Source organism: Podarcis gaigeae (genome assembly GCF_964106915.1).
Source record: "Podarcis gaigeae genome assembly, chromosome: 1".
Lineage (NCBI taxonomy): Eukaryota > Metazoa > Chordata > Lepidosauria > Squamata > Lacertidae > Podarcis > Podarcis gaigeae.
Genome location: NC_139678.1, coordinates 83,440,800 through 84,010,382, shown reverse-complemented (window position 1 = coordinate 84,010,382; position 569,583 = coordinate 83,440,800). Strand labels below are relative to the sequence as shown.

Below are 569,583 nucleotides of genomic sequence, written 5' to 3'. Positions count from 1 at the left end.
AGAGACAGCTGGCCTCTCCACCATGACTGGTGATTACAGGAAGGGAAGAGGTGGTCACACAGCAGCCACAGGCAAGAGAAAGGAATGGCAAGCCCCCTCCTCCCGCTTCACCATTTCCAAGCTTAGGAGGAAGATGATCGTCTGCCTGGTGGTATGTAAACTATGCACACACATGCACACTCACACACACAAACTTCCCAGTTCTAGCAGCTCTGGGAAGAAGGAAATGGTAGGTCATGTACTGAAAGGTACTGGGCAGTTCTGGTTGATGTCAGCATTGCAGGGGGTTGGACTGGGTAACCCTCAGGATCCCTTCCAATTATACAGATCAACGATTCTGCTCTTGAGAGCCATTCTGAGCTTGGAACCAAGATGGGGACAATCACTGGGCTGGTGCTGAACCTCAGGGGTTCCTACCTCCAAAGCTGAGTGTCACATTGAATAGAGACACGCTCCCCTCCCCATCTCTCTCAAGAACCACAAGTGGTTTGGCTGCCAAAGTATGCTTGCCCTGCCTACCCTTACATACCCATACCCATAAGTAATGCATTTATTAAAGCATATAAGCAGCATTTGCAAGATGCCCGGGGGAGGAAGGTGTGATGGCAACCTAAGCAACAAGACAGTCAAAAATGCAATCTGCAGGACCCAATTCAATGACAGGTGGGCTGGTACCTTCTTGATCAGGTCACGGGCATCGGGGGTCAAGTAGGGTGGAAGCGCCAACTTCCCTTTCAGGATCTTGTCCATGGTCTTTTTGCGGTTTTCAGCTGTAAATGGCGGCTGCAAGGCAGGGACACAGAGGGTTCAGCAGAGGAGGAGGAAGAATCTGCTTGGCAGCTCAAGAAGTGCAGGTGGCCAGGGTGGGGAGAAGGGAAACAGAGAGGTAAAGGCTAAGGGGGCAGCATGGAAACCAACAGCAAAACATTGGTGCAAACCCTTTGAGAATAGAAGTTGGAGACAATGAAGTTGTGCTAGGCCCCGGGACAGAGAAATGAAGACACACAGACAAGGAAGCAGCAGCAGTCCCCCCCCTTCAAACGCCTTACTAGACAGTACTAGTAGTGAGATGTTGCCATTTCCCCCCCAGAACCTGTTCAGTTGGTTGCTTGGTATCTAAGACCACTGCCAGCTGAGCCAGATACAAGGCTATCTGCAACCCGACCCATCATTAACCACTGATCTACAATTCCTCCCTCCCTCAGTCACGTGTGGTATCCCTTCTGTAGACACCCTGTGCCCTGTTGCTTCCAACACCGCCTTCAAACACAGCATGAGCGAGACTTGCCGATCCAGTGAGCATGTCGTACATCAGAGCACCGAGGCTCCACCAATCCACTGCTCGGTTGTGGCCGCTGCGCAGCAATATCTCTGGGGCCCTGGAAGGCAAGTGGGGGGGCGGGGGCAGAGGGAGAAATAATATTGTGATGGTAGTCACCCACATATATTTCCCACCCAAACTGAACCGGAAGAAAGCATGTGCTGATTTCTCAAAAACGCCCAGGAGTCCATGTCACCTACATGTATTCTATGGTGCCACAAAAGGTGTGGGTGACAGCGCCGTCGTGGATGGACTCCTTACAGAGGCCAAAGTCCGTCAGCTTAATGTGCCCTGCAGAAGAGGAAACCAGGAAAGTGAGTTCCGGTTACTGCCTTGGCAGTAACTTCGAGATTAGGTTATTTTAATGTGCTCCGTGTGGGGATGCCCTTGAGGATAACTCGGAAACTTCAACTGGTCCAAAATGCATTTGCTGGAAACCACAGAAGGGAAGAGTTCTTTTGTTCTTGAAACTTGTGGTGGTTGGGACTCTGATAGAGAACAGGGATGGGGCTCTGTATTCAAAGGGTGAGGAGTGGATAATAAATTAGCATTATGAGTAATAAATAAACTGAGGGAAAGGAGCATACTGAAACCAAGGTACCCCCCCATCCACACACACTCCTTTTGCACACTGGGAATGCTGCTGCCTACCCTGGCTGTTTAACATGATGTTCTCAGGCTTGAGATCCCGGTAGATGATGCCACTAGAGTGCAGGTGACCAAGGGCCAGAGTGATCTCACTCAGATAGAAACTGGAAGAAGAGGGGAAAGTACTCAGTCAGCAGCAGGAACACAAGCCACCCAAACAGTTCAGAATGGGCTTGCCATGTCAATATTTGAGGAATCACCGGTCCCAACAACAGGCAGCGCAAACTGCTAACAGAAAGCCTGGTGTCAATCAAAAGGGGAGGGCAATCCACAAAATTCAGTCCATCTGTGGGACTAAAGGACCCAATTGCTAAGAAAGCAGCTGGATGGGAAGTTGCATCTTCCAGTACAGCCAGGAATACCTGTTTGGTGCAGGTAAGTCAAGGTTCCTTTTGGCTTGGGGAAGTGGAAAGAATGTGATGATTTCTGGAATTTTAATGAGCAGGGGCAAGGCACCCAAAATTTACTCTTCATTAAAGACCTACAAGTTCCCAAGAATCCTTTCTGAACGTCATTGAGTCATTTGCTCCAACGTGCCTCAAGAGCGTGGTTGAGCAATCCAGTATTTTATGCTGGTGTTTATTGCATTACCTCATGCCCACCCACTTCCAGCAACAGTTAAAGCTCTGGAAGCCCCACAGAAGAATCATCAGGGTTGAGAACAGCTACATGCATTTATAGGGCACTCCTTCCTGTCAGGCCGGAGGGAGGAGCAGCAACATGCCGCTGCACACAAATACAATGACCCTCTTTCATTGGACAACAATGGGGAGAGCTGCCTTATTTGAGAATGCTCGATCTGCTCCTCTTCCCTGGTTGGCAAGTGCTTTTGAATTTCTGTCACATCTGCATTTTTCCCACTGTGCATTTATCTCACCGTGTGCACTATGGATTTTTAAAACAGCAAGCTTGTTTGATGTTACAGTGCACGCAGGAGATAAACCAATGCCGTGGCTGCAGGAGGAGTCATTTCAAGTGAATTTTTGCAGTTGTACCAGGCACAATTTTCCATGGGGTCATCTTATTATGCAGATCTATGTTCAATGGCCCCCATGATGTGAGCAAGACCAGTCACAAGGGGTGTTAGCTCAAAATCACTGCCCTGGCTAGCTGACAATTTTGTGTTGCCTGATGCGCTGGACTCTTCCCAGAGGGCTACCAGTCCTTGAATACGGTAGCTGCTCAAGGGTTAAATCCCCAAAGAAACAGCTCTGAGACTGAAGCTGTAATTTTTAATAGGTACTCAAGTCAGATTAGGTGTGCTCTAAAAAATCCACATAGTAATACAAGTCACTGTGGATGTTCAACTGACAGTGGTGCTTAAAAAGACCAATACAATCTATTTTAGAATAAATTGTTACAGGTGAAGGCAACAAAAATTCATATGAGGGAAAGGACACTGATTAAAGCAGTACTGCTAAACACACAACAGTAAACTATGCTCAGCAGACTGGGATTTATTTCCAAGTAAACACACAGGGGATTGAGTCACCAATGGAACAAAGGCAGGGCAGGCTGCACCCTATGATGTTTGTCCTGAGAAGATAAACAACAAAATCTCTCTTTTTTCATGGATCAAGTAAAACCAGATGGTCCAACCTACTACTCATATGGCAGATTAGTTTAGTAATGTCATCCAGATAGTTCAAAAAAGAGAGCCACATTAGAAGACAAGGTTTTTGTTTTGCTTTAAAGAAACCACACCAGGGTCATTTTCCTATATTTATCCTGCATTGTTCAGTGAGCACAAAGCTACTGAATTGTCACCGTTAAGGATCTGGGCCAATTTTCCATCCCATGTTCAAACAATAGATTAGGTTAGGATTTTCAAACAGTCTTGGCTTTGTTTTGTTTTGAAAGGCATATCCATAAAACCCATTCATTCAAACCCTACCTACAGAACTGCTGCAAGTGGTACAGAGCAGAGATGGGCCACCTAGGCCCCTCCAGGTGTTGTTGGGCTACAACTCCCACAATCCCTGACCATGTGGGTGGCCACAGATTTCCTACCCCTAACACAAGAGATTATATGGCCAGTGTACGAAGCAGGAGAGAGATCCTGCAGCTAACTCCAGTCCTCCCAACTACCCTCATTCAGCCTAGAGTGGTGCTTGCACTGACCAGGCTGTGTCCTCCAGGAAGATGCCTTCTCGCTCCAGCTGCATGAAAAGCTCCCCACCTAGAAAACACAGGAGGAAGAGAAATCATCAGCTCACACCCCCAAATCCACCTGGAGTTGAAGGGGTTGGCTCCCAGGGAGTTGCACCAAGTCACTGGGACAGTCCCCTTTCCACTGACGGAGGCTGATCTTTGTTTCCATACCACTGAGACATTCCAGGATGAGGTAGAGTTTACCACCAGTTTGGAAGGCATAGATGAGGTCCACAATGAAGGGGTGCTTGATGGCCTCCAAGATATTTCTCTCTGCCCTTGTGTGGGCTGTGTCCTTGGCATTACAGGCAATCTTGGCCTGCAGGAGACACCGAGAGAGAATGAAGGTCCCCGCTACGGGATGAAACGGCACACATACCTTCTACTGCAAAAAGACAGGCAGCTTACCTTCTTTAGGACTTTCATGGCAAATATTTTCCCAGCATTTGTGCCCTGCACCTTCCGTACCTGGAATACCTACAGTGGGCACAGAAGCAATAAGCAAGATGAGCAGCCCGTGGCAGACTGAAGAGGGGAGCCTCATGAGGTCCCACCCATTTTCTAGCTTTGCCAGGTATCATTGGCCCTCAGACTCCCCCATCGTACATCCAGTCTCTGCAACCTTCATCTCCTGTGTGCTCAACATTTATATAAGAGAATGGCACAGGGAACAAGCAAGACTCATCGCACAACATGATGGCAAAAATCCAGAATGGACCAGGTATATCACAGCCCTCAGTACATAGCCCTGGGTACTCTGCACAAGCCTGCTTCAGAGTAGGCATCTAACGATGCCACTGCCAATGACTCACAGCATTGCACCCTCTTCCCCAGGGGCTGCTACAGAACTCAAGGGGCAAAGGGTAGAGCAGCATTTCCCAACCTGGTGCCCTCCAGATATGTTTCGCACTATAATTTTGCATCATTGCAGACTACTGGCCATATTGATTGAGGATGCTGGGCGTTGTAGGCCAAACATCTCGAGAGCACCAGGCTGCAGAAGGCTGGGCTAGAGGGAGGGCAATCCTGTCAAGGACTCAAAAAACCACATATCTGGAAACTAAGCAAGAGAGGCCCCAATCCTGTCAACTACACAACTCGAAGCCCACCTTGCAGCATGAGGGCTGCTTCAACATGATGCAACTCCATGATGCAATGATGCATGTGTACATGTCTATGATGCATGTGCAACCATGCAGGAAGTCCTTTGGGGAAGGGATGACAAAAGCACCTGTTTTTTGTCATACATCTCCTTGAGATGACTGTGTCAAAGGCCCTTAATAAAGTACAGTTGTACCTTGTTTGTCGAATGGAATCCATCCCGGAAGTCTGTTCGACTTCCAAAAACGTTTGACAACTAAGGCGCGGCTTCCGATTGGCTGCAGGAGTTTCCTGCACTCAACTGGAAGCCACGGAAGGGAAGCCACGGAAGCTGTGTTGAATGTTCAGGTTCCAAAGAACGTCCACAAACTGGAACACTCACTTCCAGGTTTACGGCGTTTGGGAGCCAAAACATTCGACTAGCAAGGCATTTGGGATCCAAGGTATGACTGTAATGATGGTGATAATGAATAATAACGGGAGATAGATACACAGCCTGCATGTCTGACTCAGCTCCCATCTGACTGCCCGGGGTCAGTCCCCAGTCACAGTCAGATACCACACATTTGATGAAACTATAGGACAAGGAGAAGTGGGCATGTTATGGTTTCCCAGTCTATTTGCCTTAGCAGATTCATGGAATACAAAAGAAAATCTTAATCAACATGGCATGGTCTTAAAAATAACCTGTATTTTAACTGGTCAACTTTGGCATAAGTCAAACGCTCCCTGCCTCCTACATGCCTCTCTTCCTGTTTCATCCATCTCACTTCCTCCATAAGCCTGAAATTACCTAAGAACCAGATAAACACGAAAAATGATGATCACAAATAAAACTGAGCAGAGTACACAACAAAAAATTTGGAGTCAAATTGCAGGAAAGTACTTACCTTGGGTAAACATAAATTTTAAAGAGGTGTTTAAAGATCACTACTGCCCCCACCTCACAAATTACCCAAGGGAGGGCAACCTAGGAGATAGCTCAGCAAATGGTCATTTGCTGGTGATGGAAGGACAAGCAGGGGCTTCATGGGAAATTGTAAAGATCGGCTTCTACTGCCAGTGAGAGGCCACCTGCCAGGTATCCTGGTCTCCAGTTGTTTAGGGTTTAAAAGTCAGCATGGAAACTTTGAATTTGGTTGGTAGCCAATTGGGAGCCAGTGCAGATATTTAAACAGTGGTAGAAAGCTTCACACTAAGTGGTAGAAAGCTTCCTACTAAGCAGCCTGGCAGCTCTTATATAATATTTGTGAATCTTAGGTTGTTTTTACTCTCACTTTCACACTTACCGTATTTTTCGCTCTATAACACGCACCTGACCATAACACGCACATTGTTTTTAGAGGAGGAAAACAAGGGAAAAAACATTCTGAATGAAACAGTGGATGTATCATTTTTGGGCTTCATGCTGTGGCCACAGACATGTGATCTGATGGTGAATTTGGGATGACCCAATGCAAAGATCCTGAGAATCCCTGTGGATCCATGCTCTGTAACCACGTTTTTGCACCATTGCAGCCCCAGGCAACAGTGGGTGCGTGATTTTTTTGGTGCAGGCTGTAGCCATGGACATGCTATGTGATCTGATGTTGAATTTGGGGTGACCCAATGCAAAGATCCTGAGAATCCCTGTGGATCTATGCTTTTTAACCACGTTTTTGCACCATTGCAGCCCCATGCAACAGTGGGTGCGTGATTTTGGGGGGGCAGGCTGTAGCCATGGACATGCTATGTGATCTGATGGTGAATTTGGGGTGACCCAATGCAAGGATCCTGAGAATCCCTGTGGATCCATGCTTTTTAACCACATTTTTGCACCATTGCAGCCCCAGGCAACAGTGGGTGCGTGATTTTTTGGTGCAGGCTGTAGCCATGGACATGCTATGTGATCTGATGGTGAATTTGGGGTGACCCAATGCAAAGATCCTGAGAATCCCTGTGGATCTATGCTTTTTAACCACGTTTTTGCACCATTGCAGCCCCATGCAACAGTGGGTGCGTGGTTTTGGGGGGGCAGGCTGTAGCCATGGACATGCTATGTGATCTGATGGTGAATTTGGGGTGACCCAATGCAAGGATCCTGAGAATCCCTGTGGATCCATGCTTTTTAACCACATTTTTGCACCATTGCAGCCCCAGGCAACAGTGGGTGCGTGATTTTTTGGTGCAGGCTGTAGCCATGGACATGCTATGTGATCTGATGGTGAATTTGGGGTGACCCAATGCAAAGATCCTGAGAATCCCTGTGGATCTATGCTTTTTAACCACTTTTTTGCACCATTGCAGCCCCATGCAACAGTGGGTGCGTGGTTTTGGGGGGGCAGGCTGTAGCCATGGACATGCTATGTGATCTGATGGTGAATTTGGGGTGACCCAATGCAAGGATCCTGAGAATCCCTGTGGATCCATGCTTTTTAACCACGTTTTTGCACCATTGCAGCCCCAGGCAACAGTGGGTGCGTGATTTTTTTGGTGCAGGCTGTAGCCATGGACATGCTATGTGATCTGATGGTGAATTTGGGGTGACCCAATGCAAAGATCCTGAGGATCCATGTGGATCCATGCTTTTTAACCACATTTTTGCACCATTGCAGCCCCAGGCAACAGTGGGTGCGTGATTTTTTTGGTGCAGGCTGTAGCCATGGACATGCTATGTGATCTGATGGTGAATTTGGGGTGACCCAATGCAAAGATCCTGAGGATCTATGCTTTGTAACCACATTTTAAGTGGGGAGGGAAGGAAAAACACAGAAGGGACAAGGAGCAGGAGAGGGGTGTGCAGAGAAGCAGCTGGCTAAGAATGCAGGAGAGGGGTAGGGAGGAAAGGAAGGCAAAAGTTTTCCCCCACCCAAGCCAGCCAGCCAGCCATCTCTCTCTCTCTCTCTCCCTCCGTCCCTCCCCCCTCTCTCTCTCCCTTCCCCCCTCTCTCTCCCTCTCCCCCAGCAGCACCGGAGCTTGCCTGGAGGGGAGGGGCTTTCCCTGCTCTTTGTTCCGTTTCAGCAAACACAGCAAGGAAACAGAGAAGGGTGGGCAGTAAGACCCTGAGGCAGAATGCAGGAAAGCAGCCGCTTCCTCTTTTCAAGTTTCGCTTCTCTGTGCAGCGTGCAGCCCCGCGATTTGATTTTTGCTTGATTTTTCGGCTCCAGGGACCACACATTCGCTCTATAACACGCACAGACATTTCCCCTTCCTTTTTAGGAGAAAAAATATGCGTGTTATAGAGCGAAATTTACGGTATTTTTAATATTTGTTTTGAGTTATTAATAGCAACAAAACAGAAAAACAGATTGGCTTTTTTGTTTTTGTTGCTATTAATTAGTTGTTGTTCTTTTTCAACAACAGGGGACAGGGATATGTACATTACAAAGCGTAACTGCCCTACTTTCCCCACCCTCCCAATGCACACTACCCCAAAGCACTGCTCACCTTGCCATAGCCACCCTTGCCCAAAACACGTAGCAATTCGAAGCAGTGGGGCCCAATGCGCTCTGGGCCATTGTTGACAATACTCTCAGAGATTTCAATTTCCTCATAATGACCTGGCACCAGTCTATGGACGGGAAAGAAGGACAAGGGAAATAAAGGAACAGCAGAGAAGCTCCTTCAAAGTGAAATCTGACAGTTAAATATATAAAAAGAGTGAAGAGAACCATTGAAACCACAAATTGTCATATGTGTTCTATAAAGGTACAGGCAGGAACTCCAAGATAAGTTAACTGAAGAAAGGTCACAGAAAGCTAATTTCCCATTTCCTCCTTCCCCCTGCAAAGCCTCACTGAATTAACGCAGGGCCTCCCTGAACCATGAGGAATGGAGCATTATTGTAGAGAGGCAGGACCAGGAAATTTACCTCCTGCGAAGTTCCTTAAGTTACATTACCTTAGAACACAAGCAGAGAGTGTTTAGAAATGAAAGAAAACCATTACTCCTCTGGCAATCTGATAGTCTAGATCAGGGGCAGGCCAATTGGATCCTTACCTCCTCCACCCACTGCAGGCCAACTCTGACAGGTGAAGAGACTGTGCATTCAAAGGGCTATAAATGCTGATCAGGGGTTACAACAAGCCTCTTTGAAGACAGTTTTCCTCTGCTAAATGGCAGAAGAAAAATGTCTTTTTGCAGATGTGGTTTGAATCCAAATCATGCTTGCAAACAGGAAACTTTAATGAGGCTAGCTCTCGGCACCAAACAGCTGGTGAGGAACTCTCTAGCCCAGGTGATCCCAGTGAGACTTACTTGCAGAGAGCGCCATTTGCCAAAGGACAACCCGAAGGGCACTTTTGGCTCCTGATTTGCTCCTTTGCAGCTGTATATGTACCTGCCCCACACCTGATGTCACAAATGACATCAGGTGTGAAGCAGGTAGTCATGGTTTGGGGTAAATGGCCTCAAAAGCAAAATCAGGACCCTTGCTGAAGTCTAACTAGAGAATTGACTTTCCTGACAGGTGGTAGAGGAACAGCTTTTTCACACTGTGTGAGAACACATTAGTCACATTCTGACTAATCTATACAGCAACTGCTGCTTGCTCACTGGAACAGAACAAAAGTTGAAAACTAAGGCAAACAGAGTAGATAAGGGTTCTCTGATAGCAAAAGGTACTGAAGGGTATGGATACACTGGTCCACACTTTCCTGAAGTCTTGTTACTGTAGCTACAGGCACAAGACTAAGTTCACATACTCAAGATCTCATAAAATTCCTAGATTGTCAGCACTGAACCCACTGCCAAAGAAATATAAGCTATCTCTGATGGCTAAATGGAAGCTCTGTATCCTGTTAAATGTCAGACACTGCTACCATCACCTCCATGCCCTGCTTTGTGAATGCCCTGAAGCATCTGATCTAGCTGGCTGTTTTTTGGAAAAAATATATGCTCAGCTACACAGGCCTTAGTCTCCAATTCAGCAAGGCAATTATATTACCTCCAACATATTCCCTATGAGAGTGGTAAACAGTGGATTGCATTGGCAGTGGAAATCGAGTGGTGGTAGTTTTAATAAATTTTGCATGTAGCATCCTGGTTAGCTTTACTTCTCCCATCCTATCCCTTTGTTGCCACCCTTCCATCAAAAGGCTGACTGTAAGCTCCTTAGGGCAGGGCCTGTAATTTGACTTACACATTCCTTTGAAGTGCCATCATGTAACAATGACAGCACCATATAACAAAATGACAACATGCCTTTGGGCTTGGGGAGCCTCTAAGTACTAGATGCCAAGACCATCTGACTAGCTGGGAATACAGATGGGCCCCCAGTGACTCACCACGGCAATTCTTGCCAGTCTGCCTATATCTCAGACAAGAAACCTAGTCCAGACAAGCCTGAGAGGCAAGAGGGACAGGGTAAGCTGGTTGTGGTCAAGGAAGCACAGCAAAATCCTCCCATGGAGGCAATGCAGGAATTTGTATTATACTCACTCAGAGCCTGTGTGGCGAAGATCTGGGTCCACCTCCTGAAAAGAGGGGGGGAGAGATGGAGAGACAAAGCAGAGGTCAATCAGTACCAGGGAAAATGGAGTGTCCCAGCCAGTGTGGGAGACGTATTAGGCACTAAGGCTGCAAATATGCTCCACTGAAGCTCAGAGGGGCTGCCTTCTTAGCAGACATGCACAGGACCTCACTGATGGGCTGCGATCCTGTACCAACATGTCTTGAAGGAACCCCCCTTGAGCTCCGTGGGGTTTACTTCCGAGAAAGGATCTATACTATTGCGCTCTTACTTACTGTCTTAACTTGCTTCTTCCCTCCCTCCTTTCCACTCCCCAGCCTGCCTTCCTGCCTTCCTTGCTAGGCCCACCCCCTTTTCCCTTCTATCAGTCTCTAACCCGCCTCACCAAGGCCCCCAGTTCAGGCTCCTCCCCGTCGCTCCCCTCCTCCGTTTCCAGGTCGATGTCGAAGACGCCGGCCATAGCAGGGGATCCCCGATTACCCCTGCGGCCCTCCAGGCCCCGCCTCCCTGAGTGTCGTCATCTCCCCAGCGACGCGGGTGTTATTGTCGTCATGGCACCGAGGCTTCCGCCCTTTCTGCGAGAGCGTATCATAGAGAGGCGGGAGAAGAGTGGCCGCAGTCGCACCTCACTCCCGGTTTCCTGTTTTAAGGGTGCGGGGGAAGTGGTCGTCTCCATTTTACACTGTGAATAAAGAGGGAGAAGTGCAACACCTTCCTGCACGCGCACCCCTTTCTACACACACACAGCCGTTTGTGGTGTGTTGGCAGAAGGGGCTTAACTCTTCTGTTTGTTGCTCCAATTGAAGCACTATAGTCTGTTTTAACCCCACCAAGCATCTCGGGTTGCATAGCCAACGCGGGAAGCAGCGTTATACTGAGAAGACCATTGGGTCCAACTAGCTCAGTATTCTGCACACCGACTGGCAGCGCCTTTCCATGGTTTTTGGGTTTTTTAAAATAATTTATATACCGCGCTATACCTGGGGGTCTCAGGGCAGTTCACAGAATAAAATCAAAATATAAAACCACAAAATACATAATAAAAATAAAAACAACAGACCATCCCTGGGGTGTGCCTCAGCCCTACTGGAGATGTTGAAGATTGAATTTGAGACCTGGAGGGAAAACAGATGCCCTGCCACTGATAATACAAATAAATTATTATTTATACCCCACCCATCTGGCTTGGTTTTAAAGCCACCCCAGACGTCTTACCTGCTGGGGGAAACTTCAACATGATAGTGGATTAACATTTTTCTCTTTCAGAATGTTACAGCTTCCAATCTAGAATAATAAACGACCACAACCAGCTTACCCTGCCCTTCTTGCTTCTCAGGCTTGTATTTAGTAAGGCGTATATGCTCCTTAAGGGACACAGGTTTGAATCCCCATGATGGGGTGAGCTCCCATTGTTCTCTCCCTGCTCCTGCCAACCTAGCAGTTAGAAAGCACGTCAAAGTTCAAGTAGATAAATAGGTACCGCTCCAGTGGGAAGGTAAATGGCATTTCTGTGCGCTACTCTGGTTCGCCAGAAGCGGCTTAGTTATGCTGGCCACATGACCTGGAAGCTGTCTGCGGACAAATGTCGGCTCCCTCAGCCAGTAAAGCAAGATGAGCGCCACAACCCCAGAGTTGTCCAGACTCGACTTAACGGTCAGGGGTACCTTTACCTTTACTATATGCTCCTTAAGGTCAGGAGAACTTGGGGCATCTTTGCTCTCCATCTTCATCTAGATTTGGGCCTGAAAGGCCAAGAAGTGTGGGTGCATGGAGGGTAAGTTTAAGTCAGCACGTGTCATTGCACAACCTGCCTAGTGATCAAGAGGCATGTATGTGAAGACATCAGCCTTAGCTTCTGGTTCTCATGCTTTGTGGAGTTTGAGCCAGTTCAAGATAGCCTTAATTTTGTTGCTAAACCTGCAGGCTTTGTTGTTAGCTGAATCACACCGCAAAGCCATGGTGCCCATAAGGGAATCATGGCTGGTGACAGCTTTCTGCTTTTACTAGAAGTTTATGCTATGTGTGTCATTTGATATTTTTCTATCTGCACAACTCTTACGGTAATTTCTCTGCAAAAATTCCACCTTCTCTTCCATGGAGTGAGGTTGTTCAACAGTGGCCTCTTGTGATAGTTCCAAGAACTGCTATGTTATCCTCTACGTTTACATGGATCAGAAATGAGTCTTGCTGAACCAGAACTCTTCAGTATTTTCAGACCCAGAATCCATCTTAGGTCAACCAAGAATGCATTTGAGAATCCACTTCTTAATTTTTCTACCATTTATTTGTTTGGGGGTAGTATAGCTGTTGTTACACACCTTAGATCAAGTTGTGACACCATGCTGCCAGTAGGTTAATGTGCTAATAGACCATAGCTATAGCCCGCATTGGCAAGTGTAGCAAATCTTGCAGCACAAATCACAAGGTATGCTGAGGAAATGAAAGATGTTTAACATATCTGCTGACTGTTGTTTATTTGCATAAACACTTGGTAAATCTTAGGTGTGAAAAGCTGTAGCACCAAGAACACAGAAGATATTAAGTCTTTCCATTCCATCCGCCTAGTTTCCACTCACAGGTGTGACACTTTTGCAAAATATATATTTGATTGTCAGAATACTTTTCCTGCATGTACTGGAAACAATTTCAGAATTATGTGAGCATGCCCTCAGGGTTTGTTTTACATGTTCAACATTTTAGGAGTGTGGGTTTGTTTGTGATGTCCACGAAGTTTTTGACCATATGAGCATCATTGAACTGGGTGGATGTGTGTGTGTTTTTTTTAAATGTGCAGAAGGATGTACATCTGCATCCAGGCCCATCAGTTGTAACATACGACGAGCTGCCTGTACAGAGAACTGGATCAAGGCCCTAGTCCTTGGAACAACAGTTCATCCAATGTTCCCATGGGGCTTTATCGAGCTAGAGAGATATGTGGTGTGCAAAATAATGTTCCGGGTTAAGGGCTAATACAAACAAGAAAATCAAACGATCAAACTTTTATTCAGATAGGTAGGGGTGCATGTTAGAATTTCACCCCGAGACTTTGTGCTTGCCCTAGCCAGCAATAAACTCTTTACAAAGGCAAAATGGTGCAGTTTAGTGTTCAGGTACCTGTTGCCCTAAAGCAGTCTCCAGCAGCCATAGCTGAGTTCTGCTCAGGCTTTGAAGTGACTCCTTCCTGCTTCAGCTCTTCAGTAAAACTTAGGCCTCCGAAACACATTTAGTTCTCGCCTTTTCAACAAATCACAGGACAGGCCCCCAACTTTCCTTTCAGCTCTTTGCGCTGGCTCCTTGAACTTCCTTCTCCAACCCTCTGGTGTGATTTTCTCAACTATAACAGATTCCTGGAGCTTTGCTCCTGACCTGGAGAACTAAATGTTGAAAAGAAGACTCATATCACAGGACCAGACTTCTGGAAAGTTCTGTTCTGTAGAAGGCAACATCTCAGAGAGACTCCAAGGTTGAAAGGAGGCCGCCCTCTGCAAGGCCCAACAGATTGCTAGGTTTTGCAGACTGAACAAAGTAGGCCAAGAGGTACTTTTGATATTAATTCATTTGCATCCTGGACCTTATTCCAGACAGTGTTGTAAATAATATGTGTGTTAGAGGCAACAAACATTTAGTTTTGAGCAACCATTTTGTGAAGATCTCTGTTAACCCTTACTATATCATAATGGTAAAGACAGAAACATAATCTTCAACATATTTTACAGGGATAACAATTTATAACAGGAAAACTTTTAGCCACAAAAATTATAACTTAGGGTGGGGGCTCAGATCCATAGTTTTGCTTTCTGTGACAAGGGAGTCTCAGAACACAACTATATGTTAAGAATGTGAGCTACAGTAGTACCTTGGTTTGCAACCATTTTGGATTACAACCACATCAAACCCGGAAGTGTGTGTCCCTTTTTTAGGATTACAATCCATTTTTAAAAATTACAATCCCTTTTTTTTGGGGGGGGGGGCAATTGGCGAAAGCACACCTTGGGTTACAACCTGTATTGGTTTACAACTGGACCTCCGGAATGGGTTATGGTTGTAAACTAAGGTACCACTGTAATCTCTTCCCCAAAATAATGGGAGGGGTCCCCTTATTCTTCCATCATTCATATTCACCTCTATTTTTCTTGCTCCATCACTCTTTTTTTCATTTCCCAAGATTTCTTAGGTTTCCTTTATTCTCTGTTGTTTTTTATTCCCTACTCTCTCTCTCTGTTAATTCTTACTTTCTTCTTCTATCTTTCATGTTCTTTCAGCTACTAAAAGTTCAGGGGAGAACAGTGTACCGGCTGCTTGTTCAGTGGGACAATAATCTTAAAGTAAACCCCGGTGCTTTGTTGAATGCAACTCATAGATTGCCTTGGACCTAATATTCCACCTTTTTTTAAAAAAAAGTGTGGTTGTGAATCTATTACCACACATCTGGTTGGACATACATTTGTCATTGCCTTTCCCAGTGGCAGCATTTAATCAGCATGCTTATTTTTTTACACAATAATTTAATTTCACAGCACCAAAATGAAAAAGCACTTTAACACAATTTTTAAAAACAAAAACCACGGGTCCCCCCTCCCATTAAGCAGCATTTTAGTACTGTTTCTTTCCCACCTCATCTTCTAATTTGCTATTAAACACTTCTAATTTGCTGTCTCCACACACAAGACCATGTCAAGCTCACCAGAATGGGAAGATAGCGAAAATGTATACTGACAAAGAGTGCTGCACTCCTGAAATCTGAAAATTGCAAGCGTACAAAATTGCACACGCAGCTTACAATAGTAGAGCAATGGTTGTGTAGTGCTAGGAGCTACCAGCCTTAGACATACCCAAATACATCTGAGTTCAGTGGAAAGTATTGCATTGTAAATATGCTTAAGATTGCAGCCTAGTAAGAGTGCGCTTAACACATTCTTGAGTTGGTTTGTTTTTAGAAAAAGGCAGTAAATTAAATCTCCTAGGATAGAAATCTAGAGCAATCTATTCTTCACTTTTCAAAAACACTTGTGCTGTTATGGGCTTCCTAATTAGACCACTGTGGAGTAGGAGTAATGGCTTATTTGGGATGTACCGATGTTTGAGTTAGTAATATGACTAATTCTAAATTAATTTTTTTTAACGTATATTATGTTTGTACCCCCACCTTTCTTCCATCCCAGAGTTCAAGGTGTAATGTACATAGGGTTCTTGTCCAATCTCCCATCAAAGCAGTGTTAGAAAGTGAAATATGAAAGCTAGGAGCTAAATGGCACCTTAAACCAAGGTTATGGGCGCAAAAACGGAATGTCTAGGCGAGCTTTTTTAATAACAAGAATACAAAGCTGAAAATGAACGAACTGCAGTTAAAATATTACATTCATTTTTCACATGGTCTAGTCCTTCCTCTGCCCACCCCCCTAATATTCTTAAGAGGGTCTCTTCTCCAGTGGGGAAGGCAAAAAGGTCCTCCTTTCCTTCCACTCTGCAGTTTTAATCTGAAATCTTAGGCGTAGTACTGCACCCAGAGCTCAGAACCTTTGCACTAATGAAATTCCCTGTTGCAAAATGTGCCTAGAACAATGGGAGTTTCAAACGCTGCATCTAAGTACTGACTAGACCCAAACCAACTTAGGTTTGACAAGGTTTTGTATCATATTCCTTTCAGACCATACCCTAGAAGCACATCTACCTTCTGTTACACAACCTTGTTATTCATCTTTAAAAGATCCTTCACGTAATACTTGCCTTTCTGCGATTTGCATGGCTTTGTAGGGCTTCAAACCACTATTTTGGTTTAATCCACAATGGTTATGATTCCAAAAAACAAAGCATGTAGAGTGTACACAGACAGGATTATTACTGCAGTAGCTCTTAGCTCTAAACAGCTCCTGAGTATATAAAACTTTAAGTTGGAAGCTACTATTGCAAAAACAGTGGATAAATTTGGTGTTTGCATTAAAATGGTGCCTGTGGATTAGGAGATTGCAACTAAGCGCTATGTGAAGTTTATTAGTTGGGTGTGTGGGTGTGTAACTAGAGACGTGCAGTTGAAAGCTCTTAGCAGGGAGGAATCCACAAAATTCAGATTCCAAATTGGAGTTACTGGATCTCATCTGGGAAAATCAAGATTTGGATAGAATCATGAGTCCACTTTACAGTGGATTCCTTTATGAGATGGTCTGAGTGCTACAGTACTTCCTCTGTTCCCATTTTTTTTAAGACCCAGGGAAGTCTTCCAGCCATCCACAGCCTGGAGTGGTTAGCAGGGCTTCTTGCCACTCTCACTCTCAGAGTGAATTATACAGCAGAAACATGGCTACCAATGTGCAAACACTTTAAAATCTGCATGGGAACAGGACAGGATGGACTTAGACCCATCCCCATGTAGTACAGTGGTACCTCGGGTTAAGAACTTAATTCGTTCCTGAGGTCTGTTCTTAACCTGAAGCACCACTTTAGCTAATGGGGGCCTCCCACTGCTGCTGCGCCGCCGCCACACGATTTCTGTTCTCATCCTGAAGCAAAGTTCTTAACCCGAGGTACTATTTCTGGGTTAGTGGAGTCTGTAACCTGAAGCGTCTGTAACCCGAGGTACCACTGTACTGGGACAGACTGGACTTTAATGGGTCTGTCTACCTCTAGAGATCAAGTAAGCTTAGAAGGTTTGATTTTGACATATTGCTGTGGAGAAGAGTTAATTATTGTGCTAGAGAAGTGGAATTAGGAACTACTGTAGCTGCTTTCTGGTAGCCCATATATGCAGCTCAAAGCCTCCATTGTTGATGAAACTAGAATCAGACATATTTTTTTACTGTAACATGACATCAAATGAAGTGTAACATGCATGATGAGATTGGTTGTCACCTGCTTTCACAGATGCTAATAGATGTTAAGAGTCGTCCATAATATTGGTTGAATTCCACATGGAAGCCACTGTTCTCTGATGCAGTGTCATGTGGTTTGGACCTACAAGCTGAGATTCCTGCATCGCAGGGGAATTGGACTAGATGACCCTTGGGAAACATTCCAACTCTACAATTTTATTAACCTATGCAAATATGAGGGCGAGTCAGATAGTTTGGGTTGTTTGCTGATTGCAGGGGAAGGCCCCACATAATCTGCCCTGACCACGTGGTTGCAAAATTCACACACCATGTGGAATTGTATTGCAGAAAGATAACTTCCACATGGGTGCATGTGTAAAGCATAAGCAGCAGGAATTCCACCAGCCATATCAATTCTGATTCCTGTTGCCGCTTTTGGAAAATCTTTACCTAATCAGAAAGGAGGGAAGATATGTAAACTTTACATGATCAGCAAGTGGGAGGCGGGAATGACATTCTATTACTTCCAGCAGTCTATAAATTCCAAAGACAATCTCCCATGTACTTCAGCAGTTATCACCAGTACATTGATTACAGCTGCACTGTGATGCTGGGAGTTTTCAAAGATGTTAAGACTTGTAGGTATAGATGGGCCCGCACAAATGTGGGGGGTCCAGCTGGATCAGGCCAAAAACTCATCTAGCCTAGCATCCTGTTCTCACAGTGGCCAAGTGGATGGCTGACGGATGCCCACAAATAGTACATGAGAGCAGAAAAGCACTCTCCCCACTTGTATTCTACAGCATCTAGTAGACATACTACCTCTACTAGAAGTAACACAGCCATTGTAGCTAGAAGCCATAGAGAGACCTATCCTCCATTAATTTGTGCACACCCCTTTTAAAGCCATGCAAGTCAGCGGTCAGTACATTTCCTAGCAGCAAATTCAGTAGTTTTCAAGTATGTGTGCTATGAAGAAGTAATCTATTTTGTGTGTTTCTTGTACTACTTTACTCAATCTTCTTTATGGCATTTTTTAGCCCCTTATGAAAGCAATCAAGTCCATTCCCTCATTTCCTGTCTTCTGAGCTAAACATTTCTAGATGAAACTTATTTCCTTGACTCTTTACTGTTGGGTTTTTCTGTAGTAGTTTTAGCAACCCTCCAAGAGTCCTCTTTATTACCCTGTTGATCTTGTTAGCCTTCTCATTGGCTTTTGATACTTTGGATCAGATGGGAAGAACAGCTAGCTTTTGGGAGCTGGCTTTTCAGTATTTTTCCTTTTTTGTTTTTCCACCCTCATCGAGTTGTCGTTTGTCATGCTCTTTGGCATGGGGTGTTCCAGAAGACTTTTTCTTATTAATGCCGCTTAATGTCTACATAATCTATGAAGGCACTGGGACAGCCTTGGAATTCTCTATCACTAGCTAAACAGACAGGACTGACAGGCTGACGCAACCAGTGTCTGGAGGTTGTGAAGGAGTGAACTAGAGGGGCAAAGCCAAAGGGATCCAGACAAGATATTGCTGGTGGGGTAAACCTAGGCTGTGGATGTGATTAGTGTGTCCACAATGGATGTGGTGGAGATATCCAGATTTGAATACATTTGTAATCTAGGTATAGTTCTGGATCCAACTCCTGAATAAGGAAGTATTGGTGGTAGCCAGAGGTAACTTTTACCAATGGTGACTGTTACATAGACTGCTTTTTGGAGGTACTCCCCTACATTTATGCATGCTTTTATAGCTTGACTACTACAATGTGGCCTGTGGTGTTTCCATTTAAGATCATTAAGAAGCTGCAGGAATATGTTCTTGCTCATCTCCTGATGGACTCTGGGAGGCATTAACATATTCAGTTAGTCTTGTGGCCTCTGCACTGTCATTCTGTTAGCTTCCAGGGCCAATTCATGGGACTTACCTTCAAAGTTCCTCAGGGCCTGAGACTTAGCATGCCTTTGGAGCCATCTCTCCCTGCATCAATCCAATAAAGAGCCTTGGTTCAGTATACCTAAAGGAGCATCTCCACCCCCATTGCTCAGTCTGGACACCGAAGTCCTCCTCTGAGGGTCTTCTAGCGGCTCCCACACTTTGAGAAGTTACAGGGAACCAGGCAGAGGGCCATCTTGGCAGTGGCGCCCTCCCATCAGACGTCAAGGAGACAAAGAACTACATAACTTCTGGAATACATCTGAAGGGAGCCCTGTATCAGGAAGTTGTTAATGTTTGCTGTTTTACTATGCTTTTATATGCACCGTAAGCTGCCCAGAGTGGCTGGGGAAACCCAGCCAGATGGGTGAGGTATAAATAATACCCCTTGTATCTTCACTTTATGAAGTCCAAACATCAGCTTCTAAGGGACTTTCTGCTTTTAAAAAAGCTGTAAGACTTACTGGTTTAACTGCTTACTCTTTAGCAAGCTGTGGTTTCTTTAACTAGCATGTGTTGTTTTTAATTCTGCAGTTAATTGGTTAGCAGCATGAGGGCAACTGACATGCAGAAACCCGAGACCCCATAAGTTCTAGATGTAAGGTTGGATGGGCTATCTTTCTACAAAGATAGGTTCTCTGCACCATTGGTAGAGAACCTCCTCCACTATGCTAGAAGCCCTCTGTTGTGTCCTTCACTATGGCATTGAGACTTACAGTGGTGCCCCGCAAGATGAATGCCTCACAAAATGAAAAACGCACAAGACAAAAGGGTTTTTCGGTTTTTGCGTCGCTTCGCAAGACGAATTTCCCTATGGGCTTGCTTCGCAAGACGAAAACGTCTTGCGAGTTTGTTCGCTTTTTTCCTAAAGCTGCTTGAAGAGGCGCAGTTGCGACGGACCGTGCTTCGCAAGACGAAAAACATCGCAAGACGAAAAGACTCATGGAACGAATTAATTTTGTCTTGCAAGGCACCACTGTATTAATATAGACACTGTGGCTGTTGTCTTCTTTTCTTAATAAAAATCATTTTCTGGTTTGGTACTCCAGATATGTTGTCCAGTTCTAAACATTCTGGTGGTATCTCAGTCTATCTATTGCCATATGACTTTATAGAAGTCAGCAACTACAGACTCCTGTGCCAAATCCTGCCTTTAGAGAGGTGGCTCCTGGCCCCTTCAATTACCAGCTTTGGAGGTGGAGCACCCATCATGATCTTCTTAGTGTTCTGCAGGAAGACTAGGTATTCACCAGAGATTTATAGAAGTTACATTGTGATCTGAGACGTTTGGTAGGCTCCCAGCTCAAAGGCCAATGGAAGCGTAGATTTTTCTAACACGGGTAATCCTCTCATGGGGATACATTAAAATGTTACCTAACTAATAAAGACCGATGTAAGTTTCCTCTTATTCTTCATCTATGTAGGTTAACATGCAGCTTGATCAGCCCTCCGTATTCTGCTGCTAAAGCCCTGTATGGTATAGGGTTACACATGCTGAAGGACACACAAGATTGCGAACATTGTTTCTACCCACGTGGTCAGCAAATGACCTTCATGCTGGCACTCCTGTTGAAAAACTAGAATAGAAGGCTCAAACGGAAGAGAGGATAAAAAGTGGGGAGTGCATTTCAAGGCAGCACAAAAACCTGCAAGATTTAACTGGCCTGACAGCACGCTGCTTATTCAGAGCCGTTTACAAAGCACACTGATGTGTTTGGTAACCAAGAGAACACAAAAGCACTGGCCCAATAAAATATTTTTATGTGCTCTTGACATTCTCCACCCCCCCCCCCAGTTTTTCTTCCCGTGGCACTTATTTTGAGGGAAGAACTAGCATGGATTAGATGTCAAAAGACAGGGCTCCCTGAGTTCTGAGCTCTCCCAGTATCCCTGGTAGAATGGTTAAGGCTACAGAATGTCAAATGCCTGGGACTTGTGCATTCTCCATGGCTGAACAGAAGTGGCTTGGCAGTTACTTCCTCTCCCTTTCTCCACTGCTCTGTCCCTCTGCCAACAGCACCCCTTGCCCCATTTCATTTTACAGCTTTGGACTTTTTACCCTCCAGCACTTTCCTGCTGAAGCACTTTTCTCACGCTACATCACTGCCAAAGCATTACAAATTCCATGACATTATGGAATTACTTCATGAGCAGAAGTTAATGCAAATTGAGAAAGTTTGCCAGAGCTTTTTTCCCATTTCTCTTTCCCTCTCTTCAATATGACTACTGCATTCCGGTCACGTAACTAGGTTTCTTCATGGTACGTTTTGTATCTAGAATTCACGAACTCGCTGGTCTTAATTAAGTACAAAGATTGTTTTGTGAAGAGAAGGCAGGAAATGTGTGGGGTAGATCTAGCAAATGAAGCTTTGGTTCCGATGGCAAGGCCTGAAAAGTATCAGGATTCATTCCAAAGCAGCAGAGAAGACTATTTTTCACAGGTCATTCATAACTATGTAGGTGAGGGGTTGGTTAAAGCAGAACCAAGGTAAGAGAATGACAGCTACACCTACCTCACCCTCCTTACTGGAGAATGTCAAACCCCTCCTCTCAGTCATTTTGGTTAAAGAGAACAGTTCAATTGAGTAGCTCTGCCTAAACCTGCAAAGTGCTTAAGACAAAGGGAGAGCTGCTCTTTCCTTTCAGGAAGGGTATAAATTCTGGTTCAACTGCTCTAAACACCCTAGGTCAGAGGAGAGAATACCCTTGGGCAGAACAGTGCAGAAAAGAACATCTGGTCTGGGTGCTGAATGAAGCCAGTCTTTGTTCTTCACATAAGATGATGAACAGCCAAACTCTGGAACGCTATTTCCACCCCCCCCCCTTTGGGAGCAGCTTCTTATAGAAGCATCTGGAAGCCTCCCTGAAGTGAACAGGTCCATGAGGTGAGGGGGGGTGGCTGCGAAGATTCTTATCCATCCAGCGAAGTCCTCCAAAGTCCACTTGCTTCTCAGCAGATCTTCATTCTCTGCCAGGTTTTCTTTCACCAGCCAGTAAGCAATTGGGTATTGAGCTCTGGGGCAGGTGCAAATAACACCTCTGCAGTCTGGATGTTTTTACACGGCATTTTATTGTGGGGGAGGAACTATTATGCCTGCCTGGTTACAGAAGTGTTGGGAAGGATAGGCAGGCAGGAAGGCAGGGTCACCAACCCATGTTAGGAGGGCACACTTAACTAATGGTCCTGCTGTTAGTCACCCAATCATGGGCACCCTGAATCTCTCTGTTCCTGCCTCCCCTCTCCCCCAACGGGATCAATATGCCTGTCATTTAAGCCTCACAGGCTCTGGAATGTCATCCCAGGCCCTTCAGGTGCTCCATCCTGCAACTGCTCTTTCAGAAGCTGCAGGAAACTCATGAGCTATTAAACAAGTGTGGTAGGCTGATGGACCCTCTAGATGCTGTTGGACTGCAGCTCCCGTCATCTCTGATCATTGGCCATGTCTGGTTGGGGCTGACAGAAGTCGTAATCCAACCGCTTCTGGAGGGCCAGAGTTGTTCACTAGCGTGCTAAACAGACAAGAGATGCTCTTCCACCATGCCAGTCAAAACTGCGTTTGCTTCTTTTTCCTTTATGCTGGTTATAGGCATTTTTAAGGATGCTGGTACTATATTGGTAACGTCACTTATTTGGGGATGCTAGGACTATGCACAAAGCATTACTACTTCACCATAATTCAGAGTGGTGGCAAGGTTGTGGCTTGTTATTGCAGAAACACTCAGGAATGCTGGCACTATGGTTTCTTAGTAGTGTAGGGTCTTCAGGGGCATTGGAAGGGGCTTCCGTCGGAAGGCTGATTATTTTAAGGTAAGTCAGGAGTGCTGGTGCTGTTTTTCACTGGAGATTCTCATATGCTAATATGTTACTGGTGGGTGCTTAGAAGCGCCGTCACAGTGATATCCTACTGTAGGGTCTCTCTTGGGACACTGCAGGGAGATTGTTACAGCAGTTTCTCTTGCAAGCACTGAAAACTTGGTTGGCGGCTTCTCTTAGCACCTAAGCATGCATGTCAGAGATTGCCACTGCATCACTGTTTGCCCTCCTGTTATTTCTATGGTCATTTTATGAGCACAGTATTGTGCATGCTCATTAGCTCCTAAAAGGATCACGCGGTGCTAGGATGTTACTGCGGGGGTTTGCAAGTGCTGAGTCAGTTGTTAATGTCTTACATTCTACTGCTCTGTAAACATCTGTTATTGCAGGCTTGCATATGGTCCTTTTGTTACAGTAGGTTGGCAGAGGAGTTTGCGGGACTTTCCCGTAAGTAGATGACGTTTGCATACGGGGGTTCAATATTTGGGGCGGGGGGGGGGGGGAATGCTCAGAGTCAGATTTGCACTATTTTGCTCTGCAGGATCACTGAAGTATTGTGGCTGGTGGGAACTGTAAGAATTTTTTGATCCCAGCCCTCTTTCCACTGATTTTGGAAGCAAGAAGTAGCATCTCTCCAGGGGATGCCTGGCCATGAGCCAACAACTTTTCCCCCAGCGGAAGAAAGGGAAAGTGAAGAGGCGAGATCTTGCCTCTGTGTATGGTGGTGGGGAGGAACAATGTAGGACCCAAGGTTGTAGTTGGGGAATTAAGCAGAGCTGCAAATAAAGGAAGAGGAGATGACTTCAAGAAGGGTGGGACTCTGCATTGAATAGGACCCCCCCGCAAAAGGAGGCTGTGAGCCCATTCAAGGGTGTGAATGGTGTGTGTGTGTGGCACTTACCAGAGATGGCACCAGATGGTGCCACGCTCCTTCCTGAGGGAGACAGCAGCCACTTGAGAAAGACTGTAGGAAATAGGGCGTTTGTGTAATAATGCAAACCCCAGTGGTGAGTTGGGAGCAGGGGAAGGCTAATTTAGGAGCAGGGGCAGGCAAGGCTCCCTCTCCGGAGCAGGCCCAGGCTCAGCTCCAGACGGAGGGAGCCATATCTCCAAGGCTATTTGAAATGCGAGAGGAAGTGGGCCACAGGGTAGTGTGGGGAGTCGATGCCCAGCACCTGGCAGATGCCGAGCAGCTTGAGGCAGGCCTCGCGGCGGCTAGAACTGGCACAAGCCACGTTGCAGTAGGGCTCCTCGTACTCGCTGGAGACGAGCTCATCATCGAGCAGGTTGAGGCGGATGACTCCGCGCTCATGCAGGGCCTGGAGCGTCTCCAGGCTGGCCGTGGACTTGAGGGCCTGCAGGTGCTGCGAGACCAAGCACATCACTCCCACCAGGTGCATGCGGGGGCGAGAGCGAGCAGGCAGGAGGGGGACCACCCCGCAGGCCACCATGACGGAGGCCAGCATGATGTCCACGCCGTAGATCTCCTGAATCCAGTCGCGGAGGTAGAAGCCGCCCATGCGGGGGTTGATCTCGATGAGCTTGGGGCCGGACGCGGTCAGCTTCAGCTCCACGTTGAACACGCCGTCGGTGAGGCCGCAGCCTAAGCAGCACTGGTAGGCAGCGCGGATGAGCTGCGCCTCACGGTCAGGGGGCAGACAGGTGGGCATGCAGGCTGCTGTTTCGGTGAAGTTGGGCACCCGGGTGGGCCCATTGTCAGAGACAAAAGCCCCCAGCATCCGCCCTTCGTACATCACCAGATCCACGTCGTGCTCAGTGCCGGAGACGTACTCCATCAATAGCATGGCATTGCCCCAGCCCAGCCCGATGCCCGGGTGGTCTGAATCATCCTGCAGGTCCCTGGAGATCTTGTCAAAGTGCAGGTGGCACTGCTGTGCATCCTCCACCAGCTTGACCCCCACAGCCCCGGCCCCGTACTCTAGCTTCATGACCCCAGGGAAGCTGATGTGGCTCGCAGCCCGCTCCACATCCGTGTGGCTCTCTAGGTGGCAGCAGGGCACGGCATAGAGCGCTGCCGAGGGCCAGCGAGCCCCCTCTTTGCGACGGCGCAGCAAGTGCAGGTGAGTGCGGCTCTTCTGCTTGGCCACGCGCATGGCTGTCGGGGAGCTGCAGCGCAGGCCCAGCCCTTCGCACACCAGTGCCGTCAGGACCATGCAGTCGTCCCAGTAGGAGAGGCAGCCGTCCAGATGCAAGCCCCGCTCCTGCACAAGCCCCAGCAGCCTCTGGGCATGCTCTTCATCCCTCTTGTGGTCTGTGGTGTCATAGTGGATGAAGGTCTGCACCAGCTGGGAGGCAAAGTGGTTGGGGTCGGACTCCACCAGGTGGATCTGGGGATGGGAAAGATCAGAAAGAGAGCGAGAAAGAAAGAGGGGGGTGGGGTGGAGATGGGAAGAGAGAGAGAGTGGGGTAGGAGAGAGGTAGGAGTGGGAGCAGGGATGGGGAAGAAGGAAGGGCAGACACAGAAGGGCAGAGATGCAGAGAAGATGGGAGAAAAATCAGAGATGCATCACTACTGACAGTACCAGAGAAGGACAGCTCCTTGGGACCAGGCACGGCACAACAGCCCCCTGGGAAGTAGGCTCCAATCTATGGGCAGCAACTCCCCATCTTGCAGGCATCCCATTTGTGCTCTTGGTGGGACAGCTTCCATTGGAACCCACAGGTTTGGTGGCAGGGGAGGGAGACAGGATCTGATCATTCTCTACATGCCTGCTTCAGCAACAAGAGAATTTAGAATGAGGAGACATTGTCCTCTAGGTGTAGTAGGAGGTGGTGCTGGGGAAGGACCATGGCTGGCAAGAGGGCAGAAACAAGAAGCTGAGCCAGGTGGTTGCATGGGTGTGTGTGCAAAAGGGAGTCACTCTTCTGCTCTGCGTGTCCACTGTGCCTCCTTAAACTGGATTCAGTTTGCATCAGGGAGGTTCCTCCATTCAGCTCATTGGGCTTTGTGAGCCATAAGCATATCCACTGTGTGCCTTTAAGTCTTATGTTACACCACTTAATATAAATAGCTTAAGTAAATAACTAAACAAAAAATAAGCCAAGTGGATGGGAAAGGCAGCCTTAACAGTTTCACTGCTGATGATTTTAGCAGGGACATATAGCAACTCCAGAGACATGGGGACATCAAAGCAGGCTCCCCCCACCACCACTTTAAAGTAACTCCGGAGCACAGCCATTTTCCAGGAGAATAAAGCATACAGACTGTCCCATTGTGAAGACCGTAGCTGTTGACATAGTCTCTGGTCAACATGTTTTGTTCAGGGTCTGAACTGCAAAATGGCAGCAAGACTCCAACAGGGGCAAATTCAGCCCTCAGAGGAATAAACTGGCATCAAGGCACTTGGGCTTTTGAAAGAAAAATGGGACTAGTTGCTGCTGGCTAAACCGCCAGCTGTCTCCTCCTACCAATTTAGTTTTCATTTTATTACAACATTACCACCACCCCTCCCCACACATGCTATCCCCATATCTATTCTGCTTGTCAGTCTCCCGCCTATTCAGAGGGGGCCCCCTTTGTGGCTCCAAAGGTAATCTAGAGCAGTGTTTCCCAACCTTGTGCCTCCAGATGTTTTTGGCCTACAACTCCCATCATCCCTGACCACTGGTCTTGCTAGCTAGGGATGATGGGAGTTGTAGGCCAAAAACATCTGGAGGCACAAGGTTGGGAAACACTGATCTAGAGGTCCTGGAAACAGGATAACCCAGTTCATTCTTGAAACTGCACTGTACACCCATGTCCTCCAAAGCAGACAATAACCAGCACAGTTATGTCCCAGCACCCAGAACGGAACAGGGTTTCTCTTCTGAGTTTGGAGAAGCCACAAAACTACAATGTTTAGGAAGGTAAGAATGAAAGTCACTTGGAGACCTTTAGTTAACAAGTGACTAATAAGTCTAATAAATAATGATACAAGGGATGGGAGAGGCAAAGCAGGGGTATTTCATTGAAAAAGCTCTTTTTATGTATCCCTGCTGCCTCAGCTGTAAGGCTTCCATCCCATTTCCTTTAGCCTGTGGCTTTAAACAGCTGCACACTGTGGTGGAGAAGCAGTGACAGAAGAAGCTTCAGCCTCTGAAGCCTCCTGGCTGCTATAGAAGGCCAGGAACAAGGAAGCAAGTGCTGCTTGGCAGACTGGGATCTTGGGGATCCAGAACCCGCACAGCAGTCGTGCCTCATGTTTGCTTCCTACCATTTTTAAATGGAGGCAAGATGTGATTAAGAAAGAAGCAGACCTGGCTACGCCTGAAATCCTCAAGAACTCACTTCCATCCCCAGTGACTCGTCCAACTTAAAACTTGGTTCCAGACTGGGCTGTCCGATGCCCTGCTCGAAGTAATCCTGATAAGATGGCCAGCCTCAAGAATAGCATGACCGGGGAGCAGCAAGGCAGCAAGCAGGCCAGCTCCACTGGCGTAAATGCATAGCACAATGGTGAGCCCTTTTGATTGGCAGGGGGACTGTGCCTTTCTCCCCTCTCTGTGCTTAGATGGCACCCATAAAGTTTATATTATATGGACGGGGGCTTTAGGGGGGTGCTGCTCTAGTTAGTCCATCCTGCAGCCTGTGGGGGGCTGCATGGCTCCGGTTTCCGCATCTTACTTTTAGCCCGTAGTCCCTGGCTGCCTCCCAGACGAACTTTTTGCTGACTCCGCCGGCCCCAATGACCAACACGTGTTTGCCCTCCATCAGGTGGCACTGCACGCGACGCATCATCGTCTCCACCAGGGGGCGTGCTGCCTCGCCCGCTGGAGCCCCCACCACCCGGCCCATGGACTCGAAGACGGAGCAGGTCTCTAGGCACAGCTGCGAGTTCATCTCCAGGGCCACCAGCTGCAGCACCTGTTCCTCTGAGCTTAGGAGAAAATCCACACCTGGAGAAAGGAGAAGCAAAGGAGGCCCTGTCAATCAAGAACATGTGGCTGAAGATCACTGAACTTCTGGTCAGCTCAACCATTAGCCGAATCCCAAGGGTGAGTTGATGGAACAAATAACCCCACTGAAGTAAGAGCTCCTTCATTATACATATGAGCAGCCCTGGTAGGATCTGCTCAAAAGGTCCACCTCATCCAGCATCCCATTTCACATGGATTGCCAACCACCCGCCTCTCCACAGGAAACCATCAAGGCAGCAGTACTCTTCTGTTACCCACTAGGATTTGATAACTGAGCATCCCACCCTGCTTTCTGAACATGGTGCTTTTTACAGGGCCAACATGACAGAATTAGCCTCCAAAATTTTATTTTATTTTTAATTCCTTCCCTAATAATTCCTAATGTGGAATTTGCACTTTTCACCACAGTGGTACCTTGGGTTACATACGCTTCAGGTTACAGACTCCGCTAATCCAGAAATAGTGCTTCAGGTTAAGAACTTTGCTTCAGGATGAGAACAGAAATTGTGCTCCGGCGGCATGGCAGCAGCAGGAGGCCCCATTAGCTAAAGTGGTGCCTCAGGTTAAGAACAGTTTCAGGTTAAGTACGGACCTCTGGAACGAATTAAGTACTTAACCCAAGGTACCACTGTACTGCTGCACACACTGAGAAGTTGTGCCGCTGCTGCTGTACCTCTCGCCCCGCTAGTTTCCTCGCCTGCTGTCAGGCCAAATTTGCAGCTGCTGCTGGCTCTCTTGCCTTAGAGGTTGGCAGCTGGCAGCAACCCTTTTCCTAGGAGCAGCTGGACCAGCCCATCATTCCGTAAAGGCTGGAGGATTAGACATTGGGCCAATGGGGAACACCTCTCATCTAAATGAACTATTGGGCCAAATGTGTCATAAAGACAGAAAAGGAATGAAAGAGAAGAAACCTCAAAGGTGCACTAAGAACAATGGATTAATCCAAGTATGGGGAACTTGTGGTCCTCCAGATGTTGTTAGACTCCAACTCCCATTAGCCCCAGTCAGAATGGCCAAGGGGTGAGAAATCAATAAATAAAATAAGCAAGGGGAGAAGAGTGTGCATGCAGCTTTTGTACATCTGCAGGCCACTGCCATTAGGCAGTGAGTGAGAGAGGATGAAAAAGTTTAGTACAGTACACGTCATACAGTGGGAAATAAATCTAAATGAGAATTAATGGTTTCTGATAAGCTGGTCAATGAGATCAAAACATAACTAAGGGGCAGCAACTGGGTTTGTCATTTTTTTTGTTTGGTTTTAGGAAGAATGATTGCCATAGGAACCTGTTGCTCAAGAATTTTATTGAGGCAAAGAGTTCACAAAAGGCATTACAACAGAAGTTTCCACAATAGCAACTCAGGCTCCATCACTGTGCTGCAGAAACTTAAGGGATTGGTTCTTGCACTGCCAGAAACATACACTGAAGATATTGGGGAATCATTACAGTTTCATGTCCACATCAGAGGCCGGGACAAAAAGGTGTATGCATCTCTGGGGTTGTGGGATTTCAGGGTCCCAACCTGCCACTGGTTCAGAAGGAGGAATTCAGCACCACACTTTGCCAATCATTCTGCCAGTGCAAGGATTTCTGAACACAAGGGCTTGGCAAGGACTTCCCCATAGCTGATTAAAATTGAGTTTTGGTTGCTGCTGCATAGCTAAGTGCAGCTGCTTTGCACTGCTGCCCCACAGCTGATGGAGCCTGGGCTTGAGGAATGCTGATAGCCTCATGCTATTCTGGGCATCGAAAGTGCAGGGCCCCAGTGTCTTAGAAGCAGCCTCCGTAATGACTTGACAGGGTAACTCACCAATGATGTCGGTTTGTGCTCGGCGACCACCTCGTTGCTCAACTGACAGGCCAGCTTCCATGTCCATGAAGGCCTTCATGGCTGCTTCAGCCTTCTGCTTTATCTGGGCATGAATGGCTGCAATCTGGGCTTCATCCTTTAGTCCCCACTGACGCAGGCTGCTCTCCAAAGTCTGGGGCACTGTGGCCTGGTGCTTCAGGGGCTTATCTGCCCGGCCCACACCACACACCACCTGAAAGAGAACCAAAAAATGCATGCAGTCTGTCTGGGCTGCTGTCATTCAAGCATCTGTTCCTCCAGCTAGTCTTAACATCTCCATACCAACAGTCCAAATTGGAATTTCTCTACTTTCTTCTGTTCATACAGCGGGTTATGGTTGTGTGCATGCAAGGTGTCTGTGGGATTTTGTGCCGTGATCTATGATTTCTGGAGTCTTTCCAGGTGAAGGTTAGAGACTGTGAGTGGGACAGTTGATAAAATAAGCTAGCCTGGTTCCAAACAAGACATTATTTTGGAGTCAAAAGATCACCCAAATCTACCAATACCAATCAGTGTTTGTGTGTCTTCCTCACAAAACAGTTTAAAACTGGGCAGAGCCACTTATTTCCTTGCCCTCAACCAACAATTTGTTCCCCTGAAAACAGGTAAGAGGAACGGACTACAGTACAGGGCTACAATTTTTCTGCCAGTGAGAATTCCTTGGGATTTCTTCCCCCAATCTGTAGTGGAGCTCTGGGCTTTGATTACCTTGCTCAGTAGAGGCTGGTCTTTTCGGGATCTGCAGACAACAGCACATATTCGGACTGCTAGATTGGGCTGTGGAGATGAATTGCCTGGAATCGGAGATGTAGGAGAGGGAGGGAGAGGGAGATAGAATATATCAGAGAGGCAAATTGATAGGAGTGGGGCATGTGGAGGGGAGTGAAAAGAAGAAGGGGTGCCTCCAGAGTGTCATCATTTTGCAGGAGGGATTCAAGTGCATGCTGGAACTTTAGCCTTGCACGTTTACAAGGTACCAAAGGGCTCTATTGGCTTAGCACAACAAAGGCACTTTTAAAAGAAATACTTTCTGTGGTTTGGAAAGTGACAGTGCGGGATAAACAAATGACCGGTGGAAAGACATGTAAATACCCCAAATGCCAATCGGGGATGAATGCAGGACAAATTGCCCTTGATGTATAACCACCCCATGAACAACTCAGAACACTTGTCAATAAAGACCAGATGTAATCAAACCTTTGCATAAGCTTTGCGCAAGCAATTTGGGATGAATGTTCAGTAAACAGGTCATCAGAAGAGGCCCAAAGTCTGGAGTAAAATCAGCAATGCAACATCCTCCTGAAGGATTATCAGATTCCAATATGGTAGCTTCCCCAATCTGCCCATGCCATCTTTTGCCCACTTAGATCCCGTCAGGAAATAGCTCGTGCGAGGCAACTCTTTCAAGTGCTCTTGAGTGGGCAAGAGATGACATGAAGCAGTCAATGGGAGAGACTCACTTATGGAGTAAACTATCATAATTGTGGGCGCTAGGACAGTTCATTATGTGGACCGACCTCAGTGAGAAGGGATGAAAATATATCCCTTACATGGGGAGCCGTTCGTGTCAGGAGGGCCAGGCCGGACCACATGAGCAGTGGGAATGAAGGCCTCCAGCAAAATGCTCTCTTCCTCTTCCAGGGTCTCCAGCAGCGTCAGGACAGCTTGAAGGACGCATCCCTGTTCTGACTTAGCATGGAATGACACAGCTTGGGCTCCGTTCCAGCGCCAGCCTGATGGTTTTACCACCACCTATAGGAAGCACAATAGAGACAACACTTAGGCTCAGAGGATTATCTTAGCTCAAACTCCAGGAGTGAGGAACCTGAGGCCCTCCACATGTTGCTTTACTTAAGTTGCACCCACCCTGACCACTGGCCATGCTAGTTGGGGCTGATGGGAGGGCCATCAGTTGGCGACCCCTGTCCCGGATACAGGAAGTGCACTGCTCTTGCCATATAATAACGCACCTTTCCAAACCTCCTGTTTGTAGCTTTCCATCTCAGGTTCAGGGCTCCTCACCTGGCTATAGGACTCCATGGCGCCACTCTGCAGGAAGGCTGCTATTTCCTCCTGCAGCAGGTTGTCCTGCCCCTCACGGCCACTCAGCTCCACCATGCGGACACGCTGCTCCTCTGTCACACTTCGTAGAGGCAGCGGGCGCTTGAAGGTGAAGGCCAGGGTGGGGGGCACAGCCACACATGCCTGCTGGTCCATCAGCTGACGGGTCAGCAGCTTGTCCTCCAGCAGGCGAGCTAGCTCTCCTGAGCCCCCCGTGGGGCAGTCGAGGTCTCGGGCCAGTTCTGCTGCTGACTGGCCCTGTACCTTGCAGGGCCCAAAGCAGCCAGTGAAGTAGGTGACACGGCGCGGGGGCGCAAACTCTTCCAGGGTTGTGCGGCCACCGAGTTCAAAGGTCACGGCCTTGAAGACCAGCAAGGACGACTCTCCTGGGTGGGATTCTGATGGTGCCTTTGAGAGCCAGGCTGGCGACAGGCAGAGCAGCATGTTACCTGGGGAGGAGAAGGCAGAGGGCAAACCCAGCCCATGAGTGTGTGCAAGGTAAGACTCACACAGCAGAGAAGCGTGCCCTGAGCTGGACCAGGGTGGCAAAAATCTCTCCCCTACTAAAGGTTCTGGGAGGGGTTGCCAAAATGCGGCAGCCTGCACGACAGTCGCGTCAGAGTAATCAGCAGCAGCTGGGCGACTTGGCGCCTTACATGCTCTCAGTGCAGTCAACACCCTGATTATCTGCCCCAACAACTGCCTTGGAACCAACTAAGCGGGAGTATATCTTATTCTGGCTCTCTGGAAAGTGTTACTCTCTCACGCTTTCCCATAAGTCACCTATGAATGGAGAGAGATTGAACAGGAGAAAGGAAATGGAATCATCTGTTGTGACATCATTAGCACCTCTTCTACATTTCCTCCCCATCAGTAGCCAGTAGCACTAATGCTCCATTTATATCACATTAGCAAAACTGGTCTGTTCATAATGCCAGTACTTTTAGGGCTTACCGAGGTGACAAGTCAAATTTTACCCTCTAGAATAGGCATGGGGGAACCAGTGGCTTTCCAGATGTTGCTGAAGTACAACGCCCATCACCTCTGTTAGCAATGCAGACTGGGAGTGATGGGATTTGAAGTCCCAGCAACCCTCTGGAGGGCCACAGAGGTTGTCCAGTCCTGCTCTAGAACCACAGACTTGGCAGGGAACTTGGAGGACTTCTAGTGCACCCCACTGCAGAGTCTGGCCGGTGGCTGTCCGGCCTCTGCTTAAATACCTCCAGTGAAGAAAGAGTCTCCTAAGGCAAGTCTGCTCCACTGTCCCAACAGCTTTTACTGCATCAGGACATGTCTTCTAATGCTTAGCTGAAATCTGCTTCCTTGCAATTTCCACCCTCTGGAGCAACAGAGAACATGTCTACTCCATCTTCTGTGTGACAGCCCTCAAGGTATTTGAAAACTGCTATCATGTCTCCCCTTAATCTTCATCAGGCAAAATACACCCAGCCTTCTCCACCAGCCTTCACCATTCTGGTCACCCTCTTTGGAACACAACCCAATTTTAATCTTTTAAATCTTTAATGCATTTTAATCTTTCAGGGGTCTCCCCCCCATCCGAAACTAGTGAGTAATGCAGTATTCAATCCAAAGTTGAGGAGGGGAGCATGCCCAAAATATAGAAGATATACTTAGATAAGACAAAACCTTCAACTATAAATGCATTACTTTACAAAGTTGAAGGTTATTGCCTCTGTGTGGATATATATATGCTTCTTTGTTTTGGTTTCTCATTTTATGCATTGGCTATCTGAAACTAAACCCACACCCTTTTGTTTACCTCCAGTTCCACGGCAACAGATGGAAGGGTGAGGCATTTCCTTTGACCCACAGAAAAGATATTCATCATGCAAAGTAAAAGTAAACTAAGAGAAACTCTTCACCATCACACACTCCCTTACTGAGATATTATGTGTGTGTTAACCCACAGCACTGGGGGCGGGGAGAAGCACTTCTTATCTTCTAAGCCAGCCATACCTGGAACTGAGCTGTCAGATTATCAGTTTTGGTCCATTAAGACAGAGTTTCAAAATCCTCCAGTCTTGTAACCAAATTCTCATACTCTGGCAGTGGGGAGGCAAAGAGGAAAAAACCTTCCCTCACACAGCAGCACTATAAGCCACTTCACCTCCAGTGAAGTGCCTTGCATTAACGCAGCCGCTCCATCCTTCAGAAATGTCTCACCTCGGGCAGCAGTAACCTGAGGCATATCCACTGTCCCTCATACCTAATCTAATTTAAAGGGATGCAGAGTTCTTAATTCTCTTAGGCCACATTCACACCATACATTTGAAGCATTTTGATGCCATGTTAATCAGAAGTGGCTTCCCCAAAAGAATTCTGGGAGCTGTAGTTTGTTATGGGTTTTGAGAGGAGAACCCATTCCCCTCCCAGAGCTACAATGCCAGAGTTCCCTGTGAAGAGGGATCTATAGTTTAACCACTCTGGGAATTGTAGCTCTGGGAGGGGAGTGGGACATCCTAGCAACCCTTAGCTAGGCATGGCCAAACTTGGCCCTCCAGCTGTTTTGGGACTACAACTCCCATCATTCCTAGCTAACAGGACCAGTGCGGGCCTTAGCAAATGACACCTCCAAGAATTCTTTGGGGGAAGCAAGCCATGACTATTTAAAGTGGCATCATAGTGCTTTAAATGTATGGTGTGAATGTGGCCTTAGGGAAACTTTGCCCTTTTCCACTTCCTTCGCCAGCAGCACTGCGAGAGGCATGCAGCCCTCACTTTACCTCTAGACGTTGGACATTTTCAGATGGAACACAGGAAGTAGCTTTATACCAAGCCAAGCAACTGTTACATCACACTCAAAATTGTCACAACACTGACTGCCAATAGCTCTTTAGGATTCAGACAGGGGACATTCCCAGCCCTACCTGAAGATGCTGGGGATTCAACGTGGGTTCAGGGATCATGCAAAGCAGATGCTCTAGCCACTGAGCCTTCCAAAGAGCAGTCCCTACTCTCAGTCTCCCAAACTGATCACATGGAACCTCAGGATTCCCGATAGTTGCAGGGAGGGAGCCGTGTGTATGTTCAGCATTTGTAGAATCTGTACAGTCAGCCTAACACAGAGAGGCTGAATGGGGACAGCATATGCAACCCTACTTTCTTTGTACATGCACTGTAGTCTGTCAGAAGACCTAAACAGAGGGGTGGGGGGAAACCCTTTCCTCATGCTCTGCTGCTGTAGGGAAGCAGCACATGCAGAACCCTCCCCTAACAGTCGGGGCAACAACTGCACTAGAGAAGGAAAAAGCTATTCCCACCCGTGTCACACGCTTACGCTTGAGATTCACCAGCCATGTTGGGAACTGCTATTTCAGCTGGTACCAAAATTAGCGGCTACGCTGGGCAAATCTATTTCTAAGTGTATATGTGTCGGACAGCACAAAAGACCTTGTCTTTGTACAGAGGTCACCACATTCCCATACCATGACAATACTAGAAAATAAAACCACGTGGAATTAAGACACACAGGGAGAAGTGGAGGTAAAGTAGGAAGGAGCCCTCTCATCACACAGTGACTATGGAGGGCTCTGGACATCAAGCTGGACTGCAGGACCAGAAGACTTTCAGGTGCAGACCTTTCCATTATTAAGACTCATTTCCTTGCCACCTTAGCAGATAGATGATTGAAAGCTACGAGGCCACAGAAGCCACTCTTGTATCTGTCAGCTGGGAAAGAGACTGAATAATTTCAGTTCTACAAGTGCTCATAGGTTGGGCTAGTTATTAGCTCTAGGAAACCACAGCACTTTCAGAACATAAAAAAGGAGGGGGGCATTATTTGGATACGCCCTGCTCTAAAACCACACCTTTAATTTTCCCTGCAGCTGGGAGCTGTCCAGTCTGGCTTCAAAATACAGAGGTCACCTTTTGAACGATCTCTCTCTCTTTCACACACACAATTCTAGTTTAAACAGCAACATAAAAATATGATGAAGTTTTAATTGCAAGCAGATTGTGTGCATTTTAGAGGCTGGATTTCCATGCCCTGAACACAGAAATGGTACCTGATCCTTTCCCAGAACCCAATGTTGCATGTGTATTCTGTCATTGAGAATCCGGCACTTTTAAGGTGCGAATTAGCCCTCGGAATTCCAGCAGAAATGGTGCCAGAGCATTCACTGATCCGAACAAAGAGTTGCCAAGCCCTATGGGAGGCTGAAGGGTGGAGGGATTGTGCCTTGGTGTGGGAGGTTGGAGAGTTGACCTTCTGGTTTATTCCAGCCCTGTTCTTCTATATGCACTTTAGCCAGCGGGAAATCTGAGCAGCTCAGCTGCCACAAGAGCTCTGGTTACCACCAGCCCGTCTCGGCCTCTGAGAAGAGACGGGAAGAATGCCAGGAATACAGCGCAGCAGCTGCCCAAGAGAGTCTCTAAGAAGCATGCACAGCCAGATAGCTTGGTTGAGACAGGATTGCAGCTAGAGACAGCATTCTGATGAATTTCAGGCACTGGGTTTGTAATGAAGTGGTCTGTTATAATGTACTTGTAAATACAATAATTATATTGCAGGCTCAGATATATAAATCAAAATTTGTCATGACCGAATCCGATTTCACTGGGTTGGGGAAAAAGATCCAATCCAGTGCACATGTCACTTCAATAAGGCTGAGAAAGCAATAGTTTGTTTTTATCTATCAAGTTGCCTGTTTTGTTTGTATAGGAATTGTGATAGCAAATTCCCCATCTTCTGGAACTGCCTCTATGCTGAGCATAGAGTTGACTTGTTTTTAACAAGGCTTTTGCATGCCACTGATCAAAAAGTCAGCTTCCATTACTTTTTCTCACAATGGAACAGCTGCACCGTTTCCTCAGGCGTAGGTAACCCATAATCCAGCTCTTCCAGCCTACAGTTTGGTAATGGCCTCCATAGATTGTGCTCTAACCATTTCCTTCTCTATGGTCTATCTCCCCTCTCTAGGAACCCACTCTTGTTTAATCAACCCTCCCTTTTCCAAATGGTGCTGCCTTTATACCCATTTATTTTATTTTCCACCCTAAACTGCAATTGAGGAGGGGGAAGGCAATCATGACTGGAGATGCAGCCAGGGGAGGAGGAAAGAATATTTAACCATTTCCCCACATGCCACAGTTCCAAATAAAATTGAAGCTCGGGAAAGGGGCACTGATCCCTTGGCTACAGAATGTTATTTACACCTGTATAAACTCTGTGGTTGAAACAAGAAAATTTTGGCAATGTTAAGGGCCTAACCTGTAGATGTGTAGATACGTCTTTGTATAGTCATGTTCTTTATTTCTACAATTACCGTATTTTTCGCTCTATAAGACGCACCAGACAACAAGACGCACCTAGTTTTTGGGGGAGGAAAATAAGAAAAAAAATATTCTGAATCTCAGAAGCCAGAACAGCAAGAGGGATCGCTACGCAGTGAAAGCAGCAATCCCTCTTGCTGTTCTGGTTTCTGGGATAGCTGCGCAGCCTGCATTCGCTCCATAAGACGCGCACACATTTCCCCTTACTTTTTAGGAGGGAAAAAGTGAGTCTTATAGAGCAAAAAATACGGTAGGTATAAACAGTATTTTTATTTATTAAAATGTGTATTAAATTAATTAATTCCATGAATGCTAATGATGTGATTACATGTAAAGTGTAAAGACATTAGAGCTTGACTGTTAGTCCCCAACCTTATGTGGAGTGTGAGAGCTACCAGGATGAACATAAAACTTGATGGGTGGCTGCGGGGGGGGGGGGGGGGGGGAGAGTGATAAGACTTTGCAGTGGTTCTCACAGCTGTTTCTGCAGCAGGAGACTACAGGCTCTGCAGAGTTACAATGTCACTTTGTTGCAGCAAGAACAGAGACTGAATCAGACCAATTTTAAAAGTTCGAAAGGAATATGAGCGAAGAATCGCTTTCTATGTATTTCTTTTGTTCCACTGTTTCGAAACTGCTATAAAAGTTTTCAAAACTGGTATAAAACTTGCTTACCAGTGGCAGAATCGTGATAAGTGTACATACTCTTAAGTGGAGATCTCAAGCGACTACCTTCATCCCTCTGAAAAAAACTACTACTGTCTTTCTGATAATGTATTGCGTCTCTTCCATTTTCTTTGCCTTGCTTTTTAAGACTCCTTTTCATCAGTGTGTGGGTTGTTTGTACGTGTGTGTAAGCAAACACACACTTTCCAGACCTCAGTATGCTTCTGGTGAAATAGGCAGTATTGAACAAAAGGTTGTGACATATTAAAACTGTAACCCTTTATTATAGATGACAGTTGGAAGCATAAGGTTGGGTACAAATAATATACTGTTGATCTATACGGCTTGAGTCCACAGTCTGAGCCAAACTAGATGCGACAAGAGATCCACTGGTATTTTATTCGGATGTCTCCCTGAACTATTAAGAAAGTCTATTTTTAAAGCAAAAACATTTCCCTTCCTTGTCTTAACTTGCTTTTCTCCATTGTTTGAGACCATTTCCTTCTAGCCCAGCTCATATGCTGCAAGTGAGCCAAAGGGGAGAGAAATGTGCTTGAAGGGACAGAGCTTATTGACGGGAGGGAGCAAAGTTTAGTTCCTGTTATGTATTTATTTTTTTTATTAAAAAAAACCCCACTTCTGTCCCTTTTAACCAGAGTACTGCAATCAAATGAATAAAATACATACAACTGTGACCTGCAACAAAATGCTGCAGTGTGAAGTGCTGCTGTTCAGTGTTCCAGCCAGCCAGCCAACCAACCAACCAGCCAGGCCTTCTTTCAAGCTACTCCATTCCATGGTTCCTCATTCTGGTTTTCCACCCTATCCACACCCAGACACTCAGAAGGGCTACTGAGCATACGGAGTCCTCACTGGGCTGACTGCATTTTTTGTCCCCTTGGGGTTTCCTCTCCCGAAGTTTCTCTTTCTATTTCAGCAAACCTTGGGCTTGCTCTGAGCATGCTGACACTCCCTTCTTATCTCTCAGTAGTCCTATTTCAGCTACATAGTCAACACCCCAGTTCACCATTTGCATATGACTATGGCTCGTCTGTCACAATCATTGGGACCCTAAAGTACCTTTATAATGTAGCCGGTCAGTTTGAACCAGTGTACGGTTTTGAGAGAATTATTGTGTTAAACACACACAACTTTTCCATAATAAATTGACAAAACATAAAGAATTAAGCAGGTATATTGTCCAAAACTGGTTTGAAGTTCACATCGTGATAATTGTTTCATAGTATTTGAGCTGGCAATATATCGCGAATCACAATGTGTTTAAGGGCTAGGCGATACCTGGTTTTCGTTGCGATAACTCACTAAATGTTTTCAGCAGCTAAAGCTCACAATATCACCAGCTAAACCTCATAATATCACTTGCTAAATGTTGCAGTGTTATCACCAGCTAAATATTGCAATCTACCACAATGTCTGAAATAAGGATTGAACTATACAGAGGTGAACAGGACAGCCTCACGACAGCAAAAATAAATAAATGGCAGCAGTAGCAGTGGCAGCCTGCAAGGCCTTGCAGCAGCAGCAGAAACAGCAGCGGACTGCAAGGCCTTGCGGTGGTGATAGTGATGGCACTAGTGGCGGCAGACTGTGAGGACTCGAGGAAGAGATGGGAGGCAGTGGCAGGACTGGTGGCCACCTGCAAGGACTCACAGCAGTTATTGGGAGGTGGTGGCATTAGTGACAGCAGCCTGTAAGGCCTTGCGGTGATGGCAGGAGGTGGCAGCCTGTGAGGCCTCATGGTGGTGATGGAAAGTAGTGTCAGTAATGGCACTGGCCTGCAAGGCCTCACAGTGGTGACAGGATTTGGCAGCAGAAGCAGAGGTGGCCTGCAGGTACTCAGGGCAGTGACAGGAGCTGACAGCAGTAGTGGCATCCTGCGAGTCCTTACAGCAGCAGTGGGAGATGGCGGCAATAGCAGTGGCAGCCTGCAAGGCCTCGTAGCGACACAAGAGGTGGGGCTTGCAAGGTCTCACTGTGGTGGCAAGATGTGACAGTGGCCTGCAAGTCCTCCTAGCGGTAGTGGGAGGTGGTGGCAGAAGCTGTGACAGCCTGCCTCAGCAAGGCCTTGCAGGCCACCTCTGCTTCTGCCACTGTCTCCTGCTGCCACCACATGGCCTTGCAGGTCGCCGCTACTGTCACCACCATAACAAGGCCTTGCAGGCTGCTGCTGCTTCTGCCACCCCCTGCCCACAGCCATAACGAGGATTCACAGGCTGCCGATTATTGTGCCCCTGCTGCGAGGCTGCCATTGCTCCCCCCCACCATTGTTGATTCTGCCACTGCCAGACTGCTGCTGCCACCTAGCAGATTATTTGTATTCAATACGACTCACTGCAGTACTGTGGATTGTCCTGAATACCACCATTTGGTAGCCAAGCCCCAAACCAAAAGTGTCATTTGGATGCATTTTGGCTTGCCTGCTGCTGAAAGTGACCATGAGGTGATTGATAGTATCATCATTTATCAGTTTTAGACCCTTAAGAAGTAGCAGTTGCCAGGACATTGTCCTGTTCACCTCTGTATATTTCCTTATTTCAGATATCATGATATCTCGATATATCACGATGTACAGCTGGTGATATATCGCAATATTGAAAACCAGTTATTGCCCAGCCCTAGCAGGTATATACAACTGCTTGCTGTGACAAAAGTTAATTCCAGGTGCCTTCAGCTAGTATATAGGTAAGTGAAGCAACCCAGTGAGATAAAAGTTCCTGAAGATGAAATTTAAGCTAAAGGAAAGAATCAACCCCAAAGGAAGTGGATAAATTCAGTTGCAGACACCAGCTAGGGTGGAACTCTGTATGGTAACTCAAAACGGTAAGCAGCTCTGGTTCGATACAATTCAAGCTGCACAGCTTCTGTTTCAGAAACAAAATAGTAGGAAGTATCCCAGCCAGCAGCCAGTCAAGACGTGAGGATTCAAGCAACCTCTTCAACCTCACAGATAGCTTTCCCCCCAATTCGGAGTTTAATGGTTCCTGGTTACCAAAGATAATGACATTTAGCCCCCTTCCCTTAAGGAGAATGTACAAAAATGGGGTGTGACTCACTAGAGTGACCTTCAAAAATGCTAAATGGTGTCACCTTGGGAGACCATCTCCATTGGATTTTAAGGGCCTGTGTGGCAAGGAAGCCGAAAGGCAGCCCCCTCTCTCCTTCCCTCTCCAGATTTCCTGGTTTGCCTCTAGAGGAAAGCACTGCTCAATTCCTCTATTGAGGAGAAAGGGAATAAAGCTAGTTGCCTCTTACTGGCAAGATGCTTTAGTGGGAGGCAAAGCTTTGGAAATTCATTGACTGCCTGTGGGAGCTTTAACCGAGTGGTCCTGCTGGGTGAGGTGAGGTGAGGTGGGACACCACTGGACTCCTCAGTACTTCACCAGCCATGAGTAAGGATGAATGAGTCACTCAGCAGAGCCAAGGCAAAGAGACGACCAAAGGCTTTTCACTATGGCATTAGGATGGAACTCACCAGGACACTGGTTGCCACCTTCCAGAAGCACAGACAAGTATGAAGTGGGAGAGCCCAAGACACAGATGGTTATGTCTGATGGTCCAAACCCTGGGAAAGAAAAGAAATGAGTTGGTGACCTGATTCTCATACTAGACCTGGGAATCCTAATGTCCCACTTCCATGAACTCCACATGCTGGGATTTGAAGAAAGAATCACGGTAATTAACTCTGCTCTCTTAGCCACAGCCCATATTCCAGAGTCATTCTAGAGATGGATTCAGATGAAGCACTGAGGTGGAAATGGTGATGATGCCACCATGTGATCCACCTATCACATTTACCATTAATGCGGATGCTCTGACACATTCCAGGTTAAAGGAGAGAAACAGCAGCCATCCTGCCAAAGAAGGACTCACCTGTTCGAGGCTCCTTGGTGTGGTCAATTGTCTCTGGGAGCCCCTCCTGCTGCAAGGTGCACTGCAGCAGGTCATAGTAGTAAGCTGTCCAGGCCCGGGCCTGTGCATCCTCAGGGCTGATCTTGCAGTCCAGAGGCACATCCCGGCGCCAGGCACAGCGCAAGGGGCTCAGGGGTGGTAGAAACCCCTGTTCTGCCCAATCCAGTTCCTTGGGAGTTGGAGGTGGCTCTGTGTGGATCTGGTCCAGAGACAGCTACAGAAAGAGAAAGACAAAGGGTTGGGAAATAGGCCTGGAAAAGGAGAAGGAACTTAGCCACAGCACAGATCCCACCAGAGAAACGGGGAGAAGATCATTCCTGCCAGTAGCCAGTGGAGAACATTGCTCTTTTCCCAGGCCTTTGGCTAGTTAAATTATATATGGCAGTGATGGCCAAACTCGGACCTCCAGCTGTTTTGGGACTATAATTCCCATCATCCCTGACCACTGGTCCTGTTAGCTAGGGATGATGGGAGTTGTAGTCCCAAAACAGCTGGAGGGCCAAGTTTGGCTATCACTGATCTATGATCTTTTAAACTGTGGGGGTTATTGTTTCTATTTGCTATTATGTTACATTATATTTATATATAGAGAGTGTGTGTGTGTGTGTGTGTGTGTGTGTAAACTGCCCTATGATCCACAGATGAAGGATGGTATAGACATTTTGACAATAACAATGCCCAAGGGTCTGTTGCTGCAATGTGGCACTGGCTGGTTGAGTAGCTGATCCTCAGTGTCATGGAGGACTAAAGAGGCTGGGAACCCATGGGAGAACTGAAGAATTTTCACATAGAGAGGGAAGATGGTACTAGCCAAGTTCTGGTGTCGCCCAGACTACATCTAACAGGGTTTTTTCCTTCATGTTGTTTTACCACTACAAAAATAAACATGTCTCAATGAGAGACAAAAAAAGGAGGATATTTTGGCCAGAACAGAGGGAGTTCAACAAAAATGGGTCTTAAGTACCTGGAAACAAAACCAAAAACACTCCCAGCAGAGTAGACAAGAAAAAGGCCTATTGAACCAATGTGTTTTGTACTCTACTGGTTCATCCTCAGGGAGTTACAGAACTGTAATTCAGATATGCTGCATTTTCGAATTACTGCTGTTTTGAGTTTCCCCAAAGAGGGACCATAAGGTCCAAATGGGAGCTATATAAGGTGCGAGGAGACGAAAGCCAAATAAAGGCTAGACTCACCATCATTCCAGGTGACGATGCTGCAAGGAAAGAAGAAAAAAGAGATATGTGAATATATTATTGTACTGCTTGTGACCCAGGGCTGTCCCGTCTCCAAGGGGGGTTATGAATGGTGAAATGACACACTTTATTGTGCTCGGCTGTGAAGGTGCAAGGGCCAAGGAGATGCTACAATGGAACTACACTGCTTGATTTGCTGCCCTCACTACAACCATGAGCAAGAGGATATCTGGCTTTTAACTTGCCATCTTGAAATCAATCATGCTTCTTTAGTCCATACAGAAAAGAGAACATTAAATTACTTAAGAACTGACAATCTGTTACATGGTTTTTCAATGCCCATTTTTGTCTTGCGTGTGCACATATCAAAGAACAAAGGCTGTAAGTTTTAAGCAAGGCAACCCCATGTGTGCTTCCCACTGCATTCAACAGGGTTTACTCCCTAGTAAGTGTGTTGAGGATTGCAGCTGACCAGCACTGACAGCAATCAAACAGTGCTGTGCTCATCCCTATTCCACAATGAAGGTTGGCACAGAGAGGACAGTTAGAAAACACTTGCAGCTGGTATGTGCCTGGGGCTCTGTGCTGGGCTTTTGGGTGTGTTTTGGTGCCAGGCAAGTGCCCTGCTCTGTGTATACAGGCCAGGCTGTTTTCTGAGCAGTGCCCTGGGGATCAGTGAGCTGTGAAATTCCCAGTTATTCAAGAAGATTAAGGGGGCATGGGATGAGGTTAGGATTAAACTAACATGCTCACCCACCCTTCCTCCTCGGTCTACTACTGCTAGCTCAGAAGGTTCATGCAAGGCCTCCATTTTATCTGGTCTGTCAGTGGCTTTCCTGTCCCACTAGATAACAATTGCCCCAGTCCCCAAGAGAAGGCTGCCTGGCTGCCAGAAAGGACAACAGGGGGTGTGTAAACATGGCAGGTTTACTGCAAGTACTTGGCAATCGTTTTTAATTACTTATGTGCAATTTAACACACATTTTACTTAGCAAACAAAAATAAATTATATTAATTTAACCAAAATATATTTTAAATTCCCATGTCATGGTACAACTTTTTAGCACCCCTCATTTTTTGGAATTTGAAAAATTCAATGTGCCTTATTGCCTACCCATCTCTACATACCATATTTTTCCGTGTATTAGGTGATGTTTTTTGACTCAAAAATTGTGTCAAAAAACTGGGGTCATCCAATACACAGATAGTGGCATGGGGGGGAGAAGCGGCGTGCCCGCCAGCCAGCGGGAACAAAACTTCCCCTGATGCTGCTGCGTGCAGGGAACGATCTAGGGCGTGTTTCCTGCTCACAGCTGCATGGGGGGAGAAGGTCAACAACTTTGGGCCATCTCCCCTCATTTTCTTAAAATTGAGTCCCCCAAACCCAGGGGGGGTGTCTTATACATGAGGGCATCTTATAGACGGAAAAGTACGGTGCTTGCGCACAAATGCTCTGCAAATGAAGTATGCAAATGAAAGTTAACTTGATGCGAGTTTCTCCATTTCCCTAATGTATATCAGCAGCAGCAGCAATACAAGCTTCATCTTGGCCTCTAACCCTCCATGATGCTTTCCTGCAAGACTGCATCATGGTGCCAAGGTCATCTAGTCCTTTTTGTGCAACAAACACAGTCGTCACCTTTATACACTTGCTGGTAACTGGCAGTAGCACCAATCCAGAACTTCAATATATTACAAGGTTCCTGTGCCTTTAATACTTTTGAAGACGAGGGTGTTTGAGCAGCTGCAGCTTCTCCCTCTCCAGGACTGCCTTTGCACAGAAGCCTAACCTGTCTCACAAAGGCATTGTGTAGCTACACGTTGTTTGTTTAAGGAACATATATCCCCCTTTAGCTTCAAAAAGAAATCAACGTGGCTAACAATAAGAAAACAATAAGCACAAAAAATACATAGATAGGTAGATAGAGATATATAGATACAGATTTTATATATATATATTGCTTTTAGTTAAGCCACAGTGTTTCTTGCATCCTCTGAAGTAACTGTCTGGCCCATGAGCTTCATTCAGGTGGTCCAAGGCATGTCCACGTTATGTAGTTATTTTGTTTTTTAATTGTATTTTTTATTGCCTATTTTATTTCTTATGTTGCATTTTATTGTATTACAATTTGAATTCTTTGGCACCCTTAGAAATGTGTGTGACTAAGCAATATATAAGTGTCATAGCAATCTTCAAATGGTCCATGAGGGGAAAGGCACTGGTTAAGTCATTCTGGTGCAGAGTAACTTTCCCCTCCTGATTCGTAGGAAGGATAGCAACAAATACTGTTATGGGCCAAGCAACAAGACAAACATATTTAAGGCAGGATTCCTGCATTTGTTTCCTGGCTCTCAGAGGTTCTACATAAGCTCCTCTGACACACCCATTTGAGGCAACATCACCATTCAAACAAAACCCAGCTACTATATACAATTTGAGCTTCATCTTGAAATGATCTGATGAAACCACTTTCTTGGATATTAGTTCCAATTTTTTTCTAAACGCTAAAGTCTCCAGAAGCCATTTGAATTCCCTATTCCAAAGCAATGATTCAAATATAAAATAAAAGCATGTCATTTAACAACAACAACAACAAAGTTTGTACAGCTTATCTACTTTTCATTAGTTTATCTCCACTGTGGTGCCCTTAACCCTCCCATTTTATTTGTATTTTGGGGAGGCAGTTTTACCTGTTTGGAGGGAGGTGGGGTCTGAGCATCACCTGTGGCACCCACAGCAGTTACTAATATGTCTTCAGGTCCCAAGAGACTGAGAACCCTTGATTTAAATAACTACTGAAACAACCATTAATGATTGAGATAATCATTCCTTAACAGATGGGCTTGCTGTGATCAAGGGGTTTTAACAGCTAGACTTTCCCATTCTTTGCCACATTCTGTATATGAATATTCTTATTAGGCACATGGAAACTACTTATCCCCATTCCCTTTGCAGGTAACATGAGAGCCACTGAAGGTGTGAGCTGAAACAGCATGCAGGTGGGAAAGTACTTCCTGGCTCTCAGCCCACTGCACTTTCCCCTAGTCTGTAAGGCATCACTTTCCCTCTTCACCCCATCTATTCTTGGATGCTACTCCCATACATCCAGATATGTTAAAGAAGTACCTGGGAAACAGACAGAATCTGGAAGAATATTAACAAACATGTAGGGTTACTTCCACCAATAAAAACATCAACTGTAGCTCCAAGGTTTCTTATAAGACAGAGGCAATCCTATCTCTGCAATGATGAATCCCACACAACCATAGAGGTATTAGCTGCAGTCCTGCTCACAGGATACTTGAATTCCAACAGCGTCAGTGAAATTGTGCTGGTTGGGAATGATGGGAATTGTAGTCCAGAACATCTGGAGCATCCCAGGTTAGGGATGCCTGGTGTGCCGTACTGCTGCCACACCCTTCCACAGATTGGCAACATGACACTATGCACTGTTTTACAGCAGAGCTGGTACCCTGGAATTTAATGAACAAAATTACCACTGATCTGACGGTAGACGATTCCTTTCATGTGCTCACCATCAAATCTGTGGATATGGAATTCTCCCAAGTGACAGTATAATTATAGCTTTAAAATGGACATGTTCAAAACCTATAGACAATCTGGACAGGAACACAGCAAGATGCCTTATACTGCTATGACATTTGGTCTGCTGAGCTTAGTAATGGCAACAATCACCAGCAATGAGAAGAGCAGGAGCACCCCAATACAGTCTCTACAGCAGCAAGTATTTTAAATCCTAAATCCCTGAGTCTTCACTTGCTGTGAGTCCCACTGATGAATCAGGGATCAATTTTTAATCTGTGATTAAAGCTTTAGTTGATTAATCTCACCAATTAATCAATTAAGGCTTGAAGCTCTACCTACTTAGTGCTCTAAATTTGGCAAAATCTTGCTTCCAAGTCTAGCTAGGGTAGAAAGGATTACTTGAGTCTTCAATAATTCAAGTAATTAATTCATTAGTAAATCCATTAATAAGTTTTTTTAAAAAAAAATTGGGGCCCATTAGTAAGATTTTAATCTAAATTGAACTATGTGAAATGGGTACTTGGTGGCAAAAGCACACAGCTGTAATCCATGTACACAAACACATATTGAACTTAATCTACAAAGGAAGAAATAATTCTGCCTGTATGATTTTTTGTCAAGAGAACCTGTTATCTACTACAAAGAATAACAGTTTGAATTGGCTGCTAAATAATCACTGAAAGCCCAAAGGTTAATTATCAGTTCACTAGGTGAGGCAAGGGACGCGGGCGGCGCTGTGGGTTAAACCACAGAGCCTAGGACTTGCAAATCAGAAAGTCGGTGGTTCGAATCCCTGCAACGGGGTGAGCTCCCATTGCTTGGTCCCTGCTCCTGCCAATCTAGCAGTTCGAAAACACGTCAAAGTGCAAGTAGATAAATAGGAACTGCTCCGGCGGGAAGATAAACGGCATTTCCGTGCACTTCTCTGGTTCGCCAGAAGCAGCTTAGTCATGCTGGCCACATGACCCGGAAGCTGTACGCCGGCTCCCTTGGCCAATAAAGTGAGATGAGCGCCGCAACCCTAGAGTCGTCCACGACTGGACCTAATGGTCAGGAGTCTCTTTACCTTTTTTAGGTGAGGCAAGGGAGCATGCAGTCAGGCTTCATTTGTTTTAAGGGACAGATCCCTTTCTTTGGGGAAAATGCCACCTGCATTTCTGCCAGGACTGGGCAGCTGCTTTGCTGCTGCAGAACTTACTAAGAGAGGTGATTTGCAGTTTACACATTACCTGGCAGACGTTTGGTGTTAACTCCAATTTATTACTCACTGGAAGTTCTTGCAGTAGCACAAACATCCCTGTGTTAAAATGGGTGGTGCAGGTTATTTTAGGGCTGTGCCATCACATGCTTCCCTTCAAACAGAAATGGCTGAACGGTGGAGTGTGGTTCTGCCCACCCCTTCCTGTCACTTTGGGATTGCCCAGTTCTTTATTACATCCAGGCGGAAAAGTCACGTCTCCTCTTCCAATACACATCAGTGTCACTTCACAGCAGAAGTGGACAGATCCAGCAGCAGTTAACAGCCCACCTCTCAACTTTCCCAGAAGTGTGAAGCACTCCTTCCTGAAGTGCATGGCCACCCTATGATTGGCTGGGCTTAGCAACCTGTCACTCAAAGCCACCTTGGCATAAAAGACCATAAATGTGGTCTGTTGCCCCTCTTGCCACCGGTGCCAGACCACTGTTCTGTTAGCTTTGCCTGGTGTAGGGTTGCCTGGTGTGCTGTTTAATTTTCATTTTGATTCTGGACACTCGCTGTTTTGGATTTGTGAATTTCTGGACACACTCAAGAGCTGGCTGTCCCCCACATTGGTTAAACCTTCTCAGTTAGGCTATTAGTTCTTAAAGTACCTGGAATATCTGAAGAGGAGATGGGCTGAGGTGGCCAAGCAGGAGAGCTGGAATTCAGCTGGTTGTTCCTTTACTCCTGAATAGACCACCTTGAGGCAGTGAGAATTCCCTTGTCCTAGGTGACAAGCAGAGAGGGAGGGGAGGGGAGGGAGGAAGGAAGTAATGTCACCAGTTACTAGGGGACTACCTTACTGGGTTGATGTAGCAAGTAGTGTGCTGCCCTCCACCACAGTGAGTAGCCATTCCCAATACAGTGGTACCTCAGGTTACATACGCTTCAGGTTACAGACTCTGCTAACCCAGAAATAGTGCTTCAGGTTAAGAACTTTGCTTCAGGATGAGAACAGAAATTGTGCTCTGGTGGCGCGGCGGCAGCAGGAGGCCCCTTTAACTAAAGTGGTGCTTCAGATTAACAACAGTTTCAGGTTAAGAACGGACCTCTGGAACAAATTAAGTACTTAACTTGAGGTACCACTGTACAGCAGCCTAGGTGAGCAAGCACCTGCTCACGGCAGGAAATGGCATTTAGGATTTATGCAGAAATGGTATTTAGGATTTATGCACTCTGTATGAGACAGTGTGATAAATCATTGACTGTCATCTACTATTTTCCTGCCAGGCATATTAAACTGGATGGGTTGCAAATGATCTTGGCAGCAAGGCTGACAGTTTTTTTACTGGCCCCACAAAGCTTTTGACATTAGCAGGTGATCATGATGAGATCTCCAGGTCTTAAAAAATTATTTCCCCCTTTTCCCCCTGTTGCTCAACCTGCTGCGAAGAGCAGATGAGGCCAGCTTTCCTTGTCCGTTGGCATCTCTGAGTTTGGGTGACAAACCGCACATATTGACTCACTTTACCAAAGGCAAAGTGTGCTTTTAGTCCCGAACTGCCCTAAGCCTACTTTATCGAGCTAAGTAAAGTTTAAATGACCACCAGGAGACTGAATGGTTTCCCCAAACCATCTGGGGTTGTGTTTGCATCTCTCCTTAAAATGGAAAACATTCATATCATAAGTTTTAGCTTGCCGTTTCATTGTTATGAAAACCTAATTCATAAATTGTTGTTTGGGAAACTGGCGTTGAGTGATGTGCTGATGCAACTTGGTGGTTGGTGGCATGTATGTCACATCTGCAGTGCGGCTGGAAACAAAGGTTTACTTCAAATCAAATGAATCCCAAGTAAAAACTGGATAAACAAACTGAGGTTAACACCTGACTCCACAAAGCAGCTTCCTACGCTTATGCAGCTTGAGCCTGTTCCATCAGGGGTGGGCAACCCTTTTTGTCTCCTTTCCAGGGCTGCATTCCCTCAGTGTGATCTGACATGGGTCACATAATGGCAGTAGGCAGAGTGAGAGTCAAAGTGGGTAGGGTCACTCCTTTTTCTCTCTCTCTGTCACCTGCTTTCCCACTCCTTACCACTAGGGTTGTGTACACACTGTATCTGTAAGCACATTTACAATACCTTACTTCCCTCAAAGAATTCTGGGTAAAGTAGTTCACTCCTCACAGAGGTAGAATTCCCAGCAACCCGTAACAAACTACAGTTCCCAGAATCCTTTGAGGAAAGGAATGTGCTTCAAAAGTGCTTTAAAGGTATAGTGCGTATATATTTGCATCTCCCCCTGCCCCGTGCCATGTTTAGGAGGTTTATTTATGACATTTCTATTCCATCTTTCCTTCTTTAAGCTCAAGATGGAGTACTTGGTTCCCCCGCCCCCACATATTTTAGCCTAAGAAACTGTGACTGCCCCAAAGCTGTCCACTGAGGGGGATTTGAACCTGGGTCTCTCCCCAATCCTAAACTGACACTCTTAACTACTATGTGTTCATTTCTAGTTCATGAAAGGATATGCCACAATACACTGATTAGTCTTTAAGGCACCACAGTGTTTGTTGTTGATTTTGCTCCAACAGACTAACCCAACTCCCCCTCTGAATGAAAAAGAAGACCATTTTTTATGACTTCCAAAAAGCTACACTACCTGGAGGTGCCTCTTACTTGCCACAGACAAGGGGTAAGTCGCTGCTCCCAACCACTGGCTTATCAGCAGCTTTCTCAATTGTTTGGCTCCTATCTAAAGTGAAAGCAGGGAATGATCTGCGATCATTCAACAACTTTGTGTAAAGTGTTGGCTGCAGCTATCATGTGATGAGTAATGTAGATTCAGTAAAAGTCCGAGTACTTGTCCGAGGAAAAATAACTTTGGATTTCAATTATTTGAAAGACCATTCTTTATTTCAGCTCCACTTGCAAAATCATTCGCTCTTCAAGCCTGCATCTAGGACTTGGAATGGCGTTGGATTGAGTGTCTATTATCTGATTGCCATCAACTATTTCATGAAGTCAAGAATGCCACTATGCAGAGGGAACCTTCTTTTTTAAAATTTCATTAGGGTGTCGTTTCTTAGCAAGAGCAAGAGTGAAGGGTAGGTTGCCTTTGATCATGCAGAAGTTCCTGGGGCCAAACCCAGGGCCACGGTCAGGTGTGGGAGCCCCTTGCCAATCCCTGGAGCTTTACAGCCCAGCTCCTCTGCTGTGCTGCTGCCTGTTCACTTGCCCTCTCCAGGCAAGCAGTGAGAAAAAAGGGCAGGAACATGCTTTGTCTTCCCTCTCCATGTGATGGTGTGCACTAGGACCCAGAGGGAGACGCAAACTAATGGGTGCCAGCAATAATAGAGAGGAGGGGGCAGGTGCATTGAGGGGGACCCACCGAAAGGACCATGCCTAACCCCCCTCCCCCAAATAAAACCCCTGGAAGCAGTACAGTACCGTGTTGGACAAGCCTTGCAGCAAAGCCAAGCTCCTCCCATTGGCCACCAGCTAGAACTGCAGGCATCTCCAAATATTAGCAACAGTTGCTACCTAGGACGGTCCATGACTCCATCTTGCTTGCCTTAAGAATCAGAGTTGATGCTTGAAGAACTGGTTTGCTGCCTACTTAGCACAGCTTCCTTTAGAAACTGACTTTTGACAGCATTTTTCTTTTATAGTTACTTCTACTTTATTTCTGTTTTACTTTTGTTTAAGGTATAGCTGCAGGCTGACTGAGGTACCAGGGTTACCACCAAAGGGAATGTGAATTATTCACTATTATAGTACCCTTTGCTACCATTCTTAAAACTTATAGCAATATGTTGTAACTGGTTTTTTATGTTATTTTCATTGTTTCACAGTAACAGGAAATTAGTTGTTCATTAGTTGTTCTAATGAAGTTAGTGCTTTAAATATACTTTACCATTCCTTGAAAATATTTGACAGGGGTCAACTGACTAAAACCCTTTTGGGGAGTGTTATCCCAATATTACCTTTCCAGGATGCAAAAGGGCCACCACCCAAAGTTTAATAAATTTTCTCATCTGAGATTACATATTCCTTTGGGTGTGGTAACCACAAGGCACTATTTCATTCAGTGCCGTAGCGTGGGGGTGCAGGGGGGGCCCGGCCGCACCGGGCGCAACATCTGGGGGGGGGCTCGCACTCGCAGCTCTCTGCCCCTACTAAAATCCACAGGTTAGGGGGCACAAATTACTTGACTTGCCCCGGGTGCTGACAACCCACGCTACACCACTGATTTCATTTGCCCCCCAAGATAATATCGGAAGGGTCTCCATGGTGAGAGAACTTGAGATGCAATGGGCACCAATGCTGGGGACCCTCAAAGCAAAATTCATTTAACTATGAATCCTGAAATTTGAGTGTGAAGTGGACAGTGTTGGATTTCTGGGTGTTAACCACAAACTTCGGATTGATGTATCAATTTCTCAGTTTGGGGGGCCCTACAAAACACAGAGTTTGCCTTACAAAACCATACAAAAGGTCTGGAGGGGACCCCAATTTCAGGGTTCACAGATGTTGAAGCCCTCAAATCACAGTAGTGGCATTGTGTTCATTTAATAAAGGAACTTGTATAGTGTGATTTAAAAAAAAATTTTTTTTACTCGTTGTTTTTTAGTTGTTTAGTCATGTCCGACTCTTCGTGACCCCATGGACCAGAGCACGCCAGAGGCTCTGTGTAGCGATCAGCAACTTGCCCTGAGACCATGTGGTGAAGAGAAGGATATAAAGCCCCTAAATAAACAAACTTCTATCACTTCCTGAATGCTGTTAACAAGTCCATCAGAGACCAAGTTCATGGAAGACAATCTTACTGGGCTAGGAGTGATCGCCAAAGAAGAAAGACAGAGATCTCTATTGTGTTAAGTTTATTCCACATGGGATACTTTACAGCCAATGGTTTACATATAAACAGTGGAATGGCTTCCCCACAGTTGGCAACTGCAAGGTAATATAATTAATCAATCATTACCTGCAGACCCAACAGCTTCACTGAGGAGAGACACCCATGGAGCGCTCCTGTTCTTTAGGACTTTTATGCAGGGGCTGCATCTAGGGACATAAGGTGCTGCCTTTTACCAAGTCAGACTTTGGGTTTGTCTAGCTCAGAACTGTCTCAGAACTGACCAACAGCAACTCTGCATCTTTCAGGGTTTCTCCCTGATCTACCTGGAGAAGCCAGGAATTTAACCTGGGACTTTGGCATGCAAAGCAGCAGCTCTCCCCACCCACTGCGCTTTCCCAGCCTTCTCTCCAAGCTCACGGCTGCCTTAATTTCTTGTGCCACGCTGCCCCCAGCACCCACTGCCACAAGCCTGGAGACTCACAGATAAGAGCCCGCTTGGCAGGTCTTCAACTCACCAGCTGGAAGGGTGAAGATGTCTCATAACTATTTGATCTGGTTGGGGAAAATTAGGCCACAGGCATGGGGAAAACGTTAAACAGAAATACCTGTACATTGTCAAATTCACTGAGGAAGAATTACGGCAAGGGCACATCTTTCATGGAGCTTGGGCTGTGGCATGGATCAAATAGCTCATATGCAGGGCTTCTGGTCCTCTACCCTAAGTCTACTTAGCCACATGGTGGAGGATGACTGTGGGGCCCTTGTACATAGCACAAAGTCTGCACAGCTGGCTTCCTATTACAGTGGTACCTTGGGTTAAGTCCTTAATTCGTTCCAGAGGTCTGTTCTTAACCTGAAACTGTTCTTAACCTGAAGCACCACTTTAGCTAATGGGGCCTCCTGCTGCTGCCACCACGCGATTTCTGTTCTCATCCTGAAGCAAAGTTCTCAACCTGAGGTACTATTTCTGGGTTAGCAGAGTCTGTAACCTGAAACATATGTAACCTGAAGCGTATGTAACCCAAGGTACCACTGTACTGGTAAGGGGGAAGAATTCCAGGGTTGTTTCAAATTTCTCTCTGTGTGTATAATATGTGTGTATTTTTGTTAAATTATCTCTCTGTGTGTGTATCTCACTTAATGCCAAAAGAAGCTTTCCAAGATTCCCATGGGGAATGCAGAAAGTTGCCTGCCATCTATGTTCTCAGCATAAGCCCTTGGCACTTCCCAGCACCACCTTCCTTTTGTTAGCACACACCAAGCAGGAAGAGGGAGGGCTTTGAATGTATACCTCCCCCCCCCCCCCATTTCAGCTCCTGCTTATGTGCTTGAGAAATAGTGCTTCCAATCTGCAAGGGGAGGTGAGAACAGGCGTGGGGCGGTGTGGGGGGAGTTACTCCAGACCGTTTTAATCGAGCAAAAAGAGAAAAAAATTCAGGCGACGATTTCGCGTGCCGATATTCCTACACCAGTCTAAGCATCAAGATGCCCGCAGGCTCCCCTGAAGCCAGTGCCCAGTTGCATCAGCTGGGGATCCTAGCCTTGCCCAACCTTTTTTGTCCATAGGAACTTGATGCTTTTATTCCCCAGCCAATTCTAAAAAAGAAAAGGAAAGGAGGGGGGGACGCCCAGGAGCAGGGCGATTGGCGGAGACGGCCCGTGTGGGCGGGACTTCGGGTCAAGCAGGGACCCCGCCAGGCGCTCGAGAAGCCCCTTTCCCTGCCCCCCACCGCCAGGCAGAAGAGCAGCAGCCTTACTGCACGTCCCTCAGCTTTGTGCTTCCCGCAACCCGCCTCCCGTCTCCCTCCGCGACCTGCAGGGCGATCCGCGCGCTTATCGCGCGGCGGCAGCAGCAGCAGCAGGCATAATAAAAACAGGTTGCACCAATTCCAGGTGGCCCATTGTAACCGAGGGGAGACTTACATGAGAAGGGGAATGGCATGACTCCTGCTCCGTCCGTCCTGCTCACCAGGCGCACCGCAATTCTTCAAGCGAGCCGCGCGCGCACACACGCGCACACACACACACACACACGTGGTCCCGGCCGACCCCCTTTCTTCCCCGTCCTCTCCAGCAACAGGCTGCGCTCGCGCGACCCCCGGGCGCCAGCACCGCCCCCTCCCCCAACCCCCCGATCCGGGCCTCACTCCGGGCGGGAAAGGCGCCCGAGACCCACCCGGGGCTGGGAGAGAAACCCAACGTCCACCCCCGCCGCCCCCCCCCCCGCTACCTTGTTGCAGCGCAGCGGCAAGCGCAGCTCTCGTGCGGATCTGCGGGCGATGCTGAGGCCGGGCGAGCGGCGCGATCCAGCGCAATCCGATGGCGAGGGGCGGGGTGGAAGGAGCCGGGGAATGTCCAGGGATTAACTCCGGCGGGTTTTATATAGAAACGGAGCGGGCATGCCCAGTAAGGCGAGGCAGCTTATCGAGCATCGGGGCAAGGCGGGCAGGCACTCGCCAGCTCCGGAGACACCCACAGCCATTGACCGAAGCAGATAGGCGCTCCCGGGGGCTGGGAGCGAGTGAGCGCCGGGGTGGGTGTGCGCGGGAGCGTAATGGGCGCGAGGGGGCTGGCAGCGCCTCGCAGAGGTGGCGGAGGAGTGCTATGCAAAGCGGAGGTGGGAGGGGTTCCACCCGGGGGAGGGGAGAGGTGGGCGGGGGGGGTCCGGAGCCGAGGAATTTCTTGCTGAAAGAGCCCATCCGCTCCCATGACGTGCGGCAGACACACGCGGGGCTGTTGCTAACCATTTTGTAGCCCTCCTCTAACGAACGCCAAGTGCTTTCTTGGTGAGGAGCCCGTTCACTCTCGCTGGGTTAAGCAAACCTTATTATACCCATTTTACAGATGGGCAACCGAAGTGGCTTTCCTAAAGGTTGGGGTGTGGGGGGCGCTGCTCCCATAACTATGTAAGGCACACGTTTTTATTATTTATTCCTTTATAACCTTTGTGCTCCCTTCCTCCAAGGAGGGTGTTAGCCGCTCAACAATGGATGGAGGGAGCGGCTTAGCAACTTACTCACGGTTGACCCAGGAGATTAGAAACCACCACAGTGACATGCATAAGAAAAGGAGGAACAAAAACACCCAAAGTCGCCTGTTCCCCAACCCCTGGTGGGTGGCTAAAAACCAAATTCGAGGCTGGGAGTTCCAGTTTTGCACAGAAATGTTACAGGAGGTTCCTCTTGCATTTCATTACCTTTTTGGCTTCACAGTTTTATCTTTCACCACCTGGTCCCAGGTGTATACAGCTAGCACATCTTGAACCTGATGTAGCGGGTTCTAGTTCACAAGAGTGTCTGCCGCAATAAATCACTTTGTCTTAGATAAATGTGGATTACCCATATATTAGTGAACTGATAACAACTTAAGGGTTTTAAACATCTGAGCATGTGAGCAGATCTAGCTATCACCTAAATGCAGCAAGGAAAAACTTAACTTGGTTGTGCTACTGCCATCTTAGCATACATTAATAAAGCGGAGCGACAATTTCTATGTATGTACCGTATATAAGCTACATATGGTGTAGTTTATATACTACCCCAAGTACATCCAACTGAATATGGGGTTGTTGTTTGCAACTTTGTCGTGAGTGCAGTTTGAACATCTAGGAAATGCTGCCTGGAAGTTGGAAACATGCTTCATAAATAGCATCATGGATTCCACGGCTACACAGCGTGTCCCTGGAGCATGGGCTGCGATAGGGCCTGAGTGTGCTGAAGCAAATGTGTGTGCAGCACAGGAAGGGCACAGACAAGCTGAGGCGGGGTCACACTGGGACAGCGAGACTTGAGACGCTGCACTACATACAGCCAGGCTATTGCTCTAGAATGCACTATACTGTGCTATAGTAGGTAAATAGTCTGCTGCTTTTGTTAAGAATCCCCGAAAATGAAAAGGTGGACACTTCAAAACATATGCCCATATGATGGTGATGACTGAATTTATTACCCATCCTTCAGTTGCAGGTCCCAGTGCATATTACAACAATTTAAAATTCAAAACTAGTTTGGGGAAACCTGGGTTAGAGAGGGGAAAAAGCAGGTATTATTTCTGCTAAGACCAGTCTAGGCTGCTCCATCTTTCTAGTATGGAGGAATACTCCCATGCATGTGGAGTATTCAGAACACTGGCAAAATTTTATTTCGCTCATCTTCTGCAGGAGTATGTTTAGCACTGTGAGCAGCAATGGAAGTATACATATTTTAAGGGTTTGGGGATAAGGTGGTATTTATTTATTGAGTGGGGTTATTAGTTTGTTTTCATTTTTATTATGTATTTTGTATTTTTGTGGTGTGAACTGCCCTGGGATCTTCAAATGAAGGGTGGTATACAAATTTAATAAATAGTAATGGTAACAGTTAAAACAAATTATAGTCACAGGAAAAGAGTGAGCCCTGAAAGCATATTTCTCATGTGCCAAAGAGGTGTATCTCCAGCATTTGGAGGAATCTTCCTTGGAGTTGGCTGGGACAGGAGGCTCCATATCACAATGCCCTGCAGGTCACATACCAAACTCCCCATAGCTGCTCAGCAAGGAAAGCCTCACCATCTCAGTCCTACTTCTCGCCTCCTAGAGGGGAAGCATAAATCGTGGCATTGTGCTCCCATTCTTTGTCACTCATCTTCCAACCACCTCCAAAGGTTACCAACTATGGAATGGACCTATCTATCACATGTGGCTGGGGCAATCCAGCCAGATGGGCAGGGTATAAATAATAAAATGATGGTGTTGATGATGTGTTCAAATTATCTGCCCATCTTCATGTGAATTGTAGCCAAGGATTAGATGTTAGAGAAGAGGATCGTAAAGGAGTATTTCACTCCACTGCTCACTCCCAATTTCTGTCTGTCCAGAGTCTAGGAACATCCCTCACATCATCAGCACTGTGTACTGGTAATGACATTATGACAGACAACTTCCTTTTCTTTCTTTCCTTCTTCCTTCCCTCCTTCCTTCCTTTCTGTTTTCCATTGTTTCTTGACACACAGTTTCATATGCAATATAATGCCAAATCTGCAATTATACCATACCCATGTGTGTGGGCAAATCTGTCTGTTCCAGTTTCTCATTTTTAAATGAATTTCAGTTCTCAACATCTCAACTTCAGTTTGTGATTTTTATAAAAGGTCTTCATGAAAAAGCATCAGCTTTTTGTTGCAAATGTGTCCTAATATACACATTTGTGCATGTACTGTTGCATAGTACTGTTGAACAATACACATTTCCCCTAATGTAAAGTCATTTCCCCTAATGCAATGTGTTTTGTCAGTCTATTTTCACTGATAAATGCCTGTATATGGGCACTTTATTTTGTAGACATTGCTTGGTTGTGGAACTTCATTGCAAAATTCAGAGAAATGCAAATTTGAAAGGATGGCTCCCTTTCAGTCTCCATACTATTTAAGAAAGTGTGAATTAGGTAGGTTCACCTTCAAATGCAAATTGAATCCCCCCTCAATCCCTACTTGGGAGTAAAACCCACTGGATTCAGTAAGCCTTATTTCTGAATAGACAGCCATAGGATTAGGCTGCATGTGGCAATGGTCAATACAGTATTGTAATGTCTCATATGCAGGCATAATGGGTTAGATTTCTGCAGACAGAATGGCAACATTTCTGTGCTATAACCTAAACACTTTTAACTGTTACAACATCCGCTACGTTCATAAATAACTCAATGAAATGCAATTCTCTAAACGTGCTTGGGATATTCGAACAGCTCTCAGCATCCAGATAAGTCTGCAATTCCCATAATTCTTCAGGAACAGCCTGAATCCTCTTTTTAATGTGTTTGGCATCAAATATAACGGCACAAAACAAGTGGTAGAGAGTATAAGCAATAGCTTTAACCATGGCCATATATGAGAATTTGGGGCTGCTTTTGTTTAGTATAAGCAGATGTCCATAATAAGTACAGGTTAGCGAGGGCATTGCTCTGCTCCTGTTTATCTAAGGTCAGTGGTTCCCAACTGGGGGTCCGCATAACCCACCCAGGGGGTCCGGGGCACCATTCACTTAACAAAAGCTACCCTAAAGGCATAAAAAATTTCAAAAGTAGGGGGTCCATGGCTTGGCTTTTGCAAAACAGGTGGTCCAATTGGGAACCACTGATCTTAATGATTATATGACCTCAGATCCACACTTTAGTTTATGACTGGATACCTACCACATATACTTTTGCAAATTGTTCTGAAGTAATTTTATCTTCTGAAACAACAAAATCCCATGAAACCATTGGGGGAGAGCCATAACTCAGTGGTAGAGCAGCTGTCTTGCATGAAGAAGGCCCCAAATTCCATGCCTCCAGGTACGGCTGGGGGAGACTTCCACCTGGAACCCTGGAAAGCCACTGCCAGTCACGGTAGACAGTGCTGAACCAGATGGACCAATGATCTGACTCAGGATAAGGGAGCTTCCTGTGTTCCAATATTTGAAAATGATTTTTAGTCTACAGTTGCAATGGTTAGATCCAAACAGATGGATAGTTTCTACCTCCTAAGTATCTTACTAGGTTTCCAGCATTATTCCCTTACTTGGATTTTGTAAAATACTGTGGAATACAAGGCTTAATCATAGCTAAATTCCTTCACTGGATTATGCCACACACACCCAAAAAAAACCTACGTAGAGCATCTAAAATTGCTGTACTCCACCTTTGCCAGAATAAACAAAATCCAATAAATGCATAGCTGAAGGTCAAACTTGTCTTCTTACACAAGTAGACCTCATAATAACTTAACTGCTTCACTGGATCAAGGTCTAAGTCTATTTCAGAAGGCTAGCCAAAATCCAAAAAAACTCTGTGATTGGCTGAGCCAGATGGGTGGGGGGAAACCCTGAAGTACTGCACAAGCTCCTACTGCTCCCCCCCCCCCCAGTTGTCAGCAGCCCTGTCATAGACATGGTGAGCTCATCAGAGTAACACTTTGGATTGTGGCCTCTGTCACCAATATCAACCAGCCAGGTGCATTTTAGACACTCTCGGGGGAGGAAGCCTTCCTCTAGGTTTCGTCCCCCAAACCGGGCAACCAGCGGTATGCTTTATTTGAAAAAAATATCCTGCAGAAACAGGAATATGCCATTCTAGGTCTCAGATATGGCTTGCAGGATCAGCAACCTCTCCCGAGGCCTGTACTCCAGTAGCCCACTTTTATATACCCAACAATTATTCCAGGACAATAATGAATAGCTCATTCGGTAGAGCAAGAGACTCTTAATCTCAGAGCCCTGGGTTCAAGCCCCATGTTGGGTGCTTGCAGGGGGTTGTCCAGATGGCACCTGAGGCTTCCTTCCATCTCCACATTTCTACAAAATCCTTGCTGAATGGGAATTATAACTGCAAGAGCAAACCGCTGATGTTGTCAGGAGTGTATACACGGCAAAGGGACACAAGAAAAGACCAGGTTCAGCAAATCAGCCCTCTTTTGTCCCCAAAAGTTGCCAGTCAGATTAATATACAGTATTCATCACACCATAATCAGGATAGTATCACAGTTACCTCATGCTGTTGAGCCCTTCTACTGTAATGTCCATTATTGGCCAGCAGGACTAGAGATGCGATACTGAGTAGATGGGCCAGTATGGGCAGCTCTCAGAGTTCAAAGGATTACTGTCCAAAAATGACCCTTAATATAACACCCTAGAGATTTTGGCCATGGGAATAAGGCTTAGGGATTTACAAGCTGCATTCTGCCTTTGCACAAAGTTGGATCGTCTCCAGTCCACATTCATCTGCACTTGCTTTGGGGCTCCTGCACAACAAAAAGAGTCTGAACATCCAATAATACAGAGATCACAAGAGACTCCTTGTGAGGAAATGGAAATTTTAGGGGCCAGTGTTTTCTCAAGGCAGGAGGTAATCCAAATGAAGGCAAACACATGCATGCAAAACCTCAGTACTAAACTCTTCAGCTTCAGCAATGGCCTACTTATGTAAGCCACATGGAGGGGGTCAGACACAGGTAGATTGGGGAAGCCAGCGGGAATTGCTAAGCCGTACCAGGGACTTTCTGCCACGTGGCCTGGGAAAGGAGCTTGTCTGTCCAATGCCAGATTTGCACCCATAATAAAGGAAGTCTGGCCAGAATGAAGAGGAGTTGTACTGCTTTTTTCAGACTGGGTAGGAAAAGACTCTGAATCCCTTTGAATGGGATGATTTCACTTCATACTTTTGGCCCCAGGAAGACAACACAAATTCCATCTTTGTGTTGAGAAATGGTCAAGTCCTGAAACTTTATACTGTTGGAGAGAAAATACCGTTGCTCAGGAAGCAGAGAAGAATGCACAGCAGGACATGGTTTCACTGTAGTTCCAGTGCTCACTCAGTTGAAAAAGCAAGCCAGCTTTAAAGAAGCCATTCTGGGGAGAGACCTGAGTTCCAATCCTTGTTCAGCCATGAAGCTCACTGGGTCATCTTTGGCTAATCGTCCATCTCACTCTCACCTACCACAAGAGGCACCAACTTGCACCCAAGATTTAGAATCATAGAATCATAGAGTTGGAAGAGACCACAAGGGCCATCGAGTCCAACCCCCTGCCAAGCAGTAAACACCATCAGAGCACTCCTGACATATGGTTGTCAAGCCTCTGCTTAAAGACCTCCAAAGAAGGAGACTCCACCACACTCCTTGGCAGCAAATTCCACTGTCGAACAGCTCTTAATGTCAGGAAGTTCTTTCTAATGTTTAGGTGGAATCTTCTTTCTTGTAGTTTGGAACCATTGCTCCATGTCCGCTTCTCTGGAGCAGCAGAAAACAACCTTTCTCCCTCCTCTATGTGACATCCTTTTATATATTTAAACATGGCTATCATATCACCCCTTAACCTCCCCTTCTCCAGGCTAAACATGCGCAGCTCCCTTAGCCGTTCCTCATAAGGCATCATTTCATTTGACCATTTTGGTTGCCCTCCTCTGGACACGTTCCAGTTTGTCAGTGTCCTTCTTGAACTGTGGTGCCCAGAACTGGACACAGTACTCCAGGTGAGGTCTGACCAGAGCAGAATACAGTGGCACTATTACTTCCCTTGATCTAGATGCTATACTCCTATTGATGCAGCCCAGAATTGCATTGGCTTTTTTAGCTGCCGCGTCACACTGTTGGCTCATGTCAAGTTTGTGGTCAACCAAGACTCCTAGATCCTTTTCACATGTACTGCTCTCAAGCCAGGTGTCACCCATCTTGTATTTGTGCCTCTCATTTTTTTTGCCCCCCCCAAAAATGGGGGGGGCATGGTCAGGAGGAGGCCAAGCAGGTAGTCCTGCAGTGTGGCTTCCTCCCTCATGCTTGGGAGGAGCCAACCATTGAACCCTGTCGCACTTGGCCCCCTCAACATTGAGGGGGCCGAATACCCCTCCACCCCTAGGAGTTGGCATGCCAGCCTACCACAGAGACTTGTTTATGAGAGCAAAATGGAATCACACACAGGAAGGCCACTCTAACACTCATTAGAGGCAGACAAAATTAGCAGATAAATGATAAGAAATAGTAGCTTACCCAATCAGCTGTGGTGAATGCCTTCATACCTCAGACTTCATGTGTACCTGCCTCTCCCTAGCCTCTGCATTTAGCTATATAGGATCGTAACCAAAGCTTCCTGTATTTTAGGATCAACAGAGGGAGATTTAGGGGAGGGTGGCTGGTTTGTCCACACGGCGCTGAGCTGAGAAGGCACTGTAGCAATGACTTAGAATGTAAGGCAAGAGGCAGGGGGTGCTGTATTTTGGAGTCACAAAGGGTGCCACTGCTATTGGAAAGCCCAATGTCCACAATTGCCATGCATTTAAAGCATACCCCCCCCCCGAATTCTGGAAACTGTAGTTGGTTAAGGGTGCTGAGAATTATAGCTCTGTGAAAGGTAAACTAGTTCCCAATATTCTCTTGGGTGGGGTGGGTGTGCTTTGAATGTACAGTGGTGTACGCCGTCTCTGTTTGCACAATCCCTTTCCCAAACAGCTCTAATCATTTGCATCAGGTCATGGAAGAGTAGAGAGGAAACACTCTGGGTCATGGGTAGGCAAACTAAGGCCCGGGGGCCGGATCCGGCCCAATTGCCTTCTAAATCAGCATGTTTTTACATGAGTAGAATGTGTCCTTTTATTTCAAATGCATCTCTGGGTTATTTGTGGGGCATAGGAATTCATTTTCCCCCCAAGAAAACATATAGCCCGCCCCCCACAAGGTCTGAGGGACAGTGGACCAGCCCCCTGCTGAAAAAGTTTGCAGACCCCTGCTCTGGGAGAATGGAGGCCAGCACTATGCAGAGAGGAAGCATGCCCAGATCTGCCATAAAACTGGCTGCCTGCCTCAGCTGCAACTACATACATAAGATGACTCTTGCGCCTAAGTAGCAAGTTATTAGGGTAATTTTGGGCACATTTTCTTCCTGTACTGAATGATTGGCAGAGGGGTGCAGATTGACAGGTGCCCTATAGGAAATTGCCAGCATCCACACAGATCAGAATGTTGGCAAGATACGTCCTCCAGGACTCCCTGGTGCGCTGGGAAACCAGGAATTTAACTAGGCTGGATATCGGGTGGCGGCCTTGGATGCAGAAAAGAGGAAAAGCACAACGCCTTCCCGTTACAGATCTGGGTGTTCCAGAATCTTTAGTGCTGCAAGTGATACTTCTGAGGACCAAACAAGACCCAGGGGTTGAGGGGGGTGTCAATGGGGTTAAGAGATGAAGGGCACAGGGTTCCACTTTCAGATGAATGATATCAGAGGTGCTATGCATCAGGCTCCCTTTGCTCTATTCCTGGCATAAGGGGGTGTGGTGGAGTCTGGCTCTGTAAGCAATGGAATTCCGTTTCAGGATCCGGCTCAGGAGATTAGACTCTTTTTCTGTCTCCATGTGCAACAACCTTGAACATGCCCTCTGTTCAGTTCTTGTAAATGTAAGGCAAGGATCAGGAAACATGTTCTGAGTCAAGATCCTTCATGTCAAAAGGCTCAGGCATATCTTGTTGCTCCTGATCAAATCTAAACAAATAAATCATTTGCCAAAACAGAGAAATCAAAGACCAAAAATCCACCCTTAAGGGAAGGTTAACCAATGTGGTGTATTTCAGATATACAGTGGTACCTCGGGTTATATACGCTTCAGGTTACAGGCTCCGTTAACCCAGAAATAGTACCTCAGGTTAAGAACTTTGCTTCAGGATGAGAACAGAAATCGTGCTCCGGCGGCGCGGCAGAAGCAGGAGGTCCCATTAGCTAAAGTGGTGCTTCAGGTTAAGAACAGTTTCAGGTTAAGAACGGACCTCCATAACAAATTAAGTACTTAACCTGAGGTACCACTGTAATAGACTACAACTCTTATCAGCCCCAGCTAGTATAGCTAATGGCCATTAATTATTGGAACTGTAGTCTGCAACATCTCAAGGGCACCATGTTGGTTATTGTAGCTTTAAGGAAACTGGCCCAAATTCAGCAGGCCCTGAACTGCACACAGAAACAGCTTCCTTTTACCATTGCCTACAGACATAGAGAGCAGGTTTAGGAAGGATGTGACTGGGATGTCAGAGGGTTGCCACCTCTGCCCATTCTGCAGGGCTCCTGTGCCTTCAACAGCTGCCTGGCATGCAGAAATTCAACAGATTCAGATTTTCTTCAGCATGAAGATACAGTGGTGAGGAATGTTCACGCAACCATTAAGCTTTCTGTGCGAACTGAGACTCTGCCATTCCTCCAATTAGCTCAGGTCAGCTTTCACGGTTCTTGCATCCCCTTTTGAGAGAGGTTAGGCTGAAAGATGGTGACTGGCCCAAGGTCGCCTCAGTGAGCTTAATGGCTGAGTTAAGATTTGAACCTGGATCTCCCCAGCGCTAGTCGTAACACTTCAACCACTACACCACACTGCAACACCACGCTTATGTCCAGGTTAGATGAACTGAAGAGTAGAAGCAAGTTCTATTCAATGGTTTCCTAATGAAACAGGAGTAAGAAGCAACTCAACAACTAGGCACTATATTAACACTATATAAGTGTTAAGGAATGAGCTAGGGCTGCCATACGTCCTGATTTTCCTGGACATTACTGAGATTTCAAAGCAGAATTGACGGGAGGGGGAGTTTTGAAAGGTAGTGCTTTGTCCTGATCTACACACATAAAATAAATTCACGCACAGGCGTCATCCAAAAACCCAACCCAAACCCAAACAAGTCCCACGGCGATTGGCAAATGGTAACGGCGGCAGTGCTTTTGGGGGGGGATGCAGGGGTACACATACCCCCAAACATTTTGTGAATCTTTGTACTTTTGTCCATTTACTGTATTTATTGTTCCCGATTTGAACTATAAAATGGTGATTTTCTTCAGTCAAAATGAGAGTACCCCTAAACATTTTTTTAAGAAAAAAAAGCATTGACTGTGAAATCTGGAAGTCCGTAGTCATGGGTGGTGGAAACAGATTCATTCATTCTGACTCAAGGAATGAGGCAGTTGAGTAGCTTGGCAGCTGTATTCATGACTGAGCAGTCCTATTTAGAATCCACTCTACTCACCCCCAAAAAAGGGGAGGGGCTAGAAAAGGTGCTCTAAACATAGTCTGCCTCATTTTTCCCCTGACTGGATTACCACACCCAGTGGGGTCACCACCCAGTGGTTGTAAAAGACAATTGAACTTTGGAACATGGAATATACAAACTTTATTGGATAACACAGATAATGAGCATCCCTAATGCAGAACTGCCATCATTGCAAGAGAGCTGCAATGTTTTAACATCAATATGGCAGCGCATCAAGAAACTCGAAGAGGAGAGGGACAACTGAAGGAAGATATAGGAGGCTACACATTCTTCTGGAAAGGTCTACCTGAACAAGAACATGGAGTAGGTTTTGCTATCAAAAACCATCTTGTGACGCTCTTGTCAGAAGTCCCTACCAGCATTAATGAGTGGCTTTTAACCCTTCTAATAAAACTCACCAAAAACCAACAGGCTACTATTCTAAGAGCTTATGCACCAACACTGGATGCCAAGGAAGACATTGAAGAATAATTTTATTCTTAGCTGGATGCCATCCTATCAGAGATCCCTAAGGAGGACAAAATTATTCTCCTGGGTGATTTCAATGCAAGAGTTGGACAAGATTTCGATCTGTGGCCCAGGACTATTAGGAAAGAAGGAATTGGCAACAGCAACCAGAACGGAATCTAGCTTTTGACTCTATGTGCAGTGCACAACCTTGTTATTACCAATACACTCTTTCGACAAAAAGATAAATTTAAAACATCATGGAGGCACAATTCCCAGCATCTCTGATCACTGGTCCTGCTAGATAGGGAGTTCTAGGCCAAAAACATCTGGAGGGCAGAGGTTGAGGAAGCCTGTCTTAGACTGTCCAAGCTGAAGATCTCTGTGATGTGCTCCTTACCAGTGCCAACGACTGCTGGACAGATCACTGATTACTACAGTTCACAATGGTTATCAAGATTATACCTCAACACAGGCTTCAAGGAAGGAAATCAAGGCACAAAATGAACACTCAAGCCCTTCAAGATCCTATTAAGTGGGATTGCTTCCAAACAACTCTTAAGGACCATCTGCTTTCAGAGTTCCCTGATAATATCGAAGAACACTAGACCAAGCTAAAAACATCCATTATTATAGCCTGTGAACAAACTATTGGATACCAAACCATGAAATACCAGGACTGGTTTGATAAGAATGATAGTGAGATTGAATGTATTATTGCCAAGAAAAGGAAGGTCTTTCAGATCTGGCAAAGAGATAAAAACTGCGCCACTAAGAAAAAAACCCTATGCCAACGCTAAGGCTGAGGTTCAAAGAAGAATCAGAGAACTAAAGAACATCTGGTGGATTTTCTTTTTTTAAAAAAAAAAAGCTCAAGAGATCCAGGACCTAGCCAACACTCATGATTCACAAAGTTTCTTTAAAGCCACAAAGACCATCTATGGGTCAATAAATCATGGCACATGTTCCCTACGCTCAGCAAACAGTGCCACACTTCTAAAAGATAAAGAAGCTATTGCAGTATACTGGAAAGAATACTACCAGCATCTCCTAAACCTCAACTCCCCCGTAACTGCTGAGTTCCTCTCACAAATTCTGCAAAAACAAATTAGAGATGAGCTTGCAGTATCTCCAGATCTGGGAGAGCTGTGTACAGCTATTAACCAAATGAAAAACAACAAAGCTAGTGGAGCTGATGAGATACCTGATGAAGTCTTCAAAATGGGCAGAATTGAACTTACACAACAACTTCACAAACTCATCGAAAAAAGATGGGAGAGAGAGATCCCAGCAGACTTTAGGGATACCAAAATTATCAATCTCTTTTAAAAAAAGGTGATAGAACGCATTGCAGAAACAAGAAAAATGCAGAGAGCAAACCCAACCCCTGTATTTGGCGTTTATTGACCTGACTAACTAAGGCCTTCAACACTAAATCGTAATGCCCTGTGGACTGTCCTTCTGGTAATCAGCTGCTCAGATACAGTGGTGCCTCGCAAGACGAAATTAATTCGTTCCGCAAGTTTTTTCTTCTTGCGAGTTTTTCGTCTTGCGAAGCACGGTTTCCCATAGGAATGCATTGAAAATCAATCAATGCGTTCCTATGGAGACCGTCCAGGGACAGAGGGGAAGGTGTGCGGCGCCTGTCCCCGGACCTGTCCCCGGACCTGTTTTAAAGCAAGGGGCAGCGGGGAGAAGATTGCTTCTCCCCGTTGCCTGCCCCGCAATCTCCGGGGACAGAGGGGAAGGCGCGCACGCCTTCCCCTCTGTCCCCGGACCTGTTTTAAAGCAAGGGAAGGGGCAGCGGGTAGAATCGCTTCTCCCCGTTGCCGCCCCTTGGTTCAAAAGGGGTCCGGGGACAGAGGGGAAGGCGTGCGCGCCTTCCCCTCTGTTCCCGGAGATTGCGGGGCTGGCAACGGGGAGAAGCGATCTTCTCCCCGCCGCCCCTTGCTTCAAAAGAGGTCCGGGGACAGCAGGGAAGACGCGCTGCGCTTCCCCACTATCCCCGGAGCTTGCGGGGCAAGCTTCGTTTTGCGAAGCAAGCCCATAGGGAAATGCGTCTTGCGAAGCGGCTAAGAAAACGAAAAACTCCTTCGTCTAGCGAGTTTTTCGTCTTCCGAGGCGTTCATCTTGCGGGGTACCACTGTAAATTTGTGAACATCCTTTTGTTCCTCCATGATAATATGACAGCAACAATCACATATAATGATGGCTCTCAAAGTGAACCATTCACAGTGGGATCAGGTGTTGTGTTATCGCTCCAACTCTATTTATTATTTTCATTGCCATGATCTTACATGTTGTCGAAGGGAAACTCCCCACCAGAGTAGAACAGATGGAAAGCTCTTTAATCTGAGTAGGCTGAAAGCAAAGAGTAAGGTTACCATAACTTCTGTCATAAAGCTTCAGTATGCTGATGCCAATGTAGCGTGTGCACACTCAGAGGATGACCTCCAGACCATCCTAAATATCTTTGCAGAAGCTTACAAAAAGCTTGGCCTATTGTTTAACATCCAAAAAACAAAGTGCTGCACCTCTGCAATGCCACAAATCCAACTCAACGATGTAATGTTGGAAAGTGCTGATCACTTCTCCTACCTCAGCAGTTACCTTTCCACAAGGGCTGACATTGATGCCGAAATCCAGCATCGCCTGAGCTCTGCGAGTGCAGCTTTCTCCCAATTGAAGTGCAGAGTGTTTGAGGACTGGGGCATTCACAGGGAAACTAAATGCATATTTACAAAGCTATTGTACTACCAACCTTACTGTATGCTTGTGAAACATGGACCACTTATAAACACCATCTCCAACTCCTTGAAAGATTCCATCAACGGTGTCTCCGAAAAATTCTACATATCACTTGGGAAGACAGACGAACTAATGCCAGTGTACTGGAGAGGCAAAGATCACCAGTGTTGAAGCAATGATTCTTTAACATCAACTTTGTTGGACTGGTCATGTTGTTCGGATGCCTGATTATTGTCTTCCAAAGCAACTATTCTATTCCAAACTTAACAATGGAAAGCGTGATGCTGGTGGTGGACAAAAGAGGTTTAAAGACTCTCTCAAGGCAAATTTTAAAAAATATAGGCTTAACACCAACAATTGGGAAACACTGACCTGTGAGTGCTCCAACTGGAAACAGCCTTTGCCAAAGGTGTCATGGACTTTGAAGAAGCTCGAACTCAGGAAATGGGAGAAATGTGCTAAGAGGTTTGGCAAACCCTCACCATGATCAAGTCCCGCCTGGAAACCTATGTCCCCACTGTGGAAGGACATGTGGCTCCAGAACTGGCCTCCCCAGTCACTTACAGACTCACTGTTAAGACTGTGTTCATGGAAGACAATCTTACTCGACTATGAGAGATGGCCAAAGAAGAAGATCACTTTATGCAAACCTCAGCAAATAGCTGCATCCTGATTGGCTAGGCATTTCCAATTTCAAGGAGATAAGACTATCTGGAGAATTGGTGAGTGTCATTGTCCTACCTAACACTGTTTTTCTCTGGGAATTGGGGATGGAGTTCTGCCATGAAAACTGTGAACTGACTTTTCCTTTACAAACTCTTTATTGCTATCAGTTTTCTGTAAAACTGAATGGAGCCATTCAGGAGCCAGGATTCTAAAGCACCTCATTTTGCTCTTTTTCTTTCTAACTCACTGCCAGAATGGAGAGAAAGCATTTCTAAACAACAGCAACAACACAACTGCATCAAGATTGCAGCACCATCATACCATCTCTTCTCCCTATTTCGGGAAAAGCAATGATTATTAAGAATGATTAACACAGCACTGTCTTCTAAGCTGTGCACAAACATCATGCTAATGAGTCATCACAGCGGTCCATGGGGTAATGACACTTTTGTTCATGTTTCCTGAAAGGGACTGCAAGCAGGGTGAAATAGTATCGAGTAATTTACTCAAGGGGAGCAACAACCAAATAGGCTTCTGCAAGCAAAGTAATTTCTTCTCTTGGAAAGAAGTCACACAGTGGGCACACTTTACATGCTGAGGATTGGGCTGCAAGAGCTTCATGTTTCAAGTTGCCATGCTTTTCTGTGGCAGGGCTCCTGTGCCTTTAAGACCTGTGTGGGAGACAAAAATTCAACAGCCATAGCATGCCAGGAAAGACTGTCAAACTTCTGTCTGTCCCACAGCTGTTACTTAAAGCCTTGATGTACCACCCTTCATTATCAAATTCCAGGGCAGTTTGAAACTTTAAAACAACAACATACTAAAATCATAAATACAGTAATCTGCTAGTAAAGGCACCAAGAGCTCTGCCAGAAAAACATGGCAACCCTAGAGATGCTGCAGCCATAGAAACAGTGTCAAAGCAAGCAGCAGCAACCACCGGCAGCCTCATCCCCACTGCTTGCCTACAAATGTAATGAGCTCCCATAGGCATTTCTGTACTGGACCAGGGGAGGATACTTTGTCACTGGGAAGTAGAGGTTGCGCCAAAAACTGTATTCCCCATGTACCCACTGGGATTCCTTGCTTCCTTGCTAGTTAAGAGCTTGACCAGTCCAGTAAGACCTAAGTACTACCCCATCAGAAACCCATGGCAAAAACTACATGGTCGATCCAATCCAATTAGACATGTTCTGACCCATCACAGTCTGTACAATCAAAAATTCAAGACAGCCATGTTAGTGCTGACTTTGTTGTGTGCCACACACAGTGTCACATGATTTGGTCCTGCACTAGAGTCACAGCCTTTTGGTCAGAGGTCATCAGCTGCATAAATGTGGTTTTAGATACCTCCTTGAGATTTACAGATGCTAATGTTCAGACAATTTGACTGGCTTCTAAGAACACTTATGATGGCTAAATGTCTTAATGCTTCAGTACTGGAAGCAGAGGGGACGCGGTGGCGCTGTGGGTAAAACCTCAGTGCCTAGGACTTGCCAATCGCATGGTCGGCGGTTCGAATCCCCGCGGCGGGGTGAGCTCCCATCTTTCGGTCCCAGCTCTTGCCCACCTAGCAGTTCGAAAGCACCCCTAAGTGCAAGTAGATAAATAGGTACCGCTTTATACCGGGAAGGTAAACGGCGTTTCCGTGTGCTGCACTGGTGCTGGCTCGCCAGAGCAGCTTTGTCACGCTTGCCACATGACCCGGAAGCGTCTCCGGACAGCGCTGGCTCCCGGCCTCTTAAGTGAGATGAGCGCACAACCCTAGAGTCGGACACGACTGGCCCGTATGGGCAGGGGTACCTTACCTTTTTACTGTAAGCAGAAGTCTTCCCCCCATACTGCAATTGTGCAGTGGACAGAGGACAAGACTCAGGCGGCAACAAATAAGGTGACTTTCCATAAACATAAGAAAGATAAAACATTCTCTAATATTTGGACTCCTTATACAGTTCTATTTGTTTGGATGTCTAACAGTCAGGTGGTTTGGACAACTAGCCATTCCCCACTTCTGCTCCCCTGTACACATAGGACTCATAGCCTTGATTTATTATGATTTAGTTTGTATTGTAGTGCTTGTTTCTGTTTTGAAAATTAAAAAAACAAACTATTAACAGCAACAAAAAAGATAAACTCCCTCAACAGTCACAAGTACTGTAATTCCTTAATAGAACCAACTAAATATCGCAGAATTGTGAGTTCTCTAGAACTCTTCATGAAGCAAGATGCTGAATAAAAGCAGATGGGGAGAAAAAAAGGAGGGGGACTTGAAGCTGGGTAAAGTTCGGAAACAGGGAACCAAAATGAACAAAGAGGGTAGAGCAACTCACCTTTGAAAGAAGGGTTACAACATTTGGGGCTTTTTAGTTTAGAGAAAATGTGAGCAAGAGGAGGCTTGATTGAAATGTATAAATTTATACACAGTGCGGAGAAAGTGGAACCAGGAAAGTTGTTCTCCTCTTATAATGCCAGATCTCATGGACATCCAGTGAAACTTAAGGTTGAAAGGTTCAGGACAGACGAAAGGAAGTACTTCTTCATACAGTACATACTTGAACTATGGAACTCACTTCCACAGGAGGTATGGACAGCCACCAACTTGGATCTCTTTAAAAGAGTATTAGACAAATTAATGGAGGATAAGGTTATCGGCTGACTACTAGCCAGGATGGCTGTGTTCTACCTCTACTGGCAGAGGAAGGATGCCTCAGAATGCCACTTGCTGGGAATAGCAAGTGGGGAGAGTGCTTTTTCATTCAGGTCCTGCTTTGGGCTTCCTATAGGTGTTTGGGGTTGCCAATGTGAGAAGGAGAAGAAGAGTTTGGATTTGATATCCCGCTTTATCACTACCCGAAGGAGTCTCAAAGCAGCTAACATTCTCCTTTCCCTTCCTCCCCCATAACAAACACTCTGTGAGGTGAGTGAGGCTGAGAGACGTCAGAGAAGTGTGACCAGCCCAAGGTCACCCAGCAGCTGCATGTGGAGGAGCAGGGAAGCGAACCCGGATCACCAGATTACAAGTCTACTGCTCTTAACTACTACACCACACTGGCTCTCAAACCACGCTATCTCTCTGAGAACAGGATGCAGGGTTGTTGGATCGGTCAGCACAAAAAAGGTCCCAATGTTTTCCTCCTGGTTTAATTCATATTCACCACAGCCACCAGTTTGCCATTGTTGATTGCTTTCAGCATATACAGTATACATGGAAGGGAACAAATTGGGCAGATGCACTGGAGGGGTAGAGATACAAGGAGATTTGGTAACAAGATTCCCTTGGGCTGATCTATGCGTTTCTGATAAATAATAATAATCCCCCATCGAGGGATGGGGTTACCTCAGTGCACAGTGACAAACCTACGTGACTGATCTAGAAGAGTGAGGATAAAGTCAATCCCATGGGCCTGTCAGAAATTCCCTCACAACTGACAGAATGGAGTCCCAGCCTCAAAACTCGTTTAGCTTCTTCCATAGCCACAGTCCTGGATGCAAACAGCCCCCAGACATTTGTCTGCCATCTGCTTTCTCCTTGTCACATATCTCATGTCTTTAAGCTTCTGTATACATTACATCTAACTCTCTATTTTAAACTCCTGCCTTTTATCTGCAAAGCAAGGGGGTCCCCATTCAATTGCTTTTTCGTACTTTGAGCCTATGCATTGTCTGAATGGTTCATCCCTGCCCCGCCTGCTATCACCTCCAAGGAAATTAGTCTGACTTTATTAGCTTCTTAACACATGTTGAGTCCTTCAGATTTAGAAGTGTCAAATACACAGTTTAGGAAGTTGCCTGGCTTAATTAGTTTTTAAATTGATATTAAAATATTAATTCCAGAGGATGAAAAGTGTCCAACACACATATACATGGGAATTGAGTGCATTCTAACACTTGAGGGTCTGATACAGTTTTAACACACAATCTTTAATTAAATTCTAACATTTACTGATCCCAGGAATTTAACACCCACAAACTCACAACAATACTATATATTTAACTAGTCACAGTTTGCTTCCTGCCAGTTGCCCTGGGCTTACAAAGCAGAAAGATAAGGCACACACTCTGGCGGATGCCGCCAGTCAAGGGACCATGGATCACCGGGAGGCTACTCCTGCTGCCACCCACAAAAAACATCATAGCAGGGGAAGATCAGTCTGGCCCCATCCATTGGCCAGAAAATGAGCAGCTTTCCCGCTTCCTGCCTGAAATAATTCTGTTCCAGGGCTTGATTTCCTGTTCCCACCCCATTGCTTTTTCATTGTGTCTATTAGATTGCGAGCCTGCACACAGCCTTGCCTTTTTTTCAATATCTATACAAGTCTGAGGGGGGGGGGTCACTTTATCTAGGTGAGCAACAACAACAATATAAGTAGAAGCATATTGTGGAAATAGTTGTCTCTCAGATATGTGAAACATGCAGCTAATCCATTCCCTTTAATAGGCAATAGCGTTAATGCCCCATACATTCCAGGCCCCATACATTCCAAACCAGCCATTCTTCCTGATCAGACACCCGTCCTCCCTGCTTCTGCCTTCCTGAGTGGAGCTTTTTCCCTAAATATCCCCAGGGGCTTTCGCAGGCCAGGCTCCTCCTGGACCACCCCCCCCCTCTCATTGCCTCTCCTTCTTGGCATGCAGGCACCCGGCCGCTGCGGTGGTGCGGGGGCACCTGAGGCCCTGCAGACAAAGGCAGCTCTGTGGGCCCCATTGGCTGGGAATTGCCTTTATCCTTTGTTTAGAGGAACACTTGTCATTTGTTTCTTCACGCACCAGGCCCTGCTCTGGCGGCCTGTGTTCCTTTCTTTCTTTTGTGTGCTCTCTCCCCACTCTCACTTTGTAAACAAGTAAATGGATTAGGAAACCCTTGCAGGGGATGGCCCCACCGTCTTCCCTGCACAGCATACCCAATGAAACAGAACTGGGCTGCCCCTGTCCACATGACCACTGGCACAATCCCATTGGGAGACAACAGGCCAAATCTTCAGACGACAACAACAACAAGCGAATACTTAGCATTTACATAGAGGTTTAAGCATGTTCAACAAGCCTGAAAACATTGCCTCAGTAATCCTTAGAAGAACTCTCTGGGGAGAGCCTTCCCAAACGAGTGCAAATACCCTTCCCGCCTAATTTCAGAGAGTGGGAGCATTTGCAGAAAGGCCTCCAATCCGGGGGTGGGGGCGCTTATGCATCATTCAGGAAAGGAGGAATCACGTCGCCAAAATGGGGGTCAAAAAGAGAGCACACATGTACATTAAATCCACATATGAAGTGTGCGTGAAATCATAGGTGCATAATTGCTATCATTTAAATAGAAATACGGTACATGGGTGGCGCTGTGGTCTAAACCACTGAGCCTAGGGCTTGCCGATCAGAAGGTCGGCGGTTCGAATCCCTGTGACTGGGTGAGCTCCCATTGCTTGGTCCCTGCTCCTGCCAACCTAGCAGTTTGAAAGCACATCAAAGTGCAAGTAGATAAACAGGTACCGCTCTGGCGGGAAGGAAAACGGCGTTTCCATGCACTGCTCTGGTTTCGCCAGAAGCGGCTTAGTCATGCTGGCCACACGACCCGGAAAAACTGTCTGCGGACAAACATCAGCTCCCTCGGCCAGTAAAGAGAGATGAGCGCCACAACCCCAGAGTAGTTCGTGACTGGACTTAAGTGTCAGGGGTCCTTTACCTTTACCTTTTAAATATAAAGTACATCTCACCATAGTGGGGAAAGCTCTGGCCAGGTGAGCTGTGTGCCTGCTCAGACAGCAGTCTAACTGTGGATGGCAGCTTTCCCTTCTTACACATTTTTAAACCAGGCTTGGATCAGACAGCCCTTCAAAAAGATGGCTTACCTCTGCACAGCAGAACACACATGGCTACCTTGCCTCCAATTATCTTAATGCACGGGCAGGGATATGTGGGGAAAGGCCTTCCTGTAGGTACACACATCACATGCAGTTGTGGGCTTCAAAGGGAAGTGTCTTTGGAAATGGACCAGCAGCCAGAGCAAATGTTTCCAAAACTATTATGACGACGGTAACATCTTTAAGCAGAATGCAAGTAATAACCATGGAACCAAAGAGCTGAAAGAGACCATGAGCTTATCCATGCCCCCCGCCCCCCGGGAGAATGCAGTGGGTTGGGCCGCAGAGAATGGCGTCTGAAGGCAGACTATGCTATTACATTGTGAGGCAAGACTCAGCCTGGTCACATGGTGCTAGGCAAGGTCATTAGCCAGTCCTTACCTGGAGACAACTGGCACAACAGGTGTACATTAACATTTCTCCACTCATTTATATGCCAGCCTTCTGAAATTATCGTAAATTCTACACATAGAACAGTCACAGGCCTATCCTGGAGATTATTTCTCACCCATTTTTCTGGTTTATTTTCTTTTGTTTTCTTTCCATAAAGATTGCGAACAATCACGCCAGGAAGCAAATGAAAAAGCCCAAAGAAAGTAGCTTTGTCTATAAGCCACAATCTGATTCTTCTGATCCGATTTCAGGCTTTTCAATAGAGTTAAACAAAACCAAACTGGTTGTGTAACTTGCAATTCCACCCCCACCCCTTGCTTCTGCCTCAGCAAATACAGTATAAAAGGTTTATCAACACAGAGCTTGATTAAGGGAATACAGAAGCCTTATATGACAAAGCAGTTGTGCCCACAGCAGGAGTGGGGAGAAAAGAAGGAGCCAACAAAACACAGATCAGGCCACGAGTCTATGAACCACGTTTCCAGCAGGTCTGATATACAAAGGCCTTAGCCTGCCAAACCTGGGCTGGGAAACGGCTTTAGCAGCAGTCCAGTCCAATTTCTGGACAAACTTGGGAGAAGGGATAAGCAGAGGTCTGAGGCAGATATAATTATTTGAGGGAAAGAAAGTGCTTCCAATGTGCTCTAAAGGTATACTGTGTACGTAGCCATAGTCACCCCCCACAAGCATTTCAACTTTTCTTCAGTGCAGAGATCTAGGGTGTTTTCAGATGGCTGTTTTATAACATTGTCTCCACAAAGTTTCTTATTCCCCCCCGCCCGCCCCCAGCCATGCTCATGACACCATCAGCCTTTTGCAATCAACCCATGTCCCTGCTTCCTTTCACCCATTTCTTCAGCAAACATGGAAAATCCAAATTTTGTAAAAGGTTTGGGACAGCATCACAAAAAGGTGCAGATGTTTCTTTGCACTTTCATCCCTTAGCTTTAGGAGGGTGTGGTTTTGACATGGGCAGAAGGGATGGGTGAAATCGGTATGTCAATTTTGGTTTCTCTCAGTATCTCATTTCTCCAGACATCACTTCTCCATTCTCACATCAGTTTACAATATTAAAAAAAAAACAATCTTCATGAAAATTGACCAGCATTTTACCATAAACTTCTCTTAACGTACACATTCTTGCAAAGCAATTCCCCCTAATTTAATTTTTGCACATTACTTGTCCGGAGAACTGCCTTACAAAATTCAGAGATACACACATTTTGAAGGATGGCTCTGTTTCGGTTCATGTATTGTTCTGGAAAGTGGGAATTAGGCAGGTTCACTGTTAAATGTGAACTGAATCGCATTTGTCCTCCATCCCTAGGGAGCAGTGACATTCTGGGTAACTTTCCTCTTCTGGTTGTTCCTCACTTGATTGCACCCAAACCATTTTGCTTCAGCCTGCCATTTCTTTTACTGTATTTGTGCAAATAATAGTTCCGAAGCTCAGAACCTCCAAATAGTGAATGTGGACATGTTGCTACAGCTTGTTGCTTAAATTTTTTAAAACATTAAATTGAAGGTCTTCAATAATTCTGGTATCTATTTATAACAATCCACCACTATAAATGATTCTGACCTTAAAGTGAGGTGGTATCTGGCAATTACATTTAACCTGTGTCTTTATATGGAACACTTAGGCCATGTTTTTCATTCATATAATGCTAATTAGCATGTGCCAGCAGAAAACTTAACTTCTTTCTTGGCAAGCTGGAACCCATTTTTACAATAAAAAGGAAAGGTTTACAGAATGCTGAAATGCCTTAATTTCAAAATACAAAAAGGCAACACCAGATGGGTAGGGCAGCACTTCCCTTCATAACACAGCAAAGTCTAGCAAATGGTGGTCCTGTATTACAAAGCCTGTCTATGTCCTCAGTTCTCCATTAGATATCTTCCTATGCCTTTCTCTTCTAGTTGGCATTTTCTTCATGTACAAAGTTAGATGAAGACTTATGCAATTTGCTAGGGCCGGTGGGTTGCATGCATACTCGAAGTAGGACCACTGAAATAAATGAATCTAAATGAGTCATGCCTAATTATTATTTTTTAATGGGTCTACTCTAAGTAGGACTAACATGGAACACAAGCCAATATGATTACAAAGAAAGAACCGTTGATAAAGGGAGGGGACGACCAACCACGGCAAATCAGAATTTTGAGGTTTCTAGTGGAATTTAAAATAGAAATAAAATAAGTGCACACAGGTCTATGCCTGCCTACGTCTCAGCAACCACAAATAGTTCTGAGTGGTGAGAATGATGAGGAGGGCAGTGGAAGAGCTCTTTTTGTTACAAACACATCCCAGCATGATCTGCTCACTGCTGTGAACAGGGAAAGAGTACAATCAAACAGCAACAGTTCAGGATGGTGTGGATTGTCCAAGGCCATTCTACAACCAGCAAACAATGGACAAACAATGTCCTTATGCTCACAAAGGCAGCATCAGAAAGCATACATACACACAACCATACACAGTCACCGATTCACACTCAAATCTAGTGTCTGGATAGAAATATGTGTTTTAAGTGATAGGCATAATTTTGTCATAACATCACTTTTTAAATAAAAGATGATTAAGGCATATTACTGACTTTCCCAAATGCCTGGGATTTTTTCCCTGGCGCTGTGGGTAAAACCTCAGCGCCTAGGACTTGCCGATCGCATGGTTGGCGGTTCGAATCCCCGCGGCGGGGTGCGCTCCCGTCATTCGGTCCCAGCGCCTGCCAACCTAGCAGTTCGAAAGCACCCCCGGGTGCAAGTAGATAAATAGGGACCGCTTACCAGTGGGAAGGTAAACGGCGTTCCGTGTGCTGCGCTGGCTCGCCAGATGCAGCTTGTCACGCTGGCCACGTGACCCGGAAGTGTCTGCGGACAGCGCTGGCTCCTGGCCTATAGAGTGAGATGAGCGCACAACCCTAGAGTCTGGCAAGACTGGCCCGTACGGGCAGGGGTACCTTTACCTTTACCTTTTTAAGATTCTACCTCATTTGGGCTCAATTTAATCCCATCAACTCTTGGATGCAATCATCATCATAATTTTACATTTGAATTTGGAATCAGCGAAGGATATTTTGCTGCTGAAATCTCAGCTGGGTGGGTCCTTTCTCTAGGCACACTCTGGATCATAAAAAAATGAATTAATAGTCAGAAACAAGCTTGTTAAAAGAGTAGGTTAGGTATTGCTTTGTCTGCCAGTTTCACTAGAAAGTTAGACTACATGTTTTATGGGCATCATCCTGATTTATTTCCAGGGAGATTAGATTGCTTTGGCTATTTAATGGGAAGTAAGTGCTTTCCCACCCTTTCCAATATACTTCCCCATCATGTTGCTTATCACAGAAAGTCTGATATTTTGCAGAAGTGGAATGATTGCAAATGACTTCCCAATCTATAATTGTGCAGCCTGGATTTTCCAGTATGTGATTGAATCCCACCCTAAAATAGCGACAGTCTAGAAGCAAAACAAGAAGTTTGAAAATTTCATGAATGATGTAATACAAATTTTTGAAGGCAGAGGCTCAAATAAATGAGTCATTAGGGCTGGACAAGCCCATAGATGCACATGGGTCCCAATAAATCTCAAGCTTTGCAAACAAGTGTTGGATTTGCATTATGCCATAGTAGAGATGTCCAGAGTTTGTCAACCTCAAAATAGTTGGGGTGGTATTTGATTGTTATTCATTTCATATTTGAAACTTCTCTCTCGCTCTCTCTCCTTTGGAACTTATTATTTATAATCAGGCTGGGTAGTTTCTTCTCCTTCCAAACAACTTGAAGAAACAAAGACATGTTCAAAATTAATAGACCCTCCAACAAAGCAAGGTTCAGGTTTGAGGTGGCCCTAGCAAAATACTGGGTTGTGAGGCCTTTCCTTTGTCAGGGCTTATCTCGCTGTGGTGATAGGACTTTGAACAGAATTAGAGGGATAGGTCTACCCTGTCCTTACATTTCCCACAATTCCTCAGAGATGCTGAGGGAAATTAAAATGATGGCAAACAGCAATGGGTCCCCACAGGTGCCCCAAGACAGCAAGTTCCGGCCCTGGTTGTTTTTCACTTCATCTATGAATTTGATCTTACAGAGTTAAAGTCATATCAGCCAAAAGAAAAGCATAGGACTCTGGTTACTATACCAGTATACAAAATTTGCCATGCCAGTTTTCATGGTCACCTGAAAACAATCACGTTGAACTCTTCCAGCAGTAACTCAAGCATTATTGATTACCTAAGTAGAAATGTCATTTCCTACAATCTGAATTTTCAGATTCATTTGCGGGGCACAGGGCTTTAGGCAGTGGGAAACTCAATGTAATATGCTAGTACAAACTTTGTAAAATTATACAACAGGAGACTGAGATGTAGAAAGAAGAAACATTGACTTACTTTTACTACAACCAAAATCAAAACAGCTTCTACCATAGGTTTCAGCTCTCCACTGATGTTCCACAAAATTGCTTCCCTCCATGCACCTGGAATACTTTGGTTCCTGCTCTGCTTACATTCTCCACCCCTTCTTAAGAGACCTTTCTCATTCTGCTTTTGTGTAGTCCATCCTTACACATGTTCCCTAGCAATAAAATCCCAGTGAGTTCAATGAAGCTTAACCCCAAGTATGCCTTTTGGAGGAGGGGAATACTGTTGCAGCCAACCTGGTAGGTCATTGAAATGTATGTTGGAAATGGTTAGACAGAGATTAGGTTCTAATTTTACTCCTCTTTGTTTTTTCATGGGACTCATTTTGCATGGCATTTGTTTTGAAATCCTGCCTTGAATAGGGTTTGGTACTTTCATTTTAAGGTCGTACGTTTCCCCTCTGTTCCACTTTGTATCTATTTAAGGGCAGCTGCTGAGTGCCAGGCAGAGTCAAACGCTTTTCTGAAGTCAATGAAGCGAGCAACTATTTAGCCCTGGGGTGCAAGTATTTTTAATGTGCAGATGTGGCCGTGGCTAGTTTTCAAGTGTAGAAGCCAATACTGTTAAGTCACTTGCATGTGTCATAGCTAGGATCAACAGTAGTGAGCGAACATCCCTTCAGCAACAGAAAATATCTAATTAAAAACCACCTCACAAACAAATATAGATTTAGGGCCTCTGCAGGTTGGTGTCTGTTGTTTTGTTTTGTTTTGTTTTGTTCTGTTTTGTTTTTTGTTTTGTAGGTATATGCTGCACATTTCCCACATTGCTGCATTTGGAGAAGAAACAAAAGTAAACAAACCAAGAACATTTGTGGTTTGAAAAGTTACAGGATTTCATCAGAAAACTACTTGACACTCACTGTATGGAAACAAACCAGAACGTTTTCACTGAAATTTTTGTAGGTGCAGACAGTATTGAAAGCCTGAATGTGTATAATCACCCAAATACCACCATGAGCGCAAATCATCCTGACTGTTCAATAAAAAGGACGTCTGGAGGAGCATATAGTCCAAAAACCACGTAAGCTTTGTGCAAGCAGTTCAAGAGGAATGCTGAATAAACAGGTCAAGTTCAGCATGACTGACATGTGATAAGGGTCCTACATCCTAACCCTGCTCCATTTCAAGTTATCTGAAAGTACCCCTGGGAGAGGGAGAAAGACTATCGACACTCCTCTGTAAGTTGCTTTGCTCTCTCTCAACACACATCCTCTCCCTTCGACCTACTTTCTTTCTCAGGGGTGATTTATCCTGGGGAAGTAAAAAAGGGAGCAGCACAGATAGGAGAATGTATTCCATTCCTGTGTGACACAGTGCATGCCACCACCAATATATAAAAAAAGAATGTACCACGCAGGAGGGACCTCTCCTTTACAGAGTGCCCTCATCATCTTTCCTCACCCAGTTGTTTCCCCACCAGCTGGATGGATGGGCTGACACTTTAACCACTCTCAATCTTCCCAGACTCTGGCTTCTTCCCCTTTCAAAACCTGGCTCAGCTGGCCTCCCTGGAACTGGAACAGCCCTCCCCGCCCCCTGCTAACATCCATCACCATGTCTTCTGGTTGTCTTTACCTATCTCAGCTGACTCTACAAGCACTCCCAGGTTTGGGGCTGGTAAATGTCAGTTCTGAATATCCACTTTCGTTTTGGAAATGGAGAAGATTTTCCAGAGAGGCTGCCAGTTGTGGGTGGGGGGCGTGGGAGGGATGCAAAAAAAAACAAAAAACAAAAAACCAGCACTCCCATGTAAGTGCCTCTTTCTTTCTTTCTTTTATAATGCATTATGGATTATGTCATCTGAGAAGAGCCTTGGGTCACTACTCCAATAAAATCTGACATTTAGTCCTGCTAAATGTACCACTACATTAGTCGTCATACCATAAGCGTGAAATACTGAGTAATTTTCAGCTGCCTTTTCCAAAGTGTTAGAAGAATATACTCAGTAACAGGTGTGCAATCCCAAAGATTCTGTACACCTATCTGGTAAGAACCATGGCTTCTTAGGTTAAAGCATCAAGGAGTGGGTGAGGGCCAAGTAAAAGTGAAAAAATGGGGGAGGCATCTCATGCATTCAAGAGATTTTTTTCTCCACTCTGAAGGTCTGGGTCTCTAGAAGCATTTGCAGTACTTCCTCATATTTAACCAGGGCCAGTCCAAGACATTTTGCTGTCTGAGGCAAAGGGCAAGATGGCCTCCCCCTCCATTCCACATGCAGAATGTCCTGAGGATGCCCTGCCCAAGGAGGACAAATGGCTGGTAGTTGACAAAGCAAACGCGGTAGCACGCTTCAGACAACTAAGTAGCTGGCCTCCCCTCCCCAGGCTTGTGCTCTGAGCTGGACGGTCAGAATGACAGCGTAACCATGCCTCCACTCAAACTTAAGTACCCTTGTCTGATGGCACACCCGCAAGCAGCCTGAGACTTCTCCTGTACAGAAATGGCCATGGTGACTGTCTCTTCAAGCTCTTCCTGGTCCTGGGGGACAGCAGAAGAGGGGATAAAGGGGATTCTATCACCACCACCCCTCAGGCACCATTTCATCCTCCACTCCTGGCATGTCCTGCCTTTTCTCCAGCATGACTCCTGTGCCATGTCTTGCACCCTCTCCCCTGTCTCCTCCTGCTCAGACTCCTCCCCTCTCTCCAGCTCTGGCTCCGCCCTTGCAGGACGCCCCAAACCCCAAAACCCACTGCCCCCTTCCCCTGGGTCAGTCTCTTGCCCCACAACTGCCACCACCCACTCCTGAGTGCCTTGCCAATCCCTGACACAAAAGCTGACTGGCCTGGAAACTGACTCCTTACTTCAGCAGCGTCAACAGAACATTGCCTTCCACCACACCTGAGGGGAGCAGGCTAACTTGTGGGGCACAGAGCAGGCTATGTAGTGCACATAGGCTGTCTTCCAACACAGGGAACAGGCTAGGATGCTCAGGAGGAATGGCATTGCTCCACCTCACACCCCATAATCTGTTGCCTGAGGCAGCCACCTCACTCTGCCTAAGGGTAGGACCCTCCGTGCTCATAAATGCTTGTAGCAGAAGAAATATCTGCAAAGAATCCTAAGCAGATGGTTCTTCTCATTGAAATGCACCAAGCACAAGGCCAGCAGAGATCCCTCAAGTAAACAATGATTCACCAGCTGAGAGGCCTTTAGTTCACACCTCTGTGGAAACAACTCCAGATAAGTATCCGAAGGGTGGAAAGGGGTAACGCTAACTCACTGCAGGCTGCAGTTTCCCAGGTGTTTGCACTCTAATCCTGCATCATCAACCTCATACCATGATGTGTGGGTGGGGAAAGCGTGATGCGGAAGAGAGAGCTATGCTGTGGAGGAAACGGCCTGCTTGTTATTTTCTCCTCCCTTTCACAAGCGAGATACATAGTGCTGGAGAGGGGCTGCAGGCAGCCAAAGATAGAAAGCTTCACAAAATAGCAAGACATTGATACAGGGAAGCGGGTAGAGGCTGATGAAGACTTGCTAGTGATGACTGTTTTTTAATTTTACAGGCCACATGAATTCTGCTGTGCTCCAATGATTCAGCACTGAGCACTTAACGGTCCAGCCTTTCTCAACCTGTGGGTCCTCAGATGTTGTTGAACTACAACTCCAATCACCCCTAGCTAGCAAGGCCAGAGCTCAGGGATGATGGGCGTTGTAGTCCAACAACATCTGGGGACCCACAGGTTGAGAACCGCTGAAACCAATTATTTATCCTGCCGTTCTTTCCCAAGGAGCTCAGGGTGGCAAACCTAAGTAATAAAAACAATTAAAAATATTCTAAAAACATTCAACCAATGATTTCAAGGTTGCCAGGAACAGTATATTTCAGTCATCGCATGTCTGGGTAACCAGGAATGCTTTAAACCTCCTCCTAAAAGTCAAAAATAAAGGAGGCAGATACAATAAGGGAGGCAGACCCTGTGACGGGTCAATGCCAGTCAGGCATTCCACAGTTACAGCACCACCAGCCAGGCCTCACCTGCCAATTGTAGGGTCCAAGATGGTTGATATTAAGAAAGGCACTCTTTTAGGTACTTGGGTCCCAAGCCATTTAGGGCTCTGTGCGCTAGTACTGTCACATTTCATAAGGTAGATTACACAGAGAAAGCACGTGATAGGAAAATGTGACACTCCTGAAATAAATAATAATAATAATAAACCATTGGGAGAAAGTGTTTGTGTCCCTGCAAAAACTCGTTGCAAATGGTGCAATAAAACCACTGTCAAAATAATAAAAAAACAACCACTGCCACTGCCGAAACAGCAATGCCTTTCTCACTTTGCAAAGAGCACCCAAGGTCAGAGGTAGGATGAGTTAAGTCTCAGTTTGCACACACACACACCCTTCTAGATTAAAGGAGGGCATGGCTGAGGGAGCCAGGTCCACTGATGCCAAAACCACTCCTTGAGATGGGGAAAAGGACTCAGGAACCCTCATTTTTGGCAACTCTGGAGTCCTTTTTGTGAAAGTGGCTACCAGCATGTGTTGCTCTGAGGTAATCAGCTGATCAAGAGGGGACTACATATAAGCAAACCTCCTAGGCCTGCTAGCCAGAAGTTCCAGACTGTGGGCTTCCTTAAAAGAAAAAGAAGACAGACTCGAGCCCTTGCAGAGAGAAAAAGATAAAAAGCAAAACCCTGTCCATAAATTAGAGCTACTGGCAAGCAGTGAGGTGGCAGAGTTTGCTGATGATGGTTGAGACAACAACAAAAAGGATTGTGAGGAACTCCAGAAGGACTTTGTCAGGTGAATGGGCAAATGGCAAATGCTTCTCAATGTAAGCAAACGTAAGGCAATACATAATACGTATCTCCTTGGCAGGGGCGTATGAAATGGGCAGAGGGGGCGGGCTGTCCCGGGTGCCACTCTCGGGGTGTATGTGACAAGATGACCCCTGCCTCCCCCCAGCTGTAGAGTGGCCGAGGGTGGGTGCAGTCAGTATGGGTGCCGCTCTCACGGCGTCCGTATGGGCTGCCTCTCGCATGGTGACTGTACGGGATCCGTACGGGATGCCATCCATAAGGGATGCTGCACATGCACAGTCCGTATGGGATGCCACTCGCACGGCAGCCTGTAGAGACAGCGCGAGAGAGTGGCAGCCCGTACGGACTACGCATGTACGGCATCCCGTACAGAGTGTGCACAAATGGCGGCCCATGCGTGCGCATTCCGTATGGGATGCCACACGTGAGCACTCTGTACGGACATTGCATGTGCACTATTGGGTGGTTCGCCCCGCCCTTTGGCGTCCCACCCCAGGTACCAGAGTGGATTCCTCCGTCACTGCTCCATGGGAGCTAATATGACCAGATGACGATCAGAAGTGAGTACTTATCCAGACTCCCCTCCTCCTGCTAGCTGGGGGTGGGGGTGCAAGGTGTTTCTGCGTGTGCAAAGAATAGACTGAAATTTGAGAATGAGAGAGAGAAATACAGAGAGACAGGGAGAGGTGGGTGGGTGTGGGCACTGCAAACAACATTGGGTGTTGGTTATCTCCCCGGAGATTTTGTGTGGGAACAGTGTGCTTTCACAGTCCGTTGGGAGTGTTTAAACTATTTGCATTCACCTAGGGTCTACCTGTTTATTCAAAGTAACTTCTATTTGAAATACTACCTGTTCCATGTACAGGACCAGCTAAACAGGCAGAACTGAGGAGCCTCAGTGCATGGTTGAGACCATGGGTAGGCAAACTAAGACCAGGGGCTGGATCCGGCCCAATTACCTTCTAAATCCAGCCTGCGGATGGTCCAGGAATCAGCATGTTTTTGCATGAGAAGAATGTGTCCTTTTATTTAAAATGCATATTTGGGTTATTTGTGAGGCATAGAAATTCGTTCATTATTATGAAATATAGTCTGGCCCCCCACAAGGTCTGAGGGACAGTGGACCGGCCCCCTGCTGAAAAGGTTTGCTGACCCCTGGTTGAGACAGTGGATGGCACTAGCCTGGGGAAGCCTGGCTTAGAGTAAGGTGGACTCCCCATCCCAGCTTTAGGAGTGTAGTCTAAGAGTGATAACCAAAGTAGGATGAAAAATGAGTAGAAACCCCACCTTAATGGACAATGGCCACTAAGTCACCAGAAAGTTGACCCTAGAATCCTTGATGGCAACTTCCATCCACCACAGAGAGAAATTCCAGACCCTTGAGGTGGAATCTGCATGCTGTCCTACAATTGAGTGCACAAAGCAAGCCCCACTCCACAAATCAGGATGTGTAGTAGGACTGTGCCTTATTATACACCTTCCTGTGTAGAACTACCGAGTGGGCAGCCTAAGTCAGCCCAGGGCCTGAAGGTACTTCACTGAGAAGATGCCTCCTGCAATTAAAAGGCTCCTCACACGGGGGAGCAGCATACAGATCTAGGACTTACTCAGTAGGAGGGACCTTTGGTGAGGCACAGCCAGATTACTTCATATGGGGCAGTGCACATCTAACGTAGCTAGCCCAAAACAACTTACAGGCACTTGAATGTTCTCAGTTGAAATAGTATTTCACAATCCATGCTCGATCTGGGAAATATCACTGTTTGCTAGAATTCTATATGCATTTAGCCCAGGGGAGAGGGTGAAAACATGGCATCTTGAGAGCATCTTGGTCACTGCTGCTGGTCAGTGTCCTTCTGATGTGAAACTTCTGGTGGCTCCCTCCTCGCCCAAGTATCGGTTGGCCTTCACTACTAGGCCCTGCCCTGTGGAATTTCCTACCAGTGGAGGTTCCCTGCCTTCTTTCAGATGTCTTCTGAAAACAACACCGTTTAGATAGCCTTCACAATATTGTTTTTCCTTGAAAATGGAATCTACAGAAGTTTGTTGCTGTCTTAAGCTAAGCTTTATAGATACATATAGACTGATCTTACCGTGTTTCAAGCGTAAGCGCCTTGTTATATTTTATGAAAGAGCAGATTATACATTTTCAAACAAATAAATAAATAAGTAGGCATGTAAAATTAACATGGCTGCACTTTCCAATGTTTCGGTTACTAAGTCAAGTAAGCATGCTAAATCAGATCCCGCTTTATTTATGTCATTGCAATATGGTATGGAATGCTCTCAATTTTTAAAAAAATGTTCAAAATGTCCCCCCCCCCCATCATTGCATCATTGCATTGTAGCATCTCTCATCAGAGTGGCAGAGCATTTCAAGCTGGTGTTCAGGCAAGGGATTATCCTTACTCAACAGACAAAGCTCTAACCTGATGCTCACTGACATGAACGTGACCTCCCCAAGGTTGCACAAGGAATTTGTGACAGTTGGGAAGAGCAGCTGAGTCAGTCCACTCTGAGAACACCTGACTCCCTACTTACACCAGTTCGGAGTTTACATAGCCACATCATCCCTTGAAATTATGCATGTGACTAGGGACAATGAAAGTTCTCCTTTCATCACCAAGCGTGGTGACAGTAGATAGACGGTGGGGCTAGAGATTCCCAAGTTCAGATCCCCAGTCTACCACAAATCTCACTGGTTGACCTTGGGCCAGCAGCTCTTTCTCAGTCTAGCCTACATCATAGGGCTGTTATAAGGATATGTTGTATGTGTGAAGGAGTGTGTGAAATTCTGTACGTTGCTCTGAGATCCTTGGAGAAAGCACAGGCCATAAGAACATAAGAAGAGCGCTTCTGGGTCAGGCTAATGGCCCATCTAGTCCAACGTCCTCTTGTCACAGTGGCCGGCCAGACGCTTATGGGAAGCCCACAAGCAGGACTTGAGTGCAGCAGCACTCTCCCTTCCTGAACTTTTCTGCAACTAGTATAAATGTAACAAAATAAATAAAACACACCTGTATTTCCAGAGTTTTCAAAGTAACATCCCCCACCCTGGGCACCTGGCTATTGGCTTACTTGGCAGTTGCAGGTGACCATTTTAATTTCCCACAATGCCCTGGGGCAATGCTATATTTTGGGGTGGGTGGGGAATTTAAATGGCTGTCCACTGCCGCCACTGCCAGGTGATCCCATGGCTGGGGTGGGGAGCTCTGACTAAGAAGGGGCCCCACCATGGTGCACTTTGCTGAAGGCTTCTATAAATCTGTAGTTGGGCCTGTGTGTTGCGACCCTTCCCCTGGAGAGGGAAAAAAGCACACCACCTCCCAGAACTCCAGTGGGGTGAAAAGGCTCTCTTTTTCAATCTCTTCAACTAAGACCACAGTGGCAGTTTTCATTCGGTATTCCATAGAGTTATGGGATTCCTAAGAAGTCAGGATGGACAACTTAGAAGAAGCATAAGCTGAACTAGAGGCAGTATTCTAGGTAAAGGTTTTTGCTTCTTATCAGCTTATACAAATACAGTGTTGCCCCGCAAGACGAACGCCTCGCAAGACGGAAAACTCGCTAGACGAAAGAGTTTTCCCTTTTGGAGGTGCTTCGCAAAACGAATTTCCTATGGGCTTGCTTTGCAAGACGAAAATGTCTTGCGAGTTCCTGCAGGTTTTTTTCCCCTCCCCCCCTTTTTCTAAGCCGCTTATCCGCTAAGCCGATAAGGCGCTAAAAGTTGCTCACAGCCGCTAATAGCGCTAATCCGCTAATCCGTCAATGGGCTTGCTTCGCAAGACGAAAAAACCACTAGACGAAGAGACTCGCAGAACGGATTCTTTTCGTCTTGCAAGGCACCACTGTAGTGAAGTAGAACTCCAGACAACCAGATGATTATTCTCTCCCTTCCGCCAAAAAATAATAGTAAAATTTAAAAAATGGTTTAAGATGTTGTGAGCTGTATTATTACAAGGCATTTGTAAACATGCAGAAAGTTCTGCACATGTCAATCCATGATCCGCTTCACTGTTCAAAGGACAGCCTCATTCCTTGTATGTAACCTGAAACCTGTTTGTCTCACAGCTGAAATGGGTCCCTCAACAAGCAACAGTGTTGGATCCCACAAGTTGGGATCCTAATTATCTATTTCTCCTTTGGCAGCACAATGCCATGACATCGCCACTGAGAATGGAGAGGAGCGGATAGAGATCACAGCAAGGTGCAGAAAGTCCTTGTAAGGCAAAGAGCTACAGACTGAAATCAAACAGATCCCTGCTCAATTAAACCACAACTTGCTGTATTTCTACACAACACAGAGACACCTTGTGGTTGATTTATATATTCCCATTTTAGTAAATTGCATATGTCCCTGGCTGGCAATTAGTAAGTTTTGTCACTGTTGTTTTTGCTGCAACAGACCAACACGGCTTTTACCCCTCTGGAATTTGTCACTCAGTGTAAAATAATGAGCCAAGTTTCGCTGTCTACATTCATTCCATGCACCGTGCTCTGCCAACCATTCCTGCTCATGCCACTAAACAAGTCAGCTGATTTTGAGCTAGTTCCCGATTGGCCTCTCCCCCTATAACTGCCGCACCCGTTTCCAGTTATCCCTGCTGGAACCTGCATTTGTGCTTTGCTTTTGGCCTTATGCTCCTAGGCCCCAGCAGTTGTATTGTTGCACCCCACCCTGCAAGTGATGTGAGATTTCAGGGGTTCAGTTTCCTTGGAATGGGGAACAGTGGAGACTGTGGTGTCTCAATGATATATAGTATGGTTTATTTACACATATATACAACCTCAACCTAAGATGGAGGGGCTCATAGCATTAAAACCCCAAAAGGTCTTGCTCAGTGCTTTTTTCAATAAAAATAGGTGCTGGAACCCACCATGAAGTTGTTACAGTAAGTTGCCAGGTGACTCTGAGCAGCCCTCAACAGATGTTGGTTTGACAACAGCTGCATTCAGGGCCCACAGAGGTGCTAAAAACTATGACAAGCTGTCCCCCAGCTGGTTTGGGGGTTGTCCCTGGTTCTGGTGCAGACCAAATAAATGTGCCCCTGCCTCCCTCGTTTTCTTAAGATTCAGGGGGATGACTAGGGCAACTCGGAAGGACCCTCGCGCAAACCCATGTGTGTGCAATGGTAGAGGCCTGGCTGGAACGCTTACAGCCTGCCACCGCTACATGGGAGACAGACTGAAGACCAAGAAATACAAATTGGCCCCACCCCATAGCTTGACCATAGCTAGGAGTTAGGAGGACTTATATATCTTTTTAAAAAGTGCAGACTTGCACAAGCTGGCCAGCTTCCGTTTTGACTTGAAATGTAAAAAATACATCAATGTTGTAACCTTTCCTCCTAATCGCCTGCGACTGGATCACATCTGTGGCTCACTCAGTACATTCATCTACTCTCAGGCCCATGCCTTGTCATAGGGAGAGACTTCCAAACCGCGTGCAATTTGCAGGGTGGACTTAATCCTGTTTGAGCACTAATGCTGGGGGGAGCTGAACAGGTGCAGGTGTCAGGCCAAGTTGAGGAGGGGATTAGCTGGGAAGACATCCCTGCAGGTGCTCTGCTGTCTCTCTCCACATAATCTGACAAGGGACTAAACTAGTTACCACTAGCAAGGACGATAACATTTATCTGGGGTGCGGGTGGAGTGATGGAATTGCCCAGGCCATGGCAAGTTTCTCCTCTGTGGTGTTATTATTCAGGCATGTGTGTGCTACTGCTCACAGGAGGAACTAAAAGAATTTTTGCCATGCTGTTGGGGGCTACATCTTTTTAAAAACAAAATGAGATACTCTATTAAAGCTGCATTCTGGATGCGAGCTAGCCTTGATAAAACTTGACGCTGTTTTCCAGAACCTCCCCTCCCCACTAGTTCTTATGCCTGCTGCCTGAGTGGGGAAATCCTTGTGTGCAGTGATGTGTATCTTATTAGAATGAGAAACTAAGGATTGGGGGAAACATAGTGTGTCTTATTTTACTTATAACACTGCCACCTTCCTCCTCTTCTCTTGACTGGCAACAGGGGCCACCTGGCTGCATGAGTCTGAATGACACGTGTGTGTGTGTGTGTGTGTGTGTGTGTGTGTGTGTGTGTGTGTGTATGCATTTGCACACCAGGACTTTTCTCTGATAGTAACACCATTTGCTCACTCAGTTCCTGAGAATGCAGTTGATGATTGTCCCAAACCATTTCCATAGCTGGCATTCCTGGCTCTTGTTTCCAGCAGTCCTGGTTTTCCCAGCTGCTGTTTTCCATTGACTTTTAACACCCTCTTGTCACATAGTGGCTTTGCAATCATGTTGAGGTCTGAACTGATGAGGTGCCGTTCTCTCACCTGGCATAGATTTATCCTTAGCTATATGGTGAGTGCCAGTTTCCACACGTCCAGGAGAAAGGTAGAGAGCCCCCCCTCAATGAAATCCACATTACCCTAACCCTAACCCCTACCCCTTTTAGCCAAATAATACCCACCTCCTAAATCTGTAGGTAAAACGTCTGCCGCCAAGGGTAGGAAGGATGGAATCTCCCTCCATGCACTGCCACACATCAGGGCTTAAGGAGCAGGGCTCCTGAATGAGGAAGTGTTGAGTCTTTCTTTTTAAAAACTGAGCAGAGGCTTCAAGGCATCATGTGCTACAGATGATCACATGCACAATGAAACCAGGGCAGTGACAGAGGCTTGGATTTTGTTTCCTCTGCAGAGGCCTAGCTCTGTTCAGAACCTCTTCAGATCCACGTTCAGAATCATGTATCTACATAGAAGGAAGACTTCCTTCCTACAACGTCTGGCTCCAGCCTTCCCTCTGTTCTGCTGGTAGGACGAGGCATGAAGTGAAAGGTCTTCCCTCGTGTATCCGGCTTCTTTCTTGTCTTCATTTTCTTCTGGCCTGGTGCTTCAGAGGCCTTCTCCAGCTTCTTCTTCTCATTGGGGGATGGAGGAGGAGGATCAACCGTGATCTGGGGGATGGTAAATGTATGGGTGCGGCTTCCAGGATCCTCCTCGTCATTCCGCGCGTACTCCAGCTGCTGTGCATCAAAGATGGCCTTTGAGCCAGACAGCCGAAGTTCTGGGCTGTACTGGAAGTCAGGCCGAGATGTGCGCAGCTTCTTCAGTTGGGCTCTGCATTCACGTTCCAGATCACGGTCTGAGATGGGCACGTCATGTACCTGCCAGATACAAGGAAAGCTTTTAGGATCTGAGGCCCCAAACCTGTAACTTGGGGTTTGGGGCCTGCTGCCTAAGGAAAGGGGATTCCCAAGAAGGCAATCTGGAATGGCTGTCATAATGTTAGGAATCTATCAACAGTTAGAAAGTTTGGGAGCATGGCAAACACATTCACAAGCACATGTAGCATGTTCATCTTGCAGCCAGGCTTGGCCATGGCTCCCTGCCATAGGATCACAGAGTTGGAAGGGGACTCAAAAGGTGTAAGCACATAAGCTACAGGGCAATCGTCCCATGTACTATGCAGTTGAGGGGTGCCTAGATGAAAGTTTAACTGTAGCTGGACAATTTTCTTAATCACCTCTTGCTCCTAGGCAGGACCTGCAGTCATTAACAGGTGAACACACTTCTTCATGTCTTCCAGCTCTACAATTCAATGATTCTATGTCATGAAAAGCTTTGCCTGCTTATTTTTGCACATCAGGATTCTGTGAAAGGCATAAGAGCAGGTTTTTTGGCAATCCTAACACACACAGAGGGAGCCTGCTGTATCTGATGCAGACAGAAACAAGAAAGGGAGCTGCAGGTAATTTAAATGTAGGGCAGGGATAAGGTATCTGGGGCTCTCCTGTTGTTGCTGGACAACAGCTCTCATCACCCCTGGCCACTGGCCATGCTGGCAGGGCGGGGGCATTAATGGGAGTTGGAGTCTAATAACATCTGAGGGGCCACAGGTCCCCGACCCCAGGTGCAGGATGATCTCCTGTTGCTGCTGATGGCAATTCAGTAGACTGGGTAAAAGTCCCAGGAAAAGGAGTTCCAGTGGTTTCTACCTCAGCCATGAATGTGTCTTCTTGCAGGAGGTGAGCTGGGATACTGCGCAGCTTCTCCAGGGTCTCCACCACCCCTGCGCAGTCACGTAGTTTCTCTGAGGAGCCCAGGGCCAAGCGGATCAACAGCATCCCCACACGAAACAGCACCTTGATCCCTGCAGAAGAAAAATCGGGGCAGAGATTAGGGCACTCAGATATGGTAAGAAACTCCCTTATACTAGGACCAGGCTACTTGCTCAGAAATGTCTCTTCTTCTTGGCAGAGTCTTGGCCAGAGAACACCTTCTACATCACCGGCTACCTGACCTTTTCAGCTAGAGGTGGGACCTTTGGTGTAACACATAGCTTAGAGGTAGACAATCCGCCTTGTACACAGAGGGTCCCAAGTTCAATCCCTGGCATCTCCAGGTAGAGCACAGAGAGACATCTGTGTGAAACGCTGAAGGGCCATTGCCAGCCATTGCAGGCAAAACTGAGCTAGATGGATGAATGACCTGACTCAGTAAAAGGCAGGTTCCTATGTTTCTATGCTCCAAAACAAACATTCCCCACCTAGGCCTCTGCCAACTCTAACCACTCCATTGAGACCTTGTGATGTTTCGTCCACAGATTTTCTCTTCCTCCACCCTTTGAATAGGCCCATAGTTCCTTAAGTCCATGACAGCCACTCACCCTCACTGAGAAAGGCATCCCACACCCTCAGCACTGTGGGAAAGGGCAGGCTGCGGGTAAAGAGGCACAGAAACCACTCTGGCATGTAGAGCAGAGGGCCCACGCCATGCTTCTGCAAGTGCTTAAGCGCCTTGGGGCACACCCGGCGCAGAAGGGCAACAAACACTTCGCTGTCCAGCAACAGCGCTTCCTGCAGGAGAAGGGAGAGAAAATGTCGTGGCTAAATATATGGTTGGTCACATGTTCTCAGATACTGTCCCGAAGGACTTCATCCCGTCATAACCCACAAACTCCACCTTTCGCATCTTTCAAAATGAATGGCTCTTTCTAATTTGCCAGAAACTGTTTCCGGAGCCTATGTTGCTCATTTTATCTGGCAGAACTCTTGCACTTCAGCAGCTGTGGGACAGGCCAAAAAGCAACTGCTGAAGGTTCCCTCACAGTCATCACTGTTGAAAGCTGCAGCTCTTGAATCCCTGTCTTTTATTCAGCTATTCAAACGTGCAAACGCCATATCTTCAAAATGGTGGTGACCCTACTAGTACTTGAGATTGAGGCCATACAAATCAGACCTTTCTTTCCTCCCACCAAGTCAGCCCACATCCACAATAATCCTAGATCAATCTGCCCCAACCTGGTGTCTTTCAGATGTTGCTGGATGCCTCACAAGTGGCCATGTTGGGTGGCGCTGATAGGAGTTGTAGTCCAACAGCACCTCCACCCTCCCCCAAATTATCTGACAACAGCTCTCAGAAGATAAGTTTAGGGTTTTCTACACAGCTCTGCCCTCAGTGGGAAATGTCCCTGACTCAGCGTCACAAGTGCCCACTTCCTGTTGCCCCAGGGAGGACTCTCCTCCTTCCCCCAGTCTATTACCATCTTGGGGCTGTAGTAGCCAGGCAGGTAGCAGTCGCAGATCTGCACCAGGCACCAGAAGGCTTGCTGGAAAGGACAAGTAGGCTGAATTAGTGAAACATTCAGGCAAATGGGAACTGCGGCGGGGGGGGGGGGGGTTGAAGGCAGGAGGGAAGGGAAAGGAGTGTGATGGGAAGAATGAGAGAAATGATGCTAATAAAGAAGAGGAAGGAATCATGATACCAATAGGAACAAAGGGCATCCCCTCCAAGTGCCATGGAAAATCCCAGACATCCCATTCTTTTTGTGCAATATCTTGGTGGCCATTTTGGGTGTTGTGATCTTGTATGCTCTCACGCTGCACGCACACACACACCCCGTGCTTTTTTGGGGTGAGAGCATGCCCTAGAAGACACACAAGCTTGGTTTTGGGTCAGAAAAAGTCAGACAGTATGTGTAACTAGGCATGAGACTCACCTCTGCAGGCATGTGCATGAGCAGCAGAGCACCCAGCGGTCCCTGGGCCTGACAGTAACCCTCCTGGGGCCGATACACCGTGTAGGCTTTCAGTAGTTGCAGGAGTCCTTGCTGCCTGTAAAGGAACAGAGGCTTAGAGAGAAGACCGGAATTCATAGACACAGCCTTACATTAAGTTACACCCATCCAGTCAATCCAGACAGAAAAAGCAAACCTGCTCCACTTTCCTGTTGTCCTACATTAGACCACAGGCCAGATTCAATGAACTGGTCCTGTTAGTGGAAGCCCATGCAAGGACTTCCAGCAGCACAGCAGGGCTTTCTCACCTCCACTCTCCCCAAATCTGCTCTGGAGGGTTGGGGGAACCCCTAGAGCAGATTCAGGAGATACACAGGGTAGGAGAGGGGGGAATCACTTGCACTGATGAGACACATTACTCAGCCTTCCTTTGGATACAGCCCTATGTGTACAAACTGCTTTAGACATTTGAATATTAAATAGCTTATAAATACTGCCTATAAATAAATGAATAAACAGAGTCAGCTGCCTTGGAGTTGGGCATCCTAAAGAATGTCATTTAGAAACAAGCAACCCTCAATTGCCAGCTCTCGTGCTTGTGGAGGAGAGGGGGGAAGGAGGAAAATGAAAAAACGAATGCAGCGTTAAGCATCTCTTCCAAGTGGTCAGTGAAATAGTACAACCCATAGCTTGACCTCATTTGATGTATACACCAACAGCTTTTGAAGATACCCTGTTCATCCACCCCATCAATCTTCCCTTCCTTCCTGCTCTATTTCCTCCTTGTTTTTCATGGTTTTTAAAAGTGGTTCCCCCCACTCCTCTCCTTCTGCCACAGCTATTATTCTTTTGTCCCTCTGCCCACCTATTACAAGATGTGATGTCCTTTTCTCCCCAAACACCTTTGTTTTCTAATCTCTTCCATCCCAATCCTTGCTAGATCATTCCAATTTGTTTGAAAAACTAAAGCCTAAAATAATTATGAAAAGGAAATAAGTGTATGCATATATAGCTGATGTTCTGTGTGCAGAATCTGGATTACTGATTTGTTTATTATAGTCCCAGGGCATGCACACTGTCTCTTTGGCCACGTTCTGGCCGTGGTCTGGCAATGCAGGAAGAGTGTTTCAGATCACTGGTCTTCAAAGGGAGCTGGGTGAGAACTCACTACTGAAATCCAGCCTGAACTGAGGTGGGTCAGAACAGCAGAACTGCCACCAGGGAAATATATACCGTATTTTTTGCTCTATAAGACTCACTTTTTCCCTCCTAAAAAGTAAGGGGAAATGTGTGTGCGTCTTTTGGAGCGAATGCAGGCTGCGCAGCTATCCCAGAAGCCAGAACAGCAAGAGGGATCGCTGCTTTTGCTGCGCAGCGATCCCTCTTGCTGTTCTGGTTTCTGGGATTCAGAATATATTTTTTCTTGTTTTCCTTCTCCAAAAACTAGGTGCGTCTCGTGGTCTCGTGCGTCTTATAGAGCGAAAAATACGGTAGTAAAAACACAAGAAGAAATGGGTTCCCAAATGCATGTCTGGGTTAAAGGTGGGTCCCAGGTCTGAAAAAACTATTTTGGATGACTCCTTAGATTCCTCCACAACAGCTGGGTCCTTCTGTTGTCACAACAGTCAGACTAGACAATCACTGGGCTAGATGGGGCAAAGAATCTGACTTGGGCTAAAGCAGTTTTCTATGCCAGCAGCATCAGAGAAAAATAAGAACCCAGTCTTAGTACATTAGATAGTACTAAAATGATAATGATGAAACAAGGTAGCTAAAATGACAAGAGGAAACAAAATGATGTAAGAGGAAACAAAAAACAAAGAGGAAACAAAAAAAAGTAAAAATAAGTTTGAACTAGTATGGGTTGAACTATGTCAGCTGCATGTAGGAATAACGGCTCTTTGGCTCCCCCTAGAGGAAATGAAACGAAAAGAAAAGCAGGGCTTCCTTGGGTTGGTTACTATAGCGTCACACGGTCCCCTTGTTCCAAGCGGAAATCACAACCTGTACTTCATAGAAAGCTTCAGTCTGTTTCAGAAGACAATGAAACAGGGCTTCCCATATGCAACCTTCCCCCTGCCTCTGATCACATGCCAGTATATCCAAAAGGAAACAAGTTCATGTTACCTGTGAGGAGGAGAGGGAGAGAGAGAGAGGGTGCTATGCTAGCACAGATAGCAGTGCAGTACAGATTAGATACTCTGCGGCTGAAATCCTATTTGGACTCAGTGAGGCTTGCTTCTGCGTAGACATGTATAGGATTGCACTGTTAGTCTGACAGGGAATCTGTGGCCGTCCATATGTTGTTTGACTTTCAAAACTCACCAGCCCTAGCCAGCATGGCTTGGGTCAAGGGTCATATAGTGGGAGTTGTCGCCCAACAACATCTGGAGGCCACCAGCTTCCCTGCCCCGCAGCTACAGGGTGATAGATTGTGTGCAAGTATTTAACTGTGGCTGAAATAATAATGCTCTAATAATTTTGATATTTGTTTTGTTTGTGTTCTGTCTTCAAGGTTTCTGGGAGATTCAAATTGCACTGGATGTGCTCTCGAGTGCAACCCACCTTCCCTGGATGCCTACAGGTAAATAAATATCCATTACGAACATCAGGACTGCCTTGCTGCTAATTCATGTTCCTCTCCTCCAGCCTTCTGTCTCTGCCGCAGGTCTGCCAGACCCCCCTGAAAACTCACAAGCAGGGCATCAGCGTGGTGACGATTCCCTCTTGTGTGTCTCCATTAATATTAATGGCGTAAGAGTGTGTCTTTTGCAGCCACGTTTAGAAAGGCAATACAGATACAATTTGCTGCTTTGTCTCTGGAGGGAACTTAGGCAACTTGGCTGCTGTTGGCAAGGCCTTCCAGGTTGTGATCTTATGGACAGAGTCCTCATTCACAAGACTGTGTGTGTAAAGTGTGCTCCAGCCAGCAGTGGATGAAGCTGCTTGGGAGCCTGGGGCGGGTCGAGCTGCCCAAAGGGGTGGGGCGGACCATGGGGCCTCTGGGGTCTGCCTGCCTCCTCCCACTCTGCTGCCCTACAGCTGGGGGGAGGCAGCAAGTGGACCGTTTGGGAAGTGCGGGGCCTGCACGTGCCCAAGCCACCGCGTCTTTCCCAGGTGAGATGCATGACTTGGGCGCACTGCAGGCTCCGCGGTGAGTGCTGCCCGGCATTTTGTCACCCCCAGTGGTGACACCCAGGGCGGACCGCACCCACCGCACCCCCCTTCCTCTGCCCCTGCCTCCAGCCACAGGTTTGCTTTCCTTTGTGAGGCTCTCCTGTGCTAGAACATATGCTAGAACTTCAGGCTTGGAAATTTGCGCATTTCACTTCCCTGCTATCAAAGCCAGAGAAATGAAACTGTAATAGGAACATAGTAAGCTGCTGTGCCTCACGTCAGGCTGCTTGCCCATCTAGGCCAGGATTGTCCACTTTGACAGGCAGTTCTCCTGGTTCTCAAGCAAATATCTTTTCTATCACCTGCTACCTAATGCTTTTTAACTGGAGATGCCAAGGGTTGAACCAGAGACCTGCTGCATACTCTGCCGCTGAGCTATGGCTCCTTTCTCAAACAGGGAGATTGTGGACAGTGTTCAACAAAATAGTTGCATGTGCACACAAGGATGTCCACTAAGTACAAAGGGATTCCTCCTTCCCCTGCCCCCTGCCACCTCCAGATCTGCTCTGAAGGGTTGGAGGAAGCCCTAGAACAGATTTAGGGAGTGCACAGAGGAACCAAAGGGGTAAGAATGTCCCATTGCACAAGGAGAAATTCACTTGAGTGTTACGTTGAATACAATCCCATGTCTGCACCTAGGCAACTGGAGAATGGTAGAGTACACCCGTTTCAAGAATTCTGTTTAAATATAAAAGGAAAAGGAACACCAAAACTGTGGGAATGAGTGTCAGAAGCCCATTTACTAGTATTTGTCCAGCTTTGTTTTCATTTAAAGTTTGGATGTGTCCTTCCCTGTTCAAGTTCTACAGCAAGATTCCATGAAACCTCCACATTAAATGAAGAAGCACAGCCAGCCTAGCCTTCTTTCAACTTTCATATGGCTTACAGAAGAAGCATGTTTACATTTTATTTTAAAAGTGTTTCTTACGCTGCATTCAGGAAGCTTGACTTGCTGAAAGACCCTCCATTCAACTCCACACCTTTTAAACCCTATGGTAGTCTATTCAGAAATTAATCTGCCTCTCCTGTTCACATTATTAGCCCTTCACTTACCCAGGCCCTTCAGGGGACAGAAACATCTCATGGAAAGGGAACTGGCGATGAATGTCCTTTCTGATTGTCTCCACCCATTGAGGATCACCAGGTATCTCCTGCAGCTCCTACAACAACAAACTACTTTCAGAATGACCTGGATAGAAGGGTTACTAGATTCAGGAGAGATCACACACACACACACACACACACACACACACACACACACACACAGAGAGAGAGACAGACAGACAGAGAAATTAAAAAAGAGGGATTTTTTTTCTGTGCTTTTTCTCTTTTTCTTTTTTTATGTTAAATGTTTGTATTTTTGTCTTTTGTAACTTTGTATTTTTGTGTTTGTGTATTTTTCTTATGTTCTTTTCCTATTTGTTGTTCTGGAATTTCTTTATTGTTAAAACTTAATAAAATATTATTTAAAAAAAACAGAGAGAGAGAGAGAGATACACAGATGCTGAAGACACAGACTATTCCTGAAGGAAGTATATATTGTTCCAACTTTTTTAGCAGCAAACAGACCTAGATAACTTTTGTTGTTGTTTCAATCTACATTTCACCAAAATTGCTGGGCTTTTCATCTGCTGCTGCTTTAGTTTTGTAATTGGGTTGTTTTGGATGTATTTAAACATCGTTTCATATTGTTTTTCCATAGATTGTTTGTGAGCTGCCTTGAGAAAGCTTTGCCCTGAAAGTCAGTATATGAGTTGATTAAATAAGTGGAAACATGCAAAGGAATAAACAATGGCAAGGTCACGGTTTCCTTCCAGCCAGAATGAAGAACAGCAACTTTAACAGCCCAATCCTATGCATGTTGACTTAAGTCCCATTATCTTAAAGGAGACTTACTTCAAGGTAATTGTTTGTAGCATCATACTGCACTGCACAACATTCCTTACTTGCTATGAGAACTGCTCTACCTATAACTATGTCTGGGCAGCCACCAGATGATAATGTAAAATATCCAAATCAGCAATCTCAGCCAGTAAGAAGAAGGTGATGGGTTGCCCAACGAACCATGAAATGACATGAGGGTTTACAGGAATAGGACATGGAAGAAGAGAATGAGGAGGTGAATAATGGCAGAAACTGCAGCAAGCAGAGACCTACAGGAATGTCAGAGTGCAAGTACAGCTGTACGAGATGTGACCTCACCTGGTACTTTCCGGGGTTCCTCATCATTTTGGCTTGTCCTCCACACAGCAGAGGCCAACAGCGGACACGTAAGGATGAAGGGATCCCCTTCCGGCATAGCAGCTTTACCTGAGCCAACAGACCTCATCAGCAAAACAGTGATCCTGTACAATGCTCCATCATAAGGTGGACCCAAATGCAGGCCCATCATAGAGCCAGTCAAGGCTGGGGCCAGAGATAGCTGGCAGGTGTCCATCTTGTTTCCCATGCCTTTTAACATCCACACAAAACCCCTGAATGAGGGTCAAGTGCAGATTTAGGGCAAGGTGTCATCGGTATGTGGTTGATGATGATTCCCAGCTCTGTTTCTCCTTTACATTTCATTTTGTTGAGGCTGCATAAATGCTAGATTGGCGTCTGGGACCAGTAATGGACTGGAATCATTTATTTTGAGAGTATATATTGTCATTTCATACAACATATAACATAGTAGTGTACAACAATATATACAATAAAATATAAACCACAATGAAATCAGTAAAAAAAAATGCATATGTTAGGAGATCAATAAACTAAAACTCAGTCTCCTTGACAAGATGGAGGTACTGTGGATATGTGGTTTATCAATCAGAGGTGATATTCAATCTGGTCTGAATGGGGTTGCACGCTTTCCCTAAACAGAAATGGTTAACCTATGGTCCTCCAGATGTTGCTAGACTACAACTTCCACCAAGCTGAACCATGGTTCTGCCATGATCTCTTCTCACTGTGCTAGTATTTGGAGGAAGATCAAGGAGGGTGGATTTAAAAATGCTGGTGAATACCCTTGCTAAGGGAGGAGCATGTCTCCAAAAACGTGGAGCAAATTCTCATTGTGTAGGCAGAATATGGGCTGTTGTTCTTTGTCTATGAGTCAGTGAGAGAAACTCCTTGTGAACGTTATTTTCTGATCCTAATGGGACTCATCAAATGCTCCATTTAAAGAGGATAGCAGTATCAACAATAAAGCAAATTATCTCCAATTTCCTCTTACCTTTCTGTAACGCCGGGCCATGGTTTTCTCCCAATGACTTGTCATCTCCAGCCACTTGGTCTCACGGTGCCGGATGAGCTCAACTGTGGGCTGCCCTAGGCTATATGTGGGAGAAACAAGAACAAGGCTGAGGACATCTTCCTCTTCCCTCACTTATTGGCCACTTTCTTTTTTAACACATCCATCATGTCTCTTTAGATGCACCTAGCCAATCTTACAATGTTTAATTTATTGAGGGCTGCTTAAAAATTTTTTAGTGCACTTTAAAACTATTTGCAATTAATCTAGAGGCTACTATGTATTAGGCAACAAAAGAATCAAATAATACTAATGTAAAAATGAGGCAAGTTGTCATTCCTTCAGATCCACCTCAGAACCACTTTCCTTTGAGGTGCAAATGCAAAAATGGCTGCTACTACTACAGGGAGCTACTTCAGAAAAAGCACACTCATTGCCACCCACAGAGAAAGGCCTCAGGATGTTGATGATCTTGGGTTCTGGGCAGCTTCCTATGGATTTAGCGGTCCTGAGTGATATAAGACCTTAAAAGTAAAAAAACAGCACTTTTAATTGGGCCTGGAAACAAATCAGCAGCTAACATAGTAATGTCAGAACCAATGCTCAGGGCCATCTTAAGCATATCCAGCGCCGTGGTGCAAAGATCCTTTTGGCGCCCCCCCCCCCAGCAACAAGGGAGGGGGCGGTGGAAAATGTCCTCTACCTCCCCCACTGCCCTGATCCCCGGCATGGTGGCAGCGATCAAGCAGGAAAACATGCTGGCGGACATGCTCTCCGGTGTTGGGGCACCAGAGAAGGCAGCCCAGGAAGGCTGCACACCGCCTTTCACCAGGAAGCAGGAGGACAACGACCGGAAGCAGGGCCATCTTTAGCAGATGCAGAGGCTTGGGAGGGAAGCCGTGCACAGCTTCCATCCTAAGCCTCTGTGGGGATTGCTCTCCTCCTGTGGAGGCTTGGGGAGGAAGCCGCACGCATGCCAGCCATATAGTTGGTGGGGCGCAAATGGTGGGCATGCAGGGAAAGGGGGAGGCTGCCAGCAAAGCTGCACAGCTCCCCCACTTGTTTGGGCGCCTCTGGGACAACGAACCACTAAGACCAATGGGAAAGACGGCTCTACCAGTGCTATATATTCAGTGCTTCTTGTCCCAGTTATGGATCTAGCCACCATGCTCTGCTCTGTTTGTGATTTCCAAACATTCAAAGGCAGCCCCATGCACTTCAGGTCTGTGGGATCCAGTTTGGGTTTTTCTCTTAGAACCCCGAGGCCCATCAGCTGGAACTCGGTGCCAAATAGTGACTCAGGCAGGCAGGCATATGCTAAGAATTAAAAAGCAGGATGTTTCTGAGCACATGCTCAGCATAGGAACTTGTGAGCAGTAGTAGAACCAACTTCACATATCCCTTTGCACAAAAAGCTGTTCCCATTTCCTTCCCCTGCTTTTCTTTTTCAGCAGCCTAATCAGAAAGGAGAAAGCTTTTCTGTTGTTGACAGCTGTTGCTGATCTACTGCAGATTAGCCAGAGATCTACCAGTTGATCCCAATCTACTTTCTGCCCTCTCGGTTTAAGTTCTAACTGTAATTAGTAAGCAAATACAGAGGAGCCCTAAACAAATGGTGAATAAATCTTAAAATGTGTTTGGGGGGTTGGCTACTTGGTTTCTCCCCCACCCCTCTAGAGAAATATTCAGTTTTGTAGATCCAGAAACACAGCATGGCTCCTTACATTCCTGTTTTTATGTGTCATGTTCCTTGAGTGACAGAGAAATGCACTGAAAATTGTGGAATGAAAAACGGGAAGAAATGTTAGCATCCTGCAAAGCAAATCAGGATGAAGCATCACTGTCATTGTAACTAAACAAATCAGAAATAATGTTAAATAAAGGCTGGATATTATCTAACTTCCGCATAAGCTTTGTGCAGGCAAATCAGGATGAATGTTCAATAAATATAGATGGTCAGGAGCAGCCTTTTCATAAATTTGACTTTCATGCTCTCTATCCCAGGAAGAAGATTGTACATTGGCCAGGAAGAAGGGAAAAACTTTTTAACTTTAACAGGTAAGTCTCAGCATCTCACTAAACTCCAGTTTTCTATGATCCTTGGGGGAAGTTATGAAAGCTAAAGTTGTATTAAGTTGCATTGAAACTGATGCAGATTTACAGTGTAGGTGTCAAACTGATGTAGATTTGCAGGGCTTCTGAATCTTCTGTGCAGTACGCCTTGCACGCAGGCAAGTTGAAGAAACCTTGTCACTAACCACTGTAACCACCCCTGTTGCCATGGCGCTCAAGTTGTCATGGACACAGTGAGAGGATGTGGCCACTCATGATTGCTATAACAGGAAGTGTTAGTTCATAGGTAGGCAGAGACATTTTCCTATGGAGGCTTCTTCTTCTACCTTACAGTAAATCTTAACATTCAGTCCATTGCTCATTCCAGCTCAGTCTTTATAGCCCTGTTACAAGTTGGATTTCAAGCCAGCTAGAGAATCTATCTAGTATTAATATGCATACATGAGTAATATCGCAGAGAGCTCGACTTTGCATTGCATTGTTTCATTTATTTATTTATCACACTTGTATACCACATAATCATTTACGTATCTAAGTGGTGTACCTAAAAGCAAACCACAGAAAATGGGACAAACATTAAAGGATGAGCTATGTAGAAGTAAGGGAGGGAGGTGGGCAATCTGTTTCCACCAAGACTTAATCTCCCCACTCTCTACTAGCTACCTAAATTCTAGACTGCAAGCAACAATGATTGGGTCAATTTCTCTTGAGTTCCATTATGCAAAAAGTCAATCTGGATTGCTTTTTAATTTCCCCTGCACCACTTTCTGTCTTTTCCAATACATAAAACCACATTGCTAAGCAGTTTTAACCCTGCACTGAAAATATTCCTGGAGTATTGAAGCTTGACAAATGAAGCCTATGGACTGCATCCCCTCTACATCTTAGAAGTCCTTGTTTCAAATTATACCATCCCAATCAACAGCATCTATCAACCTTACCTACTGCAGCCATTTCTCCATTGCAAATAACTAATAAAATAAAGATAGGGTTTTGATGGTGATTTAAGGAAGGCAACTGACCAGGCGGAAAACAACAACACATGGGCTTGTTTCTATATGACTGCAAACAAATTATATACCGTATTTAAAGCACATTTGAAGCACATTCTTTCCCTCAAAGAATTCTGGGCACTATAGTTTACCGTTCACAGAATTAGAATTTCCAGGACCACTTAGCTATTTACAGTGCCCAGAATTCTTTAGTTTCCCAACCATCCCCTGGGGTTTTCCTGTTAAGCATTAGGCCTATGAAGAATTCAACCTTGAATAAGTTAACTATTGAATAAGACCTTATCAATTTCAACACAAGAAGGGAGTTTTTGCAAGAAATGAGATTTCAGATTGCCTCAAGATTGCCATTAGAGTACACATGAAGCAGGTACATCTCCAGTCTGTCACAGTTTGTATAGCTTCACCAAGGAAGGTCAAAATAACACAGAGAATGCTGAATAAAGTTTGGGGAAAAATTATTTGGGGTGATACAGGGTCATATAATACTTTGAATACGTTGGGCTATGACCAATGTCTGCAGCAGAGAGCCAGGAGGATCGTATGTGATTATATAACAAGAAAAAATCATAAAGAAATAACTAGATAATGAGATGAATTGATGAGACCAATTGTACAATTGGCCAATACGTTATTCATGTAAATATGCTGAATTGTAGAAGTGTTAACAGGTATCAAATTTTGAATCTGTGATAATTATCTGTTTCCCCAGGCAAGGCGATAGCCACTGTTCTGCTCCAGTAAATGAGATATACATATGGAAACAGGCCTCCATGTTCCCAGTTAGCAAAGATGCAGATGAGAAGAGCATGTTCTGTCACAATGGTTAGGGAAGCCCCACTGATCTGACTGGGTGCATTTTTGCTAGTTCTATGGATTGTTTGAGCTGAGCCAAGATTTCTGTCCTCCTACATCAGGGACAGGAAGCTTATGGCCCTCCAGATGTTGCTGGAATCCAACCCTAACCATTGACACTCATGGTTGGGCTAGTAGGACTGGAGTCAACAGCATCTGGAGAGCCACATGTTCCTACGTAATAAACCTGGGACCACACTATAGGTTTATTGTGTCTTTAATATTTTGTTGGGAGCCACCCAGAGTGGCTGGAGCAACCCAGTCAGATGGGTGGCTTATTATTATTGTTGTTGCTGTTGTAATTATTATTGTCATCGTCATCTATTATGTGTTGTGAATTTCTTTCTGTAGAAAAGGGAAGACTAGGAATGGAAAGATGAAGGAAGATTTAGAACTAAGTACCAGGGATCTTGACCCCTTTTCATCTTCTCCATAAATAAAACCCATTCCTAGTATCCCAAACAGCCACAATTCACTTAAATTAAATATGAGAGTGGATCACATTCCCTGATCCATTCTTCTTCTTCTTCTTTTTCATTTCACAGTTATCAATATGTGTTTTAGAGCTACCTAAACAAAACTGGAAGCAATAATTATATGTTTCTTCTCCTTGGTTTTAAATCACATTTCTTGCTAATGAAATTAAGGATTATTATTCTGGGATCTGTGGACCCAGATGAGAAAGAGTATCCTTCAGAAGGATGATGCTCATCACATTCCAGAAACCTGTACCTGCCTTTACAAACTGGACCAGCAAGCAAGGATCTAGAAATGATAATTCTGGGGCATAATGTGTCCCACCATCTTGAAAACTGCTACCATGCAGAGGTATTCAATGTCATCTTCCAAAAAGTGCTGCTTCACCCTCTCCCAAAGCTTCCTCCCCCTTTTCCCATTGGTCTTTGCAACAGAAGGCCTGCCTTACCCATTCTGGAGGTTACTGCCCCCGATGAAGCCATAGCGATCAGCTTGGCGATATGGAGGCATCCCATTCAGCTCGGAGTCGGAGCCCAGAGAGCTGGCATCATCGTTCAGGGATAAATCAAAGGCATCTGGCAATTCAGCCGCAGCTTGGCTCACATCAGGGAGCTCTTTGGAAAGAGTGAGGTCCGACATCCTTCTGTCCGAGAACAGCACCCTTATCTCAGGCTAGTTGCTACTGCACCCTTGACTTCACATCTGAATAGTGAGAAACACAGAGCTGCGTCTATGATTGGGCCCCTTCTCAGTACTCCTGTGACTCTAGTTCCCCACAAAGCTCTGTAAGCTATTTCCTCCCACAACCATTTCCTGATGTAACTGACAGCACCCAGAGCTTTGCAAAATGAACAGGGCAAAGGGGGCGGGGAGAGAGAGAAATGTGGGGATCTGGAAATATGTGGGAAGCTAAACACTAGACAGCTTCCTACAGGGAGACTTGGAAGGTAGCCAACACCCCCAAAGAATGGCCTTACCTTCTTTCACCTGCTCCCCATGTACAAACATAGCCTTACTCCAAGTCAGGCTGTTGGCCGTGTTACTTAGTACACTCTAAACTGACTGGCAACTGAGTTCAATGCGTTCTCAGCCTGGGTTTTCCCAATCCTAGGTTTGGCACTGCAGTCACTATACCACTATGTTGAAAAATGTGTGGTTAAAGTGAACACCTATATATGCAGTGGTGGCTGATGCTCATTGAGACTGGTAGGGCAGAAGGCTGGGAGCCCAACAGTAGGTGGAGCCAGAGTCAATGTCGGGTGGAGCTAATTGAATCTAGTTTTGCTCCCATATTCATTCCTGCTGAGTTCTATAAGAGCAACACTGATGATAAAGAAGAGGAAGCTGACAGATATTCCTACCCTCCCTGGGCTGGGTGTAAGGAGGCAGGTAGGCTGAGGACACAGGTGGCTGAGGTTGCACCCAACAGGACCACCTTCCACTGAATTTAAGACAAAACCACTGGTTGGTATACAAAATGGACCCAGTGGGGCACGTGAAAGAATCCAGCTGGTCTGGATCATTTAGAGATCAGTCAGAAACAAGTGTGTGCTACTCCTGCCTTAGCTGCAACCACTCAGCCAAACGAATGAGGCTGCAATCTCTGGGGAAGGCTGTGTTTACAGACATAGTTCCCAGTGGTGTGCGTGTGGCGTCATGATTTGGAAAGTCACTGGCTTGAGTCACTGACTGCATAAACAACCACCCAGCACAACATTATTGGCTAGAAGATGCTGAAAACAATAGCTTCAAGTTCTCTGACCAAGCCTCCCTCACCCCACCCGCTTTGGTTAAGAGGGTTAAGAGTTCTTCTTCCATACCAGGGCTAGTCAATGTGGTGCCCTCCAGATATTGTTAGACTACAACTGCCATCAGCCTGTCAACATAGCCAGTGGTCAAGAATGAAGGGAGTTGGGAGTCCAGCATCTGGAAACCACAGTTACTGCCCTGTTTAGTGCTGCAGCAGCATAGGCACTGCTCTCTAGGAGCCATGATTTCCCTGTAATACTTACTGAATCTGGGGTTTACGGTATATATTTCAACTGGACTTGGAAAAGCCCTCCTATGCCAGCTTCACACATTTCCAAATGGAAGGCAGTTACCTACAGTGGTACCTCGGGTTACATACGCTTCAGGTTACAGACTTCGCTAACCCAGAAATAGTGCTTCAGGTTAAGAACTTTGCTTCAGGATGATAACAGAAATCGTGCTCTGGCGGCGCGGCAGCAGCAGGAGGCCCCATTAGCTAAAGTGGTGCTTCAGGTTAAGAACAGTTCCAGGTTAAGTATGGGCCTCCAGAGCGAATTAAGTACTTAACCCGGGGTACCACTGTATAGGCACATGTAGATCAAAGGATCACAAATTTGGGTGTGTTTTTTCATGCAGCATACATCATAGCTCCTCAATCTAGTGAATAGATAATGAAAAAGGTATAAATGTCACATGTGCACATAAACGGCTAAACAAATAAATGCCTTCCATGTGCTTATTTTGTAATCTGTGAAGCTGCAGCCTAGCCTATACCCAAGGAAAGCTATTAAGAAGTATAGACTCAGGTTTGCCCTCCTCTCTTGGCATATGGCTCCAGCTGCTTTCCGTTCCTCAGAATTGGGGAAACTACAACCTGGAAGTGGAACGGAAATTTCCACTCTAGCAGATTCTCAGAAAAAGCAGCTGGAGAGAGGCCAAATGCAAATTTCTACTTTAGTGGGTTTATATCCGACTACAGTGGTGCACCACATCAATGTTGGGTCTCTTGACTCCAATCCTCAGAAAACAGGGACACTATTCTATATCAGTAGAATGTCCCTATTTTCTGAGGAATGTTGGAGGCTTAATCTTCCTATCTGTAAAATGGGTGGGGTGGGGTGGGAGATGGGGACTGACCTCACCGCTTAGTCGTGGAAGTGAGCACGTTAAAGCGTCGCTCATGTTTTCTTTTACAGTATACGTATTCTCTTGGAAATAAGTACTTTGGGCAAGCTCAGCGTTCCGGGCACTTGGGACGCCGTTTCCTCAGTCGCCTTAGAGAAGGCTCTGGGGCTGCAAGCGAGAAAGGCCGCCGCCTCCCTCTTTGTGGGGAGAGGCCACGGCCCGCGCAGTCGCAGCTCGCCGGCTCCGGGGCTCGCGCTGATCCCTCCAGCCTGTAGGTGGTGGTGGCGGCGAGGGCGGCCGCCGGGGCCTGTGCGCTCGCGTCTGCCCTTCCTGCTCGCTGCTTCTTTCGGCGGAGGCTCCTCGGCGAAGAGGTAGAAGAAGAGCCGAGCCGGCGCTGCCCCTTGCTCTTCGCCTGCGCTGGGACCACCGAGTCGGGCCGGCGGGAGGGGGCGCGGAAAGAGAGAGCGGCGGAGGGACAGAGAGCGGAGCCCAGGCAGCGCAGCTTCCTCTCTCCAAGCGGGCCGCCATGTCGGACGGCGAGAAGCTCAATTTGGATTCCATCATCGGGCGCCTCCTGGAAGGTGAGCCGCGGGGGCCGGGCGGGCAGCTGGGCTGGGGGGGGGGGACCCTTGCCATTGGCTGCGGCCCCGCCGCCCCGCGAGGAGAATTGCGCGCGGGGCTGGACTGGGCTGCTGGAGATCCCCGATCGCCCTCCTGCTCCCCTCCCCGCGCTGGAATGCGCGGCGGAGGCGCCCCCGCTCACGCTGTTGCTTCAGCCTCCGCCGCGAACGCGCGTGGCGGCGAGAAATCCGTGCAGACCCCTGCACTAGCTTTGCACCCACGCACGCAACAGCCACTTTTGCGGGGGAGGGGGAAGATGGCTGGTGTGAGTGTGTGAGCTGAACCATTCTCCTTTGTCTTTTTTTTTGGGGGGGGGAGGTTTCCATTAGGTATATCACCAGGGTAAGTTTTGCGTGGATTCAGTGCTCCTCACGCTTCCTCCCCCCCCAGTCCACTCCTGTGAAATTCGCAACTCAAGCTGCCCCTCCCCCCCATAAAGTGAGGCTCAGGCGTGAACTTCCGTGGAGGAAGCGGCGCTGTTAACGCGCCGCCGGGAGGGTTGGGTTACTAGAACTAAATGCAGTAAGACAGCCGTGATCTCGCGTGGGCGCCCTCGGACTCAGCTCGGAGCTTCCCCGCTCGGCGAAATCGTTGCTGCCCTCTTTTTGCCGGGTGCGGCTTCCTCTTCACGGCTTCCCGCTAGGCGAGGCCTGGATAAGGACGGCGGATTTCTGAATCCGAAGCGGGCAACTAGCAGGATGGAGGCTTGGCGAGGGGAATTGGGGGCGGTGGCGCCTCCAGAAGGGCGTGTCGACGCCCGTGGGATTTCCTTGCGCCCGCGTGTCGGGCGGGGGAGCGCCCCTCGCGACGTAATGCTAACAGTGACGGCGATGGAACCCTATTGAGCGATTGGGCAAGCATGGCGAGCGTGGGAACCGAGCCGCCCCGATGCTCCGCAGGCGCCGGCGAGGGGGGAGGGAGGCGCTGTTCCTCTTTACGGGGAAATAGCGTTGCTTTTCGGCTCGGCTTTGTGGGCGGGGTGGAACGCAGGTGTCGGCCCACCTCCGCCGGGGCGACGGTCAGGACCTGGGAGCGGAGCCCGGCGGGGCGGGGCGGATTCCTGGCCTCTGTAGCCTTGGATCCACGACCAGAGGCCCCCGAAAGGGGCTTGTCCCTAGCAAACCTCTCCACTTCTTCGCGGGTGGATCTGGCCAAGAATCTAGACGGGGCATTGCGCTGGCAAAACTCCCCAGGAAGAAACTAACGGCCCCAAGCCTCAGCATGTTTACTTGAGAGTAGGGCGCACTGAGTTCAGCAGTTGGGAAAGACTGGGGTTGTAACCAGTTCAGGGAAGGTGCTGTGTTTTTCCTGGCCAGCTAGATGCACACCTGTGCTGGTGCGATGAGATTTCAGTTTGGCTGGGACTATCCTGAACCACTCCCTTGTAAGGTAGGACGCTTCTGTTCCTATTGCCCAACTAGAGGATAGAAGCTGAAAGAAAGCAGCAGTGCACACAAGAACAGACAAACAGAGTTAAGCTTGTTTGGGTTTGCCCATCAGGCCTTCACCTGGCATACTAGTATTAGTCAGCATTGGTTACTCATAGGAACATAAACTGCCTTGTATTGAGTTGGACCATCAGTTCATCTAGCTCTCAGATTGTCTCCACCAACTGGAAGCAGCTCTTTTAGGTTCCCTGGAGATGCCAGGAGTTGAACATGGGATCTTTTGCAATCAAAGCTGATGCTCTGCTTGCGATGTGGGTTTAATGAGAAAATAAAATAAAAAATATTGCACACACACTGTGCATATTAGGAAAAAAATGCATCAGGACATTTTTAGAGGCCTTTAAGCAGCATGTTTATTTAGTTGCATTTAGTAAACAGAAGTATTTAAAAACAAAAACCTCCCAAGTTTGTCTAATATTTGGGATCCAATCCTTGTTACTGGTGGCCTTAAGAAAGTACCTTTGTAACTATTATAAAATTGAGCTGTCTGCACCAGCCTATTCCAGATGGTGGTGGGGCTTCCTGGTAGCATAGCTGCAATTCCAAAGCTCTATGTTTTCACATGCCAGCACTGTGTACTGATCCTGCTTGTTTTGCTCTGCTGCTCTTGTCCCCATGAGCATGGCTAAAGGTGGTGAATTCCTTTAAACAGAAGTAGCCACCTGCATTTTTGAGATTTTTGGACTCCTCCTAGTGTCTTGTAATGCTTCTGTGCCAGAGGGTATAGATCAGACTGGCAACAGACTTGCGAGGGGCGGGCAGGAAAACTACCAGCCTCATTTCTGGCAATGAGTAACGTAGGTGCTGGAACAGAAGTCGGCTAAAGTAAATAATGCAGGTGTGGTGCAGCTTTAGGCCTTCTAATGTGATAAGCGAAGATTTCCAGTACTAACCTCTTGAGGCACTTATACATTGGTGGACTTCAAGGGAGCTGGCTTCGCATGTCCTGCCCAACTCTCCTCGCCATCCCAAAGTCAAGAATGCAGCTCTGCCTCTGGTGACGTGACAATCTCCATGGCATGGAGAGGAAGTAAATTTGGACGGGGCACCAGGACTGTTTCCAGAGAGGAGAGAACTGGGAATGTCTCTGTGAAGGAGGTGTGAGTGGGGAAGACTGCCGTGTACGAAGGATGGGGGGGCATGTGTTGCAGATGTCAGCTGGCATGTTTTGGTTTTCCAGTGCAAGGCTCGCGCCCGGGCAAGAATGTGCAGCTGACCGAAAACGAGATTCGGGGCCTGTGCCTGAAGTCGCGAGAAATCTTCTTGAGCCAGCCCATCCTGTTGGAGCTGGAAGCCCCGCTCAAGATTTGCGGTGAGTTTCCAACCTACTGTTTAGTACAGTCTATAATTGCTCAAGCGGGATAAATCTGAAATGCATCTCAATATTTTGGTAAACTGGGAATACCTATATCCCCCTCCCCATGAGCGGCTTTTGTTCATCATACTTTTATTCAGTCTGTGGCGTTTACATTCATGTATGAATGTATTCGTTAAGTTCTGCTCCATCTGTACTGTTTTTGGAGATGGGTGGTAAGTTAATGCTATTGTTGCTGCCTCAGCCAAGGGGGGCACTGGCCCATGGCCCAGGTGGTTTGAGAGACCCACAGACCTCCCCTCTAAGACTGCAATCTGCCTGCTCACTCTGTAGGTCACTTAACCTCGCCACTGTCTGCCAGTGATGAACCTTCATCTGATTCCTTGTTCATTTTGGTTTCAGGCAAGTTGACATTAGGAAGGACAAAAGTCACAGGGAGGTGTGAATTAAAAGTGGCAGAGAAGGTGGCAGAAGTCAGAAGAAAGTGATCAAAATGAAAAGGAGAGGGAGAGGGAGACAGGCAATATCAGCAGGTGAAAGGAAGTAGAAGGAGGGGAGAAGATGAAGAAAAAAGGATAGTAATATTTGAGAACATAAAGAAGCAGAGAGGAAGAGGTAAGGGGTGGGGCCAAGAGTGGAGAATGGGTGAGGCATGAGGACATGGAGAGGACAAAGGGGTTCACTGGTACCCTGTGCATAAGACCTCAGTAACCTGGACCTGGACCTGTGCCGCCGCCTCTTCCTTAGAAGCACATCAGACCCTTGCAGCTGAGAGGAGGAAAGAGGATCATCTGCATTTGTACCCTTCTTGGTCTCTTGCTCTCTCCCATGCTCAGAACAAGAGAGAGCTGTTTTATGATCCGTCTTACATTTCCAACAGTTCCATCAGCGCTCCCCTTCTGTTACCAACTGACTCCCTCCCTTTTCCAGGTGACATCCATGGGCAGTACTATGACCTGCTCCGACTCTTTGAATACGGGGGCTTCCCCCCAGAGAGCAACTACCTCTTCTTGGGTGACTATGTGGACCGAGGGAAGCAGTCGCTGGAGACAATCTGCCTGCTCTTGGCCTACAAGATTAAATACCCTGAGAATTTCTTCCTGCTGCGGGGGAACCACGAGTGTGCCAGCATCAACCGCATCTATGGCTTTTATGATGAATGTGAGTGCAAGGCTCCTATTTAGAACTGTGGGTGTGCAAGTGTGAAGGGTGGAGAGAGGATAGGGATGGGGAACCAGAGGATCAGGGTCTAAATGTGGCCCTCCTAACCTGTCAGTCTGGCCCCCCAGCATCCGTCTGTCCTTACTGGGATGCTCTTCTTTTTCTCCCTTCCCCCTGACCCTGGCCCCCTACATTGCAGGAGCATGGCTTCTCAAAATAGACCCCCTGCTTTCTCTCTCTTTCCTTGCTAATGTTTCCCGATTCCCCCACTTTTTGCAGGTAAAAGGCGCTATAACATCAAACTGTGGAAGACCTTCACGGACTGCTTCAACTGCCTGCCTATCGCTGCCATTGTCGATGAGAAGATCTTCTGCTGCCATGGAGGTGGGCCAGCCCCAGAAAAGATGGGGATTGGGTTGGAGGGGAGAAAATGCTGCTCCTGCTGCCTGGTGGCAGAGACTGGCGACTGTGTTTGCGTGGCCTGTCCCAGGTGGTTTGCAACCAGCAGTGTCTCTGGCAAAGAACAAAAGCTGCTGCAGCCACAGGCCGTGGGAGCAACCTACCTTGGAATTAGGTGCCTTGGCACATTGTGAGCTGGCGCTCTTCCTCGGGGGGCGGGCAGAATAAAAGCTCGGGGAAATGTTTACACGAATGGGAAGGTCAAGACTTTTTACAAGGGTTTCATCATTTATTCATTTGTTTTTACTGCAGAGTTTGGAGCGAAGGCTTTCCCCAGGTCTCTTTTGGCCCACTGGGAAAGCATCAGTTCAGTGCGTGTTTGGCAGGGGTGGATAGGATTCGGGCTTGCAGGATTTGTTTTGTTTGTTTATCGGCACCATAAAATTCAGTAACTGGAGGCAGGTGGACAATAGTGGCTGCTGGCAGAGACAGCTGCCTCCTCCACCCAGCGAGCTCCATATTCTGTGACCTGCATAGACAAGTACACATTTGCAGCTGGGTTGCTCCAGATAAGGGAGTCCAACACACAGGTTTAAAACCATCCAACAGAGCTGCACAGACCTGGTTGATGGCAACCAGTTATTACTTATATTTTATAGGTGAGGAGCACGGAGGCTGAGAGACTAGCAATTAGTAGAAGGCCAGGCACGGAGGAGACTTTAAAAAAGAAGAACTTGCAGCTTTAAGGAACTGTGTGCAATCCTAAGCATATTTAGGGAAATAGGATGCCAAGGATTGAACCTGCTGCTCTACCTACCACTGGGCTAAGGATTGCTGCGGCTGAATATACAACTTGTCCATGGATCAGGCATGTAGGTTTGCAAACAGCTGCAGCCTCTCTTTTTTTTTGGTGCTGTTTGTAAATAATGAAGAATCGGAAACCACGATTGATCCTTACAAATCATCCAAAAACTTACCAGGCTACCTTCTGCTAACTCATGTTGTAGAATACTTAATTCCATTTAGCGTTTCTTTCTCTGTAATTTCCTGATACTGCTTCTTTTTTCCTTCTTGCAATGTGACAAGACGTAAAGTAGTAGCTGGGGTTAGTTAAGGGAAGAGTATGCGTAGGGGGGCAGGCCCAGCCCTACCATTAGGCGGAGTCAGGAGGCTGCCTGCCTGCTTTGGGAGGTGGTACTGAGTGATGTAAAAGGGCGGCAAATGGCTGTTTTGCTTTATTAATATTTTTAACTGTAGGAGAGGTTTGTGTAATTTTTCTGCCTTGGGCACCAGAATAATTTTGCTGGCCTTGGGTACTATATGCCTTGACTCAAAGAAGGGGTGGGTGCCATTCGCTGCTCTGCCTCAGGCAGCAAAATGGCTTGAGCTGACCCTGGCAGAGGGTGTAAATTTGGCACAACTCCCCTCTCCACCTGCTATCCCTTGGCAGCATTGACGGTATGTATATCTTGTTTTCCAGGGCTCTCGCCTGACCTCCAGTCCATGGAACAGATTCGGCGGATCATGAGGCCCACGGATGTCCCTGACCAGGGCCTGCTCTGTGACTTGCTCTGGTCCGATCCTGACAAAGACGTGCAGGGCTGGGGCGAGAATGACCGCGGGGTCTCCTTCACCTTTGGCTCAGAAGTTGTCGCCAAATTCCTTCACAAGCATGATCTGGACTTGATTTGCCGAGCGCACCAGGTTGGGGCACTGAGGCCGCCCTGGAAGAGGGGAGGGTGTCTGGGCTGTGGGAGTGGGAACAGGAGAAGAGCCCTGCTGCGTCAATCAAGGGCCCATCTAGCCTGGCCAAGGGGAAGCCCACAAGCAGGACATGGGGAATATGTACATATTTATGCCTGCTTCACGGTTAATTCTCTGTCCTCTCCCTCTGTTTCTCTTTGCCTTCCCCCTCCAATAGGTGGTAGAAGACGGCTATGAGTTTTTTGCCAAACGGCAGCTGGTGACCCTCTTTTCTGCCCCGAACTACTGTGGGGAGTTTGATAATGCAGGTGCAATGATGAGTGTTGACGAGACTCTTATGTGCTCCTTCCAGGTAAAGACTGTTGAGCATAGCACTTCCCTCTTTTCCTATTGCCAGTACTCTACCCTCTTCCGATAGTGTGTAGGTTGTAAAGGAGGATAGAAGCCTTAAAAAAAAGAGGCAGATTTTTTGGTGATCCACTATCCTGATGCTGGATGCCACATAAGATGTGTGGGACCTCAGGATATGAACACCCCTCTTTTGATTTTAAATGTATCATATAAATTATCTGTCCTATTTCAAAGTGGTTTTCTCTATGCTAAATCGCTTAACAGGATATGTTTCTGTACAAACGTGAACTGGGATGCCCAAATAACCAGCCTTCTGGGGCTACAGTAATTTTTTTTTAAATGTGAAACTTGTTTACATTCTTCCATTGGGAGCTCTTCCAGTTAGCTTTTGCCCAGTGCTCATCTAGAGCTCTGTGCTATTTTTAACTAGGAAAAAAATCCCAAAGCCACAGGGTGATAATATGTATGGAAGAAATTCAGTGTTGCACTCTTCTGATCGTTCCATCAACACAAACACCCCTAGGATCGTTTGAGGGGAGAAGGGAGAATGGGATATAAAAACACCGCCGAGGCAGCTTTTACAGTACATTTTATTTATTTATGTACATGAAATACAATTACCTTAAAAACGAAAGTATAAAAGTGATCATGAAACAATTAAAAGAACAATAAATAGATGAATTAACACTGTATTTTAGCTTAAAAGATTTAAAAATTATGCAAAAATTAGCAGTATCAAAAAGCTACCAAGAAAGAAAACATGTATTGAAATAGATTAGGTCTTAAATCCAGGTCTTTAAACAGGCCTTAAGTGCTGAAAATCTGACTTAAGAGGGCTTCAGTCCTTGTTTTGTTGCTTTGATTATTTAGCATCTGAACAAGAGGTCAAATGGGGTTGTGGGTTGCAATGAGACACTAAACTTTTACCCTGAAAGAAATCTTTTCTCTCCTATCCCCTTCCCCACCCCTCATTTCTTGAATTCTACAGATCTTGAAACCGGCTGACAAGAATAAGGGCAAATATGGCCAGTTCAGTGGATTGAACCCCGGTGGGCGCCCAATCACTCCGCCACGCAACTCTGCCAAAGCCAAGAAGTAACTAGCCCTGCCTGCCCCCCTAGCTGTAGGTGTGGGGCCCAGGCTGTCTTGCGTAGCGGTTACACTGTACAGCGGCTGCTTACCTCCCCAGGGCCCAGCCATGTAATTTTTTTAAAGAAAACGGCTGAATAAGAATTCAATACCAAAAATTCTGCTCCCCTGGGATTGGGGATGTCTTTATTTTTGGGGGTATTTTTGATTGACTTTTTTGCCAACTTTGTCCTGATGTGTGCTCCCCCCTTTCCCCCATGGGGGGGTTACTACATCTTTTTGAATAAACATGTAAGATTCTTATGTAGCTGCTCCTTTGTCGACTGTTTGGGGAGAATAAAATGAATGGGGCTGCATGATGCGGCTTGGAGGATGAAACAAGCTCTCCTTAGGAGGTGTGGAGGAGAGGATGTTGGAAGATTCAGGACAGATAAAATGAAGTCCTCCTTCCACAGTGCCTAGCTAAACGGAGCTTGCTTCCATTAGATGCAGTGATGGTAAACAGCTTTGATGGCTTGAAAAGGGGATTAGGCAAATTCATGGAGGGGAGGGCCTACTGAGAGCTGTAGCAGAGGTGACATGCCTCTGCAATACCAGCTGTTGGGAATCTTAAAGTAGGGAGAGTGCAGTTATGGGCTTCCCAGAGGCATATGGGAAGCTGGGCCAGATGGGGTTTTGGTGCAGCAAGGCTGCACACACATTCTTAGAAATGGGAGCAAGTTACACGATCAAGACAAAGCATCTTAAAAGACATCTTGCCTTCTATCCCCAATTACCTTTCCATATTTCGCCTGCTAAAATCCCTTTGCACTTTGGCTGACATGGAGCCATGGAGTGACTACCTTTGCAGGTTCCTCTGCTTACCAGTTTTAAGACTTTCATGTTGAAAAACTGGCTTGCTTCGGTATCTCTGTAGTCCAAGTTTTCTTCACTAACCACCACCTATATCTTACTCTCCTCATGTACCTGCATTTCCTGCAAGCTTTAAATGGAATAGAGAAGTTGATCTATGCAGTGGCACTATGTGGTAAGACAGCCCCTTTCGTAGAGGCATGAAGGCTTCCAAGCTCTGAAGAGCATAAGTGTATGTGGCATGAATAGCATGAGTTGTGCAAGGGACCCTAAGGATGCAGACAAGGTCCTTATTTTAGGTTCTTCTATATCCATTAGCTCACACAGACCAGTGGATTGGGAATTGGTAAAATACTGTATACTAATGCACCCAATTTAGATCCCAGTAGGGCTGTCCTGAAAGCTCCTATGATACTTTTAACACATGGTACTCCTAACAGGGTTATGTAACACCACCTCCTCACCGTAAGCTGTTTAATGGAGCCTTTCCCCCTGCCTTCTTAATGTGAATTGGTCCGTTGTTGCTTGCTTAATCTCTAGTTAAATCCCAAGCCACAGCACAGTTATCAGCAGTTTGTAGGAATTAGCTGTGGTCTTCAGCCAAGGCAATCCTGCGGGACTTAAGCAAAAAGCAAGGCAGGACACAGGAAGCTGTGCCTAGCCAGTAGAATAGAACTAGAGGCCTACTAAGGACAGATATTTTGGGCCAGGAAAGGCAAGAGTTCTTATTAGATAGATAACTAGCTAACAGCATTTTGAGCTACACTGACAGGGTGGGGATTGATTCTGCATTAGGAGTGGGATTCGGCTGATGAATCCCACCAGTGAAAATTGTGCAAGGATTTCCGCTTGCACAACATGGTTCCCCCATTGCAAAATAAGCTCTGGGAGGTGTTAGGAGAACCCCTAGAGCAGCACAGGATGAGGATTGTTCTACCTGGCAAGCCAAAATGCGATAAGAGCACAATGCTGATTTCCTCCCCTGGAGTCCATCTGGAAAAGACATCAGGTCTGGACTGTAGATGGGCAGTGTTGTCTTACCAGAGGGACGGACTTCTTAAAGAGCCTTTATATTGTGGCAACAGAGGATAACAAAGTACATTTGCCAATGATTCTGATGCTTGTAGTTAGGGCTGAAATATATTCACCTGCCTGCAGAAGGAAAGAGGAAATAGCAATGCTCTCCTTTGCTACCTCCTGTGCTTTACATAGTACTGCAGTTTACTAATACCACCCTGACTGCTACAGATGCCTCTCCTGTAATCAGCCTTCAATTCCCATCTGCCCGACAGCTAAATTATAGGTTTAGCAATGAAACAGGTTAATTACAAGGGAGGAAGAGAAGGCTGGCTCAAGAGGCGTGGAATGGAAGGCAGTAAAAAGAAGGCTACAGCAACTGATGGATAACCACAGCAACAATTCACACCACAGTCAAAACATCTTTAAAAAATTTATTAGAAAATAAGTATTCTACGTCTATGGATGTTAGCCATAAACCCACTGGAGGAAGGTCTAATCTCTCGCAGCCGCCTCCCTTTCAAAGACGTGCAGTAATACTTTAGCAAAGAAGGTAGATCTATGTGTCTGTCTCAGTGTGGTTCTATCTACAGAAGGTTTTTTTCTCCATGATGGAAGAACCACACAATTCAGTGCTGATTCCCTGGGGAGCAGCAGGAGAGCTGAAGAGGGGCAGCCTGGGATGCAGCCCCAAAAAGGGCTCAAGCTGCTTAGCTTGAAACATCTCATTTCTAGCAGTAGAGGTATCATGCACCAGTAGCTGGGGGACCTCTCACGTTTCTCCCTCACTGTCTTCTGCCAACACCTCTTGGCTTGTACATGAGTGGACCAAGGGCTGTGATGGGCTGAGGACCGAGCCAAAGAACAAGGAGCGAAACTGCAAATGAAACAAAAGCAGGGCAAAGACATGTCTTGGAGGTGCAGGTTTGCAAGAGATCTAGAAATAGTACGCTGTTGATATACCAGAATCTTGCAAGGTTGATAATATTAAAAATGTATTAGGTTAAGAAAGCCATAGAAATATACCGTATTTTTCTCTCTATAAGACGCACCAGACCATAAGACCATAGTTTTTGGAGGAGGAAAACAAGAAAAAAAAATATTCTGAATCCCAGAAGCAAAAACAGCAAGAGGGATCGCTGCGCAGTGAAAGCAGCGATCCCTCTTGCTGTTCTGGCTTCTGGGATAGTTGCGCAGCCTGCATTGGCTCCATAAGACGCACACACATTTCCCCTTACTTTTCAGGAGGGAAAAAGTGAAGTCTTATAGAGCAAAAAATACAATACTTGAAAATAAGCATATGGCATTCAGTGGGGGGCATGTTGTGGTCACGACCTGAGTGTTCAGCTAGTTTCCATGTTCCTCCAAACCACTCCCAAGCTAACAGCATCTCTTAAGTGTCTAGTTTCTACCACACCCTACCGATTCCCTTCCACTGTCTTAAAAAACCCAGATTTTGCAATCGTGCCATTACCAAAGCTTGACTGCTGCCACTGGAATTCTATGGCTCTGCTCCAGCTACAGATAGTCATGATTAAGGGCCAATGAACAAGCAAGCTGTTAAGTGACTGCAGCCTCTTTGCTTTCCATGGAAGTCTAGTTTCAATGAACTTTAACTGAATCAAGTAAGGGATGTGCAACATATTACAGTGCTAGCAGGTACATATTCCAAGGCTCAACATGCACCCTCTTGTGACCTGTACTGTGTGGATGCACACTGCCGAAACAGACTATGCCTATCATGCTTTCCTGTACTGAAACAGATTCCACCTACTTTGCCTCCTGCATTATGGGTACATTCTGAACCACTGAATGCACACCCACTAGAATTGTAAAGTGGTCAAGAGATCTGCAGGGCCACAATGCCTCACACTTTCCACTACACATTCATGCTCTGATCCCTCTGCACGTACCCTTTTTTGTGGCGGTGTGCCAGGCACAGTTCCCTCAGGATCGCTTTCCAACTCCCTTGTATCAGAAAAGGTGCGTCTTGAGGGGAAGGTGGGGCTGGGAGGGGCTTCTGCCCCCTCTGTGCCATCGCAGGTGGTTTCCATGGCTATCATGTAGGCATCAATGTCATCACCAGCGAAATCGTAAGCAGGCTTGGATGTGCTGGCATGAGAGAGATATAGAAGCAGAGATGTGAGGAAGCACCTTCTGTGAAGAGACACCCCCCCCCCCCAACAAATAGAAATGGTTTCTTTTTGGGGACTCACAACTAAGGTGTTTGTTTTATTGACAAGAGAGTTCCAAGAGAGAAATTCAATAAGCTAGAAGGAAATCATAGGGTTGGAAGGGACGTCATAAGGCCTTCATCTCTCACAGCCTTATCCATTTAAGCAAGCCCCAGTTCCAAACACACTGACACAAACTACCTAAGTTTAAAAGGCTAAAAATGACAAAATGCTTAACAGAAAGCTGAGACACTGAGCTGTTCCAAGAGTAACCAAGGCAACCGTATATAGCTGCTAAGATGGTAGCTCAGGTCAGGACAGGCAGATCTGTTCACTATGCTATAAAAACACATATGACAAAATGATGCCAAGAGCACAGAATTAATCCTTTCCATGTGCCAAGCAGAGACGGTGCTCCTACCAAATATATCATTGTCCTCTCGGACCCTCCCTGCACCCTGCTCCACTTCAGGGCGTGCCAGATTTTGTGGTGCAGGAGCTTCAACCCTGCTTACCTGTTGTTGTTCTTCTGTGAACTCTCTCTCTCAGCCAGAGTGGCCAAGACCAGGTGCACGTTCAGCACAGGGTCCTCCAGGGTGAAGATGGCTGGCCTGCGAGGAGAGAACTGGTGAGAGCAGGATTCTCAAGGCACAGGCTTGGGGGCTAAAGGGGAATCAAGGGGGGATGGCAGAGAAAGCTGCCGCTTAATGGAGCCAAGGACCCTACTCTTGCTGCTGGCTGTTACAGGACTGGCAACAACCAGGGCTGCTCTTCTGGACAACCTCACAAGATCAGACCAAAGGACCATCTGGTCCAGCACTCTCGCTTCTGCAGTGGCCAACCAGGCCCCCCTAGGAAGCTTGCAAGCATGATGGCAACTAACCATCCCATGCAGATGTTCCCCAGCAGCTGGCATTCAGTGGCCTACTGCCTCCTGCAGACGGGAGCATCATTTAGCCACGAAGGTGCTTCCCCTCGTGAAGGCCTACCTGCCAGGGATGTCAAAGTGGATGTTGAGGGGGAGATTTGAGGACTCAGCAAAGCTCAGAAGGCCCTGTTAGAGAGAGGTGAAATGGGTTGGAAAGAGCACAAGGCCACCCATTTCAAATGAGGGCAAGGAGAGGGGAATAACTCACCCGGAATTCCTTGAGGCAGAAAGTGACTTGCGTCTCTTCCTTGACATGGAAGGCCTGGAACTCGTCCTCGCTCAAACAGAGCTCAGTCACCATCATCCGGCTGGGCTCTGAGGGAGAGGTGGGGATCAAAGAAGGCCCTTGTTTGACAGCTACCGCTGTCTATGTTTCCCACAAGAAAACTGCTAAGGATAAACTGCTAGCCACATAAAGGCAGGCCAGGGACCCTGCAGGAACTCTCCACATCCTATCATCCCCAGTTGCACATATAGGATGCCCTCATATGTGATCTAAAGGTTCTTGAATTGGGCAAATTAAGTATCCCATCCTTTGATGGGCTTTGATGGAAGCCGGGTCAAGGCGGGCAGCTCACCTGTCTCTTCTTCCAGGTAGCTACGCAAGGTCACCTTCCCAGAAGGGCTGGCACCCAGGGTCACCTCAGCCTGTGTCAATGGAAAATGCACCACAGCATCCACCAGTAACCTGAAATAGATGAAGGAGGGACAGAGAAAGGGGCTGAGAGGGGGAAGTGGCTTTTATGGCTGAACATCCCCACTTTCCTTCTGCATATAATACTCTTTGCCCTAATTAAAGAACCATGGCACAGCATCAGCCCACACAAAGCATCCGTTGATTCCCAGACCCAATAGCAACCCATGTTCCTCATTCCTTCCACGCTGCAGTTGATGCATCTTTAGACCGGTCTATGCACATCAATTGCAAGAACGTTCATCGATCCCATTCCCTTCTCCCTATACTGCAGTCTCTCTCAACCATACCATGGTCCCACCTGGGAGGGGCATGAAGAGCATGAGCACACTGCCCTGTGTCAAAGACTGCCTGCAGGGATTCACAGTCCTGGAATGACAAGTCATGAGTCTTGATGACACCTGCAGAGACATAAATAAAGAGTGTCACAGTGGGAAATGGCTCCAGGGCATTCTGTCTCCCGGAAGACTCTGAGCAACACAAGGAGCAGACATAAGGAGAAGGCAGCAATGGTCTACCCCACCCAAGGCCTAAAATGGAAAGAGCAGCAGCCACCAGACATTGGGGATGAAGGAAAAACTCTAATGAAGTATTTTCTTTCTTTCTTTCTTTCTTTCTTTCTTTCTTTCTTTCTTTCTTTCGAAATACTTTAAAAAGCCTTGTTTTAAAATGGAATTGTTACAGCCAGTTCATGTTAGTACAAATCTTTAGATTCAAGATGCATAGATAGTGACTGGATTACTGCACAAGCAACACCTGTTGCTGGAAAAGTGCTTTTGATTGTTGCAGAATGCCAAGACACCTTCAGGTTAAATGTACCAATCTGGAAGTCTGCCAGGCACAGCCTCCATCTCCTCTTCCTTCTCATGCATCTCAAGATTCCTCCATCTTCTGCATTAAGTGAAACGGGCTGATCAGTGGTTGAACCACCAAATTGCCGTGTGAAAGAATGGAGAAGTGAAAAAACTGAGAAGCTTGTTTCTATTCATACGAACCTTTCTTTTTCCCATGAAATTTAAAGCAAAAGTGCAGAGGGATTTCAAATGAGGATTCTGATTAAATGAAATAAGCTTATGCTAGTGTTTTCAATGGAAATGCTGTTTACTGGGATAGAGAAAGATAAAAGCAGATACAATAAAAGAAGCACAAATGAAGCTAGAATTAGTGGGCTTTGCCTACCATTGGCACTGGCTTCTCTTTCTGCTGGCCTCTCTGCCTTCTGGCCTGCCACCACTGGTGAGAACCCTCACATTTGGGAGACATCAGTCACCGCTGTGTCCCTACCCTCTGCCCCCATTAGAATAGGACCATGATCTTCAATTATGCTTTTTTGCAGAAACCAGCTAGGATCCTTACTCAGGGTTGTGGATTCTCTGCATCTCTTTGTTCCTCAGGATTAAGCGAGGCAGAGGGCTCATGACTCACAAAATTGATCTTCACTGCATTCTCCCTTCCTTGGCTGCTCCCTTTCTTGGTTGTATTATTTTCTCCCCATGCATTTGGAACATCTCATGGCCCTGTCTCCTAACTCAGTATCGGCAGCCTGATGGACTGCACTGGAGATGGCACTCAAGGCCACACTTTCAGCCATATTTATCCCTACCATATTAGCTGTGATTCCTGCACTGCAAAGGGGTTAGACTAAAGGACCCTTTGAGTCCCTTCCCAGACTACATTTCAAGGATTCTACATCTTCCAGTGTATCACTCTGCACACCCAAGTAGGGTTCCTCCTCTTCCCCACCCCCAACACTCACCATATTTGCAGTACAGCTTCACACGGAACCGGCTATGGTGGGAACTGAGCGAGATGAGGCATTTCTCCACAGTCTTCTCCAGTGAGGGGAGTGAGCGGAAGATAGCCAGGAAAGACTGGAGGGAACGAAAAGGAAAGCCAGAGTTCTGTGCATGTGGTTTCCTCAAAAGGGAAAGCCAGGACCAGTGTGGGGCAGTGGTTAGTGTCTGACTAGGCCTGGGGAGACTAAGGTTCATATCCCCACTTAGCTTCAATGTGTCATCTTGGGCCAGACACTATCTCTAGGCTTATTCTACCTCACAGGTTTGTCATGAGGATAAAACTGAGGGGAAACAGAGACCACCTATGCCACAGAGCGGAAAGATGGGCTATAATGAATGTAATGGAAAAAAACACTCTAGTGCTGAAGCCACTAACTTTGCCTCAGAGAACTGAGCTGGGGTGCTCTGATTCTGGCAGAGTTACTTCCAGGAGCAGTAAAAACAATTCAGTTTTGAAAGTCTGAACAAATACTGCTTTCTTGCCACTTAGTTGAGCAACAATAGGGAAGTGCAATGACCTTAATGTGAGCTGCAGATGGAGCTTGGAAGGCACTCATTTCTTTAAGCCTTGGAAAGTATTTGTCGCAATCAAAAGAGGGTGAAAAATTATAGTGGCTTATAAAAATAACCTGTATATTGAAAGCTCTCCTCCACCCTTAAAGACACAAACACCAAAACATTCTTCTACCTATCCTTACACTGCTGAATCAGGCCAAGCATCCATCTAAAGCAGCGTTCCAATGACCATGGTCATCTAGATGCTTCTGAGAAGCTAGCAAGCAGGGCATTAAGGCAATGTCCTTAAGTTTTCCCCCCTTAGCATTGTTACTCAGAGGTATATTGCTCCTCAACCTGGAAGTTCCATTCAGCATCATGTCTAATACTTACTGAGACACCTATTACTTCACCATCTTATCAGAACGGAACTTAGGGAGATGGAAAATCCTTGACTTGGAAGGATCTGTGCAGCACAATATTGAGCACATTTCAACCACTCAACCCACTGAGTGCCTGCTGTTTTGCTTAAAAAAACAATAGTGCATGTGGAAAAAAATAACTAAATGTCAGAGAATTACTTAGCCAAGCCTCTTCTCTGATATGCCGTTTTTGCAACCATGTAGTGATTTTTCACCACTATCACCTGCAGTGCAAAGTGGTACATATGGGGTGTTTGTGCAGACCAGGCCATCATTGGTGCTTGCAAAGAGAACTATAGGCAACAATTACCAGGTTGGAGTTCATTGGTCTTCTGATAAAAGCCTGCATTGCCCCATCCTGACCTTTCAACAGCCCCATGTGGGCCCCTCACCTTCATGAGCACTTTGCACCGGAAACCACCTGCATCCAAATCAGATTCTGATTCCCCTGGCTGGTAGAGCTGGAAGAAGAGCGGGGCAAACAGGAAGCAGGCGTAGGCCGAGCGGGATGCATTGACTGTACGCAAGGAGAGCTGGGGAAAGAAGGATGGGAGGTGTCATTAACTCCATCATTGTCACAGAGAAGATTCCCCACACCCCTCTTAGCTTCCTTGTCCTAAGTAGTTGAAATCCTGCTTTCTAAAGACACAGCATTGCTGCCTCCAAAACAGGACAAACTTGCATCATCAAACAGCTCCCAGAACATACAACATGCTGATCAATGAGACAGCTGCAATGGCTTAGGCCAGAGGAACCTGTGGCTCTCTGGATGCTGCGGGACTACAACCCCCACCTTCCCTGATCCCTGGATGTGCTGGCCAGGACAAGTGGGAGCTGGCAGTCCAAGTCCAAGGTCACATACTCCATCCCCAGCCATGCAGAGTGATTGCAATACCAGGATAGTGTTGCTGTTCTGCAGCAGAGACTCCCCTCACTTAGCTTGCAGATGATGTCTCACTGATAAACGTTCCATTCTGAGAGTTATAAGCAATAAACACACTGGACAGACCCTCCCTACTCCTCCCAGCCTGCCAACCTACCCCTTCTTGAAGAGGCTCAATGTAGATTTCATCTCCGACACGGGAAAGAGAGTGCACCGCTTTCCCCAGGGCTGCACAAGAGACAAAAGAACACTGAGCAGGTATGGATCAACATAAGCCTCTTCTGATGTCTGATCTTGCATTCCACCTCAGCCTGCCTCTTTGTGCAGGCTGAGACCATCCCCTGCAGAATCCCTCTTCTATTAAATAACCACCTGGGCCTATTATTTACTCAGAAGCCCCAGACATGCCAAAACATGCATCATTCTTCTCATGTCACACTCCCATACAGGTATCATAACCCCACCCTCCACACACACACAAATGTGCGTGTGCACACACACACACACAAATGTGTGCATGCACACACTCATTCTCACTTGCTACTCTTACTATCGTCTCATCAGGAAAGTCCCCTTATAGAGAAGCTGTAGTCCATGCACTGCTGGACTACAACTCCCATCATCCCTGACAGATGACCTTGCTGGTTCTGATGGGAACTGAAGTCCAACTAGAGAATGACAGGTTCCCTACACCTGCCTTCACAGGTTTAGAAGCTCATTTCAGGAGGCTTCCCTTCTTCCTGTAACCATACACAAGCCCCTTTCCCGGTCAAACATCAAGCAATAGTCAACTTTGCCCACTGCTGAATACCCCAAATCCAAATAGTTACCGTAAATTTCGCTCTATAACACGCAGATTTTTTCTCCTAAAAAGGAAGGGGAAATGTCTGTGCGTGTTATAGAGCGAATGTGTGGTCCCTGGAGCCGAAAAATCAAGCAAAAATCAAATCGCGGGGCTGCACCTGCACAGAGAAGCTTGAAAAGAGGAAGCGGCTGCTTTCCTGCATTCTGCCTCAGGGTCTTACTGCCCACCCTTCTCTGTTTCCTTGCTGTGTTTGCTGAAACGGAACAAAGAGCAGGGAAAGCCCCTCCCCTCCAGGCAAGCTCTGGTGCTGCTGGGGGAGAGGGAGAGAGAGGGGGGAAGGGAGAGAGAGGGGGGGGGAGGGAGCGAGGGAGGGAGGGAGGGAGAGAGAGAGAGAGAGAGAGAGAGAGAGAGATGGCTGGCTGGCTGGCTTGGGTGGGGGAAAACTTTTGCCTTCCTTTCCTCCCTACCCCTCTCCTGCATTCTTAGCCAGCTGCTTCTCTGCACACCCCTCTCCTGCTCCTTGTCCCTTCTGTGTTTTTCCTTCCCTCCCCACTTAAAATGTGGTTACAAAGCATAGATCCTCAGGATCTTTGCATTGGGTCACCCCAAATTCACCATCAGATCACATAGCATGTCCATGGCTACAGCCTGCCCCCCCCCAAATCACGCACCCACTGTTGCCTGGGGCTGCAATGTGCAAAAATGTGGTTAAAAAGCATGGATCCACATGGATCCTCAGGATCTTTGCATTGGGTCACCCCAAATTCACCATCAGATCACATAGCATGTCCATGGCTACAGCCTGCACCAAAAAAATCACGCACCCACTGTTGCCTGGGGCTGCAATGGTGCAAAAACGTGGTTAAAAAGCATAGATCCACAGGGATTCTCAGGATCTTTGCATTGGGTCACCCCAAATTCAACATCAGATCACATAGCATGTCCATGGCTACAGCCTGCACCAAAAAAATCACGCACCCACTGTTGCCTGGGGCTGCAATGGTGCAAAAACGTGGTTACAGAGCATGGATCCACAGGGATTCTCAGGATCTTTGCATTGGGTCATCCCAAATTCACCATCAGATCACATGTCTGTGGCCACAGCATGAAGCCCAAAAATGATACATCCACTGTTTCATTCAGAATGTTTATTCCCTTGTTTTCCTCCTCTAAAAACAATGTGCGTGTTATGGTCAGGTGCGTGTTATAGAGCGAAAAATACGGTAATCTTGCCTCACCTTTCACATTGCCCCCAGTAATTGTGCACTTCATGCCAAGGCAGAGAAGCCTCAAAGTTCCCCCACACCAGACACAAGGTGGGGGGAACTAAACATCCGATGTATTCACCAAGTACACTGTGGCCAGCTCTGTTTTCTAATGGAAGGAACTCCCCAGAACTCCAAGTAGATGCTGAGGGGTGAGGAGAAAAAGAATGTATATGTACACATACATCACACATACATTGTTACAACTAACCATTTCTTAGACTGCTTCTACAGACCAAGGATAAGCTCCACTAGTATTGCGATCATCAGAATACTTTGAAATCAAGTATAACCCATTGCGACTGGAGTTTTTATTTCCTATTTTTTCCAGTTGCCTTCCAAAGCAAAGTTCTAATCTAATAGTTTGTAAATAAATAAATAAATAAATAAATCTATCATTTTCTGACACAGAGATATTGTAAGATCCCTAATAGGTTAAAAATTCACACCCCCTCTACCCCATTAACATAAAAGCTAAATGAGGCATACTTTTAAAGGGTTTATAGGAACTATAGGTAGAATTTAATTTGCACGGCTGGAGGATTTGGATTGCACTATGCCATTCTGAAAATTAAAACCATCTCCCCCAGAAGGTGCTATTCACCCTATGAGGGAAAATATACATCCTTAGCACAGCGCGCGAGTGGGCAGGTCAGTTTGGGGGCGGCTCGTGGGCTGGTCAAATGACCTCCACCTGCCGCTTCTGGCCCATGGGCCTTATGTTGGTGACCCCTGATTTAATCTTTTCTTACCTATGCCCCTGCTTGCGTTGCTCACCATCCCAGTTAACTCCTCACCCTGTCCCTCCTTCTTCCTTTACAGTTCACCCAGGCCCCATCCCCTCACACCTTGCACTTCAGACTTTCTCCCCTCCCCGCCCAGCACCACCAGTGCTGCTGCTGCTGATGACGACAGAGAGATCTTGGCTGCTGTTTTCTCTCCTTCCCAGATCAGCAGCCAGTGTTCTCCTTTGCTCCCCGTCCCACTGCCAGCATCATGACAGTCTTACAATTTTATTGCATGCTAAAAGCTTTGTGGGCCAAGGAGGGGCGGGGGGGCAGCTGCCCCCCCAAATCCTGGCTATGCCCATGTGGATTTTGCAAGGAGTCATTCCTTTTGCATGGCAGCACCTGTACATTAGAAGTGCCAATTCTGAAGACCAAAGGAATGCAGTTCACACATACTGGCTAATTAAACTGATCAGAAGGCCTTATGGGCTTTATATACCAAGAATAGCATCTTGAACTCTGCCCAGCACTGAACTGTCCAAAGTTTGCAAAAGGCACTCCTAGCCACTGAGGTCCCCAATGACAGGAGGTTGGACTAGATGACCCTCAGGGTCCCTTCCACCTCTACAATTCTATGACAAAGTTGGATCCAGGAGCACTCCAAGCTTGAGTGCTTTTCATTGATGCAGCAAAATGCCTAGAAAAGATACTGAGAAGTAGATTTGTCAGTCCATTCACCTAGCAACTGGCTTAACACTTTCGAAAAACCTTTCTCATCTCTGCGTTGGCAACTGTGCATGGGAACAGTGTTCCTTAGGCAGACTGATTTGGCCCTGGGGGTGCGGGCGTCCAGAAAGACGGTAACAGTTTGAAAAGCGCGTGCAAGAGGGGAAGGGTTCTTGTCCCTGGACAAAATAAGAGCGCCTCAGGACAGAAGCTGCACCTGGTGACCTAGCCATACGGCGCGTTCCAGAGGCACAGGCACATTCCAGAAGGGCCGGCGTTGGCAACCCAAAGCTGGAGGAAGGAAATGCCTCGTCAGAGCTCCCAAGAAAGCCTTGGGATACCGACAGAAGCACGTCTTTAACGGTTGATTCCCAACCCCCTACGGCGGCCTCAAGCGCCCTTACACACGCGGCCGGTTGCTTTAAGGAACTAGCGGCCGGGCTACAGCCGCCCCCCCCCCCCGGAGGCTCCTCTTACCTCCCCACCAAAGTCATACCAAAGTTCCGAACTCGCGCTCTCAGGCCGCCCACCTCCGCGCGCCCGACGCTGCCTTCTCATTGGACAGCGTAGCTGTCATCTTCCAGGAGAGCGGAACGCAAGTACGGGCAGGTCGGGGCAAATGATCGAACCCTACTTCCGTTCACGTGATCCAACAACAGCGGAGGAAGCAAGCTCACGCTCCTCCCAGTCGGCGAAGGTGGGGCTGGGCTCTCGCGTAGGATCCTCTGGAAGCCCCGCCCTCCCTTCAGCCTCTCGCACCGCCTTCTTCTAGGAAGGCGGGAGGAATGGAGACGAGCGCAACTGCGCACGCGCTATGTTAAAGCGATGCCGGAGCAACGATGCGCTCCTACATCAGTTAATGCAGCCGGGTGGGGGCGCTTGGTGTGAGGAGGCGGCTTACATACGGAGCTTTCCTTGCAGTCCAAATGCGTTTCTGTCGCTTTCCTGCCGCGCTGCACCGAGTTGTCCTTCTCGCTCTTTTGTCACCCGTCGAGCTTACGTTCTTAACGGGGCAGACGGACGTCAGGGACCTGGTTTGCCAGGAGAGAAGAGGCCACACCGCTAAGCTCCCAGAGCTAGAAGTTGTTCTTGCCCTTCGTGGTTGTGTTTTCCTGCCACGTTGGACCGGGAGGGCCTTTAAGACAGCCGAGCATTCATAGGCTGTGCTTGACAGTGCGGACTCTTCGGGAACTATTGCGCCCTCGACTCTCGTCTGCCGTTTGCGCTTGGGCTTCCAAGCCCAGTTCCAGAGGCTGATTTTTTTTTTTAAATTTTTTTATTCAAAATTAAAACATATCTAGAAACATATCCTTATTCCCCCTCCCCCATTTTTCCTCCCACCCTCCCATACAAAACCCGGGTTTCCTTAGTTCCAGTCTTGGATTTCTCTAAGAATGCTGTTTTCTGCACGTTACACAGTTGTATAGATCCTCAAACTATTTAGCTGATTGTCATCAATATAAGTTTGTGAATGTTTATTCAAAGCCAGCCAAGGAGTCCAGTTCGCTTTGTTGCGTCTTCAAATACTTTGTAAAGGGTTCCCATTCATCTTTAAAGTCACAGTTATCCTTGTCCTTGTCCCCCAGTTTATATATTTTGCCAGGTCCGCATAGTCCCTCAATTTTTCTTGCCATGATTCTTTAGTTGGGGTTTCTTCAGTCTTCCATCCTTGTGCTATTAGAACTCTCACGGTCGTTGTCGCATGCATGAATCCAGGGGCTGATTCTGACCTATAATGTTTTGCATGGTCTGGGCCTCCAGCATCAGAAAGGATGCACATCTTTCTTTAGGTATTTGGGTCCCAGCTATTTGTATGCTAGTACACTTCGATGAAATGTCACGTAGAAAGGGTAGCATAGGTAGAACTATTTCATCTCTAACACAGCTGCAGAAGAAATCTGGAATAAATAACAAAACAACCCCTGGAGATGACTGAGCATTCATCCTGATTTGCTTTACACAAAACTAATGTGGGGGTTCTATTATATCCAGTCTTAATTGAGCATTCATTCTGATATGTTTGTGGGGCTACTACATGACAATCCGCATTCATACTCATTTGCTTGTGGGGTGCTTAGACGTCTTCCTGTAATTTGTTCATCTCACACTGCATTTCCCTATCGTTTTCTAAACATCAAGAACTTGATTTTTTTAAAAGGTGGATTGGTTGTGTTAGGGCAAGCAAGTCCTTAAATCCCGTTTAAACGTGTAAGCTTGATATTGTGGTATGCACTTGCAGCCTTCCTATAAAATACAGTTTGGAGACAGCCAGACTTCCTCATACAGTTGCTTATTTATTTATTGACATTATCCCTAGCTTCATAAAGACAAAGCACTTTGTTGTTTAGTCATGTCCGACTCTTCGTGACCCCATGGACCAGAGCACGCCAGGAACTCCTGTCTTCCACTGCCTCCCGCAGTTTGGTCAAAGACAAAGCACTAGGTGGCTCTAAATTAGAGGCAAGATCTTACTTCCTTTCTGTCCTGAAGCGCTCTTAGTTCTGTTATTTATTACATTTATATCCCACCTTTCCTCCAAGGAGCAAAAAGTGGCGTACATGCTTTTCCCTCTACCCATTTTATCATCACAACCAACTCTGTGAGGTATGTTAGACTGAGATACAGTGACTGGCCCAAGGTGAGGACTAGAACCCTGATTTCCCAGGCCTTAGTCCAACATTATAACCACATCTTCACATTAGTTCTCATTATACAACCCTTAAGTGAATAAGATGTATAAGGACCACCATGTATAAAGTTACAAGGAAATCCATGTGACCACCTGAAATTAAGATACATCTGAACTTGAAACTATGACAGTGTTTTGTTCAAATAAGGTTTATGAGGGCAAGTGGGACTGAGAGAGAGATTAAGGTTGCAATCCTATGAACATTTCTTTGGCAGAAAGTCCCTTCTAAAAATACATACAAAGGATTGCATTCAAGCTTCTTTTTTCTTAGCTCAAGTATTAGCAGCAGTATTCAACGTTTCAATACAGTGGTACCTTGGGTAGCAGACGCTTCAGGTTACAGACTCCGCTAACCCAGAAATAGTACCTCGGGTTAAGAACCTTGCTTCAGGATGAGAACAGAAATAATGTAGCAGTGGCGCGGCGGCAGCGGGAGGCCCCATTAGCTAAAGTGGTACCTCAGGTTAAGAACAGTTTCAGGTTAAGAACAGACCTCCAGAACGAATTAAGTTCTTAACCCAAGGTACCACCACTTTATTACCATAGTTTCATTGCATGACAGTGCTGTTTGGGAAATTGCTGTAACTTTATTTTTTGTATTCTGAATTATATTGTGTCCAGTACTGCATCTGCATGCTAAAAGATGTAAATTTGCTTTGCTTCAGTGGTTGCCTGTTTCTTGTTACTTTTACAGTAATTAACGTGTGCTATAAAACATGGGAAGAAAAAAACCCCTAAAAACAAACACATTTTACATTTTAGCTTTAAACAACCTCAAAAGCAGCACCTTCAGTCTTTGCTGAAAATTGACCCTTTCCTCCCCCTTTTCACTCCCTAGAAACAAACAATAGCATCCCTGAACCCATACCTAAAAATCCATAAAATTCAAATAGATTTCCTTTCTAAAACAAAAATCTCTTGGCAGCAGAAACTGACACATATATATATTTTAAAAAACAGAAGAGGGCAATATTTGCCTGCTTTAAGTGAGCACCTGGGGATAAACTTGGCACCCGGATACTGCAAAACAGAACGGAAAGGTAAACCTATGACCTCATTGCATCCAGGCCCAATTTAATCAACTACAGGGTATATACATTAGTAAAAATAAACCTCTTCAATAAAAACCAGTTGCAAAAATCCAACTTTCCCGACTGCTCAGCCTGGACAATTAGTGGTCTACAATAATCAAGGCCAGAAATATCTCTAAAGCATCTGAAACTTAATTGCCCTCTAATACTAACAGTAGTCCACAATCAAGGCAAGCTGAATTCTTTGGATTTAACCTGACTGAGTCCCAGTTACACAATGGGATTAATAAATCCAAGTATTTTGTCTTAAATAAATGCATTATGAATCAGGCTGTTAAACTGAGTTGGCCACAGTCCAGGGAACCCTGTGAATAACTCTGGTTGCCCAGTGGGGGCTTTGGTCTTGTGTTTCTCCAGCAGCTGCTCCCAATACTGCATAGCAAACACTTTCTGAAACTCAGGGGAGCTTTAAAAGAAATTTGTGGTTGATGATTTTTGGTTTCTCGAAACAAATCAGAAGTCTGCTGGGAGCGCCCAAAGTAATTATTGTGAGTGCCCAAACAGACTTGACATGGGAAATCCATGATTGGCTCTTTTCCCTCTCCTTAATCTTTCTTTACAAGCAGCTCTTTGGGGCGAGGTCTAGATTTAGACAATGGTACTAGATGAAGGGGGGGTTAACCTCCCCCTGCCACTTTGTGCCGCAATAGAAATGGCTTCCCCTGAAGCTGTTCTTTCAGCCTTACTTGGGAAGTGGGGGACAAGTTACATTGATGGTACATAGGTGGGTAAAATCCACAGTATTTACAAAGGAAAACACTTTGGAGGGGGGATCAGTCCTGAAAAAAACATTTGGTCCTTCATTTTGTTTACTTAAGGAAGTATTACAGTCGAAAAAGTCTCTGTTTTTCATTGTCTTATAGGCCACGGTCTGTTTGTTCTGGCTAGCTGGTACATCATATAGGTGATGCCAATATTTATGTGTACTACATGTTAGAAAGATATTTATGTTGAATGTTAGGCTTTATTTTTCTTATCCTTCTCTGTCCATGCTCAAGTAACTGTGTCTTCCGTTCTTTTGTAGCTGTCAACTATGCTTTCTGCATAAATTGTTTGGAATAGTCAAGGTCTGTCACACAGATCTTTACTTAACTTGGTTGTCTAAGGTGAGTACCTTGTTGTTGTTTTTTTACATAGTTCACACACAGTCCAGATCTATATATTTTTCTGCCTCAAAAAAGCCCTTCTTGGGAAACTGATTTCATTTTGAAAATAAAAGCTCACTGCAGATATGTGTCCACTTGAAAACAGATGTAGGTGGTCCCAGAAATGCAGAAGTGTATCTACACTTGTCCAATGATGCTTTTTTTGGGGGGGGGGGGCTGTATACAAAGATCACAGTCACCATTTCTTTCTTCATTCATGTGGGGTATGTGCAGGGAATAATCAAGGGGAGGATTTTTCAGGTAACCACACCGACTCTTCTGGATGGCAGGATCTAGAATCAATCTAGATTGAAAGCAACATGTTGAGGATGATCATGAACAATTCTAGAGAGGAAATCTATATTATTATTATTTTTCTAGAAATGGGTTAGTGTGTACACAGCCTGAGTGTCATAGTTTAAAGTTCTGAATAATAGGAGATATCCAACATCATGTGAAACCAGTTTGTGCAATGGGGCTGTTGGGAGTTGGGAGTCTGACAATTTCTGGAGGGCTTCAGGTTCCCAATCCCTCCTCTAAAAGAAAACAATGTATTCATCTTTATTAACTACAGCACAAAACAAACATATCCTTTAGAACAAGGACTGTGAACCTGTAGCATTTCAGCTTCAGCCACCAAGGTCAGTGGCCAAGGATGATGGGAATTGTAGTCCAGCAACAACTGGAGGGCTCTGCGTTCCTTATTTGTGATTTGACCCACTTCAAGAGATGACCTGAAGACTTGTAAAGACATCAACAATTTATTGTAAATTTGGCAAATTTCCGATAGAAATGTTATAACCCCAGCAAATACATTTTCAGATGAGTATATATACTGTGAATAGGTTTGTGTGTCAATCTGAACTTATTCTATAGTCATGGCATAAAGAAAGGGATTGGCTCCAGAATGCCCTTGCAGTTGAGATCTGCTTGGTCTCTTCTCTAAGCTCCTTTAGACAGGAGCTGAAAAGGTAGCTTGTAGTCGACCAATTAAAAACTTCTCTGCAAAATAAGATGGTTGCTGGCTGAGTAGTTCATTTTGTTTTCTACTACAGCTTTTCATTTACTAGCAATGAGAAACTTATGGGCTACATTTTTGACCCAACACAATCTTAACTGCCAAGGTGATTGTTTTAATCTAAATGATTATGAGAACTGTATGTTTTAAGAACTTACTCTTAGATAGGATTGTTTGCTTTTTGTGAGTTTCATTGTAATGGTCATTGGCTGCACACAATAAAATATTCCTAACTGATCTACACTAACTTAGGGTTTTGTTTTGTTTTTAAAGTTGGTTTGTATTTTCTGCTTTTAATTTTAAATTGTTTCAAAATGCACTTGCATGATATTTTTTAATGAGGGCTGCTCCGAGTGCAATTGTAGAACAGGCTATAAATACAGTTGTATCTTGGAAGTCAAATGGAATCTGTTTCGGAAGTCCGTTCGACTTCCAAAACCAAAGCACAGCTTTTGATTGGCTTCAGGAAGCTCCTTCAGCCAATTGGAAGCTGTGGAAGCCCCATGGATGTTCAGCTTCCAAAAGCAGGTTCAAAAACCAGAACAGTCACTTCTGGGTTTTGATAGTTCGGGAGCCAAAATGTTTGAGAACTAGGCTGTTTGACTTCCAAGGTACGACTGTAATTACTTTTGTCAATTTGATTGGCTACAAGGTATATGCTACTAGACCGCTTTCAGATCAAAATGATTGTCCATTCTATTCTTATTTAAAAATGTATTGGGGTGCTTCTGATGACCTGTTTATTATTTATCCTGATTTGTTTGTGGGGAGATTTGACGACAGGGGCTATTTAATGAGCATTCATATTGATTTGTTTGCAGGGAGGTTAGATAATGTTGTATCAAGCATTATTCCACACTTTCCATTGCATTTCACCATCACTTTCCTTATTGCAAAGTCCAGTCTGAATTTGCTGGAATGAAGTTATGTGGTTTTAGCAGTAACGTTATAAAGGATTAAGTAAAAATGGATTGTTAATGGGTGAGAATGTAAAGTTACAATATATTAAGATAAATTATTAAGATAAAAACAAAGATGGAAAGGATTTGCTGAAATAACTAATTGAACTAGAATACAAAAAAGGGAGGTGTGAGGAGGTCAAGGAAACAAGCAAATGAAAGATAAGACATGGAAAGATTGACTTGTTTTTTTAAATTGTTTTTACTTTTCTGTTTTTCTGTTCTTTTTTTCTTTATTTTTTGTAATTTTTTGAAATCTCAATAAATATTATTTTTTTAAAAAATGAATTTGCTGGTATGTGACTGAATTCCACTCCAAAATAGTGACAGTCTGGAAGCATCCTTTATTGGCTACTTCTTAATTGGAAGGCTTTTTGGTATGAAGTTTCTGTTGTTTTCCCCTCTTTCCTTGGACAGTAGGGGGCAATCTGCACCCATTACTTTAAAACTTCGTACTTCCTCTGAGTACTTGGGATCAACTTGGGAAAAGAGAGGCTAAGAGAGATAGTCAAAATCTTTGACTGTGCAACTCACATACCTTTTGTGCTGTAGAATTATGTCTGCTTATAGATGAGCATATATACATGCAAACATAAGAAGCAGGATCACTTATTTAAATACTAAGGATTGTACTCTAATTCAGAACCAAATCCCACTGAAGCAAGTGCAACTTTTTCTGAGTAAAAGTATGTAAGTAATAAGTATTCAAATTTTTCCAGGAGTAGTGGTTATGGGGCAAAATAGCATTTATTGATGAGATGGAAAGCCAATGTCAATGCTATTCTCTACAGTCATAAATATTATTCTAGAACTGAACACACTGAAAAATTTGCATAGTAGGCAAAAAAACAACAACAGGGTTGACACACAGCAAAATGCCAGCACACCTGTAAAAAAACCTGCTCACATAACGTGTTTTTGTGTGTCCACAGTTGGACAACTTGCAATTTCTTACTGGATTTTCTTCTCTTATTAGATTATCTGCGGATCAGAAAATCTGAATTTAGCAGGGTGAGGAGGATGTTGTGTGAATGCCACAAAAAAGATGCACAAGCAGCTTCATATCTAAATTAAGCTCCCGTGTGGATGAGTCCTTCGTACTTTTAAATGCACAGGGAGAAAGGGTGGGGGGTAATGAGAATTTTGAAGAAAAGAAAGGACTGATGTGAGAAGCTCCTTTTCTTTGTCAGTGAAAATTAGATAAGCTATTTCATTCTGCTTTTTCTTATAATTAATGGATTTATTACATGCTTTCTTATTCCTTTGCTTTCTCTAACAACCATCCTGTCAGTGATGAGAACATGTCGCTCAAAGCTTTAAAGCCAAGTAGGGATAAGAACATTCCAAAGCTAGCTCACTAGCTATCACAGCACACTGCCCTTTCCTTTGCTGCTTCTGGCAATATGAAAGAGAACAAGAGATAACCTGCTGAAAGTTATTCAGACAGGTTAACTAGGTGGTAAACTTGATACACAGAGTATACAAACTTGATTTGCACCATACAGATGTTATGTTGCCAAGATTTGGGGATCTTGTATATAGTAACCATAGAAATGAGGGGGCAAACCATTAAAAAAAGAGTTTGGATAACTGTAACATTAGATGTTCCAACTCGGCTTTCATTCAAACTGAAGCTGCCAATGACGTCTATTGAGGTTGCTTAACTTTCCGCTATAAGACCATTTCCAGTTCCTCATATCTTTGCCCAATTATAACCATCAGTGCAAAAGCTGTGCAGTCACCAGTGTTTCCCTTGGGCTGATTTTTTAAAAAGAAAAAGTTGCAGTCATAATGGGAATGATGAGCCCGAGGCACAAAATGCATGTGTGTGTTTTTTTTTGTTTTTTAAAAAACCCCAAGCCTAGTTCTTCCGACGTTTTCATTGAGAAATTCCAGCACCTCTGTGCTTTGGAGCAAGGACTTGAAATTTGGCAACAGACAGGTCTCACTTTGGTGTTACGCAAGAGCCTTGCTTTTGTCGGCCTCAGGAAAATCTGCCCACATTTGGCCAGATTGGAAGCCTCCAAAACATTGCAGCTTATGCATGCTTAGCAGAGACTTTTAAGAACTTGGCAGAAGAGATTGCCAAGTTGTCTGCACTCTGAGCGAGCCAGCAATCGGATGGGAAGTCTGAGGGAAATCCACACAGAGGTGTGTTTCCTGACCGCCAGGGGGTGCTGCAGTGCCAACAAGCAGGGAGTATCTTGCTGTTTGCAGGATTCCTCCTGCTGGCTGTGTAGGGTAGAATCCAGGGCTTTTTTTGCCTAGAAAAAGAGGTGCCGGAACTTGAACTTTTTTTTAGGGGGAGCAGCCACCCAAAGTTGCAAGCCATTGTGTCTCTTTCCTCAGCGATATCATACTACTGAACTGCTTTATCAGATGGCTGTAAAAACTGTTGAGATGTAAAGTGCTTGAGACACACCCTATAAATTCTAGGTACTGTTGTTATTAGGCTAAGATGGCTGAAACTATCTTATCCAAATTGTATCCTAGACAGTGTCAGCTAAAATCGGACTGGCAGCAATGTGAAGAAGAGGTTTGTGTAGGCAGATCACATCATGATGTAAAACTGCCCCCTTTTTAATGGCTGTTTCCAGTTGAAATAAGTGGTTGGTTGCCAATGCCGTATTGCCATTGTCCTATTCTTATGTTGGTTTCATCACAACTGACCGATTCCCAATTAACTTAGGACTGACTGCAGCAACTCCTTTGCCAAAATGTCTCTATGGAGGTTGGTTACCATTCTCGTTGTATATCAGGGATGGGGAGCCTGTGACCCTCCTATAGATTACAACTCCCATCTTTTTGGCCACGCTGCCTGGGGGTGAGTCCCACAACACCTTGGAGGGTGGGTCACAAGTTCTCCATCTCTATTGTATATTATAAATGAAGATGGTATCCAGTGGAGTGGGTGGTCTCTAGGAATTCAACATCTTGTCTGGTATGTATAATTGTTTCCAAGAAAGGTTAAAACACATGGGTAACAATGAATAGATTAATAAAGGCATTGTCTTATTTCTTTGGCCACAGTAGGAATACATGATATTTTGATATGCTTAGTTGATAGGATCAATGAGAAGAATGCAAGATTCAGGAAAAAGCAATGGTCACTATATAGATTAAGGTTCTAAAACCACCACAGATCAGAGACTACTTCCCCACTTAACCTTTTCATTAGATTTTTTATGGAACATCCATACATCTTTTATTAGCTCACTGCATTTCAGTATTTTCTGCTGTCAGTTCATGGATGGCCGGGGGGAGGATGACATGTGGCAGTTTTTTAAAAAATGAGCTTCTGTACTTTTCATTAAAAAATTTTGTTTGCAAGTTCTACCTGTTTTATGGCTTCCTGTTGATTGAAGATGGGCAATTAGCACCAAATTTCCTTTTACTTCTTCCATTTCAGGAGTTTAGAAGGTAACAAGAGTTACTAAAATACTCCCCCTCCCAATCTTTAATTGAAATAGTATTTTGCATATATGGAAGCAAAAGAATGATGGCTTAAGTAAATAATGCTTCTCGCTCCATACAGAAACAGAACTTGGCTACTGAAGGGTCATTTATTACCAGTCCTCAGAAAGTCATGGAACAAGCAAAACCTTCAAACAGGAAACCTGGATTGCAAAACTCTAATACTTATCTGAGAAGTTCCATCAAACTCAATGGGGCTTCTGAGCATAGGGTTGCACTTATAATTAATGTTGCTGGGAACCTTTAATTCTAAGTAAACATTATAGCAAGATCTTGGCCGTGGAGAAGGGCACTGCTGGATAATATAATCCTTGTGTAGAGCTGCTAATTTAATTCTGCTGCCTTCCAATTAACTATGGAAAAGCAATGCCTTGGCAGCACTCTAATATGGAAGCAACCCTGGGATACAAAAGGGAATTCTAGATTCCCATCACACTGAGAAACCCATTGAAAAATTGCCTATATGTTAATTTCCGTGATTAATTTGGCATTTGTGTAGGTCGGATGAATCCATGTAGTGGATTCAACAGTCACGCATGTGTTCCCCATCCAACTTTCTTCACACTTACTATGCTGTTGCTCAGTCCACTTTGGGGACTAGCAACATGTACAGTATTCTGAAGAAATCTCATGGCTGCTTCACCACAGTCTCATCATGCCATTGGCTCAAGCAGCTCACCTTGCTGCAATGCCTGTCCAAGGCCTGCTACTCGGAACTTGTTGTGCCAGACAGTGAGCTGGGATATGTGCCCTGTGTTCTACAGATGAGCTATGGCTTCTTTGGAGGAATGAACCTGCCTTCCTAGAGTGGGATTAAAATTCACCTTTCAAAGAACTGAAATACTGTTTTGGGGCCAAATCATTAACAGTTGTGAATCCCCATGATCTCACAAAATGTCATTTAAAAATCTAATAAAAAGCACCCTCCTTCTGAAATACGTTTGCCTGCTCAGACCTTCAATGGCAATGGCAGAGATTTGGTGCAATTTACCTCTGTCTCTTTATCAATATATACTAAGATGACACCAGGTGTAAACAGGTGTGCCTAAGAACAAGTGGAGTCCAAAGAAGGGCACTCACACCATTTTGATCAGGCACACAAGCCTTTCTTCAAGATCAAGATCCAAGGAGTTTCCTTTAGAAGTGTTTGGTGGCTAGGGCTGATAGGCTAGTATCTATGTTATCACCAAGAAACAACCGCCTTTCATGAGAGCAGATTTTAATTTATTTATTTTAAGCACCAAGTGAGCTTTTAATTGCATAACTCTACAAGTTGTTCTTTAAAACATAAAAAAGGACAGCCCTGCTAACATTGGGGGGGGGGGGGAGAGGAAAGAAAGAAAGAGTAGGACATGAAGCCTAAATCAGCACTGGAAAAGGAAGCAAACACATCCTAAATTGCAAGATGAATGTGGAAGTAAGCCTGGCAGGAGATAAAAACGCACCCACCCACTCCTGTTTTGAGGTGTGTCTGCACACACCTAGTTTTCGTTATGTAATTTCATGCTAGCTTTTCCATGATGTAGTTTGTTCATTCCACATCAATATTGTACTCAGAGCAAATACTTTTTGTTGCAGGAGCTGAGGCTGTTACCTTTTAAGAACACCTGCCTTGTTTGTATGCAAAAACGGAACTTGCCTTGGCCATAGTTGAAATGAAAGACTAGTCAAATTATCTTGCTAGGTGCATAACCCACATGACTGCGAAGTTTTGTGATGACTAACTGTTTGTTCCCCACTGATGCATAACTCACGGCTCACAGACGCTTTATATGTTAAGACGTGCAAGGTTCCAAGAAAGTTATCAACAATTTGCTCACAACTTGTTCATAGGAATCCTCGGGCACACAAATGTACATACAGTGGTACCTCGGTTTACAAACTTAATCCATTCTGGAAGTCCGTTCTTAAACCAAAATCGTTTCCATAATGAGGCCTCCCACTGCCAGTGCCCTTCCATCATTCGGATTCCGTTCTTAGACCGAGGTAAGTTTGCAAACCGAGACACTATTTCCGGTTTTGTGGAGTTTGTAAACCGACTCTTTCTTAAACAGGACTGTTCTTAAACTGAGGTACTACTCTATAGAAAGCTACAAAGGAGGGTCTGCAAAATGGGACACAAGAATGTTAAAGGTTGTGCACCTGTGTATGTAAGTAGTGAGGGAACTCTTGGCCTCCTCTCCACAGGCTTCCTGCATAAATCCCGAAGACATTTGCTCCACTGTTTGAGATCCTAGGATGTAGTAAGGGAATTCCAAGTGCTGAACACAAGACAATGCTGTGTAAGTACTACTACTAATCAGGGCATGAATCTTAAGGAGGGGACCCCAAATTAAAGGAGCATTTTCATCATTATAACGTATTAGCTAATCAAGATGAGATGTTGTGAAGATAAATGACACTTGTTGATAAAGGAAGGAGTGATGTAGGACACCCTGTGGGGGAATGAGTAATTCCTCTAGTTAGGGCAGCATTTAACGGTTGCTGTAAACAGAGCCAAGGGCTATAAAATGAGTGATGAGAGTAACAGTGAAATAGGGAAGTTACCAACATGGAGTGAACAACTACTGACAAAACCCCTTTCTCCTCAAATAGTCTCTGGTTTAAAAAACAAAACAAAACGCAGCAGCCTAAGGTTTTTGTTTTTTAAAAGGCTTACCTAAATCTGCTTCAGATGGGATACGTGAGTTGAAAATGAAGGCACTTTTGTGCATATGTTATGAAAATTATTGTCACATTGCCTGTGTTTCCCCCAGATTTCTTTCAGCTTAAGAACACAAGAAAAGCCCTGCTGGATCAGGCCAAATGCCCATTTAAGCCAGCATCCTGTTCTCACAGAGGAGGGTAAGCAGCAGTAGCTGAAAAGGGAAATTTTCTGGCAAGCAGGTCAGAGCTAAAGGGGTTTTCAGAACTTGTTCAGAGATTGCAGAGGTACCGATGAAGAGATTTTAATGAACAAGATGGGGATGCATGGCTAGCTGTGTTTTAAGATGCTTTAAGATGATCCTGTAACTGATCCCCTGCCTCTTCTAAGAACGGGAACGAGCCAAAAGTCCAGCATCCTGTTCTCACAGTAGCCAACCATATGCCTACGGGAAGTCCACAAGCAGGACTTAAGTAGAACAGTACTTTCCTCACTGGTGCTCCTCAGAGACAGGTATTTCAAAGCAATACTGCTTCTAATACTGAAAGCAGTACACAGCCATCAAAGCTAGAAGCCATTGATAGCTTTAGCCTTCATGAGTTTGTCCATCTAAATTGGTGTCCATCACTACATCTCATGGGAGCAAATTTCATAGATTTAACTAAGACGGATTCTATTTTGTCCTTCCTGAATCTTCGAATATTCAGCTTTAGCAGATGTCCCTGAGTTATAGTATCATGAGTTAGAAAAACATTTTCTAATCCATCTTAAACTACTACTCAACTTAAAAAAAAAAAACACCACAAAATGAAAGACTGTACACAATCTTATTTTTAGTCCACAAAGCTTAGGCCATTTGTTAGTCCCAAAAGTGCCACAGGACTCTTACTTGTTTTTGCTGCAAGAGACCAATGTAGATATATCTCTCTGAAATGTCTTATCTTAACCTGAAACATGTTATTGTTGTATTTGGGTGACAGGAGAAATCTCACTGAAAACAAAGGTTTTCACTCTCAGCCGTAAAGAAACTCCCCAAACTTCCATCGCTTTGATAATATTTACATGGAGTAATAATGTTGCTACAGAAAGGCCAATAACATTTACATGTAACTCTCACATAAGTACCTAATGCTGCTTTCCATCTGTATAGCACATTGTCTTTCCAGACTCCCAATTTAGGACCTAAACACCCTTAAGCCAGAAAAAAACAACACATTTTGGGCCTGCCATGGGGCGGGGAATGAGGAGTATGTAGGGCCAAACACATCATTATTCTATGGCTTGCAGTTATAGATAGGTAGCCGTGTTGGTCTGCCATAGTCAAAACAAAAAAAATTCCTTCCAGTAGCACCTTAAAGACCAACTAAGTTAGTTCTTGGTATGAGCTTTCGTGTGCATGCACACTTCTTCAGATACACACAATATCTGTGTATCTGAAGAAGTGTGCATGCACACGAAAGCTCATACCAAGAACTACCTTAGTTGGTCTTTAAGGTGCTACTGGAAGGAATTTTTTTTGTTTTGATTATGGCTTGCAGACACTGATGAGATACTACTACTGTGCCTCAGGTCCCACTCCGCAATGGAGCATGCCGTTCCCCCTCTGATTCATTTAACATTGAGTGCCATAGCTCAGTGGCATAGCACATGGTTTGCATACGAAAGGTCCCATGTTCAATCCCCGTTATCTCCAGGTACGGCTGGGAGAGACTCCTGCATGAAATCCCGGAGACCTACTGCTGGTCTGTGTTGACAGTACTGAACTGAATGAGCCAGTGGTCTGACTTTGTATAAGGCAGCTTCCTATGATCCTAGTGCTCACTGTGTGTTACAAGTAAAAGTTTTAATGCCATGACAAGGGTATATTATCTTGTTGTTTCTTTTTAGCATTCACTGTATTCACTTTACTTGTGGCTGTAGGTAGAGCAAAGCTCCCAGCACATCACAAATGTGACCAATGGTGGTTCGTGTCCAGGATTGCCAAAAGAACATGAAATGATAAGTCTGTGGAGCACCCAACCCCATTAATCACTTTGGAATGTCAGCTTATAAAATCCCATGACGTCATTTCCCTGTCACAGAGTCAACTCCTTTGCCAATCCCTTTAGTGGATGGATAGGAAACAGGTAAGAGGGGAACCTCGAGCGAGAGGGTTATGAACTTGAAAAGAGCAGCTGTGGGAAGACAGCACAGGCATGTGGTGGAGCGGGAGCAAGGAATGAATGAGAGGCAAGAGGGGAAGGGCTGGAAGAGAAGAGAGCAGCATCTTTCTGTGACATCAGCATATATTTATAGCATGGAGAATAGAACCAGCAGCCATTGCTAGGGTTTGCAGCAACTTTCGCCAACCTGGAGCTCCCCAGACATTTCAGACTAAAACTCCCATCAGCCACAGCCTGTGTGTGCTGGAGAGCATCAGGCACAGGCTGATGGGAGTTGTAGTCCAAAACATCTGGAGGGCACCAGGTTGGGGAAGGCTGCTTTACAGTACTAACAGCTAGGATTTCAGCCTGATGCCTGTGGGATCTTCCTAGTGATATCACTGCAGGCTGACGGAAGAGCCAGAAATGTTATATGATTCTCCTGTCCCACTGCCCTTATTTAAACCTTTGCCAAAACAACAACAAACCACTCAGTAAGAATAGCTATTGGGGAAGTGGGGGGGGGGGGGAGAGGCTGGGAAGGAGCTCAATCAAGCATTGGCAGTGGGAGGTTTGGCTAGTGCTGACGCCTCTAGAGATTGGGGGAAGGACTCACCCCTCTCTGGTGAGCTCAAAACCACCCACAGTGCTTCCTGTGATGCAGCAGGGTGGGGGGGGGAGGTGAGAGAGGCAGGACTGCCAATGGTAGAGCTAGGCAGCCTGCCAGGACTTTGTGAACCAGGTGGTACCCTATGCTCCCATGTAAGGAATGGCTCGGCCTCATGCCAGGGATTGGGCTAAGTGTCGAGCAAGGACACGACCCGCAGAGGCTGACATCTTCATGAGAAGGCCAGAGAAGAAGAAGCCTTCAAAACCTCTAAAACTTTAACAGTCCATGGAAGAATCTCTGGTCTGCCAGGAGTGATCAGAAGGGTGGCTGTGGGGTTGAGGGACTTCCTGCTGCTCTCTGGAAGGACACCTCAAAAGGCCAGAGCACCTGCCTGACATATGGGGAATCTTCACTCTGACACGTCCCTGGCAGATTTGGGCAAGTCCCTTTCTGACCTACATCTCAATCTGAAATGAGGATATCTCACTTCTGGTAAGGATGCAAAGTGCATTCCATGGCACGAAGTACCAATACTTCAAGAAAATGGCTGAAGAGATTTTAAAAATGGGCAGCGGGAAGGAATAGAAAGGAGTTCACGAAAGCGCTGAAGATGGCAATATGCAAGATGGCAGGATGCTTGGTGGTTATTTAATTGAGATTGAAAAGAGAAGAAAGCCTTTAACTGATCACCTCCTCATTAAAAGGGTGCTTGGACATGCAAACTGGAGTCGGCCACAATTCATTGCTGTGGGAGGAAAGAGAGTCGGAACTGCTTTTGGTGGCATTTACAAGAGTACCACAAAAGCAACGTTAGGTACTTCTGAGTTCTAAAAACCGTACTTTGATTTCTGTACAATTAATATGCATTTTAAGAAATAGACTACCTAATGCCCCAGGAGATCCCATTCAGTGATGTCATGTGCAGGTATCCCAGAATTCCTCTTAACTCTACTTCCTAGAGGGCAATTAAGCTGTAATTTCTGCAGTTGTCAAGAGGCACCCTGGAAAGGGGGGAAAGAAAGTTTTATTTCCACAATATTCCTGCAGATGTAAGGAACAAGAAGTATGGTATTAAAAGTGGGATCTATACTCTTCCTACTGCTGCGTTCAAAGTGTGAATAGTACAGGAGTTAGGAAGCACAGCAAATGGCTGGTTAATGTAACTGTGTGAATGTGGTCCAGGAATGCTGAGGAGATGGAAGACTGCCTGAGGCAAAGGCAAAGAGCGAACAGAATTTATATGTATCTGGCTGTCAGATCCAAGCTGGATCAATTTAGCAGACCTAACGAGACATTCACAAGATCACTTAATGCAGAAAGGCAAAGCGTTAAAGCACTTTATCTTTACTCAAGCTTGTTTTTCAAATCTTTTAAGAGTTGCCACATGAAGCAATCTTGATCAGTCTTTTTAATGGCTGGGATAATAAAAAACAACAAGCAAGGATGGTATTTACTCCACATTAATTAGCAAGGGAGCATATATCAACTAAAGAGCACACTGACAATGCTGCAGGAGTAGTCCTTTTGTCAAGGCATATAACCATCTACATAACATAGAGAGGTTAGGGTTTACGTGCCTGCTTCCTAATGTCCTCACCCCCCATATTATCCAAAGTAGACTTTTCACACATGCACACTTGCTGCAATGAAATGAATAAGCTGAAATGGAACCGTGGGCATTTCTGCAACTCCCCAAGAGGGTGAAATTTAAAAGTTCTATTTGAGATGACAACAGAGAACTGCAGGAGCAAAAAAAGCATCACTCTCGTGCTTCCTGTCTGTCTATTCCCCCAGTTTTATAACATCTGAAGCGGCTCTGGCTTCAGGGATACATCTGTGTTCCAGCCAGAACCCTAAAAATCTCACTTTTAAAAAAGTATGTTTTGAGACCTCACGGTTGTAGAATGACACTTAAAAGGTGAAGGCAGAATCTCTTGTAAAACCAGGGTAATCTGTGGGTGGGTTAAAGTGGCCAGGAAGTGGAGCTTCATTCTGTATATCTCCTCAAACTCCAGCCAATGCTCCCCCACATTCTCAGTGTCCTGTATATGTCATTCCTCACCAATAGTTCTGAAAAAAAAAACTTACGAGAACAAAGCTCACAAAATATACACTAATATGTATTTGCCAACCACACAATTAGGGTTAAGTTGCTTTTTTAAAGTACAATTCCTGGAACACTTGAATATACATCTTTTGGCAGAGGAGAAATTTGTATTATTTTAAGCCTTAAGAAGGAAGCTGCCTGTGAGAAGCAAGTATTTTTTTGGAGAGCAAAAGGGGCTCCCCTTGTCTTTTGGCTTCCACAATGGTTAGAATTAGTACCTACGGTCAAATGTGTTAGGGCTCATCCACACTTGCCCTTGTTCCACTGCCCCCCCCCCCCGAGGAAAACCCTCTCTTTATCACCGAATCAGAGTAAATGTCAATTAGGTTTCCCAAGGACTGACATTTGCTCCAATTCAGCTGTAAAGAACTGGTGTTCCCGGGGAAAGCAAAGGGGCAAATGGTAAACTGCTCATACCCGTGCCGTGCCTAGAAAGCACGAGACAAGCAGAAAACCACTCAAACCCGGGATAAGCAAAATGTGGATGAGCCCTTAGTCTTGTAAGGCAAAATAATGTCCACTTTGGGCCAGCTGCAGTTACCAAACAGGCCTGGCTGTTAATCTGGAATGCAAATCTCTTAAGGTATGTGTGCCCTTTCTCCTATTCAGAGTGGCTCTGCCCCAGGTTCTGATATACCAAATTACAACTCACATAACCCATAACGACCCAAAGGATGCAAATTGTCTTCGCAAGTTTTGTAATCTGGTCGTATGACACAGCTGCTGCTCTTTCAGTCTGTAAATTCCCACTGTGTGCTTTGGGCATGCCTCTCGTCTACATTTCTGGACCCAACTACTGCTTATTCAGGACGGGAAATTGATGAACTGTGATCTAGATCCGGGTCTCTATTCCACCATGTTTCATGGAATGTGTAAAACTATATTGTAAAAGTAGGGCTGGGGGACCCTTGGCCCTCCAGATGCTGCTGGACTCCAACTCCCACCAGCCCCAGCCAGCATGGCCAATGGCCAAGGATGATGAGAGTTGTAGTCCAGCAACATCTGAAGGACCACAGGGTCTCCCAGCCCTGTTGTAAAGGAATATGTTTATGTGTACTGGGAAACAAGCATGTTGTGAACCCCTTCACTATTAATTTTCAAACCTTTTTTTGAAATTTCCTTGGCTGCTACTGCATATTAGCATTTTCACGGCATGTGGTCAGTTCTAGCTAAGACTGGCAGTCACAATTTGTTTTATAGGATCCTTCTGATTTCAAGGGATAAAGCACAGGTCACATATTTTTCACACGTCCTTGGCACATGATGGGTATCTTTTACGCTCCAAGCTTCCCAAATGCCCCTTTGTAAATAAAATAAAAATCAAATCAAATCTAGAAGTTCAAGGTTCAGAGTTTATCTGCTAGAAAAGAAATTTATCTTCAAATAGAAGCATCTCTTCTTTAGCTCAAGAACCAAAAACTCACAACTTGGGATATGCCTTTCCGGGTCCCACACTGCACCTTCCCTCATACAACCCTCAAAGCCCATTTCAACTAATTTTGCACTCTTTTGCAGCAGGCTCAAGAAAACACAGCATGGAAGAAGGACTAGGCAGCGATGTGCCTGAAAACTTCTACGCATTTTACAAACATGTAAACTTGTGTCTAGACAAAAAGAAAAGGCAGCGCTTTGTGCTGGACTCAGTTTCTTGTAAATATATAAATTGGACTGCTGCTGCTTACCTTAGATTTATTTATTCTGTACACAAAAGAAATATCAGTTCACCTTGGCCCTTATTGGAGGTACATAAATCTCCAATGACTAAGAAATAAATGGGTGTGTGAAACAGTTAAGTGAATAGTTACTTTAAATAAAGAATGGAAAGCCCAGGAATTCACAGCTTAAAACATTTTATAAGACTTAAAATGCTGAGTGGTTCAAACTCGGACTACATTTGAGAAAAATGCTAAATTTCACCTTTTGAAGGCACAAGGCTTTTGGAGGGCTGGAAATGCTAAAATTAGTTGTGTCTCTGAGTGCCTTTGTTTTTACACAAAGCACTGCGCGAAAGCCTGCAAGGGGAAAAAGGAATACGTCCCCCAACCCCTCTTTCCTAAAGTTCAAAGCACTATAATAGTTTTTCCATGTAAATAACGAGTCAGGTTTTAACAATGAAAAAACATATATATTCACGAACGCAATTAATTTTGGATGAAGTGATTGGATTTCCTTGTACAGCACAAAGCCCTTCTCTCCCTTGCTTTTCTTGTTTGCAAAATATGTAAATATTTAGTAATGTGAATAAACAAGCTTTAGTTCCTTTTTTCCTTCATTTTTGCTATATACCTGACATGCCAGCTTTAATAACATTTGATAGTTTATTTTAAATGTGAAGTTTATTTCCAAAGTCCTCATCTAGTTAGAAAGACTCCCATCAGCAAAGTCAGTCCTAATCAAAGGAAGGGTAATTGAAAATAAACAATTTCTTAGCCATTTAAATTCAAAGAGAGAATTTCTTTTGTCAGATAACTTTTTTAAGCAACATGGGGTGGGGGAAAATACATTTCAACACAGCTCAAAAGCCCCAACAAAAAACAACTTCTACACGGATCCCAGAGCTCAGCAACTGGGTAGCAGAAGGGACGGAATGCAAACACCCAAACTAATGCAGTGGAGGTTTGCTGGATCAGAACCACTTATGCTGAGAATTTGCTAACGGAGATGTTGCATCTGCAATGTCTGCAGAACTGGGGCCTGTCAAAAAAATTGCTTGCTTGCATGGTTACATGGGTGCAAACCCCGATGAATGGAGCATATCAGTGTATACTAAGTGGACAAATATGAAGAACCAAACCAGTGCTCAGAACTGGTAGGGTGGGGAAAGCTATGCTAAGTTGTAAGGTTTCTATGCGAGATACAACACTATCTTTCATTAAGTAGGGTGCTGCTATCACTTCAGCATTAACATTCCCATTCCCATAGATATCACTTGCATGGCTATTTTTAAAGGAATACTTCCTCTGCAGCAAACCTAATGCGCCCCTTCAAACAACACCCTGAACGCTTTTGCAGCCTCCCCTGTTTCCTCATCAGAGCCCCTTTCCAATGAGTCCATCCAGCGTAAGGGAGGTTGCCCCTAAAGTTGGAAAGCAGAGTGCTGAGTCACAAGCCTTGTGTTGAAATAAGACTGACAAGTCTTTTGCTGATTAATGAATTACGATCAGAACCTATATATGTATATATTACACACAAACACACAAAGGAACGGAAGGAAGAACACTGGGATGAATGAGAGACAAATGTGTATGAATTTTTTTTTCTGGGCGAAGAGAAAGAGACAAAAGGCCCCCTTACCAATGCCCTTGACTGCCTGCCTGCTGAGCAAACTATACTCACTCCTACATCAGCCTTTCATGACATCTGTCGCCTGGAGGTTTAGTCACCTGCTGGTGACTAAACGCCACCACTCCGATTGTGAGAATGGGACAAGCATCCGACAACAACCCACTGGCAAGCCATTGTGTTTTGTTTCCTGCAAAAGGGCAGTGGGAAGGCAGCCGCCGGCCCCAGTTGCTTGGCACTTGGCTGGGGCGCGGATGTCAAAAAGCCTGCCGCAGACCGGGCCAAAAGTCTGGGCCAAGGGGATTCTTAGACAGGCAAGTACTGCAGGGAGTCAGAACGGGAAGCATGAGGAAAGGCGAAAGAAGTGGAGAAAGAGAATGGGTCAGTTTCTCCCGTCTATCCCCACCCCTTCCCCCCCATCTCCCCCCCCCATCTCCCTCCACCTCCCTTTTCCAAATCTGGCATTTCAGCCCGAGACAGGGTGGCTTCACACACTCACCTCGCCTTGTCTCTTTGTAGGGGAGAGGAGCCAATCTGCGGTGCCTCTCCTCCTCCCCCCATGCCCCCCCACATACTCCCACCCTCTGGGACTGGGCTTTGCTTTGTGGTTAAAGCTTTACACGTCAGAAAGGAGGAAAGGGGGGGTAGAAGGGAAGGTTTCGTGAATATCTTCACCAAATTAAAAAACAACAACAAACCACACACACACACAAAAACCAAACCCACAACCAAACCCTAGTGAGTGGGATTGGCAAATGGGATTATTAATCCTGGCCCAGAATAAAGGAGGCAGCAGACTCCATGCAGACCCCTCGGCGAAAGGAAGCATCCAGCCACACACCTACCTTCAAGGGCTGCACCGGACTGGGGCTTTAACCAGATGGAGTTCAGAGCAGGTAGGAGTCCCGGGTACCTTTCTGCAGGCCTCCCCTCCTGCGCAGGGAAGCCAGCCCACCTCTCCCCACTGAGAACCTCAACTGAGCCCTCACAAACACGTTCAATTTCTCCAGCATTTACTGGAAGACCCCCCTTCTTCTTTTTCTTCTTCTTCTTTTTTTTGTGTTAAAAAATGCCACTAGCAAATCTTGGCAGCATCCAGAGATCTAGAGAGCGGGGTTGGGAGGGGGTTAGGGTGGGGTATGGTGGGCTGGCATTTCCTCTGGATGGTTCTTTAACAAAACAAAACAAAAGTTTTCTCCCGCTTCCTTCTTTACTTTGAGGGAAATGCATACTGCTGGCTCCTTTACCTTTCTCTTGCCCCTCCCCACCCCAAAGTTTGAAGAGCTGCAGTGGGGTATGTTGAGGTGGGTGGCAAATGTGGGGTGGAGAGGTGGGGGGGGGGGGAGAGAGAGAAGGAGAAAGAAATGAATGACCCTCCGCTTGTATACAATTGCATCAAATACATTCTTGAAAGCAACCTGGTTCTGCTTAACACTTGATTTAAAAAAAAGGAAGGGAGGGAAAAAGGAAAGGCAGCCGCTTCGAGAGAGGGTGTATGCACTTTTTTCCCCTTTTTCTTTTTTATATTCTTACATTCCTGGACACCAATCAAAAGAGCAAATCACGGGAGGTGGAAGAGGAGAGAGAGAGAGAGTGAGAGAGAGAGAGACAGAGAGTGGTGAAAACTTTGCACACATACCAAAAAAAAAAAAGCGTACAGACAACTTTTCCCACCTAACACCCAGCAAACACAAACCAAAACAAATAGGGAAAAGGGGGGAGGGAGAAAAAGGAACGGAACCGGGGGCAGAGCCAGCCGGGGAAAAAGGCAATTTTTTCACTCTGCGCCAGGAGCTTCGGAACAAAACCGTTTGCCTGCTAACCCGCAGCGTCGCCCCCAGCCCAAACTCTGAGTCTACTATGCTATGTGTTGCTGGGGGGGGTCCAGGTAAGGGCTCGCATCTCATTCAGTTTTGAGAGGGGGGATGGGGTGGCGGGGGGTTCTTGCCATGCGCCTCATCTTCCCCCCACCCCAAAACCGCTGCTGATTCTAATTTGATTTGATTAAAACGTCTGTCTGGCTTTGGGACTGATTTAAGACTTTCCCTTTGCCCCCCCCTTCTCTCTTTTTCATGCATGTTTGTGATTACTGGGGGGGGGGAGAGAAGGGGAGAGAGAGAGACGCTGCTTAGTAAGGGAATAACATCCAAAACTGACAGAGGAAAATCAAAGTCACCAGCATTTTAGACAAGGGCTATAAAGGGTTACCACCCCCCTTGTCGTGCTTTAAGTGCTGCCCCAGCACAGAAAGAAAGTATGTTTGGTTACCAAAATAAAGGTTTGTTTGTTTGTTTTTAAACAAAGAACAGGAGAAGTGAAAGGGGAGGGGGGAACCACCCTGAAACAAGTTTTTTCTGCAAAGAACGAGGAAACGTCCTTTGCTCCGGCGGATGGAGGGGGGGGCACAAAACCCTAGGAAGTGTCCAGTCTTCCTAAATAATGTTAGGGGTTTTTGTTGCTGTTGTTGTTAATCCTTAGAGTTTTAACATTTGCAGCCGGTTAACAAAACTTTTCTTGCTGTTACTTTGAAAAGGTTGGAAAGGAGTTGCGGAGGGGGGCGCGATTACTTGGAATGAGAGAACTTTTTCCTGCAGGGTGTAATTTTTATAAGCAATGGGGGTTTTGTGTTTTGCAGACAACACCCCAGGCTTTCTGGGAGAGGGCTTGTGTTTAAAATAAAATAAAAATGTAAAAACAAGCCTTAAAAGGTCAAAAGTGGTTTGTTTCCTGGACTGGCTCTTTTGACAATCACGCTGTTTGGGGGAGAGGGGAGTCTCTTGCTCCCACAGTGTCAGCTATTTTAAAAAGAAAGAGCAAACAAACAAAGCAAAACAAAAACAGAAAAATCTTTGGGATTTTTTCTCCCTTGCCTGGATGCTGGAAAAGGCAAAGCAGGGAATGTGGAGGGGGATATGCCGGAAAATGTGAGGCCGAGGAGACCAGTAGACAGGCATACGCAGAACTTGCTCTTTCATGTCTCAAATGAACAACAGCCCAAATTCTCACTGCTAGGTCTGTTGGGGAAAGATGCTGTCTATCGGCTTGGGTCTCTTTACTGCCGGTCAGTTCTGCTCCTTGGCTGAGATAGCCAGGAAAAGTGAAAAGGCATGGGAGGGGGGCAGCGCAGGCAGGGAGGGAGAGAATAGAGCTAAAACTGATAGACTCAAATGATTCTATCACTCCCATCCAGCAGCTGCAGCTATCAGCTTGGGACTAGGCATCTTTTTAAGGGATTTCTCTCCAGAACAGCCCAAATTAGAGAGGGATCCTACCCAGCAATACATTGGGCTGATAGGCTGTCAAAGTGCCATTTGTTGGCTCTTTTTGCTTTAAGACAGAAAGCTGCTTAGAGTTGGGTAGCATGGGGGGGGGGGGGGAAAGGATGCTGCACAGGAAGGAACTGAATGGGGTAGGTGTGACTAGAAAGGGCAATGGTGTGCTGGGAAATGGCACAGATCCCACAAAACAGACGTCTTCTTTACTTGTGCATGCATGTGAGATTATCTAGAGGGATGTCGTCTTTGGAAACGAATTGAACCCTGTTTGCCTGCTGCATAGTTGGGCACCAGGGCAGGCTGGCAAGCAGCATGCAACACGGCCCCTTTTGTGTGCAAGAGGGGATGTGGGAGCCCGTCCTCCAAACAGACAGCCAACCGTCACACCTGAAAAGGCTCTATGCATTGGAATACCATGCCTGCAGGTCCACTGTACTCATAGGAAGGTCAACCTTAGCTTATATGTGCAGGGATAAAAAGGTGGCTGGAACACAAGATCACTGTTACGGAGGGAGCATCTCAAAAGAGAGGCTGGGACTATCCCAGGGAAAGTATCCAGGCATGTTATGGAGCCACATGCAGATTGGAATACACTCCCTAGTTAAGGACCATACATACTCCTCATGCTCAAAACAGCCATGTACATCCATATGCATGTCCATGGCCACACCAATGCATCTCCTTTCCCTACAGATGCTCCTCATTAAATTTGCTGCTCAGAGATAATGGGGCTGGGAGCCTTTACTATTGGCTTATTTTCCATTTCCAACTGTCCATCCCAAGTTGGCAAAGACATTAAGAGCCCCCAAAAGTGTCAGCTTTGAATGAGTTTTGTTCCTGGTGTTGATGCATAGCAAAATCATTGCTGTGAACTGCGTGTGGAAAGGCCAACTAGTCTTGTCCTTCTCTTCTTAGGAGTCAAAGTGTTTTATTGTACTGTCCGGTGGCTTAGTGGGACACCTTTGGATGCGCTTTTGAAAAAGCACACGCATGGTTGTGTGCATAAGGATGTCCCCTCTTGTGAATGGCAGCATTTGAGTAAGCTCTGGCCCTGCTCAGAGCAAAAGTGGGGGATGGAATTAATTTCAGTGCGTGAGAAGGGTAGAAATCTGTGTGAGATGGGGCTTGCTTAGTATAACAGTGTGGCTATATATAACTAGTAAACAGACAGAATGTAAACAGTCAATGTAAGGATAGTAAGGTATGAGACAGGGTGGGCACTAAATTCATGCATGTAACAGTCCTATTCAGAAACATAATACTTTTAACAGCCACGTTGCTTAATACCTAAAACGAAGGGTGCCTGGAGCCCTTTGAGGACAATACACCCTAGCATGCAATCTAAGCCACTGTCTTCCTGACGGCTACTTCATAGGTTTCACACCTGAGGACTGGAAAGCTAGTCTTGAGTTGGTGTACAAGCACACCTTCACCCATTTGAGTGCTGCCACAAGCTACTGGGGTTGCCCCACACAACTTTCATCTAGGGAAAATGGCACACTAGATAGAAACGAGACTAGGTCTGGCTGTGGTCAGAAGGCACATTGGACCACGTCCTTGCTGAAGCTAAGCAGGTTTGGGTCTGGTCAGTGCCTGGATGAGAGACCACCTGGGAATCCCATGTCCACTGCCTTGGGTTCCATGATGGAAGAAAAGTGGGATATAACATAAACCTTGGCTGTGAGCACTACATTGTACAGTACAACTTGCCCAGTAAATGGGCAACAGAGGAAATCTTGCCACTGTCTCAGTCTGGGCCTGCACTGTGCCTTATATCAGCACTGGCTTCTTTCCCACAATAAGTTCAAGGCAGCCTCAGAGTTCTGACAGGTAGACCTCCTGCTGTCCAGCCCCGTGGGTTCGCACACATCTGTGTGTGTAAGCGCACCCGTGTGCGTGCGTGCGCGCGCACACACACACACTTCCACGTGCATGCCCTTTCTGTACAGATGCTCCTCATTAAGTTTGCTGCTGGTTTAGGTTTGCTGATCTTAAGCCTGCAGCCAGGAAATTAAAGAGGGGAAAGGGAAAAGTTATAGGGAATGGTTTGAAGGTTCTGTGTGCTATTGCGACAAGACAGTAACAGGCTTATATACGGAAAGCAGCACAAATGAGGCTCGAGTAGGACATTTTGAGAGACAGGCTTCAGTTTTAGGGGCACGTATAGACAGCCGTTTCCCACACTCCTGGCTCAGTGCTGTAGCACAGGGATGGCCAAGTTCTGTGTTCTCAGGGACCACTCTATTCTCCAGGCAGTAGTCCGGAAACCAGAAGTATAGTTTGATGCACAGCCCAACCTCCTCACAGGTGGCCAGGCTTTACAATTCAGCCTCTGCGTAGCTATCAGACAGGGCACTGTTTATAACACCCCCTCCCAATAATCACATTTAAAGTATGGAATAACTCACATATCTCGCAACATTTGCAAACAAATTTCCTCTCCTTGCATATGAAACCATGGGCAAAATGCATACCACATGGTTAGCATTTGGCAGGGCTGCCAAGAGCCTGATAAAACTCTTTCACGGGCCAGGTCTGACATCCAATGGAGCAAATGCTTTCTCCCCCATGGATCCACGCCAGGCCACCCACATGCTTTCTGTGAGAAGGTCCTGATCCCATGCAGGTTGCAGTCAGTTGTGTAGACCAACAGGAGCAGAAATGCTATGGTGGGATTTAGATACAGTACGGATGGGGAAAGCTGTGGCCCTCCAGATGATGTTGGGACTCTAGCGCCCATCAGCCCCAGCCAGTATGTTCAATAGTCAGGGGTGACTGGAGCTGCAATTCAGCAATGTCTGCTGGGCTACAGGTTCCCCATCCCAACATACAGGGGGAAAGCCTGTCCAGCCACTAAATTAGATCCAGCCAGATGTTCCGTTATACTATGTGAACTGAAGACACACTAAAAAACTGGAAGGTAGTACAAATTCAAAAAGAACCTTATAAAAACTGCAACCTTCCCACCCCCCTGCAATCCCCAAGTCAGTCATGGTGATTTCAGTCCAAACACAGACACCCACTGCCAGTTAGTAACTCTATTCTCAGAACTACTAAGGCCAAGTCCAGGTTCAGGTGTTCCTGCTGTTAAGACACCCTACACACACACACACACACACACACACACACACACACACACACACACGATCACAGAAGTAATGAAATAACCAGGAGTTGTGGTGACAATTTCCCCTGGCTTGTGAAAGAGGTAGCAATCTATTCCTTCTTTAGACATTTACCTCCCAAACTTCAGGTGTTTGTTGTTGGGATAGATGCAGGAAACAAAGCATTTAAGCACAGTCACAAAAAGGAGGACTTTCAACAAACAACAGGACAGGTGGCCTATTGTGTTGCAGCCTAGGAAAAAAGTGGGAAATATTAGGAATAGAATCAGCCTCAGAATGATCATGTAAGCCAGGGATGGCTAACCTGTGGTCCCCCAGATGCTATTGGACTGCAACTCCCATCAACCCTAACTATAGGCTATGATGGTTGAGGGTGATGGGAGTTGAGTGTAGTCAGCCCTGGTGTAAAGGCAAGAGAGAAGCATGGCAAAGGAGTCAGAAGACTGGGTCTTGAATCAGCATGCTAAACAGTAGTACAGAGGCAAGGATGGGGCCATGGATGGAGCGAGGAAAGTATCACACAGGTAGAGAAGGCAATACTGTAATAATCTGGGCCACAAGCAAGAACTTTGGATTCTAGCCCAGATGCTGCGGATGACTTAGTCACTAGAACGTAATCGCAGAGGGATGCTTGAGGTCTTGAAAGGAGGCTGAGCAAAATGCATCATGGTACCCTGACTATATATGGGAAAATCAAACTCCATTCTGACCACACTGGATTTCAGGTCGCTCATGATTGCAAAGCTATACAGCAAACAGCAGAAAAGAAAAACCTGGTGTGAGTGGCAAGTTCGTCCAGTACTGGGGCACAGAGGAGCCTGAGATGGAGCTCTAACATTCCTCACATGAAAGGGGAGGAAGCTATCAAGTGTAGTTCTAAAGGTGTGACCTGACAGATGGGTGTGCTGGCAATGGAGTCATTCAGGAGATGGCAGACCTTCAAGGGAAACTGATCTGAAAGGATGTTCAAGGGAGATGAGGGCAAAGTAGTGTTTCTGAGTTTAGACCAGTAGGAGGTGATTTTAGATGTTACATCAGCTGTTTTGGGGAAAACTCTGGCTGCAGTCTGTATGAATGAATAATGAGTGGAAGAAGATGAGAAAGTGAATCAAAGCTTTCTTGTGGAATCTTTATCTGCAACAGGGATAGGAAACGTGGCCCTCCACATGTTGTGGGACTACAACTCCCATCATCCTTGGCCACTGCCTATGCTGGATGGGACGGATGGGCACTGGGAGTCCAAAACCATCAGGAGGACCAAATGTTTCTCAATCCATGATCTATAGCATCTGAATCCTGCTTACAAGGACCGTTTGAAAAAGGTGCCGAGGTCTAGTCTGTGTGGATAGCAGTCTCCTCATGGCTACTGCACAGTGATTGCTATTTTCTTAGTATGGACAGTTCCTGTGCAGTGATTTCTCATTTAGATTCTAGGAATCTCAGTGGAGTGCTATTTACTGCAAGTGTCCCAAGTGCATTTTTTTGTGCTCTGGCATAAAAGCTCTTTGGTATAATTGACGCTGGCTAAACTGCACAGTGCTGACATGCCAGTTCTTCATTATTCTGCCCACAAGACTCTTGAGAGCCCTCTTGGAAATTTAACTGTGTCTCCCCATTAATAGCCCCAGGAACACCAGATTCTCTGCCAATCCCTGTGTCTAATATAGGAAGGACTCAAATTAAGGCTTCCCATATTAAGATTTCTTTAAATGAAGCGCTCACAGACCACTAAGCCATTCCCTGCCACGAATGCTTTGAAATCTCAAGGGGGAACAACCTGTCATAAGCTCTTGCCAACAGCTTAATTCTTCCAGGAGAAGCCAGCTAGAAAAAGAAAAGCTCACAAACTTGAAAAGTGATCAGCCTGCTTTAAACTTGTTTCATTAGGATGACCAGCAATCTTGGAGCATTTCTATGGTCATGAAAATCCACAAGGCACCTCTGTAGTTCAAAGAATATGCTGTACCCCTAAATGTGAATCATTTCAGGGGGTTTTGTCTTCTGTTTCTTGCATTGGCTCTAAATTTCACAGCTGGGTACTTGAGCATGGCTAAATGCTATTCATGCCTGGTCAGGATAGGACACCACAGACTATGTTCTTACCTGTCTCAATAACCAGATGGGCACTAGGAATTATACTTAGTGTTACTAATCTCCATTCTGCATAGTATTAACACATGATGGCTTTTGTACAGAACCCCAGTGCATGCAGTAAGGTGCTCTCAATATGACTTTCTGATCTGACTTTGGGCTTTTCCTACTGCCTTCCTTTCAGCCTTGATACTCTTGTAAGCTCACATCACAGTTTTGAACCAGGCCAGACTGGTTTCAATGCAGCTTAGCTCAATATATACTTCAGCTCCACATGTTCCCATATTCAACAGTAGCATCAAACACCTAAAAAGCCTGTGTCAGAAAAACTCTTGTCAACAACCATATCCATGTATATCTTACAGGCTCAGGACAGTTTTGAGGTCACACAGCCAATAATATTTCATGTTTACCCAGAAATAAATCCAACTGAGCTCAATGGTGCTTAAAAAAGGTAAAGGACCCCTGACCATTAAGCCCAGTCGTGGCCGACTTTGGGGTTGCAGCTCTCATCTCGCTTTACTGGCCGAGGGAGCCAGCGTACAGCTTCCAGGTCATGTGGCCAGCATGACTAAGCCGCTTCTGGCGAACCAGAGCAGCGCACGGAAACACCGTTTACCTTCCCGCTGGAGCGGTACCTATTTATCTACTTGCACTTTGACGTGCTTTCGAACTGCTAGGTTGGCAGCAGGGACCCAGCAATGGGAGCTCACCCCGTCACAGGGATTCGAACCGCCAACCTTCTGATCGGCAAGTCCTAGTCTCTGTGGTTTAACCCACAGCGCCACCCGCGTCCCCCAATGGAGCTTACTTCCTAGTTAATGCATGCATAGGAGTGACTTCAATATACACCTAAGGCTGCAATTTCAGGATTGTTTCAGAGAAACATCTGTCTATTCTCAAAAGCTTTCCTCTTACCAATCCTTTCCCTGAAATGGACTATTCTTTTGCTATCAGCCAGTTTTCCCAATCGATACTTCCCTCCTAAGAATGTCTCGCTATAAAACCTGATGCCAACTAACACCTCACCATATGCAGCAACTGAAATAAAGCATTTCCACACTCCCCTTGTTCTCTGCACGCCCGAGGTCTTTCCACTGATACAGTTGCTTTTCCCTCAGTGGAAATCTTATTACACATCATCCTGCAGGAAGCCTCTTTGTTATGCTAAGATTGCAATCCTAAATTCATCTATTAAGAGTAGGGCTGCAATCCTATGCACATTCACTCCAAATAAACATGTATAAAGTTTGTGGTGCAAGTTCCACTGAACTAAGGAGGACTTGTTTCTGAGTAAGCATGCAATAGACTTGACTAAGCACACGTTGCCATCTCATGAGTTCTGAGTGGTTCAAGCAGTGATGTTCTTGTAATCTCAGGCATTTACTATCCCACACCAAAATCCTTTAAGCACAGATCTAAAAAGAGGGAAGTTAAAGGTGCAGAGTTTGGCACTTTCTGTGTTGAGTTGGAACTGCCAAACTCCTTGGCTTGCACCCAAATCTGAAATTATTTTTGCATTGTGCAGTCTAGACATGCTCTCCTCAACTGTCCTCCAGGGGCACTATGCACACTTGGTGGCCCTGCTCACAACTTTTGGGCCTAGGCAAACACTCAGCTGGTTTGGTTTTTATGACAGAGGCCAGGCTCCTATCCCAAAAAGCATCTCATTTTACCATTTGGTCTGATGCCACTTCTGATTCCCTCACACACAGGAAGCTTGATGTAGCAATATTATTATCATCCTCATTGTCATCTAATTTATGTACCACTTAAATGTCAAATATAAAATCAATACATAATTAAAATACACAATAAGTATTCCATTGTAGCATTTGAAAAAGCAAAACAAAAGCCCCTATTGAAACAATAAAATCACAAGTTCACTTCTAGGGAATGCTTGCCTAAACAGGTGTGTCTAAACAGCAGGCTTGTGGTGGTTACAGTGTCCAACTGACTGAGGCAGGTTGTAACAACATTTTAACTAGAAAGAGCTCTGCTTGATGGAAGTGGAATGGTGGACCTTTTTCACTGCCATCATCGCTATGTGATACTTGCAGATATGCATTCTAACCACTGTTCAGCCTGCTACAGCTGTTATCTGGCCTCTTTTGTGGCTCGTAGCTATGAAGAGAACTGAGGAGCAGAATGAGCTCTGCAGTGTCAGACCAGACACACTGAAGCGACTGTGTCAACAGGCCTCCTCACCCTAATGTTCTACAATTAGGAAACAGCCTCAACAAAATCACCAAAATTGGCTACTCGAAAATCTTCCAGAGCACTCAGGAATCAATCAGATTTCATAGGTCTCAAAGCGCATGCTGTCCAAATTGGCCCCTCCCCACAACAAAGGGATCAATATGCAAACCACCAGCCACTCACCCTGAAGTGAAGCCTAAAGCTAATGTGTGTCCTACCCTGTGTATTGGTCCATTGACAATTTGGGACAGGCCCATGAAGGCCCAAACTGGACCAGACAAAGCAACCTTGGCATGAATGTCGATGTCATGCAGAACCACTGTCCTGGGGTCCCCCAACACTGGACTTGAGACTACCTTAGACAGCCATTGGGCAACAGGGTGGGCACTTAACCAACAGCATCCCTAATCTCTTCCACTGACTCAACTACAGGTACAGATTTCCAAGACCTATTCCAAGACTATGGGGTATTCTGGCAAGCTGCATAGATGTCTTACGGACCTGTGACTCCCCCAATCTGGCCTTCTAACTTTTATAGCCTTAGTGCATCCAGGTTCACTAAACAGCTTGTCAAAGTTTTTGCTAATGGCTTCTGCATGGTGCTTTGTAGGCAAATCTGTAGGAACTAAGCACACAGCTAAGTGATTTGCATGGAATGTGTGCACCTAACCCCTGTATTGCACCCCTTGTGTTTTATTCTTCAACCCCTAAGCTTCCAACTCAGCTGTCCATTCAGCTGTCTTCCCTTCTCACTTGACCTCATCTGTTCTCACATCCTTTGCCTCAATTCCCCATTCTGCCCTTGTTTGCTGCTGCCTATAAATGTGGGTGGTCACTGACTATCCTCTGCCTGTTCTTTTGCTACAGGTATTTAACTTTAGGAGCTGTTCACAAACTGTTGTTGAACTTCTAAGTATACTTGCCAGGAAACAAGTCTCAGTGAAATCAGTAGGGTTTGGTTCCAAGTAAATGTGATTAAGATCAGGCTCTAAGTTTGACAATAAATGGTTAAAAATGTGTTGGAGGACCCAGTAAAGTTTCTTATGTACAGTATTCTAGCACATGCTCTGTTGTGTGCCCATTTGTAAACAGCTGCAAGTTCCTTCGTGGGCTATATAACCTGCAGAGTCTCCCATCCATCTAGGAATCTCCTTCTGTGCCTCATTCATTTTCACACTTTTTTTGTTCCCTGTCACTTCCTACTTCACCCTACACTTCTCTCTCCCGGAGTGATGCAGCTTACCTCAGAATGGAAAAATCCTTACAAAGCACAGCCACTGTCTGGTTAATTTCATTGTCCGCTTTCTTGCACGGCCTTGACTCTGTCATTATTGATGCAAACAAGTCTGCCGGCTGTTTGGGGCTCCCCAGTGTCATCAGCAGACTCCTCCATTTGCTCAGCCCGGAGTATGCCTAAGGGAATACACAGATGTAAGGACAAGCAGGGTACACAACCAACATCACTCCAGCCCACCCAGCCCCTACTTACTGAAGACATGGGGGAACTTTGTTCCAATCCCGTCAGCTGAAGATTCATCAGAAAGCCTAAACAATGTATTTTATTTTGCTCAGCCTCTGTTCTGTAAAATGGAATTAATGAACAGCCCAACTCATAGGTTGTTTCCAGACTAAAAGCAGAAATGGTGATAGAGGCATCTGGCTCTCTAAAAGTGGTGCTGGTTCTTTGCCATGCTCCACACACCAACGTCAGGTGTCAAGTCATTCATAGCCCACTATAGGAGACACTATATAATTCACAAAGGTTGATATTCTACTCAGTAGAACCAGCAGAGTTATAAGACCACTAGCTGAAATTTTCAACATTGTACCACATTGTAACAATGCTCAAAGATATACTAATATATGTTCTACTTTCTTGGACCTTTTCATAGGACAATGAAGAAGAAAGTTGATAATGTGGGCATCTAAATTTTAGATGTGTGCAATGGGGCAGTTCACTGTTTGTCTGAGCAGAATGGGAAGTTCACATGTCCAGGACCACTGCAGACTTAAGCTTCCTACAGACACCCCTGTGCATGCACACACACTTTTGAGGCTTCCTGCAACTGCAGCATATTAAAAACAAACTTTAAATCAAGCAGAGAAAATGATAGGTGTCAGACATCGGGTTTTCTTATGTGAAACTTTTATATGTTAGTAAAAAAGAGAAAAGTAAAGGACCCCAGTGTGACTAAACCACTCCTGGTGCAACAGAACACCTGGAAACGCTGTTTACCTTCCTGCCACAGTGGTACATATTTATCTATTTGCACTGGTGTGCTTTCAAACTGCTAGGCTGGCAGAAGCTGGGACACAGTAACTAGAGCTTATCCTGCCTCACAGATTCAAACTGCTGACAGTGGTTTAGACCACAGCGTCACCCGCTCCCTTGGGTACCATGGTACTTAGCTAAGTCATTGAGATAGTTTATGGCAAAGTTTCAGGGTAGCACTTTAAATGTCATACAGTATTAAGTTATCCAGAGTTTCTACTGCAGCCTAGTTCTGAACACATATGTAAGACTCTTCCTTCAACCTTTCTGAATATACAGAATGCTTTCAACATTTCATAACCACTCTGATTTTGCACAGAAGCAAGGTTAAAGGTGCTAAGGGTACATATATAATCTTACGTACCCTAAGTAGTGATGGGACGCAGGTAGCGCTGTGGCTTAAACCACAGAGCCTAGGGCTTGCCAATCAGAAGGTCGGCTGTTCAAAACCCCGCGACGGGGTGAGCTCCCGTTGCTTGGTCCCTGCTCCTGCCAATCTAGCAGTTTGAAAGCATGTCAAAGTGCAAGTAGATAAATAGGTACCACTCCGGTGGGAAGGTAAACGGCGTTTCCGTGCACTGCTCTGGTTTGCCAGAAGAGGCTTAGTCATGCTGCCACATGACCCCGTTAGCTGTACGCCAGCTCCCTCGGCCAATAAAGCGAGATGAGCGCCGCAACCCCAGAGTCATCCGAGACCGGACCTAATGGTCAGGGGTCCCTTTACCTTCACCCTAAGTAGTACAAATCCACTCTCCAACACGCTTCTGCTCCACTTGCAATCCTGGGTCAACTCCAATGTGCCTCTGGCCCATTAATGAACTCATTTCCCCCTCCATATTACATTAAATTGGTTTCTGCCTCTTCCCTACCTCACCTTCCATTTGCTAATTCCTCTTAGTCTAGGGGTGCCCAAACTTTTTTCAAAGAGGGCAGATTTGATGAAATGAACATGTGCAAGGGCTGACCAAAGTTATTGAACTTTTTTTAGGGTTTTACCCCAGGACATATACTGCCACGGGGGGCAGATAAAATTGACCGGCAGGCCGAATTAGGTCCCCAAAATGGACTTTGGACATGCCTGTCTTAGTCCTTCCCTTTGTGTGTGAACCAGGAGAGGACTGGTGTCTATCCCAGTTCACTGCATCAAAGGCTTCCTTTCAAAGTATTATGCATACCTGCAAGGTGAAAAGCAATTGCTCTCTTTACACCCTTTCCTCTCCCAGTAGTCTCTTTCACTCTGGAGATTTAGATTAAGCCCTCCCCGCTAAACATAAGGGCAATCAGTTGCTCCTTTAATTTTTTTCGAGGGTGAGGTGGGCAGAGTGCTCTCTTGTACTGACAGGGCGCGTATTTTCTTGGCCTGCTGCTCTGACTTTCAGCCTCGAGTATCAAACAATATTTGCGAAGGCAAAAATAAAACTTCATTATCACGTAAATCATAGACGGGACCTTCCTCCCAAGATAAATCGCTGGGACTAGTCTATTATCTTTTCCATGTACCTATTCGCTTAGAATCCATAAAATAAAACGTCTGGAGAAATGCTGCGAGAATCTTCCACGGTGAGCTTTCTGGGCTCACCATACGCATTCCCGTAACTCCAGCCGCCATTAAACAACCCGACTAACTCTTCTGGTCTGGTTTTTAGAGGGCTTTTTATACTGGCGGCCGCTGTCGAAGTTCCGGTGACAAAGCGGGATACAAATCTTAAAATAAATGAATACAGCTCGTTGACTGCAATGGCCGCGGAAATTCAGCGCCCCACAAATCAGTTCCCTGCCTCCCTCTCCCGTATCTACCACCTTTTCTGCAGGCCGCAATCACGTCCTTATCTAGCCTGATCCAACTTCTCTTTTGTACGTGAGGGAGAAAAAGTAAATGCACCCCCTCCCCCGGTGAAGAAGCTCTTTTCTTCGGATCGCATTCTAAAAAGTTGCAAAAATGCGCTGCGGCCCCTTTCCGCCATGTTTCGATTGCTTCTTCCCATTCTCGCCTCAGGGCCACCCTAATCTGTGCCCAGCTTGCCGTCGTCCACACCCCTCAACCCCTTCAGCCTCCCCACCACCACGCCACGTAAAAGTCCACGGACAGCTTTGTTGTTTGTTTTGGAACCAACATCGCCTGCAACTCTGGAAACTCGACCCTCCTCCTTCTCCTCTCGCCCCCGCCCCGCCCAGGCTCTCACACCATAACATGTGGGGCTGAGCTGTTAAAAAAAACCAAAAAACAACCTACGTGGGGGCTCCCGGCACCGCGGGGCTCAGCCAACCCAAACAGAAAAGGGAGTGAGTCACAAGCGAGCAACACCCCCCACCCCAATCGGGTTCACCACCGTCCGTTTTCAGTTCAGCTCAATGATGCCTCACTCTCTGGCCGAGAGGTGTACAAATCAGGTAAATGCTCTTAGGGCTGTTTTCAATCCACACCCCATAAAGTCGATCCCTATTCCCTAAGGTTGATCTACTGTGTCCCCCCTTCCTCACTTGACTGGTGAGGAGATACTCTACATTGCTATCTTCTGGAAATCAGGCTTTTGGAGAATAGAAGGAATTAAAAAAATTGAAATATATTAGCAAACCTGTTGGATTCCTAGGTGAAGAGTTGTTTTCTTTCTCTGATTTATTCATCCAGGCAACACAGGAGTTTTGAACTCCTTTGCGTTTAAAGGATCCTGTCATGAAGAGCACTGCAACCCTTTGCACTCATAGCCAGGAGTAAGGCCCATAGCAGGACTTGCTTCTTCTGGGTAAACGTGTATAGGATTGCTATGCAAAGGTACAGTCCTGTATTCTCCAGTCCTGGGAGAAAGACCCACTGGAACTTGATAGAACTTGTTTCTGTGTATAGGATTGCCTTATGAGGCTGCAATCCTAAACACACAAGGGAGTATGCCTCATGGAACACAAAGGGGCTTACTTCTGAGTAAACATGCAGAGGTCTGCGGCATAAAAGACTCTTGTGTTTGCTGCATCAGTGATGTGAATGCAGAACCAACACTGGCTACTAGAAAATGCATCTTTATTTAAAGATTGTTCTCATCTGCCTTCTAGACTGCATTTACAACATTCAAACGTGCACATAAATAGGGTGAGGGAGACTCAGGGGTGCAGAACAGTCCAGTGCATGCTTGCTCAGAATTAAGTCTTCCCTGAAGCAAAGCAGGGTCAGGCCTGGTTAGTACAGTACTTGGATAGGAGAAGTTGGTCCACCCAATGAGCTTATACCTAGGTTGCATCCTTAGTGCCTTGTAATGAGTGTTTATTCAGTGGCAAAAAATCATGGATAAGCACAACCACATATGGTTAGGATAACTCATGCACCAAAAAGCAAAGAACACTCAAAATCCAGTCATGCTTGCTGTCAAGTACCGTTGCCTTATTTTTCTGCTGTGATAGGGAATCATAAGAGACCCATAAACCCTTAAGTGGGCATCACATTTAAGGCTGCAATCTTATGGGTATTTGCATTGAACTCTCTCTGTGGGACTTACCTCTCAGTCAACTTCCACAGTGCTGGTCTATAAGGTTCACAAAGGTTGATACGTTTTCTTGAACAACTTGTTGATTTTTTCTGTTCAGGCATTTTCACCCTCTTTGGATTGTTGGACTGTTTGCTTATTTTCTCATTGAGTTTTGTGCTTAAAAAAACTGACATTCTGGAACAGGGCACTCAAAAGGCAGGGTTGCTTTTATAGACATGGCATGTATTGCCAAAGTTTATGGAAAAGACAGGGCCAGAAAATAAGAACCAGGGATCTTCCCGCCACACATTCCTTATGTCAAAGGCCCTTTTGTTCAGTGTTCCTTAGTGCCCATATTACTTAGTGGCATATTACTGTCCAGTCTGTGGTGTGTTTTTTTAAGAGCAGATTTTCCTCATTACTTTTTGATGGGAATTAATGTATGTACAGTCTCTGATAAGTGGAAGTTGTTTTCTGATATTTCTTCTTCACTCTGGTCAGTTGAGGCAGGAATCACCATGCATTAACTCTACCAGTCATAGAATTGGAGAGGGCCTTTCAGCCAGGGCCAGTCCTACCATTAGGACCTCAAGCAGCAGTTCGTCCTCTGAAGCCCCCAAACTATTTCCCTCTGTTGGAAGACAGAGATGTGTATGCTACCCAGGTTGGCCCTCCCCTGCTAAACTAGCCTGCTGCCTCAGATGTAGTAGAGGACACTATCCCATCATCACTCACCAGTACTGAGGTTAAACTACCAGTCCAGTCAGCTTCTATACAGAAATGAAACACTATCTTGTCCTTCACCTCAGGCAGCAAAATTCTCAGGGAAGCCAGAGATCAAGATGCCTTCCAGCTTCTTGCTTGACAACCTCCAATGAGGAGGAGTCTTTTCCCACTCCTATATAATCACTACCATTGTTAAACTGTGTCACCATCAAGAGGTGTCTCCTACCTCAAGCCTATTAGATCTAGTCCTTCCTTCTGGAGCAGACAGAAGGAAGCCCTTCTGCTGACATCCCTTCAGGTATTTGAAGAGTGCTTCATTTACCCCCTTGGCCGTCTTTTCTCCAGGCTGAACATAACCAGATCCTTCCACCTTTCTTAATAAAATGTGCTTTGTCCAATTTGCCTACATTTCCATTAAAATGAAAGTGGGGGCAGTGTTCCAGATTACTAGACAAGAGCCCAATAAGGTTTAAGAACATAAGAAGAGCTCTGGAATGTCTGAAAGATTGATGTAGCCCAGCATTCAATTCCTAGCAGCAGCTGGACAGATGCTTTGTGAGGCCTACTAGCAGGGCTTGAGTAGCTGCCCTCAGCCATTATTTGGCCTTCAGAAATTGCATAAGGCAGAATGAAGCAGGTGACAGGTGCTGGTCAGCAGTGCTAGCCATGGCTTGGCTGTTTTCCCTTGAGTGTTCTGCTTAGTCAGAGGAAAAGGCAATGTGTGCCACAGGGCCTGCCCTGTGCCCCCACAAAACTGCCTGCTGTCCTCGGGCACGGTGGAGGATGCTTTCCAGTTGTCAGGTGAGGTGGCTGCGTCAGGCAGCTGGGTTTGAATGTCACAAAGGGGCTGAAAACGTTGGGTTTTATTCAACCGTAGTGCTATGTAAATTTTTGTGCAAGTGGAAATCCGCTTGACCAACAAGCCCTCTAAATTCATTCTGAGGCTTCTTCCAACCCTCAGGAGCAGATTTGGGGATGTGAATGGCGGGGGGGGGGGGGGAGTCCTATTTCACAAGTGGAAGTTGTTCCTTCCACACACGGATCTAGTTGAATGCTGCTCTTAATTTTTACTCTCAGGAAAGGGTACTTGTGGGATTCTCCACCTCAGGTGCCAAAATAACTTGGCCAGCTTATCATTAATGTGACTAGGACTTGGCGAGAGGAGTGGATGCTGTTTGCCATTCTGCCTCAGGCAGCACAATGTCTTGGGCCAGCTCTGTATTACAGTAAGTTTCACCTGCTAGTCCAGTATGTAGAATTTGTGGGTGTCTGTGTGGGTGTCCAGCTTGTCTTCTGCTTCAAGCAGAAAAATATATAGGGCCAGCTCTGACTTTGGGAACTGCTTCAGATGAGAGAATGCTGTGAAGTACACTATTGAGGGCCCTCAGAGAGCCAAAATGGCTGTGTGTGTGCGTGCGTATGTACATTTAAAGATATATAGAAATAAAATGGGTGTAGGGTTTCCTCACAAATCTCTAAATGCATGTTTGACTGCAAAAATTGATGTGAATAGGTTTCCTGTGCAATTATACGTGAAATTTGAGCGTGTATGTGTGTGCACATGCAAAGGAAGCCTGAGGCCTGCAGGCTGAGCTTAAAGCCTGTCTTTGGAACTGAACGCTGGAATTCTCTCACCAGCTCTGGATTATCAAATCAGATTGATGGACAATTGTTGGCAGAACCATGGCAGGATCTCCCAGTTCTGGGAAGTGACGGGATTTCCTCCACCGCCCCCATTTTCTCCCATTACATACACACGCATGCACACCACTACATGCCGAGAAAGATGCCAGTTGGATGAAAATGTGTTGGAACCAGACATGACCTTTCCCTGTGTTGGGAACAGGCACTTTCGTAATGGGCCTCTGACGTCAGGAACCTCCGTGGTTTCTTGCGAGGCCAGAAAGGTCACTGTATTGTTCTGGCCTGGCTCCCTCTCTTCCCTCACAAGGAATTCCCTCCAACGATCAGCCTCTTCCCCTGAGTCGCTCACTGCAGCCTCCTGCGTATATATATATTCCTTTGGCCAGCTCTCCCTCTAATGTCACCACATTTAAACCTCACTGTTTAGTTCTTCAGTAGCTGCCTGACTTTGGAAACTGTCTGGGCAAAACTCAGTGGCAGAGGATAGGATAATTTTGCCACAAGCTCCCCATCTCCTATGCTGCTTCCTCCGTGGGACCCCATCCTAGAACCTGCCCCCCTCACTTTAGATTGGAGATTTGGTGGGGCTAGGGGCAGTGCTATCTGCCCCTCCCTGCATCAAGGTCTGTTTAGTCTGCGGCTCTATAATAACCCCCCTTCCTCAGCACCACTGTAAACATCTGTCAGGGTCAATCTATCCCAGGGCCTTGCCAGGCATAGCTTCCTTTGCCCCCTCCCCCTCTCCTCTTCCTTCCCCCTCATCCTGCACCGCGCACTGACAATAAATCCCAGGATCCATTTGCTCAGGAGCTGGTGAGAGGAAAGTGGGGTACACACTTCTTTCTGTTCCTTTTCAGGTTATGGGATAAGACCTCAGTGTACCCTCCTAACAATGGAAGAATGAACATAAGTACACCCTTGTTATGTGAGCCAGTGAGTCATGGTGTGGTAGTGAGCAATCAAAGCTATTGAGTGAATGAGGCCTGCCCCCCTCTTGAAGGTTTTTTGAAATGCTGGCTGTAGAATATTTTGGCATAGACGGTACCTTTCCGTTCTGCCTAATGGCAAGTTCTGTGTAACTCAAAAGCTTGCAAATTCCTATACTGGCAGGAGAAGGTATCACCTTACCTACTTTGTAACTACAAAATATGCAATTTCCTGCAACTTACAAAGCAGATGTTTACATTTAGATACCACAAATCACTGGCACATTCTTCACAATCTCTCTCGCCAGCTTTCTCTCCCAAATACTAATTTTAAAGAATGGATACACATTAGTAAACTCATTTTAGATGCTATCAAAACCAGCAGGCAGTATCAGCAGTCAGACAGGGGCTATTGGAGGTTCATGTGATCTTTTTTATAACATAAGAGTTAGCCCTGCAGCCTGTTTGTGGTGGAACAGCATAGTAGAGAAAAGGAATTTGAGCATATGCAGAGTGCATTTCCTTCACTCAACAGTAACTAAAATGCAACATGTAAGTTAATACACCACATACACTGGTTTTATGAGGAAGGGTTTCAAGAAGAAAACAGGACTTTCAAAAAGGCCTGGGCTCCCACATTTTACATTTTAGAAATAAAGCACTGGCATTTCCAAGACCAGACTGCAAATGGTCATATTATTATCTTAAGCATACTGTAAGCATATGCCTGCTTACAGTAACTAAAATCAGAAAGAAATGTGAGGCTTCAGGCCATGTCGGAAAGATATTGGCACATCTCTAGAGATAGCCATTTTGGTATAGCTAAAACACTGGAATGTGAGCTGAGCCCATTCTGGGGACATTGTTGAGGGTGGTCTGTAGCTTGAGAATTTGGGGGGGGGGGAGTTTAAATAGAGTTATTTGCATCTGTAATCCCAGGGACAGGTTTGCAGGAATCATGGGGCACAAAGGGAGCTATTTACAGGGAGCTGAGGATTAGACTAGCAGGATGAGGGTGGATTCACAGAATGGAGTCAGAACTATTTTTATGGGAAGCCCTGAACTGGAATAGAGAAGTTGGTCAGCAAGTTAGGGTCAATGCTCATCTGCAAGGGGAGAGAGGGTGTGCGTGGGCAAGGGCTGTGCGCAGTGCTGGAGGAGGGAGACGGCCCATTTTTCCTCGCTAGAACATTAATAGTCAATGACTTCAACCGGCCAAATATCCTTGTGGTGTCCAGTGAGCCAGCAGCTTGCAGACCATATAAAGGATTGTTTCCCAACTTGCTACAGAGTAAGGGAAAGCTGTTGTGGACTGAGCTTGGAGTCGCCCAGCGGGGTCAGGTCACAGTGCCTGCTGTGCTGGGGAACGAAGCCCAGTACAGTACAGGCCTGGCAGACACAACTGAGGGAGGCGCAGCCGCCCAAATAGCGGGATGCCAGGAACCGATAAGACAGTGAATTTGTCTCCCAGAGGTTCTGAACACAGAGCAGAGCTAAATGGCCAGTCCTTTTACTTTGCTGAGTTCCAAACGAAGCCATCCCCAATACACTTCAGGGATTCTGTCATGCAGGGGAGACCTGCAGATTCCCCCCCCCCCCGGTCTTATCAAAACACATCAGGAACAGTGATCTAGTCTCTCTTGTGGTGACTGGGTTGCTTATTCTTTTGGGGATCCAGAGTTAATGGCTGTACGATAAGACCTCCTCAGCTTTTGCTGTCATTATTATACATCATTTTTATTGTGCTTTTGCACTGAATGATTTACCACCATTATTTTTCACTCAGTTTGAATGCATTGGAGAAGACCTGTTGCTGAGGAGGAGTGGGGTTTACATGGAAAGCAAGATCATATAACAGAAGTTGTACAAAAGTTACTGTTTGACACATGTCCTTCTAGAACACTAAATAAGGCAGAATGTCGGTCTCCTAAAGCTCTGAAGGCGGTGAAGTGTTATAGTGCACATGTATGACCTTGAAATTTGCTCTCCTAGAACACATCATGGCTCACATATCTCCACCTACTGACATGAGCACTGAATTCACTCCTCTTCTGCTTCTCCATCTCTTTCTCTCTCTTGCCATCACTTCTTCCATCTGAGTTCCCCTGTGCTGTTATGTTTCATAAGAAACAGAAACCTTTCAGGCCTAGCTACCTTCTGGATCTTTCTACCTGGCACCATGGCCCCGTGGTCTTTCTTTACAGCAGGAGTGGGCAAGCTGAGAGTCACATGTGGTGGTGACTAGACAGACACTCAAGGACCGCTTGTCAGTGGGCATGGCCCCTTGGCGCATTCTCTCTTTCTCACATACATACACAAACAAACGTAGTAACACCCTGTCTCATACTTCTTCATCCTCATCTGATTTTTCTACTTGCTGTGCTTTAACACAAGGGACCATGCTGCACCCAGGTAATAAGAAACACAAAAAGGTGTATATTTGTAATTGGGCTATAATCCTATGCACACACCTATCTGGAAGTAAGCCCCATCAATGGCACTTGCATCTTAATAGACATGCATAGGATGAGACTGCTTCAGCCTCACACTCTATGCCTAAGATTTGCCTACCCTTCAGTCTTTCCTGGAAAGTCACAAAGGCTTGTACACGTTTATTACCCTTCCCCCCTTTTTTCTTTCTTATAAACTTCTTTCCTTTATATTCACTCTTCCCCCACCACCGCCACCATTTGCTGCCCTTCATACCACGTCTTGGTTTGATAGTTAATCATGTGAGTGTCTTTTCTGCTACCTCTTCCACAATTTTGCACACAGTCTTACATGAGCTCATGTTAAGGGACCATAATTTTTCACCTACCCAGTGGCCAGCTTATTTGCCAATATTGCACTGTGTTTATTTAATTACTTCTCTTTTGGGGATTATTACCCAACTCTTCATTAACATTTCCATAGCAACTTTACAAATTTCAAAGCCCAGTTAAATAAATTTAAAACATACAAATCAAAACATTAAACAAACGAAAATCACTAGGAGCAGTATAAAAATAGAAAACCCAGCCAATATAAATCACATCAAACTATATTAAAACCTGAGAAAAAATTTAAAAGTTGCCAAAATGACTTCGTGCAAGGATACTTGGGGAGATCATTCCAGTCATGGCACCACCACTAAGAAGGCCCTTCCCTTCAAAGCACCCTCCCTCAGATAGTGGGTATTAAAACCAGGGATAGGGGGCAGTTAAACGACTCCCCCAAAATCCCAAGTCCCCACCACAGCCCCGAACTAAGGCCAGGACAATGAGCCAGACTAATCTCCTTCGCCATTTACATAAGCACCATCCATGCACAACAGCAAAGCGGCTCAGAAAAGCAGTCTATAAAATTGTAGCAATAAATTGTACAATATATTGTACTGTTTCCTCTGACTATCCAATATAGAAAATTGTAGGAACTTCAAATAATCACCAAAATTCAACGGTTTGACCGATTTCCTTGGTTCCAACGGCTAATGACTCCTCTGGAAGAGGGGAATCCAGGGCTCACCCTGCCTCCATAATTCCTTAAACATATGGTAACTTATTCCTTGCCTCTCCGCAAGGTGTGAACTTAGCCTTACAATAGGAGGCAAGAGGCAATCAAGGGCAGAATCCCATTGGGATGGTGGATTGAATCCTGATACTTTCAAAGGAGAAGTGCAGGAAACCTTTGCAGCTAGGGGGATGTGTAAATACTTTTATTGTTCTTTGCGGAAGAGGGTAGTTAAAAGTTGTTGGGAACTGGAATGATTGACAGGGGTGGGTGACCGTTTCATGTTTCTGCATGCCAACCACTCCTCTTTCATGACATTTTGATGATCATGTGAGTGACGTATTATGGGAAAGCTGGGAAAGTTTCAGAAGTCTGTGCAGCCCCATGCTCTGGGTTCTTTCTCTTTTTGCGTCTGAACCTTGGTTGCAACAAATAAAGATCAGGTCCACTGACCACTGATTTGCTTCTGTAACTTGGCTGGAGACTCCTTCTCTGCTGACCAGAGGGACCCGTGGGGAGTGGCACCCCAACGAGCTGGGTTGTGGAGTAAGTCCTGTTCCCCAGGATTTTTTCCTTAACAGTGGGGGAACCCAGAGAAGGACCTCTGTTGAAAATCTTAGCATATAGATACTATGAAGAGCTTTAAAGGTTAAAAAAAACCCACTTTGAATTGAGCCTAGAAACTGACCAGAAGCCAGTGGTGTGTATTGTTTAGGGGGCATAATATAATGATCTGATTGGAAAAGCACAGTTGTTAAGTCTACATTTCTAGTGAATTTACTTCCTTTGTGTGTCATATATACGGCAGCCTATCTTAAAATAACATGACATCTCTCTATGACTTTATCCATTCAAGAAACTTAGTTACTTCAGGAAAGAGCACTCCTGAAATGCTACAAGTGCTGATTGCATGTATTGGTCTGCAGGTATCCCTTTTTTCCCTTACTGCTTTATACCTCTGCTGCAGATATTAGATGTTCCAAATTCTTCTTCTACAGCAGTTTGTCATGGGGCAAAAGATATGAGCAGGTAGATTTGTCCTCCAGGCATAATATCTCAAAGGGTTCCTCCAAGCTGGTGTTCAGTTATGGGTGTATTCTGCAACATGTTCTTGACACAGCAACAGTGCATTTTGTGGTGGATTTATTTTGCTTTATTCTTTCTGGGATGCATCCCCAATGCTAACACATTATTGCTGTCTGGAGGGCCTGTAGCGCTATGAAAGGGCCCCCGCCAAAAATTTATTTCGGTATAAAAATTTAGGAGAGGCCCTGAAATGTTTGGAGGGGAAACATTTCCGAGGCACAAGTGTGGTGGGTAGTAGGCATTTTTTTGTCCTGTGTGGTATCACAGAACATTGTTAGTTTCTTTTAAGTCTAGCACAGGCGAAAAAGATATGCTTGAGTTCAAAAAGCAGCCGAGGACTTTTCTGGCACTAGGCTGGTCACCATCAGTGCAGCTGTTGCTGGCTTTAAAGGGTTTGGGATTCCTTTGATGATAATGTGTATTTTTTCCACTTACTTCAAAACCTGTATTCCTTACCTGTATTCAAAACCTGGTAAGTCAACCCTTCCGTGTTCGGGAGCCCTTCTGCTGAATGAGGCCCTCAACTTCTCCCCTAAAGTCCTCCTTTCACTGCTGTCCTTTGCAGCCACAACTCAAGATGTGGATCTGGAGAAAGTATTGCTCTGTATGTTTGCACGCACCACCTTGGGGCACTAGAGATTGAAATCATCTCCCCTGTTTTAGTGTACTTTCGCATGTAATGCCATAAAAGCCTTCCTGTCTGGGATGCGTCACTTTTGAATACTGCTAATAGAAGAGAGGGTGTTTTTAATTGAACGTATGTTCTAGTCAGCTTTGATACAACCTCTTTGCAATGTCGGAGCACTGTTGTTCCGCGAAGGTCTGGACTGTTTTATGATTCACATTTCCCACTTCTAGTTTATGGCCGCAGCTTCTATATGGTAGTGGAACCCTCCCTGGAGAACGCCCTCCCTTCAGATGTCAAGGACATAAAGAACTACATAACTTTTAGAAGACATCTGAAGGCAGCCCAGTATCAGGAAGTTTTTATGTTTGATATTTTACTATGTTTTATATATGCTGTAAGCTGTCCAGAGTGGGGTATAAATATTATTATTGCTGTTGTTGTTGTTTCTACTTGTCAGCTGCAATGCAAATTTGCTCCCTAGCTGGCCTACTTAGGATTGCAGCCTTTGTTTTGCCAGTGTCGTTGAGGTGAGGTCAGGCACTCTACTGCTTCCCAAATGTTAAGGGGGAGACACCAACAAAATATGGTCATTGCTCACAGCTCCAATATTGGTTCCAACTTCTTGTGCTATATTGTAAGTTCTGGCAGCCGGGGGGCCTCCTAAAAGATTCGCACACCCCCTTTGCAACCTACCATGACTTAAAACAATGCTTGTGTGAAGGGAGACATACAAAGCAGGCCCATCTTGGCCAGGGATTTCATTTGCTTATTTCAATGATGCCTGTTTTTATTGATGGCTTGGCATCTTCAACCCCTTTCAGTTATGTTGGTTTGATCTGCAGGTCAGGAGGTGTATAGCATGGGGAACAGTAGTTTTGTGTGTGTGTGTGCGTGTGTGTGTGTTTATGTATATGTGTGCATGTGTGTGTTTTATGTATATGTGTGCATGTGTTTGTGTGTGTGTATCTCACAGTATATATTGCAGTTTTGTGGTGGAGGAAAAGAGGTGGGTGGGATTGTAATAGATCTCACATACTAGGGCTGCATGGGCCCCTACGTGTGTTTGTGTGTGTGTGTGTGTGTGTGTGTGTGTGTGTGAGAGAGAGAGAGAGAGAGAGAGAGAGAGAGAGAGAGACACGGGTGTGGGGGAGAAGGAGCGGTCCAGGACTGCAGTGGGAACCATGGCTCACTGCTCCTTGGATCCTGCCCCCAGGGTCCCCCTCGCCTCTCCAGGCTGGGCTCTTAAAGGGAAATCGTGGCGCCTGCACATGCCAAGTGACCCAGGTGAAGGAACATGTGACACCTGCTTTAATGGGCTGCCGGCTTCCTCCGCTGAACCAGGGCCAGCTCCACTCCGGCCCCCGGCCAAGCCGGCAGGGAGGGGTCACCAGAAGGCTCACCGCAGGGGGAGGCCGAGGAGCGGAGACACGGGAGAGCCACAGCGGTGGTGGAAGGATGGAGAAGAAGAGGCGGTGGGGAGGGAGTGGGAATGGGGCGAGGAGGAGGAAGGAGGAAGCCCCCAGCCGCCCCGATCCGTTTCCCCCTCGCTCTCCCAGTGCACTCCTGCCAGCTGGACACGCTCTTTCCATTAAGAGCTGGCAAGGCTACGCAGGGAGAAACCCCCCTCCCCTCCTCTTCTCTTCTTCGCCTCCTTCCACTCCCGTCGCTGTTGATCCAGTACATGCAACCTCCCCCCTCCGCACCCCCATCCCGCCCACCCATTCTACTGTTAATTATTGTAAGGGGTTTGTGACATCAGAGCTTTCTTGGCCAATCGACCCTCAAAGTGCCGTAGTGTAATTTGCATGTTGCCCTCCTACTGGCCGCGTAGCAGAAGCGGGCAAGATCGGTGGGCAAAGTCTCACCCCTTTGGGTAAAGAAGCAAGGAGCGTAAAATCCAATAGGGTAACCAGCAGACTTTTTTTTTTTTTTTTTTTTTTTTTGCATGCTGCCCGGTCCTTCCCTAATAGCCACACATACCAAATAACTTTCAGCATCCTTTTTAGCGGTCGGAGTTGCCTAACAAGACTGTTCTTCTCGTGCAGCCCTTGGAAGGTGGAGTACATCCTTTTGAGATTTACTCCCAGGTAAACGTGCATGTAAATTGCAGCCTCAGCAAGTCAGTCTACTAAGCTGCGCGCTGCATTGTTTTGGGATCCCTCTTTAATAGTTCAACCAGGACCAATAACCCCAGAAAGATGGCACTGCATTATGCTTGCTGACATGGAACTGATCCGAGTCAGCTGCTTTCTATAAAAAACTACTGTGTTAACATAGTTAGGGATCATCGTGTAAAGAAACTGTACCCCTGTGCTTATCTGTGTCATTCAGATTGGCTTGGGATACAGTTACCACTTTTTTTTAAAAAACAACAACAACAAACAAACCCAACCCCACCAGCCCCGTATCTTTAGCAGCAACCTGAAACATAAATTTAACAGATGACATGGAGTGATGGTTTTCTGTGAGCTAAGATGATGATAAAAGACTTAAAAGCAGAGCCAGCAAAAAAAATAAAAATAAAAGGTGGCAACCCTGCCTGGGGCTAAAGAGCTATTTCTGTGGAAGCACATATAACATATACAGTACCAGAAATTTCTTTGGGTACAAAAAATTGGGTACATTTCATTGTCTGTTTGATCATATGTTAAGATGAAGTTGTGAGGCTCTTTAGGAAATGACCTGCCTTCTGCTTCTTTCTAAAGTGCAATATCCTGCAAGGTGTTTACATAATTATTCATTTCTATTCATTTCTAAGATTTCTTTCACCATCAGGTTACAAAAATAAAATATAAAATTAGACTGTGTACGCACCATACTTTAAAGGCACACCAATGCAAATAATTGTAGTTTACCCTTCATGAAGCTACAATTCCCAGTATTTTCAACAAACTACAGTTTCCAGGATTATTGGGGTTTGGGGGGGATGTTCTTTAAATGTATGCAGCCTTACAAAAACAGATAAAATCTTTACAGTGATAAAACTTGTAAAAACCATTTCAAATAGAACATAATGATACAAACTCAGCATTCAGGTAAATATGTGTGTTATTCAAGAGCACTGGAAGGGGCCACCCATGGGGTTTTCTGTACCCTTCCTTTTAAAACCATCATATATTTTTATCCTGCTTAGACTGAGAGTGGTCTGCTGAGCATGCAACAAAGCACAGTGCCATTGAGGACCCTGGTAAATTTGTGCCACGGGCCTGTGCCTGTAAGTCTTTTAAGTGCCTAGAAACGCCCCTTGTTCTTCTCCCTTCAGCTTGCTTGCCCTGATTCCTGCTGTCAATCACTCCATCAATTATCCCGCTAGCAACAGTTGCATAGAGACCCCTCCCTTCTGCGGTTTCTAATACAGTACTCTTAAGATAGTCAAAAGATGGTGGAAGGGTTAATAACATCCAGGTCTAATTAGGGTAAAGTGCAATTTCAGGATGCACCAAGGGCTCCAGGGACAAAGAAAATATACAATATTTTCGTATGAAAATATAAAAGCCGAAGAAAAGTCACCCAACTAAGAGGTGCTGTGGAAAAGAAAACGCCCCCATTTTCCAGCAGCTGCTTACTCAGTCTTGACGCATATGCCACGTTCCAATCTTTGCAGGATGGGCCAGTAAGACCCATTTCCCAATAATCACTGAACACGTTCCAGTGAGCTCTTCCCCAGGCATCTGGGAGCCCCATAAAAAAACATTGAGTTAGCAATGAGGATCATCCATCAAGCCCACGCAGTGGTATCAAGCCTAGCCCCTGGGGAACTAGGGGGCCCAGATCCAAGTTTCCTCTGACTCAGTTGTTTTAGAGTTGCCACCTCTTCTGGAGGTGGAGAAGAAGGCCAGCCCGTTGCTCATATGTCAATTAATTTGCAATTACGCAATTTTACAGGATGCTGGACTGGATGCGCCATTGGTCTGCTGCTGCAGGCTCTTCGTATATTCTTTAAGCTGAGCAAGAGTGGTGATGCTATGAGAATTGATCCTACGCCCATAACACTCTAATGATGCATGTAGAATTGCTTTCTGTTGATAGCTCTGTACCTGTGTGTTCCTGCCTACTTATTCCGTGAGACTGGGAGGGTGGGGAGCAAAGCTAGATGGTGAAAAACAAGCCAAATGGGAATTACAGTTGTTTGTAAACTTGGAGCCCTCTGAGCAATTGGAGAAAGGAGCCTTGGACCATGTTTCAGACCCAATGACTATTTAATCTGCCATTGGCAAAAACCTTGTTCGTATAGCACTGAGCAGAACTGTGTGTATGTTTATATGCCTGTGATTGCTGCCCTATATATCACATGCCTCTCACTTCCAGCTACTACTATGGTTCCTTCTATAGCTCAGTGGCAATGGGGCCTGAATTTTGGAGAAGCAAGAGAGATTGAGTTTGATCACGGCTGCTACCCTGATGGATTCCAGATGTTCATGATTTCACTAACATATACATAGAAGTCACTTCCCATACCAATACAGTTCAGGCACATCTTAAGAGCACCACAGCTAGTTGTTAAACAGGGATACCTTTTCCCCAGTTGCTCCCGAAGGTACTTCCTGGTGATTTGTTCGTGGAGCATTCTTTCAGATTTGCTTGCAGGGAGATTAGCATTGGGCTTTTTAAATGAGGATTCAGATTTGTTTATGGGGAGCTCTGGCGAACCTACATCAAAGCAAGTGTTTCATTTTCTTGTCATTTTCCTGATCACAAAAAGTCAGGTCTTTGTGGGAAGCGGGTTTGTTGTATAATAGTATAATAGAGCAAGCTGAATTTGCCGGCATGCGATTGCTTGCATCTCATCTGAAAAGAGCAACAGTCTGGAAGTGCTCTGAATTGTGGATGAGATACTAAAGTTCTTACCTGTTTACGTGTGGGTGGGTGGGTGTGTGGGTGGGTGGGTGTGTTTGTAGCCACATACACAAGCACCTATATGTATTTGTTGATGCTTCCAGACCCCTATCAGTTTACAAACTGGAATAAACTTTACACCCAACCTAATAGCTGCAATTATTGCCTCAACTTTCTAAGATTCTGTGTGACATTACTGAATCTTTACTGTAGTCTATCTTGTTTTACCCTGACCGAGTCAGCCTCTCAGTTCATTGACTGACTGAATCTATTGAGGGTGGGGAGAATATTATTTTAGAATAGGAAATGCATACCCTCCAACATTTCTCTGATGAAAATAGGGCCGTCCCTTTCCATAATGATCATTAAACTATTTATACTCCACACATCTTACTGGGTTGCCGCAGGCACTCTTTGCAGCCTCCAACATATATAAAAACATAATAAAATATTAAACATTAAAAAACTTCCCTATACAGGATTGCTTTCAGGCGGCTCGGAGGCCAGAAAACTCCATACCCTCCAACATTTCTCCAATGAAAAAAAGACATCCTAAGGAAAAGTGGGACATTCTGGGATGAAATCAGAAACCAGGACAGCTTCTCTAAATCAGGGATGTCCCTGGAAAATAGGGACACTTGGAGGGTCTGGGAAATGCCTTAAGGTTTCAGGACATCATAACAGCATTTATGCACAGTGACAGGCATATTCAAGAGTGGGTTTAGTGTTAGGATAAGTCATTGTCAAGGGATGTAATTAACAATAAAGGGCGCATTAAACAAAGTAAAAAAAGCACATCAACACTTCTTTGCATCTGTGCTCTGGACAGTAGTGTAACTAGGATGTTGGGAGAGGTATTCCAACACCAGAAACATGATCTAGGAGGGCAGAAGATTGGGTGCTGCCAATGGCATGTAGCTTATAATAGTTTCACTCATTCAAAAGATCATCTTCACATTTATTTAGTTATCAGCAAATCAAAATTACCTACATGTAATTAATCAAATCATTATAAATGGTGGATAATATAGGTGCCACTGATTATAACTTTTCTCATTTAATTCTAATTCTAAATTTCAGGCTCTAATTTAAATAGAGAGTGATAGCAACACACAATACTGTATATGGTTTCCACCAGTCATGGTTATGGTTAGTTACGACACTGACTCTTTGCTATAGTGAAGTGAGCTGTCAGTCATGGTTATGGTTATTTACGACACTGGCTCTGTGCTATAGTGAAGTGAGCTGTCGATTCACGCGTTCAGCTGATTTCTTAGTGAACTTCAGGTTTGCACAGCACAAATCCTGTTGGCCCACTATTCCCCCCTTCTCCATTTGTGCCCTTCTGAAGTAATTCCTATGGCTTGTGGCCCTTTCCATTTTCTGTATGGAGTCATCTAAGAGCCACACAGATATGTGCCATTCGCATGGAAAGATAATGTGACTGTCTGTTTTTAAAAACTAAGGGGGCACATAGCTTGTTAAGTACAGAGCCCTTTTCTGCTTGCTGCTTACCTCCCTGCTCTCTGTGCCTTCCAGGTGCATACCTCCTCAGCCAAGCTCCAATACTGGAATTATGTTCAACTTGGGGAAAAACATAAAATTTAACCAATGGGCAACACAATGATTTGGCTGTCCTTACCCAAGTTCACCTTTTGCCTCTAAATATTTTGTTTTCTTCATTTATTATTACATTTATACGTCACTTTTTCTCCAAGGAGCGCAAGATGGTGTGTAAGCTTCTCTCCCTTCCTATTTTATCCTCAGAACAAACCTATCAGATAGTTTAGGCTGAGAGACAGTGACTGGCCAAGGTCACCCAGTGAGCGTCATTGATAAATGAGAGTTTGAATTCTGGACTCCTAAGTCCTAGTCCAATACTTATAAGCACTACACCATGCTGGCTGGTATATAGATTTCAACATCCCTCTTTTTCTGTGTCACTGGAGCAGATTTATATTTACATAACTGAATCTGCTGCCAGCACCATAAAGTGAGGGTGGAGGTGTGAGAGGGAAAGCCAACACTCTGCCCTCTCTATTGCTTCTCTTCCCCACTCCCCAGTTCCTGCCTGCTGTCACTGCCGAAGGAAGAGGAATGCGGGGGGAATTCACCGCCCTGGCAGCGTGATCCTGGTGGGGTGCCATCACAGCTGCCCCCCTGCTGGTGCTGGGCGCCACACCCACTCAGGCACCACGCCACGCCCCAGGATGCACGCCATGCCCCTGGGACATGTGCCAGCCCCGCCCCCGCCTGCTCTCTGCCCCCCCCCCCAGTGCCGGAGCATGAAGCTCAGGCGACTCTTCCAGAAATATTTATTTATTATTTATTTATTGAATTTGTATACCACCCTATATCCATAGGTCTCAGGGTGGTCCACAACACAAAGTTACAGTATACAAAGCACAAAATACACAAATTAAAAACAATAGAAACACAATAAAAATAATCAAACAATTAACAATACAGTACTAATGTATGCACACTAATGAACAATACGCACTAATAAACAAGACAGATTTCTGGGAGTGAAAGCTTTTTGATTTGTTGCTGCTGACCTTCCCGATGACGAGGAGGAGAGGGGAAAGGGAAAAAATGGAAGAAAGAAAAATAGGATATTGGGAAATGAGAAAGGAGATAGTTTCCTGCATAGTGGGCTGGGGGGGGGGGGGAGAAGGTAGCTGAACTATGGAGGTTCTTTAATGTTGGCAGTGTCTCGAGAGAAAAGGAGGTGCACTGAAGTGACTTCTTAGGTGCACAAGCCTGGGGAGTATGTATGGAGATCCTGAGCTGCCCAGACAAGACCGCCCCCCCCCCCATCTAATTGAAGTGATCCAAAGGAAAGCAGAGCAATGTGTTTGGTTGCAGGAGTTTCTGGAAAGAGGTGTACTCAGCACCTGATTCCTATAGTGCGTAAAGAGTGAAAGACCAGGAGAACTGCAAGAAGGGGATACAGAGAGATCTGTGGACAGATTCCATATTAACTGTGGAAAAACTTTTTGTTAGAATTTTAATTCAGTGCCTTCTGTTTAACCCGTTCTCTGTTCATTCCTCTGTGACTCTCAGCGTCCCATCTCACTCCACAGGCCTTTCTGAACACTTCTCCCTGTTAAGACTACATGTTTTCCTTCTCTCTGTTCCGTAAAACTGACTTTCTTCTCTCTAAGCTTAGAATATGCTCTGGAGGCACAGAGAGGACCCCCCCCCCCAAAAGGCCAACAGAGAAAGGGTTGTAAATGATCATGATTGATCACTATTTGATTGTTTTGATGTTGTTAGCAACCTTGGCTATTTCTATGGAAAGGTGGGATAAAAATTTTTCTAATAACTGTCACCATAATTAATGTGCTGAATTAAAATTGTAACAAAGGAAGGCTATAGGATATTCCCATGTAGGCTGTCCCTAATCTCCCAGGGGAAGAACAGGGGCTACTGCAAATGTGATCAATCAAAGTACCGGTAATTAACTAACTGACAATAGATACAGCTAGAATATTTCCCTGTACATGGCAATGAAACACACTTCAAAGGGAAACTGCATGCTGACTTCTTGGTAGGAAAACCAACTACTGCCAGTGTTCCCCCCCCCCCGGGGTAGGGTATTCAAGGGTGCACAAGGGTGAATGTAACAACTTCATAGTGAGTTTTCTAGGGGGGGGAAAGCACTGATTACTACTATTATTCCTACTAAAATGTTTCTTCTTCTTCTTCTTCTTCTTCTTCTTCTTCTTCTTTTTCTCCTCCTCCTCCTCCTCCACCTCCTATTCCTCCTCCTAGGCTCCATGTGCTTTAAATTCATAAAATCTCAGTACAAAAACATGGCCCAAATACAGCACAACTTTCACATAGAATCATCTAATTGTCGGGTTGGAAGGGACCTCAAGGGTCACATAGTCCAACCCCCTGCAATGCAGGAATCTTTTGCCCAACATGAGGCTCGAATCCACGACCCTGAGATTGAGAATTTAGTGCTCACCCAACTGAGCTATGTTTCTGAGAAAGCTGCAAGGGGCAATTACGTAACAGAAATGTTAACAGCAGCAGAAGCAAAGGACCTATGTGGATGTAGCTTTTAATTAAGGTGGTAGCAGGTACAATTAAATGCTGATTTGAGATACTAAATTTACTGGGGTTTTGTGGGGGCTTCCCCAGAAAGTCCCACTGATAGCCCCACAGATTGCACAGCAGCAGCTCTGCAAGCTCCAGCAAGCATCAACCGCTTGCCGGCTTGTGAGTCCAGGTTGCTAAGCAAAGCACACCTTTGGCGCCTTGCTACAGGCTCATACAACGGCATGCTGCAGCAGTGGCTTTTCACAGAGCGCCTGCGTGTTTCAGGAAACAGTTTTCCCTCTGCAACACAAGCTCACAAAAGGGATGTGATGCTTTGCGAAAAGCCACTCTCCCCGTTCCTTTGTCAGCAGCGTAAAGATGCCAGAAAAAATCCAGCGCACATCCATCGTTGCAAAACACGCCGAACATGAGTTACGATTCCTGTCTCCTGCATCTGTCCTTTGCTGATGTAGAACAAGACAGGAAATCTGCGGTTGAGGTTCACGCTGATGTTGTCTTACATCTGGCACACAGTTCTATGGTATTCTGAACTAAGACCCTACTACTCTTTATCACTAATCATTCCCACCTCCACCATCAAGATACATTCCGAAACCCAAGAAGACGCAAAGGGAAAGGGAAGGAGAAAGACAAGGAGTTGATTTAACTCATTCTAGGGGTTGGGTATACAAAACTATTCATGCATTAATTCCATCTCATTCCAAGTGCTTTGTATTAACCTGTCTTTTTACTACAACGCTCCATATAGGCTGACTCGTTTTGCTTTGCGTTTCCTCTTTTTAAAAAAGTTGGTTTTGGAATCTGCTTATCTAGAGCAAAGTTGGGCTAGCTAATGAATACAGGTAGCAGTGTAGCATACCACATACGTTTGCCAAATGTATGACAGCATCAGGAGGGAGCCTGACCTCTCTACTTCCTGGCTTGTTATAGCTTGGGAAAGAAAAAGAAAAAAAAAGTTTAGTATGCTTAGGACTCATATTAAAAGTTGCTGTGCTCTCAAATCTATATTAGATCTTGGACAGCAAAAGATAAGAGGGATCGTGAAATTAAATACTGGTGGCTGACTAGGGGTAAATGTTCGCAAGCGAATTGCATTTGTTTTGCAAAAAAGAAGATAGTTTTATCAGTAGTATGCCTAATTCAAGAGGATCGTTTTGTAATAACAGAAAGAAAGAGAAGAAAGAAACCTACTAGATTGGCAAAAATGTATAAATCAAAATCGAGGAAGCTGGAAATGTAAAGAGAAAGAAGGCACCTTTTATCATATGTGGTGGTCTTGTTATAAGGTAAAAGCATACTGGGAAATGATATATAATGAATTGAAAAAGATGTTTAAGCTAACATTTGTAAAAAACAAGCAAACCAGAAGCTTTTCTTTTGGGAATTATAGGTGCAGATTTACCTAGACAGTATAGAAATTTATTTATGTATGCAACCACAGCTACAAGAATGTTATTTGCCCAAAAATGGAAAGATGAAGGAATTCAGATGAAAGAATAAAGGCTACAAAAACTTATGGACTATGCAGAAATGGCAAAACTTATTGGAAGAATAAGAAATCAGGATAACAAACTTTTTATAAAGGAATGGAAATGGTATATTGAATATTTACAAACAAGTTGCAAACAGATAAAAGCACTGGCAGGGCTATTGTAATAACCTGCAGTTTTTAAAATACAGATATATGAAAAAAGATAAATAAAATAATGATGATTAAAAAAAATAATATAACTTAGAATATGTAGGGAATGATGATAAAAAATTTAATGAACTGCAGAAAGAAGAGGAAAGAAGACAAGATTTGAAATGTCTGAATTATTGTTAAATTATGACTGAAATGTATATAAATGACAATCATAAATAAAATTAAAAAGAAATAAAGAAAGAAACTGATTTTAAAATGTGAAGAGGGTAGGGGTTGTGTCTGCTTAGTTGCTTATAATTCCATTAAAAGCTTAATGGAATATCAATAGTCCTTCAATTGTATATTGATAAAAAAACATGATAAAAATAATGGGGCAAGCTAAGTAATATTGGTGAAAAGAGGCAGCTATGTGCAATATTTTTAATGTTTGATGTCTTACTGTGTTTTAATTCATTGGAATTAAGGTGGCATATAAAATTATTGTTATTACTACTACTACTACTACCACTACTACTACAACAACTACTGTACATTTTTTCTTATGGACTAACATGACTACCTTTGCTTTTTTATGTATGACTGCACTATAAAGGAACATAGCTGTAACAATGTTATAGATCCCCTATCAGCTAATAATGTGGAAATTTTCAATCACAATGCAGAAAAAGGTAGATTCTAAGAATTGTGATGTGGTGTGATATTATTTAACAACATTTATATACTGCTTGAAAACCTTTAAGCGGTTTATAAAAAATAATTAAAAACATTAAAAACAGGGATTTAAAAATAGTCAAAAGATAATTAAAATGAACAGTAGCTAAAAAGAAATAAAACACATGTAACTTTTACATTTTTATAGGCTTGCCTAAACATGGGAGAATAGAACAATGTGCTTGTGTAGTATGGTAGAAATACTATAGAGATCTGCAGGAATTACAGTGGTACCTCAGGTTAAATACTTAATTTGTTCCGGAGGTCCGTTCTTAACCTGAAACTGTTCTTAACCTGAAGCACCACTTTAGCTAATGGGGCCTCCTGCTGCTGCCGTGCTGCCGGAGCACAATTTCTGTTCTCATCCTGAAGCAAAGTTCTTAACCTGAAGCACTATTTCTGGGTTAGCGGAGTCTGTAACCTGAAGCGTATGTAACCCGAAGTACCACTGTAGTGACAAGTACTTAAAATTACAACTCTGAGATGTGTATCTATATATTTATAATTTTGTTCACCACTCCCAAGTCATTTAAAAACCATTTTTGCTGTGTGTATGTAGAAATGGCACTGTATTTCTATATTTACTACAAACACTTATAGGACATGGAAACCTCTACTTTTTAACCTGCCCAAAGCTGAACATTTTAGGTTGTTTGGTTGTGTTGTATGAATTGTCAGATGACTCTCAAAGTTTGGGGCAAGCTGCCCAGCCTCTTTGAGCAGCGTGCACCATTCCTTTATCCCCCTCAATCTGCTTTTATCAGGCTAGGAGACGAAAGCCGTGTGCTTATGATGAAGAGAGATGTAATACAAAAAGAGGGCTCATGGCACATCCCTCAGCTGCAGGATAAGTCAGATTCCCTCCTAGCTTCACATTTGAAAAGGGAGACTTGCACACACAGGTGAATCAAATGCTGACTCAGCTCTTAACTACTGTCCTCCACCCCCCTATGCTTCAGGCACCATGTCTGCCTTTCAATAGATTTTTAAAGCACAACGTGAATGTTCATGCATTTATCGTTGGCATTCGTTTTTTAAAAAGAAGCTTTTTAAAAGTGCAAAGCTACTCCCAGCATAGGGAACAAATTTTGCCTTGTGGGTGCCAGCCAGTCAGCTCCTGGCACAGCTAGCTGCTGATTCAAACCTACAGAACGGCCCACTCCTGCACTCTGCTGCCCCTTGAGAGGAAAGGTACCTTTGGGCTGAATGCTGTGATGACACTTCCAGAGCTGACTGCTATTTGTTTTTTTTAAAAAGTACACCCCTATTGTGTTGGCTGCATACTGTAGTTTTGAATGTTTGGTGCTGATGACCAGAGGAGCAACCTCCTGTTTTTCACAGGCAGTTTGCTTCCCTGTGTCCCTCCCTTGTGGATCTTAAGGTACTCTGTAAAATATTGGATCTGCTTTTATGGAGTAAATGTATTCCCTCCCCCGTACTTTAGTCGAACATGACATAAATACATCCAAAGTTCTGAGCTGTTCTTTTCCTATCAGATTCTAGCTCAAACTCATTTGGCATCTACAGTACTTGCCCAACTAATAAGGCCTTGGCTGTCCATTTAGAGTGCATTGAGCTCAAAGAGGCGATGGTAGAGGCTCACCCGCAGGCCAGATGTGGCCCCTGGGGCTTCCCTGTCTGGTCCTCAGAGGCCTTGCCTCGCCCATCCTCAGCTGCAATTAGGCTTGGAAAAAGCCTCTTGTTGCAGCCAATAAAAGGCTACACACACACACACACACACACACACACACGCACACACACACTGGTCTAATTGCATTGTGGGGGAAAATTTCAGAGGGAGGAGGGTTGCAGCTGGGGAGGGAGGTTTAACCCTTCCCCACGTGCTGCAACCTTCACACCAAAAAATAACCCCTCTCCGGTGCCATGTTTAGGCTTGAAAAAGCCTTCTATAATACAGAATACAGTATTTTTATTGTGTCAGGTATAATATAGAGCATTCGCCTTCTCTCCAATCCAATATGAACTAAATCTAAAATCCATTATTCAAGTTTAGGCGATTATATATTTCATCAGGTGCATGAAGTGGAATGAAAAGTTGATGAGACGTCTAAAAATTTGGGTGAAGGTACAGTGAAGTTAAAAGCCAAGCGGAGGAATTAGAGCAGCAGAAATGTAAAGCGTATATATTCTGTTACCTGGGATGTGAACTATATTTCACTATTTAAGCATAAAGGTGTATCTGCTGGAACACCAAAGCAAAAATAACAAATCCCCTGGTAAGAACATACATTTCCTATGAATAGGCTTTATTCTGAGTTAGACCATTGCTCCATCTAGCCCAGCCTTGTCTATTCCAACTGCCAGCAGCCTTCTCAACCTTGCTCCCTGTGATTGTCTTCAGTAGGGATTCCAGGGACTGAGCTTGGAATGTTTTGTAAGCAAAGCATGGGCTTTACCAGCTGACCTAGGTGAGAGAGCCAGTGTGGTGTAGTGGTTAAGAGCGGTAGTCTCATAATCTGGGGCAGTGTTTCCCAACCTTGTGCCTCCAGCTGTTTTTGGACTACAATTCCCATCATCCCTTGCCACTGGTCTTGCTAGTCAGGGATGATGGGAGTTGTAGTTCAAAAACAGCTGGAGGCACAAGGTTGGGAAACACTGATCTGGGGAACCGCGTTCGTGTCTCCGCTCCTCCACATGCAGCTGCTGGGTGACCTTGGGCCAGTCACACTTCTTTGAAGTCTCTCAGCCCCACTCACCTCACAAAGTGTTTGTTGTGGGGGAGGAAGGGAAAGGAGAACGTTAGCCGCTTTGAGACTCCTGAAGGGGAGTGAAAGGCGGGATATCAAATCCAAACTCTTCTTCTTCTTCTTCTGTTATGAGAAGGGAATGGAGTGGAGTGTGATTCAACCAGAGCAACCCAACCACCATTCCCCAAAAGTGGGCTATGTACCAAAATGTTGCATTGACACAGCTGCCACTCCCATCACTCCTCTCTTGTTTCTGGCTTGGAAAGTGTGTGTGTGTGTGTGTGTGTGTGTGTACACTGATGTTACTTGGAGGGGTGGGGTGGATTTGACACTGAGACCTCCAGTTGTTGATTTCTGTACTAGATTCCTGTTATAACAGCAAATGAAGCACAAGTACCTTTGGTATTTTTATTTTAACAATGGGATGCAGTGTCAATTTGCTAATGAATTCTCTTCTGAAAAATAGCTTCCCCATTACGTTTTTAGGAATTCAAGAGTCGGAATCTGATGTGTACAGTATGTGAAATGCTTTAGTATGTGACCTCCCATTGCAGAAATACCATTTCACAATGTTCTACATTCATTTCACTCATTAGATCACGCAGAGCATCTCACGTTCACTGCAGTTTCGTACCGACGCTAGTAATTCTTGTCAATAAACTGTGCCATGGGTATCCCATATAATCCTTAAATATTCTCCAATTTAAAGCCCATAATGGGCAATTGTGGCCATATGACCGCCAAATGGCCTGGAAAATGCTATAGTCAGAAACATAGAAAATCTGTGTAGTGATAAATAACAAGGTCGGAGTCAGTTATATGTGGTGGCAGTGATCAATTCTTAGAATGGGGTCATTAGAACCGGAGGACCTGTTGTAAAATCATTTGTCGAGGAGTGAAGACTATAGGTCACACTCTTAGGCTGTGTCCAGATGGCAGCTTTCACCACAGCTGATTTAATGCTGCAGAACACTAAACCAGAAGTGGGGGAAGCTATCTCAAGGAAGAAGTAGCACCTGTTCTGGGGATTTTATGCTGCACTTGGTCCATGCCACCCATTCTGATTCTGCTAATCTTTGGTCTGTTATGGCTACTTAGCATAGTCCTCCTGTGGTTTGCAAGCACTAAGTGCTCTGGCCCAGCATGACCAGCACTCCCCATATGAAGGTGCCCATAGATGTCTGGGAAAAATAACCTGGGAAAAACTAACTGTTTTTCATAGAATCTATGACTTTTAAGGAAAGGGCTTTTAACAGTGCTGTACCATTTTCATTATCTTTTTTAATAGATTTTTTAAATACTGTGTTAATTCTGTTAAAGTTTAATTACTTTTTAAGTTTCATCTTTTCTATGTTTTTAGCCTTTTACATTTTATTCCAATTTTCTTTGATTTTTGTAAGTCGCCTTGAGACTTATCTGGGGAAAAGGTGGGATATAAACAAATACAAGGCTGCTAGTAGTAATACAAGCAATGAACCTTAACAGAGATGCTGTGGTTTATAGAGCACATGCGATTCTTGACTGTGTACATAATGAGATATAAAGCAAAAAGTATGGTTTTCCCTTTGCTAGGAGATAACTAGTATTAGAATGCTATACCATGCTGCTATTATCCATTTCAAAACATTTCTATTATGCATTTCTTGTTTGGTAAAAAACTGAGAAGATTTCTGGAAGGAGCTTTGCTGAAAACTGCAGAGCAACTATCCAAAATGCTATGACGTTTCACCGTGGGAATTTAAGATGCACTTCTCTGTTTAGGTTATGCAAGGGGAGATTAAAAAGTAATTTAGTCATGTGCATAGAGAAGGACCTAAGGATAACTTAAAAAAACAAACTTATTTATTAACAGCTTCATTCTGATATATCAAAACATTGGGGGGGAGATCTGACTTGCACTTGTAACATATAAACTGTTACAAGTGCAGATTGGATGTTTTTCAGAATTAAAATATTCAAAGCAGCTTTCAAGAGGACAAGATACTTAGCAGATTCCAGCTATTTCCACCACAGCTCTAAAGAGATGTTGTTTTCTTTCATTCGTTTGGGCATTAGGCTCGATGGGTCACCTTTTCCATTACTAGTGTTTTTCAGATTTTTAGGAACACTTTGTATGGGGGTGCCGCTCCTTTTTTCCTGTTCCTTGCAATCGAAGTTCAGGCAGCTGCTTGTAAGTGTCTGGTCTGTTCCTTATCAATGCAAAGCTTTCAGAAAGAATTATTAAGAATGCTAAGTGGTTCTCTGACAATAGTCCCGTCGTTGGTTTTTTTAGCACATCCCATTATTTTCCCATCTGCGTATATATATTGGGGGAAGTATGCTAGATGTGATATTTGAAGGAAGAAGATTTTTGATGGTTGTGTAATTTTGCACACAGCAGACATATATCAGGATAATTAAAAGCTAGAACTAGACATATTTAGACTAAACTTGGAAATAAACACAAATCCTTAACCACGAGGGTACTAGCCTCAGGGACTGCCTACGTGAGATTGTAGTAGATTGATTGTGTGTGAGTCAGTGGGAGAAGGTCTCAGGGCTCTCTCTCATGAATCTGCAGCGGTCCAACTAGTGCTTGGATTGCTCTGCCTTGTATGCAGAGGACCAGACAGGATTGGGATCACGGTTTAAACAGGGCTAGATGGACAACTATGATGCTTTAGTTGAGATTTAGCCATTGCTAAGGGTTGGATTAGATGACTCTCGGGGTCCCTTTCAACTCTAAAACTCTATGGTTCTATGAACTCTTTGGATCCTGGATGAAAACAGCAGTGGAGTCCTCTACACTGTTTCCTTATCTCATATTATCTTGACAGGAACAATATGAAGTATAGACTGTATAGAGCACCCTAGCACAAACTATAGAATCATGCATTTTAAGGAAGTACAACCACTATTATGATTTTAAAAGTTATAACTACTATTGTGATTTAGAAATTAACAACAGCTCCATTTGCATGTTCCTGCCTAGTGGAGCAGGTGGGAAGGACAACCTTTTTGAAGATACTGTATTATATATTGTACAGTTGTACCTTGTAAGCCAAACACCCTGGAACTCGGACGTTTTGGCTCCCGAATGCCTCAAACCCAGAAGTGAGTGTTCCACTTTGCGAACATTCTTTGGAACCGGAATGTCCAGCGCGGCTTCCGATTGGCTGCAGGAGCTTCCTGCAGCCAATCAGAAGCTGTGCCTTGGTTTCTGAATGTTTTGGACGTCAAACGGACTTCTGGAATGGATTCAATTCGTCTTCCAAGCTACAACTGTATTGTATAATAAATTTATCTATTGTCCTTCATCCAAAGTTCACATATGTTTACAACATAAAAACACAAATGTGTCATATTATTATTATTTTTTTTTAAGCACGTTTAAAAGGCCATAGGTTGTTTAATAGCTTCCCCATGAAGACGCATTCACTAGAGCCCCCTGCTGGTTGGGAGCACCTGCCCTTTAGGCTCTTGTTGTTGACCGTAAAGGAATCTGTAGGGAAGAAAAGGGTTGAATTGTGCAAAGTGCGTAGGAGAGGGAATGGGCGGGCCTCATCCCCAGTGGGAAGAACAGCGGAAGCACTGAAGCAGGATGGAATCGTCTGGGCTGGGGCTGGGCGTGGTGCAAGCAGGAAAATGCCGCGGGATAGTCTTTAATGAAGCGCAAGTGGCCAGGGCCGGGCTGCGTGTTTCATGGGTGAATCATCACAAGTGGGAGGCCTTGGCATGAATTATGGGGTAGGCTTCCGTGGTGGCTATGCAGGCACAACCACGTTCCCAGCCTTGGCCTGCTGGAATCAGAAGACAGACACAGAAGCTTCAGCATCTGACAGACTGGGGAAGTCAAACGAAGAAGCCATACTTAGTTCCCACAAAAGAAATGTGGAAATCCATGTTTTTTTTCCATGTCTTCAGTTTCTGAGCATATTCAGCCACATACATGTCCTCACCACCATATATTTCTCCTCATCTATTGTAACCCAGCATCTCACTCTCAAAATGCTATGATATTCAGAATTACAAAATTCAAACAGCATTGCTTCGGCCTAAAAAAATTAAAAGTTAGGGAGAAAAACTCCAGCTTGGGTTGATATTCTGTTTATGTACTCAGTGCAGTCCCCTAACCTGTACACATAATGTGAAAACAGATACTGTATTTACTAAGCAGGTGCAGTTAGATATTACACATGTAGCAATGAACTTTATCGCCAACCTAAACTCTCCCACCAGCCTGCTCCACTTGCCTATAGCATGGATATGGCTCCTGATGCCCTTCAGATGTTGTTGGACCACAATTCCCATCATTCCCTGTTGGCCATGCTGGATGGGGCTGATGGGAGTTGTAGGCTAATGACACCTGGAAGGCAACAGGCTCTCCATCCCTGACCTAAAGCATTGGCCATGTCCTGCCACAAAAACAGTCTCTTGCCCCAAATCTAAATTTTCACGGTGTGGTTAGTAAAGATCCTTAGAATGGCCCATTGCCATCCAGGGTCCTGCATTATGCATCTACAGCAGTGAATGCTGGTGGGGAGGGGCCTGTGGAAAAACAGGTACAGTCATACCTTGGAAGTTGAATGGAATCCGTTCTGGAAGTCCATTCAACTTCCAAAAGTTGCAACTTCTGATTGGCTGCAGGAAGCCCCTGCAGCCAATCGGAAGCAGCAGAAGCCCTGTCAGACATTCGGCTTCTAAAAGCAGTTAGCAAACCAGAACAGTAACTTCCAGGTTTGCGGTGTTCAGGAGCCAAAACATTTGAGAATGAAGCTGTTCGAAAACCAATGTACGACTGTATTATGTGTGGCCTATTTGCCATAAAACCAGGTTGATGACCCTTGTCTCCAGTTCCCATCGTTCCTTGGGGCCCAACCTAGATATAGCATCAGTTGTGTGAATGCAGTTAACATGCAGACTTTCTGTAATGTAAATGCTAATAGAAGCCATTTGGGTGGTGGGGAGGGAGAGAAGTTAACCCTTTCTGGCCTGCCACGGTCATGATGAAAGTTTGTCTTATTTCTACTGGCATGATGAATGGGATCAGACTGTGCATTGGAAAACAACAAAAGTTTCTGATGAGTTGGTCGTGGTTAGAGGGCAGTTGGAACCATCTTGTTTACATGAAGAGAACAAGGCTGCTCTGGCCCTGGGCAAAGGGTGTGGTGGTGGGGATAATGGCAAAGTCCTTTTTGTAGTTTCCTCCTTCTCTTTGTCCCTGTTGTTATCCAAGGTGGGGCCAGCATCAAAACCCTGGACAACTCTCAGCCAAGTTCTTTGGAGGTCTGAACTGCCTTCTTTGGACTATGCAATAAATGTTGGGGTATATATTTTTATATGAACTGGGCTATAGAAGCAGGCTGCGTTGAGCACTTTGTCCCTGTGTCTTCTCCTGGGAATGGTGGTGTGAGGTGGGAATGGGCGATGCAGGCTTTGCTCCCCCTGTCACAGTGCTCCCTTCGCCCACAGCTCCTTACAAGTGTGCTCCCTGCAGGAGATTCGTGGGGGATCCTTGCCTTCCTGTGTGCCACGCTCTGGAACCTGCCTGTGGTGCCTGCACTGAACAGCACGGACCAAGTGACTACCACCAGACAGTCCATCCAGCAGACGTACGACCTTACTCGCTACCTGGAACACCAGCTGCACTCGCTTGCGGCTACTTATGTGAGTGTAGAAGCTTGGAGAGGGTTGGGGACTACTGAGTTGAGCAACTTAGTAGGAAACAGCTCTCCCTTCCCTTGCGTGCCCTTTCTTCTTCCTCTTCCTGCCCAGACTCTATTCCCTCTCTGTAAACTGTGCTTCACTGTCTCTTTCATCTCTGATGTCTCTGTCGCTAGGTGAGGTCAGGCTGCGTTTCTCTCTCTACCAAGTTGAGAATCCAGTGGATTGCAGGCACATGCATAACTTTAATCCCAAAAGCTCAGTGCAAAGAGGAGTGTATCAACAGGCGACAGCATCTGCCTCCGCTCAGTATGTGGGGAAGGGATTCATGCAGGCAGACATTCTAAGACTTTAAACTGCCTGCAACACCCTCTTAACAACACCATCTGCAAAACACACCACCCCCACCCCGAAATTTCCTTCTGCATGGTGAATAGCTAAAATACGGCTCTTTCCCCAGCCATGGCCCTCACTTGGCAGAATATCTGACATGCTTCCCCCTCCCTGCCTTCAGGCACCGGTGGAGTCTCCCTGTTTACAATCTGTTGTGCATCTCTTGCTGGGGTGAGGTGAGGCCTTGTCTGTCAGAACTCGCCAGGGAAACGCCCGGCTGCGTGGAGAGCAGAGACTGGGGGCAGACCCTCATCTATCTGCATGGCATCCCTGCTCCCTGGCCTACCTGGCATTCCAAGCCCTACCCCTTGGCTGCGTTCCCTGGCACTGAGCATTCATCAAGAGCAGTCACAAGAGTGAAACCAAGGTATTGATTTGGTTCGGGTATGGGAAAGTGTAGAGGCTCATATTTTCCAGCATATCTGGGTTCAAGAAGCTTCCTTTTTTAAACACAAAATTGAGAAGCCTGGATCCCCATAGGTAAAATAAGAAGTGGACCCACGCTGTGGTCTAAACCACAGAGCCTAGGGCTTGCCGATCAGAAGGTTGGCAGTTCAAATCCCTGCGACAGGGTGAGCTCCCGATGCTCGGTCCCAGCTCCTGCCAACCTAGCAGTCCGAAAGCACGTCAAAGTGCAAGTAGCTGCGGCTTAGTCATGCTGGCCACATAACCTGGAAGCTGTACACTGGCTCCCTCGGCCAATAAAGTGAGATGAGCTCCACAACCCCAGAGTCGGTCACAACTGGACCTAATGGTCAGGGGTCCCTTTACCTTTACCTTATGTCCATCTTATTTGTTGCCTTCCTGTGTGCCACAACATCAACTGGAACAACATTCTCTAACAGGGGCCCCCAGTTATAACACATAATTCCCATAATGAGCCACTGTATTGAAAAGCATTAAAAATACGTACTGGTAATTAACTAAAGTTCCGCCCATCAAGCAGAAGCCTGCCCCTCTAACAAAAGCCTGCCCACCATAATGCCCTCTTTTTGGGGTGTTTTTGTTTTTTTACCCATGATCTCCCCCCACCAAAAAAATCCTTGCTATGCCCAGGCCACTAGGTGGGGGCCTAAATGCACAATTAGCATGTTAAAGCTCATGGTTCATCTGGAGGAAGATAAACCATAAGCCTGGCTTTGGACAACTTGCTAAGCCAAACCATGACTTAGCTGGCGGCAGCAGGACCAGAGGAAGAGCAAAGGAGCCACAATCTCCTCTCCAAGAGCCAGCATGCTCACACGTATGTGCTAAGTCATGGTTTGGATCAGGTCAATGTTTCATCTGTCTTTACCTTCCTATTAGGACAGTAAGGGTGAATTCCTATAGAGGCAATAATCTAACCCTTCATGAGATATCACTGCAGATTTGTGATGCTTTGGAACATTTGTGGTTCCTTTGGATAGAGCAGTCCTACCTCTTGAGGTTATGGTTTTTAGGAACCCATCCCATTTCCATTTGACGGACAAAAAATGTGTCCCTTCATGCAGGCTTGAAAGGCCCATACTTTTCTTTTCACCGGGCTCATGTGCTCAAAGATCCAGAATGTGTAAAGAACACAAATCTCCTTGCAAACATTTTTTGGAGCAAGACAGGGGTTGGAATTGTTGAGCCCTTTTGTTGAAATAAGAAGTTACTGTTAAGAAGTTGCCTATCTTTGGAGGGAGCCAGAAGTTAACAGGGAGAGGCTATTCTGTAGAGATGCCGGGAGAGGAACTGGGGCAGTAATAAAAGGAATCTTCTCATGGCTTAAGGAGATTAAGGCTAGGGAGGACTTCATCGGCTACCATTGGAGGTTATGCTATTTCCAGCAGAAATCAGGCCTTCTCCACTATCAGAGCTCCAGCTTAAAATTTAGCACTGCGTAGGCCTAATATAATAGCATATGCAACCATTGCATTTCATTATGATTCCCATATTCTCTGTACGTCCTGATGGTTGCCTCCTTACCTTCAGTGTTCCCGTAAGTAGGTTGGCATTCACTGGTGCAAAATGATTGGCAATCTGACTCAGCAGGACAGGAAATGCACACCCATGTGCCTGCATGCGCACTGCCGCATAGCCCCGGGGCTTCTGTATCAGTATAGGAAAAGGAAACCAGTCAATTGTGCTGTCTTGTTGGCTGCTTCTTGAGGGATGTTGTGAAATTTCTGCCAAGGGATTTCTACTGAAGCAAAGCTGCTCCCATATGTGGCGATGTAAGCTGTGGACAGAGGAGGCTATTCAAACAGCTGGGGGGAAATGAAATAAAACATCTTGACAGCTGAGGAACACTGGGGTCACAGCTGCATGGGTCTTATTTGGGGGATTGGATGTGCCGTTCAAGTGCATCAAATCTCCAAAGTAGGAAGGCCCAAGGTGTTTTCAACCTGCAGTGGTCCTTGCCTGCTTGTTTGCTGGGTCAATAGGGAGGATTGCAGGATTTGGCCATCATCTGCTGTGGTGGGCATGAGCACATGCAAGGGGGGGAAGTGCCTGCCTTTCCTTTCTGTGCTCCCAGCACTAAGTCCAGTGGCATCTCTAGCTGGGACCATGGACAACCACTGTCTAGGCCAGACCTTACAACAAGGGTGGTGTGAATTTCAGCAGCTCTGTGCAAATATATCTCAGAAAACTAAGAGATTCCCATAGTCACTTTTTGATCCTTCTCAAGAGTAGATGAAACAGAATAAATGGTGAAAGCAAACAATCCCCCACCCCATAATTTCTACAGGAACCTGGCCTTAGTGTTTCCTGGCATATTTTTTTAATAACCTTGAAACATAATTTTGGTACCTACCCATCTTAAAATTTAATACAGAGCAAAACTCTAGTGTCCAGAAGAGAGCATTCAGGCAGAATCCTTTTGAGCACTGCTGCTGTTGCTGCCCAAATTTCAGTTGCATTGTATTCCCTTCTCCTTGCTCCCACCCAACACTTTCAGCAAAGCTTACCTTGTGGCTCACTTTTAGCAATTCTGTACTGATGCTCAGGGAAGCCTGAGAGCCAATGCACTCTCCTTCAAGAGACCGTTCCTTCCTTTGCCCATAGAAACAACTTGTTTGTAAGAAAAGCTTGACTGCAACCTGCACTTTGAAGTCTTTGTCTTTTAAAATTTGTGTTTTTACTATTGGCGGGACTTCTCTCTCTCTCTCTCTCTCTCTTTCTCTCTCTCTCTCTCTTTCTCTCTCTCTCTCTCTTTCTCTCTCTCTCTCTCTCTCTCTCTCTCTCTCTCTCTCTCCTCTCTCTCTCTCTCTATTATTGATGTGAGCTGCTTTCAGAGACCATCATTGTCTGAAAAGCAGGATAAGAACGTAATAAACAAATGAATGAAGGCTCAGAAGCAAAACAAACAAATAAACAAAAAGATGCACCCAAATTAAAAGAACCCAAAATATCATTTTGAAATCTTTTTGAGATTCACTGGTGTGAGGATAGAATTCATTCCTTTTGAGCACTTAAGGACAACAGCATGGCTACAGGCGGTGCACATGCTGGCCCAAGGTCCTTGGCTTGCCTGAAGGCCACTGTCTGTATTAAGCCCCACAAGAAAAGGCAAAATGGGAAAGGCAAGCCTGTGTGCTGAAGGCCCACACAAACCCTCTTTAGATTCTTCAGTAACACGTCTCCCAATTAGCTTCCCATCTGGCTGCCTCACGCCATCTTCTTTGCTTATTCTTATTTACTTCTTGCATTTAAATTCTGCCTTTCCTCACAGGAGCACAAGGCGGCATGCATAGTTCACCACTTCCCTGTTTCATCCTCCCAACAACCCTGTGTGGTATGTTCAGCTGAGAGTGAGTGACTGGCCCCAAGGTCACCCAAGGAGCTTCTTGGCTGAGTCAGGATTTGAACCTTGGTCTCCCAGGTCCCAGCCCAGTGCTCTCATCACTACACCACACTGGCTGTCTAAAAGAAAAGAAAAAAACCCACTTCCTTTCTTTGATCTTAAAGTCCAGGCCCTTTAAGTATTAGAGAAGTCACGCTTCAGCTTTCCTCCCCCCCCCCCCCCGCTGGTCTCATGGCGTTGGCCACGTCCCAGCCTGCTCTGTGAGTTGGTTTCTGCTGGCGTGTTGTTTGGGGAGAACCCGTCCCTACTTGCCCCCGGGCGACACAGAGGAAATTAATTTGTCTCCTGAGCTTGTCAGATTGTTCACACAGCCGCGGGCTTTGACACACCTCCCTTCCGCTCTGTGCTTCACCCCACCCGCTCACCCCGCTGCCTGGGCAATCCTGCTGCCCCTCAGGGCACCAATGCTGGCAGAGGGGGGTGGGGCGGGGAATCCCAGGAACGCAGCTTAGCAGGGCAAGCGGGTGTGAATAAATGTGTGTGTGTGTTTGCGTGTGTCTACCAGAATATTCAGGGCAAAGCAGGGATCTCTCACTAAGTGCCTATCTGACTGTGCTGCAGTCGCAATATGTCACCGGGTAAAAAGGAGATAATCAGCATGTCAGTGGATCCCATAATATTTGCATGCACAGGGCACACATACACAATGCAGCTGTTCAGACTAATAAAGGATGTCAGTGTGCGCTCATGCCTGCTGTTGTTGTGCATATCGCTAAGGAATTAAAATTGCTCGCTCTCATACTGCCATACCTCACCGCCTCACTGAGTGGGAGCAGGAGGAAGAGCTTGTGGAAAGGATGAGTGGAATGGTATGTGCAACTGCGCTACTCCCGTATAATAAGCATGTCTAACCACCCGCTTGTCTTTCCACCCTCAGCTCAGCTACCTGGGGCCACCTTTCAATGAGCCAGACTTTGATCCTCCCCGGCTAATCGGGGCAGAGGCTGTGCCCAGCGCCACCGTGGACTTTCAGGAATGGCACAGCCTGAATGACAATGCCCGGCTGGCAGCCAACTACCAGGCCTACAGCCACCTGCTGTGCTACCTGAGCACCATGGATGGGAAATCCCCAGTCGCCATGCCCACCCTGCGCCACAGCCTCGCACACTTCCGCGCCAGCCTGCAAGGGCTGCTGGGCTCCATCGCCGGCATCATGGCTTCCCTGGGCTACCAGCTTCCGCCCACACCGACGGATGGTACGCCTCCGCTCCGCAGCCAGTTCCTGCGCAAGATGGACGACTTTTGGCTGCTCAAGGAGCTGCAGACCTGGCTGTGGCGCTCGGCCAAGGACTTCAACAGGCTGCGCAAGAGGGTGCCCCCTTCTGCTGTTATGCTGCACCTCGAGAGCAGGGGCTTCTGAGCCCTGCCCTTCACCAGCCTCTCTGCCTTCACCTTGTCCACTGACGTCATACCTGCCCCTCAAGGCCAAGGGCTTTCCAGAGGCCCCCCCCCCCGAACCCACAGCCTGCCTGCCCCTCTCCACCTCCAACCCACCTCCAACCTGACTCCTGCTGCCACACCTTCATGGTGCTGCACTGCTCTCTATTATGAAGCCGTGCCTCTAGGTGAGCAAACCCACACCTATCTGTTTCTTCCTTCCCTTCCTTCCTCCGCCTTCTTAGTGGCCTGCCTTTCTCTTGTTCTTCCCAGAGGGGGCCATTAATTTTCCAGGATCAGAGGAAAAGCCCTGCTCCCTCCCACCCCAGTGATGAGCAATAAAGCCCTGGCTGCAGGGCAGCAAACATCTGGCAGCCTCCACCTCTGGCACTCTGCTCTCCTTAAATGGAGCTCCCCCAGAGCCTGGGTTCCTGCTTGTGCTCTCTCTCTCTCTCTTTTTCTCATAGAGGATTGTGCCAATTAGGTGCTTACGAAGGGGTTTACTTCCCACAAACATGCCTCTGATCAAACCCACTGGCTCAAGATGATGCCCAGCTCTGGCCTTCCTTTCGGGCCATGAACTCTGCAGCAGGGATGGGGAACCTTCCTGAAGCTGGGGGGGGGGGTGTCACCTCCCCACCTGGTTAATTCTTCCAGACGCCAAAAGCAAAGCAGACAGAGCCAGAGCTTGCAGCAGGTGGAGATACCTTATGCCGTCTTTCACCCCCCAACACACACATGTCCACAGACATGCATGCAGAGAACTTCCCTCTCTGCAGTCTTATCTCTATCCACCAGCTGCTCAGGAGATTGGGTGGCAGATGAGTGGTGGGCTGCAAAGGGGGCTGCCCCACACTCTTTCTCAGACACATGCATGCACATTGCGCTGCAAACACGCACAACCTCGCCTCCCTGCAGTCTCCTCCTGACTGAGGAACAGATGAGCAACAAGAAAGAGAGCAGTGTCCCAGGCCTACTCCCTTGATTCCTGATCAGCTAGGCAGCGGGTGGGGCTGGAAGATTGCAGGCTGGCAGTTCCCTACCCCTGCTCTAGAGGCAACCTCACCCTGCAAGGGCAAAATGGGACTCTGAATAGGCGTTGCAATGAGGCATGAAACATAAGGGATATGGTTTAATGCAGGCACTGGCGAGCTTTCAGCCTTTTTCTCTCTCTTTTGCAGTGGTCAACTCAAGAGGCTCCCCTATCATTCATCAAAGCCAAAAGCTGCAGCAGAGTTGCCCACGGCAGGGACATCTTCTTAGCCAGCCCCAGCAGTGGTCTCCGCCTGCCTGTACCTCTCCCTCCCCACTGTGGCAGGCGGGCCTAGTGAGGCTGTGCGGTTTACTGTCACCAGCAAAGGACAAGGGGAGGAGTTTCCCATAGGTGGCCCAGTCCATAGGTGTCTCTCTCTCTCTCCCCTCCCCTCTCCTTCTGCCCCCCTCCCCACTGTCAGGTTGTGTTATTCTCAGTTTGTCTGTATTAATATTTATTTATTTTCAGATGTTATTTATTAGATTGTATTTATTGCAGAATTTCTATTCTTGTATTAACAAATAAAAGGCTTTCTCCAGGAGCTATGCTGGCCTTATTTGTTTCTCTGCAGAGCATTCTCTGGGCAGATCTTCTTTTATACGCAGTAAACAAACTTTGTGTGTGCATTCAAATACCTTCATTCAACTGGGTTTTGTACCCAGTGCCCCCCAGTTGTAGGACTACAATTCCCATCATTCATTGGGCTTGTGATCTGGGGACTAATGGGAGCTGGAGTCCAACAACCTCCAGAGAGCCACAGGTCCCCACCCCTGCAACAAGAAGGCCAGGGTCATGAAACAAACAGTGTGCCATCTCCTTTAAGCCAAACAAATCCTGGGTTACTCACTTTGCCCCCAAAAGCGATGATGTAGATGGGAGAAGCTCAACTTACAGGATTATTGCATTGGCCCCAGAACCTATCCATCTCCTTCCCTTCCCATTTTATGTCCTAAAATAAATGAAAAGGAGAACATGGGCTCCAGCACAAAGACAGTGGAAGCTGTAGCCTGGATTTGTGGGTACATTGTGGTGGTGTTCTTTTTAAAAAACCTGTGGGCTCCACACCCCAAAATGGCTGCCATGAGATAGTGACTAATGACAAAACTCTCTTTTTGTGAATCCCTTCCCCCTGTACACACATTCCGCACACCATCCACTCATTTATAAGCATTCACCAAATCCATCCCAACACACACATTCCTCCTTTTGCCTACATCCCAGGCCCCATCTGCTGTCTTTTTACTCCCCTGAGGCTCCACCCACCCTTCATCCATCGCTCTGGCTTACCCCTTTATTGCCTTCCCATGGCTTCTTTTTTCACCCCCAACATCCCCACCTCTTTTCTGTCCCCCCTCCCCTTGCTACCTTTCCTTCCTCAGGAGATAGACACACAGACACACTTCAGCTACCACCGCCCCCATCACAGGTCCTTATCTTTCTTCCTCCAACCAATCCAAAGACCACCTGCCCTCTAAAGCAGAACAGAAATGAACAGGTGCAACAAAAACCTAGCAAGGAGCCACAAGCAGCTGGAGCAGCAACACAGGGACACAATTTTAATTCTGTTTTGGATGTGTGTTAATCTTGGGGGGTGGGGAGCAGAGCAGGTGGCCTAGCAGGTGCTACAACAGCCCTCTGGGGTCCCATGGGCATCACGTTGCTGATTCCAGAACCACAGCGATGGGGGAAAGTTCACCTCCTAATTTCAACCACAGTAGTAGCTTTCCATCCATTGCAGTACAACCAGGATATCCTGTCTCTGTGCATAAGAGGTGTTGGCCATCTATCCTTGTAGAATCAATCTTGGCCATGTCCAGCTGAGCAAACGAGGCAAGAGCGAGCCCTAATGTCCACCTCTGTTTTTGGGTAGGATTCAATGACGTGCCAGCAAACTCAGACGGTGCAATTACGGTTTATTGAGAAGTTGTGGCAGCAAGCTGGCTTCCTCCAACAATCAGACTTTTTGTGATAAGGAAAACTACAGGAAAATGCACTGGAAAGTATTGGAGAACAGTTGCTTTGACATAACTTTGCCTGCGTACATGCTATACATTGAAAGCACATTGTTAATTAATTAATTAAATTTGTATACTTCCCTTAATCTGTAGATCTTAGGACGGTTCATAACATAAAATTACAACATAAAAAAACACACAACATATATCATGGAAATAGGAACAAAAACCAAATAATCTCCCCTTCCCACAACTCATTTGTAAGGGCATCAGATGTCAATTAGCCAAAGGCCTGGTTGAAGAGGAACATTTTCACCTGGCCCCTAGAGGTGTATAAACTGTCTCAGACTCTGCATTCATCATCTGAGGCCCTTCTTTGTGTGCCTCCTCCACGTGAGGGTGGCAGCACGAGAATGGACCTTTTCTGTAGTGGCTCCCCATTTATAGAATGGTTTCCCCAGAGAGGTTCGCCTGGCACTTTCATTATATATATTTTAGGCGCCAGGTGAAAATATTCCTCTTCAACCAGAGGTAGCTGTTTAATATTCCACAGCCTTTTAAATGTGTCTGTGGGAACAAAATAATGTTATTTTTATTTAAATTATTTACTTGTTTTTTTATCTTGTATATTATTCTTTGAACTGCCCTGAGATATCTTGTGATGAAGGTTGGTAAACAGATTTAAATAATAATAATAATAATAATAATAATAATAATAATAATAGTAATAATAATAATGGAGCCAGCTGAAACTCCCTGGGGAGAGCATTCCACAAACAGAGAACTGGTGCAGAAAAGGTGTTGCCACTCTCTGGACCTCTCATGGAGAGGCACATGAAGATGGGACATGACATCTCCACCCAAGAATCCTGGGAATTGTAGATTGATAAGGGTGCTGGGAATTATAGCTCTGTGCTGGGTAAATGACAGTTCCCAGGATTCTTGGGAGAAACCTATTTGCTCTAAATGTGTGGTGTGTATGCAGCTATCACCAAACCAAACCTCCCAGAAAACAAATAAGATTGAATGTTCAAAAAGGGATAAGTGAAAGACACCAAAGATAATCCAAGGCAGTACACAATTAATTCTGAACCTGGGGCCTCCACAAGAGACAGTAAGAGCAAAAACCAACAACAGCCCACCATGGCTTCCTGGTCAGAGTGTGATGGAGAAGAATATGCATTGCAGAAGGAACTGGGATGACGACAAAGAGGAACAGCAGGAGATGATGGCTCCCTTTGCCTGATTCACCATAAACTTCTCTTGAATGCAGCCTAGCTACCTAACTCTACACAGGGACCAAAGGTGAAAGCAGCTTCTGCTCTCAGCCCATTTCAAGAGAAAGAGTAGCAGTGGGTTTCAAGGTTATGTCACATATATATGGCATGCATATATATATGCCCATTTCCTTTCTCTGTAACTTGGGGTGGTGGTGGTCCTAAGGTAACTGTGCAGAGGGCACTTCTAACACCCAGCAGCTGCTTTTTGGTAAACTGTTCTTCCCCGAAGTACCAAGAGAACAGGGAGAATGTCAACCAGTTGGAAGGTAGCTTATTCCTGAGCCACACTATGAAGGCGATAAAACGCTGCTGGAGTCCATAAACAGAGAAAGAGACAGCCTCAGCAGCTGACAAAAAACCTCAGAAGAACCAACAACCAGGGTGGACTGCAGATTCCAGATTCCAGCTCCATCCTTCTTGCTCTCCTACTCAGCCGCCGTAGATCTTACTCCCATCTCTGAGCCAGGAATACGGCAGAAAGATCCTTGCTCCCAACCCCCCCCCCCCGCCTGCTGTCACTAGCAGGGCCTCCCACGCCTCACCTCTTAAAATGTGCCGCACAATACAGACTGTGAGAAGCCAGCCATAGCCCCCGGAGATAGATAACTTGAGGGTCTCAGCATCCAGGTTGGCTGCTTGGCCCCTTTCCAGCTGTGGTGAGATCACTGCAGCATTCAACAGGGAGAGAACAGAGCCCAACCTTCTGGCTCGTCCCCTGTCTACCCCCCACTCTCTCCATCCATCACATGCATTGCTTGTGACAGTCAAAGGAGCTGGGCTATAGCACCTCTGCTCCTCTTGTGCAACTCTCCAGATGATTTTCACTGCATCTCCCTCTTTAAGGCTGCTGCATGACAACAAACCTGCTCCAGTCCTCCTTCCAGATTTCCTCCCTGGGGTAGTTATGCACAAGTCTTCCTTATCACCTGCTTCATGGTGCAGGAACTTTTTTTGTGGCAGCTGCCTTCTTATTGAATTAATAATTCATTTCCCCTTGGATGGTTTTCTTGTTTAGCTCTAATGCTGACGGCTCCTGGGAGTGCAGAGTGAGGACCAAAGGTGGACAAACTACTCCAGAAGGAGCATGATACTACCCTTCCCCTAACACCCCATACATAGTCAGACGCAATAGACACCTCTTCTACACCTTGGGTCGGGGTAGATAGAAAGTTATCCAGATCTACAATCCCTCTCTTCCTCTTCCCCTCCCCAAACACCTACTCTAGTTTCTCATTCTGTACCTACAGGGCTCTGCTCCCACTAAGAATCCCATCCTTAAAAGTTAACCACCCCAACTCATTCACTTCCAAGAGGTTTCTTCAGATGCCCCTTCCTACTGGCCACTCAGGCACCCTTTTGAGGTGGGAGGCCTCATGGTCTACTTTGTTTCTAGCTGCTTTGATCAGGACTGTTATAGCAAGCAAGGTGCAATGTAGCAGAGGGAGAAACCTAAGGGAAGATTGAGGATCTGTTTACATTATTGCTTAACTCCTCACACAGTGCCCTCCCTGAAATATACTGTACTCGGTCGAGTGTGAATTTCATGCTCTTTATTCAGCTCATAGTAGCAATGAATGAAACTTTCCCCAAAAGGTCTAGATGTATATACATTATTTCCACAATGGGCCTCACATGATTGGCTAATTCCGGACTGCTCCTGCAGGCCAATCAGGTCGCTCATTCACTTCCACCTGGAGCTGGATTGGGTGGCTCCTGCAGACCAATCAGACTGCTGCATTCTGGATCCTATTGATCTAGGATTCAGCTCAAGTACATAACACTCCCCCTTGGTAATTTTTGTAGCCACTTTCACGCGACATTAGCCACAACCCATACTGATCCTGTAGTTTCTTGACAAATAGTGCTTGGCGTTGAGTCAAGGTACTGGGATACACTAATAAAACAGCCGAACCCTACTTTGATGGGAACCAACCTGTAATATTCAAATCTGGTTCCTGAATGCTACCACTGTCAGTGAGCAAGTTTGTTCGATCCAGTATCAAAGCAAGACAGTTGGTGCTCTATAAGACGTATTGTTACAGCTGGAATATGTGCTCTAAAATGAAGGGCAAACTGGGCTGGATAAGACACGATGAGGCAACCGCTTGGGTGGCAGGATCCATAAGAGCAGCAGACCCCAATGTAGATCTTTATTCCCCCCTGTTCCTGATTTAGATCTTGACTCACCCCTTCTTCTCCAGTGGGGGTGGGGGTGCCATTTTGCGGTTTGCCTCAGATGTCAAAATGTTTTTGGGGTGCACGGGGCAACCTGTTAATAGAGAGCATTTAAAGGAGATGCTACACCTAATTAATATGTACAAATGAAAATGACGCCTCCCTGCTGGGCAAAAATTGCATCTACTAAAAGGATTTAAGCCCTGGGCCATAGCAAATAGGCCAAGAGAACCTCAGGGACATCAGTGGGTGTTGAGAATGGTCTTTGCCATTCTTCCCTGAAACCAATGGATTGCATTCTTCTTTTTCTGAGTCAAGAGCTAAGGATGTGGATTTTGGTTCATAAAAGCAGGTCAGGCCTCCACCATGGCTCCATAAAATGAAGCCCATAACTGGAGCTGAGCCTAGTAAAATACATTAGTCATTGCATAGCGTAAGGATAAAAGGAAGGCTGGAGAAAGGCTGAGGGTGAAGGGGGAGAGAGGGCTAGAGAGGCTGCATTGATCCCCGTCCTACTTGTTCAGGTCTCCTTTCTCCCAGACCCCGCTTGCTCCTTGTGGGGTAGGGGGGCAGCCTGATGATTCATGCCCTAGTGGATTCCTAATTCCAGGGGTGAGTCTAGGGCAGCATCTGGGGTCAGAATCTCCTGCTTTGCCTTTGTCTCCTGGAGTTTCTTGCCCTGGAAAGAAACTGACTCAGTCTTGATTCCCAGCAGGGGACAAAGCCTCCATGAAGGAGGCCAGGAAACAACCTTGAGCTAACCACAGCCACCCCTTGCCCACAGTCGTCTGCCCTGGACTGGTCCAACAGCCAGGCAGGCTGTAATGCTGACTGAAGGCCTGGTCAATGGCAGTCTCCACAGCGGCTGTACTAACCACAGGCATTTTTATATGGCTGTAGTGGCAGCCCCCTTATCCTCCATTTTCAGTGCTTTGTGGGAAACTTATTGGGCTCTGGGGAGGGCATTATTCAGGAACCTATGTTTGATCAAAGACTCTTTGGAGTCAACCCAGCGTTGTTTTGCCCCTGTGAGTAAAGGCGCGACTAGACAGAGTGGCAGGGCAAGTAGCAACTTTAGGAGGACTTCAACTGGGAAAATTGCATTGGATGGATGGTAGAGCATTAGACTCTTAATCTCAAGGCATGGGTTCAAAGCCCACTCTGTGTGTGTGTTAGGGTGGAGGGGAGCCCACTTTCCTCCACTGCTGCAGAACCTGGCAGCCGTGTAGCAGCAATGGCCTTTCAAAAAACCCATGGGATGTCCAATTGTACATTTCCTATTGTGTCATCTATCTAGATGTGACCTCAGGGAGTGGGGGAGATATGGACATAGGCTGAGATCAATTGTGTGCTGAGCTGCACCATGAATAGGGCTGAAGTGTACCATCCTATCAAGGCAGAAGTAGGAAATCTTCAAGCAGTATTTAGTTCCTCTTCCATCCTGCGAAGCCTGGTCTATTGGGGCAAATGGAGCGCCACACCTCCAGCCTCAGCCTGCCCCCAACTAGTTCCCAGCTGCCTGCCTCCCTTCTTGCAACCTGTCTAGAGGTGGTGGCACCTTAGTTTCAGCATTGCCATTGTTGTATTCAGCATGGAGAAGGATGGGGACAAATCTAGAAGCAGTTGGTTTTGCCTCTGGGGGATCAGAGCTCCTTGTTTTCAGGGGCAGCACATTCTGTTTCACTGCCTGAGGCGAAATGCGAACATGCCACCCCCCTCACCTCCTCACTTGAGTTGCATAGCGGCACATTCTAGCAAGATCTCATAAACGCTGTGAGCTCTCATGAGACTTTGGCAAGATCTTAGTTTTATAGCTAACTGTACCTGCCCATGTCGGAGCTGGAAAATTAATGTTCAGATTACACATTCGCCTCACTGATGCATTAGAATGAGCTGGATATTAAGGTGATTATTGTGATGGTGATATAAAGATGGGTACTAGTTGCATCATGGGAAAGCTGACTACTAATGCCCCTTAAAAAAAAAATTAGAGCAGTAATGGCTAACCTGTCACCCTTCAGATATTCCTGGACCCTAAATCCCATTACCCTTGACCATTGGCTATGCTGACTGGGGTTGATAGGAGCTGAAAACCAACAGCATCTGCCTTGAGTATAGGACCTAGACATTGATATTTATTTTCAAAGCGGATATGACAAGCAAAATAACCAGTGTCCTTACCCATGTTAGCAGCCCTTGCCCTAGATTTATTTTGAAAACCCTAAGGTATAGCTGTAATCTGAGCTTTACAGTTTCCCTCCTCATATTGGTTGATGAAGACAAATTAAACAGCTAGCTTCTAGTTTTTAATATTTTTCATGGCCCGCTTAAATAGAACCTGGCTGTGGCATTTTATGGGGGCAAAAGCGACACCTGGTGGCCAGAAGCGCACTTCATTAATCCTTTGAGTCTATGAAAATGTTTTCGCCACATCACACATCACACCAATCGGTAGACGTCCACAACAGTTATTTCCCCACTTATTTTGATGCGTTTGTTGATTCACAAGGGTGTGCCAAAACTGGTCCCTTAAATCCATGACAAGTTGGATAAAACTATGTTTTTTGTGTTGCTGAATTAATAGTTTATTTTTAAAATTTATAATCCTGGGGTGATCTAGGCAGAAGAGTCCCGTGTGCATGTTGTCCCGTTATGATTGCCACAGTCTAACTTGGCAAATAATGGATGGCCCAACCATTTATCATATCATGGGAGGCAAATCAAGGATACCACCACCACTTGCAATTGTGGGTATCTAAGCACCATCATTTATTTTATTAATAAATATGGCATTGAAAACAGTTCACTTATTGTTATCATAGGCCCCTCTTTATCCTATACTGTGGAATGGAGATTACAAACTAACACTATGTGCTCTAGTTCCACAAAACATTTTTATTGCTTTGTTTGGGGGGCGGACAGGCTTTCCATCATTCTTTTCTTCTTTCCAGAAATATTTTTTCTCAATCATATTTTGAAACAGAAGGCACCACTGAACCTGTTGCAGAACATAAGGAAAACCTTTCCCCATAATAACCTTTCTATAAAACTTATAAAATGCAATTAATGTCTGCTCATAGATCTCTACGGTGCATATGGTAAAACACCTCAAGTTGTGTTTTTTTGTTGGTGAAGATTTGACACACCTTCCTGAAAACAAGAAAGGGTTTGAATTTTCATTTTTTCTGCTTTCCCAATACATACTGAGGGAGCCTGGCCCCCTCCTTGATTTTTTTTTTTTTGGGGGGGAAGGCCCCTCAGCCCCCCTCCTTTAGATGGCACCCCTGGCAGGTGAAAAAGCTTATCTTCGTGTGGTTGTTTAAAAAATGGAACAATACCCCTTCATTTGCTGATTATTCTGCTGAGACAAGAGCAGATCAAGCCGGATTTTCCTTCCTGGTATAACCAATATGCAGCGTGGACAAAAGCAGAGACAGTGAGGAAGCAGCCAGGTGACTGTTTTTCCATGTAGGGAACATTATTATACACAAAAGTCTTGTATTTGATTGATTGATAGATTTCATTTAAATCCCATCTTCCAATGAGGAGCACAAGGTGGCAAACATGGCTCTCCTTCTCCCCTTTTTATCCTCACAACCACACAGTGAGGTAGATCAGGCTGAGAGACAGTGACTGACCATGGGTCAGATAGAACTTTCATGACAGAGTGGGGATTTGAACCCTGGTCGTCTCCCAGGTCCTCATCCTGCATTCTGGTAGCAACTGCTACAACATACGGAGAGTTATGTTCAGTTGTCCTGAGTTAGAGCCTCAGACTCAGTTTGCAGCCTTTTATCCTTGACTTCACTAAAGTTAGAAACCAACTATATAAAAGAGATTTTCTATCATAATCTTAAATCTGGGAAATTAAGCTTCCAGGAGAAAGGCTGTGCACATATTCCGCATTTTAAGCATTCCCCCCCCAAAAAAAAGAATCCTGGGAAATGTAGTTTTTTAAAGGGTGCTCAGAATAGTAGCTTCATGAGGGGTAAGGATAGAGGAAGCAAATGCTTGTTCGACTTAAGTACTCTGTTAACCTTTTCTTTTTTTGCTGGAGCAGAGACCCTTCCCTCTTCAGGCCCCACATTATAAATTTGTCTTGCCAACTACTTGCTGTAATCTGACTCTAGTTTTAATGAAAACGGAGAGTGGATATGTAATTTCACTGAATCACCCTTGCAATCCTTTTCCCCTGCCAGAAATTCCAGTTTCCCCCCTAAGTAGGGGGCTGAGAACTGTGGGGATTCTGAAAACCATTCAAGGCCTCAGTCGCAGGTCACATGCTCTCTCCACAGAGACCTTCCCACAGGTGAGTGACAAGAGCCGGAGAATATGGACTTGGTTAAATTATTTTAGATAGCTGCATAATCTTAAAATCCTATTTAATAGGAGTAAGATAGGAAGTCCCCCTCATTACTAAACTCTTCCCACCAATTTTACTGCAGAATGCAACCCTAAAAGAAATAAATTACATAAGGAGTACATTCAGGCCTACAGGGAGGTGATGGCCCAAGTGTTTGGGTCTGAGCGGCCTCCCTTCTGCTTTACCCCACTTCACACAGGTCTTTCCTGAGCAGGCCCTGGGAAGATGGGGGAGAAGATGTCCCAACATCTCTCTTGGGCTGCTGCTGATTCTGTCACAGGCCGATGGTGCGCATCTGTGCTCCCTTCCTTTCATTGCAAAGCGTTATCATGCCTTTACTTTTTGAATTCTGATCTGATACTCAGTTTACTAAGTGGTAAGGTAAAGGACCCCTGGACAGTTAAGTCTAGTCAAAGGTGACTATGGGGTTGTGATGCTCATCTCGCTTCAGGCCAAGGGAGCCGGCGTTTGTCCACAGCTTTCCAGGTCAGGTGGCCAGCATGACTAAACTGCTGCTAGGAAGCTGGAAATAGACATAGGCCCTCACTCTTCCGCTTCAGCCACCAGTGCAGCCATGACTGGTCTTGCGTGTGTAAACACCTGTGGAAGGTGGTCTCTTAGAGCAAATGGGGCAAAAGCCAAGCAACCTCAGCCAGTGCCCACGTGCCTGTCTCCTTACTTGCAACCTGCCTGGGGGGTGGGTGGGTGCTGGCTGGCAGCTCCCTCATCTGAAGATCACTTCCTCCCCATATGTTTAAAGCCCTCTTCCAACATTTTAACAGTCTTGGAGAGTGTGGGGAAATTGCAGTTTGTTAAGGATGCTGGAAACCGCAGCTCTGAGAATAAGGTCAGGACCCTCAAGAAGCTACATTTCCCAGGATTCTTTAGGGGAAGCCATGACTGTTAAAGGGATATAAGAGTGTTTTAAATGTATGGTGTGGCTGTGATCTTTGCAAAATTCAATGAGGAGGAGGATTGGAACAAAGCTAGAATGAGTTGGCTGTGCCTGAAATCGGCTCTAGGCCCACCTACCATTGGGCTCCTTGTTTTCCACTTTGCCGATCCCAATGGGTTCCAGGCATAACTGACAAATGTGAATCCTTGGGTTCAGGAAGAAATGAACCTTCACAGTCTCATCTTACTCCATGGCTGTGAATGGTCCACCTTTTGATGTTTGACACCTTTTAAAACGTGTACCACAAAGTACTTTGTCATTGTTATCTTTTTCCTCTTCCTCCTCTTGGAAAGGTTTTTCCAATCATCTGGGGAACAAGGCTTCAACTTTGGGATGAACAACACAACATGTCACAGAAAAGTGATTTTATTACATCCTTAGGTTCCTGCTTTGGTCATTGACCATTTAGGATCTGAGGTACAGTACAATTTCATCTTATGTGTGGGTTTGGTTCCAAGCGTTCTGCTTATATACAAAAATGTGTATACAGAAACCTTGGAAAGACCCCTGTGGGTGCATCCCAGGGCTTCCAGAGCTGGCTCATAGAGAGAGCCTTTCTTCCCAAGTAAGGCAGAGAGTATACGTTACCTACATTTAGGTAAGTTGCAGGATTTCAACGAGTGGCCTTCAGTCACGTATGGTTGATATCATGCAAGTTAAATGATTCAGGAAGGTTGTTGGTCTGACGCAGTAGAAATATATAAAAAAATTTTTAAAAAATTGTCCAGTAGCACCTTAGGTAAAGGTAAAGGGACCCCGTGACCGACTCTGGGGTTGTGGCGCTAGGGTTCTGGGTCATGTGGCCAGCATGACTAGGCCGCTTCTGGCGAACCAGAGCAGCGCACGGAAACGCCGTTTACCTTCCTGCCGGAGCTGTACCTATTTATCTACTTGCACTTTGACATGCTTTCGAACTGCTAGGTTGGCAGGAGCAGGGACCGAGCAACGGGAACTCACCCCGTCGCGGGGATTCGAACCGCCGACCTTCTGATCAGCAAGTCCTAGGCTCTGTGGTTTAACCCACAGCACCACCTGCGTCCCTTAGTAGCACCTTAGAGACCAACTAAATTTGTACTTGGTATGAGCTTTCGTGTGCACGCACACTTATTCAGATACCAAGAACAAACTTAGTTGGTCTCTAAGGTGCTGCTGGACAATTTTATATATATATATATATATATATATATATATATATATATATATATATTTCAAGTTAAATAAGCGTAAGGTGTGATCTTCCTGTATAATGTACGTGAACTGAAACATCAAAAGTCAAATGTATAAGGGAGGGCCAGGAAAATTCAGGAAAATACAATAAGGCAAAAGGAAGAGAGAAACACACTGTGGAATGCAAAGATGAAGAGCGGTCAAAATTGAATAGTGGATAGGTCTCTCTCATTCAGAGGACTGGTGAGTGGAAGGACTGGGCAGGATCCTGGAAAACGACTGTTGCTCTCTCCTCTTCTCACTGAGAAGCTGGAGAATGGATGCAGTAATGACACAGTTCAGATAATCTTTGGAAGCCCAGGGAGTCCATCAGTTTCTGCTGGGGGGTATTATCTAGGGCAACATGGCCATATAGAGGGAAGCCAGCTGCATGGACACGAATGCCATGTGCCCTCTGCACCATAGATGAGTAGCCCCTTTGGCGGTGGGATGGAAGGGTATAGCTGTGTGCACTTGCGCCCCAAGATTCCATGATGATCCAGCTGATAGGATGACCATTGGAGTCCAGGATGCAGGTACTTGGGAAACATCGCACCATGTTGGCCAAGTATTTCCGGCTGTGTTCACTGCCCCCATAGGGCCACGTTTCATTCAGCAGGTCAATGTGGGAGCTATTTAAGGAGGAAAAAGTGAAGCCTGGATCTAGCCTAGGAGAGCAGAAAGATGAGCAATGAGGAGGAAGCTGAACATGAATGCAGAAATTATCTTCTTGGCTCATCCTCAAAGTCTCCCTAGTTCAACACTCCAGACAGATACCCTGGTAAAACCACCAGCAAGCTGGCATGAAAATGATGCTGATTCCATGTTGTTTGCCCTAACATCCAGCAGTTTGGACTAATGACCAATTGATACCTGTTAGAAGCAAACAATAATGCATCCCCCCAACTGATTGTGTGTGTGTGTGTGTAAATGGCAGATATCAGGGACTGTTTGATTAGTTGTGTTCCCCTTCCTTCAATCTCACCCCAGCAGAGCATGCCTCATCTAAGATGGTGCTTGTCACAGAAAGAACTGCTCATTCTGCTCTTGGGATGCCTTTTCTAAACTTGACCCCTGATGCAAATCGCCTTTTGTGTGGCATTCCTCCTTCCTTTCTCTAGTGGGCAACGCTACCCCTTTGGAGTGCCGCTTTTGGTGCTTTGCTATCCCAACTACAAGAAGGAGTGAATGCCAGGTTTGTCCATAGGCGGAATCATAGAATTGTAGAGTTGGAAGGGACCTTGAAATGCAGGAATTTCAACTAAAGTATCCATGGCAGACTGCCATCCAACTTTGACTATGGAGATTCTCCTATTGGAAGCACACAGGTTAGCCATTGCCTCAACCAGGAAGTAGGGAGCACAATGGACACTCACCGGGGCTGAGGCTGCTTATCTGGCTTGGGGTTCAGGTAGATGAAGTAGGGAATTGCAGTCAACTGGACTTTCTTGAGAACAACAGCATCTTTAGAGACCTCATGTATCCCATCATGGTTCCCTGTAGAAAGCAGTAAAAAGTCAGAAAGAGAATGGTGTTGCTGGGTGATGCAACACATATAATGTTAGGTACACATATATTGAACTGCTATCACTCAGATGGTCATCCAAGGTATGTTGCTCTCTTTCTGCCCTTGGACAGTGAAAAGTTCTATTGTCCTTGTGGTGCTGTGGAGAAAATAGGTGTGCAGTCTGTAGGGAAGAGCAAATCTGTCACTTTTAATTTCTCTCAATTTCTCAGTTCAGTTCTCTACATTTCATATCAGCTTTCATTAAAAAAAAATAAAATCCTTATGAGACTGGAGTGGGCTGTAGGAGGCGAGACAGCTTCTCAGATACCCAGATCCAGAAAAACCTGGAATCTAATTCATGTGTCCGCCTGCCAACCCATGTATTGTTTTGTATTTATTTTGCTCATGTTTCTCCATTACATTCACTTTTGTCACTTCCATTTCCTCATCAAATTTAGATTAAGTAACTAAACTGAGTCTCCTTATCTCATAACTCCTTCCTTAGAAAGAACAGCTTGTTACCACAGAGAGAAAAGGCTTGGTCCCAGTTGATGGCATCTGTGTCAAGCAACAGTCTCCGGTATACATCAAGATCCCGATAAAATGCTGCATATATATTGTTAAAGGAATCCGAACTGTCAGAAACAGTCTAAAAGAGAGACATACAGTTTAACAGGTAAAGCTTTTCCAGATGTTGAGATGAAATGATGAAGTTTCACCTGCTCCCTTTGGCAGCTGTTAATGCCAAAGGTGTGCTCCTAGACCAAAGCCAACATCCCCTTTGGTTTGAGCCTGGCTTAGAGGAGGCCCCAGCACAGAACACGCAGCATTTCCTGCTGACATCCCACCAAGCACCTCCCACAAAATCAGAGGATCACAGAGCTGGAAGGGACCACGAGGGTCATCTAGTTCAACCCCCTGCAATGCAGGAATCTCTTTGCCCAACCTGGGACTCCAAACCACGACCCTGACATTAAGAGGCTCATGCTCTACCCATTGAGCTACCCTTTGCATAAAGGCTATTACCCCTCTCTGTGGACGAGTCAGGACCGCCTTGAAATCTGGCCAAGAATCCACAATTGCCTCATGGCCCACTGGGTTCCCACGGTTTATGTTCATGACTTCACCATAGACCTGTCAAAAGTCATAGGATGTCAGAGTTGGTGCTGCAGTTGAAGGAGGCAGCCTGGGAGAAATGTGTGGGGTCTGGGGAGGCCATCTGTGGTGTGGTGTGTCAAGATTGTATCTGCTGCATGCCTTGAGTGGGGTGTCCTGAGTGATGAACAGGGATAGAGGAATCAGTTGATTTTCTGTTTCTCTCAGTTTATCATTTTTCTCGTCTTAAGCTCAGTCCTCCACATTTCTACATCAGTTTGCATTTTAAAAAAAATGAAAGTTCATTGGCTTTTTGGGTTAATTTCGCTTAATATGCATGATTATTACTAATTCACACATTTTTAGAATGCAATTTCTGCAATACAATGTCATTTTACTTACATGTGCATTTTTAACGCACAGTTTACCCTCTCAGTCTTGTGAATGTTACTTGGCTGGAGAACTTCATAGCAAAATTAAGAGAAATGTAGATTTCAAAGGGCAGCTGAGTTTTGTCATGCATTGCTTCTGAATGTGCAAATTAGGCAAGTTCACCTATAAATGCAAACTGAATCACATTTATCCCTCTTCCCTAGTGAGGACTTAGTACCTGTCACCCAATGAACTAATTGTAGGAATTCACATGGACATTTCACATACTATATACACATTTCACACCAACTGTACCCTCAGTATGGAGCTGCAGCCAATATTAGCTCTCTGTGGAGTATATCTGTATGGTACCCTATTCAAGCACCTATTTATTGGATTTAAAAAATCTTCTCAGATTCCAAATTTGGATCTTTGGGAAGATGCAAGAATCTGGTCCCATATTCCTAGCTAATAACCCAGAATACATGGCTCAATATCACCTGAAGTGTCTGAGGGAGGCTTTTCTTCAGCAGTCCTTCCAGGATCTGCAACTTGGAAGAGCAGGATAGGATCAACATAGCTTGGGAGGCAGAGGTTGAAGCAGGTACCAGCAGAAACAGTGTGGGTTGTAAGCACCTGAGAGAGAAAGAGAGAGACTAGTTCTCTGTACCTCAGTGTAATCCCCAAACTGAGATACCTTCTTTTTCACTGAAATGATGGACTTACTTAACCAACAATGATGCAACAACTGAGTTTCTAAAGGTAACAGGAATCCCTTCCTCAATAAATAGAGAATAAAACATTCTCTTATGAGCAACTGGTATTCTACCACACTGCCATTTGCTCGTCTGTAGTCCTCCGTGTCTTCTTGTTGAGTGGTACAGTGTTACGTAAAAATCTAGGTGTGAGGATGCTCGTCGGGCAGAGCCTGCGGGTCCCTGCAGAATTAAGGGAGGAGTCCAGCCACCAACCAGAGCAAATAGCTGCAGACCAAAGTTTATTGCGCAACAGGTTCAAAGAGGAATTTTGAACCCCGAGGATGGGGTGACAAGGACTTTTAAAAGTTTCTATCTTATCCCAGCATACAGTTCATTAAGCATCATCACTACATCACTGCTACATCAGAAAAGGGGAGGGTTATACATGATTAACATAGGAGGAATGTGTTGGGGCAAGAGGTGGATACAGGATATGTATTGGGAAGTACATTCTAAGCACGTACTACAAAGGGACAATAGAACTTTGATTTGCATAGCCCGCCACCTGGACAGGTCTGGAGGAGTGCCTTTGCCCAGCAATTGACACCTATGAGTACCTTCCTGTGAGTACATACCCCCGCTTGAGGAATTATGGCTGGGACCGAATGGTTTCCAAGTCCTTGGCCAATGAAGTAAATTGACAGTGGAATGAAGGAAACTGGCAAAGAAGTTGATTTATATGATTTTTAAAGCTAGGTAACTTCCCTGAGCTGCCAAGTCTAAAGGATACATTTATGCATAACATTTGTAACATTTAACAACTTTAAAGATGTGCCCCATCCCCATAATTTCCGTAACTTACAGATTCTCTTTAGAGCCTCTGGTGTGCTGTCAAACTGCTCAGTCAGAGTCTCCTTTAGCAAGCTCTTTGTGTTGGCTGCTTTATTTCAACGAGGGGGGAGGGAATGTGTAAGTTTACCAGAATGAATGAACTATTAACAGCCATCTCCCTGATGTTCAGTGGTGCATCTACACACATTAAGACCCTGGACTTAATGGACTTTAGGCCTTTCTCTTTAGATGGCCATGTGATTTCAGTTGTGAAGCATATAATTAACATTGCTCTTCTCCCTCTGACTGCCATTTCATCATTTACAACTTCTGTGCCAGGAGAGACTTCCGGTCGGCGCCAGCGTTAATGGCGGTCCTTGCTTCGAGCTCCGAAGCAGGACTGCTCCACGAGTTCGGGTCTGACCCGCTACGGCGAGCGGGGGACCCCTAAAATCACAGGCGCAGAAGCCTGTGAGCAAGGAGATTCGGCGGGCACCTTTGCGCCCCCCGGTACTGTGAAAGAGCCTTTTTAAAGGCTCCGGAGTGGCACCGGGTGTGAGCGCGGTGCTGAGAATCGCTACCCAGCCCGTGGAGTGAAGCCGCGTCGCCATCAACGGAGAGCGCCGATTCCTTCCTGAAACTAAAGGTTGACAACATCACCCGTGAGTAAGAACAAGAGAATAAGATTAACGGGACACTAAAAATTTTGACATTCGGCTGAAAACGGGAAAGGCATAAATTAAGGAAGTCTGCCTTCCCGAACTGCATGACTAACAAAGCAACGAAAAAGCAAGCTGTATTTAAAAGGGAAACTTTTCTTTAATCCAGCAAACCTGACATCGAACGTAGACCTCCCCCCATCCGGCAGGAGAAGGGGGGAAGATAATTGGGACATTGTTTAACCTGCATTAAATAATTTGGACGGGAAATCTTTCACTGTCAAATCCTCTGATTCGGGCTGCCTGAATAAGGCACCGGGAAAGCGATCTGTCAGACGGATCTTGGATACAAAGTGGGACTTTATTTGTAACAAAATTACGGGACTTTAGTGGATTTATACTGTTGAATTTTGAACTGAAACAAAGTAAGGATTTACAATTGGACTTTTGAACTTTTTCATCGCTCTACGCTTTCTTGTTTCTTTGTGGCTTATTCCTATTTGGATACAATTTGCTCCCTCTAGAGGGTTTCAAGGGAAACAGTTCCATTGAGGAAGAAGCAGTGGGATTTTCCACTTGTAAATCTTTCCTGTGAGAACGACCTTGGATATGAGCACCCCAGTGGATGAGATATCAACTAGATCAAAAACAAAGCAAGCACAAGCACAAAAGAAAAGGGGCTCTATGTCAGGAGCAGTACCAGCTGCACAGGAAAAAGTAACAACTGCATCAATGGATTCTATGACACAGGCACTGCTTAAGATAAATCAATCTCTGGAAGCATTGACAAAGCAGTCTACAGAAAATTCTAAAAAATTGACAGAACTGACAGCGAGATTGGACTTGAACACGGCAACTGTGACAACTAACACAGATTCTATAAATCGATTAATACAAGAAAGTTCAGAAACAAGAAAAATCGCTGAAAGTGCTAAAAGCACTGCAGAGGAGACAAGGGAAAAGTTTGTGCCAATTGCGAAAAAAGTGAATGAGCATGATGCAACTTTGGCCTTAATGGAACTGGAGAGGAAAGGGAAAAATCTGAAACTAAGATTGGTTCCTGAAAGTGAGGGGGACAACCTTGCGGAATTCCTTACAGAGAACTTTGAGGAATTTTGGCAAGACGAATTGGAGAAAGAGGAGGAGTTTGTGATAACTACAGCCTTCCGGTTGGGCAGGAGACAGGGCAAGAAACCAAGGGATTGCCTAATCACGTTGAGATCCAAGGAAGAAAGAGATAAAATACTGAATCTACACTATCAAAAGGCACTGGTGATCCAGAATTGTCAAATACAGATCTTCAAGGACATCCCTAAATACATTTTGGAGGTGAGAACCTTCTATAAAGATCTAGTTGACCTGCTGAAGGAAAATACCATCCCATTTAGGTGGGAGTTCCCACAAGGATTGTCCTTTAACTTCAAAGGTAAGAAGATAAAAATAAAAACAATTCAAGACAAAGAACAGTTTTTGGAGAGATATTTAGAAGACCTGCTGAAAGGAACGGTAGGAGAGAGAGAACCAACTGATATCGCAAACTTATCATTTGGACTTAACCCAATACCAACCGAGGAGGAACAAAAGCTTGGAGCAGTCGGTGGAAAAGGTACCCAGTAACAAGATGTCTCTGCAACTTCTGAGTTGGAATTGCAATGGTCTAAACCTTCCCCGAAAAAGAAATCAAGTTTTTCACATTTTAAAGAAAGAACAGTTAGATATAATGTTTACAAGAAACCCATATTGCCAGGATACACAGGAAACTTTTGACAAATAAGAGATTGGGACAAGAATTTATATCATCAGACAAAGTCAAGAAAAGAGGTGTGGTGATCTACGTAAAAGAAAAACTGGTTCCAAAAATGATATTTAAAGATGAACAAGGAAGATACCTGGCAGTTGAAATTCAAATTCAAGGAGAAAAAGTTTTGATAGTAGGAGTATATGCACCAAATGAAGGGAAGGCCGAATTCTTTAAGAAGCTGCATGAGACATTAATGGACTTCCTGGACTATAAAATCTTAATGATGGGAGATATGAACGGAGTTGTCTCCACAAACATGGACAAAGCACAGAGACAAGTGATTTCTAAGGAAGGGAGACTACCAAAGACTTTTTTTGAAATGACTGAAACTATGGATTTGATTGACATCTGGAGAACAAGGAACCCTCTGGAGAGAGAGGGAACCTTCTTCTCTGAAGCAAAAATGACATGGACAAGAATTGACCAAATATGGGTTACTAGTAGCCTGGCACCAAGAATAAAAAAAGTAGAAATCTGCCCAAAAACCTGCTCCGACCATAACGCCGTAAAGATGGAGATGAAACTAACAACAACTGGATCCTTTAGATGGAGAATGAACGACACCTTATTTAAAGATGAAGAGATTTACAAGAAGGCCCAAAAAGCAGTGAAAGACTATTTTGAGGTAAATTTGAGAACAGATGTGGAGAAAAGAACAATTTGGGACGCTAGCAAAGCCGTGATGCGAGGTTTTCTAATTCAACAGAATTCTATAAAGAGGAAAAAACAAAATGAGAGGAAAGAAAAAATCTTAGAAAAAATGAAAGAAGCAGAAAAGAAATTGAGGTCCAGACCAAAGTCTCAGGAGATTTTGAGAGAAATAAAGTATTATCAGACGCAATACATGGAACTGATGAACCAAGAAATAGAATGGAAAATAAAGCAGATGAGACAAAAGACATTTGAATCAGCAGACAAATGTGGGAAACTTCTGTCATGGCAGTTGAAAAAAAGGCAGAAACTGAACACTGTGACAAGTCTAGAAATGGACGGAAAGACTATCCACAAACCTAATGAGATAAGTAATTGCTTTCAAAGCTTTTTTAGGAAACTGTATGCACAAGGGCCAGTTAATGAACAAGAAATAGAAGAATTTATTAGAAAATATGGTTTACCAAAAATTTCAGAACAAAGCAAAACGATTCTGAATGAAAAGATAACAGATCAGGAAATAGAGGGTGCCATTCAGAACATGCAATTAGGAAAATCTCCAGGACCAGACGGTTTGACTGCTAGATATTACAAAGCGTTGAAGGAATGGTTAATACAACCATTGAAGGAAGTTTGTAACGAAATTATGGAGGGGAAAAGGGCACCTGAATCATGGAAAGAGGCTTTCATCTCACTTATACCGAAAACAGAGACTGAAAAGAACCAGGTTAAAAACTACCGCCCTATATCTTTACTTAATGTGGATTATAAAATCTTTGCAGACATTTTGGCAAAAAGATTAAAAAAAGTGCTGATAGGGGAGATTCATAAAGATCAAGCTGGCTTTCTCCCAGGGAGACATATGTCAGACAATGTGAGGAACATTATAGACATTTTGGAGTTATTAGAAGTTGACATTAACCGAAAGGCGGTTTTGATTTTTGTGGATGCGGAGAAAGCCTTTGACAACATTTGTTGGAGTTTTATGATGAAGAATCTCCAAGGGATGGGGGTAGGCCAAGGTTTCGAAAACGGTATAGGTGCAATATATTCTAAACAAAAAGCAAAGCTAATAGTGAACAATGTGGTAACGGAAGAAATACCTATAGAAAAAGGTACACGACAAGGGTGCCCAATATCCCCTTTGCTTTTTATATCTGTCCTGGAGGTTTTGTTAAACATGATTAGAAAGGATCAGTTGGTTAAAGGAATACAGGTCGGAGCTAAACATGATAAATTAAGGGCATTTGCAGATGACTTAGTGTTAACGCTGCAACAGCCAGATACTAGTACCAAAAGAGCATTAGAACTAATTGAGATATTTGGTCAAGTAGCAGGATTTAAACTGAATAAACAGAAAACGAAAGTGTTGGAAAAAAATTTAACAATGGAAGAAAAAGAGAGATTTCAGAGTGAAACTGGTTTGGAAATAATGAAAAAAGTGAAATACCTAGGGGTGAATTTAACATCTAAGAATGTGAACTTATTTAAAGACAATTATGAAAAATGTTGGACAGAAGTTAAGAAAGATCTAGAAATATGGTCTAGGCTGAGACTTTCCTTGTTAGGCCGAATTGCTGTTATCAAGATGAATGTATTGCCTAGAATGTTATTCTTATTTCAGACCTTACAGATTCTAGACAAGATGGACTGCTTCAAGAGGTGGCAGAAAGATATATCTAAATTTGTCTGGCAGGGCAAAAAGCCCAGAATAAAATTTAAGATTTTAACTGACGCAAAAGATAGAGGGGGTTTTGCCCTGCCGGACTTAAGACTCTATTATGAATCAGCGGCTTTTTGCTGGTTGAAACACTGGCTACTCCTTGAAGACACAGACATTTTGGACTTAGAAGGGTATGATAATAACTTTGGTTGGCATGCATATCTATGGTATGACAAGGTAAAGGTGCGTAAAGGCTTTAAAAGCCATATTATTAGGAAAGCTTTGTATAATGTTTGGATTCGATACAAAGATTTGTTGGAAAGTAAAACCCCTAGGTGGTTGTCACCAATGGAAGCCAAGGCGGTGAAAAAATTAAACATGGAACCTAACTGGCCAAAATATTGTGAAATCCTAGAACAAGATGGTGAAAAGTTTAAACTCCAGAGTCATGAGAAGCTAAAATTTAAAGTTCAAGATTGGTTACATTACTATCAGATAAATGAGACATTTAAGCAGGACAGGACATTAGGATTTATGAAGGAGAGGTCAAAGTTAGAAACAGAACTGCTAGAACCCAATACTAAGAATTTATCTAGAATGTATAACTTGCTGTTGAAATGGAATACACAGGAGGAAACGGTTAAATCAGCTATGATTAAATGGGCACAGGATATCGGTCATGACATTATGTTTGCTGACTGGGAACAGTTATGGACCACCGGTATTAAGTTTACGGCATGTAGTGCCTTAAAAGAGAACATAATGAAAATGATCTATAGGTGGTACATGACCCCAGTCAAGCTTGCAAAAATCTACCATTTGCCCAATAATAAATGTTGGAAATGTAATGAGTCTGAAGGTACTTTCTATCACCTTTGGTGGACCTGCCCAAAGATTAAAGCCTTTTGGGAAATGATCTATAATGAAATTTAAAAAGTCCTTAAGTGGACATTTATAAAGAAACCGGAGGCTTTTCTCTTGGGCATGGTCGGCCAGTTGGTGCCAAGGAAGGATAGGACTTTTTTTATGTATGCGACCACAGCAGCAAGGATCCTGTTGGCAAAGTATTGGAAGATGCAAGAACTACCTACTCTGGAAGAATGGCAGACAAAGGTGATTGACTTTATAGGACTGGCAGAGATGACCGGCAGAATCTGCGACCAGGGGAAAGAGACAGTGGAAGAGGACTGGAAGAAATTTAAAATATATCTTAAAAACTGTTGTAAAATTGAGGACTGACAAGTTGTCTAGGGGTAAGAAATAGAGAATTACAGCTGTAAACATTAACATTAAGGAAATTTAAAGAAAACTACTAGAGAAATTGACTGAAGGGTTGCTAAAGAGTTGTAAAACAAGGATGTAGTGAAAGGGAGGTATGGGGAAGTCATGTTTTAAATGTTTTTATATGTTTTTGTTTTGTGTTTTGTTTGTCTTTTTGTTAAAAAACCAATAAAAATTATTATTAAAAAAAAAAAATACAACTGCTGTGCCAGAGCCTTATGAACACGCACAGTTCTGCATAATAAAAACACTTAAATTACAGTACCATCCTGGCTACAGGAATAAACTTGAGCAGACATTGCTGTCATGTTTAGGAACGCTACTTTATCAGAGTCCCCCATCACATGGGGTATCCTACTCATATTAAAGTGAATGCAGGAATAAGCCCATGTAACTGCTACCTATATGGGTAGGATTGCCTAAGCAAAAACGTTTTAAGCAGGTCCCAGAAAGAGAACCATTATGGTGCCTCCTTAATGTCAATAGACAGGGAGTTCCAGTCAATAAATTAAAACACCAATGAATGAATATGTCAGCATCCAAAGAGATGGCATTTAAAACCTCTTATTGTGGCATATTGGTGTTGTTTCATGACCAGCAACAAATGGAAAAAACAGACAAGCCTGCTACCAGGACAGAAAACATTTTATTCATTGGATATATATATTGCCTTCTTGCCAAGTTACCAAAGGTGGTTTACAACTTTAAAATACTAAAACAATTATTTTTTACATCAAATATATAGTTGATTCAGGCCTACTGGGTGGTGATGGCCCAAACTGGAGCCAAACTTTGGCAAATGTTTTGCAGGGTTTTGCAATGCCCCATAAACAGAGCAATGGGCACTCAAACTCAGGGGTCACCCAAAAACCAAACATCGTCTGATTCGCTCTAAACAGGGGCCAAACTTTGAGAAAAATTTGGCAGCAGTGTTTTGCAGAGAAAACACTTCATTTTGCAGCACCCCACAAACGGAGCAATAGACACTCAAAATGGGGGTCATGGGTATTCACCCAAAAACCCAACGTCGTCTGATTCAGTCCAAACCCAGCACCAAAGTTTTTAATCAACAGGAATTGAGGTAGCATTTAAATGAAAAATAGAGTAACGGGGAATGGTTCTTGAAAGGGTGTGATAATCTCCCTCTCTCCCATTCAGAGGATTGGTAAGTGAAAGGATTGAACAGGATCCTGGAAAACAACTGTTGCACTCTCCTCCTCTCACTGAGAAGCTGGAGAATGGATGCAGTAATGACACAGTTCAGATAATCTCTGGAAGCCAAGGGAGACCAGCAGTTTCTGCTGGGGGGTATTATCTAGGGCAACAAGGCCATATACAGGGAAGCCAGCTGCATGGACACGCCTGGCCTGTGCCCTCTGCACCATAGATGAGTAGCCCCTCCGGCGGTGGGATGGAAGGGTGTAGCCGTGTCTCAGTGTACCCAGAGATTCCATGATGATCCAGCTGATAGGATGACCATTGGAGTCCAGGATGCAGGTACTGGGGAAGCATTGCACCATGTTGGCCAGAAATCTCCGGCTGTGTTCACTGCCCCCAAAGTGCCACGTTTCATCCAGCAGGTCAATGTGGGAGCTATTTAAGGAGGAAAAAGTGAAGCCTGGATCCAGCCTAGGAGAGCAAAGAGATGAGAAATGAGGAGGGAGCTGAACATGAATGCAGAATTATCTTCCTGGCTCATCCTCAAAGTCTCCTTAGTTCAACAGTCTTAACAAAACCACCAGCAAGCTGGCATGAAAATGATACCGATTCCCTGTTGTTTGCCCTAACACCCAGTAGCTTAAACTAATGACCAATTAGTTGTTTAGTTTCATAGATAAAAAAAGAACCCCATTAAAAGTGATTGAAAATGCATCCTATTAATCAAACACTATTATGTGGAAAAATAACAGATGGTGGGCACCAGTTTGGAAGTGATTCACACACAACCTTCAGCAGAGCATGCCTCTTCTAAGATGGTTCCTGTTACATGAAGAACTGCTCGCTCTGCTGTTGGGATTCCTTTTCTAAACTTGACCCCTGATGTAAACCTGCTTTTGTGTGGTATTCTTCTTCCCTTCCTTGAGTGGGGAGTGCCACCCCCTTTGGTGCCTTGCTGTCCCAGCTACATGAAGGCAAACTAAGGAGTAAACGCCAGGATTGTCCATATGCATTTTGACTATGGAGATTCTCCTACTGAAGAACCATAGGTTAGCCAGTTCCTCAGCCAGGAAGGAAGTAGGGAGCACATTGGACACTCACCGGGGCTCAGGCTGTTTATCTGGGTTGAGGTTCAGGTAGGTAAAGTAGGGGGTTGCAGTCAACTGGACTTCCTTGGCAGCAACAGCCTCTTTAGAGACCTCATATATCCCATCATGGTTCCCTATACAAAGCGGTATATGTCACCAAGAGAGTGGTATTGTCAGGTAGGACAAGAAAGTTTTAGCTGCACATATACTGAACTGCCATCACTCAGGTCATCCAAGGTTCATTGCTCCCTTTCTGCCCTTGGACAATGAAAAGTCCCATTGTCCTTGGAGGCTATGGAAGGAATACATGTGCAGCTGGTAAGGAAGGGTGAATCTATCAGTTTTGATTTCCCTCAGTTTCTTATTTTTCCAACCTTGTTCAATTCTCCACATTTGATGAAAATTCGTCCACATTTTAAGGGCAAATTTCTTCTCTCACATACACACAGATTATTTTCACTAATATATGCATCGTAATGCACACTTTAGTATGTGCATCGCATTACTTGGCTGGAGAACTACATCACAAAATACCCTATCACTTACTCGTAAGTACAGTATTGCTAAAACCCATTATAGTGGTACCTCGGGTTAAGTACTTAATTTGTTCCGGATGTCCGTTCTTAACCTGAAACTGTTCTTAACCTGAAGCACCACTTTAGCTAATGGGGCCTCCTGCTGCTGCCACGCCACCGGAGTACGATTTCTGTTCTCATCCTGAAGCAAAGTTCTTAACCTGAGGTACTATTTCTGGGTTAGTGGAGTCTGTAACCTGAAGCGTATGTAACCTGAAGCGTATGTAACCCAAGGTACCAATGTATTGTTGTCTCTCTTTACTGTAGATATTTATTGACTGGTTTTCTTTTAAAATGTATTCTCAACTCTTTGAGGAGCTTCCTCCACAAAGTCTCCAATAAAAAACCTCACTTGAATATTTAGCTATAAAAATGCAAAATACTGGACAAATAAAGGTGTAGAGAAACAGTATACTAAACATTATAGAGGTTATCAACACAGCATTAAGAAATAAAAATCAACCAGAATTTGAAAGAGCACAAATAGAATGGACTCATTCAGGAATGCTTGGGAGAAAACAAAAGTTTCAATAACCATCAAAAACATATCAATGTTGGGGCTTGCTTTGCTTTTAAGACGAGTAAACTTCAGAAAATTCTGGTACCACTATACTAGAAAGCCCATGCTCACATCACAGCATGCTTTACCACCAGACCTGTGTAGGGCTTTATACACCACTAGTAAAACCTGGAATGTAGCTCATATGTTACTTCCCCAATGTATTGTTTTGTATTTTATTTTGCTCATATTTCTCTATTACATTCACTTCAGTCACTTCCTCATCAAATTCATATTAAGTAACTAAACCGTGTCTCCTCATTTCGTAACTCTTCCCTTAGAAATAACAGCCTGCTACCGCAGAGAGCAAAGGTTTGGTCCCAGTTGATGGCATCTGTGTCTAGCAACAGTTTCCGGTACACATCAAGATCCCGATAAAATGCTGCATATATGTTGCTCAGGAAATCCACATTGTCTGAAACAGCCTAAAAGAGAGACATACAATTGAACAGGTAAACCTTTTCCTGATGTTGAGATGAAATGATGGATGAAGTTTCACCTGCTCCCTTTGGCAGCTGATAATGCCAAAGGTGCGCTCCTAGACCAAGGCCAACATCCCCTTTCAGTTTGAGCCTGGCTTAGAGGAGGCCCCAGCACAGAACACGCAGTGTTTCCTGCTGACATCCCACAAAATGTATCTTGCAAAATCCCCAAGGGCTAGTACCTCTCTCTGTGGACGAGTCAGGACCGCCTTGAAATCTGGCCAAGAATCCACAATCACCTCGTGGCCCACTGGGTTCCCGCGGTTTATGTTCATGACTGCACCATAGACCTGTCAAGAGTCACATGATGTCAGAGTTGGTGCTGCAGTTGAAGGAGGCAGCCTGGGAGAAAGGTTTGGGGTCGGAGAGAGAATTAGTGGTTTGTGTCAGGCTTGTATCTGCTGCATGCCTTGATTGGGGTGTCCTGAGTGAGCACTAGGGATAGGAAAACCTGTTGATTTTTCATTTCCCTCAGTTCCCCCCATTTTTCCCATCTTCAGTCCACCTCATTTCCACATTAGTGTGGATTAAATAAAAAGTCCTCATAAAAATTAATGGCACTTTTTGGTGTTAATTCCACCTAATATGCACGATTATAACTAATTTACATATTTTTAGAAAGCAATTTCTCCAATACAGTGCCTTTTTATGGAACCTTTACTATATGTGTTTTGTGATTGTAACTTGGATGGAGACAATAGTGCCGGCAGTGGTTGCTACGCCACTGCGTGAAGAACAACATTGCAAGATTCAGAAAAATGTAGAATGTGTTTTGTCATGTATTGTTTCAGGAAGCGCAAATTAGGTCGTGCAAACTGAATTGAATTTCTCCCTCATCCCTAGTGAGGGCATTCCACCTCCCACCTGACAAACCAAGTGTAGGAATTGACAGGGCCATTTCACACATCACACACTCAGTTCACATCAGCTGTGCCCTCAACAAGGAGCTGCGGCCAATCTTATCTCTCTGTGCAGTGTATCTGTATAATACCCACATTTTCAAGCACCTGTTTATTGAATTAAACAAACTTATCAGACTCCATATGTGGATCTTTCGGAAGATGCAAGATTTTGACAGGAATTTGGTCCCATATTCCTAGCTAATAATCCAGAATACATTGCTCAAGATCACCTGAAGTGTCTGAGGGAGGCTTTTCTTCAGCAGTCCCTCTAGGATCTGCAGCTTGGAAGAGCAGGATAGGATCAACATAGCGTGGGAGACTGATGCATGTACCAGAAGAAATAGCACCTGAGAGAGAGAGAAAGAGAGAGACCACTTTTCCGTACCTCACTGTAATCCCCATTCTGTAAAGCTTCCTATGTGACTGAAATTACAGATTTTTTAAAGCTCTGGGCTAACACAACTAAGCTTCTAATTGTAACAGGAATCCCTTCCCCTCCTTCCCGCTCAACAGACAGAGAAAAAATATATTCTCTTTTGAGCCGCTGATGATCTGTTACACTGTCACCTGCTCACCTGTGGTCCTGTTGAAAGTTACAGATTCTCTTATTAACTTCTGGTGCATTGTCACATTGTCAACTTCTCACTTACGGTCCTCCATGAACCAAAGCAGCAACACAAACCTACTCACTCAATGTCTTGCCCACCCAGCTAGATCTTTGGACTTCTTTGTTTCAAGGTGGGGGGAATGTGCAAATTTACTAGAATGAGTGAACCATTAACATACATCTTCCCAATATTCAGTGGTGCTTCTACGTATAGTTAGACTTTGGACTTAATGGACTAGACCCTTCTCTTTAGATGGCCATGTGATGTCTGTTGCGTAAAAGCACAATTAATATTTATCTCCCCCTTCCATTGCCATTTCACGTTTTCCAAATGCTGTGTCGGGGCAGGACATAACGAAGAGTTTTCTACCCCTGATTAAAAATAAAAATAAATTATGACCATATGTAGTTCCACATGATGAAACCACTTAAATCACAGCGCCATCATAGCGACTGGAATAAAACTGAGCAGACACTCTGCATGTGATTAGGAACACTGCTTTATTAGGGTCCCCAATGACATGAGATGTCCTACTCATATTTAAGTGAATGCAAGAACAACCCAACACAGATCTTTCCTACTCAACACTGGGAAAGACATGGACTGATAGAGGAGCATGTGTGCGTGGCTGTTGGGGATGAAGTTTGCATGTGCACCCTTGGTCTCCCACCCCATCCACATATACATGCCTAACATTTTGCTGTTAATGGCTACTGATCATGGTGGCTCAGTGTGTACTACTCTAGTAGCAGAAGCAGTATGCTTCTGAACAACAGTTGCTGGGGGACAGGAGTGGGAAAAGTACTGGTACTCTGAACTCATGTCCTGCTTGTGAGCTTCTCATAGACATCTAGCTGGCCACTGTGAGAACTGGATACTGGACTAGATTTTTCTCTCTCTCTAATCCATTGGAACGTCTTTTTCTGTTCCTAAAGCCAAGTGTAAGAGTCCCAGTGTCTTTTTTGTTGGAAAAGTGATGGAAGTGCTTAAGGAGAAGACTTGTGTGAGAAAATAAACAAGTGTAGTTTTTTCCTGTGGAGGATGTTGGGTTGAGGGAATCTAGATTGGGAGGTTTTGGAAATAGGTACATTAATTTTAGGAGGGTGATCATTTTTGAACATGGCTACTTTGTCTGAGAGGGTGAAGTTGGTATTGTTCCATTTCCTCAATTCTATTTCCCTTCCTATAATGGATTTTTGTATATTATTTTCACTAATATCTTCATTTATTCACAGTTATATGCACTTTTGTAAACACTGGTTGGAAAACTTCATTGCAAAAATTTGGGAAAAGGGTAAATTTCAAAGGACCGCTGTGTTTTAATTCATCTTTGGTTTTGGAAGTGCAAAATGCAGTCTGAATCGAATTTTCCCTCCATCCTTGATTCTGACCAACAGCACTCAGTCAGTCCCCTATCTTTTTTTCTTTCCTTTTGGCGGAAGAAGTGGTGACTGAATCAACCTTATTTTGCAACATGTAAACAGGCCTGTTGCAAACTTCACCTGGAGGTGTTTCCCTGTTAACTGACTATGGGCTCCAATTCACATTCAGAATTTAGCATGTGTGAATTCTTTCTTAGGTAACATTTGACAAAGCCTGTGAATAGGTTGAACCAGACACACCATTAATCTCCCCACAAACTATATCAAAAGTTATTTCAGTCAAGGTTATTGTGGTGAACTAGATGAAATCAAAGTTGCTGGAGCAAATTGAATAAAGCTGGCAGTTTGAACTGAGTTGAGGAAGAATACAATCTCCTGCTCCCAGACTGCCTGGAGAGAGAGAGATTTGGAACCCTTGGGTACTCAGTGTTCTGGATAAATAGAAATAGTATTTGTCACATAGGGTTATCCAGAAGCAAGTAGCTCTTCACCACTTGCCCATGACTGCATCTGTAACTTGATTCTCAGGGAGAATTAATAGGATGTTTCAAATAAGAGCCTGAGGAGAAGCAGAGGCTTTAGCTGCCGGGTGCCACTATCAATGCCCCAACCCCACATGAATTCACACTTCCTCTGAGGTGACCTGGAAGCCCACCCAGCCTCTCTCTCTTTTTTCCACAACAACCCTGTGAGGTACATTAAATTAAGAGACAGTAACGTGTCCAATTCTACTTAGCAAATGATACAGTCAGTTCTCCTTTCTTTGGATGACTGCCCCCACTCTTGTACAAGTTAAAACCCAGTGCATTTACTGCAGCCATGACTGAAGAATAACTGAGCACTGGAGTCTTATCAATTAATATATATTTCATTAAATATTATATAATTTCATTTATTATATAACAAATTCTTATATTTCCTTATACTGCTCTTCCTTTAGCAAGTTCTGGGATTCTTGGGGGAATCCCAGTGGTCTTACTTCCAGACACTGCTTTGATCCATCATTCCCATGCTCAGTTAGGTCCTTCTACAGCAATGAGAGAGAGAGAGAGAAGGTCCATGTAGAAGAAATGCAGTTAAATTCAGTAACAGTTATTCCCATTTATCCTATTCCCCTGTTTCCTTTCTCTGTGTTCATTTTCTTCTTCCTTGCTTCCTTCCTTCTGGCCGAGAACGTGCTGGCCTTGAAAGCTGAGAGCCGTGGGACAGACTCGCCTCCAGATGGATCATTTGCTTAAGTTGACCGTAAAATTGTGTCTGCTCCAGTGCCGCCATAGTGGCGCTGGAGGGAGCCTAGTCCATTCAGCTGTTTGGCACAGTGGGTGGAGAGGGCATGCAGGATGCCAAGTTAGGACTCCCTAGAGGGTAGGCATGGTTCAAATGCCTCCCTTTCAGTCTGTGGCATGAATATTGCCTCTGAGAAGAGCAACTGAAGAGGAGTCCCTGCTGCTTTGACATCATTGCCGTTTGGAGAATTCCTTCATTCATATAGTGGACGTTGTTCTGTGGTGGGAGGCAAGAACTCTGGACAGATGCCAAGGCCTACCAGCTGGTCCCCACTTGCAGTTCCGGCCCCAGTTTGTCTGCAGTCTGCCCAGGGCTTCTCCTAGAAACAGCTTCTGCAAGTTGGATGGAAGAATAAATGCTTGTTTAGAGCACCAAGGTGGTCTAGCCCCAGTTAACATGGTAGTTGCTTTGTGCCAATTTGCTTTGCAAAACCAACCAACCAGGATAAATAGTTCTTAAAGCCAGGCTTTATGTGGCATTCCATTCTGTTTATTTTTGAACTGTATGCGCCTTTAAAACTTGTTTGGTTTTGCAATGGCTATTGGCGATAAAGTAAATTGATTAACTGCATAGTCCAAGGGGATGATTTACTACTGAACAGGGATGCCAACGGGATTTTCTGGGGCCAGTATACTGTGTGGGGATTCAGCCCTCTGCTGCACATGCAAAAGAAGACACATATGTGAACATAATTTGCATATAGTGTATATCATATGCAGATTTGTACCCTTTTTTGCAGGTAGGTCTGAAACATATCAGGGATCACACACAGAAATAAGAGGTCTGACGGACAAAATATCAACAGGGGAAGCTTTTCCTATAACTGTAGTTCCATACCAGTAAAAGTTTGCTCTGTTTAATATCCCTCTGCAACATAGCTGGTAAAGACATGAGAGAACTGCTCTCCTCCACAGCCAGCCCCAAACCACGCAAATAAATCAAGTTTCATGAGTTTGTCTGCTGATTTTAGGATAGCAAAACTGCATTCAGTGAAAGCTCAACTTAGTATTACGGATGGAGGGAGTCAAAAGCGATTTAAGATTTAAGCAATTCTGTTCAGATGCTCATGACCGGATAGCAAGATTTAAATAGGAGGGAAAGCAAGCAGAGTATTAATTTCTTGTGGTTATTTATTAATAACTACACCCCATTTTTTTTCCTTTTTTTGAGCAAACAGGATTTGAAATCCCTACTCAGCCATGAAGTTCATTTGGTGCCCATGAACCAGACACTGTCTCTTAGAATAACCCACCTCACGGGAGAAACATGTACCACCGTCAAGTGAGCTAGCTCAGGACTGAGTTAATACAACTGAAGTGGTCCTCTCTGCCTGCACCTAGGGAGTACATCATCCCCCTTGGCCCCAACTAGAGCTGGAGATGCAGCCTGTTATATAAACATGTGAAAATTGTGAACTATCTGTGTCCTTTAGCTATTTCAGCAGCTAAATGTCTGCTTTGTTTTGTTTACTGTTGTTGTGGATGTACTACAGAGAGGTCCAAGACCAGATGGGGAAAGAGCCAAAGCCAAATGATGGGTGTTTCTTGACCTGAAGTTGGACCAGTTTATTGAATCCCCCAAGGCAAAGGAAAGTAGTTATTATTTAAAGTTGATCCCTAGATGGCATCAAGAACACAGTTTTACTTCTCTTGTGCCTCCAACAAAACATATTTAGGTGGTGTATTTTACTCAGTCTATGTAGGAGAAGGTACCATTGATAGGTTGTATTGAATAAATTTCCCTTCAAATTAGCCCTAATTGGTGTTGATGGTATAGATTTGAACAACTATTCCTACTCAGTTTGCTGCATTGTAAGATTATATTTTATCAGCTCCCTTCCCCATTTCCTTTTATATGTTGGTTGTAATTGTTCTCTTTTCAGTGCAGACAGAATTAGATATATTTTGTATTGTTTATTTCTGGTTGATTTGTAACAAATGGAGTTTTCAAATGGAGTTCCAAGGCATGGTGTTCTATGTTTTATTAATAATAGTTTGATTATGTGTCTTAGTTGAAAAAAACATAAACTAAACTGAGGACATTTTTTGATTCACTGGAGTTAGTGCTTGATCATAAGAGATAATGTTGTGGGATAACCAGGCTCATATAACCAACAACACTTATGTCTAATTAATGCATGAAGGGGTTAATACCATAAACTATCCTACCAAACTTAGCTATGTCCACTTCCTCTCACCTTGGGAGGAACTATGTAATCAAGCCTTTGTTCTCTCCTAGTCTACTTGAGAAGCTCAGTGAGTGAAGAGGTTTGAACTGGTTGCTTCAGTTCAGACTGCATGGCTCTCACAAGCCACTCTTATGTTCCTATATCAGTAATTTTGGAACTTTCACCACTTTGCAACTAAGCCAAGTTTTATTGCCTGTGCAACTTTCTGAAGCACACAAATCTGACCTTTGAAGAGTTTGTAAGTAAACCATTCTTAACTTACCCAACGTGGTCTTTTTCTATGCTAGGGGAAGAGGGAAACTTTGGAAGGAACTTCAGTTTTAAAGGTCTAACTACCGTACCTATCTTTCCATGCTTTACTCTGCTATGTGTTTTGTGATTTTAAATCTCTGCTGGGGTTCTCTCAGTTAAGAATGAAGTTAAAGGAGATATTCCAAGAGCTTTACCTTCTTCACTGCTTGCCAGACGCCACCAAACAGAGGATCTGGAATGAAAGTTCTGGATAATAATTTCCTGCCCAGAAGGCTACTTCCAGCACCACTCAAAGTTTAAAGTGGAGGTGGGGCAAATAAGTTGAAAACTAAGTTTCCCCCCTGCTTAGGCAGCATGATGCTACAGCATGCCATGAGTACTTGCACATGGACAGCTGAATAGCAAAAACAAAACCCATAACATAAAACAACTTTGAAAATACAGAGGATAAAAAGGCAGAAATTGTCAGGGGCATATAGATTAGCTAATGTTTCATGAGGTGTGTGTGGAACTCACAGGTTACAGTAGCAGGTGAAAACCTTTATTCAAATTGGCCTCAGATTAACATGGCCATCTTAGCCAGGGAAAGTATACTCATGCTAGATTTAAACAAGCTTGGAACTAGCTCAAACAATCTGGAAATGACAAACAAACTGAAGTGCTTGGAAATCTCTTTTTTCATAAAAGAAATGCTGTAAAATAAATCAGATAGTCTTGTAAAACAAAACCAATATAGGCCCAGAAAGAATTACCTTAGATATTTTGTGTTGTAGACAAGTTATTTCTACTCAGAGTAGACCAGTAGAAATGAATGGACCTAAGCTAGTCAGATCCACTCATTTCAATTGGTCTACTCCAAAACTACTTCAATTGGTCTTTGAATAACATTGGATACAAGCCCCATAGTAGGCAGGCATATATATAGATAGATAGAGTTCCTGTGTAAAGAAGTATAAGGCTAGAAACCTTGATCAACAGTTTATGGAGAAGTAAATTGAAAAAGTGGTAAAAGGGAACAATGTGAGAAGTCTTACATCTAGTAGCGCTACACAGATTGTTGTGGTTTCATCTTTTTTTGGTTTTGTTTGTCTTTGTAATGATTTGGTCCTTTAATTAAATGGTGACATATTGGCTGTATATATATTTAGGGATCCCCCTGATGACCTATGTACTGAGCATTGATCTTGATTTTCTTCCTTGGAGGCTTTTATGCAGAGGTTGGATGGCAGTCTCTCATGTATGATCTAGTTGAGATCCCTGTAATGCAGGGGGTTGCACTTGATGACCCCCAGGGTCCGTTCCCAGATACAATTTTAATATTCTGACTCTAGAAACAAACTGTTGCCTATTGTGTCAGAAGGAGACCTCCATCACACACCCCTAGTAATGTTACAATGCTTAACAAGGTATTTACCCTCTTTACGCGAGGCAAGTGAATGAATGATTAAATGGATGTGGTGCTTTAGTAAATAATAATATCTGCAGTATTGGGCAGGGGGCGACAGGCAACTTAACCAGCATTTGCGTCACTGATATATGTCTGTCTCAAACGCATTGTATGTGTTTGTTGAAATTGGGCACCGTGTGGGAGAGATAACTATGACAAACCCTGCCTACAGGTGCCTCTATAGGTATGCTTAAATGGCGATGGCATTTGTGTCCAAAGTGTTGGGCTCTGCCTGACGTTCTGTTGTACAGAATATGAGCTGGATTGTCTCAAAGAAACTTTAAAAAACACTTAAGATTGACTTAAAAGAGACAGAAGGGAAAATGTGTTTTAGACTAACTGAATATCCTTTGGGACTAACTTTAACCTTAATTCTTATTGGGTATGAAAAGTAGCCGCAATAGCTGCTTTGCTATGTATTTCAATTTAATTTTAAATATGTCGAGAGCAGGCCACTAAATCTGGCCATGATGCTAACTAACCCTGAAGTGATGTGCAGTTCTGGGAGCGAAAGGTTGCAGTGTATTATCTTGTGGGCTCGAGGCTTGGTGTAAAGAAAAGTGCATAATTCGTCAAGGGCAAGATGTGGAATCCTTGCCGCTTCAATGTCTGTTTGCTAGGCTGGTTGTCTGCCAAAACCGTAGTATACAGGGGGAACCCACATGCGTGCAACTTCACAGCTGTTGCCCTTGTTACAGCTGCCACACAGCCTTGACCTCGGTACTGAGGGAGGGTGTAGCCATGCGTCAAACAACCCATTTGATCACTAAGGCACCAGGAAACCAGCTGGTCTTCTTTGTCCAGGAGGCAAGCACTAGGGAAGTTGTGGATCAGGCTGTCCAGATAGCGCAGGCTCCAATCATTGCGCCCAACACTCCAGTTTTCATTGAGCAGAGCTGAATGGGAGGAGTTTAGGCTGCCGAAGTGGAAGTGGCCATTTCTGTACCTGAAATACAAAGAGAGGCAGTGATGGCGGTTGAGCAGACTGAAAGCATCCCTTAGTATTTTGTCACTATCAACCAGAACAAAGGATCAGGAAGTTGCAAGAGAAAGCTTAGGAAGTGACTCTGTGACTTTCTCCTCCTGTTTTGTGGACAGAACTAAGCCAGGACATAGCAATCAGATGTGGAACTTTGTGTTGGGTTACAATCACTGCTTACTGATTATGAGGAGGAATGTTTGAGAATTCTGATGAAAATAGAAGCAGAAATTGCTGCTGTTCACCTAGGCAGCCCTTTTCCAGAACAGAATACAGCCCAATGAATACTGGATATTTGCTGATGTTATTTTCAGTCCACAAGTAATATGTAATGATATTGTTAAGAGTTGCAGAGGAGAGCTGAGGCCCTCCTTTCCCCTGGACCCCGGAAGTGTTAAAATATAAGTCAGGCTAGCTTCCTGTGCTGACATGATCACCTGGCCATTAAGAGAACAAAGGATTAAGAGGCTTGGTGTGAGATGGTAAATGGGTAGGGCCCCCCTCTCTCAACTAAATTTCAAAGGATGGTTGTATTTAAGGAAAGTGCAAGTTAAATAAGTTTGCCTTTAAATTTAATTTCTCCCCCTCTCCAGTCAACAGACCCCCATCAGTTAGATACCCCAGGGTGAGAGTGCACTCATTAACCAGCTCTGACAGTAGGCAGATGGGTCAGGATGCAGGATTGTCTGGTAGACGTATGGCTTTAGATAGACACATCTGGATTCTGCAATATCTCTGACAGCTTCATATAAACAATATTGGAGCCCTACACACAATGAAAATGAGATGTAAAACTGGGGGTGAGGAATTATATTTTCTAATGCTCTGTGTCTGCACCTCTCTTGGTATTGTATGATTATAGTGTTGTGTGCCAGCCCAATCTTTGAGCTGTGCGAGATTCCAGGGGTTCCAGGCGCTTACCCAGGGTTGGTGTTTCCTTTGGAATGAGGTACAGCAGAGACTGTGGTGCCTCTGTGGCATGTGGTTTATTTACACATATACACAACCTGAGCAGTGTTAACACCCCAAGAGGGACTTGCTTCCCCCATGGTCATAGCTCTCAACTCAGCCTTTGCCCACCCATTTTCTAACTACCTACCTATTTCCCATCTCACACAGAGCCACTTCCGTGGTACCTCTCAATGTCTCATCACCTTACCAGGAACCTAGCTTTCTATTCCAGGAATGGAATAAGTAGAGCATGAGGATCCTTACCTTGAAGCTGAAAGGCCTTTCCCCAGTCAATGGCTTCTGCATTTTCCAACAGTCTTCACCAGGCATCTACATCCCAGTAGAAAGCAGTATGAAAGTTGGAGTAGCAATCCTGCTTGTCTTTCACCACCTGCAGAATGTGGCACAGTCATTTGGCTATTGACAGGACGCAGGTAGCAGGGGTTGGTTGGGTCTTATGAAGGACGGAGAGCAGGAGAAAGAGAAAGGCAAAGGAGGCAGGAACAGGCCCAGCACCACCATGGAGTGCGTCTCCAATGGCTTTCCAGCCTCAGAAGCTACCGTCTCTTGGGCTTTTTTTATGGGAGAATTCTCACCTCCTTACGTGGGAGCGAGAGATTTATCCCCGCCCAGGCGCTTGTGGGGAGAAGCGCTCTTTATCCGCGCCGCCCGCCTGCAGACCAGGTCCGGGCACAGCAGGAAGATGCGCTGCGCCTCCCAGCTGTCCCCGGAGCTTGCGGGGCTGGCGGCGGGGAGAAGCACGCGTCTCTCTGCCGTCAGCCTCCAAACCACATCGGGAGACAGCGGGATGGCGGTGTTCCTTGTGGGGCTGGCACTGGGGCTCTCCTGAAGCCTGGACCCGACCCCTCTCGCTCTCCAGGCTTCAGCAAAAGCCTGCATTCGCCCCATAGGACGCACACACATTTCCATTTCATTTTTGGAGGGGAAAAAGTGCTTCCTATAGGGCAAAAAATACGGTACTTCACTAATTATGTCTGTAGATCAGGGATATATGGAGTTGATTCCTATTCTGGCTGAGGAGATCGACACTGGCTGCCCCTCATTCAGACAGTCCCCAACTCCCCTTTGCAGCTAGTCAAACCATTTCCTCATTTTTCTAGCGCTGAGGCAGAGCTGAATTGGTAGGCAAGAAGATTTGAGTCCCACTTATTTAGGGGGATTAGGTTGTCCCCTTCAGAGGTCCACAATGACAGCTGCAGTGCTTACCTGAAGGGACACGTCTGCCTTTGAGAAGAAGGTAGCATCCTATTGCTGGGCCACTGGCATGATATGGAATGCCATCCTTGCTGAGACAATTAATCCACTTAAGCATATTTTTTTAAAAAAATCCTGAAGCAATAAGCCATTAACAGGCTGGTGCCTTGGCCTTTTTCCCAGTGTCTCAACAGAGAAGGAAGTTTGGCTGCAAAATGCTTTTGCTTGACTCAGATGGTCACAAGTCCAGAAAACATGAGAGATTTGGCATACACTATGACTTATGTCCAGGCTTCCATGCCCCCTTGGCAAGGAGCTGTATCATCAACTCTGAAGCCGCCTTGCTGGGCGCTCCACCCCTCCAAGCCAGAGTAGTCAAGGGGCGTGATATTGACGCCCCCCTGGGAGCAGGGGCCAACCTAACCAATCCCTAGGTACGCCCCTGCTTACACTTGGCCAAGTCTTCTCAACCCTGCACAGATCTCCTTTGTTTCAGGTTCAGAGCAGGACAGCTAGGTATTCATTCACCAGGGTCCCTTTCTCATTTCACTGCAATGTGGTAATGGGATGAGCTCTGACAACATGCAAAAGTCAGGATGCCCAACATCCCCAGTGAGGTAAAAGCTCCCTTTCAATCTGTTTCAGTAAGAATCCAAGAAAATGCACTTCAAGTTATACACCAGGGGTGTATATATATATATATATATATATATATATATATATATATGCTTTCGTAGATTTTCACGGGTACAGGAATGCAGGTTTTGGTGTCCTGCATATATATATATATATATATATCTTCTGTCTTGGTGCCAAATTTTGATAAGTCGATCCAGAGTACACAGTGAGCTGGTTCATACATAACTTTAAACTACAGTTAAAATTCAACTATGATTTAATGTTCACCTAAGGATGGAAGCAAGGGACGCGGGTGGCACTGTGGATTAAACCACAGAGCCTAGGACTTGCTGATCAGAAGGTTGGTGGTTCGAATTCCCACGATGGGGTGAGCTCCCGTTGCTTAGTCCCTGCTCCTGCCAACCTAGCAGCTTGAAAGCATGTCAAAGTGCAAGTAGATAAATAGGTACTGCTCCAGCAGGAAGGTAAACAGCGTTTCCGTGTGCTGCTCTGGTTCACCAGAAGTGGCTTAGTCATGCTGGCCACATGACCCAGAAGCTGTATGCCAGCTCCCTCGGCCAATAAAGCGAGATGAGCACCGCAACGCCAGTCATGACTGGACCTAATGGTCAGGGGTCCCTTTACCTTTACTTTTTAAGGATTGAAGCAGACCGGAATAACAACTAGTTCTTCCTTTTTAGAGATGAGAAAGCCTTCCATAGTAGAAGGTGATTAAGCTGACCTGGTATGGGAAGAGGTGATGGGGGGCATAGCTGAGGAAGAAAAGTTTAACTCTTCCCTCTCCAGATGCGATTTCCAAAATTGCCCCTCTTCTGTTACACCTAGGTTTGGAAACAAAGCATACTACTGGCTCCAATGTAATTGTTGTGGGATGATCTTCCTGGAAATTGCAGGAAGATGAAAGGTTAACTCTTCCGCTGGTGTGCTCTCCACAAAGAGATGGTATGACGTTTTAAAAAATGGAAAATGCCTTTTTCAAGTGTAATTGCTGGTGGGACTGTGGGTGGGTATAGAGTGAGTGTGTGGCTGCAGTGCAAATGTGAGCGCTTGTCAATGACAGTTTATCAGGTTTGCAAATATGCACATGGTCCCAAAAAAGATCGGTCACCATTGCCAACCCATGACTTTTGGGAGAACTCAAAAACATGTGCAGTATATTGTGATATTTTGGTTGGCCTAATGGTATTTATTTATGTATTTTTTATTACATTTGTATACCCTGGCCTTCATCCATAGATCTCAGGGCGGCTCACAACATAAAAATACAATATAAAAACACAAAATACATAATAAAATCAAGAACAAACAAACAAAACACAAACACACAAACCAATAACCCCCCCCCCCCAAGTATTCGAAATGCTAGTATTTTACTATTATATCATTAGACCATTGCTTGGCTGGTTGACCATTCTTGTTACATGGCTTAAGGTACCTTAAGTGATATTTTTTAAAAACCTATATGTATAAGAGAGGAACAGGAAACTCCAGGATTGGGATAGTGATGGGTTTGTTTCTCTTTCATTCAGAGAGCTACTGAAGTCAAAGAGAGGAGATACTTTGGGACTCTCTCCTCCTCCCTTTACTAAGTTGAAGAATGGATGCAGATATGACACAATTCAGATAATCTCTGGGAGCCCATATAGTCCAGCAAATTCTGCGTTTGGACATTATTCAAGGCAGTATGGCCATATACAGGGCACCCTGCCGCATAGATTTGCATGGACAGTGCCCTCAACACTATAGCTGTGTAGCCCCTTCGGCGATAGGATGGAAGGGTGTAGCCATGTATTTGTGCACCAAGAGGATCTGTCATGCCCCAGCTGATAGGATGACCATTGCTGTCCAGGATGCAGATATTGGGGAAGCACTTCACCATGTTGTCCAGGTACCGTCGGCTTTGTTCATTGCCTCCATGGGGCCATGTTTCATTTAGGATGTCAACATGGGAGCTTTTCAAGGTGGAAATTGTGAAGCTGGGATCTAGCCTGGAAGAAATGACAGGCAAGAACAATATAGACAGAGATGTTGGAAGAACCCAGGAACCACCTTTTTGGCTCAGATCATCTAGTCCAACACATGTTAACACTGGCCAGCAACCTGAGTAAGTCGCAAGCAGGAAACCATTTTGCTTTCGCACACCTGGGCTGCTTTATGGTGTCAACATAGCCATTAATAGACAAAACATCTTTAGGAAACTTGTAGTGCTACCTTTGGTGCTTTGCTGTGCCAACCAGGAGAAGGCAGACTTGGAAAGAGTGAATGCAAGGTTTGACCATAGTATTTTGGCTATGGAGATTCTCCAACTGGAAGCACCACAGGTTAACCAGTGCCTCAAGCAGAAAGGAAGAAAGGGGGGAGCAAGGTGGACACTTACTGGCGCTGAGGCATTTTATCTGGGTTAGGGTTCAGGTAGGTGAAGTGGGGAGTTGCAGTCAGATATATTTTCTTGGTGGCAGCAGCATCTTTAGAGACGTTATAGATCCCATTCTGATTCCCTGTAGAATAGTAAAATATTCAACAATGAAGAGAAGGATATATGTGTTTGTTTGTTGAGGATAGGGCAAGAAGTTGTTCAGTGCATCAGGACCACAGTAGGGGGCAAAATGTTAAAGCCCCCTACCTGTCAGATGTGCAGGTGGATGCTCGTGAGTAACCAGGGAAGACTCTGACCTTTCTTTTTCAGGTTTTATTGGTGCAAACTATTTACAGTGCATAAAGACGCATTCTAAAAGCGTGTTGGGTGTCAATAAGATCAACTAAAGCCCTGGTTAAAAAGGAACGTTTTTGCCTTGTGCCTAAAGGTGTATAATGATGGTGCCAGGCGAACTTCCCTGGGGAGAGAATTCCATAGACAAGGAGCCACTACAAAGAAGGCCCGTTCTCATGTTGCCATGTGATGCCATTGCTGATTTGTGTGAATGTCACTCATGCCTAGTTTGGGCCTAAGGTGTAGTTACACCCTCTCTGCCTCTGCAGTCCTGAACAACAAGGTGCAAGGAATACTGACCATTTCCCCATCCCGCAGTCTGTATGTGGGATAGATATGATGTGAAAAGGGATTGGAATAGCCATAATGAGCACATGATAATTGTGGATTGGGTTGGCTTCAGTCTAATCCAGGGTATAGCCCTAGAAATCAAATAAAAATACATTCAAATGTTATCACACTGCTTAGCTACCTTTTATTTGCCATTTAAAAATTCACAGCCAAGGTGCGAAAAGAAAGTTAGAAGGGACCACATAGGTAATCTAGTCCAACTGCCTGCAACACAGGGGTCTTTTGCCCAACATGGAGCTTTGAACTCGTGACCCTGAGATTAAGAGTTTCATGCTCTACCGACTGAGCTATCCCAAGTTTATTATCTTATTTTTTCTATGCTTGACTATTGCAGTTCTCTTCTTTCTATTTTCTCGGTGTCCTGTTCACCCAGACTTCTATTCTTAATTCAGCTGCCTGTGTGGTTCCTCCCATGTTTTGGTTTACCTACATTTCCTTTTTGTTAAATGATCTCTATGAAGTGATCACATACAGTATTTTCACTCTTTAGCTCTTTCTCCTTTCTTCCTTTGTCTTCCTCTCATTTCCACTCACTGATATTCTTCACCTCCTGGCTAAAACTCCACGTACTCCTTGATTTCACAGTTCCAGCTTTTCTCTCTCTTGCTTCACATTTCCTCCGGAAACCATCATGGCCTCCCAATATTCACATTGCTCTTTCCTTGCAAATGTTGAAGTAGCAGGTGAAAATGCCTCCCTCTTCCCAAATCTTTAACCACTACTTTCTCTATCCTCTTCACGTTCCTTTTGAGTCCCTCCCTCCTTCTCAATGGGCTTCCGCTTTTTGACTTCATTTCTCAACAGCACTTAAGTGTGTGAGACACTTTATCAGGGGCATCACATCTCGTTTTGCCATCTGAGGTGAAACTGGAAGTGTCACTTTGCCACTGCCACCACCATCCACTGACAGAGAAGAGGCACAGGTATTGGTACTGAATTTGGGTGAAAGCATGCTGGTGGGGGTGAGATCTCACTCCACAAGATTTTGTGCAGTTTTGACAACATCTCACTGGAAATCAGCACGGGCAAGCAAGGGTACCACCTTCGGGCATCCACTGCCTCACTCTGCCTGATGGCTGTGCTGGTCCGGCACTTTATATTCAGTGGAGGCTGGTATTTCAGGGTGAATGGGGCCTGTTTCATCAAGCGCTATCTGCCCACAGCCAGCTCCTCCCACCTGCTTTTTATTTTCATCCAATCTGTGTGTGTGTGGGGGGGGCACTTCTATCAGCTTCCTCCTCCCCAGTCTCAGTTTTGCCTCTTGTAGAAGGCAAATGCTGCCTATTATGGGTTCTGGATCCACCTATGTTGGTCTCCCTGCCTTCTGCCCTACCAGTTCCAATGAGAACCAGCCACAACAGTTTACATTCATTACAGTAATGTCATTTTAAAGAGGGGGGGGGGACTCATCTCATAACTTTTCCCTTAGTAAGAACTGCCTTTTACCATAGAGACGAAAGTTTTGCTTCCAGTTGACAGCATCTGTGTCCAGCAACAGTCTCCGGTACACATCAAGATCCCAGTAAAAGGCTGCATATATGTTTTTATACAAATCTGTATTGTCTGTATCGGCCTAAAAGAGAGAGAAATGGAACTCATTAGGATAGCCTCCCTGCCATGCTCTTCTCTAACCAGTTCTTCTCAGGTTGACAACTTTATTCTGGTAAAATTCCTGTGCTTTTAACTGCCTCCTGACACTTTATCAGATAAAGCTTTTCCTGATGTTGAGATGAAATGATGAGTGAACTTTCACCTGTGGGTCATTCCACGTCATGTCAATGCAGTCATGTCACCCACTGTCTTGGACTTTGAATAAATTTGGTGTACACCCTTTCCTTATGGTTGAAAGAAACCCCCTAAAAAATTTCCCCTCTATCTCAAACGGTTTTGATTTTATAGCACTTCAAAGTTTCATGAAATCTGCATTGTCTGTCCCTCTTGAGACACCGGGACATATACACTTAGGGTTTTTTTTCCCATAAGCAATGATCAGATCTCTATGAAATCCTACACAGAGCTCAATAAGAGGATGATGATTCAGGAAAAAACACACCAGCACTCAAAATATTTTATAGATGCCTATATATATATATATATATATATATATATATATATGCAGGTTTTGGTGTCCTCGGGTGTCTTCCCGTGTAAAAGTTGGGGTGTCTAGGCGACGTTTCGACGAGGTCTCACTCGTCATCTTCAGGCTGGTGCTTTCGGCTTCTTGTTACTGGAACAGAGCGGGATCTCAATGTTTGAGTTCCTATAAATACTGTAGAGGGGGTGTGGTGTCTAGCCTCCAATGTTCTGGGCAGAGAGGAAGTTCCCAGGCTAGTGTGCCTTTTCTTCTTTTGTTCCTTAATTACTTGAGAGATACCTTGAGTGATTTCTTGAGTGATATCCTGAGTACCACTTAGGTGGGTCATTAGGTGTGGATTAGTTGCTAAAGTCTTTGTGTCTTGACCTCTTGAACTTTGTGAAGAGTTTTCCTGAGAAGATGGCTGTATTGCACTTAGTTGTGCTTTGGCTTGGCTTCGTGTATAGGGGCGAGCTGTGGTTTTGTGGCTTGTGTCAGCCAGATCTGTGTAGGGATTGCAGGGGGGTGCAGCATCCGGAGGTGCCACCATGGATTGGCTACTGGATGGTGTCAGTAATTCATCAACCACACCAGACCCAAACCCAGACCCTCTCCACAGATGAATTACTGACACCATCCAGTAGCCAATCCATGGTGGCACCTCCGGATGCTGCACCCCCCTGCAATCCCTACACAGATCTGGCTGACACAAGCCACAAAACCACAGCTCGCCCCTATACACGAAGCCAAGCCAAAGCACAACTAAGTGCAATACAGCCATCTTCTCAGGAAAACTCTTCACAAAGTTCAAGAGGTCAAGACACAAAGACTTTAGCAACTAATCCACACCTAATGACCCACCTAAGTGGTACTCAGGATATCACTCAAGAAATCACTCAAGGTATCTCTCAAGTAATTAAGGAACAAAAGAAGAAAAGGCACACTAGCCTGGGAACTTCCTCTCTGCCCAGAACATTGGAGGCTAGACACCACACCCCCTCTACAGTATTTATAGGAACTCAAACATTGAGATCCCGCTCTGTTCCAGTAACAAGAAGCCGAAAGCACCAGCCTGAAGATGACGAGTGAGACCTCGTCGAAACGTCGCCTAGACACCCCAACTTTTACACGGGAAGACACCCGAGGACACCAAAACCTGCATTCCTGTACCCGTGAAAATCTACGAAAGCAAATATATATATATATATATATATATATATATGTTTGTTTTTTGCTGGAAAACCAGGTTTAGAAAACCTCAATTTTCAGCGTGTGGCCATGATGGAACTCAAAGTTTGTGATGTTGAAAAGTATTGCAAAGACATGCTCTTTCTCAACCAAGAATGAAATTAATGGGTTTTTTATTCCTTGTAATGAAAATTTTACGTTTTTTGAACATCGTGGGAGGTGGAAATGGCTACTGGGTACAACTTTCCTACAATCTATAGCTGTAATAGAAAAAAATAATGAAAGAAAGGTGTTCATCATTAAAATTAACATTATATTGGTTATTATAAGTTTCCCCCCAAAAGTAAAGTGCATACTTGTTTTAATTTGGGGATATTTGAATATGAAGTTGTGAAAATTGGCTATCAGGAAGTAATCCAATTGAATTTTCACAATGGATGTGCACAGATCAAACACAATTGATCAAAACCACTTCAACACTAGAAAAACTGATCTGATCATTGTTTATGGAGAAAAAAATGAAATGTACATGTGCCGAGGGTCTCAAGAGGGACAGACAGCGCAGATTTCACAAAACTTTGAAGTGCTATAAAATTAAAACCATTTGAGATAGAGGGGGAAAATTTAAGGGGGTTTCTTTCAACCATAAAGGAAGGGTGTACACCAAGTTTCATCAAAATCCAAGACAGTGGGTGATGAAACCCTTGTTTTTTGAGTGGATTTGATGTGGAATGACCCCTGCCAAAGGTGCCCTCCTAAACAAAAGCCAACATCCCCTTCGGTTTGAGCCTGGCTTAGAGGAAGTCCCAGCACACAACACGCAGCATTTCCTGCTGACATCCCACAAAGCACCTCCCACAAAATCCCCAAAGGCTACTACCTCTGTCCGTGGACGAGTCAGGACCGCTTTGCAATCCGGCCAAGAATCCACAATCACCTCATGGCCCACTGGGTTCCCACGGTTTATATTCACGACTGCACCATAGACCTGTCAAAAGTCATAGGATGTCAGAGTTGGTGCTGCAGTTGAAGGAGGCAGCCTGGGAGAAATGTGTGGGGTCTGGTGTGTCAGGCTTGTGTCTGCTGCATGCCTTGAGTGGGGTGTCCTGATCCGAGTGAGCACAAGGGACAGGAGAATCTGTCGATTTCCCTTGGTGTTGCAGCTGAAAGAAGCAGCCTAAGAAAAACTTTTGAGGAGAGAATCGGTGGTGTGGCCCCTAATTCAGATTTTGATCTGCTGCATGAATCCCCACTGTTAGTGACTAGCCCTTGAATGGTATTACCTTGACTGAGGACTTCCTGTTTATCAGCTGTTTAACAAAATCTAGGAGCCCACAAGGCCGTGTCTCATATTACACATATTTCTCACGAATCCTAGCTCTCTGCTGAGCATATCAACATGATACACACATTTTCAAGCACCTGCTTGTTGAACATAAAAACTTAAGGCATGCACCTAAAAATGTAACATGTAACGATGTTCTCAGCTTCAAAATGTGGAGTTTTGGAAAGATCAAGAGATGTTGCCAGGAACCTGCCCCCATTCCTAGCTCTTAAACCAGATTACAAAGCTCAAGATTACCGCAACTGTCTGAGGGAGGTTTCTCTTCAGCAGTGTCTCCAGCAATTGCAACTTGGACGCACAGGATAGGATCAACATAGCTTGGGAGGTGAAAGCGGATGGGCTGGTACCAGCAGAAACAATGCCTGTGATGAGCACCTGGGAGAGAGATCAGTTCTTTGTTGCTCACCAGAATCCCCAAACTGAGAAGTCTTCTATGCAATTGAAGTGGCTGGGGCAACCCAGTCAAATGGGCAGAGTACAAATAATAAAATTATTTTTATTATTGCTTATCTAACCCCTATGTCTACACCCCAGTGTCAGATGGCACAGCTCCCCCTGGGCTTCTAACTGTAACACGAAAGCCCTCGCCTTCCTTCTAGCTCAATTCTGATGAACAAAAACTTTCTCTTGTGAACTACAGGCAAGAAGCTCTCTTATACTGCTCACCTGCTGTCCAAAACAGTAACACGGACCTTTTCAATTGGAGTCCTCTCTCCAGCTTGGTAACTTTAGGGACTGCTATGATTAGGAGGGGGGATTTATACTAGAGTGAGTGAACCATTAACATAATCGTTCCTTGCGATTGTAGCCACAGGCCTTGTGGAATTGGATCCCACGGATGCAGAAGAATTGGCTGTGTTCCTGAATAAGAACGAGGTGGGTTTGCTTCAAAAGATTGGGAGAGAAGCGCTAGCTGCAGCTTCTTCCACCAGGATGAATTGAAGGAAATAATGGAGGATTTGGAAAGCAAGCAAAGTCCTAGCTAAAGAAGAATGGCAACTTAAACTACAGTAGACGCTTCAGTTACATACCGCTCTGAATATGTAATCTTCGGGTTGCGAAAGCGGCCAACTCGGAAGTGTATTCTTCCAGTTTTTGCCGCATGCACAGAAGCACTCTGCACGCTGGGTGTATATGCTCTATCATGCTTTCTGCGTCCGCAGAAGCAGCGCCTCTGGTTACGGATTCTTTGGGGTCTACACGGACCACCGAAACAAATTAAATTCATAACCAGAGGGTCCACTGTAAACAGTTAATGATCACCTGAGCAATATATGATTTACTGACAGTCCCTGTCATGCTGTTCAAATGATCCGTAAAACTGATCTTGAGTATTAGCATGCTTGTGCGTTGGCATGAAGGTTGCACTCCGAAGAGAGTTCAGTCATTGGTTTAATCATTCTGTAACAAGTCTAACAGAACTACAGAGATTATTTAAATAGGTCTGTTGTCAATTACAATTAGTGAACCACTGGGGAGGGTATTGGTAGGGCTTGGGATTGAAGTAAGCTGGTTTTCCCTCCATGGCTGCAAAACCTCCAACAACCTGCTTCTCTGATAAAGATACATTTCTCTTCCATCAGCTAGAATTGGCAGCTAGAATTGTTTCCATAACATATTGGAAAGCAAATCTGATACTGACACTCTAAGAATATGTCAAATTTTAAATAATGACCGCTCCCCGCTTAAAACAGGGGGCGCCCTTTGCGTGGACGCGTGCAGCCCCTAGATCTGGAGCGGCTCCAACAGCATAGGCTTGGCTTTGCCTTCCCTCAGGTGGGATACCTGGAGGTCTCCGCCTACCTCAGTCAGTTGTCCAATCCCACCTGGGGGAAGCGTTGCCAAGGAGACCAGGCCAGGTAGGGGAGGGATTACTTGCCCACACAATAGAGGGAGGATCTTACCTGGGAATTCTCACTTGGCTCCAGAGCTTCTCCCACCCTACCCACCCTCAGTTAATGTCTTATTTTGCAGGTTAATTTTTCCTCACAGGTTTTGCAGGTTAACTTTTCTTCACAGGTATGCGGGCGCTGCTACGTTAAGGTCGCTGTTAAAGGGCCGGAAAGCAATTTCCCTGCATTGGCAGGTTTCGCCTTTCCCGTAGCAAAACGTCACAACTTTGGCGGTATCAGGCCTTGGGCGGAATCCTTTTGTCCATCTTCCTCTTTGCGGCGGCGATACCAGGGTTCCCCATTAAAGGGGTTTTCTGAAGGGAGGCTTTGACCGTACGCCGAAAGGTTGTCATTGCTCTCCCCTGTGGCGACGGTGTTACGGGGGCGGCTATCTCTGCTTGAACATATGTTCTCCAGAGCCAGCCCATCCCCCCCCCACACTGGATAACCCTGATGCTCCCTAGGTCCCCGGCTGGGGACTGGGGAGGGAGAACGCCCAATGCCTGAGCCAAGGTCTACCCACATTTGAAATTTATAAAGTTGTGGCCAATTTAATCCCATAGAACGTTGTCTTGAGTCGTTATTCCACATGACGGGGGGACCGCACGGGATCTGGGGACTCCACCTGTCCACGCAAATCAACTTTGGGCTAGCCAGGGGGGAAAAACTGTACTTGTACCAGGTTTGAAGAATATTGGTGCTACACCCAACAATTGCGAAATGACCAGCAAATTGCAATCTTGGGCTGCCTTTTTGTCTTGGAGAAATAATTCATTCTTATGTCTGTAGGATGTATCTCAGATATTTTGTGAGGAAATATATTTGGATAAATTGAATGGACTTGAACTTACATATTGACATAGAATGAATTATCTTAGATATTTTGTTTGGTAAATGTATATAAATAATCTGATTGGCCATGATGAGAACAGGATGCTGGACTTGATTGACCCAATCCAGCAGGCTCTTATGTTCTAGTTTCTATGTGAAGCATAATTAAACTAGATATCTTTATTGACCTTCCAATTTCTGAAGGATAAATTGTAAAATGTGGTAAAGGTGAATAATGAGAGAATTCTTATATTTATTAGGAAAGGTCTACAGAGAGTAAACTAAATGGGAAAAACAATTAGAGAGAAAAACAATGCATCCAAGCCATGAGGATTTCTCTGCAATTTGTTTTATCACTAATGGAGAATGGAAAAAATATGCAGTATAATTTTTCATTAAAGCACCAGTTCTCACTCTTGTTCTTTTCTTTGTAAGTTGCTTTGGGTTGCCCTATGTAAGATAAAGTGACTAACAAATTTGACCCACAACCTGCACTCAGGTTTGAAACACAAATTCCAAACCCTGGCACAGGATTGTAAAATCCTCACACCTTCTACTGCAACCAATAGACACTTTTTTGAAGCCTAGCAGCCTGGAGGAAATTTTCAGTAGGTTGCAGCTAACATGTGTGTGTGTGGGGGGGGGGGGGGTTAACGCTTCCCAGTTGTGACTCCTGAACTCATCCTTCTCTTAATGCAGTTGATTTTGAAAGAAGCCAAGAGAAGCTTCCTTATCTCTGAAAGCTGTTACTCAGGTCTGCTTCCAGTCTTAGGAACCATAACTATGGTTTAAAGTTATGTGTGAACCAGTTCACTGTGTATTCTGCATTAATTTATCAGTATTTGCCACTGATGAAGAACCGGACAAAACATATTTGGCAATTTAAACTGTTGTTTAGGCACAGCAGTTTGCAAAGCTATGCATTCTTCTGTTTTCCAATCAACTTTGTATTTTATTATTCTGCTCAAAAGTTGTATGCCATGCACAACAATATATTGAGCAAAATTTGCAATGGGTAAACTAAAGTTCCCAGGATTATTGGTATGTGTGAATAGGCTTTAAATGTTGGTGTGTGTACACAGCCTGAAATTAGGGATTTATTTTCAACACAGGTGCAAGAAGGCACAGCTCCTGAGCTTATAGGAGTGCTCAGTGCTCATGATAGACCAAAAACATGGTCTTATAAGAGCTACTGATGCTCCACCATGCTTTCAGCTACTCTGTTGTGGTCTTCCTGTTGGTAAAAGCAGATTAGGAATGAGAAACCAAAGCTGAACACCCAGCTACTGTGTGTCTCTTCTCCAGCTTGGTCTGTCTAAGGGGGGCTTTGCTTTGGGGCACGAGTGATGGTAGTGTTATGTATATGTTATACTAAATGGTTCATTCACTCCACAGAATTATTTCTTGGGTTGCAGCCGCAGGCCCAGTGGGATGTAATTCAGATGATACAGAATAATCGGCTGATTCTCCGAATGAAAGATCCCTAGTAATGTTACAATGCTTTACAAGGTATTTACCCTCTTTACGTGAGGCAAGTGAATGAATGATTAAATGGATGTGATGCTTTAGTAAATAATAATATCTGCAGTATTGGGCAGGGGGCGACAGGCAACTCAACCAGCATTTGCGTCACTGATATATGTCTGTCTCAAATGCATTGTATGTGTTTGATGAAACTGGGCACCGTGTGGGAGAGATAAATATGACGAGCCCTGCCTACAGGTGCCTCTGTAGGTATGCTTAGATCGTGATGGCATCCAAACAAGATATATTTGTGTCCAAAGTGTTGTCTCAAAGAGACTGAAAAAAGAGTCTTATGATTGACTTAAAAGAGACAGAAGGGAAAATGTGTTTTAGACTAACTGAATATCCATCAGGACTAACTTTAACCTTAATTCTTATTGGATATGAAAAGTAGCCGCAATAGCTGCTTTGCTATATATTTCAATTTAATTTTTTAATATTTCCAGAGCAGGCTATTAAATCTGGCCATGATGTTAACTAACCCTGAAGTGCACAGTTCTGGGAGTGAAAGGTTGCAGTGTGCTATCTTGTGGGCTGGAGGCTTGGTGTAAAGAAAAGCGCATACTTCGCCAAGGGCAAGATGTGGAATCCTTGCCGCTTCAACGTCTGTCTGCTAGGCTGGTTGTCTGCCAAAACCCCACCAAACAGGGGGAACCCACATGCGTGCAACTTCACAGCTGTTGCCCTTGTCACAGCTGCCACACAGCCTTGACCTCGGTACTGAGGGAGGGTGTAGCCATGCGCCAAACTTCCCATTGGATCACTAAGGCACCAGGAAACCAGCTGGTCTTCTTTGTCCAGGAGGCAAGCACTAGGGAAGTTGTGGATCAGGCTGTCCAGATAGCGCAGGCTCCAATCATTGCGCCCAACACTCCAGTTTTCATTGAGCAGAGCTGAATGGGAGGAGTTTAGGCTGCCGAAATGGAAGAGGCCACTTCTGTACCTGAAATACAAAGAGAGGCAGTGATTGTCATGAGAGAAAGGTTCTTGAGAGCAGAAGAAGCAGTAAGGCCTACAAGGCCTACACAATCATTCAAGCCTAAGGCTGCTAACTGTTAACAGCAAACTGCTAAGTCACTGTGACTCGTGACTCATCTTGGGTGAAAACTCATTCTCTCTGTAAAAGTAGCCAGCCTCTCTATGGGCCTCACTCAGAGAGCTGTATGGATTTTGTATGGAGTAGTCTGTGGAACAGTGCTGTTGTTGTTGCCATGTAAAGCTAAGGCAGACAGAGTGGCTCCAGGACCTCTGTGAAGAGTCAGATAGCTGCTATGAGTACTCTGTGTATGCTCTTTAACTATGCGGTTTCTGAATAAGTTTTTTTTCTTCAGTAAAGTTTTATTCTGTTTATAAAGAAGACTTTGCTATGATTAATTTACTGCTGCGCGGCAGTGATGGCGGTTGAGCAGACTGAAAGCATCCCGTAGGCTTAAAAAGTATTTCATCACCATCAACTGGAACAAAGGATCAGGAAGTTGCAAGAGAAAGCTTAGGAAGTGACTCTGTGACTTTCTCCTCCTGTTTTGTGGACAGAACTAAGCCAGGACATAGCAATCAGATGTGGAACTTTGTGTTGGGTTACAATTCACTGCTTACTGATTATGAGGAGGAATGTTTGAGAATTCTGATGAAAATAGAAGCAGAAATTGCTGGTGTTCACCTAGTCAGCCCTTTTCCAGAACAGAAAACAGTCCAATGAATACTGAATATTTGCTGTTGTTATTTTCAGTCCACAAATAATATGCACTCACTAACCGGCTCTGACAGTAGGCAGATGGGTCAGGATGCAGGAATGCCCGGTAGAAGTATGGCTTAAGATTGACACGTCTGGACTCTGCAATCTCTCTGGCAGTTTCATATAAGCCATCTTGGAGCCCTACACACAATGAAAATGAGATGTCAACCTGGGGGTGAGGAATTATATTTTCTAATGCTCTGTGTCTGCACCTCTCTTGGTATTGTATGATTATAGTGTTGTGTGCCAGCCCAGTATTTGAGCTGTGCGAGATTCCAGGGATTCCAGGCACTTAGCCAGGGTTGATGTTTCCTTTGAAATGAGGTACAGCAGAGACTGTGGTGCCTCTGTGGCATGTGGTTTATTTACACATATACACAACCTGAGCAGTATTAACACCCTAAAAGGGACTTGCTTCCCCCATGGTCACAGCCTTCTATTCAAACAGAAATCAAACATTGCACTCTCTCTCTCTCTCTCTCTCTCTCTCTCTCTCCAGCTTGCTAATGTGCTCACATCACTCCAACTATCTGCTCTCAACTCAGCCTTTGCCCACCCATTTTCTAACTACCCACGCATTTCCCATCTCACACAGAGCCACTTCCTTGGTACCTCTCAATGTCTCATCACCTTACCAGGATACTAGCTTTGCTATTCCAGAAATAGGTAGAGCATGAGGATCATTACCTTGAAGCTGAAAGGCCTTTCCCCAGTCAATGGCTTCTGCATTTTCCAACAGTGTTCGCCAGGCGTCTACATCCCAGTAGAAAGCAGTATGAAAGTTGGAGTAGCAATCCTGCTTGTCTTTCACCACCTGCAGAACGTGGCACAGTCATTTGGCTATTGACAGGACGCAGGAAGCAGGGGTTGGTTGGGTCTTATGAAGGACGGAGAGCAGGAGCAAAAGAAAGGCAAAGGAGGCAGGAACAGGCCCAGCACCACCACGGAGTGCATCTCCAATGGCTTTCCAGCCTCAGAAGCTACCGTCTCTTGGGCTTTTTTTATGGGAGAATTCTCACCTCCTTACGTGGGCGGGTAAGGACAACTTTAAACTCCGGCCAAGAGTCCACCACCACTTCGTGCTGAGCTGGATTTCTACGGTTGATGTGCATCACAGCTCCGTTGGCCTGCCAAGGAAAGGAGGGGAGTTAGCTAGAGCAAAAATCCATGTTGCTGCATGAGAAAATGGTAGGAATTGCCATTTGTTAAATTGATGGGGAAAGGGGGCGGCAGTAGAGGAGCGAGAATTACCGGAAGAGCCTGGGGCAGGTGCCGTTGCAGCACAGTCTCAAGCAGCTTCAACTTGGAGGGGCAGGTCAGGATCTGCATGGCTGGCCAAAGAAGGGCTGGGGGCTACGTCAGGTTCCAGGAAAGATAACGTGGGGGGGAAGGAAGCACTTGAAGGGGAAGAAACACAGAAAGAAATGTATCGGACCCTTACACTCAGTGCTACCGGACAATCCACAACCAGAATGACTTGCCATTTCTCATGAAATCTCTAGTACTCAAATTACTTCACTAATTATGTCTGTAGATCAGGGATATATGGAGTTGATTCCTATTCCGGCTGAGGAGATCGACACTGGCTGCCCCTCATTCAGACAGTCCCAACTCCCCTTTGCAGCTAGTCAAACCACATCCTCATTTTTCTAGCACTGAGGCAGAGCTGAATTGGTGGGCAAGAAGATTTGAGTCCCACTTATTTAGGGGGATTAGGTTGTCCCCTTCAGAGGTCCACAATGACAGCTGCAGTGCTTACCTGAAGGGACACGTCTGCCTTTGAGAAGAAGGTAGCAGCCTATTGCTGGGCTGCTGGCATGATATGGAATGCCATCCTTGCTGAGACAATTAATCCACTTAAGCATATATTTTTTTAAATTCCTGAAGCAATAAGCCATTAACAGGCTGGTGCCTTGGCCTTTTTCCCAGTGTCTCAACAGAGAAGGAAGTTTGGCTGCAAAATGCTTTTGCTTGACTCAGATGGTCACAAGTCCAGAGAACATGAGAGATTTGGCATATACTATGACTTATGTCCAGGCTTCCATGCGCCCTTGGCAAGGAGCTGTATCATCAACTCTGAAGCCGCCCTGCTGGGCGCTCCACCCCTCCAAGCCAGAGTCAAGGGGTGTGATGCCCCTCTAGGAGCGGGGCCAACCTAACCAATCCCTAGGTACGCCCCTGCTTACACTTGGCCAAGTCTTCTCAACCCTGCACAGATCTCCTTTGTTTCAAGTTCAGAGCAGGACAGCTAGGTATTCATTGACCAGGGTCCCTTTCTCATTTCACTGCAATGTGGTAATGGGATGAGCTCTGACAACATGCAAAAGTCAGGATGCCCAACATCCCCAGTGAGGTAAAAGCTCCCTTTCAATCTGTTTCAGTAAGAATCCAAGAAAATGCACTCCAAGTTATACACCAGGGGTATATATACAGTGGTACCTCAGGTTAAGTTCTCAATTTGTTATGGAGGTCCGTTCTTAACCTGAAATTTCTTAACCTGAAGCACCACTTTAGCTAATGGGGCCTCCTGCTGCCGCTGTGCTGCTGGAGCCCGATTTCTGTTTCTCTTAACCTGAAGCACTATTTCTGGTTTAGCGGAGTGTGTAACCTGAAGGGTATGTAACCTGAAGCGTATGTAACCAGAGGTACCACTGTATATATCTTCTGTCTTGGTGCCAAATTTTGATAAGTCGATCCAGAGTACACAGTGAGCTGGTTCATACATACCGGTAACTTTAAACCACAGTTAAAACTCAACTATGATTTAATGTTCACCTTAGGATGGAAGCAGACCTGAGTAACAACCAGTCCTTTCCTTTTAGAGATGAGAAAGCCTTCCATAGTAGAAGGTGATTAAGCTGACCTGGTATGGGAAAAGGTGATGGGGGGCATAGCTGAGGAAGAAAGGGTTAACTCTTCCCTCTCCAGATGCGATTTCCAAAATTGCCCCTCTTCTGTTCCAAATAGATTTGGAAACAAAGCATACTACTGGCCAGTGGCGTAGTGTGGGGGGTGCAGGGGGGGGCGGCTGCACCGGCCGCAACATCTGGGGGGGGCGCGCTCTCACTCGCAGCTCTCAGACCCTAGGGCAGAGGGGGCGCAAATTACTTGCCTTGCCCCGGGTGCTGACAACCCACGCTACGCCACTGCTACTGGCTCCAATGTAATTGTTGTGGGATGATCTTCCTGGAAATTGCAGGAAGATGAAAGGTTAACTCTTCCGCTGGTGCGCTCTCCAAAAAGATCACCCCTGGTGTTACATTTTTAAAAACAGAAAATGCCTTTTTCAAGTTTAATTGCTGGTGGGACTGCGGGTGGGTAGGGTTTAGGATGAGTGTGTGGCTGCAGGGCAAATGTGAGCAGTTGTCAATGACATTTTATCAGGTTTGCAAATATGCCCATGGTCCCAAAAAAGAGTGGCCACCATTGCCAACCTGTGACTTTTGGGAGAACTCAAAAACATGCGCAATATATTGTGATATTTTGGTTGGCCTAATGCAGGCATATCCAAAGTCTGCTTCGGGGTCTAATCCGGCCTACCGGTCGGTTTAATCCTGCCCCTATGGCAGTTTATTTCCTGGGGTAAAATCCTCAAAAAAGCTCAGCAGCTTCAATCCTAAAAAAAAGGTCAACAACTTTGCATATCTTTTTTTTATTGTCTTAAGAAAATTATACAGACAGCAAAACAAAGAAGCCTAAATTAACATTGCCTCCTACCAATAAGAAATAATAATAACTATTACAATAATAAAAATACTAAAAATTCATTTACTTCCGCTTTTAAATTTCTATTCTGGTTACCATATATTACTATTCTATAAGAATCTATTATATCCTTTGCTGTCCCGTATATTATTTTGCTTCCTGAATTCAATCTAACCCTCCCCTCCCCCCCTCTTCTTCCCGTCATAAGATTTCCTCCCCCCCTCAGTTGCTTAAATAAGATAGAATAACATGAAAACTGTAAAATTATAATTACTTCTTTTGTCCTTACACGCTTAACAATTGCCTATTAAAAGTTCTGCTTTAACACCATATTTCTTCATGTATTTCCCTATGCATTCCCATTCTGTATAACGTTTTTGTTTGGAGCAGTCCCTGAGTGATGCAGTCATTTTTGCCATCTCGTCAAACTCACAAATCTTAATTTGCCATTCTGTCAGTTGTGGTACTTTTTCTGTTTTCCTATATTTTGCCGTAAGTATTCTTGCATCTGCAGTTATATACAAAAATATGTTCCTTTTGTCCTTGGGGATGTTGTTTGTTAATAGACTCAATAAGTATGACTGCTTTTTTCGAAATAGAGCTCCTGAGAATCTCCTCATTTATCTCATTCCAAAATTGTCTTACCACCTGTTGGGTGTAGTGAAGGGTTAACCTTCTATGCCTCGTGCTTGAGGGGACGGGCTTACAAGGGAAGTAAGCCAGGACATGACGCAAACAGCTTGTTATGCTGTGAGCAGAGTGCTTTCGATTTCCACTCTGATCAGTCGCTGCACTGAGAGAGAAAGGACGCAGAGACGATGCAGCTGGAGTCTGATGGCTGTTATGGATTGTAAATACGCTATTTGTTTCCAATTAAGAGATACTAGGATAGAAGTAACGTCTGGACTGATTTACTGCCCTTTCTACACAAAGACGCTGTGCAATTCTGCTAATCGCTTTACGATGCTCCAAAGCTAAACTGCGTAAACAGAAGCGGCAGAGGCCCGCAGGAGAAGCGTGGCTGGGCGCCAAGTAATAAAGCAATAAATCTTTCAAGAGGTTATGGGCCCAGGCATCCCCACCTTGCATCCCCACCATCAACAACTTTGGTTGGCCCTTCTGCCTCTTGACTTAATCAAATCTGGCCCTCTTTGAAAATTTTGGACACTGCTGGCCTAATGGTATTTATTTATGTATTATTTCTTAAATTTGTATACCCCACCCTTCATCCATAGATCTCATGGTGGCTCACAACATAAAAATACAACATAAAAACACAAAATACATAATAAAAGCAAGAACAAATAAAACACACACAAACCAACCAACACCCCCCCCCCAAATGTATTGGAAATACCAATATTTCACTATTACATCATTAGACCATTGCTTGGCTGGTTGACCATTATTGATATATGGCTTAAGGTACCTTATGTGAAATATTTTTTAAAACCAATATGTATAAGAGAGGGACAGCAAACTCTGGGATTGGTGTAGTGATGGGTTTGATTCTCTTTCATTCAGAGAGCTACTGAAGTCAAAGAGAGGAGATACTTTGGGACTCTCTCCTCCTCCCTTTACTAAACTGAAGAATGTATGCAGAGATGACACAATTCAGATAATCTCTGGAAGCCCATATATTCCAGCAACCTCTGCATTTGGACATTATTCAAGGCAGCATGGCCATATACAGGGCACCCTGCCACATGGCTTTTCATGGACAGTGCCCTCAACACTATAGCTAAGTAGCCCCTTCGGCGGTGGGATGGAAGGGTGTAGCCATGTATTTGTGCACCAAGAGGATCTGTCATGCCCCAGCTGATAGGATGACCATTGCTGTCCAGGATGCAGATATTGGGGAAGCATTTCACTATGTTGTCCAGGTACTGTCGGCTTTGTTCATTGCCCCCATGGTGCCATGTTTCATTTAGGATGTCAACATGGGAGCTTTTCAAGGTGGAAATTGTGAAGGCAGGATCTAGTCTAGAAGAAAAGACAGACAAGAACAATATAGACAGAGATGTTGGAAGAACCCAGGAACCACCTTTTTGGCTCAGATCATCTAGTCCAACACATGTTAACACTGGCCAGCAACCTGAATAAGTCGCAAGCAGGAAACCAGTTTGCTTTTGCACATATGGGCTGCTTTATGGTGTCAACATAGCCATTAATAGACAAAACATCTTTAGGAAACTTGTAGTGCCACCTTTGGTGCTTTGCTGTGCCAACCAGGAGAAGGCAGACTTGGAAAGAGTGAATGCAAGGTTTGACCATAGTATTTTGGCTATGGAGATTCTCCAACTGGAAGCACCACAGGTTAACCAGTGCCTCAAGCAGAAAGGAAGAAAGGGGGGAGCAAGGTGGACACTTACTGGCGCTGAGGCATTTTATCTGGGTTAGGGTTCAGGTAGGTGAAGTGGGGAGTTGCAGTCAGATGAATTTTCTTGGTGGCAGCAGCATCTTTAGAGACGTCATAGATCCCATTCTGGTTCCCTGTAGAATAGTAAAATATTCAACAATGAAGAGAAGGATATTTGTGTGCGTGTTTTGAGGACAGGGCAAGAAGTTGTTCAGTGCATCAGGACCACAGTAGGGGGCAAATTGTTAAAGCCCCCTACCCATCTATATTGACATTTTAAAAGCATTCATATAATTATTATTACTATTATTATTGGGGCAAGCGAGGGTACCACCTTCGGGCATCCACTGCCTCACTCCGCCTGATGGCTGTGCTGGTCCGGCACTTTATATTCAGTGGAGGCTGGTCTTTCAGGGTGAATGGGGCCTGCTTCTTCAATCGCTATCTGCCCACAGCTAGCTCCTACCACCTGCTTTTTATTTTTATCCAATCTGTGTGTGGGGGGGGGCACTTCTATCAGCTTCCTCCTCCTCAGTCTCAGTTTTGCCTCTCGTAGAAAGCAAATGCTGCCTATTATGGGTTCTGGATCCACCTATGTTGGTCTCCCTGCCTTCTGTGCTACCAGTTCCAATGAGAACCAGCCACCACAGTTTACATTAATTACAGTAATGTCATTTAAAAAAGGGGGGGGGGGACTCTCTCATATCATAACTTTTCCCTTCGAAAGAACTGCCTTCTACCAAAGAGACGAAAGGTTTGCTTCCAGTTGACAGCATCTGTGTCCAGCAACAGTCTCCGGTACACATCAAGATCCCAGTAAAAGGCTGCATATATGTTTTTATACAAATCTGTATTGTCTGTATCGGCCTAAAAGAGAGAGAAATGGAACTCATTAGGATAGCCTCCCTGCCATGCCCATCTCTAACCAGTTCTTCTCAGGCTGCCAACTTTATTCTGGTAAAATTCCTATGCTTCCTGACACTTTAACAGGTAAAGTTTTTCCTGATGTTGAGATGAAGTGACGGGTGAAGTTTGACCTGCTCTAATGCCAAAGGTGCCGTCCTAACAGGGTCGTCTTTAGCAGATGCAGTGCCAGGGTTCAAATATCCTCCCCGTGCCCCCAAATTACCACGGATAGTGGGGGGGGGGCTAACTCTCCCACAAGCTGCAGCAGGAGAGCAATCCCCACAGAGGCTGCGCACCCGCCAGCCATATAGTTGGCGGGGCACAGCTTCCATCCCAAGCCTCTGCGGGCACAGCTGGCAGGCATGCAGGGAAAGGGGAGGCCGCCAGCAAAACCACGCAGCTCCCCCACTTGCTGGGGCGGCCCTTAGAGGCCGGCGCCCTGGTCTGCCTCCTAAACAGAACACGCAGCATTTCCTGCTGACATCCCACAAAGCACCTCCCACAAAATCCCCAAAGGCTACTACCTCTGTCCGTGGACGAGTCAGGACCGCTTTGCAATCCGGCCAAGAATCCACAATCACCTCATGGCCCACTGGGTTCCCACGGTTTATATTCACGACTGCACCATAGACCTGTCAAAAGTCATAGGGTGTCAGAGTTGGTGCTGCAGTTGAAGGAGACAGCCTGGGAGAAATGTGTGCGGTCTGGTGTGTCAGGCTTGTGTCTGCTGCATGCCTTGAGTGGGGTGTCCTGATCCGAGTGAGCACAAGGGACAGGAGAATCTGTCGATTTCCCTTGGTGTTGCAGCTGAAAGAAGCAGCCTAAGAAAAACTTTTGAGGAGAGAATCGGTGGTGTGGCCCCTAATTCAGATTTTGATCTGCTGCATGGATCCCCACTGTTAGCGACTAGCCCTTGAATGGTATTACCTTGACTGAGGACTTCCTGTTTATCAGCTGATTAACAAAATCTAGGAGCCCACAAGGCCGTGTCTCATATTACACGTATTTCTCATGAATCCTAGCTCTCTGCTGAGCATATCAACATGATACACACATTTTCAAGCACCTGCTTGTTGAACATAAAAACTTAAGGCATGCACCTAAAAATGTAACATGTAACAATGTTCTCAGCTTCAAAATGTGGAGTTTTGGAAAGATCAAGAGATGTTGCCAGGAACCTGCCCCCATTCCTAGCTCTTAAACCAGATTACAAAGCTCAAGATTACCGCAACTGTCTGAGGGAGGTTTCTCTTCAGCAGCGTCTCCAGCAATTGCAACTTGGACGCACAGGATAGGATCAACATAGCTTGGGAGGTGAAAGCGGATGGGCTGGTACCAGCAGAAACAATGCCTGTGATGAGCACCTGGGAGAGAGATCAGTTCTTTGTTGCTCACCAGAATCCCCAAACTGAGAAGTCTTCTATGTAATTGAAGTGGCTGGGGCAACCCAGTCAAATGGGCAGAGTACAAATAATAAAATTATTTTTATTATTGCTTATCTAACCCCTATGTCTACACCCCATTGTCAGATGGCACAGCTCCCCCTGGGCTTCTAACTGTAACACGAAAGCCCTCGCCTTCCTTCTAGCTCAATTCTGATGAACAAAAACCTTCTCTTGTGAACTACAGGCAAGAAGCTCTCTTACACTGCTCACCTGCTGTCCAAAACAGTAACACGGACCTTTTCAATTGGAGTCCTCTCTCCAGCTTGGTAACTTTAGGGACTGCTATGATTAGGAGGGGGGATTTATACTAGAGTGAGTGAACCATTAACATAATCGTTCCTTGCGATTGTAGCCGCAGGCCTTGTGGAATTGGATCCCACGGATGCAGAAGAATTGGCTGTGTTCCTGGATAAGAATGAGGTGGGTTTGCTGCAGCTTCTTTCACCAGGATGAGTTGAAGGAAATAATGGAGGATTTGAAAAGCAAGCAAAGTCCCAGCTAAAGAAGAATGGCAACTTAAACTACAGTAGACGCTTCAGTTACATACCGCTCTGAATATGTAATCTTCGGGTTGCGAAAGCGGCAAACCCGGAAGTGTATTCTTCCGGATTTTGCCGCCTGCGCATGCGCAGAAGCGCTCTGCACGCCGGGTGCGTACGCAGAAACGCTCTATCGTGCCATATGCGTGCACAGAAGCGGTGCTTCTGGTTGCGGAATTTTTGGGGTCTACACGGACCCCCGAAACAAATTAAATTCATAACCAGAGGGTCCACTGTAAACAGTTAATGATCACCTGAGCAATATATGATTTACTGACAGTCCCTGTCATGCTGTTCAAATGATCCGTAAAACTGATCTTGAGTATTAACGTGCTTATGCGTGGGTATGAAGGTTGGACTCAGAAGAGGGTTCAGTCATTGGCTTAATCATTCTGTAACAAGTCTAACAGACCTACAGGGCTTATTTAAATAGTTCTGTTGTCAATTACAATTAGTGAACCATTGGGGAGGGTATTGGTAGGGCTTGGGATTGAAGTAAGCTGGTTTTCCCTCCATGGCTGCAAAACTTCCAGCAACTTGCATCTCTGATAAAGATACATTTCTCTTCCACCAGCTAGAATTGGCAGCTAGAATTGTTTCCATAACGTGTTGGAAAGCAAATCTGATACTGACACTCTAAGCATATGTCAAATTTTAAATAAATCCACTTCGGGCTAGCCAGGGGGAAAAACTGTACTTGTACCAGGTTTGAAGATTGTTTGAATATTGTTGTGCTGCCTTTTTGTCTTGGAGAAATAATTCATTCTTATGTCTGTAGGATGTATCTAAGATATTTTGTGAGGAAATATATTTCGATAAATTGGATGGACTTGAACTTACATATTGACATAGAATGACTTATCTTAGATATTTTGTTTGGTAAATGTATATAAATAAGCTGGTTGGCCATGATGAGAACAGGATGCTGGACTTGATTGACCCGATCCAGCAGGCTCTTATGTTCTAGTTTCTATGTGAAGCATAATTAAACTAGATATCTTTATTGATCTTCCAATTTCTGGAGGGATAAATTTTAAAATGTGGTAAAGGTGAATAATGAGAGAATTCTTATATTTATTAGGAACGGTCTACAGAGAGTAAACTAAATGGGAAAAACAATTGGAGAGAAAAACAATGCATCCAAGCCATGAGGATTTCTCTGCAATTTGTTTTATCACTAATGGAGAATGGAAAAAATATGCAGTATAATTTTTCATTAAAGCACCAGTTCTCACTCTTGTTCTTTTCTTTGTAAGTTGCTTTGGGTTGCCCTATGTAAGATAAAGTGACTAACAAATTGAGTAAATAATAATAATAATTTCCAATTTAAGGAAACATAAAAATAATAAAAGACTCCTGTATGTAAGTGTTGTTCGGTGAAACAGTCACTACATTTATCTGTAGAAATGAACTCCTGCTCCAGGCTGTACCCCTAAGTCCAAGCTTTTTAAATGAACCAGAATTTTACCCACAACCTGCACTCACGTTTGAAACACAGTTCCAGACCCAAATCTTGGCACAGGATCTTAAAATACTCATACATTCTACTGCAACCAATAGAACACTTTTTTGAAGCCTAGCAGCATGGAAGAAATTTTCAGTAGGTTGCAGCTAGTGTGCGTGTTTGTATGGAGTTAACCCTCCCCAGTTGTGACTCCTGAACTCATCCTTCTCTTAATGCAGTTGATTTTGAAAGAAGCCAAGAGAAGCTTCCTCATCTCTGAAAGCTGTTACTCAGGTCTGCTTCCAGTCTTAGGAACCATAACTATGGTTTAAAGTTATGTGTGAACCAGTTCACTGTGTATTCTGCATTAATTTATCAGTATTTGCCACTGTTGAAAAACCGGTCAAACATATTTGGCAATTTAAACTGTTGTTTAGGCACAGCAGTTTGCAAAGCTATGCATTCTTCTGTTTTCCAATCAACTTTGTATTTTATTATTCTGCTCAAAAGTTGTATGCCATGCACAACAATATATTGAGCAAAATTTGCAATGGGTAAACTAAAGTTCCCAGGATTATTGGGATGTGTGAATAGGCTTTAAATGTTGGTGTGTGTACACAGCCTGAAATTAGGGATTTATTTTCAACACAGGTGCAACAAGGCACAGCTCCTGAGCTTATAGGAGTGCTCAGTGCTCATGATAGACCAAAAACATGGTCTTATAAGAGCTACTGATGCTCCACCATGCTTTCAGCTACGCTGTTGTGGTCTTCCTGTTGGTAAAAGCAGATTAGGAATGAGAAACCAAAGCTGAACACCCAGCTACTGTGTGTCTCTTCTCCAGCTTGGTCTGTCTAAGGGGGGCTTTGCTTTGGGGCACGAGTGATGGTAGTGTTATGTATATGTTATACTAAATGGTTCATTCACTCCACAGAATTATTTCTTGGGTTGCAGCCGCAGGCCCAGTGGGATGTAATTCAGATGATACAGAATAATCGGCTGATTCTCCGAATGAAAGATCCCTAGTAATGTTACAATGCTTTACAAGGTATTTACCCTCTTTACGTGAGGCAAGTGAATGAATGATTAAATGGATGTGATGCTTTAGTAAATAATAATATCTGCAGTATTGGGCAGGGGGCGACAGGCAACTCAACCAGCATTTGCGTCACTGATATATGTCTGTCTCAAATGCATTGTATGTGTTTGATGAAACTGGGCACCGTGTGGGAGAGATAAATATGACGAGCCCTGCCTACAGGTGCCTCTGTAGGTATGCTTAGATCGTGATGGCATCCAAACAAGATATATTTGTGTCCAAAGTGTTGTCTCAAAGAGACTGAAAAAAGAGTCTTATGATTGACTTAAAAGAGACAGAAGGGAAAATGTGTTTTAGACTAACTGAATATCCATCAGGACTAACTTTAACCTTAATTCTTATCGGATATGAAAAGTAGCCGCAATAGCTGCTTTGCTATGTATTTCAATTTAATTTTAAATATGTCTAGAACAGGCTTCTAAATGCTTTATGTATTATTTCTTAAATTTGTATACCCACCCTTCTTCCATAGATCTCAGGGCGTCTCACAACATAAAAAACTACATAAAAACACAAAATACATAATAAAAGCAAGAACAAACAAACAAAACACAAACACACAAACCAACCCCCCCCCCCCAAAGTATTGGAAAAGCTAATATTTCACTATTATATCATTAGACCATTGCTTGGCTGGTTGACCATTCTTGATATATGGCTTAAGGTGCCTTATGTGAAATATTTTTTAAAACCAATATGTTTAAGAGACGGACAGCAAACTCCAGGATTGGGGTAGTGATGGGTTTGTTTCTTTTTCATTCAGAGAAGGGGAATAATGAGAGAATTCTTATATTTATTAGGAAAGGTCTATAGAGAGTAAACTAAATGTAAAAAACAATTGGAGAAAAAAACTTTGCATCCAACCCATGAGGATTCTCTGAATTTTTTCTCTCTTTTTTGCAATTTTTGAATGCAATTTCTTTTTTCATTAATGGAGAATGGTAAAAAAAAAATGCAGTATAATTTTTCATTAAAGCACTAGTTCTCACTCTTGTTCTTTTCTTTTTAAGTTGCTTTGGGTTGCCCTGTGTAAGATAAAGTGACTAAGAAATTCAGAAATAATAATAATAATAATAATTATTATTATTATTATTATTTAAGGAAACATAAAAATAATAAAAGACACCTGTATGCTGTTTGTAATTGTTGTTCTGTGAAACAGTCACTATATTTTTCTGTAGAAATGAACTCCTGCTCCAGGCTGTACCCCTAAGTCCAAGATTTTTAAATGAACTAGAATTTGACCCAGAACCCGCATTCACGTTTGAAACACAAATTCCAAATCTTGGCACAGGATCTTAAAATCCTCACACCTTCCACTGCAACCAATAGACACTTTTTTGAAGCCTAGCAGCATGGAGAAAATTTTCAATAGGTTGCAGCTAACGTGTGTGGGTGGGGTGGGCTGAGGTGGGGTTAACGCTTCCCAGTTGTGACTCCTGAACTCATCCTTCTCATAATGCAATTGATTTTGAAAGAAGCCAAGAGAAGCTTCCTTATCTCTGAAAGCTGTCCCAGTGGGATGTGATCTGGATGATCCAGATTAATTGGCCGATTCTCCGAATGAAAAAGAGGCGAGTCCGCTTCCATAGAACGGGAGGTTCAGCTGAAGCTTCTGCCGGCTGCAAGCCTCTCCCACCAGGTGGTGCTGAAGGAGATCGCGGAGGAGCAGGGATCGAGGGAGCTATAAGGGAGAGGACCGCTGCTGCTGGAAGCTGCTCTCTAGTTCAGTGATTTTGGGAAAAACTGTCTCCAGGTAAAGCATTTATTTTCTGCTCCATTTCCCCACTCCTTGCCCAAACAGCGGCTAAGCTAGCGCAGCAGGCAAGTTGCTATGGCGGCGTTTCCTCGTTTGGACGCCCCGCTCCTTTCTTGGTCCGTCTCCGGATCAGCGTTTTGGCCCGGACATGCCCCGTGCCTTACTATTAACCGGCAGGCGTCTCGTTGCTACCTCTGGCGGTTCTGTGGCTTCTGCTCCTCTGATCGCGGCAAAATCTCTCGAGCAAAAGGAAGAGAGCGCATAGATGCGGGACTGGGGGATGGAGTGCGGGGAGCGAGGAAACAGCCGGGAGAATAGCGGGGTCCCGAAGAGCAAGAGGCGCCACCTGCGACGCCTTAACCCGCCGTCCTTCCCCGGATCGGCCGCCAGGGGCGCTTCCTCTGCTGCCGCCGCCTTGAACGCAAAGCGAAAGCAGCGCTGCCATTGGCCGATCCGTGCAAAAACAACAAGCGGCTGCTCCGGGGAGACCCAGAGCGACTCCGGGGGGGAATCGAAAGCCGTTCGTGCCAGCAGCTCCCACCCCGCAGTCCTCGCATCGCCCCCAAGAGACATTGGGGGGGGGGAGCACGGACAGCCCCCGGCTCCTAGTAAGGACGCAGCTGCTTCTTGAGATCTCGCGGAGCCGTTTTTCCGGGGTGACAGGAGGAGAAAGACTCTCCTACCCTTCCGCGTTTGGGCATTAGGGGAGGGAACTCGAGGGGGCGTCTCGAAAAGGCTGCGGGGGGGGGGGGGCGTCTGGAAAGGAAGGGTCCAAAAACTGGAACGTGGCTGCTATAGAAGGAACGTGAGGGTGATGTATCTATTTGTTCAGAGGGGTGAGGGGGAGGGATCGTTTTGATCCCCAGGCCTCTTGGATTCTTGGGTGTGGGGGAGAGTAACCAGTGGTTAGAGCAGGAACCGGGGAGTCTGTTCTCGAGGTCTGGATGAGGAGAGGGCCGAATCGTGCATTGCTTTGATGGCTGCAGGAGGAAGCAGAGTCCAAGATGGGGACCACAAGAGATTCTGTCGCACTTCCTGACAGAGGAATAGCCTCCCGCTCAGGGAAGGGATTTTGCCCTGCCTTGGAGTCGGACTGAGAATTTTTCAGTGTCAACACACAGTCCTGGAAAATGCAAATGCATTTATAAAGAGTGTAGGGTCTCTGACCATGCACAGAATATACTTCTCCTTTACATAAACTTAGGCTCTTTAATGTGTTTGGAGGCAAAGAACTTCCATATGGGAGAAGGCCACCAGCTTGGAGAGTCCAGACACCTTTTTGCGGGGTTTTTCTCCCAGAAATAAAGTCGTTTTGACTGGTAGCTGGTGTTAGGACAGTAGATTTGGAGATTGAAGGTCCTAGTCAGCAGCTTGTCTAACAGTCTCTGCTTCTCCTCAGCTCCTTGTTTAGAGCAGCCTGTTAATGCTCCGTGAGCATTGCCCCATGGAATCATGGGCAGGAAACGGCTAATCACAGACTCCTTCCAAGTGGTGAAGAAGAGGAAAAGAGACAGTAAGGAAACAAAGAAGGCTCAGAGTCCGCTGCACGGTGAGTATTGCTAGGAAGGGATGCTTGAATTTCAGCAGCACCTGGTGCGACACAAAAATTCAGCACCCCTCACCTCTCTCACTTCATTCTAAATCATACTTTCAGCATTCCCTGCAGCACCCCCAAGGCTCCATGCCCAGTGCAACTGATTTGGTCGTGCTCCCGTAAATCCTTTTTCTTCTTTGGCGATCTCCCGTAGCCGAGTAAGATTGTCTTCCAAGAACACAATCTTAACAGTGAGTCCGTAAGCGATTGTGAGGCCAGTTCTGGATCCACACAGTGGAAACATAGGTTTCTAGGTGGGAGTTGATCATGGTGAGGGTTTGCCAAATGTGTCTTCCTCTTATTGTGTTTTTCCCTTTCATCCTGAGTTCAAGCACCTTCAAAGTTCATGACACCTTTGGTAAAGGCTGTTCTCCAAGTGGAGCACTCACAGGCCAGTGTTTCCCAATTGTCAGTTTTTATACGTTTTTAAAAATTTGCCTTGAGGGAGTCTTTAAACCTCTTTTGTTGATCACCAGCATTACGTTTTCCATTTTAAGTTCGGAATAGAGTAGTTGCTTTGGAAGACGATAATCAGGCATCCGCACATAACCAGTCCAACATAGTTGATGCTGAAGAATCATTGCTTCAACACTGGTGATCTTTGCTTCTTCCAGTACACCGGCATTAGTTCACCTGTCTTCCCAAGTGATGTGTAAAAATTTTCGGAGACACCATTACCATTTGCCGATCGCCATGGGAGTTTTATGGGTTTGGGTTTGGTATGGGTTTTTGGAAGATGCTTGTGTGTGAATTTGTTTCATGTGTGTAGATCAGTGCACGCTTCGCAGGAAGGCTCTGTCTTATCTGCTGCAGCCTTCATCCGCCTTCACAGCTGATGTAACATGCCACTTGTTATCTGCCACCTGCTCTGTTGTTGATGACTTCTTGGATCATTCTTTGTCTAGCTCTTCCCCTTTGACCTTGCCACCTTAGGTGACCCTGTTGGGAGTACGAGACTCCCGACGGCTTCGCTCACAAGGGTCATAGGCATGTGCAAGCCCACTCACCACAAGGTGACACCTCTGTTACCAATAGGTAGATAATCTGAATGAGGGGAAAGGGTGAAAATCCAGCAGCTTTAGGTGGGGAGTAGATGGATGCCCTTTGGAGTGGCCCTTGAGCTTTGCAATACATCAGTTCTTGCAAACTCTTTCCCTGCACGCTCTTGCTTTGGTCGTCTCCTAGGTTGTTTGTTGGATCTGCACATAACTCAATACCACGGTTATGCAAGTGAGGGTTAATCAGTAATAGGCTTGCCACTTGCTTAGCTAGCAAGTTGCTATAGTACAGTGGTGATGAACTGTTGCACAGGATTGCTGTGAAAGTGAAGTATTTGAAAAATCATTTAGCAGGAAGTAAAATTATATGAAACATATACTCCCAAAAAGCTGGGAACCCTCCACAGAAGAGCATTCTCAATGAGCAATGGATTAATTATGTTAGTGTTGTGTCCTTCAGTCAGCACATGTTGTGTGTGTTCATATTTACATGAGATTGAAGTGTGGGTGAAGAGATGCTAAAAAAACACAGGCAGAGTTACACGGGTTGTAGAGCAAACCAGAGATAACTAATGTAATGGGGTTGGCTAAAGAATTATGTTAACCCTTTCCTGCACACTCATTTCATACAAGGGCTCTCCATAATGCAGTGATGATCATCCATTTCTCTCTGATCAGATGCAGTGACAGTCCAGGAAGTCCAAGATGCTGCACATCCAGACCAGCTGGAGACACTAAAGCAATTTGACCTCAGCTGGCAGTACGGCCCCTGTACAGGTAAGAACTTCCAATCATGCTGCTACTACAACTGAGCCAAAGTACACATCACTACAATGAAAGCATAGGTTTTCCCTGCCTCCCTCCATGCACAATTATAGATATACCTCCATGGGGCAGGGACCAGTCTCCCTATGCTCTGTTAAAGTGTTACGTTATAATTAGTGGCAGCATACCAGGTAAGGGGACTCCTAGTTAATTCTCAAGTCCATCTAGTGGCAATAGACTTGCAAGGAAGATGGTTGAAGATCGCTGGTGTTGAAGAGGCCACTTTGAGAGACCTTTTTTCCCGACAGGGAAAGTTTTTAATATGTGACATTTTAGTGTATCTTTCATCTTTGTTGGAAGCCGCCCAGAGTGGCTGGGGAGACCCAGCCAGATGGGCGGGGTACAAATAATATATTATTATTATTATTATTATTATTATTATTATTATTATTATTATTACTGATAGGAATCACCCGTTTGCAACGCTGGGAGAGGGCAGAGTTACTGGGTCTCAACCCCCCTGCTATGGTGCGGGAATTGCTAGAGAAGCACAACAAGGACCCTCTGGTTACATACAGGTTAGTATAGAAGAGCTGCTCTGTCCTTCTCAGGCACTGGGTGGAAGCATCTATTCTAGGGTAATGAGATCTATCTGGAAGAGGAAGACTATTGAGGTTGGGCTTGGTGGTGCAAGGCCATGGCAGTGCTAAGCAGGTCACATGATAATTTGGCTAAGCTCTGGGCATCTTTTATTCACAACTGTATGAATGAGGAGTACTGTATCGCAAGAGGTAATACACAAAATGAACTGGGCAAATGGAAGTATGAGCTTAGCAAAGGTCAAGTATAAAATCCATAACTCACCTATCAGGGATTAGAATAGGAAAGGGATCAGTTGCCAAGAACAAGTTCTCCTTTATTTGCAGCTTCTGTCAGGGTGTTTGGCAGACTGTCCTGGCCATTTCATGGTTGGAAGTCCTAGTGGCCAAGATTGTCATGAAGCAGAGGCGCTTACGAAGTTGACATTTGGCAGTCAGCTTGCATGTTGTGTGAGAACCTTACAGAAGAATGAGATTTTTGCTTCACCTTTGCTGTACTTCCAACCCACATCATTTACTACGACTCCATTTGAAGCACTGAGCACTGAAGCCTTAGTATGTATTTACAGTTTACTTGCTTTAGGAAGCACCGAATAGCTTACATGGGGCTTCCTTGTCTCACATCCAGACATGACTTTGGCCCATCATTCTTATGCTCACTAGAGTCTCTGAAAGCAGCTCAGGGCCCAACTTTAAGGGGGCAACAAAAATTTTAAAGGGTTAAAAAGGCTTACATGTAAGAAATGTGGACACGCTCAGTAGCAGGTATTCCCACTTATCCTTTCCCCCACTTCCTTCCTATGTATTCCTTTTCCTACTCGCCACCTTCTCTCTGGCCAATAATTTCCTAGAATTGAAAGCTGAGAGCTGTGGCCTCCCCACAGATCATTTGCTTACTGACTGTAAAACATGTACAATTGCTGCTGTTGTGCTGCCCATGCCTGCTGTTTGGCACAGTAGGTGGAGGAGGCATGTAAGATGCAAAGTCAGGATTCTTTCAGACAGTAACCATGTTCCATATGCTTCCATTGCAGCCTGTGGCATGGATATTGCCTCTGAGAGGAAAATGTGATGGTATCTCAGCCTGAGAAGTCCCTGAGTTTTGACATTATTGGATAACTCCTTCATTCGTATCGTGGAGATTCTGTGCTTGGACGTAACAGCCCTAAAAAGATGCCAAGGTCTACTAGCTGGTCTCCACTTATGGGTTCTGGCCCTAATCAAAGCTTCTTAGGGAGTACTTAGATGGCTGAGGTCAAATGAAGGTGAGGATTGATTTGGATCAATATGCTGTGCTGGGGAACAGAATCCCCAAAACTGGGTGACTAGTTCTTGGAAGCCAAGCTTAGTATGGCACTGCATCCTGTTTATTTTACTGTTGTGTGCTCTTTGCAAACTTGCTTGGTTTGTTGAATTGGCTTTCAAGTTAATTGACTGAGAAATAAAACACTTGCACATCTAACAGCTACATGTGTCATTGGGGCCACATCTGAATAGTTTGTGACGCATTATTCTCCCCACCCTGCTCAGGGAAGATGTACAGACTCTTCAACCACACAGAGAGATCTATTGCATACCTCTCTGCCTGCTGCCCAGCTGAATTAACACTATGAACAACTGAATAGTGTGCTCCCCCCCCCCCACAACTGAAGTGCTATTTGCCTATCCCTAGGCCTTAGCAGCTGAGCAGTGGGGATGTCTGGGCAGAAGTTGGTTGTGGGATGCTTTTGAAAGATGGAACTGCAAAGGCTGGCAGCTGCCTACATGTATGAAAAGATTGGAGTTTCTTAATTGTGAAAAAGGAAAACACCACTTAAAGATTACTCAAATGTATTTTAGTGACATATGTGGAACATACAGAAATAGTGCTAAAATTACAAAATGATATAGAAACACAAGAAATCTCAAATGGTCCACTGAATATTTTTCAAGATTGAATTCATAATTCAGGTGTGCTCTCATTCTTTTTTTAATACACATTAACTGAAGAAATCCTACAGGACTGGAGGAAGTAAAGTGCTATCAGTAACTACATCTAGGTGAGCAAGCACTGGAAGTCTTTTCTGCAGTAAACCTCCCATGCTGAACAGTGAAAGGGTCAGCTGTATTGTGCATTAACTTCACATAAATGCAGAGTGGTTACCTTCAGCTAATGCGGACTCTTAAAAAGCACCACCATCATTCATGAGTAAAGGAGGTACAGAAAAGGGACATTAACATCCCACAGACAGAAAGCACACCTGGGCTTGAAGTAGATTTTGTATATTGAGGTGAGTCTCCCATGGGAATCAATCAGTTGTCCATTCCTTGGTTAAAGTGGCTGATGGAAAACTGCCATACTATTACTATATTCCTATATGATAATAGAATAGCTTTTTTGGCTTTGTTGCTGAAGGTTTTGGGCCTGTAGCAGAATGAAGAAATAATAAATCAGTAAAAAGAAAAGAAAACCACGTACACCTAGGCCAGATCTCAACAACGAGCCCCACATTGGGTGAAAGATTCCTGCATTGCAAGGGGTTGGACTAGATGATCCTCGTGGTCCCTTCCAACTCTTTCTCTCGTGTATTTCTGAACACATAAGTATTAGAATATCTTGTATGCAAGCAGCTAGAGCAATTTCCAATCATCAAAGGCTTTCATCTGGTAATGAAAGATAAAGCTATAGAGCTTACCCATCAGGAATGAAAAGGATCTATGCACCGCCACAGTTCCTGCTAGTTTCAATGGTTGTACCTGTTAACTGGGGGAGGGTGGGGTGGGGGGATAGAGGTGTGACATTTGGATTCTCTGTTATCAGGTGCCAAAATGTCCAGAGCTACTTCAGATATTACTCAAAACTCTGGAAAGGGTAAAAAAGCCTTTGCCCTAGTTTAGTCAGCTAGGCTCCTGTTCCTGTAGACATTAGCTTTATGACTAACTTGGGAGTTTGGAATGAGGTATTGCCATTTGCAGAAGGTTATGCAATCATACAGTTACAGTAGTGGAGACAGAACAGGTTGCCTATCAGTGGTTAGGTGGTGTCTTCCCCATCACACAACCTCCTTGTGGTCAGATGTCAAGAGTTGTTGTACATTAGCTGGTAGCCTAGAACAAAGTTTGGCAAACATAATACAGGATATGTTATGCATAAATAAACTCCAGATTCCACGCCAAGCTAATATGTAACTTGAGAAAAGAAACATGAGCATAGGGGATGGAGAATGGCAGGCATAGGCTATGCTGTAGACTGAAGGTGTGATGATACTGTTTGCTCTGAGGATTGTACCATCAAATACTGAGCTGAAGTCAGATTCCACCTCCTGTAAAAATTCAGCAGATCTACAGAAAATACACAGTCCTACAAAAGGTCTCTGAGCTAAAAAGAAAGATGGGAGAAATTGATCCTCTACACCCCAGAAAGGGTTCATGGGTATGGTTGCATAGGTAAAATCTGCCATCAAAATATACTGTATATGGGGGGGTGGTCAACGACACTTAGCCACAAACACTCAAATTTAGTGAGGAACAAAGCCATGAATCATACAGAGGAAGTATCTCTCTATGTATTGAGAAGGCCTGCAAGAACCACTTTCACTGCCCTCTGGTGGGAAAACACAGGAAATGGAGGCCACACTAATTCTTATGCGGCTAATCTTTCACCCCAGAAAGAGGCTAAAGCCATGGCTGGCATCCTACATCTGGCAATTAAATCTGCATTCTGGCTCTGTGTCTTGCCTTATCCCCCACATCCCCCACTCTACTACCTGAAGTTCTGCAAAAAGAGAGTATTAAGAGGTGTCCAGCACCAAAATGAATACTCAGAGATTCTCTGCTCTGGCAATCTAAACCCCAATACTGTCTAACTTAAGCTTCTTTGTTGCATGGCAAATGAATTCCTGAGATAGAGGTCCCTGCTGCTGGCTTTCCTGGTAGTGTGTGAGGATGTCCATATAGCACTGGACCTGGTCTTCATCCTAGCTGTTGCTCTTGTAGTGTGGAGGGCCAGCTACTGCTTGCAGGGCTTGTTCACGCAACTGGGTTGGCCGAGTCAGTATGGATGTGATCTTGCTTAGCTGCAGGAGGGAGCCAGAGATAGCTGTGGGACAAAAAACCAAAACAATGAACTCAATGCAGACCCTTTCTCCTAATTCTTAGAAAGAGAATCCTTTCAAGTCTTCTGGAAGTATCAGGAATAGAAGACTTTTGAGAACAGCTGGCATCTCCAGCTAGATTTTTCCTAAACACCACAAAGCCAGGTAACTCCTAAGGTCACATCTGGGCCTTGCTTTAAGGCAGTACCCAATAATCTTGCTTCAGGGCAAGGAAAGGATCATAGTGATGGGCAACTGTGTCTAGTAACTTAGCAAGGCATGAAAAGGGAATCGGGAATGTGGAGTATAATTGGTAAGCCATGGTTCTGCTCCACTCTCTTAGTTATGTGTGAACATAAGAGTACTTCAAGCAGGAGTAGGATGGGTGAATGATACACAAGCACGTGCTAGATTTCAGAGAAGAAGGTAGGCAAGGATCATTAAAAGCCATGGGGGGGGGGGGGAGAGATGGGTCAGTGAAGGGAAAGACATTTCTAGATTTCCCTGTTGATCCATACCAGGGCGCAAGATGGGCAGGGTGCAGTGCTGCTCCAACCAGCTCAACACTGAGTCACAGAATTCCTTGACGTTGCCTGTGCTCACTGTCCTGGTGTAGCTCTCAAAGAGTGGCTTAATCACCATGCTGAACTGCAGGTTGGAAGAGGTTAAGGAGCCTATGCAGCCAAGTCTCCTTGCTCCCCTTAAGCACCCAGCAGGCCACTAATGCCATGCCAAATACCTCCCCTGGCTTGCTTTCTTGCACCCTAACCTGTCCCATCCCATCCCATCCCACATGCTCGCTGGTGGATACAAGCCAGAAGCGCCAGTCCTGCAGGGTGCGCTTGCGCACATACTCTTCATAGAGTTGAGAAGCCTGATCTGACTGTGGTGGCAGCACAGGAGCTCCCGTAGGTGGAAGCTGGCGCTGAAAGTCACTGCAGGGAAGAGAAAAGCCACAACTTGTTGACAGGAGTTCCCCTCTCACCTTTTAACTTGTATCCCTGATCCAATGAAAACCCCTTAAGCCAGCCCCGCAACTCACTCAATGGCAGTGCTCAGCTCTTTGATTTCCCCACGTAGTCTTTCAACTGTCTCCTGAGCTTGTCGGCGCTCTTGCTGCAGTCTTTCCACATGTGCTGCACTTTTCTGCAGGAGCATCGCTTTGCTGAACTGGGGAGGTGAGGGGGTGGAGTAAAGGCGTAAAATGGATTGGGAGGGCAAAGACCACAAGAATGGCTCCAGCAGGTTCACAAAGCAAATTGGGAGGACTGGACAAACAGCAGAGAATATGTGCCCTTCCACCCTCTGGTACAGGGGGGGATGCATACCTTAGTGCTGCTTTGATCAGGTCCTGTCAACACCAGAGTGGCAAGAGTGTTGAAGCCGGAGCTGATGACCCTACGGCGGGCATAGTCAGCCGAGGTAAGTGTTGATCTGCGACTTCCCTGCAAGAGCCAATCAAGCCATGATTTGAGACACTGCCAGGCGACTACACCTTTGGCTATCATCTTTGAGAAAAGATGTCTTCTCCCACAACGCTCAAGCCAACAAGATGGGGTACAGTGGTGTGGGTATTCTTATTACCTTGGCAGTACAGCATTTGTCCACTTCCTGGGGTTTGCAGAGAGTGTTGTCCTCAGCTCTCTCCTTGGTTTTGGCACCTGAAATAATCCCAAAAATACTGGGGTAGGTGAGTTCCTCTTAAGGTGTGTATTCAGTTTCTACTTTGGCACGGCATATAGACCAATCCAGTGAAAGCGGATGAGATATTGCTAAGAAGAGAGGCCGAGTGACTTTGCACACTCCTGAGCCAGCTTACCAGTGTCAGGGGAAGCAGCAGCAGAGGCAAGCGGAGGAGACTTCACCGTTGCCGAGAATGAGTTCAGCATATTCGCAGGGGGCTTTGGGAAGCCACACACCTGTGGGAGAGGAAAAGCAGGGTTGAGAGAAAGAGAGAGCAGCCAAACAGAAAGATAGAAAAATACGCCACCTGTCAACTCCAAGGAGGCAAAAAGCAGAACACAGATAGGAGGCCTCGCAGACGGAAGGTGGCAGAGGAGAGCATCCTTACCTGCACAGAGTTCATGACTGGAGTGAGGGGCAGTGGGGCAGGACCTAGAGATGAAAGAGATGTTCTTATTTTCCCAGCCTCTATGTATTAACCCTCAATGCATGTACAAAACTTGGCTGGCTAAAGCAGCATCACTCACTCCCTGTAACTACACAGCTTCAGTTTAGCTGCTCACCGGTAGACCAAGTTTTTGAATGTGGCAGAATTTATTTAATGAAAAGGAGTCTGCTGCTTTATGAAATCCCACCCACCACAACTGAAAATACAATTCGGGTCAATAATCTCTACTTAAATGCATGGCACCCTACCCAACAGAGAGGCCAATGAGCATCCTTGCCTCGGATCCCTTCCAAAACATACCTAGGCCTGGTTTCACCATAACCATTAGCATCTCATAAAATTCCTGCATGTACCAGCCAATCTGACATCAACTGTTTGGTACCCACTTTGCCATCAGACACAGAGGATAGGACTTCTGGACCTTTATGTGTGAGTTTTAAATGGAGTAGAGAGGAAAGTTTCATAGTTACAGATTCTCTCTTCATAATGCTTGCACATTAGAAGACTCTACAGCTCTTGACAACTTTCCCCGTTCAAAAAAGCTACAAGGCACAAGAGCCTTGTTCTGAAATGGGTAAAGAAAATCTGTGCTCACTTGTAGATCTAAGAAAAATTAAAATTTAACTTTAAAAAGATAGTAAATATACATAGTTATATTAATGAGCTGTCCTTTCACTTCTACTAATGAGTTGAAGGTTTTCTGTTTAACTATGAAGCATTTGGACGAATGTTGACATTTGCAGTTTTGCTTGATTTACCTGGTTCAAACTGCTGGCTGCATCAAAACAAAAAGCTTAACTACACTCCAGAGAAGCAAGAAGGGGATGAAAGCAGGAATCTGGACATAGGGGACTTTTTCTCTCCCTTTCCAAACAGCAGCTCCCAGACATCTTTACACATATGTATGGTTGCAAGTAAGAATGCCACCTTAAATCCGTCTCCAATACCTGTGGACTAACCATTTTACTCTTCTACAGACTAGTCAGTACATAGTTTTGACACACAATTTCTGCAAGGCTAAACCCTAAATCCACTGAAGGAGATGCAGGCACTGTTACGTAATGCCTATCAGCTCAAGTCAGATACAGTGGTACCTTGGTTTTTGAACGTCTCTGTTGACAGACATTTCAGTTTTTGAACGCCAGAAACCCGAAAATAAATGCTTCGGTTTTCAAACATGCCTCAGAAGTCGAACATGCCACGCGGCTTCCGTATTGGTTTTCCATACTCAGTTCTTCATCATCATTTTTTTTTATTTGTATGCCGCCTTTCCACAGTTAAAAAAACAATTCTCAAGGCAGCTTACAGCATAACAAGATTTACATAATTACAAAAGTCATAAACAATAAATAAACCACATCAAAAAAATTCTATACTGAGTTTTCGGTTTTCGAATGCTTCAGAACTCAAACGGTCTTCTAGAACAGATTACATTCGAAAATCGAGGTACCATTGTATACAATTTAAAAATTCTGCAGTAACACAAAAAACTATCTCCCTGGACCACATATTTTATTTTTCCAGTACAGAAAAATGCTTTTGCTTCCAGTGATTCCAAAGTATGAAGCTAAACTCCAGCTTCAGATAATTATATCAAAATAAACACTAATAATGCATGCAGTTGTTTAAATTAGGGATTCCAAAAATTGATCCTGGTGAGATTTGCTTCAGAAAACAACAACCAAAAAGAAAGGAGAATTCTGCAGTATGACTTAAAACTCCAAATGGATCTAGAGAAGCATTGTAGTCTAGGTAAGCAATGCCTCAATTTCCCCTGCAGAGAGCCTGTCCTTGCAGGGACATACCAGTTGCAAGCAGGCAGGGGAGCGGAGCACCGGGAAGGGTTGGCTGCTGGCTAGAGGAGGGTGCTGGAGCAATCCGTTGCAGGTGTCTGCATTTCCCATCCTTGGGTGGAGGAGCAGAGACTGGCACAGCAAAAGTGTCCCGAAATACAGACGGAGAATTTGTTTCTGATCCTGTGTGCGTGATGACAGAGAAGACCAAAGTGGTTTGAGGCTGCATGCGCAAGATGGGAGAGACAGGCGGCGGGCTGATCCTCAGTGGGGAGGTGGGGAAGAATGGCAGGAAGGTCTGCTGTCCATTCAAAGGTACAGGCGGCTCCACATCCAGTGAGATGGGAATGGGGTTGAGAGAGTCTCCGGGCGGTGGGAGATCCTTGGTCTCAGGGGCAATGAGAGGTGTATCTGGGTTGCACTGGTTCAAAGCACTAGTATCCGTTACTGCAGGAGCCTGGGGGGGGGGGGGGAGAAGAGAGTGCAAATCAAACACAACTCCTGAGTCCAGGCTGGAGATGGCTGCACTGAAAATCATACAAGTGGGAGCACTCTCACTGCTCATTTTTTTTTGCAATGCTGAGAAAAGGCTATTGCCTTTCCAAAATCAAAATCAAGCACAGACCAGTATCTGCAATAAGCATCAGGGGCTGCAGAAGCCCAAGGAGTTTGTAAGCTATCAGATAAATTTATTCTCCTTACCTGGTTCATGGGCTGAGAACGACAGGAATTGATGAATTCTGTGAAAAGAAAGCAAAGATTTAAAAGGCTGGGAGGAGATAAAGAGCAACTGGCAGAAGATAACTGGCTGGTGTGTCTGAATCAACTAAGCAAGGAATCATCAGGATTTCACCATACAGGTAGCATGTTGGCTGTTTGGTCGTAATAATAAACATTCATTCATTCACATCCACCATACAAGAAGACATCAATTGGTGGTTTCGAAGAAAGATGAGACCTAAAATCCAGGATATCTCAACTGGTAGAGAAACTCAAGTCAAGAACAGGAGCAATCTGCAGGTGGGGACTGCTGATTTCAGAGTTATGTGTCGGAGTGGCAGGAATGAGACTGAAATAGGCTCAATATGTAGATGCTATACTTGCAAGTAGAAATTTTGAGATGACCAACTTGTAAGTTTAAGATTTTTCAAATTAAGAATTCATACAAGATTAATTTGCCTACTTTATTCTTCCTGTGAAAAGGGGATAAACAGTGGCTCTGAAGAATTTGTCCTGGCTGATTCAGAAAATGGGATAGGGGACAAACAATATATAAAGCACAGTATGCATGTGATTATATGGAGAATGAGTCTTCTATTAGAGCACTGGACGCCCAAAAGAGGATTTTTACGTGCATGCTGACTAATTTAAATAATGTCTGGTCTTACCAGGACATACCATGTTTGCTCAGCAGCATTCTGCTCTGGCCTTGGGTGAACTAGAATTTCATCAATGTCAGTTTGGAAATAGTCTCCTCTCACCAGTGACAGCTTTCAGCCCACTTTGGTGACCCAGACTCAGATGTTATTTACTCTTGAGGTCACAAGTTAATCTTTCAACACTGGTGATTAACTTGTGGGCTTAAAATAATAATAATAATAAATGTTTCTATTTGATTTTTGGGCTTTAGTGACACATTTTTCAGTTTTCTCCCTAACAGTGAGTTTAGTAAATATGCAAGCTGCAATTGTGAGGAATCCAAGGGCTCTTTTACAGATAAGCACTGCAGGGAATTGCAGCTGATCAGGAGACCCTAGCAGCATGTACTCAGTAGCATTTATAAACAAACGGAATACTTTCAAGTGTGTACAGTATGGATACATAATTTAAACACAGTCTGGAGTGGTCTTAAGAAGCCATACAAAGTGCTTCAGAGGATGTCTTTCAGCTTTGAGATGCGCCACCTTACCACTAAGTACAGCCATATAAACCTCTGTTGTTACCTTGAATGGGGTCCAAGTCCATAAACTCCTCCCCAAAGATAGGGTGCAGTTGGGTCAGGGTGGGCTGGATCATATCTGCATTTCCCTGGTGAGCTGAAGACACAAAATGAGAAATAATATCACTCGCTTGTTACTTTGTTCCATGGCAATTGTTCTCTGGTTCACAAGCAAGGGACTGGCTCTCACATGGAGATACTTCAAAACCTCTCTCCACCCTTTAGAGGCATCTGTACTAGCCTCTGGGGACAGTGGAGAAAACTTAAAGGGTTTCTTGGTAGAAAGGGACAGATCCAGAGATAGATGGAATGAGCACAAAGCAAGGCCTCTCACCAAGGCCACGGAGGTTGGGGCCACCATAAGGGTTGCGGCTAGAAATGAAGGTGTCCAGAAGTGCATCCAGGTCATGCAAGGGGTCGAGGTCCATGGGGCATGCATCTGTTCCATCCGTTTTCAGCTCTGCCCTTGGAACGTCATCAGCTACTTCCTGTCCAGAATGGGAGAGAAAGAGCTGTGAACTCCAACTATAGGCAAACTCAAATGAGGGGCTGGAATACTGAATGGCTGTGGACAACCCCCAAGCGTTTTTAATTCCACCCTCTGCCATGGGGAAAGGGGAATCTGGAGGGTGCAGTATAGGAACAAGGCATTAAAATAGCACCTGAGCTGAACCATAGACGGGTTTATCCATCTTCTTTGAAGCCTATAACAAAATGCACAAAATGTTTAGGATTAGGCCACTGAAAGTACTACAATTACAATACTTAGCTAGAGAAAAACCATAGGTGGCTAAATAAAATCCTATCTGGCTCATTGCTGCCCTGGACACATTTGGGAGGAAGGGCTAGGTATAATGTACTATTATTATTACTACTACTACTGCTACAACAACAATGAACACCTGAGGCCTCAGAAAGCCATCACAGACCACAATAATCACACAGGGATAGCTGGGTGACCAGTGTGTGTCTTTGTGGAAGTGAGAGAGAGGCCAAGAGAATGAGAGCCTTTGGCAGCTGTGGAAATGAGTCTATAGGCCAAGGCACCCATCAGAGTAAGACAGAAATGTAGCCTCACCAGTCTAGTACCAGATCACCTCAAAACCACCAGATCCAGACTATGATAGCCCGGCAAGAAGCATCTAGAAAATCCACCTTCTTACAATGGAGTTCCAAGGTGCTTCTGGCTGGAGCTACCTGATTTCCTTGGTTGACACTAAAAAGGACTGTATGAGCTTGGGTGGAACATGTCATCTAGGGGTGAAGGGGAGCAATATGAAGTACAACACATCTTGCTGGAGAAGACATTTACCTGGGTATAGGAAAACAACCTCCATTTGTGATATTCCCTGATGACAACCCCAATTTGGCGTTTCCAGTACTTTCCTTCCATGATGACAGCCTGCCAAATAAAGGTGCAGCCAGGGGTCACTTACAGAAATGTGTAATCTGTCTTCTTTGTACGTTCTTAAGTAAGAAAGGCCCAAGTAACCTTTGCTCACCTCAGGCTTGCGGTGCACATCTACATCACTGCACTCTAGTGGGGTCACAAAACTGCACACTGGGTTCTGCCGCTTCTCCACATCTGCATCCAGAATGAAATAGCAGAAAAGGGGCTGTAATCTGCAGTACAGCTTCAAGCAGGACCAAACAGAGAAAATACTTGCTGGCTGGCTGGCAGTCGCTCCCATTTCAGCATCCACTAAATAAGGCAGTAGAGCTGAAGAGCTTTAAATCCATAAGCAATTAATATGTGACTTTTGCTAGCATAAAGCTTTGCAAACTTGCAATACATAATTCTGTGTGAAACAATCTCCTTGGTTGAGGAAGTCATGGAAAACACGTGTAGGGATGGAGGAAGAACCCATTTTTTTCTGAATTTATACACAGAATTTGGTGGTTCCCACCTAATCTGCCCATATTGGATCACCTTTTATATGGCTGGTTTGTTGTTGTGTTTTAAATACCTTCTTCCAGGCTACTTACACTGCAGATACCAGGCCCTCCAGATGGCATTATTGAGTCGAATCTTGTCACGCTGTAGCAGTTTCAGCCCTTTGAAGGTTTTCCATTTGGGAGAGACAAGTTTCTCACTACAAATGAGAAAGCCAAAAAAACCACCTCTTGTAATACCAAGTATATCTGGCTTTCAAGGGGAAACAGGGCCAGGCAACACCCAAAGAAGAAGAAGGCAGCTCAAAACACACTGAACAGGAACATCTCTTTAATAAGCTTGACTATTCTATAGCCACACTTTATTACTAATCTGTGCCAAAAAAACTAAATTCTGCACTAAAAACCATAAACTGTAAACTACTCAGATGTCTACAAATGTTCACCTTTTGCACAGATTGACCCAATATGCCTGCTTTATTCTAAACCTCTCACTGGATGTTGATTCCTCCTCAACTTTTTAGAGCAAACTGTGGGAGAAGGAGAAAAATGAACAGGTTAGAAGTAGCATATGCTGATAAGTGTAGAACATAATTATAGAGGTGATAAGAAGCTGTGTTGATTACAGAAGCTCTGCCCACAGAACTACATGGCTCTCTATGTATACTGCCTTCCTGTTTTTCTGATGAAGCTCCTCAACAAAGGACAAAATCTTCCTTTTAAAAAGTATGCTATAGATACCAGCCTTGGGGTGGAACTCCATGTGGCAATTGTGACAGAAGAAAAAATAGCCCTGGCTTTAGGTGGCAGATCTGGAAATAACCCCCACTCCCAGCCTTACTATAAGGGGTCTTCCCCATTCATTATTGTTGCAGAACCCCATCTACGAAGAGTCAGTGAGTGCTGGACAACTATTTCCTGGACAGAACCTATGGTAATTCAATTATTCTGAAGAAATGCAGCATAATTTAAAACACATCCAGTTAAATGATTTGTGTTTTGCTATTAATAACCAATTTGTTAGTGTATCTCTACAACAGAGAAATATAGTATTGACTTGAGTAATCCAAATGATTAAAAACATCTTAGAAGGTTAATTCAGGGGTTTATTTCTTCCACCGCTAAAGTAAAACTGTGCCTCATCTGTATGTTCTTACGAAGGAGAAGAAATTATAATGAGCCAGCATCTCCTTAGGAATACAGGCATACACTGGCAGCTTGCATTCCACCCACGCACCCTGTTTAATCAGCAGCAACACACACTCATATTCTGCCCTACAGAAGTTCACTTGAAGGTGCACAAACATCCCACATAAAAATCCTCACACTAAGCGTATTGGACCACACTCTCATGCCACCCTATTGCACCCTGCCCCATTACATTTCAAACATGGCAGCTGTTTCACTGAACAGTTGTGTAAAAGAACAAACAAGATACTGTTCAGAACCCATGCCCCTTTGCTATTCTGCCACAACAGCTTCTTATTCAAAATTGCACCTGCTTGAGACAGAATGAATAATGAATAATCCCAGGAAGATAGATCAGTCACAGTTCTAATGCATAGCTGTGAAAGATACAATATATGATTCTCTGTTACTACTGAGCAAAATGTAATGTCTATTTCACTGGCTGGGGGCAGAGGCTTGCACTGCCAGCTGAAACCAGTGGGCTCAGGTATATGGTAAACTGAACTTTTGACAAAGTTAATGTCAAAAAGGACTCTGTTGCGGGGATTTCTTCAGGCATTCAAACTCCTCATACTACCTTTGTCCTTTTGCTTAGTCCAAGATGACATCTCATAATGTTGTGGGAGATTAACTAGAAAATACCTAAAGGAGTCAACGTCTGAAATGTCATAATGCTGGAAGTCAAAGAACCGACCCAAAAAAACCAGTTCTGCGGATCTATTCCAGTTCACTAGGTTGCTGAAAATGCTGGGACACTTTTTTTCTTGATTTAAAGCTGCTTCATAGATATATATTTACAAGGAGATGATCTCAATGGCAGAAGCAGTAATTTTGCAGCAAATATATTGGTTGGGAAGCTAGTCTGCAACATACTGCTGAATGTGCAACTCTGGTAAGAATACAACTTTTATATGAAAGGACTACAGCTATTTAATTCAAAACTCTATATGCTAACATCAAGGCCAGACATTCCTGGGAAAGGGATACTGGTTAAAACAGTGTGGTACTTTTTATTTTAATTATTTTTAGAACTAGGAGAAATCCCAAAGGTCAAGACCAGTGCAGGATAGGCTGTTTGGCACCAAGAACCAGAAAAGAGAGTTGTTGTTTTACCATCACATGTCCAAAATGGTCTATGCAATCATGTCAAATGTTACTTTAAAAAAGAAACACTAGAATTTCTAAACTTTAAGAGGCACACAGCCAGCAATCAAGTGTTCTGGGTGCCATATGCAGCGAGCAGACTGCAAGTTTTTGATCCCTAATCTAGTCCAAGTTATGCCCTTAAGCACAGTAATGTAAAACATTCCAGAGAGTTGCCCACCCAGCCTTTCTTTGAAAGTTTCCAACGAAGCAAATTTCATTACCTCCCTAAGCAGCCTGTTTCATTGCTCAAGTTTCTTTCCTACTTCACAGAAAAGTTTGGGGGGGGGGGCAACCAATTCAAAAAATTCAGGGCATGTATTAATTTTCAACGTAGTACAGCACAGGTAACAATAATTAAAACTAGACTGTGCAAAACAAGCCAATTAGTTCCTTAACATAAATCATTAAAATTCTACACAAGAGTTCACATTAAAATTCTATTAAGAAGCTAAAGGGAGCACAGGAAGAAATACATGTCCTGTGAAAACTTCCTGTTTATATAATTTGCCAAGTTTTTATGCTTTAGCAACACTACTATCAGAAAGGGGACAAAACAGACCTTTACCACAGTGGATATACTTTATGATATTTAATCCCACATAACCCAGACAGCTTTTTGATATTATGTCTCTAGCATCTGGCAGGGCAACTTGGGTCACGGTCCATTTCTCACTTTAATACTCATGATAACTATCTATCCACTACACTCTGTCAAATAGAAATTTCTGTTATTTAAGACTTTCTCTCCTTTCCACACATTAAAGGAGTAGATTAAAGGACTTGACAGCTTAATGAACAAGTCAACTGGGGTATGAGATACACTGTAAATGGGCTAGATAAAAACCAAAGTAATATGTATGGGTCAGAAGCACTGTCTAAGCAGCAAAATGTGCTTTTCTGACATGATTTTCTGGGAAGACTAAAGTTAGTGTCAGTTCCCCTCCTCTATGCTATGCTTATATGAACATATTCCCATATGCCACTAGAGACGCTATTGGGCACCTTGCAAACACAGTAAAATAAGTAGCAGTGCAATCCTCTGCACCTTTTCTCAGAAGTAACTCCTACGGAGTTCAATGAGACTTATTCATTGATTCTAATCCCTTGTGTGTAGAACTGCAACCAGAGTGAGTGAGTGAGTAAATAAATAAATAAAACTGTACCAGAAAGCAAGTGGTAGTAGAATGCTGGAGAACTAGGCACAACTCTATGTCATATCTAGGCCCCCTGCTTTTTTTTAACTACAAAACTGGATTTGTTGGTTTCAACAGATGTATGCGTTTCTGACTCTAAAATGTCAGTTTCGTTCCTTGACTACTCTGTTCTCACACATGATGCGTGAGAACCTCCCTCTCATAAGTGAAAGTTCTTAAAGTGGAAGGAAAGATTGTAGGGGAGCACTTCTTAACTGGCAGCTACAAATCTAGATTTATACACTCATTTAGATTTCAACTTGGCATGGCAGACACGACAAAGGCAAGCTGCGCCTTTGAAATGCCTTCTTGGGTGAAAATTCCTTTTATGTCTGTAGTTACAAGGAATCCGAGGCTTTTACTTAACGATGCCAAGTTACCTGCATTTGGATTCTCTTAGTATCGTTTATCTGCATGCATACTAGTATATCTTGCGTATGAATGGCAGGCTAATTCGTCGTGCTGCAGTTCCCAAGGCATAGTCTGGTTCCCTGAATGCATCCCGAGAGGCAAGGGCCGGAGGCAAGAAAGGGCAGCCTCCGGGCGGGCCCTTCTCTATCCCTTCCCCCCAGACACACACTTCCCGCTGCCCCCCGTTGGCTCGGGGGCTGCCCTGCCCGCCCCGCCCCGCCCTTACCTATAGGCGAGCGTCATGCATTCGAAGAGCTTCGTGAGCGAAGGGTCGATGCTGAGGGCTCCGCTGCTTCGAGGCCCGTAGCGGTAGCACAGGCACGCGGCCTCGTCCACCGTGTCGAAGTCGTAAGCGGCGGCGGCGGCGGAGGCCAGCTGGGCCCCGTCACCAGCCTTCCCTGCCGCGGCCTTCCGCGCGGAGCCGGCCCTTCTCGCTCGCTCCGCCGCGCTCGGCGGGGCGCCTTGGCCTGGCTGGCTCAGAGCCGCCTCGGGGTCCGGGTCCGGGTCGGCGTGGGGCTCCGACACCATGAAGTGGCCGCTGTGGATGATCTGCGGACGTGACATCCTCCCAGGCGGAGGCCTCGCTGCCTCCCTCGCCGTCTCCCGGCGCATCTTTAGAACGCGAGAGGCAACGCCAACGTCGCCATGGCAACGAGGGGCCGCCGCCGGCGCAAACCCCAGCCGGGAAAGAGTCGCGACAGGTGCCAAAATGCCGCCGTCGCAGCGGAGGAACAAAAGAGAACGCGGATTCTACCTCTTCCCAGCAGCTGTCCTGCCGTAGGCTCCCATAGCAACAAGGAAAGAGCGTTCTGCGCATGTGTCCTAGTCCCCGCCCCCTTGCCGTGGCCGCAGGGCATGATGGTCACGGTAGTTTTGTTTCAACATCCACCTAGCGGCGAGAACGAGACAGTTACTCGCTAGGTAGCATAGACTTCACTGGTTAGAGTGACATACAGGGATCTACTTCCGGTATTTTAGATTTGCTTTAACATTTAACAGTGCAACTCTTCTGCCTACAAGTTAGTAAACGCAGGGCTTCTGTGCGCAACTTTTCTGAAGTGCAGCTGCTGGGGGCACAATCCAATTAACGTGCCACTCATACTGAAACCCGATCATAGACGTCAACTTTCCCCTTTTCTTGCGAGGAATCCTATTCAGAATAAGGGAATTTCCCTTAAAAAAAGGGAAACATTGACCGCTATGAACCTGATTGGACTTTGGCCTGGAAATTTAAGGCAGCCTCAGTCCTGCTTCCACCCTTCATTCAGTGACTCTACATTGCAAGGCTGCTGAAAGCCATGCTCCTCTGTAATATTGGACTGTACTAGCACTGGCAGGGCACTCATTTCCACGCGAAGTAAGGCCTGAATCAGCTGCTGTCTCTCTGAATACTTTCTGGTTCTGCTTCTCAGTAAATAACCACGCTGAAATCTTGAATCTCACAGTCAATTACCAAGGGCAGCTCTCGCTTTCAGCTGGAGACAAAAAAAAAAGTACATCCAGCTTCCTCATATCTGACAATGAGACAAGCTACTCTATTAAGTTCCTAGCTCTGTTCTTTTTAGCAGGCATGAGATGGCGACGACGCAAAATTACGCAACGACGCCATGGCGCAAGCAGGAAGCGGACCGAAAGGGGTGCTGGTAACTGTAGTTTCTCCCCACCCTCCGCTAGAGGTTCTGATGCTTACGTGTAATGAAACCAGGCTCGCCAATTCTCCCTGGGATTCGTCACCACTCAGAGAAGTTGGGGCGAGTGTGACTATGTGCTTTGCTGTCTGCACACTCTACTGGTCACATGGTGAGCTGCGCCCTCATTCTGCATAGGTAAAACTCAGCTCACGGCATGATCGAGGGGCCCACAGAAAACTGATTCTGCAAACAGCCAGATGTTGTGGGATTCTTTACTGACCCGTTGTTCCACCTAACGCAAATGGCCAGCTATTACCACGCAGCCACACTGTCTTTAACAGAGCCCCACAGCTGTGTGGATACTGAGTAGCCTAGCCAGAGGAAAAGACTCCCCTGTTTCCCTCCCTCAGGTAGGCGAGTTTGTGGTCACAGATTAGGTCCCAAGCATTAGGGCACACATTTCAAAGAAAAGGACAAGACCAGAGTTCCAGCAAGTGGAAAGTTAACCAACTCTTTTATTCCCAAGCAGAGTGAAGCTGGCAATGGCACAGTGGTTGCGTATGTGTGTGCAAAAGTAAACAGGGGGCATTTCTTCCCCGGTTATGATCACAGTGAGATACTACTTCCCTGGTCCCACCTCATAAAGCAGGGATGTGGGGAGCCCAGAGCCCTCCTCATGTGCTGGACTGCTACTCTCATCACCTCTGACCATTCACCATGCTGGTAGGGCTGGAGAGAGTTAAGAGCCCAGCGACATCTTGGGAGCCCACAGGGACCCCCCGGCTTTAACAAAGGGTAGTGTTATCAAAAGTGTGTTGAAGGAAGCAGCAGAAGTGCCTGCAGTATAAATCAAGGCCATTTAGAGGTCTGAAATAAGTGGATGGGACAGAGCCCCATAAGAGCGCTGGTTGCCCCCCAGTGCAGTTCCATAGCTATGGAAAGAGATGGAGAGCCTGTGAAGCACTATAGTCTCTTAAAGGGATGGTCTCCCTTCCTCCTCTTTCCTGCCCTTCTCCCAGGCAGCTTTAAATTGCCACTTCCCACACCAGCTGCCAATAGTGCTTCAGGCAGAGGAAAGAAGCCCCCAACAATAGGAAGTGAACCTGTTTGGCCTTCAGGGCTCCATTTATCACTCCACTTATGAACAGAAGAAAGGGAGAAATGCCACAGCAAGGGCTTCACCCTGAGTTGGGGTCCATGTCTACGCTGGCCTGGCGAACCATCCGCCGGGACCGGGAGCAGGGCAAGGAAGAACAGAGGGTAGTGCTTTCCTCAGGTTTGGATTCCTGAGGAGAAGGGGACCGGAGCTTGTCTGGTCCTTCGGGATCTGTGTGTCCCTCAAACTCCTTGGCCCGGCTCACCACCAGGGCAGCATCAGCCAGCTGAGCCACAGAGAGCCGGTGTTGTAAGGCGGGCCTGCGGCCAAATGGGACAGGGCCCTCCATGCGCTGGACAACTTTGCGCACCCTGCCTGGTGCCGGGTAGTATGAAAGCTGCTTGCAGACATGGCGACGTCCCCGGTGAGCCCTCCGCCCACGTCGCCTGGCCCTGCGACCCTGAGCCTCCTCTTCCTCTGGCAGTGGCACCTTTGCTGTAGAGTCTGTTCCTGACCCTGAATTCTCTTCATTTTGGGGAAATGGCTCAAAGGTCACAGTCTTCTTCTTTTCATCATGAAGAAATACCTGTTGGAGGAAGAAGAGGTAGATTGAATGAGGGCCAGCAATTACAAAGGATTTTCCTTCATCCTGCCTCTACCATTTATCTTCGCATTAGCTGAGGTTTCAGATCCACTGATTTATGCATTGCCATTTTTGTTTCCCTTGTATGCCTTGAGGCTCCATTATAAGTTCCCTCACTCTTTCCACTTGCCTCTCTCTGGGAGCATGCCCTTACATGACCCTCTTACCTCTTCCTCAGCAGCACACTCTGGTACAGAGATGTGGCGTTCTGGGCTGTCCATTTCACTGATGCTGCGCATGACAGCATAGAGATTGATGCGTTCCCGTCTGAGCGTGGCTGGCTTCTCTGGCACTCTCATCGTAGCCAGGTGTCTTCGCACTTCCTCAGCTCCAGAGTCATCCGATGCCCCAGGTTCTTCTGTGGCCTGAAGACTGAGCCTGGGACTATCAGTAGGGTCAACGGGATGGTGAGGTTCTTCAGGAGGTTCCCGCAAAGGACGAAAGCAATATTGGGGGGTTGTCACTGGCTCCTCTGGTTCTTCTTCTGAGCTTAAAGTCTCGTAGTATGGGCTTCCTGAAGGATCACTGCTGGCATCACTTATATCTGGAGAATCTTCTGAGTGGGCATCTCCTGCCTTTTGTTCCCATAGGCTGCTGTGTCGGCTGTGTAGTAACATGAGGCGAACAATGTAAGAGATTATTCAGCAAGGAATGCTAAATAAAGAACCAAATAAAGAATGGACTTTGAATTACAGTGAGAAGCATTAATTACACATATTAAAGATAATCACAATGTCTATTTAATTTTTGCTGCACTATTAGTGTGGGACAATTTTGCTATCAGTGGCTCCCTGTTTAAGATTAAATATCGTGTGCATAACAATACGAAACAGCCCTTTTTAACTGGAAGAAGTGCTTTGGAGTGGAAGTTGGAAATGGAGCAGATGGCATGGATGCCGGATCTTTTCCTTGCCACTCTTTGGCACCCCCATCATTTTTTTCCACACGGAATCTTTCCTGTTTGCCTTTGCACACAGGTGCTTAGAATCCCAGGAAGGGGAGATCTTCTTTGATCCCAATAGCCCCACTGAAAGTAGACTTTCCAGTCTAAGAGGATCATCATGCTGTTGCATGTAACATGTAGCTTGGCTCTTGGACAATAAAAACAAAGCCTTCTGCTGTGGTCTGATCAGGCTGGTCAGCTGCAGCTCCCATCAGTCTCCCTTGCCCTCCCCACATACATACACAGTGACCAGACCTGCTCTCCCTCCCCTTGGATTTACCTTGCGTCCAGAATGCCCTGGTAAAGCTCCAGCTGTCTCATGAATCCTGGATTGGGGTGGACAATTGGGCGTCGTTCCCGTACATGGGAAAGGGCCTGCTCAAGTGACCACCCGTACTCCTTCATGGCATATGCAATCACTGTGGAGCCAGAGCGGCTCACGCCCATCTTGCAGTGCACCAACACCCGAGAGCCTTGTGCCCTGTGGGGAATGAATATTTGCTATAAGCAGAGCTACAGCATCACCCAGGACAGTCATGAAATTCAGCATCCAGTTGCTGTACCCTCACCCAAGAGTAGGATACCCCAGCTTCCTGGCCTAACTCAACACTTGCCAAGGCACAGATTAGTTATATTATGCTGAGGCCACTCTGCTGTGATCATGATGAATCCAAGCAAGTGACTATCATTGCTGCTCGGAAAACATTATGGTTGTTCAACAGCCAGTGTGGTGTAGTGGTTAGAGTGCTGGGAGGAGATGGATGAATTCAGCTGCTTGCTCTTCCAAATGAGTAACTGGCTGTGTCAAATCTGACAGAGATCAAAAGCTAGGAACTGATGGCATCGTACTTCTTAATGAAGTAGGGGATGTATTGGGGCAACCCAGTCTGATGGGATTATCATCATCATCATCATCATGGGCTGTGCCAAATTCTCACCTGCAAAATCTTCTGGGAGGAGAGAATGGGTTGACAGTCCTACCTGGTATCACAGGCCCTCTCAAACAACAGCTGACATTTCATTCAGGGAGGTGGGGGCTTTTTGTGGCAAGAGCCCTTCTCTTCTACCTCAGCCTTTGGATTCCCACTGAAAAGCCCATTTCTGTGCCTGCAATCCCGTTGACTAGCTGGGGACCATGTTGGTAAGCCTAGCTTGCAATACACAAGTGCTGCAGCTGAAATCACAACTACCACCTTGGTGTCCACTTCTCACCAGGCAGCCGAAATGAAGTTGTAGGTTTCCTTCCAGTGCGGCAGCAGCTGTGAGGTTTCCTCATCATAGAGCCGGACATTCATGTACGTAAAGTGCTCTGGGAAGAAGTTGTCGATTTCACGGGTGACATTAAGGATGTGGCTGACCCTGTAAGGCAAGGCAAGGAGTAATCGACAGAGAATGTGAGCAGCTCTTTTCCACCATGTTTTTAGCATGGCCTCCACTAACTAAACCATGTCCCATTTCCTAAACATCCCCCACTGCAGTTGCTCAGTATCTCAGAGTCGGGTTGGAATGCATAGTAGAAATCCCTTCTGACTAGAAGGCAAGTTTACACAGAGAGGTGTGCCAAATGGTCATCTCAGTGTCCAAGGAATCCAGATCAGATGAAGTTCCCGAAGGTACTAGTCTTGCTCTCTGAGCAGCATCTTTTGGTGACATACCTGTTCCTTTGAAGCTCCTCAAAGTTGGCTGCATTCCATTCAGATCCCTGGGACAAAAAGGAACAACACCATGCACAGAGCTCAGTCCCAGGCAAGTGCAAATAGTTCACAAACATTCAGCCATCCTGCAATTGCTCATTAAATACTCAAAACTGAACACATTTAGCCAAATCATGTGGAAGAGTCCCTCCTAGCTTATACCATTGCAGACTGGGCGGGTGAAGGAACTGAAGTTTTGAATATGTCCCCAACAGGAAAAATTGCCAGCATGTAGAAAGATAGCAGAGAGTCATCTTCCTGATGTGCTTGGTTGTGATTTTTATGTGAGGGAGTAACTGTGAACCGCCCTGAGACCTACAGGTATAGGGCAGTATACTAATTTAATAGCGCCTGTCCAGTTTCTTAGGTCAGCTTCCAAGGCTGTTCTGTACGTTCCACCACCTGTTGAGGCTAGACTGATGGCCACCAAAGATGGAGCCTTTTCAGTGCAAACCATCCATTTAGAATTGCAGCCTTAGCTGCTTGCTGTGATCTTCAACTTTGTATGAAGTAAAGAATATAAATCTGCTGCCCCATGCTATCTCTCAAGAAGGCCCTGTAGGTAGTATAAGGGGAAGGCTTTACAGGGGGCTTTGCGTCCTCTTATGGTGGAAGGGAAGGCAAAGCCTGGAGGCCTCAAAATAACAGCAAGGCTTCCATCTTCCTGCCATTCCAGGAAAGAATTTTGAGGACTCTTAAGTTGAGAGGAGGGACTGCCATTTTTAGGGGCTTGGAGCTCCAGTCTGCTGGCATCATGGGTCCCTCTCCTGTACTTCCTCACCAAGTAGAGATAGTCAAAAATCCTGGAGGGCCGATCCATCTGAGCCATAATGAGAAGCATTTCATTGTCAATAAACTCCTTATAGTCGTTCAGGCTCCGACCGGCTCTCCGCTCCAGTTCTGTACGGATCTGCAGGAAGAGAGGGAGGGAGCTTGTGAGTGCCTGTGGTCGCTTTTGAGCCTGGCTGCTTTTTAATGAATGCCCATTCCCTGTCCCTCACCCATCACTCCAACCCCTATACATACCCCTGCTTTCCCACATTCCCTTCCCAGTCCCTGTTTTACATACCTTGCTCCCATACCCTCTCTCTCTCTCACACCCCCCCTCACACACGTCTCCATTCCCCCACATTCTCTCTCCCCTGCCCCCTCCTCCCTCACCCCCTTGGCCCAACATCCCACCTCCTTGGAGGTGATGTTCTCCAGGTCAGTGGTGGCCATCACCTCACGCAGCTTGGCCCGGATCATCCGCTCTGTCATCTCCTGTGCTGTCGGCCTGAGGCACAGAGACGGAGGGTCGGCAAAGCTCTTGGCTCGCCAGACTCTGCCCCAGATACCATGGCACGCCTAGAGCATCCCTCCCCCATTGGCAGTAGGGTTACAAATCTTGACACCATGCCAAAGTTTTGCATTTCCCTGGATAGCTTTTACGCATTTGTAAACATGCTTGTTCATTTATTGCATGTATGTCCTGAGCTTCCTCTGAGGGCCTTAAGGATTACTCCCCCCCCCCCCAGCTCAATTTTATCCTCACAAGTTGCTGTGAAGTAGGTTAGGCTCTGACTGACCCAATATCACCCTGTGAACTCAATGGCTAGGTGAGAATGTTAACCTGGGTCTCTCTCAAGTACTAGTTTGGTACCCAAACCACTCCACTCCAGTGCACCACAAAAAATGATGCTATGTGACCTAAACTGGGGGTGGGCTTCTGCTCTGATCTGTGTCTCTGATCAGCATCTCCCTCCCTCCCTTATTATTACAAAAAAAACAAGGACCCCTCCCTTTCATGACCTACAGAAGAAGCACTTTCTGCACAGTAGTCCCTAAAACTGGCTAGCAGGGCCACCTGAAATGTCTGTGCTTTGGACTACTGCATGGTATTGAACCACTGCAGCTCTGCTGACTACATCATTCACAGCCTATAACCAGCCCTAGGAGGGGAAGGGCCATCACTGACTGGTCAGAGAAGGCTGCAGGAGAAGTGGGCCGCACAGATTCCAAGTCGGACATGGCTAGCCATTCATTAATGCAGCTCTGCTCCGAGTTCACAGCCTTCTGATACCACTCGGTCCAGCTCAACGCACTGCCTCCTGGGAAATGGTTGTTGCAGATGGCTTCGCTGCATGCCTTGTGCAGCACTTGCAGCGCTGACCTGAGAGCAGAGATGACAATCAGACATCAGAGATGCGCTAAAAAAATCCTCTGGAGGCTACCACTGCCATCAGAGAATGCACATCTCTCTTCCCATTTTCCTCCATAATGCCCCTCTCCCAGCCTACCAAAAGCAATAGTGGCAACTATATCCTTGTTCCCCACATTCATCCCTTCCCACACATGTCCTTGAGCTTTTCACCCTGACTGACAGCCTTGCTTACCACATGGTCTGGACTGAAATGGGCTTAAAGATACGGGTCTGCCCCCCAGACGTCACACTGAAGCCCCTGGGGAAAGAGAAAGGGAGAGCAGTGTCACAAGTAACTTGGGAGTGCTCCACCTGAGATGCAGATATATGGAAAGAAGCAAATAACAGTGCAGTACTTGGCACGGTTGTGAAACTAGTTTGAGATCTTCCATGGTGCCAGGTTCCATTTGTAAGCAAAAAAGAGAATCTGATCCTTTTCTGCTCTTGAGATCTAAAAGTCAGGATGGTGTTGCTTCTTGTCTTGTGCAATGGCAACAACCTTAATCTACGCATTCTAGAAAGGATGGCGCCAGCTGAAGTCAATATTTTAGGTACGCTTCTTCTGCACTGCTTAATCCTTCTAAAAATTCTCAGTCTTAGCAAATAAATTATTCTTCCCTCATTGTAACCATAAAGTTTTCTGCAGGGGACAAGTTAAATATGGAAAATTCTAACAACTCTACTGAGACCAGGCCAGTTGTCAGGCCCCACTGATTTAGTCTGTGATTACTTTTCCTCAGGAGGGGGCGGGGAGCCAGAAAAGTAAGTTGCAAAGCGATATCTGTGTAACTCTGGAAGTTAAACAGACAATTGTATTTTATGTGCGGTATTACGATGAGGCCTGTATTGTGGGTTTGCCCTTCAGCTGTTGGAATGCTCCTGTGACTTTCCTGACTATGCAGTGTAAACTAGTGCGGAGTTTCAGGGAGCTATTGATTTCCCTTCTGGACAAGGAAACCTGAAAGTCTGATTGCTTGCAGTTGTGGTTTAGTGACTGGCCAGTGTCCTGTTTGAGGAGTTCTGATTTTTTTGAAATGGCAAATGCATTGTCTAACAGAACACATGACTGGGGTGCATGGGGACTGAGACAACAGCATGGGCATAGCCAAGGGGGGCAGCTTCCCCTCTAGATCAAGCAAAACAATAGAAATACTTAACTGACGAATCACATTGGTTCTGGCGCCCCAAAAAAATCCTGGCTACACCCATGGGTAACAGCTCTTAGCACTGATAGCTATTTTGTTTGCTCCAGTGAGGTCCTAATTGTGAGAATGGCAATCTACAGCAGTGTTTCCCAAATTTGGGTTGCCAACTGTTTTTGGACTACAACTCCCATCATTCCTACCTAGCAGGACCAGTGGTCAGAGACGATGAGAACTGTAGTCTAAAAACAGCTGGAGACTCAAGTTTGGGAAACACAAACCTAAAGCTTTAACTACAAAGTTGAAGGTTTTCAGTTCAAGCCTAGGTCTGTGTCCCTGGATTGTAGTGCTTATCTCTGCATCACTGTGGGACAGGCACATTTTGAAAGGGAGGTGTGAGGATAAATACTTTCTAAAACCTTGTTCACCTTAAAATGACCTACAATACAGCCACTACTGAAGATGGAACACAGTCAGTAGGACTGGCTGTTGAACATCCAGGCTGGCCCTAGTCAAAGGAGTTCTCTTTGAGTTGCCTGCTGAGAAATGCGATCAGTGTATAATATTCATGGCAGATTTGATCCCATAACCCTGACTTTAATAAATCCTGGACTGGGCCAGACACGGTGAATATGAAGTCTATGCTTCAGTGCAGAGTTAAGTGGCTTAAGCTTGCAGTGGGTTGCGAACAGTTGGCAGTACCATTAGCTGGGGTGGTGGATTGCCTCAGGCAGCAGACTTAGATTGCCACTGAAGGGTGGCAAAGTGTCTGCTTTTTATTTATCTATTTTTTCGTTGGAAGGTACAATTTGGATTTATGTATTTTTTTTGCCTGAACCTCCAAAATACATTGGGTTGGCCCTGAACCCTAGTTAGCCCTCCATCATCATCATCATCTAGTTACAGGTAGGTAGCCATGTTGATCTGCTGTAGTGGAAACAAAATAAAAAAAAATCCTTCCAGTAGCACCTTAGAGACCAACTAAGTTTGTTATTGGTATGAGCTTTCGTGTACATGCACACTTCTGCAGATACACTCAATGTATCTGAAGGTGCTACTGGTCTCTAAGGTGCTACTGGTGCTACTGGAAGGAATTTTTTAATTTTGTTATCATCATGATCATCACCATCATAATTTATTTATACCCCGCCCATCCGGCTGGGTTTCCCCAGCCAATCTGGGCGGCTCCCATCAAATTAAAAACAGAATAAAACATCAAAAATTAAAAACTTCCCTAAACACGGCTAATTAAGGCCCAGAGGTCCATCTCTTTGCTCTTTTATCCCAAAATATGGCCACTCAAGGCCTTTGTGCCTCCAGCTCAACCACCTTCAACTGCCTGAAGCTCTCCTGCTAACTCAGATGACTCTGCCCTTTACCCCCTTTTGCCCCTTATGCCTAGAACTGTTCTCCAGGAAATCTGTGTGAAGTAGACCTTCTTGGATTTCCTTCAAAACATACCTTTCCTGTGAAAAGTTTGGCATGAACACACATACCCCAGTCCTCTTCCATCATGGAACCAAACACAAGAATGACTCACTGAAATAAAGCTGTGCACATTAGTGGTGCTACATAGCTATCATTAACAACAACAACAACCATAAGATGAGACACAGCATGGGGCAGGCTCTCAAGGAGACTTTTTAAGAAAAAGAGACCATGCAGAAAAGAATGCTTGGTTTCCACTTAATACAGGAGGGAGAGACAGCAAAAAAACCCAAACCCTCCCGTAGCTATTCAGGACGTAAGTGGTTTGTAGTCTGTGGAGACCATTTTCAAGTCAGATGAGAGAGCAGGCAGTGTTGGTGAAACTGGGCGAGGAGAAAAATAAACACACACCAAAAAAATGGCCTCTCACTATCTCAGTCTGTTTGAGTATCCTAGTTCGTTTGCAAAGCACAAAGCTTATATGAGGATTACTATCACATGGAGCATTGTGGGTGCCTGGTGGGGGTTAGGTATGTCTCTTACCCATCGCCATCAAGGAAGACCTGAGTGTCGCTCCAAAGCGGAAGCACCATCCCCAGCGTGCAGGCAGCCGAGCTGGGAGGCAAAGAGAGAAGAGATCAGGTAGCTACTGAAGGGGTTATTATAGTCCATGGGTAGGCAAACTAAGGCCCGGGGGCTGGATCTGGCCCAATCGCCTTCTCAATCCGGCCAGTGGATGGTCCAGGAATCAGTGTGTTTTTACATGAGTAGAATGTGTGCTTTTCTTTAAAATGCATCTCTGCGTTATTTGTGGGGCATAGGCATTCGTTCATTCCCCCCCCCAAACATAGTCCGGCCCCCCGCTGAAAAAGTTTGCTGGCCCCTGTTATAGTCCCTGTGCTTGTCTTACAAACCTTCCCCATTCACCCCATCTGCACTCGCCTCTTAACCTGCTTTTCCAATACTGTAGCTCGATCAGCATTGTAAAAATCACTGATAGCAAAGCCAAGCAAGCATTCCAGAGCTGTGACAGAGGTGCTTGGCGAACTGCATTGCTATCTTCCATTCAGCTCCTTGATTTGGACGTCTTCCTGCGGCATGCTCGAGTGCCTGTGCCCTTACTGAATACATAAACAAAGGTTCTTCTGGAGCACAGACATTGGGAATGGGGTGGAGAGGAAAGACTGGGTGAAGGGTTGCCAAACCAGTTCAACCAGGGAGTAAAATACATTAAGGTGTTTAGATATACACACACAGTGAAGGACAGAAAGAAAGCACTTTGAAGCAAAGATGCTTTCGATAAGGGTTTTAAACAAACATCATGCAGAGAGAAAAGGGGTTGTGTTCTTCCAAGTGCATTTTCTTGGAAGCATGCCCCATTAATTTCAACGGTACTCGCCTTCGGCTAATGGTAATTTGGAACACAACCTTGGTTATTGAAGCAGAGAATGTTGCCTGTTCCCTGTGCATGTTTGTTCAGAAGTAAGATCAACCGCGTTCAATGGGACTTACTTTCAAGGAAGTAGTGTGCATCAGCCTGCAGTCTAAGAGACTTTCAGCACAATCCTAGTCATGTCTACTCAGAACCAAGTCCTATATAATTAAATGGGGCTTATTCTCAGGCAAGTGGGTCAAGGATAGCAGCCTTATTGGGTATCTCATTTTGGTCCAAGCTTTGATGAAATACATCATGCAGAAGATACAAGGCAGGACAGTATAGACTGCTGGAAGCTTTCTAGCTTAGAAGTGCCTGGGCCCCACCCCTTCTGCATCTTCCTGCTCCTTCCCTTGTTCTCTCACCCTTCTTCAGGGAAGTCAACTCCCAGCAGCACCATCTCACTCTTGCTCTCCACCTCTGCTGCTGACACAACCAGCAAGTACCGGATCCGGTGAGCTCGAGCCGACTCCAGCCTCACAGCCTGGAGGAGGGAAACAAACATACAGTCCTTGCAAGACTTGTGTGTGTCACCTCCACACATATGACAATAAGATTCCACATAACTGTTGGTGGTGCATTTGGCAGATGCAGGTATAGTTCTTTGTTTAGCACCACCAGCAACTTCTGAAAAAAATTCCATGTTTCCTGAGACCAGTGCCATAGCTAAGTATCATATTGTTACTTGCGTGGAAATAACATAAGATAGCAACTTGGGATAATCCAAGTAGGCCTAAGGAGTGCCCCTTGTTTCTTGTCAGTAGGCATTTGTGCACTTTTCAGTACGAGAAAAAAGGTTTTGAGGAGAAACTCCATTTACATTTATCCAGAAATAAGTGTGTCACATTTTCATCTCTGAGTCCAAGAGCACTGGCACTGAGGTTCTCAAAGCTATTAAATCATCCACTGAAAATTATATTATACAAGGCTTTTAGCACAAAATCATTAGGAAAATAGAATTTCAGAAAAAGGCCCCCTACCCCTAGATTAAGTGAATGCAGTTTGGCATCATGTGGTAGGATCAGAGGGAAGAGCCTCTGGACCTAAGTGTTATGGGAGTGTTTTTCATATTTTTCTGCACACTTTCCACATTTGCAAATGCCATAGATCTTCAGTAGTTTTGCCAAGGGGTTTGGGGCATGTTATAGGAAGACACACACAGAGAGGGAGCAGGGAGTGTTATTGTGGACCACTAGACAAGCATATGAGACCTCAGTATTGACTTGCCTGAACTGAGAGTATACTGGACAGATGCACGTTTATTTATTTAATTCTCCATTTTCCACACTGCAAGGGAAGATCCGCAGTGGGGAGCAAGCTATCTTTTAGGGCAGCTTGTCTGCTGCTACTGAACTTCCGAACGAGCCACGTCTGCTAAGCTCCCGAGAACATCAGCAGCTACCAGAAAGCAGCATGAGAACCGCTGCCTTCAGGAACTGCCCCAGGTACTTGGAGGCTGTTGTGACTCACTCTCTAGAAAAGAAAGAAAACCCAGTACATGCTACTTTGGAAATCTCCCAGCAGAGTCCCCAAAGCCAAAGCCGGGATCAGACTCGGCAGAGACGCCAGCTCTGGCTGTCTGCCCAAGAGAGCAAAAGCCCCGCAGGCCATAAATGGGGAAGTGGCTGCAGCTCCTGGCTGAATGTCTGCCTGAAAACCACATTCCTCAAGGAGAGGAATCCCTTGCCGCCCTGCTCTGAGCCTCCACAAGCATGGACAATGAGGCTCTCAGAAGCCAGACCTCTCCAGCACAGAGTTTTGCAGCAGGAAGGCAAAGTGGAATCAGTTTATCACAGGACTCCCAGGCAAGAGGCAACACAGATTCTAGAATCACACCGAGAGGAGGAGAAAGGTGAAGATCAAGGTCAAGAGGAAGAGGAAGGAGTTAATAGTCGGGTGTGCACTCCACAGACCAGATGAACTAGCCTGGGAGAAATCTGGGTCACTAAGGCGTTCTCACTGAGGCAGTAAACTTGTGCCCTTTCAGGCTTCAGATGCGATCCCACGATGGAAGGATTCAGTCATATGAATCCCACCCACAGCCTGAAGTGATACTGTCTAGACACAGGTTTACTGCCTCTTAGAACTAGGCCGGAGCCTGAGGGCACACACCTCCCTTTTCTGAAATATTGTCTGCAGAAAATAGCCCTCTTTCATTTCAGAACAGTTGTCTCTTGTGGCACGGCTTGCCTAACCAGGCCTGTAGGACAGCAGCAAGGCACACTGGGTACAGCTGGTGGTTCTGGACAGGAGGGCAGGAAAGCACTTATGCCATTAAGGAAAGGAATCCCACTAACATACGTTTAAAGCACAGCTATACCATCTTAATAGCCACAACTTCCCATGGAAGCTGCAATAAATAAAACAAATGCTCTGTGGTGATGAGGATGTTATTGTATTTGTTTGTTACTGTCCTATGTATTTTTTTGTGTTTTTATATTGTAAATCACTCTGTGATCCTCGGATGGGGGGTGGTATAGAAATTTAATAAGTAATAAACAAATAGTTTACCAATCACAGACCTATAGTAAACAGCACCAACCTACAGGGCTCTTTGGGGTGGGTGAAACCATGTGCTTTAATTGTAATCTGTGGGTGTTACTACAGAAGGTCAACTCTGGTAGATAAGATCATTTGATGAACAGAATGAACCTTAAACTGGCCTGGCTTGGCAGCAGAAAGCTGGAATATTTTTTGTTCCAATAGTAAGCAATGCTGAGCCAGGCAGAGAAGGGAATTTGCCCTGAGTGTTGGGCCTTGGCAGGGTTGAGTGGGTGGAAATGGAGACCGTGCTGATTCCAGAACAGGAGGAGGGAAAAGGGCAAAGGCCCTGCCCCAAGCAAACTCTTTTACAAGGCAGTAAAAACACTGAACTCCATAACTGCCTGCTCCAGACTCTTTATCCGAAGAGGCACATTTTGTGGTCAGGCCAATTGCTTTCCTGTCTCTTCTCATCCACACTCTGCCGTATCTCCCTGCCCTCACAGTCTCACCAGCCGGATGCTGTCTTCTGGCCGCATCAACCCCACCATTTGCTGTAAGTGCTGCTCCTGTTGTTCAGCCGCGGCATTCTCACTCTTAGGCTTGTGGTCCAGGGGGGTGGCTGGGCCTTCCTGCACGGACTCCAGCTTTTCTTCTTCCTGCAGGAGCAAAGCAGCTCCTTTGACCATGACGAAGCTGTGGCTGAAAAGGGAAAGAAATGGAGATAGGTAGAAAAACCCTCTTGCTCCAGAAGGAGCATTAAATCCTTCCTCATTCAAAGGGGAATGCAAGAAGCTGCCTTACCCTGACAATGATCCATTGAATTGAGCGTTTTCTACACTGTTCAGCAGCAGCAGCAGCTCTCTAGAGTTTCAGGCTGGGAATCTCTCCCAGCCCTACCTGGAGGCGCCTGGGACTGAACCTGAGACCTTCTGTATAAAAGGGGGTGCTCTACCACTGAACTACGGCCCTTCCCCATGAACGCTTGGGAGCAATTCGCAATTACAGAACAGTCACAAAATCTGAAGTAGTCCAAGAGAGGCAGGCCTAGCCATCAAGGGAAACTAAGTAGATTGTGCTAGCTAGAAGCCTTAAGGCCTATTAAATGTATACAGAGGTGGCAGAACATTGGAAAATCACATCAGATTTTAAAATAAAATGTTGAAAAACATTGACTCTAAGGAATATATAACCAATATTAGCTATACTCAGCTGGAATACAAGCAAGCATTTTAGAAATTGCAAACTCTTTTTTAAAAAAATGTCAAGATTGATTTATTACCTACTTAAAAACACACACACACAAAGTACTGTATAAGGCATTCCCCCCCAAGAGTGCCCTTAGCCCTTTCAAAATATTTTTAAAAAACTATTTGCCAAATCTCCGCTTTTCTCACACTTTTTAAACAGAGATGTGTGCTCTAAAAATGACTGCCAACCCATGACTAATTTAGACAGAAAGGCTGTAATACTCCCTACATGCTACACACTAGCGTGTTTAACGGTGCTCCCATCATTTTTTTAAAAGCAGAGATTATCTAGGGGAAGCGATTTAGAGTGGAGGAGCAGTAGGGGGAGTGGGCAGTAGCCGTTCCCGCAGCCATTATTTCTATGTCCACCTCACCCCCCTGCCCCACCTCAGTGCAGAGTTCAAAGGTGTTTGAAAAGATGGCAAGTTCCATTACAGAGGACGATGGAATTAGATCCTTCCAGTTCACCAGAATTAGAGATCTTTCTAGTATACTGTACATTTATATTTAATGCACAGTATCCTCCCATGTATTCATTTGGTGCACATTTTCCATTGCAAGATAATTTATCCTGTTCCCCACTCTTCTTTGCAAGGTCTTTCCCTCTTTTCAGAGCAACAAACATGCAGTTGTTATGCTTTTGCTGCACACAATCTTGTCTCAAGATTGCACTTCTCTTGGGGAAATGTAATTCTTCCCTCCAATGCAATTGGGACTGCGGTGTACAATTTGGTTTTGCAAATGTCATGGGATATTAATGAGGAACACAACTCTCTCCTCCTCCTCACCGCCAAACACCCACATCAGTTGGTTGCTGTGGCTCAGGCATTGATAACCTTGAATTTGGATTACTGCAGTGTGCTTTATGTGGGGCTGCCCTGCTTGCCCTGCAAGCTGCAACTGGTGCAAAATGCAGCAATTAGACAACTCACCGGGGTGCCTTATCACATGCCTATTACACCACTCCTAAAGGAGCTGCATTAGCTGTCATTTAGCCACTGACCCAGGTTTAAGGTTTTGCTTTTGACATATACTGCCTTAACAGTTTGGAACTGATTACCTGAAGGATCCCCTTCTCCTTCTTGCTCATTACAATCAGCTATGGCACACTTTTTATGTGTCTTTGGCAGTAACCAAGAAGAGTCTTCTCTGTGCAGGCACCCTCTCCCCCTTCAGCTTAAAAAGGCACCAGAATATGCTCCTAAATGTTTGCTGCTTTTTGATTCCAGAGTATGGTATCACGATTTAAATTTACTCTGGGTCACTGCTGTCTTTTTAACCTGTAGCTTTTTTAACGGTTTAATTTGTTATGATATCTTTTTTAGTACGCCATTTTAGAAGAAGAAGCAATGCTCCACCTTCCTGCACCACCACTACCCACTGCACTGTTTTGGAATATTTATACTCTCTTCCTTCTGCATTTCTTCACAATGTAGCTCCAGCATTGGAACCATCTTTTAAAAAATAAGTTGCAAAGTGCAACTTCCCCCCACCCTGATGCCTTAAGGCGGGGGGATACTCTGGTGCTGGGTTCCTGCTACTGGGAGTAACACACTAAATCCAAAACTTTTTTTAATAAATTGTGTGAAAAAGCCCAGAAGCTGGTTTGGGAGGACCCTGGTCTTTTTGTTTATATGTGTGAAGGGACAGGATTACAAAGGCTAGCTCCTTACCGTCGCTGCAGCTGTCTCTTCCGAGGAACATCTTCATCCTGCAAGGGAATTCCAGGTAGTTCAGTCACTTCTGGTCCAGAGCAAAGAAGAAGAAATCTCCGGCTCCAGATTAAACAATGTTCTAAGTTTCCACACATGTGGCACCAATCTCCTAGACACGGTCATTTCCACCAAGGGCTGCCCCAAGGCATTTTGCTTCCTGAGCCAAAGGGGCAAGATGCCGCTCCCCTTATTCCATATGCAAAAGCCAACCAGGCCCTTGAATATCACCTGAACAGTGGAGATGGAACAGCATCCTCCCTTGGACCTGAGGGCAGAAGGCTAGTTTGGGAGCTACAAGGCAGATCACATGGCACACTCAGCTCTGTTTGCTCTGCACTCCTCAGCAAATGCTGCCCATCTTATTTTGCCCAACGGTAGAGGTGGCCCTGCCACCAAGGTCTTCCAGAGGTAAGCAGGTCCACACAAAGAAGGGGGCCCTCAGAGGGTTTTTTTTCCAGCCGGAACTCTCCGGGACTCAGTCCCGGCACCTCTCAGGTGGGCACCATTGCCATTCTAAGAGAATGAGGGAGGTGTTCGTGGAGAGTTCCAGAACCTCTTTTTCTAGAAAAATGGCACTGACTCCTCAGAGGGCTAAGCTGGCTGGGAAACTCTGCCAGACTTGCACTGTCATGCCTCCTAGCCAACTGGGGACTCCCACCCCAGGCCTCAGACAAGCTCTGCATGGGCCTGGGGATAAAACAGTTTGACCCAATTAAATCACTGAGGCTTTTACCTTGGTGGGACTTGGGATTGATAATAGGCTGCCTTTCTTTTAAGTGATGAATAAGTTTATTTGTCTAGACCACAAAGCCATAACATACAGAAATGCACAAACATTGTAAATGCAGGCTATAAAACCATAAAATATTCTACCATTTATTATTAAAATCATCTACCTCATGCACAGCTGAAATGTTTTAAGCTCACACTTGCCAACACAAAAGGCATACAAAGAAAGCACTGCTGGCGAGCACAGGTTTAAGGGCTTCTCCACACTTGCCTTTCCTCTGCTCTTTTCCGGGGACAGTCAGTGCTTCAAAGCTATGTGTCCAAGCAACTTTTTCTTTTTTTTTGCTCCAGAGCTTTCCCTCCAGAGCTTTTCCCTGCTCTTTAGTATTCAGTCAGAGCACATGTCAATCTGCAGAAAACCAGAATTGACATTTGCTCTGATTTCAGAGGGAAAGCTCTGTGGCAAATAAGGGGGGGGGGAGAGAAACACACTTGGACACAGAGCTTTAAAGCACAGACTTGTGCCTGGAAAGAGTGGGGCAAAAGGTAAGTGTGGCTAAGGCCCAAGTTCTGGCGGGCTACACCCATGGCTGGGGCAGGTGGCTGGCGCCTTCCATAGCAACTTCAGAGCGATTCCTTTATACCAGAAGAACCAAACCACCTCACAATTGCGTTTGCGCTGTTGGCTCTGCCATGGAAAAACCCAGCATGACATAATGTTCCTGTTCCAAGCAGTCCCTTCTGTACCACAAGCACAGAACTGTTATGCCACCTCTGATCCCGAACATCAACAGGACTTCCATACAGGGCTCTGTATTTTACAGGCCCCAACCGACAGTCTGACTTTGTGCATTGGTGTTTGTTTTGGATCTTTTTTTTTATTATTTCAGAAGAGAGAAGGACAGAGTCTAAGCACTGAAGCCTAAGGTCTTGGAAGCCTTGCTCAGCCTTCTGAATTCTGCAATTTCACAAGCAGGTTCCCAATTTATCTCAGCACCAAACGGGCTAGAGATGTTCTCTTTTTATGGGGGGGGAGTAAATGAAAGAACCCCAAATGTCTCATCATGCAGCTAATCAAATACTAAGGTTGCATGCTACAATTAGACACAGAATGAGAATCATCCCCCTTCACAGAAGCTGGCTTGGTTCTCAACCTTATTTGAAAGAGATGCTGAAGTAGCTAGCCTTTCATTATGGGCCTACAAGTCAGGGCTGGATCTGGGACCTATGGGCAACAGATTCCAGAAGGCTGCCATTTTCCTACCTCCAATTTCTTGTCTTCGTGTCATTAAAAAAAACACTTCAGAAGTGAACAGAAGGTCACCATATTGATTCTCGCTTCAGGTGGAAAACCAGGGCTGGCTCTACAGTGAATATGGGATTCTGCCATAAAAGGGATGCTTTTGTAAACCTGCTGGTTCTTGGCCTATATAAGACGCTAGAACACTTGCTGAAGACAAAGGTGACCAATTAATAAGAATCATAGAATTGTAGAGTCGGAAGGGACCCTGAGGATCATCTAGTCGCCAGTATTATTATCCCTGCACTGTAGATGGTGGGGCTGAGGCCAAAAGAGAGTGTCTTGCCCAAAGCTACAAACGAGTTCCCTGCTAAGGCAAGGGTCAAACCAAGGACTTTGCAGCTCAAGCTGTTAACTACTACACTAATTCTGAGCATTCTGCACCAAGCCTGGACATCTTATGTCCCACTAAGCTGAGTGTTCCCTGCAGACCACATCTATGGGCTGAGAGGTGCTCTCCACCATGTTTTTTGTAGGTCCATATCCCATATAAGCAAGAAACTAGAAGATTTATCAAGCCTTGTGCATTTCACAATCTGCAATTGGTGGTCTGTGTTTGCCCTGGTGGATCACAAGCTGTGCAGACCTGCACAATGTCAGTTTCACAGCTGAGGGCTGGTGGGTGGGTGGGAGGGAATCCAGCTTGGAAATACACAGTGTGGTTCCATTTTAGGACACTGCTAGTCTCCCGTCTCCTTGGAATAGTTGCAAATATTTTCCTGGAGCGGCCTTGAATTCAGGCTCTTGCATAACCTTATCTATGTGATTCCCAGTCTGTTGGCAATTTCCTGTGACATTTTTAAGCATGGAAAAAAACACAAACCTTGTCCCTGCCACTTCCTAATTGCCAGCTCCTTGCACAATATCTAATTACGCTTGAAACACAATCAGTCCAGCAAACTGCCAAGCTTGGGGTGTGAGAACTCTGGCGCTAGGCACCCCAGTGCAAAGGGACACAGAGGTATCCCAGGGTTGGTGTTCTGGGGTGGGGAAATCTTGCTTTTCTGAGGCTATTATGCAAGGGATATTTTTTGCTGCCTTCCACAGGCCCCTGACGTTGCAATCTGCAAGGAACCGGCAGGAAGTGGCAAGTTGTGAAAGTCCCTGACAAGTCACTTATTAATGCCCAGTTCTTCTGCACAGGATCTTGAGCTGTCAAGAGCTGATTAGAGGAAGAAAGGGGGAAGGAGTAAGGACTGGGGGAAGCAGATCTGTGGGGACCCAAGCAAGGAAAGGCAATTGACCACTGTGGCAGGCTTTTGACAGGCTTCCTTACATGGAGAATTGAGAGAGTTGATCAGGGAGGGAAGGAATCCCACAACAAGGCACTCTGTGTGGGGCAGAGAATCTCAAGCAAGAGGAGCTGAATGGGTGTTCACAGCTGGCCCCTGCTCTCTACAACAGTCGCAATGAGGAGGGACTGTGAAGCTCCAACATTCTGGCTTCACACAGCCAGATTATTCCACTCTATATGAACCCCTCATTCCACCCACCCATCCAGGAAGGCTACGAGTTGTGCAAGCACCCAGCCCAAGGAAGATGCTGGTAAAATGCCTCCACCATACCTTTCTGGGGATGCCACATACTCAAGATCATGCCTTTGTATGCCTCTCCTGCAAACAGGCAACCCAGAACTGTTTACAATAAGGTTACCAGATGTCCCCGTTTCAGATTTACAAATCAGTCCCTTGACAAAATCCACTGAATTTGACTGAAGTTGAAACGTGTCCCTGGATTCATTGAAAAAAATCTGGTAACCTTAGTTCTGTAGCCACAGCTACCAGCACGGAGGTAGTTGCTTCTGCATGGACATTTTAATACTGCTCCATAAGAAGTGTTAACATAGGAAGCTGCCTTAGACCAAATTAGACCATTGGCCCACCTAGTTCAATATTATCTCTACGTGGTCTGGCAGTGCCTCTTCAGGGTGTCAGGCAGGGGACATTCCCAGTCCTGCCTGGAAACTCTGGGAATCGAACCTGCAGGCGGAGCAGATGCAGTCTAGAACATAAGAAGAGCCTGCTGGATAAGGTCCAAGGCCCATTTAATCCAGCATCCTGTTCTCAGTGGCCAAACCAGATGCCTGCAGAAAGCCTGCAAACGGGGCAGGACAACAACAGCAGCTGAGGTTTCCAGCAACTGGTATTCAGAAGGATGGAGGCAGAACAGAGCCATCATGAGGATCTACAGGCCTTCCCCTACAAATGATGGCTTAAAAAAACCCAAAAAAACCCATCCTTTTGACACTCTGTGACTTACACTGAATGACAGAACAGCTAAGTGGAGTTCGTGTTTCAGGTTGAGACTGGCCCACCTTGAGTGGCAAAGGTGGGAAACACGAGTCCCTGATGCAGCAGGTAAAGAAATCCTACATATAAGAGTGGAAGACCGTCGTTTTCTTTCCCTATCCCACTCCTGCTACTGCTTCACCCCAGGGAGCTCCCTCTACTGGGAAGAAGAGACTAGAGACACGGGGAAATCTGTTGCCTGATCTTTGGCGCTTGGGCCCCCTTCTCTGCGCAATACCGCCCCCCACCCCGCGCAAGCCAGTCCTTCTTCCGACAGCGCCCCTGCAGGGAGGTGCGAGAACAAACGGCCAGATCCTTCGGGGCCAAAATGGTGTAAGGTGCAGTCGCTTGCACAGCTCAGCATACGGCTTGCAATGGGAGAGAGAGGTGGCGAGAACGGGGCACACGATGGCGCAGCCGTCGAAACAGCAGCCCCCGCCAGCCCCAGAAAGGGGATGATGGATCGCAGCCGTGCCTAAAAGAAGAGCCGCTGCTGTGTGGGTCCCGTCGGGGGATCAGGGTGCGGTTCTCTTGGGGCGGCTTGAGGCTGGGCTAGAAGCGGCGTGCGAGCTCACCTTGCTGCCGGTGGGGGTCGAGTGGCCGCTCCCCGACGGGGAGCGACAGACGGTCACCAGCGCCATGCGCGGCTTGCTGCGCCCTTCCTCCGCTCGCAGCGCGCGGGGAGCCGACGGGGAAAGATCGTGCCACTCGGCGCCGCTGCCGCCGCTGCAGACAGCCTCCAGGGGGCGGGCGTGCCCAGCCTTCCGCGCACTCCCTGGGTCACGCCAGGGTGGGACCTGCCGGCCGTAAACTTTCTTCTCCTGCACCCGGCCGCCTTAACCAGGAAGCTCAAGGATGCTGCGCGGCGGAATCGCGCACGTCCTTGGCGGGAGGCTCTTAAAGGAACCAGCCCCAAGACGCGGGAGGGTTTTCCCCAGCCGGGAGCGGAGGTGGGAGGAGCGTCAGGCTGCTCAGGGCTCGCTTCCCCAAGCCGCAGGGGCACCCTTCCGTCACAGGGGCCAAGGCTCAGCCCCGGCACCTATTCTGAGTGCTGCTAGGCCTGCGTATGGTGGGAAGCGGGGTAACAAGCGCCTCTGAGCAGAAGTGCCAACTTGAATGAAATATAGGGGGTAAGCCCCGACCCACATAATCGATCACATGGCACGCACAGTATTTGAATGGCAAAGCCCATCAACTTCTTTTTTTGGGAGGGGGGCGCTCAAATATTTTATAAAGGGGGGCGGCGAAGGGACCACAGCGGCCCCTAGGAGTTGGCTCTTATGCTTCTGAGGATGTGCAGAGGTTGCTGCAGTGCTGTGAGTGTTGGTGCAGCCGTGTGAAACGGAGGAGGCTCTCTTCCCGCTGTGGCCTGAACATTAGGGAGGGCGGCGGGCACCGTGTTTGTTCGTTTGTTTTCATGCATGCAGAGTTAAAGTCTCAGCTAACACCAGAGTCGGAGCTTAAAATGGAAACCTAACGCCTTGCCGCTGCTGCCAGCCCCCCCCCCCCTGCATATTACTACAATGACTCAGCAGGTGGTCGAGCGAAAAGCCGAACATCAGAGGCTGGAGAAGCAGCACAGCGCCCCCCCCCCCCACATCAGGCACGGCGGCCGCATGGAGCCCACTGCCACCTCCGCTGCATATCGGGATCTAAAAAGCAGCCTTCCTAATCCATAGCACAGCCACCCACAAGCACAGCCCTGCAAACATCGCCAACTGCTGATACCGCCGGGCCAGGCTATCGAAGGTAAAAGTAAAATCTGTTCAGAACTCAGCAGTGCTGAAATTCTAAATGCTTCGGATATTACGGAAGGCTGCCAGCAGACAGACACCCAGCTCTTCCCCCTAAAAGCTCAAATTGCTAACCAGTTCTCATTGGAAGCAGTTTTGATCCAAAGCATTTCAAGCAACTAGCCATTTGTAAGGGGAATGCTTTTTTAAAAAAAATAAAGGAAATGATCATATATTTTAAAACATTAAAGTGCAAGTTGCATAGTGCACACTAGTTTCCAGTTAAATCTCCAAGAACCATACAATTGGAAGGGGCCACAAGGGTCATCTAGTCCAACCCCCTGCAATGCAGGAATCTTCTGCCCACACCCTTGAGATGAAGAGTCTCATGCTCTACCAACTGAGAGATTTGTTAAGTGTAGAAGACATAGCAAGAACTGCAGCTAATTCCTGGGGCTTTTTGTTGTTGTTGCTTAATGTAAGCTGCTTTGTGAACATAATGGAATTGTTTGCTTTGCATTTGATATTTAAACACACAGAACCAATGAAAGGGCGGACAACCACTTCACTTTCCTACCTGCCCAAGACCCAGCAGGTGGAAAGGAGTGTGGGCAGGTGGGTCAGCAGTGTGAAAGGCAGCAGCATCTCTTGTTGCTTTGGAGCTTTGGAAAGGAGTAGGCAGGATTTCCAGGTTCACTGCGGGCAGCCCTAATCTCGGCACACTCAGCCTACCCACCCCCTTGATTCCCCAATACAGCCTATATGACACAGTGCTGCAATTTGGACCCAAAATTACTGCAGGCCATTATGAAGCTGTTTTATAGCAAATCGGGCTATTGGCACATCTAGGTCAGTTGTATTGCTTGCACTCTCTGGCAGCACCTCCTTAAGGGTTTCAGATTGGGAAGCCGTTTCCCAGCCCCAGCTGGAGACACCAGGGGTTGAACCCGGGATCTTTGGTTGCAGAGCATGTGCTGCACTACCACTGGGTACAGCTCTTCCCCCAAAGTGCAGCTGGTTAAGGCAGAGCAGCTCTCGGGAGCCCCTTGCACACCTTCCGAACTGGCAGGGGAGACTTGGCAACTGAAACCAGCCAAAGCAATTTTAACAGTACCATTGCCACCTGCTCTGTTTAAGGTCACTGTGCTGTCACGTGGCAGCCATGGTTCTTCAGTGTACAATCATCGTGCCTGGCTTCCTAAATTGCACCATGCAGAAGATTGAGCAAGGGGGGTGCGGGGGAGGGAGAGAGAGAGAGATAGAGACAAGTTGCAGTTCTGTGTATGCACACTAGATGGGGATATGCATTGTGTCAGGCAAGGCCAACAAGGATTTACACAAAGCGCAGTGTATGTATATATTTGCACTTGGGCAGGCCAAAACTATGATGCTATGTTGGCTGAGCAGACATATAATTTCAGTGGCTCAAAGAACAAATCCATTGGTTTCTTTGAGGCAAGATGGAAGTTGTCGGTTTGATTAAAGTTAAGAAAGGACATGTAGGGACAAGGAGTGGCAGAGATGTGTTGATGAAGAGCAATGGGGAAAAGGAAGAGTATTGGTGCAAAATGATGCACATGGTCTAGATGGTGCAAGGGCTGTGTACTATTGGCAGGAAGGGAGGATGCAAAGGTGGAGGATAGAGGATTGCTAGACTCTGCCAAGGAACTAAGCTAGTTGTTGCTTTACTGTCACTGGGGCATTGGACTAACAGGGCAATGAGGGCAAAGGAAGTGTGTAGATTTCACTTAATGATTTAAACTGAACACTTTCTGAGTACAGTTGTAAGAAAAAGGATGGTACTACTCTACGACTCAAAGATCGTATTATCCTCTCTCCATCTCTCATCCCCCACCTGCCCTCTCTGCTATTGCTTCCACCAAATTGGGAATTAATAGCAACATAGCCTGTTGAAGAACCTAAAGCAGCTTGTAAACCTTATTGTTTACCAAAATGGAACAGACTATCACCAACATATGGAGTCCCATTAGTGTATTGAGGGAGCAAAGTTTGCTCATGATACTAAATTGTTCTGGGTTGTCCAAACAAAACAAGGGATTGCAAGGAGTTCCAAAAGAATTCCTCCAAACTGGGTGAACTTAAAATAGCAAACACAATTCAGTGTAAGTAGAATAAATCCTCATTTGACATATATAGTAATGGGGTCTGAACTGGCAGTGACACACACACTATATACCTTTAAAGGACATTCAAAGCACATTCCCCCTCAAAAGTATTCTGGGTACTGTAGTTCACCTCTCAGAAGGTTACGGTTCCCAGTCACATTGAACAAACTACAGTGCCCAGAATTCTGGGGACAATATGTTCTGAACGTGCTTTAAGGGTGCAGTTTGTATGCAGCCTAGGAAAGAGCTTGTGGTCATAGTGGATATCTTGGTGAAAATGATGTCAACAGATCATGTGGCAGCTGTGAAAAAGGCGAATCCCATGCTAGGGATCATTAGGAATGAAATAATGCTGGTATAATGTTTTTATGGTTCAAACTATCAGGGTTTTTTTGTGAGTATACTAATTAGCATGTTTCCTAATTTTCATAAGGAGAGCCGCAGAAATCCTAGCAGGTTCTGGAGCCAAGTTTTATGTTTATGTCACAGCCATGCAACCCGAGACCAAGATGGAAGAAAACGGAAGAACGTCACAGCAGAGTGATGCTGGTTTCTTAGTTTTATTTAGTAGTTCCTGCTGCCCAGAGCCCCCTGTGCCTGGTTCCCAGACGACAGGAGAAAGCCGCTCAGGAGTGGGCACAGCTGTTCCCTTTAGACCCACTGGGTTCAGTTTCTTAAAAAAAAAATAACCACATACCTCCCACTCCCCTTCTTGTATATATCTTCAGAGATATAAATAAAATAAATTAAAAATAAGGGGGGCAGGGAGAGCAGCAGCTCACAATGAAGAGGAAAATAAAATGCGGGACTGAAAATTATTCACCACACGGCAGCCTGGTTTCAGGTCTCGCCGCAAAACATCAGCGCATCAAGCTCCAGGCTTCTCCACCGCTTTCTATTGCCACTTCCCCAACTTGGTCCCATCCTCAACAGGCCCAAACCCTTGCAAGGAAAGAGAAAGCAGCACATTCACCATCTCATGCCGAGGTGATGAAAAATCTCATGCCGAGGTGATGAAAATTTCCTCAACGTCTCTCCCCTCCCCCGCCCCACATCCTGTCTCCTTCTTATTTGTTGCTGTTCCTCTTCTCCAACCTGCCTCTCTGTGCTGTAGAAAACATTTCCTCAGTGAAGGTTGAGGATATAAAGCAATTTTTTTAAAAAAATCTTACAGGAAATAATACCAGAGGATGGAACCGAGTGAGTCCCAGGAAATGCAGAAGGTGCTGTCTTCTCACATCCAGCCTGACTCTCAACTGGGAAGGGGCAAAGCATGAAACCCACCCCACCCCACCCCCAGAGGTTAAAAATACAATGACGGCAAGGACAGCCAGGCTGGGCGGTGTGAGGCTTGAGGGAGGCTAGGACGCTACTTCTCCGTCAGAGAGAGCTGGAGGATGCGCTGCAGCTCCTCTTCCTCCTCGCGGCGTTGGCGCTCCCTCTCCTCCTGCTCCCTCGAAGACAGCTCCATGGCCAAGCGCAGCTGCTCGTCAAAGCTGGGGTAGGGTGGGGGCAAGGCCGAGGAGCCACCCCCATTGGTGCTGAGAGGTGGGCTGCTCTCGGGAGGAGGAGCGCCTCCGTTGCCACCTCCAGACTCCACTGGGCTCAGGCCTGGCCCCGCCTGAAGGAACATGCTCTCCTGGATAGCCCTGAGAGGACACAGAATGAGAAGGAGGGATCAGCAAACAGGGCAGCAAGATATGGCTACTTGGTCATGCTTCTCAGGCCTGGTTCAGGCAAGCTTGCTCAAGCTGCTCTCAGATATGTCCCAACACCCCCAGCCCAATCTGGGCTTCCTCCGTTCCCACACAACTGCCCAGAGCCTGCTGGATGCTAGTAAAAAAGAAATGGGCTGGCCTTTGGCTCAGTCTGGTTCCCAGTGTGCCTGATAGCTTTCTGGTGCTCTCTGCATCAATACAATTCACAGGTTAAAAACAGTGCTTTTTGTGTAATTGTAATACACCTATTTTCACACCGAGGGTGCTTCAAAGCAACCTGTTTACTGAACATCCATGCCCATTTGTTAGCCAACCTTGTCTAATCTCCCTGCTATCTAAAGGTTTGCAAGGAAGCTAAATGATGTTATCTCGAAGCAAGTGTTATCTCACACTTTCCAGGGCATTTCCACATCATTTTCCATTATCTTACACCAGAGATAACCTGACAGCTGGTTTGCCCAAAATGGCCTGGAAGGCTTAATTCATGGCCAAATTCAAAGCCCTGGTGGGCCTAATTAGGCCTTTGGGCCACTGTGGCTTTAGCTGGTGGGGATACTCAACCCTCCAAAGTTGACCTTACTTCATGGAAAGGCTTATCTTGTGATTAGGGGACTCTTCAGGCCCCAAGCCCCACACTTCAAATTGCTCTCAGAAATGAACCAGGGGCCAGTACAGTTGTTTAAATGTTGGTGATACGTTTGAAACAACTGGTCCCATTTCACAGTCTAGTAGTTGCATTTTGCATTAATTACAGTTACTGGGCAGTTTTCAAAGGTACTCCCGTGTAGAATTTATTTCAGTAGCCAAGCCTTGAAGTTACCAGGGAATGGAAACCCAAAGTATAGGCTACCCCCTTGCCCAGGGCAGAGCCACAAGCTGGTGCTCTGTCCCACCTGGGCCTCTAGTGAGAAAGTGGGGTGTAGAAGCCCCCTAAACCGTATTCTTCAGAGTATAATCCTATGTAGAACAGACTGAATAGCATTCTCTGGACATAGGCATTAGGTACCCATCAACAATTTTTCCATCTTATCTGGATTGGATAAACAGCAGTCATCTAGCCTTTGAAAGGCTTGTGTTTTTTCTTCCTGTTGTTCCCAGATTGTTGCGTTGCATCACAACTGTGGGTGGGTTCCCTGCTGGGCAGCAACTCAGGAAATGTAGGAGAAAGGGGAAGAGGCTACTGCTTGTAGTGAAGAAAACGTCTCTCTGCCTGCACAGGCCACGCAACGACCCAGGGGTTCCCCCCCCCCCCCCGTTTGTTCCCTGGTTTTCACTCCTTGTGCATTTCTATGCCCTACAAGAAGCCTGAAGGATCTCCCGTGATGCAGTCTATGTGTGCTCTTACCTACACTGCTATACTCTGCACCTCAGCAAAGGGCTTGTACCAGTTCTGGATCAGTGCAGGGAATGTTCACACCAATTCTCTCAAAACAGCTGTCGTTTACTGCTGAGATTACTGCCAGGGCAATTTTGCACAAGCAGTCTGTTTCAGTGACGAGAATAAAGCATCTTGTGGTATTGTAAAGACTGTGGCCATTTTGCATCATGAACTTTTTGAGGGCTAAAGCCCATTTTGTTAGATGGAGTGGCTGCCAAAGTGGGAACCTACCCACAAAGTAGAGAGTGAACCTTTCTTTCCACAAGGTGAGGCCAACCTCCCCACCACAAGCAATACAAAAGATAGCAGCAGGTTTGCCACAACACTAGCCAGAGCACAAATAAAACTACATTCATTTGATTGTATCTGGTGGACCCACTCAGAGCAGGTGTGACTCTTTCTCAACAAGGATCTGCTGGGGTGACTAGGCATAGCAAGCCGAATCACGTAAATAAAGACCAAAAGAAAGGCAAATATGTTAGTTAACCACTCCTGGTCTTCATCAAGTCCAAGTTTCACTGCAGCAAACTTGGTGATGAATTTCAGCTAATGGCTGAAGTGATCTGAAAGCACCTAAGGCCACCTCTTTGCTGAAGGTGTGAGCCTGGTCAGTGCCTGGGAGACCACCTGGGAACCATCTGTATACTAGAAGAAAGGTGGGATATAAATGTAAGAAAAATTAAAGAACAGCCCCTCCCCCCCCGTCTGGTCTCACACAAGAATTGCCATTTGAAACTTTGTGGTCTGCTTGTACTTTTAAGGAGGGGACCTCAAGGTCTGTTTCAATAAGTTCTGGGAGACTGAAATGCTCCTCTTGCCTTTGCTTCTGTGACTATTTTCATGTCTGATTTGTGTCTGTTTATTCCTTCATGTCACAACTGAGCAGTCTGACCCATGTAAACAACGACATTGTCAGCAGATGACAGCATACGTCACATGAAAAGATGCACAGGCCAATGAACCCTTAATGGAATGGCTGATGTTATTTGGTCCTGAGATAGCGTTTGAGTAGACACAGGGGCTGTCTGCACTGCCTGAATAGTAGGAGTAAACTAAACTGCAGTGTTGACAACACAGAAGAAACAAACTAAATTCCTGCATTGCAGGGGGTTGTACTAGATGACCCATGTGGCCCCTTCCAACCCCACAACTCTAAAATTCTGTTATCTCAGAAGTTACTGCTGGGAGTAAATTCCTGCTGCTTGAGAGCATAGGTGCAAATGTGCCTTGAGTCTTCTCTCAACTGCTGAATTTTAAGGAAGCTCTGTGCTTGTAGAGCAATGGGTGGTTACTCATACCAAAAAACTTCCTTCAGGCTCTCTCAGCTTTCTCAGTTCTGTTGGCACCGTTCTCCATTTGGTGCCGGAAAGCGGGTGGTGCTTGCTTTCCACCCACTGGCAGACTGCAATTGTTTAAGAGATTTTCAAATTATTATTAGAAATAAGAACTGGCACCGTTGCAAAAACTCACAGAGGAATCTTACAGCTGAATGTGAAATATCACAAGCGCCTCCCAAAAAAGCCCCCATCCATGCCCCCAGAAGGATATAAAGCTGTACATCAAGACAGCCTTATTTTCCTCACGCGGAAGAAGATCCACGTGACAGATCAACAATCACACTTCATACTAGGCAGAGTGGCCAAATGCATGAGAGAGTAAGGTGAGAGGAGGTGGTAGGAAAACCAGCTAGGTCCACACAACACCCACAACTAGGAAGGCTGAAGAGGGGAAATTTCTCCAAATACATTTGCATCTGCTTGAGCTGGAGGATTTTTACCCATCTTCAAAGTGTTTACAATTGAACTATGCCAAGCTCAGTTTCTCGTAGCACCTATGCCAATTCCTGGGGATCTCCCAGATAGACGGGTATATCGCTTACAAGCAGGCAAACTCCATTCATGGGTGACGCACTGGAAGCTAATTCAGGCACGCCCCAATTCCTTCATTGCCATCATGTTCCCCAAGAGGGCATTCCCATTCTGCTTGGTAAGAAAGGATGAGAGAAGGGGAATGTGAGGTGACCGAGGAAGAGGCCCTGCACCCCGCTTTATAGTGGAATATGAAGGAAAACAGCTGGGGAAGAACACTGCATTCAGCCAATGGGAGAGGTCCTGTGAGGATGTGGAGATCCTGCTCAGTTCTGTCTGCTTTTCCTTAAACCCCACTGAGGCAGTGAAATCCTTGAAACAGTATCTGGAAGCAGTGAGGGTGTGGATGAGGCCTGGCAAGACTGAAGCTCAATCCAGCTAAGATGGAATTGCTGCTGGTGGGTGGACCAAGTGACCACAAAGTAGGTTTTAGAAAATAATACACCTTAACGTACAGGCTGCAGAACTGAATTCGTAATACAACCTCTTCCTTCTTGCTACGGAAACACTCACCGTTCCAACTGTAGCTCCTCATCATAGGACGGAGGATTGGATCCTGGCCGTGTGTTGGTCAGAGCTTCCCAGATGGTCACCTGGTGTAACACACAAGAATGAATATGCTAAAACCGATAGCAAAGAGGCAGAATGGGTGTGTGCTCCTGCTGTAGCAGGTAATAATTTGAGGCTTGGACTTGGAATAATGCTAAAATAATAAGCCATAATGCTTTGGTTAAGCCATGGACTCTCTGGGAGGTCTGAGGCAAGCCATAATCTGATGGCCTCAGGTTCCACCCCCTCACACAAACACACACACACATGCAAAAAGGAAATATATAATCACCAGTTCCTACTGGGATGTAAAAGCCTTAATGAGATCAAGGTTTGCAAAGCACTCAGTGCTACATTTATAAGTGGCAGCCAAGAATTATCTCCACTCTGAGTGCCAACAACTGGGAGTTAGTTTGCTACACCACTCAATCCAACCTCTACTTGGTCCCTGCACAACCATCCGGGCACCATGTGCCCTCCCTCCAAGAACCAGTTAGTCATGCCTGCCTGCTATAATGGACCTGTTTTCACCCCAGTGCAGGCAAGTTTCCGCCTTCCCAATCACCTGGTCTGTCTCTGTGCCAGCATCCAGGAGGCTCTGCTGAATGGCGAACTGGAGCAAGTCATCATCCTCGTCCCGCATGGGCTCTGTACGACCTGCGCCCAACATTGTATAGCCCTGGGGCACCTCAAAAACTGATGGGTCCACCTCGCAGGGGAAAGGGTACACTGGGGGAGGAAGGGAGAACAATGGTTAGCACTTCTGCAATGTCCTGTGTCACCGAAGACCAGTCCCTTCATCTTTGCCTCACTTTTTCCACCCATGAAAAGGGCTCTTAAAAAGGACAAAGGACATCTCCCTAGGGCTTAAGGCATGCAGCAAATGGGCTGGGCCTCTTTAACAAAAAGTCCCTCCTGATGGTCACTACTTTGCAGGAGAGACTCAACACGCACCGGAAATTTAGGTTTGCGCAACTGAAGTGGACTGAAGGGCTCTGTTGCCCTCGCACAAAAAAAATGCTGTTTTAAAAAGAATCCAGCATTTTAGCAGTTTGGGAAGGGGTAGGGAAGTGCACTGAAAATTGCAGGGAAGCCAAACCAACAGCCTGCAAGCAAATCGGGATGAATGTGGGACGAATGCTTGTTGGGGCAGAGCTGGCCCACAAACCAATCAGAATGAATGCTCAATAAAAACCAGATACAATCTAACCTCCGTGTAAGCTTTGCGCAAGCAAATCCGGGTAAAAGTTGAATACACAGGTTGTCTACATGAGCCTAAAGGTGGCAACAAGCAGGCATAGCTCCCACTTTCTCAGGCACATCAATGGGAAACAAAAGGAACATGGCAGTGCTAGCATTCTTGAAGTGGAAAGACTTGATGTTTTTTAAAAATGACGATAAACATATTGAGCCAATATGTCCATTTTTAAAATGTGATGGTCAGTAGCGGGATCATGGAGAAGGATGTGTCAGTTCTAGAAAGCATGCTTTCCCTTCCACAGGAGTCACCCGTTTTCCAGTCACTCAGACATCTTACACTTTCACATCTCCTCCTTAACCCTGTTGTCTCCCAGTTCTGCAATGTGGGCTCACAACCACTGCACCCTAATGCTGCCTCCCTCCCTCTCCCAGCCTGCGGGAACATCCTCCACCTCTTCCAATCTTCTCCCCCCTCCCCCAAGGTTTAGATTAGCTGTTGGAAGTCCTGACCCTGGCTCCCACCCCATCCTGCTCCTCCTACCTTTGGTGTTGTTGGCTGCCTCTGCCCCAGCAGTCGGCTCCTCGGTGCTCTCTGGGGTGTGGGTGGGAGTACAGATTCGCACTGAGCTCAGCGGCTCATCACAGCCGCACAAGTTACTAAAAGTGATCCGGGCATTCAGCACGTGGAAGAGGGGGATTTCTGGGGAAAAGAAAGAAAATGTACAAAGGAAAGTTGGGGGGGGTGGTAAACCTCTATTTTCAAGCTTCTCACTCGTGACCACTCCCCTCTCTCCCCACTCGTGACCACTTCCCTCGTGACCACTCCCCTCTCTAGGACATTATCCCTTTCCCCACAACAAAGGCTGAGGGTTTCTCCAAATTGGGGACTGCACTATAAAATAGTATGATACAGCTTTAAATATAAACATTCATGGCTCCCCCCCCCCAAGAATTCTGGAAGCTGTAATTTGTTAAGGGTTCTGAGAGTTATTAGGAGATCCTTATTCCCTTCACATACCTGCAATTCCCAGAGTTCCCTGGAAAGAGGGGCTGATTGTTAAACCACTCTGAGAATTTTGGCTTTGTGAAGAGAAGAGGGAACTCTTTAACAATCCATAGAACCCTCAAACTACAGTTTCCAGGATTCCTGGGGGGAGGAACAACCCATGCCTGCTCAAAGTGGTAGGATACTGCTTAAAGTGCAGATGGATCTAGGTTTTTCTTTTTTGTAGGTGTATTCTGCAATAATAGCGCATTGGTGGTGCATTTATAGCAGACATCATTCTGCTTTATTAGTTGTTCTGAGATGTTTTCCCAAAGTTATTGCATTATTGCCCTCTGGAGGGGCACTCTTGTACCCACCCAAGAACATTTGAGGTATGAAACGTTACAGGATTTCACCAATTTGAAATGAAGCAGTAGGTCCGCTCTGAAACCTTTGCAGGCACAAATGACATTGAAAGCAAGGTTGTGTATGAACTACCCCAATACCTTCATGAGCACAAATCATTATGGATATACAACAGAAAGAATGTCTGGAGAGGCGTAGCCCCACAGCTTCATTCTCTGCCTTCCTTTTTCTCTCTTCCCCTCTTGATCTGCCTCCCGTCAGCTTGTCTCCATGCCCCCCACCCCACCCTGAGTAGATAATGTCCCCCCCCCCAACCAGCCAGGCTTCACACCTCTCACCGATTTTGACAGGGAAGCCAGGAGGTAACTTGAGGGTGATGAAGTCACGCAGCTTGGCAAAGTGGGCGTTGCTGATAGCCATCAGGTCAATTATAGGCGTCACCTGCTCCACCAGGGAGAGGGGATGGTCCTCGCAGAGCCACAGAGTGGCCTTGAACCTGTCACACAAGGAGCATGTTAGTCTTCCTGGAGATTCCTCCAGCTCCCTGCCCCCAACACCTGCCCACGGAGAGACTGGGCCTGCAACTCCCCTACACGGGTGAATTATTTGCAGGGACATGCTTTTATTTCCTCCACCTTTTGTTTCTTACCTTTCTCTGGAAAAAATGAGTACCTTTTGTAGGAGTTACGTGCCAGCTGTCACATCCTGACATCTTCTTCCATTTCTGACCCCACCCCACCAATCCATGCAGTATCCCCCATCCTTCTCACCTCTGCACCTTGTTGGACATCTCAATAGGGCGGCCAATATTGCGGGACTCCAGGTTGAAGTTGGGGTCAAAGTATTCCTCAGGGGTAATAGACGTTGGGTTGGTTGGACTGGCTGACTGCAGCACAGGAGCCTGCAAAAGTGAGGATCGGGGTCTGGATCTGGGCAGGAACTAGAACACCAACACTTTGGAGCCACACAATCCCTTCTCTGGCATATCCCCCTTGTGATCTGCTTCCCCACCTCATGTACCCCTAGGCTAAATTTGTGTGGCTGGGCCAGCATCTCCTTTCCCCATAGATGGACAGGATCTGACCTGGTCACTCACCCCATTCTGGGCAGCATGCTGCTGGGCGATTCCCAGGAAGGACTGGAATGGAGTCTTAGAACCTGGAAGACAAAAGGAGGATATCTAAGTGAATGAGTTCTCTCCAAAGAACCTACCACCACCTCCACCACTTTAGTGCAATTTATTTGTTATCTTATTTTTATTTATCTGAAATAGTTTTAGAGTGCCTTTACACAGCAATGTTCAAGGCGGCTAGTAACATTAGAACGACAAAATCCAAGGAAAATGCAGCAAAACAGTCATTGATAAGAGATAAAAGAGGCAGAGGCAGCAGATTAAAAAAGAAAGTGACTCCTACAGTTATGCTGTGTACATATTCCCATTTACTCTGCCTCTCCCACCAGTGGTTTGGAAAGCTGTCTACACAGGACAACAGCCAAAATCCATATCTATCCTGTTGCTTCTTAGGCAGCGGAATCAGGGAGGAATGAAGTGGCAGCAATATTTGCTCGGTGCACTTGTGCAATTTTTCATTCTTGCTTAGCCATGGTTCAGCTGAGCGTTACATATAGACCAGGCCAATATTCAGTATACGCTGCTGTCATTTTTGTTCTCTTAACCACCAGGTGAAGCCTATAAATGGGAGGAGCACTTCATGACTAATGAGGACAAGTCACTTGTGGTCAAAGGGCAGTCAGCAGCCGCCAAACAGCAAGTGCAGCACACAATTAATCGGAGTTCTGGGAATTGTAGGGTAAAATAATCCCTAGCAGCATGAAGGGTCATTGGATGAGTCAACACACCAAGTCACAACTGGAGGCAGTTCAACATCTGCTTTTACCTTTGTTGCGTGTCTTGTCCTGGTCTGACAGGTGCTCAGTACGGGTTTTGGTGACAAGCTCCACGTTGCTGGCACTGTAAACCTGGAAAAATGACAAAGAGACCGTTGATATCACCTGGTCCCATCCAACACAAGCCCTGATTCCTCAAAGCAGTGAAGCTAAGCTAAACTTTGCTGAATTTTTCAGATTTACACACATAAGGAACAGGAATGGGGGAAGAGTTGTACCTTGGCTTCATAGCCGCTGATGTTTTCCATCTTCTCAGAGCGCCAGCCCCAGATGCCAGACTTGTTCCTGGAGAGGAAAGCCCTCTGGTCAAGAGCGATAGAGTTTGCCATTGCAGACCTCAGCTGCCCCCCCACCAATGCAGCCTAAAGATAACCACTTTCTCAAACACCACTGCTACAATGGAGCTTCATCTCTTCCAACCCTTTTCAGACTTGGAATGACCTCATACTCTTCAGCCTAAAAGATAACCAGCTCATCAAATGTCACTTTCTCTCTCACACACACCTTACCTTCACCTCTCCCGACCCCGCCCTTGAAAGACTTGGACTAGGGAGCTGCGAGTGGAGGTCTCTCCTCTGAGGGGAGATGGGGCATATGTGATAACAGGGCTGCAGACATCTATGGCAGTAGAAGCTGGGGCCTTGGTCCCCCTCTTTTCTCGCAAAACTAGTTGATGCTCGAGGGCCTGGGCAGACTTCATCCTTCCCAGCTTTGGTCTCATGGGCCTCATCCTGTACCATAAAAAGAGCCCTGCAGCTGGATCACATCCATAGTCCCTCTAGTCTAGCATCCCATTTCCCACAATGACCAATCAGATGCCTCTGGACCAATCAGATGCCAGCAACCGTGATGCCAATAGCCCTCTCCCGCTACTGTCCCCTGACAATTCCGGTGTTCTGAGCAGCATGCGGCTGTCTCTGATCCTGGAGGCAGCATATAGTCATCGGGGTTAACAACCAGCGACAGCAGCAGCAGCACACGGTTCACACAGACCCATACGCTACCCTTCCCCCTGCCCCAGCTCACCGCTCAAAGGCAATGTTCTTGGTATCCAGGTGGGTGGAGACGATGGGCGAAGTGAGCCGGCTGGCCACGTGCTCCTCGGAAGGCTGCATGGCAGCCAGCATCAGCTCCGGCTCATGCAAGGCTAGAGACAACGTTTCAGTGTACACCACCTGCTTGTCGTGGTCAACCTCCATCACCACAGCATTCTCATCTGGCCAATGAGGGGAAGGAGAAAAGAGGGTGGGGGAGCAACAGAGAGAAAAGCAGTCAGTATCATAGCCCCCCCCCCACCTCGCCAAGCACGCACCCATCTCCCCAGAAAAGAGATATTCTGACCTTCGCCTTTAAAGATGTAGCTGCGGCGGCCCCGCTGCCAGGTCATGTGCTCAAAGCCCAGCAAGGTGGTGTCAACCCGCAAGTTTTCCCCACGCTTCCACACCCGGTACACGTCACTTGGGCATATCTTAGAGACCAGGGGCACTGGTGACGGAGAGGAAGAGAGGGAGCAGAGGGAGCGGGAACATTGCTTAGCATCATTTACTTGTTTGCCACATTTGTACCTCACCCACAGAAACACAGGGAGCTGCCTTATACTGATCCATCTGGTCCACTGGTTCATCAATTTCTGTGTTGTCTACATCGACTATCAGCAGCTCTCCTTCTCCATGGGAGGCCTATCCCAGCCCTACATAGAAATGCCTGACTGAACCTGGGATCTTCTGTGTGAAAAGCAGGTGCTCTCCCACTGAGCTACAGCCCTTCAGAGAGGCACCATTGCCTCTGTGTGGAAGGTCAAACTGAGAGAAAGCGACATGCTCCAAAGTACCCAATGAGTCTCACGGCTGAGAGGTACTTCTTGCCCTCTCTGCCTGACATCACCTCATTCCTTCAGAGTGTCACACTTCTAATCTCTGGAGCACGACTAGGACACCACGTGTCAATAGCACGGATTCTGCTCCTTGGTGAAGCCACGGCACCCACCACAGAGAAAGGAGAATGCTTCCTTCTTCCTCAAAATGTCGTCTATGTTTCTGAGCTCAGGAGGTTTTCTGAGCTGCATCATTTCCCCAGGCCAAACTCCTCCCTTATTGGATAGCTCTCTCCTGTCACTTGCTCGGACCACTCCCAGAAGTGAAGCACTGACTTACCCCAGCTGGTAAACTCCCACTTCATCTCCACGTAGAAATCAGGAGCCTGTGGAGATGGAGAACCAAAGTGAGGGGGCAGAGCACTGCAAGTGAGAGAAGGGGCAGAGAGAACAGCAATCCCTGTTCTCTAAAGGGACTACATTTTGCTGTGACCGTAATCTTATTAAGAGTCACACTTTGCCAATGGGAGTTCAATTAGATCTAGCAACTGCTAGCTAGAAAACCCAAGAGTGCTTTGGAGCATCCCAGGGGGCTTAAAGGAGAAGAGGGTTGATGCTTCTGGGATGCAGAGTAACTGCTACCGTTGTCATCTTGAAACCATGCTGTTCAAATGCTTTGTCTTATAAGCCCCTTCGCAAGGGAATGTGGGAGGGACAAGAGTGTTTACCTTCTTGAAGTATGCATTAGAAGAACATAGGAATGGTTAAATTGCAATGGTTCTGTGCCCACACAAAAGTGAGGAACTTAATGTTGGTGCTCTACGGAAGAAGTATCCAGAGAGAGGGTTGTGGCTTTTAATTAACACAAACACAACCAGAGTTTTAGAAAGAAAAGGAGATTCCAATAAGATCCTAAGAGAGGGCAGATTTGGCAAGATTTCTTTCTCTCTTCACCAGGGGTCCTGACAAGAGTACAGGTTGGGCACCCCTATAATAAAATCCGTAGACACTGATAAATACACAAGGACTGAAGTTGACAGTACATACTCTGCGCAGTTTGTTGAGCAATTCTGGGATGCCGCCTAGGCGCTGTGTGGCCCGCTGGTAATCGCGATACTGGAGCACCAGCTGCACCATCTCTGGGTCCCCTGTGCTTACTGCCTCCTGCAGGACTAAAGAGGCAGAGGGAAAAATCAGTATTTGGCTTCTTGGCCCCACTCACTGTGCCCATCATCTCTCAAGTCCAAACGAGTTTCTCCTCTAACCTCACTCCCAACCAGGAGCAGACAGCCTATTGATCTGCCAAAAGGACATGTCTGGCTGCCAAGGCCACAGGTATCATGCCAATCAGTGCTCAGTTCCCAGGGAAACTTCTACCATCCTAGGCAGGGCAAAGCAAGGCTCCAGAAACTTAAGCCAGAGAAGCAAGAATAGGTGCCTTAAACAAAAGTGCCGGGAAGAGTTCTGCCTTCAAAGCACACATATTACCCCAATACTGGCCTAAGCACTGGACTCTGGCTTTCATTCGTGTTGCTTACCCCTCAAAACCACAGCCCTCATGCCTCAGGTCTTTCATTTCTTAACTGCTGTCTTCCCTTGCTTAGCTTTCACAACAACCCTTTCAACACATTCCTTCTATTCCCCCCCTTGCCTAGGATATAAGGAGATGCTTCAATATGAACGACTGTTATTGAGCCCAGTTTTAGGCGGCAGCACTGCAAGGTCTCAAGCAGAAGGCGTTTCACAGTCGTGCAGCCTGATGATCCTGATGAACATGTGGCTCTCCAGGTTCTGTTGGACTCCATCTCCCATCAGCCTACAGCCAGCGTGGAAGTTGTAAGTGCAACTCACCCCAGCTTTAAGCAGAGGAGACAGAAATTGAAACGGACTAACATGGGGCACATACCCTTGCCCACTGAACCTTCATACCTGTCCAGCCGTTGGCATTCTCCTGGCCCACACTGGCATTGTGTCGCAACAGCACCCGGACAGATTCCAGGTTCCCCAGGCACACGGCCAGCTCCAGGGGCGTTCGGCCTCGTGGGTCCAGCATCTCAATATCGTGCTGCAAAAGAGCCACAGGATTAATGAGCTAGGTGGGCATTCCTTTGCAGGAGAACAAGGGCTGAGGCTTTCTCTGCGCTGGGGCTCATTCCTAGAAACAGTTTTCAGTGCTAGGACTCAGCAGGGTTTTAATGCCCTTGCACCAGTATCTCTTGCAAAAGAGGAAGATTCACTCAGAGCTCGTCCTCAGATAATGCTGTCCCTGACCTACAAGGACATCCAGGATACTAGGATAGAATTCACATATCCTATAGAATATCCGACCCAAGGGACCATGACGTATCATATCCACTGGCCAGAATAGAAGAGCCGGCCTTGTTGCTTAATCTAAGCTTACGCATGCTGATATTCAGATATTCAAAAGTCTTGATGGGACTGCAGAAATGAAGGGCAGCACATTAGGGCTACAGTCCAGTTGCCCTCCAAGGAAGAATATCATGGCAAGGAGACCAACCTGGCCCCAACCACCAGCCAGAGAACCATCAGGCTACATGGAACTCACCTCCCCCCTTCCTACTCAGCTTCAACTCCCCCCAGGACTGTAGAATCAAAAGGGAGAAGTTTGAAGCGCTTGCCCCACCCATTGGTCAAAGGAGCTGGAGCCAACAATTCCTATTCAAGTGAGAACATGAGCAAGGGAAGGTTACCTACCCTGGTCTCCACTGAGCATAAATGCCCTCTCTTATAGCTCCCCACTTTGTTATGGCCTGGAAGGACTGATCTCTCTCCCACTCCACTTCCCTTTCCTTATGTGTCTCGTCTTTTCAGTTTGCAAGCTGCTGGCAGGGCCTGACTCTGTTTTTGAACCACTTTGGGAGACTCTTGATTGCTTGAAAAGTGGGGGAAAATCTAAGTATGTATGGAAATCAATTAATGTTGTGTCTTGGCTTTCTGATGAAAGGACCTACTTTGCAATGGCAAATGCTGCCTTGTTCCAAGATGCAATTAGAAGGGGCCATTCACCACAAAGGCCTTTGTCCCCACATGATAGAACAGAATAGGGACTAGCCCAGCTATATTGTGAAACAACCTGTTTTGTTTTTAATTGTAAGGAGAGTGCACTCAAGTGCTACAGAAGGAGAGTACACGGCTTATGAATTAAAGAAAAGAAACAAAAAACAAACCCACAAGTAAATACGCTTTTGAGGGATGGATAATAAAAATGGATCAGGAGACAGGGCTGTAGTGCTTTGTGCAGATGTCATGGGCACCTTCCTTATGCTGAGGGTAGTGTAATCGCTTCAAGCACTGGGGCTAAGAATCACATTTTTTAACAGCTGATTACCAGCAATTCACCAACAATGGGAGTGCTTGCTGCAGAGTTCTATCATAGCTCCAGAATCCTTCTGTGTTACCTGGAACAGCCCAGAGTCTCTTATATCCTACATAAGCTGGGCCTATTTTCACTCCACTTGCAGACTAGTTGACCACAAGAGTATATTTGAAAATAGTCAGAATGTTATTTCTTCTACCACCAAGGTAAGTCATGTGCAGGGTGGCTGAGCATCCTAAAGGATCTGCAAAAAAGATGTAACAGCAGCCGATACCTTCAGAAATTCAGGATGTTACAAATCTGCCCACCCTGCCAAGCCATTCCCTTGCCTAGGCTCCATCCACTCAAAGCTCCATCCACCCAACACCCACTCTGAAAGCTGTAATTTGATGGAAGCACCACAATATTCAACATACTGCAACATCCATTTTACAGAAGGAGAACTGGTGAGACTGAGAGACAAGTGACCTAGCCAAATTGAACACAAGGCAGAGCCCCAAACCCTCCACACCATTTCCTTCCAAATATCTGCCCTGACCCAACTTTTGTTGTGATGCCACTGTATGCCATACTCTGAATCGTTCCTCTCCCACCTTTCCCAGACTGCCCATGATTTTTTAGAAACAAGATAAAAGCAAATTCAGATACTTTGTCACTCAAGGGGTAATTAACTCATGGAATTCACTGCTGTGAGGTATGTTGATGGCCACTAGCTTAACTTAGTTTCAAAAAGGATTTGATAAATTCACAGAGGACAGGTTTGTCAACAGCTACTAGCCTCAACCACCAAATTAAATAGAACCTCCCTCTTCAAAGGTAACATACCTCTGAGTATCAGCTGTTAGGGACTGACAACAAGGCCATCACCGGAGTGCCCTATGTAATTAGATTCCAGAAACATTCGGCTGACCAAACCTCTGCCCCAAATTCCTTTCTTTTTGAGATCCTCCCAAAAGTCATCCCCCTAAATCTGTAAGTCAGTTCATTCTCCGTTTCCCCCTTCCAAAACAAGAAATGGGAACCATCATTATCTCAGGTACTATCAGTTATCTCCAGCCCAGTCTTCTTTTAAGCCATGCTCCCTGGTCTGCATTTCTCCCGGTTCCAAATCAGTTGCCAGGCAGAACTCTTCCTGTCAGTCTTCTCCCATACAGGTATTCTAATGACTCTGTTCTCTTGGTTCTAACTCTAGGTGGGAGAACCAAGAGTTTTTTAAAGTATAGATGCTCAGCCCAGTCCAGTGCTCAGCTGTGGTCCATAGGGGCAGGCAGGAAGGAAACCCTGTGAATTTCCCCTCTCCAATGCAACAGGGTGCTAGAGCTGGCACTTGCTTGGAGGCTCTGATAATTGAATTGAATTTTTAAAAGAGACCCATACCAGCTGTGCACACGCACATCAATCTTTAAGGATTATTTTGCCTTTCTCCCTTTTTCTCTTTTCCAAAATGGTGGCTATCAGTGCACTAAACATGAAGCCACCACAGGAAGGTTGTTTTTTTAAAATAAAAACAAAACAAAACACTAGGCCTCGATTGCTAGAGGATGTTATGGGACTGAGTATCACGGCACCCTTCAGATCCAACTGAGTGTGCTAATCCCTCGTGTGTCTTGCCCTCATGTGCCCAAATCACTATGAGGGGGCCTAAGACGAAGGAGCTGTGGATTCTGGGATTCCAAACAGATGGCCTCAAATGAGGATTGCTGTTTGCTTCAAAGCTTCAACTGCCAAGTCTGATGAGGAATTATGAGGTTGGGGATTCCCAGCCCAAAAGAATCATCAAACATCTATACAGCTATTCTGAAACCACCAGTTCGGCTGGGGTGAGGAGGAAAGAGTTACAATCTAGAGGTACAAAGAGAAGGAATGGAGAGAGGGGACCAGGAGCATTACAAAGGTGGGGGAAAGGTGATGATGCTATCACGACTGGGGGGGTCAAGAGATGCCCCTTGGGCAGTTTTCCTGCTTGTGTGTGTGGCGTGGCTGGGAAGGGGGGGCAGTTAACTGGATGTGGCAGGTTTAACAGGATGCAGATGGAACAAACCTAGGTTAGGAGCAGTCAGATATACTAGGTGCCAGTATCTGGCCCTTGTTCATTCTCCCTCCCAGTGGCATCAGCAGCAGCAGGGCTACCAACGGGGGGGGGGGGGGCGAAGGGCTGGGACCATCTTGGAAGGATCCCACATCACACCCCCCTCCCTGGCTGCCAGATCTCCAACTCCGGCTGGAAGGGGCGACCTGGAATGCGGGGTTAAGGAAGGAAGGAGTCTTAGGAGATTGGGGGGGTGTTGAGGGGCTCCCCCGTACCTGTCCCTTGCGCAGCTCGCTGTCCAGCGCCTGGTGCCGGTTGTGCCAGACGAGCAGGTGCAGGGGGAAGGCGTCTGTGATGCGGGCCATCCCGTCACCATGTCCCCGCGCCCGGCCGGGTCTCTGCTCCGATCCCTCTCTGCCCGAGGCCTTTCCGGGTGGCGGCGGCGGCGGCGGCGCTTTCCCTCCTGCTCGGTTTCGCGCTGGGCCCCGCTGCGACGGTGGCGGCGGCTGCGCTCCCGGGAGGAGAGGCAGGCAGGCAGGCGGAGAGGGAGGGACGGCGGGGCGCACGCGCGGCCTGGCCGGGGTTCGCTCGCTGCGGCTCCCGGGGCCGACCCAGAGCCAGGGAGCGGCGGGGCTGGGGGAGAAGGGGCGGGCCTGCGGGGCGCAGGGAGGAGACAGCGGCGGCAGGGGCGCGGAAAGCTGGCCCAGGCACTTTTCCGGCCTCGCTCGCTCCCCGCTCCAGCCCACGCGAGAGGGCCACGCTCTGGGCGTCGAGGACAGGCAACACCCCTTGCGTCACCACCGGCAGCGGGAGGGAGCGGAGCCGGTCGCCTTGGGCAGCCTGCCTCCCTCGTCAGCCGCCAGGGGAAGCGGGCGGAGGCGAAATTGCAGCCCCCGGCAGCAGGAGCCACGGCCTCCTCTGGGTCCTCAGTCCCCGGAAGGGTGGGCGATTGGGCCGGCTTGGCTCCGCTTGCTTGCTGGGGGCGGACGGGAAGGCTGAGGCTGCAATCAGATATCCATTCACCCGAGAGGAACTGGAAGGGATCCCAAGGGTCATCTAGTCCAGCCCCCTGCAGTGCAGGAATCTCAGCTAGATCATACGTGACTGGTGGCCATCCAAGCTCTGCTTAAAAACCTCCCGAGGAAGGCGAGTCTACCACCTCGCCTGGAGTCCGAACACCTTTTACTGTCCGCAAGTTCTTCCTCGTGTTTAGTCAAAATCTCCTTTCTTGCAACTTGAATCCATTGGTTTGGGGCCTATTAAGCTCTGCCGAGTTTACTTCTGAGTAGAGATATATGTAGGATCATGTTCAGTTAGAGAGCCTTCTTCCCCTTGCATCTTTTATTATTCAGGGAAATAAGAATCGCACCAGGCGTTGCGGGTGGCTTCTGGTTAGTGGCGAGCTGAAACCTGGAGCTGCCTCCTACGCTGTTTGCCTTGGCAGGGCTCAGCTGTGAAATGTGGTTCAATAAACTAGTGCACCTAAGCATATGCTGAGTGCACCTTTCTCTACTGAGTAGAAACAACCAGGATTCCAGCCAAGCTTCTTGAACCTCACACAACTCATTCTAGAAATTAAATTCTATCCTACCAGTCCTAAATATGGACTATCCGCTGCTTTTTATTTAAAGTTGTTTTGTGTATTCATCTTTCAAGCCAGAAGGATATAGGACTGGGAAATCATTTCTAAAAACACATTCCTTGACATGCGCATTCAGAAATGAGTCCCTCTGTGTTTAGTGGGTATTAGGTCACAGGTACTGGTCATCCAATATACCCCCGGGAGTAAATCTTATTCAGCTCAGTGACGCTTAATTCTGAGTAGACATGGATATGATTATTGCACTAACAGTCTTTCAGGAATGGCTCCGTTTCACATGCAGGACCTGCTCTCTCCCTGCTTGGGGAAGTGTTGCCTTGTTACAGACTTGTTCAGTGGTTGAAGTAACAAAGTAGTTGGCACCCAGTTAAACCTGAATTTGTTTTCACCTGTCATAGAGTAAACAGGCCTTCCATGACTAGGCCTAAAAAAAATGTAGCACAGGAAGTGTAGAGGAGGCACCTTTAAAACACAAGGCAACCTTTCCTTTGGAAAGGTTACTATTCCTTCTCAAGAGTCAAGAAACGTGCTCTGTGAATCATAAACCCTCCACCTCCAGTCATACACCCCAGCCTGTCTTTCTCTCCATTTTTGACAGAGAGGGGTTCCATTGGCTTTTAAGAGTTATGTGATGGGCAAAAATTCAACAGGGAAGCTTACTCCAACATGGCTTCCTTTAGATTGTGAAAAGCTCCCCATTACACTTCTGCCTCAAACAGATGCTATTAAATATTGTTAAGAGGGATGGGGAAATGGAATTCCACTGGCCATGAAGGTCTTTTATGGAGAGAAAAGTATTCCAGCTGTTGTGCTAAGCTCCAGCCCAGCTGTGCTCAGTTTGTTTTGGTAAGTTCATTGAGACTCTTGTATCAGAAACAAGCAAGTCTTGTGGCACCTTCAAGAATGATTTGTTGTGGCAGAAGCTTTCATGAACTAGCACGCACAACATCAGATGCATGAAGTGTTATCCTCAGTTGACAGATAATATATACATGCACAGAGCTGTAGAGGGGGAAATGTAAACAGTGGGTCCAAGAGGCTATAAAATGCAAAGGGCTGCAGCAGGTCTGTGACGTTTTTGTGCAGAGCTCAAATGTATACAAGATAAGCACAGACTGGTGTACTCTCAGCAGCAGTCACTATAATCCTATTGATCTTTCTTTGCTGTTTATTGATGCTAGTGTTTTTAAGGTGTGTTGTTTTCTTCTTTTTGAGAGTTTTTGTAGTTCATGAAACCCCCCATATGGGTTCTATGGGAAGAGTGGGGCATGAATCATTTACTATGCAATGCTAATTCAGCACTTCCATAGGATGTTTGCAGGGGAGATCCACAGACCCCATTAGGTCCAAATTGAACAGAACTGAATTTGATGATAAATTCTAATTTAGCTATTTTATGCTGGAGTATGACTTAGAAACCTTTTTTTTTGTGAAGCATGGCAATATTGAGGATATCAGAAATGTTCTCCCACCACGTTGTTTATCCTATGGGGACAGCAGAAGGACTTGGTTTGTTAGTGATGCACTATATTACATTGGAGCTTGAGACCATAGGAGAGAGTTGGTTGGTGAACTACTATATTATAATGCAAGAATTTCTGGACATATTTGTGTGCTTCCTACCATAGATTCCTAAATGGATGCTTCAATTTAGAGCAGGGGTGAGGAAACTTTGCTCCGCCAGATGTTACTGAACTACAGTTCCCATCAGCCTTGACTAATGGCCATGCTGACGGGGGCTGATGGGAGATGTAGTTTAGCAACACCTGGAAGACCAAAAATTTCTCATCCTTGCTCCAGAGAAAGGAAACGGAGCACCCATATCACCATGGAAAACACACAATCTGCATGCCTATGGTCCCAGCTTCAGTCTCCATAGCCTTGGGGCTGGATTCTGCCATAGACCAGCCTTCCCCAACCTGGTGGGCTACAGCTCCCACTATCTGTGACATTTGGTCTTGTTGACTGGGGCTAATGGAGGCTGTATTCTTAAAACACCTGGATTGGATACCAGCTTTGGAAAAGCTGGAGTAGACAACCCTGAGCCAACAGCCCAACTCAGTCTACGTCAGCGACACGTTTTACGCATTCTGGTGCCGAGAGCCACAGAAGAGCTTGCGTTTTTCTAAGCTTTGTGGGTTTTGGATTTTTTTTATTATAAAAACAGTCTTTTTATCCCACTCATTAAAATCACATTCAAAAATCGGCAAAAAATCCATAATAATAACCCAGAGAGACAAACCAGAGATCAATATTTACAAACACTGCAGGGAAAGGGGGGCTCCCGCTCTACCCCTCCCCCTCCCAGGGCCAATCGCCTTGGGAGGAATGTGGGAGCCATGTAGCAGAACAGGCAAAAACTCATCACATGAGGCGGAGTGGGGGGGGCATGCAGCAGAGGCAATCGCATGCGCTTGGGGCATGACACCATGGGGATGAGAGACCTGATCCCCAACCGAAAGCCATCTACCCTTAACCCCTCTGTTAAACCGCAGATGGAGGGAAGAGGAGGAGGAGGGATATAGGGTCAATTCAACCTGATATTTCTCCCCATCCTGTGGGAGAAACCGTAACACTGCTAGGGGAAGGGGAGGTGGTGGGTGGGGGGAGCTGTTAATACAGAGGGATACTGGAAGGGAGGGGCAGAATGGGCCTAGTTTTTCCACACCCAGCCAGGCCCCCCCTTGGCACAAAGATATTTACAGAATCCTTCAGACACTTGGGACTTGGCACAGGGCCTCATCCAGGCCGAGCTTCCAGTGACCGCACCCCCCCCCCCACTCCAGGCTCAGCCCAGAGAGGCCCTGAGAGCAGAGGGGCCAGGCAGCTCAGAAATCTCTTTTGGCATGAAACCTGCTGCCCCTCCCCTCTTTCCACAGCAAAGCAAGATGGGCATTTGGCAGTAGAGACAGCAGAGCAAGAGGCAGTTCTCATCCCATTCCAAGGAGAAGATTCAGAGGCAATAGTACAGAGACTGGGCAAGCCAAACGCAAGGAGCTTGTCCAGATTCAGCCCCAGGGAGTACGACTTTTGCAGACTCCACGGGGCCAACTGGGAAGGGCACAACAATAATCTTGAAATTTGGCACAGTTGATAAGAGAATGCCTGGGAGAGCAGGGTGGCAAGAGGCAGAGGGCAAGCCACAACTCTGAGGCGGCAGCAAGAGCAGCAGCAGCAGCCGCTGCCCCAGGTCAGGAATTCAGGATTTGGAATGGCAATTGGCGGGACCAGAAGAGGGTGGTAGGGAAGGATTCAGGACGTGAACTCAGGGAGGAAGGGAAGAGAACAGAACAGGAGCAAGCCTTCATTTTTTTGTTAGACATTTTCGTTACAGTGTAAGAGTTTCAAGGCAATTCCTTATCACACTCTAGAGTGCAAACCCAGCCAATGCTGAAGGGGATTGCTTATGGCACAGTGGCTGCCTAGCCGATATTCTGTGAGTGACGGGCGGCGGAAAATACACTCTTTTGAGCTATCCGATCTACGCCAGAACCAGGGCGCCCTTTCTGCAGGGGGCCTGCTGTGGAAGCGTATGCCAGAGCCTGGCGCTGGAAAGAAAAGGGGCTGGGAACATGGGTTGTTGTGCCGATGTGTCTCTTCACCTCAGCTGGTGTGAAGGGACTCACTCACCTGAGAGGACATGCCCTGCCAGCCACTCCATGGGGAGCAAGGCCTAAGCCAGCAGGCTCTCTCGTGAGTGCGCTAGCGCATGTCTGGCAGCCACAGGGGAGGAAGCAGGGAGGACACAAGATGTGTGGCACACCTCAGGGCATCTCCTTCCATTGGTCCTATTTAGAGGCAGGGCTTTAATCCCAACTTTCCTTCATGGGGGGCAGGGGGGTGGGGTAGACGCTCATCCACCTTGCCAACCAGGCTCCTTCCCTTCAAATGGGTATTGGTCCCCCTGTGCTGGGGGATGGGGAGAGGGAAGTCTGTCCCACACCTTCTGGATGCCCCACCCCCTCACTATAATACCCCAGGGGGCTGGGGTGGACATCACAATGATCAGCGAAAGGAGACAGGAGAGAGGGTAGGGATGGTGGACAAACCCAGCCAAATAAATTAAGGATGGGAGAGGAAGTCAAGGAGGGTCAGAGGCCGTTGGTGCTGCTGCTGCTGCGCTGGAGCAGAGGGACCTTGCTGAGCTCCACCACCGGAGAGCGCGGCTTGTGTTTCATTTTGGGCACCCTCTGCAGCAGCTGCTGGGCTTCCTGGTAGGCTTCACGCAGCTCCTTCTTCCATTGCACCAACTCTGGATCGCTCTGGAGGAGGAAATGCAAAGGATTAGCATGAGGGCCCCCTAGAATACAAAGGAGACAGCTCTCAAGGCAGCAGCCATTATTTTGCTCAGGGCAGGGGAGGGTATCAATCGCCTTGGACCTTACAATCAGCTTGGGAGTAGTGCTGCCATAACTGGTTGGTGCCCAGTTGGCACTTACTCAAGACAGGGCCTTCTGAGTGGTGGCTCCGGCTTTATGGAATACCCTCCTAGGTGAGATGCATCCATCTCCCTCATTATTAAGGTTTGGGAGCAACTTAAAAACATTCCTGTTTAACTAGGCCTATGATGGCTGGAAGATACTGTTCTTGGCAACCCCTTGACATCATTAGCTGTGCAAGCATGTGATTGTTTTTAAATGTTCTAAACATTGTCAGGAAACATTGTCAGACTAAAATTCTGGAAGCTGTGTACAAATGGTTAATGCTTTCAGGCATTATTTCCTAATGGCACCTCTCTGCGCCAGCTCATTAGCACCAATATGTTCTCTCTGTAGAGAAGGAATAGGAAGCCAGAGGTAAAGAGTTTCTCAGCACAGCTCCTGATCATAAGGAGCCTCTTGTTGTTCACCTAAGATGCTTTTCTCCTGCATTGACCAACACTCAGGCAAAAGGCTGTTTAATCCCCACACATATTACTTGTGTTGATTTCCTCTTATGCATCAAAACTGCTCAGTCACATTTGCCTGTCGCTTGGCTTGCGCATGAAAGCCAGAGCTCAGGGGCACAATATAGGGCAGACTGCCAAAGCCCCTATGACTACTCATACTGGAGCAGAGAGGGCTTAAAGAGGTGCTTGCCTGTATATGGGGTCATGTGGGAGTGAGACAATGGACGCAGCCAATGATTAACCTTCCCTTAATTCAAAATATGGCTTTTGTTAAAAAATATAGATTCCTGAGTACTATAGATCTATCAACAGTGCAGCATGAGAGGGAGAAGTGGTGCCTTTGAAAGGTCAAGGCAGAGGCACCCAATTTTTGGGATGCTAGCTAGGCTGTCTGCAGTAGGACCATCACAGCGACAGTGAGGGACACCTCAGTAAAAATGCAGGCTTTTAAAAATGAACTAAATAGCACAAATTCAATCGTCAATTTATTTCAGGTCTAGGTATGTGTGTGTATCCACTCTTGAGGATGGATTTGGCCCATGGGTTAGCTACCCCGCTACACAAACTTGCCTGGGGAAAAGAAAACCCCACTAAATTAGTGGGGCCTGCTTCGGAGTAGGCAAGTTTAGGATTGCACTGCAGATGGGTTTTCCAGCAAAGGGATAAATTTCTTGCACCCATGCAAAGTCCTTGCCTCCCAATACAATAACACACGCTACTCCAACTCCTCTAGTCTTGAACAAGTTCTAAGAGAATTATGCAGCTTCAGCTATATTCTGTACATCTGATGAATACATATAATTATTCTGGTTGTAGAGAAATTTCTTCCCCTTTTGATGCAAAGCACACACCACCCTATTTATAGTCTTCTAAAATGTGAACTAGCTTTCTTAACTGAACAGGACATTCCCCCTCCCCATAGATTGAGAAGGGGCTCCCCCTCCTCCAGTAGCCTGTAGGGGACCTCGTGATCATAGAATTCAAGAAATCACAGAACAGGAAGGGAACACAGGCCATCGAGTTAAATAGGGAGAACAGGAAGCACAACTGTTTTACACTTCCTGTTTCTGCTCTGTCATCGCACTCTTATCTCTTCTCTTGACTCTCCTAAGCTGTCCCCACACTTGCTCACCCCCTTGTGAGGGGAGACTTGAAAAGATCTGTTTCAGATTTGAATGAGAAACAAACACAAAGAGCTACAAGATACTTGTGCCTCTGATTCATCTTACACCTGAGGGTTCAAATTTGATTCAACTGCAAGAAAGGACCATCCACCCTTCCCCTGATCTCATCTGACCAGAACAACCTACCAAATCAAGAATACAACTTCAGAAAGGTGTTGGCCTAATACCTCCAAGTGACTAAAACAAGCTGCAAACTTCAAGCCCCCTTCACTATCGATCTACCCTGGCAGGATGAAGGCACCGTGGGCGTTTCCTGTGTCAGAGAAATTTGTAATTTGCCCACCTTGAATGGAGTTGCTCTCTTCTTGAAGGGGCAGGCGCACAATTTTTGAGTGCTTCTAGTACCCTAAGCAGCTAGAAGCACCTTTTACCAGCTGCACATGGTATAACAGCTATGGTTGTTCCTTGACCAGGAGAGCTTAATCACAGGCACTGTTGACTTCAAGGCTGAATTACTGCTGCAATGTACTCTATGTGGACCTTCCCATGTGCTTGATCCAGAAATTGCAGTTAGTGCAGAATGCTGCAGCATGGCTGCTGACTGGAGAGAGATCCTGCCATCATATTATATCTCTGTTCTGAGATCTGCACTGGTTTCTGATTTGTTACCATTCAAGGTGTTACTATTTATATATAAAGCCTTATAAAGCCTTGGGAATACTGTGGTACCTCTGGTTACAAACTTAATTCATTCCAGAGGTCCGTTCTTAACCTGAAGCACCACTTTAGCTAATGGGGCCTCCTGTTGTCGCTGCACCACCACCGCACGATTTCTGTTCTCATCCTGAGGTAAAGTTCTTAACCCGAGGTACTACTTCTGGGTTAGCGGAGTCTGTAACCCGAAGTGTTTGTAACCTGAGGTGTTTGTAACCCGAGGTACCACTATAGTCTACTTTGCTTCAATCTGTGGAACTGGCACCATTCAAGGTGTCACATAAAGCCCTTTGTAAGAAATTCCTCTTTCAGTGTGGCAGTACTCAACCCTTTGGAACTCCCTGCTTATTGATATCAGGCTGCATTCTTTTCAGCGCCTACTTAACACAGTAGAATGTGACCTCAGCAGGATTTTTATTAATCTCAGGTACAGTAATAAGACCATGAACTAGTATAGCATAAAAAGGTAAAGGTAAAGGACCCCTAAGAGTTAAGTCCAGTCGCAAACGACTCTGGGGTTACGGTGCTCATCACGCTTTACTGGCCAAGGGAGCCGACGTTTGTCCACAGACAGTTTTTCCGGGTCATGTGGCCAGCATGACTAAGCAGCTTCTGGCGAAACCAGAGCAGCGCACAGAAACGCTGTTTACCTTCCCGCTGGAGCAGTACCTATTTATCTACTTGCACTTTGACATGCTTTCAAACTGCTAGGTTGGCAGGAGCAGGGACCAAGCAACGGGAGCTCACCCCGTCACAGGGATTCGAACCGCTGACCTTCCAATTGGCAAGCCCTAGGCTCAGTGGTTTAGACCACAGCGCCGTAAAATCAGGAAGCCTCAGGTTGTAATCTTGCCTCTGCCATGTATTCACTGGGTGGGGATTTGCAAGCAAAGTTCTCTCTCAGCTTCAAACACCCCCCCCCCATTTGCACTATGGGGACAACAATGGTCCCCTGTCTTACAAAGGCCTTGTAAGAATCACTGAGATAATGATGTACGTGAAACACTTCAAACAGTCAAGATGTGCTATATTATCCTAAGTCCTGTCCAGTCATCAAACCATGCCAAGGGAAATTGGGGGGTGCCCATCACCAATTTTTGGCAACCTCGCTACTTTTTGGACTTTCTTCTAGGAGAGGCAATGTGAGGAAAAACTCACGTCACACTGCAGGACAAACTGCTTGCCACCCCGGATCTTTAGGAGGATGCACTTTCGATCCTTTATCTGTGTCTCCTCAACAGTCTGGATCTCTTCCATGGTGAGCAGTGACTGCTGTTGTAGGGTCCAAAACATCTTTGGTCAAAGAAAGAGCCACTTATATAACCCCAGGTTAAACATGCATTCTGCATCCCTTGCCCATCTCCACATAATCCCATCCTCCAGGCACTGCAATCAATGCCTAATCCTACCCCCCCCGCCCCACCCCAAACCCATATGAGACAAACATAGGCTCTCCCACTTGTATATAGCAAGACACTCCACCCTCACCCCAAACCTGCCATTATCCCCTCCCCTCCTTCCTTAGAGGAAAGATCTCCTCTTACCGGGGATTCTCCTTCTCCACGCCACTCCAACCGATTTGGGAAGAGGTAGAAGTACCGCCTCTGCCACTGCGTGAGGAAAGGGTTCCCCAGTTTTGACATGTAGCCGTGCATGATGCAGTCCTTGCCCAGGGCATAATCTGTGTACGGAATGGCAAAGAGAAGAGCATCAAGGAGAGGCCAAAACAAAAGAAAACCCCCCACAAGAAATAAAACAAGGAGACACCAAAGGGAACAGTTCAGGGGGAAACAACCCAAGTCATCCAGCCATGTCTTCTCTCCATAGTGGGTGTTGCAGCAAAGAGTTTCCAGCAGCAGGTGCCCTGCAAACTGGATTCTGGCAGGCAGACCTGGGTGGCAATGGCGGCTGAGGAGGACTGGGTCATGGAGCAGAGCTGGCCTGAATGAGGAAACCCACTGCCACTTGTCCTACCAGCCCTGGGTCTCACCTTCCTCGTGGCCCAACTGCTTGTTCTTGGCTCTTTTGCGAGCCTCCAGCTTGTCAGTCTCGGCGTTGACTGTGTCAAAGACGGTCTCTGTCACCTCCTGCTGCCAACGCTCCGAGATGGTGAGTGGAAAGTTGCGATAGAGCTCCTGGTCACTTTCCAACAGCTGGAATGAGAAGTGAGCCACGTTGCCCTTGTTTTCAGGGTAACAGACACAGTCCCCCTGCTCTGAATATCAGCTGCCAGGGAAACCACAGCAAGAGAGGGCTACTGCCCTCATGCCCCCCTTGTGGGCTTCTAAGAGGCCTATCCGACTGGGAAGCAGCATGCAGAACTATAGGCCTTTGGTCTGATCCAGCAGCATTCTTCTACTATGGAGGTTTGGGGTAAGTCCCATTTCTTCCTTTCTATCTTAAGTATTTGACAAGGATATTCTCTCTGGCTCTGCCTTCTGCACTTCTCCACCTTCCCAGACTTACACCACCTCTTCTAGACACTAAAACCAAAACCCACCAGGTTTTCCCTAATCACTTCCCAGCTGATCTCAGCTCTCTCCCAACCAACTCAGACACAACACCTCCCCTATCCTGCCTGCAGAGGTGGGGGGAACCATTATGCAGCTCAGGATCCCACCACCTAAAGGAGTTCTCCCCTCCAGAACAAACCCAGGTCCTGCATTCATCATCTGAGGGCATTCTGTGTGTGCTCCCCCCAAGAGAGGCAGAGAGGGTGGTGACACAAGAACGGGCCTTTTCAATGGTGGCTCCCTGGTTGTGGAATGCTCTCCCAAGGGAAGCAAGCTTGGCACCATCGTTGTTTGCCTTTAGGTGCCAGTTTTATTTACCCAGCCCCTTGAACCTTAATTTGGAGGTTACTTAGTTATGTCTGTTGCCTCTTTTTTTGGTCTTCCTTTTAGTGGGGTATATGCTTCGTATATTTATCTATGGATGCACATTGTAAAGTTCTTTATTGCCGTGTGTGTGTGTGATTTCTGTTCTTTACTTTGCAACTCGCTTTGGCTTAAAGTCAAGTAACTTTTCTCAGTCCAGTAAACCCCTCCACACAAAATTCGGCTTGCCCCAGTACCTAAGGCATTTGGAGAACCGCTGGATTGTTAGACATGTCTCAAAACACTCTCAAAGTTTGCTGTTCAGAACAGTAGATTTAGGTTCTAGGGGATGCAGCAATTGTATGACAAACTTCTTCCACATATAAGGAATAGTTTGGCTAAGGCTGAACATCCCCGTCTTATGTGCTATTTACTTTGTGGACTTCATTACCAAAGATGACATGCTGGCCACTACCCAAGTAGCTCTTCAAAGGTTTAAACACACGCATGGCTGTTCACCAGGATAAGTGAAACCTCTATGTTTAGAGGCAGTATAGCTCCAACTACTGGAAGCAAGTGGGGTGGGGGGGGGAGAGAAGGGGTGTCTATCTCCATCATGCTCTGCTTGTGAGCTTCCCAGTGTTCTGTGGCTGGCCTTAGTGTCGGAGACAAGGTGCTGAACTAGATGGACTGAAGCCAACATATCAGTCCAGTAACATTCATTTGTCAAATCAGTCCAGTAACATTCATTTGTCTGCATTACCCTATTCCCTAGTAGCAGAACATAGTATTGCGGCCTACAGTGCTGTTCCACCCATTAGCGCTGCTGATTTCACTTTGCTGCTGAAGCCCTCACTGTGTATTTGTAATTAAACCTGCTCTGAGTGCCACGTTTGGAAGAAAAATGGGAGATGCATTTATTATTATTATTATTATTATTATTATTATTATTATTATTATTTAAAGTAGAGGTATGTTCAAACCAAAGAACAGAGGAGGAAACTGCAGCTGACCTAGCAGACAGTAGGTTAAGGGCTGCCCACCACATACCTTGATGCCTTTGGTGTCCTCTTCATCAAAGGAGCCAATGTCAAAAGCGTCAGCTGCATTCACCTCCCCGCGTGGTGGGATCAAGGGGGGCGGATACTGTGAAGACATTGGGGGGGGGGGAGAGTCAACCAAGGAGCAGAGGAGAGTCGCTTATCCCTTACAATTCCTTCCTTCCCTGATGGCCATCTTCAACTATCTAAAGGGCTGTCACACTGAAGAACAAACTTGTTCTCTTCTGCTCTCGAGACTAGGTCCTGAACCAGTGGATTCAGTTACAAGAAAGGAGACTCCGACTAAACTTCAGGAAGAGCTTTATGATAGTAAGAGCTGTTCAACAGTGGAACAGACTCTCACGGGAGGTTGTGGACTCTCCTTCATTGGAAGTTTTTAAGCAGAGGTTGGGTAGCCATCTGTCATGGATGCTTTAATGGTGATTCCTGTATTGCAGGGTGTTGGACTAGATGACCCCTGGGGTCCCTTCCAACTCTATGATTCATGATGACCGAGCAGAGTCTTTATCCCCAGCAACTCTACTGTCTTCCCAACTGCCCTGCTCACCTTTTGGAGGAAAACCATCTGCCAGTCTAGACCCTGGAAGAAGGGACTCTCCTTCACCTCAAGCGCCCTGTTGGAAAGACGGTTGCAGATTACATAGAGTTCTCCCTTTGACCACTGAATAGTTAGGGCAGGGGTAGCCAATGCAATGTTCACCAGATGGTATGAACTATTACATCCTTCAGCCCCAGCCAGTTTGGTCAATGGGGAGGGAGGCTGGGTGCTGTTCATTACTAGAGAAAAGCTTGGGAACAGTAGCTTTGTCATGAACAGCCACACACAACTGGAATGCTGCCTTTGTGTTCATCTAACAGCTGAGCAATTTCCTTTGAAGGAAAACTTGTTTTGTTTAAAAGGACATCAGGATTTAGCTTGGCCTAACCACATCTGCAGCTCTTGACTTTTACCACCTAGATTAACTCAGCCTGGTGTGCCTTCTTTGTCCACCGCCAAAAAACCCAACAACCCTGAGCTGTTCTGTTTCGTTACAGCAAACAAAGGACAAGAGAGACATTGAGCAACTGAAAGGTAGGGCTGTGCAAATGCTGCAATTCTGCAGGTGCTCAGAAGAAGGGCAGATCTGAACTTCTCAGAAAGCTGGATTCTGCGCCCAGAATCCAGCTTTCTGAAAAGTTCAGATCCCATTTTTAAGGCAGGCAAGTCTGTAGTCCTAATGGTTTTGAATATATATTTGAAAGTATGTGAGCTATGCTTACTAAAAACTCTGAACCTAGAGAAAGATGATCAGAGGTTCAGGGGCGGGCAGCTTCAGTCCTCTGTAGGGCTTATTGCCTCTCCATGGAAAAAGAAAACCAGAGCAAATTCTGCAAAAATAGCAAAAGCTCAGAAGAAACTGTGATTGATAAGAGAAAATGTGCAAACCTCTTATATACAAGTCAAAGAACACAGCTCTTGTTGACACAGAACTTGGATTGCCTAGCCACAGAACGCTGTTAACACGAAGTCTGCACATCACACCTGAGAGGCTAAGTGACTCATCGTAGCACAAACGTTTATAGGAAAGAGCCGACTTCATCAGATGCAGGATGTAAACAAAGCTGATTTGTCCCTACATGAGACACGTCAGTTTCTGGGTTATATATATTCATCGCAAGAGTTGAGAATAGCCTATTCTGGGGCAGGATTGTTTAATTTGCTCCATTATTATTTTATGAAATGGTGAATCAGCAAGTACCTAGGCAGGGACTCCCATCCGCCATTCTCCCTACAACAGATATTCTATATGCAAGTGAGTAATAACGATTCATAGCTCTGAAAAGACCTGAAAAGTGTTGTGATAGAAAATTGTATGTTTTGAGAAAAATCAAAACTAGGCTAACAAAATCAGAAATAATGGAAAATAAAAGACAGCAGGGGGAAGAGACAGGCTGCTGGGGTGCAGGGTAACATGAGGTGCACATTTTGCACATAGCAGCCAATTCAGTCCAAGATTGCTTCTCTGCAACCATTAAAAGCCATAAACTGGATTTTTTTAAACAAGCAAACTCTGTGATTCTTTGAATTCCAGATCCTATCTTAGGTCTTGCGCTGAACAGGGTACTACATGGAAAGCCCAGAGCCTTGCCGACAAAGGAATAACGTTGCTGGAGCATTCCTTAGCTCCCGCAGTACATCCTCTGTTTCAAGGTCATCTAAATTTGAGTTATCAGATTGTGGCTTGAATCTGAACCTGAGGAACAGGGCAAGCAGGGAGCCTGGGAAAGCTAAGCTAACAGCAGGATGTTAAGCCTGTCCCATAAATACTTTTTAAAAATGGAAGGCACTTCTTGGTCCCGTAGTGTGATATATATGTATTTTAAACCTGCCCTTGTTGTGGCAACCAGAGCACCTGGAAATAGCATGCTTGTCCATTTCCCCAGGTTGTTTTTTTCAAACGAGAAGGGCTGAAGTATTCTTAGCTGCGTTCCAAACAACAAAACTCCACTCCACTGATAATTCTGAAAGCATTCTTTGTATAAGAAGGTTGGGCAACTTAATCCCCTCAGCCAACCAATGGCCTCCCAGATGCGCTTGGGCGACAGTTTCCCCTGACTGCTGACCAACCAGTCCAGCAACAACTGGAGGGCCACAGGAATCTCACTCCCCACCAACATCCCTGCCCTACAGCCCATCCAGACGCTTCAGCTGTTCCCCCCGGAGACTCACCCGCGGCCCATACAACCCAGCCGACGGTTCACATCTCTCTGCAGCAGCCCCTCCAGCAGAGAGCGCAGCTCAGGTGAGAAGGAGTCTGGGAGCTCCACAGCCTGTGGGAACGAGAAGGGCAGAATTATTCTCATTATTAATTCTTACATTTGCACACCGCCCTACACCTGCAGGTCTCAGGGCAGTTACAACATAAAATCACAATATAAAAATACAATATACATAGTGTTTACAAAAACAACCCCTTCCCCAACACATTTTAAAAGGGCACTGGATGTTAATCATGGAAATGGGGATGGGAAGGATCTGGAGTAAGAAAGATCCTGCCAGGGTTTAAGAACCTGTGGCCCTCTGGATATTGTTGGACTCCAACTCCCATCAGCCTCAGCCAGCATGTTCAGGGATACTGGGAACTGCAGTCCAGCAACATTGGGAGGAGGTGCCACAGTTTTCTCATTCCTATTGTACAGGAAGAATGTCCTTTGGTATCTAGGGGCATTATTCCCACTAATCTGTCCCCATGGCTCAAAGCTGTGCAGAATGATTGGGTTGGTTTATTTCATTCATTATGACAGAAGGGACAGGCCCTCCTATTCCTGGAGCCCACAGAGAATCCTCGGGAAAGACAACTTTCATCCAGTGGCAATGGAATCACACACCTGGCAGGTGTAGGAGAGAGAGGCAGTGGGCTAAAGGACTCCATAGTTGCCATCAGAAGAAAAGGTGTTTTAATATCAAATGCCAACCCAGCTGTGAAACATTCTCTCTCTCTCTCTCTCTCTCTCTCTCTCTCTCTCTCACACACACACACACACACACACACACACACACACACAGTGGCGTAGCTAGCTGCTCTGGTGCCTGGTGCGGGGGGGGTGTTCTGCAGCCGGAGGCGGGATGAGCCTCTCCAATGCTTGGAACCTCTCCAGCGCCCCCCCCCCAGCTGTAGGGCGGCTGAGGGAAAGGCAGTAGGCAGAGGCAAGTCCCACGCTGCCGTTTCAGGCAGTGCGGAATCTGCAGGCGCCTAAGCCACCACATCACTCCTAAAAAGTTTCATGAGCCCATTTTTTTAAAAAAACTCATTTTGTCAAACCCCCCCCCCCCGTGATGACACCTGGGGTGAACTGCACCCCCTGCACCCCCTTCCTCCGCCACTGCAAGCACGGATCTGAAAATAGCTATCTTAATTGCACACCTATTTTAAGTTTGCCCACAAGCACAATTTCTCCACAACTTGCCTTGCACGATAAAAGTGGCTTGGCTATTGCAAACATCCAAAGCTGCCTCTTATGCACCTTAAACCCCATTCAGCTCCCTCCCATCTCACCATGAGGCCTCAAAAAGCCTGTCAAACAGTTAGGCAGCTGATGCATCGAAACCTGGTCTGTCATGATGATCAGTATTGCCTCCCATTTCCCCTCGCTGTTGGCATTACCAGGTTCTACTGTGTGCAAAAAGGGCTGTGGGAGGGATCCTACACCCTCACAGAAATCTAGGGTGATACACATGATCTCTGCTGGAGGAAGAATTGAAATCTAGGGCTTTCTAGAAACAGCAGCTGCAGCAGCAGCAGTCCTCAGAACCACCCATAAACTTGTGCTAAATGAAGAGGGAACCCCACCCCTGCCATACACTTTGTATAAGTCATGCCCTGAATTAACCTCAACAGCAAATAGTTGCAGCCACACCACAGCTGTACACCAAATACATGGAGGAAGGGCCTTTTCCCGACAGCCGCACCCTGGACTGGCACAAAGCATTTTTATGCCCAGCCCAGAAATTTCTAATGGCACCTTTGCCTGACACTGCTTAGCAGCCTGACACCTTGGCAGGAGTTGTGCTGCTTGCCTTGCCAAACAGTAATTGTTGAGATCAACCAAACTGCATCTGCTTACAGTCTCTGCACGTTCTCTAGGGAAGGGAATTTCTTTGTGATTTCTCTGTGCGGCGCTAAAAATAGAAGGTCCCTGATCTATTCATGTTCTTCAGGCAGTAGCATAACTTACAGTCATAGTGGGAAATTTAATTCTGCGTACCCATTTCCCTCCTTCCCTCACACAAACGCACACATTGAGCCACCCAGCTAACCAAACAGAGGGTGCTGGAACTCGGTCCAAAGTGTAGGGATATTTGACTCCGAGGGAGAATAATGGGGGTTCAGCACAGGAAAAGCCTTATGTCAAAATGCTGAATCTATTTGGCAAGATGTGCTAAGTCCACATGAAACTGGCAAGTTGACATGTAGTATAGGTCAGCCAGGCTCTGCAAAGAACGGGTATAACTCCGATGACTGGCAAAGGGAAGATCTGAGATTTCGGAGACCCGAGGGGCAAGAGGGGAACAATTCAGCACCTGGAAGCTTTGGGATCCAGGCTGATCCCTGACTGAGCTTGACGACATTTCCTTACCATAGTGAGTGTCATGCGGTCGATCTCGTGCTTGTCTTTAGTCTTGTGTTGCCGAAAGGGGCTATGCCTGAGAAGAAGAGCCAGGAGAGCATCAGAAGGAGACTCAGGCCTCACAGGTACCCCTTAACACTTCTTTACATTTGTATAGCTCCCAATACCTGTAGATCTCAGGGCGGTTTTTTCTAATTCTTGCCATTACCATTGCAATCAATCCAACCCAGCACCCTCCGGATTCAACCATGGCTCCCTTTGCCAGCTAGGCCTCCTTTCCACCCCCATCCCTGAAAACTCATCTCTACCTTGGCTCTCCCCCACTTACCCCCTCAGTAGTTTGAAGAGCATGCAGCCTAGAGAGAACCAGTCAGCACTGCTGTCATAGGCAACGCCCTTCTGCAGCACCTCTGGCGCCATGTACCCATGTGTGCCACTGCAGGGGTGGAGGGAAACAGAGTTACAAAAGACAGCACAGCACCTGCCGGGGGGGGGGGCACTCAGCAGGGACAGGTCAATGAGTAAGGAATCCTTTTCAAAAAATAAACACACAGGAAAAATAAACACCCAGGCCAGTGGCAAATAAATCTATGTACACTTACGAAATACACACATTCACATGGGAGAAGCATTCGCTTATGAATCTGGGTACGCATGTGCTTGCAAATGGAGACAGGTACTAAACTCCTCCTTACAATGCCCCTTTAAACCACAGTTGTGGCCTGTAGGAATTGTCTCCCTACAAAATACGAGTGGTTCCAAGCAGAAAAAGTTAGAGAGGGGCCATTTTCCTTGCAACACCGGCATCTCCCAAGAACAAGTGATCTCATAAAGACATTCGCTCCTGTGCAAGCTGGGCATTGGGACTGAACTAGCTCGTTCTATCCCACACACCCCAGAATCAGAAAGCCCCTTTGCAGAGGAATCCACTACCGGAATCTGAGGCCTGTAATCTGTAGGTTCCAGTTTTGTGGACCATATTTTGGGTCTCCATTACTGGACAGAGGCCTTAGGGCAAATGTCCCAATGAGTGGATGTTGAACAAGTGATATTGTGATCCCCAGATAATACAGGAATTAACACCTATAGAAAGCTAGAGGAAGCAACAGTGGAGGAACTTCTAGTAGCTCACCCAGCAGCTGAGGGAGAAGGGGAAAAGGTGTTCTGACATTTATCAAGACCCTTGGATGGGAGCAGTTTTAGGTCCAGATACAGAGAACGGAGCTGCTGGCCGAGGATTAGATTCCTGTCTGATACTCACACGCTGGCATGAGGCTTCTTCTTGGAGAAATCACAGGCGAGCCCCAGATCCGAAATACGCACATGGCCAAACTCATCTAGCAAGATGTTGGCTGGCTGCAGGGGGAACAAGAACAGCAAAGAATGGCAGCTAGGGGGAAGAGAGGATTTGCTGGGGAAAGTAGGGGAGAGAATAAACCCTCCTCCTCCATCCTTTGGCCTGGGCCTCTGCGGCAGCACCGATGAAGTAGAGGGAGCAATTCCAGCAGCGGGTATGCTTAATTTTGAAGAGCGGCATAGTAAGGTCATGATACGGAAAAGACAAGCAACCTCCTCACAAGATCCCGCCCTGCTTTGGATCAACCTGCAACGGTGACGAGTGGGTTGTCAAAAGGAGCTTTGATAACCCACAGTACCAAATCCCAAGGCATTTTGAGTGGGAGTGCACTTCCATCAAGGCAACAATCTCCCTCAGTAAAATAAAAAACACTTTCAAACCTCACATTTTCTGAAAGAGATGTTAGAACTTGAGATCCCGATATTCCCCAGTGAGGAATGCTGCCACCCTGAACGACTCATGGCACGCAGCACAGTCCGGGCTTCTAAGGCGGCGGAGGAGGAAGCACGGCTCTGGGTAAGAGGCAGTTGCCATGAAGTCAGAGGGCACTAGAGAACTCTCTTTCAGTGGGTGCGGGTGCAACACCGAGGGACCCCACGCTGAAGGCAGAAATTGCCTCTCTTTGTGGAAAGAGAAGCCTAGGGTGAGGTTTTTCTCTCTCCATTTTAAAACCAGGTTTTTAGACTTCTTTGAATTTTATTCTTTTAACCTGGCATGGCTCGGCTTGGCATAGTTGTCAGAGGGTGGGACTAGGGGGGGGGGGGAGTTCAAATCCCAACCCACACAGCCATGAAGTTTGCTGGGTGACCTTGGGCCAGTCTCTCTCACTCTCTCTCTCTCTCTCTCTCTCTCTCTCCTACCTCACAGAGTTGCTGTGAGGGTAAAATGGGGAAGGGGGGCAGGGGGGAAGAAGCATGTAAGCCCCTAGAGCTCCTTGGAGGGAAGGCAGGGAATAAATGCTGCAATTAATTAATTAATTGTTTGACGACACCCATTGCCAAGAAAGGGCTGCGTAGCCCTGGCAGGCGACATACAAACATCTAGATAAAGGATGTTGAACGATGCAGCATTCGGGGGGGGGGCGGCATTTGCTCACCTTGAGGTCGCGATACACCACGAAGCGGTTGTGCATGTGTTCCAGCCCCAGGATGATCTCTGCTGCGTAGAAGCGCATCTCTGCCTCGGAGAAGACCCCATGCTGGGAGAGGTGGTAATGTAGGTCACCCCCTGCAGGAAACGGAGCAGACAGCCATGTGAGGCACACAACCTGAGTGTCGGCAGAGGGGAGCAGTGGTGAGGCAGGGATGCCTCTGTGTGTGGATCCCTTCGAGAAGCATGTGAGGGGAGGGGAGGGGGAGAGGCAGAGGCTCTCTACAGGCTGGGTTCTGGCTCTCACCATTCATGAGGTCCAGGATGAAGCTGAGCTTGTCAGGTGTTTGGAAGGCATACGACATGCACACGATGAAGGGGCAATCCTGGCAGAGACACGAGGAACCAAGTCACAGCAGGGGGAAAAAGAGAGGGGGGAAAAATACATAAATGAATCACCAAGTCTGCATGCACATGTGCGTGAATGAATTCCCTCGCTCTACGTTCTGCTCACACCCGGAATCCACAGGCCTTCCTGAAAGCTCCACGTTTCCCTTCTGCGCTCTCAGAATCATGCCTCGCACATGCATGCTTCCTACCACAGTTCCCCTACACACAAGAGCACGCTTGCATCTGATAACAGTGGGGGAACGGATTGCTCAACAAGGCCCTCGGCCACACGTCGCCACTGCCTCCTTCCCTTTGCCAGCTCTTCCATTAACCCCTCGCTCCCGCCCCCCATTTTCCGCTGTGGGTTTTGCAGCGACTCCTACACAGCCGTCACGTCGCCTGTCGGCTCCTTTGCCCCGCCTCCCCCACCCACGGAAACTTGTCACAAACCCCTACGGTGGTCTCCCCTGTCTTCTCCTGTGCCCCTTGCACACCGAGCCCCCACCCTGCCCCTCTCTTTTCCCCTCCTGCCATTGCGCACATTTAACTGCCTCCCCTCCCCTTCCGTGCGCATAATAATTTGCTGCGCTGCCTACACACATCCCAGCCCTGCTGCTAGTTTACTGCAGGCATCACACTCCCAGCCACATGCTCAATGCCACCTCCAGCACACTTCATCACCGTCATCCCTCCCCCCTGCCTTTAATTACCAGTGTGTGCTTCAAAATACCTGCCATGTCTATACCGGCATTATCATAGCTTTGATTGCAAGCACAATACAGGAACCCAAGTGTTTGCATCTGCCCACTTGACAGATCTCTTTCCCCTCCCTCTTGGACTGGGCAGACTCCAGGTCTCGCCTATTCTCTGCCTCCCAAACCCCAACTGCTCAATGTAGCCAGACTCACCCCGGTGCTGACAAGCGAGAGCATGATGCGCTCGTTCAGGGCCAATGTCTCCCCCTGCTTCATTTTAATGCGCTTCTTATCCAGACATTTCATGGCGTACCTGCCAAAGGAGAAAGAAGAGGCTGCAACCCTGCGGTGTTGCTCTCGCCAGGTCTTGCTGCTTCCCAGGGAATCGCCCCTGCCGATATCCCTCCACACAGAACAGCCTGTGTGCCTCCTTTGTGGAAACCTACCAAACTCATTCCACTTGGCACTTCCTTAATTACACCCATCACGACCCCCATCTGAGTCCTGAGTCACCTGCTATGACTAAACTCCCCCCAACACTTCTTTGGTTTCCCACAGAGGAGATTTACCACAGATGTCCCTGGGATGTCTGCTAATGTTCACTGTGCTCCCCCTATATGAGAAGAGCCTTCCCTTGCGGGGGACAGGGGTGGCTGGACTCTCCTGCACTTGGGGTATTGAAACAAAGGCTGAACTGCCAAGTATGCCAGTTAGTGGATTCTGCATTGTAAGGTTCTTGGGTTGAGCTGGGGACCTTGATGAGATGGCCTCTTTTCAACACTAACATTTGATGGGCTAGATCCAGAACAAGACAGACAAGCCCAGTTCCCATTGGAATCAGTGGGACTTCACCCAGGGCTTGTCCACACTTCCCTGCCTAAAAAGCACAGGTTTGAGCAGTTTTTCATTTGCCCGGGAAAACTTGGTTCTTTAGCGCTGAATTTGAGCAAACATTAATCCATAGAAAACCTGATTCCTCCAGGGTTTTTGGGCATTTGCTCCAATTCAGCACTAAGGATCAGGTTTTCCCGGGTGAAAGCAGCGGGACAAGCGAAGTCTGGATGAGCCCTAAGTCATGACTAATTTTTTCACATTTATGTCAATGGGGCTTCAATGCAATTGACTTACTCTGGATCTAGCCCTATGATTCTCTGAACCTGCCACCCCCTAAGCAATAAACACCTGGGTTAAACCTGTCCTTATTGTATCTGACCCACTTTTTAATGATATCTGCTTCCCCTCTTGTTTGACTGGGTGCTAGTTTTGCTCTATGACTGCTGCTGCTGCTGTTTTCATTATATTGTTTTAAGATGACACTCAATGGCTTTGCTCCATTTTGCTGTTAGCTACCTCAAAACCTCAGTAAATAAAGAATAAAATCTGAGACACTGACTCCATGAAGGTAGAAACTGTGTTTCCTAACATTTCATACGTGCATTGGAAGAATCTGAGTTTAGCGCAGGCACCAATCTGGTACCCCAGAAAATAAAGGCAAGTTGGGGAAAGGCCCTTGGGAAGCTATGTTTGCATTTGAGGCTCAGACAGTGAGTAGAAGCCTACTTATGCTGGTTACAGGGAGCAGCAGGGCTGGCTGGGAGCTGAGATATCAGAGGGTACCATCCTGGTTCTCCAGTACCAACATGGCCATTACAAGCCAAAAGAGAATGATGGATAATGTCATTTTTCACTTCCATGTGCAGATACTTCATATAGCTTCATAGCAATGATGTGGAGCAAAGCTAGGCTAAAAGACCATGGCCAAAGGCCACATGCCAACCCCTCTGTCTTCTTAACCAACCTTGGGCTCCCAGATAATTGTTGGAATAACAATTTGACAAACCAATCTTGCAACATTACATTTTGCCCGTGTCTGCTTTCCGGCAGCCGTAGACCTCGCCAAAGCCGCCACGCCCGATGATCCGGTGGACGCTGAAGTCATTCATGGTCAGCTGGGTCCCACAAGGCAGAGAGCATGAACAAACATGACAGGGAGGGGGAAGGAAAGGAGAGCAAGACCAAGAGTGTTAACATGTTGCTGGCACCACCTTTAAGCTTTCAGGGGTCTGGGTCTACTCATCATAGAAAGGAATGGCCTTCCACAGGCACTCCTCTCACCCACAGTGACCTTTCCTCATATCCTGCTTTCAGATTATGATCCAAGGTTATTTTGTGTCACATGTGGGTAGCACTAGGAAAGCTTTCCCCAGCCTGAGGTTCTCCAGATGGGGCTGTGCCGGCTGAGGCTGATGGGAATTGTACAGAGGATCCCATGTTAGGGGTAGTTGCTCTCGGATTATTGGGGAGCCAGAACTGGGCTTGCTTCTCAAGCTCTCATGACGGACAAGAAACCCTCAAATTCTCCCATCTCATTTACCCAGTGAAGACAATCGTAATCCTGGTTTTCCCTGAAGCTACTAAATCGGTGAACTTCCTGAGGCAGGGATTAGTCCCCCACACACCACCAACCTCCCACCAACTACACGACCAGCAGCTTTGCAAATCCTATACACTTTGCCATTCTGCAACAATGCGGCTGCAGGCAGGTCCATGCTCAGTGTCTTTTGACAGCTCTTTTTTTATCGCCGCAACTCTCAGGAATGCCCTCCCTCCTCAGGCACTCACATGGATGTTGAGCTCCACATTCTTCCACTGGGAGAAGCGTGTGAACTTGTCACTAAAACAGAACAGACGGGAGAAGAAATGAGAGAAAGAACACACAGGCCCTGGAACACAAACCCTGGGTATCACCACTTCCAAAGGATCCATCTTCAAATCCCATGCCAGAACTCTTCCAACTCAAATAACACCCCCTTAACAGAGACTCCTATACCCCAGTATTATGGGAAGAAAGCAGTGGGTATAGGGAGGGGAAAGGGAAAATACAGGGAACATTCACATACATATAACTTCCATCCTGCCTTCAAGAAAACCCTACGCAGGCTTAACTCAGAAGTGAGCCTTCTTTCCATCTACAGAACTCACTCCTGCTTCACTTGATTCTAGGCATTTTTGCTCAGAAGGACGTTCCATGGTGCTCAAAGGGGCTTACTTCCAAGAAAATCTGCAAACTTCAAAGGCACTGTCTCATCTTCTTTCAAGCTTTGCCATGCACAAGGGGGAAGGGGAATGGAATGGAGTACGCTGGAAAAGGTATGGCTGGCACCTTAAACAGGAGCACACCACGCTGCAACATGGTGCTGCAGGTTCTGCGTGTGGACAGCCTATAGTCCTCAGCACTCACCTCTCAATAAACCTCTGGAAGATAGTCCCACGCAGACACTCGCAGATCTCCTCAATGTATGGCTGGCAGAAGAGTGGGCAGAGAGGAATGAATGCCAAAAACCTATCCATTAAAGCTTTCCACCCACTGGTCCCCGTTCTCATCTGCATGGCCCCTGCGGGACTCAGTAACGTGGAAATCCCCATGAGATCCTTCAACAGCAAGTGCTGTAAGGAAATGGAGCCTGCATTTCTTTGGGTTTGGCAATGTTATAGGAAAAGAGGTTCCCCCCCTGCTGTGGGGACACTTGTACAGGCTAGGAAGAAATTGGTTGCAATGGGCCAGAGTCCATGCTACATCAGCCCCTGTCTACCGATGCAAGTGCATCCAGTCTTGGGGCAAATGAGATTCAAGATTGGGTGAGCCCAAGGGTCTAGTCGATGGGGAGGGATTTACCTGGAACAGGTCAGGCGGCACTTGCTTCTTGCTGAGACGGCTCTGCACATATTCTGTGGCAGTCTTGGAGAAGGGCTGTGAGAGGACACAAGAAGAAAGGAAATGAGTCTGGATGCATCGCTGTCCAAAGAGACATTCCATCAAGATACAGTGCCTGCCCGGGGCACAAAGCTTGGGTTGATTTCCAGCTCGATGCTGAGATCACCGAAGAAGCCCTGTGACAAGGAAATCAACAGGACTGGGGCACAAAGCTTGGGAAAGGCTTACAAGCTTGTTCAGGAAAAGGGCTGGCAAATCTTGGACATGTTAAAGAGAGGCACTGGCTGCATTCACACAGCAGTTTACAGTGGTACCTTGGTTTAAGAACAGCTTAGTTTATGAATGACTTGGGTTAAGACCACTGCAAACCTGGAAGTAGGTGTTTTGGTTTGTGAACTTTGCCTTGGAATAAGAACATGTTTCGCTTCCTGTTGAGTGTGTTCCGTTTGTAAATTGAGTCCCCCGCTGCTATGGGAAAGCACGCCTTGGTTTAAGAACGCTTGGGTTTAAGAACGGACTTCTGAACGGATTAAGTTTGTAAACCAAGGTACCACTGTATTCTATCTTCCCAGCATTTCCCTAACTAGCTGCTTCTAGAAATATAGTGGAATATGGCACTCATTTCCATGTTACTTGCTCGGTTATGTCACATGAAGGCAGAAATATAATGCAGAAATAAAACAGTTATGGAAACGTCAGGAAAACAGAATAAATTATCTCCTTTGTCCGATGCACAAGCCTGTTGCTCTTGGGTTGGCAAACACTTTTCACCTATCAGGTTTTTTAAAAAATGTTTTTTTTTCATGTTTTAACAACAAGCAATTCAAACTACCAGTAAACACACAGAGCAAATGTTCCCAAACTGCGGTCTGTAGACCACCATGGTCAGCAAGCTTTGAACAGGTAGTCCAAAGAATGGCAGGCGTGGCAGCTGTGAAAGGCGGGCTCAGCAGCTGCTCCATCCTTCTGAGGAACTGGTGGTCCAACCAAAAGGTGAGTGGGAAGGAGCATAAGTGATGGGAGGAGAAGGCACTTGAAAGGAGTAGAGAGGATTAGCAGAATGAAAGACAAGAGTGAGAGGAAGAGGAAGCAGCCAAAAATGAGAAGAAGACAGTCAAAATGTGGGAATGAAGGTGAGCAGGAAAATCCTGACGTGAGAGGGGGAGGAGGCAATTGAAACAGGGCAGCCGGAACCCCTGTCTGTATGCTGCCACAGCACTCAGCTGTGGATTTTTTTATTGTGTCAGATAAATTCATTAATAACCTGTTGCCATTCTTTCACATCTTTATCTGATCATGTTAATGGAATGCTAGAGCAAAATAGAAAGCAAGAAATAAAAGTGGCAATAAAAGTGCAATTAAAAAAATCATACAGCATCTAGCACAGGGCATGACAGTTGCTACAATTGACCAAAAAAAGTGCTGCACTAGGACTCTCAGCAATTTTGAAGCCGTCTGTGGGAACCACTGACACAGTACAATTATGACTGTCGGCCATTCAGAATAAAATTGTTCCATTTATACGTTTTGTTAACTTTCTTGGTTTCCGAGCACCACTTAATGAAGGACATTTTCGTTCTCATTTTGAATCACTCCTCTTCGCACTTTGACTTGTGGCTCTGGCGGCATCAGTGTTTGCCTGCTCTTCGCACAACTTGAAAAGTGTCAGGTTACCTCAAGAACTGTCAACAGTTGGCCCAGCACTTTACACCAGTAAGTGTGACTCTGTGGCTTCTTGGTTTCATCTCTCATCATGTCCCCCTGGGACTTCCTGAAGGCCTCCCTCCTGCTATGCTGCAAGGCTCACATGCACTGCCCCTACCTCCCACTAAACCCATTGTTCCCCAGCAACCTAGAATAATAGAACTATTGAATTGGAAGAGACCCCCAAGGGCCATCTAGTCTACCCACATTTTACCTCTGGCCCTGCCCACCAACTGGCATATGGCCCTTGGAAAGCTACCCACAAGGGAATGTGGCCCTTGGGCTGAGGTGTGATCTCCTTCCCCCCCATATAAAACCATGTTTTGAAATTGACTTGATATTCTAGCTTGTTCTGAAGCTGTTAACTATGGTCTCCTGGTTCCGATAAAATGGGAAACCACGGTTAATGGTGGAAGAATCCATGGTTTGTTTGCTGCCACTGTAACGGGAGAAGCAAAGGCGCTGGTGCATTGCACAAGGTGGTGCCTTAAGCGGCTGCCTACAATTCATTAATGGGAAGGTCATCCCAGAACAGGAAAGAGCCATTTCCCATGCATGGTAGAGGAAAGTGAGGTCGTGAAAAGGAGATTAAGAGCTGGGGTGGGTAGTTCTAAGGGAGTTGTATGTGACATTTATTGAGACAGGGAGAGTACACAGCCTGCGAGACAATGGACAATGCTGGGTGTCTGGCTCCTCCCATTCTGAGGAGTATTATCTTTTAAAGGATCTTGATCAATGGGATTGCAAAGCAAACATTCTGCTTCTTGCCAAGGGGTTTTTTCAGACTCTCTCATGTGACCACTCACGTGAGAACAGGACAGCAGTTCCTTCATGATGTATGTGTCAAAGATCTGGCGGCTCTTAACAGCTCGATCCTCTTCGGAGTCCATCTTCTCATACTTTTTGATCTATGAAGAATGGGGCGAGGGGAGAGGTAACATGGCTCAGCAACCTACCCACCGACTACAGACTCTGTAAGGCCCTTCAGAAGGCATAGACAGACACATGGTCGACGTGGACCATGTTTTGAACCCAAAGAACTCAAATAATGGCTGTGCTTGGAGAGAGCGCTTGCAATCTCTTCTTGCCACCTTAATCATTTTCCACAGGGGCAGGGTGGCAGCTGACAAAATGTGCCACAGACAAAAGCTGAGCTTACACCTGGGCTTGGGAACCTGTAGCCAGAAGTTGCTGGACTACAACTCCCATCATCTCTGCGCCCATTGGCCATGCTGGCTGAGGCGGATTGGAGATGGAGCCCAACTAAATCTGGAGGGCACCCTGTGGGCGACCTCTGAGATACAGGGAGAGCAGTGCGCTGAAATCTCACAGCAAGGAGGAAATCTTTTCCTCATTATTATTATTGTTCTCCTTTAAATTTAGTTTTATTTTAAATTATGAGAGGGCAAACGACATAAACCACACACATAAAAGGGATAATACTATAGGAAAGTATAAAGCACAGCAAAACTTTCTGGCTCTTGCCTTCTCTAATAAAATATTTTGCCCATTTTTAAGCTTCTAAGTTCCCCAGATACCCACCGCACCCCATCCCACCCATGGCAAAATGAAACTACCACACTCTGCCCTGAAGACGCAACGCAGGGATTCCATATATTTGTTTTCCAACCTGAATCGGGAGATGCAGTAGCCTTGCCTTCTGTCACCCCCCTCTCCGGTGTCCTTTCCCCCCGACCGCTTCCAGTCATGCTGCCGTGAACAAGAATTCAGATATGCTTTTTGAGAGGAGGGTCAAAAGGCCTGAAGGGGCCTCTGAACAGGTCTTCGAAAAGTCAACTCCTCAGCTCAAGACAAGTTTGGGAACCAATGTCAGAGGGGAGTCTATGTGCCAGGCCAAGGAAGGAAATTGTGGTTTGACGGAACGGAAGGAAATACAGCATTTTCTCCCACCACCCTCAACGCACAATCAGGGCCTCACCTCTTCATAGAATTCCACCAGTGGTTTGGCTTCCTCCACCTGATTTAGGCAGAAGTCTCGGAACAGCAGGAAACCTAAGAAAAACACACAACTGTCAGCTGCAACGACCAGGTGTGCCCCTGCTTCCCTTTTTCAAAGCCAGCCAGTTGGTCCCACCTGAATTAGCACCCTTAGAAAGCCAGGGCCCTGCATTCCATCCCTGACTAATCAGCAATGGTGGGAAGAGAAATCCATTGTATATGTATACAGGTTTATTGCTAGGGTAGGGAACCTCTCGCCCTCTGTATATTGTGGGACATAATTTCCATCAGACTAAGCCACCATGGCCAACAATCGAGAATGATGGGAGCTGTAGTCCAAAAACATTCCCCAAACTTAGTACACTGACTCCAATTATAGAGGTTTCATTCTTCTATCATGGTGGATAGCTAGTCAAAGATCTATGCAAATTTATCTAAGTTGGCTCTTAAAGTCATCTATACCAGTGCCCATTAATACCAAATCCTGTTTTTTATGGACAAGGGCTTTGTGATTTTAACAGCAAACATAAGAGAAAGAAATCAACAAGTTTGAAGCTTTTAACATCATGAATCTTCATACCAAACCAAACAAATCTTCACCTGGTGATTTCTGCCCACTACACCACTGTCAGAGACAAAGAGTCTCTCCTTATACAAAACTAGCAGGTATAGTCATCCAATTTATTTTTTACAGAAAACTTCTAGAAAACAAGCTGGGATTTTGATATTTCTACGAAGGCACATCTCAATCTTTTCATCTTGCAAAAAGAAAGAAAGAAAGCATAACCATTTCAGTTTCATAAGCTACATTCAATATCCCTGGGATTTGGAATATGCCCAGTAGGTTTATACAGGAAAAGCTTCTCCCACCATTCCCAGTGCAATCCCATGCATGCCTACTCAGAAGTAAGCCCCACAAAGTTCAGAAGGGTTCACATTCTTAATTTCTGCATGTCAGGCTGCTGTTAAATGCACAGGAGAAGGGTCACTTTTTAAAAAAAAAAGAAAAGTAACTGTCTTGCGCATGCTTGCCTTAAGTCACATGGTCCCCCTGGGAAAACTAGTCATAACTCATGTCTGAGTTGTATGTTAGAGAAGTCCCCAAACCGAAGGCACTTCCACATAGGAACATGAAGGAGACCTACATGTCACTCATATAATAAGCAACCGAGAAGAGCTTCCCTCTGGATGCATAACTGAAGCTACACGGAACCGTGCCTGTGTGCAAATTCCTTGCAAATTTTATACAGGGTGAAGCGGCCCCTTCAGTAACCTTCAATATATATTCAAAGCAGGCATGAGTCTCATCTGTACCAGATATAGCAAGGGGTGGATAACCTGTCTGCCTCTGGGTGTTCTTGACTACAAACTCCATGATCCCTGACCATTAGCCACCCTGGCTGGGGGGCTGATGGGAACTGGGAGAGCAACAAAACCTGCAGAGACGCAGGTTCCCTCAGCTAACTGAAAAGGGGCAGTTGGAGGGGGGCAATCCCCACACCTGGAGAAGATTTCTCAAGCATACTGTGCACCAGTTTCCGCCTCAACTCTGCTCCCCCTCCACACACATACACAGTGGAGGGGCACACGGATCAAGATCCACGTCAGCTTGTGGCTAAACGGCTCCTTGGTGCTAAACCTGCTTCCTCAACCTACTTGTGCGCCATCCCCAGGTGAGAGGCAGAGGCAAGAGGTGGTGGGGAAGGCAGAAGGGGAGCCAGGAGCGGAGGGAGAGCCAGGAGGGGTGGGAGCAGAGAGGGGATGAAAGCGGGAGATATTATGAGGAAACCACAAGTGGCTGTGGGTGTGGGAGGAAGCAAGAGTGTTTCCTGTTGGGGCGGGGTGTAGTAACTGAAAAGGAGAAACAGCCTTGCAAGCAGATGCCTCCGGGCTCAGTATGGACAACAACAGCCCAGCATCACCCAGCCTGTCCTAAGCCAGCAGCCACACAGCCCTTCCTAACCTGTGCTCTCCTCCTAATTTATCCAAATGTACCTCATCAGTGCCTCTAGAGCAGTGGTTCCCAGTTAGGGGTCCGGGGATCCCCAGGGGGTCTGTGGCCCCATCCCTTGCCTCCCCATCTCAACTATTTTTTTTTTTCATTTTTGCATGGTAGTATCACAAATTTTATAGTCTGCTTTTTTTGTTCAAAAAATTGCTTTGCAGAGGTAACTACCATGGAGTCATCAAAATTGTCAAAAGTAAGGGGTCCGTGGCTTGGCTTTTGAAAAACAGGGGGTCCTCCGTAATTAGCTAATTGGGAACCAGTGCTCTAGAGTATTCTGTTTTGTTTTGGTTTTTTTTAAAGGAGTAAGTGGCAGGGTGTGGAATTTTATTTTCCTTCTTCCTGGCAGGCTTCTGTGCCTTCAGCAAGATGACAGGCAGAAATTCAGCAGCGAAAGTGTGTTGTTGTCCCCTCTCCCCACCAGCCTGTACATTTCAATCTATGAGGGAGAAAAAGCTACATGAGCTGCATTTTTACTTCTCACACAGCTGCTAACAGCGCAGGAGCCTTGCCAGAAAAAGCTGACACTCTTACATTCTAAAAGGCTTCTTGAAGAGCTGCATGGAAGGGGAATTCCACCAGGTCCAGATTCTCTGCTGGAGTAATTACACTTCTTCATTCAGATACTCAAGAGAGGCATTGTCAAGGCTGGGGGCAGCAGGGCCTTTGAGGGGTGGCCTAGCGATATACTGTGGCCTAGGAAGAAGCCTGAGGGCCAGAAAGATGGGCCTACAGGGCCACATCGCAAGGTCTGCAGCTCCACCCCCTTCCTGGAGGCAGAACATTCTCACATGTGAGCCAGTCCAGAAGCTTTGAACCCTCTTCTCTTCCAATATCCCTCAAGTGAAGCAATTGTCCTGCAAACAACTAATGGAAGATGGAACGGGGAACCGTCGCAGGCCGCACAAGAGGAAGCAGAATTTCCTCATCAACCTCAGCAATACCCCCTTCCCCAATTCATTTGTACAGATCTCAGCTCAGCTGCTCACAGATCTCAGCTCAGGCTTGAGAACAAGGCGGGGGTGGGGAGACAGTAGATTACAATCTACTGGGAGATCTCTGGGTGACCTGCAGTAGATCCTCAGGGGTTCTGACTCCCAATTCTTGAGCAACTAGCAAGAAAAAAATGACCCGCCCACCCCCCAAAATCAAAATTAGGCTGCTGAAATGGAGAAAGCTAACTGAGACTGGACATTTGCCCAAAATGGTGCTGAAAACAAATTCCTGGGCTCCAAATGTGCTCAGTGGCACCCTTTGTTCATTAATTCTAACTCTTGGTCTCTTGCACCTGGCCTGGGTTGGTCAATCTTGGAAATTCTGGTAGAGGCGAAAGTGGATTGACCAAAGTCTGCCCACCCCTGCTCTACAGCACCAGCCTGGGATGCAGAGTTGACCAGACCCAAGGCAGGACAGGGACTTATTAACTTTGGATAATTTGGACAAGATAATTTGAGCTGGCACAGCAACTGCCGCCCTTGCAGAGCTATGCGCTTTCCAAAAAAAAAATCCTCATTAATAGATACAGGATCACTGGCTTTCTTTGCATTGGGCCACCCTAGAGAAGGAGAAGACTTGTTAACTCCTGATCTGAATGAAGAAGGCGACTGGCCTTTCCAAGGGCTGGATGGTAAGAACAAATTCAGGGGCCAAGCGTTCCCCAACTCCAGTGAAGGAGCAAGTGACAAAAGAAGTTGCATCTGCAGCACCGGCCCCTGCGGCCAAAGCACAGCAGCACTTTTCAGGCCAGAAGCTGGATTCCTAAGGCAGCTTCCATCACAACTCCACAGATATACAATCCCACCACAGCCCTTTTAAAAAGGAGGCCCTCCTTCTGCCCCCCTATTTCTTCTCACTGGCGTTGACTCCTGGCTAACTGGAGCACAGGCAAGCTGGTCTTGCCTGAACTCATGACCCCTGCAGAGGCTCTGCTACTCACCAATCTTCTGAGAAAATATCTTGTCAAAGGTCACCTCACCCCGGTCTTCCAAGTATTTCTGCATAACACTGCGGATACTGCCAAGAGAAAAGGCACGTGAGGGAAGTTAACAAGGGTGAAGCTTCTCAGCTCGGCCTATTCCCTCAAAGCAGGGGGTGGGGAGATTGTGACCTTCCATATGCTGCCGGACTCCAGTTCCCATCATCCTTGACCGCTGGCTACGCTGTCTGGGCCTGATAGGAGTCCAACCACATGTGGAGGGACAAAGGTTTGCCGTGCCTGCCCTGAAAACAACAAGGGCAGGATCCAGCTAAGCTGTTGCATGTGCAGAATGAGGTCCACTCGTGCAGCAGACTTCCCCCTCCTCTCTTCCTCCTGCGCCCCCTAAATCTGCTCTAGAGGGTCGGAGGAGGAACCAAGAACATGTTTAGAAAGTGGGGGTGTGGTGCGGAGAGGGGGTAAAGTCTTATTATATGAGCAGTTTTGTAGTACCTTAAAGGATAGCAAATGTAGTATTTAAGGTGCTATAATACCCTTTGTTGTTTTTGCTGCAACCCCCCCCCCCATTATTATCACAGGAAGCCTGCAGATAAAAGACACTTATCTCAAGAGATTTTGGGTCAGTAAGGATCCAGCACTGGATAGCCGACATTTCATTCATGAATTAAGGCCAACCAGCTGTTTAAAGGAGACTGTGTTTTTATCTGGGGCTACGTGGAGCCAGGTACAGGAAGATTACAAAGGCAGCCAGTCATTCTAGCAGGTGAACGAACAGAGGTCTGTTTCTTGTCTTAAAGAAGAGCTGGGGCTCTTAGAATGGCATCTGCATCTGGGCAATTTGGAAGAGAAGCCAATTTAAAAGTCTAAACAGAAAATGAAGGTTCATCAAAAAGCAGGAGGGACAGGAGGTCTGAGTGTGGACGGACAGGCTCCTGGCTAGAGAAGCAGCGGAAATAATACATTGGATCTTGGAAGCATTGTTCTGAATACATTCTGTTTTTTTAGTTGTTGTGTTTGTTTTGTCCTCCGGGATGGTTAATTTTAAAAAGTGACCAAGAAAGACACACACACACACACACACAGAGAGAGAGAGAGAGAGAGAGAGAGAGAGAGAGAGAGAGAGAATGCCAGGCAAATAATTAGGAAAGAGCACCTTTTGGGTTGAAAATGAACCTGAAATTCCAAGGTCCCAAAGTACAATGACTAATCTCAAAGATGAGTTGGCAAGACCCGGTAGCTGGCAGCCTGGAAAATGCTATAGACGGTCTGGCCATGAGACAGGGGTTCATGCTGGGTTAATGTATTACAAAGAACTGGAACTCTCTTTCGGAGTCGTGTGCCATTTTTCAGAGCTGGGCTATGACCTGGCTTCTCCTGTGGATATTTAGCTGGTTAAGCAGCACGCATAGCCCTTCTATGGAGAAAATTTTAATTGACTCAGCGTAAGCAGCCAAGAGGAAGCTCCTGAGTATGAGGGCCATTGCAGGGTAAGGGCAACCGTCTCCCTCTAGCCCAGCATTTTGTTGTCACAGTGGCCAGCCACATGCCAGTAGGAACACCTCAAGAAGGTCCTGGGCACAAGAGCATTCTTTCCACGTGGGATTCCAAGCACACTGCCTCTGACAATGGAGGCAGAAATCCTAATCCTAAATGCATTTATTTGGAAATGCCACTTTCAACCATTTCCTCCTGACCATGTTCACCTGGAAGGAAGAAGCCCCATTGACTTCAAGGGGGTTTGCTCCCCAGAAAGCATGCTTCAATTTGCAGCACGGGTACCTTTCGAGATGGAAGATTGTGTAAGAAGTACTTGTCAGATGATGGAAGACGCAGATTACCGTATCACTTGACAAGTGTACTGAGTCAGCATTCCCAACACCCACAATCCACATACTGACTGTACAGATCCTCATTGCAGGTTGGAATGAATGAGAAGCAGTGCGGGTGGCACAATAATGGTGAAAATGCTGTGACTGTGGCACCAACATTCTGTGATAGTTTGCACCACTTGCATGAGATACTTGGTAAGTCAGACAGGACCAATTAATGCAGTGTTTCTCAAACTTGGGTCCTCAGCTGCTGTTGGACTACAACTTCCATCATCCCTAGCTAGCAGGACCAGTGGTCAGGGATGATGGGAGCTGTAGTCCAATAATGGCTGAGGTCCCAAGTCTGTCGGTCAATTGGTAAAGCTTTCCTTAGACTAGCATTCTTCAACCTGCTGCCCTCCTGGTGATGCTGGACTTGCAAACTCCCATCATCCTCAGCCAGCATGGCCAAGGGACAGAGATGATGGGAGTTTGGACCCCAGGTCTGAAGGGTCACAGGTCCCCCACCCCTTTCTTATGAAAAAGTAACTTTGGGAAGAAGAGAAGGTTTAGAGAACTGGAATCACTGCTTAACCCTTTTCCTGCCCACCGTTTTTCCACAGAAACCCGACCCCACCACCCCCACTTTGGTACGGAAAGAATTATGCAGCCCTTCCACTTTGTATAGGCTGGGGAAGGCTATCTTGGACTATTCCATTTCAGGTTGCAGGTGAGAGGGTGGGGGTGGGTGACATTTTGAATGCTCCCAGGTGGGAATGAAAAACTCCTCAGAGAAAACCGAGCCCAATAAGACTGCATCCTTTCGCCCTGACATGCACACTGCTTTTCTAGTTTTACATGTGGAACATTTTTCAGACACTCAACTCACTCCTGGCCCGCCTGGAAGTGTTACCATCTGCAGTGGGGGGGGGGGGACGGGGAGGGGGTGACATTACTTGAGTGTGCTGACTAAATAAACAGCCCTTCATCTGGGTACCTTTTAAATATCTGAACGGAGGACAAAGAGATCTGGATGCTTAGCCTAGAGAGGCCACTGCATCCTCCCTGAATGGCAATGGAAAGGTGTCCAATGTGGTCTGCAGCAGGAACAACCATAGTTGCTGCTGTTGCAGTCCATGGATTAAATGGGGTGCTGGGCTGGCTCTGAATGGGGCTTCTGGGGATTAGTAGTATTATAGGAGCTATAGGAGCTTAATGTAAGGGGTGCCTCTGAAGAGGAGAGTGTGATCGGGCTGAAGAGACACTTTCCCATTGTGGAGGGCAGATTTTTTCCCCCTTGGATTCTGCAAATTAAATATCAGGGCGCTGAGAAACAGGACCTACTTCAACCATTTAGACTGAATGTGTCTTTCCCCCGCCCCCCATAAACTCCTGCTCCTGAAACTAGTGAGCCATGGGGGATGGGGGATGGGGGAGAGATCCCCATGCCTAAGACAGACACGTCTTGGAAGGATGATGAATGGCTGTGTTTTCTGGTGCCTGCTGCTGTTGTGGGCCTGGGATAATGTGTCTCAAGCATCTCCATAACAACCATCTCCAGGGGGCAGGTCCAGTTGAATGATAGCATTAATATCATTACATAAAATGCCTTGTGCAGAAAAGGAATTCACACTCATTATCTGGTTATTCTCACAGTGTCCTGGTAAGGTAGGCAAGTCATTCCTTTTATAGCAGCAGCTAAGCGGAGACTTGAACTTGGGACTCATAGCATCAAACCAAGTAGCCCAACATCATCCCCTCTGGAAGTTGCCTGACTCCAACTCCCACCAGCCCCAGCCAGCATGGCCACACATGCTGGGACTTGTAGCCCTATCACAATCTGGAGGGCACTAGGTTGACTACCTTTGCTCCATGGAAAAGCAGCACATCTATATAGGCCAGGCTTCTAAAAAGCAACTAGCATGGTCACTTGTGGCAAACAAGCATCTGGTTTAGGCAACCAGGAAAGAAAGGTTATATAAAAAAAGGTTTAAGCCACAAGCCTGTATGTGCATTTCAGTCTGCAGAGGGGGGTGGGGGGGGGGACAATCCTGAGCTTGTAAATTTTGTGTTGTTTACAAGACCGATTCCAAAAATTCAGTCAGTCACTGAAGTTAACCTCGGTCAGATAAGGTCTGAGAGAACTGGTCCTAGTGCCCTCTTTTTCCTGCCTCAGTTTTCCCCCTTAGGAAAAAAAGAGAGCATTAGTTAACAACCGGGAAGGCCTATGGAGAATGTCAGCTCCCTCGAGTTCCTCTTGCACAGAGACTTAATGAGAGGCAGTTAGTACTATAAATAATCAGCCAGCTGTTGACAATGCTCTTGTTCGCTTAAAGGCCATTGGGGAGGAAGTGGGAAGTTGCCTGCTAGTATCCCTGGGCATCTGAGCTGGTTTATTATTATTTTTTTCTGTATGCTCTTGTAGATTGTCAGGCTAGAGAGAGCCAGACTTCAGGGAACACTGACTGGCTTCATATCCAAGCGCAGAAAAAGGAAATGAATGCACAGAAAAAAATAGTTTGGTTCCCTTAACAGGAAAAACAACACTGTCGTGCAGCAACCAGCAAAGGAGAAACTTCCTCCCCACCCCCCTTTTTAATCCCCTGCCCTTTTACCAAAGCTGAATTCTCCCCTCTCACAAATGTCACAACCACCTTGGCTCCGACACATTCCTAGTTCCGATATAAAACCTGCACAAAAAGGCAGAGCTTGTAGTGGGTGCCGTGGCGGGTCAGCAGGACGCAGGTCACCCTGATTCTCCTATGTGCTGCAGTTTCTTACTTTGCAGCAGACCCAAATAGCCTATTGCGACCAAAGGTGACGTCATTTCCTGGCAGACAAATCAGAGAGACAGCTCTTCTTTGAAGCTGGGCCTTGACTTTGGCAGGAGGAGGGACACGAGAGGCTGCACCGGCAAGGAGGTTGCTCGGGCAGGAAGTTTAGTGTGTTGAAGCCTATCAGAGAAAACCGATGGGAGTGATTTAAAGTCAGGGTGCTCCATAATAGGGGTTGTGGGAGGCCTCCTATCCCCGTCCCACAATTCTGCTCTGCACGATATGGAAGAGGAATGGGGGGACCTGTGGTTCTCCAGATGTGGATGGAGTACAACTGTCAACACCCCAGGCCACTGGCCATGCCGGCTAGGGCCAATGGGAGTCCAACGATGTGTGGAGAGTGACAGATTAGCGACCCCTGAGCAACCTCAGCTCAACTCTCCACTTTGGCATGAAGTTCGAAGAGTGGCGGTGGTTAGTCAAACATACACACAACCTAAACCATCCCACATACAATGTGTGTGCCCCTCAGCTCCTTTGGAGAGAAGTATGATGCAATGTAATAAACAAAACCTTAGACATCTTATTCCCCCAAGATCTTGAATGGGCAGCAGTTCCGAGTTTCATTACCTCCACTCCCTCTTGGAATGTCTGTGTAGAATCTATAAAAGACATTCCAGGAGGGAGTAGACAGAGTCTTCCAGATCTTCAGGATCCTGTCTCCAGGACCCTGCCACAGTGAGCTTGGTTGGTGGGAAGCAGAGACTCAAATCTCATCGGATAGCAAGTTGCTGTATCTCAAATTTAATCTACCTTCAAAGGGTGGCTGTGAAGATAAAATGCTGCCTCTGAACTACGTACAGGACAGGTAAGACACAAATTGCTGGACTTCAGGCATGTGACTCAGACTTTCTTATTTCAGCAAGCATTTTAAGGTAGGGTTTGGATTTATGTTTGGTTTTATGGTGATTTTTTTTTAACTGTTTTATTCTCTGTATGGTTTATTTTTATGTATGCCTTCTAGAAATGCTAATGATGAAGTGGCATATAAATGCCATAAATTAATGTAACAGATGTAACAGAATGTTCCTGCTTTTGCAGTAATGAACGAGGATGCAGCCCCTTCAGCAACTTTCAGGGGTGCTGTTCCAGATGTGGTGAGGTGTCAAAACCCAGGTTTGCACTTGGCCTGCATCTCCTGCCCTTTTCTTCCTTTTAAAAAACTCATCCCTCCCCCTTTAACTGACTTGCTGTGCACACTGCAAAATATAATGCTGATAAGCATCAGAAACCCACCATCTTAAATACATATAAGCTAGCCAATGCAAATGACTATGGAAATTTGGGCCATGGGTTTGTGCCTCAAGTTCTTTAAGTACCCAACAGCACCCTTGGCAATTTTGCTGATGTTCCTCTCTTTACAACAGGGATGGGGTGGTGTGCTCCTCCAGATGTTGCTGGACTACAACTCCCAGACCATTGACTGTGCCAGCTGGAATTGGTGGGATTTGGAGTACATCAGCATCTGGGGGGCACTAGATTCCTCACCACTGCTCTAGAATCTCCATCCTTCTATTGTTCCAATCCTGGACAACTTCCTGAGGATGTATCTGCATTTTTGTCCCAATTCCAATAGATAGCCCATGAAAAAAACTGGAGGCACCACCTAGGCTCCAAGGGTGTGATTTCTATGTCCCTTATGTTTCAAGACAGACACACACACGGAAGCTGTTAGGTCAACCACCAGCAAAGCAACAATGATGAAAGATAACGTATGCTAGGGCCACACTGCTTGTGGTTTCTGTTAAGTCTCACCTTCCTATGGAGCGTCTGAGAGTGAATGCTCTGTCTCTGAGAAGCAAGGTAATGTGATTTGTGAACAGGACTATGTATGCTGTGCCAAGAAGATATCATGCAAGGCAAGTAAATAAATTATACTTGGGCACCCAAATCTTGCTTTTCATTAAAAAAATCAGCAAGTTTCTTGTCTTTTTGATCTACAACAGTATATGTGTGCAAGGCCAGAGGGAGGATGAGTCAAATTTCTAGTGGTCAAGAGGTGGGGATTCTGTGCCCTGCACTGCTTCCCTGCACTGCCTCCCATGACTGCTAGGAACAGAGCAAATTATGCAAAAAATAAATATGCAAATATATTGACTTGCATATTTTAATGTAAAACACACACTCTGCTCATCACCCAAACCCAGTTTCCTCCTCCACGTGATTTCTATTGGGCTGTACCAAAAGATCTACATGTTATTACGCATTCAGATTAGGGGAACTAAGAATTTCTTCAGCTTCTGCCTGAATTAACCTGTTCTGGAATTACCCTGTTCTCCTCCTGCTCCAAATCAGCTTCCCGGGCAAAATTTATGGGGCCACACTTTAGAAGTCCCCCAGCAAGGTTCCCACAGTGAGATGTGCAGAAGAGATGTATCTGATCCTTCCCAGCTAATGGGAAGAAGAAGTCTCCAATGCATGTTTTCAGCAGATGTCTTGAATCCAAACAAATGAAATTCTGTACATATCCTTGACACTCCTCCCCATGCTTTCCTTACCATTCCAGCTACCTAATTTCTGCCTATCAGTAAGCTATCAATAAGGCCCCTGTGCTGTGATCACAGCAAGACCTCCATATACGCCTCTTAATCCTTAGGCTTCTTCTAGGGCATAGTCTTGCTTCCCTAATTGGCAATCTGACCCCTTAGCTCTCCCCAGCTCAATTTCCTAAAAGCCAAATTTCACAAGTATCTCCTTTGTGTATATTGTCAATATTGCCTTTCACTCCCCTACTCCCAAATAGATGGCTATTGAGCTGGGAGAATTGAAGGCCTCCCTGGTGTACTTTGAGGAAGAGGAGAAGGCAGCAGCAGTTACACTGTCATCACAAGTGGTGCAGAAAGAGATGAGGGAGGGGCAGAAGGGCAAACGATGGCTTAAATTCTGCCACCCCAAGACAGTTATCTTAAACTGGACTCAGGGATGTGACTCAGGCAGGCAGGGGGTTGCCAGTGAGCAACTATTAGCTGAGATGTGATGCAAGTGAAGGGGCTGCTCTCTGGACCGTCACTATGCATCCCAAAATTATTTCCTCCAAAGGCTATGGAACTTCACCCAAAGTTCCCATGTGGGCACTTCCATACTGAAACCAGCAACCGTGTGGGGGGAAAAGAGCACAGAGGCTGCTGGGGCTTTCAGGCATCGCCATGGTAACACATCTGCATCATCCTCTGAAAGGGCCGCTTGCCATTTCTTGCGGAAAGGGGCCCTTTGGAGCTTTCTCAGAGACCCTCCGTCCTGCCTTCAGTGGCAGGGGAGCAGTTCTGCTTGAAGAGACTTCTCCTACAATGGGGACAACCCAAGGTTATTGGCTAGAACAGGGAAGGGTAGGGTAAGCCAGATGTCACATGGGAGGTGGAAGGGAAGAAAGGAGAGCGAGGAAGGCCTCCATTTGCCCATGTGCTGAAGGTGCAGGATGCTTGTCAGGCCCCACCCTGTTGCCCTTGGTAACTGCTGCCAGGAAGCAGAGTTAAGGGTTGGTTGGCCGAAACCATAGCACCTTTGACCCACCTGGATGACCAGTCAGATTTTTTGACTTAATGCTCCCACTTGTGTCTCCCAGCAAGAAAATGCCCTTACATGAAGCAGAGCCCCTGCCCAACACATTTCCCCTTATCTGCACGATGGTGACCTTGCACTGCATTTGCGCACGCTTGCAACGTTGTTTGTGCAGCCCCAGTTCCTGCTTCAACTCAGGGCAGCTGCAAGGTGGGCAAAGGCCTGGTCGCTATCTAACAGCACATTACCAAGACACAGCGCTGGATTGCACAGGTCTGTACAGGCAGATTTTCAAAAACAAAAACCAACCAACCACCCACCCAAAACAGAAGACAGTGGTTAGGGCATCTTGAGGCCGAGTCCAGGCACTGCCAGAGCCAAGCTGTATGCTCCTCCTAACACTCAGCAACACAGTTGCTGGACTGCTCAGAAAAAAGCACTATATAGGCATATATACAGCCTGATTTACTAGCCTGCTTTTCTGCTGTGGTTAACACAATTGCATATTACACATACACAGAGTGTGTTTGTCTTGGGGTGGGTGGAATTGTGACGTGTGGGTAGGGAAAAACACAGAAGGAGGGGGTTTGCTACTGCAAGAGGTGCTGGGGGAATGATCTCCAAGGATCTGAGCAGCCGAATGAAGAATCAGGAAGCAGAGACAGGACACCCTGACAATCCATCATCATGCCCACACTATATCAACACAACCACGTACACGGAAAGACGCCGCTTTAGCGAGCCCTCTTTCCACCCCGCTACATGGACGGGGTAGATCACGGTCCCTGCTGCTTGGGCCAAGGGCAAGTCGGCTCGGTGCATTTCAGAAGAGCGAAGCTCAGTCATATACAGACCCATTTATGCGCTCGCTCGCGTACACAAACACCCAGCGCCCATCCTAAGCCCGGCGCGCCTCGCGCGGGGCCCCGGCGCCGCACCTGCCCCCTCCGCCTGCCCCCCTTGCCGGGCTCACCTCGGCTCAGGTAGCACGATCTTCTTGCTGGCCCGGGCTGCCGGAGTGGATTTACTTTTCTCCATAGCCATCAAGTAGCTCACATCGGCGAGCACAGCCTCCAAGTCGGCCATCTTGCCAGGAAATATTTCTTCTGCTTTCCTTTTTCACAATCAATTCTCTTATTATTCCAGCGGCCTCTGCGGCTCCCTCGCCGCCGCCTCCTCCCGGTCGGGGTGTGTGTGTGTGTGCGTGTGTGTGGCCGCCTGTGCTAGGGGGAGGGGAGGGAGAGCGAGGGGGGGAGGCGAAGAGAGGGGATCTGGCCCCCCAACCCCTCTTACAAACAGACCCACATGATGCCCGTGCAGAGAAGTGGCGGCCCTTCCTTAGTTCCTGGGCTGCGGCTTGGCCCCGCTGCCCTCCGCTCCCGGCTTGCCTTCCTCCTCCAGGGCTGGCGGGCTCTCTCGGTGTGTGTCCTGAGTGTGTGTGTGTGTGTGTCTTGTGTGCGTCTTGTGTGTGTTGCGCGCGCGCGTGCAGGGAGGGCTGCCGCGGCCGCTGCTGTTGCTCCCGCTGCCTGTCAACGCGGAGCGGCGGCGGCGCAGGGGTGGGGGGTGGCGGCGGCGGCGGCTTGCTGCCTTTATCTGTCAGCGCTTTTCTTCTTCCTCTGCTTGCGATCCAAGGCGGAGAAGCAGCGTCGCGCAAGTGCCCGAGGCAAGCGCAGCCGAGGAGCTCTCGAGCTCCACGCGCTGATTCAATGCGGGGCGCTTAAGGCGGGAGCCGAGCGGATCCGAAACTCGCACACGCTCTCCTCCTCCTCCTTCTTCTTCCTCCTGCTGCTGCTGTTGCTGCCCGTAGGTGGTTTTGTTTCTCCGCAGGGGGAAAGGACCTCCGGGGCCCGCCGCGCAGCTTCTGGCTTCCCCTCTCCGCTCGCTCCAGGGCCAGCTTAAAGCAACAGCCGCCCCTCGAGGGAAGCCTGCTTTGTACATAGACACACACAGAGTGAAGAAAGTTAGTCGCCCGAGGCCGCCCTCTGGAGGCCCAGGGGAGACTTGCAGCTGGCTTGGCGCAGGCCGGGTGTCTTTCAGACCCTTTCGATTCAAGCGCGGCCCCAGGCAATACGCTGCGGCGGGCGCTCAACTCGAGGAGCGCTCGGAGGCCTAACGGGCCATGATTTCACCCGGCCGTTGCCTTAGCACGTCCGGTAGCATCCCGCATAAAATATTGGCCACAACAATAATTCCTTGCAACCCGTTTCGCAGAATTTTGACATCCACGTTTGGCCTCTGGTCTCTCAAGGACATCCTGAAGGTCTGCAGGACAAAGGAGCGGCGTGACCCCTTGAAGGCTAACGAAAAAAATAGTACAGTATTTAAGGCGCTACAAGACTCCTGATTGCTTTTGCTGCAAGAGACTGACGTGGCTACCCTTCTGAAAATATTCAGGATTAAAATTCAGGAGCAGACATTCTCGAGACCAAAAGACTGTCCTTTGCTTTTCTGACGGGTACAAATTTGGGAGATAAAGACCTACAATAAGTAAGTTCTTGTGTGTGCACTGTAGGCGAGAGAGAAGAGTACACATTAGAAATACAATATGTAGTTAATCCCAGCCAGAGGGCTAAGGAATGGTCAGAGTTCTACTCTCTTAAAGTTTCCACAATAAGAGTTTTCTTCAGTTTTCTTCATGCTGGCAAACTGGTATGGTCCTAAGGTATGTTGAGTTGGAATAGTTCATTTTCCCCTGTGTGTTAAGTTTCAGTTGTGAGTAGAAGCACCAGATTTTGTGACCGTATAGATTTTTGCCTTGGCCTGCGGCAAAGATTTTCCATGCCTGACGTGTGCCCAAATTGTGTCCCTTCAGATGGTGCTGAAGTTCAGCTCCCACCATCCCTGATCAATGGCCATGCTGACTGAAACTGACGGGAGTTAGGAGTTCAGCGTCTAGAAGGCCACTGGTTCCCTTCTAGGTGGCTACTGCTTTACTTGAACACTTAAGCAGCTTTCCTTAAGATTCAACCAAGGCCTGCATCCTTTCATTGGGCCTTGCATACTAGGGCTTTGACACCTGTCTGGAAGGGTAGATACAGTAGAACAAATTACACAAAACATTCTCTTGCCAAATGTTTATTTAAAAACCTCCCGGGTGAAAAATCAAGCTGTTCTTACTCTATTAGTATTCCAATCTCTATTGGGAAGTTAGGTTGACTTTATTCAAAATATGTGGTTTCAGTTTGCCTGACGTGACTAGGGGTTGAATAATGCGTGAGGTTCATCACCATGACTGCAAAAGCAAGCAACAGCCTTGACTGCTGGGTGGAAATGGGCTGTCATACACACGAGAATGTTCATACCCTTCAATGCAGTTATTTTCCATGGAGTTAATTCACCTGGTCAGTAGCCAGTCAAATGTACAAAAATCAGTTGATGGAGATGCCTGAGTAAACCAGGCCTACCTTGTCCTGCCTCCCTCTCCCTGCACACCTATTACAGGGTTTTCTCACAGCCATTAAATCCTGCTGTTAGGCAGACATCTCCAGAAAGTGGTTCATCCAGTTCTTCTATATGAACTGTTTTCCTCATTGTGATTAATACCGTTTCCACACTGAAGTGCCGTTTATTAGTTTGAGGCACACAGGTTGCAATGTTATTTCCTTAAACAACCCTACCTCTCTAGCTACCTTTTTGTTTTCAGCTTTGCATAGCTGAGTGCCTACAAGGAGAGAGACAAGGCACGTGTCTAGTCAACTGAAACATGTGCCCTTCTTATTAATGCACTCACTCTGAAGGGGAAGCTACGGTGGCAAAGCACCATTACTAAATAAAACAGCAGAGACATTTAGCAGAAATAGTGTGTAGGTGGTAAAATGGAGTCACTGCTATAGATTTCTACAGGTGCTCAGTGAAACCTTGATAAGTGTGAACATGGATTGACCAGGAATAAATGCTGGGGTATATATGGAGCTATTCTCCTGGAATGCCAGTTTCCAGACACTTCTTCCCATACAGCATCTGGGTTCTTCTAATTCCTTATTTCCTGTTCCTGGGGGTCATCCATAGTTATTTCTGCAGGGAGTTCCAGATACTGCACAGCGTTTCCAGCAACTCTATAGCTTTGCAGTGATTCCTTGCGATTAATGACATTATAACTCTCATGAGAACCAGTTTGATTGGGAACCCCAATCTGTGGTGGATCCCTGCCTCCTGCAGCTTTCTAGTAAAAAGGTTTTAGACATTGATACTTTCTAAGCTTTTGGGGGACTGGATCTTATAGCACCATGATAGGCCATCTGTCATGAGATATGTCTTGAGTGTCCCTTAGCTTCTTCCATATTATTTTGTTTTTTTATATAATTTTTTAAAATTAATTTTAACATATAAATTATAAAATGTACCACAAAACCTATCATTTATACAATCCTTTTGGACTTCCATCAGCACCTCTGATGATTCACCGTTTTAACCACTTCTTATGCATTTCTTAACTTTATATTGCCTTTACATCTCTTAACAAATCATCCTCCCCCTTGTCCATTTTTACAATACTTCTAATAATACTCCTCACAAAACTTCTTGCAACCCTACAAACGTCATTCTTCCATATTATTTTGTTATGGTGTCTGCCAAAACACAATACCACATCCCAGGGAAAGGAACCCTTCTTGGGCTTGGGCAAAGTAAACATATCCTCATTGCAATCAACAAATTTGCTTTGCATGCATCTGCCCTATTTCTTTTGCAGTCTCGGTCAAAGTGTTCAGATGCACATTAATCTCTGTCAGCTGTCCCTTCCATTGGAGTCATTAATTGCTTTCATGTTTCTTTTACTATTTCCCTCATGAAGAACAACCAAGCTGCACATTCACTGCAAGTTGTAGTCTCTTTCCTTCTACCTCTGAGCAACAGCAGCTTGAGCAGGCAACGTATTGGACTTGGCCTTAGACAAAGACTCCGTGTTCAGCCTGTCTTTCTCCTGCAGGTGGAAAAAATAGGAGAAATCCACCCGTTTTTGACAAGTTTGTTTTACTGACATTCCTTTATTTCAGAGACACATGCCCTGAGGAGATTAATTCCCTGAAGCTCCTGAATGATGCAAATGGTTCCAGGCACTGGAGCTCTGGAGTCAAACAGCCATTTTCTGCCTTGCTAAGCCACGTCCCCTTCTGAAAGCTGAATATTTAGTTTTAAATGGTACCTAGTAATATCAGTATTTTTTTAGAACCCATAAATCTTATCCTTTTGTTTTAGCCTTCAGGATGATATCCAATGAAGTTGTAGTGTAGATACTTGCCCATTGATTTCAGTGAATGTCTATTCAGAGTATAACTTTAGTCAACTAGCACCCTCAACATTTAAGTGGTGAGTTCATTAATGAAAATGCATTTTATGTTTATTCTGGAAAAAATGTAGGTCCTGTTCTTTCTTGAATAAACCTTATCTCAGTTAAAAACGTTTCCAGTGTTTCTCTGGGGATTCAGAAGTTGCAGCCAAGGCCCTCCTTCTGTAACTGGGTAATATTTGAACATGCAAATAGGGAAGTTCTTGCATTAACTGCAAGAATGGCAGTTCACCTTCTGTCAGTGCTGCTGAAGTGAACTAAAAATGTATGTCACGAACAGAAATTGCCTTCTGCAGAAAGGCCTTTGTTATCTTGTACTACAAAATAATAGCAGAAATAATACATTTCTGAGTGCAACTGTTACGTTCCTGAAATATTTGATAAAATAGTAAGAACCACAATGAATAAAGTGCCAGTATGAAAATGGGCTAGCTTATTCTTGTTCTTGTATAGTAAATCATCACTAAGTGTTAGGGGTTGGCAGAACAAGACCAGGGACTCAGCTATATAGCTGCAAATAAAATGTTTTAAGTGTGTTGTAAAGTACAATATACAAATGTCACAATAGATGGCGATGATGAGCTATGACAAATTCAAAATATTTTTCCAAAACATTTTTTAAAAAAAACATTTTCACATCATTTTTTATGTGTGTGTAGATTCCACCCAGGATTTGGGTCCAAGGCACTGTTGTAACACTCTCCAGAGAACAATTCTAAAGAAAAGTTGTTAGTTATTCAAGATTGCCTTGAACAACAATTTTCTTTTCAGATATGATGTGCAGAAATAAGCAGAATATGAAACACTAGGATCTACATTAGTGATGACCAAACATGGCCCTCCAGCTGTTTTGGGACCACAGTTCCCATCATCCCTCACCACTGGTCCTGTTAGCTAGGGATGATGGGAGTTGTAGTCCCAAAACAGCTGGAGCGCCAAGTTTGGCCATCACTGATCTACATAGTATCTCTGGCTTCTCTTTTATCTTTTTCTACCAAGGAGCACAGTTATTACTCCATAGGGAGAAACAAAGAAATTAGCGGCCCATTCAGTAATGTCACTCACTCATGGCTTCCTGCAAAGAACCTTAGGATCTGTAGTTTGTTTAGGGTGCTGAGAGTTGTTAAGAGACCCTCCCGTCCCCCCCCGAGAGATACAATTCTCTGCACCCTTAACTAACTACAGTTCCCAGGATTCTTTGCAGAAAGCCATGACTGTTATAGTGGTATAAGAGCGCTTTAAATGTATAGTGTGAATGTAACCTAAGACAAACTATTTATCCTCACCTGTAGGTTTACACAGGAGTGTGTGCCTTTGAAAAAGTCAGCAAGGTCCTCATTGCCAATTCTCCATGGTGCCATAGAATATAGTGAATGTCTTCTATTGCATAATTCTGTACACTTACGGAGTTAATGGTACAGTTTTGTACATCTGCTTCTGAAGTTTTGAACTGGCTGAACTGCTAGGCTCCAATCTTAACTTCACATGCATGCAACTGGTGTGTGTTTTTAAACATCTCTTTCTCCCTCCTTTTGGAATAAATTGTTTTTTGGAAAGCCATCATCATCATCATTATAGCCTCTGCACCCAAATAACTCCCATACCATCACCTGTGAGGTTAATGATTGAGTGCATTTTTTCTTTGCACAAGTATTTATTGTTTGTTATGCTCTACCTCTGTCTCAGTAAGCATACAATCTTCTCATTTTTTTTTTAACCAGAGGGCCTAGTAACAAGGCTTTCCTCTCACTGAGGTCTATAAATGTGTCTTTGTTCCTGGCATTCTGCACTCAATTATAAAAAGACCCTCTCATCACAAGGCTCAAAAAAACACCAGTCTTTTAACTTCTGTACTGAGCCTTAGAGTTGCTGGATCTTCTTCCAAATTGTGCTCCCCCCCCCTTTCTCTCTGCTGCTCCCCTCAAAGGTTGCCTCCCTCTCAGTGTCATTGGCTGATCTGCTCTGATGTCACAATGGCTCTGTATTAACAAGAGTCATGGCCCCTTTAGCTACTAATCAACTTAGGTGCTGTGCTGCTGCTAAGCTCAAGTCTAGCTAAGAAGATCCCTAGAGACTTTAGCATCTGAATTCTATTATCTACAAAAAATAATATGCATATTGGAAGTAAATACCATAAGAGCTATTTTTTAATCCATTTTCATTAACAATATAAAAATTACAATCTATAGAAGCCCTGTTTGTTTGGTGTTACTATATTCATCAAGAGAATGTGAAGAGTGATGCATTGCTCCATCTCAACCAATTAAGTCTCTCCAGGAAGGTTCTTGTGAATTGGTGTTGCAGTCCCAGTTTTTGGCCATAAAATGAGGGTTTATTAATCCGGGATCCATGAATGGGCTTCAGAGGATCCATAAACTGGGCACACACATACAATTTCCCCCCCGATGCATACATAAATTGTATGCAAAATTTTGTGTGTGTTTATGTGTATAGCTTTCTTCAGATTCTTGAAGGGGTCTGTGATCCCAAAAAAGGTAAAGAACCTCTACCACAGAATTAACCCATAACTCTGTCCTATGAAATCATCTTTCCTATTTGTTTGTCTCATCATTGCCTGTACTTTGAATGGAATGAGATTCAAACCCAATGCACACCTGCATACAAAAATCTCTACTTAAAACAGCTGCAGAAGCTTCCTGGAGCAAGGCTGGGTGATTCTTTGTGATTTTAAGTCACTATTTTTCCTTTAAGGAGCAGTTTTTAAAATCCTTATAGTAAGGGAGAAACATTTGTGAATATAATCAGATGAGGTCATTTTGTATTCAGGAAAGGTGATACAAACCGTCAGCACCTTGTTTTGTTCAAGAATAATATAAAATGCTTTGAAAGCTCAAAATATATTAAAAAATAAAGAAATTGTCCAGTAGCACCTCAGAGACCAACTAAGTTTGTTCTTGGTATTAGCTTTCGTGTGCATGCACACTTCTTCAGATACCGCGCATGCACACGAAAGCTTATACCAAGAACAAACTTAGTTGGTCTCTAAGGTACTACTGAACAATTTCTTTATTCTTTTAATATATATTTCAACTGCGTCAGACCAACACCTACCTGAATCTAGTTTTGAAAGCTGCAGTTCTGGCAGTGTCCTTAAAGTCATCTTAAAGATTTCTGAACTGTTTTCTAACTCCCCCTCCACAAGATACACATTGCAAGAGGATTTCATTTTAAAACACTGTTCAATTTCAAAGCCAAAAGAGTATTCTCAGATGCCTTAAAAGAGTAAAACAGCAATTCTGTGCACCCATTTACGTGGGATTTGTTGTTGTTGTTGTTTAGTCGTTTAGTTGTGTCCGACTCTTCGTGACCCTATGGACCAGAGCAGACCAGAACAGTGGGATTTACTTTCAAGTAAACATGCATAGGATTTCACAGTACTTCATGAATGGCATCATTACTTCTGGTAAGCCAGACCTTACCCTTTCAGCAGATGCAAGCCTGTTTGCTGGCTTAAAAAAAAAATCCTGCACTAATAAATTAACCTGAAAGGTACCACAGGACTCCACTGTGACCTACTGCTTCACATCTTCCAAGTGCATGTATTTCTCCGGCTTTTATTTATATCAATAATACTGAAAATAAATAAAATAGAGGCCTATTTCTGAGCCATTCAGACTTTGAGATCAGAGCAGCACACACATTTGGGAGACTTAGCGTGGATAATTCCAGGGTACGTTTCCAAGGAGGATTCTGTGAGGCATTTACATTCCAATCCTTGGAAGTATTACTCTCCCCTACCTTTGCTCTTGCAGCTCTGTTTTTCATCAGCAGGCCACTACACAGTATAGTAAATGTCTGTTGCTCCAGCAGGAAAACCTAAAAATAACATTGCTTCAACGAACATTTTATCTGAATACAACAAGAAAAGTTTAATGAAGTTTAGAGTTGCCATATATCTGGATTTTCCTGAAGATATACGAAATACTGCAGTCGGCAACAGCGTCCAGGTGGAAATTGGGTAAATGTCCAGGAAAATCCGGATGTTTGGTGGTAGCCCAAAAAGCTCAACAACTTTGGCCAAACAGCAACAAAAGCTCAACAACTTTTCTGTCCGGATTTTCACTATTTGAAATATGGCAGTCCTGATGTAGTTAGGCTTCTGATCCTACCCCCATATATGCACAGACTAAGCGACAGAAAGGGACCACAAAGTTAACAAAGGTCTACCCACTCCTACTCCAGAGCAGAATTCACTATAATTCGGAATTGTTCACACCAGCTCACTCACCTAGGGCCAGGAGGAGGAAGAGCAACTACTGTTGATCATCCTCGCCCAAGTGAGACCAGCACCGCCATACACCAGAAACCGCTCTCCACCCTGGGGCAGGAGACCAATTTTTCCTGTGGAGGAGAAGCCGGCAAAATGCCATATATGTGGCCAGGAAATAATATGTTTAAAGTGATGTAAGTACTGTAGGGCTCCAGGGGAAGCCAACACACATTTCCTTATTAGGCCCTGCATAACTAGGACAGTGGTTTTCAAACTTTCTGCCTTGACTTTCCATATCAAAAGACCACTGTAGAATTCAGCCAGGTCATCATGGAAACCCCTGTGTGTTGTAGAGGATATTATAGGGTGCGCACACACACATGCTGAGCCCTAGCGGGACCCTTTTGGTTCAGACCATGCCACTCCTCCCAAATTTAGCTTTGGGGTAGGGAAGTTGGGAGCGATGGGAAAGCTGCATTTCGGATGATAGGTGTGATGGGATAATGAGCTGCTTGTGCGTAAAGCTTGATCCCTCCGGGTTTTGGCTGGTCAGCCAACCTAAGTCTCTAAAGGAGCCCCCAAAGCATGACTCCGTCAGTCGCTGGTAGAATCCGACAGTGGGCGTCTACGGAACTTACTCCAACATAAAAGCTGTTTGACGGACATGCGCCTCCTGGACTCTCTGTGTGACAGCTTCCGGCGAGGGATGGGGGTTCCTAAAGGGGGTCTTGTTACCTCCTCACTGTTCTCACTGGAAGTATCCCAGAGCCTCCCCTCCGACTCCCTTTCCCTTTGAGCTCCTGCTCTCCCCCTAATGGTTCCCTCTTCTGCTGCAGAGTCTCTCCTATTCTCCTGGAGCCTTTCTACCACCTGTTCTTCCGATGGCAGTTCCCTGACAATAGGAATCTGCTTTCTACCAAGTCAGACTCTCCAGCCACCTAGCACAATCCACTACACTGACTAGCACCAGCTCTTTGCAAGAGGCTCCTCCCCCATCACCCACTGCCTGATATTTTCAGGACAGCAGCAAGGAACCTTTGGTCCTCCAGATGTTGCTGCACTACAAATCCCATCAGCCCCAACAAGCTGGCCAATGGCCAGGATTGCTGGGCATTGTAGTGCAGCAGCATCTGGAGGGCCAACGGTTCCCCATGCCTGCTTTTGGAGAAGGCCCAAGGACTGATCTGGGACTCTTGCCTGCACAGCATGTGCTGTATCACCTACCAAACGCTATGGCCTTTTCACTTTCAGGTAAATTTGTCTGTTGGTACTGATCTCATGGAGGAAGCTTCTGAACAGCTGCTTGAGAAGTCTTGCTAGAAAATCTCTGAACAAGAGGTTATGAACTAACCAAATGACAGTGGAAGGCAGGGAGTGGAATTTCTGTCTTGCTGTATGTATCCCCTTGCTGTATATTTAAAGTATCCTGAACTGGAAAGGAATATTACCTGCGAGGCAGAAATAGAAGGGATCTGAGTAGGGGGAGAGGCCCTATACTGTAATCATGTAGCAACTTCCCCTCAATTCCGGTCTACACTGTTAAAGCTATTACCTTACTGTGAGATACAAATTACTTTGGGTCTTCAAAGTTGTAGAGGCAAAATTCATAATGAGCAACAGATAAAATCTGATAAATCTTTGAAGCATTTTACATACTATTGACAGAAGAAGAAATAAGTCTGAAGCAAAGGTGATGTAGATAAGGTGCTATTTTTTTAAAAAACAATGAAATAACAATTGTTTGGGTTTTGAACACCGTTCCATGGCAAGGAAATGCCTGGGCAACTTTTTAAGCTGCAACCTCTCTTGGGTTCAGTTTTTTGGCCCTGCAGATGTGTGCACTGTTACTTGAATTCAGCTCTGTGGGGCAGAAGATAAGCTTGACTGAGAAATCATTGGAAGATAGAACTAGGATCTTTATGACAACTTGATTGGGTTATTTCTGAAGCTGCCATTCTGACTTTTTCTAGAAAATGGCTCACTGCCCTTCTCTGGATCAAAAACCCATCTCCCCAGTCACACAGCTGCTTGTTGAACACCAGGTACCTCTTTGAGAGAAGATAGCTTAAAGTCTTCAGTCCCCTGCATGTTTGAGGATGTTTGCATGGATAGATGGCTTGACACACTCCACTCAGCTTTTATTAATGGGATCACTATGACCTTACTTAGCAGGGAAAACATTTGGTGACTGTAGCTTAAACTTTTGAAAAGCAGCATTGTGGATGAAAAAAACAACCCTCTGGAACCTCCTAGAATAGCTATTCAAGATCACTTGAATTAGGTGGTTTATTATTACATTGTAACACCACATAGGAGGGCTAGGAATGGAGAAAACACAGAATAGAGATCTTTTGAAACAGCTTATTAAAAATTAGAACCAAGCTGGTTCAGGATTTCAGGCTTAGTTCCAATAAAGACTATTGGGTTCAGGTTGGAAAATTGCTGCTTAGCTTCAGTTTAACTTGTGAGTCATCAACATAATACGAATGCCCAAGATTTTGTGACCATTTCCATATGTTAAGTTGGAAGCCAACAACAGAGTAAAACAGCAAAATTCAATCCCGTCTCTGACACTCAAGTCAAAATGTGCAAGTAAAAATCCAGATTTGTCAGCCAAATTCCACAAGTTAGTCACAAGCAGAAGTGTTTCGCAGATTATTAGATGAAGCCCACTAGTAATAACTCATATTTAATTTCTTAAAACACAAAATAGCAGTCAATATCAGGAGCTGTAAGTTTGGCTCATGCCATCCATGGTGAGTCAGGTATATGACTGGTTTTTGAGCCTTTTAGCAGACTCTCCATGTGTGTGTTTCTGTGCATGCACATAACAAATTAATCTTTACCAACAAAGTGCCATTCAAAACCCGCAGTGTCTTCAGAGTACCTCTGTTAAAGACATCAACAAGTGGGGCAAGCAGAAGTCAAGGCAAAGTTGTAGGAGTTTAAGGGATGAGGAAAGACAGCAGGACAATAAGGAAAATGAAATAACATTTACAGCTAACCGAACAGAACAGTCCTGTAGGACAGTGGGCTCTAGGTCAGGAATCAGAGACTGCATTTTATAAGGAGGGCCATGGGATTGTGACCAAGTCCCAGTGAGGTCCTTCTTAAATTCTCTTGTCCTGGATGCTTTTATAGATGTGGTATCATTTTAAATCATCCCTCTGTATCTAGGTAGAACTATAATTTTTTATTTTTTTTAAATGGCAGCTAGGATATTCAGGCCTCCAGTGCACATTAGAACTTTAGTCTGGTTTGATATATGAGCTTAGATCAGGGGTCAGCAAACTTTTTCATCAGGGGGCCAGTCCACTGTCCCTCAGACCTTGTGGGGATGGATGGACTATATTTTGAAAAATATAAATACCCTGCAAGCCAGTCCTGCAGCTGCCTCCAGACCTGGAGGAACGTACTCTGCATGTGCTCAGGAGCGCGTTTTGGTGCCCCCCGCTCACCGGCGTTGTTGACAAGCAGCAGCCGCTCCACCAGCCCGTCCCTGCAGAGCTCCCAGGTGGCGTGCACCATGTGCTATGGCCCATGCATGCGGAGCACCAGGCAGGTGGCGCGCAGCTCACCCTCCAGCTGTTCCGGTGCGGCCGCCGAGCGCACCACCAGCAGGTGTGCTGAGCCGGGCGCCAGGCACGGGACCAACAGGCATGCCAAGCTCCGGCTGAAGCCCACAATGCACCTGTCATGATGCAGCCCAGACCCGCTGCCCACCTGCCAGCCTCTCTGTTCATGGCTGCGCCGGGTTTACCTCCGCGTGTGGGTGGCGAGGCTTCAGATTGGCTGCAGGAACTTCAGTATCACAGAAGCCATGCCAGCATCACAGAAGTCATTTCCAGTGCGGTGAGGCATCTGTGGCTTCTTTTCAAAGAAATGCCATGCTGCACCGCTTTAGCTCAGCACAGGGACTGACCGAGCAGGCGGCAGGTTCCGTGGGCTGGATTTATGAGCTTGGTGGGCCGTATCTGGGCCCTGGACCGTAGTTTGCTGACCCCTGGCTTAGACCAACAGAAAACAGCCTTTGCTGAAGGGTTTTCAAATTCTCCCAAGGGGCTTTCTCTGCTTTGTAACAATTAGAGAAGTAATATTCGGTTAACCCTCATCTGAAAAATGGTTTTTGCAGGAATGGGGACTGACAACCTTATGGAAAAGTAAGAGACAATACTAATACTACAAATGTACTCCGAAAAGCCCATTTCAAGACCTGACCCCCTTTTTCCACTATTTAATTTCCCCCACTATTTAATTTTCCCCATCCCACAGATTTCAAGCTTTCTCATGTTATGTATGTTACATCATAGAGCATTTGTAAATATAAAATTATGCAACAATGCCCTCTCTGCCTGTAAAGCCTTGTACCAACTCACTCTACAGTTTGAGCAACTAAAATATTCCCTTAGCTACCTACAAGAAGGTTCAAGCTTGAGTAGTAAATCTATGTGGATAGAAATCTAACAGATGGTGTATGTCTATACTATCTAGTAACTTAGATCCCAAGCTATTTGCCATGCACACACAAGGTAAGTCCCATTGAATTTGCTCCCAGGTAGAGAGGATTGTAGACTTAATTATTTTCCCTCAGTGGCTTGATTCAGGCATCTTACGATACTTCGGTGGAAGAACAAAACAAAGCTAACAAATGACTAGTAAGTAAATACATAAATAAGGTAATAAAGTAAATAGAGCAAATTAACATTGTTTTAATATAGAACCTCAATACCATTCTACACCTGACCCAGGTAAGATGTTCCTGGTGTGCTCACACAGGGTGGGCCAACTTTTGATATCATGGCTTTACTAATTAGGCCAGGAAAATACTGGCCAACTGGTACCAATAACTACATGGTGAACAGCATGAATATTTGAAGGGGAGATGCACATTTGCAAATAAATATGTAGAGACATATGGCCTAGCACAGCCCCCTGGTATATGGATTTATTTTTCATCCTCCAGTGACCTGGTTGTGCCAGCGTCTGCAGAGTTGTTCACCTTTTGCACTGAATGTGCTTACATGTTGTCTATACATGTGTAGAATTGCTTGTATGAAAGACTGTACTCATGTTGGTTTTTAAAATACATTGCTATTTTGCAGATACACCAAAACATATCCATGAGCGAGGGTCAGGAGCCTTCTATATTTTACATCAGGATGCTTCAAAATTCAAAATCTAGAACCTTGTGGGCATTTAAGTGTGAATCTTATGATCTGATCTTTCCTTAAAAACTTCCTCAGAGAACACTCAACTTCTTCCAGACCAAGCACACAGATTAAGAGGTACACAGTACATATCCTTCTCTTGTGATACAGGGACCCCAAACATCAATTAATCTAAATCAAAAATATTTTGCCCACCTCATGGTTTGTGGATATACACAAAGAAATTGTCTGCAGAGTATCAGAACATCCAAAAGCTGCTGTTGGCTCAAGTAGCAATTTTCTGGTTTTAATCAATCCATGAATGAGGAAGAGGGTGGTATGGATTTAGGAAATTGGACTCTAGGGAGATGTTTAAAGGCCCCAAATATGGAGATTACAAATTAAGCTCAGCAGATGGTACTTTTCCTCCAAGAGGGAGGAAGCAATTTGTAGCCACAAACATTGCCCAAATTTGAGGCTTCAAGTTAAACGGTGGCAACATACACCAATGCTTGCTTTTGAAGGGGGTGGTGGGGAGTTGGGACAATAGAAAGCACAGCTTAAATGCTGCTGAAGAGAGAGAAATTAATATTTTCACAAACAGAAGTATAAAGATTTTAAAAAATCAAAGGAAATTAATTTGCTATTAATTTCAACTATTTGTGCTCTATTATCTGACAGTTGTGCAACCAATGAGAGACAGTGTTTTCAAAGTAGCAAAGATGCTGGTGCATATAAAAGATTGCCTTATATGGAGTCGGAAAACTGGTCAATTTAGGCCAGAGCTGGTGGTGGATCTGCTACGCCACACACAGACATCTTTCTTCTAGAGATCCTTTTAATTGGGAGATGCCAGGGATTAAACCTGGGGCTGCTCAAGACAGTCCAAATGCATCACTGCATGACAGCTGCAGTCTTTGAGGTTTGCGTCCACCTTCTAACATTTATTTCGGTTTCAGTTATAAAGGATATACCATCAGCATTAGCTTTTGGCCAGCATATTTCACACTGCATTTCCTGCATTCTCTCAGTCACTTGTTAAGTCAGGGCATCTTCAGTAAGTGCCCCAAAGGCTATTCCGTAAAGGGCTCCAACGAGTTGGCCTTGCTATTATGAACTTTTTGTCTTCATGAACTAGATTTACCTGATTTTTCAGCTAGCAGCATATTTCTGCTAGATTAGCACTTGCTCCTATCAGAAGCCAATACATAGAATGAAAACTTGTTTTTATTTGACAGCTTTATCCTGTATCCTCAACACTAGTGTTCCCAGGGCAGCTTATAATTAGAGATCTTTCCCCCATCCTCCAGGTATCTACAGTACTCATTTTCCCGAGTCTTTTCCGATTTTTCCAACATGTTTTGAAAATTGAGTCTAGAAATCAGTTTTGGCCACAGTGCCCTGAAGTTACATTAATACCAACAGGTTGTAGCATGTGAGCCAGAAGGGACTGGATAAATAGTTCAGATATTATCATAGAATCTTGGAGTTGGAAGGGATCCAAGGGTCATCTAGTCTAACCCCCTGCAATGCAGGAATCTCAGCTAAAGCATCCATGACAGATGGCCATCCAACCTGTTTAAAACCCTCCAAGGAAGGAGAGTCTACCACTTCTCATTGTGTGGATATTCATATAGTTTGAAGAGTACCTATATTTAGTAATATTAAGAAAGTATAAGGCCAGATATAGATGTTACAGCCTGTTAAAAATAAATGTCTGGTTGTTTTTAAAAAATGTTTGGATAGTCCCTTACAACAGCCCTGAGATCTACAGGTATAGGGTGGTCTACAAATAGAATAAATAAGAACAGCCAACTTAAATGCCCTTGATACACCTGTATGTTGCATACAAAACAAGAAATTTATGTGTTACTTTTACATTAAACTATGATAAAAACTTACTCTTGTTTAGGAAAGGATTACGTTGTATCTCAGGTAGGAGCAATGCAAGAAGCCCGTAAAATTAAAAAGCTGACAGGGAAAGGCATTGGAGAAAATAAAGCACTAATTGGGCATGAGAGGAAAATGTAACAAATTGTGAATGCAAAAGAACGCCAGAAGATTGGGATAAATATCAGTATTTGGGAGGTGGCTGTGCCTTACAAATTTGCTTAGCCAGATGTACCCAATGTGCTAGGTAAGAGTGCAAAACTAATAGCAAAACACATGATTCCTGGAAGATGGCGTTGGGAGTTTGAATCACGCGGCTATTGCAGTGGAATTCTATCTCAATGTTATTTTGCTCAGTTTTTGTTATTCTGCTCTACAAGGAAATAAAGTTTCACGCCTTGGTTATCTCATAAACTTATCTTGAAACTCAATTACCATCTTGAAGTGCAACAATATCACTATCTTTTACAAATTACCAATGAGCTTACAGCCCAAAATGTCATTACACTGTTCCTTCTAAGACAAAACAAGCTTAAGGGCTTCAACTATAGTAATGGGTCCTTAGACCTAGAATTGTGTGGTGGTCCTGGAAACACTCCTCTATTTGATATAAGCAGCGCTGTTTATATGCTGCAATATACTCTTGGCATGCAGAAAATGGTAGACAATGCAGAATTTAGCGTAATTTTTAAAGAAAACTTCCTAGTCCTCGTGACTTTTAAGATATGCTTGAAAATGTAGGGGTTATGCTTGCTAAAATCTTAAAGCAGTATTTCCAAGGGTTGAGTACCCAGTTTAGTTCAATGTCCACCTCCCATGTCTAGCTAAGTTGGCATAATTATATATTTTTTTAAAATCTACAAAGCTATGCAGAATGAACAAGGTTGTGTAACTGATGCAAGTTAAGAGAATTCAGTTTTTCTGGACACAGAATTTGGATTGCCTGAGTACAAAATTTTAATAGCATGGGATACACAAGTCCCTATATATAGGGAGGATAAATTACCCAGTGGGTTCTCTCATTCAGACTGGAGTTGCCCTTGGATTTGAGCTCACATTGCAATCAATATGCAGACCCGCATGTTTTTTCTTGAAATTTTTATTCCAAAATCCACCCCATGAAACAAGGTCTCCCTTCAGAGGCTGGTATCTTCTCTCCCCCCTTTCACTTGTCTCTCATTCCTGTGGTAATATGTTTGAGGAAAGATTCTCTAAAACCATTATTGGCAAATGATTAGAAAATGAAAAAATCCCAACTAGCTCCCCTCCCTTTAGCCCCAAATATCCCCCAACCCTAAACATGTCAACCGAGAGAGCGCAAGACTTGGTTTCTTTTACCCTTAATGTTTACATTTAATTTTAAAGCACAACATTGGAGATTGACTCTAAGTTAGCAACAAAAAATATATATTTACAATTTCTTCAAAAAAAACAAAAACAAAAGAACACAAAAGAACAACCAAACCCTTTTAGACAATAGTGACTTTCTTTAGGGAGATTTATTTAGGGAGCATGTTTTTGTTTTAAATCACTAAGTGATTTCATATATAATTTCTCTTTCCTTTATGTCATCACTTGCCCTCTGAGGTGGGGGCCAGTTTAGGCATTGAAGTATCACAATTTGCTTTGAAGTTTAAGCCACAGTCATTTGAGGGCCACATTTGAGAAGGCTGTAGGACAGCGAAGCCAATACCCCACCCGATCAGTCTGCTACTTGTTTTATCCCTCTTGCCGCAGGACGAGATTCTTCCCAGACTAATGCTCCTGACATGCCAACGTGCTGCATTTCAGCACTTCTCCGGCTGACCAATGCATATGGAGAGTTGTGAAGGTGCTCCCACTTTGGAAAAACAAAACAAAACACAAAATATCCAGAGCCTAGAGATCTCCGTGGGAGTTATCTGGGCTGATGCACTTGAACCTCCTATTTATGGCTATTCTCACCTTCCTCTTTTGAAAGAAAACAAAAGCAAGAGATTGATTCTACAATATTTTTTTTTCCACAGGAGCCAACACAACAAGGCAGAAGGTTTCCACTTCTAGAAGAAGATCAGTGGGCGTTTTCTGTAGAAAAATTCAATTTGCAGCAAAGCTCCTGTGTACTGAGGCACTCTGGAACTCATCACACTAGCATTGTCCTCTCGGCAAAGAAGCCTGCTCCTCATGTGGAAGTGAGGGGGAACCTCTGGGATTCAGTAGATCTAGATATTTATCCCCCACCCCCATCAGTGCAGGGGAAGCTGCTCTTCCCTGAGGCTCAGGTGCCGCAGCATTCAATGCAATCGGGCTGGGCAATTGAGAGAGCTATGGGGTGGATTCCTCCCCCTCCCTTATTGCTTCAGAAGCAGCGAGGGTGGATTGGGCTTTCCTCCAGATTCCTCCTTTCCCTTGCTGCGCAGACACTGGAGAGCTCTTTTTTGCCATGCGAGGCTCAGAGGGGGAGGCAGGGTGAAGGACAGTCTAATTTGTGCTATCGCTATGGGGAAGAGAGCAGAGTGCAAAGTGTGCATTCAAACCCTGACAAGCTCAGACAGCTGGAAGGAGTGTCCAGTCACTCGGGCAGGGGGAAATAAAATAGGGTTCCAAAATATTACCTTTCTTTCTAAAGTGCAAAAAGCTCTCTGCTGCCCAAGAGAGAAGTTCTTTGGACCGGCCATTCATTGCAAAGAAAGAGAGGCAGCTAATGGGGCATTGACCCGTCTCCCAGCTCAAGAGCCAACAGCTATGCACCTCAAGATGGAGGCATTTCTTCGTCGGCCAGCATCTCCCAAGAATGCTTCTTTCCACAGACTATGGGACAGAGACCACTTCCGCTGGTGTAAGAAATCCCACTAGGTGCCTCCCAAGCCTCCAAGCTCTGTTGCAGCTTTCCTTCTACAAACGCCGCCATCTTTTCAGAGGATGAGCACGCTCGTTTAACTCCCCTTCTTGGGAAAGTTGACGGCAAGAACATGGTTCCCTCCGTATGAACACTTAGCCACCCCCGCTCTAGTCTCATGTTGGAAGGTGCCTGCAGGCTGACCTGGGGGCACATGGAGAGTCCCTTACCAGACAAGAGGCACTGCTGCTGTAGACATTACACTACTGCTCTGCGTAATCAGCCCAGAGCAGTTGCTGCCCGTTCAGCTGCTGAAGGGCAAGGAAAGAAAGCTTAGCAGAGTGTGGAAGGGCAGGAGAAGTGACTCCCAAGCCCAATGACATATTAAGAAATTGCATACCAAGACAGCAGGGAAACAGGGTGCAAAAGTGCACCTGTTCTACACCATCCAGGTCTGATCCTCCCCCCACAATCTGATGGGTAAGTATAGTTGTTTCTTGTGGGATATAATGGTAGAGGGGGAAGGGTTGAGAAGAAAGGAAAGGGGCATGTCCCCCTTGAAAATGCTGCTACAAAACATCAAGTTAGAGCATGTAGCTGATGAGCAAGCACCCCACAAGAGCACCCGTCCAGCAATCTCGCCACTTCCTCAAATGCCTGGTGAGATTTTCTGGTCTGCAGAAGTCCCAAGGAGAGGAGGGACATTACAGTCACAGTCAGACAGGCATCTTCCCTGCCTGTGGATGTGGGGGGAACGGGGGAGGGGAGGAAAGGGTCTGCTCTCCAAGAGGGGTTTGTCTGGGATCTTTCCTTCTCTTCAGTCTGTGTGTGGCAAATCTCTAGCTGATTTTCTGGATCAGCTTTTCATCAGACAGGCAATAGAGGCTGTTGATTGACAGGTCTGAGATGAAGTGCTCACAGGCCTTGCGGGTGATCTGCTTGCAACCACGCAGGTCTATCAGGGTGACGTTAGAGATGCGCCGCAGGTACAGCAGGGACTGGTCTGTGAGCTTATTGCAGCCTGTGGAGAAGATGACAAGTGCCATTATTTGCATAATGCCTAGCACCACAAAGGTGTTCAGAGAACAAATGCACTGGTATAAACACTCAGAAAATACAAAGTGTCCAGACTCTTACATTACACAAATGATTCTTCTGGTTTGCAAGTGTGATTCTTCTATTCAAACTCTGACTTAAGAGAACTTGCTTGTTTGAATACCAACACACCTCAACCTGATAAGCCTTGCAACTTTTGACAGCTTAATATGAACAAGTCTGACTTTTGTATTGACAAGACACACATAGGCAGCCACTCTTTGTGAATCAGGCAACAATGAACCATTAGACCCTTAGTAGCAGTTTCTTATGCTAGAGGGAGACAGAAAAGCTGGAACATGATTATTTCCCTTAAGGCTCATTTTCCATCTGGCATGATCTGTCAGCCTGTATTGCATATTGAGGTGGTATGTGTTTCTGCTACATAGGGATACTAGCTTCAAATATGTCACTACAAATTCTTTTAAAGAAGACAGTATTGTAGTATATCCAGATCTGAATACTTGAAAATTAAGTGCAGCCTCAGATTACTATTTTGTTAACCCCACAAACAATGAGGGCTGCGGGGCGGGGAAGGCCTGTAAAAAAAGGGAAATAACACCTGCCTCATTATGAGGCTCCTGGGACTAAATCCTTCATTTATCCCTCTGGTCTGGAGCAAAAACTTCTTGGATAAATTTAGATGTATTTTCTCTTTCTTCCAGCAAAAGAGAAACCTTGGTGAGGCAAGAGGGAATACAGCCTTTACATTAGGGGTAAACTTGTAAGGTGGGTGGAATTGCCCACCTGTCAAAATCCCTTAAAGCTGTGCCCAATAGCCAGCTGGCTGTTGGGTGGGGTGAGGACCTCTGCACCAAGAGCTTTGCAAGCCCCTCACAGTGAAGGAACAGACAGGCAGACAGCTGCCTGCTGGATCACTGCACAAGGCTTCCAAAGCTCCAGTTGAGGGGTGGTCGAGTCAAAGCCCACTTTCCCTTGCAAATGCACAATTGGAAGCACACCCTGGCAGCCACATCTTTACCTGCTTCACAGCTGAACCACTGGTGGATCAAATGCGGCCAACAGATCAGAGGTTCCCCACCCATTTTACATGGTCCACAGCCCTTAGCATGTCGGGGGAAACGATCAAAGATGCACAAACCTGCCATGTTGATTTCAGTGAGCGAGTTTCGCGTGGAAGACCCCACAGCTGTTAATAGGTTGGTTGACTGGTCCGTAAGGTGATTGCAGTGACTAAGATCAAGTCGTGAGAGCAGAGGCATGTGGCGAATGATGAGCCGGAGTGTGGCATCAGTTATGTCCAGCCCAGCCAACCGGAAGTCTATCATGTTACGGAGTTTGCTGCGATTGTCTTGGCCTGTAGGAAGATATGCAAGTAAGTTGGAAGGCACAGTCTCTTGTTTCTCTAGAGCATGCAAGTAGAAATTACACCCTCTGGTCTGAATTTTTCCCTTTTAAGACCTGCATTGCATCCAACTCTTGTCAGCTTTCTCCCTTCCCCACCTGACTAGCAAGCACAACATACTGGTATATCCAGAAGGCAAAACATACTGGGTTTATCTGATGGAGGTGTGAGCAAGTCCCGAATCTGAGGGTCCTTGATTCCTACTGCCCACCGAAGATCAAGTGTCCTGAGAAGGGGGCAGGTGGAGGTACTGAGAGCAGACACTGCTGACCAGGAGCAGCCTGCCAAGATGAGGTCTTTGAGGCCTGTAGCACAGCAAAAGATGGAAAATATTAGTGCCTTCTACTTCAGAACAGTTATGTTTCATGCAGTTAACAGCATGGAACTACCCCCAATCCATCAGAGAGTAAAACAAAACCAATGATCTATTTTGAGCCCTCATTTCAGGTTAAGTAGGAGTGACTTCTCCACCCTAAGTTTAAGAGATGTATTTGGCCCCCAAGCCAATTTTGGAGGCTCGTCAAGACTCCACTGCAGAGCTTTCCCAACTTTTCATGTTCGTGACAAACGTTTTAGACATGCATCATTTTGTGACGCAGTAATTCAGTTTTACTAGCAAACCTGAGGTTAAACTAACACCTTTCCTGCCCTGGGAGAAGCGCGGGGAGCTTCTCCACACTAACATGTTGCAACACAGTGTGGAAAGCTCTGTTTTACTGATTCTGCTGGCAGCGGGGAAAATAAATTTAAAGAGTAGACACAGCACGGGGGGTTGCGGGGGGTGTCAATTGCTATTACAAGGATGCAAGTCGTTCCCACCTCAGTCATCATATCAATCTACTGATGAACTGAGAGGAGTGATAACCCCCTTCCTCAGCTGACCTGCACAGGTTAGCTGAGAGGGCACTGTGGTTTCTCCTGTGTGTGGCAAGTATGTGAGTAACTATACCCACTGCTGGCAAGTGGACCCAGGAGAGTATAAGCATGTACTATTTGCTTTTCCAGGGAACCTGCATAAAAGTCTGTTTCGATAGAACACGGATGTCCAACCAGTAGATCGTGATCTACGGGTAGATCCCCGGCTGATCCTGGTAGATCGCGGGATCCTTATCACGTACAAAAAGTTACAGGGGAAAAGCAAAATAAACCCCTGTGCAATCCTCCCCCCAAAAAGCTCAACAACTCTGGGCAATCCACCAACCTCACACACGCTCCTCCTCCCCCCAATGACAATGGGTAGATCACTGCCAGTTTTTTTATACTGGGAGTAGATCACAGTTTCTTGGGAGTTGGATATGCCTGCAATAGAACTAATCTGTGCATTGAAAAGCACACAGAGCTGGAAGTTGAAGTGGGAGTCACTCTGCCATCTTCTGTCTTTATGCACTTTTCGGGGGGGGGGGTGTAACCACTTTCACTACCAGCAAGCTGGGGTTCAGGTAGTGGGTGCCAGGGGGAAACTTCAAGGGTACCACTGCACTCACAGGCCCCACAAAGTTGACCTGTATAGTGGAATGTTCAGTTTAACTCAGTAATGTTGAAACTAAAGCAAATAGTGAAGATGTACCCACCCAGCTGCCTAAAACACAAACCTGGTAGTCTGTTGATGAGCCAGGTGAGCTGTTTTCTGGAAATATTGGTCCAGCTGAGGTCAAGGCTGACTGGCTGCCTCCTGATTATGCCACCCAGTGCCAGAGGCGTGATGGACTTGTACCTGCTTAAGTCAATCTTCGTCCACAATCTCCTGTCACCACACCTAATTGAAACACACTGTATTAGACTAGAAATACACCTTTCCACAAACTCTTTATGCTTACTGGTTTTTGACCAATTATTTGTGACAGGATCTTTTACTGAGTAGTAGTACTTATGTCTTTTGAAACCAAGGAGAACAGAAAAGCCCCCCCCCCAGTCTGTGATGGGTAGGTAACCCCAATTCTTTTCTCTTGGACTTAGTCAACTCCCCTCAGCCCTTCAACAGGTGTATCTGGTACAATAATGTGTTTTCTTTGAGACACTTAAATTTATTCTTTCCACAGGGATAATAGAAATATGGTTCTTGAAGATCATTGAAAAATACCTAAGGTAACTGACTATGAAGGCTACTGCTAGACACACCTTCAAGTCTATTCTTTTCCATCTATGAAGCTTTATAGAACCAAAGAACACTTTAACTGCTAGAAAACTACACATTATATATCTAACAAAGAAAATCGGAATTAAGGTAGTAGGATGGATATATGTTCACCTTCCTAACATCATCATCCTAGATATTCTCTGTGTAAACATATTCAAGGCAGAGGTAACCCGCAAAATCTTATTTGGGAAATGAAAAAACTTGTAACACCCTTTAAAGCTAATTCATTATTCGCAGTCGTAAACAAAAATCGGGTGGAAAATAAACTTTTGTTGATAATAAAAAAACTTACAATATTTTCTAATTGATCCAAGACAAAAATTATTGCATTCCTTTGTGACCGAGAATTTATATTAAGGGATTCTACATCATCACCTTTAAAAAAATGTGTGCTTTTGAGAAGTTGTTGATGAATGAATAAAGTAATGTCTTTCTGATATGTATGTTTCTCTGACTCTCACACTGCTGGTCGGAAAACACATGGGGTAAGACTGTCTTGCTGTAGGGGTGAGCAATGCCCAATGTCCTTGGAGTCCTAAGCTTCTAATTTTGAAACACCTGAGATGCTATCCTATTTATTACATTTATACCTCACCCTTCCTCCCAAACGATCCCAGGGTAGCAACATTATTTCATACCTTGAAATCTGAGGGGCTCAACTACTGATTTAAATATCTACTCCTCATAGTAGCAGGGCTCTTGCTTACCCTTGAGGGCTGGAATACTCCTCCTATGTTAAGTTATATCCAGATATGACATTTGCATATTAATATTGGCAAAAAAATTATAATTTGGCTCGTAAAAGGCTTCCTGAATTATGAGGTTGCCATCTAAGTTTTTCTGTATCAGATTTAGGATGCCTCTGGTCTACCAGCAAAATATCCTTGAAGCTTTCAGCTTTGATTCTGTGTTCATTGCAGGTAACATGTCTTTTCTAATACATTTAATTGGCTTGAGGCAGGATACTATGCCGGTAACTCATAAGGCTAAGAGTTACATTTGTGTATATTGGCTGACTGAGAATAGCTATATCTTGCTCTACCTCTCCACTGCGGAATTTTTTGAATTGGGTATGCTTCATTTTTCTGACTTTTAGCCTTTGAATCACTCTTCATCTTAGAAAGTTTTTGGGTGGTGGGAGCAAGGAATCTGAGGTTTTCTGCTCATGCTTGAAGACAGGTCCTCCTTAAAGATGGCAGCATTAGGGAAACTGAAGCTGGGAGTTGAACTAGTATCTCTCCCTTTTTCAGAGATGGGCTTCTTAAGACACAGAGGGAGAAAGTATAATTCTGCCCAATTGTAAAATATGACCATGTCCTCCATCTGAGGATTTTGCATCTAATCTAGGTCCGATGGTTGTATAGAATAAGTATAGAACTAGCAACTCAGGTGCATAGAGTTGCTTAAGCAAGTTCTTAGGATTTAATAGCCCCAGGCCATCATTTTGATTCCTATTGGTTACACACAGCTTTACCAGAAAGGAGCAACACATGCAGTTTGGTCAGACAATACCCAAATGATGAAAGACTAGTAGGATAATTATCTAAGAATGGCTGCACTAGATCAGATCAAGATCCCTCTACCCCATTTTGTTTTCAGCAGTGACTAGGCATGGGAACTCAAAAGCAAGATAAGAATGAGAAATCAAAAGCTTCTTTGTCTACAACATTTTCCCAGTACTTAGACATTATACTGGTGCTGAAGGTGGAGATTCAATTTTTAGTAACTGTTACAATCCACCAACAGCCTTGTGTAATCCTCTTTAAAAGCCACCTGAGCTTGCAACTAACACTACATCCTGTGACATGAATTCCACAAGTTTATGCACTGTATTTTTAAATACAGTTGCTTTCTGCCTTTTGCCCAAATTGCCCCTTTTACATTTGCATATTACATATAAATTTGCAAGATATAGTCCAGCACCCAGAATTGGATCCAAGAGGCTTAGGGGTTCAATAAAAACATTCTGAAAAAGAGAGAACTACTATTAAAACAGGCGGCGGATCCAGTTCTGCAGTCACTTACCATTTGTACCAGGTTTTGCATACACGCATACATTCACAAAGCTCCTTGCGAGTGAGATAACGGAAGACAGACATCCACACCTCTTTTTGCATCCAGATTTCCTCACTATCTGGAGCCCTGCCTCCTTGGCCATTCAGTCTGGCTGCCCCACTCTCCTCTGCACTTTCCTCTTCCTCCTCTGCACTTTCCTCCTCCTCTTCATCCTCAGCTGCTTCTTCATCTCCACCCCGCTGGGGTGCTCTGGCTGAACTTTGGCGCATGACCACACGAGGAGAGTGCCGCAGATTAGTGGAGGAGGCAGTGATTGCCTGCAGCTTGGGCACAATGGAAGTGCCATGCATGTCTTTGGTAGGTCTTTGTAATGTGACTGTAAGATAGGAACCATGGAGCTTGGCCTTTTCTACTTCTGACAGCTCTTTCTTGCCACTAGGGTTGTTCTCTTTTTCCCGCACCACTGTGCGCTCTGTGCCTTGCAGCCGAAGTAGCTGGCGTCTCTTAAAGCGTTCATCCCGGCTGGGCCCGTGATGGTCACTAGGACCGGCCCCTGGAGAGGACCGTGTCACTATGCTTCGTGGTGACACAGGGTCATGTATTAGCTGCAGCATTGGGGTAGGCGAATGTGGTGGTGGAGTCAAAGGTTCCTCACAGCTTCGCAAAGGACGCAGAACTTTGGCTTGGACTGTGTCATCATCGCCATCATCCATTTTCCGCTTCTGCAAAGTGAGTGGCAACAAGTTACCATTTTAAAGACCAGAACAGGAGGGAGTTAGATTTTGAAATTTATATGGTAGAATGCATTCCATTTAAAAGTATAATGCAACAGGGTGGGTGATGCTCGTTATTATAAGCTCTTTTACTTTCACACTGGTGTCAGTGAAGGAAGTGAAATTTACACTCTTTGCTGTCATTCCATTTATCCAATAGCCAACTCTATTAAAGTGCAGGACACCCGCATTTAAAACTGTGCTTGCTCTCCATTTGCTTCTGGACACAATGTGAAGTGCTTGTTTTGGCCTATAAAGCTCTAAGCAGCTTGGGCCGCTTAAGTATACTTCACACAGAAGCCAGCTTCCCCAGACTCACTACTGAGATGAACGTGGACAGCCCTGCTCTCAAACTCATCTCCAAAAAATGATACAAAGAGAACAGTGTATCCAGCTTTATTGGCATTTAGAAGGCAAGCTTAAAACCAAAACCAACCAAACAAAAAATGAACGGTGCTTCTGTATCTTTAGGGCTGATAAAAATATTTATAAAAATATTTATGGGGTTGATTTATAGGAAAGCAAGACAAAACTTTAAAATAAATTTAGCATGTCTTCATTTTCTTAGTTAATAAATACTATTACAGTCCTAATGTAAATAAGCTCTTCTAGTGATGGCAACAGCTTTACTAATTTTCCTACTTCAGAGATTTTAGGTTAGAAACATTGAGGTGGAGAGTAATTCAGCTAAGTTTTACTCCGAATAGACCTATTGAAATTAACGAACCTAACTTTGAAATTAATGAATATGACTAAGTTAGGTCCATTAATTTCACCAAGTCTATTCTGAGTAAAACTTAGTTGAATGCCACCCATTAATTCCCCTTTGTCTAGTCAGCACAGTGTCCTGCTTATGTTTGACTACAGTTCCCAGCATCCTTGACCACTGGCCATGCTGACTGGGGTTGATGGATGTTCAAAAACATATGGATCATATGCCTGATCTAGTTGGTATGTTAAAAGATCAGATAAAAGAATTGTAAATTTTCACCACTCCTGTAGACAAATGAACTTGCAGAAGCCAAGGAAGAACACAAACTGGGCTAACCTATATGCCACTTTTCTCTTAAGAAAACTCTTTAGGATGATACCATTGTTGTACTTTAGTTTATGGATTAGCTACAGCAGAGGGACAGGAAACAAAGTTTACAGTGATACAGATCAAAGACAATGTTACTCTACCACTGCAGAAGATGTCTGAAAGAAATGCTTAATGCATTATTAAAATTGCGGCTCTTTCCAAGTTGTATCCTTTTGTAAACCTCAGGCTTATCCTTTTCCCTTTGAAGCAAAATTTACATAAAATGCAGCAGCTGCACACAATCTATTGACATCAGGGTCTACAGATGTAATGCAAACACATTCTTGTCACTACACATGAACACAGATTTTCTGGCATTTATAGTTAAGCTGAATTCCTAAAATAACTGTTGAAAGCCAATGGGAGCCTGCGCTGACATGAATGGAAATGATAATCATCCCCAGGGAGTCTCAAGTCCTTGGAGGAAGTATGCTCTATGTATGGCACCTACTGTCTCAAAGCAAAGTTTTCTGAAAGCAATATATCAGGGTAGCCATATTACTGTACAATTCTACAGATGATGACTCAAAAGTAAACTCCACTGAGTACAATGGGGTTCACTCCCAGGCAAATAAAAATAGGACACCAGTCTTAATCATGACGGAGTTCCTCCCCACACTGGTCTCCTAAAACCAAAATGACAGAAGAACTACTTTGTTTTCTGTATCAGTAAAAAAAAGTGAACAGTTTTTGAAGGGACAGATTATTGCAACAAGGTTACATGAGACAAGCTAGTGGTGATGCTGTGGTTAGGAAGTTAAAGGCTGTCTTTTGCCCTTTGTTAGTACCGTGTTTTTCCATGTACCATATTGGCCTGAATATAAGCTGCCCTTTTGTTTCCAAATTCTGACTGTGAAAAGTTAAAGTGTGGCATGACTTTGTGACCTTACAAAAATTGGCTTTTATGATATCGCTATTGAAACAGACATACGGTAAAACGGAACAGGTGTGAGTGCCTGTGGAATTTTAAGGGAGTGGCTTATATTTGGATATTGTCTCCTCCCCCCCCCCCCGAATTTTAAATGTGCAGCTTATATTAGGGTGCGGCTTATATTTGGGCCAATACAGTATAAGACGCCGCCATGTATAAAACAACCCCTGTTTTCTTGAACACAAAATTAAGAAATTGGGCCTGAGCCCAGGCCACTTGCACCAGAGCCCGATCCTGATCCCAGGCCACCCCACCAGAGCCCGAGCGCATTCACCATCCGTGTATAAGAACACCCCCAGTTTTTGACTCAAAACAATTAGCAAAAAAGGATGGGCTTATATATGGAAAAATACGGTAAATTGAATCCATCTTACTTAATTTTCCTCGCTTCCCTCCAGTAAAAACACATACAACCATTTTCAATAATGGTGCTAGCAAAGTAAAGAGGTGATTTGAGTATATTTTTGGATGATTTAATTAGGGTCCATTAAAAAGAATGGTGTGTGGGGAGAGTCTCCTTCCTCTTCCTTACCTAACTAGGCTATAAACCTATAGCCATTTATCTGGGAGTAAGTCCCATTGAACTTAATGGGACCTAGAAACTATGCCCGGCTAGTAGTCAAACAAAAAAATTAGTCTAGAAAATAATTAGGTAGCAAATTACTGCATGAAAGCTTGCAATTCTACAATTACTTAAAGTACGTATATAGGTAGCAGTTTGTCAGCTTATGGGTAGGCAAAAGGTCCCAACCTACATAAAGTGAGTGTACTGGGCCCAGAAAATCCTATTGGCATTCCAGAGCACCTGCAAGTGAAGTTACTGGAAGTACCGTCTCTCTTCCCAGATGACTTCCTTGAAGGACATGCTGGGCCCATACCATTTGAATCCATTCATTTGGCTATAGTATGACCTCTGTTCCAAACTGCCCTCATATTAGCTACATTAAGGTTGAAGAAATTGGACTTCGTCACTTAGTGAAAGCTGAAGGGTTATGTAGATCTAGTAAAATGTCACCAAGCTGCAGAATACAAGTGAGAACACTAGATGCACACATGCACCCAACTTTGAAGATAAGTAGCTGATGTGAGGAACGAGTCAATTGTTATACTAGACTTGAACCATGCAGTGTTTATTTGTATCACCCTCTTAATTTACCTATTCAAGAATGTGCTGTTAGATTCAATTTTCAAACAGATGTTAAGGGAAGGGTTCAGCCAATTTCTTCACTCTGCTAGGCTATGGCTTATTTAAAAGCAGATCTCCATCACAAAACATGTAGGAGAAACATGCCCCTGACTGCCATGGTCCAAGTCCCCCAAGGCTGGAATGAAGTGCTGCAGAGCACTATTCTAACAGAATGCCAGATCGTAATAACTCCTGTGATGGTAATAAGAGATTACCAGTCCCTTGCCCCCACCCCTGCTTGCCTTCACTGGGATGCTCTTTGCTGGGGCAGCAGGCACAACTCTACGCAGGATCTTGCAATTGTATTTCTCCCAGGGCACTCTTGTCAGTTTCTGCCATTGATAACATGTCCACTGCTTGGTTGATGGAAGTTGATTTTGCTGCCCTTCCAGGAACTGTTTCTCCAGCAGGATGTTACAGTTCATGTGCTGATGAGCTCTCTGTAGATGCCAAGAAGGTGGCAGTGGAAAAGCTGTAAAGTGGCTCCATCATGTAGTTAACATTGTATGGTGTCACCAGTGCTCATTTCCAGGTGGAACTCTTTTACTCAACAGAAGAGGCTCTCCTAGTGCTCACCTCAAACTCGTGTGACTCCTACTAAGCCTTCCCAAAGTGCACAAAGATAAACACCCAGGATACCCAAAGAACCTTCTCTCCCCAATGCCTTAGGTACAGGCTAGGTGCAAACAGTGTGCCTCTTCATTACCCAAGAGTAGCATGCAACACAGAAGGCATGTGCCAATGTTTGAAAATCCATTTCTTACCTGGCCTTTCTCCGACTCATCTCCCTTGTAGCACTTCGGACACTCCCAGCAATTGGGCAATTCATCGTTCAGTAGCCCTTCCCCATCCATCTGCAGAGGAAAAATACACAAAGGTGATTTCCAGCAATGCATCTGTTCCTGACACTCCTGTATCGAGATGAGTCAAGTAAACCTTCTTACCTGTAGACAACCTGGGTGAACAATCTCATTGCAGATGCAGCACTCCATTAGCTTCTTCTCAAAGTCCTGCGAATCCTCATTCTTATCTACCTCCCCACAAAGTGAACATGTAACAGAGTGAGGCAGTCTGGGCTACAAAGCAAACGAAGAGTGAAACAGGAAGTTATACCACAGGCTTGCTTCTAAGCTTCAGGGGATGGTTATCCCACTTCCCCAACCCCATTTGCCTCTATAGAATGCACTGAAGGACATTAACTACTTTCCAGTGCCAACCACATTTGTTCCCAAGGCTTTTCAATCAACCTCATTAGTTGCTCTTTTGCCTTTCGAGACGTACGACAGGTTTCATCCCCTACTGTTAGAACCTTCCACAGAGATAAGCAATTTCCCCACCCAATATACCACAGGACTCACCGCCAAGCACTGCCGTAGTACACAGGACTGCTTCATACGACCAGGCCCCCCAAACTTCTTCATATCCCTGCAGTAGTGGCACATGCCACATTCACCTTGCAAGCAGGCCTTGCATTTACGACATCGCACCCGCCTTCTGCGGGCACCAGACACTATAGGAGAGACTGTAGGTCTCACAGTTGCTGGCCGTGGCGCGGGTTTCATGGTGTGTGGCTTGGTGATAGGGATGGTAGGTAATCTTAACTTTGGCCGAGCCTGAAGCTTGAGCTGTCATTGGTGGGGGGGAAAAGACAGCAAAAAATTAGGAGGCTCATATAATCAACCAAGGAAACAATAATCTGTCAGAAGAGATCCAGATGACAGATGCATGAAGTTTAAAGTCATGAATTTGGAACAGAAAAGATTGTGTATGGAAAGAATTAGGACTTTGATCTCAGAGGCACAATGTCTAAATAATGAACTTGTGTTTTATCATTAACCAATTCTGGATTTGGGCAATCACATCTCCTAGAAAGTGAAGCCATGATCACGATCCTCCTGGTTTCTTTATCCTCATATTTATACTGCACTTCATTTTAATACCTGTGATTTGTGCCCAGACCTACTCTGCTACTGCCCTTATACCTTATACTGGTGTAAGGTTCTTTGGTTTAAATTATGAGGCTATTCTTGTCAACTGACAACACTTTCCAGCACAGAACTCCTGTTCCCTCCACCAAGTCTCCAAGCTATTTGAGTTAAGTCATGGATCCATTATTTACCTTATCCCTCTTTGGCCACTGGACAATAGGAATTCCAGTAAGTGCCAGTTTGGGATCGCTGTTTGCGTACTCCTCCAGCAGCAGCTATAGCAGGGTTAAGAAAATAAAAATCAGTTTTTATACTTATATGGTATTTCAGAATAATTCAGTACATTTTCTTAGTAATCCTAACAACAATTCTAGAAGGCAGATCAGTGTTCTTGTCCCCATGTTACTGTTGAGGGTCAAGAGATGTGGTTTGCCTAAGGATACCTAACAAAGATTAGATTTGACCAGTGACCCCTTGCCTCATGACTCACACACTTAAAGTCATTGTGTTAGGGAAAATAATATGATGAAACATGATCAGAAATGAAGGTCTGGGTTAAGTGTGGTTTCTTCCACAATGGAGCAAAGCCCTCCACCCAACCAGTATGTCCATGTTTATCCCAGAAGTTACACTTCTCAAAACAGCACAGAAACACAGTATTCTCAGCCATACTGTTTTCTATCTCACACATGGGCTAGATAATTTCTATGCCACCAACCAATGACCAGGTTCTAGCAAATGTGGTTGCCATCCTGAGACAGCATCTCGTCCCGCCTGGCTCTTTTAGCCTTGTTCCTGATTCTGTCGTCCACCTTACCCACCCACTCTTTACTGCCATTTCAGATGTGCTTTATTTACTTGAGGTTACTATGGTTACGTTGCTGGCATCCCCGTGTGCAGGGAGTGCAGTGTCTCTAGCTGCCAAGAGGCAAAGAACACTGCATGGGCTGGGCTCACTCTCCCTGGCACTTACCAGAGAAAGGGGATTCATATTCCCATCTGAAGCTGCCTATACAGGCAAGTTGCTTTCCAGTAGGACAGATTAATTCCAATTCACAACGACAATTTAAAATGAAGTTTCCAACTGTCCAATTAATGGTTCCTAAATAAGCAATGTTAATTGGTTGCTACAAACAATTAAAACATCTGTCTACAACTAAATAGAGCAAGTCTTCTTATTACCCAGGGAACACAGTCCAAAATACCTGGTCATGCAGCATACATGCTTTTTCTGCTGCAAACTGTATCTGCTTAAAGAAATGCATTATGATAAAGAATGTTTGGCTCTCTACCAGCATGTAAGAACACCAAGCAAAAGCATTTAAGATTAAATGTCCAGAGCTTTCCATAATCAAGGGCTAGTAATTAATCAGCCAGAATGTTTATTAATGCCTGACTTTCCCCCCACATTTTTAAACTGGATCATTATTTTAAATAGAACAGCACCTCGATTTAAGTAAGGGGGGGAAGAAAGCAACTCAATGTGTTTGACTCAGGATAGATGCTAATATAATATTTATCTACCTACTGAAAAGCAAGTCCACAAAATGCAATGGGGTCTACTCTCAAGTAAATGGGTGTGGGATTGCAGTTTAAATGTTTGTTAAGTAACTGGATTTTTCAAAAAATTAAAAACTTACATCCGGTTTAATTTAAAAAGAAGCATCATCAGTTTGTATCCACTCCGCTTTACAGCTGCTTCTCCACCCTTCAAGAGAAGGTTGTGGGTGGAAGGAAGTGGATGTTCGACTAGCCCAGCAGAATGTGCAGTCCCCAAGCCCCACCCTCTCCCTTACAGCGTCTACTTATGAGGAAAGCTCGGCATTTGAGGCATGAAGACACATGCTTCATGGGGCAGAAGGGGAAACGCACTATATGCATCAGCCTGGAGCACTTTAGGGGTGGCTGCACAGACGTGCAAACTCCGGGGGTGGGAACACCCAGCTTCACCGACTCACGCGGATGTTAGGAAAGAGTAGCCCCCACCCCGCTCCAAAAGTCTATCACTGATCTGAAGTAGAAAACGTGCCGTTCCCAAACACCCAAAGAATGCAAACCAACTTGGGAAGGGAAGACGCGGGCTCCGACCCTGTAACAACCGATATAAGGGAGTCCCTGCATTCCAAGCTTACGAACTCCTCCCATGGAAAGTACCCTTCAAACAAATGCAGAGGGGAACCGTGGGAGGGGGGTCCCGGGTGATCCTATCCTGCATGGACGTGGAAAGCAGCTCTCTCCCTCCCCCACCCGCCGGCGGAACCCTGCTGAACACCCCCCCCCCCCAGGTTCGTGTCTGCCTGACCTTGCGTGCTTCGTTCCACGGAAGGTGCCGAGGGTCTCGGAGGAAGTTTCCGAGTCCCTTTGTTTTCTATTCTGCCAAGTTGCAGGGCTTCGGTTTCGATCCTCCCCCCACTGTGTAATTTTAACTCCAGCACAATCCTCCTCCTTCACACGAGCGGCTCAGGAAGCGCGATCCCAACTCCGCCAGCACCAGCGGCTGCCCGGCGCCAGCAGCATGTTCCTTCCAGAACCCTTCAGCGGAAGCTTCCTGCGCCCGCAAACAATGCTGCTGCGTCACCCACATGCAGTTCCCAGCAATGCTTTGCAACGGAAGATGGCAGAAGAGAAAGGAGACCGAGAAAACCAAGCCAGGAACAGGACGGCAAAGCCGTTCTGCTGCAGAGTTGGGAGGGGGCCGGGCCAAGCCGCTGGCTGCTTGCTGATTGGTCGAGGCGGCAGCCGAGGCAGCCTCTCTCCCCCTCCCCCACCACTACTGCAATTGGAGAATCCGGGGCCAGCACCCGAGGGCTGGCTGGGGCAGACTTTATAGAGAACAGCACAGAAAGCTTTTCACCCGCCCGGTGCGCTACAGCTACGTCCCCGTTTTCCATGTCCCCCTACCTCGCTAAGCCCTCAGAAGCAACTGCTGCTTAACGACGACGCCCTCTCAACACCCACAATGACGTTTTAACTCCGAAGAAGGCATATGCCCAAGGTGTCCATGCCGTTCCTCATCAGAGAGGTGGAAATAGATACTTTGTTGCAACATATTAACCCCCTAGCTATTCAATCTATTTGAAATCTTAAGACCGCCTCCTCCAACGTAGACACCGCAACGTTCTATTTAAGCAAGACGTCTGAATTACCCTCTTCAATGCTGCAAGATCTCACTCTAACACACACACCCCCAACATTTTTGTAGGTTTCAGAATTCAACGTGTTAGCAAACTTGAGACGGCAACTAGCAACGATAAGCAGGTGCTAGACCAGTCAAACAGGTATTACTAGGTGAACTGGCATAACTGACTAGTTGAGTACTATCTGGTTATAAGCTCCGCCTACACATTAAAAGCTGAAATAAAAGTACTGTAGTTAAGCTAGATGTCAAGTATTTGTAAAGCTTCTACCACAAATAGTAGAATGCTAGAGGAAATATGCACTAGGTTACAAGCTCTCTGGGTCTTAAAAGTGCCAGTCTCAGACATTAAAGGTGCTCACATTCATAGCTGCAATCTTCTGTGTGTCACAGCTGCCAAATGGTACATCACCTTGCACCATGCCAATATGAAATACAGATATATTCTTTGATATGCCTTTTCCCTCCATTTTATCCTTAAGACCAGTTTGGAGCAGATTTCAGAGCCTACATAAATGAAATGTATGACAGGAATAGCTGTGGAACAGTGGAACAGACTCCCATGGGAGGTGACAGGCTCTCCTTTCTTAGAGGTTTTTAAGCAGAAGTTGGATGACATCTGTTATATATGATCTAGTTGAGACTCCTGCATTGCAGGGGGTTGAACTAGATGCCCTCAGGGTCCCTTCCTGCTCTACAATTTTATGATTCTGTGAATATAAAATGGCGTCCAAACGCATTTATCTTCAAAATGGTGTTCAAGAGTTTGGATTTGATATCCTGCCTTTCACTCCCCTTCAGGAGTCTCAAAGCGGCTAACAATCTCCTTTCCCTTCCTCCCCCACAACAAACACTCTGTGAGGTGAGTGGGGCTGAGAGACTTCAGAGAAGTGTGACTGGCCCAAGGTCACCCAGCAGCTGCATGTGGAGGAGCGGAGACACGAACCCGGTTCACCAGATTACGCTCTTAACCACTACACCACACTGGCTCAAGTGCATCTACATTCAGAATCAGAGTCCAGCTCCTGTGTAATTTGCTGGCAAGATCTGAAGTTTATACATGTGTGCACTGCTTATATGTGATGATATTTGCATGTATTTATACTTTGGAATTAAATACCCAAGTACAAAGGGTACCTTACGTACAAAGGGTAATGTATGAAGTGGCTCCAAGTGTCATAAGTATTAGTAATTGACTGAATTCAAGGGGAATTCAGTATAGAAGCTATGGAGAAGTGAAATGCCTGTACATAGTATTGCCAATGAAAATGTTCAACACTGTTCTTGCTCTAGTCTAGACATTGCTTTAGCATGCTACAGAATTGTCATAAATGCACAAGATCAAGGAAGCATTTTTTTTTTTACAGTCAGGTCTCAATTTTCTTACTTCCGGTAGCATTTTGAAACAGGTTGATGGGTTTCTATAACAAAACAAACTGAAGCAAAGTGAACAGAAGTGAAACAGTGCTGCCATGTGAGCACACAAGCTATCTGTACTAGGCTTTTTATGACCCCAGTCAAGTTTGAGTGCTCCCTTTTCATTGGAAACCTTGGGGTTAATCACCTTTTTTCTAGACAGGTCAGACAACATTGCATGTACTATAGTGAAACGAAAGGTGAATAAGTGACAGCTTTTATTCCCTCAAGGGAGGTAAGCAGCTCATGGTTCTACCATTTTTAGCCTTATCTATTTCTTCCAGCAAGTCTCCAAAAAAGAGAACAGCATTCAATCCTGCTGCCTTTTGAGTTGGATAAAGCTGTTTTGCTAGCCCATTTGGCCAAGTAAGCCCATCTTTTCCTCAATGCCACCACACCTGATAAGCGCAAGGAGAAAGAAGAGTGTGTAAGCAGACCAAAGGAAGAAGATACTTATTAAAAAATGAAGCTGTGGATACACTGCTTGCCTTCTGCTTTCTTGAAGAATAAACAAACGGATGGATGGCGGCTAACAGATTGAGGTTGAATCCTGACAAGACAGAAGTACTGTTTTGAGGGGACAGGGGGCGGGTGGGTGGGGGAGATTCCCTGGTCCTGAATGGGGTAACTGTGCCCCTGAAGGACCAGGTGCGCAGCCTGGGAGTCATTTTGGACTCACAGCTGTCCATGGAGGCACAGGTTAATTCTGTGTCCAGGGCAGCTGTCTACCAGCTCCACCTGGTACGCAGGCTAAGACCCTACCTGCCTGCAGACTGTCTTGCCAGAGTGGTGCATGCTCTAGTTATCTCCCGCTTGGACTACTGCAACGCGCTCTACGTGGGGCTACCTTTGAAGGTGACCCGGAAACTGCAATTAATCCAGAATGCGGCAGCTAGACTGGTGACTGGGAGTGGCCGCCGGGACCACATAACACCGGTTCTGAGAGATCTGCATTGGCTCCCAGTATGTTTCCGAGCACAATTCAAAGTTTTGGTGCTGACCTTTAAAGCCCTAAACGCCCTCGGTCCTGTATACCTGAAGGAGCATCTCCACCCCCATCGTTCAGCCCAGACACTGAGATCCAGCGCTGAGGGCCTTTTGGCAGTTCCATCATTGCGAGAAGTTAAGGTTACAGGGAACCAGACAGAGGGCCTTCTCGGTAGTGGCGCCTGCCCTGTGGAACGCCCTCCCAGCAAATGTCAAGGCAATAAACAACTTATTTTACTTTTAAAAGACAACTGAAGGCAGCCCTCTTTAGGGAAGTTTTTAATGTCTGATGCTGTACTGTTTTTAATATTCAGTTGGAAGCCGCCCAGAGTGGCTGGGGAAACCCAGCCAGATGGGCGGGGTATAAATAATAAATTATTATTATTATAAACCCTTGGACAGATAGTGATTACTGCCACTTCATCTGTCAAGTTCTTTTGTGCAAACTTTTGGAAATTTTGATTTAGTGAGGTGTTTATGCAAGTGTGTTAGGTGTGTGTACACCTTTCTGGTACCATGGAAACAAACAAGGTCAGGAACAAATCATAGCCAAAGAAGCCATAACAAGAGGGCCAAGTTTCAGGAGAGCTTTTCAGAGCCATTTTCAAAGCACCTCATTACCATTCAGGGATTCACACAGAGAAAGCGACAAGAGGCCATATAATTACACTGTTGATCAACGTGCACTTTTTCATATGGATAAAGCTTGGGAGGGCAAGTCTTTCTTCAACTCCCAATGGCATGAAACAACTTTGTATGGCCCAGGACCAGAAGTGAAGCACTAGCAAAAAAATGTAATCCAGTTGATGACTGTGCTCACACACTACGGAGGTGGCAGAGCCCAACACACCCACAGAGCCATGCTAGATAACTTTACAATATTAACAGATGCATAAGCAGCTGATCAACTCTAATAGAGAAACTGGCCACAGCAACAAATCACTTAGGCTTGCACACGGCCCATGTAAACAAACATTGGTGGGGTGTCACAGGTGCCGGGGAAAAAGTGCTACACACAAAAATGAGATAACTCTTGACTTTACAACATACCTTAACATCTGCAATAAGGGCGTCCTCATCCTCTATGCCTGTGGGTACACATTTCTTGTGTAGGGGTAAAGACTCCAGCTTGTCTACAAGACAACGCAGACCTTCAAGCTCAAATTGGGTCAGATGCACCTTGTTGCCCTTATGAGGGCTGTTGCTATGAGTGTCCCAGGCTTGGCCATTGTGAGAGCCTCGACTGGACTCTGAGTCCATGGAGAGAGTTCTCTTGAGATCTGGCAAACTCCGGCAGCCTTTATTTAGTTCTTCATAGTCTAGATTAGCACCATTGGCTACAGGGCTAGTGAGGACCGAACGCCTAGTGACAGGGCGGCGCGATTCCTTTTCTGCTGCTGCATCATCTTCATCCACAGTGCCTGACTCCAAGCCGCATAACTCCATATCTGTATGTAAAGGGTAGAACAGTGATCATTGAGCAGATCTGCCTGTGGAACAGCTTTGGAGAGAATTAAGGTGTTTCAGTATTTGTATTATTCACTCAGCCACCACAGCGGCCTGGGGAAAATGGAGTACAGCTCCCTAGCTGTTGTGCACACACTCTTGGCAAGAGTGAGCATGCAAGTGTATCAGTCAATACCCTGCTGCGTTTCAAAGTTGGGAAAATACAGCACACAGCAGCTGGGACCCATTTGCCACTTGCCTATAAATGGGGAACACAAACCACTACAAACTGTAGAAATATGTAATCTGTATTCTGGCATATTCCACCAATCTTGGAGAAAATGCTTAATTAAGAGGTTACTTTTGCTGAAGTCAGAAGGCATCAAAACAAGTGATTCTTTTTATTCTAATGTCAACCCAGATGAGAGTTTAGCTTGGAAGCAAAGTGTTTTTAGAAATTCACAGAAGAATGACAGCCAAATAACAGGGAAATAACTCTTACCCATGCTGAGTGACTCCTTCTGAAAGTCCTTGGTTAGGTGGGAACGGTTGGTGATGCAGAAGACATAGCGTTCTAGTACGTACCAGCACATTTCATAATAAAAGGGATAGCGAAATTTATTTGGAACCTGTCAATGTGTAAGAAGTGAGAAGGCTGAGTCTAGAAAATACTACCAGTTGCACACCCTTGTAAACCATCCCATTACCATTCACTCCCTTTTAGGGAAATAAAAATACTACTTCTCCCCTCTCAATAATGAAGTTCATCAGTTAGTTTATTATTTACTGCTGAGCGAAGCACCCCCATTCCAACCAGAAAAGCTAATCAATTTCTCAAAGTTGCCAACCTTCAATTAAGTTATCTGTTTATGTTGCCTCTCTATCATCTGCCACGGATTGCTTCGGCTTCCTCAGATGCCTGACAGAGAAATACGTTCTCTCCTGATTGTCCAAACTGCTGCTGGCTACAAGGCTTACTATAGCTTTATGGGCTGATCTTGCAAGTATCATAGCCTGATACTCCATAGCTGCATGGCAATGAATAGTGGCAAAAGCAGCTGTAGAAAACCTGCTGATTTGGGGAGTGAGGATTGGACTCAAACACTAGAGACTAACTGTGGGGCACTCAAACGCCAGAAACACAAAAGGTGGAATATGGTGGAATTTTCAGCCTATTGCATTGGTTATACAACCAACAAATCAAGGTGGGGGGTCTCTGTAGGCCACAAAAAACTTTATAGGGGCAATATGTGGTCCATGGGCTGATTATCCCTGCTATAGACACTCATTTAGATCTTCCCTTCCTTCTACAAACAGAAGAGCCTTTATTTATTCTTTATTTACCAAAATGTATATACTGCTTGATTGCAGTTAAACTTCTCAGTGGTTTGCAAGAAATATTAAATTATCAATAAAAACAGCCAAAACATTTAAAATTAACAGTAAAATAAAAGAGGTTTAAACATGTCCACATCTATGTGTCTGGATAAAAGGTAAAGGTACCCCTGCCCAGTCTTGACAGACTCTAGGGTTGTGCGCTCATCTCACTCTAGAGGCCGGGACCCAGCGCTGTCCGGAGACACTTCCGGGTCACGTGGCCAGCGTGACGAAGCTGCTCCAGTGAACCAGCACCAGAGCAGCACATGGAACGCCATTTACCTTCCCGCTATAAAGCAGTACCTATTTATCTACTTGCACTTAAGGGTGCTTTCGAACTGCTAGGTGGGCAGGAGCTGGGACCGAACGACGGGAGCTCACCCCGCCGCGGGGATTCGAACCGCTGACCATGCGATCGGCAAGTCCTAGGCGCTGAGCTTTTACCCACAGCACCACCCACGTCCCACGTGTCTGGATAGGCTTTCCTAAACAATTTCCTTAAAGCAGGCACCGACAAGAGTACAGTGAAGCCCCCACCTTATGTCAAAAGGCACGGAATTCCAAAGTGTTGATGCCACCACACTAAAAGATAGAATTCTTACAACTGTGGAACAAATATTATGTGCCACCTGTAACAGTACCAGCTCAGACCCTGCTCTTTCTGTTGGTGAGAGCATCCCATAAATGGAACTCTGCTTGCAGGACACTCTGCCAGTGAAAGGAGATTCAGGATCCAAGCGTATATATGTTGTCAAAAATCTTTCCTCACCAAGGCTCCTAAGAAAATTTAGCAGTCATGGAATTACAAAGATGTGTCCTCTTATGGATTGAGCAAGATAGCAGCGTCAGAATAAACTGCCAGTTTTCACAGCAGAGGGGGGAAAATACTGCATATGCTCCCCAGAGATAAAAACTGCCTATTTCATTTACCAGTGAGCAAAGAAAATTCTGCGGGGAGCTAGTAGTATTGCTACTGAAATTCCTATGTTATCCAGGTTTGAAAACGTTTGGAAACCGCTTACCCGTGTGCGGTCTTCAATGCTGTAGATCCGCAGCTGCATAGGGATGTTGAAGCTGTGCAGAAAGTTACCCCCAAAGACCAGGGTGTCCATAGGAGTGTACACTGCATGGATCCAACCTGATAGCAAAAAGCCCATAGGTTAATATTTTCTGGTGTTGCATAATGGAGAACCTTGTGCTACTAAAGCTGATTTCTGTATTATCCTAAGTTGTGCTTTTTGAAAAACAGGTCTGCTCTTAATCTCAGCTCCTGCTACTAAAAGCTACAAGATTCTTCCTCTTTTTTCAGCAACGCATGCCATCTTATTTTCAAAGGAAGGATAAAAAAGGAATCGATTCCAATTGACTTGGAAAAGGGAATACTGTTTTTGGGGTCTCTGATCTACTGTTTATTCTTCTCAAGTCCTCTCCCATACGTAAGATTTGCCCATGTAGCTGACAGCCTCATTGGGTCTAAGGAGCAACAATAGTTAAAGCTCAATACCACATGGCTAACAAACAAACTGCAAGAAATAACTCTTCTAATGCTTCAATGGACACATTTATTTTTGGCAACAGAAAATTAGTTTAAGCTCTGTTGACGCTGGTCTGTGACCGTATTAATAAATTCATTCATTCATTCATTCATTCATTCATTCATTCATTCAGTTTAAGCTCTGTTCACATTACCCTACCTGAGGGTATGACAAAGGTATAGCCTTGTTTGAGCTCAATACGCTGACAATTTGACACCCTGTCACCAAGAAAGATATCCCCTTGTTTTCCCGACAGCAGCCAGTTTTCATACAACTCCAGGTTCTGGGGAGTGGGTGGAATTAACCAAAAGACCTACAAGTGGAAAAAGATAGATTTAACAAACCTTCTCTTTTGAAAACCTACTGTTTGCTGAGATCCATTTGTTGCTTAGTTATATGAGCCAGACTTAAAAGAAACTCAAGAGCAGTGCTATATAAACCATGCAGCAATTGGCCGACAAAGCCCACCTTCCCAAATAAAAGCACTTCATGCTTTACTCAGTAGCTTAGGTGCACTGGTGCTTACCCTGATAAATACATCAGTTGTGATGGGGGAAATTCAGCACTATCTGGAGTATATCCAAACATGCAGTGGAGGCTAACCATGGATCCTTGATTTTAAGTTCAGTTCTTGGCAGGGGTGAGAAATGGGGGAAAGTATGGGTCACTCCTTGAGACTGCAGCAAATGTTGCTGGAGCAACATGGACAAAAATAACTGAAGAGGTATATTAAAACTACTTGTCCCAGAGTTGTTTCATCCTACTTTTCATGTGTGCCTTGTTGCATGCTGATTACTCTACCTAAAAACCTTTCCTCCCTAATTTTTCAGCACTCTTTCTCCAAGTAGTAGATCCTTAAGGTTAGGTTTTTGGCAAAATCTTTCAGCACTATCTGTCTTGTATGTACCACAGACTAACCTCCCCCTACATCTCTACTCTATAGCGCAGAACACATAATTTATTTTCTGTATGTGCCTTCCTTGCTGCGAATGCGAACGGTTTAATGGCCAGCAGTATTCATTACCGTAAGAGGCAGCCTGAATATTTTGCATTATGTGGAAATTGCTTTTCATGTGTAGTTTAGTACGCCTGGATTGAGTGGTTAGTATTAACACACAAACTAGAATGAAACTTCAATTGCACAAACAGTGCACAGCCAACAGTGCTCAGAAAAATGAGAGTCATTGCAGCAATAAGATGTGCCAAGAGCAGGCAGTGCACAAATCAGAAGGTTAAAAACCCCAAATCATAATGAAGGCTGTGAGTTGGTGAATCTTTATGGCTTGCATTTTGTAGCAGTAACCACACTATGCTTTCAGTATTAAATGAATAGAACAGGAAGTTGCAATTACAATTCAGAATCAAGTAATTTATTTTCATGCCTACAGAGACAATTTCTACTTCAGGATTCAAGAGTTCTAACAAATCACCTGCCTTTTGTACTTATTTCCACCAAAGCAAAGGTTTGTTTATATAAAGTGAATGAGGAATATTTAGTAGTCACACTTACAGAATTAGAATTATTGGAGAGCTCAGTGTTGTAGTTTTCCTCAAATTTCTTTAAAAGGTAGGAAGTTGTATGTACACAAACACTAACCACTCAAGTACACAGAACATGCCCTACCAAATATTATGAGATATAAGGTACCTAAACCACTTTGTTGTTTCTAAAAGTAATCCGTATGTGTAATCCTCAGCAATGCCTCAGTTTGTGAGAGAGACCAGATTAAGCTACTGATAATTTGTCTCTATGCCTTATTTGCAACAAAAACCAAGGAATACTTCTCTAAACTGGTGAAGCTAGAGAAACAAGTACCTGTTGTCTACAAAGAAGCAGAGGTGCCAAAAATTATATTTCTGACTAGGGGGAGAAAAGGGTGGGTGGGTGGAAACAAAAGTTTGGATAACATGGATTGTCTAGATATGTGTGTTTAAATGTTCACAGCTTTTGAATGTTTTCACAGACAAGCTTGTAATACTGTGTGTGTGTGTGTGTGTGTGTGTGTGTCCATGCACACAAATGTTAATTAATTCCTCAGACCAAGGCTGGATGAAAGGCCTGTGACCACTAATGGAAGAGAAATAGGAAGAAAAGACTATATGGACTAGGAATCTTGCAAGCTCTCCTTCCCCTTCAAGATCCCTAAATTTGCTCTAAGGGTTTGGAAACCCCTAGAGCAGATTGGAGGGTACACAAGGAGATGAAAGGGAGAGGAAGTTCAGTTGCCTACACAGCAATTGTTATGTGCATGCAGTGATTTAGTTGGACACAACCTCCCAAATTTTAAAGCATACCAGCGGATACAGTGAGCTCTTATATTTTCAATGTTGTTTTTTTTTTAAAGACTGGATGTTATTTGATTCAAAGTATGTATATCCTGCTTTTCCAGTATAATGTTTTCAAGTTTGTTTAGCAACGCAAATGATTTAATATACATCTGTTTCACTAATCACTCATACATCTCCCTTTCAATTTGCTCATGTTCCGTTAGTTACACACTGTATCCACCTGGGAATCCTATTCAACAGTACAATAAGCTTAGTTGTCCTGATTCTAAAGCACAGTGACCAAACACAAGCTAATGAGCTGCATGTGGCTCCCTGGGTGGTTCAAGAGAGTGAAGCAATTAATGATACAGCAGCTCCGCAGTGGGCAAGTGTTCTAGAAGCATAACAGAACCTTTCCCATGTCTCCTTCACCCTCCCTGCCCTTCCCTTTTTTTTTTTTTAGTCAGAAGCCAGACTGAAGGATTTCTGAACAAAGCAGACACAGCTTCATGATTCACAGGGTCCAGTGTTTTGGGATACCTCAGCAGGTAAATGAGAAAGGGAATTCCAATTTTACTCAGTTAAGCATTTAAAAAATATATCCTTCTGCACAATCTCCCACACAAAACAGAGCAACTTGCTGGGATTGTCACAATACCTTCCCCCCTCTGTGGATGTGATACCACACTGAAGTGCCACCGAAGTCTACATGGAAGTCTGTATAGCAGCCCTTGACACTCATCAGACAGTACCTGAAATGAAATCAGCAATATGAAACTGCAACTCAAGTCCAATCAATCTTGCATTTCTATGCAGATGGAATAAATGCTTGGTATTAGAGTGCTTGCTGACAGTATTTTATGGGTGACTGGCACTTTGAATCAAAGCACTAATCACCCAGAATTTACACATTCAGGATGCTGACCCCCATGCCAATTGCTGTTGATCTAAATGACCACCATGGGGCACAGCTACTATTGCATCAGAACAGGGGCAACAGGGAACTACATCCCAACAATGCTGTAACAGGAACCACCTCCACTTTATTTTTGCAATTCCTGATATTTTCAATCAAATAAAGGTAACCTTTTGACAATATAGTGTGCAAGGCTGTTCTGTATTACTGTCATGTTAGGAAAAACAACCTTTAGGTTTCTGGCTTGGATGACTGAAAACAGAGTTTGGGCATTATATTAAGGAGAGGCAGCTTTAGCAGAGACCTCATTCTGAAATCTCGCCCTAGTAGATAGGTGGTTACACACAACATCTGAAACTACTTACTTCTGCACCTTGGGATACTGCATATCCAGAATAGCGTTTGTTGATTCTGTCTGACTTTCCTTCAGATGCCTTGGCCACATATTATCAACCCAATCAATCAAATCCACCTGAAACCATACAGGTATTAGAGCAAAGTTTAGACAGCAGAAATACTAGGGGGCATCATTGCTACAGAACATAATTGCTAATGGTAGCCAAAATAACTTAATGAACTGAATATAAAATGCTATACTTACTTTGAGATACATTATCAGAAATACTTACCTCATACTCTCTAGCTACAAATACAGTATTGCACTATGATCTCCATATAGTTTGCATTCCTGAAGTATCAGATATGAAATGAGTACTCAGCTTATTAATGTCTCAATTAATTATGCAACCATGGCCCTGATTCTGTAATAGCTTTCCAAAGCAAAGTTGTTACTGACAGAAATTTCCAGTTGGATGACCAAGATGACAGTTTGGAATGAAGAAAATTGAGTAGACATCATGTGCTGGTCAACATAAGTCTGTGAAAGCCATTTCCCAAAGTGGCTGCCAGCCATCCTCCAGCAATCTTTTTCTCATGAATTATGACATCTACATCCATAAAATTTGTCAAGCTACATGTTTTGAGATGTCTCAGTTCTTCACAAGTTATATGTACATTAGTTTTATTATATTATAATGCCAATAGTAGAGGGGAAAGCAAGAATAAAGAATTAGGATTGTGCATCTCAAAATAAGCGTTGGGCCAACACAAATTATATGCCAACATCTCCAAATGAGGGTTTTCTACAAGATGACAATTGGAGGAGTGTAGTTCAGTGGTAGAGCATCTGCTTGGCATACAGAAGGTGCCAGGTTCTATATCTGCCAGGTATGGCTAGGAGAGTTCCCTCTCTCAAACCCTGAAGAACTGTTGTCAATCAGCGTAGCAAATACCAAGCATGACAAGGTCTGACTTTGTATAAGACAACTTTCTATGTTCCTATGTTATAGTGCACACTCTCCTGGAGGTGAGGATACATCATGCTAATTCATCATCTTATTGTGGAGGAACAGGCTGACCAGGGATGCATCACCAACACCTGGGTGGGCCAGATTTGACTCAGATTTGCCCACCTGGGTACTTGGGGCAACATCAGCCCAGACATGCGTAGTGGGTGGGGAGCTGTTGCTGTAGTCCACAGGAATTCACTTACCACTACTGGGAAAGCCTTCTTTATTGGAGGGGGACTGGAAGGCCTGCAATCTGGTGTTGGGCCAAAGGCTAGGGATGCTGCTCATCAGCCTCCGTAGCTGAGCTGGCCAATGGTGTCTTGGGCGTGATGTTGGAGGAACCCACAACTGTGGTTTTGGGTGACTTCAACATTCATGCTGAGGATGCCTCAAGTCTTCCTTGGGAGTGCATGGCCTTCATGGGCCTGTCTCAAATGATCATCAGTGCAATGCACAGAGAAGGACATACCCTTGATTTAGTCTTTGTTTCATGCTGAGCGGGGTGGTCTGGAAAAGGGGGTGGGGCATGTCATTCTCAGACCACTTCCTGGTGAGATTTGGACTTGCAGCAATGATTCTCCCCTGCAAGGGTGGGGGACCAGTTAGGGTGATCTGCCCCCTGATACTAATGGAATCTGTTGAATGCCTCACTGCTTTGGGGGTTTTTCAGTGGATAATGTGTGTGACCCTGTTTATGTCCTAGTTTCACTAGGAAACTGAGACTTGTACAGCCATTGACACAATTACTCTGGTGCTGTGGAGTCTGTTTTGCTCCTTGATATACTAAGGAGCTGCAGATGATGAAATGGACTGGGCAAGGACTGGAGTGTAAGTGACATAAATCTCGCTTTGGAGGGCTCCTAACTGGTCTACCATGAGGCAGTGAGGGCAGCAAAGACATCCTACTCCACTGCCTCAGAGTTGTTCCGTGTAGTCTGGAGGCTACTTACTTCTGAACAGAGAGTACACCTCTGGAGTACATGGTGTCTAGCTATAACTGGATGGCTGAACACTTTCGAGGATAAAGTCACTTGGCTCCGTAGCAATTTAGATGCCTACTGAGATGTCCAATGTAATGTCTAGCCAGTCTTTTGGTATCAGGTCTAGTAAATGCAGTCAGAGGATGTGGACAGGATACTTGCAGTGATGTGCTGACCACATGCTCATTAGCTCCTTGTCCATCTTGGCTTATTAAAGCTAGCCGAGTTGTAGTGACTGAATTGGTCAGAGGCGTGGTAAATGCATCTTTGCATGATGGGAATGGTGCTGCAAGAGCATGGCTTGTGGCGATTTTGTAAAACGGCTTCTGCAGATTTATTTCCACTTGTGTACGATGTCTATCCAATGTTTCATTCCAAGCAGTGTATTCTATGTCACCCAAGTTGCAATTGCCATCAGCAATAACTTTCCTATGGAAGTTTATTACAAAGTCTAGACTACAACCATGACTAGAAGATGGAATCATGGTGAATGGCCTTGCATCTAAGTAGTTATTCAGGAATGAAAAGTTCTGCTCCAGCTGCCCTTAATGTTTACATGTTTGTAAGAATCCATACCATTCTAAAAATAATAAGCCATTTCCCTCACATTTGCTAACTGCATAACTATGACTTACTCAAGGAGCTTGGTTTGCTTTCCCTTCTTCACATCAGAAAACCTGCAACATTTATACTTAATTAGGGCAGCTAGCTGAGATACTGCTAAACACTAATTTGTATTTAAATGTGTAAGCCCTTGCAAGAACCTGTGCACTGATAGCATGCAGCTTTAAAATGTTGAAAATGACTACGCAGAACTACATTAGCCAATGTATACAGAACTTTGCTACTGAGCTAATGAAGGGACAAGATTCAAGTAATTAAGGCTTGGCTAGAAATTAGCCAGCACTACTTGAATTCTTCTCACAAAATTCACACTACTATAAAGTATCATCCTTAAAGTTAACTTAACGCTGCCACATAGATGATTCATACTACACAAACTTAACTTCACTCACCACCACTGTAAACAGCGTCTTTATTTCTCACTAGCACTAATGATTTTATTGAAAGTATGTGTTACATCTTGGATTCCTCTCTTATATTGATGGCTATTGGTAAATATGAGAATCTAAGTCACCCTATATGATTATGAGTATTTGAAGTGTAGTGTTACAGGTACATTTAGTTAGGAACCAGAAGGTATCTGTAAAAACTAATTGGCATCAATCAGCTGACTGGAATTTACCCAAATGGATGTGAAATAATTCCCTTCTTCAAACAATTCAAATTAAAACTTATGAAGCCCCATATCTATTCAAATGAAATGGAAAAAGCAGGGTATGTTGGCAGGGCAAGGGTCTCTGCTTACTGTATTTGGCCTCTGCACCAGGTTCTCGAGCCGTGTGTGGCTGAATTCCAGGCTGATGACATTATACAGCTTCTCTCGCTCCTCCTCTCGAGTTTCATAATAGCGTGCCCACTGTGCCATGGTCATCTCAATATCCCTTTGTGTGTTTACATCCATGACGTCCACCATCCTTCGACTCCCTATCAGGACACAGAAATATGTGGCTACTTGGGCTAGAAATTGTAGTAGGAAAGGTGGGAGGGACACCAGAGTATAGAAAAAAGATTAAAGAATGTATGGGAGGACAGGGTATAGGTTATCCGCTCAAAGCCCCCTGATTTTGAAGAAGTTTCAGCTATTTTCCCACAAAGTCAGGGTTTTTTTAAATAAAAAAAATATGTGTAATGAAAACCAAATTCCATGTCAGATTTCAAATTGTTCATATGTTACACACAGCCGATACTCTGAGCTACTAAAAAACAGGAGTGCATAATTACCTACGTAGAGTCGTACATCATTCACACTGAAGTCTGGATCTGGCATCCTGTAAAATGAAAAAAAAAAATAATTAATGCAATAATCACCCAATAGCCCTTCACCATGCAATTTTATCCTGGGCACTTCAGACACAAACTACAAAAACTTCATAGGTTTGCTTCAGCCTTCAAAGAGTAAATGTGGAAACATACAAATCCTGTGCCCCCATCTTCGTTTGCTGTCACTGCAAGTGTGGCTCACTTTCTAAAGGGCAATAATTCTCAAGCAGACAGATGGGAGAGAGTGTTATACTTACTGCCTAACATGGTCTTAGCCAGTTCTAGGGCTTCTTTTCTCCAGCTATAGGTGCAGCTGTTTTGGTACTGCTCTAAACTGAAAAGAAAGTGCCAGCTGCAGCCCCTCCCTGATAGCCTGTCCTCAATCTGTCCACTGGCTAGCAACCTACAGATTAGACTACTGGAATGGGCTACACAAGGGCTGGACCTCTGACTGGGAACAGTTGGTGGGAACATCTCTCACAGGTGATTAAACATCTTTGGTGGTTATTGGTCCATTTCCAAGCAGAATTTAGAGTACTAGAACATACCATATTTTTCACTCTATAGGACACACTTTTTCTCCTTCAAAAATGAAGGGGAAATGTGAGTGCGTCCTATGGAGCGAAGACGCCATAGCCGCGCGACCCTCTCCTGGCTGGAGAGGTGACGCGCGGCTATGGCAGGAGCCTCTTAAGCCGCGCACCACCTCTCCAGCCGGGAGAGCGCGCGCGGGGCTAAAGAAGCCATAGAAGCTTTCCGCTGCTCCCCGACCTGCTCTTTGGGGCTGGTGGTGGGCTTCCCCCCGCCAGCCCCAAAGAGCAGGTCGAAAGGAACCTGAAGCCTGGAGAGCGAGAGGGGTCGGTGTGCACCTCTCGCTCTCCAGGCTTCCAAGGTGCCGCCTGAAGGCGACTGAATGCACCTTAAACGGCACCTTGTTTTAGAGGGGGAAAACAAGAGGGGGGAAATTCTCCCCCTCTCTGCGCAGCGCCTCCTGCCGCTTCGCTGAAGGGGTGCTGGGCAGAGAGGGGGAGATTTTTTTTTTCTTGTTCTCCCCCCTCTAAAACAAGGTGCGTCCTATGGTGCGAAAAGTACGGTACCTTTAAAGCCCCACATGGGTTAATTCCCTAGATACACATACCTTCACATAACCCTGCCCAAGAACTGCTGTCTGGCTCTCCTAAACAGAGGCAAGGCGAGTGGTATCTGAGAGGACCTTCTTGTGGCAACCAAGCTGTGGAATTCTCACCAAGTAGGTTTGCCTGGTGCATATTTTGCTGTTGTTCAGACACCAGAACTTTTACTTTTCCCCAGGGTTTTAAACTGAGATTTTATTTTTCTGCCATCTTTACTCAGTGTTTTATCTGCAGTTTCCCCACACTATTGTGTGCATTTTATTGTTTTAACTCCTTGTAGGTAGCCACTGTAAGTAGCAGTAGTATTTTATATTGGACAGCAGTGTGTATATATGTAATTAAAAAACACCTTTGCAGATGGAAAATTGCTGCAGCCATGCCAGCGTCAGTGCAAGGCAGGCTGGCATGTTTGTACCAATTACTTGTGCCAGATTATCTTGGGAGGAAAATGAAGCAAGGAAGGTGCTTGTGGTTCATGGTATCAGTTGTGTTTTAGAAATGCTGTTAGCCACTTTGAGGACTCTAAATCTAATGAATGGACTCATAAGGACTAATGAGGACTCATAAATCTAAATGAATGAATGTTCTTTGAAAGCAGAACAAACCATGGCTGTATTCTGTCCCATGATTAAAGAAGCAAGAGGAACACTTTGGGCCCACAGCTTAAGTCAGTGGTTTTCAACCAGTGTGCTGTGGCACCCTGGGGTGCCTTGAATGATAGTCAGCAGTGCTGTGGGCAACACTAGCCTCTGTCCCTCTTTCCTTCCCTCCTTGCATCTCTGCCTCTCAGAGGCTTGCACAGCTGTTTGTTACAGCAGCCCTGGCTACAAGCTCCTCTGGCAAATGGGGCCTGTGGGGCTAGCCAGGGGGTGCTTCCCAGGCCCCTGTGGGGCAGTGTGAGGAGGCACCTCTCTTTGGGGAAGTGGTGGGGGCAGCTCAGAGACCAGAGGCAGCAGCAGCAGCTGCCCCTGTAACTCCCAAGGAGATGGGAGAGAAGGCTGAGGGAACATTCCACAAGGGAGGGTGTTTGAAAAAGGGTGAGAGGCTCCCAGCTCCGCAGGCAAGGGGTGACATAACTGGGTTCCTGAGCCCCACAGGGGTGCTGCAGAAAGAATGTAGCTGGTCAAGGGAGCCATGGACCAAAAAAGGTTGAAAACCTCTGGCTTAAGTCCCTATGGAAGGTACACCTTCGGAAGACTCACTATGCATGCTGCGAGTCAAGGACCTTGCTGCACTATCTTTCAGTGAGTCAGAAGATTATTACTGTAGTGGGTATGAAACAAGGTTGAAAATGCCAGCAAACAGGACTGGATACAATATGACTGCAGCTTCTGAGATTCAATATTTAACCCACTGGCTGGGATGGAATCCTGAATTTGAATTAGAAGCTTCTGTACAGCTATATAGGAGACACATTCTGGGAAATTTGCTGCTTACTGAGGTCAAGCTCTGCACACAAGGGACTGCTCTGAGGTAGGCTGGTACCCCACTGCTTTTTGCAGTGCTGGTCGTGCTGGCTTCTTCCCTCTCACTTTCCTCCTCCCTTCCTTCTCATACATTTTTAAATTTTATTTTTCTTTGCTGCTGCATTTGCAGTGCCAGCAGTTTCTCCACCCCCTTCCTATTTTGTTCAGATGAAGAGCTGTGGGTTTTTTTTTTGGGGGGGGGGCTTTTTCAGAGTGAGGCCTTCTGAGCAAGATTGCCAGGAGACTACTTGAGCTCAGTTTGTGTTGTCATCTAGAAAGACAGTTTTAAACTTAGGTTTTGATTTTTGTTCTAAAGTTACAAGCAACTTTACATTTCCCCCCAAATTTTAAAACAGCCACTGCCGCCAGCTGATGTAGGTGTCAGGCATTCTTCTGGCCACAACACCCAGAAGGCCTCACACCTTCATCCTTTCTCAGAGAAAGGCAAGGCAGGGAAGATGTGGCAGAAGAGGTGGTAAAGAGCCATGCTGGGTTGGCAGCTGGCTGCCCAAGCCAATAATTAATCAAATAAGGGGCCTGTGAGATGCCAATTAGCTATCCCTTGTGCCCACTGCCTGAGGCAATTGTCCCATTATACCTCATCATTTCACCAGTCCCGATTAGGGTTACTTTACTGGCATCAGTGAACAACTTAACTAATGGCAAACACTTTGCATCAACACTCACTTTATTCCAAGTCCATCACAATTTTTGAAGATCAATGGATCTCTTAAGCCACCACGCTGAATATATTCCACATTGAAGTCTATCGGGAGGAGAGAAGACAACATTTGTTAAGAGAGGCTAGCAGCTGACAAGAAGGTACTGGGAAAAAGCTGTATTTTAAAAGGGGAGACAAAGTATAAAGGATGCTAGTGACACTGTCCAGAGCTATTCACTTGCAACCACATGACCCTTAATTTGGCAGACATCTATGAGTATTCAGATTCATGCATACATATATAATACTGGTTAATCAAAGGGTTGAGATTGACACAAAAACCTTTATGTTGATTCTCCGCCCAAATTATCCACTCTAGCTTTCAGATGGTCTTATGCAAGGATTTCGGCCAATTGCTACTTCAAAGTTGAAAGGCAAAACAGTATTCCAATCCTTCTCTATTCCCTTGCTCATTCACTTAAAGGCATTTCAATCAGCTGCGTTCCAAAGTGGTACACTTCCAAGGAGAAGATTCAGAACTATTCCAAATCTTGGCTCCTATCTACAGCCGAGGAACTGACCAATTAAAAAAAAACAGAAAACATTTTTGTACAGAATTTCCCACAGTAATGCAAGTCATTAAGTGATAGCTGATGCTATTTTTCAAGGACAACATTGTCCAGCAGGTGCCTCAAGAAGGGACAACAAAGGAGATGCACAAGTAGTAAAAATGCAAAATTAGGTGCAATTAATTCTCCCAGAGTTAAGTCCTCTTGGGTTCAGAAAGGGACATTTCTAGTTCTAAAAAGCTTTTCCTTCTATATGCCATCCTCCCCTTCTACATTCACTATGCAGCCCATTCACAGGTAACCTACTGAACACAAAAAGTTTTAAACACTCACATGAATCAAATGTTCCTCAACCCCAGGGGAATCCACCTTGTATGCAGAACTGTCTTGTCTGTGGGTGGCCCCATTTTGCTGTCTGGATAGAGGTCCCATGACTAAGCCCAATATTAGAAAGGATCACAATGGGTCCGTCACAGAAAGATGCATAAAAAATGGTATCATTGCCTTTGGCTGGCCACAGTTCCTTGTGAAAATAACATCTGTACCCTACACTGCAGTGGTGGGCACAATGTCAGTAAGGATCACAAGGTATACTACTGACAGACCTCTAGGAGACCACCAGCTTCCTGCTCCCAGAATCCGAACTACATATATCTATAGTTTTTCATTTAGATGCTAAATAGCTAGCAGATTTTCCCCAAGCCACCTTATTAATATCACATAATAATCAGGATCACCATTTAGTATGGATAGTGTGTTTCAGAAGTACCTATATTTCTGGTTACTGTGAGAATAAGGGACAACAATAAATGTTTCTTAAAGGGCATTGTCTTTTTACAATATAATCTTGAATATAGGACTTTTGCCTGTGGCTGACATGACTGTGGCTCCTGTTTCCTACCTGGAACCCTAAAAATTGTGATTTATTTCATAAGGCACTCTTATATTTCAAATAATGAAATGCAACTACAATAAAAGTTCTTAAAATGCATTTTTGTAATTGTTCTTCATGCTGGGCAGGCCACTGAGTTCTGCTTAAAAACAAGATAACACAAGTCTAAAGGAAGTCCACCTCACTGTATTGCCATGCTTTAGTGTGAAACATGAGAGGTAGAACAACTTATTTTCAAATACTCTATGCAATCATGATGAATATCAATTTGGTTCTTTTAAAATAGGAAGCTGGAGTTCCAATACACATGGTGCTTAAGCACATCTAGAGAGTCAAAACACACTTGTTGCTTATTACTGCAATAGAAAAAAGAGCTCACAGACACCTGAATCTTAGAAAGGTAGCTTGGCATGATGCTTACCTTTGCCTTCCATGAAGACCACAAAATCAGCATTAAATTTGTTGGTGGTAAGTTTCTCTTCGAGGTCAAATGTTCGTTTCCCCTCAATTTCATCATCTGAGATACCATCATCCTCATAACGTCGTCTCATAGCACCACGCTGTGGAAATAGTGACAGGTGAGAACTGGAGGAGCCATTGTCTTGAACCCAACATCTAGATGGCAGCAAGTTTCCTGAGATATGCAATATACATGCACAACATATGCTTGCATGTTCTTCTTGAGCATAGGTGATTAAACCAATACAACCTTCCATACAGAGATCCTGTTTACAATTATATCAGTTTTAAAAAACGTACAATTACTTATCTGAATGCTCTTTCCATGTGACTTCATATTGATGTTGAATGATAGTCCTTTCCCACTACTAGAGTGGGCCAATGGCTATGTCTCAAGTTCCACCCTGATGCATGGCTCTCTGCTTTACCATTATCTACATATTAATGTGGAGGCCTGAAATGGAAGTCTACATACATCGTGTTCCCTGCCTCAGATGTCCATGCTAATGTGTGGACAGAGAAGGTAGGGTCAAAATAAGCCATGTGTCATCCAGAGGAAAGGTGGCACAGCCCTTTTATTCACACAATGCGCCTTCGAGGAAAGCATGATGGGGGCTAATGGCAACACAAGATGGTAACATCCTGGTATCATACTTCCTGCTCATATCTACAGATTTTTGATAGTTCCAAAGAAATTGGATTCTTTCTTTATTTCCCTTAAATTCTGCAAACACTGTACCAGAATATGGTGGCCCCCTAAGATGTACAGGGTGAGTCTTTTAAAAGAGGCCCCGAGGAACATGTGTACTCTGTATTCATGGGGCCTCTTTTAAAGGACTCACCCTGTATTAACCAATTGCATTTCTGGAAGCACATCATTAGCTAAGTGTACCAAATCAAGCTCGGACCTGAGAATGTAGTAAAACGAAAATTAACTATAATCCAGAAATGCCTATGTTTGCGATGAAGTCAGTCTGTTGCAGGGATGAGAAACTTATGGATCTTTAGGTTATGATGGATTACAACTCCCATCATCCCTGATCCTTGGTCATGCTGGCAGGGACTGATGGAAGTTGAGTCCAACAAAATCTGGAGTGCCACAGCTTCTCCACCCAAGTCTATTGTCTTAGGAAGATTTGAGACACGGAAATAATTTGAGCAAGTTTTGGATGAGGGTTTCCTGAAGAGGGCCTCATTTGTGTGAAGGTACAAACACTTCAACTGAAGCCGTTTATTTCCTGCAAATACTCAGTCTGGACTCAACTCTGTAATATTAAAAAACAAGTGACTAAGTTAAGTCATAGCTCCTCTTTCTGATATACCCAGCCTAAGCCATACTCCTGCTGAAACACTGCCTTAGGCACTACCTTCCTTCCAGCAGTGCTAAACAGATACTTTACTATGTCAGCCTTGTCCATATAGGTATGTTTCCTTATTTCTCTCTTTTTTTCAAGTTGGGCTGTAAAAGGATTTGCTCAGTACGGTATTATGTTGCTACTGGACCCCCTAGTGGCCACATTTATCCACAGTGGCTGTACAGTGGTACCTCTAGTTACGAACTTAATTCGTTCCGGAGGTCCATTCTTAACATGAAACCGTTCTTAACTAGAGGAGTGCTTTTGCTAATGGGGCCTCTTGCTGCCGCTGGCACACAATTTCCGTTCTCATCCTGGGGCAAATTTCTCAATTCAAGGTAACTCTTCCAGGTTAGCAGAGTTTGTAACCTGAAGCGTTTTAATCAAGGTACCACTGCATTTCACATTGCAGTCACCTAGTTTTCCCTGAAACTATAAAAGCTCAACATATTATATATTAACCAAAAGGCTAATATTCCTTGGATTCTAAAGTCCAAATTAATGGGAAAATGTAGCCATCCTGGGCAACTGGTTATTTGCACACTTGTGTTTAAATGAGCATGGATCTATTTAAATATGAATTTATATCTCCTGCAGGATTTATCAGCTTGTTAAATCATGTTTCTAATATTACCACACACAAATTTTATTTATTATATTTATTATATACCACCTTTCCCTCCAAGGTGGTGTACATGGTTCTCCCCATTTTATCATCACAACTCTTTGAGATAGGTTAGGCTGAGGGACAGTGATTGGCGGTAGATCACTCAATGAGATTCGTGGTTAAGTAGGGATTCAAACCCTGATCTCCTAGGACAATGGGCATAGTCCAAACCTAATAGATACCCCTCACTGGTTCTCATGATAAACACCTTGAAATGAAACTTTTTGGACGTTTTCCAGATAAAACCAGGATTAGTAATTTCACATGGCAAGAGATAAAGAGGTTGAAGCTACTTCTGTGCATAAAAAACAAAAGTAGCTGTGATGGTCTAGATGGGGGTGCAGACACGTGGTGGAGCGGCAGAGGTGGAGAGAAGGCATCTCTCACCCCGCACTGCTGGTCACTTAAAGGCTGCCTTCCCTCATTTGGGCGGCAGCCCCAAGTGACTTCTGGGCAGTAGTCCCGAGTAAGGGCAGGTCTATTTACTTATTTATGACCTGCGTAAGCACAGTCACACATGAGTGGGATACATGTAAGCCCCCCCCCCCATTTTCTTACAGGATGGGGAAGTCATTCCAGTTTGAAAATCTACACAGACCAGTGCTAGAAACAGATATATGAAAGCTAGGAGCTAAATGGCACCTTAAAGCTAGGTTATGGGTGCAACAATAGAACGTCTAGGCGTGCCTTTTTATAACAAGAATACAAGCTGAAAATGAATAAACTGCAGCTAAAATATTATGTTCATTTTTCACATGGTCTAGTCCTTCCCCTACCCACCCCCATAATATTCTTAAGAGGGTTTCTTCTCCAGTCTTCAGAGAGTAGCTAGAAGTGAGGAGGCAGAAAAGGGTCCTCCTTTCCTTCCACTCTGCAGTTTTAATCTGAAATCTTGGGCACAGTACTGCACCCAGAGCTCAGAAACTGTACACCATTAATGATTCCCTGTCGCAAAATGCACCTAGAACAATGAGAGTTTCAAACACTCACACAGACATATCTGAAGACTGAACCAGGTACTGAGGTATTTAGCAATTCTGGCCCAGAAAAGAATTGGTCAGCTCATTCTATTTTGACAGAATTAACTGTGTCTATCTAGTATACTGCTGAGCTAAATTTCTCCTGCAGGGGAAAACTGACTAACTCCTCTGTTGCATCATCAGTTCAATTATAAACTTGCTAGGCTATTTTGAAAGAGCTGGAAATGGAAGGTTAGCAACTCAAAGCTGACCAGCCCATCCAGCTTCACGTCTCTGCAAGTCACTGAGGTGAATGACTATTATTCAGCCAGAAAAAAATTGCTCCAAAAAATCCACTAAATACAAGATTGGATGCAAAAGATCTTTTGCAAATTGTTTTGCATAGTCAGACATTTACTGGTTTCACATACATGCAGTAATTTTAACAAAGCAAACAATGTGGAAACAAAAAAAAACAAAACAAGTTACAAAGCCAAATAAGCAGTCACTCCCTTGCTTAGAAGCTACGCAGGAAATGACATGGCCATTTAAAAACTGACTTGTGAACTGTAGAAATATTAACAGTTTAATTTTAAAAAGAGACTACAGGTCCCAGTATCGCCTGTCTCCTGTGTCGCACACTGTCACTGATAGCATCAAGCTTAGCTTATTGTGGCATTGAGATGCAGTGGTGGGCAAAGCTTCATCTCCCAGTTTTCTGCTCTTAAGAGCATAAGAAGCCCATTGCGAAAAGCTGACAAACTACACTACACGCTTAATTTCAAGTTTATCCTATTTACGGATTCTCCATACTAAATGAGGCAAAGGATACACTTGTTTGCCTGCAAACCTCTTGGTATGCCATCAAATGCTTCACCTTCTACAGTGCTTTGTATATACACAAAGTGAGACAGTCAGAAGATCGACTGACTTGCCCCATTCTACTGATGGGTACATTCCTTATGATCAAAATGCTTTTACAACTTTTCTGCCTTCTTGGGACCCAAACAAGCAAAGTACTCTTAAAGAATAGAATGAAGTGGAAAGACCTCAGGTTCACATCCGATGCTGCTGTCCTATTAGCACAATCTTGCTTGCACAATCTTGCTTAGGCAACCCCCTGTGCAACTTCAAAATCTGCTCCAGAGGGTAGGAGGACCCTCCAGAGCAATTTTTGAGAGCATTGCAGGGAAAGGAGAGGAAGCTCTGTTGCATAAATAGACCTCTGTATACATAGAATCTAGAACTGTAGGGCTGGAAGAGACCCCAAGGCTCCTCTAGTCCAATCTCCTGCAATACATAGCATTCGAAACAACATACAGTCATACCTTGGGTTACAGACGCTTCAAGTTGCGTTTTTTTTTGGTTAGGGACTGCCGAAACCTGGAAGTACCGGAAAGGGTTACTTCTGGGTTGCACGGTTGCGCATGAGCAGAAGCGCTAAATCGTGCTTTGCACATGCGCAGAAGCACCGAATCGCAACCCACGCATGTGTAGATGTGCTGCTGCGGGTTGCGAACTCTGCGGGTTACAAACATGCATCCCACACGGATCACGTTCGCAACCCGAGCGTCCACTGTATCTGTAAGAGTCGTACATACTAACCCAAATGACCCCTCACACATGCTTCAGTTACTTCAGAACCTATGTCAGGATTACCAGGATAAATAACATATAATCTGTGTGTGTGTGTGTGTGCGTGCGCGCGCGCGCACACACACACACACACACATATATATCCATGTTATATCCCTATATTACCCTTGACATAGAGAGTAATATGGCACACGCAACCTAAAGCTAGAAATTACACGCCTATATTAAGACACTAGTAAGGAAGCAGTTTTCCTAAGAGAAGTTAACTGAAGGCTTACCAAACATTTTCACTGCTTGTCTTGACTTTAATAAACACCTGCATGTCATTTCTGCATTCAAGACCTGTTCCTGATTAGGTCTGATACAGTTTAAGCAGCATTCATGCCACATTCTTGGGTCAGACTATCATCTTAGCTGCCAGCTTTCACACCTAGATAAAATAACAGGTGGCTAATTGAGCAGACCTGTTTAGTATACAATAACCACCAGTAATTAACTAAGCTTGAATACTGTCTAGGGCTTCAAGACAGACAGCATGACCCGAAAATGAATGCTTCTACTGACAAAATTGTTCATTCCAAAAACTATCAAGTGCACCAGAATACCATGGAATTGACAGGCCTATCTTAAAAAGGAAATTAAAACCCATGACATTTCCCCATGACAGTTCAATGCTTTCAAATAAGACATGAGACATTGATTTTGCAAAGTGACCAATGTATGGAATCCTCTGTAAGTGAGACTAGCACAGTGTCCTGGCATTGGTCAAGGTAAATATCATATTTTTTACCTATTTATGGAAGTAGAAATCTTTGTTGCAGACACCACATCAAACTGCCTAGCATACATGAAGAGTTCAGAACTCTGCTTGGATGATTCAAACAGCATTCCTCAGCACTTTTCTGTTCACTCCATTTTCTACTGAACCTTCCTCCCCCAAATCCTTAGGTTAAGATAAGATCAGTAAAGTTTTCCAATTGTGTTCTGCTTCCAGAAAGCCCACAAACGTATTTCATTACATTAGTATGGTTTTTGCATCCTTTAAGCCCAAGCTTTTAATCAAGAATTTCGAAGTCATCTTGGTTTTGTCAAGATCTTGCAGATTCCTTAGAGATTCAAAGAATCCCTGGATAGAGAACATTTCCTTTTTTGCTATGTGGGTGCATGTTGTTGCTGTAGAAACATAACTGGATGTAAACAAGAGACCTTTAACTAAGATCTACTTTCAGCATCACACCTGAGAAAGTTTTACAAGGAGGTCCAAAAGGCAGGGGATGCATTGGATTTCATCTGGTTTCGTCCTTTGAGAAATTTCCCCAAATTAAAAGTATACAGGAACACACACATTAAGCACTCAAATCGTCTATGCTTCCACATTTCTAGATCTGACCTGGGTTGTGGGCGCCAAAACAGAATGTCTAGTTGCCACTGGGTGGGTGTGTCAGCAACCCTTTTTAGTTATTATTTTGATAAGCGTGAACTAATATGCAGTTTACATAAGTGACACATTGTTAATATCACATTTTAGCAGAAATTGTTAATACATGTTTAATTTCGTTTTTACAATAAAAATATTTGTACCAAACTTCAGTTTTCAACACACTCTACTCTTCATTATTATTAAACTCCTTAACAAACTCCTTACCTCCTTTATTGTCTATCCTTAACATATACGTTGAGGCTTCAAAGCACATATATTTCAGTAATCTTTGAGTGCCAACCTCGTACAAATGACACCCGGACTTGTGGAGGAGATAGCAAATGGAGAATCTTTAGGTGCAAAATGCACCTGGCGCCCTGCTAATTATGAACCTTGAGTATAAAAGATGACATTCAGCAAGAAGACTAGATGTTTTTTTAGTGCCATAAACTTTAGGGGGCAATCCAAACTCCATTTGCACTGGACTGGAGGTAAGGGAATTGGGTGGTATCCCTCTGCCGAGACCTGCCAGCCTTTGCCTGCAAAGTGCTGCCAGCATCACTTTGATGATGTGAGGTTTCTGGCTTTGTAGGTAGACAGAACTGCTGCTGCTGGGATCCCCATCAACAGCAACCAACAGAAAGCTCCAAAATGAGGCTACCAAGACAGCCACACTGCTGACACCAGGCCCAACTGCTGCACCAGTTCCATGCTGGCCCATTGATTTGCCTTCTGCCATGGCTGGTGTGTGCAACAGCGATTCAAATGCACCAGTGGTAGGTAATGTTGGTTCATTAAGCCCCTCCAGGCAGCTGTCAGTTTGGATTATGCCTTTAATTGATTAATAAATGCAAATATTCAACTCCTCATGTAATCTCAGATTATCATTTACCCACCGATTAAATGAAAGAACAGCAAAGGAAGTCTTGAAAAGTCTTCACCACTTTGACCAGCTGTTTGAGAAAACTTTATGGAAAAGAAACCTTTAGGTGGTTTCTCTTATATTTTGTATTTGATGCTAGCACATAATCTTTGTTTAAACACAAAAGTTCTATTGTTTCCATACTAAAAGCTTCAGGCAAGTAAAACTAGGACTCCTCAGCTGATAGAAAGTCAGTGGGTTGCATCCAGAGTGTCCCATTTGTGAAAGAGACTGAGATTCAAGAGAGGCGTTTGCTGAAGGAGAGAGGGTAACTTAAACTAATCCCCCTTTGCTCTTCAGATTGTTGTACCACCACTCACACTGTTCTTTTGAGGTTCCTTCAACCAAACTTTTCAGGGAGCATGAAGCAAAAATCAAATTTCCTCTTTCTCCAGTAGGAGTGTCCTATGAGTGGAGTTCTGCTCATTGGTTTTGTTACTGAACAGAAAATATTCTGCATTAGTAGTTTTTTATTCTAAAATATAAAGACACATATTTCTTTTCACAGCAGTGATTAGGGTTTTCCGAAAATTTTGAAGGACGTCAATATGTGAATGCAAACTAAATTAGCTACATTTACACTAACAGAAGAAAAAAAGGGTGGGGTCCTCAATCAGGGCAGCTGAATCTTTCAGATGGAAAGGCCTATGATCAAAGTTAAAGACATGTACAGTGGTGCCCCGCAAGACGAACGCCTCGCAAGACAAAAAATTTGCCGTTTTGGAGGCGCTTCGCAAAACGAATTTCCCTATGGGGTTGCTTCACAAGATGAAAAAATCTTGCGTCCCCCGGTGGGATTTTTTTTTTGCTTTTTTTGCCCTTTTCCTAAGCCGCTAAGCCGCTTATCAGCTGTTCCGCTGATAAGCCGCTTAACAGCTGATCGCTGGAAGCCGCTTGACAGCTCTAGCACTAATCCGCTAAGCTGTCAATGGGCTTGCTTCGCAAGACGAAAAAAACCGCTAGACGAAGAGAATCGCGGAACGGATTAATTTTGTCTTGCGAGGCACCACTGTAAGACCAGTACTTGTGACCTAGCAAGCTCTGCAAGGTCCACCAATGATTAATAAGAGACTGTATCAGTAATTAAAAATGAATACGTTCACTTCACCAGTGAAAGAGAATTTCCAATTCAGTTATCAAGTAGAAATGTAAAAGAAATACAAGACAATGCAGTCTCCTGCTTCTTCTATTCCACACAAAAATCTTTTGTATATAATGGAAAGGCCATAGCTCTATTTAGCTCAGTACTTTTAAACTTGACTGGCAGTTGGGTCTCAAAACCAATAGGCAGAAGATGTCTGCCTATTATCCCAAACATATATTCACTATTTCTCATCTTAGTAAGCTCAGAACTCTGACAATTGCAGTGTATGTGTGTGCGTGTGTGTGTGTGTGTGTGTGTGGCATGTCTCAGTGATGTTGAGTGCAAAATTTTCTATTTCTAAACAGCACTGTTTCAGAAAATTAGTACTGTAACGTGATTAATGCATACATTCCCAGTAAAGAAGATCCAAAGAAAAGAAAACAGAAAACCCAACCTCAAAAGTGTAACTTAGGCACAAAATTGGGTATGAAGTTTTTTTAAAAGGGGGTGGGGGGGTGGGGAGTGAATTGCCAGATGGACTGGATGGCTGACATTTGCCAAGTAGAGATCCTGTTGAAAGCCCCAGAAATATATATGACTGAGCACTAGAAATATACCACCTTCTATACTAAACTATACAGCGGGGTCCGTCATAGAGCTTCAGTATGCTGATGACAACGTTGTATGTGCAGAGGATGACCTCCAAACCATCCTAAATATCTTTGCAGAAGCTTACGAAAAGCTTGGCCTATCACTCAACATCCAAAAAACCAAAGTGCTGCACCAACAAGTACAAAATAACCCCTCTGCAGCACCACAAATTCAACTCAATGGTGTAACGTTGGAAAATGCTGATCACTTCTCCCACCTAGACAATTATCTTTCAACAAGGGCCAACATTGATGCTGAAATCCAGCATTGCCTGAACTCTGCGAGTGCAGCTTTCTCCTGATTGAAGTGCAGAGTATTTTAGGACCAGGACATTCACAGGGAAACCAAAATGCTTGTTTACAAACCTATTGTACTACCAACCTTACTATATGCTTGTGAAACATGGACCACTTATAAACACCATCTCCAACTCCTCGAAAGATTCCATCAACAGTGTCTCCAAAATTTTTTACACATCACTTGGGAAGACAGGCGAACTAATATCAGTGTACTGGAAGAAGTAAATATCACCAGTGTTGAAGCAATGATTCTTCAACATCAACTTGGTTGGAGTGGTCATGTTGTGCAGATGCCTGATGATCGTCTTCCAAAGCAACTACTATATTCCACACTTAAAAATGTAAAAGCGTAATGCTGGTAGTCAACAAAAGAGGTTTAAAGACTGTTTCAAGACAAATCTAAAAAAATGTAGTATAAACACTGACAAATGGGAAACACTGGCCTGCGAGCACTCCAGTTGGAGAACAGCCTTTAGGTGTCATGGGATTTGAAGACACTCAAACTCAGGACACAAGGGAGAAATGTGCTAAGAGGAAGGTACGCTTGGCAAATCCACACCGTGATCAACTCCCGCCCAGAAACCAATGTCCCCACTGTGGAAGGATGTGTGGATCCAAAATCGGCCTCAACAGTCACTTACGAACTCACTGTTCAAACTGTGTTTATGGAAGACAATCTTACTCGGCTACGACTGATCGTCAAAGAAGAAGAAGATGCAGCAGCAGGGACGTCCAACTGCGATCTACTCACAAAATAAAAAACTGGCAGTGATCTACCCCTTTTTGGGGGGTTCAGGTCAAAGTTGTTGAGGTTTTTGGGGGGAGGAAAGTCAAAATTGTTGAGCTTTTTAAGGGAGGAAAGTAAAAGTTTTTAGCCTTTTTTAAGAGGGGCAAGTTAAAAATATTGAGTTTACTTTTGGGGGATAAGGGAAAAAATCGCCCATGGTCAACCCAAACCTACCCGGTGGTCAACCGGTTAGACATCCCTGCTATACAGCTTGCGACTTAATTGTATAAAAATTCTAAGGATGAGGTAGGTCAGCTGTTTATATAAATCAGCCATATGATTTCTTTCTGGTGACAACACTGAAATTTATACATTTATTGACCATTAAGAAAGGCCCCTTGTGGATTGAAATGTGTCTGGCCTTCAGTATTATTGCTGGTCACATGAAGTTGAAGTTCAGACATCACTTTATATGGTTGTGTCCATTATTACTGCATTCTAGTAACTTTGTTTATATCTCTTATGCATATATTGTTGGAAAAATTAAATACATTCTTTATCTTTCCTTCTTTTACTTGCACAATTTTATCTCTTAGTCTACAATTCCAGTCAAATTGGCCAGCCAAAGTTGTAATTACCCTTTTTCAGGTGAAACATAGATAGCCAGCCATGTTGGTCTAATAAAAAGCACATATATAATGTTATACTTTTGCAGTCCCAAAGATTCAAGAGAATATGTTTGGCAGCAATTCAGAGAATTTGGAGTAGGGGAGGGGAACCTTTTTGATCCAGCAAGCTAGAGCCTTATGGGCCAACTTTGACATGTCAACAGGACAACCCATTGTGAAACCAAGTGGTTGATAGGTGGGGTGTCCCCCCAACCTCACATAGTGCTTCCCAAACACCCAACAGCCAGCTGGTTGGCAAGCACTTGGGATCCATTGAGCACAAAGCTTGCAAAGTGTTTTGTGCAGTGCTTCCCATGCATTGAGCATTGACCTGTCAAAGCTGCTTTCTGCAGACATCAGCTATGCTAGTCCAGCTGCATCTCTACCTGCCCCATAACTGATGCCACATTCAATGGCAGATGGGTGTTGTTTATAGAAAACGGCATCACTGGTAGGAACTGTGTTGGGTCATATATGGTCCATGGGCCAAAGATATCCTTAACCTGGTTTGGAGAGATAAAAAGCATGAGCTTTTGGGGGGAGGGGGGCAGGGGAAGAAAAATCACAAGGTTGGTGGGGAGGCATGGACACGTGACCAGAAAAACAAGTAGAGACATTTAGTAAGAATACTATAATCCATTCCATATAAAAACCAATTTCACATACTCAAAACAAAATTGGTTCCAAGGCCAAACATGTTGAGCAAACCAAAGTTGGATTATATAGGTTTCTTTCTACTACAGTGGTACCTCGTGTTACATACCTACTCCGTTCTGGACGTCCGTTCGTAACAGGAAACTGCTCGTAACATGATTTCTCTAATGGCGCCTCCCACTGCTGCCACGCAGCTGGAGCGCGACTTCCTCTCACATCCCGGGGCAAAGGTCGCAACAAGGGGCATCTACTTCCAGGTTAGCAGAGTGCGTAACCCGCAGCATTCGTAAGGGGGACGGTATGTAATACGAGGTACCACTGTATTATCTGAAGAGCTAGGCACAACATTATTGTATGTAGCTAACTAGGTACATACATTTCTATTTGAAAGCAGGTAAGTATTAAAAATGAGAGTCCAAGTTTGCAGAAACTCAAAATTTATCTACATATTTGAAACCATCAGATTGCTACAGTTACAAAGGCCTCAACAAATGAACCTCAACTTTACAATAGTTCAACTATGTCCATTACAACAATTTTATTTCTGCTGGCTAACCACTTAACAATATTCCTAATCACACACAAAAGGATAGCTCCACTTGGTATTTGTGGAAGACAGTTTTTAGTTTCAGGCACAACTGAATGCTGAAATAAACCCTTCTTGAAAGTTATATGGAAAACTCGTCAACAAATATAAAATTTTATCCCATCAATCGTCTACAGATACAAATATTTTGACAGATACGATCAATATATTTTAATTTGCTTTCTCTAACCTATCTTGAAGGTTCAGGGCAACTTAATTTCCTTTTTCTTATTTTACCACAATACTTTCTTGAATGGTTTTCAAATGCAATCCTATGAAATCTTGTAGTTCCTAGATACATGCTAAGGATTCTTACTAAAGGACAACTAGATTATCAAAGGACAACACTCACCAAAAGAAAAGCTTGCTCAGTACTATCAATGTACTTCTTTAATGCCATGGTGCAGGTTTATGCAGCAATGTCGAATTCATTCAATAGTACAATTGGTGTGGTTTGACCACTAGGGCTAACAGGAGAAACCAGTATATCAAGTGAACTAAGCTGAGCACACTAAACATATTCAGAGCGCACTAAACATATTCAGGAGTCCTTTGCCATGCATATGCTTTGTGGCATTGCTACAGGGCACCTCAGCAGACAAACAAATATAAAAAGGATTCTCTGAAGTTAGAATGTTTCAAAACTGCTGTACAGCCATCCCGTCCACTCTTTTTTAAATAAGGAAATGTTTGCTACCAGATCTTATTCTCATTTCTTCTTTCCTAATATGAACTCACCTCCCATAACTTGTACAATTAACACTTCCATCTCTTAATTCCACTCCTCCAGCCTATACAAACCCAGCTTTACAAACCCATAAAGACTGAGCACATATAGTTTCCCACCACCACACACATATCATAATCACAAATATGGGTGTTGAAGGTAATATAATTTGCCTATACACAAACAATGAAAGATGCCAAGAAACAAAATGCCCGATTACATTTGTAAGCTTAAACAACCAAGACAGACTTAAATACGTTACACATCAGTAAACTGAGAGTGTCTTTGAATATCTCTCAGAAGTAATTAGGTCAAATTCCAGTTCTGTAATTTCAATAATAACTATGCTGTGTCGGTTTCAGCCAAGCACCAAGTACTTCCAATTCAATTATTCTCCATTTACACTTTTTCCTTCCTATTTATACTGCAGGGGACGGTCATCCCATGTTCTTGAAGTAACAGATTATGTAGAGTTGGTATGGTGCAACCCTGCATAGAGTGCATTACAATAACCAATAACCAAGATTACCAATGCATGCATGGACCAATGTGAACCTATAACCCCTAACAGGGACATCCTTATCTAGCCTACCAAAGCTGGTAGAATGTACTCTTAGCCAATGAGGATTCTTGTGACAAAGATGAGTACCTCCAGACTACAAATCTTCAAAGGGAGGGAAACATCCATAACCTTGTCAGGATTCAGTCAAGGTCTACTGGCATCCATTCAGCACACAACTGCATTTAGATATCAGCTCAGAACTTGCCACCAGATTCAGATGTAAGAGAGAGAGTCAATTGTCATGAGCCTTACACAGCTCAAGACTGCAATACTGGCAATCCTCATTTTGCACGGGGGTTACATTCCAGACCCTTGCATACACCGGAACACGTGCAAATCTGTTCCACCCTGCCCCTTTTTGTGTCATCTTTGACATTTGGGGGCTACCTCCAGGTTCTGTGTACAATCACGCATCATTTGGACATGCCTAAATCAGTCGTTGAGTGTATCTTAAGGACCACCTTTCCCCATACAAATTGATCTGGACTCTGCATTTGTCATCAGAGGCCCTTCTCTATGCCCCTCTCCATGAGTGGTTTGGAGGATAGGATGACAACACAAGAACTGACCTTTTCTGTGGTGGCTCCCCATCTGTGGAATGCTCTCCCCAGAATGGCTCACCAGGCATTATTACTGTTATTATTATTTTATTATTATGCTGCCTATAACTATGCTTTGTTTTATGTTTTCAATCTTATGCTCCATAAAATAGGTTTGTAATGTTGTACACTGCCCTGGGACATTTTGATAAAGGGTAGTATATAAATTTAATAATTGATGATGATAATAATAATAATAATAATAATAATAATAATAATACTGAAGACATTGTGCTCTAAATCCCAATGGCTTTACTTAGATGTTAAATAGCATTGAGGACAAAGTACTGCACAGTGGTATCCAAGAGAATAACTGCTAGGGGGCAGACACAGTCACCCAGTACTACTCTGCAATCAAGCTGGGCAGATATGCAGAACAACACCTCCAACGCCCAAACCATAGAGCTGATCCAGAAGGATACTAAGCTTAATATCAAAAGCTGCTGAGATCAAGAAAGATTAACTGGGTTGCAACCCTCCTTTCCCTCACCTTATAAAGGTCACCCATCAGTGCAATTAAAGCCAACTCAGTCCCTAAGCTAGGTTGGAACCCACACTGGTAAGGCTAAATATAATATATTTCACATAGAAACACCTGTATTTAAACCACTACTACCCTCTCAAGCAAGCACCTTCCTCTGAAATAGGGTATTTTGCAATTAGGCCCAAGTTGCCACCTACCATTGGATCCAAGGCAAGATTTTTCAGGAAAGACCACACCACTACCACCTTCAAGCAGCCGGGTAGCACCATATCACATAACTACACATTACTCCAGGGGTGGGGGACTGGATCCAGCTGACAGGCCAGATCCTTACCTCCACCCTCACAGTCCAAATTTGACAGGTGGGTGAGGATGTCCACCTGCCAGTAATCCTTCACAATTGCTTCTGGAGCACTGCTGATCAGCTGATCCTCAGTACTTCAAAGCACAACACAGAGCTCTTTGCAAGGGCCTTGTGAAGGGCCCTGCTTTGAACTCCTGCTGATCAGGTGACTGTCTACACTTCAGTAACCAGCCTTGTTTGGATGCACTGCTTCAAACACTTTGTTCATATCATCAGGCTGTCATACCTGAAACTGATCCCACAAAACCCCTCATATGGTATGTTGGACACTAATAGATTCTGCAGTAACAAGCACTGAAGCATTAGGTATACTATGCTCTATAAAACCTACTCTTCTCAGGAAATGAGCTGCAACACAGTATACCATTTGAGAAGCTTCTGACTCATCCTCAAGGTAAGCTCCACAAAATACATTATGGTGAACTAGCCTTAAGGGTACAAACATGAACAATTCACCAGGTCCAAATTGGACAAAATACCCAAATTTCACACCAGATGTAGTCAACTAAAGCACTCTAACACTACCACAACCTGAGCTTCTGGACACAGTGTTAAATTCAAGATAGCACACCTGTGATAATCCAAGACCGCAAAACTGAAAGCACAATGGAGGCCAAACATGTGTGTCCACATTCTTGCTCAGTCACCTCCAGCTTTGCTAACCATCATCACCTCAGTCAGCCTTTGCTGTATTCAACTGTAGGAAACTTTTAGTAGCCTTACTACACTCCTCTTCCTCTGGCTACTAAATCACAAACTTTGAAATTGAGCCTATTAACACTACTGGGCAATTATTTGATTTTTTTTGTTTCTTTTAGTTAGAATGGATCTAAAAAGTTATGGGTAGAAACACTATGAATAAGAGTATATACTGACCAGCCTTTTGCTATAACGGACCCGCTCTTCTTCAGGTTCCATCTCAGACTCTTCTGATGAGAGCGAGAATGAGATATCAGAACTGCTGTCTTCCTCTTCTTCCTCCTAAAGATACCAGAATAAGGAAGTAGAACAGATTAGAAATTCCACTTTAACTCTTTATTGCCTTGGTTTTATCAACAATATGAAATGTCATGAATCAAGAATGGAAAATTAACAATGACTATGAAGTAACAGGATGACTAAATTTTTAGGACCTGATTAAGCCACGGCCATTTTTTAAAACTAGGGTCAATTCAAATAAAACAAAAATCCCAAGTGGTGATATGGATATTCCACAATGGAATCAGTCTCATAGTATCCACACTTTAACATCAAGCAATACTTTCATAGTTTTGTCAAGTACCCAAGTAAATATACATGCTAGGTGGCGACAGAGTATTCTATGTGGTGTCTGCTTTTTAAATGAATTGGAAAGTCAGTTAAAGAACAAACATGCTCAGTTTGGTCAGCAAATACGTATAGGAATTTTCCCAGGAAATGTTTCAAAACAATAGAGATACCATGATTAAACACAATGGAATCAATACAGAGGGCTCAGTTTACTATATTACTGCACCCCACAACCAAGGACCCCTCTCAGCATTTGTTGAAACTGCAGTTTGGCTCTATGCGGAGAAGACAAAAGTACGCAATCCATTGTTCATTTGAATACTGTAAGAGTTACCCACCATTATAGAGGCAGAATTCTGCTACTGATTATGGCATAACCTAGATCTAGTCTGACCAAATGCAGTCAGACACAAACTACAGCAGTTCAACAGCATAATGTTTTAATTGGCTAGTGTAGGCACAATATATGACAGCAAGCCATCATATATGCTGTAGTCCATTCACACCTTTACTACCACTGTATCTCAGTCCGGACATGTGTGTCACAACTATTTTATTGCTCAGTTAAGGAGAAGTTAGTGAATGGAATATTTAAATCTAGAGAAGCCTGTGTAAAGGTACTTTATGCATCAAGCAAATAAAAGAAATGATATGGATCCTGAGCATACCCCAAAATGGTGTATTTAAGTTATGGTGGTACTGTTTTAGTGGTAGACGCATTACAAGACTGGGTCAGCAGTCAATCACCAGAAAACAGTCATTTCAGCACCCGCTTAACATTTGCATGGGCTAAGCAAGTAGTATAAGATACAGACCACAACATAACTCGATTTCAAGCCAATACAAAATTGCCTAAATGGTCTCTGTTTACATTTTCAAGTACAGTAAGCTTGCAACTTACGAGGGGTTACATTCTGGGAATTATGCCTAAAGCCAAAATCATGTACAGTATAGTCAAAACACACTGAGTTCAATGACATGTGGGACTGCCAAAGTCAATTTCCTGGAACCCGGCCCCCTTTTAATTTTTATTTAATATTTTTGCCACACGCATAAAGCTGAATGTGCACAAGTTAAATGCGCGTAAGTTGCGGGCTTCCTGTATACAGTAGCAGGAGGGTTTTGGGTGGGGTAAGTGAAACTCAGAAGCTCCTACTTGCCACCTCCTATTCCAAATCAGCCTTGTATGTGCCTCTCTCTTTCCAAACAGCCTCAAAAGTCCCAAACTCAGTAAAACGCAGAGGATCGGCACCCCACATGCCAGTTCAACTCCATTCCAGCAGAAGAGAGACACAAATCAGAGCAAGCAGAAACTTTGTCTGCATTTTAAGCACTAGAATATCACTCATTGTTTGTAGTGACATAAACGCAATGAGGCACCCTGGTTCGCACAGGGCAAGAGGGAAAGAACGAGATACTGTATAGGACTGTTTGCAAAACAAAATAATAGAAATATCGCTATATCTTACCAGGTCTCTGGTTTTCCTTTGCCCCTTCCTAGGGCAGGAGAAAAGAGAAGCCGGAAAGTCAATTAATTCCCAAGTGCATTACTCTTCGACCCTGAAGGCTGGAGAACGTTAGCATCCAAAATGGGCTATAAGCCCCTCAGAAAGAAGGGACCCCGATCCCACTGTTGGGGGAAAGGGGGCGTCATCAGGTAGGCTCTGGAGGGCGCTCAGTTCCTCAGCTCCTCTCAGCGAGGCCAGCCTTGGGCGGGAGGGGGTTGCCCTGAGAACTACAGTCTCTCTTCACCCTACCCTCCAAGTTGGGAACCCAGAGCCATAACTCCTCAGGAGGGAAAGCAACTCTCTCTCCAGCTCCTGCCCTTACAGAAAGTCTCCCCCACCTCCATCCAGTCATGAAACAAATCAGCTCTCAGTCGCTGTTCTTGGGCTGCAAGTCCTGGACCCCTGTGCCCCAAATCCAGACCAGTCTCACCTACATGTCCAGCCTTCCCAGTCCCACAACTTGCCTTTCTAGGGCATCCACACACCCCTCAGCTCAGCCCACTCGGCTCACCTCAGATGCCCCCACCCAGCCCAGCCCAGCCCCCCGCTCCACCCGGGCTCAGTAACGCCGGCCCCACGCGAAGCTCCTCGCGCATTCCCCGAACTCGAACCCGAGCCCAAGCCCTAACACCCCCCTGGGACGCGACCGCAGCCTCTCAAGGCGCTGGGCCACCAAGCACCGCCGCGCCGCCTCTTGGGGCCAAGGAGCTGCGACCCAGCACCGCGCAGCTGGGCCCCCCAACCCACCGGCGCCCGTCCGACACCGCCACCCGATCCCTCCCCACAACCCCCAGACTCTTCCCCTCACATAGAAGCAGCCGCCGCCATTTTGAACCCGTCAGACTCTCACATACACACATACAAGGCCGCCATACTGCGCCTGCGCGGCATATCCTTCTCTCGCTGACCCCCCTCCCTAAGGGCAGGCGCCTACCATGCGCAGGCGTAATTTTCCCCACCCAGAAACAAGAGCAGTCTAACTGCGCAAGCGCGAGAGCGCAGACTACCTCTTTTTGGCCTAGAGTCAGGCAGCGGAGACGCATGCGCCTTTGTGTGGGTTTTTTTTTTTTGGGGGGGTCACCCTTCTGGCTTGATCCGAGTCTTACGTAAAACTGTAGTTTTCTGTTGCTTTGCCTATTGGAAATACTAATACGGTTTCTGGCGCGTGCGCAGTAACGGCAGCTGTCTGCCCGGCGTTAGCGACTGTAGGCAGCGGTCCCTCTTCATGTGCTGAGAGTCAGACTGGATTAGGGCTATTGATCTCAATGGAACTAATCCAGAGTAAGAAGTTTAAGGGCCGGATTTCTTCAAAGTGTGTAGATAAAGAGGCCTCCACACTCTGTTTTGTTTTAAAGGGGACACAGGGAGTTCCCAGTTCTAGGCCCATTTAGCGATACGAGGCTTTTGGGGGGTCATGCCCTGCTCAGAGTGGCTCTGCAGGTAACGGCGGGCATCAAACATCCCGAGGCTTTGTCTTTGTGTCGGCTGCAGAGAGAACAAATAGCAGATCGGCTGCAAAAATAGTTGCTTTATCTTTTATTTTTTTTCAGGGGGTGGAATGTCCTCTTATCTTTTCTGGAAACGGCATCCCCACCCACCAAGCCCACAATTGCCAGAGGCTATGTTTATGCCTCTGTTTCGGACAAGGGAGTGAGTGACTTAAAAGTAAATAAATAATTGGGTATCTGGTTTGGAGACCTGTCCGGTTTACTGAGGCTGAAGTTTTTAAACGAATCTCGCAGCAGTTCAGTTGGGCTGACCACGTGTAGGGATGTTTAGGATAGGATAGTAAAAAAAACCTTCCCCGCCTTCCTCCGAGCTCACTCTGTTGCATCTAACATAGCCTGCCGTGAGAATATTCTTTTTCGGCGTCACGCCGCGGTGGTAAACAGTAAAGTGGTGCAGAAAAGGGATACAGTATTCTTATTTTCCAGAAACCGCGCGGAAAGCCCCTAAAAAAACTGAATCAAAGGGCCATGCACACTGTCAACTAAATATCAGAAACCAAATGCATCCTGGCGGCTAGCTGTTGTCAGTATATAATTACTTCAGCGTCAGTTAATGTTGAGATAAATTTCCTCAAAGGTGTGGCGTTAACCTAATCTTTTGGAGGGTTTTCCCCCCCGGCAGAAGTCAGGGGAGGGGCTGTTCAGTTTGGATTAAATCAGGCTTTTGTTAGTTTGATTAGATTACGTTTACGAAACGTAAAATATGTTGAAAAGCACAGGGGCGTGGATCTAAATTTTGAAGAAGACTGAGTATACATTAGTTTATACAATAAATAGAGTTCGGTAAAACAGCAAGTTAAAAAGGTAAAGGTAAAGGTACCCCTGCCCGTACGGGCCAGTCTTGACAGACTCTGGGGTTGTGCGCCCATCTCACTCAAGAGGCCAGGGGCCAGCGCTGTCCGGAGACACTTCCGGGTCACGTGGCCAGCGTGACATCGCTGCTCTGGCGAGCCAGCACACGGAAACGCCGTTTACCTTCCCGCTGGTAAGCGGTCCCTATTTATCTACTTGCACCCGGAGGTGCTTTCGAACTGCTAGGTTGGCAGGCGCTGGGACCGAGCAGCGGGAGCGCACCCCGCCGCAGGGATTCGAACCGCCGACCTTTCGATTGGCAAGTCCTAGGCGCTGAGGCTTTAACCCACAGCGCCACCTGCGTCCCAAAAACAGCAAGTTATGACGACCTATTTTGTACGGAGCAAACCTCATCCTAATGTGCATCTAAGTAGAAGCACGTCCGGGTGGAACTTGCTCTGGAGTAAAAGATTTTTTTTAAAAAAACAAAAGTTTTAGACATGTGCAGATCGCACCCTACTTAAACTATGATACGCTCTATTGTTTAGTATCCCGATTTTGATCGCAATCCGTAGACTTTTGTGAAAAACATGACGGCTCGGGGTTTCAGTGTGGTTGAAATGCATGAATTGACAGACGATCCCTGCGGTAATATAGAATTAACACCTCCCTCCCAACAGCAACAGAAGAAACTTTCTGTCGAAATCAACCAATGCGTTTAGGACTGTGATATAATCAATCAAATCTCATGCCCACTTAGAAAACGAGGGTCCTCGTTTGTTGAAACATTTAGGTTGATCATATATCAGAATTTAGTTTAGGTTGATCATATATCAGAATTGTTTAAAATTAACCTGGAATGTATGTCTAACGACATTTGGTTGTCTGTGCAATTCACAAATAAAGAAATTAAAGGGGCAGATCTTAACAGTGCCCTTATCTCTTTAGTATCTTGGGTTCAGTGAAACTTGTAAAAAACTGGAGATAGAGAAGAGGTTAACTTTTTTTAAAAAAAATTATACTGCAATCAATGTACTAATTTTTAAGATTCCCTTAAACAGTTTTTGGTCATTTTTGTTTTCAGATTCTACATTTCTTTGCCACTGCTTGACTTTCAAAGGCGAATTCAGCTCTTAGGTGTGGCTACAGCCAAATGAGCTTTAAATGCATCAAAGGAGGCACTCCTTGGTTCTCCAGTCTGACAGGTTATGTAAAAACCTGATCCATCTTTCTGTTTCCTATTTTGTCTCCAATACCTATGCATTTTTTTAAAGCCCATCTGGCAGTGTTTTAGATCGATGTTGCTTCAACTTAAGATATTGCATCTATAGTGCTTAGGTTTTTCTCTTCTAAAAAAGAGTAAATAATGCTGGGTTTTAAGACTGCCTGTCTTGTACACTGGGCCATCCAGCTCAATGACTCTCCAGGGTTTCAAACAGAGATCTCTTCTAGCCCCACCTGGAGATGCAGGTGAGTGAAATGGGGACCTTCTACACAGAATCTCAGCCACCGATCTCTGGACTTTCCCAAGCTGTAGTGCTGTTTCATTTAATAATTCTCTGCCTTATTCCACAGGAATGTGGGGATGACTAGGTCAGTTTACCCAGAAACAAAGGACATTCTGCACATGCTCAGATATAATGTTATGGGTCTCCAGGGGACAAGGATCCCCTAAAATTCCTAGGTGCCAGGTCCTCCCCATAATTTATGGCATTAAGTAAATGTGGGGTTTGATCAATGGATTTAGCAGGGCCTAAAATATTAACATAAATCAAGCCAGCTTCCTCAGGAGATTGGCTGAGAGAGGTGCTATCAGAGAACAAAGACAGGTGATGGCGGGGTCATTACCCTGACAAAGGGTGAGCTATTCAGCGTCAGACAAAGTGGAGTGGAGTTTGTCCTCCAGCTATGTGTTAGCAAGTACTGTAAAGGACAATAGCAGTTGTGTTTGGAGCGAAACTTTTTTAGGAAGAGGAAGAGAGGGCCAGAAATTCCATGAAGCACTGGCTGAAAACAGGAGTGGACTTTGGTGATCATTTGTAATATGGTGATAGAGAACTTCTCTGTTATGGATCTTCTCAGTTTTGTACTCCCTCAGCTCAGCGCCCTGTGCAGGGGAACTGCGTGCACAGCAGTGCCCTCGGTCTGGTGCTGCTGGGAGAGGCTGCACCCAGAGTCTGGGGAGCATGGCTGGCTTCTGCTCTGGAACCAAGCTTGCGTAAAGTATGAAGGGAGCGACAAGAGACATCCTTGGAGTATATTGTTCTGCACTCCCTTTATAAAACTCAGGTGTACATATTTGTGAATAAACCATATTTCTTAAAGACACAACAGACTCCGCCTTGCCTTGCTCCAAAGCAACAAAAACCCTGCTGAAGCCAAGACCCTGGGAAACTTGCTCCTGCTTAGCAAAGATTGGGGTGGCCTGTAGCAATGCCAATCCAATTAACATCACTGTTCCTACCTATTCCCAGCACTAGTACTGTATTATGTTTCCGTGCACAATGCAAAGTGCTGGTGCTGACCTTTAATGCCCTAAACGGCCTCACCTGCATCATTCAACCCGGACACTGAGGTCCAGCTTCGAGAGCCTTCTGGCAGTTCCCTCACTGCAAAGTTACAGGGAACCAGGCAGAGGGCCTTCTCGGTGGTGGCGCTTGCCTTGTGGAGCACCCTCCCATCAGATATAAAGGAAATAAGCAGCTATCTGACTTTTAGAAGATATCTGAAGGCAGTCCTGTTTAGGGAAGTTTTTAATGTTTGATGTTTTATTGTGTTTTTAATATTCAGTTGGGAGCCACAGGGTATAAATAATAAATCATTATTATTATTATCATTTTTATTATTACTAGTATTACTCTTTGTATGTGTGTGTATAAAATGTGCCTATGTATTTGTGCATGTGAATGCAGGGGAGCCGCATCTCGCAGTCCCATCAATGTGCATGGCTTGGAATGTAGTAATGTGGCATAGGGCTTCCTCTGTGGTGGCTTCCTGCTTGTGGAATTCGTTCCCCATGAAGATAAAGCTGTTTCCCTCACTGATGCCTTTTTTTTACCTTGAAACACATCTTCAGGCAACTCTCCATTTACATGTGCTCTATTTGTGCACAACAACACACACATGTCCAGTGCCGGGAACCTGGAAGTGAATCCCAGAAATGGAGGGTTATATCTCCTTTTGCATGAATGGAAGCACTTTCCATGTGGTTTGTGTATGGTTCTATTCTCTCTGTCAATTAGAAATGATTGCAGCCTAACAAAATATATACTTAAGATAGCAGTTCCAGGCATGCAGGTCCGTCTTAAGCATATCTGGCACTGTAGTGCAAAGCTCCCTCCGGTGCCGCCCCCCCCCCCCGTTTCCCAGGTTTTTTTTAGGAAGGATGACGCTGCCGGTGGGGCTGGAGGAGGCAGCAGCTGGAGGGCGGCTCCTCTGTCGGGGAACAGGTGGAGGCTGGATGTGGTGCGTCCTAGCTCAACTGGCTGCTTTGTGCCATGGTGGCCACGGCAGACGGAGGCCTCCAGAACTTGGCACCCTGGCGCCCTGCACCACTAGCCTATATGGGTAAGACGCCCCTGCAGGCACGCTTTTTTAATCCATGGGACTAATTGATGACTCCTGTGCTGTTTGGACAGGATGGGGCTTGGATGCACTGTTTTGTGATGACTGCAGTCCTACCTAGGTGGGCAGGGCCCAGAAGGTGGTTTTGGGGGACACCTGTTTGGCATGGGGTGCTATCAATAAAATGCAGGAGACACTCAGGCCTATCTCTCTTTTCTATGTCATTCTAGAGATGCTGTGGAAACCAATGTCTGAGCATGGTGAGGTGCTGTTGGTCAACAGGGAAATCAGTGCAAGGTTACACGTGCAGCAGATGGAGTTGCAAAGTATTCACACTGAATGACATTTGCAGTTTGAATGTGCCCCTGTATTGTATACTCCCGGACTGTTGGGCGTGGGCTGTGGCCAGCACTACTTTTGCCCTGTTTAAGTGAGTGTGCCAACTGTGCTCTTTCCTGCAAAAAAGCAGGCTTCACCACTGTGACTTATAGAGCCACAGAATCACAGAATTCCAGAGTTGAGAGGGACCCCGAGAGTCATCTAGTCCAACCCCCTGCAATGCAGGAATTCTGCCCACAACTGCCCACCAACCTTCTGGTTTACAGCCAGACACACTGCCTCATTGAACCTCATGTCGTGATCATATTCAGATTAGATTAATGCAATGTGATTTAGGTGGGGGTGCCCCTGAAAAGTGTTTGAAACTTCAGCTGGTGCAAAATGATGCAGCCAGTGTTGCCTGGGGTTTGCTTTTGGGAACATATTAATCTGTTTTTGTTGAACCTGCACTGGGTTCCAGTAGTAGATTTGTATCCATAAAGTCCTAAGTGGTTTGGATCCAGGATATATATTAAAGATGGCGGAGCTCTGTCCTTTTCTGCATCTGCATCCCAACCCATTAGCTTCAGAAGCATAGCAAACAGAGAAAAGAGTTAAATACTTTTATTTAATTTAAAAATCAGGGATAGAAGTTAATTTAAAATGCACCTTATATGACATGCCCTTCTTCCAAGGAGCTCAGAATGTCCTGCTTGTGTGCTATCCCGTTTTATTTTCAGATAAATCCTATGAAATAGCCTCATTTGATTTGTCCTATGTCATCCAAAGAGCGTTGTGCCTAACTGAAGATTTGAACTGAGATCTTTTCCATTTCATTGATGTCTATAGCCTCCAACTCAGGGGTATTCCATCCTCTCTCCCCTGGGTTTGTGTGTGTGTGTGTGGCTATAGGTGGTTATTGTGATGAGTTTGTCTTATGACTGGAGGCTTTGCATGCCTGCCTCATCACATGATTTCAGCTGCCATGCAATGAGCTTTGACTTATTTCCCCCTCAAGGTCATATTGTTGGAATGTGCTGTCCAGTACAGTAGCTGTTTCCAAAGTTCTAGCCCTAGATGCTATGGATTTTTCTGTTAAATTTATATTCAACTCTTATCCCACCCCAATCCAGTGCGTACCATTGAACAAATGTTGGGCTGAAAGCATATAAACATCCTTCTCCATTCTTCAATCATTCTGGAGCCCAGAATGTTCTCCAAAGTAGTGACTCTTGGAATGGCATACAAAAGATGAACAGGTTAAATCTGTAATGATACACTGGGCAAAGGATTTGGAGCACAACATTCAGACTGGGAATGGTTATGGAAAACGGATTTGAAATTCATGGCATGCTCTACGCTAAAAGAAAATTACATGAAAATGATGTACCAGTGGTATTTGACTCCTAGTAAGCTAGCAAAAATGTATAGAACAAGTACAAATACCTGCTGGAAATGTAAAGAAAAAGAAGTTACCTTTTATCATCTGCAGTGGTCATGCAAAGTTATAAAGACTTTCTGGGAAATGATATATAATGAACTGAAAAAAAAATGTTTAAAATAACTTTTGTAAAATAACCAGAAGACTTTTTATTAGGAATGGTAGGTACCGTCATCCCAAAGGAACAGAAATGACACAGATGCTATTAGCCCAGAGATGGAATAAGACAAAGCCCCTACCAGGGAGGAATGGCAAATCAAGCTGAAATGGCAAAACTGATCGGAAAGTTCAGGGACGAATAATAATAATAATAATAATAATAATAATAATAATAATAAATACCACGCCCTTCCCAGTTCCAAAACTGGGCTCAGGGCGGCTAACAACAAATTTAAAACACTTAATTGTAAAAGTAGCATAAAATACAGTATAAAAACATTAATAACAATAAAATTCAAAATTCAGAAATCAATTTAGGGGAAATAAGTATTAGATAATCCCCAGGCAAAAACAAAGTAGTGTACAAAAACAAAGTAGTGACTTTAAAAAACAGTAACCCAGAACAGACACACTTTTTGGTCAATATCTAGTGAAACCTTATAAGTAGCAGAGAAAACCTGTTCTTTGGGTGACTTGGAATACTATCACTCATTGTGGCCAGGTGCTTGTAGTTGTTGCCAGCTACTCTGTCTGAGGATTATAGATCCCTAAATTGACTAAAGGCAAAATCAGGTCCCAGAAAGGATGAAAAAAAATGTGTGAAATTAACAACCTCTACTGCAGCTTCTCAGGAAACATAATTTTCTGGAAAGGACAGTGCTGACAATCAACAACATGGAAGACATAAGCACTTGGGTGGATATAGTGGACAACAAATTTAGAAGGTGGGAGCCAGTGTGGTGCAGTGGTTAAGAGCGGTAGATTCGTAATCTGTGGAATCGGGTTCACATCTCCGCTCCTCCACATGCAGCTGTTGGGTGACCTTGGGCCAGTCAAACTTCTTTGAAGTCTCTCAGCCCCGCTTACCTCACAGAGTGTTTGTTGTCGGGGAGGAAGGGAAAGGAGAACGTTAGCCGCTTTGAGACTCCTTCGGGTAGTGATAAAGCGGGATATCAAATCCAAACTCTTCTTCTTCTTTTAAGGTTTGGTGTAAACCTGTCCAAAAGAAGCTGGCTGCAGCCTGTTTGCTACCTGTGGCATGCCAGGCACTTGACAACTCCTCCATTTGCAATCTTAGGCAGACAGCAAAAACAGGAGGCTTATTGAGTGGCTGGTAGGCTGCATTTGGCTGGTGGGGTTTACATATTTTAGGCCTGGTATAAACACAAATGGAACATGTGGAGGGAGGTCTTTACCTGATTCTCATGACATTTAGATCCAGAAGCTAAGACCATCTACTAATCTTCTCCACTTAAGCCAGCTGCTAAAAGCAAGCAGATATCGAGTCACTAGATCTTGGAGGCTTGATTTTAAGCTGGTACATTCTGGTGCCCCTAAGGTTTGGGGGGCCCTGGGCAAGAAAGTCATTTGGGGCCCCTTAAAGGAATGAAAGCAAGTCAGGCATAAAATTTCACTTGATTCTTTACATGAAACTGCAATAGAAATACAATTGTATCGTAATACATTCGTTGTGGTCAATTTTTAATACAGCTGGAGTAGAGAATATTATGAGTTTGTGGATGCTAGACATCTCTAATTTGCTGGGTCTAGTAGCTGTTAGAATTTAATTAAAGCTAGGGTGTTAAAACTAGATGCCAGACACGTATGAAGTTGTGTACGAGATACTTCTAATTCCCCTAGAATTAGCAAGTGTCCAAAGCTAATTAAGCCAGGCTATTCTCCTGTGTTGAGGTGATAGCATGGTGGATGAGCCATTAGTATGACAAAGGATCAAAAGGTGCTTGGTGTGAGATGGCAAATGAGTGGGACCTTTCCCCCAACAGATAAAGCCAGAACTTGGGAATAGCAGTGTTGGGAGTTATGTGACCAGGAGAAGTGAAGTAGCAGGCAGGGCATGATGTCTGATGTCTGCACCTATGGGAGAAGCAAGACCCTCTTGGAGTGAGCCTGGCCTTGGCTGGGGAGGGCGGGGTATAAATAAATTATTATTATTATTATTATTATTATTATTATTATTATTATTATTATTTATTAATGCTGTGAACCCCTCCATCGTAGGCTCAGTTTGTATATATGTATAAATATACTATATATTATAAAGACAAAACAGTCTCTTATGTGCCTCGTTCCCAAAATGAAACATGGATCCTGGACAAAGCACCTGGAACCCCTGGAATTTTGCACAGCTCAGAGATTGGGGTGGTGTGCAACACTGGTGTCAGAAGTCAGGATTCGTGTTTTCTGGAAGAGGGCCCTTGAGTGAGGTATGCCTGAATCAAAATGGAGGGAGACTGTGTGCATGAATGCATTATCTAACACTACATTGTAAATACACAGATACAAGTCATAAACAAAAAGAAACAAATTGTTATGTCGAGGAAACCCTAAAAATCTAAAAAAATATAAAAGCTTATTATATAATATCATGGTAGTAGGAACATATGGTGGTTGGGTGATAGTCAGATCACTGATAAATAATGGTATAATGATTGATCATTTAAAAGTAAATTCTCTAGTACCCTGTTTAATGAAATGAACTGATTTGAGCCTCCTTGGAAGCAAAGTCCTCAATCAATTCACTGTAATTCCAGCTTCTCCCAAGTTTATGTTCAACGGAAATCTGTGCTAATCCTGCTGAGAATGACTGACCATAAAGGAGACAAGCAGGGTTTTGTACAAGACTTGGGGGCTCCCTAAAGTGTGGGGTGCTGGGCAGTTGCCAAATACCCCACCAAGCCTCCACTGTTGGTTCCATCTACTCTGGCTATCAGGAAAGCAGGCAAGTCCTTTTGGGTTTGCGCCTGCGTTTCTTCTTCTTCATGGTACTCAAGGCTGCTCTGGAAGCCTCTGTGAATATGTTGATGATGTTCTCATGGAAACGAGCTGAGCACTCAAGGTAGGCAACGGCATGGAGATTCCGGGCCAAAGTCTCTCCCTATAAAGGTGTGTGTGGAGGGGGAAAGAGGAGAAGAAGAGAATGTAATAATTAATAATAATAATAATAATAATAATAATAATAATAATAATAATAATAATATATTTATACCCTGCTCATCTGGCTGGTTTTCCCCAGCCACTCTGGGTGGCTCCCAACAGAATATTATTATTATTATTATTATTATTATTATTATTATTATTATTGCAATAAAACATCAAACATTAAAAGCTTCCCTAAATAGGTCTGCCTTCAGATGTCTTCTAAAAGTAAGATAGTTGCTTATTTCCTTGACATCTGCAGATTCCTTCTCGCAGTGAAGGAACTGCCAGAAGGCCCTCAGAGCTGGACCTCTGGGCTGAACGATGGGGGTGGAGACGCTCCTTCAGGTATACTGGGCTGAGGCCATTTAGGGCTTTAAAGGTCAGCACCAACACTTCAAATTGTACTCAGAAACGTCATAGATCTTGTTAGGGAAAGGGAGGAGAGCGAAGACCCTACCAAAAGGAAAATAAGGGGTGGTCCATGACATTTTACTTCCTGAAACAGAAAATCCACACTGAATCCCAGAGTAAGAAATTTCCTGTCCTTTTGTGACAAGACAAAAGCTGGTGCCTGGATTTGACCATCTCAGTGGTGGGGCTGCTCCTGCTCAATAAACTTCTATTAGGAAGAAATTCCTTTGCATTGCAAACACATACTTTAACTAATATTTGATTGCAACTCCTCATTACCAGCACCTGGCAAAGATGGGGCTCTGGCAAGAATGACCATGAGGGCAGAAGTAAAAACAACAACATGTCTGCTGTGTCCCAGAGACATGTCTGTGGGATTCATATTGTTTAGTGTGGAAGTCCATCAGTGCTGACTCTTGCCCGTGTGAGGCTGGTGCAGAGGAGCTATCTGCTGATTGTATTACCTTCTGATATGTGATGGGCTCTAGATGGTCCTGATGCAACCTCCTTAGCAGAACCTTGTCCTTTCTTAGGTCTGTCTTGCATCCAACAAGCAGGAGTGGAATCCCTCTGCAGAAATGGTTCACTTCAGGGTACCACTAAAAGGGAACACACACACACACACACACAGAGAGAGAGAGAGAGAGAGAGAGAGAGAGAGAGAGAGAGAGAAAGTAAGTAACATGGTGTGAGGGGCTGGATCCTGATATATAAATGAGCAGAGAAATTAATAGAGGTTTTTCTGAAGAACCACAACTTAAAATGTTTAGTTTGTTCACTATATTAACGAAAATGAATTGTTTCCTTAAATAAAGCACCCACATCTGCTAAATGATGCCTTTCCTATTTACTACTTCCCCTCTTTCAATGCTTTAGGAATGCTGTAGTGACCTTCTCTGGTAATGTTTGTGTGTGTGCATGGGCATACCAATTTGATTACACCACACACACAAAAAAAAATGGTGTGCTTGATCGATGCTAGGGTACAACTGGATGCCATTTTGAATCAAGATGGTGGACTGGAGCTTTTAAGACGACACTGATTTTTTTGGTATCTTAGAATTCCTGAGCAATGTTGGGTGCAAATCTGCAGATTATATCTACATCGATCTGTCATATCGCATTATTCTTATATCACCTAGTCCACAGACTCCAGAGGCAGCTATTCTTAATGAGTTCATAGATAGCCTTGACTTAGTTACTGCATAGCCTTTTTTTTACCTTTGTGAGGATGTTGTTGAAGCTGGCGGGGCTGGTGACATCATAGCACATGATAACTGCATGAGCCCCATTATAGGAGAGGGGGCGGAGCCTGTCGTAATCGTCCTGCCCTAGGTGGAGTGGAGACAAAGTTGTACGCATTGCTTTCACCTCTATAGCGCAATATGCAAATGCTCCTTGCCGAGGACAAATGCTTTTTAATAAATATCTCCCTTTCATGTTGCATTTCACTGTCCAAAATATTAACAACTATGTTGGTGTAATTTTTTTTGGGGGGGGGGGAATGGGTGAAATTGCACTAAATGCTTGGGCCGTGTTCTGAACTGCACATCCTCTATGTCTGGGTTCTGCTTAGAGAAGGAGCCAGGTGGTTAGAAACAGTCCAAGGAAAAATGCCTAAAGCACAACTTGCCCACCGCCCCTTTCTCTAAGGAACATGTGTATGTGCAGTGGGGTGGTGTTGGTGGTATAAAGCCAAGACTGCTTTTGCTAGCAGTGTGAGGTGTTCACTGCTCAGTGCAAAGCATCAATGTCGTGAAACTGAAGGTTACATGCTATAGCATGGTGAGCTAGCATGGCAAAGTGCTAGTGGATCTCTCTGTCAATTTGTATCTTTGAAATGTTTATTTCTAAGACCAGAATAATTGTATTTTATAGTAGATTAGTTCATGATGTACCAGCATCAGTTAACGTAGCTAGCATGTTTATGCTTGTCTTGTGCCATGAGACAATAAACACTTTATACAGTGGTACCTCAGGTATGTAACGCTTTGGGTTACATACACTTCAGGTTACAGACTCCACTAACCCAGAAATAGTGCTTCAGGTTAAGAACTTTGCTTCAGAAATCGTGCTCCGGCGGCGCAGCGGCAGCTAAAGTGGTGCTTTAGGCTAAGAACAGTTTCAGGTTAAGTATAGACCTCTGGAATGAATTAAGTACTTAACCTGAGGTACCACTGTACTGAACTGAGTGAGAAAGGAGTTGTCTTAACCGGGAACTCTGGACATGGGGGTCTACTGGAAAGCAGGAAGACTCTGAATGTTGTGCTGGAAGAATCTGCTGGAGCTGCGCATACTCTGCCGATCACACTAGCCAAAGTGTGGTGTTGTATCAACAACAGATGGTTGGACCCGAGTCTAACAGGTTATGAGCCAACTGGCTTCTACAAGTTCATCAGGCTAGACCTTTTTTAATCAGAGGATTTCAATTCAGCCTTTCTACTGCAAGATTGCATGGTTAGCATGGAGACAGGTTCCTACTGAAAATGAAATTTTAAATGGAATGTTTGAGCCATTAACATCTGATTAATTTATACTTAAGCAAGCCAAAAAATGCCACCACTTGCATTTCCTTAGGGGAATATTGCTGCATTGCATTCTAACTTGTTAATCTTATCATCCTTATCACTTAAAAGTTACCTTCATAATAAGAACATGTGCCTGAGGGCAGGGAGTGGAGTGAGGGAGGCTTTCCCTTTTGTCTTCCCTCAGAAACCTGTCTCAGATAACCTAGTTAAGCACTATCAGGACCCTGCTTGGCCACTCTGGAAATTCAGAAATTTTAAAATATGACTTCTAACAGAACAGATTTCCAGGATTCACAGGAAAGTTCTCTTCCTCTTATTGGAGCTGTGTACGCAATATACTTTTAAAGCACAGCCAAAGCACATTATTTCTTTCAAAAAGTTTCAGCCGCTGTAGTTTACCCCTCACAGAACTACAATTTCCAGCAGCTCCAAACCAACTACAATACCTAGAATTCTTTGCGGGGGTGTGTGTGTGCTTTCAATTAACAGCAGAGGTATTGTGTGTGCAAATTTGGTTGGGCTGCCACCTACTGGAAGGAAACATTTTAGTCACAAACCAGGATCCAGTCATATGCAGTATCGGCACATTCAGGTTGTACAGCTGATTGGGAGCTCTTGCTCAAGAAACCAACTTCCCCAAAAGATTGACATTTTTGCGAGAAGAAAAGTGATCAGAAAATGCACTGGAAAGTGGGGGTGGGTGGGGTGGTGACACCTGCTTTGATGCAATGTCATTTAACCTCCCTACAAAGGAATCAGAACTGGTTGGCATCCATCTACCTCAGGAGACAATTGGAGGGTCGAAGGCTCCTTAAATAGCCAAGGTCATCTAACCTCCCTGCAACAAATCAGGAAAATGCTCAGTAAGGTTTCCAGGAAGTTGTACCATGAAAATATGGACTTTTGGAAGTAAGTAAATAAATTAACCCTCCAAATATTAAGATATGTTTTATTTACATGTTTAAGTTCAATTTTTGTTCTTTCTACTTTACATTAAAAATTAGAGAATTTCTTTTGAAGAAATATTCCACATACTGTATTATTTAACCAGAGTTTTCATCCTTATTTTCCCAATGCAGTTTGGGGCCATGAGGCTATTTCCACCTAAGTGAGTAATATTTACTACCTCTGTGATATTTTGGGGAAGGGGGTTCCACCCAAGCATTTTAACAATCTATTGATACTGCCTCTTTGAACAAAAATCTCTGTCAGGGAGGTTGTAGCATCTGTAACACCCCACTCAAGTTTAATGTTTAGTTTGTTTGTTGTATGTATTGCAATACAAACAACCAAATTGTATTGTTGTATGTTATGTTCACTCTATGTTATGTTCACGTTTAATGTGTATTGGGGGGTGGGGGGTTGTGTTATGTTGTAAATAAAATTCCAATAAAAAATTAAAATATTAAAAAATGGTGTATGTATTGCTTCATACAACCAAAAGGAGTCTCATCAGCAACACAGAAATTGTAGTGTATGATCATTTAAAAGAATGCAAATACACTGAAAGCGGGGATTTTCTGGCTGCTATGACTGGCGCTCCTATTAAAGCCCTGGCCGATCACTGGAACATCCAAATGGCTTAGGCTGTCAACACAAGTGATTTACAGAGCTCGCTTGGCACCTTGGTATACTCCTAAGTCAGGGTCAGGGCTTATGCCCTAAGCCCCGCCCACCCCCACCTCCCGGCTAGCTCATGGTAAGAAATGTACTATTGCAAAAGGGAAAACACATTTTGATATAATTGTATAGTTGAGATAGCGAAATCAATTGTCCTTATGAAAGTGCAACCCTACATTCCAACTGACAGATCTCAGTGGCCACAATGAATATGCAGAAATCTGTGTCACACCTAGCTTTCTTCTGGTTGATGATGCCTCTACGACTCGACAGCACACCCATTCTCAGCATAATATGACCCGATAATATGACACCTTCCAATGTGACTGTCCGTAACCCTCCCCTTTAGCTACCCTGACGCACACACCTGCTGTATCCCAGAGACTGATATTCACTTGCTTGTCGTTGATGTGGAAGGGGGCTGAATATTTCTCAAATACTGTTGGGATGTAAACCTAGAAGAAGAGGAAGGTGAGAAAGAGATGTTTTTGCCTTGTCTGTGAAAAAGGACCATTTTGTATTCTATCTCCATTCCAACATTTTTTCTTCAAGATAATATCGTGCATCCCTTTCCTCAACATTTTGCTCAAATGAGCCTTTGCTCAATGTCAGGAGCAGATGGCCTGGTGGGGCACTGCCACTCACCTGACCTCTGGCCAGTCACATTGTTGCTGCTCACTGGGAGGTGCAGGAGTGAGGTTGGTGCAGTGCAAATGCACTGGGAGGAGCACGAGATTGTCTCTGCTTCTGTGTTTGCACTACACTGGCCTCACTCCTCCCTTTCTACTTCCCAGTAAGCAGCATGAAAAGTTTGTTGTTCAGGTGAGCGCAGCCATCCTACCCCACCATCTGCTACTGATCCATGTAATGTGTTTGCTGCCATGTGGGCTTACCTTTTGAGAACACCAGAGGTGACTGCTCCATTAGGAAGAATGTGGCAGTGACCCATCACCCTCAGTCTGCTCTCAGTCAGTTCCCACCTGCCTCCCAGCTGTGCTTACAAACAGCCATCGGGGTGGACCTGGTTATCAGATTTCTCCTTCTTAGCCTCAGGGTTGCTCAGGCGCAACTCAGCAAAGAGGAGGATGGGGGCAGAACTAGAATCAGTCGGGTCTCTCTGTCCTTGATTCTGGCTCCTGCCTCCCGTTTAACCTCTAGAGAGTGGGCGCCACTGGACAAATTCTTGTTTTGTATAGCAACAGTATTGGCAACTAAATAAATGGGTTTTCTTGTGAAAGGAAGTTTGGTGACACTGACCAGTAGTACTCTTAGTCACAGCTTGAGTTTTCCCTACTGAACTTGTTCCAGAGAAGTACCAAGGGTCCCATTACCCACGACTCCAAGGAGATGGTGAGAGAAGCTTGTTTCCTTGTTTTTGTTGGTAGAATTTACCATGTTAGATCAGGGTTGGGAAAACTCAGGCCTGAGACCAAAGTTGACACCCCCAGCCTTTCTATCTGCCCCTTAGGACTCTTCCCAGGCCATATATAAATGTATAAAACTAATAAATTTAATTAATTAAACACACCCTTTCCCCAGACCCCACCCTGTCACCAGTCCCACTTTCCTTGGGTAATTTTGCCAGACTGGAATGTGTCCTTAAGCCCTGATGATGCCTTTTCCTTGCCTGGGTGGTTGACAGAGAGGGATGGGTGAGTGTAGCCTCCTGCACAAAGTTAGTATTTACATTAATTGCTCCACCCACAATTGCCTCTGGCCCTGCCCATGACATTTCTGTCATGTGGTGTCATGGACTAGTTGGACACAGAGTGGTGGGAGGCTCCAGCTGGGGAACCCCCAAGGGAATTCCCAAAGGACGAAGGCTCAGAGCCAGGGAATTGGTGTTGGGATCATGATTAGTGGTCAGAGGGAGAAGAGGGAACAGACTGGAAGGAGGCGGTGCCAGAAGTTGGAGTGGTAACAGGCTTTAGTGAGCAGGAAGAGGCTGTGGCAGAGAGCAGTCTAGAGGCAGAAGTGGAGGCAGGAGAGGAGGGGGGACAAGAGGCAGAGTGGGGGCAGGCTTCTGAAGAGGCCAGGGGGTCTCCCCCTCCTGTTGTGACAAACTCCCCTCTGCCCCGGACCTCCAGAACCCACAGAGGCATGAAGAGGGTGGAGCAATGAGAGACAAGACAACTAAGCTTCAGAGAGCTTGGGAATGAACCTTGGGAGGAGGAGCCTTAAAGAGTGGTATGAAGGCAGGGACCTTTAGTCCTTGCAACTGCCTCATTGGGGCAAGACCTACTGGGAAGGGTAGCTGTGCTCACTAGGGCTGAGCTATTATTCTTTTAATAAAGGCTTCACTGACATCTTGTGAGTCATTGCTGACCTGACCCTGATACCCACTCATAAATGTGGCCCCTGGAAGGCCCCTGGAAGGTTACCATTGTAAAGGGACGCGGGTGGTGCTGTAGTCTAAACCACTGAGCCTCTTGGGCTTGTGGTTTGAATCCCTGTGACGGGGTGAGCTCCCGTTGCTCTGTCCTGGCTCCTGCCACCCTAGCAGTTCGAAAGCACACCAGTGCAAGCAGATAAATAGGTACCGCTATGGCGGGAAGGTAAATGGTATTTCCATGTGCTTTGGTTTCTGTCACTGTCCCGTTCCGCCAGAAGTGGCTTAGTCATGCTGGCCACATGACCTGGAAAACTGTCTGTGGACCAACGCCGGCTCCCATGACCTGAAAGTGAGATGAGCGCCACAACTCCATAGTCACCTTTGACTGAACCGTCCAGGGGATCTTTACCTTACCTAGAATGGAATGTAACCCTTGAGTTGAAAAAGGTTTTCCCACCACCCTTAGAGGTTCACAGAACGATAACCTCAGGACAGTAAAAACAGCAACAACCCAAACCCACTTTGAAGGTTGGACAGAATGCATGGTCAGTTTGCCTTGGACAGGATATAGTATGGCAAATCACAAGCATATTATTGGTGGTAGCAATCCTGTGGATAGACAGGGCTTACCTTGGGGAAGTCTCCTTTTGCAAAGACCATGAGCAGCGATGTCTTTCCGCAGCCTCCATCTCCTACGACAACGACTTTGATCTCAGGGATTCCTGGAGTCTCCAGGTTGGCACCTAACTGGTCTGGAGTCTCTAAGCCTCTTTGCATCTCTACCAGCCCCCAGGGCTCTACAAAGGGATATCTTTTGCAATGATCCAAGGAAACGGTAGATGAGATAACTTCTTTTCTCCGACAGTTGTATAACAGGGCTCTTCCACGCTGAGATCTGCAGGTTGACTCTTTTCTTTGCTGTAGATTTAAATATCAAGGCTCACAGCACAAGGTCAGTGGGAGAGAGTGGCCAAGGGTGAATGTGGAACAGCAGGTGTGGCTGGAATGTGAAAGGATTGGTTGGCAGAGGGTGGAGATTGTAAACAGGGACACTTTCCCAGAAGCATCCACCCTCAGGGTGATGACGAATAGAATGGAAGATAGGGAAATTCACATATCGGCAAAGTGCTTTTCAAACAGTTCACAAAGCAAGGAAGATGGGGGCATCACCCATGTATCGATTAAACACTGTTAAATCCTGTTCATGCCCATATCTTACATACATTCAGGACTACACATGTGCACAGGTGTAGCACACAATGGTATACTCAACAAAATCCACAGAGGAACAGAAGTGATCTAGATAAAAGCACACACTTTGTGTAGTTGTGCACCATCACATTTGATCCTTGTTCTGATGCCAGTGTAAAAATGTATGCATACTCCGTTATGGATGCACAAACACAGCAAACAGTGCATGTGCAAATTTATATACAGACACATGTGCCACCTGCACAGAGTTAATTGAATATTCAAACTTAAATCTTCACCAGCACTTTGAGGCCACATAAGTCTTTTTATCTGCTATAAATTTGAGGGAGCATCTGGTTGCTTTCTGTTTCCCTAGGAGGGAACTTACGTTGGCAGGCTGGGCAGCAGTTAAATACACAGGCGAGACCTATGAAGGAGCCTACGGAAATGGTAGTGTGTCCATTTTCAAAGAGCTCATTCCTCTGTATGATGAAGACTGTGGCCAGAGAAGATTGGCTTCTGGTTTATACCTGCTCACTTGACTACAGTACTACTTTGAGTTGAATATGAATGAACTGCTTTGTTCAAATTAATGGGCCATTAACCATTCACCTCCCGTGCTCTTTATTGCTCTCAACCAGTGTTTTCTTTCCCTCTAAGCACAGAGGTTCTGATCCTCCAACCTCTTCCCTTGAAGAAATGGAATAAAATAATGCTCTGTTTAAAAGTCACAGCCAATGGGTGATCACCAACTAAGTCATATTCAGAGTAAGGTAAAGGTAAAGATAAAGGGACCCCTGATCATTAGGTCCAGTCTAAGTGCATATTCAGAATATTCAGAATATGCACTAAGTGCATATTCAGAGTAGACCCACTGAAATCAATGCAAGTCAGTTCCTTGAGCCTGTTGATTTTAGTGGCGCTCTTCTGACTGGGAGTAGCACAGAATATCACCAGGGTTTCAGAGGGAAGGAAGATTTCAAAAGAAAAGGTCATCAGTCAGATTGCACCCTACTTTCCATCCATAAGAAGCTTTACAAAGGTAAAGCTTTGTAAATTGACACCTGTCTATGAACACAATTACTTAATTCACCAATGAAATAAGGGTTGCTGAATGTGGGCTTCTATAGCAGGGGCCAGCAAACTTACTGCGCCTCAGGCCGGTGTCTCCAGCGCTGATCATGCGGCGGGCTGGAGGGTGGGGGAGCGCATGCCCATACGTGTGCACACACGCTATTTCCGGTGCACTTCCGGGTTGGAGGCACACCGGAAATAACGCTTGCACATGCACAAATAATACTTGTGCATGCACACAAGCTATTTCTGGTGCTCCTCCGACCCGGAAGTGGGCAGCCATGCAGCGCAGTGCCGGTAATAGCAGGCGGCAGCAGCAGGCGGCAGGGGCCGCTGCGGGCCAGATAAACGAGTCCCTTGGGCCTTATCCGGCCCGCAGACCTTGGTTGGGGACCCCTGTTCTATAGCTTTATAGGTGCATGGAAATAGTTGTGTCTGGTGAAATTTTGTCTTTGCTGCAATTCTTACAATCATAGGTATTCTTTGAAAAATAGAACAACAAGAGAGACATTTTTACTGACCCTTGAACACCAGCTTAAGTGCACAGAAATGCAGCTGAGGAAGCTCCCTCCATGCATTTCCATGGCAGATATACCTTCACTTGCTATGTTGCTGTGTCTCAGACTGTTAAGTGTGCACACAAAGCGGGGGAGGGATTAAAGTAACAGCACGGTACTCCTAAGGGGTGGGCAAAATAGGCTCGTGACCACAGCACATCCACTTGATATACATTTGAACCCCCTCGCCTTTGATTAGGTTGGCCACACCTTTTCCAGCATAGCCAATGGTCAGGGATGGATGGTCTGCTCAGAAACCTTCTTTCTTATGCAGTTATGTATTCACTGGGAGGACAGATTATTCAGAATCAATAAGGGTTGCCACACTGGGGCAGAGAGATGTTGCACTTCCCTTTGAGATAGCAGGAGATCCTGCCGATGGAGCTTCTCTTGCCTTGATCCTCCACCAGTTTTTTGTTCACCCTCCTCCCTTGCCTTAAGTGGAACAGAAGAGGAATGCAGCTCGTAGGAGAGGAATATGATCGAGGGGAACAATGGTGAACCTGGACAATCTTGCAGCCTCTAGCCTTTGAAACAGCAACACAATATCTCCTGGTTGCAACTTGCCAAGCATAAAATCGATTCATACCAGCACTTCCTTTATAGTCTCCCAAAACAATCAGGACAACCAAAGTCCAAGGTAGAATGTGCAGTGACTCACACTGGCTCAGTGTAACTTAGCTGATACTAAGACTATGAGTCCTGCCCAGCCACCACTTATTGAATGCCAAGACCAATATTTCCTCTCTACTAATCAGCTTCAGAATGGGGAGAATACTAAGCTGCTCTTCAGAGTGGCAAATGAAACATTCAGTTGAATGGCTGTGCACTCTGGAGATACTGATGCAACACAGTCCTAAAAAGTTTTACTCATAGCTCCCAACTGAGCTGAAGAGCCTTAAGAGATTCTTTCTCTGGGATGTTGCTGCCATCATGTGGTCATAAAATTCCTTGTGCTTTTTGTTATCTTGCTATCTAAAGTCCGTAAATTAAACCATCTGATGTTGAAAGGGCTAGTCATTTTTTGTTTCTGTAACTTTCAAATATTCATATTTTATATGTAATAAAATACTTAAAATTTAGCAAAATAATGTTACTACCCCCACTCCCAATACTAATAATTCTTTTTAGGGACTGTGAACGTAACAACTCAAATTTGTTTTGTATGTATGTTTAATTTTAATTCAGTTGTATTTCCTTCCTTTTTTCTTATATGTTATTGAAGTGTATGTGCTTTCTAAAATAAAATAAAATAAAATAAAATAGCCCTTAACAGCTTGGGACCAGTTTACTTCAGAGTGAGTTCCCTTCTTTTGGCTAATATGGACTTAAAGGGCAGTTTAGACCACATTCTAGTCCTTTGGGTGGGGTTGATTTCATAGCCTATGTCATGCTCCCATTGTTCTTTGATAGCGTCATGGGGAGTTGTGGGATTTTGGAGCAGTATTTTGTATATTGTGGATACCATCCCTTTGCCGTGTCCCTCTGCTGTCAGGAGAAGTTTTTCGAAGGTGGTCAAGTGAAGTGAAGGCACAAGACAGGTGTTGATCATCATGTGAGCTGCGCAGAGGTGGGCTGAAGCGAGCTGCTGACCAGCCTGTGGAGCCTCCTTTTAGTGAGACAAATATGCAAACCAACCAGATACATTTTGGGCTGTGACCTTTACACATCTTGGTTCCGAGATCGTGGGGTGGTACAAAGTTATTTTGGCACCTGTTTCCACCGCGTCATTTTCCACTTGCACAGTGTATGACGAAGGAGACAAAAGGTCTCAGGGACAAAGGTTACAGACAGGACACCGCCGACTACTGAGACCGCGAAAGGTTAGACAGAGGGAACGATGTTCCAACAGCTGTGGCTTGTCTGAGGGAGAGTATACTGCACACCCCAGGGTCACGCATGCAGGCAGGCTGTTGCTGCCTTTTGGTGGGGAGTGTGCTCCCTCCGGACCCCACTGCCCACTCCGCAATATCCCTACAGTCAAGGGCCTAGTGGTTGCTGATTTTACTGCTGGATTGTTTAAGAAGGTGTCTAGTTGATGGTGTGTTAGCCAAGATATTTGGGTGTCCCTAATTTGTCTTGTATTTCTTGTGTTGGTGTGGGTTTGTTGTTTTTGTAGAAGTCTTTTAGACAGTAGTTTCCCGGTACACTCCTACCTCTCTCTCTTGGTGTCGGCAGTGGCAGTAGCGGCAGTAAGCTGGTGCTTGGCTGTGTGGGGACGACTCCTTTTTGCTTTCTGTTTGGTTCCAGAGGCCTCGGAGCTCTGCTGGGCTGTCAGTGGGGTGCTCCCGGTCCCAGCACACTCAAGGCCACTGGGGGGGGGAGCTAGGGGCTCCCCACAGCCTCCCTGGTTGTTGCGTTGGGCACCCCTGATTTCCCCCCCCCCAATTGCGGCGGTAGCAGTGTTGGCAGTGTGGGCACCAGCCAGCCAATGCTGTTGGGGCAGGTCGTCCTCAGGAGCTCTGTGCAGCCGTGGCATTGGCCATCTTGCCTTGCCGGAAGTCGCCATTGTCTCTTCAGGTTGCGTTTTCTACAGATCAGTTACATCATGTAAGCCACTTTAAAGAGTTCTGCTCATAAAAGTTGTCCATACATATTTTTAGATAAACAAAATAAAGGCTCTGCAGCAATAAATACGATCACATTTAAAGTGCTTCAACTGCTGTACCTGACGAACACAGATTTTTTCCGGGAAACTGTATAAAACAGAGCCACATGATGGCAGCAAAGGCTTGAGCGTGACTGATTTCATCAGAGCTCTTGGTATAATATGGGGTATCATAGTCCCTTCTCCTCTGTAGGGAGCTTTCCAGAAGTTGCTTTCAAATACCCAGCTGGCAGTCATCGGTTGTAGGGGATCCAGACATCTCTCCTGAAGGCAACACTTCTGCTGCGGAGGTATCCCATTTTCTCAGCAGTGAAAATGCAATATTTTCAGGACTATGAGCACTCTGCCATTATTATTTATTATTTATTGAATTTATATACAGAACAAAATCAAAATATAAAACCACAAAATACATAATTAAAATAAAAACAACAACCCAATAACACACACCCCAAACCACATTTTAAAAGGGCATAGGATCCTCACAACATTTAAAGTAAGACAATTAACAAACATGGACAGGAGTCACTCGTCGGAAAGACCATGATCTCTGAAATGTTTGCAGCAATATTTATTGGCAACCCAATTGGTCAGGTGCCTTTCTGATACAAAGACAAAAATAGCTTTGAAATAAGAGTGGGAAGGGAAATGCCATAATCCCATGCCCTTGCACAAGAAAAGCTGAACACTGTCACCTGCAGAAACTATGCAAATTAAAATACTTAAAAATACTCCAGGAAGTAATAATGAAGGTATTCCAGGAAGCAGTTTATTGGCAGATAGATACATAGATGGACAGATAGAGAATCTCTGCAGTGACCTCAGTGGCTTTTGGTCCCATTTATTACCAGATGCTTCTGGATAATCTATGTGGGCAAGAGTGGCATGCAGTGAAATTTTTCATAGGGGAACAGTTAGGGCCAGAGGCACCAGCTTGCGATGGCTGTTGGGAAGGGGGCCAACATCGTGTGCACAATCTTTGTGCCTCCCTCCCGAAGCCAGGCACAAACTTCCAGGGCTCTGACAGGATGCTGTAGCCCTTCTGCCTCCTTCCCAAAGCCAGACTTGTAGGTGCCTCCTCACACTGCCCCACAGGGGCCTGGGAAGCACCCCCTGGCCAGCCCCAGAGGCACCATTTGCCAGAGAAGCTTGTAGCCAGGCCTGCTGTAACAAACAGCTGTGCAAGCCTTTGGGAGGCAGAGACGTGAGAAGGCATCAGAGGAGGGAGGAAAGGAAAGAGGGACAGAGGCCAGTGTTGCCCGCGGCACCCCTGACCATCGTTCAAGGCACCCCACTGGTTTAGGGGATTAGCTTAGTCCTCCTGTTCCACTGGCCGCACTCCACTGGTGGGAGGTTTTCACTGGTCCTACTCCTATTTCACAGAGCTGTCTTACGAGAGTTCTCCTTTCTTTCTGTCAGTGTTCCAACTTGTAACCTCCCTTTCTTGCTTGACGTGAAACTGCTTGGAGAGGGAATGCGGAGGTTGGTGTGTGGTGTTGTTTTTATTCTGACAACACCCAGTTCCAATTTTCATTTTCTTCATGAGTAACCCCAGATGAATCAACAAGCCCATACCTCCCCTATTTCTTTCTAGACACAGATTGTTCAAACGGTGTCAGTCCCGAAACCAGGCAAGAAATCTGTTTGGAATGGGTCCAGAAAGCCTAATTCAGAAATGTCTTGAAGTAATCAGTCACTGCTCACTGTTAGAGGATTAGTTATGGGTTAATCTGTCAATCTTCGTCTCTCTCAATTTCTCATTTTTCCTATTCAGTTTTCCACATTCTCACATTAGTTTGCATTTTTTTTTAAAATCCTCATGAATATTCATTTGCATTTTAGTGCAAACTAAATATACACATTTGCATGCAATTTTGCCTAACACAAACAATTTTGCAAAGAAATTTCCTGCGATATAAAACATTCCTGCATGTTATTTTCACGTATATATGCATTTCTATGCACACTTCACCCCAGTAAATGCATTTTTGTACACATTACTTTGCCGAGAAGAAAGAGAGTAAGTAGGTAAAGGCTGGTTGTTAAAAAGTAATATGTGGGGGTTGGGATCCCACTGCAGATATATAATGGCAGAGGCACAAGAAACTAATGCTGGTTAAAATCATTCTGATCTGCACTGACGGATGAAGGCGGGGCAGGGGGAGCAGTCCACCCAAGCTGCCATCCTGGGGGGTGACATCGCAGCCCCCCCGCCCCTGCCCCCCGGACGCTCGGTGCTTGGCGCACACCCTCGGGATGCTTGGCGCTTGCCACGCATGCCCCGGCACTGCTGATCTGCTCTTTATTTAACAACATTTAAATATGCTTGAATGTAACAAAACGTATAAGCAGTTTCCATGAAATATCAAAATTACAAATAAAACAATTAAAAAGCAGTAACTAACAAAGGCTGCCATCCTGTACTCACTTACATGTAAATAACCTGCATTAGACTCAATGTGTCTTAATTCTGAGTAGACAGGTATAGACTCACACTGTAACTAACTCTTATTTTAAGAGCCAAACTACACAGTGCAATCAACACACTTTTAATAAGGTGTGTATAAACTGGCCACTTCCAGCAACAATGTGGCTCAAAACTAGAATGTCTCCAGATCAGGGCCCCATGTTGGTCTCCTGCTGAACCCCCTAATTGCTCCTCAAGGAGACATTTACTGTGACAAGCATTTTCAGGGGCAAATAGTAGGAACTTAGGCAAGGATTTTCAGTAGGAAACTGGTCCAGCCCATCTCCCCTCCCTCAGATCAGGAGCGCATTCTGAGTGGGAATTCTTCAGATCCCTTTCCTCTCAAAATACAAGTGTCTGGTTTAAAGTTTGCTAGAAGTGCTTTGGCCCAAAGTACTTTTGCCCAAAGTGCTTCACTCTTCCATGCCAGGTGAATCAACAGCACTTTGCCAGTTGACCTGTAAGAGGCTGGTGCCACTAAGGAACAGAAAGTCATAAAGGTGAGCACTATCCAATAATTTAAAAGATGGGAGGAAAACATAGAGATATTGGAATGCAACATTTTACCTGTGATCTCATTTCAATTTTTCCAGGTGAATGAAGTTGCTTCTTGAGAAAATGACTAGTGTGAGAGTACCCAGAGTCTCCAGATGACACATCAAGGTATAACGTCAAGCCTTGCTCAAGAGGGATGCCATGCCCATCATAGAAAGCATTTGAAAAGTGGATGCCTTTAAGAGCCAGAGCAACAATCTGTGCTGCCTTAATTAAAGAAAATCTTTCTCAAGCACATTCTGCTGGAGGAGGTTATAGCGACTACTAGAAATAGATCTGCTCACAGCCAGTTAGTGGATCTAAAAAACGTTTTTTGCTGCCATATTGAGGAAAAACAGAAGAGAGGAACAGGGCTTTTTTCAGCCAGAACTCTTCAGAATTTAGTTCTGGCACCACTCAGATGGGCACCATTGGCATTATATGAGAATAAGGGAGACATTCACGGTGAGTTTCAGCACCTCTTTTTCTAGAAAAAAAGCATTGGTTAAAAGACATGCTTTCTGAGAGCCAGTGTGGTGTAGTGGTTAAGAGCAGTGGACTCATAATCTGGTGAACTGGGTTCGATTCCCCGCTCCTCCACATGCAGCTGCTGGGTGACCTTGGGCTAGTCACACTTCACTGACGTCTCTCAGCCTCACTCACCTCACAGAGTGTTTGTTGTGGGGGAGGAAGAGAAAAGGAGATTGTTAGCCGCTTTGAGACTCCTTAGAGTAGTGATAAAGTGGGATATCAAATCCAAACTCTTCTTCTAAAAAAGAAAGAAAAAGACATGCTTTCTCTGTCCTGGGGATGGGGGAAATGGAGCTTTTAAGTGAGGACCTGTGCCTGGAAAGCACGGGGCAAAAGGTAAGTGTGAATAAGCCCACCAGGTGCTGATGCTTTGTTTTTAAGGCTCATGCAGTGGTTGTTACAATGAAATTGCCACCAACAAACCCAGAGTTTGCATGGATCTATATTCCATGGGTTCATTCTGCTGGGCTTTGGAGTGACAGGAGAGTATCATTGCTGCTTTATTCTGAGATGTGAGAAGTAATTTTGTTCTGGTTGAAGTATTGCTGTGAACCAAGGTGTTTTATTTTTTAAGAAGTTTGCTTGTATATTTTATTCAGTTATGCATCTAATATTGTATATGGCACTGTGACCTGCTTGGCAACCTTTGGGTAAAAGATGGGTTACAAATACCACAAATCTGTCAATGCATAAATCGTCAATGGGAGTGCAGCCTGAGTTACTTACTGATGCGCTTCCATCTTCTCTGTGCTTGCAGGTGAAAAGGGACAGGAGGGAAGAAGAAGAAGAAGAAGAAGAAGAAGAAGAAGAAGAAGAAGAAGAAGAAGAAGAAGAAGAAGTTGTAGTAGTAGTAGAAGAAGACATCTGCCAGCCCCAGCAAAGCCTTGTGATGGCTAACACAACACAGGCACATTTGCTTATTCACAGCATTCAGACACAAACCTGTGATACTGGATACAAATGCTCTGTGCACAGTTTAACAGATGACATCATCTATTGCCTCAGTCTGTTCATCTGCGTCTTTGGCCTGCTGGGGAATGGGATTGTCCTTTGGTTTCTCCGACTAGACATCAGGAAGAATCCACTCTTCGTTTACATCCTCAGCTTAGCAGCGGCTGACTTTTTCTTTCTCTTTTTGCGCCTGTTTATCACATCTTTCTTTTTTGCACAGTATTTTGCCACCCACATCCTTCAGTGGTGTGAGCTGATGACCATATTGAGCAAGATGGAAGTGTCCTCATTCAGCAGCAGCATGTATTTCATCACTGCTATCAGTGTTGAGCGGTGTCTCTGTGCGCTGTGCCCATTCTGGTATCACTCCTTCCGCCCTGCGTGGTTGTCTAGTGCTGTGGCGGCCGTGCTGTGGTCTGCTGACATCCTGCTGTTTGGGCTGGACATTTGTTCTTTAAGTCACAGAACAGTATGTGACGAAATGCAACAAAAGATCTCTCTTGTTAACCTTGCCTTCTTCACCCCTATCATGATTCTGTCTAGCCTGACTCTGTTCATAAAGGTCAGGTTTTGTTTTCTGCAGCATCCGACAGGGCACCTCTGTAAAACTATCTTGCTCACAGTTCTTGTGTTTGTTGTTTTCGGTGTTCCCCTCAATGTGCACCACATAGCCCCTTATGATGAACTCTCCAGTGTTTTTTACATGCTTGCCTGTATCAATAGCAGCATCAACCCTGCCATTTATTTCCTGGTAGGTTTCTGTAGAAAGAGATGGTTCAGGGAACCTCTCCAGTTCATCATTCAGAGGTCCCTAAGTGAGGAGAACGAGGCCGAGGAGGAAAGGAATGTCTGCTGCAGTACTGATAGAGACTTAGCAAACAGCCAAGTCGAAACCCCTAAGGCTAGTGTAGCCAGTGAGAAGCCCCTGGGCATAACTGGGCCAGTGATGACTTCCCCAGATGCTTGTGAAATCTCTGTGTTCTCCTCACAGCTTTAAAAAGTATATACAGTGGTACCTCGGGTTACAGGCGCTTCAAATTACAGACGCTTCAGGTTACAGACTCCTCTAACTCAGAAATAGTACCTCGGGTTAAGAACTTTAACTCAGGATGAGAGCAGAAATTGTGTGGCGGTGCGGCAGCGGCAGCAACGGGAGGCCCCATTAGCAAACGTGATACCTCAGGTTAAGAATGGACCTCCAGAATGAATTAAGTACATAACCAGAGGTACCACTGTAGAGACATGGAAGGAAATGAGAAAGGCGTCATTTTTCACCCTTCCTCTCTCAACTCTGAACTTTTCAGCCCCCATCATTCAGCCCGGACACTGAGCCCCAGCTTCAAGAGCCTTCTGGCGATTCCCTCACTGTGAGAAGTAAGGTTACAGGGAACCAGGCAGAGGACCTTCTTGGTAGTGGTGTCTGCCCTGTGGAATGTCCTCCCATCAGATGTCAAGGAAATAAACAACAATTTGACTTTTAGAAGAAACCTGAAGGCAGCCCTGTTTAGGGAAGTTTTTAATGTTGAATGTCTCATTGTGCTTTTAATATTCTGTTGGGAGCCACCCAGAGTGGCTGGGGAAACCCAGACAGTAATAATAATAATAATAATAATAATAATAATAATAATAATAATTATTATTATTATTATTATTATTATTCAAGGCTGAGACTGAGACCATAGCTGCCACTCCTAGCCTTAAAAAGTACATTGAGGTACAGAACACCATCCATCTCCGATTGTTGAGGGTGACAGGTGATGTGGCAAGTTCTCACATGACACACAAGCTGTTTCAGAATCAATGAGAGAAATGGTAGAAGGAACAAGCCAAGGGGACTTGATTCTCCTCATCTCAAGATCAAAAATAACTCACTACTGGTCAGGGGCTTTGGGACAAACTAGAAGAGGGATGCCCTGAATTCCTGAAACCAATCCTAGCATGAGAAGGAAACAGTCCCCTGGTGGCACATGACAAAACTTGCAGCTCTTCTTCCAAAATGACTGCACTCAAACATGGTTCTTGGGTAACAACATCTGCACCAAAAAGGCTGCTCAGTGAACAGGATCTTGCCTTCCACCCCTCCCAAGGAACCACTAGAGGTAGTGGGACAAGCACCAGTTGCTTTCTTGTGCCATCAAAAGTGATGAAAAATATCCTTCCTATTCTTCTTGCCAACTTAATGGACACCACCAGACCTTTCCATAGCCAGCAGAAGAAGATCAAAGAGGCAGCTATGGCAGGCATGGATGGCAGCAGGAGAATGTGAGGGAGAGAATGAGTTTTGCAGTGATATCATTTTAAGCCTCATTCCTGGTGCAATCTGCGTTTGGGCCAACCTTCCTGGCAGTGCGCAACCCAGAGAGTGGTAGGGGAACTGTAGCTGCATCTCCCCTTTGGAGTGAGATCTTATGGGATTGGATTCTCCCATAAGATCTTGCAAGAAGAGGGATGGGTGAGACCTTTAAAAGGCCCACTTGTGAGAGTACAGGGCCATTTTGCCTTATGATCTCATAAGGAGCCTGAGGAAGGATTGGCCAAGGAGTGCCTTAAACTTGGTTACAACCTCTGCCTGACTGGAATCTCTCTCCTGGTCACCCAGTGAGACCCTGGTAGCTTGGCTTGCACCATACCAGGGTTCAGCACAGGATAATTCCCAAGGAGAGGGGCTGGGTGTTTCCCCAACCCCGATGGAGTGCTATTCCATCAGCAGGGGGTGACTGGAATGAAGACATGATCCTTGCCCTATTTCCATGCCAAGCCTGCTTTCCACTGTAGTCAATAAAGATTTGGCCTGAGTTCACCCAACATCTATGTCCTGTGTCAGTTATTTCACCAGTCTCGCAGGACTGCAGCTTGCACCTGCCTGGGTATTATTATTACTATTATTAAATTTTGCATAGCACCCTATACCCACAGGTCTCAGGGCAGTTCACACCATAAAATAACACCATGAAACCACAAAGTACATTTTAGTATATGTGCTGTTGAAGCAAGCACTAATCACAAAATACATAATAAAAATAAATACAAGAACAACCCAACAATCAATGCACATACATTTTAATAAAATATACAAGAGATCTTCATTTTATTGAGCTGTCAGAATATGGAATTTAAGAAGACTTGCTCATGTCTTAACCCCCCCCCCCCAACTCAGAGAAAACGCTTGGAAAGCTGGTGATCAATATATTCCTTTGGATTCTAAAAATTCCCCACAATCCGTGTGTGAAATGTCTTGAAAATGGACTTGATCTGAAATGGAACTGTCTATTTTGAAACCTGGTGTGAATTTGAATTTAAAACTAGAATGTGTTCTTGGAAAGTAAGCTGAAGATTCATTCATGCCTCCCCCCAATTTAAAAAGAAAAAGAAGAATTTCATCTTGCAGAAACAGGAAGATGTGGTGGATTCGTTTGGTGTCCTTACCTTAACTGGAAGTTGAGTTCATAATTTCTTTTTGTTATGCTAGCGTTAACTGGCATCTTGCTTATTAACAATGTGAAAACAAGGTGGATTTCAAAATATTTTGATAATGTAACTGAATATAACAACCATGTTGATGTGTTAGATTTAGATCAAGTTCTGTATGAGTAGAATCAAAACTATTTGCATCTCACAGAGAGTGAGAAGGACAAAAGCCAGGGTGGAGAGTTGAGAGTTTGCTTCCCAAACCAACACTGGATAGAGAATAAATAAGAATTTGGACACAGCCTAAGTAAAAGAGGGGTTAGGACTGCAGCCTTGGCAAGAGTTTGAACCTGAGTCTCCCATTTCTCAGCATTCTTATTGCTGTACCAAACCAATGCGGAATGCAATGCAAGACATTCCATTCTGAAAAGTGTGTGGGGGGGATTGCTGTTAGCATACCCTGCAACATTTGCGCGTCGAGGTCCCCAAGACATCCCCCAAGAAAAACACAATTGTCACTGTTATAGTGGGTAGACATGGCAGACGACACAGGGAACTGCCATCGCAACTAGCGGAGGAGGCGAGGCTCCACAGCGATGCTGGAGAGGGGCCAAGCAAGGAGAGAGGCAGGTCTCCGGCTGGGGAAGATAATCAGCGCTACACCAGGGATAGAGGGGGGGGGGGCAATGGGGGAAGCAGAGAGGAGGCTCCAGGACTCTTCGCAGGAGACCAGCGAGGAGAGCACAGGTCCTCCGCTGCCCAAACCCACCCTGCGCAGAAGACTTCCGCACAGGGAAAGTAGGCGGCGACTTGGCGTCAAAGAGCTTCTTTGCTGGAAGAGGTTCAAGAAACGCCCACTGACGGATTCTGCTAGCGACTGAACAGCCACGAAGTGAAGGGCTGTCCAGCCAGGAAAGGTTTAACCAGGCCACCTAGCCAGGAGTGGCGGCAACTTACGCACGAACAACCCCATATAACCATTACAGTCACTTAATTTTTGTTTAAGGTTTTTGGCATAATTTTGGCCACAACTTTATTCAAATTACAGCAATGTGAGTGGTTGCTTAGGCATTGGCAGCTCTAACTGACCCCGCACGGGGACAGCTCTGACATTCGCACCCCCCGCGAAGTCAGGAAGGGTAAGTTACCTGGGGAGAGAGACGGGACTGGGAACCATGCCTCACCTCTCCCCAGAATGCTCCCAGGGGCTTGCGTGGCCCTAGCCCCTTGCCAGGGGGTTTCGGACAAAAGCATGGGGAGCCCCTGGGTTCCTTTAATGGAAAACCCTTGAAGCAGCAGCATTTTGGAGGGGCAGGCCCAGCCAAATCCATACCCCTCCACCAACCAATTCCAAGACCAATGCCTAACTGCAAACCTTACAAGTTGTGACGATTTGCTACGCAGTAGGCAAAAAACCAAGTGGCACACACTAATCAGCCAAATGGACAAAATTCCTACCGGGCCCCTGCCCCAAAGCAGACGACCCCATGACAGGCATAGCAAGGTCAAGCAAACAGCCTAAAATTAGGGAAGGGAGGGAGGGTGATCCGAAGTAAGCAGCGAAAAGAGGAAGTTTGCCGCTGCAAGCATTGTATTTAACAAATAGGGCTGTCAGTCAACAAATGGCAACATCTAGATTTCCCCAGTAACAGCTGGCCCCTGCTTAAAGGATGGCCAAACCATTTGCCTAGCAACAGTGAGGTGTCTCGTCAGCCACGCCCGCAACCCGTGCTCTCCATGAGGGAGAACACACTTTCTCCAATAGGGATGTCCCATTCCATAAGGGCAATTTTACTATTGTACCTTACACATCTTCCTGGGTTGCCCCAGCCACTCTGGGCAGCTTCCAATATATATAAAAACATGATAAAACATTAAACATTAAAAAATTTCCTTATACAGGATTGCCTTCAGATGGCTCAGGGACAGATAACTTCATACCCTCCAATATTTCTCCAGTGAAAACAGGTACATCCTAAGGAAAAGTGGGGCATTCCCGGATCAAATCAGAAAGCAGGATGGCTTCTCTAAATCAGGGATGTCCCTGGGAAATAGGAACACTTGGAGGCTAACGCCTCTCCATTTCCATCTTTCTCTTTTGGGGCAAGAAACTGGAGTGGACACTTATAGCTTCAGGTTTACCTGGTTGTTGTAACTTCAGATTCCTAGTCCTTGACTGAAGAATTTAGGCTTTGCTTATAGCAATGGCTGATTGCTTAGAATCAATAGATGAAACTATACCCCTTTGATCCTTTGGCAAAAGCTGATGCCATGAACAAGGTGTTATTGAAGGCAACTGCAGGACCTGAGAAACCTCACCTCCTTTTCTGGTATTAAAGCCAAATATTTGTTCATTTCGAATCAAAAAATGAATCTCAGCCCTCCTGCCATCTTGTCTATCCTGCTCTCATAGCTACTTAGACCTCCATTATTTCCCCAGTTTCTCTTCCTACTAGCTTTTCCAAGGACAGTCCTGGATTTACAGAAGCTGTCCTGGTTTCTGATTTGATCCTGGAACGTCTCGCTTTTCCTTAGGATGTCCCTATTTTTATCAGAGAAATATTGGCGGGTATGTTAGGTGACCCTCAAGCCAAGGACATAAGGGCATACAACTTTTAGAAGACATCTGAAGGCAGCCCTGTATAGGGAACCTTTTTAATATTTAATGTTTTTTTTTTAAATAGATGTTGGAAGCCACTTCGAGTGGCTGGGGCAACCCAGGTATAAATAATAAGATCATTGTTAATATTATTATTGACATCCCTATTTTCATCAGAGAAATGTTGGATGGTATGGAGTTGACTTACAACTGTTAGGTACATAGAATCTACACCACATGAATTTTTTTGTGTGGCCTGGCTTCAGGAAGAACACTGATAGTATAACTTTGCACAAGCACATTCAAGGCAGGGCACCAGAAGTTAAAGGGAGCATCAAAGCCTGTTGCTACAAATACTTTTGAAAAGTGATGCACAAAGTTTAGTCCTTCTTTGGCTGGTGTCCCTCTTGCACTTCTCGTGGCCCCTGGGATCTTATTATCCAGGTTTAGGCTATCTTGTTAGCATCAGACGTGTTTCACGTCATACTCTGCAAATTGGATAGTTGCATCACTCTGCCCTATCACTCCACCTCCCCAGAGATTCAAAGTGGGTAGATTTGATATAGTGCCACATGAAGGCGAAGGAACATCTCCACGCAACCCCTCCCACCCCCCAAAAGAGGGAAGTTGAGAAACCATTATGCTTTTCCATGACTGCATATAAAAATGTAATCATTGAAGATGCTCAGTCACCCTCCCTTTGGTACAGATTAGCTAATTTATTAATTGGGAAGGAATTCAGTTTAGAAGAGTCCTCCTTATTATGAACTACTCTTTTGAATGAAGAAGAGAATTCTACATGTCAGGATTATTGTTTTCTTTTCCCATTTACCATCCAGTGCCATAAAAGTGAATGGCCCTGCATCAGGCTTCATATCCCTTAGTCTAGATGCTTTTTGCTTTGAACTCATTATGTCAAGATAGTGAGAAACTCCAAAGGGGACTTTGAAAGAACCACACAAGGCTATCAACAGCTGCAAATACAAGCAAGGTATACTGTTGTGGAAGGGATGTGTTCTCTTTTTAAGCTCTCTGTATATATGTGTATGTGTATATGTGGACAAGTTCCTAATCAACCCCATTGTACTCAATGATACTTAAAAGTGATTAACTTTGGTTGTTATTTTAAGACATTCAAAGGGAGAAAAAGGGACTCTGTGTGTCTGCACTCTTTGTTCGGTAATCTGGCTGTTCAGCCCAGTTTATCTTTGCAACATCTCTTAGATTCCCAAATGCACAAAAGATTTATTATTTATTCAGACAGGTCTTAATAAGGGAACATGCTATAAGATTAGCTTTACAACAATAACATCAGGAGTGCAGCTATGCCTGACCTTGAGGGGTCCCCAAATCACCACCCAGATAGTGGCAGATGATGGCAGCAGTGGCAAGTGGCATCAGTCCCTGAAATAGCATGCTGTGGTCCACTCATTTTTATTTTTTAAAATTACAGTCAGGGTGCAGCTAGCTAGGCATGCATATTACAATTTTTATCCAGAATAGTGCTAATTCCCAAGTAAACTGGCTTGTCCACATCAGAGCAAATTGTGGACTTGCACTGGCCTGGCTCCCCATTAATATAGCGGCCCCACATGATGTCCTCCCCATCTCAGTGGTGTCCTGGACATTTCCCTCTTTAAATGTGGGGCTTTAGAATCCTTGGAAAGTATGAATCAGAAAAAGCCAGCCTTTAAAATGGGGAAGGTCATGAAGAATTCTGGGATGGGGACCACGTTTTGTTCCAGTTTGGAGTAGTCCTATTTGTTTTGCAGCTGTAAGTAAACCTCACTTTATTCCTAACTGCACAATCTCATGATGGTGCTATGATTTAACTGAGTTTTCAAAACGTGAAATGACATGCGCAGAGTCTTTTTGTTGCTGTTCTCAGATGGGCAAACATTTTATTCTCTCTCTCTCTCTAATATATCAGGAATGTAGAAGCAGCTGCAAAGCATGGAATAACAATAGTGGAGGTAGAGGAAAGAAAAATGTTAATTGTGTGCTTTGAAAGTGAAGTAATAAATGTCACTAGTGAAAGGATCCCCTCCCTTTCATGAAGCCTATCAAATTCGGTATCTAAAAATTTCTAGCTGCACCACCGAGTTGCATAAAAGCACAGCAAAAAATCCCAGGTTAAAATCAGCACGTTCTAGGGGCTTGTTCACACTAGAGAAAAATGTCTATTTGTCTGGTTTGTTTCCTCATTAATTTTTGTATGTGCACATGATGCCCTCTTCCTCCCATTTGTTGTCCTGGATCTCCCTACCTTTAAATGCAGAGGTTTTTTAATGTGTGGAAAGCCCAAAATGACCAGATAATGTGTGCTGATATTGGGTGGTGGATGCCTTGCTCTAGTTCTGTCCCAGTTCTATTCTGACAACTCCTCTTTCCCCACCTCTCCTCCTCCTCCTCCTCCTCCGGCTTGCCCACCCTGGAGCATAACGTGGATTTACACTTGCCTGTCTTCCCATTAATGTAGGTGCATCCACAAGACATCAGTGTTGTCTCAGACCTTTCCCTCTCTAAACCAGTGCCGGATTTACGTATAAGCTAAACAAGCTATAGCTTAGGGCCCCATTCTCTTGGCCCCCCCAAAAAAAAATTAAAGAAAAAAACACCTGGATGTACATTTCCAAAATATAAGATAAAAAACAAATAAAATAAAACCTACAGATAGCAAATGGCTTTAGATACATACAGTATTCAACATAGAAACAGTGACAATTTGTTGTTGACAAAGGACAGATGGACATATAAAGGGCCCCTTTACCTTCAGTAGCTTAGGTTAGGGCCTCATCAAACCTAAATCTGGCCCTGCTCTAAATGCAGTGTCTTTCTAATCTTGGAAAGTCCAAAACATCTAAGACTGCCCCCCCATTTAAAGGGTTGGAGGAAAGTTTCAGGACACCACTGGGATGGGCATGTGGGCACTCCTGTATGAATGGTAAGACAAGCAGGTGCAAATCCACATTTTGCTACAGTTTTGAACAAGTCCTTTATTTCTTTCCCATTGCCTCTTTATTTCACTTTAGTAAATAATACTGTAAACTTAAGGCCCCAGGTGCATTTGAGGATTTCTGCTCTAACCAGGGCAGTCTTACCCATAGGCACCAGGGGTGTGGGGCTCCCGGGCACCGGGCTCTCAGGGGCGCCAGGCCGAGAGTCCGGGGCCTGAGAGTTAAGTCTGGGGAAGAGCCCACCCGTCGGTCGGCACTGCGCTGTGCTGAGAATTCGGGGGCGACCAAGCCAGCAAGACGCTGAGGCGGCCGGCCGACTCTGCCCTTCTGCATGCCTGGGACTGGGCAACCTGGAGGGAGGGCGCCGGGCGGATCTTTGCACCCTGGCGCCACATATGCTTAAGACAGCCCTGGCTCTAACTGTATGATTTACAAATAAACGAAGAGCAGAACTGACTATTACGATTGCATTTGTTAATGGGTAACTTTAAAAAGAGAGAAGAAGAGGGGATTTAAATCAGCTGCTTACTCAGAAAGTGAAAAATAAGCTGAAATACTGTATATACTCGAGTATAAGCATACCTTTTCAGCACATTTTAATGCTGATAAGTGCCCCTTGGCTTATACTCGAGTGAGGGTCCTTTCGGGCTGCTCCTTCCTCCTCCTCTGCCTTTGCTGCTGTCTGCAGCGGCGGAGGAGGAACGAGCAGCCCGGAAGCAGCCCTTTCAGGCTGCTTGTTCTTCCTCCGCCACTGCCACCACCACCAGGTTTGCGGTGTGATGAACCGGCTTATACTCGAGTCAAAAAGTTTTCCCAGTTTTTTTGTGGTAAAATTAGCTGCCTAGGCTTATATTCGGGTCGGCTTATACTCAAGTATATACAGTACCTTCCTGAGTTCAGCTACTGTTAAGGAGCTGCTGATTTAAATTCTCTTTCCTTTAAAAACAACAACCACAGTTAACTAATTTGTGTACAACTGCCATTGAGGGATGTCTGTGCTGGTTGGGAGTTGGAATCCAACAGAGGGTGACAGATTCCCCATCCCTTTAATATGGAGTTGCATGACAAGGGTTCCTTCCTGGCATGCTAGCATTTTTTACTTGCATTGAGATATATATATATAGTCAGAGACTGCTATGGTTGACTTCACTCTGCTACCTCCACCATCTGATTGTCATAAAACCAGGGGGGATCCTGAAAATGACATGCCAGTTTCTGAGCATCTTTCTTACTTGTTTCTGCAGGTGATCTAGATATGGAACTCAAATCTCCAGCTGAGAACATAAACAATGTGACAGAGTTTATCTTTTTCAGCTTCACCCAAAATGAGGAGCTGGAGAAAATTTGTTTTGTGATTTTTCTGTTCTTCTATTTAGCCATTGTGCTGGGAAACTCTCTGATCACAGTCACGATCTTCTTCAGCTCCCGCTTGAATTCTCCCATGTATTTTTTCCTCAGCTACTTATCTTTCGTAGACATCTGCTACTCCTCTGTCACAGCCCCCAAAATGATTATAGACTTCCTTGTAGAAAAGAAAACCATTTCCTTCATTGGCTGCATAGCGCAGCTCTTTGGGGTCCATTTCTTTGGCTGCACAGAAATCTTCATCCTCACAGTGATGGCGTACGACCGGTACATTGCAATCTGCAAACCTCTCCACTATACCACCATTATGACCAAGCGGGTTTGTGGGCAGATGATAGCAGCCTCGTGGGTTGGAGGGCTCATGCATTCATTGGTGCAGACCCTTTCCGTCACTCAGGTCACCTTTTGTGGACCCAATGAAATTGACCACTATTTCTGTGATGTCCACCCTTTATTGAAACTGGCTTGCACAGATACCTACATTATTGGCATCATCGTGGTGGCTAACAGTGGGATGATTGCATTGGGCTGCTTCATCATCCTGGTTATCTCCTACATTGTCATCTTGGTCTCCTTGAGGTCTCGCTCTTCCGAAGGGCGTCAGAAGGCTCTGTCTACCTGCGCTTCCCACATCTTGGTGGTCATTTTATTTTTTGGTCCATGCACCTTTATGTACATACGCCCTTCCAGCGACTTTGCAGAAGACAAGTCGGTGGCTGTGTTTTACACCGTGATCACCCCGATGCTCAACCCATTGATCTACACATTACGAAATGCGGAGATGAAGAATGCCATGAGAAAACTATGGAGCAGGAAAGTGACTTCAAGTGAGAAAGCAAAAATGTGAATTTTAGCACCATTTAAGTCATTAATTTAGTTAAATAAGGTACATAGAAATCCAGTGGGGCAAAACCACTTGGACCCATGCCGCGAAAGCACAGGGCAAGTGAAAAAACTGCTTGGACCCATGCTTTCTAGGCATGGGACAAGTGGGTGTGTGGATGAGCTTGTAGTAGTAGAAATGCAGCTGGTGCAGATTTTTCAGCTCTGGTGCGTCAGGATTTATGATCTCCCTCTCATACCAAGAGATGGCAAGCTGGTGGTTCTCTAACGTTCAGATTTATTGGTATTTACACAGTAGTTTCAGTCCGAGCACACAGCTCAATCTTCCTCACTAGATGGGTCAGTTGAGCCCACTGAAGGGCAGGCTCTTCGCCAACAGGATATCTTCCATTGGCTGCCCCTCCTTCTGTTGGCCTGACACCAAGCCTGGACTCTACTCCTCCTCCTAGTACAAGGAGACTCAGGAGCAGCTTGTCCAGTTTGCCCCTCCTCCCCTGAGAACGGGTCTGTGAGCTGTGGCCCCTCTGCCTGCCTTACCCTGTCTTGGGAATTTACGACATGCATTCCAGGACGGGAGGGGCTTGTCTCACTCTCCGCATGGGAAGAAAGCAAGTCTCCGTCTCTTTCTGCCTGCCACCCCTCCTTGGTCCTCCGAGCCCTCGCTGTCATTCTGGGAAGGAATGTTCCTGACATGGTGTAATGTGTGTACAACTATGTGACTCAGTACCTTGGTAGCTGCACTTTGAACTAGTTGCAGCTTCTGAACCAGGCACATGGGTACAGTGGTACCTTGGGTTACAGACACTTCAGGTTACAGATACTTCCGGTTACTGATCCTGCTAACCCAGAAATAGTACCTTGGGTTAAGAACTTTGCTTCAGGATGAGAACAGAAATTGTGCTCTGGTGGCGCGGCGGCAGCGGGAGGCCCCATTAGCTAAAGTGGTACCTCAGGTTAAGAACAGTTTCAGGTTAAGAACAGACCTCCAGAACGAATTAAGTTCTTAACCCGAGGTACCACTGTAGTCTAATCATGAGGTTACCAATTCATGTGCCACCCTGGCAAGACTAGCCCTGTCTAGGAATGGTTGTAGATGGTGCACAAGTAACTCTCTCTCTCTCTCTATCTCTGTCTGTCTCTCACCCACCATTGAAAAGGCTCTAATTCTTCCCTTAGCAGCCCCTATAAAAATGTCTCCCTGTGCTGTGTTTAGGTTTGGGGAAAAAGCATACCATTGCCTCCAATAGCAGATTTTCTCCAAACCTAACTGAGGTGCAGGACGGGAGAAAGAAGGAGGTCCTGATGAGTTCTCACCACTGTACTATGAAATAATGAAGAAGAAAATTAGTGGAGTGATGGAAGGAACCAAATCTGATTTGGTGAGCCATTCAAAATGTCACCATACTGTTTGCCAGTTCATTCCACCAATTCTGGTGTCCCCCCCTCCCCCAGGTGCATTGTGCAAAGTGTTATTGCCACACTCAGTGGCAGATTTATGTTAATCAGAGCAGGAGCATCAGCTAAGTCTGGTTGGGTACCGGAATAGAAAATCAATATGAACCAGTTTGAAAGGATTATTTGTCTAAACAAATTCCACCAGGCAGGCACGGACTTTGGTCTTTCAAATGTCAGTGGTGTCCTATGTGAGCCCAAAATTTGGCACCCCCTGCCTCCACTCTGCCAGTTCACTACGTCATAGTTGTGATGCCCTGCGGCACCTCCTAGGCTTGGTGCCCAGTGCAGTAGAACTGGTTGTGCCCTAAATCAGCCTCTGCATCAGGCTACAAGACGAAAAGAGAGATAGGATTGCAAGGCTTTCTAGCCATTCTGTGGAAAGACCAACAAAATTGGGCTGCTCCTTTCCTTGAACTCTTTCCATTCCAGCTGGTGTTTACAAGAACTCTGTAATTAAGAAACAGTGCCTGAATCTTCCAATCCCTTTTGTGTTATGTGTTTTAGATTGTAAGCTTGAGGGCAAGACTATATTATCACTGACATTTGTAAGCTGCTCTGGGAGCCTTTTCTGGTTGAAGAGCAGGATAACAATGCTATGAATGAATGAATGAATGAATGAATGAATGAATGAATAAATAAATAAATAAATACCTTGGTTTTCACTTGCTACTTTGGCGTACTGTCTATAAATGTGTTCATTTGTAAGGGGATAACTCCATTAGATACTGAAACACCAGAAAGAAAACTTCTACACACATTTGAGATAGGATTCAATGTGTGTTTTCACTCAACTCCTCTACCAGGTTTTGGAGAGCAATGACGTCCTTCCTGTATTGCTGTGGGTTCTATAAGCCCAAATTAGTAGTCACATTGGTCAAGCAGATGCATATAGGAAGCCTGCAAACAGGGCACAAATGCAACAGCACTGTGCTCAACAACAACAACAACAACAACAATTTTATTATTCATACCCCACTCATCTGGCTGAATTTCCCCAGCCACTCTGGGTGGCTTACAGTACAGTGGAACCTCAGGTTACATATGCTTCAGGTTACATACGCTTCAGGTTACAGACTCTGCTAACCCAGAAATAGTGCTTCAGGTTAAGAACTTTGCTTCAGGATGCGAACAGAAATCGGGCTCCGGTGGTGCGGCAGCAGCAGGAGGCCCCATTAGCTAAAGTGGTGCTTCAGGTTAAGAACAGTTTCAGGTTAAGTACGGACCTCCAGAACGAATTAAGTACTTAACCTGAGGTACCACTGTACATATAAAAACATAGTAAAACCAAGTTATTGGTGTTCAAAGGGATGCTGCCTCTGACAGTGAAGCGGGAACATAGCCATCATGGCTAGTAGCCATTGATAGTCATGTCCTGCATAAATTTACCTAATCCTCTTTTGAAGCTATTCAGGTTGATGGCCATCACTGCATCCTATAGGCACCAAAGTTTAACTGTGCACTGTCTAAACAGGTACTTTCTCTTATCTGTGCTGAATCTTCCAACATTCAGCTTCATTGGTTGTGCATGAGTTCTAGTGAAAAGCTTTCTCCACCCACTTTCTCCATGCCATGCATCATTTTATAAACGTCCATCATGTTACAAGTTGCCTTGACTTTAAACATCAGAGCAGTACCAGAGAATGAAACAAACTCTGGAATTTCTATTCTAACTTCTAAAGATGAAAAAGAGATAATGATAGAAAAAACAAAACCTTGACTGATATTTCTGTTCTGTGTCTTAAAAATTTTTTTTGCATTGCTTCCTCATGAACGTTTTTCTATTGGGAAATGTCTATATTCTTTTGAGAGCTTATTAACTAAATTGATGACGATGATGTGCTCTTGCAGAGCATTATCACATGCAAATATTTCAGTTCAGAAAAAGGAGAGGAGTGGCAACCTTCCCAAAGATTTTGTAGAAGCAGCAGTGATTTGAGATAAATATATCGAGTCAATAGCTTCAGCTGGTCTTTTGCTCTCAAGAGGGGCATTTGGCCTGCATCACCAGCACTGGGACAGATGTCAGTTGGTGGAACTGCAGAGCAGTTCAGTGAAGCAAAGAACAGATAAACTTGGTAGAGAGATGCAGCAACTTTGGTCACAGGAGGTATAAAGGAAACTTTGTCAGTGCTGGCAGATCGTGAAATAGGATCTCTTCCAGAGGACCAGTTTATTTTTTGCACAATTTTTTCAGGGAAGTTACACAACATCAGCCTTCTATGGAGCGATCATGTTGATTTCTTTGTGAGGTGCTTATCTAACATTGCATCAAGCAAATGTTATCACATACTTTCTAGCACATTTTATCACAGAAGTCTGCAATTGCGGGGTGGGCATTGGGTTTGTTGTGTACGAACTTTAATTGCACAACCTGAATTTGCTGGTATGTGGTTGAATCCCACCTGAAGATAAGCGACAGCCCAGCAGCGCCCTTAAAGGACACTCCTCAGTCAAGACCACGAGGTAAGAATGGCGAGATACAGTAATGAACCGTACAGATCACTGATTATTATTGCACTAAAAAAAATGTTGATTGGGATTTCCAAATGGTTCATTTCTTTCTTTCTTTAATGCTGCATCGAGGTACATACAATACTTCCTTATTTATTCTTAAAACACTCCTCAAAGTGCCATTTTAAAAATTACATTTTATTTTGATGTGACATTACACCCCCTCTCTGGCAAAGTCACGATGGGAAGGGGTAAAGGTTTGTGGGTTCTTTTCCTTTATCCTGAGGCAACTGGAATAATCACATGGTTAACATTTTGTAAGATTCCTGGTCTCTTATTTCAGGTATGAGTGTTCAGTGGTAAACTAAATGCAAATTGTGAGGGCAACAAGGGTAAGTAAAAAAAGAGGAAAAAAAGAGAGAGGTTCAAATCATGATCAATGAGAGGCAACTAAGGTGCAAGAAAAGAGATATTTTGAGTCTCTCTGCCCATATTGGCAATGTCACTGACTGACAGATAATAACTTCACACAGTTCTCTAATGTTTCCTCTACTGCAGGTTCTTGATATGTGCCCAAAAGAGGATAATAAAAACCACATTTAAAATGTGTCCTTTCCTTTCTGACCATGGTGAGAAGGTTGTACAAAAATGTTGAATGGCTTGATTAGGTCAAGGACGGGGAAACTGTGGCTCTCCAGATGTTGTTGGACTACATCTCCCATCACTCCTAACCATTGTCCATAGTGGCTGTGGGTGTTGGGAGTTGGAGTCCAACAATATCTGGAGAGCTACAGGTGCCTCGTCCATGGTTGAGGTGGTCATGATACTGGGCTTGATTGCTTCCAGTTGTCCAGCCCAATCCAATGCTTATTCAGAATTAAGTTCTGCTGGGTCAATAATGGGCCTTATTCCCAATTCATTGTGCATTGGACTGGAACTCTTTGGCCCTGATGCAAAGAACAATGACTTAAACAAGGGACTGTGGGACAATAGCTGTCCATACAGAGCCCCATTTGCTGCCTAACAGCTGATCCAGTATTTCAGACTTGACATTGTTGATCCCCTCTAAAAGGCAACAGGGCATATGGACATAGCTCCATGGTTGAACATCTATTTTGAAGGTCCCAGGTTCAATCCTTGGCATCTACAGGTAGGGCTGGGAGAGGCCCCTGTCTGAAACCTTGGAGAACCATCATCTGCCACTGTAGAGCAGCGGTCAGCAACCTTTTTCTGCTGTGGGCCAGTCCACCGTCTCTCAGACCATGTGGTGGGCTGGACTATATTTTGAAGAAATTTCCGCTTTTTGGGAGATGGTGTTCGTAGGAATTAATTTAATAACAAAGCAAGAATTTATACTAATCTGTCCATTAGCATTGTTGCGGATATGGGATGGATCAAATGAAGATGGTTTTGATAAATAATTGAATCTGCTCTTATTGCTACTGCCCGGGTGGGTTATTGCAAGAAAATTGACATATTTAGAGGAATTAAATAAGGATTTGTGACCTAGTCCAATCTGGTTCATAGATAGTGCTGAAAAAAGAAATAAACTGGTCCTTAGGAAATGCTGAAAAATTAAGGTACACTAGAGGACCAACAAAATAAGATTCATTTTCAACTACATGGCAAAAAATTACTTTATATATTAAAGTTGATAGTAATGTGCAACTGTCTCCAGTATAGTATGCTAGGATTTCAAATGCTTAGTAGTTTTTAAGCTTTAAGTGAGAACAACATAAAGCCTTGAGGACAATATATTGATATTTATAAATAAAACTGATTTTTTTAAAAAAATGTTGTAATAATAATAATAATAATAATAATAATAATAATAATATTTATACCCTACCTATCTGGCTGGGTTTCCCCAGCCACTCTGGGTGGCTTCCAACAAAATATTAAAATACAACAATTAATCAAATATTAAAAGCTTCCCTAAACAACTCCCCATCACCAGTAACGATAATTATTTTCCAGGGAATGTGAATAAAATGACCCAAAATTGTACTTTGTCTGCATGTCTATGTTTGATTCTAGTTTTCATTCTGTGTTGCTTTTCTTTCTTGATTTCTTCTTTGTATGTTGTTGAAGTGTATGCTTTTGTATGAATAAATAACTTTTAAAAAATAGATAACCATCATCACTGTAGGGGCTACCCTTAGTATACCACTGGCAATAGTTGTATTAAGGGAGGTGACACAGCAACAAGGAAACATCAGTGGCATCTGAAAAGACATGCATTACTAGGTTGCTTATGGCAGTCTCAGTGGCTGATTTGAGAGCGACAGTATTCTATGGCGATGTTGACAGGGCTGTTCGGAATAAGGAAAGCAAGTGAATGAATAAAGGATCAGATTTCTGTACAGATGTTGAAAACAAATGTATTTTGTGCTTATATGTTGTCATTGTTGTTTAGTCGTTTAGTCGTGTCTGACTCTTCGTGACCCCATGGACCAGAGCATGCCAGGCACTCCTGTCTTCCACTGCCTCCCGCAGTTTGGTCAAACTCATGCTGGTAGCTTCAAGAACACTGTCCAACCATCTTGTCCTTTGTCGCCCCCTTCTCCTTGTGCCCTCCATCTTTCCCAACATCAGGATCTTTTCCAGGGAGTCTTCTCTTCTCATGAGGTGGCCAAAGTATTGGAGCCTCAGCTTCACGATCTGTCCTTCCAGTGAGCACTCAGGGCTGATTTCCTTCAGAATGGATAGGTTTGATCTCCTTGCAGTCCATGGGACTCTCAAGAGTCTCCTCCAGCACCATAATTCAAAAGCATCAATTCTTCGGCGATCAGCCTTCTTTATGGTCTAGCTTTCACTTCCATACATCACTACTAGGAAAACTATGGCTTTAACTATACGGACCTTTGTTGGCAAGGTGATGTCTCTACTTTGTGTTTATATAGCTGACTGTAAAACTTTATTAAATCTAGAAATGTGAATAGCACGCTTGCATCCCAAGTTATGGACTATTCCCCCAATGAACCATTCTGCAGCTGACTTACCACACTTCCTAGATTTCCTTTCTTGAATTGCTGAGTGCCAATTGATTAACTGCAGAGTGAAGTACTGTATCTTATTTTATATTTTTAGAATGTGACTCCTCGGGAAACTTCAGATGTTAACATCTAGTTTGTGGATGTGTTGTTTTTTCATTGCTGTATTCGAAAATAACCCTTATTGTTGACACTGTTCCTTATTTTTGTACGATGGCAGGTTGTTCTAATTCTGCGTTATAATCGACTGTCTCCTCTGACTGCATGGCGAACAGGAACAATGTGTCTGAATTCATCTTCTTGGGACTCACCGCAGATCAGGACTTACAAAAAGCCTGTTTTGCGCTCTTTCTGGTCCTCTACGCAGCAATATTAACGGGGAATGTACTTATCATTGCCACCGTCAAGAGCAGCTCCCGTCTGAACTCTCCCATGTATTTCTTCCTGAGTTACCTCTCCTTTGTAGATATTGGCTACTCATCTGCTACTGCCCCCAAACTGATTGCAGACTTCCTTGTTGAGAAGAAAATCATCTCCTTTGCTGGCTGCATGACACAGCTCTTTGTGTTCCACTTCTTTGGTGTCACTGAAATCTTCCTCCTTACAGTGATGGCGTATGACCGGTACATAGCTATCTGCAAGCCCCTCCATTACACAACTATTATGAGCAAAAGTGTATGCAATTGGACGATGAGGGCATTATGGCTGGGAGCATTTGCACATTCGATGGTACAGACTCTCCTCACCTTACATCTCCCCTTCTGTGGGCCCAATGAAATTGACCATTATTTTTGTGATGTCCACCCTCTATTGAAATTGGCCTGTACTGATACTCATATTGTTGCGTATGTTGTCATTGTCAATAGTGGCATGGTTTCTCTAGTCAGTTTTGTTCTCCTGACAATTTCATATATCATTATCCTAGTCACTCTGAGAACTCGTTCTTCTGAAGGGCGCCTCAAAGCCCTCTCCACCTGTGGCTCTCACATCACAGTAGTGATTTTATTTTTTGTGCCTTGCATCTTCATCTACCTGAGGCCTTCCACCACGTTCTCAGAGGACAAGGGCGTGGCCGTGTTCTACACCATTATCACCCCTATGCTCAACCCTTTGATTTACACCTTGAGAAATGAAGAGGTGAAAAATGCAATGAGAAAATTATGGAGCAAGAAAAAAGTACTTTGGGGTGGTTAATCAAAAAGTGTGAAATAAGATTATGACTTTTACAGGGCTCAGCCATTAGATCTGAATCTGGAGAGGAATGGTTCCCTCCTGATACGGTTTCATTTTTTATATTTTAGTAAAGGAAGGACTCATACATTTGTGTTCTTGCTTAGTGTTCTTTTCTATGCAAATAAATCTGATTATACTCAGTTCTGGTGCCAGAGCAGACCACCAGGATAAAGTATATTATGAACTGCTTTGAGTTTTTTTAATCAATCAATCAGTATATAATTTTTATGGAATAAAATAAACAAATAAATAAATATTATATTCATTAGTACCTAAAGATAAGGTTGGCATATTTCAAACAGTAAAAACGAGGACACCGTGAAAGTTGTTTAGTTTTTTTTAATGAAAGGAAACCACCAAAATTGTTGAGCTTTATAAAGGAAAACCTGAAAGTTGTTGAATATTTTTTTTAAGGAAAACACCAAGAAAACTGAAGATCCAGGACAAACCACTGCCTTCTGGGAATTCCCCCCAGACATCACTTCCACCTTTGAAATCCTGGTAATGTCCGGGACATATGGCAGCCCAACCTAAATGCTTTCATGGAAAGAGGTGTGGCATTGAAATGACAAGAGGCTTTATTGTCTCTAGAAGCATCATCTGCAGAGGGAACGTGACTTTTATGTTAAGACACTACAGTCTTTTGCAGAGAGTTAGTTTTTTTTAATTAAAAAACCCCTAAAAACTAAAAGGATCTTTTTATTGAAAATGCTTGTTCAGGAGCTGCTTGGGTTGGTGGTGGGGAGGGGAAGGTGGAAAGGAGGGCAGGGCACTGCAATAAGGGCACTGTTTTGTTTTAAATTATTGTCATAGATTTCATGAAGGACATGGGACTTACTCTTCAGTAAGCACTTCAGCTTGCTGGGCAAAGCAGTTGGTTGGAGTGCTAGTTCATTTCTATATCTACTTGCAGGGAATGTTTCTCATCTTAGTCATGGAAAAGCTCTGTTTAGAAGCAGAGGCAGATGTAGGGCAGCACAACTGGTTCTCACACTGGGTGCCAAGCTTAAGGGGCGCTGCAGGGCATTGCAACTATGATGCAGTGAATTGAACAGAATGGAAAGTGAGAGGTGAGAGAGGGAAACAGTCTTTTACTCCAGTGTTTATAGATGGCTTTGCTGCAAATCCCCTAAGGATACAGTTTATAACCATAACATTCCTGTTGGCAATGCGTATGGCTAGCTGGCAGTGGGCAGGTCTACTCCATGCACTCAAACACACCCATACATGCACACCCACCCAAACTCATGCATTCACACATTCACACATTCACACATACCATTCATTTTATTTATTTATACTTTTTAAGACTGCATAATAGAAACATTGCTAAGTAGTTACCATAAAAACCACACACAATAAAAATGCAACAATGGCATTGCTGAGGAGTGGATAAAAAGAGATCACTACCACTACAACAACGCTGATTTTCTTTCCGGTGCCACAAGACTCTTAGCTGTGAAATTGCCTCCATGGGATGCTGCTCAGAGGGCCAGCAGAGGTTTAGTGCACAAAAGGTCCCAATGATTGATTATAGTCTCTTAGGAGGGAAGACTGGGAGAAGCTGCACACACTGGAGATAGGATAATCCTATATCCAATCAGAGTGCCTGGCACATGGACCAGTGACCTCACTTTGGTAACTTTCTGCCTCATTCGGACCCCTAGATACCTGGTCTGCCCTAGTCACACTCTTAAAAAAACAACTCTCAAAGGCTGTTCTGGACTTCAGTTTCATTGGGTTATGCGAACTGGTGATGAGGTGTGCTAACCATAGCACTTAAAGGGACAGTCATGAAGTAAGGGAATGCACATTGATCAGAGCAGAACAACAGCTAAGGCTGTTTGGACACTAGAATAGGAAATAAAAAGCACAAGACAAATAGCAACAATTATCCAAGCAAATGTAATCAAGCTACAAGAGGGGGAGCGAGATGAGACTGCAAGGCTCTTCAATCCACTCTGCCAATAGACCAGCAATATAGTTGACTGTTCTTCTGTTGAACTCTTTCCATTTCAGCTGGTGATTACAAGAACTCTGTAACTAAGAAAGAGTTCCTGAGTTGTTTCCCCCCTCATCCCTCCCAATCCATTTGCATTGTGTCTTTTAGATTGTAAACTTGGGGGCAGAGACTGTCTTATCACTGGGATTTGTAAACTGCTCCGGGAGGCATTTTTTGTTGAAGAATATGATAAAAAGTATTTCAAATGAATGAATGAATGAATGAATGAATGAATGAATGAATGGAGATCTTGGCTTTCACTTGCTGCTTTGGTGTTCTGTCTTTGTTTATTTGTGAAGGGCTAGCTCCATTAGATACTGAAATACAGTGCTACCTCGGGTTAAGAACTTAATTCGTTCTGGTGTTCTGTTCTTAACCTGACACTGTTCTTAACCTGAGGTACCACTTTAGCTAATGGGACCTCCCGCTGCCGCCACGCAATTTCTGTTCTCATCCTGAAGCACAGTTCTTAACCTGAGGTACTATTTCTGGGTTAGCCGAGTCTGTAACCTGAAGCGTCTGTAACCCGAGGTACCACTGGACCAGAATGAAAATGAAATCTTGCTCACACATTTGAGACATGATTCAATGTGGGTATCCACTCAACTCCTCTACCATGTTTCAGTAAGAGGCATTTCAACACAATGTGATGCTTCCTTTGAAGAATGAGTTATCAAATTGAAAGGTGGGGTTCATGCTGAGAACATAATTCTAGATTTCAAGTTAGAAACAGGCATTTCCCTGCACTCAAGCAAAGTGGGCCAGGAAAGAAGTGTGAAATCAAGCTGGTACAATATCCACTGAATATATGATATTATAGACTGAGATATAGGAAAGTTAGTGTGCCCATTCAGGTTTGGGCTTCCGAAAACGATGCTATACCATTGAAGTAAATGACAGAAAACTTATTTCAAAGCGTTCCCACTATCTGATTCCTTTTCATCTTTTTGTTGAAACCCCACCCTGGTATGGGTGTAGGATGAAAGAGAGAGAGTTTTCTAATTTTTGTTAGCTTAACAGTATGGCTCCCAAAGTCATACTCTGTTTGCTCAACCTGCTCCTAGAACATTCTGGATGAAGAGTCCCTGGCAAATGTTTGAGCACTAGGTGCAAGGAGAGGCTGTCAGGAACAAGACATGTGTTGGGAATCATCATCATCATCATCATTTTAATTGTATGCCGCCTTTCCACAGTTAAAAACAATGCTCAAGGCAGCTTACAACACAACAAGATTTACATAATTACAAAAGTCATAAACAATAAATAAACCACATCAAAAAAATACACAACCAAATAGAAATCGATTTACACATAAATCAAAATCTAAAACTAAGAATATGGCATTAATATCACAGTTTAAAATGACATAGGTAAAAAATAACTGCAATTTTAAAAAACCAACAAAAAACACTGGAGCCCTCTCTGCCCAGCAGTAGCAGTCCTTTATGGAGCCCATCAGGCCCCACCCTAGAGTGGTGAGTGACGCCTCCCTCAGGCGCTCAGCAGGGGAGTCCTCCTGGGCAGCAGCAGCCAATCAAGTTAACTGAGTGGCTGTTCCTGTACTGCGCACTTTCAGGTTGGTTGTGGAGGTGCCTTGGCCATTAGGTGGTGACTAAGTAAATGGGGATTGGTGAGGAGGTTTGGCTAGGGAGTTTGCATGCTAGCCAGAGGCAGTTGACAGGTCCAGTTATGGCTAGTGATGCAGCAATAAAACTGCTAGCACAATTGCAAAGCCAAACAGGGTCAGGTCTGGTTTCAACTTCATTGGGGGGCCATATGTTGAGATTCCTGCATCGCAGAGGGTTGGACTCAGGTGACCCTTGTGGTGCCTTCCAACTCTACTAATATGTGCTTCTAAGTTGGATGTGGGAGAGTGTTTGGGTGGTTCTGGCAAGGTTGGTTAGGTAAAGCAGTGCCAGCATTGTCCTTGGTCATGGTTTTGAGATAAATGGAGAGAGAGGATTTTGCTTAGGTATATTTAGAAGGATAGAATGTGTAGGGGAGTTTCTATGAACTAAAGCAACATCTAAGAAAGTATATAGCAGAAACCATATGCTTCTGTGCACTGAATTATCACAACACCTCTTATTAGTTATATGTTATTTATTTTGTTAGATTTCTTATCTGGCATTTACCATAGGTCCCAGAGCAGGTATACAACAATAAAATATGCATTTACAAAAATAAGCAAAGCATTTGCAACTATAAAACAAGAAAAGTGTAGAATAATGAGCTACATGAACCAATAGATGAGATGGATATAAAAGCAGCTCTGCTACTGTGTTGGTCCAGCTGGCTTCCCACAATGCATCTGGGATGCCTGAAGAGGAATGCTTCTTGCTAATGAGCACATACACAGTAACAGCAGCCTAAACTTGTGTTTAGTAAAGTGATTCCAGTTTACCCCAGCAGAAGATCAGGAAGTTGAGAGAGGCATTATATAAATGTGCAGTCCATAGTTACTCCAATCCAACCAGGGACCAAATGCAAATAATAAAATAATAATTTATTATTTGTAACCCGCCCATCAGGCTGGGTTTCCCCAGCCACTCTGGGCGGCTTCCACAGAAACCAAAAATACAGTAAAATCACACATTAAAAACTTCCCTGAACAGGGCTGCCTTAAGATGTCTTCTGAATGTCAGGTAGTTGTTTATCGCTTTGACATCTGATGGGAGGGTGTTCCACAGGGCGGGCGCCACTAACGAGAAGGCCCTCTGCCTGGTTCCCTGTAGCTTTGCTTCTCGCAATGAGGGAACCGCCAGAAGGCCCTCGGCGCTGGATCTCAGCGTCCGGACAGAACGATGGGGGTGGAGACGCTCCTTCAGGTATACTGGCCTGAGGCCGTTTAGGCTTTAAAGGTCAACCCCATCACTTTGAATTGTGCTCGGAAACGTACTGGGAGCCAATGTAGGTCTTTCAAGACCGGTGTTATGTGGTCTTGGCGGCCGCCCCCATTCACCAGTGTAGCTGCCGCATTCTGGATTAGTTGTAGTTTCCGGGTTACCTTCAAAGGTAGCCCCACATAGAGCGCGTTGCAGTAGTCCAAGCGGGAGATAACTAGAGCATGCACCACTCTGGCGAGACAGTCTGTGGGCAGGTAGGGCCACAGGCTGCGTACCAGGTGGAGTTGGTAGACAGCTGCCCTGGATACAGAATTGACCTGCACCTCCATGGACAGCTGTGAGTCCAAAATGATCCTTCAGGGGCACAGTTACCCCATTCAGGACCAGGGAGTCCTCCACAGTAGCCCGCTCCCTGTCCCCCAAAAACAGTACTTCTGTCTTGTCAGGATTCAACCTCAATCCATTAGCCGCCATCCATCCTCCAACCACCTCCAGGCACTCACACAGGAACTTCACCGCCTTCACTGGTTCTGATTTGAAAGAGAGGTAGAGCTGGGTATCATCTGCATATTGATGGACACCCAGTCCAAACCCCCTGATGATCTCTCCCAGCGGCTTCATATAGATGTTAAAAAGCATGGGGGAGAGGACGGAACCCTGAGGCACCCCACAAGTGAGGGTCCAGGGGTCTGAACACTCATCCCCCCACCACTTTCTGAATACGGCCCAGGAGGAAGGAGCAAAACCACTGTATGACAGTGCCCCCAGCTCCCAGCCCCTCTAGACGGTCCAGAAGGATGTTATGGTTGATTGTATCAAAGGCCGCTGAGAGATCCAGCAGAACTAGGAAACAGCTCTCACCTTTGTCCCTAGCTTGCCGGAGATCATCAACCAGCGCGACCAAGGCAGTTTCAGTCCCATGATGAGGCCTGAATCCCGATTGGAAGGGATCCAAATGGTCTGCATCCTCCACGTGTGCCTGGAGTTGTTCAGCAACCGCTCGCTCAATCACCTTCCCCAGGAATGGAAGATTTGAGACTGGGCGATAGTTGGCCATACTGGCCGGGTCTAAAGATGTTTTTTTAAGAAGCGGTTTAATGACTGCCTCTTTCAGCGGATCTGGGAATGTTCCCTCACAGAGGGAAGCATTCACCACCCCGCAGAGCCCATCACCCAGCCCTTTCCAGCTTGCTTTTATTAGCCAGGATGGGCAAGGATCAAGGAGACAGGTGGTTGGTTTCACGCGTCCAAGCAGCCTGTCCACATCCTCAGGGGTAATGGATTGAAATTGATTCCATGCAACTTGACCAGACAGGGCTCCAGCACTCTTCCACCCCAGCCCTGCTCCCACGTAAGTGTTTAGCTCCTTCTGAATATGAGTGATTTTATCTGCAAAAAAACTTTGCAAAGTCGTTGCAGGAGATCTTGGGGTCTTTGCAAGGCCCCGGTGGTAAAGGTGGTTCCTGCAAAGAGAAGCAGATGCCCCGTATGTACCCAAAGCAGAATGAGGAAATGCACTTTTCAGCATTCCCCCCTCCCCCCCGGAAGTGCTGTGCATGCAGATGATGGATTGGGCCAATCATATGTTTAGAAAGTCATCTGGTGGGTTAAACTATTCCCCACTCTTCTGTCCTCTCTGAACAGATGTTTGGCAGAATCATTGCTTTTTGAAGAAGGCTCTGAATAGATGCAGCCCTGGCCACTATGTGGCTACAAAGTTGGAGTGGGGCCAGCCATTGTTCTTAACCTCATTTATGAATCACAGACAATCCTGGAACAATTCAGAAAAAGTTGTGGATGCATCCCCCTTGGGCCTAATTAAAAGCTGCAGATAAAGTAGTAGTTACATTGTGATATGACATCAACTTTGGCAAGAAGTCCACAAAGCTAATAGTTATGCATCCTTTGGAGGAAATAATTTGGCCTCCCAGGACAAGACTGCTGGTGGAGCTTAATTGTTGCTGAAAGGAGTGGTTGGTCTCCAGGTGTTTGGAACCAAGTATGTATGCTTGAGATGATTGTAAGATGCAGTAATATACATGTAATTCCTTCTTACAGCTTCCTGTTTGGTGCAAGAAGAAGCTGAGTTTCATACATGGTCAGGTGGCACAGCTTTTCTTCCTTGGGTTGAAAACACAAATGTTTAAACTCAAGAATCCTGTGGTACTGAAGGTTGGTAAAGAAGCTCTAACCTTGTAGATGATGTAAATGTCATGAACTTCACCATTGCTCTAGTGCAGGCTTGCAGCAATAAAATGAATTCATCTTGAAATCAACAGGGTAAGCGTACTTAATTGCTTCTCACCTCTGATTTCCAAGTTGTGCACTCATTACAGTACAAATGAAAATAAAGGATGTTTCTGCAGCCTTGACTCAAAACAGAACATATTTGCTTGCTTGCTTATCAATCTGAGAACTAATGAGGACTGTTGTGCTGAATTTGCCTTTAAATTTTTCAGGGAGGTAACACAGAAAAAATATTGGGGAGAGTTTCTGGTTAGGAAGCCACTTCTGGGTTTGAATACAAGAAAGTGGGGAAGTCTGTGAGGTTTCACATGTCTTAGGGTACCTCCCTATGACCGGTTTATGTTGTATGCTAGGGTTGCCATGTGTCCTCTTTTTCCAGGACACACCCTCTTTTTTCAGGAGTAAAATTTCTGTCCAGGTGGATTTTTTTTTTAAATTTGCCAAAATGTCTTTGGCTATACTTTCTGGATGAGACATAGACATAACTGGTGGCTGAAGACTTGCTTTCCTCTTCTCTCCTCCTGCCCCCCTCAGCAATATATTATAGCTTCTATAGCCTACATATAGTAGCGTTATTAAAAATGAGAGTCGTCACAGCGACCTCTTTTTTGCTCTTCAAAATATGGCAACCCTAAATATACTGATTTATTTGTAGGGAGCATTCATCCTGATTTGCTTTTGGAGTGTTTATATGCCTTTCCATTAATTCATTCATTCTATACCCCTTGTGCATATCTCCATCAGCTTGCAGGAAGCATCCCACAACAAAACAGGAAATTTAGGTTTGTGCAATTAAAGTGGGTTAAACATTCTGTTGCCCTAGTGCAATGAAGCTGCTTTTAAAAAAGCAACAGACTTCCTGTGGTATGGGAAGTGATGGGTAAACGCATCGAAAAGTGTGGGATGAGCAAATGACTAAAGGGACGATGTGTCAAAACAAATCATGATGGATGCACAGTAAAGACCTGCCATAATCTAAGGGCTTGCCCACACTTCTGCTTGCCTATGCCTAGCAAGCAAGGGACTGAGTGGTTTTCTGCTTGTCCCATGCTTTCCAGTTACAGGACCGAGTGCTTTTGCCTTTGCCTTGTCACTTTCCTCCGGGAAAATCACTCTTTAGGACTAAATCAGAGCAAATGTCAATCTGGAGAAAACTCGATTTACGTTTTCTCTGATTCAGCAGTAAACAGCAGGTTTTCCTGGGGGGAAACATTAGCAAGTAGAAGGGTGGATGAGCCCTAACTTCTGTGTCAGTTCTGTACAAGCAAATCAGGATGAGTGCTCAAAAATCCATATCTATGTTTAAATTGGATTTGTTGCACTATGGGGACAGAGTACTTTAATCCACTTTAAATGTGGAAACCTGAATTTCTGGGTATGCACTTGAATCCTTCCTGTAAAATGCTGACTGTTCTGGAGGTACTCTTAAGAGATTTCATGAAAGCCATGGAACCTACTTTTGAGTAAGCGCTCCGGCTTGCTGGGTGGGGCGCTTACTCACTTGCAGATCAACTTGCAGGAAAGGTTTCTTAGCTTTCTCACAGAAAAGCTTTGTTAGAAGGCACTCCATTAAGCAGAACGGTATATAAATTTGAGAGCTTTTTCAAGCATTTCTTATACTCCAAGACAAAGAATTTATAGAAGGCTTTGCCATGGAATTCTACTCAGTTTTGATCCAGATTAGATTCCAATGTATAGTTAGCAAAGTAACAATTTAAACACGTTGCAGGATTCCCAAAAAATAAACCAGAGGCAATTGTATTTCATCTAGCAGAGCTTTACTGGTATTGAAGGCAAATGAGCATAATGGTCACAAATCCAATACATTCAGGATTGGTACCATCCATAAGAATTCCAGTTGCAGCAGACTTAAACTTACAATAACTTATAATAAGTCTGAATCTTAACACTAAGCATACTATGTACAGAACACCACACCAGACGGAAAAGAGATAGAAAGAGAGAGTGAAACCCAGGCTCCTTCTGGCCTCTTATTATAGTCAGCATGACCCTGAAGAATAGATAAGAGAACCAGTTTAAGCCAACTGTACTCAGCTTCTCTGCTTGTTTCTTTCACACAGAGAAGCTTCCAGAACCCTCTTGAATTAATTAGAATAGGAAAGATGAATACTTTCTGCACTAAGAAATGCAAACTGATCGGCTTTTCTATAAATCACCTACAGAATGCCACTGATTATCTCAGCAGAAAAATTGGGTTAGTAATAGCTGTTTTGGGGCTGAGTGGGGACACACACACACACACACACACACACACACACACACACACACTATAGTTGATCGCTTGCCATGCGATATATTTCTGGATTTCAATACTCATTAACACCAGACGTTACAGAGCAAACTCATCTCTTCTCATTGCAGGTGATGCAGAACATAAACAACGTGACAGAGTTCATCTTCTTTGGCCTCACCCAAAATGAACAGATTGAGAAAATATGTTTTGTGCTCTTTCTTTTCTTATATTTGGTCATTGTGTTGGGAAATCTCCTCATCATTGTCACGATCTTCTTCAGCTCCCGCTTGAGTTCTCCCATGTATTTTTTCCTCAGCTACTTATCTTTCGTAGACATATGTTACTCTTCCGTTACAGCACCCAAAATGATTGCGGGCTTCCTTGTCAAAAAGAAAACCATTTCCTTCATTGGCTGCATGACACAGCTCTTTGGGGTCCATTTCTTTGGCTGCACGGAGAGCTTCATCCTCACAGTGATGGCGTACGACAGGTACATTGCAATCTGCAAACCTCTCCACTATACCACCATTATGACCAGGCGGGTTTGTGGGCAGCTGGTGGCAGCCTCGTGGGTTGGAGGGCTCATGCACTCATTGTTGGAGACAATTGCCACCAACCAACTTCTGTTTTGTGGACCCAATGAGATTGATCATTATTTCTGTGATGTCCACCCTTTAGTAAGATTGGCTTGCACAGATACCTACATTATTGGTGTCATTGTGGTTTCTAATAGTGGAGTCATTGCTCTGAGCTCCTTTATCACCTTGGTTTCATCATACATTGCCATCTTGGTCTCCTTGAGGTCTCGCTCTTCCGAAGGGCGTCTCAAGGCTCTATCTACCTGCGCTTCCCACGTCACCGTAGTCATTTTATTTTTTGGCCCATGCACCTTTATGTACATACGTCCTTCCAGTAACTTTTCAGAAGACAAGACTGTGGCTGTGCTTTATACTGTGATCACACCAATGCTCAACCCATTGATCTACACACTACGAAATGAGGAGATGAAGAAGGCCATGAAAAAATTGTGGAGCCAAAAAGCGATTTCAAGACGGAGAAGAAGAATGTGACATTTATGTATTTTTTCATTTAAGCCATGTGAGTTGCAGTGATTAAAATAAGCAGTGGATATTGTGCTTTAAGGAAGGGCCGAGTAGAAGGTAGATTGGAATCTAGTCATAGTTTTGCAGTAGACCAGCAAGAATTTCTGATTCCCAGATTTGTAATAACAGCAAGAACAAAAATGCTCCCTCTTATTCCCAAATTATGCTATTAAATATGCTGATTGAAGTAACTCAGCTGTCAATTTGTGCTTAGATATGCAGATCATCTCAATTAGCGCTGCCCCCCCCCCCCGAGCTGCTGCTTTGTATCTAGCAGCCATTTGCAGATATTGGGCTCCATTGTAGTGCAGTTGCTAGAGTGTTGGACTAGGACCTGGGAGACGAGGGTTCAAATCCCCACTGAATCAAGGAGGTCACTGTCTCCCAGCCTATCCTGGGTGGTTGTAAGAATAGAATCAGGACGAGGGAAGAACCACACATAGCAGTCTGTCCACCCTTCTTTGGAGAATGACCTCTACAGGGTTGTATTGATCCGAATATGTTTTGATAGTTAAAATCTTTTCACTGCAGTTTACTGAAGTTTTGTTCTATAAAAATGACATCAATAACAACAAAGGATGATGAAGCACGTTTTTGCTTATGTTGTAAATCAGCAGCAGTTTCTATGATTATCAATATATTCAATATAATTTTCCAACAAGAGACTTCAGAGAGTTCTACTGGTGGCAAGAGTTTAGGATTTATTGGGATTATCTTTTGTCCATAGAAAAAATTCCTGCCATTGACCTTAAAAGCCATCTATAGTGTTTTCTTGACTAGTCGCTTTAATTTATGTTGTTTAGTTTATCTAACAAATCAATATGCCAAATCCTATCTATTGATCCTCACTCATCTGGTTTCCAGTTAGTGTTACCACTAGTCTGGCTGCTGCCAGAATAAGTGACATCATGACTTTGTGAGGGAGATCCTTGTTTTCCCCATCAAAGATAGTTAAAAGTTCCAGGGAGAGTTCTGTCTCAATATGGTGACCTGCCATTTTGCTACATTCTAGAAAAATGTTTCCTAATGTTTGTGTATTGCCTCTCAACTTCACCTATGAGCCTATGCCTTTACATTTTTTTCTCCAAAAGTAAGGGATCATAGCAACATATATGCAGCTTATTTTGGGGTGTGTGGTACCAATATAAAACTTTAAGTGGATTTTTCCTAATTCTTGCTGAAAATGATATTACTGTTTTCTTCTTCCATTTTTGTACAAAGTTTTCGTGCTTAGAGTATGACCTGAATTCCCCTCCCCATATTATCTCTAGTGTACTGAGATTATATTGCTTTGCATTTTGTGTTAACCAATACATTTCTGATACTAAATCCTTAACTTGTTCCTAAATTCAGGAATCATAATTTCTCCTTTTGTTAACAATCTTATTGCCTGTGCATCCACAATAGGCATAGCACTAAAATATAATTTTTGATTAATGTTGTGCCAAGAATGTTTAATTTTTAGAAGCTGTTATTTTATTTGTTGTCTTGTTTTCAATCTGGTTCCTCAATATAAATATTTAATGCTGTAGAAATATTTTCCTCCATTCATTAAATTAAATTAATTGATTTTTGCAATAAAAAAGTGTGCGACAACCCGATGGCTCAAAGTTAATGGTGAAACACCTGAAACACTTTTTGGCATATTTAATCCACTACAGAAGCATTACCTGGTGCCGGGGGGCCACTAGGTGGCGCATTGGAAGATGGCTGACAATAACATCTCTCCGACCCACATGAGGTAATTTGGAGGCTATGATGGGGGTAATTTAAGGCTGTGTGGAGATAAACTTTTGAACCAAAGCAATGTTTCAAGATGAAGCTGGAAAGCTAAGAGTTTTGGAATGACGCAGTTAAAAATGCCGTCGCCATTTTGGGAGGCATTGTTGGAGCTCTTGGGTCTGGGAGGAGAAATAGAGAAATAGAGTTGTTTACATATCGTGGATCAACTCCTCGGTGGGACTTAAGAGCGACAAATGCCAAATTTATGATGGAAAGAGCGATGTTATCTACGAAGGAGATATATGGAAACCATCTGGACTTAGTGGAGGAACCTGAAATCCACACAGGATTATTATACCTGCTTATCGGCTTAAGGAGACTAACAGAAGAGGTCGTAAAGGAAAAAGAGAAATTATATGAACAAGATATGATGTGGAAACGCCAAGATAAGACTGGATAGAATTATGAACTTTGTCTGGACTGATTGGGACTGATTTGGACATTAACACAGTAATAAGAAGATGATCTGAATCCCCCTTTGGATCTTGAAGTATGGGTTCCCCCAACAAAATTTAAAAATTTGGCTTTGTAATTTGGAATTTATGTGATGTGATTTAATTTGATGTGATTGGCCAGTTAATAATTTTTTTTTAAAAAAAAGAAGCATTACCTGGTGCCACCCAAGAGTGAGAAAATCTTTCAGGACAGCATCTATAGCAATTAACTTGAATGCAGTACACCTACATACTGCCTTGCTAAATCAAGATCAATGCATTTCCCCCAAAAATTGCTATTCCCCCCATTTTATTCAAAGACATTGGAAATATACAGACATTCATACCGCCAACTTTTTCTTTTTTTTGCAGATCTCCTTCATTTGCTCAGTATGTTCAATACTAACTGTTGATAGGTAACTTCACTCCCTTCCTCACTGCCACATCTTATGGTTCTTTATGGTTCAAAGAAGTCACCCCTTCAAAGAGAAGATGCCTTCAAATGGAGGGCTATTCTCTGCAATGAAGGACACATGGCCATTGTGGCTGATAGAACTTGAAATGCCTCCTTGAAATTTGTATCCTATGGTATCCCATGCTAGTGCAGCTCAGAGTAGACCTATTGAAGTTCATGGGCCTAACTTGGGACCATTAATTTCAATGGGTCTGCTCTGAGTACAGCTTGGTTGAATACAAACCTATGCATTAAAGAAGTTGAGTTGTTTCTCTAATGACTCATTTTCCACTGGAAGGCATCTCAATGCTCCTGGGAGCTTATTAAGCATCTTAGTGATTTGCTAAGAGGGCTTGATCAAAGCCACATGCTTCTAGGTTCTTAGAGCACAAGAGTGTGCATGTGTGCATGTGTGAGAGACAGAGAGATAGAGACAGTCAGAGACAGAGAGGGCCCCGTACAAACTTCAGCTGGTCTCCTGCTGCATTGCATCCAAGGAAGGCCGTCCAGGTAATAAATGAAGGACTGCAATAATTGATTTAAGTGTGTAGATTGCTGATTAAAGCAAAAAATAAAATAAAATGCCCGTTAGGACTCAAAGTTTTGTCCCCCCCCCCCCGTTATTCTAATTTTATATATAGCCTGTCTTGTTAACCATAAGGGCAAGGGAAGGTAACAGCATTTCCCCATCTCATTTATTCTCACAAAATCCCTGTAAGATAAATATTCATTAATTGCTTTGAAGAAAGGCAAGTTAAAAAGCAGTATATAAATTTGGGAAATGATCAAATTATTATTCCTATTTTACTGCCGACAACATTTATTTCCTTGTGGAAAGCGTGTACAGATTTTTTTATACATCCCAACAGAACTAAGTTAACATAGGGCCCAGTAAAAGGAGTGTATGAATGACATTCCACTGGTTCCGTCTCCCCAGGCAAGGCTCTGTTGGAGGTTTGTTAGGCATGCTTGTATCCAGTGCTTAAAAAAAAGAAAAGAATAAAATGTGCCGGTACTCACCATAAAGTTGTTAAAGTAAGTTCTACACTTTTAACATTGGGTGGGAGAAGGTCCGGTATTACATGCCCTTAAGTACCCCCACTGCTTGCACCCTAAAAGTTACTTTTCTTCAAAGATACAGTAGGGGTAGTTTCCTTGTCACTGCAATACAATGAACCTGTTGGATTTTGGGATGACACATTCAGCTCTTTGAAGGAACAGAACTTCCATTAGGAAAAACCGTGACATTCCATCGGGGTGAGAATGCTGCCATGTTGCTTTTTTTGTGTTGCCCTCTTGCTATTGTGGGAAAAGGTGGGAGGGTTTTGCCTGTGGATGGTTGTGGGCAAAAACTTCAAATGTGATTAATGTTAAATCCGTGTCCCCTATGCCCTTTTGTAGGGTTCCTGTCTTTGAAACAGCTGCATGCCAGTAAAAATGTGCAACTGGTGTGGATTTTCTAGTGATGTACCAACAGGTGATGTACCAAGTGTTAGATACAGCACATTATGTATTAATGTCACACCATGCACAACATGTCCCTATGATAAATTTCACTGATGTGCATGTCCCCAAATTCCTACTATAAGACCCTGATACAAAGAAGAACTTTTAATTTGATCTTGTAATGCAGGTTTCATAACTTGAGAAATGGGATGTCATTTCTGATGGCATAGGTTTGTCAAACACTAGTCATGAAAGATCTTTTAATTAAAGGCACAAAGCTTCTATCTATAAAAATATGATTCCAATGCCAGTTAATTCTAGGCAAAGTCCTCGGAATGCATTCAAAGAGATTGTTTGTTGCCCTGGTCACATTCTCCCCATAACTAATCAGCACTTCCACTGTTCACCATACAGTGCACAGTCCATTGTATACTGGAGATTTTAGGGACCAACTGCATGTGAGATGAAAAACACCACTCAGAAGCACATCAGACATTTGAACATTTTAATAGTATGTGTGCTCCCAATCCACATTTTTCACTGGGACCACAATGCATAGGGAGCTGAAGTTTAACCCTTCTCTACCCAGCTGTGAGCCATCATGGTATTAGGAAAAAAACTCTGATAGATGCTATGGGAACTTTCTCACTAAGACTAATAGCACTGCCTGGAGTGGGATTTTCATTGGGCTTGTGGATTACCCCCCCCCCAATGTTTTGTGATCCCAATGAAAACTGCCCCACTGCCTCTGCTCTTACATTTTAAAAAACCTTGGTGTCCTTCAAAGTGGTGTGTGCAGTGTCATGCATAGTTTGGCCCTTTGCAGTATGTGGCAAAGCTGCAGACAACAATGGATTCTCAGAGTTGTTCAGAATTAATGAAAGAAGGTTCATCCCACAAGATTTCTGAACTGTCACGAAAACAACTACAGTTTCCTCAGGTTTACTTAAAAATATCACTTTTAGTTGACTCTGTTCATTATTTTGTCTGATGGCAGGTTATTTTAATTCTGGATTGTAATCATCTCTGCTGACTTCATGGAGAACAGAAACAATGTGTCTGAATTCATCCTCTTGGGGCTTACCCCGGATCCAAACATACAGAAAGCCTGTTTTGGGCTCTTTCTGGTCTTCTACACAGCAATAGTGTTGGGGAATCTACTTATCATAGTCACCATCAAAAGCAGCTCCCGTCTGAACTCTCCTATGTATTTCTTCCTTAGTTACCTCTCCTTTGTGGACATCTCCTACTCCTCTGTTACTGCTCCCAAAATGATTGCAGATTTCCTTGTTGAGAAGAAGACAATCTCCTTTGTTGGTTGCATAATACAGCTATTCTTCATTCATTTCTTTGGTGGCACTGAGATCTTCCTTCTCACATCAATGGCGTATGATCGGTACATAGCCATCTGCAAACCCCTCCATTACACAACTATTATGAGCAAGAATGTATGTGGTTTAATGGTGGCAGGTTCATTCCTAGGTGGGTTTCTTCATTCAATAGTCCAGGCTCTCCTTACTATACAGCTGCCCTTCTGTGGGCCCAATGAAATTGACCACTATTTTTGTGATGTTCACCCTTTACTGAAATTGGCCTGTACCAATACTTACATTGTTGGACTCATGGTCATTGCCAATAGCGGCATGATATCTCTGACCAGCTTTCTTGTCTTGGCAGTTTCATACATCAGCATTCTAGTTATGCTGAGAACTCATTCTTCCGAAGGACGCCTAAAAGCCCTCTCCACCTGTGCTTCCCACATCGCTGTTGTGATCTTATATTTTGGACCCTGCATCTTCATCTACCTGAGGCCTCCCACCACATTTTCTCAGGACAAGAGTGTGGCTTTATTCTATACTATTATCACCCCTATGCTCAATCCCTTAATTTATACACTGAGAAATGAAGAGGTGAAAAATGCCATGAGAAAATTATGGAGCAAAAAAGTATTTATGGAGTGAGAAATAACAAGAGGTGCAAGTTTATGACTCTCATATGAACACTGGGGACAGGGATATTCCGCTTGCATTTATGGAAGTGGCTAATTGTTACATTGAAATCTGGAAAGGCAGTTTCCCTTAAGCTACTGCTGTGTTGGTTCTATTTTAGTAATTTTTACTTGTGTGTTTGCTCATTAAACAATCGGTACAGAGAAATTACCTCTCAAGGCATAGCTGAACCACTGATTGGGCTGCAATCATAGACATGCTTATATGACGGTAAGTGGAACTGAATGCAGAGGGCATTTCCTCTGAAAAGACATGCAAAGCTGGTGTCAGAATCCGAGAAATCTCAACAGGATGCCCTCTGTCGCTGCTGCTCTTTGCACTGGCGATAGAGATCTTAGGTATATACCATATTTTTCGCTTCATAAGACACACTTTTTTCCTCCTAAAAAATAAAGCGAAATGTGTGTGCGTCTTATGCACCGGGGCAAAAAGCAGATCGTGCTTTTTTTTTTTTAGAAAGAGGAAAGGGGGGGTTGAAACAAAGCCGCTGATCAGCTGATAAGCAAGCGATAGAGAGGGGAGATAAGGGACTCTAGCGATAAAGGAGGCTGCCTGGGAGGGGGGAGGTAAAGACAGTGAACTTGCAAGGAGAGGAGACAGGAAGATTAAATCAATGAGGAGAGAAATTAGAAGAAAAGGAGGAGCAAAAAATTGCTCCAGCTAAGGAAAAGACACTAAGGCAAACAACTGTTTTGGCTGCATGCGCAGCACCCAGAGCGCTGTGTAACATTGTGGACATTGTGCAATGCATCCTGTTGTGTGCGTCAAGCTGCCGGTTCCTTTGCTGGCTTTTCCGCTGTCGGCGCATGCTTTCAGTGCTGTCCAATGTGGGGTGCCAGTGCAGAACGATGAGGAATGCAAGTGGCATGGGAGGCAACATCTCCTGACAGGATCCATGTGCTCCTATTCATTGGGTTTTGTTGCTGCCTTTGGTGCTGTTGGCGCACGGCGGATCTGTGACAGAATTCATCCTCTTGGGACTATCCCAAAACGAGCAGGTCCAACAAGCCTGCTTTCTGCTCATCTACTTAGGGATTGTTCTGGGGAACCTTCTGACCATGGTCACTGTGCGGTCCAGCCAGCGCCTTCATACACCCATGTACTTCTTCCTTTCTGTCCTGTCGTTTGTGGACATCTGCTATTCATCTGCTGTGGTGCCCAAGCTGATTGCAGACTTGCTTGCCAAGGAGAAAACCATTTCATTTGTGGGCTGCATTGCTCAACTCTTTTCTGTGCACATCTTTGGTTGCACTGACATCCTTATCCTCACAGTGATGGCTTATTACCACTATGTCACCATCTGCAAGCCCCTCCACTACATAGCCATCATGAGCAGGCGAGTCTGCCATCAGCTGGTTGTAGCCACTAGGCTGGGAGGACTTGTGCATTCAATGGTCCAGGCTATCCTCACCATAAAGCTGCCCTTTTGATTGACCACTATTTCTGTGACATCTACCCTCAAGCTGGCCTGCAGTGACACCCACATTGTTGGAGTCTTGGTTGTTGGCAACACTGGGATGATTGCTTTGGGATGTTTCCTGATGCTGGTTGTGTCCTATGGTGTCATCTTATTCACCCTCTGCACACACTCCTCTGAGGGGAGGCAAAAAGCCCTCTTGACCTTTGCTTCCCATATCACTGTGGTGCTCATTCTGTTTGTGCCCTGCCTGTGCATCTATGTCTGTCCTTCTACTACCTTAGCAGTGGATAAAGTGTTTGCTCTGTTCTACACTATCCTCATGCCTATGTTGAACCCAATCATTTACTCGCTGAGGAATGCCGAGATGAAAAATGCCATGAAGAAGCTGTGGAGCAAGACACAGAGGCTTGGGAAGCCAAAATAAATTGGGTTAGTTCTCCTGTCCTTGGAATATTTGTAATCATCTGGCCTTTCGATTGGCATACTCAACAAAGATCAAACCTGTCTTTAGTGTGGAAATATTATTTAAGAAGGAGTTATAATTCAGAAAGAGGGACGCGGGTGGCGCTGTGGGTAAAAGCCTCAGCGCCTAGGGCTTGCCGATCGAAAGGTCGGCGGTTCGAATCCCCGTGGCGGGGTGCACTCCCGTTGCTCGGTCCCAGCGCCTGCCAACCTAGCAGTTCGAAAGCACCCCCGGGTGCAAGTAGATAAATAGGGACCGCTTACTAGCGGGAAGGTAAACGGCGTTTCCGTGTGCAGCTCTGGCTCGCCAGAGCAGCGATGTCACGCTGGCCACGTGACCCGGAAGTGTCTCCGGACAGCGCTGGCCCCTGGCCTCTTAAGTGAGATGGGCGCACAACCCCAGAGTCTGTCAAGACTGGCCCGTACGGGCAGGGGTACCTTTACCTTTACCTTATAATTCAGAAACACCCCCCTTTGAAGCCAGGGGGGCCGACTTATAAAAAATATTGGGGGGGCGGGGGCCCATACCGACTTATAAAAAATATTGGGGGGGCCCAAGACCTCCAAACCGCTGCTGCTGGGGGAACGAAAGGGGCGAGCCCCGGGCTGCCCCGACCTTAAGTGAACCTGTGAGGGCCCGCCCTTTGCGGCAGCCGATTGGCTGCCGCCATGGGCGGTGAATATTAATGAGCTAGGGGGAATCCCCACTTCTCGCGGGGCTGACGCCAGCCCCGCGAGATTGTTGATCGGGAGTGGCTTTGTTTTAACTCATTACTGAATGTATTTTAAAAGGTAACTATCGTCAAACAAGGAAAATAAAAAATACCAACATAATTTTGTGATTTTACAAAGCATAATATAACTAATAATTTTCTTAAATTATTGGGGGGGCAGAGCCCCCCCAAACGAATTTTTGAGGGGGCTTGGGCCCCCTCAGGCCCCATGGAGTCGGCGCCTATGTTTGAAGCCCCCCACTCCAAATTCAGATAATACTTTGGACATCAGCAGAGAACACATTACAGATTTTTTATGAGGATCTAGAGTGGCTGTGAGCTGGAAGCCTGTCTCCACCACAGATATATGCTTCAGACACAGGTGGTGAATCTCCAGTTTGCAGGCCAAACTTAGCTCACCGGCCTTCCTCATTTCATTTAACTTTTAATTTGTATACTGCCTTTCTATATTACTATATGCATGGCGGTTTACAAGCTGAAGAAACAACAAAGATCACACACATTATAACAATCTAATCCAATTCAAAAAAGTCATAATAAAAATTTAACTTCTATACAACTTATATCAAACAAAGTAATATTCAATAATCCATTAGAATATAGCAGTGCACAATGAAATTAAATATCAGCAAACAATGATTAAACAGAAATTCACTCTTAACAATTGCAATAAATAATTACTAAACTATAATCAATAAAAACATCAGCAAGTCACAATGCATAAAACACTGCAATACAAACAAAACCATGTAAAAGGGTTAAGTTGGGAAACAGTGACACACAATTCATAAGATGATGTTGATGATTAGTATTAAATCCTGAAATCCCTTTCTCCCCATTTGGATCACAAGGCGATTCTGGAAAACCCACAGCATCAGGTGTGGGATGGGTAAGGGTAGTGCTTCAAAGGAACAATTGGGAATTTAAAGTGAGCACCCCATTATTCCTTTGCTGGATGGGTGATGGGACTTGATGAGTGGTGGGCACCTTAGCAGCATATGGTGGGCACCATGACACCTGCAAGAACCATGCTGGCAAAGTCAGATGTAGTCAGTACTGAACTAAGGTAGCCCAACAGCCTGATGGAGTGTAAGGCAGCATCTCGTGTTCTTGGCATAAGGGCCCAAATTTAATCCTCAACATAGCATTAGCAGCTGAAAGGATCTCAGACCATACTGAAAAATGTGGGGCAGGGAGGAAGGAGGAGAACCGAGGAAAGAAAATCTCACCCTCTCCAAGACATTCACTTGAGGTGACATTCAAACCCAGGTTTGGCTCATCATGGTCCCCACACTGAGACCCCACCAGAGGTCTTCTGGTAAAGATTTTCCCCAGGTTCATCCACAAGATCAGACTCATTTTAATTCCCTGAAATCCTGTTTTGATTGATTTTAACATGCTTTTATACTCCCCATGTTAAAGACTTACTGAGGACTGTGTTGAACTATCACATGGTGACTACAAAATGTGATAATTCAGGGAAGAATGAATGGATGTTCCTGTGGGAAAAATGAGGAAAAAAAATATTGGTATTCACAAACTCTCTGAAGGAATTGTGCAACATGCAACCACTTTGAGCATGATTTAATTGGCTTCCTCTAGGGCCATTAAATGGGGGAAAGAAAACCTTCAAAAGCTCCCCAGATTTAAAAGTTGCTTGTAAAGCCTCTTCTTTCTGATGTAGCAGCAGTAAAGCATTTAGTGTTAATTAAGGCAATGCGTTCTCGTATTTTGAAATGGGATTGTACATCAACTAAGAGTGCTTCCAGACTGCTGCTATTTTTGGGGTGGGATTCAGTCCCACCATGGCAAATTGAGGCTGTGCAGTTAAAACTGATTTGGAGCCCATGCACAACAAAGCTACCGGTACTTTCCTGAAAGGTCAGACTTTTTGTGATGGAAAAATGCACTGGAAAGTGTGGGGTAAAATTTGCTTGGTGCAATCTTGTTGAATCCCTCCACAAACAAATCAGGCTGAGTGATCATTTAACAGGTTGTCTGGAAGTGCCTGAGAAATAATTATCCATGCTGTATCTTGATTTTGACAATTAAGAGCCATACATTTTTTTTAAAAAAAATAATAATTAAAAATGTTTCTTAATCACTGGTTGGAAGCTAACAGAGACCTGATCTGCATTCCCTGTGCTTTTGGTGAGGTTTAGAGTGGCAGACCTAGACACTTCCATCTTTTTGTAGGCAAGTGAAAAGAATGGATGGTTAAAGATTGTAGCAGTACGAGATAAACACCTGCCTAGCTTTTAAGGAAGGAACTCCACCAATCTTCATTTATTTGGAATCCAAATTTTCATGTAAGTAACAGTTTGCTCTCCTTGTGTCTAACCTACCATCTGGGTTAAGATTCTGGGAGGAAATGTGAGATGTGGATGTAACAAACCAACAAACAATTGATGGGCTAGTTTTCAGTTACCCAGGTTATGCCAGAATCTTGGCTAGGACCAGGGAATAACATCTAATGCTGCTGAAAGCCAGTTAAGCAGTGGAGAAGTAAATGTGGACACGACTAAAGCACTCCCATGCAGACAAAGCTCACATTTCAGCACTTCACTGGAAGCGAGTGAACATCAGAGTTGTGAGGTTGTGGCAAGGAGGATGAACTCCTGGCTGTCACTCAGGCTTAGGACATCAGACACTGTCTTCTTTCTTTCCCATTTATCTGTAACTGCAAGCAGGATACCATGGTTGTCCCACATTGCCCTGCTCATTTGGCAAAGAGGGAGAAATATTTGGCTGTTAACCTTGTTAGTAGCAGAATTCCCTGGGGCACTTAGTTTTACAGAGTGAGCTTGTAATATCCTTGTGTTATTACAATGGTCAGATGTTTCCAGCCTGCTTCTGCAGCTCTGTTTTCCCCATGAAGAAAAGCAAGCTTTTTGCATACACTCAGCTGACTAGCTAGCAACCCACTGAACTCAGTTTGGATTGAGTATTAGCATATAAAACTGCAAACTTTTCACTTGGTGAGTCAGGCAGCCTGTTCTCTATAAACAGGGAGCTTTGGCTGAATGAAATGGAACTATTCTGAACAGCTTTGTGCTTCAATGCTTAAAAGCACTAAAAGCTAAGTAGTAGTAATAATAATAATAATAATAATAATAATAATAATAAAAGTGTCCCATAACATGGTTAGCTCACCAAACAATGTGATGGGCTATACTGCAATGTGCTCTACGTGGGGCTACCTTTGAAGGTGACCCGGAAACTACAACTAATCCAGAATGCGGCAGCTAGACTGGTGACTGGGAGTGGCCGCCGAGACCACATAACATCGGTCCTGAAAGACCTACATTGGCTCCCAGTATGTTTCCGGGCACAATTCAAAGTGTTGGTGCTGACCTTTAAAGCCCTAAATGGCCTCGGCCCAGCATACCTGAAGGAGTGTCTCTACCCCCATCGTTCTGCCTGGACACTGAGGTCTGGTGGTTCCCTCCCTGCAGAAGTGAAGTTACAGGGAACCAGGCAGAGGGCCTTCTCAGTTGTGGCGCCTGCCCTGTGGAATGCCCTCCCATCAGATGTCAAAGACATAAACAACTATCGGACTTTTAGAAGTCATCTGAAGGCAGCCCTGTTTAGGGAAGCTTTTAATATTTGATGAATCATTGTATTTTAATATTCTGCTGGAAGCTGCCTAGAGTGGCTGGGGAAATCCAGATGGGCGGAGTATGTATGTATGTATGTATGTATAAATAAAATAAAATAAAATACAGAAGGATAAAAAACAGTTATTTATAGTTTTAAAAAACACAATGAAAACATAGGTGTTTATACTGAGGGTAAATATCCCATGCTTTTGAGCACGCATATTCCCTTTGACATATACATGCATGTTGTATCTTTTCAATGAGACATACAGCAGAAAGGACCTTTTCAACAGGCAGTGATAGAAGCAGAAAGCATTATGAGGGGAGGGCTGTATCTCAGTGATAGAGAATCTGCTTTGCATGCATAAGGTCGGCAAGGTTTACCTCGCCTGGGCTGGTTCACTCCAGCGGAGATCCCTCTGTGGGACGGATTGCGCATGAGTGTGAGTGTACCCACCCGCGATTTCCTGCGTCTGCACAGATGCAATTTCCGGCACCGCGGAAGCGAGTCCCCGCACTGCGCTGTGCCAGTTTAGCGCAGTGCGTGGGGACTCGCTGAGCAGGCGGTTCGGTTGGGGGTGGCTCGTTAAACGACCCCTGTGGGCCACTTGTGGCCCATGAGCCTTAGGTTGCCTACCCCTGCATAAGGTCTTTGGCTTATTTTCAGGTAGGATTGAGATTGTCCCCTGCCTGAAACTTTGGAACATTGCTGTCTTTCAACGTGGACAATGATGGCCCATCAAGATACCACCTCATTTGGCTGATCTACTCAGCAGAGCTCTCATTGCTCAGAAGAATGATGGAGAGAAATAGCACCACTGTGACAGAGTTCATTCTCCAAGGATTTATGGGAAACCCAACATTACTCTTCATAGTATTTCTTGTCATGTATCTTTTTAGCTTGATAGGGAATCTAGGGATGGTTGTCTTGATTAGGAGCAGTCCCCAGCTCCATACCCCCATGTACTTATTTCTGACACACTTTTCATTTATGGATGCATGCATAACTTCAGCCATTGCCCCTAAAATGCTGCTGAACTTCCTGGTGGAGAGGAAAGCCATTTCCTACAGTGGGTGCATTCTCCAGTTTTTCACATTTTGTACTTTTACAGATGTGGAGTCCTTCATCCTGGCTATCATGGCAATAGATCGTTATGTGGCCATCTGCAAACCATTGTCCTACACAGTCATCATGTCAAAGGCACTCTGTGTCTGGCTGCTCACTGGGGCATATGTTGGGGGGATCACGAGTTCTCTCATACACACGTGTGCATCTCTAAGACTGTCTTATTGTGGGGAGAATTCTGTCAACCATTTCTTCTGTGACCTGGCTGCCCTGATGGCTCTTGCCTGCTCAGACACATCCCTCAATGAGTGGCTTCTCTTAACTTTTGGCATCTTGGTTGAAGCGTCCAACATTGTGACTATCCTCACCTCCTATGGCTTTATAATCACAACTATCACCAGGATACACTCCGCAGGAGGCCGGCTGAAAGCCTTCTCTACATGTGCTTCTCACTTGACGACTTTTGCCCTGTTCCATGGCACCATCCTCTTCATGTACTTCCGGCCCAGTTCCAACTTCTCAATGGATACAGACAAAAGAGTCTCTGTATTTTACACTCTCGTCATCCCCGTGTTGAACCCCCTGATTTATAGCCTGAGGAATTCAGAGGTGAAGGATGCCCTAAGGAAACTGATCAGGAAAAATGTAAATCCTCACTGATTATTTTAATACTGTGGACTTGAGTAACTAAGTTTTGTGTATGTACGTAGGCTGGCTGCAGCGCTAGAAGTAAAGCCATAACCAGCAATGGCTGGTCTACTTGGGCAAATGGGGCCATGCCCCACCAACCCCCAGTCTAACTTCAGCCAGCTCTCCACCTGCTTGCCTTCTTACAACAGCCCAGGAGGAGGTACTGCCCATCAGCTTCATTCCCCTTATTTTAAATATTGTCCTTGTAGAGGGGAGAATGGAAGCAAAACTAGAAGAGTTAGCTTTGCCTGTTATTGGCTCTGGCTTCACCTGTGGTTAATCTTTCTACCTTCCACCCCACCAATCCAAATGGGAATCAGTCACCACTGGCCACAACAAAATAGGAATTTACTTAACAGAAGTGTTCCTTTGTTCATGACTTCAGTTTAACAAACCCTCCACACATCTTAATTCCAGATGCATGCATAGGCATTCTTTGAAGAGTTAAGTTGTGTCAGGGCTCAGTGTTTTCAGTGGTATGGTTTAATTCTAAAGCATGTGAAGTATGTAGCACTAAAGAGCCCTTGAGCAAGTGCAGATAATATTTCTGTCACCAGTGAACAATGACAGAGAGTGATTAGGTGATTAGGAAGAAGGGTATCAAGATCAGTTGGTGGTTTCAGACAGATTTGAACTCTGACATCTCTTTTTCTCACAGTCATGCTCAACACTTACCTATGGTACGCTTGATGACTGGCAGGTGTATGTGTGACTCAACTTCACTGAACAGCATTCAATTTGAGGTGGTATGAAAGTTCTATCTGTGTTGATGGCCCATTCACACATGTGATGTTGTAGTCATCTGGAGATGAACATGCCAGTGGGAATCAGCTCTGGGAGAGGAAATATAGTGATGAGGGAACAAGGAAGATATGAATCCCTTAGTCTCTTGAATTGTTTCTCTGCTTCATCCACACCTGAATTTAATGTTTATTTGAAGCTGTTTGCATTCCCATTTATGTAGTGTTGTTTGCAAGACATCCTGTTCAAAAGAGAGAAAGAAATGGAAAAGAGATAAAAAGAAAAAAAAGTGCCCAAGGAAGTTCAGTGGGATTCATCATCACTGTAATCTATCTCAAATGGACACAATGACAAGCTACATCATACATCATACATCATACATCATACATCATACAAAACTTAGCCTCTCCCAGATATAGAATAGTGAAGAACAAGTGTGAGCTGCAACAAAGTGTTGCAGTCTGGAATGAATAGTATGGAGTGCTCAGTGTTCCCTCCTCTGCATTTCCTTTTGGCATCTTAAAATCTTGCATTTCCCCTAAGCCTGCTGATACCTCCGTCTTGTTGGTAGGTGGTGGCTTCATAAGGACCCACACTTGAAGAAGGTGTTTGCTATTCAGGATAAAATTTCACAAACACACAAAAATACAAACACAGTAAAAATGGCATCCTTTATTGGGTCAGTCCATTTGTGTAGATTAGCTTTAGGTACACAGAAAAAGGTGGGTATGAGAAAGCAGGTATCATACCCTCCAAGTGTCCTGGGACAGTCCTGGAATCAGGAAAGCCATCCTGGCTTTTGATTTGATCCCGGAATGTCCCTATTTCCCCTTGCCAGTGCTGTTCCCCACCAAGGCTGGTGAGGAGAATGAGCTGGCACTTGTCCTGGGCAGCAACAATGAGAGAGCATCCTGTTGCCTCTCCACAGTTTCCCCATAGCCGCCGCTGCCGCTGGACTCCTTCCTTGGGCAGTTGACAGTGGCACTGGCTCTGAGGGGCAGGCAGAAGGCAGAGGAGTCCTGGACAGGAAGAAAGGGGGAGTGGAGAGGAGCACAAGGAGCCTTGACTTTTTAAAAAAATTTTGTGCGTTTGTGTCTAATCTTGCCCCTCTCTAAAATTTATTTATTGGAGTGTGTTTTTCTTTTTGTAAATCTAGCAAAGAATAAAATTTAAAAAGGAGATTAAGGGGTTTTCTCAAGATGGTTGTGGCAGGGATGGAGGAAGGGGTGTGTGGTGGGTGCGGGCTGCCCTGGGTGTCACCACGGGGGGGATGGGGACGATAAAATGCTGCGTGGCACTCATCGCGGGGCCTGCAGCACACCCGAGCCACGTGTCTCTAGTGGGAGAGATGGGGTGGCTTGGGCACGCGCAGGCTCCGCGCTGCCCAAATGGTCCGCCTGCTGCCTCCCCCCCCCAGCAGTAGGGTGGTAGATGGGAGGAGGCAGGCAGATTCTGGAGGCCCCGTGATGCACACCGTCCCTATGGGAGGCTTGCCCTGTCATCGCCCTGTCCCTATTTGCAGCTTGCCCCGTCCCTGGGTGGAGGCCATGTGTGCTGTGTCCTATTGGTGTAGTGGTGGTGGTGCGCAGGGTACTGGTTCAAATCTGTGGGAAGGGGCCAGTGGCACTGGGTGGCAGTGTATTTTGCTTGAAGTGGCAAAACATCCGGGGCCAGACCTGAGGAAGTATCTCTCCCAGTACTAATCTCATCTCTGATAAAGCCCTGGTAAGATACTTAGCAATCCTAAGGATCCTCAGAACACAGTTTTACAAACATGGCGTACAGTTCCTTTGAGGCAAAACCATTCCCTTTCAAAAGCCTTAAGCTGGCAAGTGCTTTTGTCAGGGCAGCCTTCACATCCTTGTTCCTCAGACTGTAGATCAGAGGATTGAGCATGGGGATCACTACCGTATAGAACACCGAAGCCCATTTGTCTTGGTCCAAGGAATAGCTGGAGCTTGGCTGAAAATACACGAAGAGCATCGTCCCATGGAATATCCCAACAGCCGTAAGGTGGGAGGCGCAGGTAGAAAAGGCTTTGCGTCTGCCTTCAGCAGAGCGCATTCTCACGATTGTGGCCAAGATGTAGATGTAGGAAACAAGAACCATGCCAATGCTGCTGGCTAAAATGCAGCCAAAGAAGATAAATACCATAAGCTCATTGTTGTATGTGTCAGAGCAAGAGAGCAATAGAAGAGGAGGCTCATCGTAGAAGAAGTGATTGATGATATTAGACTTGCAGAATGGTAGTTGGAATGTACAACAAGTGTGTATCATTGCATCCACAATGCCTATGAAATAAGCTGTAGCCATCAACCGTCCGCAGACTCTTTTGGACATAAGGACTGAATAGTGAAGGGGATTGCAGATGGCCATGTACCTGTCATAGGCCATCAAAGCCAGCAAAAGGCAATCAACATCTACAAAAAGGGAAAGTATATATAGCTGTATAGCACAGGCATTGAATGAAATCCTTTTGGTTTCAACTAAGAGGTCAGCCAGCATTTTGGGAGCAATGGCTGAGGAGTAGCAGAGGTCAGCAAAAGAGAGGTTGCCCAGGAAAAAGTACATGGGGTTGTGAAGCTGAGGTTCAACGCAAATTAAGACAATCATCCCCACATTCCAGATTACAGTGATGACATAAATCAGTAGGAAGAGCATAAAAAGAGGGAGCTGCATTTTTGGATCATCTGTGAATCCCAGAAGAATGAATTCTGTTATGACAGAATTATTTCCTTGATCCATCATTTCCCTCAATCAGTGCTGGGTTCAGGATGATTCTTTCTTTTCCTTGAGAAGAGAAGAAAGAAGATTGGTGTTTTTGACAGTTCCCTCCAACTTCCTTTTTGTTTAGAAAGAACAGCAGTCCTGGATTCAAGATTATGGCCATCACAAGCTCACTGCACTAGTTTAACACAGCACCAGCTGTGGTCCACATCCCTGGCACATCCCTGTTTCAGCCTTTCTCAAGAGAGGTTTTTTTTTTATAAAAAAAAACCCAGTAACAATAGAGGACAGATTCAAGGCTTTAGCCCCATGTACCAGAGGTCTGGTGATGTTATTGCAGACCCATACGCTAAATATTTCTTTCTGAATTAGTGAACTTACCTAAGGTGGGGTCTGAAAGGTTTCCCTGCTTTCAGAAACTGAGTAGGGGGAGATACCTTAAATGCTAGCTTCTAGGCACCTGGGACATCATCCCTGATGCTACTGAATACCCCAGATACCCATGGTTGTTTTGAGTATTACATTTTAATTGGCTGCTTGCATGCAAGAGACCTTTAAGACTTCCCTTCTGATTTTTCTATAGTCAATTTTAACTATCTAGGTCTAGTATAACTTCTATACACTGGTCTGGATTTTTTCTGTCAATGGTTTTGAGAGCTCCTCACCAAGCCATGACAACTCCTACAGATTCTGCCAAAATACTAAGGCATGCACTCTCTTTCATTCCATGATGGCATGGTACAAATTGTAATTTGTTTGCTTCCTCAACAAATCCAGTGGAACAATGCAGGAGGAAGCATGAACAAAAGTAAAATTGTTATGTTTGTCCTCTTTGTGCTTCACTGTCCTCAGATCATAATTTCCTTTGTGAAATGACATTGTGGGCCCGAGTACTGGTATTTGGGCAAACAAACAAACAAACAAACAAACAAACAGTCAGATAAGTAAGTAAGTAAGTAAGTAAGTAAGTAAGTAAGTAAGTAAGATACTTATTGTGATGTTTTAAGATGGTGCCTCTTGCATTGGTAACAAGATTTGCATGTTATATTCATGGATATATGCATTTTTATAAACACTTTACCTCAGTGTATATGTTTTTGGAGACATCTTTGGCAGGAGAACACCACTGTCAATTCTGAATTGCAAAGGTGAGCAAGGAAGCTCAGTGGGATTCATCATTGCTGAACTGTGAACTATTGCAATTGACACAAGACCAAGGCAGCTATCTGTTAACAAACAATAGACATCCATAAAAATGGCAAAAGTAGTTTCTTTCAAAAATAGATTTTATCTTATACAACTGCAAACACAGTAAATATTGTTCTGGTAATCAGACGTTTTGTCGCTAAAGAGCTTAGTCATCGAGCTGTCAAAATCATATCTAAGATTCTGTCATACATTAGGGACTCCATGGATTTCGTTCAACAAATTGAGTCAGTGGTAATTCCTTCTGATTCTTTCTTTGGGACTCTGGATGTTAAATCTTTATATACCTCTATACCTGATGAGGAAGCCTGCACTTGTGTATCTGTCTCTCTAGGACGACATACCTTTTCAAATCCTCCAAAACATTTTCTTATGGACCTATTAGACATAGCTTTAGAGAACGATTTCTTTAGGTATAGAGACACCTTCTATTGTAAAGTGAAGGGTGTAGCCATGGGTAAGCCCATGGCTCCTTCCATAGCCAATTTATTTATGGCTGATTTTGTGTATGGTCCTAATAACCCTTTTGCTTCATATCTGGTTTTCTGTTGAAGGCTCATTGATGCTATCTTTCTGATTTTTTAAAATGCCAAGAGATTTCCTGACTTTATATCATGAATTGATCAACTACACACCTTGCTAATGTTTTCTGCCAATACTAGTCATTAATCAGTCCCATTTTTGAATACTTTAGTCTCATGGACCATTGGGATTTTTTTCCTGTTTCCCTATATAAAAAGGATACTGACCGTCACGCTTTGTTACATTTCAAACCACATCATCCATACAATCTTAAACGTAACCTACCTTTGGGCCAATTTTGTGTCGAAAAAGGATTTCCTCTACTTTGGACATGTACCAATGAGCAGCAGGTGAGCTAGAGATTGCCCTGGTAAATAGAGGACATCCCCGAAATATTATTAATAAAGCCTGGGTGAAAATAGATGCATGTGACAGAGGGGACCTTCTTGTACCCAGAAGGAAAATACCATAAAAACGTATTACCTGCTCTTTTGAGTTTACCCCACAGATGATGGAGGTAAGACAAATCATAAACAGATACTGGGGCCTTGTATCTCACATTGTGGGTTGTGATCTGCCTCCCTTGATAGGGTTCTGCAGAACCCACAATGTTAAAGTTTTTTTGGTTCACAGTGATTTTAAATGACCACAGAAAATTTCTCATCTACCAGTGGGACACTTTAATTGTAGAGGCTATTGAAACTGCCTCATTTCATGTCCCTAACAGCTCCACGATTCTGAAATGAATGGGTTCACTAACTGTGGCACCAGAAATGTGATTTATTTAAGTGAATGCACTTGTCAGTTGATATACATTGGTGCCACCACCCGCCCTGTTAAGACTCGTATTTTAGAACACCTATCCCACATTAGAGGCAAAATCAGAGAGGCTCCGCTGGTTGAACACTTCACTGAAGAAAACCACACTTGTGATGACTTTCGCTTTTTTGTTGTAAAGCACAAATCTTCAACTCACTCCACTGGCATTAATGTGTCCAGATTACTTTCCCAGATGGAGTCCAAGTATATTTATAAACTCAATACACTAGATCCACATGGATTAAATTCAACATTAGAATTCACAGGATTCATTACATGTGACTGTGTTTGTGGACTTTCTGCTGCTAGGTTTTAAAATTCTTAGAAAACCCATGTTTCCTAAGGAGGTTTAACAAACTGAAGGACACCGTCCTCCTTCTTTGCTCCTCCCAATGGAAACATGCAGATGAGTGTAGGTAGGTTTCTATAGAGATTTTTTGCATTAGTGGGACTGGGGGTATTAAATATATATGTGCAAATAGACTAGTTATTGTCTCACCTTTATTCTTGTAGATATACTCCTGCTTTAAGTGTTTACATAATGACTTCTCTTGCATATTATTTACTACAAAGGTATGTCTTAATTATGCATTCTCAACGTATTTTTAATTTTCCTTATTCTACAGTACTTGTTAAAGGTAAAGGTAAAGGTACCCCTGCCCGTATGGGCCAGTCTTGACAGACTCTAGGGTTGTGCGCTCATCTCACTCTAGAGGCCGGGAGCCAGCGCTGTCCGCAGACACTTCCGGGTCACGTGGCCAACGTGACAAGCTGCATCTGGCGAGCCAGAGCAGCACACGGAACGCCGTTTACCTTCCCGCTGGTAAGCGGTCCCTATTTATCTACTTGCACCCGGGGGTGCTTTCGAACTGCTAGGTTGGCAGGCGCTGGGACTGGACGACGGGAGCGCACCCCGCCGCGGGGATTCGAACCGCCGACCATGCGATCGACAAGTCCTAGGCGCTGAGGTTTTACCCACAGCGCCACCTGCGTCCCACAGTACTTGTTAATTCAGTGCAATTCTGCTACAACTGATTTTAACAGCTTGATGACCAAGCTCTTTAGTTATGAAATGTCTGATTACTGGAATGACGTCGAGCACTGAACCACTGGTATATTACAAGTGGACTCTTTATTATTGTGTTTGCAATTGTTTAAGATAAAATCTATTTTTGAAATAAACTACTTTTGCCATTTTTATGGATGTTTACTGTTTGTTTACAGATAGTTGCCTTGGTGATATTATCTTGTGTCGACTGAAGAAGTCATTGTAAAAGGTCATTGTAAAGGATGCCTGGACGGTTAAGTCCAGTCAAAGGCGACTATGGGGTTGTGGCGCTCATCTCGCTTTCAGGCCGAGGGACCCAGCGTTTTTCCACAGACAGCTTTCCAGGTCATGTGGCCAGCATGACTAAACTGCTTCTGGTGAACGGGACACTGTGTTGGAAGCCAGAGCGCATGGAAACACTGTTTACCTTCCCACCACAGTGGTACCTATTTATTTACTTGCACTGGCATGCTTTTGGACTTCTTGGTTGGCAGGAGCTGTGACAGAGCAACGGGAGCTCACCCCATTGCAGGGATTCGAACCGCCAACCTTCTGATTGGCAAAACCAAGAGGCTCAGTGGTTTAGATCACAGCGCCACCCTGTTCATTGTTTTATTGTTATGAACTGTGAACTGTGAACTATGACATCATAGTGAACTAACTACATCATACAAAAGTTAGTTAGACTCTCCCAGATATCAAATAGTGAAGAACAAGTATGAGCTGCAACAAAATGTTGCAGTCTGGAGTAAATAGTATGAAGTGCTCAGTGTTGCAGCCAGCCAGGCAACCATTCCTTTCCCCAGGATACTCCATTCTATTTCCCCCAAGATTTCATTTCCCCTGCACAACAATCAGTCAGCATTCCATGACCATGCCCAGTCTTCTTTGTGCTGTTCCCTCCTACGCATTTCCTTTTGGCATCTTAAAATCTTGGGTTTTCCCTAAGGCTGCTGATACCTCCGTCTTGTTGGTAGGTGTGGTCCTTTTGACTTCATAAGGACTCACACTTGAAGAATGAGTTTGCTATTAGTATATAGGATAAAACTACACAAACCCATCAAAAATACAAACACAGTAGAGTGGCATCTTTTATTTTGTCAGTTCATTCGCATAGATTAATTTTAGGTACACAGAGACATGGTGGTGTGAGAAAGCAAATATGTACAGGGTTCTGGGTTGTTGGTTTGGGGTTTTTTTTGCTATTATTATTATTATTATTATCTTACTTTCTTCTTTCAACCCTTGGAATATAATGAGTCACATGGTCAGCTGAAGTCATTCGGCTCCTGAAGTATGAAATCTAAACCCCCACCCCAAGTTTGAGATGGCTGATTAGGGGCACCATTAAAGAGCAAAGGAGCAGCAGTGATCTATATTTTGTAAAATGCTTTGAACTTCTATTACAATCAAATGGCATGTAAATATTGTGCAAAAATAAATAAATCAATCAAATATACCAAACTGCAAAAGCATGTTTTTTTAAAAAATAGAGTGCAATCCAGCCAAAGTTAAGAACCCTTTAAGTCTCGTTGACTCATTTCAACAGGGTACAGTTTAGCATTTGCCTGACTATCCCACTGAAATGAAGTGATTCAAATCTGCTCAGCCCTGGGGACAGACAGGATTTGGGGAAATAGCTGGATTACAACATACTACCAAGATAGTTTGAAAAAGACAGAAGTGACACGCATATTTTGCTGATGTGTGAACTGTTACATATGGGCATTTTTAAAAAATCGTATGGTTTGTACAGTGGTTTTCCCTTTCTGCCTTCTGGGAGACGTCTCCACATTATCTGCCAAGGAACCACTGCTTGCTGTAGAAAATTCTGGGGCGTGTTTTAGCAAACATACCATTTACTGTGAGTGGTGGCCAAGCTTGCTGGGCCTCAAAGTTGTTCTGGGTGAACTGAGTGTGCTCAGGGACTTGCCCACTGCCCTCTTCCAGCCACATATAGCACAGAAAGTTTGGCAGTGGTCGGCACATTCATTTCAAAGAAAATGGGCCCACCACTGCAGTTCGCCACACAGATGAAGCATTATTCTTAAACCGAAGAGCAAAAGAAGGGTTTCTGAAAGGGAAGATTACTCATTTTTTTAAGTAGCAGGAAACTTGTCTTTTCAGGAAGCACAGGTCTGGCCTCCTCATGAGGTGAAGCTGTTGTCTCAGGCAGCCGATCTGGGCCCGAGGAGCACACTGTTTACCTCCTCCTCTGTGCCTGGACCCCTGTGGCTGTGCCCCTGCTGCTACACCCTCCTTGTTGTGCCTGAGGTGCACTATGGCTGTGCTGGCAAGGGGGCAGCGGTGGCAGCACAATATGCGGGGGCAGTGGCAGTGGCGGTGGGCAGGTTCAAATCTGTGGGGAGGGGCCAGTGGCATTGGGTGGCCATACATTTTGCTTGAAATACTAAAACATCCGCGGTCAGATATGAGGAAGTATCTCTTCCAGTGCTGATATACTCTCTGATAAAGCCCTGATAAGATACTTATCAATACTAGGGGTCATCAGAACACAGCTTTGCAAGCCTTAAGACTCCCTTCCAAAAGCCTTAAGTTGGCAAGTGCTTTTGTCAGGGCATCCTTCACATCCTTGTTCCTCAGACTGTAGATCAGAGGATTGAGCATGGGGATCACTACTGTATAGAACACCGAAGCCCATTTGTCTTGGTCCAAGGAAAGAGTGGAGCTGGGCCGAAAATACATAAAGAGTATTGTCCCATGGAATATCCCAACGGCTGTAAGGTGGGAAGCACAGGTAGAAAAGGCTTTGCGTCTGCCTTCAGCAGAGCGCATTCTTATGATTGTGCCCAAGATGTAGACGTAGGAAACAAGAACCATGCCAAGGCTGCTGGCTAAAATACAACCAAACAAGACAAATAACATGAGCTCATTTTTGTATGTGTCAGAGCAAGAGAGCAATAGAAGAGGAGGCTCATCACAGAAGAAATGATTGATGATATTAGACTTGCAGAATGGTAGTTGGAATGTACAACAAGTGTGTATCATTGCATCCACAATGCCTATGAAATAAGCCATAGCCATCAACCGTCCGCAGACTCTTTTGGACATAAGGACTGAATAGTGAAGGGGATTGCAGATGGCCATGTACCTGTCATAGGCCATCAAAGCCAGCAAAAGGCAATCAAGATCTACAAAAAGGGAAAGTATATATAGCTGTATAGCACAGGCATTGAATGAAATCCTTTTGGTCTCAACTAAGAGGTCAGCCAGCATTTTGGGAGCAATGGCTGAGGAGTAGCAGAGGTCAGCAAAAGAGAGGTTGCCCAGGAAAAAGTACATGGGGTTGTGAAGCTGAGGCTCAACGCAAATTAAGACAATCATCCCCACATTCCAGATTACAGTGATGACATAAATCAGTAGGAAGAGCATAAAAAGAGGGAGCTGCATTTTTGGATCATCTGTGAATCCCAGAAGAATGAATTCTGTTATGACAGAATTATTTCCTTGATCCATCATTTCCCTCAATCAGTGCTGGGTTCAGGATGATTCTTTCTTTTCCTTGAGAAGGGAAGAAAGGAGATTGGTGTTTTTGACAGTTCCCTCCAACTTCCTTTTTGTTTAGAAAGAACAGCAGTCCTGGATTCAAGATTATGGCCATCACAAGCTCACTGCACTAGTTTAACACAGCACCAGCTGTGGTCCACATCCCTGGCACATCCCTGTTTCAGCCTTCCTTTGGGAGGCTGATAATATATATATACCCGCAAAGCCTGAGCAAAGCCTACCTTAGGTTTGCCATATTTGAAGAGGTAAAAATCCATACACAAAAACTTCTTGAGCTTTTTTAAGGGCAATTGCCGAAGAATCCCTCAGCCACTGCCGAGCCCAAGCTGCCCATACCAGAGTCCCATCCATATTACAACCCTATCTATATCTGTAATGTGCAAAGTTGTGGCCAATTTTCAATCCCAACAGTTGTCTTCTTGAGTTTGTTCCACCTACCTTTGCTATTGTCTTTGTCCATGGGAGTGTGGGGCTCTTCAAGTGTGTCCGCAAGAGAGGTTTTTTCTTTTGAAGAACAGTGTCAATGGAGGGCAGATTCAGGGCTTTAGTGTCTTTACCAGAGGTCTGGTGATGCTATAGCAGAACCATACACTAAATATCTCTTTCTGATTTAGTGAACTTACCTGAGATGCAAACTGGGAGGTTTCTCTGCTTTCAGAAACTGAGTAGGGGGAAAGACCTTAAATGCTAGTTGCTAGCACCTGGGACATCATCCCTGATGCTACTGAATACCCCAGATATCCATGGTTGTTTTGATTAATAATTACATTTTAATTGGCTGCTTCCCTTCTGATTTTTGTAGTGTCTAAAACTTCCCTTCTGATTTTTGTAGAGACAGTTTCAACTATCTAGGTCTACTATAACTTCTACACCCTGGTCTGGATTCTTCCTGTCAATGATAGTGAGACCTCGCCACCAATCAATGGCAAGGCTCGTGGATTCTGCCAAAATACTAAGGCATGCACTCTCTTTCAGTCCATGATGGCAAATTGTACTTTGTTTGCTTCCTCATCAAATCCAGATGGACCATGTAGGACCCAGCAGCAGCAAATTCATTCTGTTTGTCCTCTTTGTGCTTCACAGCCCTCTGATGATCATTTCCTTTGTGAAGATATCACATCATGAACCTAAGTACTGATACTTGGGCAAACAAACAAACAAACAAACAAACAAACAAACAAACAAACACTACCGTGGTGTTTTAAGATGGTGGTTGAGATGCCTCTTGCAATGGCAACAAGATTTGCATTTTATATTCATGAATATATATATGCACACGTTATCTCACTGTCTCTGTTTTTGCAGACGTGGTAGACCCTCGGTTGGGGCAGCAGGCTCGGCCATGCCTCTTGTGTTGACCTCTTGGCAGCTTCAGTTGCTAGGGCCTCCTCCAGAGCCACCTGGAACGTTAGGTCCTTCTTGGCATAGAAGCATTGTTGCAGCTTCTCATCCTTCAGGCCACCTATGAGGCGGTCACGAAGCACGTTCTCCAACTCTGAGAAGTTGCAGAACCGGGCGGCTTGGCGGAGGGATGTCACGAACCCAGTTATGGTTTCTCCAGGGGCTTGCCACTTTGCGTAGAAGGCATTTTGACGAGCAACCACCAAGGGCTACAGCGAGAAGTGCCCCTTCAGCTGTTCCATTATTGTTTTGTAAGGAACAGTAGAGACGTCTTCAAGCTCAAGGAGAGCCCGGGCGATTTCGAATGTCTCCTCTCCACAGATGATGAAGAATATCGACCTCTTTTTGGCGTCTTCTTCGTTGGTGACCCCTTTGGCTTCTAGGAGGAAGGTGAAATGGGAGGCGTACGCTTCCTAGTCTCCTGACGTTGGGTTGAACGGCGAGAAGCTGGTGTCGGTTGCCATTCTGAGTTCCTTGGGGCCCGGAGCTGAAGCCTGGATACACGGTGCGAGGCAGCGGTGTGGCAGGTGGCGGTACTGCGGTGCTGGGTGTGGTGGTCAGCTCAGTGACCAGCTTCGTCACCAGTGAAATATATTCAGAGTCAAGAGTGGATTACATGCTCTTTATTCAGCTCATAGTGATGAGGAGGAATGGAAGTTCCCCCAGAATGTCTGCTTTATATACATTATTTACACAATGGGCCCCACATGATTGGCTAATTCCGGGATTCTCCTGTAGGCCAATCAGGTTGCGGATTCACTTACACCTGGAGCTGGATTGGGTGGCTCCTGTGGACCAATCAGACTGCTGCATTCTGAATCCTATTGTTGAAGGACCAATCAGACTGTTGTATTTTGGATCCTATTCAACTCAGTACATAATACCAGCAAACATGTACATAAATATATAAACCACATGTCTGAAGCAGCACAGGGAGACACTCCTGAAACCATTTTGACTCCCAAACTGACCAAATGTTTCTCTGCAAGGAGAGGGGGTGAGGGAACCTCCCCATTGTCTCAGGAATTAAGTAATTACCATCTCAAAGGAATGGCCAGACTACCAGAAAAGGCAATCAGATAAGGCATTATCAGATAACCTGGCAGACAGGAAAAACAACAACATTCAAATGTTTGTTGTAGACCGCCTTTTCTGTGATGTAGGTATGATGTTTGTGGGGGGTGTCTTGGGCTACACCCCTTCTGTGATGTATGTATGATGTATGGAGGGGTGGTCTGGCGTTCCAGGACAGGGAATTTCAAAATATCTATATAAGGGCGGGCACACCTTTGTTCTGGGTCCTCCTCCTGCATGTGAGGGGAGCACCCTGTTGCAACAGCTTTAATAAAGATCAGGCTTACTAGCTACTTTGCTTCACAATATTCTCTGGCTGGCCTCTGTTATTTTCTCCTACTGATGGAGAAACTACAAAGGACTCTATAAGGGCTCTTGTGTACCTCATAAGGGAATAAGGGCAGATTTTGTTTACAACACCCCTATGAGGCAGTTGGGGAGACTGAAGCTACCTGCCTTCCTACAGCTTCCTAAGTCCTCTTTTCTCCAGGTGTTAGGGATGTGGCTGAATCGAATGCCTGGGAAGGGTCAGATTCTGGAAATGAAGGAATGCCTGTACAAAGGGAGACAGAGTCTGACTCTGGAGATGAGGAATTGCAGCCACAGCCAGAGCAGGAGTGGGCTAGTTTGCCCCCCCTTTCACCAAGGGCTGGGAAAGCTCACAGGCAGAGGGAGGGGAGGAGATAGATGACATTGAGGGGGTTGCTATGCATCCGGGAAATGGGCAGTATTTAGAGGGATCTTCGTTTGATAGCAGGGAGGGGGTGACCAACTCGTAGCTAATGGCAGAAGACTTGGAGCCACTTTCTGGATGTAAATAAATGTACATAAAACTGCCAGAGACTCATTAATCCTTATTGGAGCTTGCTTGCCTGCCTGAGATGATTACACCAGGGTTTCATCCAAGCAATCTGAGATTGTACCTGCATGTCTGTCTTGCCTCTTTTGGTCCTTGGAGACCGGAAGGGGAGCCTGTCACAGCAGGAGGGGTAGACACCCATGTTTCTTCACCAGCCTGACTCATCTCTGCCTCTTGGCCTCCCTCATCCCACTCTCCTGCCTGCTTCTACTTCTGGACTTCTGTGTCACAGACTCTCCCAGCTCACTAACTCCTGTTACATCTTCAGCTTCTGACACCTCCTCCTTCCAGTCTTCTCCCTCTTCTCCCTCTGACCACTCATTGTCGTCCCACCACCACATCCTGGGTATACCCTCCAACATTTCTCAGATGAAAATAGGGGTGTCCCATTCCACAATGATGATTTTACTATTTATACCCACACATACAACTGGGTTGCCCCAGCCACTTTGGGCAGCTTCCAACATATATTAAAACATTAAAAACATTAAACATTAAAAAACTATACAGGATTGGCTTCAAATGGCTCGGGGGGTCTGATAACTCCATACCCTCCAATATTTCTCCAATGAAAATAGGGACATCCTAAGGAAAAGTGGGGCTTCTGGAATCAAATCAGAAACTGGGACAGCTTTTCTAAGTCAGGGATGTGCCTGGAAAATAGGGACACTTGGAGGGTCTGCCTGGGCTCTGAGCCTTCTTCCCTTGGGGTTCCCCAGCTGGTTCCTCCCACTATTCCTCTGCATCCAACCAGCCCCTGACAGTGCCCCACTAAAGGGATCCAGTAAGGAGTGCTTTGTCCAGGAGCCCAGATGAGGGACAATGGGCTATAGCACCCATCCAAAATGGCAGTCCTGGAGGGATTGAGCTGATGTCTGTCATAGGGTGACACTTAACCCAGAGTTAACCCAGATGAAATAATAAACCAGAAGGCTGGGTGGTTGATTCAGGATACATATCTGATGCCTTCTCCAAAACCTACTTAATCAAGTTTTGATTTGCAATCAATAAAGTTGTGGCCCCTTTGAACCCAATACCAGTTGTCTTATGCCTTATTATTTCCCTTTCTTTAGGCTCCATTGGCCACATGGTCCCTGCACCTGGGTCCACAATTGGTGTCTGAATTTGTCCCCGCACTGCACTGCACCGTCCCTTTCCCTTTTTGTGTCCTGTCTTTTAGATTTTATGGACTGTATTGTTAGAACTGACTGGGAAAAAGCCATTCCAGGAACAAGGAACAATTGCTCCACATAAATAAATAAATAAATAAATAAATAAATAAATAAATAAAATTTCTATGATTCTTCTTTTGACAGTCTCTCAGTTATGAGATTCCCGAACAAAGACTTTAGTGACTATTGTTCTCCGGAGGGCATTCTTCACATCTTTGTTCCTCAGACTGTAGATTAAGGGGTTCAGTACAGGGATAACAATGGTGTAGAAGACAGAGATGTATTTGTCAGAGGTGGGTGAGTACCAGGAGCTGGGGCGGGAATAGATGAAGAGGAGTGTCCCTTCATAGATGATGACGGAGGTCAAGTGAGAGGCACAGGTGGAGAACGTCTTGCTTCTTGCCGTAGCGGAGTGCATCTTCAGGACCGAGATGACAATGAGGACGTAGGAGATGATGATGATGATGGAGGACATGATTTCCACTGAGCTCCCATATGTGTAGAGCAGGAGCTCATTGAGGGAGGTGTCTGAGCACGACAGCTTCAGAAGCAATGGGAGGTCACAGAAGAAGTGGTTGATGACATTTGGGCCACAGAAGGAGAGCCTGAAGGCAAAGCAGGTGTGGACCAGGGCACTCAATGTACCACCAAGGTAAGAGAGGGCAACCAGCAGGAAGCAGAGCCTCGGTGACATGATGACGGTATAAAGAAGTGGGTTACAGATGGCTACGTACCGATCATATGCCATAGTAGCGAGGATGAAAGACTCAGTGTCAGCAAAAGTGCAGAAGAAATAAAACTGCAGTCCGCAGCCGGCATAAGAAATACCCTTTTTCGTTACCAAGAAATTGACGAGCATCTTTGGGACGATCACAGAGCAATAGCAGAGGTCAACCAATGACAAATTGCTAAGGAAGAAGTACATAGGTGACTGGAGCTGGGGGCTGGTTCTGATCAGAACCATCAGCCCAATGTTCCCCAGCAGAACCAAGCTGTAGAGCATCAGGAATACCATGAAGAGGACAACTTGAATAGCTGGGCTGCTGGCAAAGCCCAAGAGGACAAAGTGGGTCACCATGGTTTCATTACCATCTGACATCTCTTTGCAATATGTTAGGTACTGGAAGGAGGTAGAAGCTGGACTGCAGAACTCAGTGTGCTTAGGGAAAGAAAGGCAACAGGCTTTTCAATAAAGCAGGCACCACAAAAGTAGGTCAGCAGCTACGACAATAAAAAAAGGAAGGTGTCAATTTCAAATGGGCAGCACCGTATAATTAGAAAGTAGCACTGTTAGGTGGTCATGGGAACAAATGTTCAGAGGATGAAAATCAGTTATAGTCACCGACCTGTATCAGGAAACGATATGGGCCATTGTTTCTCTCCTTTCCTTTCATCTGTTGTTGTCTTCTGCTAACTAACACACAGCTGGGGAAGGAACTCCAGCCCCCTCTTTATTTGATGCTGAATGTCTTGGCTTTTGTCAGGAGTCTAAACAAACAAACAAATTTGTATACCGCCCTGTATGCGCAGGTCTCAAGGTGTTTACAACATAAAATCACAATATCAAAATACATAACAAAAACAAAAAACAACCCACTAACCCCTCCCTCAATTGCATTGAATGTTCATTAGCCAAAGGCCTGGTTAAAGAGTAATCTTTTTGCCTGGATGAAGGAGCCATCCAAGATGTGGATGGATGGATGTGAAAGGAATCTCTCCTAGTTTCAACAAAAAGAACTCACTCAGTACTCCCAAGGTATCTGCACACATCCACTTCACCTTAAGGACAGGACTCTGTGTATGCACAGAGGCTATGTTTCTTGAATCTAAAAAACACACAAATATGCCGGTCATAATATAGAAATGGGAGCATGGGAATGACTGTGGAACATGGATATAAAATTTACAGCATGTTATGGTTTAAAGAGAGAATTATATGAAAATGCTATATAAATGGTACCTAACACCTAGTAGATCGGCAAAAATGTATAAAAATGTAATCTTACAGATTGCTCCGTGAAATACAGTTAGCCATCTGATGGTGCATAGGTTCTGTTGCTGTTGCCACAAAGAGCCTCAATATTAGTTAAGTAATGCTGAAAAATAAAATTGTGATAGTTACTCTTCTGAACAAAAATGCAGACCCATTCAACATACCTTTGGCTCCGTTGTTTTCCTTCTCTGAATTTACAATTTGCTCCTAAGCTGGAAAAAATGCTATATATGCTCCTTTTTCGAGCCCTTGGGGCATAACCTCTGAAGGATATGGCACCATAAGATCTCAGGAGTATTGTCTGCAGAGCATGGTAATTAAACCCTGACAGTTTTGTGCATTTTGCAGAGTTATTTTAAAGATAATGAAGTGCTTCTTATGAATCATACTATGAAATCTGTTTTAAGCTCCAATTTTTACAGTTGAGATCCCATGCTTAATTGTGACAATCAATCAATAGTCTCTGGACTTGCTGATACAAAGCAAGCATTCCTTGCCGCACATATGCTCAACTACCCCTTACAGTCAAGCTCTCCTGCTTGCCATGAGGCTATTCAGAAGGTTCTGAAGTGGGACTGTTAAACAGCTGCCCCCTTCCCCCAGTCAGACTGCTGCTTCCTTTCCATTAAGCTACAGCAGGGGGAGAGATGGAATTGTAGAAGCTCTCTATAAGCTCAGCAGAGGGATCAGTGACTTTCAGCTTCCTGAGCTCATTCCCTTCCAGCAGGTTGTTCCAAGAATGCTGCAATTAAAAACTAGTGCTGAGTTTGTCCCCCCCCCCATTCTTCTCATACCCTCTTCCTTCGTGTTATCCCTTTTTAGATTGTATTATTGATATTTGTGAGCTGCTGTGGGGACCTTTGGATGAAGAGTAGAGTAAATATTATCCATAGGCTCTGCTTCGAGGCATTATGGACCATGTCTGTAGCAGAGAGCTTGCCTTATAGGTGTATGCTCATCCTGTGATGTGGATTTCTGTTTGCACTGGGTTCCACATCACAGTCTACGCATGGAAATCGCGCTGCCCTCTACAGATATATAGAGGGACAACAAGGGATGCAGCTGATGGGATGCAATAGCAGAGGTGGGATCAGCAGCTGGAACCCTTCTCTTCTCCACTTTGGGGATGCTAATCTAATGAGGGGAATGCTTGAGCAGGACTAGAGAAACATGTTTCTCCCTCTCACCCTCTCTTAGGTCCTGGGTGCAGGTATGAGAGGTCAACGGGATGCAACAGCCAAACTTCTGGCAGTGGCGGAGCTTCATGCTCTGGCATGGGGGGGTGGAGAGCAGGCAGGGGCGGGGCTGGCGTGTGTCCTGGGGGCATGGTGTGCCGCCTGTAGAGGCGTTGCGTTGGTCCAGGGGGCGTGGTGCTCCATCCGTAGGGGCGTGACGCGCCTCCTGGGGGCGTGGCATGCCTGTTGGAATATTCCGTTCCACCTTAAGAACAGACGTGTGGAATTGTTGTATGTCACCTGTCTGTTTCCACTCCAGCACAGCTTGCTGGGAACTTCTGTTTTGTGTATAGCTTTTGCTTTTGCTGTCTTGCTTTGGACATGAAGGAGATCGGACATGTTTTCCTTTTGTCCTGATGTATGCTGAATAAACTGCTTGTAAATATGCTCACACATACTCTCCTGCCACTTCTGTTGTGTAGAGTTATATCTGCTGATAAGAGCATGGCCTAGCTTTTGACGTTTGGGTCGCTGATTCATGCTGCACCAAGGACTGGAGTTCATCCGGGACACCGGCTGAATGGAGCCAGCTGCCTGCCAATTGCCCCCGCTTCCTTGGTTGTATGCCAACAGTGCCGTCCATAAGGGTGTGGTGCCCAGCGTGAGTGGGGGGGGCAGCCACGATGGCACCCTGCTGGGATCTTGCTGCCGGGGGCGCTCCCCCCGCACACCTCTTCCTTCGCCAGTGACTTCTGGTAGCAGTTAAGAACATAAGAAGAGTCTTGCTAGATCAGGTCAATGGTCCATCTAGCCCAGCCTCCTCTTCTTACAGTGGTCAACCAGAGGCCTCTTGGGAGGCTCCCAAGCTGGACTTGAGTGCACTAGCACTCTCCCCACTTGTGCAGTGGCGTAGCGTGGGGGGTGCAGGGGGTGCCGGCCGCACCGGGTGCAACATCTGGGGGTTAGGGTTAGGGGGCGCAAATCCACGGGTTAGGGGGCACAAATTACTTGCCTTGCCCCGGGTGCTGACAACCCATGCTACGCCACTGCACTTGTGTCCCCCAGCAACTGGTACTCAGGGGCACAACTGCCTTTGACAGGGAAGGTTTGACATCAGGGTTAGTCGGCATCTTATGAATTTGTCTATTTTTTTAAAAAAAATAATATTTTATTAAGTTTCACGAAAATTAACAACAATAAAAACAACCCAAATCACAAAAAACCAACAAACGCATACAACGAAAAATACCAACAAAAGACAAAAAAAAAACGACAATAAAAAACATAAAGAAAATTCAAGATTAAAAACAAACTCTGTTTCGAATTAGTAACCTTCCAGATCTTATTTTCCTTGCTTCCACCCGCTTTCCTTTCATGTATTCCAATTTAAAATTAGTTCAGCAATTATCATATTATTCAAATTCATTTTTTATCTTTACCTTTATACTCTTATTTATCTTAATCACTGGAACCCCTTCATTTCATTTACAATGCCCTTAACATTCATAAATTTTACAATGTTTTTGTAGATAAACTTTAAACTTCTTCCAATCCTCTTCCACCTGCTCTTCTCCTTGATCTCGGATTCTGCCGGTCATTTCTGCCAGTTCCATATAGTCTGTAACTTGCATCTGCCATTCTTCCAGGGTGGGTAAGTCTTGTGTCTTCCAGTGCTTTGCGATGAGTATTCTTGCTGCTGCTGTGGCATACATAAAAAAGGTTCTATCCTTCTTTGGCACCAATTGGCCGACCATGCCCAGGAGAAAGGCCTCTGGTTTCTTCAGGAAAGTATACCTAAATACTTTTTTCAGTTCATTATAAATCATTTCCCAGAAAGCCTTAATCCTTGGGCAGGCCCACCAAAGGTGAAAGAATGTTCCTTCCGTTTCTTTACATTTCCAACATTTATTATCGTGTAAGTGGTAAATTTTTGCTAGCTTGACTGGGGTCATGTACCACCTGTAAATCATTTTCATAATATTTTCTCTTAAGGCATTACATGCCGTAAATTTCATACACAACCGTTTCGTCCACAACCGTTCCCAGTCAGCAAACATGATGTTATGACCAATATCTTGTGCCCATTTTATCATAGCAGATTTAACCGTTTCATCCTCAGTATTCCATTTCAACAACAGGTTATACATTCTCGGCAATATCTTAGCACTAGGTTCTAACAATTCTGTTTCCAACTTCGATTTTTCCACCTGGAAGCCAATTTTCCTGTCCGAATTATAGGCCTCTCTTACTTGGAAATAGTGTAACCAATCCTGCACCTTATCTTTAAGTTTCTCATAACTCTGCAATTTCAGTTTGTCCCCATCCTGTTCCAAAATTTCCCAATATTTTGGCCAGTTCGATCTCATATTAAGTTTTTTCAAGGCCTTAGCTTCCATTGGTGAAAGCCACCTTGGAGTTTTATTCTCCAAAAAGTCTTTATATCTGACCCAGACATTGAACAATGCTTTTCTGACAATATGGTTTTTAAACGCCTTATGAGCTTTCTCCTTACCATACCATAAGTATGCATGCCATCCAAAAACATTATCATGTCCTTCCAAATCAAGAATGTCTGTATTCTCAAGAAGTAGCCATTCCTCCAGCCAGCAAAAAGCTGCCGCCTCATAATATAGTTTAAAGTCCGGCAGGGCAAACCCCCCTCTATCCTTTGCATCAGTAAGAATTTTATATTTAATTCTGGGCTTTTTGCCCTGCCAGACGAATCTAGAAATTTCTTTTTGCCACTTCTTGAAACAGTCCATCTTGTCAATTATTTGTAAGGTTTGAAACAAAAACAACAATTTTGGCAATACATTCATTTTAATAACTGCAATTCTACCCAGTAAGGAAAGCTTTAGGTTTGTCCATATTTCAAGATCTTTTTTCACTTCAGACCAACACTTTTCATAATTGTCTTTAAATAAGTTAGCATTCTTCGAAGTCATGTTCACCCCTAGGTATTTTACTTTTTTCGTTACTATTAGCCCTGTTTCTCCCTGAAACCTTTCCTTCTCTATTGGTGTCAAGTTTTTTCCCCAGAACCGTAGTTTTTAATTTATTAAGTTTAAACCCTGCCACCTGACCAAATTCTTGTATTATTTCCAAAGCTCTTCTAGTACTAGGGATTGGCTCCTGTAGTGTCAAAACGAGGTCATCTGCATAGGCTTTCAATTGGCAGATTTCCACCTTCCGGATCTTGGGTGCCATCCCTCTTGTAATCCAAATTTGGTCAATTCTTGTCCAAGTCATATTAGCTTCAGAGAAGAAAGTTCCCTCCCTTCCTAGGGGGTTTTTAGTTCTCCAAATGTCAATCAAGTCCATATTGTCTGTCATTTCAAAAAAAGTCTTTGGTAGTCTTCCATCTTTTGTAACTACCTGTCTTTCAGATTTGTCTATATGTGTTGACACAACTCCATTCATATCTCCCATCAAAATAATGTTCTGGTCCATATGATCCAACAGCGTCTCATGCAGTTTCTTGTAAAACTCTGATTTCCCCTCATTAGGTGCGTAGACTCCAATTATTAATACTTTCTCTCCTTGTACTTGTATTTCAATTGCTACAAATCGTCCATGTTCATCCTTGAAAAGAAATTTTGGTGACAACTTCTCTTTTGCATATATCACAACTCCTCTTTTTTTAACTTTGTCCGATGAGATAAATTCTTGGCCTAGTCTCTTATTTACCAATAATTTCCTGTGGAGTCTTGTTATATGTGTTTCTTGTAAGCAAATCAAATCCAATTGTTCCTTTTTTAACACATGAAAAATTCTCTTCCTCTTGCTAGGGGAATTAAGACCTCGGATGTTCCAAGTTAACATCTGCAGAGACATGTTGTAGTTATTGTACAGTTCCTCCCACTGCTCCCAAAAGTTGTTCTTGTTCTGATGGTTGTGTCTCTTTCTCTAGTCGGTTCAACCCCAAGGGGTGTCTGTCTAGATCAGGTGGTCCCAGTCCTAGTATCTCCAAATCTCTTGTTCTTGCCTCCCTTCGTAGTTCTTCCCCAAAGTCCTTCAGGAAACTCACTTTATCTTCCTTTGATCTTATCTTTATTTTCTTTCCTTTAAATGTAAACGAGAGGCCTTGTGGAAATTCCCACCTGAACAAGATCTTGTTCTTCCTTAGTAGGTCAACCAAGTCACTGTAGTTAGTTCTGAGGTCTAGTAGGTATTTTGGGATATCTTTAAAAATCTCAATTCTCTCACTTCCAATCTCCAGTGCTTTCTTATAATGCAGGCCCAGTATTTTGTCTCTTTCTTCTTTTGATCTTAATGAAATCAAGCAGTCCCTTGCTCTGTTCTTCCTTTTAACTCTTCCCAGCCGAAAGGCACTCACTATCTCAAATTCTTCTGATTCTAGACCCCAAAAGGTCTCAAATTCCGATGCGAGAAACTCTACTAGTTCTCCTTCCTCTGTTTCTGGAACTGATCTTAATCTCAAGTTGGCCTGTTTTTCCTTAAGTTCAATCAGAGAGAATTGTGCCTTGTAATCATCCAGTTTTCTGTTTATTGGCGGTATTTTTTCCTCTACCGCCAAAACCCTCTCCCTGGCTTCCTCTGCTGTCTGTCTGGTCTCCTTGGATTCCTGCAGTAACCTGTCAATTGCCTGGGTATTGGAATTCACTTTCTGTCCTACGTCATTCACTTTTTGTCCAAGGTCTTGGATAGTTGAGGTATTTAAGTCTATCTTAGCTGTCAGATTCTGTAGAGCTGAGAGGATCTTGTCCAGTGTTGTAGATTCTGGTCCTGCTGGTCTTGCTCCCTTAAATTCTTCTCTTTCTGTAGCTTGTGAAGCAGAAAGACCTGTTACAGGTGCTCTTCTATAGTGTTGTTGCTGCTGTGTCTGCAATTGCGACTGTTGTCTGGTTTTATATTTTATTACTTTCTCTTTCTCTTTCTCTTGTGCCTTCTCCTGCGACTTATCTTGTGGATTGTCTTGATCCATTCCTGTGTCTCAGAAAAGTCAGGGTCACTCACACAGTTCTCACAGCTCCCAGGTTTATTTCTCAGCACTGAACAAAAATAACAGCTGCAGCGGAAAATCCCCAGCTATAACAAAGAGTTCCTCTAGGGGAGCAGAGTAGCAAAATGTATCCTGGATGAGTAGTTTTAAAACAGTATCTTTGCTAGCATATCAATGTTACTCAAAAAGCAACAGTTACAGGCTGAAAGTTTCTCTTAAAAGAGTAGCTATTCTTTTGCAGAAGTCTGCAGTAGTGCTTCCAATGTAATGCTTACAATGTCTCTAAAGCGGTGCAATCAGGGTGGCCATTCAGTTACTTAAGGCAGTCCAGGATCAAAGATTGAGTGGTGGGTTCTATCCCCCCTTTCTCTTTAAAGGGGGGGGGTCTCCTGTCAGGCAATGCAATTTAGCTCTTTATAACAAAGTCCATTTCTTTGGTTCCAAGCTTCTTTATCCCTTGCTTTCAAACTGTCTACAGATCGGCAAAGCGGGCTTCCTGTTTAGACTCTGCCGATTTCAGGTTCAAATTCAAGATCAAAGTCCCGGATCAAAGTATCAAAGTCAAGTTCAAATTCACTTCTATTGGGTCTTATTATTTGATCCTTCACGATTTCCCCAGATCTTACTCACGGGTAGATGTTTCAGATCGGTGTTTCACAGGAAAAAGGTCAGCGCTCTCCGGCAATTGCTGTGCAGCTTCGCTCCGTGGAAGTAGCGATCAACTCCCAGCACAGCGCCAAACCCCCGCTCCGCTCCGGAGCTCTTTTTAGGGCTCCTTTGACAGTTCGGGGGGGGCGCGCGGTGTGCCCACTGAGTCCCACGGCCCCAGGCTTCTCCCGCCTGCGGGTCTTTTGAGGGTCCTCCGCTTCGCTGCAGCGGTGGACCCGATTTCCACGGAGCTTCTCCCTCCTGTCAGAGGGAACCCACCATTACCGATAGGCGCCGCCTCCGGAAGTCAACTTATGAATTTGTCTATAACCCTCTTTCATCCCGGTTAGCATCCATCACTGCCTCTTCCAGGAGTGAATTCCATAGTTTAACTACCGTATTTTTCACACCATAGGGTGCACCTGACCATAGGGCGCACCTAGTTTTTAGAGGAGGAAAACACACAAAAAAATATTCTGAATCAAATGTGTTTTTTGAGGTTTTTTTTCAGTTTTATTGCCCATAGTTACTACTTTCTCTTCCAGTGATTTTATGTTTCCGTCTACTGAGTTTATTCTGTCCCCTAAGTCTTTATGCATTGCAATAATCAAATCCTTTACATCCGTACTTGCTTCACCTTCTGCCACTGAAGTTCTCCTTGCTTGGCTGGCAATTAAAGTTTGGCCATTTGTTGATTGCATTCTCTTTGAACCCATTTGGGTATTTGGATATTATTGGATGGCTGGTAATTTTGAGACTGAGTTCAGTTGTCTTTCGATTCTGTTTCTCTGGCTTGGATTCTGTATAGTCTCCAAAGATTAAAACTATTGGGAGCTCCCCTGTGGGAAGTTTAATTGGATCTAATTTTTATGGGTAATTAATTTTATCTTTATGCTGGATATATTTGGAATTTTAATTTTTCCCTTTATTTGTATCTGATGTTTATGCTTTACAGTTCCTCTAAGCAAGTATTGGCGTTGCGGGTATGGCTATATACTTTTCCTCTTGGCTGTTATATCTTTTCCTTCCACTAGTGGCTGTGTCGCTCTTCCTACTATTCTTGAGTATTATGTCTCTTGGCTGTTATGTCTTCTTCTTCCACTAGTGGCCGCTGTGTCGCTCTTCCTGCCATTCCTATTTGCCATTATCTGTTTGTTAGTTTCCCCCTTTTTTTGTTTCTGATGTATTGTTGAGGCTTAAATAACCCCTTTCTCACTGTATATATGGGTGGGGGAATGTTCCTTGAATTTGTGTCAATATCTTACTGGCGTGTCCAGCACTAGTTCATGGGGTCTGGAGTTGAAGGCACCGGAGAGCAGTCTCGCTCCCTTGCACTGAGGTTCTCCCCTAAATTTCTTATTTTTAAAGTGTCTTAAAGTCCAGTTCTAGTGTGGGGAAACCCCTTTTTTGCACCGCTGAGCCTCTGCTCCCGGGAAATCTACCCGAGTAGGGGCAACTTACGCCTCCTGTTACTCCTGCTTTGCCTCTCCAGGTGCCGAGTCTGTCTTAAGCAGCTCAGAGCTCAAACTCGAACCCGATGCTGAGCGCGCTAGTAATTTCATATCAGGTCATGTATTCCAACATAGCAGCAAATAGTACAATAAAGCCAGTTTTGACCTGAGTCCATGATTTGGATAAATGCAGTGTTCCTTGCTGCCAGTTCCAGATCAAAGGGTGGCAACCAACGAAATAGTTCTGTTATTGCAAAGGCTTCTGGCTGTGCAATGGAACTTAACTTCTCTCTCCACTTCCCATGTCCATCCCCTAAATAAGCTCTGGGGGTTCTCCAGCCCTCTGGAGCAGATTTGGGGGAAGTATAAGGGTATGCAGGGAGAGAAGAGGGGGAAAAAGTTTTATAGTGCTATGGAAATTCTTGAGCCAATGGAACTTCTTCATTGGAGAGCACCCCGAGGGTGCGACAACACTGCCTATGCAGGATGATAGTATGTTTCAACCTTCTGCTGGCTGGGTGAGGTCTGTGCTTGTTTTTGGAGGCAGGTGGCGCTGTGGGTTAAACCACAGAGCCTAGGGCTTGCTGATCAGAAGATCGGCAGTTCGAATCCCCGCGATGGGGTGAGCTCCTGTTTCTTGGTCCCAGTTCCTGCCAACCTAGCAAGTAGATAAATAGGTACAGCTCCGGTGGGAAGGTAAACGGCGTTTCTGTGTGCTGCTCTGGTTCTCCAGAAGCGGCTTAGTCATGCTGGCCACATGACCCGGAAGCTGTATGCCAGCTCTCTCGGCCAGTAAAGCGAGATGAGTGCTGCATCCCCAGAGTCGTCCATGACTGGACCTAATGGTCAGGGGTCCCTTTACCTTTACCTTCTATGCAGTGGAGTTCACCTCAGCCTCAATACTCAAGTTAAATTGCTCCATTTGAGCACCCCTCATTTTTTTTTTGGGGGGGGATGTGCTGGACTAGAGATTTGTCCCACCCTGTATATTGCAGTGTGTAGAGCAAATAACCAAAGCCCAATGCTGCGCTCCCTCAACCCTTGCTCGGGGGACTGGCATTGCACCCTGAAGCTACTTTGTCTACTAGCAATCAAGATGGATCTTGGATGGTTCCCCACTTAACTTGCTTAAAGGGGAACTGGTGACAAAGAAGCAAGTGGACCATTCTTTGAATCCTTCAGCCAATCAGAAAGAGATCAGATAAGTCAGATTTTCTGACTAGCCAACCTCTAACCAAATATTGCTGCTGCTATGTCTGTTTTATTTTTGTTTTCTTCTTTGCTTTTTCCCTAAATGTTCTTTGTGTGTATGTGTTGAATTTAAACCAATAAACATTAATAAATAAAAAACCAAAACACACCCACCAAGTATTGCTTTAAGGATAAGGCTGACTTTCAAAGTGCAATCACCAGATACTACTACTACTGTACTACCACTACTAATTTATTTATACCCTGCCCATCTGACTGGGTTTCCCCAGCCACCCTGGGTGGCTCCCAATAGAATATTAAAAACATAAAAAAACCAAACATTAAAAACTTCCCTAAATAATGATGTATAAGGTTGGGAGCTTTCCCCCCTAAATTTTCAGGTTTTGGTAATATTTTAAAATATATTTTCCTAAAAGAAATTATGAAAGCCAAACCTAGATTTATTCATGTCATATTTCAGTTCAGAAAGAACCAGATTTTTTTTTTTTTTACATTTTTATTGGATTTTATACTTTTATGACACAAAAAATGAAAACCATTAAGTAAGACCTAGATTTTCTGGTGGCCAGGACAGTGTTCTTTGTGTGTGTTAGGTCTCCAGCAAGCATTTCTTCATGAATCCCAGATGCTCAAGCAATCAAGGGTGACCAGTTCTTCATGTCATGCGTATCTTTACAGAAGTTGCAGAATCATAACTTACTCTACAGTGTGTTACATAGTAATTATTGTCTATGTTAATTTATTCTAATGAGTGTTTTGGGTACAATCCTGCATACAAGCCACTGCATTTAGCACTACCTATTTCTATCCCCCAATTTCTTAAACACTCTTAACAGTGCATTAGATCACACATTTCAATAAAATGGCTCAGTTTGTCAGAGTTTAGTATTTATAAGCTTCTCATGCTCCACCTGAAAGATAATTTCAGTGTTTGAAATCTTCTCAAGGCATTTTTCACTTCCTTATTCCTCAGGCTGTAGATCAAGGGGTTAAGCATGGGAATCACCACAGTGTAGAAGACAGAAACCCATTTGTCCTGGTCCATGGCATAGTTAGAACTCGGCCGAAGATACATGAAGACCGTTGTTCCATAGAAGACAGTGACAGCCACCAGGTGTGAGGCGCATGTTGAAAAAGCCTTTCGCTTCCCCTCTGTTGAGTGGATTTGCAGGATTGCAGACAGGATGAAGGCATATGACACCACAATTTCCACTGAAGTGAATATGCCCAGGACTGTAGCAAATACAAAGAGAACCATTTCATGGATGCTTGTGTCAGTGCAGGAAAGCGCCAATAGCGGGGGAACATCACAGAAGAAATGGTTGATGACAGAGCCGCAAAAAGATAGCATGAAAGTGGAAATTGTTTGGGTCATTGCATTCAAGAAGCCAACCAGGTAGGATCCAGCCACCATCAGAGAACACATATTGGGAGACATAGTAGTCATATACAGCAGAGGATTGCAGATAGCCACATACCGGTCATATGCCATTGCTGCCAGGAGGATGCACTCGGTGCTTGCACAGAAGACGAAAAAATACATCTGCACAGCGCAGCCTTTGTAGGAAATGGTTTTCTTCCCTGCTAAAAAATTCTCCAGCATTTTAGGGGCAATGGCTGAGGAATATCCAAAATCTAGGAAGGACAAATGGCTGAGGAAGAAATACATTGGTTTCTGGAGTTGAGGGTCGATCCTAATTAGGAGGATCATCCCAATATTCCCGGTCAGGGTGACTAAATACATAACTAATATCACAATAAAGCAGAGTGCTTTCAGTTCACGGCTGTTCACTAATCCCAAGAGGACAAACTCATTTACCTTTGTATGGTTTTTGCTATCCATTTCTCTGCTATGTCAATCATCTGTTGATTATATCCACTTTGCTGATGAAATCTGATCTGTAATTCAGAAAAAGGGTACGTTGGTAGGGAACCCCGCTTGCAGCCTGGAGCTCTGAGAGCAGAATTCTTTGGCTGCTACCGGAGGTGGCAAAGGAAAGCACAATGCTAATACAGGCAAACATGAGGTTGACTGGATGAGACAGAAGTGGATAGAATTTTCAGGCACTTGGGCCTCCTTTCATGGTAAATGAAGTTTGTCTGATTACAGGCAAATAGGTCCATGGACGTTTGTGCTGGTCAACTTTAAAATTTGATAGAAAGAAAGAAAGAAAGAAAGAAAGAAAGAAAGGAAGGAAGGAAGGAAGGAAGGAAGAAACAAATGAAGGAAAAGTCTATAACTTTTTTAAAAAATTGAGGGAAGAACTAAATTAATTTTGAAGGAAAGTGCTCTGCAGGCATGAATCCTGTCAAATTTCAAAAGGATACCTACAGTGCTAGGTACCCTTAAATTTGAGTTTGGGGAGGAAAGTACTAAAAGGGATTGATTTTTTCTAGTAAAATCATCTCCTCTCATTACAAGCTGGACCTGTCAGTCATAGTGGAGCTTCCTTTCTGCTCTCTTCCCACAGTGGCGTATGATCTCCCTTCTTCCACAACCCCACTCTAGTGTTATGGCACTATGGTATACTTAGAGACATCATTATTGCTTTCAGAAGACACTTGTCTGCATTTTTTAAATGCCTCAAGCACCACAGCATGCTTCAGGGGTGTCCAATTCAACCTATGCCACCATGTACAGATCCTACATTACACCCCTTTGCCTCAAGATTCAGGAATCACTCTTCTATTAGATGCACCACTGATCTGATTTGGTCTAAAGCAGCTATTCTCCAATGCAATTGGAAGCCTGCAAGGAGAATCTATATCTCACTAAAAGATTCCTGCATTGCAGAGATTTGGACTAGATGACCCTTTTGATTCCTTCCAACTCTACAATTCTGATTCTGTGAAAAGCTTTATGCATTGTGGATAACTGAGGTTTGTGCCACTTCTCTTGCATGCTGCAAGCTGTGTCCTGTTTCCAGGTTTAATCAAAATTGTCTGACATAAAGAAGTCTGCGAAAATCTTTCCTTCCGTCAGTATTTTCCCCTCTGCTCAGTATAGTCCAGCTTTTCACAATTTGCAAATCTGTATTAGATGTGCTACTCTAGGGCACATTTTCTGCAATATATTAAAGCAAGGGAGATAATTTATCACTGCCTCTCATGTGTAGTGCCCAGTTTGAACATTGCAAAAAACATTCATTATCTCTCATAAGTAAATATAATATTGACTCACTTTTGTTCTGTGGCATTCCTGAATTATTTTAAACAACATGGATATTGGGGGTATAATCTTTTCATTTGCTAGGGATCTCTGGAAACCATTTTGTGTCCACACCAAGAGTGTAGTAGAAGTGATCTTGAAATTTCTGATATTAAAGCAGCATTCATAGGGATAGAATGGCTCTTAGAGACCTCTCTCATGTGGAATATCCCTTGTGATCAAATCTCCTGATTCCTTCTAATGTTCACTAAACAAAGTGATAAAATTGATTCTCAAGGGCTATTGCACTGATGCTCTACGAAATCTTCACAGATTCAGAGAAATGTTGGTCACTGAATGTTACCAAGAAGGTAATTTTCTTTGCAAAATGTGGAATATAGGAATCTGTCATTTGCTGAATCAGGCCATTGCTTCATTTGTCTCAGTACTCTTTTTTTCTAGAAGAAATGGTGCTTGTAGTTACCACACAAGGGAGGGCTCTCAGATCCTGCCAGAGAATGCTCTGGGCAGAAGCTTTTGGAAGGAGATGAAAAAACAGCGCCAGTAATGTGTACTGTTGTGTACCGCCAGAAAAAAGTACGAAGTATCAGATACACCCGATACAGGGAACATATCTGACATGCTGGCAGGAGCGGATGGGAATTATAATAGAACAATATCTGGAGGATTGCAGGTTCACCACTCCTGATTTACACTGACTGGCACTGTCTTAAGCAGGGCTGCTTCCCAGTCCTTGGCAAAGCTATGGATTGAACCAGAGACCTGGAAGCAAAGTGTGTGCTCTACTCTTCCTAGCTCTGATTCTTCCCCACTGTGTTGTGCAAGGCTTACATCTAATAATTCCACGGAGGTATTTCCAAAATCATCCCAAGTTTGGTTCACTGGGATCCCAAGGGGAGATCCACTATTACATTACATTACTGTATAGGCTAAGCTACAAATGTCAACACAACTCACATTGTCTGTGTAGAGGTTGAGTAGGACCACATCTGCTGGTTCCATCTTCAACCTCCACACATTCAGAGTAAGATGAGAACTGGCTTTGTGCGTGTACATAAGAACAATGGCCCATCTAGTCCAGCATTCTGTATTTACAGTGGTCAACCAGATGCCAGAGGGAAACTCCCAAGCAGGAGTTAAGCACAAGAGTAGTTTCCAGCAACTGGTTTTCAGAAGCAATGCTGTATCTAACTGTGGAGTCAGAGCATAGCTACAGACTAGTAGGCTAGTAGCCATCAATAGCCCTCTCTTCCATGAATTTGAAAGTCACTTCATTAATTCCTCTTTGAAAGTCACTTCATTAATTCCAATGAGGACTTAGCCACACTTCCTCTTGTCCTGCTCTTGTTCCCCTGGGGAAAACCACTCTTTAGCGATCAATCAGAGCAAACGGCAATTTGGGTTTTCTCCAGATGGATGTTTGCTCTGATTTAGCACTAAAGAGTGAGGTTTTTTTCCTAGGAAAGGAGTAGGGCAAGGAGAAAACTGTTTGGACCCATGCTTTCAAGGCATGGGGCAAGTGGAAAAGTGGACAAACCCCGAGTCTACTTTAAGTAAAACTTAATTGAACACACACACACACACACACATTCCTCCTATTCCCTATACTCCCCAGTGCCCCTAAATATTGGCTCCAGAGTGTGGGATGGTCTCCCAGAAGAGGAAAGGGGCTGCAAGGGAGAGAGCAAATTGGCAAAACTCCCTTCCCTCCCTGTTAACAGAGGTATCTGCTAAAGCAATGGTCCTTCAGTGAATGCACAAGCATCAACTGGCTCATCACCTTCTTTGTGTGCCTCCTCCACAAGATGTCTGGAGGGTGGCAACATGAGAATGGGCCTTTTCTGCAGTTGCTGCCTGTTTGTGGAATGCTCTCTCCAGGGAGACTTGCCTGGCACCTTCATTCTACACCTTTAGGGGCCAGGCAAAAACATTCCTTTTCACCCAGGACTTTGGACTTTGCGTTTCAGGGACTGGGCAGAGGAGGAATGGTGGAGACTGCCTCCCCAGCCTGACCCTTCCAGAGATGAAGAAGACAGTTGAGAATTACAACAGGGGTTTGAGGAGATGACAGCTCAGAGGCAGATGAGGGGAAAAGCTGGGAAATAATGGGAGAAGAGGGGCGACAACTGACAGACACAGTGTCTTTAGAAAGCATTCCATTCTAAAAACCTTTGTGAAAAAACCAGAATCTTTCCTGCTCGGAATTTTAGATCATGATATAAGAGAGGGAAATTGGAGATTATTTATGTATTTGACAAAAGCAGCAAGAATCTTATTAGCACAAGTATGGAAAACAGAGAAAACGCCAACATAGGAAGAATGGCAAGCCAAGCTTAGAGACTACACAGAACTGGCTATGCTGACAGAGAGGATACATGAGAGAGACAACATCGATTTCAAAAAGGAGTGGGAACCATTTATAAACTATATTAAAAGACAATATAAAGACTTGGACCCATTGGCAGGTTATGACTAAACTTTCACAACAATATAAAAGGTAAAATCAGCAGGGTATAGAATTTGTTTAATAAATTAGTACAGAAATATGGGGAAAGCCAAAGGGGGGGATATGGATATATAAATTGTTCAGTTAAGATTTGTGAAAAATTTGTTGTTATAATTTGAACATTCAATAAAAAAATATTTTTTTTTAAAAAATAGAAAGCATTCCAGACCCCCCTCTCCCAGAATCCAGTGACCACTGAAAGTAGGAGAGCAGAGCACTCAGAGGCAGAGGGCACTTCTTAGCACCCGCAGTGATGATGCATGAAGAGAGAGAGGGAGGAGGTGAAGAGTCACTTGGGGCAACGCCATTATTCCAAGAGGTTGCATTTCCAAGCCTATCTTTGTGGATATTGAATAAAAAGCAGTTGGTAAGAACTTTTCTTTGTCTTATCCATTCCTGGCAACCTGCTGTGGGGTGGGGTGGGGTGGATCCTCTAATGCCTGACACTTCATGCTTTCTTCTTCATGCATTGATTCTGAATTGGGACCCAGCATGGTGCATACAGAAGCAGAGCTTTGCATGAGAGAAAAAGGTGGAAGGGAAATAATAACACTTTATCCAATTACTTTCACCAAATAAGATTTTTATACAGTGGTACCTCGGGTTAAGAACTTAATTCGTTCCGGAGGTCCTTTCTTAACCTGAAACTGTTCTTAACCTGAGGTACCACTTTAGCTAATGGGGCCTCCCGCTGCCGCCGCATGATTTCTGTTCTCATCCTGAAAGTTCTTAACCTGAGGTACTATTTCTGGGTTAGTAGAGTCTGTAACCTGAAGATAAAGATATCCTGTATTTGAAATTTAAATAATAATAATAATAATAATAATAATAATAATAATAATAATAATAATTCTACCCTGCTTCTTTTCCCTGGATTGTCTCACTAGATCTGGTTGTGGATGTGTTCCATATAGTATGAGCTAAGCACCTCCCTTGCCATTTTGGTAGCATTCATTAGTTGCCCTTGACTGGGGAGCTAGTTACTACTGTTGATGGAAATTACAGAGGCATATATGCGAAACTGTCAGTAGAGCTGGTTAGCTGATTCTGACTATAAAGTGATCAGGGAGGCAAGCAACCCACAGCTTAAAAAATCTACGAAAACAAAATAGGAAGCTTAATTGCTAGGATATTCACACAACAGTGTATGCAATTCCCAGGATCAGGGGTATTCAGGTGCCTCAGGGACACTATCCCAGAAGCCACCAAATGGCATTTAAGACCTCTTGGTCTACTTACAGATTCTGAAAGCAGAGAAGAAACCACACAGTATACTCCAGGTAAGTTTGCTAATTGAGGAGCAGAAATCTAAGGCTAGACTTACATGCGTGGCCACTTTGAGGTCACTGTTTGCAATCATTTGACCGTGGTGAACCATGTGGGATTTTATGTTGAGAACATTAACATCACAGACCAGCTTGATTACTGAGAGTTACCAAATCCAGAGTGGTTCAAAATCCTCCCAAACCATTCTCTGAGAGCCAGTGTGGTGTAGTGGTTAAGAGAGGTAGATTCGTAATCTGGGGAACCGGGTTCGCGTCTCCGCTCCTCCACATGCAGCTGCTGGGTGACGTTGGGCTAGTCACACTTCTCTGAAGTCTCTCAGCCCCACTCACCGCACAGAGTGTTTGTTGTGGGGAAGGAAGGGAAAGGAGAATGTTAGCTGCTTTGAGACTCCTTAGGGTAGTGATAAAGTGGGATATCAAATCCAAACTCCTCCTCCTCTTCTTCTTCTTCTCAGAATCTCATTTCATGAAGACTATTCTGAAACATGAATCCATCCAGACACACTGGCTTGGCTCTGGAACCACGGGTGCCTGGCTGTGCACGCTGTGGGGGCATGTGCGGTTGATGTCCCATGTGCCCCCGCTGCTGCATTTTGTAGGTGTCCGATTCCTATATGGGGAATTTTGTGGGTGTTTGGGCACCCAAGACCTTGACACCTATGAATCTATCTTGAGCCCAGTCTAACAGCCAAATATGATTGAGTTACTTGTACACAACTTAAAAGAGCAGAACTGAGTCTTCTAGTGATTAAATGTCACTCTGACTCTCCACAGTGTTTATTGCCTCACTTCAGCTGCGGGAAATTCTACAGTGCTTATTTTTATCTTTACGCATTTATAAAAATCATTCAGTTTAGTAAAAATAATGAGAATTACATGCAATGAAATAAATAATATATTTGTACCATTTAAATCAGGGGTGACTAACTTTCATCCTGAGGGCCAAACTGATAGTAAGCCAATTCTCTGTGGGAAATATGCCAAAGTTGGTTGTGGCCATTGTATATGTGCATTGACACATGCATACATGTTTATTGTGCATACAGATCCCACACACAATAATAAATAATAATTTTTTATTTAGATCCCGCCCTCCCCAGCCGAAGCCGGGCTCAGAGCGACTAACAACCATAAAAGTAACACAGTTTACATAAAATCACAATCAATTAATTGAAATGCATTCTAAAATCAATTCATTCTAAAATCAATTCAAAATCAAATTAATGGCAACCATTGGGCTAGAGGATTACAGAAGGAGAGAGGGGTCAGACTGTGCCTTGGCCAAAGGCCTGGTGGAACAGCTCTGTTTTGCAGGCCCTGTGGAAAGATGCCAAGTCCTGCAGGGCCCTAGTCTCTTGTGACAGAGCGTTCCACCAGATCGGGGCCATGGCTGAAAAAGCCCTGGCTCTGGTTGAGGCCAGCCTAACCTCCCTGTGGCTCGGAATCTCCAATATGTTTTTATTTGAAGACCGTAAGGTCCTCCTTGGGACATACCAGGAGAGGCGGTCCCGTAGGTACAAGGGTCCTAAGCTGTATAGGGCTTTAAAGGTTAAAACCAGCACCTTAAACCTGATCCTGTACTCCACTGTATAGCACTGGGTGAATGTGATCCCATGGCGAGGACCCTGTAAGGAGTCTCTCTGCGGCATTCTGCACCTTCTGGAGTATCTGGGTCAGTCTCAAGGGCAGCCCCATGTAGAGAGAGTTACAATAATTAAGTCTGGAGGTGACTGTTGCGTGGATCACAGTGGCTAGGTCAGGGCGAGAGAGGTAAGGAGCCAACTGCTTAGCTTGGCGGACATGAAAAAATGCCGCCTTTGTTATAGTTGCAATATGCCCTTCCATGGAAAGGGAGGTGTCAAAGATTACACCCAAACTCTTAATGGATGGTGCTGGCACTAATTGCACGCCTCCCAAGAGATGGGAAGCGCATTTACGTCCGCCACATTCACAGCTCAAACACATTGCAAGTTTTTTTTACAATGGGACTGACATATGAAAATGGTGTGAACCCAATAGGATGTGAACCCATAAAACCCATTCCAGGATTGTACTCAAGTAAACTGTTAAAAAGCACATTTGTTTGCTTTTTTTTCTTGCCTTGCTAGGAAAAGTCAGAAAGAAAATTCCAGAGAAAGCAAACGTCCTTATCTCAGCATCCATTGCAAAAAATAATGGATAAAGGAAATCATTCGGTGATAACAGCATTCATTTTTCGGGGATTCACAGATAATCCAAAAATGCAGCTCCCTCTTTTTATGGTCTTCCTACTGATTTATGTCATCACTGTAATCTGGAACGTTGGGATGATTGTCTTAATTTATGTTGAACCTCAGCTTCACAACCCCATGTATTTTTTCCTGGGCAACCTCTCATTTGTTGACCTCTGTTATTCCTCAGTCATTGCTCCCAAAATGCTGGCTGACCTCTTAGCTGAGAGTAAAAGTATTGCTTATAATTCTTGTGCTATACAGCTATATTTATTTGGCTTATTTGCTGATGTAGAATGCTTTTTGCTGGCTTTGATGGCCTATGACAGGTACGTGGCCATCTGCAAGCCCCTTCACTATTCGGTTCTTATGTCCAAGAGAGTGTGCAGACAGCTGATGGCTGTAGCTTACTTTATGGGCATTGTGGATTCAATGATACACACTTGCTGTACATTTCGGCTACCATTCTGCAGGTCTAATGCCATCAATCATTTCTTTTGTGATATACCTCCCCTACTGGCACTCTCCTGTTCTGACACATACATCAATGAGATTCTGATATTTACCTTCCTTAGTTTCATTATAGGAGGCAGCATTGGCATGATTCTTGTTTCCTACATCTATATCTTAGGCACAATCACAAAAATGCACTCCACTGCAGGCAGGCAGAAAACCTTTTCTACCTGCGCCTCCCACCTTACGGCTGTTGGGCTATTCCATGGGACAATGCTCTTTATGTATTTTCGGCCCAGCTCCAGCTATTCCTTGGACCAAGACAAATGGGCCTCGGTGTTCTATACGGTAGTGATCCCCATGCTCAATCCTCTGGTCTACAGTCTGAGGAACAAGGATGTGAAGGATGCCCTGACAAAAGCACTTGCCAGCTTAAGGCTTTTGGAAGGGAATGGTTTTCCTTCAATATAGTCATTGGCATATAGAAAGAAAAGGGAATGGTAAAAGGTAAAAGACCCCTGGATGGTTAAGACTAAGAGGTGTGACACTCATCTCGCTTCAGGCTGAGGAAGCTGGCGTTTGTCCACAGACAGCTTTCCAGGTCATGTGGCCGGCATGACAAAACCGCTTTCGGCACAACGGAACACTAAGGTGGTAACAACCCCCTCACATATACCATGGGATGCTTCAAAGGCGGTTTGAAAGGAAACAGGGAGCAGTGGCATGCGGTGTATGTATGAGGCATCCAACTCTTTCCCCCCTGTAATGTTTCTTTTCTCTCAAATTCCCATTAATTTCTCTTGAATATAAACATAAATACAAATATATGTGTAATTTGTAACTTTACAAATAAACAAGTTACATCTTTTCAAGAATGAGCTCTAGCATGCTAAAAATTATTTAAAGTTTCCCTCTGTATCAATTTCTTATTTTTGTGTCTGTCTTTTGTAACTCCTATATGACTAGTAAGGTTTATCATGGAGGAGGTCAGGACCCTGACTGACTCCAGCTACAAAAGCTGAGCTGTTGAGGTTGCTAGAGACTTTCTTGGTCATGAGTCCTGGAAAACCTGCTCCCTGCCTTGCAGACCTCTTTCCACCTGGCCTGGGAGGGTGAAGCCCAGATTGACTCCAGCTACAAAAGCTGAGGCTGCTGAAAAGAATCTTAGGCTGGTGTATTGTTTAGGGGTTAATTTTTTTAAATGTTCTTTTCTTTAAGAATCTGGACTTAAAACTCATGGATTATATGGATTACAAATTGATTTTAATGGGAGATTTTAATGGAGTAGCATCAACATTAATGGATAAAACACAGAGACAAAAAAACCCAAATTCCGGCATATTACCAAAGATTTTCTTTGATATGACTGATAAATACAATTTGTCGGACATATGGAGGCTACAAAATCCAATGGAGAGAGACTATACTTTTTCTCAAATTCAAATCAATCTTTCTCAAGAATCAATTATTTATGGATATCCAGAGGCTTGGTTCCTAGGGTCACTAAAACAGAAATTTGCCCTAAGACTTGCTCAGATCATAATGCAGTGTTTTTGGAGATGAAATTATACCTGCAGGGTTCCTTTAGATGGAGGATGAATGATGAGTTGTTGAGGAATGAACAGACGATTAGTAAGGCCCAAAAGACTCTAAAAGATTATTTTGAACTAAATATGAATACAGAGGTAGAAGCAAGAGTCATTTGGGATGTAAGTAAGGCAGTAATGAGAGGTTTCATCATACAACAGAATTTGATAAAGAAAAATATACAGAATGAGAAAAAAGAGAAAAGTCTGACTCAAATAAAAGACATAGAGAAAGAGTCAATAGATTCCAAAAGAAATTAAAGCATTGCAGATTCAATTTTCTCAAATTACTAACCAGGAAATAGAATGGAAAATTAAAATGATGAATCAGAGAAATTTTGAATCCGCAAATAAATGTGGGAAATTGTTGGACAGAACAAAGCACTATTACAAATATTGTATCTGATGGGAAATCTATGGAAACCCCTGCAGATATAAGAAAATGTTTTCAGAAATACTTTAAACAGCTGTATAAAAAAGGTAAAGAAGAGAAGGATAAAATTGAGCAATTTATTGAGGCAAACGAAATGCAGAAAATTCCCGAGGATAAAAGGTTCCTACTAAATGGCATGATTACAAGACAGGAGGTTGAGATGGCAATAAATAAGATGCTGTTAGGCAAAGCCCCGGGACCAGATGGTCTTTCTGCAAAATACTATAAAATATTGAAAGACTGGTTAATTCAACCGTTGGCAGATGTGTGCAATAAGATTCTAAGAGGGGACAAAACTCCCGAAACCTGGAAAGATGCACTTATTACTCTGATTCCAAAAACAGATCAAGATAGATCTGATGTAAAAAACTATAGACCAATCTCATTACTTAATGTAGACTATAAAATTTTTGCAAATATTTTGGCCAACAGATTGAAAAAGGTTCTATCAGATTATATATATAAGGACCAGGCAGGATTTTTGCCTGGGAGACATATGAAAGATAACATTAGAAATATAATTGATATATTAGAAAGACTGGAAGCGAAAAGAAATTGTAAAGCAATGTTAATGTTTATTGATGCTGAAAAGGCCTTTGATAATATTTCTTGGTTATTTATGATGAAAAATTTAGAAAGAATTGAGGTTGGCCAGGAATTTCTAAATGGCATTAATGCGATCTATTTTGAGCAAAAATCCAAAATCATTGTTAATAATGTGGTCTCAGAGGAAATCAGAATTGAGAAAGGAACCAGGCAAGGATGGCGGCTTTCCCCTCTGCTATTTATTTCCGTTCTGGAGGTTTTGTTAAATATGTTGAGGAAAGAGGAGGAGGTTAAAGGAATTGTAGTAGGATCCAAGCAATATAAATTAAAGGCTTTTGCTGATGACTTGGTTTTAACTTTACAAGATCCAGAAACCAGTGCAGTAAAAGCACTGGAGCTGATTCAAGAGTTTGGGCAGGTAGCAGGATCTAAATTAAACAAGAGCAAAACCAAAGTTTTAGGAAAAAAAATAGATAATGAGGAAAGAAAAACCCTTTTTGAAAGGACAGGCTTTGTTTCTGTGAAAAAAGTTAAATATTTGGGTGTGAATTTATCGGTGAAGAATTTGAATTTGTCTAAAGATAACTACAGTGAGGCTCTTCGTATAGCGGTTTTTCGTCTTGCGAAGCAAGCCCATTGACAGTTTAGCAGATTAGCGCTATTAGTGGTTTAGCGGCTTTTAGCGGATCAGCTGATAAGCGGCTTATCAGCAGATCAGCTGATAAGCGGCTTAGCGGCTTAGGAAAAGGAGGAAAAAAGGGGGAAAAACCCGCAGGAACTCGCAAGACATTTCGTCTTGCGAAGCAAGCCCATAGGGAAATTTGTTTTGTGAAGCGCCTCCAAAACAGAAAACCCTTTCGTCTAGCGGGTTTTCTGTCTTGCGAGGCGTTCGTCTTGCGGGGCACCACTGTATGAAAAATTATGGAATGAAATCAAGAGAGATCTTGAGATATGGTCAAATCTAAAACTTTTATTGATGGGCCGAATATCGGTGGTAAAGATGAATGCATTGCTGAAGATTGTTGTTTTTATTTCAAGCTCTACCAATCATTGATAATGTTAAATGTTTTAAAGAATGGCAGAAGGCATTGTCTAAATTTATCTGGCAGGGGGAAAAGCCTAGAATTAAATATAAATTACTTACAGATATAAAAGAAAGAGGGTTTTTTTCCCTACCAGACCTGAAGATATACTTCGAAGCTGCTGCCTTCTGCTGGATCAAGGATTGGATTCAATTAGAGAATGATGATGTGTTAGATTTGGAGGGACTGGATAATCAATTTGGATGGCATGCATATCTATGGTATGACAAGATAAAGGCCCACAGTGGCTTTAAGAATCATGTAATTAGAAAGGCGTTATACAATGTATGGACTAAATATAAAGATCTCTTAGTAAGAAAAACACCAAAATGGATTTCGCCAATGGAAGCACAGGCCCCCAAAAAGTTAAATATGGAAAACAAATGGTTGAGGTACTCAAATTTGTCATTAGAGGATCAGGAAGGTTTTAAATTAAAACCATTTGAACAAATTAAAGTTAAAGTGAATTGGTTGCAATATTATCAAATTAATGAATTATATAAGATGGATAAGAGAAATGGTTTTGCAATAGAAAAAACCAAATTGGAAAGGGGATTGTTAGATACTAAAGTTAAGAATATGTCTAAAATGTATAATTTGTTGTTGGACTGGCATACAAAGAATGAACAAGTTGAATTGGTTATAATTGATTGGGGAAGAGATGTGGGACATAATATAATGATGGAGGATTGGGAGAGGCTATGGAAGAAAGGGGTTAAGTTCACTGCATGTACGATGTTAAAGGAAAATATTATGAAGATGATGTATAGATGGTACTTGACTCCTGTAAAACTAGCAAAGATTTATCCTAACCTTTGTTGGAAATGTAAAGAAAAAGAAGGTACTTTTTCCCATATGTGGTGGACTTATTTCAAGGTGAAAGACTTCTGGGAGAAGATATATAATGATCTGAAAAAAATGTTGAAATATACATTTATTAAGAAACCAGATGCCTTTCTTCTTGGAATAACAGGTTTGGAATTGCCCAAGAAAGATGTTAAATTATTTTTGTATGCCACAACTTCGCCCGAATATTACTTGCTAAAAATTGGAAAACACAAGAATTACCAATAGTGGAAGATTGGCAGATGAAGATGATGGACTTTTCGGAGCTAGCTGACCTGACTGGAAGAATCCGCGACCAGAAAGAAGGGGTGTTTCAAGAGGACTGGAGGAAATTTAAGGACTATTTGAATAAATATTGTGATATAAAAAATTAGAAATTACTTTAAAGAAACAAATAGGCCTAGGATTAAACTAAGTTATAATTAAATAAATGGGATTTAGAATATTAAGAAAAGTGAATAAGATGGACTAATTGGAAATTGTTTTAGTTTAATAATGATATTGGAAAGCTGTTACTTTTAACTGCAAAGAAACACAGAAGGGAGGGACTGGAGGAAGTCAACCAAGATGTTTAAAAGGTTGGATTTGTAAAGAATTAAGTTTGATGTTATTGTTTATATGTTTATTGTTCCTTTTTTCTTCTTTCGTTCATTGATGTATTTTTCTTTTTTCTTTTTTCCTGTTTTTGTGTGTCATTCTGCTTTGTGATTTTTGTTATAATTGTGGAAATTCTAATAAATTTTTATTAGAAAAAAAGTCATCTAGTCCACCCTGCTGCAATGCAGGAATCCTTTGTCCAATGCTGGGTTCGAACCCATGACCTTGAGATTAGGAGTCTCATGCTCTACCAACTGAGCTAGGTGCATTGCATAAGACTATGAAAAAGGCATTAATCAATTTATTATGTTTGGCACAGAAGCAGAACCAAAGTCAAAGTGAAATATGCTGTGCTGTGCAGAGGGAAAATACTGTAATTGGACTTGTGGGAACCAATCTCAAAGGCCCTACAGATTTCATATGGGGTGAAAAACTGAGGACACTTTCTGGAAATTCTAGAGGCCAGAAAGCCAGAAGTGCAGGTATGAAGCGCTCACACCCAGATGCTTTTTGCATTTCTGACCAGAAACATAGAAGCTTGCAGAATGTACATCAAAGAGTAGGCCCATTGGAATGAATGTACAGTGGTTGCGATGAATGAATGAAAGTACCTCTGGTGTGAATGGGATCCATTCCGGAGGCCCATTCACAACCTGAAAAGAATGCAACCGCGTCTGCGCATGTTGCGATTCGCCGCTTCTGCGCATGCACGTGATGTCATTTTGCGCATCTGCGCATGCGTGAGCAGCAAAACCCGGAAGTAACCCGTTCCGGTACTTCCGGGTCGCCACGGGACACAACCTGAAAACGCTCAACCTGAAGCAAACGTAACATGAGGTATGACTGTATATGGCTAGCTTAGGGACGCGGGTGGCACTGTGGTCTAAACCACTGAGCCTCTTGGGCTTGCCAATTGAAAGGTCAGTATTTAGAATCCATGTGATGGTGGTGAGCTCCCGTTGCTCTGTCCCAGCTCCTGCCAACCGAGCAGTTCAAAAGTATAGCAGTGCAAGTAGATAAATAGGTACCACTGTGACGGGAAGGTAAATGGCGTTTCCATGCACTCTGGTTTCCATCACGGTGTTCTGTTGTGCCAGAAGCAGTTTAGTCATGCTGTCCACATGACCCGGAAAGCTGTCTGTGGACCAACACCGGCTCCCTCGGCCCGAAAGTGAGATGAGCGCCGCAACCCCATAGTCACCTTTGACTGGACTTAAGCGTCCAGGAGTCCTTTACCTTATATATATGTACAGTGGTGCCCCGCAAGACGAACGCCTCGCAAGATGGAAAACCCGCTAGATGAAAGGGTTTTCCGTTTTTGGAGGCGCTTCGCTAAACGAATTTCTCTATGGGGTTGCTTCGCAAGACGAAAAAATCTTGCGAGTTCCCGCGTTTCCCCCCCGCTTTTTTCCACCCTTTCCCTAAGCGCTAAGCCGCTTATCAGCTGTTCCACTGATAAGCCGCTTCTCAGCTGATCGCTAAAAGCCGCTAGACCGCTAATAGCACTAATCCGCTAAGCTGTCAATGGGCTTGCTTCGCAAGACGAAAAAACCGCTAGACGAAGAGAATCGCGGAACGGATTAATTTCGTCTTGCGAGGCACCACTGTATATATGACTATATTACACCTATTAATTTGGGTTGGTCTACTCCAACCAAGTACTGTATATTCTGTTGGATAGAACCCTGCATGGTGGTTTTTTAAAAATATTTTAAGCACACATTGCCAGTGAAGGGACCCCAAATCCAGATTCATACTCGCTCATCTAATTTACAGCCCTTGCTATAAGCATGGATGGTGACTTGAATAAATCCACACTTACTGTGGGAATCACTGGCTGATTTCATCCATCCATCTATGGATGGATGGGCTAGCTCATATACTGTGTTGTTTGCATCAGAGATGAGCTAATTTCAGGGTTCTTGGATCTACTTTACTTTTTTAGTAGATTTATCCCAAGATTTACCAACTAGAGTCATGTGCAAAAGATGTTCTGTTAGAATGAGAGAGTAGGCAGACTCTGAGCCCACTTTGCCCCTTGGTCTTCAGTACCAGAAGAGAACTGGCTGCACAGTTCTTTCATAAAATCACCTTACTTTTGACTCCTATAGGATGGCTAAAGACTAATGGGATGGAAGTATTGTTTAGGATTTTTTTTTGGGGGGGGGATATTTAATTTTGGAGGTGCTTAATGTTTGCTGTTATGGGTAATTTTGTGTGTGTGACCTTATTACAAATGATGTGGTGATGTTTTCATGTATTGCTTATGACCACTTACATTTTGATATATTCTTGTAATTATGTAAATAATTACATGTTGTAAGCTGCCCTGAACACTGATTGACTCTGGAAAGATGGCATACAATGCTGGCACTAATGACAGAAGTCTAGTCCCATTAGCTTTCTTCATTTCAGCAGTCTAATTTAGCTGCAAAGTATTCTTTGGCTGTTTGCTGTTGTTAAACCATTGGGAGTCATGATGACAGAAGCCCTTGCTGATCTACTGGAAATAACCCAGAGTTCTACAAGTAGACCCAAATCTACCTTCTGGCCATCGCTGCTCATTTTGACTTGTGAATCAGACAAAGCTGACAGGGCTGGGCATCAATAAATTTATTGCTTTATTTAAATGATTATTGAAACATTTTGGGTAACATTAGAATGCAAAAGGAAGGTAAATATAATAGATGAATCTGGCTATGGAAATTATTTTTTTAAATGTATTTTGATAGTATAACATGGGTTAAATCAGTGGTTCCCAAACTTTTCATCCCCAGATACCACTGATTTTTCTTCTTGTTGTAGCAACAGTAATGCACTGTGCTAGATGCTGTGTGGCTTTTAATTGATTTTTTAATTGCTTATTTTATTTCTTATGTTGTGTTTTATTATTTTACAATTTTAATTCCAAGAATGCCACAGGTTGCCTTGGGATGTTGTAGTTTTTTTCTTTTCTGAGAGGTTTTTTTTTAAAAAAAATGAATGAATGAATGAATGAATGAAGACGAGGTGAGCATTTCATCAATCCTGGCTTAAATCCCAAGAATTCTGTTGATTTCAGAGACAATGTGATCCTTTATGATTTTGCATTGAATTAAAAGGGAAGAAAATTAAGAAATTGCTGTTCCATAGGTATCTTATGTATATCAGATTCAGGATATCTATATCTATATAAAAATCTTATTTGGAGAAAGTAATTAGGTAAAGTGTTGTTATTTCCCTCCCTACTTTTTCTTATGCAAAGCTCTGCTTCAGTATGCACCATGCTGAGTCCCTATTCAGAATAAATGCATGTGTCATTATGAGATACTGGGGGATCATTTGTAGGGGACAGCAATTCCTATAATGCTTTGCTTGGGAAGCTGGCCATTGTTGGTCACAGAAAGCTAAAAGAGATAGACTTCTATCCTTCTCCAGCCATGCAATTGTTATATTAATTACCGGTATTAGGAAAACTAAATCACTGTCATCTTTTTTTGTTGTTGCTATGACATCGATCATAGGTGAATCTGGATACAATATGAGAAGTGGTAATCTATCATGGAACATGGAGTTTGTCCTTTTGGGATTGACCAGTAATCCGGTAACTCAGAAAGTCCTCTTTGCTCTTTTTCTGGGGATGTATCTTGTGACCTTGGCAGGGAATATTCTCATCATGCTGGCGATAAGAGGGGACCCACACTTGCACACACCTATGTATTATTTTCTGAGCCACCTCTCCTTCTTGGACATGTGCTACACCACCACAATCATTCCTCAAATGTTGTCCAACTTCCTGGCCGAGCGCAAAACCATCTCTTTTGTGGGCTGCATGGCACAGATGTACATTTCCCTGTCTCTGGGAGGAATCGAATTCATCCTGCTAGCTGTCATGGCGTACGACCGGTACATGGCAATCTGCCATCCCTTGTATTATAATGTTCTTATGAACCAACGGCTCTGCATGCAGATGGCGGTCGGGTGTTGGCTCTGCGGCTTCGTGAATGCCCTGTTGCAGACGGTGTTCACTCTGCACTTGCCATTCTGCGGAAGGAAGACCATCAACCATTTTGGCTGCGAAGTCTTAGCCGTCCAGCAGCTGGCCTGCTCTAGCACCTTTGTGGGAGATGCTGTGATGCTGGGAGCTGGTGTCCTCATTCTGCTCACACCCTTCTTCCTTGTGCTGGTGTCTTACGTGTACATCGTCACAACCATCTTCCAGATCCGTACAGCAGAGGGAAGGCGCAAAGCTTTTTCCACTTGTACAGCCCACCTAGTGGTGGTGACCCTGTGCTATGGGACAGCCATCTTTGCCTACTTGCGACCTAGGTCCCACTATTCACCTAAGCAGGGGAAGACTGCCTCATTGTTCTATTGCATTGTTACTCCCATGCTGAACCCCATGATCTACAGTTTGAGGAACCAAGAGGTAAAGGGGGCCCTGGTGAAGGTTGTTGGGCTAAAGGGCAAAAGGAGAACCCTAATTTCCTCATGATAGTCTTTTGTTCTCCATCAAGTTCATTCTCGGCATCTAAGTTGATCTCTCAACCTGGGTGTTGTAAGTCAGCGGGACTTAATTCTGAATCGACATACATTGGATTGCACCTTAAATCAGTCACAACTGGCAGGGTTGAAGTTAGGTGAAATGATATATTTTCCAACCTCACTGGCACCCAATCCTCACTAATTTGTATGAAGGCTCAAGAAGGGAGAAAAGGGTCTTTGTCAGTTATATTAATGATTACTAACGACTGCAAGCACAACACACAGTAACTCTGAGCATTTTCTTGAATTGCTCATTCAATTCCTTTCCTGCTTACCTGGAGTAACAGAGGATCGGAGGGAACTCTCTTTAGCTATACAATGCAGTAATAACCCTTTGGTCTACAGAAGCTCACATGCACATTTAATAAGGTTGATAGTCTTGGCTGTGCAGATTCTTTGGGTATATTTTCTTTGTAAATATGTTAACTCCACCATATTAGGGATGTGTGAGTTACAGGCAGATTCTGGCAGGTAAGTCAGTGTGTGGGGTGGGAAGGGTTATCTTTTCATTCCCCCACCTCAGTCGAAATGGAGATTACCCTACCCTTCCACCCTGTGCAGTCAGAAACTTTTAAAAAAAATCCCTTGAAGAGATAATCTCCACTTCCTCACATGCTGTCTTCCAGTAAGAACAGTGGCATTATTTAAGGAAATGAAGATATGCTACCTCATGCTATGTATTAAGAGTTAAATCCACTCTTTAGCACTAATTTGGAACAAATGGCTATCCGGGGAAAACTTGATTGCTGTTTGTTCCATTTCAATGATAAACTGTGGGTGTCCCTATGGGAAAGTGGTGGAGCAAGTGGAAATGGGGATGAGCCCTGTGACAACACGTTCACTCTGTAAGTTCTGGAAACTTCAAGAACTTCAAGAGCCTGCAAGCTCATCCATGCCTCTGTTTGCCCTGCTGCTTTCCTTCAGGGAAACCCAATCTTTAGCGCTGAATTGGAACAAATGGAAATTGGGTTTTGCACAGATTGTCATTTGTTCTGATTTATCACTAAAGAGTGGGTCTTCCAGGGGAAAGCAGTGGGGCAAAAGGAAAGCTGCTTGGACCAATGGGCAAGCAGCAAATCACTTAGTCCCATGCTTTCTAGGATGTGACAGGAGGAAGTATGGACAAAGTCTTCTTGCATTGCTAGGCCATGTAGTATAAAGTTACCCATATTTCTTTGTCTTGTGCCTCATACCTTTACTGACACCTTTGTGTTTTGTTCTTGAGAGAGGGCTCTTTTGTTATGTATTAGAGCTAGGTTAAGTCAGCTTTATTGTTTTATTTCTGTATTATAATTCCCAATTGTACTTTATGCTTTAAATCAGTGGTTCCCAACTTTTTTTTGGCCATGCCCCACCTAAGCATCTGTAAAATTCTGATGCCTTCCCCTGTGATATATAATTCTTATTATTCAAAAAGTGAACTCCTGTTCATGTGGAGGAAGCCTAAAAAAGCCATTAACTTGGTCTAAACAAGCTTCTAAATTGCCCCCCTGTGGAGTGTGTCCCCCATGTTGGGAACCGCAGCTCTAAACAGTATTTTTTTAACAATGTATTTCTCACTGGCATACAGGTTCTGTCTTTTTTGCTGTCACTTTTAATTATTTCAATAAATCTACTTCTACAATCCTGGTGTGGTTTCTTGGGAAAAGCCCTGGTGGTGGATCCAGTTAAGTGACCTGTTGGTTAAATTGCTACTGAGTAACCTTGTGGGCCCAAGGCTCTCAAGGCAGAGAGTATGGTTCTTAGCTCTTGCTTTTTTGGAGTCTTGAGGTTGTTTGGTAAAGTCTGGGAGTCTCCTGGCTTAGGCTGGTTGAATTACAGGAGTGGTTGCCTTTTTCATCTCTGTCCAATTGGCACCTGCTAAACTGGCAAGGAGCTGAATCCCAGGTTTTGGAGACCTGGTCTTCTTGACAGCTGTTTTGTGAGTTTTTTATTTTTTAATGGGTTTTCTGCTCCATAAATGAACTATTTGCCTATGCTGCTGCTTCCTTTGCTCTGTATAATCCAACTAAACTGGGTGCCCAAACTGTATTTTGCACAAGGGCCCACAACGAAGTGGGTCACCATTGGTAGTGCCTTCTTACACAATGCAGCATTTGATAAAATCTGAGCAAGTGATATTCAACTATTTTTTACTCAGAGCCGCCCCACTGCAATTAACCTAACTTAGTCCTGCCCATTCATTTCAATAGGTCTACTGATTTTAACCTTTAAAGCCCTAAATGGTTTGGGGCCAGCTTACTTAATTATTACCACCATCCATATATGCCTGTCTGGACCTAAAGTCATCTTCAGAGACCCTTTTCTGGTTGCCCCCCACTAAATGAGCTGTAGTACGTGGTTACTGAATAGAGGGTCTTTTGACAATGTACCCCGATTATGGAATATACTCTCCAGAGAGGCTCACCTGCACTTTCAGCACCAGCTGATACCTTTTAATTTTCCCAGGTGTTTTGAATTCTTACAATCTTTTAGTGCCTTTAAATGCTGTTTTATATAGTTTTCAGCTGGTTATTTTATCTCTTCTATTTTTTTATTTATAAATATGGATTCATTGCTTTCCCCCTTGATTCTCATCTTACATTTTTTTCAAACTGTAATATTTGCCACCCAGAGAATGTTAGTTATTGGACAGTATACCAATGTTAAAAACAAACACATTTTTTTGTTTTATTTCAATTTTGCACAGTTCGGAGTACCAGTGATGCATGAAACAATCTATTCTAACCAGGGTTTCTGTTCATGTACAACATTTGCTTACTGAGAAAACTTCAGCCTTCCTGAGAATCTCATTAGGGCATCCTTCACCTCCTTATTCCTCAGGCTGTAGATCAGGGGATTCAGCATGGGGATCACCACTGTGTAGAACACAGAGATCACTTTGTCTCGGCCCAGAGAGTAGCTTGAAATTGGTCGGACATACATGAACACTGTGGTTCCATAAAATATCAAGACAGCTGTGAGGTGAGAGGCACAGGTAGAGAAGGCTTTGCGTCTGCCTTCTGAAGAGCGAATATGCAAGATCGTGGAGATGATGTACACATAGGAGATCACAATCTCTGCTGAGGTGAAGATGCCATGGAAAGTGCCAAAGGTGTAAAGCACAATCTCATTACTGTAGGTATCACTGCAGGAGAGCTTTATGAGAGGGGGAATGTCACAGAAATAATGATTGATGACATTGGAGGCACAGAAGGAGAGCCTGAACGTGGAGATAGTTTGTGCAAGAGCATGGATAAAGGCGATAAGATAGGTAATGCCTACCAGCTGAGCACAGAGTTTCTTTGTCATTATGGCTGTATAGAGGAGTGGGTTACAAATGGCCACATATCGGTCATAGGCCATTACAGCCAGTAGAAGGCACTCAACACTTGCAGTCAGGACAAAGCTGAACAATTGTGCAACACAGCCACCAAATGAAATGGCTTTCCTGACAGCTAAAAAATTCACCAGGGTCTTGGGAGTTATAGTTGAGGAATAGCAGAAATCCACAAAAGCTAGGTTACTGAGAAAATAGTACATAGGGGTGTGGAGTCGGGAATCAATCCTAATCAAAATAATCATCCCGAGATTCCCCACACAAGTGATCATGTATATTGCTAGAAAGAAGGGAAAACAAATAATGGCTACCTCAGGATTTTCTGTGAGGCCTGAGAGGAAAAATTCTGCCACTACAGTATGATTTTCTCTTGCCATTTTGTTATTTGATGATGTGCAGTCTCCACACTAAGGACCTTTTGGTATTTCTGCAGTGGAATGTGTCTTCATAGCAGTGGATTTTGATATCAATGTCTCCATCTATGAATAAAACATTTGAGAAAAATAACAACATGGAACCTAATCAATGATAATCTTGAGCAATGTTAATAATTCTAACTATCAATTAATAATATGTAAATGCAAGTTGAAAACTGGATTAAAATAACGTATAACAAATATGTATGTGTTTTTGTTTGTCAATATGAGTTCCCTCCAACATTCTTTTGAGAAAGAAAGTGCTAAGAATTAAACTGTCCTTGATTGCTGTGACCTCTTTCAAATCTCAGTTGACATATCCATTTCTCTAGCACTAACAGTTCCAGACTCTTTCACTGAAAATATATAAATATAATTGCACCCACATAAAGCAGTACCAAAGCAGTACCAAAGATTCCTATTGTATAACAGTCATTCTCTCAGTTTAAAACTGTAACATGTCTATTCAGAGTTCAAAGGGACTTACTCCCAAGTAAGTGTGCACAGAATTATACTGATTTGGGTGTAAACCCTACTTACTTCTAAGTAGGCAGTATTTATTTATTTAAAAACCCCTCAAAGTGGTTCACAAAGACATGTGCAATAACAAGACACAAACATCAGAAAAGGTTCTTCACCAAAGTAATCCTATCATCTTTGAATGTGACAGCTATCAATAAATACAATTTAAAAAAGCAAATATTGAATTAATTACCCACACCTTACTTTTAATGTAGTTATAAGGAATGTTTACAGTTCAAGGCATAAACCTGGCATTGTTTTGGGTGTTGGTGAGTGAAAAAGTCAGACTAAGTAGTGGCTTTTTAGAAGCTTGCTAATTTAGTCCATAGAATAAGATAGTGCATGATTTAAAATATATATATAAAAGGTAAAGATATAATATAAAATATAAAATATATAGCAGCATTTATAAGACCTTAACTGGTTCAGGCTCTTTGCTCCATCTGAAAAATGAAGCCTGACTAGAGCAAATTACTTTTTTGTTGTCTAGCTCAGGTATGCAATTAGGCCCACAGATGACACTGGCCCACAAAACAGCTTACAAAATACTGCACCTTTGTTAATCATTATTTATTTGTAAATCTTGCCCGCTTGTGCACCTAGATTCTTAGGTGTGATATTCAAAACCCTGATCTAGTTTTTTATTTGCTTCAATCCTCGCTTATTTCCTCTTAATATTGTCATTTCAAAATATATGAAATATTATTTACCATTATGTGGAATAGCACTTCCACTTCACTCTGTGTTTCTTTTTACATCCTAGAGTAACACAAGATCTTCCCTTTTACACATTGGTACCATCATCTGGCTGCAATGATGATAACATTTCATTGTGTTCCTCTACAATTCAAGGTGCAGAATCACTCACTGTTGTGTCCCTGGCTACTCCAATATACAGTCACCTAGGAGATTTATATAGTATATATTTTTAAAAGCTATGGTTCATGGAAGCTCAAGGAGAGTGCTGCTATAAATTCAGTTAAACTAATTAATAGCATCACAACAATGGTTAACTGCAAGGTGCTAAAACAACAGGTTCTTGAATGAAGCATTCATTAGCTTCTGTATATCAAGAGTCAACTGGTACAGTGCTGTGGCTTGGTATATTCAGGCTTGGGTACCAGATTGGAATGGGTCCTTTGTGGCTCCGTGCAGCTGTTGCAGAGAGGATGCTTACATGTAGCAACTCCCCAGATCCCTAATAATGTGGGCGCTTGAAAATGGTCTCTCTGCCAGTTTGGAGTTGATGGCCTTTTAAACTGGTACACAAGCAAGCAAGCAAGCAAGCAAGCAAGCAAGCAAGCAAGCAAGCAAGCAAGCAAGCAAGCGTAACCCTGTTATTTGTTTCTAGAGAGCCTGTTCTTCTTCACAGTTCAACCATTGGGAAATGTTGTGGTTCTTCACTGAAAGTAAGGAAAGGATGGAAAGCACAGTTCCCGACACCAAACCTTTGATAACTTCCCCTTTGATCATTTTTGAATGCAATTTATTTATTTATTTACACAACAGTATTTTTTTTTTTTGGCACAGCACCAGGTTATTAATCACGGCATTGCTAATATTTGGAACAGCTCTTACTTGGTCTGGTAAAAATGATAGAAGCAGAAAGGGAAAAAAAGGTGGAGAGACCAAGCCAGGAGTAGTAAGAGTCCTGAATGAAGTCAAGAGGCTGATTCCAACAAATATGTTTGCCATTAAAACATGCATACCATCATCTGTCACTTCTGCAGCTGCACATAGTGCTACACTGCATTCCTCCCAGGAACTCTTAACTCAAGTTTCAGACAAATGTGCATCTTGAATGCAAAATTAAAAAAGAAAGAAAATAAAAAGGAAAAAAAAGGGGGGGAAGGGAGGAGACAAGTGTTCCAGCAATTTTTTTCTCCAGGACAGGGGGGCCTGGTAGAGAGTGCTACATGCCTGTTCTCCCACCTGCCCCCTCGCTGTGCTTACTGGAAGGGAGAGAGGAAGGGGTATGATGGTGGGGAGGTTGCTGCAGTGCGAACACAACAGCAGAGTCACCGTGGCACTTCTGCTTCTGTGTCTGCATTGTGCAGACACCCCCCACTGCCTCTCCCTCCCAGTAAGCACAGCAAGAAAGTGGATGGGTGGCCTGATGTGCATTGTCTCCCCTCCCTGCTTTCTGCCTCTGCAGCGGGGCTAATCTTACCATCAAACAGAATGAGCCAGCCATCTCAGGCAGCAGATGCAGAGAGGCAAGGAGTAGCAGAGAGAAGGCTAAAGGTCAGGATTGCTTTTACTTAAAACTAACAGTGCACACAATGATTGTGTAAACCCAAACTAAGGCAAAGTTGTCTGTTTAAAAAACTAGCTTGGCTATTTTACACATTTTAAAAGAGGGTGATTTACTCACATAACAAAGTGGTTTTTTTTTAACCTTCTATGTTTGCTTTAACTAATGCATAACAACAACTCTCAATTTAAAACCACATACTACAGAAATCCTACCAGAACACACAACAGAAATACCACAAACATCAGCATTTTTGCTGCAATGCCAGAACAAACAGTCAAGATCTCACCTGGATGGAGACGAAAGGCCAGCAATGTGGGTACCCACCAAATTTCGGAACCAGGAGCCTCCACAAAGAAGGTCTGTCTATGGGTCATTATCAAACACGTAGCTCACAGGGGTGGAACATTAAGAGGGGCTTCCCTTATGTACCTCTCTGTATACTGAAGTATATCAATGAGCCACCAAAAGATGCATAGGTTAGGCTGACCTGCAAGGTAACAAAGCCATCTTCATGGTGGTTCCTCTATTATGAAATTCTCTTCCCTCTAAAGTTCATCAGATCCATCTCTTGGTCCTTTCAGGAGGATGGTAAAGACCTCCACCCCTCCCTTCAGCCTTCAAGTAAGCTTGTCACAATTTTCTCCTCACGTTTTAACTGGCATCTATCTGTTGGTTATTGCTAGTTTTGAGTGCCTCAACAACAGTGTGAGCCTCAGGCCTTTTGTCTACATGATGCTGCAAGAAACTGTACTTACTATGCTTCACATGGCTCCGCAAAGGCTGGCTCTTCCGTTTCCCTGAAGAATGAAAACATTGAGGTATTTCAGTTCCTAATGGTACTATTCAGGAGAACATTGCCAGGGTGAAAAATAATAATGCTGATTTCTATTTCAGTTAAGCAGGCCACGGTTTTCTATTCTGTTTTCTATCATTTTTAAAATAAAAACATTTCACCAATTAATTGAAGACGACTGACTAAGCTGCAAAGTGTGTGGGCTCTTGAATAAAATAGTTCACAGCAGTGCTATTTTTCTAGAAAGGAGGTGCCGGAACTCATCTTGACCACCTCCCTTGTTTTCTTATAATGCCAATGGTGCCCACCTGAGAGGTGCCGGAACTGAGTTCCGGAGAGTTCCGGCTGAAAAAAGAGCCCTGGTTTACAGCCTGGTTGTATGCATACTTACGCTCACTATGTTTTCGGGCAGGGTGTTGTTCCCAAGGAAGCGTGCACAGGGTTAGTCTTAGGTTATGTACACACTACGAGCTTAAAATGCGGCTAGGTCATTCTTTTTCTCAATTTGGACTGAAGCTGGTATAGGGAAAAATGCATCAAAGTGCAGGCACAGGATAGATATGAGTAGTGGCTAATGTCGTGTGCATACTGCTTCCCAAACCAGTGGTGGGAACACACACTGGATGCAGAGTAAATGGGTACACAGCCTCTGTTGGCTAACAATTAAGAGTCCAGTTTTCCAGGAAGCCCTTCGGTTTCAAATTACCTTGCAATATTTCCAGGTTGGAAACTGCAAAGGCTGCTTTGAAAGGGCTTAGAATCAGCTAGTGCAGGAGTATTTCTACATTGCCTCAGGTTCTTTGGGACTTGATGGTCCTTTGAGACACCCTAATGTGAGCTCTACTGATGTACTGAAGTCAGGATCAAGCTAGATGTGATTGCATCAGTCCCATTCCCCCCCCCCCCCATCTTTCCCATCCACAGGTAAAATGGGCGGGAGGATTTGCAAGAAATATAATCCTGGTAGATTGTGGGATCCTTATCATGTACAAAAAGTTATGGGGAAAAGTTAAAAAACTCTGTGCAGTCCTCCCCAATGGGTAGATCACTGCCATTTTTTTTTACTGGGAGTAGATCACAGTTTCTTGGGAGTTGGACATGCCTGCTGTATTGTTATCAATGAAGGAAGGTCTTTAAATGGAACGAATGCATGCATGCTTGCATTACATTTCTCAACAGAGGAGCCACCTTTGTAGGTAAAACTACCAAAGATCTCGTGGCACTTATGAGATTGATTGTGGCAGAAACTTTTGTGTAATGACTTTACTGCACCATCAGATGCATGAAATGTGCAAACAGAAGAACCAAAAGACCATGAAATTTGTTTTTGTGGCATTTAAATGCAAACACACACAAGGTCAACCTAGTGACCATTCAAATCAAACTAACAGGTGGTGATAGCACAGTTGCTTTAGCTGAACTAATGTAATACTTGTAGTAAAAGAAAAGGCTATTGCTTTAATTGAGCCATAATTGAATAGAATTGGGTGGCTAAGGATGTTTTAGTTATTTCAGTGAAGACAACTCAATGGAGGTAACATATATGTTTTGCCATGCATAGATTAGCTTTTGTCATCCACAGCAGTGTACAAGGTCTATGTTAATTCAGATTGGAACCCACATAGGGAAGATTTTTGAGTTGTTCCATTTATTGTTTTATGATTATTTTGTTACATGATTATTACTATTTAAATTACAAAATTCTTTTAAACCCCCAAGTAAAGGTTGTTGGCTCATAACAAAAATTCCAAAGTGCATATTAGGGAAATTCCTTTACTAAGCCAACAGAAAGGTGTGAAAGCGTGTGTTTTTTAACATCTTGTCTGATAAAGCGTTTGAGGGGTATGTGTACATATGCTCAGAAGCTTTCACTTTGTCCTGACCCAACGAGTAGCTTGTATTGGGACTCAGATATGTGAATATCAGAGTCCCGTAGAAGACCGTGACGGCTGTAAGGTGAGAGGTGCAGGTGGAGAAGGCCTTGTGTCTGCCTTGAGCTGATCGGATCTTCAGGATGGCAGCCAGAATGAACACGTAAGAGAAGACAATGATGAACAAGGATCCAACGGTAGTGAAGCCAGCAAGGGAGTAAATGATCATTTTCGTGACATGGCTGTCGGAGGACAGCCTTAATAGGGGAGGAGGGTCGCAGAAGAAGTGTCTGATGATGTTAGAGCCACAGAATGGCAACCTGCTTAAAAAACATACCGTTACCATGGCATTTGTATCATCTATCTACAATCCTGACAACTGTCTATTTATAATCGTTACAACAACTGCATAAGGTAAGTCGGTATAATTATCTCTTATATTGCAGATGTGGACAACTGCAGTTGACAGACAGTAGTTTGCACCTAGTGACTTCATAGGAAGGTTGAGATTTGAACTGGGGACTTCCTGATTCATAACTTGGTTTCATAAGGGATGTTTACATCTCACATTTAATGACCATGCAGTCTGTGTAGTACCCATGTACACAACAGTTGAGGTGTACAATTATTTGCATGTAATTCTCAACAACTGTACAGCTTGTGTACCTGTGTACAGAATAGCTGAGTTATACATAATAATAAAAATTATAAGAAGTTATATAATAATATATAATAAATCATAGTAGCCAGTGTGGTGTAGTGGTTAAGAGTGGTGGACTCGTAATCTGGTGAACCGGGTTCGCGTCTCCGCTCCTCCACATGAAGCTGCTGGGTGACCTTGGGCTAGTCACACTTCTCTGAAGTCTCTCAGCCCCACTCACCTCACAGAGTGTTTGTTGTGGGGGAGGAAGGGAAAGGAGAATGTTAGCCACCTTAATACTCCTTTGGGTAGTGATAAAGCAGGATATCCAATCCAAACTCCTCCTCTTCTTCTTCCACAAATCAACAAATACTTTTACACAAATACTTGTTCGTGTGTGAAGTTAGCTTCTACCTTTGTTCAGTGTAACATGTGAACCAAGTTTTTTAGTCATGGCACTACAGCAGTTCAAATAACATACGCTGAAAATGAAGCGAGCAGGCTCACCTTTCACTCTGCAACAGGATCAGTGATAAGGGGCTTCGTTAGTGAAAAACAGTCTTTAGAAGCTTGTTCTGCTCTGGTGTGAAGATCAGGGCTTGTCTTTCCCATGAACAGACAGAGGACTCCATTGTCCCAGAATAGCTAGTTTATGGGGTGTAGACTCTAAAATGAAGGAACACCCTGGTTTCTAATTCTTGTTGCAAATGTTCTGTTGTTTGAATGTTAATCTGGAATCATCTCCCAGTCCCCCAAGTATCTTATGATATATAGCTTGATTCTGAAAGCTCAGGTCTGTAATGCAACAGAAGAGAAACAACATTCAGTTCTTTATTTTGAGGTGACCATCCTACCTGTTACTGCTGAACTTGTTCATTATCTTTGATCTCTTTGTTCCTCTGTATACCACAGAAAAGTTCTAAGAAGCATTTGCCTCAAAATTTTACAATGGTAAAAGCTACCATAACTTTTTCATATTCCATAACTTGTTGATTTCTGGTGACTTCTATTGAGCAGACTCACAATCTGCAAGGTGCATGTTGTTCTTCATTCTCCAACCCAAAAGGGAGCTTGGATTCAAGTTAGGCAAACCTTGTTTGAAAACAAAATGTATTTCTTCACTTCAAGATGGCAACCTGTGGAGCTCTAAACAGTATTTTTTTAACAATATATTTCTCACTGGCATACAGGTTCTGTCTTTTTTGCTGTCACTTTTAATTATTTCAATAAATCTACTTCTACAATCCTGGTGTGGTTTCTTGGGAAAAGCCATGGTGGTGGATCCAGTTAAGTGACCTGTTGGTTAAATTGCTACTGAGTAACCTTGTGGGCCCAAGGCTCTCAAGGCAGAGAGTATGGTTCTTAGCTCTTGCTTTTTTGGAGTCTTGAGGTTGTTTGGTAAAGTCTGGGAGTCACCTTGCTTAGGCTGGTTGAATTACAGGAGTGGTTGCCTTTTTCATCTCTGTCCAACTGGCACCTGCTAAACTGGCAAGGAGCTGAATCCCAGGTTTTGGAGACCTGGTCTTCTTGACAGCTGTTTTGTGAGTTTTTCATTTTTTAATGGGTTTTCTGCTTCATAAATGCACT

The 569,583-nt window shown here is 44.9% G+C and overlaps 31 protein-coding genes, 6 long non-coding RNA genes and 1 pseudogene across 60 annotated transcripts in view; 17 read left to right on the top strand and 21 right to left on the bottom strand.

Annotated features, from left to right (window-relative positions):
• The window catches only part of RPS6KB2 (ribosomal protein S6 kinase B2), a 16,374-nt gene extending 5,027 nt beyond the window's left edge, over positions 1–11,347 (bottom strand). Inside the window, exons 1-10 of one of the 4 annotated variants that reach the window (XM_083728399.1) lie at positions 11,056–11,347; positions 10,640–10,674; positions 8,648–8,771; positions 4,529–4,597; positions 4,325–4,439; positions 4,091–4,148; positions 1,973–2,073; positions 1,522–1,612; positions 1,289–1,379; positions 676–783 (exon numbers count right to left, since the gene is read on the bottom strand). In XM_083728399.1, the coding sequence (XP_083584525.1) occupies positions 676–783; positions 1,289–1,379; positions 1,522–1,612; positions 1,973–2,073; positions 4,091–4,148; positions 4,325–4,439; positions 4,529–4,597; positions 8,648–8,771; positions 10,640–10,674; positions 11,056–11,130 (867 nt within the window). In that variant the 5' untranslated portion in view covers positions 11,131–11,347. The other 3 variants (XM_083728398.1, XM_083728400.1, XM_083728401.1) reach the window with 3 other exon arrangements.
• A 2,142-nt stretch (positions 11,348–13,489) lies between these two features.
• LOC310839720 lies at positions 13,490–27,767 on the top strand. Its single transcript, XR_014561606.1, has 4 exons — positions 13,490–14,195; positions 20,454–24,273; positions 24,333–26,782; positions 26,923–27,767. It is a non-coding gene; the product is annotated as an uncharacterized lncRNA (long non-coding RNA).
• CARNS1 (carnosine synthase 1) lies at positions 22,456–55,284 on the bottom strand. Of its 3 annotated transcripts, none has more exons than XM_083728353.1 (10): positions 54,946–55,284; positions 43,132–43,151; positions 41,897–42,149; positions 41,499–41,588; positions 32,006–32,493; positions 31,534–31,735; positions 30,692–30,777; positions 29,945–30,176; positions 27,843–28,114; positions 22,456–25,566 (listed from the first exon to the last, which is right to left on the bottom strand). In XM_083728353.1, exons 2-10 carry the CDS (start codon positions 43,135–43,137, stop codon positions 24,334–24,336), a joined length of 2,862 nt encoding a protein of 953 aa, XP_083584479.1. In that variant the 5' UTR covers positions 43,138–43,151; positions 54,946–55,284; the 3' UTR covers positions 22,456–24,333. The 3 variants fall into 3 exon arrangements, with proteins under 3 accessions (XP_083584479.1, XP_083584478.1, XP_083584480.1); XM_083728352.1 differs by lacking the exon at positions 54,946–55,284 and adding an exon at positions 54,639–54,733; XM_083728354.1 differs by lacking the exon at positions 43,132–43,151.
• A 33,574-nt stretch (positions 55,285–88,858) lies between these two features.
• On the bottom strand, positions 88,859–108,670 carry TBC1D10C (TBC1 domain family member 10C). The gene is made up of 10 exons (XM_083728383.1): positions 108,275–108,670; positions 105,837–106,090; positions 100,956–101,055; positions 99,944–100,051; positions 98,795–98,901; positions 94,547–94,661; positions 94,091–94,156; positions 93,215–93,404; positions 92,544–92,698; positions 88,859–91,712 (listed from the first exon to the last, which is right to left on the bottom strand). The coding sequence occupies exons 2-10, from the start codon at positions 106,025–106,027 to the stop codon at positions 91,290–91,292; spliced, it is 1,455 nt and encodes a 484-aa protein (XP_083584509.1). The 5' UTR covers positions 106,028–106,090; positions 108,275–108,670; the 3' UTR covers positions 88,859–91,289.
• On the top strand, positions 108,529–116,653 carry PPP1CA (protein phosphatase 1 catalytic subunit alpha). The gene is made up of 7 exons (XM_083728631.1): positions 108,529–108,843; positions 111,512–111,643; positions 112,577–112,807; positions 113,087–113,191; positions 114,687–114,910; positions 115,128–115,262; positions 116,250–116,653. Exons 1-7 carry the CDS (start codon positions 108,789–108,791, stop codon positions 116,358–116,360), a joined length of 993 nt encoding a protein of 330 aa, XP_083584757.1. The 5' UTR covers positions 108,529–108,788; the 3' UTR covers positions 116,361–116,653.
• Positions 115,838–129,781, bottom strand: RAD9A (RAD9 checkpoint clamp component A). 4 transcript variants are annotated; one of them, XM_083728488.1, is made up of 12 exons: positions 129,613–129,781; positions 127,655–127,826; positions 125,769–125,839; positions 125,121–125,261; positions 123,772–123,886; positions 122,317–122,416; positions 121,900–122,009; positions 121,530–121,636; positions 121,383–121,447; positions 120,915–121,004; positions 120,133–120,334; positions 115,838–119,096 (listed from the first exon to the last, which is right to left on the bottom strand). In XM_083728488.1, the coding sequence occupies exons 2-12, from the start codon at positions 127,686–127,688 to the stop codon at positions 118,992–118,994; spliced, it is 1,140 nt and encodes a 379-aa protein (XP_083584614.1). In that variant the 5' UTR covers positions 127,689–127,826; positions 129,613–129,781; the 3' UTR covers positions 115,838–118,991. The 4 variants fall into 4 exon arrangements, with proteins under 4 accessions (XP_083584614.1, XP_083584611.1, XP_083584612.1 ...); XM_083728485.1 differs by having other exon boundaries at positions 120,133–120,331; positions 120,909–121,004; positions 129,613–129,779; XM_083728486.1 differs by having other exon boundaries at positions 120,133–120,331; positions 120,909–121,004; positions 129,148–129,619.
• Positions 129,782–130,739: 958 nt separating this feature from the next.
• LOC310839725 lies at positions 130,740–165,459 on the bottom strand. 2 transcript variants are annotated; one of them, XR_014561607.1, is made up of 3 exons: positions 164,758–165,459; positions 162,229–162,398; positions 130,740–131,033 (listed from the first exon to the last, which is right to left on the bottom strand). It is a non-coding gene; the product is annotated as an uncharacterized lncRNA (long non-coding RNA). The 2 variants fall into 2 exon arrangements; XR_014561608.1 differs by lacking the exon at positions 130,740–131,033 and adding an exon at positions 141,506–142,369.
• Positions 150,847–202,001, top strand: CLCF1 (cardiotrophin like cytokine factor 1). 4 transcript variants are annotated; one of them, XR_014561592.1, is made up of 4 exons: positions 151,738–152,183; positions 194,662–194,831; positions 199,928–200,615; positions 201,609–202,001. XR_014561592.1 is itself a non-coding variant. In XM_083728469.1 (3 exons), the coding sequence occupies exons 1-3, from the start codon at positions 151,176–151,178 to the stop codon at positions 200,408–200,410; spliced, it is 669 nt and encodes a 222-aa protein (XP_083584595.1). In that variant the 5' UTR covers positions 150,847–151,175; the 3' UTR covers positions 200,411–202,001. The 4 variants fall into 4 exon arrangements, 3 of the variants coding, with proteins under 3 accessions (XP_083584595.1, XP_083584593.1, XP_083584594.1); XM_083728469.1 differs by lacking the exon at positions 151,738–152,183 and adding an exon at positions 150,847–151,191 and having other exon boundaries at positions 199,928–202,001; XM_083728467.1 differs by having other exon boundaries at positions 199,928–202,001.
• An 8,863-nt stretch (positions 202,002–210,864) lies between these two features.
• On the top strand, positions 210,865–233,464 carry LOC310826873. Of its 2 annotated transcripts, none has more exons than XR_014556053.1 (4): positions 210,865–211,179; positions 215,407–215,577; positions 227,614–227,784; positions 233,171–233,464. It is a non-coding gene; the product is annotated as an uncharacterized lncRNA (long non-coding RNA). The 2 variants fall into 2 exon arrangements; XR_014556054.1 differs by lacking the exon at positions 233,171–233,464 and adding an exon at positions 228,915–229,052.
• On the bottom strand, positions 213,373–218,009 carry LOC310826788 (glycine N-acyltransferase-like protein 3). Of its 2 annotated transcripts, XM_083702122.1 has the most exons (6): positions 217,929–218,009; positions 216,869–217,004; positions 215,928–216,035; positions 215,424–215,550; positions 214,771–214,891; positions 213,373–214,062 (listed from the first exon to the last, which is right to left on the bottom strand). In XM_083702122.1, the coding sequence occupies exons 2-6, from the start codon at positions 216,944–216,946 to the stop codon at positions 213,654–213,656; spliced, it is 843 nt and encodes a 280-aa protein (XP_083558248.1). In that variant the 5' UTR covers positions 216,947–217,004; positions 217,929–218,009; the 3' UTR covers positions 213,373–213,653. The 2 variants fall into 2 exon arrangements, with proteins under 2 accessions (XP_083558248.1, XP_083558249.1); XM_083702123.1 differs by lacking the exon at positions 215,928–216,035.
• On the bottom strand, positions 224,938–229,045 carry LOC310826813 (glycine N-acyltransferase-like protein 3). Its single transcript, XM_083702160.1, has 5 exons — positions 228,947–229,045; positions 227,997–228,104; positions 227,631–227,757; positions 226,212–226,332; positions 224,938–225,581 (listed from the first exon to the last, which is right to left on the bottom strand). Exons 1-5 carry the CDS (start codon positions 229,022–229,024, stop codon positions 225,173–225,175), a joined length of 843 nt encoding a protein of 280 aa, XP_083558286.1. The 5' UTR covers positions 229,025–229,045; the 3' UTR covers positions 224,938–225,172.
• Positions 233,465–236,085: 2,621 nt separating the features above from the next.
• On the bottom strand, positions 236,086–261,800 carry LOC310852316 (uncharacterized protein). The gene is made up of 13 exons (XM_083755677.1): positions 261,511–261,800; positions 260,809–260,916; positions 260,119–260,245; positions 259,392–259,512; positions 258,601–259,002; positions 256,596–256,656; positions 254,566–254,667; positions 254,334–254,441; positions 254,002–254,128; positions 253,249–253,455; positions 253,176–253,203; positions 251,857–252,600; positions 236,086–236,158 (listed from the first exon to the last, which is right to left on the bottom strand). The coding sequence occupies exons 1-12, from the start codon at positions 261,586–261,588 to the stop codon at positions 252,102–252,104; spliced, it is 1,968 nt and encodes a 655-aa protein (XP_083611803.1). The 5' UTR covers positions 261,589–261,800; the 3' UTR covers positions 236,086–236,158; positions 251,857–252,101.
• On the bottom strand, positions 236,092–237,943 carry LOC310852344 (glycine N-acyltransferase-like protein 3; the record flags this gene model as incomplete). The annotated part of the gene is made up of 3 exons (XM_083755761.1): positions 236,092–236,826; positions 237,505–237,625; positions 237,940–237,943. The coding sequence occupies 3 exons, from the start codon at positions 237,941–237,943 to the stop codon at positions 236,406–236,408; spliced, it is 546 nt and encodes a 181-aa protein (XP_083611887.1). The 3' UTR covers positions 236,092–236,405.
• Positions 240,704–248,124, bottom strand: LOC310826801 (glycine N-acyltransferase-like protein 3). 2 transcript variants are annotated; one of them, XM_083702145.1, is made up of 6 exons: positions 247,999–248,124; positions 247,570–247,707; positions 246,868–246,975; positions 244,172–244,298; positions 242,042–242,162; positions 240,704–241,652 (listed from the first exon to the last, which is right to left on the bottom strand). In XM_083702145.1, exons 2-6 carry the CDS (start codon positions 247,645–247,647, stop codon positions 241,250–241,252), a joined length of 837 nt encoding a protein of 278 aa, XP_083558271.1. In that variant the 5' UTR covers positions 247,648–247,707; positions 247,999–248,124; the 3' UTR covers positions 240,704–241,249. The 2 variants fall into 2 exon arrangements, with proteins under 2 accessions (XP_083558271.1, XP_083558270.1); XM_083702144.1 differs by having other exon boundaries at positions 247,570–248,124.
• Positions 261,801–266,334: 4,534 nt separating the features above from the next.
• On the top strand, positions 266,335–271,988 carry POLD4 (DNA polymerase delta 4, accessory subunit). 2 transcript variants are annotated; one of them, XM_083702168.1, is made up of 5 exons: positions 266,335–266,567; positions 267,970–268,119; positions 269,841–269,939; positions 270,394–270,505; positions 271,561–271,988. In XM_083702168.1, exons 2-5 carry the CDS (start codon positions 268,023–268,025, stop codon positions 271,583–271,585), a joined length of 333 nt encoding a protein of 110 aa, XP_083558294.1. In that variant the 5' UTR covers positions 266,335–266,567; positions 267,970–268,022; the 3' UTR covers positions 271,586–271,988. The 2 variants fall into 2 exon arrangements, with proteins under 2 accessions (XP_083558294.1, XP_083558295.1); XM_083702169.1 differs by lacking the exon at positions 270,394–270,505 and having other exon boundaries at positions 266,435–266,567.
• A 351-nt stretch (positions 271,989–272,339) lies between these two features.
• LOC310826279 (MLX-interacting protein-like) lies at positions 272,340–287,369 on the bottom strand. The gene is made up of 17 exons (XM_083701072.1): positions 286,520–287,369; positions 282,449–282,555; positions 281,965–282,047; positions 281,775–281,864; positions 281,125–281,166; positions 280,797–280,950; positions 280,467–280,559; positions 279,226–279,263; positions 278,536–278,980; positions 276,671–276,714; positions 276,419–276,518; positions 276,184–276,260; positions 275,928–276,044; positions 275,642–275,769; positions 275,411–275,534; positions 275,118–275,247; positions 272,340–274,604 (listed from the first exon to the last, which is right to left on the bottom strand). Exons 1-17 carry the CDS (start codon positions 286,903–286,905, stop codon positions 274,483–274,485), a joined length of 2,280 nt encoding a protein of 759 aa, XP_083557198.1. The 5' UTR covers positions 286,906–287,369; the 3' UTR covers positions 272,340–274,482.
• Positions 287,370–288,419: 1,050 nt separating this feature from the next.
• Positions 288,420–309,150, bottom strand: SSH3 (slingshot protein phosphatase 3). Its single transcript, XM_083701066.1, has 14 exons — positions 308,826–309,150; positions 303,892–303,929; positions 301,481–301,670; positions 298,853–298,971; positions 297,596–297,667; positions 294,676–294,741; positions 294,258–294,452; positions 293,483–293,576; positions 293,082–293,210; positions 292,262–292,308; positions 291,819–291,965; positions 290,887–291,087; positions 289,831–290,266; positions 288,420–289,606 (listed from the first exon to the last, which is right to left on the bottom strand). Exons 1-14 carry the CDS (start codon positions 308,889–308,891, stop codon positions 289,103–289,105), a joined length of 2,304 nt encoding a protein of 767 aa, XP_083557192.1. The 5' UTR covers positions 308,892–309,150; the 3' UTR covers positions 288,420–289,102.
• Positions 309,151–312,653: 3,503 nt separating this feature from the next.
• On the bottom strand, positions 312,654–330,116 carry ANKRD13D (ankyrin repeat domain 13D). Of its 3 annotated transcripts, XM_083701190.1 has the most exons (16): positions 329,536–330,001; positions 328,272–328,419; positions 325,824–325,959; positions 324,942–325,066; positions 324,235–324,280; positions 323,423–323,566; positions 323,108–323,297; positions 322,300–322,366; positions 322,072–322,153; positions 321,270–321,331; positions 320,944–321,074; positions 320,512–320,669; positions 319,364–319,522; positions 318,188–318,351; positions 317,587–317,666; positions 312,654–313,758 (listed from the first exon to the last, which is right to left on the bottom strand). In XM_083701190.1, exons 3-16 carry the CDS (start codon positions 325,945–325,947, stop codon positions 313,479–313,481), a joined length of 1,812 nt encoding a protein of 603 aa, XP_083557316.1. In that variant the 5' UTR covers positions 325,948–325,959; positions 328,272–328,419; positions 329,536–330,001; the 3' UTR covers positions 312,654–313,478. The 3 variants fall into 3 exon arrangements, with proteins under 3 accessions (XP_083557316.1, XP_083557315.1, XP_083557317.1); XM_083701189.1 differs by lacking the exon at positions 328,272–328,419 and having other exon boundaries at positions 329,536–330,116; XM_083701191.1 differs by lacking the exons at positions 328,272–328,419; positions 329,536–330,001 and adding an exon at positions 328,057–328,185.
• Positions 330,117–332,980: 2,864 nt separating this feature from the next.
• Positions 332,981–371,495, bottom strand: GRK2 (G protein-coupled receptor kinase 2). 2 transcript variants are annotated; one of them, XM_083701085.1, is made up of 21 exons: positions 370,536–371,495; positions 361,423–361,499; positions 357,462–357,535; positions 356,329–356,430; positions 353,780–353,854; positions 353,345–353,406; positions 352,726–352,777; positions 351,961–352,052; positions 350,317–350,416; positions 349,326–349,404; positions 349,026–349,156; positions 347,834–347,928; positions 346,901–347,008; positions 346,582–346,648; positions 344,174–344,274; positions 342,011–342,077; positions 341,453–341,548; positions 339,577–339,739; positions 339,131–339,267; positions 338,745–338,879; positions 332,981–335,122 (listed from the first exon to the last, which is right to left on the bottom strand). In XM_083701085.1, exons 1-21 carry the CDS (start codon positions 370,646–370,648, stop codon positions 334,952–334,954), a joined length of 2,097 nt encoding a protein of 698 aa, XP_083557211.1. In that variant the 5' UTR covers positions 370,649–371,495; the 3' UTR covers positions 332,981–334,951. The 2 variants fall into 2 exon arrangements, with proteins under 2 accessions (XP_083557211.1, XP_083557212.1); XM_083701086.1 differs by having other exon boundaries at positions 338,745–338,858.
• A 195-nt stretch (positions 371,496–371,690) lies between these two features.
• Positions 371,691–375,273, top strand: LOC310826862. The gene is made up of 2 exons (XR_014556041.1): positions 371,691–372,049; positions 374,557–375,273. It is a non-coding gene; the product is annotated as an uncharacterized lncRNA (long non-coding RNA).
• A 3,239-nt stretch (positions 375,274–378,512) lies between these two features.
• Positions 378,513–387,573, top strand: LOC310826884. 2 transcript variants are annotated; one of them, XR_014556063.1, is made up of 5 exons: positions 378,513–379,570; positions 379,983–380,331; positions 383,685–383,735; positions 384,183–384,365; positions 385,466–387,573. It is a non-coding gene; the product is annotated as an uncharacterized lncRNA (long non-coding RNA). The 2 variants fall into 2 exon arrangements; XR_014556062.1 differs by lacking the exon at positions 383,685–383,735.
• On the bottom strand, positions 387,051–441,963 carry KDM2A (lysine demethylase 2A). 3 transcript variants are annotated; one of them, XM_083701038.1, is made up of 22 exons: positions 441,878–441,963; positions 440,985–441,012; positions 439,123–439,227; positions 423,885–424,023; positions 422,029–422,107; positions 418,704–418,750; positions 418,228–418,406; positions 414,895–415,001; positions 414,272–414,365; positions 411,505–411,658; positions 410,833–410,948; positions 408,936–409,062; positions 408,038–408,435; positions 401,640–401,723; positions 400,879–401,145; positions 400,465–400,596; positions 400,285–400,374; positions 395,559–396,271; positions 392,989–393,152; positions 391,543–391,701; positions 391,133–391,348; positions 387,051–389,956 (listed from the first exon to the last, which is right to left on the bottom strand). In XM_083701038.1, the coding sequence occupies exons 3-22, from the start codon at positions 439,162–439,164 to the stop codon at positions 389,775–389,777; spliced, it is 3,489 nt and encodes a 1,162-aa protein (XP_083557164.1). In that variant the 5' UTR covers positions 439,165–439,227; positions 440,985–441,012; positions 441,878–441,963; the 3' UTR covers positions 387,051–389,774. The 3 variants fall into 3 exon arrangements, with proteins under 3 accessions (XP_083557164.1, XP_083557163.1, XP_083557162.1); XM_083701037.1 differs by having other exon boundaries at positions 441,886–441,936; XM_083701036.1 differs by having other exon boundaries at positions 441,832–441,933.
• Positions 403,756–406,476, top strand: LOC310826888. The gene is made up of 2 exons (XR_014556065.1): positions 403,756–404,726; positions 406,285–406,476. It is a non-coding gene; the product is annotated as an uncharacterized lncRNA (long non-coding RNA).
• A 9,311-nt stretch (positions 441,964–451,274) lies between the features above and the next one.
• Positions 451,275–459,626, bottom strand: RHOD (ras homolog family member D). The gene is made up of 5 exons (XM_083702167.1): positions 459,267–459,626; positions 456,672–456,759; positions 453,378–453,487; positions 452,621–452,755; positions 451,275–451,701 (listed from the first exon to the last, which is right to left on the bottom strand). Exons 1-5 carry the CDS (start codon positions 459,411–459,413, stop codon positions 451,534–451,536), a joined length of 648 nt encoding a protein of 215 aa, XP_083558293.1. The 5' UTR covers positions 459,414–459,626; the 3' UTR covers positions 451,275–451,533.
• Positions 459,627–467,877: 8,251 nt separating this feature from the next.
• Positions 467,878–469,546, top strand: LOC310852311 (proto-oncogene Mas-like; the record flags this gene model as incomplete). The annotated part of the gene is made up of 2 exons (XM_083755663.1): positions 467,878–467,934; positions 468,356–469,546. 2 exons carry the CDS (start codon positions 467,878–467,880, stop codon positions 469,544–469,546), a joined length of 1,248 nt encoding a protein of 415 aa, XP_083611789.1.
• Positions 469,547–478,768: 9,222 nt separating this feature from the next.
• LOC310852304 (olfactory receptor 4S2-like) lies at positions 478,769–479,725 on the top strand (the record flags this gene model as incomplete). Its single annotated transcript, XM_083755651.1, has 1 exon — positions 478,769–479,725. The coding sequence occupies one exon, from the start codon at positions 478,769–478,771 to the stop codon at positions 479,723–479,725; it is 957 nt and encodes a 318-aa protein (XP_083611777.1).
• A 7,118-nt stretch (positions 479,726–486,843) lies between these two features.
• LOC310826745 (olfactory receptor 4S2-like) lies at positions 486,844–487,814 on the top strand (the record flags this gene model as incomplete). The annotated part of the gene is made up of 1 exon (XM_083702025.1): positions 486,844–487,814. The coding sequence occupies exon 1, from the start codon at positions 486,885–486,887 to the stop codon at positions 487,812–487,814; it is 930 nt and encodes a 309-aa protein (XP_083558151.1). The 5' UTR covers positions 486,844–486,884.
• A 9,519-nt stretch (positions 487,815–497,333) lies between these two features.
• LOC310826631 (olfactory receptor 4S2-like) lies at positions 497,334–498,324 on the top strand (the record flags this gene model as incomplete). Its single annotated transcript, XM_083701720.1, has 1 exon — positions 497,334–498,324. The coding sequence occupies one exon, from the start codon at positions 497,334–497,336 to the stop codon at positions 498,270–498,272; it is 939 nt and encodes a 312-aa protein (XP_083557846.1). The 3' UTR covers positions 498,273–498,324.
• Positions 498,325–503,458: 5,134 nt separating this feature from the next.
• Positions 503,459–504,382, top strand: LOC310826764 (olfactory receptor 4S2-like; the record flags this gene model as incomplete). The annotated part of the gene is made up of 1 exon (XM_083702072.1): positions 503,459–504,382. One exon carries the CDS (start codon positions 503,459–503,461, stop codon positions 504,380–504,382), a length of 924 nt encoding a protein of 307 aa, XP_083558198.1.
• Positions 504,383–505,488: 1,106 nt separating this feature from the next.
• Positions 505,489–506,274, top strand: LOC310851705 (olfactory receptor 4S2-like; annotated as a pseudogene). Its single transcript has one exon. The product of its transcript is annotated as an olfactory receptor 4S2-like (transcript).
• Positions 506,275–511,441: 5,167 nt separating this feature from the next.
• Positions 511,442–512,371, top strand: LOC310851699 (olfactory receptor-like protein OLF1; the record flags this gene model as incomplete). The annotated part of the gene is made up of 1 exon (XM_083754353.1): positions 511,442–512,371. The coding sequence occupies one exon, from the start codon at positions 511,442–511,444 to the stop codon at positions 512,369–512,371; it is 930 nt and encodes a 309-aa protein (XP_083610479.1).
• Positions 512,372–514,885: 2,514 nt separating this feature from the next.
• On the bottom strand, positions 514,886–515,890 carry LOC310851695 (olfactory receptor 5AR1-like; the record flags this gene model as incomplete). Its single annotated transcript, XM_083754336.1, has 1 exon — positions 514,886–515,890. One exon carries the CDS (start codon positions 515,888–515,890, stop codon positions 514,886–514,888), a length of 1,005 nt encoding a protein of 334 aa, XP_083610462.1.
• A 6,082-nt stretch (positions 515,891–521,972) lies between these two features.
• LOC310851683 (olfactory receptor 5AR1-like) lies at positions 521,973–522,944 on the bottom strand (the record flags this gene model as incomplete). Its single annotated transcript, XM_083754315.1, has 1 exon — positions 521,973–522,944. The coding sequence occupies one exon, from the start codon at positions 522,942–522,944 to the stop codon at positions 521,973–521,975; it is 972 nt and encodes a 323-aa protein (XP_083610441.1).
• A 4,669-nt stretch (positions 522,945–527,613) lies between these two features.
• LOC310826453 (olfactory receptor 5I1-like) lies at positions 527,614–529,023 on the bottom strand. The gene is made up of 2 exons (XM_083701288.1): positions 528,845–529,023; positions 527,614–528,657 (listed from the first exon to the last, which is right to left on the bottom strand). Exons 1-2 carry the CDS (start codon positions 528,890–528,892, stop codon positions 527,647–527,649), a joined length of 1,059 nt encoding a protein of 352 aa, XP_083557414.1. The 5' UTR covers positions 528,893–529,023; the 3' UTR covers positions 527,614–527,646.
• A 10,762-nt stretch (positions 529,024–539,785) lies between these two features.
• LOC310826484 (olfactory receptor 5AR1-like) lies at positions 539,786–540,783 on the bottom strand (the record flags this gene model as incomplete). Its single annotated transcript, XM_083701466.1, has 1 exon — positions 539,786–540,783. One exon carries the CDS (start codon positions 540,781–540,783, stop codon positions 539,830–539,832), a length of 954 nt encoding a protein of 317 aa, XP_083557592.1. The 3' UTR covers positions 539,786–539,829.
• A 7,292-nt stretch (positions 540,784–548,075) lies between these two features.
• Positions 548,076–549,035, top strand: LOC310851671 (olfactory receptor 5AR1-like; the record flags this gene model as incomplete). The annotated part of the gene is made up of 1 exon (XM_083754294.1): positions 548,076–549,035. One exon carries the CDS (start codon positions 548,076–548,078, stop codon positions 549,033–549,035), a length of 960 nt encoding a protein of 319 aa, XP_083610420.1.
• Positions 549,036–557,201: 8,166 nt separating this feature from the next.
• LOC310851663 (olfactory receptor-like protein OLF3) lies at positions 557,202–558,128 on the top strand (the record flags this gene model as incomplete). Its single annotated transcript, XM_083754283.1, has 1 exon — positions 557,202–558,128. The coding sequence occupies one exon, from the start codon at positions 557,202–557,204 to the stop codon at positions 558,126–558,128; it is 927 nt and encodes a 308-aa protein (XP_083610409.1).
• Positions 558,129–560,935: 2,807 nt separating this feature from the next.
• On the bottom strand, positions 560,936–561,900 carry LOC310826573 (olfactory receptor 8U3-like; the record flags this gene model as incomplete). Its single annotated transcript, XM_083701691.1, has 1 exon — positions 560,936–561,900. The coding sequence occupies exon 1, from the start codon at positions 561,872–561,874 to the stop codon at positions 560,936–560,938; it is 939 nt and encodes a 312-aa protein (XP_083557817.1). The 5' UTR covers positions 561,875–561,900.
• Between the last annotated feature and the right edge of the window lie 7,683 nt (positions 561,901–569,583).

Coding starts and splice junctions, on each gene's coding strand:
- CARNS1 (XM_083728352.1), bottom strand. Junction 42,150..43,131: donor CATCGTCACCTGGAATGATG/GTGAGTCTAGCC, acceptor CTCTTTCTGTAG/CTGTCTCTGGACCAGATCCA. Junction 30,778..31,533: donor TGACACGAACGGCTCCCCAT/GTAAGGGATATA, acceptor CTCCGATTCCAG/GCAATTCATCTCCACAGCCC.
- TBC1D10C (XM_083728383.1), bottom strand. CDS start 106,027: ATGTCGGACCTCACTCTTTCCAAAGAGCTCCCTGATGTGAGCCAAGCT. Junction 100,052..100,955: donor TGGCCCGGCGTTACAGAAAG/GTAAGAGGAAAT, acceptor CTGTTGGCTCAG/GTAAAGCTGCTATGCCGGAA. Junction 94,157..94,546: donor TCATGCACATGCCTGCAGAG/GTGAGTCTCATG, acceptor TGTCCTTTCCAG/CAAGCCTTCTGGTGCCTGGT.
- PPP1CA (XM_083728631.1), top strand. CDS start 108,789: ATGTCGGACGGCGAGAAGCTCAATTTGGATTCCATCATCGGGCGCCTC. Junction 111,644..112,576: donor AGCCCCGCTCAAGATTTGCG/GTGAGTTTCCAA, acceptor TCCCTTTTCCAG/GTGACATCCATGGGCAGTAC. Junction 113,192..114,686: donor GATCTTCTGCTGCCATGGAG/GTGGGCCAGCCC, acceptor CTTGTTTTCCAG/GGCTCTCGCCTGACCTCCAG.
- RAD9A (XM_083728485.1), bottom strand. CDS start 127,688: ATGAAGTGCACAATTACTGGGGGCAATGTGAAAG. Junction 125,262..125,768: donor TTGAGCCTCTTCAAGAAGGG/GTAGGTTGGCAG, acceptor TTCTTTCCCCAG/CTCTCCTTGCGTACAGTCAA. Junction 121,448..121,529: donor TCTGCCTCAAGGAATTCCGG/GTGAGTTATTCC, acceptor TCTCTCTAACAG/GGCCTTCTGAGCTTTGCTGA.
- CLCF1 (XM_083728468.1), top strand. CDS start 165,610: ATGATGCCTCACTCTCTGGCCGAGAGGTGTACAAATCAG. Junction 165,649..194,636: donor CCGAGAGGTGTACAAATCAG/GTAAATGCTCTT, acceptor CTTCGCCCACAG/CTCCTTACAAGTGTGCTCCC. Junction 194,832..199,927: donor ACTCGCTTGCGGCTACTTAT/GTGAGTGTAGAA, acceptor TTCCACCCTCAG/CTCAGCTACCTGGGGCCACC.
- LOC310826788 (XM_083702122.1), bottom strand. CDS start 216,946: ATGTTGATCCTATCCTGCTCTTCCAAGTTGCAGATCCTGGAAGGACTG. Junction 214,892..215,423: donor CCAAGCCTTTTCTCTCTGTG/GTAACAAGCTGT, acceptor TGCTTTCTACAG/GGAACCATGATGGGATACAT. Junction 214,063..214,770: donor GATAAGCAGCCTCAGCCCCG/GTGAGTGTCCAT, acceptor CTGCTCTCCTAG/GCTAGATCCAGGCTTCACTT.
- LOC310826813 (XM_083702160.1), bottom strand. CDS start 229,024: ATGTTGATCCTATCCTGCTCTTCCAAGCTGCAGATCCTAGAGGGACTG. Junction 227,758..227,996: donor TGACTCGTCCACAGAGAGAG/GTACTAGCCCTT, acceptor TCTCTCTTTTAG/GCTGTTTCAGACAATGTGGA. Junction 226,333..227,630: donor CCAAACCTTTGCTCTCTGCG/GTAGCAGGCTGT, acceptor CGCTTTGTATAG/GGAACCATGATGGGATATAT.
- LOC310826801 (XM_083702144.1), bottom strand. CDS start 247,647: ATGTTGATCCTATCCTGTGCGTCCAAGTTGCAATTGCTGGAGACACTG. Junction 242,163..244,171: donor GCAAAACTTTCGTCTCTATG/GTAAAAGGCAGT, acceptor ACTATTCTACAG/GGAATCAGAATGGGATCTAT. Junction 241,653..242,041: donor GATAAAATGCCTCAGCGCCA/GTAAGTGTCCAC, acceptor CATTTCTTCCAG/GCTAGATCCCAGCTTCACAA.
- LOC310852316 (XM_083755677.1), bottom strand. CDS start 261,588: ATGTTGATCCTATCCTGTGCGTCCAAGTTGCAATTGCTGGAGACGCTG. Junction 260,246..260,808: donor TGACTCGTCCACGGACAGAG/GTAGTAGCCTTT, acceptor TCTCTCTTTTAG/GCCGATACAGACAATACAGA. Junction 254,129..254,333: donor TTACCCGCCCACGTAAGGAG/GTGAGAATTCTC, acceptor CACGTTCTGCAG/GTGGTGAAAGACAAGCAGGA.
- POLD4 (XM_083702168.1), top strand. CDS start 268,023: ATGGGCAGGAAACGGCTAATCACAGACTCCTTCCAAGTGGTGAAGAAG. Junction 269,940..270,393: donor GCAGTACGGCCCCTGTACAG/GTAAGAACTTCC, acceptor TATTACTGATAG/GAATCACCCGTTTGCAACGC. Junction 270,506..271,560: donor GACCCTCTGGTTACATACAG/GTTAGTATAGAA, acceptor CTTCCATTGCAG/CCTGTGGCATGGATATTGCC.
- LOC310826279 (XM_083701072.1), bottom strand. CDS start 286,905: ATGCGCCGGGAGACGGCGAGGGAGGCAGCGAGGCCTCCGCCTGGGAGG. Junction 281,865..281,964: donor ATGTGCACCGCAAGCCTGAG/GTGAGCAAAGGT, acceptor TTTATTTGGCAG/GCTGTCATCATGGAAGGAAA. Junction 276,045..276,183: donor ACAAATGCTGTACTGCCAAG/GTAATAAGAATA, acceptor TGGCTCTTGCAG/GGAAGTCGCAGATCAACACT.
- SSH3 (XM_083701066.1), bottom strand. CDS start 308,891: ATGGCGCTGGTGACCGTCTGTCGCTCCCCGTCGGGGAGCGGCCACTCG. Junction 303,930..308,825: donor CGACCCCCACCGGCAGCAAG/GTGAGCTCGCAC, acceptor ATTCCCTTGCAG/GATGAAGATGTTCCTCGGAA. Junction 290,267..290,886: donor CAGGGCATTCTGGACGCAAG/GTAAATCCAAGG, acceptor GTTACTACACAG/CCGACACAGCAGCCTATGGG.
- ANKRD13D (XM_083701189.1), bottom strand. CDS start 329,625: ATGGCCCGCATCACAGACGCCTTCCCCCTGCACCTGCTCGTCTGGCAC. Junction 324,281..324,941: donor TGCTCAACAAACTGCGCAGA/GTATGTACTGTC, acceptor CCATCTCCACAG/GCTCCTGATTTCTACGTGGA. Junction 317,667..318,187: donor CTGGCACAGAGACAGACCAG/GTGATTGGGAAG, acceptor GTGTTACACCAG/GTGACCATCTGGGAAGCTCT.
- GRK2 (XM_083701085.1), bottom strand. CDS start 370,648: ATGGCCGACTTGGAGGCTGTGCTCGCCGATGTGAGCTACTTGATGGCT. Junction 352,053..352,725: donor ATGTGGAGCTCAACATCCAT/GTGAGTGCCTGA, acceptor TGTGGGACCCAG/CTGACCATGAATGACTTCAG. Junction 349,157..349,325: donor CATCCTGGACCTCATGAATG/GTGAGAGCCAGA, acceptor CGTTTCCTGCAG/GGGGTGACCTACATTACCAC.
- KDM2A (XM_083701037.1), bottom strand. CDS start 441,914: ATGCCGCGCAGGCGCAGTATGGCGGCCTT. Junction 422,108..423,884: donor GGTCTTCATGGAAGGCAAAG/GTAAGCATCATG, acceptor TCCTCCCGATAG/ACTTCAATGTGGAATATATT. Junction 410,949..411,504: donor TACCTTTGTCATACCCTCAG/GTAGGGTAATGT, acceptor TTTTGCTATCAG/GTTGGATCCATGCAGTGTAC.
- RHOD (XM_083702167.1), bottom strand. CDS start 459,413: ATGCAAAGAGGCTTAGAGACTCCAGACCAGTTAGGTGCCAACCTGGAG. Junction 453,488..456,671: donor CAGTCTCTGGGATACAGCAG/GTGTGTGCGTCA, acceptor CACTCCACCTAG/GGCAGGACGATTACGACAGG. Junction 452,756..453,377: donor TCAACAACATCCTCACAAAG/GTAAAAAAAAGG, acceptor GTTCCCTTTTAG/TGGTACCCTGAAGTGAACCA.
- LOC310826453 (XM_083701288.1), bottom strand. CDS start 528,892: ATGAAAGGAAAGGAGAGAAACAATGGCCCATATCGTTTCCTGATACAG. Junction 528,658..528,844: donor CATATCGTTTCCTGATACAG/GTCGGTGACTAT, acceptor TCTTTCCCTAAG/CACACTGAGTTCTGCAGTCC.